A 484,435-nucleotide genomic window follows, 5' to 3' on the forward strand; every position below is an offset into this window, starting at 1 on the left:
TTTTCGTTAATTTTTAAAACGGCTATTCTAAAGAGAAAACCAATGACTAAATCGAAATCAGCGTTCAATTTCAATTATACCGTCTGATTTTTGGAGATTTTCAAGAGATATCGTTTTTAGCCGATTTTGACAAAAGTGGGAAGGCCACACCCTTCCCACTTTTTCCTTTTTCTACCAAATTTCAAATTTGGTTTAAAACTCATGATTTCGATTCAGAATTGAATGAAAATGACTGAAATCAGGTTTATTTTTCTATTGGTCTTATAGTTTTTCATTTAAATGTTAAAAACCATAAATTAAGTTGATGCGCTAACAGAACTGTTTTCGTTAATTTTTTAAACGGCTAGTCTAAGAGAAAATCAATGACTAAATCGAAATCAGCGTTCAATTTCGATTATACCGTCTGATTTTTGGAGATTTTCAAGAGATTTCGTTTTTAGCCGATTTTGACAAAAGTGGGAAGGCTATACCCTTCCCACTTTTTCATTTTCTACCAAATTTCAAATTTGGTTTGAAACTCATGATTTCGATTCAGAATTGAATGAAAATGACTGAAATCAGGTTTATTTTTCTATTGGTCTTATAGTTTTTCATTTAAATGTTAAAAACCATAAATTAAGTTGGTGCGCTAACAGAACTGTTTTCGTTAATTTTTAAAACGGCTATTCTAAAGAGAAAACCAATAACTAAATCGAAATCAGCGTTCAATTTCAATTATACCGTCTGATTTTTGGAGATTTTCAAGAGATGTCGTTTTTAGCCGATTTTGACAAAAGTGGGAAGGCTATACCCTTCCCACTTTTTCATTTTTTACCAAATTTCAAATTTGTTTTAAAACTCATGATTTCGATTCAGAATTGAATGAAAATGACTGAAATCAGGTTTATTTTTCTATTGGTCTTATAGTTTTTCATTTAAATGTTAAAAACCATAAATTAAGTTGGTGCGCTAACAGAACTGTTATCGTTAATTTTTAAAACGGCTATTCTAAAGAGAAAACCAATGACTAAATCGAAATCAGCGTTCAATTTCGATTATACCGTCTGATTTTTGGAGATTTTCAAGAGATATCGTTTTTAGCCGATTTTGACAAAAGTGGGAAGGCTATACCCTTCCCACTTTTTCATTTTTGCCAAATTTAAAATTTTGCATAAAATACATGATTTAGCTTCAAAATTGAATGAAAATCACTGAAATCGGGGTTATTATTCTATTGGTCTTATAGTATTTCATTTAAATGATAAAAACCATAAATTAAGTTGGTGCGCTAACAGAACTGTTTTTGTAAATTTTTAAAACGGCTAGTCTAAAGAGAAAACCAATGACTAAATCGAAATCAGCGTTCAATTTCGATTATACCGTCTGATTTTTGGAGATTTTCAAGAGATGTCGTTTTTAGCCGATTTTGACAAAAGTGGGAAGGCCACACCCTTCCCACTTTTTCTCTTTTCTACCAAATTTCAAATTTGGTTTAAAACTCATGATTTCGATTCAGAATTGAATGAAAATGACTGAAATCAGGTTTATTTTTCTATTGGTCTTATAGTTTTTCATTTAAATGTTAAAAACCATAAATAAAGTTGATGCGCTAACAGAACTGTTTTCGTTAATTTTTTTAACGGCTAGTCTAAAGAGAAAATCAATGACTAAATCGAAATCAGCGTTCAATTTCGATTATACCGTCTGATTTTTGGAGATTTTCAAGAGATTTCGTTTTTACCCGATTTTGACAAAAGTGGGAAGGCTATACCCTTCCCACTTTTTCATTTTCTACCAAATTTCAAATTTGGTTTAAAACTCATGATTTCGATTCAGAATTGAATGAAAATGACTGAAATCAGGTTTATTTTTCTATTGGTCTTATAGTTTTTCATTTAAATGTTAAAAACCATAAATTAAGTTGATGCGCTAACAGAACTGTTTTCGTTAATTTTTTAAACGGCTAGTCTAAAGAGAAAACCAATAACTAAATCGAAATCAGCGTTCAATTTCGATTATACCGTCCGATTTTTGGAGATTTTCAAGAGATGCCGTTTTTAGCCGATTTTGACAAAAGTGGGAAGGCTATACCCTTCTCACTTTTTCATTTTTGCCAAATTTAAAATTTTGCATAAAATACATGATTTAGCTTCAAAATTGAATGAAAATCACTGAAATCGGGGTTATTATTCTATTGGTCTTATAGTTTTTCATTTAAATGATAAAAACCATAAATTAAGTTGGTGCGCTAACAGAACTGTTTTCGTTAATTTTTAAAACGGCTATTCTAAAGAGAAAACCAATGACTAAATCGAAATCAGCGTTCAATTTCAATTATACCGTCTGATTTTTGGAGATTTTCAAGAGATGTCGTTTTTAGCCGATTTTGACAAAAGTGGGAAGGCTATACCCTTCCCACTTTTTCATTTTTTACCAAATTTCAAATTTGGTTTAAAACTCATGATTTCGATTCAGAATTGAATGAAAATGACTGAAATCAGGTTTATTTTTCTATTGGTCTTATAGTTTTTCATTTAAATGTTAAAAACCATAAATTAAGTTGGTGCGCTAACAGAACTGTTTTCGTTAATTTTTAAAACGGCTAGTCTAAAGAGAAAACCAATGACTAAATCGAAATCAGCGTTCAATTTCGATTATACCGTCTGATTTTTGGAGATTTTCAAGAGATGTCGTTTTTAGCCGATTTTGACAAAAGTGGGAAGGCCACACCCTTCCCACTTTTTCCTTTTTCTACCAAATTTCAAATTTGGTTTAAAACTCATGATTTCGATTCAGAATTGAATGAAAATGACTGAAATCAGGTTTATTTTTCTATTGGTCTTATAGTTTTTCATTTAAATGTTAAAAACCATAAATTAAGTTGATGCGCTAACAGAACTGTTTTCGTTAATTTTTTTAAACGGCTAGTCTAAAGAGAAAATCAATGACTAAATCGAAATCAGCGTTCAATTTCGATTATACCGTCTGATTTTTGGAGATTTTCAAGAGATTTCGTTTTTAGCCGATTTTGACAAAAGTGGGAAGGCTATACCCTTCCCACTTTTTCATTTTCTACCAAATTTCAAATTTGGTTTGAAACTCATGATTTCGATTCAGAATTGAATGAAAATGACTGAAATCAGGTTTATTTTTCTATTGGTCTTATAGTTTTTCATTTAAATGTTAAAAACCATAAATTAAGTTGGTGCGCTAACAGAACTGTTTTCGTTAATTTTTAAAACGGCTATTCTAAAGAGAAAACCAATAACTAAATCGAAATCAGCGTTCAATTTCAATTATACCGTCTGATTTTTGGAGATTTTCAAGAGATGTCGTTTTTAGCCGATTTTGACAAAAGTGGGAAGGCTATACCCTTCCCACTTTTTCATTTTTTACCAAATTTCAAATTTGTTTTAAAACTCATGATTTCGATTCAGAATTGAATGAAAATGACTGAAATCAGGTTTATTTTTCTATTGGTCTTATAGTTTTTCATTTAAATGTTAAAAACCATAAATTAAGTTGGTGCGCTAACAGAACTGTTATCGTTAATTTTTAAAACGGCTATTCTAAAGAGAAAACCAATGACTAAATCGAAATCAGCGTTCAATTTCGATTATGCCGTGTGATTTTTGGAGAATTTCAAGAGATGTCGTATTTGTTCAATTTTGACAAAAGTGGGAAGGCTATACCCTTCCCACTTTTTCATTTTTGCCAAATTTAAAATTTTGCATAAAATACATGATTTAGATTCAAAATTGAATGAAAATCACTGAAATCGGGGTTATTATTCTATTGGTCTTATAGTATTTCATTTAAATGATAAAAACCATAAATTAAGTTGGTGCGCTAACAGAACTGTTTTCGTTAATTTTTAAAACGGCTATTCTAAAGAGAAAACCAATGACTAAATCGAAATCAGCGTTCAATTTCAATTATACCGTCTGATTTTTGGAGATTTTCAAGAGATGTCGTTTTTAGTCGATTTTGACAAAAGTGGGAAGGCTATACCCTTCCCACTTTTTCATTTTTTACCAAATTTCAAATTTGGTTTAAAACTCATGATTTCGATTCAGAATTGAATGAAAATGACTGAAATCAGGTTTATTTTTCTATTGGTCTTATAGTTTTTCATTTAAATGTTAAAAACCATAAATTAAGTTGGTGCGCTAACAGAACTGTTTTCGTAAATTTTTAAAACGGCTAGTCTAAAGAGAAAACCAATGACTAAATCGAAATCAGCGTTCAATTTCGATTATACCGTCTGATTTTTGGAGATTTTCAAGAGATGTCGTTTTTAGCCGATTTTGACAAAAGTGGGAAGGCCACACCCTTCCCACTTTTTCCTTTTTCTACCAAATTTCAAATTTGGTTTAAAACTCATGATTTCGATTCAGAATTGAATGAAAATGACTGAAATCAGGTTTATTTTTCTATTGGTCTTATAGTTTTTCATTTAAATGTTAAAAACCATAAATTAAGTTGATGCGCTAACAGAACTGTTTTCGTTAATTTTTTTAAACGGCTAGTCTAAAGAGAAAATCAATGACTAAATCGAAATCAGCGTTCAATTTCGATTATACCGTCTGATTTTTGGAGATTTTCAAGAGATTTCGTTTTTAGCCGATTTTGACAAAAGTGGGAAGGCTATACCCTTCCCACTTTTTCATTTTCTACCAAATTTCAAATTTGGTTTGAAACTCATGATTTCGATTCAGAATTGAATGAAAATGACTGAAATCAGGTTTATTTTTCTATTGGTCTTATAGTTTTTCATTTAAATGTTAAAAACCATAAATTAAGTTGGTGCGCTAACAGAACTGTTTTCGTTAATTTTTAAAACGGCTATTCTAAAGAGAAAACCAATAACTAAATCGAAATCAGCGTTCAATTTCAATTATACCGTCTGATTTTTGGAGATTTTCAAGAGATGTCGTTTTTAGCCGATTTTGACAAAAGTGGGAAGGCTATACCCTTCCCACTTTTTCATTTTTTACCAAATTTCAAATTTGTTTTAAAACTCATGATTTCGATTCAGAATTGAATGAAAATGACTGAAATCAGGTTTATTTTTCTATTGGTCTTATAGTTTTTCATTTAAATGTTAAAAACCATAAATTAAGTTGGTGCGCTAACAGAACTGTTATCGTTAATTTTTAAAACGGCTATTCTAAAGAGAAAACCAATGACTAAATCGAAATCAGCGTTCAATTTCGATTATACCGTCTGATTTTTGGAGATTTTCAAGAGATATCGTTTTTAGCCGATTTTGACAAAAGTGGGAAGGCTATACCCTTCCCACTTTTTCATTTTTGCCAAATTTAAAATTTTGCATAAAATACATGATTTAGCTTCAAAATTGAATGAAAATCACTGAAATCGGGGTTATTATTCTATTGGTCTTATAGTATTTCATTTAAATGATAAAAACCATAAATTAAGTTGGTGCGCTAACAGAACTGTTTTCGTTAATTTTTAAAACGGCTAGTCTAAAGAGAAAACCAATGACTAAATCGAAATCAGCGTTCAATTTCGATTATACCGTCTGATTTTTGGAGATTTTCAAGAGATGTCGTTTTTAGCCGATTTTGACAAAAGTGGGAAGGCCACACCCTTCCCACTTTTTCCTTTTTCTACCAAATTTCAAATTTGGTTTAAAACTCATGATTTCGATTCAGAATTGAATGAAAATGACTGAAATCAGGTTTATTTTTCTATTGGTCTTATAGTTTTTCATTTAAATGTTAAAAACCATAAATAAAGTTGATGCGCTAACAGAACTGTTTTCGTTAATTTTTTAACGGCTAGTCTAAAGAGAAAATCAATGACTAAATCGAAATCAGCGTTCAATTTCGATTATACCGTCTGATTTTTGGAGATTTTCAAGAGATTTCGTTTTTACCCGATTTTGACAAAAGTGGGAAGGCTATACCCTTCCCACTTTTTCATTTTCTACCAAATTTCAAATTTGGTTTAAAACTCATGATTTCGATTCAGAATTGAATGAAAATGACTGAAATCAGGTTTATTTTTCTATTGGTCTTATAGTTTTTCATTTAAATGTTAAAAACCATAAATTAAGTTGATGCGCTAACAGAACTGTTTTCGTTAATTTTTAAACGGCTAGTCTAAAGAGAAAACCAATAACTAAATCGAAATCAGCGTTCAATTTCGATTATACCGTCCGATTTTTGGAGATTTTCAAGAGATGCCGTTTTTAGCCGATTTTGACAAAAGTGGGAAGGCTATACCCTTCTCACTTTTTCATTTTTGCCAAATTTAAAATTTTGCATAAAATACATGATTTAGATTCAAAATTGAATGAAAATCACTGAAATCGGGGTTATTTTTCTATTGGTCTTATAGTTTTTCATTTAAATGTTAAAAACCATAAATTAAGTTGGTGCGCTAACAGAACTGTTTTCGTTAATTTTTAAAACGGCTATTCTAAAGAGAAAACCAATGACTAAATCGAAATCAGCGTTCAATTTCAATTATACCGTCTGATTTTTGGAGATTTTCAAGAGATGTCGTTTTTAGCCGATTTTGACAAAAGTGGGAAGGCTATACCCTTCCCACTTTTTCATTTTTTACCAAATTTCAAATTTGGTTTAAAACTCATGATTTCGATTCAGAATTGAATGAAAATGACTGAAATCAGGTTTATTTTTCTATTGGTCTTATAGTTTTTCATTTAAATGTTAAAAACCATAAATTAAGTTGGTGCGCAAACAGAACTGTTTTCGTTAATTTTTAAAACGGCTAGTCTAAAGAGAAAACCAATGACTAAATCGAAATCAGCGTTCAATTTCGATTATACCGTCTGATTTCTGGAGATTTTCAAGAGATGTCGTTTTTGTTCAATTTTGACAAAAGTGGGAAGGCTATACCCTTCCCACTTTTTTATTTATTGCCAAATTTCAAATTTGGCTTAAAATACATGATTTCGATTCAGAATAGAGCAGTTAAACATCCTACGTTGCACGTTCACCACAAATGCGAAAATCTCATTTGTGTCGAAGTTGGTCTGCTGCGGCTGCAGCGTCTTATGGAGAAACCAACTTCTTTATGTTAAAAAATAAATTTTTATAAATATAATTAAGATTTTCCCCTTTTCTTCATAGCAGTGGGTACCCTATTCATTTTTTCATTTCAGAATTTTTTTTCTAGCCCTAGTTCTATCTGGTTTATTTTTATTTAGCTATTGTTTGTGAATAATTTGTTGTTCATCTCCTTGTAGCAGACGAATTTCTGGTAGCAAACGAAATTCTTCGGCTAAAAGAGACGAGCAACTTACAAACAAAAATAAAATAAAAATAAAAAACCTGAAACCCCGATCTTAATCGGGGTTGTATCGGGGTGCCTAATCGGGGATGCAACCCCAATTGCAATCAATCGATTAACGTAAAAACGTAATCGATCGAGTCGAAATCGATTATTATGATGAAAATCGGGGAGTTCACCCCGGTTGCCCCGATAAAAACCTGACCTAAATTCGTAGTTTGAATTCAGGCGCCATTTTTGCAAATGGCGTCGGGGCAAGCGGGTTAATCTCGATTTTTTCCCCACCCCGCCCTGGCTGACGAAATGGCACCCCGATTCAGCCCCGATTGTCTTTTCCCGGGGCGGGGCGGTTAACACGATTATGGCTAATCGGGGCCGATCCCTACTGCACGCAACTTAAATTAAAAAAAAAAAAAATTGTGGTTATTGGCAACATCGTGAACAACGCGAGTCGTTGATTTCCAAGCTTGAAATGTCTAGAATAAAATCCACCAGTTAGCCTACCCTTTAGGTTTCTTCTTTGAAACATTTTGTTTTTGCAATCCATCAATTTGGAAGACCTCTCCACGCTAATTAGCTTAAATCTAATCAGAAGCTCAAACAATATATTTCAAGTGTATTGCAAGAATGGTGAGAAAACCTATAGAAGTTTCCTTAATAGTTAAAGAGTTCTGCGGTACAACAAAACAAAACGGGTAATATTTTGGACAGAGATGGGAAATCAAGAGCACAGAATAAATTGGCAGGAAAGGGGGGACGAGTCAAAATGAACTTTATCTTTTTAATCATTAAATTAAGAAACCGAATCAAGGACAAAAAAAAATTAATAATAAAAAAAAAAAGAGCCGTCGCGGGAAAATAAATTTGATCCTATGCACTTCAAGATTCTCATTATAACATCGAGCAAGTTAAGTCTCTAGCGCCACTTTCGCAGTTGAAAAATACTGTCTAAAAAATATTCCCATAGAGACGAAGATCCGGTTGCCTACTATAATCTTCTTTTTCCCATTTGTTTCTTTTCTCCCTCCTTTTTTTTTATGACATCGTTCACAAAATAATTTTTGCTTCCTTCTGTGTATATTTGTTATGAACCAATCCTGTAATTAAGATAGATCAGCTGGTGTTTTGCAATTCACAACAAAGAAGAAAGGAATAAAGACATACGACTGTATCGAATCGAGAGAGATGTACAGGGGGAAAAAAAAGGGGGGAATTCTCCGAGTCCAGAGGTTCGCTAGTCGCCGAAGAAAGCTTTGAAAAAATAAGGAACAAAATAAAAACAAAACAAAAAAACAAAAAAAGAAAAAAAAAAGAATGCAATAGAGATCGGCCTTAGCGCCAGGATCCGACTGACTCCATGTCTTGATTGGCACGTTAAACAATCGTCCATCGTGTTAATTATTGATTTTTTTTTTTCGTTTCTTTCAATACATCTTCACAACTGGGAGGGGGTGGGATGTGTGGGGGAGGGAAAAAAATCCATGCTCTTATTGTTTTTGAAATATTTGCACTTTAAGCGAATCTTGGCGTCATATGTACAAAGGTCGCTCAATGGCGGAATGAGGTCATCGAAAGAAGATGGAAGTGAATATTTCGTTTTTTTTTCTTCGCTTTTTTCCCTTTTTTTTTTTCTTTTTCATGCCACTTAAAAACAACGTACTTGGGAAGATAAATTCTTATTATTCTCTTGGTAGCTGTTGAAAAAAATAATAATGTTTTTCAAGCTTCACTACTCTGGGAAACTTCCAATTCGGTTTTCTCTTCAAGATCGATCCTATCGACGATTTCCTCGCTCACGGTCTACATTTTTTATTTAAAAATATGTTCATCAGTCACATATTTAACAGCATATCATTTTAGTTTTATGAATACATACCTGGTTTGTATTTATTCCGCTATCAACTTCGTCTAATGGCGAAATGATTGGCGACGCCGATTCAGCTACAATAGGAGCTATCGATTTGTCGACTAGTGACTCGTTCCCATCAGGTGATTCTCCATCGCACCCTGTAATAGTGAATAGACGACCACAAGAAGCATTACGGAGAGTTCAACATTAAAAAAAAATCAAATAAAACTTGCCACTAGGTGCTTGGATGTCGGCTTCCGGGAACGCAGGGGCGCCCTCAGACTGTTCGGATTCTATCGTCGCCTCACAGTCCGATAGGGAAACATGGCTAACCGGACGTGAAGTAGACTTCGGATGGGATGCGACTTGTAGGACCAACTGTTCGGCTAGCTGATCGCGAGTTTTTTGCAACTCGCGACGCAGCTGGTCGCGTTCCTCGTCTCGATTTGTGACGATTCCCTGTTTCAGTTTTAAAATGTCGTTATTGAAATTGACTTTCTTTTTTCTAAGCGGCAGTCGACAACATACCAGAAGCTGTGTCAAGTCCTTATTGAGGGCGGACGTAATGGCGAGCAGTTTGGTGGTCGCAGCTCCAGGCATTCGATTAATCCGCCGGGCACAGCGGGGCGAAGACGGTGATGATGTTGCGGGATCCGCCGAAACGGCAGCAATTGCTTCCTCTTCAGTAACGTGCAAACTCTCGTTCAGCACAGCTGAGAGTTGGGTGGCTAAACATTGAGCGAAAAAAGGGGGGGTTAGTAAAAGCTGCAACTTTATATCATTACATAAAAACCAAACAATGCGTGCTTACCTTGAGCTATGGCCGTCATGACTAGCAATCGAGCTTCTTTCTCGCCTTCCGATTCGCTCAGCGACTCGGAGGAGGCCGGATCCAGCTCAGAGTGCGGAACGTGTAGAATGTCGGCCACGAGTCTTTGTTTGTCCGCCAGGGCAGCTCGGATCATCTGATCTTTCCTTCGCAGCTTTTCTATAAATACAAAATGTGTGACAATGCACAGCGTTAAAAACACATGAACTTGTGACGGCAAAAACAAAAATTAATAAATTAGACGTAAAGATTATACTGCTCCCCCCTCTACTCCCCCCTTTCAAAATCTATAAGATTATTAAAGGTGATACCTAATGGGGTGAGGACAGGTTCGGCTATGAGAACGGCTCCTTGAGAGACGACCACTTCAGTGGGATCAATTAAAGGCGTTCCTTCGGCTATTTTCAGAATTTCGACCCTTTGAAGGCGTCGCTGTGGCGCCGGAGAGGCCGCCGTTGAACCGCTTCCTGGAGTCGACGTTCCACTCTCACCTTTTTTTTTCGTAAAAGATTAACGAATACGAAAATAATTAAAACTTTAGCGTTACACGCATCACCATTTGCAGTAAATAATAATAATAATAAATTAGGAAATAAAGGCTGAGACATGTTCCAAACATAAATTAGTCCAAGTGGCGATGATAATACTGTGGTTGAAAATGCAACATTGTGTATAAAAAAAAAAAAAAAAAAAAATCAAAAAAGGAGAAAGGAAAAGACAGAAATAAAAAAAAAAACGAGGATGTACGCAGTCATCCATTTCATTCCAAATTTATACCTGGTTTCTTAGAGGCTTCGGCTTGGGCCGCCTCCAAGTTGTTTGGCTGAGATTGCTGCTGTTGTGGCTGTTCAAGCGTTGGCTCGCTTTGCGGCTGAGTTTCGTTGGTACTGGGCGTCAAACTAACGCCGGAATCGGCCGACACGTTGTCCTCGATCGGCTCCTCACTACGTCATGTAATATTCGAAAGAGGTCAACAATACAATCAAACTGCATTCTTTTCTCTTTTTTTTAAATATATATTTTCAATGAATATATGGTTGTATGCGCGTACGTTTTGTCTGACGAATCAGCGGCCTGTGGCAGTGGCGGTAAAAGTTGAGCGGAACTGGAAGAGGAACTGAGGCTAGGGGTGGCGCTTCCCATCGAAGGGGAAGAGCCACTCCCACTTCCATCCGGTCGCCTGTTGCGACCTTCCCGTGCTTTGTACGCTTCCGTGGCGTCAGTGATGTGGCGAAACCATCTAAAATATCAGCGAAAACAACGAAACAAGCAAAAGAAAAGAAAGAGAGATGATTAGCAATGATCTAATGATTTGCGCAGGTTCTTCGCGGACGTAAATAAGTTGGGCAAAGAACTCGCGCACGCGCGCGCGCTGGAACACACGACAGACATACAGACGACACACAGGGAAAAGACACCATCGTTTTGAGATTGTTACCGGTTGGTTTCACTGAAAAGAGAACGGATCGGGTTGAAATTGGCCATAAACAAACTGTGGGCCAACTCAAAACGACACCACCATCGCTCGGCGCTGCGACGAAAACGAGCCAAAAGATAAAAAAGAGATGGACAGAAATGCGAGAGGAGAAGGATACGGATTTCCGATCAAGCGATTCAGCAGCTCAGAAGAACGGGTCGGTGGGCAAACGAGTGTCGAGAGAGCCTTGGCTTTTCAATGGAGCACAACCGAATGACGTCCAACACTTTCTGGGTCGACTGGAAAGACTTTGGCAAAAGGATGTCGGCTGAGCTTGGCACTACGTCAATCGAGGCTGGGCACGGAAGAATAGCGCAAAGTCGAGAGGAATCAGAAACAACAGCGCGCTTCTTAACAAAACAACGACCGCCAACATCTAAAATAGAAAAATGCCAACTCTCTATCTCTTCTTGGTCCACGTTGGTTTGGCTCACGTTAGCGCAAGCGCGTCCAACGTCAAGGCGCAAAATAAAAAAAAAAAAAGGAAAAACGAAACTTTCACAGACAGTTGGGTTGGCTACGCGCTTCCCAATCGTAACCAGTGCACGCGAACTATACATTCATTCATCAAGGAGGTTGGGCGAATGGAACCGGAAGCTGCGCTCCATTCAAGAGGCAGCGAAGTTGGGAGGGTAGGGCAATCGAAACTGAAACCGCAGATGGCGCACATGTTACGGTTGGAAAGACAGATGTGTCTGCTGGCCATTAGCAACACAGATCACAAGTAAACTGAGAGCACCCGATCTCTCCTCTTCTTCTTCTTTTTTTCTTTCTTTCTTGCTCTTTTCTTAGCCAACAACGACGTCCATTGAGAGCTCGCAAGTCAACACAATGCCGACGACGAGCGTTCAAAGTCGTAGTTAAAAGACTGTGTCCACCACAAAGTAGTTTGGTCCTGTTAATGACATCACCTTAACTAGTCACGCATTCCTTGTTTTGACCAGCTCCAAATTAGAGAACGAGCAAAGTCATTTCACGTTAGGTCATCGGAGAAGAAAAAGAAGAGGGGAAAAAAAGGCGCAATAAAATTGGCCACATAGGAAGAATAAAAAAAAAATGAAAGGAGGAAAACTTTTACGTCCTCTTTAACAACAGGGCACGCACTGTTGTTATGAGTCATTTCAGTTAGCTAAAAGGCGGTTGTTTTTTTTTCTTCTTTTACGTATGTTCTCGTCCACCGCAATATACATAAATATCAGTTCTCACTTTTCTTATTGTTTACATCCCAGATCGGCACATGGTCATAAGGATCTTTAGGGATGTATACGAAAAAGAGTAGCCATGTTTATTGACGCTGGTTGGCCGAATCGGGCAGGTTTTGCGACCGATGCAAACAACGTTTTCTTCTGTTATTTTATATACATATATTTTTTAAATTCTCCTCACAGCTGAACGGTAGTGGTGGTGCGATGGTACTCCGAACGTACCACCTTGAGAGACAGAGTGTTTATATGCGTGACTGTTATTGTTTTCGTTGTTCGATTTCTTGATCTGCGCTTTTGTAGGTCAAACTAAAAGGACGTCAAAGCGAGTGGCTGCGGCCTCAGTTTCGGTTCAACTCCCTTGTTAGCAGTAGGGAGCGGTTATCGCACACAAAGAAGGTGACGTCACAAGTGATTCAATCACGTCTTCTCTCTCTTTTTTCGTGACTTTTTTTTTTTTTTTTTTTATCAGAGTCGCTCGGGAAATGGCCAATGTTTCGCCTTAAATGGACCAAGAAAACGGGACAAGATAAGCGAGTTTTGTTCAAAACCATATGAGGGGTGGGTGGGAGCATCGAGAAAACCTTTTTATTTTATTTGTTTGCTTAATTTTTCTCTGTACCCTTTGTGTTCAAAAAATGTATTTGAATTCGGTCTTTTTTTTTTTTTTCTTAAAATTTCTGTTGTTTTTCCCAAACCTGTGGAGTAATCCGCCGCTGGAGGAATGGTTTTTTTTGTCGGCGGATGACACACTATCAACGGCCATGCTTCCGCGACGCATGGTCGCCGAACGGAAACGTTCAACGTCACCGCTATCCAGTTGGAGCGATCGCCGCCGTAAATCACGTAAGATATCCATCACGCGATTTTCTTCTTCTTTTATACTTCTTTATTTTTATTTATTTTTTTTTTTCTTCAAGGAGAGAACAGAGGTGCTTTCAATCACGAGACTGTAAGCAAAGTTTCCATCGTCAACGTGAATTATTCGTCGGCACGATCACTTCTTGGAATGCCAGACGAGAAGACAAAGTTAACACGTTTTGAAGGGAAGTTGCAACACAGTCGAGTTGCGCGTAAAGCAGCCGCGCGCACACACACACACACACACTACAGGCACACATGCAGACACATACGACTTTGGTGGCGGAATGCCAAAGGTTTAAATGAATCTCCTTCACTTCCCCCCGCAATGTTTTGTGGCGAAATAGATAGTACAAAGAACGTCAGAGATTGTCTCTTTCTTTTGCTTATTGTTTCACTACGTCAACACGAGGAGTGGCATCTCAGGTGACAGCTAGTCGCTACCCAGCCGGACATCCATGCGCACAATAAACTGCCTTCTCATTGATGTATCAACAGCCGAGCTGCAATTTTCTGCCGACGTGATTCCCTCACTTGGATATCAAATGACATACAATCGCACAATAAGGAAAACGAGAAGACGAAACGCCGGTGAGAAAAGGGAAATTTTTGTTTCAAATAAAAACAAGTGAGAAAAAAGAAGAAAAAAAAGGGGGGGGATGAAATTACGATCTACGTCGGAGGCACACACACACACACACGGCGCACAATGGAATCGCACCGACTTGATTCAAATGGTAGAAATTCGAAAAGAAAAAAAAAAAAAAATCTCTTAAACACTTTTCTCCAGTTTCACAAACAATTAAAAGGCAATGGCACAAACGCTGGCGAAAAACGTTGCGTCTCCAGTGTCGTGCGGAACGGCTCTGAGAAGACGGCGGTTCACGCGGGACGGCTAAACTTCCCAAGTTCTTGACCCGATTTTTATTTTTCCCCCCTTTCGTTCTTCCTTTCTTTTCTTTCTCTGTTTCTTTCTTCCTTCACTTTTTATCTTTATTTTTTCCCCCTCCCTTCTTCGTATCCTTCTTTCAAATGAACGCTATCACTCCCGACCAATCCCGCAGACTTAAACCAATCCGAAAGTGGCTATTGGCATTGGCGAAAAAAAAAAATGATAATAATAAAAAAAAAACGAAAATCTGATGCAACCGGATCAGCACTTGACACACAAACACCAAACACAGTTTCAACTTGCAAAAAAAAAAAAAAAAAAAAAATGCAAATCAAAATCAACAATAAAAAACAAATGGCGGGGGGAGTCGACTAACTGGCCAGCATTAAGAAACACACAACTCGACGTTTGGATAACTGATTTCGCTTTTCGAATTGACAGTTGGAAACGTTTCCTCATTTGGAGCCGTCTGACTTTACAATGGCGCAAGACATCTCGCAGCAACACGATACAACAGCTAAAAAGCTCTCTTTCTTTCTTTCTTTTTCCTCTCTATTTCCAAGTTGTGAGTTTCCTGTTTCGTTCCGCCCTTTTGCTTCATCGATGGTTTTTATTTTTACATATACTCTATTCCTTTTTCCGTTTTCTTCCTCATTTTTTTTTTCTTTTTTCTTTTCTTTCCTTTCCCCCATTTCTTCTTCCACAGTTCCCTTCTTCTTTTTTATTTCCCTCCACTATTCCGGCTACTTAGCTCCTCCTACGCGAGCCTCTGTTATTTCGTACGCAGCAAGACATTGCGCGAGACACACAAGACAGAAAACTCCGCTTACGGCTTTGTGCGTGAGTTTGAGAATCGGGGACACACACAAACACACACACACACACACGGCACCAAAACGGCGTTTGATCCTGAGACGACCTTAATAGTTAATACGCCCTTCGTTTTGCCAACCAGCTACCTTCCATATCCATCCTCTCTCTTTTTTTTGTGTTTTATTTCAGTCCTCGATTTGAAAAGAACACGACAATATGATAAATCAAACGCATTCTTCAAATAAAGAAAGCAAAGAAAACAGAAACAAATTCAAGGAAACCAAGGAAAAATTCCTATTTCTTTTGTTGTTGTTGTTGTTTTGTTTTTTTTCTTTTTCTTTCGGTAATTGAGTTATACCATATCGATTTCACTGCGGTTCGATTCAAGCGAAAAATGCGGAGGTGCAAAAATTGCTCAAGTGGCTACGGGTGGTCAAAACGGAAGGTCGGCCTTGGCGGTGGTAGGATGGCGTCATTCCACGCGAACAGACACAGACAGGCTCTTCAAATTTCATCAGAATAAAGCGTGATTCGATGAAAACAGGCAAAGAGACGGAGCGACGCAACGGCTTGGAGATGAAAAGAGCGAGAAAGAGAGACGAGAAAGAGGGGGCGAAGGAAAAAACATTGCGTGTACCATCAGAGTTAGTTTGAAAATAAAATCAAAAAACAAAATAAAAAAAAAAAAAAAACAACTTTCAGACAGAATCGATCCATCATGACGGGACGGAAGACGAGAAGCATATCGTGTCTTTGCCTCACGAAGGAGAAGCCAAAATAACAAGTTTTTGGAATGTTGTTGAGCCGCTTTCATCCGACGATGTTCTAACCTACGCGATATTTTTTGGGGGTTTTTTTCTTTTTCTTCCGGAACTGCGTTCTTTCTAATCACGCAGCGTCTGTTGATGTATAAATACAGAAACTTGAAGCCGTTGTTTCCTTTGTCAACATCCCAAGTACTACACAGATCAACCCAATCAAACGTTTTGTTACTCTTATTTTGTTTGAATTTTTTTTTTCTTTGGAATGTGGGGCCTGTTTCTTTAGTTGACACTTTGAATTTTTTGTTTTTTTTGTTTTGTTTTTTTTTTTGGTGGGAGACCGGAAATCCGCCAGTAAATAAAATTTAAAACAAAACAAAAAGTCCAACACAAAAGTGTCGACGTCTGGGTTGGGGGGGGGGATATCACTTGCAGATTAGTAACGCCCTCTACGACAATGCCTCGTTTAATGGTAGCGGAAACGTTGTTTGCATTCAAAATTGAGAATCTTTCAAGGTGAATTGTTGCGAAACGTCTTGTTCGTGTTTTTAAAAGGACTCACATTGACCGACCCTCGCATCACCTGGAAAGAAAAAGGCCATACCATCAGAGAGCTGACGATGTTTCTTCGCAACTCTTTCCCACCCCAGAGTCAACCGTATCCAACGGTGTTTTTCCGTTTACACACACACACACACACGATGGAGAAAAGAGATAAAAATAAATATGGGGTGGCTATAAAAACAACAATTTCCACACGCACAAGCAATAAATATCCCGAGAGCTTCGGTTGCGGTCCAATGAACTTTATATTCCCCACTATTTTCTTCTTCGTGAATCATTCTCATTGGGGGAAAAGAAAGAAAGAAGAAGAAAAATGAACAGTTTTTGTGCGTGCGTATGTGCGTCGCGCTGAAACCCAACCGAAACTAATATGGAATTTCGATGCAGAGACATTCATAGCCAAAGCGCATCGGGAAGAAAAAAAAAAAAAAAGGGACCAACCACCACTCAATTTCAATGAAGTAAAGCAATAATTCAGACTTACGCTTTCCTCTCGGCGATAGAGACGGCCACAAGATCATAAATCTGAGCTCCTGTCGGCGACGTGTTGACCAAATACAGAGCCAGTTTGTCTGCAATGAAGATCGGAATTCCAGTTAGTTGGGAAAAGAGACAGATCCAAAGTACGAAAGCAAAACAAAACAATTGAGAGATCCGATTAAAGAAAAGGAGTTGACATAATCCTCTATTTATTTTATTTTATTTTTTTTATTTTTCTAACCCTCTCACACTCTTCCTCCCACCCAACAACACTCAGCTTTGCATTGTTCCAAGATTTTTAACGGACGGGCAATCTCACCTGTAGCGACGGGCCGGACGAGAACCGTGGCGATTTTGATGATAGGACTGTGAGTGCATTTGGATTCTTCCTTGGAGTTCAGGTAGTTGATGCTGTGGAATTTCAGCACGTACTTGTCGTCTTGCTTCTGGAGCAAGAGGATGTACTCCTCCAATAGGACGACGTGAAGGTCAACATTCTTCTGGCCTTTTGTTCTCCACGTCAGTGCACCCTCGTAGACGAGGCGATGCTTTGTCAGTTCGAAGTTCTGAAATACCAAACAAAAACGTGTAGATGAGATATCGATACGATAAAAAAGAAAACAAGAAAAACTCCATCGCAAATTCTTTCATTCCATCATAAAACCAACAATAATTAGAAGAATGAAACATTAATAATACCCTGAGTTCATTAGCGATGGCGTGATCGGATTTCTCAAATGCCGACTTGTCCAGTCGACGTTGGATATCCACCAGCCGGTTATAGTTCTCGGCTTCCTTAATGGCCTGGTTGACTTTGTTGAGGATTTCACGTGACCGTTCCAGACACCTGCGCACTAGCGTCATTTCTTCGCTGCGCGGCTGAGTGTACTTTGCGAGGCTCTCCAGCAACAATGGATATTTGGTTAACCGCTGCATGGCCGTCGGGATGATATCTTTGAGCTGAAGCCGCCGACAAACGGGATTGCCCTCGGCTTCGGCCAAAAATGCCTGTTAACACACGCGGCGATTAAGTGATTGTCCAAAGTGCGCTACTGTTTTTGTTTTTTTTTTTCAAATTGGACGCAATCATTTCGCAATGGAGAAAGGAAGGAGGTACCTGAAGTTTAGTGTCTTTCTTGCGTCTGTCCCTCAAACTCTCTAAAGCAACCGACTGGTATTTGCAGAAGGTGGCGGCAGCTTGCTGGAACGCTTCGCCATTAGATCCGTCAAACTGTTTCCAAATGAAAACAAATCGTTAGTCCAGCCTTTTGTTGTTTTAAAACGAACGGGGAGGCGGTTGATCGACCAGATGATCGACCGCGATTTGCCCGACCGGAAGTCAATGCAAAGAAATCCTTACCATGGCAACCAGGATATCGCCAACCGTTTCAACGGCCGGCTGGTCTTTTTTGCGCGCCTTCATCAGTGTGTTGAAGCGGCCGTGGATTTCCAACATGTCGGGCAAATTGGGGAAGAGCAAATTAACGAGGTCACTGAAACCGTTGTCCAGTAGGGGACGGTAAAACACCCGGTCAAGAACCTTCAGGTTGCGAACGTGACTTCTTTCCGTGTGGAAGAGTTCTGTCAAACAGACAAAGTGAAAAAAAAAAAAAAAAAAGATTAATAAATAAAAAATTAATGAAATAAATCAAATCAAATCAAATCAAATCATGATGATGATCTTTTCGACCGCAAATGCGCAAAGAGTTGGGTCAAAGCGCAGCGTGAAATCGCAAACATGTCGCGGACTTTCCTTATTTACGCTCAACAGACGGATCTAATTTTAGATACCGGATGACCATCAGATTTGCCAACATTTCGGCACATCAATTTTCTTGACATCCATTCCGCCAGGCTTTGCGTACGAAAATAATAATACAAATAATACACACACAAAAAAAAAGAACTAATTTTGGACTGGGTTGCCGTACTCGGAGGGAACCCTTAACCTCTCGATCGTGAAACAGGTGAAAACAAGCACTGAAGTGCCGTGATTATTTACCATTGACGACTTCCTGTCTTTGTTTCTCTTTGGGCGTCATCTTGTCTACAACGTCAGGATCCAAGTTGCGCGTCCAGTCCGGCGGATCGGGATCCGCTTCGAGGTCACTGTCCCATGGTGTGAGTAGTCCGCCGGCGTTGCAAGACGCCACGGACAAGGCGGCCGACACCCCTGATGATCCATCGGATAAGGCGGAACCCGAAACGCGGATGTCGGATGGACTCGGACTCTCCAAACTAAAGAGGTAATAAACAAAGTGCACACAGTTCAAATTGATGGAATACCAGAACGATTTAAGAAGCAGATTGTGTCATGGCGGTGCAAGCCACCTGTAAAAGAGTATTGGAGCGTCACGGAACCGCACAGCTCAGAATCTATTCTTGAATATGGGTTGGTGGTGAAGTTGAATGAGCTCTTCGCCAAGTTTCAGAAAACCCGGACCTCCCCCGTCTTTTTATTTGTCCTTTTTTTTTTTTTTTCTTTGCTTCTCTCGTACCCTCTTCGTTCTATCTATTCGACATATGCTAAACTCTGGACATATTGTTACGTTTAAACGACTTAAAACGTTTTCGTAAGTTTTGGTAATTGTTTTTTAAAATGTAGTATTATTTATTCATTTAAAAATTTCGTTTTTCTTTTCTTTTTTTTTTTTAAATTTGTTAATTTTTTTTTCTTTTCACGCCAACTTTGCAATGCAAACGAAAAATCGGCCAAGTTGTTGTCAACGGACTGGCGATTTATGGTCGAGGCCGTACGGGCCAGTGTGTGCGCACGATATATTTATACACATTAAAAGGCAAGGTTAGACTGTATTTACAATAAATGCTCATGGAATGTTCTTACCTGGTGGAAAGACTTGAATTGGACGAACTGCCAGAGTTGTTGTTTGATAAGCTCCGGTCTTCTCGGTCCATGTCACTGCGGGATAGGGAAAATGAGAAACGACAAAGAAAACGAATCAATCAATGGAATTCAAGTCAAGGTAATAGTTTTCCAGTTGTTTTGTGAGAAGATGACTAATTGACTGGAATATGTTGGGTTGGCATGACGAGAAAGAAAAATGGCGTTGTACAATGATTCCACGAAGGGAAAACCTTGTGAAGCCGCTCCCCTCCGCTACATATTGGGTCAAGGTACCGTAGTTCCCAACAGTCCTCCAGTATTACCCGTTTAGACAACGTTTACTAGCTCATGAATTAGGTCGAAATCGGGACATGTTATCTCAATTCATTTCATCACAAACAGAGTAGCCACTAAGTGTATGGGCTTTCATCTGCTGGCATGGATTTTCGGAGCCTGCATTAAGTAGTATCAATTCCTATTCCGCTTATTGCGTGTTCCAGAAGAAGTTGTTTTTGTTTGAACAGTTGAAACGTGACTTTAACTGGTAGCCAAACAGTTGCGCTCTTCTTCTCTTTTTCTATTTCCTTTTTTTTTTTTTTTCACTGTCTCCTTTTATTTTATTTTTTTTTTTCTTTCTCTCATTCTCGATAGCCGATGCGGCCACAGCCTCTTGTCCAGCCATCTCGACCAGTGAACGGAGGACCAGTGAACGGAGGGGGAAAAAAGGGAAGGGGCGCCGTTCGGGCGGAACTATTTTGGGACTCGATAATCAAGCAAAAAGAAAAAGGCTTTACCCTCTTCCTCTTTCTTCGTCTTTCAGCTTTTCATGGATGTGTGCCTACGTGATTGTTTCTTTTTCTTCTGCTTCATCTCGTTCGACCTCCACATCATCACTCTCTATCGTGTCGTAAACGGACTTGGCCATCTTGAAATCATTTGACAGCTTTTCCACTGAACCCTCTTTCTCTCGAACGATATCAACAATAAAAGATACGCTACAAGTCCAAAACATACAAACAAAAATAACAAATCAAAATGGTTTCCTTGATCTCAAAACAACGCCATCTAACGACTTGCTGTGGGTTTTTCCCTAATCGTAAAAACAGTTTGTTACAGATGTTACAGCATCAACGACGCGTTAGGGAGCCGACCATGGAGCAAAAGAAGGTAATGTGATGCGGAGGCGTCGAAGGCATCACAGTGATCACCAATGGCCCACCCAAGTATGGACTGCGATTGCGACTCACCCAACGTGATGTCATTTGGCCATCAATTCTTACGCATTTTTTCCCTCCCTTTCACGGGCTTAAAACTCTTCATTTGCCCTTGGCTTTTTCACCTTCGCTGCTCAAACACGGATCTTTATATTGGGACATGATGAATCTTCAGACAGTATTTTCCTCATGCGATTCTTAAATGGAACTGGATGTGTCACCGATTCGTAACGATGGACCCGATTAGGCATGGACGCGAGAAAGGGATTTTTATATCCGAAAAAAAGAAGAAGAGAAAAGGAATCCATCTTCTTCCACACATGATCATCTCGGTTCGTGATCAACGTGGCCAGTTCAACGAACGACGCGCACACAAACACACACACGTAAGGAAGAACCAAAACAGAATGGGGAATCATTGGGGCGATGCGCAGGGCAACTCGCGTCTTGTCGGTGTGACTTCAGATGGGACATTATACAATAGTATTTCCCGAGGAAATCAAAACAAAAATAGAGAGCAACAACAAAACAAAAAAAAAGACGCACAAAAAGAAAGAGTTTGACACGCGTGGCCGCACATCCACAAGACCGATCCATCAAAGAACGGCGATCAAAACATTCGTGCGATCCTGGCGCCGAGGGACAAAACGGAGGAAGAATCAAATAGAAGAATAGACGAAAAATGAAAAGAAAAACGTAACCAGAGAAGAAGAAAAGAAAAAAAATGGATATGTGAAAAGACGACTAACTGAAACAACCTTTCCGAGAGGCATCTTCTGGCCTCCTTCATGACCTCATCAGCATTATTACTGGATACTGGTGCAACAACCGATGACGGAACAGTTCGATCCACCGAACGAAACGACGCCATACGATCCACTAGGACGCTGCCCAGACTACGTGGGCTCATAGTCCGTCCGGAACTGCGTCTTTCGACTCCGAGAGAGACGGCCATGTTTTTTTCTGATGTCAACAAGAGAGAGGTGGCGACACGCACTCAATACAACGTAATAGCTTTCGCAAAGCAGTTCGATCGTGTTGCTAATTGAACGTAATCGAGACCGTTCGACTTTTTTGCTTTTAGGTCGACATAGTCAACTGCACCTGACCATAGAGTCTGTTCACATTTTGCATTCGAAGTTCGACGGGAAAATGAGCTCAACTGACACTAGCACGGGCTGGATGATATGCGGATTCCAAAATAAAGACAATGTCGCACTGACAAAACCAACTGGATATCAATTGTCTACTACAATGAGAAACTTGGCCGTTACGATAACAACAAGCCACGAAAGAGTGTGCAGTGGGAAATGGACGCGTGCGGATGCGTGGATAAACCGGCGACAACTGAGCCCGTGCCAAAGGACATGACGAAGACCTCCAGAAAAAACGGGACGCAGATGTAAAGAGAGGAGAACGAAAAGAAAGGAAAAACGAGATGAAAGAGAATACGAGAAAAGAGAGGAGAGAATCGAGCATCTCTTCCTAGCTCCTAGCAAGCAAGGGGAGCGGCCCACCCATAAAGTCTCCTCCCCATTCCGCAGACGCCCCCACTATCCTTCTCAAGAACGAAAAGGCAAGGAGGAAGCGTAAATATAGAAAAGCCAAAAACTCGAAAGGTTCCTTTGCCTTTCTGTCTTTTTTTCTCTCTTTTTCAGCCACTCTGTCGTGTGTGTGTGCGTGAGTGTGTGCGTGCATGTGTCTACTTTTTGTCTCTCTCTTCGTTTTCCTATTTTCTTTCTTCAACAGCGACTTACGTCCAGCATTCAGCTTTGGTCTGCTGAAGTGCGCGCTATGCGACTCTCTCGCCTTTCGACGACAGTTCTTGGCCACCTTATCGAATACTTGTCCAAACAAATCACAACAATTCGACTAGTAAAGCCCCAGCTTATTCGCACGCTAATCAATAACGCAAGCGAACGATGAAACTTTGCGTTCTAGCAACTAAAAGTCGATCAAACATTTCTTGTTTTCTGGATGTGGGTTGTCTGCATTTTTGCCTTTTCCGAAAGGGAAAACAAAACAAAACACGAACAGATCCTTGTTAACCCATTCTCTTGCGAACAGACAGGACAAATGGATTTTTTTTTTTTTTTTTTTTTTTTTACGGCGAAAGAGGAAAGCGAAAAAGAGAGAAAGAGAGAGAGAGCGAGAAAGAAAGGTGTGGAACTGGGTTCACGGCGTGAGTCACAAATCTTGGCTTTTTTTGTTGTTTCGTTCTGAAAGGCGGCGGAGGAGAACCACTTTGGAATCTGGTTAAGTGGCACGGCGGAGTCTGGACTCGGTGAACTCGCATAAAAATACGACCATCTATTTTCTCGTGAGGCTTCTCTTAAAAAAAACCAAATATCGTGAATAATCAGGAATGATTTGCATCCGTCTCGAAAGTCGCGGTTTAGAAATTGGATTCATTTCAGTTTTCTCTCCCCGTTTCTCTCTCACACTCTCGTTCACAACGATATTGTACCGCATGGCGACCTTTGGGTCATCGGGACGAATGACACCGGCGGTTAGTTTGCAGTTTCTTGTAAAACAACCGCAAGCTCTCATCGTCCAAGAAATTTTGAATATTCAATGGGAAAAAAATAAAAAAATAAAAATAAAAAAAAAGGTGAAGTGAGAAAGAAAAAAGAAGAAGAAAAGAAAAAGAAAAAGAAAAAAAGAGAGCGAGAGAGAGAGAGAGAGAGAGCCAGTGACGTTGGTACACGTCAATAACGTGCCGGTCGGCTACAGTCTAAATATACATGGCGCATACAACATCGTTAGGACATGACATCGGGCAATGGAAGGCAGCAGTCATATGCAGCAGCAGCAGCAGTCATATGAGCTTGCCGATAAGATAATCATTTGTTTTCCCTTTTTATGATTTCTTGTCAGTTGAAAAAAAAAAAAATCCGCCTTTTTTTTTTCTGGGATGGGGGACAGAAACGGGGATTACTATACGCTAGTTATAAATATCCACCAAGAGGATGTACGCACCATCTATCGGTTAATCAAACCGTTCAATGAGCTTTCATTTATATTAGAATTGCAAGTAGGAATAATAGTAGATTATTTCTTTTTTAAATGCAGCAACAAGAGAAAATAGTAAAAAAACAAAAAAAAAACAAAACAAAAGAAGGTGGGATTTGGATCATGATGGATCCTTGGTCATAATGCAAAATAGGTACCCAGTTGGGATTTCCTGATTGGAAAAGTACGACTATGAGTAAGGCTCATGAATAACAAATCAGACGCCGTCTGAATTCAGCCCTTCAGCAAAATGGGAGACTAGGCAGGAGAAAAGCAAAAGGAGAGAATCCATTTAAAAAAGCAAATGACTCACCTGGAATGGGATGGTGGAAGGTTCGGGTCGCTATGTTTCCGCTTTTCCCGGTGTTTCTATACAAGTGTAAAAGAAAAAAAAAGAAATTCAATCGATCGCCTCAAAATGAAAGGGAGAAAACAAATCAAATTCAACGTGTTGATTCTCTTACCCTCTGTGCTCGCTCGCGTAGACTCTCCGAACGGCTGACTTTCTTTTTACTAAAGTTGGATGCACCGGAACTGGATAAGTAACAAACAAACAAAACAAAAACAAAACAATCACAACAATTTTCATCCACTGAGTCACTGTATCCAAAGTTTTTGTTTGTGAAAAAGTATTCTTTAAAAATAGTTCCGATTCAAATGGCCGATCATGTCTTTACCATCACATAAACCCGATGTGGATTCGTGTTAAACAAAATATGACAAACAAACAAAAAAAAATTAAATAAAATAAAACTGCGAAAAAGAACGTTGAGAGATTCAGTCATAAGGACACGCTGATGCACACACAAGTGCAAGTCAGGCACGCACCAAAACCAGACTGTGACTGAGCGATGATAAAGGGAGATTAAATCGAGACGCGAGAGAATGGAGGCCAGCAAAAAATAAAATGAATAATAAAATATTTAAAAAAAAAAAGGACCGAAAAAATGTTTTCCATTCTCTTTTTGACTTGTTTTCACTCTATGTGACCGACTCTTATGCTGTACATTCAAGATATCAAAAAGACAAGGCTAGAGTGCGAGAAAGAGAGTGAGAAAGAGAAGCAGAAACAGAGAAAAGAAGAAAAGACAAGGATAAATGCCAGGCCGAAAGCGATAAAGAACGGTGCGGCCATAACGGACGCGGGCACACACACACACACACACGAGAGATCGAACGTGCCCGCGCTATCAGCACTCCCGTCCCGTTCCGTCACAACCGGTCAACAAAAGGCCGGCTGTCTGCCAGAATTTTTAGCGCTCTTACTCTTGAGCTGGTTTTTTAGATGGATTAAAATAAAAAAAAAAAAAAAAAAAAAAGAAAAAGAAAATTTGAAACAAGAAGAAGAAGAAGAAAAAAAAAATTTGCCTGGGATCGGCAAATGGTGAAGTCGGTTCGCTACTGATGGCCAGGCATTCAGAAGACTTGGCATTGATAACCAAATGAGGCAAAGGCTGCTGCTGCTGCTGCTGTAGAGGATGATGCTGTTGCGGGTGTTCTTGGTTTTGATGCGACGCACTATTCGCTTTCCTCGACTGGCGTTCGCTGGCTGACTGGCCAACGTCCAGCACTGCCGAATGGATTGAATTCATCACCATAGCAGCCAAAAGGTTGCCCGATGGCATAGGACTAAGACTGCGGCCTTTGGGTTCCACAGTTCCGCCACTACCACCACTACTGCCGTGAGCGTTCAATCTCTGCGGTTTCGGCGGAGCCGATGGCTTTTGAGCCGCACCGGAAGACGATGGCGATTTCGAATGAAAACTCTGCGACGAGAGGTCCATTGGGCTTCTTTTGCGCCGAAAGAGCCCCGTCAAACTGGACGGAGACGACGTGAGTGAGGTGTGCGTGTTGTTATTTTCAGGCGAGGCCGCAGAAAGGCTCCGCCCAGGTACGCACGTGCCATGCTGTTTACGAACTGGACTCGGACTGTGGTCCGGAAGACGGAAGCCTTCCACCATGCCGGCAGCCATTTCGACGGTTGTAGCGCAAACGGGACTGGTACATCTTCGACGGAAGGCCGACAATTCGGCCCCTAAGTCGGTGGGTTCAATGTGGCCGCTTTTCGACGAGTAGGACGACGACGGCGACTCTGTCGGCTCAATATCAACACCAACAGAGGCCGGTTCAGAGCGTCGTTTCAATTCAGCCGCGTTCGTGTCATTGCCTTCCGTTTGTCGGTTGGCAACGGCCGGACGAGAATGCTGGTGGTGGTGATGTCGTTTGCGGTGAAACATGGCGTCGTCGGTTCTCTTTTTCTTCCTTCTTATTTTCGTCCTGAAAAACTTGTTTTAGATTTCCTCCCGCCGAGCAAACGCCAGTCGGTCGGGTCGCTCGTCTTATCGCCAACGTCGGAAACCAATCTAGCGGACGACGAGGTCGACAGAGAGCGAACGCCTCTGTTCCACCCACTTTGGCCGAATTTGTAACTACTCTTTTTTTTTTATTATTATTATTTTCTCTGCTGTTCTTGATACTTTTCCTCCTTTTTTTTTTCAATTCTTACTCTTCTCCTTCCGAAAAGCAAACGATTCAATCGCCAACGTAGACACACACTGATCGACTCGGATTTTGCCTTTTCTTTTGTTTTGGTTCGGTCAATGCCAACTTTTTAGGCGGGTCCAGTTCTTCTCCGCTCTTACGTCAACTTCTTTTTTCTTTTTTTTTCCTGTTTTCTTCCGAACCGGATGGCAACAACCCCGAGATAAGACTATCCCCCCAACAGCCGGATGGATCACAGATACACAACGAACTCGAAAGAGTAGTCGTCTATGGCGGACGAATGCTCCAAGCCGGGCAAGTAAAAAATCAAAAAAACCAACTCGAATCGACCGGCGAATTTCAAAACAATTGCAAATATTTCTTCGTGTCGGGACGATCGGGCAATCGGGATGTCGTCACTCTCCGATTTTCTCGCCACGAGCGGCTGACGCACCCAAAGCTCGAAAAAGTCTTTTTTGACTCGTTCTTTTCGTCTGTATGTGTGCGTGTGTGTGTGTGTGTGTGTGTGTTTGTGCGGACTGTCAGGACAACAAAGACGACATAACGTGTGAATCACGATGCCTAATAATAGCACTATAGAAAAAACTGCGAAGCGGTTTTTCAAGTGTTTCCTTCCACCGGACAACGGGCGAAAATTTATTTCGAGTGAGTGGTGCCGCTAGTGGCGCGTTCAACTTGTTCGGTTGGGACGCAACACAATACGAAACCCGTGCAGCGAAAAAAAAAAAACGAGAACGAACGAGAGAGAGAGAGAGAGAGCGAGTGGGTCGCACAAGCGTCGGAGCACTACGAAGGCGAGAGGGAAATAGTAGCGCGGCCGGGGATGGAGACGTAAGGGACGGGAGACGAGGGCGGGTTGGTAGAAAAACGGAAGTGCGCGCCCGCTAGTGAGTGGCACACAACTGAGGCAGACGCTTGTTCGGTTCATCCTTTCCTTACAGACCGTAAAAAAAAAAAAAATTACACACACCACATACACACAGGCAAGCCTACACACACATAATCCCATCTGCATTTCTGGATCGTTGCCCATTGTTTCCCTATTGGCTATAACAGCGCCAACTCCATCCTCGCTGCAACCTTTTTAGCCATTTCATCCTTTTCTAGCCCCACTCCTCTTTCTTTTTTTTCGCTCTTACGCTTACGTAAATACAAATAATTGCGTTACTGGCCGCTGAAAAATGATTGAAGTACACGGTGAAATACTGTCAACTCATTGATCTTTTTCCAATTGGTCCTTTTTTTTCCCCACCTTCAAAATAACAAACATCACTCCCTCTAAGGAAAGGGGGGGAATGGGAGATCACCTTCTTGTCAACACGAGCAATCGAGGTCCAAAACGATTCTTTAAAAAAGTTGAAATGAAAGAAAACCGGCCGGCGCCAGCAAAACCCCAAGGAAATTCCTTTTCCTTTTCCCTTTCTTTTTTCTTTTCTTTTTCTCTTCCCCTTCGCAGTTCTGTTGATTCCATCAGCTGCTGGATGACGACGACGATGACGCGACACTGGAAGAAGAAGAGGAAAACCTGGTGGATAAGGTCATTGCTGCTGGTACCGGTCACGATGAAAATCACGTAAAAGAGGAAGAGGCGTTCTACCCGCGCTACCCGGAGGTAGGTGTGGACTTCAAGGGCGGATGATTACACGTAAATATTTTCGACTCAGTTAGGCAGCTTCAAACGACATTAATTTCTTGTAATTGTCTTTGACATGAGAAAGTCAATAGTACTCCATCCTGTCTCATTTTTCTTTTTCTTTTTGCATGATTTCTTCTTCTTCTTCTTCTTCTTCCTCCTCGCAGTGCCGTTTCGTGTATGACAATTGGCAAAAGCCCCAATAGGCATGCGGCCAGCTCTTTTCGTCGGTTCGTTCCTTGCTTGTACACGCGTCTGCTATATTATTCTTCTCTTTGGCTTTTGTTGTTTTTGTTTTTGTTTGTTTGCTTTTATTTTCGGTCAAAAAAGAAAATGAGTCCGCGCAGATCTTTCCCTCTTCGTTTTCAACTCTTTCACACGCGGCGTGCGCTGCTGTTTGTACAGACCCAAATATAGCATCCAGCTGACCCTCAAAATGCAAAATAAAAAAATTCAGGCGTGCCCGCGTCTCTGGAGCATCGTAACGAAAGGAATGAGATTGGATGGATCAACTCTATAAAAACGTGGCCGGACAAATCATCATTTGGCATTCAACTTACTCCTACCCGAATTGCTGTCATCATTGCGCAAGTGAACGCTAGATGGCAGCGCGAAACGTGATCTTGCCAAATCGAATCGAAACTGTTATTTATCGGGCCTACCTGTCAAGCTCTTCTTCGTAAGGCGGTGTGTAACCAGCACGTCGGTCTGCCTCTCCGAATGAATCAGATCCTGATCCAGTTCCCGAACGTCGATCACGAGCCCCATCTTTGGAGCCATCGTTGAATGAGCGACCGTTGGACCCCAAACCGCTCTGCTTGTCACCTGCTTTTTTTTTTTTTTACGGAACGATAGAAAAGAATGAAATTATTAGTAGAGCAAGGGAGAAAGATAAAGTTCAAACTTTCTCTTTTGAATGAGCGGGCAAACAATAAAATGAAAACGATACAACAACAACAAAATTAAAAAAATTTCCCGGATCTGTTCCGGCCAAATAAGCAGGAGGAAATGGCTAGGGAAACCCAAACCCAAAAACAAAAAAAACGAAAAGCAAATGAATTTACTATTCTATTTTATGTTAGAACATTTTTTTTTTTTTTTCAGCACAATGCCCCAGCAAATATAATAATGGCCCTCCCCGGAGTTTTGTTCTTCCATTTCCTGGCCGCAGAGAAAAGGGAAAAGAGAGACGTTGACAAAATGAGCCAGTTCTTTTCCTTTTCCCTTTTTTTTTTTTTTTTCATTCTTTTTTTTTTTCTTTAAATGAAAATAATGATGTACCTTTAAATTCATAAAAACTTATTCTACGGAAAAAAAAAAAAATCAACATGGAATGAGAAGGGAATGGAACGCAACGGAGCGGCCATTACTGACGCAACGAAGACCGGAGGTTGTTCACACCTCAAACAGAAAAAAACTTTGAAACAGCATTATCAACAAAGAACGAACTAAGAGATCAAAGAAGTAATAACGCAACAGACGGTACATCAAGCACACGTTTTTTTTCTTTTCTTTTCCACGCTCCACCAGCTTGTGATGCATCACCAACACCAACAAAGAGAACCCACCCCTTTCTCTTTCGGAGTTCTTTTTGTTCCAAGTTTTGACGGGCAACGGGACCCGTACAAGAAAGACGAATTCAGATTTAAAAAATAAATAAATAAATAAATAAATAAGAAAAAAAAAAAATGAAAAAAAGGAAACAATAATTGCAAGGAGCAAAGAAAGAAAAAGAGGGGGGAAGGGGACTGTGCTGGATATAACTCGTTGGATTTTCGCCACTTGACAACAAGATGGACGACGCACATTGAAACTCATTCTGGCCGGCGCCATATGGTTTCTTTTTGTCTAATTGGATATCCCATAAAAATATCACGATAAGTCTTCGCACCGAGACGAAGCAACGACTGACATTTTCTTCACTTGTCACGAAAATAAATAAGTAAATAAAAAAAAAACACGCGGAACGAGAGAAGAGGGGAAATACCGAAAAAGTCGGAACAGGTGTTTGGCAGGTCGTTGGCTATTTCAAGAAAAACCCCATCATTTCAACAACAAAAAAAGGGTACGATTGAAAAAATCACACGAACGAAATCGGTTAAAGCTTTTGCTATAGAACTAGGAGTGAAACCACTGGCCACTAACGATCGCTGCAACCACTGTTAACTACCTGGTCGATTACGCAAGACGACAGCGTAGACGGGCACGGGTGAAGTGGGCGCGATTCGGGTGCACAAAACACCTGGAGCGTGAGGGGGTACAGGGGGAGGAGGTGGACTGGATCGATGAGGTGGGGCCGGCGGAGGAGACGATGGTGACGGTCGATTCAAACGATCGATATCGTCGCTCAATAAAGTGTAGGAGCCGGACAGGTGCGATTCGGAAGAAGCCAAAGTTGACATGAGTCCGTTATGGCGCAAGCTGGCCGATTGCTTGCGCAGAGGCCGAAGCGGCCGCACTTCGTTAGTCGATCGACAGCGATAAGGAGCGCAATAAGTCGGTTCCAGTTTAGTGTAGGCTGATGTACGAGGACGTCGCAGCAGCAGCAGCTGTTGCGGGTCGCTACTCAATTCACTTTGCACGCGTTTAAGGCGATTAGCCGCTCGAGTTCCCCAACTGGAAGAGCCGTTATGCACTTCAACGGCCGGAGGGCGTAAATCGGACAAAGAGTCAGACAGTCGGGCAGCGTCCCTCGGCTCTTGATAGCAGGACGCAGATCTTTTCAGATCAGTATGAGATGCGGAAATCGGCCGATTTTTAGGCGGAGGCAGAGGTGGCGGGGGCGAATTTGCTCTTCCGTTCGTCTCAATGCGGCCAGCGCGAGCCGTGGCACGGCGCCGAATTTGCCACGCGTGCGGCGGAATGGGCGGAGGTGCTGTCGAAGTGGGAGACCAAGAAGACGGTCGCCGAGGGAAATAGGACAAAATGCCATAACGCGGCGGAGTGGCAGAAGAACCCGCGGCTGTCACCGGTGGAGGCGGCGGCGGTGGCGGCGGATGAGACGGCGGTGGCGGCAATGGATTAGCTTGAACGTGATGGACCAATCCTTGAACCATGGGCCGAGGACCCCAATATTTGACATCTTCGTCATCCTGCGGATATCCCGCTTCTTCATCATCGTCATCATCCGCCTCCTCGTCCTCCTCTTTGGTGTCGCAAGGTTTCGCCGTGAAAATCCAGGGGCTGAAATTTTCAAATTCCCATTCGGATCCGGCATTGGTGAAAGCCGTGGGACCATCGCGATCTCCTCCACCCCCTACGCCACGACTCAGACTCAGCTTATACTTGCGCTTACGCAGCTTTAGCCTGAGACTCTGCATGCCCAATGCAAGTTGGTGCGGGGCGATTCGAACGTGATCCGAGCCGATAAACGCAAGACGCAAAAGACGCACACAAACAGACAAAAAGAGTTTCCGGTGGGAAAAGGAATCGTGTCACACACGCCGTTCCGTGACAAAGTGCAAGCCTGTTCCCTTCTTGTCTTTTCAACCACTCGACGGCGCCATTGTTTTCTTCTGTTTTAGCTTTTCCCTCGCGCGCTCACGCGATTTCTTTTCACCTGAAGCAGCGCGACGACTTGTCTTTCTTTTCTTTCTACTTGCTCCTGAGTTTTGCTACTGTAGTGGGTGTCCACTCGAGGCTCGGACCATTCCCAGTCGAATGAGGAAGTAACAACAGCTGGTCACGAAAAATGTTTTGGAGAAAGAAAACAAAAAAAAACAAAAAACAAAAAATGGGGATTTCAACATTCAACCACAAAGGCTTTTCTTTTTTTTTTTTTCTACATCAACACATCCGAATCACAAGGCCCACGAAGATTCGGATTTCGTTTCGGCTAGCAATTAAGAGATCACTGGATTCAATGGAAATCGAGTCTCGCCCAACCAACCAATAACGAGCTTTAACAACAACAAAGGCACTGAGGGTAAACACAAAAAGCTGGCGAATTTTGCGAGCTGATCCAATCGAGCAGACGACGTGACTTTTACTGAGAACGAAAGCAGCGAAAATTGCCAAACGACTCGACGAAGAAAATGCAGTATCGATCAGTTCTAGTTTGACGCGTCTGCGCACTGCGGCTGCAAGAAACGCCAATAATAATGGGATGGGAATGCCACAACAAAAAGGCACAACTCGAATTGGAAGGCTGCTTCAAACGCTAAATGGATCACACGCGAAATCTCAAGAGTTTCCGTCTTAAAAGATTACGCCACAGGCTTCGCACGTTACGTCACCGTTAAATAACTTTAAAAATCCGATAAACAAATGAAAATTCATATCGAATTCCAACACGGACGTCATTTGCAACGGCAATGTTTTGATAGAGCAACCGGACCAGTCCGAATGCAACGAGCTGACTAAATGCATTCAACGAAGACTGCCGGCTGGTAAATGGCTGAAATAAAAAAAAAGGAAAAAAAAAGAGAGAAATAAAATAAAAATTTCTCTTCCTCGGCCGTTGGATGGACGGCGACGACGGAAGGCGGCCCGAACGGTATTTATTTTTTTTTAATCAGTAAGCGACACGGTTACCTTGACAACCCTAGCTAGAGGCTTACGTCACGATTTCTTCAAACTCCACCCCTTTTTCCTCGGTTGGGGCTACTATGGCTGTGGTAAAAGAGGGCGCTCTCTTTTAACACGGTCTAAATGTATTTGGTGTTTTTTCTTTTGTTTTCCTTTAGTTTACCTTTCCTAGTAATCCTAGCCCCTCGTTTTCAGGCACGCACAGATAAAACTGAGATTCGGTTTGATTTATTTTTATTATTAAATAATATACCTGGTCCGCAAAGTAAAATTCCACTACATTCGTTTTCCATTGCATTTCTAACTGACGGTTTCGTCGTCACACGGGAGACCGGATACGCGTACAAGGCTGTCTGATTCTTTACGCATAATTAAAGTGGAGGGGGGAGGGGCTTTTTTTTCGCTTTCCCTCTCTAGACGAACACGCACACAACGAAAAGTAAGACAACAAACAAGAAAACGACAAAAGAAAGACGACGGAGACAATGTCAATTGTGTCCGCTTGTCAAAAGTGGGTGGTAAAGAACCTGATGAATATGAAGAGACAAAACAAGTAACGAAAATTGAAATGTAAAGGGATTTAAAAAAAAACACGACAGGAAGCACCGTGCGCTCACGCTGGCGGCATTTTCACGAACTACGCATCAAAACGCTACTGGAATAAGGAACAAAATGTTTCTTCGCAATTGGTGGGACACTCTTATTTTTGTGTTACATTTTGGTTTGGTTTCACTAAAAAAAAAAACACAAAAAAAAACAAACATGAAACAACCTCATTACCAGCTCTAAATACATTATTGAATAAGAGGGTCATAGCTAAAAATCCTCTAACAATGGGTGATGGTACCGCCTTCGCGCTTTCTTTCCTCCGTGCAACTCCAATTGGAAAATTGAAAATCAACGATTTCGGGGTCAAATCAATCAACATTCACCGAACACAACGGAATTTCTACGGCATAGCCTAATTCCGGAAGAAACCCCCAAAAAAAAGAAAAACGTTGTTGGCAAACAGATACGGACGCGAGCCGATGGGCCCGAGTAAGAAAACAAGAACGCGAAGAATAACAAAATAAAAACCCGAGTAAACAAGCACAAAAAAACCGTATGATCCACGAATAGGTTTTCAAGGCCAGGTCGATCCACACACGTCTTCAGACTCTATGGCAAACCTCTCCACGATAAATTGCCCCCTTCCCCGCTTTCATTCTTACGTCCACAACAACTGACGATCGTTCGTGAATGTACACAAAAGATGTTTTTATAAAGAAAAAAAAAAAAAAAAAAGATTAAATAAAAATACCCTGGTAAGTCAGAAATCTTTAACTTGCACTTTCTTTTGGTACTCTGTCACGGGCATTATATAGGGGAGACTGGAATGGGATACCTGAAGCCCACGCTTTGATGAGACGGCGGAAACTCGAGTTGCGCCTGAGAGGAGAGGCGCCAAACCGGTCGTTGGGCGGTGGTTCCATTCTTGTTTAGCGCTATGTAAGCGAGCGTGTTTTGTTGTGCCAAACGAGGCGAAAGGGGAAGTCCACACGATCCTCGTACGCGACGTGACAACGATGATGAAGAGCGACAAAGATGACAACAACACACCGGTAATTATTACTCAGTTCGTCCACGGTTAAACGTGAACTAGTCCCTTTAACTTGAGATGACGTGTCTGGATTTTGCTAGTGCAACATCTCGACTCCATTCAGGTACGTGTAGGCGATTCTCGCTAAATAGACATCACATGTCTGACAGGAAAGGCGGGCAGAGAAGCACAAAATAAAAAAATAAAAAAACTCTTGACCACTGTCCTGTCAATTACTATCCCATTAACGTCGTCGCCGCCAACGCCACTATTCACTGATCTCATCAACAGACGATGTTGTTCGTCATCGTGAAAGGCGCAGAAAACATTCGCGGATGATGGACCCGATTAGTCTTTTCGATCCGTAGATGGTGCGCCGCCAGCGCATCATTCGCCGCATCTCTTCTCTCCTTTTTCTATCCTTCGCAACAACAACAACAACAACAAAAAATCCTAAGTAATTAGTTACTTCCGTTCCAACCAACCGACCGACAAGATTTTTCTTTTTTCTTCTTCTTCTTCTTCTTCCGTCAAACGTGTGGGGCGACTTGCGATGAGATGTTGATCGGATCCCATGTCGCTATCGACCAACGCCAACAACATCAGGTAGCTCTTAAAAAAAAACATGTATGATGGCGTAGGCACATGATAACAAATGCCACCTACGCACAAGGTGTACCATTGATCAGCTAGAGTCTCGGGAGAAAAGGAGGATCCTAATCGAACCCTTACACACACACACGCACACATCCAATATCGAGAAGAACACGGAGAAGACGGACTCTTCAACCGGCGTGGTGGACACACTCTTTGTTCAACCGTGTTGGATTTCCCTTTCACGGCACATGTACTACACACACACGGCAGAATAACAAACAAACACATAAAACGCACAACGAGCTCTAGATTAGCTAATTGCGTGAAGACAGCTGAATCGCGGCCAGCACTGGCACCAGTTTCGCTCCCAACTTTAATGATCGCCTCGGTTTAAAATTTGTAACAAGATTCTTGTCTAGTCAAAGTTCAACTATGTGCTTGCTCTTGTTTTGTTTTCACAGTTAACTGTGCCCTAACGGAACGAGTACCATGCGTGCAGCCCAACGGGCGTTCAATCCGCGACTGACTTGGAGGGACAACCCATCGTCGTCGTTTTCTGCCATAGAGAATGCATGTGTGTGTGTGTGTGCGGGTGTGTATGTGTGCGTGTGTCTAGAACGAGCGCTATTCATCTCCACAACTGGCTAAAAAAATTTCTCTCTTTTTCCAGTTGCTGTTTACCTACAACTTGTTTTCTTCCTTCCTTCACCCTCTCTCATTTTGGCATACGAAATTCTTTTCTTCTTGGCGGGCACGTTGCCCGTTCGTTACGCGTATGCAAATGTCACGCGTTGAAGAAGGCAGAAAGCAAACGGAGAAGAAAAACCTTTTGCTCTTTGCGCCTAAAAAAGAGGGCAAAAAAAAAACAGATAGGAAAAAAAAAAAAAAATTGCGGCGATGAATGCGGTTGTCTGATGGTTAGTGATGGCGACGACCACCACCGGTGACTGTGGCGGCAGCGCCCGAGATTGACTTCTTTCTTTAGTTTTCATTTTTTTCTTTCTCCGCCCTATTCATTTTATAGTTTTCTTTTCTTTCCTTTTTCGAAGTTTCTATTGAGGCCGTCCTTATTCCGAGTGCCCCAGCTGCATTAGCATTAGCGGATGGAGCGGGGGAAAAAAAAAGAAGAGACGCCCCGAATCGGCAGCAAGCGCAACTCCTTAACGGATAATATATTTAACAACGTCCGCCAAAACATTTCTGACTGATCTATTGGCTCGTCATTTCTCCAAGCTTCCACTTCCATATAACTAAGCGGCGACACCGGCAGAGAAAGAAAAAAAATTCACATCCTTCGTCCCGACGTGGAATTTAAAAAAAAAACGCAAAAGGAACATACTGGTAGCAGACGAACAGGTAAGCAACAATCTATTTACCCGTCTACCACATTAGTCCGCAACGCGCATCGCACGGGCGTTAACCGAAGATGAATTGGAGAAAACCCGAACATTTTTACCATCGGTGATAAAAAAAACAAAAACGTGAAGAATTTCGGAGGAAAATTTAAAGGAGGTCGTGAAATACAATTACTCGTCTAAAGAATGATGTGAACAACTTGGCACTGCCCATAATGGCGTGTTTTTCTCATCCGCTGATTTGTGTGACAGCCGGATGACGTCAAACAACAGCAGCTATAACGACGGCAGGAGAGAGGGAAAAAGAAGTGAAGAGATGATATGCACATCAGCGGTGAACTATTCGGATTGTATCCACGCACTCTGCCGCAGAGACATAGTTCTTTCGTCAATTTGAAACAGCGATTCAGACGTGACCACAATTATTCTTGAGCGCTTGTTAAAGCTTCTGTTTTGCTTTGTTTTTGGATCTGGCTGTCACGAGTGCAGTCTCTAATGATTGCTCTAAGCCAACCAGTAAAATAAATACGTCAAAAAGGAGAGGAAAAGAAAACAAAACATGAACGGCCAGAAATCAGATCTCCAGTTTTGATCTGGATTTCACGGTTGAGGTCTAAAGTTTTTTTGTTTTTTGTTCTCGTAACTTGCCAATCCAAAGAAAAACGCGACAAAAGAAAAATCGTGATACTTGTTTTTTTTTTTCTCCTCCCTTATTTTCAACAAATCCATTTCCTTCATCTTTTTGGGATGCGAGCCCAAGTCAAATGCGCCACAACGTTTCTTGTTGGCAGCCGTGTCGTGGAGATTTTCAACAGTTTTGCCACGGTAGAGAGCTTGGTAACGATCTCTCCATTATGAACAAATCTTTGGCCGGCAAGGAAAGGACAAAAAAAAAAGGGGGAAAAAAAAAAAAAACGACTGCTACGTAAATCGCCCGCTTGAATTGAAACTTGCCTTGCACACTCGAGATCCCTTCCCGGCGGGCCAGAAATCAATAACGCTGTGCTAGAAACAGATAGCAGCTGCGGGGATGTTTATCCATGGAAACACCATTGATTCGCAAAGAAGCGGTTAGAGGAAAGGGGCTTATGAAGTTTAAAAAAAAAGTTTTTCGCTTCCATTAAGATTTAAGAAGTAAAACTCGTGGGGGCAGGGGATCAATTAAGAAAATAATAATAAAAAAAAACCAAAAAAAAGGCTCTATAATCTTAAAACTATGGAAGACGGAGAGACCGTGTTTTTCTAGATCTGGTTGCAATACGAAAGATAAAAAAAAAAAAAAAAACGGGATAAACTCACCTGTTGACGATTCAGAATCCAACGATCCGGTGATTGACGCTTCCAGGGAATCGTCTGCACGTCGCAGATTTTTATCTCCTAGTCCTTGGCCATTGAATGGACACGTACGGAGAACAATACAGTTAAGCGTTACAACCTCGCTAGACAAATGTCGATTTCGTGTAATACCTTGGGTGGTCAACTTTCTCTTTAGTTCCCTTTCAGGACGAAAGCGATCGACAATCTTGCTGATGCGATCATTGCCGCGATCTTTGCGATGTAAAGCCCCGATGCAACTCTCTTCTATCACCTTGACGCATCCTTTATGAATGTTCATCTCACAATCTGAAAAAAAAAAGAGGGGGGAGGGAGAAAAGCAAATAGGGTATCATAGCTGTTGTATGCCGATATGGCGGTTGGCTCATCATTTATTACTTGTGCACTGGTATCCCTGAGGACTGGTGCCCCACAAGACGTTGCCGCAGTGATTGCATAGTGTCACGCTAAAATACTGGTGAGCCACAAAGTGATGGCCTTTGGCTGTCAGTTGCTGTCGGTCGGAAAACAAAAGGATGATGAGTCAGCAGCAGAAACAGAGGAGCTCAATAGAAATGCAATTTATTTTTATATATTTTTAAAGCCCTACCTTTTTATTTTTACTGAGGAATTTGGGTTTGATTGATTTTTCCTTAGCCACGAATGTGGGACACCGTTCGATCTGACTGGTGGCTTGTGGGCTCTTAACGTTAAAATTCTTTTGCAAAACCGTAGCCAACGAGGAGGCAATGGCCTGGTTTCGATCACTGGAATTCTCTAAATCCTCTCTGCAAGGTTGGCATAAGAATAACGGCCGTTAAGTAGCGTAATGGGTACCCACCCCCCAAAAAAAAACAGCCGGCTCCCACGAGATGAAATACTTACGCCAATAACTCTAGCCGAGGTAGGAGGAGGCTCTCTACGATCTTAACTTCCTTGGCCTTGTCGTGGATTGTTTCGTCTAGTATGGCGTCACTAGGACCAAACATGGTAGCCAAGCCGACGGTGCGCTTACTCAGAAACTCGGCTAAATGCCGTTTCAACTCCTCTTTGGCTTTCGATCTCGCTTTTAGAAACACCTGCAAATCAATAAAAGAAAGAAAATTCCGTGAATGCGACTAGAATTTGAGGGCAACCCTGAAACATTTCAATCGAGGCGGACCTTTCGGAGGATTTCTTCCTTGTCAATGTCTACTTGTAAGGCGTCATCAATTTCGTGCAAGACGTGCTCGTCGACGTTGTTCAATTTCAATGGCTGCGGTTGAAGGGAGAACATCAAAGTCAGCGATTACACATCAAAGAATGAAACCATAAAACGGGAATCGTACCGCATTAGGAACGAGGTAAGTTGAGTGAATCTCATAAGCCCACTTCTTCATGTCCTTGGCAGTGCCCTCTTTGTACACGTCCGTTATCAAATGGAAGAACTGCGTCCGCAATCAAAACACAAAATTCAATTTCACGTTAACGATGACGTCACCTATTTCAAAGTATCATACCAAGCTGGCGGGGTCGCAGTTAAGCATGACAAAATTCATGAAAACGGCCAAGTGTGCATTGTGCTGCCACAGTTTGGCCAAGGTTTTGAACACTCCGTGATCGTCGATCTGTCCCTGAAGACGGCAACAAAGGATATCAAACGATTAATTTTTGCACGTAACACACAAAACATTGATAGGGATATCGACTGCGAACCTTGACGGATTCGTGATCAGAAAATTCATCTTCTTCCATAGTAATAATATTCAACTGGGTTTCTTGTCCGGCATAAACGACTCCGGAAGGCGAGGTCGCTTGATGAACAGCTGGGAACGAGCTTGTCGCCGCCGTCTTGAGCGAAAGAAAGAAAATAGAAAGAAAATAAAAATAAAATAAAATAAAATAAAAAACAAAACACAATAAACAGTTGGCAGATGGCACAGCATTAAGAGAGACAGACTACAGCGGCCAACGTTGAGCTGGTGCTTCTGGGTAACAAATTACCTCGCTGCCATTCCCATCTTCGGCCAAAGGACTGACGGGTCGTCTGTAAGGCGGCGGAGGTGTGCCGGGAGGAGTGCCGTGCGTGGGAGAGTCCGTGTCTTTGCCACTGACACCACCGCCACCACGTCTGGTCGATAAATCCAACTCGCTAATGGAATCGGATGAACTAAAACGGCGAGCTGAATTCAGCAGTCACAAAATAAAAAAGGAAAAGAAAGAAAAGAAAAACGGAAAAAAGAGAAAGAAGTGGTTAAATTGGTATTCGCTTCAGAACCTCCTTGGTTTAATTTATGCTTTTACTGTCTGGTACGCTGGCGGCAACAGGCTGGACCGGGAAAGGAAACGGGCTTGACTTTGTGCGGTGATGTGAAGGCAGCGGGCTTGTACTCGGTCGGCCGGCCTGCAAACAGATCGACAAAGATAAATATCCAATAGCACGACTCGTGTGCTCCAAAAACAAAAACAAAACAAAACAAAAAACGATCAAGATAGAAAAAAAAAAAAGAAACAAGGCCATGGCGTTGAATTAGTCATGCACGTTGGTGAGCAAGCAGAGCAAGGCTCGTTCAAAAACCAATCAATAGAAACCACCCAGTTTTTTTGTTTTCTTTTCTTTTTAAATATTTAATTTCGAAATAATTGCCCAAAGTTGTAAACTGGAAGAAGATGGAAGCTTGAGGAAGGTTGAGTCAGGAGAAAGGATCGACTTACGCTGGACGAAGGAGGTTGGTTAGTAGGCGAATCACGCAGCAGAATTCGATGTTGTTCCTGATTACTGGCTCCGTTTACCGATGGGACTAGGTCCGGCATGGCTGTTGCGGAGGAGGACGACGAAGAGGAGGAAGAACAAGAGGAAGACGAGGCAGTGGAAGGGTTACGGGGCGGAAGCGGGGGTGGCGGTGACGAAGGTGTTTCGCAGGGCGTTGGGGCAGGGCTGGACAGAATCAACGGAGACGAATTGTGCGAAACCAGTGAGCGGTTACGGGCCGGCAATGGCGGTGGAACGTCGCATCCCAAATTGTCCCAACCACCACCTTCGACGGCACCAGGTGGTCGCTGGGATATCCTACTTCCACTGCCACTACTGCCAGAACGTCCCACTGAAACTCCTACTGGATAATGAGCTGATTGGGGTCGGTGGGCCGGCGACGGAGAGCGCTGGGCAGACGACAACTGGAGGGGTTTCGAGTATCGTAATAAAAGGGGTTTTTCGTCGTTGTGTTGTTAGGAAAAAGGGAAAAAAAACGAATAAAATAAACAAAGCAAGACACGCCATCAGTCATTATGTCATTAGTGTGCATCAACTAAAATAAGGTCATTAAATAATTTCATGGAATACGCCCAAACGGGCCAGTCTGTTGGGGAGGATTGGTTGCGTGGATTAGGGAAAAACACTGGAAAAGAACCGCAAGAAGAGCAAGTACTGTTTATGTACGGATCGTCTGCGACTGTGCGAGGAGAACGGGAGCGGATCAATCACCATTCGGAAGCAAAGTAAAAACCAAACAAATAACAACACAACTGCGTAAAAAAAAAGGGAGGGGGGTTCATATATATAATCAAATTGTTAAAACAAACTGCCTAGGAATTTCTCAAAACAATTAACTTTTCAGGAGGCAAAACAGTCACGATGCTGCTAGGCAAACCTTAAATTATTGTTTCCTCGAACACAAAAGTCGTAAACAAAAACAAGAACAAAAAAATGGAATACAGTACCAGTAATGGTTGACTTTCCGAGGTAGGCAAACCGAGTCGGTTTGCCATCTGGTTGTACTTTTGTTGCAGCTCACGGACGCGCTTTTCGGCGCTGGCCAACTCGATGGCCACCGCAGGGTTGTATCCGCGCGCCAAATCGCCTCGCTTCGTCTCCACAAACTGCGCTTCCTTCTCCAGCATCAACTTGAACGTGTTGAGACGCTCCAACTCGACGACTCGCTGTTGTTCGTGCTGTGCACAACAAACCAAAAATTCAGAAACAAAAAAAAAAACAAGCAAACAAACATAAAGATCGCATAGGCGGCGTATACGGTCTACAAGGCATCCGCTGCGGATACAATCGGTACAAGGTCTCCCTCGTTTTTCACACCAGCAACGTTATTCAACAAACAAACCAGTGTTCATCATCACAATGAAGGCTCTCTTCCGCAATAAGATAGCAAGAATTGTCATGCTCTTGTCATGTTTACCAAAACTTTTTCTGTCGCTTGCATGCTAGGGTTGGTTTTCACAGCGTTTGTACAACGCCATCCGTGTGTCTTGCAATTGCAAAACGTTAAGTCTAACAGACTCGTATTACGAGCTGAATAACAAAAGGACGACGACAAGCCGACACGCGTTCGGAGTTTGGCGTGGACCAAGGCCTTTCGTGTCACATTCTGGGCGTTACAGAAATATGGCATATCAAGGCAACATAATGTTTTCGTTCACGCCCAATCAAACGACTGCCCCTATCGGGTAGAAAACAAGTCGCAAAACAAAAAGAAATATTTCCACATTCCTGCGATCCGGTCGGGAAAAAAAAGCAACAAGTTTTGTGGCCCGTCACTGCGGGTCGCTCTAATCGCTATAGAAAAGTCAACCCACTACTACTCCAAGAACTAGAGGACTAGAGGAATGTACCAATCTTGACAACACGTAGGAAAACAAAAGGAAAGAAGGGAACAAAAGGGAGAAAGAGAAAAAACAAAACAAAAAGAAAGTCCATTTCAAAATGTGCGCATACCCCGACAGGCTGTGGACTAGTGATTCCTCCGCGCATCGAAGGCTGATGATGCAATCCTCTAGACGTTGGGGTTGTAGACGTCGTCATAATGGGAGGTGGCGGTGGAGGTGGCGGTGCCTGAGGGCCCAACGGACTCGATGACGGATGAAGTGAAGGCATGGCGTAGGGCGAGTTGTAGTGAGACGGGATGCCGGACCCGTTGCTTGATCCGTAGGCAGGCGATATCACAGTGAGAGCCACACTCGATCCGCCCGCTTCATCCATGAAATCATAACAACAGAACACACACACATACACAATCTGGTTAGATCGTTGAGACAACACACAAGATGGCAGCGTAGCCATGGGAATGCGCTGCAAATGTACAGTTAACCAGTGAGGCGGTGAAGAAAGAAAGAAAGAAAGGAAAAAAGGGAAAAACGAATAAAAGTTCTGAAAACAACGGAAGAGCGTTACACAACGTGTGCTTGCAACATGTTGCGTTCTTAACTGGTGTGCGTTGCGCGCTTTAAGGTTTTGGGATGTTGGCCAACGAGTAATTCTCTGCATTTCTTCGCAAGTGACAAACGGTGAGGGATATTTTCACAACGTACCATTTAATGACCTGAGGCACAGACACACGCACATTAAACCGGTCACAATGGTATCTCACAGCCGCTATCTAAAACGAGCGACACATTGACATTTATGGATCCAAATCCATTCGGGATATTTGCTCTTAACAGCCATGCAATACTTTTTTTTTTTCTAATAGGGAAATGGGCTTGTGTTCATTAAATAAAAAGCGCGACTCCCTTCTCTACGCACAAAAAAAAAAAGCCCTTAAACTTACCCGTTCGGATTGATTACGTATGCCAGAGTAGAAAGGCGGAGAGATACTATCTAGAATAAATACATAATTTTTGAAAAGAGAACCAGAAAATACAGGAATTGTCCAGCACTCCGACCGTAAGATTACATTCTAAGAAGACCTGATGAAGATGGATGAGATCCTCATTGGCCACATACGGACGTGACGGACAGCAGTATTGGAAAAAATAATAAATATATTCTTTCTTCTTCATTTAGTGCTTGAAATGTGGCGAGGAAGAAAATTCCCAAAACCTCAAGTGGGTCGATAGTTCTGCATCTCTATTTCTGGCCCTCGTCGCCGCCCGACTTCTACACCAGACGACGTCATTGACAGCATCAGAAGCACCAAAGGAGCGTCCCTCACTCCCATCTTCCTCCCACCAGAGAGATGAATGGCAATGCCTTCCATGGGCAGCTGCGGGAGGGCCGCAGGAGCAATACCCTCGACAATCGGCTATAGGGCGCACTCTCTTTCTTCCCTCCAAAAAAAAAAAAAGAAGAAGAAAAAGAAAAACAGCTGGCGGTGGCTGGGCGCCGTACACACAGTTTTCTTCTTCCATTTCTTTTCCCGATAACAAAATAAAGAGTCGGCCACCAAATAAATAGATAACATGTTCAAACGGGGACTTGACCGAACGTTCCCTACTTTCTTTTAACGGATCATTTTCAAATGTGACCAGCAGCTGTGAATAGATTCATTGGAATTTCAATTTCTTGAACCTATTGACCCTCCTTTTCTCGACGATGGTCGCCTCTGCCTGCCTAATTATTGGCAAGGTTGAAGAGGGGAAAAAAGGACCTGGCGACTATGGTCGGTTACTATCTTTTAGTGGCCTCCTCTCAAGAAGAAAAGATCCATCAACAAGCAGGTCTGCATTGTTATTTTTCCCTAGAAGTATCTTTTTTTTCTCTTTCTCAGCGATACTTCAAAAATACCTCGGAAAGTTATTTTATTAAAATTCAACTAAAAATAAGGGGGGGGATGGGAAAGAAAACATTCCATATTGAAGTACCGCCCTTTTTACCTCCCTTCCCGTCTGGAAAAGGTAAGGGCGTAGAAAAGGTGTGCCAATGAGAAGAAAAAAAAACGAAAGAGAAAAACAAAACAACAACGTACCTCTAATCAAATCGACGACCTCGTTGTGGTTCGACTGGGTCACCCACGATCCGTTAACCTATTCAACCACAAAATACATAGGTAATGGAGAAGAAAATGATTATTTACAGGACATAACTGAAAAATAAGCCGCTTGCATCTTTTCAAACATGAAAAAAAAAAATCAAACCGAGTCTAACTGAAAATACCTTGATAATAAAATCATCCTTAAAAATGCCAGCTCGCTCAGCGGCTCCGCCTAAGAACATAAAAAGGGGGTAAAGAAACCAAAGAAACCCAAAAAAAAATGACAACAACGAAAAACGACATCGATTTCTACCTATTATCATGCAAAAAAAAATACCAAATGAATAATGCAGAAACCATACGAGGGTAATAAATTTAAAAATAAAAAAACAAAAAAAACAACAACAAACAACGAGAAAGACAAAAAGATAAAATGTGTCACAGATAGCACCGTCAGCAAGAGACGACACCTGCAGAAAAAGGCGGAATGATAAACGGTATTTTGTCTCCTACCTTCGCGAACAGTTTGGACAAAGACGGGATTGTCTCCGGCCACGACGAAACCGAATCCCCGATCGTCTCGGTTGATGACCACCACCCGCGATTGCGGATTAGAATGGCTGGCGATATTACTACTGTTACTACTGCCGCTAATCAGACCGCCGTTGATTGACGACGTGCCGTATTGCGACGGAGAAGTGAACCACTGCAGCTGTGGCGCACCTCCTTGGAATCCGGACCAGTTCGGCTCGTTCAACCTGGGTAGAAAAAAGAAGACACACGTATAAATAAACTATTGATGTGGTAATCTCGTAATTGTTGCGTCACAGATTTATCTCAGATGAAAATTGAATGTCCGACATTTTCTTTCTCTAAAAAAAAAAAAAAAGAAGAGGGACAAAAAACAAAATATATCCACTTGGAAAAATAAAACAAATGCCGCTGTTCTAATAGCAATGACATCATCGCCAACCCCCTTCAAACCCGCTATCGGTTCCGCGGGAGTTTCCGGATGTACTCATTTATACATACACCGTGCCATTCCCACACACTGAATAAATAAATGAAAACGAAGAAGAAAAAAGAAAATCATACCAGCGTGCATGATTCGGCATTAAGATATTTCCTCGTTCTTTCTTTTCCCCTTCCCATCGTCGGATACAGCATTTGTTCATTATTTCTGATCCCGGACATCACAAAACGTTGATCGTGTTACTACCACCTCTGACTTTTATCACACCGAAACAATCTCGTATCGAAAACGATGGGGGGGGGGGCACAACAACAACAATTCTCAAATTCTTTTTCGATTCAAAGTTCAATTTTTCATTCGTTGATTGTTCGCACCTCCAAAGAAAAAGTCATAGACAAATATTTTTTTCTTTCAAATGATTCGACAAGCCACCGGTTCATTGTGTGGTCCTTCAGAGAAAAGGCAGTGGTGTGCATTGCAGGTGGCATTTTTAATTCTCCTCCCACCTTTATTCTTACACATTTTCTTTTTAACCAACGCGTTTACAAAAAGCAAAAGAGAAAATCCGCCATTTGTTTCTCGGGCCATGTCAGAAGACCTTGGAGCTCTTCGAAGGAGAAACCTGAGAGGGTGGCCACCCTCTTCGCTCTCTCCCTTTTCCTCTTCTTCTTGTTTAACCAGGGCCCCCCATTTTCCCAGTGTTCTGGACCGGACACGGAGGGCTTTTAAGATTTTTAAAACAAAATAAAGCATCCTCTTGCCTCCTCTCCCCATCGGGAAGGTATATACCCAGAAAAATAGAGGAGCAACCACAAAAAAGAGGAGCCAGAGAAGGGAAGCCTTGGCGTACACAAAACGGCCAACGCTACTGGCATACTTTTATAAACAAAAAAGAAAAGAAAAAACGCACAAATGTAAAAACAGGTCCATTCGTCGGGAATACTGACTGCTATCTCATAAGTATTCCACTCAAAACCGATGAGAATTGAGAAGATGTGTATGTGACGGGCGTGGTAGATTGGATAAGACTAGCGGTCGATTTTCACAGGAATTATCGGGCCATAAAGAGGTTTTTTTCCCGTCCATCTGCGTATGTATGTTGCGTCAGGGGAAAACAAGAGGAAAATCCATCATGGCACGCAACACATGAGGAACTTGCTCAACCCTTAAAACGACTAGCTCCGCCAGCTAACAACAGGAGGGAGAAAACGAAATTTCAAAGGGACATTAGTTCGGGTTCTCTGTGTTTTGAATCTCTCTCCACTCCCTTTTTGAAATTAAATGACGATGGACGTACTACTACAGTGCAGTCGATTTTAATGGAAATTCAACTCTGGGCTTTAACTTGCTTCACGAACGCTCCGTCACGTTCCGAGCCTTCCTTAAAACAAGGGCTGGACCTCGCTCTTTCCTTTTGATTTCAATCCCCCTCCTTCATCTTGTTGCTTCTCCAGCGAAATGTACGGTTAGTGTCGAGTGGGGTCGGTCGAGCACGCAAGTAGGAACACACAGAAGGGGGGGAGAGAGATAGAGAAACGGGAATTGAGATCACGTCATCGTACTAGAATCAGCCCTGCCCCCACCAACAGACAATTGGCACAACAGGAGACTGATCAGAATGCCTCAAATCCCTTGAAGCCCAACAAGCCTAACCATCGTGGCTCATAATCTCTTGCCACCATGATCAGAAGTATGTGGGCGTAAAAGCTGGGTGTGGATCTAATGCCTGATGCTATAAGCGCAGAGCTCAATTTCTCTTCATGGGTTCTTCAGCCTCTTGGTTACTTCCTGTTTACATATGATTCACCTCAAAACGATCTACAGTTCCTAAACAAAAGTAGAATACTAAGAAAATGAATGAAAGAATCTCACCTCTCTTCCAAACTGGTCAGCGTGTTATCCATACTTTCATCGAAATATCACTCATCCACAAGGCACTATGGTTGCACCCATAGCATGTAATAACACATTGACAAGTGTAGCGTAGTAGAAACAAATTCTTCACAAGAAGCAAAAAGTCTGGGACACTGCCAAAAGGCAATGACAAATGACACCGCGGGATCTATACAGCTCGCCAATATGCAAAGTGTCAAATGTGGAGTATGTCTAGAGAAGTGGAGAAAAGACAACACAAGCTGTTGAGGCACAACAAGATGATGAAGCAAAGTCAAGTCCAAACAAGGCGTTCTAATCCTGAGAGAATCGATGTTCTATACAACTTGTGGATCCAATCGATGAAGCAAAACTGTTCTTGATCTTTCTTGAGCTTCTTTTTTTCTTTTTTTTTGGTGTACGAGTGGTTGGCACACCGCCCCCGCTGCTGTGTTGTATATGCTTTGGGCGTCTACTGAAGAATAGAGTGGGAAGCCAGCAATATGGCCGCCAACACTTGTCAACAAGAAAACTCGACACAACACTTAGGCCACTAGAAAAGGCAAAGCAAGGCTAGAAAAAACTGTTTCTTAAAAAAACGTTCTTTAATTTTTCAAACGCAGTCACTACATATATTGCCATAGAATCACGTACAATCCGTTTTGACGATGCAGTCCCGAGCTTGCGACTGATGGTTGTATCGGTTGTATGCGAAAAAAATATTATAAAGCGACAACTGTGGAGGGGCACACAAATGCTGCTACCCTCTAACAAAGTTCCAAATTATTTCACACGATGGCGCTAGTTACCGACGCGCGTGCTGACGCGTCCTGCGGAAGACAGTTTAGCTTGACACATCCTATTACATGCATAATTGATATCAACCAAGAATTTGTAATTGTAATTTATGCACAAGCTAACTTTCCTTTCACAGGTACTACAATAGCTGCTATTAACTTCTACCCCATCTGTCAGTCTCTACTTAGTCGCCTCTATTTCATTTCTAGTTTTTATTTTTCCATACTTGTTGCGTCTCCCGCAATATAACCAAATCTCATATGGAGAATTCCTAAGCAAAAATGCAAAATTTACTTAACTTGGTATTTAAAGAATAAATAAATAATAGGATTTTAAAACCAACTTGTAATTTTCAAGTATCTGAACATTATCTTCATAAGAATACTGAGATTTGTCACAAATTTCACAAAAAATAGAGCGGATCCGAGGAAATAAGATGCGCTTCTTAAAAAAAGAAATCTGGGGCACTATTATCCTCAACTAAAAACGAAAAAAAGATTTAAAAAAAAACATAAAATCCTGGAAGTCGGTATGTTTGTCAGATGAATAAGCCAGACACAATGCAAATAACTCTAGCTATATAAATAAAGGATAACCAAACACATAACGGGAAATAAGCAAATATGAGGTTACCGAACAGCTGACGCGACACAAAGAAAAAAAAAAAATGGTCTTTACTATAAAACTGACCTAAAAAAATAATATGCATGCAGAAGCAGATGGTGTCTCTATTTTTCCAACCCCCCCAGAAAAGCTCAGCATGTCCTACAATCAGTATATGTGTCAAAAATTAATAATTAATTAATACGGCACCATCTGCTTTGTGAATTCGTACTCAAACTTACACGAACAGAATGATTTAAGCCTCCGTGTTCATTTTAAGTTTGTTAGATCCTTTATTCATATAGTGTTTTGTTAAGTCACACGATTAACATATAAATAACATGGATCAATCACATTAGAGCGTAATTTTGTGTGTTTTTTGTGTTTTTTTTGTGTGTGTGTGTAAGTGTAAGCTGCTGATACGATCATGTAGGAGATGTCAGGTCATCTAGGTAATTATGAACAGTGGTTAAACTAAATAAATAGGGCAAAAGGGGACAAAACGTCACATTTTCCGCAATAGTTTTCTTGATTATGTGGGGGGCGATTGGCTTGTTGGAAGGCGGCCTTGATCTTGGGCCATTTTCTGAAGATGAGCGTGATACTCGAAAGGTTCGCTGACAGCAATACTGGGAAGCCAGGACGCGTCGCTGGACGGATCTTCACCGTCATTAGAAGATGGGCCATTTGCAGTATTTGAACTGCTGGGTCTCTTTGCGAAGAAGACGGGCCTTATAGTCGATTTCTTTCCATTTGAAATCGGGATAGATTTCTTAGGAATGATTTTGAAAGCCGGATTAGTACCGCCACTAGACAATCTGACAGGTAAATAAGGGCTGAACTTCCAATCGGAATCGCGCTGCTGTTGCTCGTGCTTCTTAAGAAGGCTAGTGAAATATTTGCCTTCAATCGGTTTCAGTTCTCCATTGTGCAATGCATTGTACCCGAAGAACTTAACTTTGGAATGGCCCTGAGTAACAGTGTACATGGCTCCTTGAGGTGACATTTTCCCCACCTTGTAAAACGGTGTCGATGACTTGCCTTCGCCTTCTGATGCAGCCGATTGCGGTTTGATTGGCCGGACGCGGGGAATATTTTCTTCGTAAACGGACGTCTCGTGAATCTGAGATCCAGCTACGTGCTGGTCATCCGCAAGATTGGGTAAGCCAAGAGAAGCCGAAAAGATGCTGCTGCTATTCTCATCATTTTTGGCGACACGTATGGCCGGCGACTGCGACACTAGCGGTACATTGAATGCCAGTTCTGGTTGACGAGGATGATCTTGTGGCCTATTATTATAAGGAAACTTCCCAAAACTCGGCTGGAAATTGCCGTGAAGCTCGGGAATCGATGGTATTGCCGGTCTGGCGATCTCGTCATCTCGGCTCACTACCGTCGTTGTGGCGATTTGTTCTACGGGAATGGGGGGAATTGTTGTCCTCGGTATCGGCGGCGTTGTTGTTTGTATTTCTCTTTCATCTTGTATGGGTTTTATCGTTGACGAAATGGCTGGTCCGCTAAAAAAGCCCGTTATGATATCGGCTGAATCTGTGTTTTCTAACCAATGCCCATCATTTCCCGAATTGTTCTCGGACGTAGCCATTTTACTTCGGACAACTACTTCGGCGGTTTCTCCAGGAGATTGCTCTTGTTGGACCGGACTGATTCTTGTTTCATGTTGGGGATCTTGCCCTTTCTGAACTTGTTGCAAGTCATTTTCTTTTCTATCGTTATTAGGGAGAACATTAGGCGAGGTAAAGTCCCCTCCTTCATTTGATTGTGGAGCAGTTTCAGATGGTACTGGCTGGTATTGATTCCAAGAAAAATCTAGTTTCGGAGCAGGGACGATTTTTATGGGTTCTTTCTGCGTGATATGCACGTTCGCATCGGCAATCAAGTCCCCGTTAGGAGGAGGCAAAATGCCAACAACATAGTTCGAACGCGCATCCGGTTGATCTGTGGCCGTGACTCTTTCCGTGGCAGACGCTACTGACGGGAGTAGAAAGTTCAACGGGCTGATATCTTCGGAAGTGAAAGGGACGAATTGAATTGTTGTTCTCGTGGGACCCGTCGTCGGTGCGGTTAGCTGATACGTCCAATTGGACGGATAGAATGAGACAGCACCAGCGTTCGCTTTGCTCGGTAATCTCGACTGGGTCAGAAGGGCATTCTCTTTGATGAGGGAAGGTTTGATTGTGGGCTTTGGCAACAACTGGGGTAAATAACCTTGCGGAGGGGTGACCACTTTGACCTCGTGAATAACGCTAGTCGAACTACCGCTGCTCACTTCTGCGCCAATGTTAGGTGGTCTACCGTGAAGTTTCAGAAAGTTCTTGATGTTTTGCGTGCTGAAATAAGGAGTAGGTATCAGTTTGGGTAAATTAGGGTACAGGGTCATTACTAGGTCTAAAGCGCTCGAATGGGATTGGACAGGGGTTGTCGATTGATCATCTTTCGCTGTCTGATCGTCCTCATTGTCCTGGTCTTCTTCATCTGCGGTTCTATCTTCCTGTTCCTCTTCTACTTCCTCTTCTTCCTCGTCATCATCTTTTTTATTGTAAAATGCAGGTGGTGGGCTGAAAACCACTGGTGTAACTGGCTTGTTCTTGTTCACCAGAACAACACGAGTTCTAACAGGGAAAGATTGAATCTGTGGTTCTTTTCGCCGAAGCGGAATATAGATGGCTTTTTCTGAATCAGAGTAATATTTATGATCTTTCCTCGACACGGCTGGCAAGTAAAAGCTACCAGGTGGCAATGTGTAATCGTTCTTCTTAATAAAAATATCAGCTGAAGTGGAACGACTTTCCATTTCAAGCGCGTCCCTGATTTCGGTCCGCTCTTCCGCTTCTTTCTCCGCTTCTGTTTTCTTCTTTTCGTCTTCGACGACAGTTGTTGTCGAACTGACGAGACCAGGCGGATGAGAATAACCTATGCCCGATGTGGTTGTGGTTGATTCAATCCCACCCGTTGACGACATGACCCGGCCTATAATCACATCCGGTGACCCAGTTGAAACATAGTTACCACCGGCTCCCATCATTCCTGAAATCGGACTCTTTTTTCCCACCATAACTTCGTAGAAACCTTCGGGTGAAGCTGCCGTAAGAAAATGTAATCCTTCGTCTGCCTTAGGGACCGTGGAGGCCGTGGAAGTCGTGGAAGCCGTAGGGATAACTTCTGTAACTGTCGGCCGAGATATTGGGTAAGGCCCCGGATTGTACGGCCCATTGGAGGCCTGCCAACCGTCTGAGGCGTCATCACTGCGGGCCCATCTGTTCGTAGGACGATTCACGTTCAAACTGCTTCCGTGACTTATTAAGACGATAGAAACCCAGCACAACATTTGCATCGTAATAGCTGCTGCCATTACGAGACCTAAAATGGTTTAAAAATAGAAAAAAGAGAAAAAAGTACATCCGAAAAATATGTATACAGGGAGCCGTCTTCAGGCACGAACTTCGACGTAAAGATACAGGGTAATCGTGATAAGCAACTATAGTACACGCCATCACGAATGTCAAACCTTGAATTTTATTTTTATTTTTTTAACGATCATAACGGCCTGCAGTGTAAGCCGTACGGAAAATAACCGTTGACGACACTACGATTCTTTCGAGTCATTCGCTAATGGCTCCTGTTCGTTTTGGTTGTTCAACTCGGAAAAGCATTTTATGGCTACGGAAATGTACCTATAGAAAAAGTACAGTATAGAATACAAGTTGATATTTACCTGTGAGAATTTCAGTCCAAAAATTATAGTGTGGCAAAACTGCTAATCTTCTTGGAATCACCAATAGTGGTTATGTTTTTCAACTGTCGGTGATCGTTCAACTTTGAAAATCCATTATGGCCTTATCGAAAACAAAAAACACAATCACAGGGTTCTTGTCTAGTCGAGGGAGGCACTCAATTTGATCGCGTCCAAGTTGCGGTGGACTGGAACATTTCACGGTGGATTGCCTTTGTGTAACAAACCAATGGGACTTTTGTTTTTATTTTTACCTCAGTGCAATTTCAAGGCAAAATTGAAGTAAGCGATTATCGTCTCTGAACCAAAACTTTTTACGATTTCTCTGCGCACTCGTTGATAGTTCCGCAATGCAACACGTCAAGAAGAAGACTGAGGAACATTTTTGGAAGACCCCTCCTTTTTCGTTCGGGAAAAGAAAAGGTAAAAAGAAAGCACAACGACAATAACAACTGCATCAGGTAAAAAAAAAAAAAAAGAATGGGGGAGAAGTAGGTGTCTTCTCTTTTTTTTTCCGCCTGCTGTTGCTTCTTCTATTCATGGCGGGAACGACCGCAAGCCGAGCATGTAGTCTTATTCTAGGACTGCAGGTTAGTGGGCCTTTGTGAGACCTGGAGTTTAATGGGCTATGTTTAACGTACGTTCTACAGAGTCTAGTAGTAATAACACCACGAAGCCCAAGTAGCATATAGTGTCGCTCCTTCATTATATCCCACCATGATGAGCTCTTGTTTCGCACGGGTGTCGCGCTCTAGAGTGAATGTAATACCTGTGCACCACAGGTGAAATGCTTCTCACAAAGAACACATCAACAAAAAATAGCTTCGCAAAACCTTTGACTGACAACCAACAGGAAACGGGACAATATGGGCTCCACACTGTCTAAATTCTCGCAATTACCAGCATATTTTTTTCCAAAAAACTGGAATTTTTTACTTCCACGTGCCCTTTTCTTAAAGACGGTGGGAAAACAATTGCGTAAGGATACCCGTACGACGAGTCAACACGTCAATCGATCAACATTTGATTTGACGGGTCCATTTCTGTTCAACAGGCTGGGCAGAACAATACGGGTCCATTAAACTGGACCTTGGAAATTAGGCTAGCTTTGGTTTGGCAAAACGGTTGCTTGTGTAATATACTGCAGTGTCGTACACATCCACGTTTTCCACTCTGAACCGGATCCATTTAAAATTTTATTTTAATCAATAGCTATCACCAAGCTTTATCTTGACATAAGGCAGTGAAGAACTAAGCAACCAGTAAAAAAAAAAAACGCTTGAAACTGTGTCAGTAGACTACACAAAGAGTAGTTAAAGCAAATCCCTCCCGCGCATCTCTGCCGGCAAGGCTGGCTACGTACCGTTAGCTGGGACGCACGAATACTAAACCTAAACATAGCCCTAAATATCGTCGAGTTTTTTTTTTTTTCTGCACCAAACTGCATCATTTTTCTACAAGGCATGCCACTGACAAAACGACGATTTCCGCCGTTACTATTAATCGCTAAGAATATTTTGCAGAGAAATCCATTGAGCAAAACGTCCGTGATTCTTAAAGCTATGCGTAGTCTACCTCATCTTCGACCTATTTATCATTCTCTAAATCTCTTAGCATCGGTAATGTTGGTGTACGAAACACCACAAACACTTCACACGATTCAGCGCTCGATTTAATTTACTACTTTCCGAGTTTTTCTTGTAAGTTCTAACCTAGTTTTTGATTTTATAGCTGAAATCTCAACCGCTAAAGAGAAATAGACTTGAAAACGTTCTCAAGTGCCGCATGCGTTTCCTTTGTATTATTATACTATCGTCCGTTTCACAATTTCTCATTAAAAAAGGTAAAATACCACCGGGAAAATGTGCACGGCTGATGTGTTGCGCCACCGCTGGGGGTATGCTGGGGTTGGTAAAGTCCAACGGGAAAATGGACTTCATTGACACAGTAAAAAATATAACCCCCCCTGATGGAGTGTTTTGTTAGGCGTGCAAAGGACCCTCTTCTTTAATAGGTCTGCCAACACAATTTTATTACATTGCAATCGACATAAGAATGTAAATTCCAAAGTGGAAATTTATTGTGGATTGCATATCTTTTTTAGCATTTAGATCTTTTTGTTGTGCTTCGGTGGTTTCTTGGCTTGCCAGAAAAATAGAACATTAAATTCTTTCAATTTCAGCGATAATTATTACTATTGGCACCCGTACTTTTTTTCCCCAAAACGAAACGAATCAAACATTTTTCATTAAGTCTATGGCCATCGTTTAAACTTCATAATTGATCTCATTGACCTTGTTTGCCAAAAAGAGCCGCCAGGAAATGAAAATTTCAAATTTACCATTGCATGTGAGAATGAACAGTGAGAAGTAACAATTTACTATTGCATGTGAGAAGTAACAACCTTAAATGTTAAAACAGAAAAGGAGAAAAAAATGTAGAATAATTGCGATAAAACCAGGCCATATAATTGAGTCAGCCGGTTTCTTGTCTAGATATCAAGCATGGCAATTAATTATACGAGGCTCAGTCTCACTGTTTAGAATGGCATCAAACCTGAAACATAAGCGCACTTGATACTTTACTGGTTCAGTTCTCTAACTGCGTTGTGAATTATGGAAATTTGAACTAAGACCCTGTTTATACTTTAAAAGTCCATTTCCGTGCATGGCGCCCCAAGCAATCCAGTGAGACTCGTAGATATTGTATAGCAAGTGTCTGGTTTTTCTCAACTTCCTAGGGCGGATATATTCGTAATGACGCATGCCGATTTGTTTGCCTGACTAACGGATTTCCTTCGTGACAGCGAGTTTTTGATTTCACATGAGCTCCGTAAAAGTAAAGATTCGATGTTTTCTCTGTGCTTATTCAATCTGTGGAATCACATCCTCCAGCTGGCCCGGGATCCAGCAATCATTATTCATTACTGCGGACTGCGGATGAGGAAGCGGACAGGCCGGCCGGCCAGTCCTTTAACAAATTTAGTAGTTACTAGGTTCACTGCTCTTTCATGCCATTAGCAGTAGACAGATGTTAAGCACATTTGTAAACAACAGCCCTTCACCTAACTTAAAAGGGCTGCAAAATGCATGGTTTTAGGACGGCGACTGTTATTTTCCGTTCGAATATTGTTTGGCTGAGAATTCTGAATGGCGAGAAATCGATTTTCACGTCAACTACGTTTCTGAAAGAAGAGGATATTCCCGTCAAATTGTACAAAGTTGTGGATAAAAAAGCCCACAAGAGGAAACTGCAATTATTGAAATGGAATAAAACTAATTTGGCATTATTTGGACCAATCATTAAAGAAGATAAAAAAAAGTTAAAGGAAAACAACTCTCCAGTTGCCAAAGAAGAGAAAACAGCCTTTGAATCAGATGACTCGCTTCTACCTATTGGTCTGTGGAATGAATCGTCTGTTGAGTTGAAGCACAGCAAAACCAGTTTTTCAAACAACAATGTCAAGACAGCTCACAAAAATCATGTTCTAACAAAACAGAATGAGATCATCACAGTTCTGAAAGAACCTTCAAATAAAGTACAAGCTAAACAAGATCCAACTCACGAAAGGGTAAACCTTCAAAGTATTACACTTGCAGAAAATGTTCTACCTAGTGCACCATATTTTCAAAAAGATGATATTGTTCTTCCCTTCCCTATGGTTCTAAAAAAAGAATTTATACCTCCAGCTTCTAAAGACATTATAACAATAGCAAGTGCTAAAGTGGATGTACCAAGTGTAACACAAGTCTTGAATAAGACCATGTCAGACAAGAGTGAAATGATGCTGGCTTTGTGGCGAAAAAGAAAAATTGCTGAAATTGGAGAAGATGGCCTCAAAGAATTTATGAAAGGTCATTATTTTAACATAGCTTGTAGTGGTAGAAAAATATGGCAACTGCCTTACTTAGGAGTAATTTTAGTTGTCTATCTGTCTTACCAATCTTGTTTATCTATGCTGTCATTTCATATATTGTATCACATCTTAGAGGCTAAGCTGACTGGAAAGGAACTACACCTCAGTATTGAGACTTACCTTCGAGGAGTTGAATACAATTCAGTACGAGTTGAACCACGCATTTCTGGGCACTGGCTAAGTATGAAATCGATTTTGAATTCACTAGAAGATGTTCTCGTGCTAGAGAGTTACGTTGTGCACCAGCAATTAAAGTATAAGGGATTCGTGGATTGCGTCTGCAAGTACAAGTAAATACTTCTCGTTGGAGAAAAGAAACCCTTTCTGTTCTATTTGTTAAACATTTGACCATAAATTCTGTTATTTCAGGAATAATGTCGTAGTTATTGAGTGGAAAACGTCTCAGAGAACAAAATCCACGCTGGAAGATGCGTACGACGACCCCGTTCAAATTGCGGCCTATGTTAGTTTTCTGTTGGTTTACATTTTTATTGTGCATTTAGTTAAAATTCCTCTTTCTTCATTTAGATTGGTGCTTTGAATGCTGATGAAAAATATCCGTTTAAGGTATATAAAACTACAATCATCATACGTGCCTAGTGTTTGCTTGAATTTCACCACTAATTTGTTTCCTTCTAGCAGGTAGAAAACGCGTTGTTAGTCGTCGCATACCCGACGGGTAGACCTGCCGATGTTTTAACTTTGGACAGAGACAAGTGTGAATACTACTGGAATCAGTGGTTGAAGCGTTTGGAAGCATATAATGAGCTCAAAAGATCCGATGAAAAATCATGAACTTGACCGTAAAAGCCACTTCAAGTTATATTGGAAATTAGGAAGTATATTGTTTGAATTTACGCGTTATCTTTTGTAGCAAACTTGATCTCGAAAGGGGAAATAACTTATGGATGAGGCAGAAAGTTTCAGAAGTCAACACATTGTGTATTCAATTCATACAAGTACGAAATCGGCCAATCTGTATACATGAAAAAATCGTGTCCACCATTTGATAGTCTTTTCTTCCGATAATCGAGCCAAAAAAATCAGCAGAACATGTTACAAAAATTGCTCGCCGTGGCTATAAATTTCTTACGGTATATGAAGAATATTAAATCATTGCCCGTTTGTGATTGATCGATTATCGACTTAACACAGGAACTTTGGCATCTTGGGCTGATTAAATAGTCGGAAATGGTGACGAAATGAACGGGCAGCATTATCTTGAATTCAATGAAAAATATTTACAGCACAAACTTGTAAGAGGATTTTTGTACAACCTCGCGAGTCGAGAATCGAAAACACAAGATAAAGAGGTGACCGGAGTTCCTCTTTCATTTATTTACATTAGTGGCAAGGAAGTTGTGTGGTTGTGTTATGTGCCAAGCGCGTTGCGGAACATACCACGAAGAGCTTAATTCTTCCAAGTCACGAACCAATCTCAAAATTCGGAAGAAAAATAATTTCAAGTTTCTCTTTATAGCTCATAGACAACAATTGTTTTGACTGTCGTTACAAGATCAACGGCTCAAAACGTTTGCCATTGTCTTTTCTTTTCGGCATTCCGCGTTTAGACACCTTGACCCGCATTGTAAACTTTTCTCGACCGAGAAAAGTGAATAGACGTTCGCGCCCTGACACGCACGGCAAAGTACATGATATTAAAAAAAAAAAAATAATCTGGTTTGAGTAGCCTCTGCCATCTGCGTCATCATCAAGATCGTTGGAAGTCGTCGAAGAGGAAACAAGAGGCTGACTGGCGACGGCACACAACATGGTTCATCAGCAAAAATAAAGAACCAAAATCAAACAAAACTAACAAGGTTTTCAATGAAAAATGAACTGGTTAGCTTGCATATATATATATAAAGATTAAGGGCGAATGAAAAACGGTTTGAAACAAGGGAGAGGGAAAAAAAAAAAGGATTTGTTTACAATATGATGGGCAATTTCTGTGTTAAACGTGGGTTGCCAAAGTACCCGGTTTGAGCTGGGCTTTGTTTGACACGATATACTGAGAATGAGGAGACACGGCCGATGGAGGTGGTGTCCGTGCAGGAGCGACTTGAGGTGCTGGACCGCTCCTGACCGACCCGTATGTCGCCAAACCACCGTTCAAGTGGGGTGGCGGTAGCGACGTCGTCGAACTTCTTAAGTAGGGATTGCCGTAAGCGGCCGAGAAGCGCGGATCAATGCCCGTCATTGGTATAACCGTGTGAGGGTTGGTGGCATACAATGAGGCTTGACTGTTCGATACGCCGGCTGCACGAAAAAGAAAAACAAAGAATGGGCGTTTTACAAAACCATCAAAAAGTTTTGACCGTCATCCTAAGCTTTCTTCTATTGCCAGGGTATATATTTACCGAATGCGGGATTGTAGTCTCTTCCATAATCGACATAAGGCACGTATCCGTTGTTGTTGTGACCTTCGGCTTTGGGTGGTGGGAAACATTGGGCGTCGGTATAGTCTCCGGGAGCATAGCGATACATAGCATCTCCGTTGGTGATGACAGCCCGAGGTGTAATCCTTTCACTACTGTCATCCCATTGCTCCGATTCCGGTGGATTGCTTAACGACGATGCCGTTCTGATGTCAACTTTCAAGTCGGAATCATTGTTGGACGTTTGATCCGACTGTTTCGACGTCCTATCGCCTTTGTCTCCTTCTGTAAAGAAAGAAAACAAAAGGTTAAGTTATTTTTAATGTCTATTAGATGGTCTAAACTTTAGCATACCTTCTACTTTCTTATTGGATCTTCTTTGGCATACGACGATGACCATCACGCAAGCAATTAATAACACGATTCCACCCACGACTCCGGCAGAGATGAACAACAATTGCAAATTCCCAGCTACGCGTTAGAAAATCATAAATAAATAAACGATTAGAAAAAGAAACATGAAAATTGATCACGTTTGCCATCCATCTTACTTTCTTTTCGGAGAATAATTTCGGCTGCGTCCATGCCGTAATCATTGGCTACCGAACAGTTGTAAGAGCCAAAGTACTTGTCGTTTGCTTCGCGGATGATTAATGTACTGCGCACACCGTCCGGAAGCGGATCGTTATTAAACGTTACATAAGGATCACCTGTGTGTTCAACAAAATAGAAACATCAGTCAAAAACATAATTGCTCGGTGCTGCTTGGCGTTTTGAGTGTTGGGTACTGAAACTTACCGGCATCGATTTCGTATCCCCGGTGTGTCCATGTTATTTTAGACGGCCGAGGGATGGCAAACGCTACACACTCGATGCGCACCGTGTCTCCTTCGAGACCAAATTGGATCCGTTTACTCCTAACAGTTGGGGGACCTAAAGTATGGAGGGCAAAAAAAAATTATTAAAAAATGTTTCCATAGCAATACGATTGAAAACCATTGTAATGTCACCTTTCAAGAAAACGTGAGCGTCCGCTGACACTTCAGCAAAACCAGGCACACGTGCCGTGCACGTATATTTGCCGGCCATGTCATGATTCATCCAGAAAGTATAGGCTGGCCCGGTACTTAGAACACGCCTCGAACCCTCGAAAGTCCAGCTGATTTCAGGCTCTGGGTTTCCATTCACGTCACAACGCAGTGTCACGTTACCTCCGATATCGGCTTCTACGTTAGCGGGTCGGCTTCGGATTTCGGGACTGTCTGCAAATTGGCCAAACAAAAAACAAACATTAACATGATTATATAAATTGTTTCAAGTTTTTTGTTTTGTTTTTTTCCAGAAGGATTACAATCAATCAAATGCAGTACGGAAATAATGAAAGGGTCTTGTACCCCTCCGAGCTATTTGGCCCAGTTGTATTAGATCAATAAAGGCCATGAAACATGAATTGCTCACGACTGTGCGTGCTCCACATCCCCCTTCTATTTTGCAGTCTGTGTAAGAGGAGTGTGAGACATGCTCGAAAAAGATATGAAAGAGGCGCATCAGAGTTGAATAAGGAAAAAGAAGACTGTCAAGTATAGAGTGAGGCCTGCCAAGGGGGGTAGCAGAATCATGCATATGAGTCCAGATGACATGACAGTGCTATAGCGAGAAATCTCATGTATGTCACGCTTATGTTTTACATATATATTCTGTATACTCCTGGATGGATTTTTCAGCCAAAAAAGAGAGAAAAAAAAATTGCTTTTTTTATCACTGGGCTACTAACGCCGAATACGATTTTTTTCTTGTTGTACATTACATTTTCTTTTTCTTTTCTCCTTCATATTCATAATCTATCGTTGCTTGTCGTCCCTTTACGATTTAAAGTTGTTTTTTTTTTTTTTTTAAAGAAAATGAATACACACAGTAATGGCTAAAGTTTATGTCCATCTGTGCTAGTGTGTGTTTACTATCCAGGCGATCTCACGGTCGCTGGGTGTAATACTCGTATCATCCCATCATCTTAAAAAGCGATGGAATCGTTGAAGGATTGATCTGCAGACGAAGCCCCGCCCATCTTTCCCTAGTCAATAGCTCTAAAGGTCTTATAGCTCTCAAGATTCTAAGAAACAGGGAGGGGATCTTGATTCGTGGCCCATTACAATCACAGACTATACTCCCCGTAGTCCTATTCAAAATCTTATCCATCCATAAGCTCGTTGCTATTTGTTTGGCTGTACTAGCAAGAGTCGGAAAAAAGAAAAGAGCCTAGCCATGCTAAAACACTTACAGTGAACGCTAAGCGTTTGATTGTCTTCGCCTTTGCCGACGGCGTTGGTGACTTCGCATTTGACGATGGCGTCATTGAGCTGGCGGCTAGCGCTGGCGATGATCAATTCGGTTGAATAGTCACCGTGTGCGATCTCGTCGTTAATGTACCACTTATAAATCACGTTGGGTGGATTGGCATCAGCGTGGCATGACAAACGGACCGATTCCAGCTCGGCTATCCGTTCCTGCTCCAGTGTGACGGTCACTTTCGGTGCGTACTTGACCTCCATCAGCAGCGAAACGCTTCGAGGTGATCGTTCGGCCGCATTCTGAGCTTGACAGGTGATGTTTTTGTTGTGGTAGTGCATCTTCGGTGATAGTTTCAACACCGATTTGACATTGGTACGTTTGCCATCGGCCAGCACTTCTTTGAAGACTTCCACATTGTTGGTTATCAAATTACCATCCCCGTCTAACCAAATAATCTGCAACAAGAGTAATGAAATAATTAAGTTTTCTTTCATTCATAACAAAAAGGACGTGGTACCTCAGCTGCTGGTTTGCCAGCCCGAGATTGGCATTCCAATTCGACTTCTCGATCCTCCGTCGTGATCAAATGCGAACCCTGCACGATCTGAGGAGGCTCGGGAGGGATGGTGACGGCCAGAGTAGCATAACGCGAACGGATAGCCATTGAAGCCGCTTCAGGGCCTGGGCTAACCTGACACTGGAAACGGCCGTCATCCTCTAACGTCACCGGTCGAATCTGCAAGGAGAAAGTGCCTGTGTTTCCCAATAAAAAAAAAAAAAGAGCAACTTTAAATTAGTCTTTTGTGTGGGGGTAGACCAAGATGAAAGGCAATGTGTTATATCCAGCAAAACGAGTGCATCATTCGGCATCCGCCGCCCGAAGGTTCGAGCAATAACAAACGAAAAGAAAAAGAAGAAAGAGAATCGGAAGTTGTGAGAGTTGTTGTGTTTGCCGATTTTCTAACTTTATATGTTGTCGCATGGGAAGCTCAGGACATTATTATATATAAGTGGGGAGAAGGAACGCTTGTCTTCTACGAGAGTGTCATCCTTCCAAAGCTAATAACATCATATAGATAGGGAGTGGGAGTTCACGAAAGAAACAAAAAACAAACAGGCAAGCAAAGATAAAAAGGCTGTAGCATTGATGGCAGTCTATAGTTGCTCATGATAGAATGGAACAGAAAAAGAAAGAAAAGTTGCTACGCTCGTCGTTTGGGTGTCGAATTGTATCTTCACGACAAAAAAATAAAACTCCCCTCTTTTTTTTTATGAATCACAAAAACAAAAAAGAAACCCAACCAGGATGGATGGTTCGGACTGGAAGAAGAGTGAGAAAGAAAACATGTGGCCAACACACTCACAGCACTAAAAGAAATCCGAGTCGTATAGACACTAAACTGATTCTAGACACTGCGAAAAAGCCATCAGTCCCGCGGGAATATCGTATGAAAGAAAACAAAAAATAATGCAAATTCACGACCGATTGACGATATAGTGCTACAGTTACTCCCAGCCGATTAACCAATGAGAAGTGAAATTTCACTGCGCATTGCTTTCTACTTTTTCTTGTCATCCATTCATCTTGAAAGTTATCTGCCAATAGCGATGTCGAGCTTGGCATCTCTCTTTTCACAAGCTGTTGCCTCAAGAATATAAAAGAAGAGTCTAGAGGGGAGAGTAGAAAAAGGCAATCAATCTCTTTGTTGACAGATGACTAAGGGTGTTTCTTGTTTCCATCCGGATGACAGAGCTGCTTCAAATCAAGAGTTTTCATACTTTCATGTTTTGCTTTTTATTTGTTCTGTTTAGTTTCGCGGTCGGCTTGTTATCTATTACTCGTGTCTTATGTTTTAAGAAACAAAAAGAACAAGAATGCAACTTTTTAAATTATACGGCTTGGAAAACGATAAGTCATCTTCTTTTTGAGTTGCATTTCTACGGTTGATGATAGACGTACAACGTCTACTTTGCTTCTGACGTTTTATGAAGACATCAAAGCAAACGAAGAAAAATTTGACTGAAAAACATGCATTTTAATATTGTAAAACTTCAGGAGTTGGTGGTTGGAGTAGACGCCTGTTAATTAATTACGCACAATGTCCCTCGTGTCTTGGCTGCTCCTAATGAAGAGAAACCTAACACCGGAAGTTGAGGGGGGAAAAAGTTGAAACTGAAGGTTATGGTGAACACGAAAAAAGTTGACGACTGACATGCGTGATTCTCTTTTTATGTTAGCCCGTTTAATAATACTCATCAAAAATTACGCCATCGATTAAACGAATGCTGACGTCGAAGGTGTCAGTTTACGCGGCAATCGGAGAGCAGAGAAGGTTATACCCACCGCGTCTGCTGTCTATTTCCTATGTTTCGGTAGCGGGAAGATCAGGTTTTTAATTAATGACATTATTGATTCACAACTGCTGCTTGTCCTCTCGTGATGCATACCCTGCCGATGATTGAGAAGACAGCAAAGAGAAATAACAGAGAAAACTGCGGAGGAGTCGATGAAAGCCTCAATGTTCGTTCGAATGGAGGACGAGAACAAGGGACAAACAAGGTAATTATTCATAACGGAGACCTTCGTCGACGAAGGCTTCGCTCATCATTATTTAAAACCGACCTTTCTTCGTCAGATCTTCATAGAGCCACCATGTCCAAGTCCGCATTACGAGACTTTCTCTCTCGATTTCTTGTTCTTGAATTTTTCACCTTGTCGATAGTTTTCTACGACAGACGGCAATGCCACACCCTCCGGATCCAATGCTAATGAATCTTTCGACATGCGAGGAATGTACACCGCAAACCCTCTTGAGCTTGCTCTTCGGCATTCACTCGTCAAAAAAATCTGATCCTCTTTTTACTTCCATCAATTGTCATTGGGCGAGACACGCAGCCTCAAACGAGCGAAATGGCGGTGATTCGTTGGCATAAAGTTTAACATCTTATGAAGGTCCAGGCAAGTGGAACTAACTAAAATGGGAAGGCACGCTCTGGTCCAGCTTCAGAATTGAACCGTGATCTCTTTCACGTTTGAAATTCTTTCGCTTTTAACCAAAGTTGTGACCCACAGAGTGAAATCAAACAGCATATGGGGCGCGACTGTTAACATTCACTGCTGCTAACTTGAAAAAGTAGGCAACAAATAAAAGAGAGCGTCGTAATGTAAGCGACAAACTGTTTGGTAAAACCCTTTCAGCGATTGCCACTGTATGCGCCGAATTTCGAGGCATCCCCTCTACATTCAACGAGGGAGGACCGTTGGATTAGACAAGAGAAAATAGGAAATGAAAGGCGGGGGGTTTTAAACCAACTGTGATCCTCTTCGAGGGATTAGGAACGAGGAGGGACTTTCCTTCCGTCCATTTGCACGTCTCCCAAATTCTGGCACATCGTGAAACCTCGGGAAAGTATCCCTCTGGGATGGGCATATTCTAAACCATGCGGACGTCGATGTACAGTCAACTAGAGCCAAAGATGGACGTTGGGAAAAAGCGGAGGAGACGGCTGTGTGAGTGTTCCAGACGTTTCTTTTTCTCGTCCCGTAATGAAACTACCAATTAGAACGGGAGGGAAGAAACTTCCGACGAAAAAGGAAAGACGGACGAATACTTTCAAAAGGCCGAGGTAAAAGGTGAAGGAATATGACTTTGGAAAATAACGTTAGTCAACGAGCGAGGTAACGAGGAACAGGCGGAAGAAAAAAACACGCAGAAGAGGCCGTTGCTCTCAAGGATCAAACTACTCCTCCTTGAAAGCGAAAACGAGAGGAACAAGGCTAAATATGCACGGAGAAATGACGTCAATCTAAATACTGCGAGCCGAAAGAATGAAATAGGTTAAGAGTTCCATAGGGCTCACCTTCGTCTTCGGTGCCAATCATGCTATATCGTTCGAATCCGCTCAAATTGCGGTCGCTGCCTAGACCAAAATCGTCCTTGGTCCACTGGAGCACGCCGGCCTTGTTAAGGACCCGACAAGCCATGACGACCGTCTCACCCACGACGGCAGTTTGGTCTTCAGGTTCACGTTCGAATCTCTGTGCGTGCCGGACTTGTTGGCCGTTGGCGGAATTTTGTCCATTCGATACGCCCACACAGCAAAAGAAAGCTAAAACCACGAGTGACCACCTGTCAAGGTTTTCACGAGTCATTAAATTGTAATCTAATAAGATGAAGCTTCTTCTTCGTGTACTAGAAATTGGAAAGCAATTCTTACCGCAGCCAATGTGAATCTGGTCTTCTGGTCGGTGCTGGGGATGGTGACGATTGTCTAAACTGTTGATTGTGATGATCCATGATGTCGCTGGATGTCTCGATGATGTTGCGGTTGCTCATCTCTAATCGGTTACTATACGTAATGCTTACGGAATCGATCTGAAAAGAAAACAAATTCATGAGGATCATGACGTTTCGTAGCAAAGCGCATCTGTCGTCTTTCGGAGTCGAGCGATGAATTATTCAATATTTCATGCGCTCACGTAACTTTGAACGGAGCTCGTTTTGCATAAATTACAATTGCCATTTCTTTTCTTTCGTTTTCGCATGTACCCTAAGAATCTGACGGACACATAAGAGTCCAAGGGCAACAGACGAACATTCGTGAGTCCCGCGGAAAGTGTGCGACATTTTCTCTCATAGCAAATGGCCATTATAAAGAAGCGTATAATACGACGAAGATGATATCTTAATTCAAAAAGAGGGTCGTCTTCAAAGGACGTTTTTTTATGCAGCCGGATTGGGTACCACTAGCTTCAATTTTTGTAAAAGAAAGCGGTCAAGTCGTGAGCGTTGCGTGTTCTCTTCCGCAGCTGACGAGCAAAAGAATAAAAAAAAAAAAATCAAGTCGTAAAAAAAAAGAAGAGGCTACAAACTTTGTTGACACATTTCATACACAAGTTTATACATCCACTATTGGATGAGGTGAAAGTCGCACGCAAAAAAAAAGAAGAAAAAACCTAGACGCAAAAAAAAAGAAATAATGTCATCGCGTCAGTATATCAAAAGACGAGAGGAGAAGTGAATATAATGTCGGATTCACCGTGTTTGCGCTGAACACACAATGGCCAAAAAAGATTTGCCTTTGCTTAACCGGGACGTAGAAATGGATTTCTGCCTCCCTTCCAACAGTGCGTTTCCGACGAGAAGCCGCATTCGTTTTCTCGCCTTCCGCACGCAATGTAGACAAACACAAAACACTAAACCACAACGAATGGAAAAAGAGATGGATGGAATAGTGGCGCGGTATAAATAAAAAGGAGAGGTTACAGCGTGAGTGAATCGATGTCAAACAGTAGCACAACGGATTGACTCAACATGTACTGTGCTTTCTCTCAGTTTCGCTCTGTGAAAACACATAAGCGTGCTGTTTTCGGTTCTTTTGAAATACTGCACACACACACTCCACTTTTCGATCCCGTGGAAAATCCCTCGCAGCAAATGCGTCCTCTAAAGCTCCGCACGTCTGCAAACAATTCCATTTTCCTCGAAAATCGAATTGCATGCGACAGCAGTGCAATGCGTACGCAGTCCGCAAGTCTTTTCATCGCGACAGAACACAAAAGGAAAAGATAGATGAAACAACAAACGTAAAACAACAATGGATGTTGTATACAAGTTATAGGCGGTATTACAAAAACAGGAAGGCTAGTTGAAATGTTGTTCAATCCTTAACAGATTCTTTAGCGCGATTTACGCTAGAAAAACAGAAACATAGTTTGCTTTTAACGAGTGGGATGGTTCTTAAACAATAGGTATTGTTTGTGTCTTGATGTCTGGGCGTGTATCAGACCTCACATAGGCTGATGATGAAAATAAAAATTATTCTCTAGTAGTGGTAAGCACACATAGATTTTTTTCTTCTCAAATGGATGGATCATGGCTCAGTCGTTCAAGCCGGACAGAGCACGAGTGAGCAAAGCAGCACGCGCAAACCTATTGCCCTTTTATATTTTTGTTCAGTTTCTTTCTTTCTCTTTTTGTATTCTGTGCGTTTCCAGTTGGCTACATACCCAATTTCCGCTAGCATCGAGATCGAGATAGAAGCAACGCATAGAGAGATTCAACTCTCACTTGAAGACCCCCGGTCTTCTTGTACGTTGCGAAGACGTCCTTTCGGAAACGGTGGCAGAGACACAAGGATGAGAACGACATCGGAGGATGAAACCCAACGAGGAAGAGAAACAAAGGCCATGACAAACAGTTTTCCAGTACACTTCACGTAAAGGCGGCACAGAGAAGGAGAGACACTCTGCAATCAAGCTTTTCGTTACGTCAGCTATCAAAACATCGATTGGAAAAATGGCATTTCTTAGTTGATGATTTCCTCTCGGCCACGTTTTCTTTTGTTTTGTCTGTTCCCCTCGTGTCGCCGTCCGTAAAGCCCAAAGTTATTGAAAGAAATGATAAAGAGAACTGACAATTTTCATGTAGACGTGCGCATTGTTTCAACGCTGCACGAGCGTTCGACACTCGAAATCGTAAGAACAAGAGAGATTCGGTTATCAGACGGAGAAAATGCTAAGCAAAGAACCGACGAGTGCTGTTTGTTCAACTTTCTAGCCGGATTTTGTGTGTTAGATGTGATGTTTGCTTCACGGCGGCTGGCTGGAAAGAATTTGGATAAAACAGCGGAAGATCCGAGAGATTTTACCGTAGCTGAAAGCATAAAAACAAACACGATCGACAACAGTCGTCTTGCGTTAGTGTACAGCTTTTCCAAGTCAAGATGTTGGCAAAAAATAATTTTTTTTTTTTTTCCTCTTGAAGGAGGACTCCAACGTTTTAGCCAAAATAAACGAAAAGTGCCTCTGACCCCTCCAAAAATTTGGAACTTGAACTTTTCCTCTGAGAACAAGAGACTCTCTACTTAACGACCGGAAGATGTCGAGACTCTTTTGCTAGCTAGCAAAAGATGAGAACGAAAAAGATGTTGGGGTAATCGGAGACGACAGCTCAGAGGTTTTTATAGATTCCATGTGTCTCTATGTGTTTGATGAGGGTGAAAAAAAAGGGCTATAAAATGTCCCTCTTCATTTTTTTCTCGCGAGTCTGCAAGAGAAAATGTCAAACTGTACGTAAACAGTCCTATTTTCAAGGAGTCGTAAAGAAAAACAACATAGCAAAATATCTTTGAATGTATCACATCAACTCGACTTAATATGCCCGCCAAACGATTTTTTTTTTTCTTCTTAATTTTAGACAAACAAATTCGGCTTCTTTGCAAACGTGTCGGACAGTAACATCAAAAAGCCTTGCCTCTTTTACACGTCGTCGATTCTTCTCATCTCCTCTGCCCCCTTTTTCCAGTCTCCCAAATAATGGCGGACTTGTACAAAGCCCAAAAAGACATTAAGGAGAGTGGGAGTCCTCATTTCACATTAGCAAAACTGGGGGGAAAACTGAACGAAGAAGAAAATGAGAATATAGGACGAGATGAGTCAAGTCAAGAAGGAAAAAAACAAACAAAACACATAAGACTACATGTGTTGCCCATTTGTCACGTAATATCGAAGGGGTTCCAGCGACTTCGAATGAAGACGAGAAATATAAAATAAAGGCAACGCCAGATACTCTGCAAAGACGAGGGTGTCGTCTCCATACCACACACACACACACACTCACAGAAGAAAGGGTAAACGACGCTGTGGGTTTCTTTCATGTCTTTCTCTTTTTCTCCTTCTCTTACCACACTGCAAACGGAGGGGAGAACCCGATGGATCTGACGAGGATCGACTTACGAAATAGGAGAAACGCTGGCCCCTCTCTCCTTTCGTTTTTTTTTTCCTAGCTCTGCTGCTTTACACCAAAAGACGACGGGGGTCTGAAGAAAATCTAATTTCTCCCGTCCTAGCCTGTGCATGTTGTTTCGAAGGGTGACCCATAGCTGTTTGACTGCCGGGTGGGAAAGAACAAATCCAAATAAGCTTTAACGAAGAAATATAAAGAAGGATGATTATCTTTACTCGCCGTCCCTCCGTCTTTTTATAATAGAGCTCGAGGTGTTGGGTATCCAGAAGAGAGAGAGGAAAGAAGGAAACGTTTCAGCCGCTCCATCGGTAAGAAAATGAGCAGCCATCATTTTATGCATACGCGGCCCTCAGAAGGGACTCACACGTGGCTTTTTGTTCGGCAGGACTATATAGCAAAGAGTCCGATAGTAGCATCGTAGCCCTGATGCCATTTCTTTGAAGAAGAGAATTCGTTCTTGTTTACGAGAATAAAAACCACCCACCATGCGCGACGCTGTCATTAACAATGCACACAAAAAGGGATGATGATGGGCTTCCGCTTACAATGGCCTACATCGCTGCTGTCTTCTGAACCCGTGAGTGTCCGTCAACAAAACATACATACTGTATAGATATACATGAAAAGATGGACGAGGTCCGGCTGCAAGGCAATCACCCGCCGGTTTTCCCTCTTTTTGATTACATTTGTCGTTGTAGATGTAGTCGACAGCAACGACGCCTACGGCACACGATCGTTGGTGTGTGTCACTCCACAGAATCAGCAGATTTTTATTTTTTTTTTTAGATGTAGACGTCACTCTCTCATTTTCGCTCACTCTCTCTTCCCCTTTTCCTTCTATTTTCTAGTTTCTATTTCTCTATTTGATGTAGAGAAACACGCCGACATCAACGGCTGAACGGTAGAATGACAGACCGGAGACGTACGATGAAGACTACGTGGTTGCTGATGGCCTGTCAAGGATAGATATTGATTTTGCATTCGCAAACAGAAATCTTTTAGTTTTCTTTTTTTCCTTTGACGTATTAAAACTTTGTGTACTTTCTCTGAGATCTTACGAATCGAGATATCTACGCAAATAAAAAGGGGAACTTCATTTGCGCATCTTGTTTCAGATAAGTGGTAGACGGTTCTAAGATCAATATTAGTCAAGCGGTGCGGGGGGGGTTCTCTTTTGGAGTTTTGACGGGTGTCAAATCTGGCGACGTTGTACGACCGGCACGTTTTTTTATTATGGTTGTACGGACGTCATACTTTCTCTATTTGCCCAAGTCAAAACATTTCTCGTCAAACGCAGAAAATAACGAAACAAGCAAAATAAAATGGGCAACATGAAAAGGTAAATCTGCATCGTTTTACGTATAACGACAGTTGTCGGATGTCCCCCCTCCCTATTGTTTGATTCGATCCCGTTATTGCCTCTGTGCGCATCACCGGCTGCAAACACACTGTGCTCCTCGTCTTTCTCTTGTTAAGTTTTCTTTGCACACACACACACACACAAAATACAAAACAAAGTAGATGACAAAAAAAAAAAAAAAAACCCCAAAAAAAACAGCTTCTCTATTTCTACTCTATTTATAGGCAACAGACTCAGTCTCTGCCTCTCTGGGCTGGATGGTAAAGCAATTATGGGAAGCCCAGAAAAGGAAAGAAAAAAAAAAAGAGAGTCTGTTGGGGTGCGCTAGAGGGTGAAATGATTCAATACAATATCTACGAGCTCCGCACAGGTCCCAAGTCGACCGGGTTACGCAGCCTCGGCCGACTGGCGATGACAGGGAATATAAAGGCGGACCTTCAGTTTTGGATTGGCCGACAAAAGCCTGACGTTGTCCTACTCTGTCCCAAAGCAAAAGTAAACGAAGCGAACCACATACTCAGACGGGGAAGAAAAAAACACAGAATAAAAACTATGAATTACATAAATTTCAATAAGTGTTGTGTTTACGCTCCACAAGGAAGGTCCCGAGCGCGCACAGCGCTACGCTCCCGATTTGTGATGCAACGGCGGCTGTTTCTCCTTTTTATTTTTCAAAGATAAACCGAATCAGTATGTATAACCAACCTTTACCTCTTCACCCCATTAACTTTACGTAAAAAGACATTTGTTATTTTTCTTTAGCAATGCCGGAATAAAATTTTTCAAAAAGTACCGCCTGTCCTTTTCTTTCTTTTCCTCTTCAAAGAGACGAATGTCCTTTCCAGTAGCGTCAGCTTTTTATACTGTGAATTTAAAAAAAAAAACCCTCTTCAATGTAAGTTGGCGAGATTCTATAGAGTTTTCGTCATTCAGCCCATCTTTTTCGCTGTCCGTTTCCCCCTCCCGCGTCGATGAATTACGTCAGTGGCGACACACTAACGGGAAAAGAAAAACGGAACGAGCACGGAGCCGTATCGAAAGGGCAAACTGACCGTGATATGGGATAACCCTTTCTTATTTCTTCTGGGGGAAATAAATAAATAAAAAAAAACTCCCTTGAATTCATTTCAATGTCCAACTTTTTCACTCGATTTAGGCCAAAAAAAAAAGGCTGTGCATCAACGGATGCAGCCGCTTCTTTGTCATCCGCCTTTTGACCTGCTTCCACCCATTCAATGTTGTTGCTTTCGCGTTCCTTCACACGCAAAGAAAAAAGTTCGACGAGCCTTAAAAAAAACAGAAAAAGCATGGCCACGCCTTTTCATCGTCTCTTTCACACACAAAAAACTCGCAGCATCAAACGCGACTGCCAAACTCCCACTTTTTTCGTTCGTGTTTCTCTTCAGTTATTGAAGTTGTGTTTCCCTTCAAGGGTTGGACCCTTGCGCTATTTCAGTCTAGAAATCGATCAGTGACAGTATTTACCCATCCGAAAATAAATAATACAAAAAAGAAAAGAGGGGGTGGCGACAAGAAACAGCAACCCTCTTTGCTCCGGTACTCGATGTGTTTTTGTATTTTGTTTTTTAAACTCAAGTCCAACGACTACTGGAACGAAGATTCCCCATGATTTTCCTGCGCAGGGCAATCTTTGACAACACATGCGCGCAATTCATCGTGAAAGGTAGTCAAAAGAGGAAATGAAACAACATACATTTTTAGGGAGGAAAGCAAAAAAATATTTAAAAAAAAAAAAGCTCACAGAGGGCGGATGCACTTGAACAAAGATGCTGCAAAAACATTTGCAGGAAAATGTTGCTGTGCATTAATTAAGTCTCTTGAACGAGAAGAGGATTATTATCACCAACAAAAGGAGACCTTGTCAAGTTGCAGCCATTATCAATGGACATATACGGCCGGCCGTAACCATAGAGCGAATATAAGCCAGGAGTGATGAGGTTCGAAAGAGATGTATGGGAGAGAGAGAGCCAGTGGGCGTTAGACGTTCAGTGTGTCCGTCTTGACTGTCTATAAATTCACGTTAAGATCGGCAACTACTGGCCTGCATAAAGATGCACCTTTATACGAAGGCTGCGAGCGATTCAAGGGGACGAGGTTCTCGGTCACCAGACGACATATGATACGCCAGACGAGAAACAAAGAAGAAGAAAAAAAAATGAAAGAAACTAAAAACGTAGAGAAAAATGGAAGAGACACTGCGCATATCCCATTAACCCCATTTATTTTGAGTCCGGTATGTAAAAAATGAAACGACAAGCTGACGAGTGGACAGTTGCCAAACTAAAGAATTTCAAGCGTTGAAATACAATTAAGCAGAGTGGCGTGTGTCGATGAGAGACGCACAAAAGGCAGCAAGCAAACGCGATTCAAAGGAGAATCGAATAATCGAACGTGTGTCATACGCCTGGATGTTTCGGTACGAGACGACATTGAAGAATGATAACCGGCTTATATTCTTCATTTTCTTTTTAATGGCTAAGGACGTGTGTGTAGGTGGAGCACCGACGAAAGCCATCGTGTACATGGTATACCGAAGGAAGCCAGGGTTCCTGGGTTCCTTTCTTGTTATCTACGCCATGTAAGGTGTGTGTCACCTTTGCACAAGTACGACCATAAATTTGAGTGGTTTCCCAATTCGAATAAAGGAAAACGTCGACTTATAGTACAACATTGAATTAATATTCAATTCCAAGATTGATAGAAACAAGGGCTCGACATATGGTAACGTAGGTATATATGATGGCCCTTTTTTTTGGAGGGGAGCTCTTCAATCAATTCAAATGCCCCTCTTCACAGGTGTTGTCACGACGGAAAAGGACAATTCATCAATATTGGGCGTGTCCCATTATTTACAACACTCGTTCAACGCAAGCAAAAGCAAATTTTAGTTTGATTAATTCCATCAGCTAAGCGCACTCTGCCCAAAAAAAACATCCAAGAACGATCAAAACAATACTAGGAAAAAAGGGGTTTAAAGAGGTCAGTCCGATGTTGAAGGCGGTGTTCCTCTTCCTCAAGAGAACCGTGTCATCCTGGCTACTGTTGAGGTCAAATACTCATCTAATATCTTTCTCATCAAAATCTGACCTGCTTCACCCTATAAACTCCGTTTGCTTTCATCTTCGTTTCTCACACGGACGAGTCATCTGACCGGAAGCCCTCACCCCCCCCAACAGCCAAAAGAATGCTTTGGGAAAAAAAAAAAAAAAGTCTCAATATTTTCTGTCTTCTGCCCAGCATCTGCGATGCAGCCTCCATTTCCCAAGTAACCCGTAAAGATATTTCCCTTTTTCTTTGCTCCTCATCAGTGCTGATGGGAACCTCCTACTCGGCGGGGTCCCCCCCTCCGCCGCAGCCGTTCCAAGTGTGCACGCCGTCCGTGAACGCCCAGCCGCGTATATATGTATAGATATGTTTACTTCTTCTTTGACTTCCGAACGAGTAGAAGAATAAGAAGCTTCAGCCGCTCTACATTAAAGCGTAAATAACCTAAGGGCGAGAGAGATGCTGATGCGAGAGCTGGCCCAGTCAAACAAACATTAGCTCGTTCCCGTCTTTCTTTTTAACCCCGGCTGTTGTTGTTTTCTGTTTCCCCTATGCCCCCCTTTTCTTTTAAAAAACTTTCTCCAGCACAATTCTAGACACCCATCAGTCTCGATGTCTTTGTCGAGTGATCCCCAACTAACGGCGGCGGCATCGACAGCCCCGTCACAAGCGCCGAGGACATTTGTATATACAGAAAGGATTGAAAATCCTACAAGATTTTGTCTTGACTTGCCATTGTTTTCAAACAATCAATTACAGCCCATATTTGCCTTCTACTTTCATCAAATGGCGATCTGAAAAAAAACACGGAAACACGGAGAGCAGGCACATATAGTACATGACAGGAAAAGTACGGAAGGAAGGAACGAGGTTTGATGAAGGATTGAATCCAAAAAAAAAAAGGGGTGACGGCTAACACTATAGATCCAACTTAAATACGCAGTCTATTATACGCAGAAATCGACCATGGTATATTAAGCTCGACAATGAGTGATGGTTGCATCCCTCCGCATTCAATCGGTAGCCGAAACTGGCGTACTGTCGCTAACAAAACACCCGCAACAATCGACTCCATTAATAGTTATATACTGTCAGCCTGTCTTTGGTGTTCCTTGCACTTTGTTTGTTCTCCAATTCCCCCCACCTTCTTGTGTGTGTGTGTTTTCCATCGCGCAAATTCTCCATTTCCTTGAGGGACGCAGCCTAGGTGTGTTCTTTACGTAATAAAACAAGTCTCAAAGAAATAATAATGGCGTGCGCGCACAAGACGGGAGCCGAGCAAATGATTGCCGCCGCTTTGCGTTTCAGCCGCTAGCCAAATAGCAACGTAATTTTTTTGTTTTTTTTTTTTCCATGCGCGTGTGTTTTTCATTTGTTTTTTCCTTTTTTTTCTTTAGGGGTTGCTTTTGTTGTTGTTCACTTATTTTTTTTTTTCCTTTTTGATTGTTTAGAAGTAAAACGTAGTGACCTCACATTTTGCTCGACCGCAAGCCGCATCGGACGAGACCAAAGCGGATTGGAGGGAAATTCAAAAAAGAAAAAAAAAAAAACAACAACTTCTTGGACATTGGTTGCAGCATTTTTAGAGAAGGGAGAGGAAGGGAAGCTAGCTGTTGTTCCCTTTTTTTTTTTTGAGTTTATTGTTGTTTGCTGTGCCGTAAGGTAAAAAGTAATTGTCTATTGAACGGACTCTCGGCACACCAAGGTCGCAATAGTTTAGTATTTATCTTTCGAAATAACAGCGTGAACGATATAATAGTGTTAGTAGATTGCCACTAGGGTAAGAAAAAGGAAAAAGGCCTCAATTTTGTCTCCCTCCCCCCTTCGTCTTCATCACCCTCGTCTACCCCCCTCTTGCGTATGCTACTACACTGATGATTGGCCGTCTAATGGGTTTCCGGGATGTCCATTTCGTTATCATCAAATGAAGTAACCTTTTCTCCCTATTTACTACTCGTATTAACATCAGTACATTTTCGAGTTGCCTCTTTTCAAAAACATAATTTGTTTTGGCCTTTCTTTTTTTTCTCTAAGAGGCAGGAAAAGCAAATGAAGTTGGTGAAAATTTACGTATCATAAATTGACCTATCGCCTTCAGTTCGTTGCCGTAATTTGTGGGGCCACCATTTGCCCAGCATAACGCCTAGCAATCAGGTACACGCCATCAACAGCAGCGCAAAGAGAAAACGGTACGGTAAAAAAAATAAAAAATAAAAACCTATAGGCGTTTTTTGTTTATCTTATTATTTTGCCGGTCACGATCGATCGGACGATGTCGGAACGCAGCGAAAGTTTTCAAACCGAAAAAAAATAATAATCTTTTACCGCATTTTCCTTTTTTCCAAAAATAAAATGAGAATTGAGCTTAAGTATACAGACAGACAATCACGCACGAGAGAAAAAAACAACAACTGTCTACACTATATGCAAATTCGATTTGAAAAAAAGAAAAAAATAGGGCCAGCAGCCGCCAGAGCAAAGTCATTCGAGAGTGAAAAGAAATTCAAAACAACAAGTCAGATGAAAAAGAAGGAAAAAAAAAAAAAAGTTCCAGTCAGACCCTTCCTCTATTCTCGTTGATGATGCTATTGTTATCCCTCTTGTTTTTCTTTCTCCTTCTATTTGGTGATGGTATTGTTTTTCCTTGTGCAACAGAGTTGGCGTCTGCGGTTCTTTTTTGAGATTGTTGAAAAGGGGCAAGCAGCTCAGCTTTCAAAAGCTACACGAAGTCGAAACAGAGGATGGTATAACCCCACAGGTGAAGTTTACCAAAGCTTTTTTTGGTTCACCTTCGTGTTCAGTTCTCATTTTCTCCGTAGAAGAGCCAATCATGCTATTAACGCGGTAGAAGGACATGGGCACGTTTTGCACACACACACATCGATGCGAGCTTCACAACTTCACGCACCTATACTGTGTAAAAATAATGGAACGCATCAACTAGATAGCTCCTGCATGTACCTCTGAAGCAGGGCTTCGATTTGGCCATTTGTTGAGCAAAAAAACAATATAACACATTGACTTCGTCTGTCTTTTGTTTTTTTCGGGAAAGAAAAAAAAGGACCTATCCAGTAATAACCGACAGACAGGCTAATGAATCCAGTATCTCATTTCCAGGAAGAAGAAAAAAATCAGACGCAGGCATTAGCTTCTCCTATCGACCTAAACGCAAAAGTCTCCGTCCTGACATCAGTGATAAGTAAATTCACCGGATTTTTATGACGCAACACAGTGAAATCCAATTGGCTCCTTTTAGCCGCTAGCTCATTTCCCAAGTCAAAATGACAATACAAATAAATATTGAATATATACAACAACAACAATAACAACAACAACGAAAAAAGGAAGAAGCCTTTCGTTCTTAAAATGTATCCCATTTGCTCGTTCGAGTGTGAATTTTTGGACATCCTTTTTCATCATGCTCGTCTTTTACGTCGCCCTGGCACAGCTTCCCTTTAGTTCCTTCCGTTTTCTTGCTCCCAAGTTCCCCTCACGTCCGAGAGGAAGTCAACAACACGCGCGTGTAACACAATGGGAAGCAGAGAGCGAGAACAGGAGAGGTGCCATCGAGCCGTAGAGGCTTTTGAGAAGCGGACGAGAAGTGAATCTACTACTCAAGAATAACAGGAGCACCGCGCGCATAGACGGATGAATAAGACCGGAATAAAGGAAAGCATCAGACACACACACACACAGGCAAGCGTAGTGCGTGTGTATGTCAAACTGAAGAAGGGGTCGGGCAAAATGGGCGTGCGACGCAGAGGATATAATGCAAACAAATGGCAACAACAATAAGAATGATCTAAGGAAAGCAATGAATTCCCCGTATTTTCGCAATCGTGTTCCTTATTATATCCTACTAGGACGGCTGCTTGCAGTCGACACGCTTAAAGACATTTTATCCTTTTTTTTAGAGGCGAATATGCCGAACGTTGTAGACGAGTGTTTTTGCGTTAGAATAAAATCACAATGCCGGTGACAAGTAAACAGAAAACGGTAACAACCGTTAACGCTGAACATGCTCTACTGAACGCCGGAATCATGTTTCAAAAATTCGGTTGAAAGCAACAACAAAAAATAACAGAGTAAAAGAAAATAAAATAGAAAATAAAAAACCATAAACGAAGCAAAGGGTTAATACTTAAAAAAAAAAAAAATTGAAAAGAAAAGAAACGTTGTGTGTACTCTAACCTTCTTAACGAATGGCAAGGAGTCAATGATGAGGAAATGATGTCGCACGTAATAGGATCCACATAAATAACACACAAACACACGCGCAATCCGTCACGGGATGTTAGTCACATCGTCCCCGCGCATTTACAGAAGAGATTTGATTTTATTTAGAAATCGCGCGCCACGTTTGAAAAAACACACACACGCACACAAAATGTTTGTCCTTCAATCTTTTTCAAATAGTCCTCGTTGTATCTCGTGTCTGTTCAACAAACAAGAAGCAAAAGAAACTATTGCACAAGGTAAACAAAATTCAATAAGTGAAATCAACTTCCACCAAAAAAGATATGAGAAAATAGACTGCAAACAAACTCGTTGAATGAAAATTTTAAAAAAAGGACCTGCGCCGTTGAGACACTCGGCCGCCGATACTCAACGAAGAGCAGCGCAGAGAAAACAAGCACGTCCAACACCTTCAAAGTCTTGGAGACGACTGGGTGAGTAGAGTCGGCTTCGTTCTTCCTACTCCTCTGTCGTGGCTTTCGTTTTACCCTCTAGTGGCATAGTATGCTACCAAAAATGGGGGCCGGACCATTAGAAACAGCTAGGAGAGAGAGAAGGCAGAAGCCCTATGCGGGTCTCGACCGGTCGTGACGCGTCCGACGCAGCCGGGGTACACTACACCACTATGCTCCACCTTCTTCTTCTATTTTCTTTCAGTTTTTCTTTATTTCTCTCCTATCCCCCCGGACAAAATGAGAAAAATAGAGGCCAGAGGGGGGGGTTGGAAACTATCAAGACAAGGCTAAAAAACACACAGTGCGAAGCCATGGTGTAGGAGGGGGGAGGAATAAGATTTTTTTTTTTTTTTACTACCCCCTAACCCAAGAAGCAAATGTCTTTTTTTTTTTTTTTTTTTAAACTTTGCACTCGGAAATGAATGGACCCCCAGCCGGCGAGAAGGAAAGGGAGAAAAAAACGTTAATCTGTTTTGCATGTGACACTCCTAAATATTTAAAATACAAAACGCGGCTGCTGTGGGCCATCAGTGAAAATCTATTCTCACCTGACACTCCATCTAAACAAACTTGCAGACGAATCGTTTATCTTTTTTTTTTTTTTTTGATAGCTTGAAAACCAAACGAAAATTTGTGCCATCACGCGCATCCGTTTAATTTTCCCTCCCCCACTTATTATCAGGAAATTCCAAATTGAAATTTCTTTTCTTAAAAAAAGGGGTTGAGTTTTTTTGTTTTGTTTTGTTTTTTTATTATCAAAAACAGTCGGGTAGCAGTAAGAGAACGGGATTCAAGTCCTTTTGTTTTTTTTTTTGTTCCCCCCCCCCTCATTTCGATGAGGAGGATTCTAATTAAACAAAAAGACTACTAATGCCAGACAAAGAAAGAAAAATCAAATATCAGAAGGGAGGGTGGAAACGATCGTCCACACCATATATACATATTGTACCCATAACCCGAGACCCAGACCCTTGGCTAATACGTGCGTACGCTCGTCTAATTATAAAGATAGCTGGAGAGAATAGCAGCAGTTGGTTCGCCAAGAGGGTAATATCTGTTGATGTTTTCGTGTTGTATTCTTTTCTTTTCTTTTCCTCGTTGCTTTGTAAACAAACAAAATTAAGAATACGAAAAAAAAACACAAAGTCCTGCCATGTGAACAAAAGCCCAGTGAAACTCCCCACTGTTATGCGCTAACTCTTCCGACATGAAAATGAGTAACGTAAAAATTCAATTCTTGGTTCGAAAAAAATAAATAAATAAATAAAAAAAATAAAGAGGAAAATAGGCAAATGTAGAAGGAAAAGACGTGGGAGTGAGGTTAAAATAATGCGACGCCAGCCGTGTTTCACGCGCTCGGGGTCCGAGGTGCTACCGAGATAAGCGAATCAAAAACTTGGCCGAGTGTGATGAGGAGGACCCTCTTCAATTCTATCATTGTCCGTGACTCTCACTGCAGCCGTGGGTGTTGTATATCCAACTCTCCTACGCCTAAACGAACCGCAGATTTCGCCGTTTCTTTTATTTATTTCTTTTCCCCGTTTATTCCGCATCTTTGGCCTTTCGTTCCTCTCCATCATTTTTCACGAATGCAAAACGGTGCATCTGCGCAGACATCTTCTTCGAACACAGAACTAGAAGATTCTGCACTTTCCACTTTCTTTTTTCTTCTCCCCCCATGAGAAAGGAGAGCAAGGGCCATGCGAAAACAAAATCTTGAAGTGACAGCAAATGCACCACTCCTCCGCTTGCTTTACAATAAAATACGGACGAATAAAAAAATTAAAAAAAAACTAGTAGAAAATAAATAATAGAAACGATTTAACTTGTTTAGTGGGGAAAAAAAAAGGGGGACATCATTTAGTTGAAGATGGCGCACGCTTAACTACCAACAGAGCGATAACATTCGCGCACCCACTTCAACTGTACATCGCAAAACGTGGAACGGAATAGACGTCATAGTTTCGAATGGAACAAAGAAAGAACATTTGTCTCTCTTTTCATTTCCATGGCCAAAATAGAAAAGAACAAACAGACAGCAGCACAAAAAAAAAAGCCACAATGACGATGAAATTTGTGTCTTTTTCTTTCAGCGCTAACGCGCAAAAAACAAGAGGGGAACACCCAGCGAAAGATAAATATCGAAATGTGTGAACGACTAGCAGAGCGAGGGCACGCCGCAAGCCCAAATTTACACACATTCATCGACGGCACACACCGCAACATTGATCAACGTCGAATCGAAATGATTTCAACCCCGCCCACCTATACTCGATAGATTCACGAGTGGCTTGTGCTGCAATTCGTTTCCACCTCCCTATACAATTTCACGCCCAGCTGTCGTTTTCTTTTTATTCAATCTATTCATTGAATATCTTTTCGCTCTTCAATTACCATCGACAATGCCAAGGTAGCCCTCCAGCTACGACAAACTCTTGCATGTTTTCATCTCTTTCTCTCGATGCTGATTTCTTTTAATGGCATTCATTTAAAACTGTTGACGTATAGGAGAACAGGGTGGAGGCCGATGAAAGCAGGAAAGAAAAAGTTTTTCCTTTTATTTTTTGGCGGACGGGGGGACACGCAGCACGACATCTTCGGTGTAACACGGTAGGCGAAATTGAGGTCGAATGCCACCAACGTCGAAGACGGCCCAACAGCAAATAACAATGAGCCGAGTCCGAGTAGAGAATACCCTGGTCACGGTATAATAATAACAACAAGTCTAATACCCGCCCACCAACAGGCCGGCCCGGCTTTCCAGCACAAGTCCCGCCATTTCACGTGAAACGCCACAGGGTTTGATTTTGTTTTTTTTTTCTGTTGACTTCGTGACCGGAAAAAAAAAAAACTTTCGCCATCTCCTCTGTGTGATTCATTGGCTTTTATCAGTAGAAGAAAAAAGAAAAAAAAAAAAGAAATCTGTGCTTTACAAATTGTGGGGAGCCAGCCACACACACAGCTTGAATAAGGAGCGCTCTAATTGCAAGGCAATGGCGGCGAGGGGTCGCCAAGGAAAACTCTCGGTCGGCTTCAACCAACAGCTAATGGTTCCTTATTCATTTCCGTTCCAGTGTCGTACGCATCCTTGCGTTGCGCTGTGGGCTATATGGCTTTTGTGTCTAGGAGAAGCTCCCCCCCCCCGTCTCCCTCTTTTCCTCCCGTTTACGTTAATTTAACCACCTGAAGACAATTTAACACAGGGATGAAGGGGGGCAAACAAAAAAAATCGGAGAAAACGATCCACCAACGCACACAAATAAAAAGTAAAAAAAAGTAAAAAAAAAAGTGTTTTATTTGAAATTACCAGAGGGGGGGAGGCCTCCGTCTTGTGCCCTCATTCGTTTAATAATCATCATTATCAAGTTGATTTTTCCCCCCACCTGCAACTCTCCCTAATCCTGCCCTGTAGCCTTAACGACATTAGTTTATCTTCACCAAGAGGGTCCACAGTAAAAAAATAATAATAATAACAGCTTCTACAACCCCCCTCCCCCTAAAAATAAGAAAAAAGAGTTTTTAATTGCAATTGTTCGGTGAATTGCATAATTCCATTTCTGTTATTTAAAAAAAAACGACATCGAGTGCACGCACCAGGATAAGGATTTACGTCATTTAAACAAAATGGCTTTCTACCCCGATTACTATACACACACACACACACACCCAAAAAAAAAAACTTATTTAGAAATTTAAGAGAATCAAGTAACTGAAAATGCATAACTTTTAGTTGGGCCGTGAGTTGTGCAAGACATCACGCAAGGGACGACAATGGAGAACAAAAAAAATCAAAAATCAACAGTTAGAGACAGGTTGAAAAGAGGAAGTTGAAGAAGAAAGGGGTCGTGTAAGTCGGTGATTGCAATCACTAGAGTTGGCGGTGATGAACTGCTTCGCGGGTTAGATGTTAGGTTTCCAAGTGAACGAAACGCTATCCCCCCCCCCCCAAAAAAAAAGGGTAAGTAGCAAGGGGTGAATGTTGTAGCGGTGTGGTATAAGTACACGACATAACACAACATCAACAAGGCACGCACGAGCTGGAGGAAAACAAAAGAGAGGAAAAGAATAAAAATTGACGGGATGAACAATTTTCATAGGGGTCACTTCCTTCCTGTAATCACGCGCCCACTGAGCGCTATACCCTCCCTCCTTTCTTTCCAGTCTTTTCCCGTTCATTCCAGCCACGATTATCGAACACGAGCCATCTAAATGGAACGTGGCTGGATAGTTTCAAACAAAACGAAAAAAAAAACGCGCGTGAAATAAACAAGTAAGGATGCGAGTCCACGGATGCGAGTCCACCTCGGGGAAAATAGAATTTAAAAAAAAATCCAAACCAAGAACAGCTTCTTCTTTTGATTTATTTTCTTCTGTTTAACACAGTCAGAAAAGAATAAGGTAAACAACTCTTTTGTTTCTCGGTTATTGTTGTCGTCTTTACGCGTCACGTCGTGCACGTTGAAAGGCGAGAGACGACGAGAGACTTGGCTGTCAACAAACAACATCCATCTGGCGCATCCGATCCACAGGCACTACAACACATGGCAGTAGCTTATAAGGGATACAAGATCAAATCATCACTCTTCGCAGTGTTATTCCTGCACATATCACATTTTTTTTCCCCTCCCCACTCTCTTAATAGTAAGAGAGAGAAACAAAAAAAAAAGTGCATCTAAAGCTCTTTGGAAAGTGCACGGACATTTACTAGCAGACAGCCGAGAAGCAAAAGGCTGAAATAAGAACAAGAGCAATCTCCTCCATGTGAACTCAAGACATTCACTATAAATACGTTCTTTCCAGCCTCTATCGGATGAGCTCCGTCTCACGAAAAAATTCCCCAACGAAGAGTCGGGAATCCTACAGCGCCCCCTCTTCATCTCGGCTGGAAATGGACAAGCCGAAACAGACAAGAGAGATGAGCACTCTCACCCACATACCACTACATCATGAAACTTGACATTTTTTTTTTTTTCTACTTGCCCGTCTTTGTCGAACCATCAAGTTTGTGAGCGAGTAGTAACAGGGCAAAAGGAGATCAAGAGTCTTTGTGGGGGGCTCCGAAAGACAAGCCTAAGAAGAAATGCTTCTGTGTGAAAAGAAGAAGAAGAAACATCTCATCTTCCAGCAACTGATGTGCCTTTCGTTCGCTGTCGGCATAGCGCTATCGAGACGTAGCACATTTATGTGTATAAAAGAGCAGTGACAAACACATGGTCAACACAGTGGCAAGGCCGGAATGACCCCCCTTCATTTTTGATTTTACTTCCACCCCAACATTTTTTCCGACTCGACAGCCTCCAATCGCAGACATGTGGTGCCTTGTTTTTTTTATCAAAAGTTCTGTGCGGTTTTTCTTTCTTTGTCCTTTTAAAGGTCTTATTTAATTAACTGGGCAAGGTTACAATCAAAGCAAGGTTCCTCCCTTTTAAAAAAAAAATTTTTCTTTACTGGAAACTCCGGATGTGTGGAAGTTGATGGAAGGAGACGACATGCGAGTCATGACTGCCAGAGGCGGTAGGCCAGGCTGCGCCCGTCATATAAGTGTCGGAAATGCGACGCGGGCTTCCGAAATACAAGCTCAACAAGCAAACACACTCACACAAAGGCTATAGTGCGAAGACTAATAGAAAAACAAAAGAAAACGCATTTTCCGAATGGAAGATTATTTCAAGACCTTGAGACAAAAAGGAAAAAAATCAAACAAGAGAAGGATGGAATATATGTCACTGCCTATTAAGAAGATGGAAAATGTTGGCGGCCAGCACACGCCAAGGACGACCTCTTGCTTCATTAGTGAAAAGATAGAGAGACGATAGAGGCCGGAAATATCACGTGCCTTTCAACTTCCTTCTTTTGTGTGTGTGTGTGTGTGTAGGATATTTCAAAAAATAATAATAAAAAATCGTGAGCGGATTTCAAACATCAGGTTGAAAAAATCGTTATGGTATTCTTTACATCTAACTCATCGGTCAAAAGAAATCGGGACAACTACGGTCGGATGACGCATGAAAGTCGAGAACATCCATCAGTCGGCTGCTAATGAAGGGATCGGCACAAGGCAGAGAAACATAACAAGACAATTGGAAGACGGAGGAGGCGATAAAAGCAAAAGTGAAAAGAAGGCCCAAAAGAAAAGAGAAAAACTTCATAACGAACATGTGGCTAATTGCATCACGCACGAGGCTATTAAGGTACAAAGTTGACAACAACTTTGTGCCTTTCTGGCGTCTGATTAAAGAATGTGGAGAAAAAAAACAAAACAGAATTGCGTGTTTCACGAACTATCGGCCGAAACCCATACGATGATCGACTTTGCCTGCACTTGAAACGAATTAGAAAAGTCCAGTCGAGGTGAATCGATTCGTGATCAAGGCGAACGTTCCAATTAGACTCTCACCCTGAAATGAAGGGCGACGTGAACGGCGAGACAGACAGAACAAAATAGAAAACTATGAAGAAATGCTGCGCAGCATTTACACACGTAAGAGAAGACGCGTTTTCTTCCTGGATTCTCCGTGTGGCTCCTTCGGGGAAAGCTTCCTCGCCCCTCCCTTTTTGTATGTGACCTTATTCATAATCTAGGAAGAAGGTCTTCTAGACGTCATTACAAACCAACCTCCTCACAAATCATTCCTTTTTTTTCCCGGTTTTTGAACGGCAATGACTTCTGTTCATCATCATCAAACGTAATAGCAGCTCATTTAAATGTCAATGCAGATAAGACGACAAAAAAATAGGAAGGAACAAACGTAAACTTCGATGGGAAATCGTTAAGGCCAAGGTTTTGAAAAATCGAAATAATTTTTTCGTTCCAGACGAAAATTGAAAAGTTTCGAAATGCGACGGCTGTAACGTGAAATTGTATAGTACAACGAGTCGTGTTTCAATTAAAAACAAACCAAGCATATGAAAAACAAATCAATAAATAAACAAACGCTCACAAGTCAAGAGGTTGCACTCGACTGCGCTCGTTGCGTGGCAAGGCACAGCGTGAAAACCTCAAAGGAGTAGACAACAACTTTGATCGAAATGTTCCAGATAACGATGATGAGTGCTCGACAGAACACGGACCTCCACCATCGTTCCAACTGTGCGCCTCACACGAATTTTTTTTCTTTTCCAGTTGTAAAGATTCGCTTTACCTTTTCCTCGCCGCGTGCAGCGCACTCGTCGCAAAACGTAAACAACGATGATGTTTCCCCCCAACCCTCATCGTTCGTCTATGAGCTCCGGTCGATATGGAATTCACAGTGAAATCCAAACAGAGTTAGAAGAGCAAAATCGAAATGTGCGCATGGGGTTTTTCCATCATCTACGATCGATACGGTACACACAAGTGTGTGGGCCGTCCGTTTTAATGGCGACTTGAAAAAATAAAATTCAAATACGAAGAGGGTTTTTTGCAAATGAAACGAAACTTCATTGGCATCATCAATAGAGAAAAGAATACAAATTCACAGCGTTGCAGGTGAAGATAATTATCGTATGAGCCTTTTCTTTTGTGTGTGTGTGTGTGTGTGTCGGAGGGGCTTAGAATTGGGCTGGTCACACACCCACACCACCCGCTGTTGGACGGATGATAAATACTGCACGCAGCACGTCTAATATATTATCTCTGCCTGTGTACACGATAACTAAGTATAGAGCCATCGTTGATTGTGGTCTATTCAACCTTGGATGACGAAACTAGCTCATCTAGGCGTGGCTCTAGAAAGAGAGGTAGAAACGTCAATTTTAATGAAACCGGCTGCAACACATAAGTGAATCAGCCAACACCATAAGCCACAAAGAAACCCACCCACCGCCACACACAGCACAATCACGATGCAATGACGTCCGCTAACCTCGCAAAGAAAACACACACACAAAAAAAAAAAAAAAGGGGATGTGTGTAAGGCGGGCGCTTTGATAATCAACCACAAATAAGAAAAGAAAAACCTGAAGAGGCTTTGTGAAAAATCGTTACAGTTAAACATTAAAAGTACTTGTTGTGTATATAGATAGACTTGCAATCTCACTCACGAAAATGCCGGCTGCTATAGAGAAATGATGATGATCATAATGACTCACCATGACAGCCGACGAACAGCGAGAAAACGGGTTGTTGCACGTACAACAGTCTCGTCACTTATCCTGTTGAACGAAGAGGTCGATTGCGACGGTTAACGATACGACGGACGGCTGATCAATTGTTATTCTCTATTCTGAAAATGAACGAAAAAAAAAAAACAAAATAAAGAGAATCCATAATTAGATTTGGTGCGAGATGAAGGAGACAGGTGATGGCGTTCAATCCTCTTTTGCATGTGATTCACGTCAAAGTAAAGAGAGAGAGCCAACAGGCCCCAACTGAACCGAACGGCAACACACAATGGAAGCTGTTACCGGCTGTCGATATACATAAAAATGTGGAGGAATTTTCTCATTCGACTGCCACGAGTCTTCAAAATAGTTTGGAATACAACAACGGGCCAAAAGGTAGGGCGATACAAGTTTTTTTTTTCGTTTTCTTTCCTAACCTTGATCGTACCTAGAGAATACTGTTATTACGGTAAGGCGGTAGACTCTAAAAATAAACAAATCACAAAGAATCCATCTCTACCTTTTCTTCAACGTTCTAAAAAGTTTTTCTTCTATTTTCGTTGCATTTCTTTCTCTCTTTCATTTATTTCTGCATCGTATACTTCCAAAAACGCAACTGTTTCTTTCGCTAAATCGTTTCAAAATTCCACCCCTCCCTTTCTTCGATGAGAGAACGGGAAAAGGAATGGGGGGCTATGTAAAATAAAAATAAATAAGAACTTTGGGGTCGTTGAAAATGATTTCAAAAGACTCGTGTAATGCTGCACAGCTTTTGCCTACTGGCTATATAACTTACACGCTCGTGCGAGCGCTTACCCACTTCCCCTGTACACGTAAAGAAGCTTCTCCTTTTTTATTTTATTTTATTTTTATTTTATTTTATTTTTTCTCTGCTTTTTAGCCGAACATTCAAAGTCGTTTTCAAACGGGTCATTAAAATCCGCGCTCAACCGGGCAGGGTAGTAAACGCGCGCAACGCTGGCAAGAGGGATGGGGCGTGAACGGCTGTATGCATGACGTGCGGATATGGACTTGACTTGGCCTGGGTGCCGTACGCAGAGGATCTAACGCGTGTAAAATAAAAAAACAAAAAATGCTGGGCTTCAAATGCAGCCGATAATAACAAGGCCGAAAGGAAGGAAATAGGAAGAACAGCAGAGGACAGTTGTCGCCTCGTGATGAAGTGCGACATCGCGACATGAGAATAGAAGACTAAGAGGCAAATGTGAAGGCCGCGCTGCAGAGTCAAAATCAAACAACAGACAACAACATACTGTCAGCAAGTTATATGGCGCCTGGGCCACCCTCTTTGCCAAGTAGCGGGGAATAGCCGTCGTCACCGTTGCGGAATCAAAGCAAACAACAAGACACATACAAAAAAAGGGGGGGGGGCAAAGTAAAAACACAAGAACCGACAACACACAGCAGCAACACCGACGTAAAAGAAGATCCGAAAAAGAAAAGGGGTGTTTGCGCCCAACTGACGGCAAGGAAATGTTACACAAGGCAGAAAGAACGCGTCCGGGACACGTTCGTTTTCAACACCTGGCTGTTCTTTTTTGTGTGTGTGTCTGTGTGTGTGTGGGGAGGAGGTGCAGGGTCCGTTTACCCTCGTGCTCTCTATAGACTAGCAACACGATTCTTCGGTCGGTGTATTTGGGTTTTCTTCTTTGCCGCTTATATATTCTCCTGGGTTTGAATTTATTTGCTTTTATATTTCAAGATTTCTTTTTCTTTTTGTTGTTTTACTTGCCAACGGATGAGCCTTTAAAAAAATCTTTTTCGGCTTGTTCTTTTCATATCAAAAAGGGAAAAGAAAAACATCAACCGGTCGTTCAATTTCCTCCGGTTGTTCGGGACAAGACAGACAAGAGAGACGGTAATATTTAAAATCGAGAAGAAGAGGATACACGAATGAAAATACATCAAAAGGATGAGAGGACAAACTAGAAAGAAAGACGGCTCCGTTTGCACCGACAAAGGCATCAAAAGAGATGTCGTCCATGTCCTATATTACATCCGAATATAAAGAAACCACAAAAAGAAGAGCAAAGTGGCCGTTTGGTGATATCACAGACTAAATGAAGAGGAACAAACCGCCCTCAAAAAGTCCCCTAAAAAAAAAGGTGGACCATACAGAGAAGAAGAAAAACAAAACAAAAAACAAGCGTCAACAAAAAGGTAAAATTCTTTTTTAAAAAACGGAGGGTAGCGGTAAAAAAAAAATAATAATTTCTGAATTCAACTAAAAAAATGCATAACAACTAGAACCCGGAACGTGTTGTTTTGTTAACCCCTTTTTTTCTTCTTAAAAAAATAAACCGAGCTTTCAAAGAAGCGGCTATTTCTATCCCACTTAAACCGTGAATCCGCATCGTGTCGGCCTCTTTTTTTTGTTGTGTGTTCTGATTCCAAATAATTCAAGGGGAAAAACAACAAAAACACATACAAACGTATTTCATAATAAAAAAGAAAAGCTCTGCCCAAAGCGCCGTTTTTCTTTAATGACAAACGAGAGGAAATCATATTAAAAAAAAAGGCCTTTTTGAATCGATAAAAAATTCAGGATGAAATGCCAATGATGCGAGACGCAATATATAGACAGTCGAACCTTCATTTTGCGCCCACCCTCTTTTTCCAACGACGTACCCCTTCCACCTTTTCTTCGCGTTTTCTTGCTGACGTGGAAACAACTTCCTGTCATCGTTTCACGGTCCAGTTTGTCCGTTCAATCGCGGCGCGATTTCCACAAACTTTCCAAGGCTCCGCGATTGGATTCACTTTGCACCGTTGACGAGCAGCCCCCCCTAAAACCAATTCCGGTCTTCACCATGTCAATAATGGCCGTCCTCGACGATGGGGCCGCCATGACAACATTAAAAGTCGGATGACTTTTAAAACATTTCCGTTCTCGCGCTCATTTTTAAACAAAATGTGAAGGGACGGTCAGTTTTTTTTTTTTCTGGTTTTCTTTCCCCTGACGATCAAATCAACGTCAATTTTTGAAGTTTTATTCAAAGCTTGTAACCTCAGTTTCTCTTTTTTTTTTTATGGAGTGCGTCTAAAAGTCATGTCGAGATTTCGATTGGGCAAAAAAGGACGTGCAAGTGTTACGCTCTGACTCACACAGAAAACAGTGCTCAAAAGAAGCAGCTAGAAGCTAACGATGAAGAAGTCAAGCGTAAAGACTTCATTTGTAATGTTTGAAAAAAAAAAGGGAAAATTTTGAAGAGGGAATGCGATCAGGTATCACCACAGATATACAAAACTAAAGATGGATAGGATTACAAATTGATATCTTTCATCTCGTTCATTTCTGTTTGCTATTCACGTTAGGCTCTGAAACGGACCAATGAATTCCCATTTTGATTTAGTTTAAATTGAAAAAAAAAAATGTTGAAGATGAAGAAAAATGAACAAGAATAGCAACTGCTGAGAGTCGATCCAAAGTTTTCTATCTATATAAGAAGCAAAGAATCCAAGCTGACGCCGACTAGCAGATCCAACATGCACTCCAAAGCTCTCTCACGTGTAGACTGTACGTTTTTTTTCTTCAGTAGATTGAACGAAAAAAAAAAAAGAGAGAAAAGATATTCTTTTCTTTTTCCGAAGCGCCTGATGGCCTGTTGTTTATTTTCTTCTTTACTATATATATATTGAGCCAAAAACCACAATAAGCGGCATTCATTTCGAAGGCAGACGTCGTCTCTATATGTTACATTTAATAGTTACCATACTTTTATAGAAACGTATTTTTTTTTTTTCGATGACGACCAAGTGGCGTTGTGGGCAACATCACAGTCTGACCATCAACATTGATGGGCGATCACGTAACGTACGGTGCTCGTTTATTCTCTGAGAGTGCGATGCTGTAATGAGCAAACTGCTGGCTCTGTCATTTTCAATTACAGCCACTAGCGACCAAACTATTCGTCTTGGCTTTCTTTCTTTCTTTTTTACGACCACCACAAACAAAAAACAAACAACAAGGAAATGGCAAGAGGTTAAAAAAAAAAAAACAAAAACAAAAAAACAAAAGAAGCAGATGGAAAGCCGTGGTCTGAAAAGTGAGAACTTCTGGTTGCTGATGCAAAGTCAACAAAGCAAATTGGGCCCGACGTGGTACATTACGAGGGCCCCGGGTCATCAAAGATTGCCTCGGATTCTTAAACGTGTGAGCGTGTGCCACGGCATGGGAAAGACGGAGCGCATTTTCTCACCAATAAATACACAGCAACTACATCGATAGTCGTACAACAGCTACAACTAGTATAAATAGTAAGAAACGGAAAGGTCGCACGCGCAAGTCGTTGCGGTGGCGTCTTTTCACGGGCACGTGCTTTAACGGGATCTTTTCATTTCGTTTGCCTCTCTTTCTCGCGCTTAGTCTCACTACCCATTTTCCCACAGTTGTTGTAGCCAAATGGATGAGAGAGAGAGAAAAGGCAAGTTAACTGCCCCTATAGTCAACAATCGCCTTGTTGTTCAATGCAATTACATCAACGTGGCCGCCCTATAGCGGCTGCACAGCATCCGACCATGTCCGGCGCCGTTAAAACTTTCTTTTCTTTCGGTACCATGGCCGACACACGTAAAGGCTAACAGCCGGCAAAAGTTAAGCCCCACCAATAATCTTTCCATTCATCAATTAACCATATCGCTGTCGCTGGGCATCAATTTCGGACGAAAGACGTAAGACCTCCCCTGTTACGCGTGTTCTTCATAGGAATGAGAAATCGCGAGATTCAATGCCAGAAACAAAAGCTACGGCCATAAAAGATTATTCTCTCTTGCATCGTTTCATAAATCAAGCCGCATCAAAAGCACAAAACAATTGCGGGGCTTGTACGACGCGGATTCCCGTCGATTCTCTATTCGTTCGCTGCCGTGTACGGCCGTTCACGCCGACTGAACTTTGTCTTTCCACTAGGCTGTTAATCTTTTGTTTGATTTTTTCCAATTCAATACGATCCATTTCGTGATGCGTCTTCTCTTTTTTTCTTCATCTACTAAACATTTAGCTGTTTAATGTGTGTTACAAGAAGAGACGATTAACAATACGAGAGCTCTGCCCCGTCTTCATTGGCAACGCTCTTTCGGTTGCAAAACGTATAATACGGTCATCGTGATCGCTCGGGAGCGTTAGCAACAAGAGCCGGAGCGACATAATCAGCCAAGAGTTGGATCAATGTCGTAATACGGTATCGTTCCAAAGTGGCTGAGGCGCCTCTCCCTGACGGGCGGACGATATGATAATCATCTGGTTAGTTAGCAATCATTTATGACATCATTGAACCAATCAGTTCGAATCTTTTGGGGGCGAGGTTTCCCGTTTCACTTGGGCAACACACTTTTATCAGCGAAAGCCCTTCAAAAAGGATCTACGTCGAGGCGATAAACATGGCCTTTTGCAATGAACGATGGAAAGCGGTAAGCCAAACCGGGGGGCAATCGGAGAAGACGAGGACGAGACGGCCACTGGTGTTAAAAAAAGGTTTTTCACCGTCTCAGCTCATTATAATGGTGGCAACGAAACACGCCGTCTCAAATTGCGGGCCGTTGCTACTCTTTTGACAAGCAAAGCTCTTTGCAAAGAGCATCGAAAAGAAAATTGTTGGACGATTGGAACGGCAAGGACGTCACCTTTTGTTTTTCTGTGGCCATAATTACCAGAAAAACAAAGCCACCAACATCCGACCTTGGGATTAAGGAACTGCAAAACGTGCACGGTCCCTTTCAGGAAATACGATCGACGACCGCCTCTTTTGTTTTTTTGCTGTCGTCTGCCTTTTTTCCCCTCCCCCCCAACTTTTGCAAACAGACAATCTTCGGGCTGTTTACTGAGCACTTGCCAAATCCTTGCGACAGAGTTTCTTTTTAAGACTTTTTTGAGCTGCTCTTCGCTGGGCTACACACCCAATTTTAAGACGAACGAGAGTCGGCCAACAGTTGATCCTACTCAAAAGCGAGGCGCCACCAACTGGCGAAATAAAAACGAATGGTGAAAACTAACAGCCAACTCAAACTCTGGCACATAATGGCGCATTTCTCGTCATCTGGCCCGCGGTTCGCCATTCAAGCTCGGGCTTATTTCTATTTACTCTCGTTCTCTGTTAATACTCGCACTACGACTACTATACTACTACTATACTATATAGTAGCTGGGATGACGAGTCCGTCCGGCCGTTACCCTTTTACGACACGGCGGAAACGGGGAGCTCGGGTTCCGCACGCTGTCACAAGTCCGGCTAGGAGAGAAAAAAAGATGGTGGGCTTTCGTGATGACTATAACGACCGCGGGAAACGAGCGATTCGCCAGTCATTAAAAAGCCAACATGCCGTGACGACGCCCATCTCTGTCGCCACCAAAAAAAAGGAAAAAAAAGGGCTACGAATCGTTTCCTCTGGTCCGCTAGTTTCCCCCCACCCTTGCTGGCCGGAATTCATTTTGACGACCAACCAAGTTGTTGCGACATCATCGGCACACACACGGCGACGGACTGCCAATGAAGTGCAATAAAAAGCGACCACCACTGTGCATCGTCGACATCAACGCAGTTACACATGTAAAAAAAAATAAATAAATAAAAAAAAAAAAATAAGAGACTCCCGAAGAACTAAATAGTATAACTTCGGTCTGGGCTGTTTATAAAAAAGCAAATGGAGGCTTAACAAAATCAAAGTCAAAAACCAAATAGCGCGACACACAGTTTGGGTATTATCTATTATTAGTCCGTCTTAGTTGTTAGTTCGATAGTATAACACGCGCGCACACACACACACACAAGTAGCAAGCGCACACCGTCTTGTGACTTGCTCGTTTTAATGAAGCTTCCGCCCGGCTGTGCGTGAAAGCACAGGACGAACATTACCATGGCAATAATGTATCTGCTTCTGCTGTTCACCCTTCTCTCTCTTCTTATACGTAGTGAATACTGCCAATGTGGCACGTCGGGATCCCAAACATGTGACAGCTTCTCGACCACTGTCGCTGTACAGTCATAATGAGAATCTGTGACTTGTAATTCGTCGAGCGTTGAAATTGCCTAGTCGTTCGGTGGATATCTATAGCAGACGTAGATCTCAAGCGATGCCCTTCCCGAATGCCACCAACCCAAAGACTTGAGCTCACGCTTCAATTTCACAGCTGACCGAGCATTAGCCACCGGCACTGATACTCAACCAACCGTACCATCTATACATAAATGGTACATTCAAAGTAGAGGGGGGGGGATTGCTTAATGCTGTTGCCTGGACGGCCAAGAGCCGGGATATCTTATTTTTTTATTGACGAAAGTACTTCAATTCTGACAGTGGGTTCTCTTGTCATTCTGGGTACAAGGGAAAAAGGCCACATGTCACCGACCCGGATAGATCCGGACGTGATTTTTGAATCACGTGCTGCCACATCATATCAACGTGTAATCGGAAGCCGGTAGAATCTGACAATTCGACGAGTTGGCAAACTCGGAAAAAGAAAAAAGAAAAAAAAAAAATCAAACGAGAAATGTTGCACTAAAAACAACTGGATGAAAGAGAAGGGGGTGGCTAGAAAGACGGGTGTAGGAGAACTTCAAAAAGTTCTGTTACACGCGTATCACCTTGTACACGACAGCATCTTCTTCTTCAAACTTAGGGTTGCTTTATGTGGGAAGCAGTGATGCGCAAGTTAACGTCGTAACATAACACACAGCCAGAAAATGATGGGAAAGAGAGAGAGAGAGAGAGCTAGGTCGTGTAAGGTGGGGAGGGATGATGAACGAGATCGTACGAGACAGACGGCGGATAAAACTTGGCCGCACTCGGGGATCCTATTCATGTGGGAGTCGTTCTTCTTCTTTTCTTAACTGAGAAGTCTAAGGCTTTAGACATTGCTAATTGGTGCAGCGTAAGAAGAGAAAGACAAGGCCCAGTGATATGAGATTCTCTACTTCCGCCGACGCCCTCGACGTCATCTATTCCACAAAAGCAAATAGCAACGAATGCAAAAGGATATAGTTTCAACGTATAGAAGCCATCGTCCAACGGTGAGGTAGGTCTAGCAAAATGAACACTCGGCTCCCTGTTTTAGTACGTCCCTGTTCCTTCCGGAATTGGGTGGAAGGAAAATTTAAAATGAGGATGGAAACAAAATGCCACGCATTCTTTTGCGCCCTCCATTCCAAAAAAAGAAAACGGGTCTACAGCAATTCCCGAGTTCCGTGGAAGCTCGTTACAACACCCGGATCGCTTTCCTATGCATTTGCCCATCCATATGCATACCTATCGAGCTACTTACGTCTTCTCTCCCCCCCTACCCTCTTACCTTCTCAATATTTATCTAGAGCCATCGCTGGGTGTGCACCATCGTCTAGCTAAAAGAAAGATGAATAAGAAAACATGGAATAAGAATGCGCAACGCTTGGCGCTGCTGCATCGACATTTGAACTTTGCGAGGCAGCATCAAAAGTGGAAGTGGCAATCCCGCGTGACTTGACAACAGTGTGCGCTCCGAGCCACAAGACCCGTCACGCTGGCCCGTCAGCACGAGGACGATTCCCACCCTCTTCTGATGCACCGACACGTGCCCGGAGGGAGCCGACTTTTGAATGCTACACACTTGCCAGGTTTGCCTAATTTTTTTTTCAAAGACAAAGTCAAAAATCACGAAGCATTGAAATTGGCTTTTTTTTTTTTTTTATTATCATCGTTTTCCCGGTAGCCAATTTTGGCAGAATTGACAAGTAACGAGCAAGGAATTTGTAACCGCAATGCCGTTTGCCGTTGGCGGGCGCTTGTCGTCTCGTGAATCCCGAATCAACTTGGGGAAAACCAAAAAAATAAAACCCACACAATGTCGCTATTTATTCAGCCCCCGAGGAAAAAAAGTTCAGGAGCGACATCATCTCGTTCGAAGAAAATGATACATAACTAATAACCTTTAAACAAAACAACAAAAAAATCATATAGAAGAAGATAAAAAAGAGATTGGAACCCAAAGTTTCGTCATCTATATGCGATATCACATTTTTCACCGGAATTTTCTGTTAGACATGGTGAACCACAACTCTTTAGTGGTATACTCCATTTTTTTTTTTAAATCTACAATTTATAAAAGACTTGCCTTTAAAATCCTTTCAAAAGAAAACAGGACATTTTTTTTTTTAAGATTTGAGATTCACGACACGGGTCACGAAATCCTATCAAGAGTTGATCACGGAACTGAAAAGGGGCGGTTTTGGATGTCTTGCCAACCTCACCTGTCACTTTGACGAAAATGGCTCTTTTATTTCATTTGATTCACATTTTTATGCGTAAAATAATCAAATAAAATGAGAGCTTCACGGACATGACAGTTATTTTGCTGTTTGATCTTTTCACTTTCAAGAGGGGGAAAAAAATTGGGACATCTGACGCTAGAAAACATTAGAACACGTGAAAAAAAGAACGTGACAGCTGCCCAAATTTTGACCTCTAAAAGAAAAACCCAAACAAGTTAAGACAAAATGAAGTTTTCCATTTGCCAATTGCTTGCCGATAGTTAAAAATCTTAACACCACTCGACCCAAAAAGTTCAGCTCCACACATCCAGCCCATCAATAACAGGTTTTCTTTTTTTTTTCCTTGAAACTTCTTTCTCGAGGGGACACCCCCAATCGCACCCCTCACGCACTGCCTCCTTTAGCGTCTTTGCCAGGTATTTATCTCCATTTCCGGGCAGAGGAAACAGTCGGGAAAAATAGGAATACCATTAGGACGAAGATAAATATAAATAAGTATCTAACTGCTGCCGTACAGAAATGAAGGCGATGTAGGGGTCGGGAGAGCTTCGTTTGTTCCCTCGAGGCGATACAACGTCCCAGCTTACGGGCAGTTCTATACGCAACATCAACCGGGAGCTTGACTAGGTTTTAATGTAGACATACGAGCAAAAGAGAGGGAAGAAAAAGAAACGAGAAATGCAAACGTTTCCCCTCCAAAAAAAAAAAAAATGCGCTAGATTTTTCTTCTTCTTCTTCTTCTTTTGAATTTAAATCTCTTTTTCTTTTTATCTAACTGTGTCTGTCAGTCAAGTCTGTCAGCCTGACATTTGCGCAACAAGCCCCGTTAGACTGCCATTGGCCCTCAAATATCCACCGAGGCAATTTCTCTTCTTTCGAATCGAAGAGCAACAGAAAAAACAAAACAAAACAAAACAAACAACATAACCCAAGGGGCAACTATGTTCTCTTGATGGACAGACAAGACTTCCATTTTTCCTGGTTAATGATAGGTCCCGTCCTCACGCTTCTAGACGATATAGCTCGCGATCGCGTTTCCCATATAGTAGAAAGAAGAGATACAAACGACGTCATCAAAGCATTTGATAGTGGGGGGGAAAAGAACTCAACCTCAGAACACAACAAGCGTATATACGGTAACAGTATCTCTTTAATGCACTACATTATTGCTATGTAACTATCGGCTAAAATGACACAGACGACTGAAACATAATAAAAAAGAAAAAACGGGAAAAAACAATTTCAGTTTTTTCGTGTCAAATCGCTTGTGCATGCTGAATTATGAAGGAGACCCACGCGTGGTGTCCATACCAGCAGCAGGTAGCAACGTGCAACAGTTCTCCTTTATTTCTCCTGCTGGCCCAGCAATTAATGGGCAACAAGGGGGAGGTAGCTGTCGATTTTCATGATTCCCCAAATTGAAAACAAAACAATCCAGTCGGAGACAATTGATGAGCGTCTTTTTGCTTCAACTTCCAAGAAATCGTGGCGTTAAAGTCAACCCCAAAAGGATTCACTGCTGTAAAACAGACGCACAACTGACCCGCCTTGATAGTCGCACAACACACAGGAGACAAGACAGAGAGAGAGAGAGAAGACACCAAGCAGCGACCGGTGCTGATGAGATACTGTGACCGAGACGTAAGAGGATCGAACGCACGACGCCTAGTATATAGAAAGGAAGGAAGTAAAAAGAAGTTGAACCTCCTCTTTCTGATTTCCTTTTTTTTTTTCTATTTCTTTCATTCTTCCTTCTTGCCGTCTTTTGCGTTCATCTGTAATAGCAGCGTGATACCGACGCCTCTGAATTTGTATAGCCCGACGTTCGACTCGTTTGCTAGGCTTCCCTCTTTATAAGTCACACGCGGACGGCACGATTAAAAACGAAGAAGAGGGGGAATCGGACAACAACGAAGAAAAGATTCTCTTTTTCAACATGAAAAAGGAGAAAATGGGGGGTGGAAAAAGGGATGTCCGCCATCCGTCCAGAACGATACCCCCAGCATCAGGTGATTGATACTGGACTCGACTGGTGACTATCACATGACATTAGAAAGAGCCAAAAGGACTTTTCTTTTCGATCCACACACTCAACAGTCAACAACAACAACAACAACTAAAAAAAAGAAGTAAGAAGGGAGGGAAGAGAACCCAGACGCGAACGCAGTCTGAAATTCCATCCAATTCCGATCGGAGCCGCCTCTCCCGCCTCTCCGACTATGTAACGCATAGCACCATCACACACACAAAAGAGTAACAAAAGAACCGAGAGTTCTATGGTTATTGACGACAATAGTATCAATGGTGACACCATTCAAATGAAATAGTTGAGGAATATTAAAAAAAGAGAGAGAAACCGTTGGCTTTTTATCCGCGTGAATTCACTCGGAACGGATAAAGTCGAACAAGAAAAAAAGAGAGATGCGTTATTGCGCATCACAGCAAACTCATCTACATAAAGGAGGAGTGGGAACGAGATGGATTCTCAGTACAAAAGGATAACAGACAACATTGAACGCAAGCAAGCAAAAAATAGTTGTGATGTTCGCTCCTTTTATTTAAATTCTCGTGTCGCGTGAAAATTGTGCACAACAAAAAATGACTCACTGGCCTGTTAAGGTTCGATTATTAAAAGCCGAAAAGCCGTTCTCTTTAACTTGGTTTATCATCAAAAATCATTTCCGCACACGTTTCTTATTTCGGCCAACGAAAAGGGGGGGAGGGAGCGTTCGTTCTGTTGCGTATTTTCTTTTTTCCCTGTTCAGTCCACATTCTCATTTCCGAATTCTCGGTTTGAAGAGCTCCGAAACGAGCATCGCTACCGACTCGCAGAACTGCAATCTGAATTTCGAATGTGCCCGGAATGTTTGTGTCCGCTCTCTCCCTCGCGCAGAACAGAAGAGAGGGGGGCGAGTTCATTTCGCTGCATCATTAAGGACTGAACGAGGGTGGAAAACTAGAATTTCTCCATTTCTTTTTCCGTCCGTCTTGCGTCACGATATTTGTGTAAACTCACGTTGGGTTTAAATAGGGGAAAATAGGAGCATCAAGAAAAAGGACAAAAATGACGGACCGTCACCAGAGCGCAACACACGCACATGTTTAAAAGGCAGAATTGAAGAGAGAGAGGGGGGGGGTTCAGACGAATGCTAGTATATAGAGCAAACAAGATAGAGGATAGCCGTCATCACCTCTGCCCGGAAAGGCGGTAACCCTCGTTAAAACCGTATAGTAATCTCTTAGTGAGAGGCATTTTTATGTTGTTTGTGTGTGTGTGTGCCTCTTCCTTCTACGCCTTCTTCTCGGTACAATTCACAGAATCTTAAGAAGCACGACTCATCCGCAATCTTATACCCCACAAAACTTGCAGCCAGACTTAAAGCCTACCTCCCCACCCCCCCTGTGCTGATGATGTTCTCTTGCACCGGCTTCTGATTCTAAACATAGTCACACAAGTGCACTTGTGTATATTTGTCTACTACGTCATCTCTCTTTCTCCCTTGTTTTTATGTCCTCCTCCACCTCCGCCTCCCTCCCCCCATGCGACTATAAGCTACGACACGAAAATCCCGAAAGTTGGTCACGGGCATTTTTGATGCTTTTTGGGGAGCTTTTTTTTTTTTCTTCTTTCCTTTTCCTCCGTTGTTATTTTCGCATTAAAGAAGAAGAAGAAAAAAAAATAAATTCCTGTCCTGTTGGCCATGCCAAGCGTCTAGAGCGTACAGATGGTAGCTGTTTCCAGTGGCGGGGAATGCACTCATTACGAAAGCAAAGAAATGGATGCATAGAGAATGAGATGAAGTAGCTCGTCTAGACACTCTTGCGCGCTGCTTACCTATTTATGCACTACAATCATCGATCTTTGACTTCGAAGAGCTGTACGGCGAATAACCTCAAAAAAACGTGTCGCGTCGTAATGAATTAAGGAGCCCCTATCCCCTTTCCATGTGTACATAATTCAATTTGAACCAAATTAAACGAAAAAAAAAAAAAATTGCATAATCGGTTATTGATAAGATGAAATATTAGACGTGAACCAAGGATTTAGATGAGAAACTAGAGGAGAGAGACGGGCGTATCCGAACAGTCTATTCGCCACACGGCACCTTTTTTATCGATGGATGGGATTGCGGAGGAGGGCTTCCCTATTTCTCCCAACTATAGGGCGGTTTTTTTTCTTTGGTATTTGCATCTTCTTCTTTTCTTTTCTTCCCAGCGTTTGAAACAAGAGTCGGCCGGTCCCGCTTTGACAGCTATCGCGTTCCTTCCCCTCAGATTTTGTTTTTTGTTTTTTTTCTCTTTCTCTCTTCTTTTTTTGTGTGTTGTATTTTCATCTTTTTTTTTTCTATTGTGCGTCGGAATCCAACGATTTCGATCTGGCACCACGTTTTGTCTTTCGAGCGTTAGCGTCGCGTGTTGTCGGGAGATGGTGGTGTTTGTTGTTCCATGTCAGCTGTCACGCATCCGAGTAGTTTTGATTTTTTCTTTTCGTCCTGCCTTGTTTGTCTCTCCCCCTCCAGCCCCATCATCCCCGATATTCCACCCGGCGTATGTATATGCATACCAACCGACATCAAGTGAGAATCTTTTCACAAATGAAAAGACGCAACCGTTTCCGCCGGCGTCGGAATGTCAACGAGAGTCTGCGTTTTTCGAACGAGTTGAAGGGGCAACCCCCGAAAGCATCAACCTCAACATGGATATTTTGGGTCACACACGCACAGACGGGAAAAGACTTGTTTGTTTGTTTTGTTTAGCTTTTATTGTATCGGAAGTCTCCGTCGACAGCGTCCTAGGACGCGCGCGCGCGCACACACCAAAAACGAGAGGAATGAAAACGTCAAACAGATGAGGTAATGCGGCTTCCATGAAAAAGAATGTCCTCGACTTCCGACTCTACTTCTAACCGGCCGGGAGCGTCCGTCGCCCGTTAGTCAGCAGCGGACTGTCGTAGACTACTAAATTGTTCAAGAACAACCCAAATTGGAAGAATTCTGGGCAGACAGGGCAGGACCAAAACAACAAGTCCACAAGACGTCAACAAAGTTGCTCTTTTCTTTTATTCATTTACAGTTCAAGGAGCTTGCGGGCGGAAGAAAAACAAAACAAAGGAGATTTCGAGGAACTAGACACACAACAAAAAATAAATAAAATAAAAAAGAAATTGGTGAGTCGTTCAGTACCGAGAACTGTCAAATCGAATGAGAATTTTCATTTCAAGGGGAGGAATCTACGGCCAAGTTACTTGTCTTTCAGCTCCATTTCGTACCTCGAGCTGTGCATTAGGTTAATCTTGTTTTTGTTTTTTGTTTACTTGTTGCCCCGCTTTGCCGATCATCTAGCACCTTTTTTACCATCGTGACCGCACCCCAGAGTTGGAACGAAATTGGGAGCCCGGGGGGCTTGCGCTTTTGTCCGCTTCATTTTTTGTTTTTTTTTGCTTTTTAGTCTCTCTGTAGGTGTTGGGTCACCTGAACGGTACCTACCGTAAGCCACTATCCCTTACGGGTAATATTTAAAATGTCGTTCTTTCGTCCTTTCTACCCCCCCTCCTCCTCTCCGCAGTGCACAACAGAGCAACTTCCTGTGACTATTATAGACGACTGCACTCGTTTCATCACCGTTGTTAAACCAGTTTTCAGCGATCACGTCAAACAGTCATCGGCAAAAGTCATCGAAGCGACTTTGCTCAGCGGTCACTGTCACGCACGCTATACCCACACTCGTCTCGTCCAGTCGTCATACCTCTCGATTTGCATATTTTTAATTTAGGTACGGCATTAAACCGATTACGATAACAGTCTGGATGCACATCATTTATACGCCGTATTCAACTCAAGCCCGTCAAGTGCTCATCGCATATTTATTTTTATTAAATATTTGATTCGAATTTCCCTCCGTTTTTTTCTTCTTTTCTTTTCTTTCTTTTTTGTTGTTGCCCGCAACGCTGAGAGAAATTTAGTTGAGGCCGCCGCAGGTCGAGGTGCAAGCAGAAAGTATTGATTTCCTCCCCCGTAGAAAACTTGTACGGGTACACGTCAATCGATTGATTCAAATAAAGAGAAAACCGCAGTCCAGCATGAAGAATGTAAAAGAAACCTTTCCTGGATTTTTCGGATTTTGATTTGTTTTCAAACGCCCCTCTAACGATATTCAAGATTTTAGAAACGCTGGGGACAGCAAACAAATAAAAGAAAATCGGCGACAGCGTGACACCGTCGGGACTAGACGTGAAAATCCACTTCACCCTTCCCCCCTCCCCATTTCAAGTCGCGGTTATCGGGACACGCAGAGACAGACGGAAAAAGAGGAGATACAAGAATCCCTTTGAAATCCCCCCTATCAAGCCTCTAGGCTAAAGACTACATTTCCTTCACGAACATGAAGACTGCGCAGATCTCTTTGCTGTGCTGGCTCCATTGTTGAAATAGGTATAGCGCTTCTATATCCAATCTCCCTTTCTCTTTTTTGGTCTTTAAATGTTGAGCAAATAAACGCTTTGGGCTCAGCGAATAACAGCTACTGATGCAAGCGCAAACATGTGATTGGAAAATTGATTGCTTGACTTTGGGCTTATTAGTTTCCCTCCTCTAATAGTTGAATTTCCAGTCAAACTGCAAATTGAGCCCAAAGTTTCATTTCCGTTTAGGCCACAAGTCCCTTATGAAAATTCATTGCCAGTTTGTTTTTTTTCGGTTGTCTACAGAAGAAGGAGAAAAGGGATGCCGCAAGTCGGCAGCACGAGAATAACAAACAGCAACGGGACAAAAGTTAGTTAACCGAGAAACAAAATCGTGTCAGAAAGATGGAAGTAACTGATCGGCAGGCTCTTGACCCGACCAAGCATCGCGATTTAGTTTGCTCAAACTTTGTGCCTCGCCATCGTGTAATCAACGGCCAAACGAGCTGAGCGCGACAGCAAAAGGGATGGAATGGCAAATGAAATGAGGCTCACCCAAAGTCACGCCAAATTGTAAAAACAAAAGAAGAAGAAAGAAAGAAAGAAATGAGCCAAAAATGTTTGCCACCCGCCCACTCGGCACAAACACGCAAACTCTAGTGTCACCCACCCAATATCAAATAAAAGAAACGTACAGATAAAGATAGGAGGAGAAGAAAAGTGCGTGATCGATGTCGATGGTTCTTTTCTTTTGAGCGCGTCAAACTCCCTTCATTTCATTTCTGTCTCGTCATCCTTGTTCAGAATGTTGTTGTGTGGTCTTCCATTTCGATGGCTCATCGTCACCTCGCAGCGATGCAAAAAGAGGTCGTGAAAGAGGCAACACGACAAAACAACGACAACATCCACGGGTTGAAAAATCGGGTCGAACTTGAAACGAACAAAAACGCAGTCGTGTCTTTTGTGTGAAAAGAAAAAATAAAGGTGGCAGGACCATCAATATTCCACCGTCAGAAGAAGGGGGTAGAGTGGCAATGTTAACCCCCCTCCGGACCAGGTAACGGCGACGTAAGCAAAAACCACAGGTGCGCCACCCGGTGAGCGTGTGCGTGTTAAGAGTACCGGGGTAAAAAAAGAGGTAGAAAACAACAACAACAGCACAAGAAAAATGTGAAGAAGAAAAAAGGAAAGATCAAATAAATAAAAATACGAAGTAAAAGAGCGACGCCATGGAGTGGGCCCACCAACGCACCTACAAACACGGCCAAGACAAATGACAACGGGCGAGCGATTGCCAGCGCCACCAAGGCGACGAGGTCGAATGGAAACAAAAGAGGCGATTTTTGTGTATCACGGCAAAAGAATGTAGCGACCACCTCAGTGAGCGCAGTAAGTAAAAGAGTACAGGTACACCCCAGACATTAAAAACAACATTGAAGTGAACGAGGCCAAGAGTGACGGGAAGAAGATGGGCAAAAAAGACGGATGACCAAAGAATTCCCAGCGACGTGCAAAAGAACGGCCATTTATTATACGGCCTTTCACACGACCATGCGCTCACCAACAAAAAAAGGGCTAACGAAATGAAAATTCAACACTTCAAATCTGTTTAAAGAGCATCATTTTTCTCTTTTGCTGTTTGCTTGTTGCTTTTTTCCCACCAACAGCATTCCCAGAAAATGCGATTCTCACTAGATGGCTCTGGCAATGCCTCGAATCCCCGCCAGTTCGTGGCGTCTGCGGCGTCCAATTATCGGCAACCAGCGCCGAGGCGACGGTGTGCGCTGCGTCTAATACAATCTCACGGTATTTTCCTACATTTCGTGTTGTTGTTGTTGTCCCGTCTTCATCAGTTAACATGAATAAAAAGAACGAGACCACCCCGTGCTCCGAACAAATCGTTTCTCAGAGTTTCGGAATCACGGTTGTTTGGGACGCCACTGTGGCACCCACATTGCGATCGTAATCATCATCATCGTCGTAACGAAACGACGCTCTCTAGAGTACCATCTTCTTTCTAACTCTGCATCTTTTTGTTTACTACACCGCTGTTTTTAGTTATTATTTTATTTTTTTTTATAAACGAGCGTCCAGCCTCAGAGATGATCGTGATGACTCGTGACGTTTTAAAAGCACTATACACGAAATGGCGGATAAAAGTAAAAGAAAATGAAACAAGATGATGGTGCTGCTGGACCAACATCATTCCCGTGCGAATGACCCATCAAAAGATATATCAACATTCCCTTGCTTCATCTATTAAAAATAAAATATGAAAAACTTTATTTTTTTTTTTTTTCGTTTTTCTTTTGTTTGCGTGTGTCGATCGCCAAGAGAACGCTGTCGGACAGCACGTCGCCGTCAACAGGTGTGATGGATAAAAAAAAAACTGGGGGGAAGGGGAATCTCATTTAGATTGGGTGAACGAGATTTTTTTTTTTTCTTGTTGGTTCAGAGCGACAATGAAAAGAAGAAGCCCAGGTGGTGCTGATGGTCGTGTCGGGAATCTGTTTTGGCAGACAGAGGTGAACAATTCCCCACATCCATTTTTTTTTTTTTTCTTTACCAACCCGCATGAAATGTGGTCCATAAAAAGGCAGAACGATAAAAAAAAAATAAATAATAAATGAATAAGAGACGCAACTATTCATCCAGAGTTGCTCAAGGCTATTTTTCCTACTACATTTGTGGACGGTGGCAAGCTGAAAACGAAAGTAGATAGCATGTAAGAGTGGTGGCGAAAACGAACGATTTCACGGACATCAGTAATCATCTTTGCGCAAGAAAACAACTTTGAGAGCTCCCCCCATAGATTCATCCTAGACAGAGATGAATGGTACGCTGGAAAAAGAAAAGAAAGGAGAAGAAAAAAACAAATCTCGATACATCTCATCGAGCACGCACATACAAAGTCTCATCGTTTTGTTGAACACGTAGTTGAATCACAGACCTTCTGATGGGAAAGCTAATTGTTTAATTTAAAAAAAAAACAGCAAAATATGCCGCAGGTATATAATAACGGTACGTGCAAAGAAACATTTGGATTTGAAGAAAAGATTTTTTTGTAGGTGTTTTTTTTTTATCGGCCTAAAAGCGGTCGATAATTCGATAGAAACACGTTTTGCCACTAGGGCCGTCTATGAAGAGGGAAACTCTGCCATCTCTCGACTCTTAACTGTTGTAGATATTTTGAATGTTTGATGAATCGAGAGTGCAGCAGCCTTCGATGGATTTACCGAAGAGACGTGACACACGCTCTCCCATCTACCGGGGGGATAAAGTGGCCATCCATGTCGCTAGATAATCGCTCCCAAACGCAGACGATAACGAATGCGTTTCATTATTCAAGAGCCAGTGAAGGAGAGAAATGGATGCCAAACACAAGTCCTTTTGTTTTCGTACGACTAACACACACCAAAGCCATGTTTTATATTTCTATTAGTAAGGGAAAGAAGACGAATCGACCGGATGTGACGTGCTTGTTAGATCGAAACTGCGGCGAGATTTATCTTGATAAGCGATAATGCGAGCGTGTGACGGTAAACGATTACGAACTGGGTCATAATACGGACGCCCACCCTTCATCTTGTGCTTCTTTTGCTCGTAGTTGGAGGGGGACCTTTGCAAACCGCAACACAAGAGGTATATGATCTGTGTGGCCGCATCGCATACTCGACGTGTTCTTGGAACACCTGAGAACATAGAACCCACACACTCGCGTGCGACTCTTTCGCCAGGGATATATCGAACCAGTTCAGCAGCTTCAAAAGGCACGGTCGAGATGGTCCCCTACTTTCTTAAGCGTTCCAGAAATAGGAACTTTAATATCCGTTTAAGAGTGAGATACGAGTGAATATAGTCAGACAAGAGTTGCCTAATCCCTTCCCGCCGATGCACTATACGTATATAAGCTGTATGCAGCACTCAACATTCCGCAGCGATCACGTTCGAAATACCTTTGCCACTTTTTATTGGTACGCTTCCAGCAAACTGGAGAAAGAAAGGCAATACTCCAATTGCTCTTTCGGTAAGCCAAACTGAATTGCTCAGACTCTCTCTCTCGACTTTAACACGCAATACATTCCGTAAATATAGACACAAAAGCTAAAAACAACTAGACGAAGAGTGTGTTTTGTGTGTGTGTGTACTCACCCTTGATAGGAATCCCGCAACTTCCGGGCTCTTCCCTCTGTCGAATGACCTGCAGATGCTGCAGCGTTCGTTTTTGGCGCTTATGCTCAGCTATTTGGAACAGCGGGAGAGCCGCAGGAAATGTGTGCCAGTCGAACCTGAACCGAAAGGAAACAAGACGAAAATATATAGTTATTTGAAAGTAAATATAACAAGTTATGAGTATGGGCTTGCTGAGTTGCAGCGATTCCAGTATGGTAATAATAATAGCAATAACATAATCGTGGCCGATACAACGAGATGCAAAAGAAGAACACGCGGGATACTTTCATGTCGTCTTTCTTATTCGTCACATTTGCGACCAGTATATGAAAACTGTCAGCGGGTTCCTGTTTCTCTTGCGCTAAGCAATCCGCTTTCTTTCTTGTTTTTTTGTTGTTTGTTTTTTCCTATTTTTCATTCAGTTTAGAGGGTTGTGTGTTGGTTATTGTCTTTATCCGATTTCAAACGACACGCGTCGAATGGGGCAACTGGTTGCGTAAAAACGAGAACAAACAACGTAGAAAAGACGTAAAACGAGGCATCAAAAGACAAGACAATCTTCGCCCCCATGTTTTTTGAATCGCTTCCATCGACCCTGAAATGTATTTTTTTAGCGAATAACACTCGTCTTCCCAGAGAATTCTGAGATGGAAATAATAAAACAAAAAACAGTAAAAAAAAAGGTATCCATATACAAAAAGAAAAACCAATTGCATTGTAGGTAGAAAGGCCCGAAACCCGAGTGTTTTGCTCGTCTAGTTGGTATAATATGGTTGAGACGAGGGTGACGATAGCGGCGCCGCCAACTGTAGCCGCGGTCACGACGGGTGTCCAAAAGGATTGGCAACGGCGCCTAACGTGTAACATGCGAGTGGGAATTCTTCTCCCCAACTTGCCACCTAACCTTTTTTTTCTTTATTCTGTTCAATTCCATTCGCTCTCTTTGTTTTGTTTTCTTCTAAAACGCAATCGACACGGTCAATGAAAAATGTAAAAGAAAAAGAAAAAGGTAAACAAGAAATGTTTTACAATTACAACAGAACCAGCAAAACAAACCGTTTCGAAAGAAAATCCAGAGAAAAGAGGTCGTTCCGTGTGCACCGGCGACCTTAATTGATTGAACTCAAAGACTAGAAAAAGGAAGCGAGAAGTTCAACGGCGCTGGCAATTCGAATGAGAGGGAGGGGGGATTTTGTTGTACAGCACTATCTACACGTCGGTTACAAACACTGAAACTTGTTAAGGCATCACGATTTTCTTTTTTTAATTTTTCTAAACAAAAAAATTCAAACCCCCCCATCTCGTTGACGTCGCATCTTTACTGGGATGTCGTTCTGCCCTTTTTTGCTTCTTGTCTCTCGGTAGGAGCCGAGTTACGACCGCGTCTCCAGTACAACAAAGCGCTTCATAATTACACGAATGATGAACGCATCTTTCATGTTTCCTTTTGCTCTTTTGTATATCCAAACAAAAAATAAATAATAAAAGAAAACAGTGCACCAGAAATGAAATAGGACGGACACGAGAAACACAAAGGAGAAAACGCGTGTAGTAACGTCAGACCCCCCATAGTTGTGGACGCAATTTAAACGCAGCAAGAAATAGGGAAGTCAAAATGAGAAAAAAAAACAAGCGTATAGAGGGTGATATTTAAAAAAAAAAAAAAAGGTAACTCAAAATTCTCGGTCGGTTGCAACCGTCATCATTATCATTACCGTCATCACGAATTTACAGAGTTCCATCATCTACACGGCTACCGGATAAACTGCAATTCTTTCTCTGCTGGATTTAATTTTTTTTTTTTGCATTTTTGCATTCGCGTTACACAATGCGCATATTTTCGTTGCCGTTGTTGGCTATTTTGACGATTCATTCGAATGAAAAAAAGTGGCAACGATTCGTTTGCGTTATCGAAATAACTCCAAACAAACATCTTGTCTATTCTTTTGTTGTCTCGTCCGTGTTAGTTTCGGGAGCGTTCCAGCTGCAGTTGGGATCTCTTTTATTCTACAGCTATTGCATAAATGGAATGCGTGTCTCTGGCGATGCCGCCTCCGCTCCTGTACCGCCGCTGTTGCCGGAAGGCCTTCACGTACGTCCACGTAGACGGAAAGAACGAAAAAATCCTTTCCATGAAAGAATTCGACGTAAGCCCAATAAATAAAATAAACAGCTAAAAATAAAAGCGAGACAAGCGATTTAAAAATATTTTTAAAAAGGCGCTATCAAGACTACATGAAAAACTTTGAAAGCTGCGACACACAAGCACCCAAACGTGATTGACGCCTTTGGGTGGGAACGCAGCGCCAATGCGCAAACACGTCAAAGTACACGTCAAATGAAAATTTAAAAAATCCTACTGGACACAATTTGAATCAAAAGACACAACACAATTTAAAGCGGCCATTGATTTCCATTTCAAATAAAATTTCAAGGCGATTATCGCCAACGCAAAATATTCAATTCCTTATGTCTTAGCCTTGCACAATGTTAAAACAAAACTTGATTTCTTTCATAGAGGGTAAAGGATTGCATGGAGTGATAATATTTTCATGTCGCGTCGTGTACCTCTTGTGCACTTGGATAGTTTTTTTGATTTTTTTACGCGGCTATTTGCCCTAAAGCATATTTAAAACGAACTATGCAGGCATCACAAGGGGTAATCTGTTATCGTTACGTGCGCACGGTTACCTCCTGCCCGTCTACTGAAAAGCCCCCCCCCCCCCAAAAAAAAAGAAAGAATAGATAAAATATGTATTTGATATAGCCCCTATGTGTATAGCTATGACGGCTAGAAGGATTGGTTCTTCGATCCAATGTTGAGCTGCTAGTGATCAGCTGCGGCTGACGTTCGCTGAATTCGACAAGGGAAACCATCCGGGTGTGGGCGGGTGTTAACTTTCCCTTTTCTTTTTTTTTTTCTACTTGGATGAAATAGAAAGAAAAAAGTCTTGCCAATAGGAAAGGGTAAAGTCGATTACGTCAGACCGGATCCTATGCTTAGTTGTATGGTATTGACGGATATTTCATTCATCACTGCCTTTCGATGAACGGACATTTTAAAAAATAGTGCGACAACAAAACCAAAGTGCGTAGCAACGACCACAACATATAAATCAATTTTTTCTTTTATCCTCGTTGCAATGGAATTCTGACTAGGACTTTAAAAAAATTGGGAATGTTCTCCTCTTCTCAAAGAATAAAAAAAACAACACGACTGGCATTCCGGACTCCACCCTACAGACAACAATAACGACGACACAGACGCAGAGAACATTCGACTCTCGATTGGCCTTCATTACATTCATTATATCATATATATATTATATACTGTGTTCCTGTCTCCCCCTCTCGCGCATCCAAACAAGCCAACGACATAACAATACATTTCCTCTACTTATTGCTTTATTGAACCTATCGAGCTCCGATGCGTGATGTTATATAGCCGACTAACGACAGCAGCTACAATGTCAAAACAACAACACGGAGAACAAGAAATGCGGCAATAATGACGATATTTCTATCGTTTTTAGTTTTGGGAAGGAGGAAAGAAAGAAAAAAAAAAGCGGACGCTGCGAGACATTAAATAATTGCCGTAACCGCGTGATGGATAACTGCGTCAATCGAGCGTTCCAATAATTTAAAAAGAATTTTCTATTAAAAGATACGCCATCTGCACTTTGCGTGATAATAATCCCCAGCACCCATGGAAGTAAACATCAAACTTATTAAGAGGATTTTGATGAGGTTTTCCTTTTCGAAAGCGTTAGCGGTGATGCCCCCGCGATAGAATCAGTAATTATAATTTTTAAAAAGAAAACAGCTCAGCGTGTTTTTACTTCTTTCTATAGCGCAACACTTGCACAACTTCCTCGACTTTTTGGGACTTCACATTCCTTATTAACAAGACTTCCATCAAGCACGTCGTGGCCTTGTCGCCCTCGGATGTTGTTCTAGAAAGCAAGAAAAAAAGGGCAAGTCAACAAACAAGCAGCCAGTACACCTCCCCTCTTTTCTCTTTTGATCCGCTTGTGTATTCATTTCTCTATAGCGTCCCGTTGCTTTGCTCTACCCAATTGGTATTGAATGTCAAGAAGCTCAGAAATTTCGTCCGAGAAAAGAAGACATTGTTTCAGAGACCCTTTGCGCTACCTAGTTTGGCATGACCAACTGATTCGATAACGACAATCATTACCCAGCCAACCCACCTCCATCTCAGAGCCCCTTTCACTTCATTTTTTTGTTGTTGAAAGAGATAAGTATAGAGAGTGGCAGCAAATATTTTGGGCAAGTGACAGGTGCCACGGAGGGTGTTTTTCCATCGCTGACCAATGACACAAGTGCAAAACAATCGACCGTGACGGCAGTGAGAGGTGCGGCAGCTTCTTGTTTACTCACATACGACATCTCGTCGTATGCAAACATTTCTAGTCAGAGTGCAATCAAAACTAAAGGATCGCTACATTCCAAGACGATCGCTAACGCAACAGGAGGGGGGCAACTCTTTGTCTTCTGACAACGTCGTCGTATAACTGAATTTGATAAACCCACAAGCCCACGCACAAACGTGGCCTACTTAATATTCAATTTACCTGAAGGCCGTGCACCCCGTGCAGTTGAGAGGTTTTTCCTTGGCAACGGCACAAGAGGCAGAGAAACACGTACCTGAGCAGTTTATTCTTTCGTTGAATATGCAAAAATAAAGAGTAATAAATTTATAACGCGACGCTACCTGTAATCTATTGCACACAGAAAATACATTTCGACTCGTGTTTTATTGCCCATCTTTTCTTTTTCAATTCTCTTTTACCAACACGTTTGAATCGTTTTCGTCGTTGGACTTGCTTCGCACAAACCGAGCTGACGCTTCAACATCTCAAACTTGGTTCTCCCGAAGAGTCCACCATCTGTCAAAGTTTCGGACGTTGCAAGTTGACGCATTGCTCGATGGCCGAGAATCACGAGAAAACAGGTAATGAGCGACATTTTCATCGTATAGAAAACGAGTTAAGTTGCCTTTCCGACGGTGCAATGCAAGTGTAGGGCAATCGTGCGTGCCAGATTGTTGAAAACAAGCGGAGCATAGTGAATCAGAAATCAAGTCAAGAGCCACCAAAGTGGCCATTAAAATGAGAACAGCAAAAGGTGTAAAATGTATACACATACAAGCCTCTCTTCAAATCTGAAATTCCTTGAAAAATGTAAGCTGGGCATCATCCATCTTGAGGGCAAAAAAGAGAGAGCAAACCAGATGAAGAAAGAAACGCGTTTTAATGTCAGCACGCAACTCTACTTCGGTCGAAAAGGAAAAAAAGATACCCAATTTCTATAGAGACGCACAAGACAAAAAAAAAAGAATTCATATTAATGAAGAAAATTGATTTTTGTTTAAATTTTATTTTTTACATTGAGCTCCGACAGACTCGCGTTCGCCCGCCGGTATTAGAATGCATATACGTGTATTATCTCTGCTCGTTTTCTCATTCTCTCGCCACAGTGTGTTTGAGAGCGTGTAATCAACTAGATCGTAATAATAACACGCCACACACACAAAACTTGCATGATGCGTTCGTGTTTTTAAATGCCTCATCGATAGGGGGAAAAAAAAGGCGTCGCCATCACGCAGGCTCTCTACATTCTTCCCACATTTTGTCTGGAACTTTTGGGGGAGCTCTTTGATCGCTGTGATATTGTTTCAATCTTTTTTTCTTCGTTAGCCATCACACTCAGCAGAGTCTTTGGCCTCAAACATGTATTTTTGCAGGCAAAAGTAGATCAATCGATTGAAAAAAATAAAAACAAAAGAACAGGTAAACGCACTTGACGACACTGTCCGTCAGCGACATGCACGCGAAGCCATGTGAAAAAGAATATGGATCGACAAAGGGAAAGGAATCATCACAATCTGATTCACTTTGACGTTGTTCTTTTTTTTCAATCGCCATGGAAACGATTTTTGTAAAAAATGATTCTCTGCCCTCAAATCGAGTCACGCCCCATTCAGCCATTGCAATGACGCCAATTCCAGCTTCGTGCCCACGTATCAGGTCGATTTCACGTCCCCAATAAATTCCCATTCACGTTTCGATGCATTTTCAACTGCGCAAGAGTTTTCCTCGACATAAAGCATTTTCAAATAAGGACGATCGAGTATCACCTCTTCACTTTTAAGGTGGCCGGAATGAGTTTTGGCGCTTTTTCGACTTCCGAATCGTCCAACTGGTCCACCCATTTCACGTTTTTTCACGCATTTCTCAAACGTATTACAGTCAGTGGTCCATTTCAACGTGAAATTTGATCAAATCGCTACGTTACCGCCTACAAAGATCCACCATATTAGACATCCACGTGGCACAAAAGACCTTTTTTTTGGGGGGGGACATGCAGGTCGATATTTCTCTGATTGCGTGTGTCGTTGATTGACGAATCATCGATCCCAACGGCGCACATCAGAACGACCCAAAATTTCATTTTTTTTTTTTTTCAAAAATCGGCACCAAGAGCCGATGGAGCAATTGCACCGTTTCCATCTCATCCCATTCTTCTCCCTACAGTCTGTACTGTGTTTTAACGATGGCCAATAATTCAATAGTAATTAACCCGAACGCTTGTCAACTCCGCCAGCGCATGAAACTCATTAAACATTTAGCTAACAATCACTGGCGGTTGATGAGTCTACCCTTTTTACGTCAAAACCAACTAGCCGAATCGCCAAAATTGTTCGCCTTGTACGTTCGCGGCGCTAATTCTTGCAAACTACCGCCATCGTTGATCAAAATGAGTGCAACGCGATTTTGAAGCGCGCTCCTTTTGATTATTATTCATTGGCGCCGTAGTCAAAATGCCCAGATTTAAAACAAAATCAAGGAGTGAAAGAAAACGTTGCCGGGCCTGCACGGGTAAGATAATCCCTTGCTCAATGTGGTCGACAAGTCAGTTGCAGGATCAAGTTGGAAAGGGGGACGTAACTTGTCATCATAGATGATGGAGCGTAGCAGAACAACAGCTGGTCAGCGACTCACGCATTCATTATGAATCACGACAAGAGGGGTAGTCGACGACAACAAATTCGAACGCCATTCAGTTGATTTAACGCACAAAGTTTCTCTTTTTTATTTTAGATTTTTGCCTTGCGTGAGCAGATAAAAAGCCCCGGTAACGCTGGGCGTGCACCGCGTCTCCGGATCGACCGTTTTGCAACTGCTGAGCTCCTAACCTCTTGGCATTGGCTCTAGAGAGGACTGTAGACACGACATATCAGACCCAAGAGAGAACACGAAGAAGAAATATGCTTAAAAAGAGCAGCGAATATAGTCCTAACAGGGATCAAGAAAATAGCACGTAACCTCTATAGGATCCAGCAACTCTGGTCATGACCCTTCTCATTGATTGATTCGCTAAAGTTACTATTCCATCTCTGTCTCGACATTATAGAGTGATCGATTACTTTGATAAGAAACCTTCCTTTTCCCCAACAATTTTTTTTTTCTGTGTGTACGTTGCAGAGGTAGAAAATACACATGAGAAACTGACAAGACCCGACTGACCATTAACTGAACAGAGGGATCAACTAACCCGCCGGGAGCCATCAGTATCACCGAAACAGAAGCAGAACATAAACATCAAGAAGCAGCACCAAACAACCAGAAAAATGTTAAAGAAATAAAAAAGAGAAAAAAAAAAAAAAGATGAAAAAAAGAAAAGAAAATAATAATTCCACCCCCCTTTTTTGAACAGTCGAAACGGAATGGTTCGAAAAGCATCCGAAGTGGTCAATTAACCTACCCCGAAAGAAACAAAAAAAAAAAAACTTGGGGGTAGTAGGGCGGGTTTTGCCCTTCTTGATATTCACAGAGCAGACGGTTTGAAAAACATGTTGTACACGCATCAATACGTTTTCAAGTCCAAAGAGAGTGCGACTACGTCTCAAACGAAAATGAGGGAAGAATAGAGAAAACAGGAATAAAACATAGTGGATGGAGAGAAGAAAAAAGACTCAAAAGTCTACTGGACTTGACTTGCCAGAAAGAAAGAAAAAAAAGGAGAGAGGGAAAGGCCAAGAGCCACAAAAGTCGATTGACGCTCTGGGCACTTCACCTGATTATATTGCTGGCCATTACAGGCCTCACCTGACCCCCGAAAGCCACCACGCACAGGTATAGGGATATACAAGAACCGCCATCACTACCCCTCCCCCCTCTTCTTTTCTCGTATTGTGAACGTCATTCCATGTAGATTTTCTTTCTACTTCACCCTGAATTGCGTCCGTCTCCCTTTGAAAAAAAAGAAAAAAAATAAGGTGGGCATGAAATAAAATCAGGGAAAAGTCCCTTTCGATTGCAGTCAAGGCACCACCACCACCCTCTTATTGTAGTATTACATTTTCACTCGCCTTGTTGACTTGTCATGTTTCCTTTTTCGCCCGTGTTAGAGCGAAGCCTGTTCAGTGTTCTTGGATGCCGCCCCTAGAAGACTCCAGTCTTCCTTCTTTTCCACCCGATCGTCTGCACTTGAACTACTGCCCGCTTATATTTGTTTTTTCCTCCCCCCTCCCCCAAAAAAAAAAAAATGGCCACGAGTACATCTATACTCGATGTATTTCAGAGTGGCTTCACTAGATCAATGAATCATGAACAAAGTTATCATCGTTTCCATTTTCCAGCTCCGGCTGAATGTGTTTAACCTTAAAGAGTCAACGAGATTGTTGTCTTTGTGTTATCTGGCCCCCCTTAGATTAGGGCTTATCACAGCCCTGTAGGGCCGAGAAAAAAATGAAATGAAATGTAAAAAGAAAAAGCGCAACACTGGTTGCAATCACGCAATCACGTCGGTCATGACTGTCCCGATCCGTATAGAAATAAATCAGATTGCGTGCGCTGTTCGACACGGTTCATCTGGCCTCACGGATGGGAGAGGCTTTTAACACACAACTGTTTCTATTTCTTTTCGCGTATCTATCGGTACGTAAACAAAAAAAAGGACACACCTGTACTGCCGCCATGGCGTGACTGCCCAGTTATCCGTCGTGAAGTCAAAGGGTAACAATTAAAAAGAAGAAAGAGGCAAATAGAAGAAAAACAACAAAGGGAAAGAAGAGTTTTTTTTTGTTTCAAAACAAACAACCAATCGACCAAATGGCGGCGGTGAATCTATCAAAACTTTTTGGAGGCAATCATCATAAGACATTCTTTTGTGTCGGCTCGTTTTTTTTTCTTCTTCTTCTCTCTCTTTAGATGGATCTTTAAAATAGAAGGAAAAAAACAAAAACACAATAGACCCATCACTAATATGTAGATGCTGATAGTAGTAAACAGCATCAAACAAGGGTCTTGATGTAGACAAAAGCCAAATGATGGAGGAACCACAAAATAAAACATTTTCAGTATTCTCTTTTTTTTTTCGGCAGCAAAAGTCGTCTCTTTAATATCCATCACATAAGCAGTAGCCTCTATTTCATCTTTTTCCATATATACCTGTGTCCTAGCTACTCTTCAGCTACGTGCAAGACGTTAATATCTTTCCCCTCGTTTCCTAACTTTTCTGTTAGAACTGGACAAACTTGTTTCTCTTTTTTTTTCCTCCCCTACATTTGAAAAAAAATTCGAAAGAGGACTGCCATGATGATGAGGGACGTTAGTATTATTTTTTTTCCCCAACCAAAGGTTCCGCCTCCAGCGCGCTGCTGCCCCTTCATTTGAATGGTTACGGGTTTAAGATAAAGAGGGAGGGAAAAATAAAATACACTTGTACCTGTAGAAAATTTTGTACAATGTTCTCTCTCTCTTTTTTTGTGTCTTGTTCTATGTCGAATTGGTTCGTTGTGTTTTTTTTCTTGGGACGCAATTTTCAGTGTAGTTGGATGGTTTCAAAGAGAGCGCGTCTAATTTCTCAATCAACGGTCATTTTCGTTTCGTTTTTTTTTTTTAGAGTTTGCCTGTCGGAAAACAAGCCCCTCCAGTCTAACCCTCCTGGCTTCTTGGCCCCCTTCAATTTCTCTGTTTCAAAACACTTTTTTAAATCGGAGCAATCACACGGTTGTGTCATCATCTGGATATATGGAAGCCGGCGCAGTTGAGACATCAACTACGCCATCATTCAAATAAAGTCCTTGGCAAGTTTGTCTTTTGTTTTTTTACCCATAATTTCACCTTGATTAAAGATAGAGAGTGCTGCGTTCACCTTGTAGAGTTAACAATTCACAAAAGTAAATGTCAAGGTGATTCTCCAACCAGTTGAGGAGAATAAAATTAAAGTATAGAAAAAGGAAAAAAAAACAATTTTTGCAGAATTTTTTAAGTTTTCAATACAGCAAACAAACGAGAAAATGGATGATAAAAAAAGAAGAAAAATAGGACCACCCGTTAAGGCGTCCCGGGGCACGAGCAAGATTCCATCATCCATTTCTCGGTGAAAAATGAATACATAATAAGACTGTGAAAAAAAAAAACCTTTTTTTTTATCTATCATCGCAAAAAAAGAGCGGGAATATCTGGCTGCACGATTTTAAATTATTTCGGGTCCCGCTTTCTTATCGCCCCCCCCCCTTTTTCCTTTTCTAAATATGCAAACATTTATTCTATATGTGGCTTTCACAGATTCGAAATGCGTATACCATTCCTCGAAGCCATATTCTCTTCTTAGTCGAGAGAGAGAAAGAAAAAAAAAAAGCTTTTTGCTTCTCCGATTCATCACGAAAGATATATCATGGCGGTACTGTAATAATTTCCCCCATTTTTTTTTTTTTTGGCCGGTTATTTTCAACACTCTTTCTCATTCTTCATGGTCCCGTCGTCCTCATCGCCCACCGACACCACCAGTTTTTTTTTTTTGTTTTTTACCTTGTTGTTTTCCTTTTTCTTTTACGAGCTATGGATAGATAAATAGTTGGCCGGGAAGGAGCAAAGACGAAGACAACAACAAACACAAAAGAATCTTTTCGAAGCAGAGCTGTTGATTGGAAGCCCTGCTCAACCTTTTATCCCTTTTCGTAGAGCCAACTAATTGCCCAAGCTCCAAACAGAAAGATAATTACCCACCCTTCTTTCGCTTGATTTAAAACGGCTGGAAAGGGCTTATTTTCATCCAAAGAGAAACTGAACGGGAATAGCAGTTCAGGTTTGAAAAAAAAGGCTGTTAACATTCTTGGCTCATTGGGTCGGTTAGGTAGCACAGAGGAAACGCTACCATTTTTCAGTGATGGCGCCCCCTGCTGTTGGGATCGTTTTGCGGTGGTAGAGCGGGGCGAATCTCGATCACTTTTGTAACGCGTCATCAAGAAAAAGCGCAGCTTATCTTTGCCCCGAGAGGACAAAAATATTACGTGCACACACACACACACACACAAAGATGTAAGAAAAATGGACCGGGGGGGCGATGCAAATGATGGGCATTAGCGCGATTGGTCGCAGACTCGAAAGAAACGGGCTGTTAATAGTCATTTCATAATGTCTGTGTTTCATTTTTTGTTCCCCCCAGTCGTCACCATACAATATCGCCTCTTGTTCTCCAGCTTCTTTTGAAATAGAATTCCCACCCAAAATTGCGGTGCGACACTCGACGCAGTGACATCAGCAGAAGAAGACACTGGGAGCCTGCAAAACCACTTAATTTATACTCTCTGCCCATTCTATTTTTTTTTTTTTTTATATTCCTCTCCTTTACTACTATTCACCTCTCATTATATATATTTATTTTACCCTCCTGTCTCAACTAACAACTACCTTCTTTAAAAAAAAAAAAAAGTTGAGTTTGTTGATGCCGAGGTCAAAGGGAGAGAACTCCACTTCATCATGTCTTGTGGCCATCGGGAGAAACTGAAAAAACATAAAAACAAGGAGGAAGGTGGTTACCCGTCAAGAAAAGACAGAGAAAGACCTACGGCGTTGCCTTGAAGCAATCAAAAGGGAACACGCTTCAACCACGGGAAAAAAGAAAATGAAGAGAAAAGTGGTCCAGCACAGGGAGACATGGGTCTGTAGTTATATGGGGGAAAAAAAGAGTTTTTTTTTTTTTTTTTTTTTAAGACGGAACAGAAAAAGAAAGAAACAAGACGGAAGAGATAGCAGTCCAACAGCAGAGAAGACGTTTTTCTTTTTTTTTTTTCGGTTGCAACTCTGTCGACTGAGGGAGGAAAAGATCGTAACCAGTTGGGAGGTCCAACGTCTGTCCGTCAACAACAAAAATGAACGTAAAAAAAAAAACTCAAATCTATACGAACCGTCCACAAATGAGAGACTAACCGAAACCAGAACACACAGAGCGCAATACGTAATGTTTAAAAATAAAAAAAAATGGTCTGCTTTAAAAAAAAAAAAAAGAATTTGATCAAAAGCCCATCGCAACGTCCCCGGGAGTCATTGATGAAGGGGAAACCAAATTAAACAGAAAGGAAAGAGACACGTCAAAACGATAGATTTTCTAGGTGTACAGGACCAGACGTGAGCCAGTGAGTCTATATCCAAGAGACTTCTGAAGAATCTAGCGTGTTTTTATTCTCGAGTCCCAGTATGCAACCTGTGTCATGTGTCCGCCATGACACGAAAAAGGAAAAAAAAGAGAAAACGATACAACAGATAAAAGTGTGCAAGAAGAGAGAACTCTATAGTCAACGGATATTGTATTTCCAACCCTTTTTTGATCGAGTGGATGGCGCCACTGCGACGTGTCGCTCTAGAAAGAACGAGACGCTAATATCGAGCGTCACGGACGGCTGAAAAACTATGACAATGATTCGGCTGAAGTAGAAGAAAAATATAATTTTTTTTTTAATCTTGCCACTCCTCGGGAGAGAGAGAGAAGAGTCCAGGAGACGTAGGGAGACACGCTCGACTGAACATATTACCGACTCCAAGGAGGCCATCGAGACTTGGAGCAGAAAGGCCCTTTCGTGCTGTATATGACTTTATGCGTTTATAGAGAGACGTACAGCAAAACTTATTGCACAGCACCAAGAGCACAAGCACGCCCTGGTCTCATTTTTAATGAGAATCGCGCCTCACGCTAGTCCTCTCCCTCCCAATCTCAATCATTTCGTGCAATTGCGACTGCATCGAGTGATAAATAAATACGTCAATCCGTGCATGGCGCAATGGCGTCTGTGTGTATTGCACGATGTAAGAGAAAAAGCGAAAGCTTACAACAGCTCGCGTCACACGAATCGGTCGATCATCAACCATCAAACACCCACTGCCTCGCTTGCTCGTCTCTTGCCATCACAAAGTTCCGGCCGATCAAATATGTGCGGCCTTGCTTCAACGCAGATGGACGTGACCCGTTCGTGAATCACAAACCCATCAAACCCACGAAACGTTCTCTCACGGCGCTATTTTCGTAAATGCGAAAATGAGGTCATCACGCTATTGGCCGTCAGCAAATAACGCCAAATGAAAAGAAAAGGTTTTACGTTAAAATGATACGTACAAGTGTGCATAATTCAATAAAAAATGGCCGACCCACTCACTCAAACAACAAGAGTTTTTAACAGTTTAGAGATTGAACATTAGACGATTCAATCATCCCGAAAACTCTCCGGTGAATGTTTTCAAGAAAAAAAGAAATGCACGAGAGATTAGAAGAGCGGAACGATAATTGTTGAATTGCTGTTGGAACCTCCACGCTCTGCTACTTATTCAAGCGCAATTGTGAAGGGGAAGGAAGAAATCTTTTTTTGGAATCGTCTTTTCCATAAAAAGAAAGACGAGCTTTGCATACAAGAAGGGAAAAAAAAGCTCTCACTACAACAGTTTTGATTATGCTCATTATCTCCACGAATGGTAAAATAGAACAAGAACGCACAGTGGCGGCAACAGACTTGAAAATCCCCAAAACGCGTTCAACTACCAACACACACACACACAAAATAGGCACGAAAGACCAATGGGCCCCCGTGATGACTGTTATGATGATGATGATGACGCGGCTCTCGAAAAAGAAAGACCAAAAAGTAGCTACAGGAGCTCCCTTCATCTCGCAGGACAGCATATATATAGCCTACATTATAGTTAGTGAAAAAAATGTATATATATTTTTCTATACGAAAACAATGCAGCATTTGGTGCAGACTTTTAGGACGTGTGTGTCGTTGGACGAACTAATTTTACCGGTATGTGTGCATAGTGAACGAGTAGTATAGGCATGTGTGTGTGTGTTTGACGTTCTCGCTCACGGCCAGGTGATTAGAAGGTGGAAAAGAAGAACCCCCACTTGTGTTGCGACTACCGACTACATCCATCCTCGAGCAAATTTTTTTGTTTCCAACCAACAAGCAAAGGAGTTATCTCCTCTCTTTTTTCAAGATTTATTTTTTTCTGGAACAACTACAAGAAAATTCCTACATTTCATCTCAATTTTTGTGTTGATGTAAAACTAAAAATGTGTTTTTTTTTAAGGGAAAATTCTTTGGACATCGTCAAAAGTTTGATGCTTCTGTTGGTCAAGAAAGAAATGAAAATTTTTGCTTAAGATTCCATAGCTTTTTAAAAGCCCTGAACGTTTACGAGTGGAAAACAAGATGGCGAACGAAGCAGAAGAGATGCGGTGCGGGTCACGAAAGGTTACACAGAGTAATTAAAAAATATCAAGCGTTCCTGATGCTCGACGTTTCGTTATCAACAAACGAACGAACCAAAAACTACGGCGATGCTGTGCTCCACCGAGACGCTTTAGGTGGGTCAGCCCTTCATCAACAATTCAAATTGAAAAAAATAAAACAAAAAAATCAAACGGTTTATTCTTTTATAACATTTTATCGAATGTTCGACCTCATATTTTAATGTCGTACGAAATTTCTCGAGCGAGGACGATAAACTGAATTGTAAATTGAAATAAAAAGAAAGAAATGCCTCGCCATTGCCAAAAAGGTCGTTTACCTTCTCCTTTCCAGATCAACAAACTCGGAAAAGAACCAAACAAAAGAAAACGAAATAGTTTTTTTTTCTCGAATGCCTCGCGTCATTTAACCGTTTTATCTTTTTATTCTCCACATTATTTATTCATCAGTATTCGACGACGCAACGATATGGGAAAAACAATGTTGTACCTACATTCATCTCCCCGTTCCACTATATGGACCTCCCATCGTGACAAGACGTGCGGGAGAGAAAAAAAAACGACGCTGTTTGTCTTATAGTGTTGGCACACGTCACCAACCCACCCAATAATCCGCGCCAAAATGTAAACCAAAATCAAACGAACTCGTTGTGTTACGACGACAAGCGTGTTTTCTTGCGTAACACCCCGGAAAAAAAGACGGCCATGTTATTTAAATCCGATTTATGGCTATCGGTAATAATAAAAACAAATATTTTTATAATCCCATCAGCAATTGGCAATTGAAGCGAATTTGAATACATGTGGTTTTTAATTTAGAAAAATAAAAAAAGGACTGCAAAACAAATGCGGGTCGACCCGCCCGCGTACGGTAACTTTACGTGCGGGAAAACTCTTAAACACCGATGGGGTTCGCAATAATTCCTATGCAACTCGGATTCAGAAGGGGAGTTCTCGATGAGATGAAGGTAGAAAGAAGAAAAAAAAAATCCTGCTTGTTATACTACACTCACTAACATTTCCGTTGCTAGCCCGCGGATGTTTTTCATCATACGCCGCCACCCCGTATTGATTGATGGGCTAGCTCAATGATTTACATATCACGCTCGCGTAAATAATCGGAGTCCGGATGAGGGCACATTGCGTGTGTGCAATCTCAAGAATAACACGGTCATTGCCAAAAACAGAAAAAAAAAATAATAATCAAATAAAGAAAAGAAATTCAAGAATTAAGAAGAGGAGTACACACGCAAGATGAGTAGGAAAAAAGAAAAAAAAAGGACGTTTTTTTTTTAATTCTCTTCGTCTTGCCGAGCGAAAGAAACTTACAACGCGTCAGATATCGGTTTACGGATGGCTGAAGGATTCAATCACTCGTAGCGGATTGGGAACGGGAGGTCGATGAGTTTGGCAGTTGGAAGAGAGACAGAGACAGAAATCGATGTTGGTTAGAAACGAAACCAGCACGACTCAAAGTGTGTAAGCATCGACGAGTTTGTTAATAGCGAATCAAATACGCGGTGATTCGAAGAGAGAAATAAAAATGTCACCTTGCCAAGAATAAAAAAGAAGAGCTCGTCACAAGCGCTGGACCAATGGCGAATCTAGGCAACCAAGACGCGCGTTAGTCAACATGTCATCCATGACGACCACTTTGCCCTCCTTTTTTCCACCCTCCGTGCAGCTCCATCACCTATGCCGTATCTGTCTATCAACTAGCACCGGATAGGCAAAAAAGAATATCCTCCTCTCCCCCCATTTTGCGATCAATATATCGATTAATGCGATCACGCCCCTCTTCGTCTTCTAGACTCCCCCCCTTGTTGTTCCTGTCCCATTTTTCCTCTTTAGCTTTGCAAAACGAGATGCCCAATGCGTCATATCTCGCTTTTGTATAAAACACAACCCAGGCATTTCTTCCTTGCTCGCCTGGACACCTTTCATCCGAACTCACGGTTCGGTCCCGCGCAAAAGAAAACAAACGCGGGAAACATGAAAACAAAAAAGGCCTAGAAAGGCGACTAAAAGTCTACCAACATTAAGACGTTTTTGTTTTTCTTTCTTCTGCTTTGTCATTGTTTGCGACTTTCTTTTGTTTTTGTTTTCTCCTTTCTTTTTTCTTCAAGTCCAGTTCCAGTGAAAATAGGGGTGATGTTAGAGGCAACAAACATGGGAGAAGACGAATGTAACAGAGTACATTCGGTCACAGAATAGGCAGTGTCCTTTTAAATTGGCTTTAGAAACAAAATGGAGGGGCGACAATGTTTCAGGAGACAGGTACGACCTTCTGAAGGGAAAAAAAAAGGTGACGGTGGACTTCGTGAGGCTCTTGTAGGGTTGCAAAGCTCAAGTTCTCCTAGCATTTCCCATCCTCCCATTGGCGGCCCCCCTCTTTTAATGATGGCTATACATAATATGTACACCATATAGATAAGGACACAGAGATAGACTTCGGTAGTCGTCCGCAATTAGACCCCGAAGGAACAAATACAAGAAGAAGGGTGAAGCAAAACACAAAAAAAAAAATTTTTTTTTCAAGTTAAATATCTTTTTCTTTTACTGTAGCAAGATTAAGACACGTCAACCATACCCATAGGATCGCCACCAGTGGTACTGCACGAGCGCCCTCTCTTGCGTAATTTCATCTTTTTCAAACACGTTAATTGTTTTAAAAAATTTGTTTTCGATGCGATTTTTAATTTTAAACTTGACGCTATCCAATTAAAAAGTCGTGCCAGATCCAACCGAAAAAGGCACTTAACAAAAACGTGTGGGTTGTGGCATTTCGCCATAGGTCAAAGTGACTGGCCGACCGGTTCACCTGGTACTCACAAAAGGATTTGTACTCCTTTTTTTAATATACATAAGGGTTCAACAATAAAGTAGAAAGATTGTTATGAACGCTCTGGCGACCAGTTACCCACTTGTTAGCAATTACCTGGACGACCTTTGCCCGCGCCCTACCTCGTATCCCGACCGCCCTCTACAGCCCCCGCCAAACACAGGGTAACACATTTTTTGTTCATTTTAAGACAAAAACAGAACACGTTGGTTCAACATTTTGCATAATAACGCCCCCTCACACACGCATCTAGGCAACTGGCCATTTTGAAATAGCACAACAATAATGAAATCTTTAACAATTTAGATGGATGGGGAGTAAGGTCTGGAGAAAAGACTCACCTTGTTCGAAGATGTCCACAAGGCGAGCTCAAGAGCTTCGTGATTTAATCAAAAAGAATTGATGTTGGGCCGGAAATGTTGGCTTCCACTAGAGGGATGGTTAACGCGTGCAAAAAACAATCACTCTGAAAAAGTTGTTCCTGATGCTTGTCTCTCTTATTGTTGTGTTTCTTTCACGACACGTTGAAATTCTGCAAACAACGACACGTCACCTGGCTTATTCAAAGAGTTTCATTTATTAACCGTTGACACGGAAGTTTTATCCGATGGAGACAACACACACACACACACAGCAAAAAGTATTCCGTGAAACGTGGATGCAAAACAAACGAAAATCCAATGGAGGTGGTGTGTGAGTGTTGCGGGTAATGTGTTGACCCGATAACAGTCGATCCACACGCGCACACGATCCAAGTTTTATGATGGTCCAGTACTCTTTTTCAAAAAAAGAAAAATCAGCCACACACTAGTTTTTGATCATCACAAGAAAAGTGGTCACGATAGCACACTGGGCAATTTCGAAAAACAAACAAGTGAAAGAAATCTCGAATGAAGAAAAACCCCAGACGGAGCAGCAAGGAAACTGAGAACCGCAATGCCTGGCAGCCGGCTCGCTTCTGAGCATGCTGGTCCCTTTGGTCGTCCCTCAACCCCCCCTACTTCCACGCGGTGCTGAGTCTGTCCTGGGCCAAACCAACCCTCTCAAACCTCCTCCCACCTCATTTCGTACAGCAGTAGGTAATCATGGTGGTGGGTGCCTCGCTTCAGCACACGTATTTACACACACGTGTAGGTCCTCCTATAAATTTTTTTGTTGAACCGAACTATCTCCTCCCACCGTGCTAAGGTGATGGCGTACCAACGTTGGTTTTAGCTCGGGATAGTTTAGCTCGGGTCACATTCTCCGCCAGCTGTTGGCTTCGTACAGCGAGCCTAGACTTGTGCGTAAGTCAACTGTGTAGCCATGATTTTGTGTGTACCGACACCTAGAAACTGCAGGAGGCATGGTAAGGAATCAAAGAGAAAAAAAAATGACGACCTTGGACTGTGTGTCTATCCCGGACTGAAGAAAAAAAGAAATATTAAAATACCGTCGACCAAAATATTCAAATCAGCACCAACACTTTTTCTTTTCATTTTTTTTTCTCTTTTCTCTAAACGTTTTAAAACGTTTTTTATTTTTTTGCTATTTGCATATTCCACGCCGACAGCGAAGGAAGGAACGAGAGAGAGAAAAATAATGGAAGGGGAATTCATCGACGCACACATATCCACAAAGTATTTAAATCGCCATGTGGTAGCATAAAAATTCGATCGTTTTCGAAGAAAACAACTCGTTACAAACGGCGAGACTTTGAATTGAAGACGAGAAAAATACGAAAATCTTCTTCTTCCTTTCCGCCATTTTGATTTTAATGGCTGTCAAATTCTCGGTTTCCCGCCAGTCTGCCATTTTTTCTTTTTCGAATCGTAAACAGTTGAACGCCACGAAATGAACTTGCCGTTCTTATTTTTCTTTTGTGTTTCATTTAATCGCCAGAAAAATACTTCACTATAAATCATCAAGTAAAAAAAAATAATAATAATAAATAAATAAATCGACTGGACCATCGGCGTGGACGTTGAAAAGATGACCAGATAAGAAATGACCGTTTTGACAATTTCCTCCCCTCACTGCCGGCCTCGATAACTATCGATAAATCGGAAAACAAATGCACAAAAAAGAAACTGCTGGGGAGTTGTTGTTTTTCGATATCCGATCGGATACAATTTACGTCGTCTACGATATCGGGAATAAACGCCAACACATTCATTTTGTTTTTGTCTTTTTTCTTTTTTTCATAATTCTTTTGTTGTTGTTGCGATGTTTGTTGTTTGGTTCACACACAAAAATGTCTGACGTGTGTATAGTTGCGGTTTCTTTGTCTTCCCTTGGGGGATTTCTCTGCTTCTTCTTCAACCAAAAGGGTTTTGCATAATCAAGCGATCGGATTCGGCCAACAATCCTAACACAAAAATGCAAACAGAAAATACAACAACATTTAACCAGCAAAAACGAATAGCAGATTAAACTCCTCCTCAAAGTGAAACGTGAATAAATCTCTCCCTTTTTTTGTGTGTGCAGGTAACAGCAGTCTCCCGCTGTATCGTTCAAAACCTAACAAACAAACACTTTGCTGACACACGTTGCGATTGAATCACGGTCAAAACAGCAGACAACCGGGCAACGCCTGCCATGGGGCAAAACGCCACAACATCTACATCAGGGCATTTTCTCGGAAGAGGTAACAATAACCAAATGTTATATACACGAGCAATCCTTACTTAATGGGATATAGCAACAGCAGTCAAATGAATACATACTTTACCTATACAGCACCGTCAATCTAATATAACATGTATAACTTTTGATCCTTTGGGCTACTTGCGCATGGCAACTTCTTTTCTTGTGTTTCGGAGTGAAAATAGTGTACGCACATACGCTTCATCAAAATATTGGTGCGGATGGTATTGCAATACACAAAACCCAATAGTTGTGTGTGTGCGAGCGTAGTTTGCATACACCACAACTCTTGGGCTTGATGTTGGTGAGCTCGCGGGCAAAACTTTTTTTCAGTAACAACAAAAGAAAATGCATCTCGCTGGGGTTCTGTTCGCAGAGTTTGGGTACAGGAGGAAAAAAAATGGCCAACACAAACTAACAGCGCATTGAGAAATAGAAACGAACTTGCTGCGGTTGCTGAGCAGCCATCGTTTTCTTTGTTAAATGAGAGAAGGAACTACATTAGACACTCTACGTTTGTTCTTGTTTTCTGTCTGTGTGTGTGTGCAGAGTTTGCCGCTCTTTTTTTCCCCTCTTTGCTTAGCAAATACATTGCTAATGAGTGGTAGTTGGTCTTAACGAGCTGCCAACGCTAACTCTTCACTGAAAATGAAAATAAAAAGGAAATGAAAACTCTATCCAAGTTTTGCTGTATGCAAGCCCACGGCGGGCCAGATACACAGCCAAGTCTCTGAAAAGTCGGATGAGAGAATCGACTGGATGCATTTGATTATAATTCAAGTCCACGGAGAGAAGGGTTGGAAAGTAAGAAGAGAAAAGTTTGTTTCGTTTCGAATTATCCAATCCGTGAAGGAAAGAAACGTGGCCAGGGTATATTAGAATAATACAGCAACTTCTCTTTTTTTTGGCCCTTTCTGCGTGGTAGTTATCCGGTCAGTAACGAATTAAATGCTGCTGAATATATGCAGCATTTAATGGCGTGTAATGGGCCACAAGACAACAGGTTCTTATGGGAAAAGAGGATCTGAAATGTCTACGTGTAAAGGGGCGGAATGAAATATCCTAATGACTTGATCTTTCCCTTTTTGTGGCATTTTTTGGTTTCAGAACTTTGGAGAAAAAATGTGGCGAAACTGATCGAAATCGCTTCTGATTGGCCTCCTTTTTCGGGGCATCCCCCCATTGTTTTCTACCTCCTTCATAAGAACTGGAAAAAATTGTCTTAATCTTTTCTCCTTCATCTTTTACCCTTTTTCTTTAATGCCCGGGTTCAACAGTCGAAAATGAGTTGTGAGGTAATTGGCTCTTATTCAAACGTTTCCTTAATTTCCCTTCTGCATATGTTTTCCCTATTTCCTCCTTTTTTCCTCACCCTTTTCATTTTTTGAACGAAAAAATAAACCCACCCACTGACTTCTTTATGATAGACTGATCGTGATTGGAATTGGAACGGGCGTGAAGACCAAAGATGTAGCGAGTTTGATGGCGCCGGAATTGGGATCTACTACTGGAAAGGCTTATTTACTTCTCATATTTACCCCCCCCCCATTCTTATTGAAATAGACGATAATCCTTTTGGAAAAATTCTTTGTTAAGCATCTTCCCAAATATAAGAAACATTTAAAAATCCTCAGGAGAAAAAGAAAAGAAAAGAGCGGGACAAACTCAAACAACTAGATCGTCGAGAGATTTTGCGTTCCTCTACTTTTCAAGGATCTTAAGTCTCATCAGTTCAAATGCACGCACAATTTGACACACATCACAAGTCAAAGATCTCCAGAGCTCTGAGCAGACCTTATATTCAATACGGATACAAGTATACAGCAAAGACGTCGAGTTCAACTGTGCTGTGTACATCGAGAAGGATGTGATTAGATAGGCATCTCTCTTTTACCTACAAACCAGCACCTGAGATGGCAATCAATTTTGTGTGTGTGTGTGTGTGTGTACATTTTTTTCAGGTTTTTTTGCCACTTGAAAATTCTTGGTCGTTTCTTCCGCCTTTTTCCAAAAAGAATGCGTATAAAAACAGGGTTAATCCCAGACAATCTAAACTTTGGTTTCTATTTACATTCAATCTTTATTTATAAATATACTTTTATTTTCCAAAACTTGCCCAAAAGCGGTGAATTTATTGTGCAACTCGGATGCTCGTCCAACTCAACTGATGAACTGCTTTCGCGCTCCGCCCCGGAATATTTGCTGGTTTTCGTCCGCGTTTTAGAGCAAGTTCTCGTTTGGATATAAATAACAAGCGGATGCAAACAGCAATGAAGAACGAGCCTTTCGTCGACGAAAAGATCGACGCTGAAGATTCTTTACTCGTCCGCCACTATTCACCGAGAAATCGTTGCTGCGGATCTCCAACCATATGCCACCCATTTCTCTTGATTTCGCAAGCTGCTCCTCGAAAACTGAGGAAAGAAAAAGGCACTAAAGTTTGGCCAGCGAGAGCTCCAAAAGAAGAGGGAAACAAACTTTGAGAGAAAGAAAAGTCCACCATAAATCTCTAATAGCTTTTTAAAAGAGTACTAAGCGCCGAAGCGATATGTCAACTGCTTCCTCGTTTCTATCCTTTTCTTTGACTCTGAAAGAAAATAATAAAAGAACATCTTGTGTAACCTACCCTTTCAACATCGAAACACCACAAGAATAGGAAGGAAAAAACAAAACAAAACATGGGGTAAAAGAAGGCGAAGAAAGAACACAGGGGATGGCGCTTCTTCTTATCTATCGTCATCGTCTGATGTTTGCGTCCACATATTAAAGAGGCAAAGATCGACGATGTACCGTAGAAGAAGAATTACTATTAAAAAAAAAAAAAAAAAAGTCAGATCTAAACAGCTTCCCACAGGGTCGTTCGAAAGGCTCTTTTGTTTTATTTCGTGCTTACCTGGATAAGACACAAGAACTCTTGGGGGTTATGTTTGTGTCTGCTTGTCTGTGTGTAGATGTTGCATGTTCCAGCAAGGAATGAGAGTATGGCGGCCTGTTTTTTTTTTGTTGTTGTTGCTGGCAAAAGATCTGCATGAGACGGATTCAGGTTTCGTGTTGGCTGTCACGACAGCGGTGGTTTGTGGTTATGGGCCAACCCGGAGGGCCCAATAATCTCTCGTGGTCTATCCATCGGCATGTATAATGTGCACCCAGTGCGTCACACCGGTCACCACTCTCTGCGCGTAGCTACTACTACTACCCAAACTTACGGACAACATAAACACCAACCATCAGCCACCATCAACGTATAACTATCTAGACACGTATATACTTAGAGCTTTTTTTTTTTAAAGAGCCTACTGACCGATAAAAGCTGAGAAACTATAAGAGAAAAAGGACGTTGTATAGTTTTAAAGTTAGGGGGATAGTTTTCTTTTTTATTTGAAAAAATTGTTTTATTTGGCAATTTTTCTTTTCTCTTGTGCGGTCAACATATAGAAGGGACCAGGTATCATTGGCGACGCGCGAGGTTTGAAATTGTATCTTTCATCGGAGATGCCAGGCATCCAAAATTGAAAAAAGAATAAACTTTTTGTTGGGCTTCTTTTTTTTTTTTCCATCCACCCCTTTACCTTTTTCTTAGCGCATTCATATGTACGTTAGTACAAGTGCTATAAGGCTATACCAGGTAGCTTTGGCTACTTACATGACACATAAGGTAATTTGAACTCGTGACCAAAAGGAGAGACGACCCCATCCACGACGCAATGGTATAGATGCGGTTTAACATTCTTTCCGTATAGTTTCATAAACAATACTTTTTTTTTTACAAACGCGCCATGCTAATTCGGGTTTCCAGAAGGAGCCCCCCCCCCCCCAAAAAAAACGGAGGGTATAGTAGTATCTTTTTACGTCTGTCAACATATGGGAAAAGACATGTGTACGTCTGTGGCTAATATAACATCAAACCAAGAATGAAATAGCTATCCACTTAATCCTAGAAGCCCTCGGTTTGATGAAGAAGAAATGTAAAAAAAAAAAAAATGACCAGTGTACGTAATCAAGCTGTTTAATTAAGTAACGAATATCCAGCGGCGACTTAGAGAGAAAGGGGGAAAAAAAAATGACACAAAATATACGAAACGAGGATGTATGAGCTCCGTACAAGGACTCGGCAGTTAGATATGCATCTCGTTATAATGGGAACAATTCGCGGTTGAACGCTGTGCGTGATGAATGGCGAGAAATTTCGTTCAACCACATCATCCATTTTTCTCTTTATTTATTTTTTTTTTTTGTAATTACTGATTAGGTTTAATTTTTGTTATTAAACCATTTTCTCGTATGGCAAACAGAGAACATTGGCCAGAGGGTTCAATCCAAACGATAAATTCAAAACGTTCCTTACGGCAACGCAAATTATTACGAAAATGCCCTCGTTTCTTTCTAAAGTTCTGAAAATAAACGGAAAATCTCCTTCTTTCCGGTCGGACGAAATATGTACAAAACATATTGCGCAACACGTTTGAAACCAAAATCAACGCAAACTAAAATGAATTGCTGGCGCTTGCATTAGAATTTAGTGAAATATATAACGCCTCGCTATTTGAACGTTGCCGCTGTCTTTGTTACTTACGTTTTCCTGGCGTCAAAGCATGGCGCACTAAAATATATGTGAAAAAGAAAACGGCAGAGGACGAACGACGCCCGCCGCCGGACCCAACGAAAAAATATCTTCGGTGAAGAACATTTTCTCGTGTGTCGTCGTGTCCCGCTGTGCGGCTTTGCATGTGTACATGCACGCGGGTTTTTTTCTTCTTTCCCTTTTCAAATGTTATATTTCCATTTTTCTCTTTCTCTTTTTTTTAAAGAAAATAAATAAAGAATAAATTCCAATAGAAGACGGAAAAAAAAACACGAATATTTTTCAAGCCAAACAAGAAAAAAAAAATTGTTTTTATCTGTCTCCCTCAGCAAAACGAATGAACGCAGACGGAATTACCACACACACAAAAAAAAAAGAAACAACTTGCGGGGGTCACGCCCCGACTCGGCTCATCACCTATTAGGACGCCGCCGTCTTCTCTCCCCCTAACGTCTATCATATGTTAAAAAAAAGAAAAAGAAAAGTCGACAATCATCTTTGCAAACGGCGACATGGCGTGCAATCAGACGTATATACAGGAAGAAAGAAAATATACCGCCGAGAATAAGAAGAAAACGACGACAATTAAGGAGACAATACACTCAAATATATACCCACATGAAAAGAAGAAGGGAAAATATAGTCAAATATAGGCATTTGTCGTGTCACAACAAATTTCCGTTTTCTTTTACAAATTTCGGACATGGGCAGCACACACACAAAAAAGATGGCCGCAACTCTATTTCGTGACCGAGGCCTTTTGACTTTGATACGATCCGTTTGACAAACCACTGCGTCGATATAGACCCCTCTAAACTCAATTGTCTCCTTTGTTTTTTATAGAGTCACTATAACCATCATCAGATTGTTGCCTTTGTGTACGTGTGTGTGTCAACCGCAAAAGAAAACAAACTTGGTATGTATAACAGCAGAGCTTACACACATGCACTTCTAGGTGAGGTTCTTTTTTTTTTTTTTTGTCAGTCATGTGATCAACACACGCGAACCATTTCATTCCTCAACGTCGTCTTGTCGATGCGGGGCAAATGGCCAGTATGTACGTATATAGAAGCGGTCGCATGATGCGAGCGGAATTTCACGTGAAGCCATCAAGAGTCCAGGAACGGGAGAACAGCGGGAGGTCAAAGTTCATTTCGTAACCGATCTCACCGGCGCAACTCTCTCTCCCCCCCCCCTTTTTCTTAAAAAAAGAAAAAGAAATGTATTTATTTTTGTTATTGTCGTTCCGCGTGATAATGTCTAAGCATAACCGCGTTCACCAATCTTGGCCAGCATCCAAGCGACGTTCGCTTTCGGCATTTACAGTCAACCCAAATCAGCATAGTCAAGTCAAAGTCCTTAGAACATGAACGTATATTTAAAGCCATCTATAATTCTTACTATTTTCTTCTATTTTTTTTTTATTGGCGATGGGATACGTTCATTTTTGTGGGGTACATTAGACGGCCTTTGGCTGTCGGCAAATCGCGAAAACGCTTTGCATCGAGACCGACGTGACCCGTTTCTCTTTATTCACTATATAGAAAAGGTTATTAATACCGTTCCAATATTGCACGATTCGAGATTCCCTCATTCAAGTCTATTAGGGTATAGGAAACATTCTTGTTTTTTTTTTCTCGATTGAACAACATTTTAACGATTTGAGGGGGACCATTGGAGCGAAAAGAAAATCGGATCACTTTTTTTCTTCAAATTATTATTTTTATTTCAAGAGGTCGACTGAGGCGAAAGAATTCAGGACGCACACCTGGGTTTTCTTTTGTGGTCTTGTCGCTGTTACCACTTATCCATTTATTAACGTTTAAAAAAAAAGGGGGGGGGAATGAAATGGGGAAAAGAGGTAAGAGTTGTATTCAGCACAGCGACCGCCTAATCGTTTGCGTCATAAAGGTTCAACTGCCCTGTTTTCCCGGTCTGATTTTTTAATTTTTATTATTTGGCCCCCTTTTTTCTTTTTTTTTTTTTTTTTTAATCCTCGTTATTTTGTGGTGTCCTCTACGTGTGTAAGTAATGGCTTCCGACCCTGAAATGGACCCAACCCTTGACCCCCCCTTGGTCTATTTTTCATTCCTTTTTTTTTCAAGCTTTTCGGAGAAAAATAAATTCCTTCCCGTTTGAATCTGTAGTAGAAGTGTATTTTTGTGTATATAAATTAGGTAGTTATCTATATACACCTCTTTCCTTAGAAAAAAACGTAAGGAAACAGGTGATAAACGAGTATTTTTTTGTTCCCCTTTTTTTCTCCATAAAACTGTACTAACATAACTGATACACACAGGTAACACGCGATGGAGGATCCATAGATGTAACACCTATAGCTCCCCTATATACCAAGTGCAGCCGTGAATTAAAAATAGAAAGCAAAAGATAGGACTATATGAAGACGAAAAGAAATGAATATTCAGCTTAGAACGTAATCAGGCGCGAGCAAGCTGAACGATCGAGAACTCCCGCCGTGTTTAATGCACGGCCCATTTAACGCGCTCCGTGCAGGATGCCATTGAAAAATAAAGAATCAGGAGCTGATTATAATTAGAGCGTCGCCTACATACCTTTGTAATGAGTGTCTGCATGCGTTTTGCTTTTGTTTTAAGTCTTTCCTCTTCGCATCCTTTACTCGCATTTGTTCTTGTTCACCATATCTCCCATCGAATTTTTGTTTTTCACATTCTCCTCTCTCTACGCAGATGATTACAGCAGTTGTGCACCAGAGCAATCATCGTCGTTGATTAATGTCCTAAACAAAGGCAACTTTATATAGATGTTTATCAGTTTTATTTACTGGACTAGGTGTGGCGGATCTCGGTCCATTCCGTGACCACCAAAACTGATTTTTATATAGTAACACACGCGCGCGCTTTACAAATAACAAACTATTTTTTATTTTAATTTTAAAGTCTTTTTTTTTTTTAATATTTCGGTTGAACGAGATTGGAAAATAAGAATTTAAAATAGCGGGTGCCGCATCATCACTATAGAAAGATGATCCTAAAATCAAAGATATTACGTATATAGGCGAAGGAGGACATCAACGAAGAAAAAGATGATGATGCCAAGGAAGAGCGTTCCATCATCCCCTCATTTTTTGTTGTTTCTTTCTTTCTTGTTTGTTGTTTCTTTTCATCTCCCGGCCTGCCGTGGAGTGATGGAAAAGAAATCCAGTCACGCTGGGGGTTGCAGTCAACGAATTGACGAAAGAAATCCTCTCCCTTTTCCATTTCTATCCGTTCGTTATATACTTACAACACAATAGCACAAAAGTCGCTCACCTTTTTTTTTTTAATTTGTATTTTCTCTTCCAATATGAATCCAAATTTTTATCACTCCCTATCCACTAGCCCCCTGTCTCTGCATAATCCCGACAGCCCTTTTTTTTTTCTTCTTCCTTATATTTATTATCATTTTAAATAAATAACAATACACAAAGTTTTCTGTCAGTCTTCTCTGTCTAGAGAACGCGAGGGGGGCGTACTTTTTTTATTCAAATTTCATACGTCTGTTCAGGTAGAAAGAGATAGAACTGGGATAACGTCTTCATCCTGAAAGCTTTTGATTTGATTGTGTCTACATTTTGTTTTTTTTTCTCCCTCCCTTTTTCCGTTTACATGTCGAAAAGAAAAATGATAAAAACGAGAACGGGGGGTTGAGTCGTTATGTAATGTTCTAATAACGACGAGACTGGACGCAGAATGAAATGAATCGGGAAAAAGCGGATACGATGGGGTATGGATGACTTTTATACGTACAAATATGCAAATCACGATCCAGTTTTTTTTTTAAGGGGGAGGGGAGCTATATGAGCTGCTCTTTCTTTCGTAAAGGAACTTACGAACACAAGTCCAGGTCAATACAACAAACAAACTGGCTTGAGGAAGCGTTACATTAGAATGTCTTAATTTTTGTTAGTTTTTTTTTCCAAATTATTATCGTGTAGACTGTATACACACACACACACAGAGCAACAATTAAGATCTGTGTGTAAGTATAATGTGGGTCAGGCCGTCCCCGTGTAAAAAGAAAAGCAAGATGGTTAGCGGTGAGCTTTGGTGTACTGCTCTCTCTCTTGGCACCTCCTTAAAGGTTTGCTCTTACTCGATTATTCCGCCATGCACACACACACACACACACAATATTATTTCAATGGCAATTATCAAAATGGTTCTGAACTTCCCAAATGGTAGAGAATAACGCAGTAGAGATTATAGGGGAGATTATAGAACAGCGAGAAAGTGGTAGTAGTGTGTGGATAGTATCAAGTGAGAGAAGCAAAAGCCGGACACGCTGGTGAGATCTCCACAGCGTACCCACGGACTAAATGGACTATGGGCTTCTTTTTGCCTATTCAAATTTAGAAGATGGTGGCGCAAGACAATGGGCCACGCAACAGCGAGTGAGCGTCCCAACCACAACTCAAACACCCACTTTCATAATTGGTAGGTTAACCAAACGGGAAACTCGCCAAACTGAAGCGACTCTAAACAAAAAAAAGCTTCACATTTATTCCTCTATGCACTTCCATTCCTATTGAAATTGTTTCTTCTTCTTCGCGTTACTACCTTTAATTATATACACACGTACGCTTATAGGATGGACCTTTAATCAAGCCCGGAGAAAACGGACGATCGATACTAGACGGCGCTATATAGATGTGCCCTATGCAGCATAACGCAAGATGAACGAGGGATACAGACAAGGATCTTAGTTACCTTTAGATTATAACACAGCAGATAAAAAAAGAAAAATACAAAATCATCATTCTCCGGTTTGTTTCGCATAAGCTTCAACAGTACTACTGTTATCCGTGTAGAGAGGCTTACTAACATCCAGGATCTTCAACATTCTTTACATATCACGTCAAACTGTGTGATGTGCCATACCGACAGGTTTCACCATACAACAGTCTAAAGAAAAAAAGAAAAAAAAAAAACTGGTTATATTTATTTATTTATTTTCTTTAACTGTTGCTCGTGGGCGGAGTTGTTCTTTCAACAAGAGTTACACGCCGTCCTTTTTTTGTGTGTGTCTGTGTCAGCAGCCAGTTGAGCTGTTAAAAATTCTCCTCCCGACTAAACACGAAAAAAAAATGGGATTTCTTAAAAAATCAAGTCAGAAAAAAGTCCATCAAAGACGTAATGACGTCAAATGACATTTCCATATTAAAGTTAGCAATTCGAGAGCCATTCCGAAATCACTTGCCTTTCTTTGTCTTGAAATGTCATTCGTGAAATGTTTACTTCCTTCCCTCGGATTAACCTTCCGTAAGAATTCATCAACAATTTTTTGCTTAGCCTTGAAATCTTAAACTATATAAGAAGTTATCGAATAACATCAATATAATAAGAGACATTGGATCTTATTGAAGGCATAGACAAAACGCGATGCCAAACTTACTGTAAACTACTTTGTACTCAAAGATAAACAAACGATATAATAATAAAGAACTCTTAACTGAGTCATCCTATAATTAACGATATATCATTTCTCAACAAGTTTTGAGGTTAGCCCGAAATTAGACTCGCAAATATTGCAGAGAAACTCCGTGGAGAAAGTCTGTTTCACGGCATTCGGGTCCCGACTTTTTCCATCCCGCCTTCGTTAGTTGGTTTCTTGGAATTTTCACGTTGGACGGCGTTGGTCTTGCAGTGGAACAAGGACGAGTCTATCCACGTTACAGGTGAAATGCCATCAACAATTTCCAGCTGCTGTGTCTTGCCCCCCGAATTATTTGCCAAAGAGGTGGATATTCGAGTAAGATGGAGTTCACTGTAGTCACGTCTCGCTTTCAGCTTTCCATCCTTGGCATCCATTAGGCTGTTTGGCAGACCAAGCTGGTAATTGACTAACTTGAGAGCGAGTGAGTCCCAGAGTTGGACGCGTTCAGTACGAAGACTTCTGACTCTCTCTCTGGAACAGAAGAAAAAAGAACAGCTCTCTGACATCAGTTCTGTTTGCTCTTGGACGGCCTAAAATTCAGTTTGTGACGGGGCCTTTCGACGGACCACGTCAGGGACTCTCCCAGCCCGCCATAGTCAAAGTGAGTGGGGAATCTACGCTCCTCGGCTATAGAAGAAGACTATGTTTCTTTCGTTCGCCTGAAAACGAGATTTGCATAAGTCAACTGAGCGCTAGCAGTCAATTCCAAATTTCAGCCGATTTCTGTAGGAAAATTAAAAGAATAAATAAATAAAGGAAGAAGATTGCAAACTCTATCGTCCGTTTCGAGTCTCTTCGGCTTAGATTGCGACGTGGGGGATAACGTATAGGCAGAGATGCTGCTAGATATACACAAACGCATCGACTACGTGGACAAGTTTTCGATGTTTCCGTTTGGCTGAATTTGCTGATGCATTTCCTCGTATACTGGTGCATTTTGCATCCTGTCCGGTAAATCCACTGCTCTCATCGATCGTCCACTGCAATCAAACTCGCATTGGGGAAGCGGGAGATTCCGGATTCTCAGAGACCCTTGGTATATATATAATTCTATACGGGGGGCGATAGATGAGAATGATAATACATACGCCATGTCCCTACTATCTGTAATTCCCATATAGTCTTGACCCATAACCCCTCATTTTTAAGCTCTACGTTATACATTGGCTCACAGCGTAGTAAGGTTAAATCAAATCTTTCGATGTTGGAAACATCAATTTTAGTTGGATTTCTTTATACGTTAATAAGAGTCGTAGCCAATGGGATTAATTAACTCGTGATCGTCATTCAAGACGACATCAGACAATCCAAATAGACACTTTTTTGGGGGGGGGTTTTCGTATACGTGAAACGGAGATTCCGTTGGCAGCCAACCGGAATTTGGCGGGAGTACGTGCACGACAGAAACTGTGCGTTGCATCCTTAAGAAGCCAACGTAGAACGGAAGTGATGTAGCGATCTGCGATGCCACGGCAAGAACGGATGTAGTCCAATTGATGATATGAAATGCAACCAGGGCGAGGAATGGAAATAGCAAACCACCAAAGATCTATGCTGCAACAAAAGCGCTATGATAATCTAACTAAAAAAGAAGAACCAACAAAATAGCAGGGAGGATAAAGATAAATAAATAAGAGAGGGGGTCAACTAATATAAGAGACGTTCCGTCACTCAAGCGTAATACAGAACTACGTTATGGACAATATCAGACTAATAATCATAATACCTATACAGTATATAGCCCAATTGCGGGTAAATAGAATGGCGGGAGTCCCGGAATTCTCGATTAACTACAAATGTGGCATCCGAACCACGTACGTGACGCACACCCACACATTATCAACCCGACATTTTTCTTTTTTTTTCTTATTTGCCGGTGACATTTCATTTTTATGCTCGCCCACTATCCCTCGAATTCCGGGAATTGTTGATTGGAGCAATTCAAAGAAGAGGATGCTGTCCTACATGCTTTATTTTGTCGTTAAAATAAATCGGGACCAACACAAAAAAATGAATCTCCATCAACAACAACAAAAAGAAGCAAAATGCAATTGAATAAAATGAATGGCCAGTCATGTGCGTGTAGCCATCGACCCGACCGGTAATTGCAGACGGACGTGAATCCCATAGCTGGCTATAGATTTTTAAGTATACCATAGTATCTACTTCACTTAGTATACAAATCTCCCCTCCACATGTCTGACAAATAGTCTAACAATCATCGAATTGGCCATTCAAACCGCTCGTTCGATGTGAGCTCTCGAAATTGACTTCGTCCGTTGTTCCTCCTCCGCCCCTGCGGCCGTTAAATGTTGTCACTGATGATGATGATCGTGCACACAACACATAGAAATCGACTGAACCCGCAAGTTGGCATTATTACTGTCTGATTCAATTGGTGATTCAGAGTAAACAAGAAGAGCTATACAACCCTGCAGAAAGGGGGGGGGGATGAAGAAGCGGAACATTTTCAAATAGAAAAGAGAGAACCTGTAAACAAAAAAAAAGACGTGCGTGGATGGTTTATAGATGAGGAACGACACGCGCCTTTTCAGCCAGCATTTCGTTCCCCTCCGAATGTTAATTTCAAAGTCCGTTTTTGCTATCCGGCCATATACGTCGGTGAATTTGTTTTACAGGCTCCACTTATAATTTTTTTTTCAGAGGGGTTGAAAAGAACAAATGAGTAGAAGAATAAAGGAACATCCAGAGAGATTTTAAAGCTTAAAAATGTTAGACACAGACAGCAGAAAGCGAAAATAAGATGGAAATTGGCCCGTCACTTGTAACATTCACGCCAGCCTTCTCGTGTAACCGTGACTAGTAAAGACGCCGTGCGACGTCAAATGTCAGCGGCAATCAGTCAGCAGTTCACTGCTGCCAAGAAACCAAAGACAACAACGAAAAATAGTCGTCAGATTTGACACTATAAGTATAACAAACGGAAAGCACTAAAGTCATCGCATCAGAGTGTGTGACGGCACCACATCATCGAAACGGTAACCAATCACGACATTCACAAAAAGGGGTTTGATAGTTGCTGCTGCTGTTTGTTCCAGGGTACTGTTGATTTTCAAGTTGAGTTTCATCAAAGAAGGATGCAATCGATAAATCCCCCTTACAACTAATTGAGGCCGATGATGGGGCCAATGCTGAATAGCTCAGTTCTCTTTATCTCCCTCAGACTCCCTTTCTATCGTAGTATATATATACATATATACACACAATACACGCATTACGCATTGTACACATCGCGTTCCCAAAGAATAAACATCAACAGGAGGGAGCGGAGAAAGAACGAATAGAACCGCATCATCGGAAAAATCAATAGTATAGCACTAAAAATATAGACGCATTCGTCAAAATCAGCTAGGAGCCGGCCAGTCGGCCATGAATCAGGACCCTATTTAGGATCCTTTCTTTTATTCCTCTTTCCCATTTTCATTCTTTCCCAAACGGATAGAGAGGGTGGGCATGATAAAAAACAAAAAAGACAATGACAAAAGAGACAGAGAAGAGCGGATGTGTGGACGGCAGACACAGCGCACGTTGAGAATGAGGGGGGCGAACCAACTATAATATTTGTCCCCCCATCAAAGCCGAAAAGAAATCAACCGGCCATAATGATTGCGTGTGTATACGTGCAGCGGTTAATACTTGAATGCACAATACAACTTCGATTGCGTATAGTTATATATCCAGCTAAATAAAAGAGCTATTTTTTTAAATACATAATCATGCCACGTGACATTGTTCCCGGAAGGTCTATTACAACACGTTGATTATGGAAGATCAGGGTAAAGAGAAAGGCAGGTATAATAGACGGGTGAACCATACAGGTTGCATTGCTGTGGAAGCTCCAGGTAAAACGAAAAAAAAATAAAAAAAAACGGCGTCGCATTATACCGACAAAGCACAAACTTGACGAGACACTTGTTGACATCCGCTAGGATGAGACGGTCACCATGGAAGCCACCGAAGAGTTCTAGTTGTCGTCGAGTCCACCTTTTTTTCTATACTCCGTTTGTGTGTTACGACATCATTTATTAAACGTAGACCTTACGTACATGCACGAGGCGTTTCTTTATTATTTATCCTTTAAATACTATTTTTTCCCCTTGTAAAAGTGTGTGCATTCGTCTGGTAATAACAGAGAACAAGATGCATCCACCTTGGTTACGCGTGCACTGATCCTTCTCTTGTTTGTTTGTTGTTTGCTTGTATATGTACCTGCTTTTTCCCTCTCAATTTTTACGAACGTCTTGTCATCGCCATATCGATTCGCTTCTTGGCCAAATCATCGGAGCGGAGAGGAACGTGGGTGGGCTCAGTTATATCGTGCACACACAAAAGACCTCAATACACAGGTACTCGATCTCTCGCTGACGAAAATGAGATTCCTGGTCATCAGCATTTAATGCTCCCTGTGCGGACGGTTTCCAGGTGACCATACGTACTATACTTTTTCTTGATGTTTACTAGGATCCAACTTTATTTTTAATGGATGTTTGGAATGCAACCAGGAGGAATATTCAAATATTCGACATTGAGCCCTTTTAATTATTCTACCTTTGCAAATCGATGCCAATCAGAGCGATGAGTTTCCGTGAATCGATAAAATTCGTCGTGTGTATATAGACTTTATGATTCTACGTTGTGTTCGTTGTTATGTCAGAGAGGGTGTGGAAAATGGATCGAACGTGTAGCGATGACTATATAGGAGAGCGTAGATCTTGTTGGTGACAAACAACCATCGTGACACGTACACGCCCTCGTGAAAGGCGGAAAAAGTACGTGGCAGTGTTTGGGTTGTTACACACAGAGTAAATGACGCAACTGCGAGAGTACAGTTGCATTTTGAATAAAATTACGGAGGGTATATATAAGCGTCTGACAAAGCTGAAAATGGATCCGTCTATTTGCAAAAGCCGTATCCATGCAGCGCGATAGTACGTGTCGTGAGAGGCAGTCACCTCCGGCCGTTTTTTGGCCATCACGACGCCGGGAGAGAAAAAAAAACGGATCAGCTTGATTGAATTCGGCTCGCGCCAGCCACTGCCGGAATTGATCTAGACGCCGCGAGCTGAGATATGCAAATTCAATTGAATATTACCTTTTTGAAAAAAAAAAAGCCACTTGCAGCGCATCAATAGCCAGGCGATTTCTTTTTCCTTTTACCAACCTACCGTTCCGGAGGGGAGGTGATCGACTGATGGCGATACCCGAGCGTGAATGCCAACGCCCCCTTACCTCCGTTCTCGTCAACACACTCGTCTAACATACACCCCTTTTTTTTTTTTTTTAGGTCGACGCCATTGCGTGCGTGTTCTGCATGAAGTGTATTTCGCTTCGACAGCTCATCCGGAGAAAGAAAAAAAAAGGGAGTTCGGGTGATATTGTTGGTTCAAATTTCCCGCCGCCGCCCACTAAATCGAACTGCGACGAGTTGGTGTACATATAATTCTCCGTTCCGTTCCGTTCATAATAGTCGGAGGCTTCCAATAACGTGTATGCGTATTAGTATCGATTTCTCATCATATAGCGAAGCCATTTTCATTAAACACCAAGGGGTCAGGTGAATGAACATCGACAATGTTCAACTGTTCCATCGTTTGACTTTTTACGATATTTTTCAGTCTCCCCCCACCATTGAAAAAAAAAGGGACCTTCTTGTTTGACTTCCTCTTTTACCTTTTATAATCCAACGTGTTTGCTCGCCGAAACCGATCATCGTACTCTTGGCTGTCGTGTACACGTTTTTTTCTTTTTAAACCGTTCGACCCCCCTTTTTTTCGAATTGAGAGTACGGCGGAAAGTTGATGGAGGACACAAAGTTAATCAGAATGTCCGTTGAGTATATAACGTCCCTGGCAAGAGTTTGGACAAAACGAACCCAAAGAGCAAAACATGAACTATTGAAAATAAAAAGGCATTGCGTTGAGAGAAGCTGATTGATATGCACACGAACGATAAACACTCGGTTGCATTACAACAGGCCAAAGTATAGTTTAAATAAAGGAACATGTCAAACACGAGTTGTTTGTACTCGGCAAGGTTTCTCATCTGTTCGATTCCAACGTCTGAAGCTCAGAGAACTTTGTCGTTGGATTCCACGGTGATTCTGTGTAGTCAGTTTTTCAAATCTCCCGCTCCCCATCAGTTCTTGGAATCAAAAGCATCAAAAGTCGCGTTTTCTTCTCGAAAGGGCACGTCAAATACGTCGTAGACATGACCGAGACTGCGAATAAAAATCAGTGTACTATGAGTTCTAATATCCAGCCGTTGGATGAACAAGTACAATCTCGACTATAGAACCCGAATAACTCGCACGGCTCTCGGTTGACAACGCCAAACTACTTGACGTCCTTTACACGTAAATTGAAGTGCCATACTACATCGGTTTTACGTACTTCTCGTTCACAAAGAAGTCGGCCGAAAAACGCATGCAGATGAAATTCCTTGGGAAAAAAATTAAATACAGCCAAAGTTTTTGTTTTTATATTCCAGTTTAGTGAAACAGTACGGACAAATATTTGTAAAAGACGTCAACATTTGAAACGGAATGAGTAAAGAGAAAAAAAAAACGAGTCTTTCGAGTATCGGGGGTCCTTAAATTGAGCGACCGACCGAACAAAATGCCAGACATGGAAGAAATCCTTTATGTTTTAGTTGCTATCTACGTCTTCTTTTTTTTCTTCTTCTCTTATCGCTCTGGCCGCTGGCCGTTCTCTTGAATTTCCGTTGGCTGTCGTGTCCTTTTTTTTTTTTTCATGATTTTTTTGTGTGTGTTTTTCAAATTTTGGATTTGAAAATTCTATTCTCCGGGTGGTCCTCATTCCTCTGCATCTGTGTCCTTAATGAACAAATAAGAGATAACTGCTGGCGGGACTAGAAGCATCGGGTTGGTCAGTACGTCATCATCGCTGCTGGACCGCCCTTCCCGAAACAATCAAACTCTCTCTGCGTTCGTTTTTTTGTTTGTTCGCGACAAAAGCACCGTCCAATTGATTTTTTTAAAACCCGTACTTTCATAACCCGAGCCACTTTCAGAAAACTGTACCTTTCATTTATATGCATTCAAAAATAAACTCTTTCTCGCTCCTCTCATTTTTCTCGCTGGATTTCAATACAGCAATATTATTATGATTTTTTCCCTTTTTTTCTTTTTTATGCGGCCATAAACGAAATTGGTCAGCCCGGTCCGGCGTCATCTGATGATGAAGAGGAGGGATGGTGGTGCACCTTTTCTCGCGTTCAAACCAAACTTAGTTATTCAGCGTTACAAGTTTTACAACGCTTGCGGGTCGAGCCTTACAAGAAGGCGACGACTACTGGCATTGAATTTGCCGCTCTTTCTGCGCCCGTCTGACCTGCCCACAGCCATCCAACCCATCTGTGTTTGTCTTCCCTTTTCAGTTTGGACTCTTTCTTTTGTATTGTTTTGTTGTTGTCGAACACAACCAATCGCAGAGTGGCAATGAAAAAAAAAACTCTTTCACCACCACCAAAAGGAAACTAACTAAAAGAATCCTCTTCGTTCTCTTTCGTTTTGAATGACGATAGAAGAGCCACCCAGACGAGAATAGCAGGCGGAAAAGGTATAAGAAAAAAAAACTCGTTTAATGAGAGAGGGCCAAAACGAAAGGGTGAAGAGAACCCGAACTCATTTTTCCAACATAAATTCAAAAAGAAAAATAATTTTTTTTCTCTTTAAAAAAAAAAAAAGAGAGAATGGAAAACAATCAAGCCAAGGGCGCGAGTAAATGGTTAACATCCCGCCGTTTAATTGATTTCGATCCTTTTCTTTCTCAGTTTCTTATAGCGACTGTTTGCGAGAGGGAGTCTTTATTCTTTCCCTTTTTTTTCAAATTAAAAAAGAACTGCGGATGGGGGGCGGAGGAGACTTTAAAAAAAGGCAAGTCGTTTACTGAACACATAGACACAGCACACATGCAACGAGCGTATAAAAGAACGAAGTGGGGGGGATGTTGAACACATTATATATCGGAGAACCTCAATTACGACGCGTGATTTTCAATAGGCAGTTTTCAGTGTGACTCCATTTAAGGACCTCGCGCTTATATGTCCATGGCCCCCCCGTCTGTCTCATATATATTATTTTGTTGCTTTTCCTTTTTTGTGGGTTCGCTTCTATTCTGGTCTGATGCAGACGCCAACGAATCCTCCTTATTATACGATAATCAAACGATACCTTTTAAAAAAATTTTTTTCCCCTCTTCTCCGCTGCTCTTCTTATTGATAATTGAAAGAAACAAACAACATGGAGGGCAAGCATCGGAATGTTAATGGAAGGTCAAAGGTCAAGCAAAACGGTGGTCCCTATTCTTCCAGAAGCTCCAGAAGTTGTGAGGTCAGGATAATTCAGTTTTCGTTTCCACCATTTTCTTTTTCCGATCTCGGTCCATTAGACTTGTGTGCAAGCTGATGTCCACTCTTCCTAGTGGAAAAAGAAAGAAAAAAAAAATCTCATGTTGGATCGAATCCATCGGATGTTGCATCATCTCGGTCAGTGCAAAATCATTGCACCGTAAATGATCCTCCTTTCGCTGTCTTGAGCTCGTTAGCTGTTATGCTATCAACCGTTCTTTATATCATTCTGTTTTCCTTTCGTTCGATTGCTTTTGATGAACTACGCATGAAGAGGAAATCCTTGTCTATCGGGGGAAAAAAAAAATTGGGACATGTCAAACGATAAATGCGGTGGACGCGGGACTATTAAATGATGTATTTCCTTTAATGGCTGTATGCGTATCTATTTATACACACTAATGGGTACCGCTCTATTAATCGGTTGCCGAAACAGCTGCGTTTGTATTAAACATTCGTCGATTGGTGTTTCTATTTTTCACTTGATTGTCCCTCTCCAATATTTCATTAGATAAGTCGGAAATGTCAGACAAAAACAGAGAAAGGACGGTAATAAAGATTGAAAATAAAAAAAATCTCCTCACTGCTACGACGACATCACGATACGCTTAGGGTGGAACATTGGCAAGTATATCTAGTGACCCATAAATAGGAAATCCGGCGCTATACACGCCCATGGCATATATAGTTATCCTTTTATATATAAAGTCTGTTAGGAGATTAACAAGAGATTTATTCACTTGTCAGTGGACGATCGCATCGAGAGGGAACATCAGCCCCGTTTACCTTTATTTATCATTTAAATGTTCATTATGTATTCGATCGCATTGCGTAGCGAGTCCTTCACCGATGTTGCTGAGGTCGTTACTAAATGCAATTACCAGGTGAAATTTCGTATTACATCAATTAAGCTCATTTACATTAAAGGTGGCCGTTTCTTTCCTGTGAAATTCACATGAAAATGGAGGGTCGACGAAGCAGAGAGAAGAGGTCATTTCAAATTGAAGGTGTATGCATTTGGCATGAAGCTTGAAACATTACGCATGTTAGCCACTCTATATACAAGATGAAGCGTTTACATTATTGAAAGTGCTTCGGGCGACGACTGCATTCGATGTCATTTCATTTTAATTAGGAGAGGAGTATGTGATTTACGAGAAAAAACGAATTTCTCTACATTTTATTGGGTTAGTGTTATAATCTCTCCTTGTTTTTCGGGGATGCCAGAAATCATCAATCCGACTGGTAGTACATCCGCCGCGTTGTTCATCATTTATGAACGACGACAACTTCTAGAATTCCCAAATGAAACAATCGGCAACCAACCACGACGATACTATATTCATTTAAAGATGGGGAAATCGTTGAACGTCCTTTGAAGCGGCTGCCGCATTTATCCGCGAAGAGACGCAGAGATATAAAACAAGATCGCCCTTTTGAAAAAAAAAATTCCATTTCAATATTCAGGGTAATCTAAAAATAAAAAGGCGCGCGCGTGGGCTTAATCGACCTGTTGAAAGGTCGGTAAGTCCAACCGACACGGCTGATCGAAGACGATACCAATTTAGCCTCAAAATTGATACCATAATGTTGATATTATACGATACCATAACAAAGAGGAATTATATAGTTTTTCGAGTACCCGGATCTTGGTCGGAGAGCCTTGTGCCATCGAAACCCATCATGCAACGTATATAGGGTTTGTATTCAGTGACGTGTTCCCCTCTCTTTCCCGCTAACCTCGTTACAGCCGATCGTTGACTGATTCAAGAGCTGTTCTGCGGACGGAATAAACAAACGATCAGACTCGGGTCGACAAAAGTGCGCAGTTTTCCCGTTCACTATACTCTTTTTTTTATTTTTTTAGCTTTGTGACGCATAGCGTCGACATTCGCTGTAACAGCAAGTTAGAATTGATGAACCGCGCAGAGAAATGCGACATGTCGGGCCATCGTGGATATATGTACAGGTGTATATCCTGTTTCCATTCGACTCCACTTTGGACTGTTTCCTCTTTTTTTTTACGACTTTCGGCGAACTTTTACGCGCGCAATAAGAACTAAATTCTTTATTTTCTACGTTCCGTTCCACCTGTAATGCTTGCTTTTTTTAAGTGTTGATAGTATATACGCACCGCGGTGGCATTAATAACATTTTAAGAGATGGACCTGAACGATCGTTATTCTCGTACGGTAACGTTTCCGAGGCTTCCGCCGATTGGTTTGAATATTTTCTAGAGGAAAAACAAAAACAAAAAACAAACTAGGGAAAAAAAAATGGCCAACCCTTTGAACCGCCCCTCTAAAAGAAAAACGGAAGCCGTTAAAGTCATCGTGCTTGAAATAAATATTAGAATCAAATGAGGTTAACACAGCCGTGTAATGGGCAAGTGATGGGCGACAGCCGATCAATGTTCACCGCTGCAGCGTGTCTGTGTGACGTGGCGTGCGCTAGCAGCCCTCAGTCGTATATACAAAAGTCGACCGTCTTGTTTACGATCCAGTGCGGTTGATGGTTTCACGGCCTGTGTGGGGGAGAGAAAGAAAAAATAAAATCGACCGCCATCAAATGACGAGAAAAACACGCACACACACACCACCTCAATCGATTATTGGCTATTTTAAAAGTTGGTGACGTAGTCGGGACAATTATGAAAGCGGAGGGGAAAAAAAACGAGTTGAATAGGAGAATAGATGATGAAGATAATTTCTTTGGTCGTCTTGATATATTTTTATATGTAAGGAAAAATAGATAACCCGGCCGATGGTGGACAATATCTATTGAGTTACGTTTCTATGTTAGGCAAAAAAATGGAAAAGTTCAAGGAGAAGTTGGATCAGTGGTGGCCATGATTGGGTCCAGTTTCCGCTGTGCCGTTTCGTATGAACGGCCCACAGATGTAACGAATGCCATCGACGTGAATCGCTTTACTTGCAAGAAGAAAAGAAAAAAACTGTTCCAAATAAAAGCAATGGCCTCCATCTTGCCCCAATATTCTTTTCAATGCACACTGCCCCTGTCGGGCTGTCCGAATATTACATAGGCAAAAAAGAAGAGGTAAATATGGGGGAAAGAAAAAGAGTATAGGCAAATTGGATTCAGCTGTTCCAGCTCTCGAATACTTCATCTCCATGTTCACTGTCGCTGTCTACAAGGTACCGTCAAGTGCTGGATCAAGTGGCGTAATAGAGAATCTGGAGTGAGGTGAAAAATGGGAAAGAAATCTGGGATAAAAGCCAAAAGAGGGCTGTGTTGATGAAGCAGCACATTTTCACATGCAAATACAGGAAGCAATAAAATTGCCGTCGCCCCTCTTGAAGTCACCCTTTGCGCACGCGGGAGGAGGTAAGAATGACTTTTACCCTACACTCAAATCGCCTTTTCAACGGAACTCATTCAACGATAGACAGGCAGAGAGAAAGAGGGAAATCGTACGTAAAAGGGGATGACGAAAAAAGGAAGAGAGGGGTGACCGAAAAACAGCTGAAGGATCAACTGGGAATCCTTTCAAAAAATCCAATAAGGTTCACACAACCTTTCAAGACGGAAAATAAGAGTATGCACTCCGAATAGAGAGCAAGAAAGACAACAAAAAGTCGTAGTTCACGAATACAAACAGCACGCCACCATTATACCTGAAGTAAATAGCTTGGAATTTGTGTATCCCACCTCTCTCGATCTCATTTTACTTTTTCCCTTTACAAATCCCCACAAGTTTTTAAAATGCAGATCAGTTTGCCATCGATTCCGCTTTCTTTCCTTTCGTGTTTTTTTTACGTCGACCAGAAACCGAACAGGAGCAAGAATAATGAGCTTTGGGTTCGCCGGTGTCGTGAAGACGATTGACGTCGATTGGTTGACGACATGGAAATGGTAAAGCACGAAGAAGCGCAAAAACAGCGAAAGGATGTCTCATATTGGCCTCGAAAAGGAAGCCGGACGCTTTGCAGAAGACAAATGGATTTGAAACACAAAAAAAAAACAATGTCTTCAATTTTTCTTTAAATTTCAAATACCTTAAGAGGCTACACGCAACCGGCCGGTTGGAAATAGGCCGCTCAAATCTGGACATAAGTATGTCAACTTTCGAGCTACGGTTGACATTCGAATTCTTAACTTTTAAGGTTGTACACTCGTGTATGTGATGGCTCGCATTTTTCTGTGACAATGTTGAAAAATAATGAAAGTCGACGAAGAAGACAAAAACAATGGGGCCAAGTAAGAAAGAAACCAGGGCTTCATCATCGGCAATTTGAACGAAATCTCAACATTGTTCGCATGGCGATTGTCATTATCTCTTGCCTTCCATTCGTCGGAGCGCAGGAGGTAGCGATTCAATACGATAGCACGACGGATGACTCATTTGCATTCAGAGTGCTCAATAGAAAGGGATGGAACAAGAAAACAGAAACATAGGGACAAGGTAAAAGGAGAAAGATTATAGGAAAAAAGAAAAGAAACATTCAATAGTGGTGATGGCCGCTGGAAATGTGGCCGTATTTCATGCGTCACTTGAACGTTTCGTTGCCAAACATCTGAAAAAGGTCAGAACTACCGAATCATAAAACATCGAAAGTTATTTCCAAACAAAAATGGAATTGACTGCCGAAAAAGATTTCTTCTTCTTCTTATCCGAGCGACCAGAGTTCATCATGCACACACACACACAACTAAATGCACCACCATCCTATATGCAATGAAATTTCCCCAAATCATTCGCGATTCACGACCGGCTCCCGTCGATTCGTGACCTCCTCGGCGTTACGAATTGAAACCCGTTGCGCGCACCCGGTCAAGTCGGCAGTCCATTCTTGGGTACCGATAATAAACGTCATCCACAACTATCAGAACACTTATGCAAAACCTCCTCCTATCGTGTAGGAAACTATCGAAAAAAGAAAATGTTGTTGTTCAACAACAACAACACAAAAAAATGATTGCCGGACTGAACACTTAAACTGATTTGCGATTATCGGAGAAAGAAGTTTTAGCCTGTTAAAAAGCTTGCAGCCTTCACTTATCTTTCACTCTGTTTGGGTCCAGACGTGATTATAAGATTTGTGTCGGAAACTTCGTGTCATAAGTTGACCTCATTGGCGATTCAGTTCGCATCGCACCGTTTGTTTCTCCGACGCCCCTGTCAAAAGCAAAGCAGTTTTTCGATCAAGCTTCCTTTTGCTCTTTACACCTTTTAAAATAGTTTGGATTTTTTTTTTTTCTCGTTTAAAAGATTGACGATAATGGGCAAAAGAATGATAAACAACAACTAGAATCGTCAGTCCCAAAAGACAACCTGTTTTGTTTGTTTTTTTTTGTTCTGGGCCGCCATCTTTAGTCAAAAGCTTATCGAGTTTCTGTGGTATAAATCAACAGAGACAAATATGTTTTCTTAAAAGGTTTGGCTCTCTTCGGGGAAAAGAGGAACGACATCAACAAACAAATAAAAACAAAAAAAAAAAAAATAAATAAAATGAATGATCAGAAAGAGATTTGACAGCGGCGGGAGTCGGCAAAGGTCTTGTACAAATAGCTCATGTTTGTAACAGCGCTTTGTCTTTGGAACAACAAACAAACAAAAAACAAAAAAAAAAAACATCATTCGTGTACCAGACTCAAAAGATGGTTGTGGACAAAAATGCGAATCATTCCCGCAATTCCCGATTGGAATGACCGGGTAGAACTGGCGACCCCGGGAACAGATATACACATGGCGCTTTAACTGACGTATAGAGTAGTATATGTAGGATAGATTGTGATGGCAGGGCATGACGAGTCGCATCACGAAGGCAAGAAAAAATAACAGGCTCCCGTGAGAAAAAGTAGCGATCTCAAGGCTTCGACATATTCGGAGAAGTAAAAAAAAAAAAACGAAATTCAAAAAGAATATGATGGCGATTCACCTATATAGCGTTTCGTGTGACCATGCGCGTCTTTCTTTTACTCGCTGTGTGGGGCTGCCAAGTTTGATTGAACGAATTTGAACGCCGAGCTCCAAATGGGGAAAGAAGGCGCCGAGGAAGGAATTGTCCATAGGAAAAAAAAAATTGGGTAAGTGAGTGAGAAAAAAAAGCATTGGAAAACCAAAGGAAAACAACCAAATCCAAAAAGGAAGATGCAGTTCCGAAACAAACAAGAGTGATGGGCTACAAGACAAACAGGGCTCGTCTTATCACCTCATAGTGATCGCTGTTTGTAGCGGCATGCCAGGAGGCAGGGGCCCCCACAAAAACAGAATCCCAAGATAGAGAGAGAGAGAGAGAGAGACGGTGAAGGACGACGATGAGCAAAATAAGGAGTTGATATAAAACGACAAACAAGAACCGATTCAGTGTTGCGTATAAATCACGTGTCACGACTCAAACCAACTGATTGTATAATATCAATATAAATCAAAATGCCGGGGCGTGTGCCCCGCCAAGACGTATGGCCAAATGTAGCATCGATGTTGAACCTCGATGACTGATAGTCCCCTCACAAAGTAGAGGGCAAAAAACGAAAATTGAACATCAAAAATTGAACGAGAGAGGACCGATCGATTGAGAGCCGCCTTCGCTTCTTATTTTCTTTCTCATTTTTTTGTTTGTGGTTCTCTGCGGTGAAATCAAGACAAACAACCCGTTATGACGCTTGTAAAAGCTTATGGGAAGCACGTTGGTTGCCAGTTGTGGTTCATTTGCATTTAAGAAGATATCTTTCTTGCAACTTGCTTTGCGGTACCAGTTTCTCAGAAACGAGATGACACACACACACAAAGAGTTGGCATTAGAAAGGAAAACAAGAACGGAACGGCATATTTAAAGCAACAGGATCGCCATCACAGAGCAGATAGAGTTGTATATAGAAAATTTTTACAAAAGACATGAGAAGAAGAAAACACTCAGTTCGTGAATGTTATACACCAGCGAGCCTTGGGATGTCACGCCTCCGGGTTGCATCATCTTATAAAAACATCGACACATTTTTTTCTCTCTCTCTCTTTCTTTTGCCTTTTTATTATTTGAAGAAAGAGCCAAAGAAGAAACATCACGCCGAGTAAAAAAAAACGTGTTAAATCTTTGTTTTGCTTTTACCAAAAAGGTTTCTTCGTCTTCTTTTACAGCTTTTCACCCTCTTCTTTTCACATCTACAGGTGTTTAAAAAAAAAAGAAATTCAAAAACGAATATCAAGAATTCAAAAAGGTGTTGGAGTTTGTTTTTTTTGTTTTTTTTTCTTGTAAATAAAAATGAAATCGAATAAAATAAGAAAAAAAAAGCATCGCTAACCATCTGGCTTCGAGTCCCGCAGGGTGTTTTAACTATTTCCCCCTCCTTACTATCGTGTGGATGTTTCGTTTTGCGAGTGACCTCTACACAAATCCTCCATCAACCTTTTAAACCGTACATGTTTTTTGTTTTGTTTTTTCCAAATCTAGAATTCCTCATTCACGACCCCTCTTCCTACTTTGGACATTTGCGGCTGCTCATTTATAATTTCAACCGATGTATAGACTATTCGTTTAATTTACAACAATTGGCCAAACTGTTGCCGTGTGCGCTAAAAAGGAACACCGTGCGAGGGCGGCTAATGTAAGCGATCTACAGTGTCCCTGGTGGGAAGACAGGCGAATGCGCTGATCGATTCACTTTAATGATTCGTCGTAACGACTCTCAGCGAAAGGCGGAGCATGTAGATGAGAGTGGCTGGGCCATCTCGCAACACAGAGTTTTAATAGACCGCGTCTGAGTATCTCACGCTATTTCCCCGGAGAATTGGTTGAACGTAAAGAAAATGAGTGAGGGAGGGCTAGTCCTAAACGATTCAATAATAAATAGCACAACACGGCAACAAGTGTCTGACTCGGCAAAAAGTCGACTTCGTGACAGCTTAACGAGACTCCGGGTCTCTCACGAAATAAATTGAACGTTTGTATCATTGCCTCATCTTTGCCTCTCCTTGATGTTATTCTTCTTCTGGCGCCCTTTTCATTTATTTTTTTTTTCTCTTTCGGACTTTTTTTTTTGTTAATCACCAGGTGATGCAGCGTGATAATGATATCTGCGTGCGGAAGCACACGGCTCTAAGACTTTGTTACTTAAATGCAACATTCTAATACACACGAACAGACACGATGAAATGCAATGTGGCAGAAGCCGCCCGAGACGCAGCGGGACACCATCTGGTGGGCAACGCAAAATCCTGTGATTTAACGTGAACGGAGTCTAACAGCTTGCCGGCCCCGGCATCCGAAGAAGCTTTTTCTATAAAAAATAAAAGGAGAGAAAGAGAAATGAAAAATGGCGGTGATGAGAGTCGATTTCAACGCTCAGCTTGACTTGAATATGGTGTCTGTTGTTTTGTTTTTTTCCTTTTCCTCTTCATTCTATTTCATTCTCACAGGTAGGTATATACACAAGCAAGTACAGGTGACACGCAATGATCCCCCGTTGATCCTACGCGATACTGACAGTAGCTACGAGCCCAGTGTTCGGGTCTTCCATCAACTTACCTAATTTTGTTGGTTTTTGGATGCCCTTGCTTTTCATGAGGCCCTTGTGGCTTTGTGTGTAGGTTCGTGCGTGTATGTAAGCGAAGGGGGAAAAAGACGGATGGATCATCGTCACGCAATCCGATATCAGCAGCCGCTTGTGGACTATATAGGCGTGTAGAAGAGCAAACAGCTGCGGCCGCAACAACTGGCCATGACGTGTTTCTAACAGACATTGTTTATATTCTTGTTGTCCGTCCATCTTCCCGTTTGGATTTGGACGGACATATAATATTTTTTTCATCATTAGACTGTGAGGATAGAAGAGAAAAACGAGAGTTGAATCCAACGTTCTATAGCAGACAGGCTACAAAGGTGAACGTTGTGATGAGTATTTAACTGCAAGGCTTTTCTCTTTTTATTCATTATCTCAGTGTCATTTTCATTTGGTTTTGGTTTTCAGTTTTTCTCTATTTTAAATTGTTTGTTTCTTTAAGTGTAGGGCGGGGGGTCTCGTAGCTTCTGGAGGCTCGAAAACAGAAAATGGAAAAACAGAAATGAAGAAAAATGGTGTTTGAGAATCAAGGGAGATAACTCGATGTCGGATGCGATGTTAGCATGCACAGAAACAGCGTTCTCCTTTTGTCTTCCAATTGTTTGTCTTTTCTCCTAGCTGTCCCCTTCTCCTCTTATGTTTTTTGGAATCAATTCTAATTGGCTGGGAATTCTTTTCGCCCCGAAAAAAAAAAAAAACGACCGCAAGCTGTCCGCTATGTGATAGAAATCAATTTATCAGTGCCTGCTACCATGTCGCATTAATGATTGCCGAAGCGATGAACGAACACAAAAATGCCGAGTTTTAACCAGTTTACTTTTGAAAGGAAAACAAAACAGTTGCCAGGTTTAAACAAAACAACGTAAAAAAAAAAACAAGAAACACGTCAGAAATGTCGCAAAATTACATTCCACTTTCTCCGCGATTCAGACGTCAAAAGAATCTCATGTCTCTCTCTCTCGTTTATTTTTTTAGTTCTCCAGTTGTTTGTTATTTTTTTTTTTTTGCCCATTGTTTGCTGCTTTTTCGTTTACTCTTCGTCCCGGTGTACGAAACGTGTATTATCCGTTATCCTATCATTAGCCTAATCAGACGGGTGAATTAGCAGACTGGCGAAGCCACTGAGCCGCCGTCAAAGGACTAGACAATACATAATTGTCGCCATTTTCCATCTGTTTTTCGTCCGTCTTATTTATTAGTAATGCCCCCCATCGTGGCAGTTGGCGACTGCTCTTTATTCCGTAAGAAATGTTTGGCGGAAAGAAGAAGAACGATGTGGATAATGCTTCTTTTGATGTGTTACAACGACAGAAAGGAGGGTCCATCGCATGGCCAGGATCCAAATAATTTCATTAACGATGGAAGTAAGTAACTCGCTAAATGTTAACGACAGGCGACAAGTTGATCTCTTTTCGTTTATACTTATAGACTCTATAATCTCCTAGACTCTACTAACTCGTTTCCGTTCTAACGAGTTCAGCCTCAGTTTCCAGCACATTATATAGTTTAAACTTCTTTTGAGGTCGGGCACACAAGGAAAAGCGATACTCTCGTACAACTTTCATTCCCAATGCCGTTTAAAACGAAAATGGTCTTTGGATTGAATCCAACTCTGTTCGTGGGAAAGGCTCTTTTGCGTCTTCAAAGATTGTCTCACTCTACATCTATTTCTCTTCGTCCATTTTTCAGACATAGTCCGGTTGAAACGAACCCCGTGTTGCAGGCCTCAATGCTCCTTAATGATGGCCGCATAGCCGTGCTGAGTGGGACCGGGGGAAATAAAAAGGAGCTTCCAGATGGTCTTGATGAATCTTTTCCGACACGGCCGTCTGTCATTACCGACAGAATGAGGCTGCCCGGCATTGGTCAACACTTTGCTTCCGCTTTTCAAAGTTGGGCAGGATGAAAATGTGTAAATGTGCGTACGTGAGGAAAGAGTGAAAAGCGAAGCATGCAGAGAAAAAGAGAGTAAAATGAATACTGCAGTGACGGAGACGTTTTTCCTGGCCGCTATTCAAAATGCATTACGGAAACCTAGTGTAAGATGAATCGATTTTAATGACAGATCGATCACCGTGACACGATCGATAAGGTGTCGATGAGAGAGAGAGGGGATTCCAATGACTGAATACTACGTATATAGCAGTTACAAGTAAAATGGACGGGTTCACTTGTGCGGATACGAAGAGAGAAATCATGAAATAGGGAAATGCTGATGCGAATTATAATCACATTGAAATCTCTTCGCGCTTTTGGCAATCAACGTTCAATTTTTGGCTGACGATCCAATCGTTTGCCTGAATTTGATAGCAAAGGATTTGCCAACTGAAAGAAACTGGACCAATTAACCGGACATTGATCGGAGCAGACCCCCCCCCCCAAAAAAAAATGTCAACCGTCTCGTTTGCGTGTGGCTCGTATAGACACAAAAATTGCCTAGTGTACATAGCCAAAGCTCCGGGGGCTGGCCGGGCGGCAATAAATGGACCCACAACGATAGCAGTGGCCGGCCAAAGGAGAAGAGAATACGTACGTAAATAAGCGTATGTATGAATGTGTTTGTGTCATGTGTATGAACGAATGGTATACACAATATGGAGCTTGACGAACGACCTGAAAGGCTCACGAACCGTCAAAAAAGAAGCAAAAATCACATACAATAGGCTACTAATGGAACTGTTTGTTAAGCCCCCCGCCCATGAAATGGGGGAAGAGGGTCTCAATGCTCAACGTTGCTGCAGTAACCTTATTTTATTTTATTTTTTTACCCTGTCCTGCCTTTTACCAAACAGCTCGGGAATCCTTGGCTCGTTCACGTTTTCCTTACCCTGTTTTATGTCTTAACACGCAATGCCTTGTATACAGTATGCAATCTAATAATATTGAAAACAAACGCCAATCGGCTCAGCCTTCTTCTTTTTTTACATCCCAATGCCTGTTATGTGCTCGCAACCCGAGCAACAACGTCTTCTTCTATATTTTCTTTGCACAATAGATTCGCTTTTAGTCCACGTTTTTTTTTCTTTTTCCTTCTCTATACCGTGTGTAGACCCTCTTTTTCTTGTTGTGATTTACTGTTCTCATATCGTCGTTCCCCGCCTCGGACCATGGGATTCTTATATTCCCGTTTCCCTTTTTTTTCTTTTCCTTCTCTCCACCCTGTTCCTCAGTACTCAAACATGAGTTTCACCGCACGTGTGCCAGTGGCACAATAAGCCCAACAGTTGTAAACTTCAGCCGAGGGAGACGTATGAATTGGTCTGGTCTAGTCGTATATATCAATCAGAGCTACATTGATATTATTAATCGTCTTACAACTACCCGACGCAAAGAATCCTATACAAGAATCCTATAGCCCTAATAGACTAGCTTCTTGTCCAACACTGTACAAGAAAAGAAGAAAATCTTTTATTCTTTTCTTTCATTTTTTCTTTCTTTCGTAGGCTTTGCCTTGGCAAGTTGATTGATCCTTGTGCTGTATTCTTTTTTATACCGTCAACTCCGGCGAGTTTACTTGGGGTATAGCCGTGATTAGACACCCACCAGAGACTACCATCGCAATTGCCCTCCCACTGCATACGCACATATGGCGTAACATCACGAAATACGATAATAAAGATGGTGGTAAAGAGGGGGCAAGACGAGATAGGCGTGTCGGACAGCCAGTGGCCAATGTTTCATCGTCAGTTTGTTAGTTTTCTCAGACGTAATGTGTGATGAAAATTGTTATGACCTTATAGGCACATCGGGAAACATGAGAAACAGAAAAAAAAGTGATTGAAGAAGACTCATTTGCATAGTCGATGGACTCATCACGATTCTTTCAGACTTACCTAACAGATTCATCAACGTGGTTTATAGTGTCGTGCTACGCCTTTGTTTCCTTCATCCCGAATCTCGTGAGAGACCCGTCAAAACGGGAGGCAGACAACAAGGGATGAAAAAACAAATGAGAAACTGCGTGCGCATAATTTCTGGTGTCTCATTGTGTGTGTCGACAAGGCGAAAATGACGTGGATATAGCTATACAACAATACACAATAGCCTTGTCAAATAAATAAAAAAAATCTTTAAACCGGAATTGCTTCCGGAAAACGTGATTTAGCCGATAGCCAACTCTCCTTTAGAAATTCCTCTTCGTTTTCCCCAGCTAAACTAATGTCTACAGAAAAACATGTAGGTCTCCACTGATGGACAATCGCAGTTCGATCCAGCTGTCAGATAATGCCGGCTGTGTTTGCAAACTGTTGCTCACTATACAGTCGGCCTTTATCTTTCATTTTTTCAAGCCAGGAAACCGGATCGTACGTTTTTTTTTTTTTTTAACTGGAGACTGGTGGCTCTAAAGAAAGGGCCATCATGAACGTTTTTAGGTGTTTGTAATAACAAAACGTTAGTGTCGGGTGCAGATAGCCATCGACACACAACGAGACAGTTGATGATGGAAAGGTGGCTAGTGCATTCGTCTTCGATCTATTCGTTCATATGGTGAAAAGCACACACACACACACGCAAAAGATCCGCCTCCTTTTCTTTTCACGTGTTCCACGTCTGCATTTGACCCGTCTGCTACTTTAGCCCAACGTCGGAGAGTTAGATACGGAGAACATATTGGAATAGGATGTCTTCATTACACAACTCTTTGATTAGAATTGTCGAGAAGAGTTCTTCCAATCAGGGATATATATTATACGTTGCACGGATAATGAATATTCAAGAGGGCCTGATTGAAAAAGTTCTGGATAAAAAGAAAGAAGCCAGCGTGAAATATAGCAGAATGGAGAAGGGAGAGATGGTGAGAAGATGTTAAAACGAGTCGAGTATGGAACTCTGCAGCCGATAAATGCGACTTTGGTCGGAATGGGACTGCCGTTGGTACGTGCCCTCTAGGCATCAGGACTACACAGATCTCCACCAGAGCCCACCACTTTCCAGTTGCATCCAGCCTTCCATTGCGGCTGCCCCATATCGAATAAAAAATAGATAAGTCTTTAAAAATGAAAAGAGCAGCCAGTACTACGGTCGTATAAAATAAAAATAAAGAAAGTTTGGAAACAAGTCTAGGTTTTTGAAAAAAAATAAATAAATAAATAAAATCAAAATGAATAAAACAGTCTTGATATACACCACCCACTCGGTGTGTGTCATTCGGTATATATTAGCACTTGAATTGGAATTTCTGATGGAATTCAAAAGTAGAAGTGGGTCCCAGCCCGAATGAGAGCACTCTGTCTTCAACTGCAGTTGCTATCCTTGATTTCCACGGCAACCGGGGATTGACGTGCCCTGGCCGTCAAGCTGGAAACGACCTACACTGTCAATCCTATCACCGGTTAGAATGGAGAAAGAGAGAAACAGACGATCTGAAAAGTTCCCAAATAAGCATTCCTCCTTGCAACCGTCAAATCAAATCATCATAAATTCAATTTGACTTAGAAATCTGGTCTCCCTGTGCACGAGCATCCTACACTCACTACCCCCTCTCGTCCAGTTTTTACGTACTGTCTCTTTCTCTTGGGTCTCCTGCGTGACGGAACGATGCACGGTCCTTGATTCTTGAATTTCCGCCTTCTATTTTCTTTTCACTCGTTGTTTTTTTTTTTCAACAGACGTTCCATCTCCGCCCCCTTGCCTTCCTTCGTCTTTATACGAATAAATAAGAATCAAGATAATGTTTTGAAATCTGATGGTGTTAGAGGGGGTCAAAAGTCTGGACAACAGACTTACAGCATATCCCTATACCTGATGAAATGCAGATTATTATCGGATATATTATCTATTTTCCTTTGGCCATTATTTTGACTCGAGAAATGTTTTAACTCGGCCATGTATTTCTCTCTAAAATGGAGAAGAAAAGAAAAAGGTCGAAGACGGTCAGTCTGATTACATTCTTTTTTAACGGTTATCTTTCTGAAATAAAAAGCAATGAAATAAAAAAAAGCTCGTGAAGAAAAGTATTTTCCTCTCTTCCAGATTCTCCGTCCATCAGTTTTATGAACTCTTTCTCTTCTTTACTCTTTCGTTAATCGATTACAGGTAGATACCAAAGTCGCTTGTGTATGTTTATGTAAATTTCGGGAGGCCGCCCTGGAAATCCATCTAGAACCCCCCCTCCCTCCCTCCCCCTTTTTTTTAGCCTTTTTCCATCTCGAATGTTGAAAATAGCCTTAAGATGGGGTAAAGAAAATATAATACAAAATATTAAAAAAAAAAGAAAAAGAAAAGGGCTGCAGGAGAAGAATGAGATAAAGATTCCATCCACTGATTCTGTTGTTTCGTTCCTCCGGAACACGGATAAAACATGCGAAATAAAATCGATGTTTTCTTTTTTTCATCTCTCCTCCTCCATATAGAAGCTTCCCATGTTTTCATATAGTCGTACAAGGAACGAATAGGAAACCGACAGGCTGGGCACGAAGAAGAAGAAAAAAAAGAATTCGTTTCGGGGGCCCAGGCAAACATCCATTATCAGTTTTCCCAGCAAAGGGAGAAAGGAAAAAGGTCGATAGGTATCAAGGACACTTCTCTCTTCCATTCTAATATTTTCTTTGCCTTTAGTCTCGCTTGGATTTAGCAAAAATTGTGTAGTACAGATAAATAAATAGACGACGAGGGTTTCCCTTCTGGTCTTGGGACTTTCTCACGAGGTCCCATCGTCCTGCATTCGTCCCGCTACGGTACGAATTTATTCCGGCTTCACTACTGAGCTTGTTGTTTGTTATTGGATAAATTCTCCTAGAAATGTTTGATGTTTTTTAAAATATTTGAAAATTAACAAACTAAACATGCTGAAATCAGGGTTCTAACGAACGAGAATCAGAATTGAATGCGAGTTGATTATAGACAATCGCTACGTGAATTCGTTCAGGTGACTATCACTTTGTGCGGTCATCAGAATCCCGTCTCCCGAACAAGCGTCCATAGGTTTTGAATTATGTTTAATAAATTCAACGGACACCAGAGACATTCTGATAGTCTGCAAATCGAAGCTTTTGATTCTTAACGAGCCCTTGTGGTAAACAGCAAAAAAGAGTCATAAGTTAGTCCTATACAAAACGTCGAAAAAGCTTTTACTAGTTGACATTATCTCCTACAGCACATCGATTCCGGCTCGCTAATCCTCATCTGAATCCAGCCAAAAGGAAAAGGAAATGAAGAAGGAAATGTTTGATTCCCATCTATTTACATTTGTATGGTAAACGGAGAAGCCGATCGCGCGTTGAAGCAAAGTGTGACTGAACTCTTAGTGGACTTTGCGATGTAGATAAAGTCAACCACAAGTCAATCTAGCTTTAGCATGTCTTCCAAAGGTATATGTAAACCAATCATTCTGCATAGACGTTGATCTCAGTAGTCACGTCTTGAAATGAAAAAAAAAATAATAACCTTTTCTACTTGAAAAGATGCCCTTTAAAGTCGTTTTCTTAAGGTCTGTCTATACCCACGTTGATTTAGACGAGAGAGAAAAAAGAAGATGGAAAGAAATCATTTCTAGATCAAAGAGACATGCGTGTGGGCCTGCTTTGGCCATTACCATAATTCGGCAGGGCATTGAGGTGCATATCTACTTGCCTCCATCATAGGTGAGACGAACCAGTAGAAGAAAAACGGGGAGAAAAACGAAAGGAACCACCACCAGCTGAGCTGATAGAAGAGCTCATCACGCACCTTTTCGTATCACCTGAGCATCGGAGAGTCGCCGTCGGGCATTGGAAAGCCACTACTTTTTGATTAAGAGTAATTTGAATATATTTTTCCGGTCAGAGGCGCGATCTGTCTCGACTCGATGTGAATAATCAGAGAATTCAATTTTCTGATATTCATCAGCTATTTGTTGGTTTTTTTAAAAGTTTCTTTCTTTTCTCTTTACCATTGCTTTTAATTTGTATATTCATTGCCCGGACTAGACAACCGAGAACTCTGGTTTGGTTTAAATGGCTGGACATGGTAAAACTATTTCTTTTCTTTTTTCGCATCCTCCTGCCATCCGTCCCGATTACAGTCATAAAACAACACAGAGGGCAATCAACTTCTGGACCAAGAAGGGAACGAGGCAAACCAAACGGTCATTTTTTTTAAAGACAGGAAAGCAATGTATCAAGGAATAATATCAAACGTTTTCTTTTTTTTTCTGGACAAATAGGGTAAATAACGACGAAGCGGATGAGACATAATGATCCCCAAAAGGACACGAGACTTGAATCAAATTGCTATTCAACTCGCCTCTGTATATAACCGCCCTTCTCCTTCCTTTCCGTCCCGAAGGGCCAAATAGAAAACAAAGCTAGCATATAATGAGAAAGACGAATAATAATAATAACGAGCCTAAAAATAGTGATTTCCTCCCCAATCTTTTCTATTTAACAAAAGAAACAGGATAAATTTATAGTCGAGTCAGGACGGAGCCTCAGGATGAATCGAAACAAAAGAGAGAGGAAAAAGAGAAACCCCTTAAAAAAAATATTCATAAAAACAAAATAAAAAAGAGAAGAAAAGAAAAAGGTAAACGAGAACAAAAACAAAACAAAAAAAAAAAAAACGAGGCGGAAGCAATCAAACTTTTTGGATTCCTGTGGGTTGTAAGGTAATTGTTTGAGCTCGCTCCACGTGATTACGACCGTTTATCGTCATAAAAATGAAAATTGTTCGGGAGCTCGTAGTGTGTCAAACGCCGAAAAAAGTGCCATTACGTGGCAACGGGTGCAGACAGTAAAAAGAGAAACAAAACGAGGGGAGAAACCACGACAGAGAATTATAAGAAATGACATCAAAGTAGGTAACCTGCTCGTGTACCGAGCTCCAATAAGAAATAACGATTCCGAAACGAGGGAGACAGGAAGAAGAGAAATCTGAAAAAATAAAAATCAAATTAAAAGAATGAAAAATGATCGGGACGGGTGATGAAGGTTTCATTGAGGTCGCTATTAAATCACTGAAGCGCTTCATCCTATGCCCAAACGCTTTTGCTGTGTTTGACGCAATAACGCGCACAGAACCTGCGGGTCACGAAATTTTCATTTGAGTTTTCTTTTTTGCTTTCAACGAGGCAACGACCCGCAGGCCGAGGACTGCAAGCAATTCAGTTTTATTAGCAGCCACAACTCTTTTTATTTTTCCTTTTTTTTTTCTCCAGAATCGCGGACTAATCAGGTACATGTGCGATAGCGCCGCGCTGCAGGGTTCCACTGTGTTATTACGGCTGTCCATCAAACGGCGGGGTAAAATGCTCCAGGTTAGATGGTAGACAGAAGAAGATGAACGGCATTTTTTTTTTCTTAATATTTTGTTTTCTCTTTCTTTATGAAAATGAAATAAAACACTCACACATTTTGCTGAAGCTTTTCAAGAACTTTTGTGGGTTCCATCCAGTACCACATGCTGAGTGATGAGACAGATGTAATACTCAGCATGCTTTAGGCAGATGAATCAAAGTTTTTTAAGTACCTTTAAATAATAATAAAAAAAAAAAGAAAAAGAATTGAAACACATGCAAGGGTTCTTAGTGCATCTCAGCTTCTAAAAAGAAATGGCTTCCAGCTATATCTCAAGCGATTTAACATTCAGTGTAATGACGGATCACCATGGAAGCCTAGCATATCAGCCAGTAGTAAGTTAAACGAGATTTTAACAATTCTATACTCAATCTTTTCATTCAGTCATGGAGAAAAGAAATACACACACACACATGACCCGCTTTTTTATTGACCACCCGCAATCTAGTGACAATCCACTTTTTGTCAAAAACAAATCAAGCTTAAAATTTTGAATTGGAATTCAATGGAACCTAACCTGTTTTAACCTCATTTGACTGCTGATAGCCTACCGAATAAAATATTTTTAGTTTGATTATAATCATAACGAGTGTCTTCAGCAAATCTCCGAACTTGAGTCGATATTTTGATAATGATACATTAACCACCAAAAAGAAAACAATGCAACGTGTGAGGTGTTCTCTTTTTCTTATAATGAAACAACATCTAATTGCAACCATCGTCTATCGGATTGTTGTAGCCGAATCGATCGCCATAGACTCGTTGATTGTGGCAATGAACAATGACTCCATTCAGTCGACTGGCTTTCTCATTCAACTTTTTGTCCTTTGTCTCTCAGCATTTATTTATTACTGTCTGCGTTGCAGTATAATTGTTTAGCGCGTTTGTTATTACACATTGATGCGCACTACCAGACGTTCAAGTGCGTCATCATTGAACATAGGCATCGACCACTTAAAAATGAAACCTTTGTCTATCAAGCAGAAAAAGTCGAGCGAGCTTTGCGCCATCACGCGTCTACATTATACAATGACTCAAAGATCGAAGCAAAAAAAAAAAAGAACGACAGGATTAGAGAGTATCGACGAACGCATGTGCAACGAGCAGATATAGAATAAACGAAAATCGGTTGACATTACGAACGCTTTCCATTTTTACTGTGATCCGCTTTTGTCGTTGCCGACCGACATTTTGAGATCACGCAAATAGGACGAGGAGCGCTCTTCAATAGTTATACAATATTGAACGATATTTGGGAATACTAAAAATATATCCTGGTAAGGATAAGTTTAAAAGGATGAAGAGCTAGAGGCGGATCTGGGCCATCGTCAGGGTGGAGTATACATGTATACGCTGGGTAAAAATGGTGGTGGAATGACTGTATAGAAATGGACGCAAAATAAGCATCCGCCGTGCTGCTCCGCATTGCATCTTCTCCCGCAATCGAGAGCAAGAATATAGAACAGCGTGTGTGCCGGCCCATTTGAATGGATATACACGGATAAATGGGCCGAAGGGCGAGAGAAACATGAAAAATGGATGCGAGCAATGGAGATCGGAGAGATGACCCCATCGTGGTCTGCGTCTGACGTCCAACAATGGAAACGAAACTCATCCACTTTATACAGTATTATACGGAATACAGTTACAGTTAAATCCATCCCTCGCAACACGTAAAAAAAAAAAATATCCAGACGAAACTTTTTTGATTTCCTTTTTTTTTTTTCTTCTCGTCTTTGTTAACAGTGAAACACTAAGGCAAACCCACGGATCAAAGCCATAGATAATGGAGGCAAAAGGAGCGAGAACGAAATGGAATAATGCAATAACAAAGATGAGAAGAAGAAAAAAAAATGGAACTCTGCAACGAGAATCGTGGGCGCGGCGTCAAAGGGCGACAATGCCTAGCAAATTGTGTCTTTCTGAACACAATGCGTCCGCCCTCGGTCTTCAAATGTGACGCAACAGCAGGAGGACCGAATACCGGCCGAATGGGAACTAGAAATTGAAGAACACGACGGTGATTTCTATAGCTGTCCATGTGTGTTCAAATCCCGAATAGCACGCAACAATGGGTTGGAGACCAATTGAAACCAACAGCAATCGCATCGAATTTTGAAGAACGATCGAGAGCTCACGCAATGGGCGAGTACTAGGTATCACCTGTACCCATCGGCCAGCTTGCATATGCCCCCCTCTTTCGTTCTCACACCAACCGATGCACATTCCTTACCCATTGTCCAAATGTTAGGGACATTCCTAACATCATGAATTGGTTCCACGGACAGATTTTAAAAAAATCCGTATCAAAATAGAACACGGCCAAAAATGATGGACGATCAAAGGGAGGTCCTCTTGGAAAAGAATGGAGCAACTGAATTAATGGTCGGTTGAACAAGCGGACAAACACGCACATGCTAGTCGTGCATTTTGGCTGGAACAAAAGAAAACAAATGATACAAAAAATGAATGCGCACCAACGGAATAAAAGAGGGCGTTTCAAAATAATCTTTTAAAAAAAAATACCAACGTGTCTTATCGAGCTATTCAATGTGTCCGTCGAGATGTATACATACATTTCACTCGATTGGTTTCAAGCTATTTGGTTCATCGAAAATCATCGTATAAAAAAATAATGCTGCCATTTTAGGGTGGCCAAAGTGCGCACGATGAAACCGGAATTTGTTGCGCTAAATAACGGAGAGGCTCCTGATTGGATCGATCTGAACTATTGGGACTTAACCGACCAGAAAAGCTCGCATTCGGATAGACAACAGTTCCCTTTTCACTGAGAAAGAAGAAAGAAAGAGGGGAGCTCAGAAATCATATCTAAATAACCTGATGACCCATGACGGTCTATCGAAGCTCGGAGCGGATTATTCATTCGGAGGGATGATTTTAATATCATTTCTTAATTCTACTTTTAGTGGCCGAGCTTGCCTCGTTTCATTTCCCAATGGCCGTTTACTTTTGTTATACGGCAAGAAGCTTTTGCTGGAGCGGTAGCTATACACACAATGTGGAAGAAGGAATTACAGAAGAACTTATTATGCAATGATGATTGATCACAAATTTAGTCAGCATAACGGATGAAAATTCAGGGGCAAGTCTAACGAATCTTGACGAAATAATCGCTAGAGCCGACAGTCCAGTTGCAGCCGTGGGTGGCGGGAAGGCGGAAGACATTTGCGTTGTTAAATTAAGAAAAAGAAACAAAAAAATTAAGCGAGAGGAGGGAATGAAGAAAGGATGAAGAGACTCTCGACTTGGGGAGTCACACAATAGATTCTTATATTTCTTGGGAAAATGTTCGCTCGCTAAAGCCGCACAAGAGAGAGAAAAAAAGGCCCTCCTGCAGAGTACAGCTCTTCTTTTCATCTGCCTTCCGTGCATAGGCACGACGTTCATTAGACTAGCGATTTGAATGCAATGGAAATCAGGGACGGAGAGAAGGTAGGCGATTAAGACTCCTCACTCCTCCGTTTTCTTTGAAAAGGAGCGGTGTGCACTAGGAGGGGGTCAAACTGTTACCATTTCAATGTGTCAAAGCTTCACACCACAGGCATCCGTCCGGTTCGATTTTCCCATTATTTCCTGATCATTCATCCTTCTCTCTTTTTTCTCTTCTAGACTCAATACCTCCTTTCCATTTCAAAAGGACAGAAGATGAACCAGGGACGCAGAAAGACCCCAAACAGCGTCTTACCAAGGAATTTCCTGGAATTTCCCTTCAAAGACGTCCGTAGGTCTCAATTGTGTCGGGGCATTAGATTATATCTATTGTTGTGTTCCTGTCCAGCATTCACCAATCATTACTATACCCTCCCGCTCGGTTTCCGCACACCTCTTTTTTTTTTATTTTCTTATTATTTAAATAGAAATTGTTTACTCGTTTTCCCATTTTTTTTTCTTTATTGGTTTTGTGGAACTTGGGAAAAACCTGCGGGAGGCAAAATAAACGTTACCCTTTGGCCCCTCCTTACACTCAATTGGATTATCAAATAAATACAATTTTTCTTTGAAAGCAAAAGGTACAAATAATTCGTGTTATTTCTGGTACGTCCCCGAGTTTTTGGAAACGTTGAAGAAGAGTCCATACACCTGGTGTAGTCGATACGCAGCAGAAGGGAATCCGATTGTTTGGCAGTCTCATCGTCAGAGAAAAATTCCTGATGGACATCAGTCCATCAATTCATAAGGATAGAAAATGGAACATTGTTTAAGGTGCTGTACATCTTTAATGCTGAGTGAATGCTTCAGAACATAAATTCACTATTCTTAGAGTGCTTGGCACAACAGTTGTGAAAAATTGAAGGCCGCCGTACGAGACGGGAATGTATCGTGTTTACCTCGGTGAAAAATAAATGGCAGCTTCGCGCTGGAACAAAAGAAAAAAAAAAATAATGGAAAAATAATAATAAAATCTTACATCTCGGGGGACAAACGATTTCTCCATGTTTGGAATTCAATTCCTTCTTAGTGTAAAGGGTATTGTCTAACAGTTGCTGTCTCCGCTGCTCGTCTAACGTAAACCAATTTCACAAATCACATCACCGAGAAGCTTATTGCATTTCACTTCTAGTTATATGTACGTGTATATCGTCATTCCTGCTGGTAACTGAACCAAAACTTCTATAGTTCCGTTAAAAGAAAACGTAAACACACAGACATAATAACCTACTTCCATCAAGGGTTCCCTAAACAATCTCTTTTACCTTCGACTTATGTAGTTCTACATTCATCTCGTGTCAAAGCCTTTTGAATGCTATATCATAATGGTACGGCAACAAGACGATGTTTTACGCTCTCATGAGCACATGTTGCTGTGCATCACAACGGTGGCAGATTACGCGTTCAGGGCTCGTAACATATAGAGCCACGGTCATGCTGTCACCGGTCTTAGAAATGGCACATCAAAAGGAAAAAGTATAAAAGAAAATTCAAAGAGAGGAGAGGTGATCGTGTGTTGACGAATACACAGAGAGACAGGAGAAGGATGGGTAGGTGGGTCTATTGACATTTCCGGAAGAGAGCCCTGTTGCTGGATTGCAGCAGGAAAAACGGAACTAATTGCATAGTATCCCCACCCTCCGTCATCAGGTTTACGATGCATCCGTATGCCATGTTCCCAGCGTCTATTCCAACCACCCCCATCACAATATCTTCATCAGGATGTATGTACGTACTCAGTGACCGATGATAATATATGCACCAGAGTGCCTCTCCCTTCACCGTCGTGCATTCAGTTTGCCTCAATCGGGGTCCGCAATTGTTGATGGAATCGCAAAAACCCACGAATTGTCGTTCGGGTCCGGATCCGTCACGTTGGCCAGTCGTCTAACGATTTTGCATTCAGCACATGATCGATACGATCCTTTCGTCCGGGTTCCCCTTCATCCGGTTTGAAGGTTGCCCGTCTCTGTCATTTTGTTGTCAGCAGAAGGAAGCGGGTGGTCCACATCGAATTATCGATGTTGAGATATCAAACTATAATTATACAGAAATCAGTTGGCCAATAGGAGAAAAAGGAGTCCTCCTTAACCTGTAATCATCTCTGCAATCCAATCATCGAGAATTCGTATAAAAAAGGCAGAAAAATTGAATGTCGAGTCTGACGTGAGTCTATGATTATATATGACACAATGGTCAATCGTCATACAGCTCCATCTATTTTTCTTTTTGAAGTTCTGTGGAGACTCTGAACTTTATGATTGCGAAAAAGGACATCGATCAATAGTCTGATTAAGTTCACAAACCGGTCACAATTCAAGTTCTAGAATTGATTGACATGTATGTCCTATCATAAAAGAAATGTGAGCAATCTGTCCGAAGCACGAAGAAGATATAAAACTGCATTAGAACGAAAGTTTTTTCCATTTTTATTTTTATTTTGTCCGAAATAAAACTTTGCAAATTCATAACAGTCGACATAGTGACTCTTTTTGTCGCGCCTTAACGTGAATTTCTTGAGATTCCTGGACAAGAATGTTGTAATATAGGAGCAAGTACGTTTGGGTACTCTTGAAATGAAACGAAAATTACATGGAATCACATGCCGTGTCGTGCGTGATGAAATAACGTCATGTCTGCTATCGAATTTTCCGGCCGAATTTTTCTTCATATGTGGCACAGCAAGTTGTCGGACATATTGCACCCTCATCTCATATCTTGTTCCTTTCTATTATTAACTATAGCCTTCCTTTTTTTTTCTTCTTTCCCCCCACTCTACCATCTATTCTTTTTTTCATTTCTCCTATCGAGCTTTGAATCGGGATTAAAAACTAGCGTGGGACTGACGTCCTCGTTGGCCTGGCACATCGCAAGGCTTTTTCAAACTTCCTTAACCAAGTACGAAGCGTATATTTCAGCGAGTTCACTAAGTTATACTTTCATTCTAAACAGGTTTATGCTCTACCTTGTTATGTATGCATACGAGACTACCTTCGCGCTCCGATACGGTTTACTCAACGCGCCAACGCCGTGCGAATTTGAGACGGCAATAATGAAGAAAGGTTTCCTCTTAAACTTGAGCACGAAGAGAGAGAAAAAGTGAGCGAGAAAACTGGCAAAACCACCTTCCCAGAACAAGTCGACCGAATTTTTTTTAAGAACTTCAAAGGCGGCACGAGGCAAATAAACTTTCACTTTTTTTTTTCTTTCTTATTCAGAACCCCGTTGGAAAAAAAAGGGGGAATCAAAACGCGTGCCCTTTGATTGTGAGATTGCAAAGTTTCTGTTACTTTTTCAACTAGGAATTGGGGAATTACACTGGAGCCGTGGCGAATGGCCGTCGTCGTGTTACGTGTCGACAACGATATGCGTTTCTTTTGAATGAAAACGATGAGTTAGTGAGTTGCATTGAAAATGCAAACGACCGAAGAAGCGGCGTTGAAATTGAATTAACATAATAGGAAGCAACAGCAGGTAGCGGCCGTTCGGCCAAGGCGCTTTTGACTCTGTAAAGTGAGAAACAATATTTTTTCGGGAAATGGCCAGCGTTTTTCCCTCAGTTATTTAAAAAAAAACTGCGTTGGGTGTCGAGCATACCTTTTCATTTTCGAAAAGCACAAAAAAAAAAAGAAAAACGGCCGTTTCATCTACGACGGGCTATAAATAGTGGGCCAAGAGACAGTAAAAGTAAGTGGATCGGTTTAAGAGGCAATATCCCATCAAGCGAGAAAAAAAAAACGAGAGAGAAGCTGGAGAAATTGTTGGAATGGTGCGTGAACGGATGGCCAGACGCGTCACACAAACAACAACAACAACAACCATTTATTTCTTTTTTTTTTTCAAGTTTTGACAATCAACGCTTTCAGTATCCCGAAACGACCTGTTTTTTTTGTTTTGTTTTGTTTTATTTTTTTTTTTTTTCAAGAAGAAAATACTGGCTTTGCAATCTCAGTTCCATTGAGAGCCCAGAGGGGGCAATACGGATACGGTTCCATGTCTCTCGTTGTTGCTACGCGTGAGCTCCGGAACGGATTCACCACTTTTCTTTGGCTATCTCGTCCTTTCTCCAGACATCACATTCTCTTTCTTTCAACGATAACAAAATCAATTCCGAATAATGAATAACGAAAGAACTTCAACTCAAAATTAGGAAGAAGAAGAAGAAGAAAAAAAGGGGGGTTTCCAACCAAAAAGAATGGAGAAAAAAAAAGTTTGATGGAACTTTTATATTAAAACAAACGTGTTCAAAGGAAGATATGCAAATGAATCGTATGCCGTGGAAACGAGAGTTAAAAAGATGACGCCTACACCCTACAGCGCGAGTCACAACGATCTAGAGACGAAGAGAAAAAAGAAACTAATCATCTGCATAAAGAGTTGAAATGCAATTCGTCTAATGGAACCCATTTGCCTCCAGTCGTTCATGACCCGTCTCACTTTAAAAAAATGTTTGATCTGTAGGCTCTTCAACCTTTTAATTTCTTTAGCTCAACAGGATCGACACGACAAAACTTTAGTCGTTCCATACAAGGACAATGAACAAGTCGCGGATGATTAGGTCTTCTACTTGAACTCGTGAACGATTGCGACCGACGTTGAAATAACTAATTAACGGAAGGTCATGGTCATTAGCAGCCGTTTCGGCCATGGAAAGTTGGTTGAAAACATGTTAAAGCCATAATGCCACCCTTGTGTGTTGTATAACCTCCAACATCAACAACAACAACAAGGAGAGGTCGTTATAGTAAATCACGACGCGGGAATGCCAGCGGGGACATCCAGGTGTTTCGTTACCGCCGTCGACCAACGATGTGGCGTGACTTGAATATCGATCCTTCAACGTTCGTATTGATTACCATCAGCAATGTTCGTGCAAAAAAAAACGAACCGAATGGAATTCATCAACAACTGACAAGTGGCGAGTGGGTTGTAGGCAAATGAAATGCGAACCTTCACTACACGTAGCCGACATATTGCCATCGCTCTTTGATGGACAGTCAACACGTTCGAAACCGATTGATCGTAACAAAAAAGGGAAATCAAAGACGACATGGTCCAGCCTGTATCCTTTTCTAGAAATCATGGGATTTCTTCACAAATGGCTATATGTGTCTCTGTCCCTGAGGCTAGCCATTCCTTATAGTGAGGGATTGATTTGAAATGCAAAGAATATCTCATTTTTTTCTCTTTGATACGCTGGCCAAAGAGCTGGTTTTAAATGACACTCTTGTCGCGAGGAGTAACCATTTCAGAATGCTTTGCTTTTTTGTTTTCCTATAGCTATTTTGACAGAGTGTCTTTTGTGCAACTGCCATCCGCCCCTTCCTGAAATGGCATTTTCAGGCAGGAGGGCAGTTTTCCCCCCGCTGGACAAGTCTCTTGTTACGGGTGACCACACAGCTTCCACCTGTAACCCTCATTCTCTAATGAAAACCGGGCGCCGCACAGAGCGTTCCAGCCATTCCAACTTGAAAATGTCTGCCGACATTCCACCTGGAACTGAATACACCCAATGTCTTCGTTTCTCTTTTACTTTCATCGGGATTTATTTCTTGGTTTTATTATATTTCAGATTCTAAAAAACCTGAACGACGCGGCTCTTTCGAATTTTATACTCATAGCGTCCGCTATTTTTCATTTGTTAGAGTATACGACTCCCTCGTGATTTTGACGGAACTACATCAACCGAAAATCTGATTACAAAAGTGCTGGACTGCACATCCTTGCAACACTGGAAGCTGTTTAGATCCTCCTCTAAAGGGATATAAAATGGGGTGGCGGACTGAGGTGATCAACAGGCTATTGGGGTCTGCGCACGTTGGCTAACTGATAATCATCGGAGAGAAAACGACAGAGAGAGGCAAACAACAACCAAAACAAAAGTCGCTGTCATCAAGTGAGGATAAGAATCTGCGTAGAGAAAGAGCCGATATATATTTTTTTTTACAGCGGCCGTTGAGGTCCGAGCAGCACCTGTATCGCTTGGGAATGTTTTATATGGTGCCTTTAGTGCGTTCCCAATTCCTTCTTTTTTATAGATGGAAATGGGGAAGCCAGGTAAAAGATAAATAGTCAACGAGATTGTACGTTTCAGTCTGCGTCGCCATCTTAAAAGTCTTCGTATAGTCGTCTGGTAATGCGGCCGACTTTATCAAGCACCGTTGATCATGTCAACCCCATCGTCGGTCGATAAAACAGCAAACGACCTCCCACGATGGACTCCGTCTCACCCAGAGTAAATCTATTTCTCCGTTTCCAAGGAGGACAAGGTGCTGGAGCGCCCAAATAACGCGCAGTCCTTCTTACGAGACGAGAAATAAGAGGAAAAAAAAAAAGAAAAACAAACGAATGGTCAAAGCGTAATCCCACATAGCCGAGTCCAAGGTGGAAAACCGTGTTGAAACCATCAATAAAAGTAGCGATGGGGAGTCAGCCAAGAGATAGACAGCGGCTACTATCTCCTTTTCAAGATTCGTCTCTTTTCTTTTTTACTCTCCGACCGTCTTCTCATTCACTCCCCATAAAAGCTTTTTTTTTTTCTTTTGGGCACCCACAGGCACACACGCCCATCAGCAAAGAATATAAAAGAGAGCCATTGTCTTCTTTTTTTTGTTGCTGTTGTCTACAACTGTTTTTGTTTCCTTCTTTTCCTGTGTGTGTGTGTTCCTTTTTTTTTCCCCTTCTTATTCCTTTTAAATTGCGCTGGGGGTTCCTAAGTTTCCGACCAAGTTCCATAAGGACACAGGGAGAATTCTCATGGAACAAGGCAAATACATTTAACCTTTCGCGTGTGTACTAGAACCGCTTTGACTGCGTATATCACCCAAATATTTGAAAGCGAGTCGCACAGTCGTAAAAAAATAAAAAAAAAAAAACCCAAATATATTATGAGGGTCTCGTTTCGTTTAATGTCATGAAAGCTATATGGGCGAAGTGCTGGTGGAACCTCCTCTTCGTTACATTTTTTCTGTTTCTTTACGGAGAGGTTGAACAACGAGCAGGGAGAATGTTGTGACCGATAACAAAACACAGAAAAAGGGAGTTGCACCACAAGAGGGAAATGACGGGGTCTCTTTCGCAAGATCATTCTTAAGAGGTTTTTTTTTATTATTTTCTTCTTTTTTCATTGCTCAGTTGATGATGAATCATCCGGTATAGAAAAAAAAAAAAATAAAGGCGACCGTGTTGCGCTTGTCTTTGTCCGTGAGCCGTGTGTGTCATGTTGCCCGCGGTGTAGCAACGGTCTTGATCCTCATGTTGTACACAAACGAGGACGCTTACACATACGGTGACTCGGCTCGATCAGAATCTGTCCTCTTATCCTTCTAAAGTTATATAAAGACACATTAGACATACCATATTCGAGTCATATATGAAAAAGACCATCGAAGATGAGTTAGCACAAAAATATATATATCTACGGACTGATACGACGCCTAGCACTTGTTTTGTCTGCCTTCTCCTTGAATATGTTTCAGTCCGTTCTTCAAACTAACGTACGCAACAAAAAAAGATGGCCGGCTAACAAGGCAAAATGGGCAAACATGTTGTACAGCCAAGCGGTTGTCTTGCGTGCCGCGGCATGCCGTGTTACTTCAACAGAAATTGAAAAAAAAAAGGTAAAAGAGCAACAGAATGTTAAAAATGGAAACAAAAGACGAAACTAGAAGAAACGACCGGCTCTCTTGCAACATTCGGGCAGATAAACAAAGAAAAAACAAGCTGTGGTGCAAGAGGAATACACACGGAAAAGGGACAGGTGAACGTTAAACACGAACGTGTTGTCATTCCCGAAGAGGGGACGCAACCATTCGAACAATGGCGTCGTGACCTTCGTGTTGCAATTCGAAACATATGGCCAAGATCTCCGAAAGTTCTTTTGAATTATTTCTCTTTGTGTTAGACGTTTCCGACGGAAGGGGGACGGATGAGACTATGGCACTCGACACAAGGAGCCACGGTGAAATTCGTTCCAGTTGACACCCATAGCCGAGACCCGGTGTTACACGCATACAAAACTTTCCAAACGTCCACCAATTTCTTCACACCTATAGCGATGGGCGTTTATGAAATAAAAATACATATACGCGCCTGATGGACCAAGATTTCCGTATACCTCGTTTGATATAACTCGAGGCAATTTGGCACGCTCACTTCACCGGATCATCGACTGTGTAGAAATAAAAAAAAAAACCTCTAACGTTATAGAAAGATAAAAGAGGAGGGAAACACTTAAAAGAGGAGTAGAGGGTGCGTTTGTACATCAATTATCCGGCCGATAAAAATAAAACAAATTTCCACGGCACTCGGAAGAAAAATCCATCGAGTTAAAAGAGGAGGCTCCTAAAATGTTTTCTCATGTCATACACGTATATACCATTTAAAAAAAAAAAAAAAAAGGACAGAGTCGTAATTTATATACACGCCTTTTATTTTTATTTTCTTTTTGTCCGTAAAAATGGCTGTCGCGGGATGGATATATTTCTCACCTTGCGCGGTCTTTTCAAAAGTTATGCTCAATGGCGATGGAATATCTAAAAAAAAGACGGAGAAAAAAGAGTGTGCCCTAACGTATAACTCAGGTCAGAAGAAGATAAAAGAATAAAGAAAAAGACTATTCCATTCAGTTCCATTGCGTTCGAGACTCTAGTATCCCTCTTTTCTAACAGAAAGATGCATTTTTTCCGACTTCTTTTCTCAACTATAGCGCTACACAATACAACCAGTTATGTGTATATATACTGACCGCCTATCGTACACTCTTTGGGCACCATAGATTCTTTTAAAAAATAGGCTATACAGATATGGGCTTTTTTTTTTTTTGAAGAGAGAAGAGACGTCGCGTCGAGGTGAAATTTATAGTGATTTTCATGACCAGAGTGAGGGCCCCATAAATTCATGGAAATAGACGGGAGCAGGCATAAGGGTGTTGCATTTTACTCGTTTTCTTTTTTGAAAAGGGGGTTCTTTTTATTCTTAAAGGGGGGGTGTGTAGTTTCCCATTTTGTGGAAGCCGTCAAAAATACCCAAATTTAGTAGTGGCGTTCTAATCTAACGCTTCATCTTGCACCCAACCGAGAAATTCACGGTGCATATATTCCGTATGGATGCATCTTGATAAAAAAGAAGAAGAAAAGAAGAACGAAAAAGAAAAAAATAGGAAAGAGTTGAATTATATGAGGCATTTTTTTGTAAACGAAAAGAAATTTCATGGTGAAATTAAATGATGCAACATCACAACGATACGAGATGGGTATATATTACATTTTCAATGGCCACCACTTGCCTACGATGCTTTTATAGAAAGGCTTTTGACCTCGTCGAACTGTTTGGCACTCGAGAAAACGTTCTGGGAAATGGCGTGTTTAACAGTCAACAAGAAAAGTGACTCGTCTTAATATCTCGGAGTCGTCTAACAACTCATCAGTGAGAGAGAGAGAAAGCGTTGCGGTCGTTTTTCAACACTCGACAATGACCAAACAAAAACAACCAGACAAGAGAAACAACACAAGCGAAACTCACATCAAACCATCACCCACTTTGTCAACTTGCTCGGTCATGACGAAGAAGAAATTGCAAAAAAAAAAAAAAACAAACAAAAAAAAACTTTGCAATTGAAAACCTCCATTTTTTCCCGTTCATTACCGTCAATGGCATTTCACTCCGTGTGGCAGCCATCCGAATTATTTATTTACATTTGGCTGGCTCTGCATGGTAAATATTGATTTTTCAATTCTAGAGAGCGGGGAAAAGAAAAAAACACACACAAATTTAGAAATAAACTGTGAAATCGTTCTGGCAAAAAGTTATGGACAGTGTCAAGTGGTGAGCATAATACGATGGAGAATAATAATAATAAAAAATACGAATATTTTTCAGAGACACACACAAAACACACACACGATTTGGTTTGTACAGAACGGTTCGTGATGCCATAACTGCGTCATTCACGAACGATCACGTTTCGTTTTAATGCTTTTTCGTGAAAACATTCGTGAAATGCGCTGATGGCGAAACATAAACAAGCCTCGTCGAGCATAAACAGACGTCAGGTATACTTTTATTTGATTCTCATCATAGAGGAATGGTTTGAGAAATTAAATTCAAAGAAATGCTCCGGGTGATTCTCCAAATCATTCCGCAATGCTAACACCATTTGCCTTGGATGGATGAATTGTATTTATTTCGTGAACAAAACAAACTAGTCCGATAACCCTACATACATATAATTATACATTAGTTTCAATTGTAAACCAGGCCCTACATATTAAGTCTTGCATTTTTCTTTTCCGCCCAAAGTTCCAGTTTGTCTGCAACTCTTTTTACATGGGATGGTCAGTCGAGCAGTTGTTCACTCAACTGTTCATCCACGTGACCTTCCTAGTGCTGTGCCACTTCTGTTTGTTTCTTCAGTTTTTTTTCCTTTTAAACAGAACTCTCTTGTTAGAGGGCGGTAGTTTCCATGTTACCTTTCAGTAAAAGGAAAACTGTTATTAAATAGCATGACGGCAAAAAAAAAAATTATGGACAAGTACGCGCTAGTGTGTATTTAGGCGAACATACAAAAGATGCTGTTGCTGCTATTTAGCACCCGTATGTTTTGGTCAGTTCGCGACAAAAGGGTTCATCCGTATGGCCGCTCGGGTACATCCTTCTTTTAAAGGCCACGCAGACATGCATTCTCTTTCGGGTCAAAAGGCCACGTTTTAAAAGAGCGCAGAGATGAATGGCCAGTCCTTTCGAATCCGACACGACGACGGATGTGATGTGAACCATTCACCCAGAAAAGAACGAGCCAACGCGGATAGGATTTCAATATTCTTTTTGTCCAGTGAGAGCAAATGGGTCAACAGTCGATGACAATTGACAAAGAGCAGCATCGGCTAGCCTTAACAAACTGTGCAGTCATAGAAAAACGGAAACCGACAGTGGCTGTTATACTCAATGATCCAGCAGTGGCCGTCTGTTTCTCATTTTGACATGAATCGATGGATCTCGTAGCCGATTTTTCTTTTCTTTCATTCTTCTCGTGATCGATTCCGATGTTCGACAGGAATTCCTCCCAGTAATGGGCCAAACAGGCTCTACGCATTCATTGGCACAATAGAAAAAAACAGGAGTTGAATGATGTACTTCTTTGGCTCGAGTATTTGTGCGGAGAAGCGCCAAAAGAGCCCAGCAGGGGTAGGAGACTTCTTTCGGTTCACTATTAAGAGTCTTGTAAATACGCACCAGAGGGTGGTGCAAGGAAGAAATGTCCCTGAGCAGTAAAAAAGAAAGAAAACAACAAATGGTAGGCCAAGCAAAAGAGGCCTATCCTATTATGTGGGAGGACAGTTACCAGTCGTAGCGATACATTACGTAAGTGACGCCCGTGAAATCCGTCGAGTGTCGCTAGAGGCTGGTGGCCTCCAACACAAAGGGGAGGTTTCTTGCCTAATCAAACGGAACAACTTACATTTAAAAAAAAAAGAAAGAAGAAGAGGAAGTTGGACGAGGGCGTTTGCGAGCAGTATTGTAACACACAGCATAACATTAGCCCAACTGTTGTCGTCTATTAGCGAGCAAGCCTCCTCGATCGACAGTTGGATACACAAAAGACCTTCTTGTTGATCGACAAAGTCTTCCAGCCATCTGGAATTTAAAGGAAAATGTATAGCTAACAAATTCAATGAGCTATGCCCTGCCCATATTTCCAATTCGCTACATAACATTCTGGATTGAGCATCGACAGGCTGAGATGTCGTCATTTTTTTTTTTCTTCCAGTATAGGTAGACACATTCATGACTGTTTTCAACACTCGGATCGCCTGTGGCGCGTGCATCCGAGCGGACCAATTTTTCTAGCATCAATGAACTCGACGAGACGGAATAAACAAACCCCGGTGTGTTTTCTCTTTTTTTCTAAAACTTGAAAATCTACGTATATAATATAGAGTGTTCAGTATATATATAGGATTCGGTTCGTGACAAGGGCCGAAAGAAGACATCTTCAAACCTAAGATGACAAGATGGAGCGCCAGCTGTCACGAACTAGAAGCTCACGAAGATTCACACCCATTTTTTCGTTCTTTATAACATTTTGAATAAGGAGAACAGGTAGTACAAGCCAGTTTTTATTCTTTATTCCCTTCTTCATCTTCTTTTTTGTTAGTCTCCAACGTTGGGAGAAGAAAGGAAAAAGTGAGCGTCAAGAAATTTATTGCTGATGGGTGCAGCCGGATTATACGAAGATGTACGATACGTCGCAGGCCACTATGAGAAAAGAAGGCGCCAGGTCTTTGCCGTAGCCGACCGAATCTTTTCTTCCACATTTATATTGATTATGGCGAGCGTGGTACACCATGCGTAGCTACTACATGAGTTGCGTGCAACGTGCGGTGCTATAGCAAGAGGGCCGGAGGAAGAGGCAAGTAAGATAAGAAGGCAAATTATTATCAAAGAGAAGAGTGGCTAACAAATCTCGGCCGACTTTATCCGACTCTCCAAACTTTCAGCTTTAATAATGTCCACTATTTTCCAATAACGTCTGATCCTCGATTACAAGTACAATATCCTCAACTCGTATACACACAAACTCGAGAGGCAATAGAAGCCCACGCTTGACGCCGGCCCGTCCTTTCCTTTGATAGCCAGTAATAGGGGCGTTGAGCCAAACTTTGCTCGCCATCCATCCGACGAATGTATAGGCAAGACAAGTCAAAGGCTTCACTTTTATTATTTTCTCCTTCCTTTTGATTATAGCTGTGGCAATCGTTTCGCCTTCAACGGCGTTTGATTTGAACCAGCCACCGTCTTCCCAAGTAGAGTTAGCGCTATATATACACACGTCAGGCTTCTCTTTCTTCGTCGTGACGTACGAAGAGTTTTCCACTGTGCTCTATACGTCATAGATCAACCGTATATACGAAGTGTATAAGGATATAGCGCATTATGTTAGGCGGAGCACATTAAAGTGACCGGGTTCTATTTGGTGGGGGGTGGTTGCTAAAAACTGACTCTTTTTGATGTACAGTTCTTTTATTTTTCCGGGATTTTCCTCTGCGGCGTTATACTGCGCGTGATTTACATCGTCAACCAGAAAAAAAGGGAGACGACGAAATACTGACAAAAATCCTTCCACTAATTTACATAAGGCAATGGCAATGTCGTCGTCTCCATTAACGATAACCATCTGACAGTCACACAGGGCCAACCATAAAGATAAATCACAAGCGGCGACTATATTCTAGCAGCAACTCGTCGTCGTTCAACGAATAAATCATTTCTCTCTTCAAAAAAATAAGAAATGAAATAAGGAGAAGGAAAAGTGGCTGGTGCTTGATGATAGCTGCTTTTGACCCCGACTGATATGTCTCGTTCCCTTTCAAGAAACTTTTTTTCTGGAGATTTGTGACACAAAAATGCGGCAGTCGCCACAGGCTTTGGTCGAGAACACTTTCGGAGAAAGGCGGGCGGACGTAATAATTCGAGGTATGAAAGAACGGGAATCGATAACCGACCCTATCGAGCTGACAAATAAAAAACTATAAAAAAAAAGCTCAATTTTAAATGCTGTGGTTATCGGTCCCCCTTTTTTTTTTTATTGGATATTCGGTCCAATTGTTGTTTCTCTTTGAATATTTATCCTTGTGCCGACACGATCGGAACGCATATAGAATTACAACAGCCGCCCCCATCGAGAATGAAGGCCGGCTGGATTCATCGCGTGATCCTTCCTATATTTTTATTTTGAGGGGCTGTTAAAAATCGACGCCAAGCTGCGATATGTATACCACCTCTGGTGGGGGGAGAGAGATCAGTTTATTTTATTTTTTTGGAGCCGGTACCATTTGGGATCCTCCTCCTAAACGCCCACAATACGTAACACATCATTGCTCATTGTTAGTGGATGACGAAGTATCCGGTTTGTTTCGTTTTGTGCCACATTCCTGGAATTCTTCTGACACCGTTTTCTTTTGTTTTCTCGGGTTGCATCGTCGTGTTTGTTTCTCTTTGGATGTCACCCATCAGCGCAATATATTACAGACAAAACAACAAGCGTAGGTCTACGCGAACCCACTATGATTCGAGCATGACGCTGCATTTCAATGGAAACACTGGGAACCTCTTCGATGGCCTCTTCGTCCTGTATGTAAAGCAAAATAAAAAGGATGTTTTTAAAATTCATTGCACCTACGTGTAACGCTATTTGACCCATTTTTTAATAGACAACTCCTTTTCTCTAATTTGTACCATTAATTACGATGATTTTACTGATCCTGACATCGTCAGCTATTAACAATCCATAGTTCAGTAATTAAGGCAGCATCTCGAGATTCGTAGTTGGGGAGTTATTCAAATTCAAAGTAGTTGGGCAAATAGCACTTCAAGGGAAAACTAATATTTTATTTGAAATCAGCGTTTAATTTAGTTTATAACAGGCTTAGGTTTAATTGGATTCCTAAGTCAAAATGTTAAGCCCCAATTTTTGTTCAAAAAGTCGGGCTTATTTCATGTTTTTTTCAAATCTAAAAAAAAAAAAAAAAAGCAAACTACGCATGAATGTTATCCGAAATGAAACAAGGATCCCGAAAGTCAGTTTGATTTTTACTTTGGGCTTATAGTTTTTTGGTTTAAAAACAAAAAATTAATGTTGAAAACGGATATCCAAATGTGTTGCTCTAAACAGGCCCTTTTCTTCCGCTTATACAAAAACTACTGGTTTAACAAGAAAACAAATTCAATTTTCGAAACGAGCGTCAAATTCTGATTATAATGTGTAATTTTCATCGAATTCCAAGAGATGTCATTTTTGGCGGATTTTGACAAAAGTGGGAAGGCTATACCCTTCCCACTTTTTCAATTTTCGCTAAATTTTAGTTATATAAAAAAATACATCACTTCGATTCAAAATTGAACGAGGATCACGAAAATCGGTTTCATTTTTACGTGAGACTTGTAGTTTTTAAGTTATTCAGAATTTAAAAGTTGTTGCGCTCAAATCACTTGGATTGCGTTTTGTTTGAAAAACAAACATAAATCTAAAGCCTTTGCGTCCTGTATGCAAAATAAGGGGAATCTCCCTTTTTTTCTATTCATTGAGAAATATTGTCTTCTGATCAGAGACCCTCAATTTATTCCATTTCTGGAGGTAATGTCAGATTGAGCAACGAGCCTCACGGAGCGCAAACACAAAATACGAGCGCAGCAAACTTCTTGCATATGTATTCATGATTCCGAGTTACATCCAGCTGAATATCCACGCTCTCGACGCATACAAGAAAAGTTCAAAACAGTCAAAAACACGACGGAAAAAAAACAAAAACAAAAACAGGGAAATGTGTGCAGAACAATTTGTTATACATTTTAGATTGTGGCGCCATATCCAAGCTGTCATACGTATCTGCATATCTGACATTGCTCCGTGATTTTTCCCACTGTCCTTGCTGTGGAAAAATTCGGAACCTCCCCCTCTCTCTCTCTCTCTCCTCCATCCAACGCTAAAAAAAGAAAAAAAGAAAAAACTTTCGTTTTAGTTCAAAGCGAAGGCGACTTGTATAGAGACAAGACCTAGAGATAGGTTACAAACAATCTAAACATAGGCGGCCGTCCTCGTCGTGACTGGCCATAAAAGTGAATCAGTCGGGGGGGATCTCTCTGTTTCTCTTTAACAGCCGCTACGAATCGAAAGACAGAACCAACATAAAAAGAAGATAGTCAAAGAACAAAACAAAAAATGCCAATGCGGAATGCGTATATGTCTATAGCTAAAGATAAAAAGAAAAACGGTTGGTCAACGCCGGCCTTTCGACTATAAATCATATCGATTTTTATTTTGATATTCACCTGTTCTTTTTCTTTCTCAATATCTTGCGTATATCCTTGATTCCCTGTAAATAAACAGCAACCATCACGCGGTACCAAATGATTCCTCGATTGCGATGCACCTCCCTCATTCTCCGCGTGTGTGTATCGAAGCGTTCGTGTCGAGTCATCTTCTTTTTTTTTTACTCTTTTGCCGCCACAATCCCGGCGTGTCTTTTTTTCCTTTTTTTTCTGGCCTAAACGTGTCGGTGATGCGCTCCCCTGCTGCGGGATTCCAGCATGGTTTCGGGACCCCCCGATCCCCCACCCTCGACAAAAGAAAATGAAAATTGGATTTCCCGAAGGTAAAGGGAGAGAACGAATAAAAGAACAAGAAGAAGAAAATGCGTTCTGCGTAATACCTAATATTCAAATTACTGTTTGGGTTTGTGGGATCAAAGCATATCCCGAAAGACTGCAGGCTGGGAAAAGTTAAAAAATAAGAAAAGAAAAGGATAGTTACGGTATATATCCTATATCTATTATTCACCGTTGGCCTGCATCTTGGTCATTAGATATTCAAAAGAAATCCAATGAAGAAACTGCCAAAGAGAAAACTCCAAGGACGTCAAGAGAGAAATAAACAAGAGACATAAAACACGGTCCAGCCAAAAGGAAATCAATGTCTCGGCTAACGTAATATCGCGTGATTGACAAATTGGCCGTTTATAAGCAAATGGTTATTGCCGACACAGTTTGGCCATTCCGCGCTTATATTTTGGCCAGTTTCCTTTCACGGCGCGTATATGTACGTGCATATATAGATACACTATACGTGTATAATAGCCAACATTGTTAAAATCTACAGTAAAAAGAGAAGACAAAATTTGAACATCATTCTAACGCGCATTTCTATTGAAAGACACGAGACCCTCTTTGATTTTCTATTAAGATGTAAAAATGGCACCGGGTGAAATGAAATGCATTATGGATCGCCTTTATTCCTAAAGGCTCAGCAGAGTGCTATTCTTCCCCTATGGGAATATGTTAAACGTCTGTTGCATTAAATTTATATGGAGCTTTCATTTGATAGACCACACCTTGGGCCGCGATTCAATTATATACCGTCCAACTTTAACGCAGACAATATCATTAAAATTTCCGTAAACCTTCAAGTTTCCGGTTCATTTTTGCCGTTGTTTCCTCCATTTATTTATTATTTTTTTCGTTTCGAGATGAGAGAATCAGGCCGCTATGAAATTAATTGTACCGCCAAAGCGGGGCAGCGAAGGTTAAAGGCGCTCTAATAGCGCCCAGTTTGTGCAATCACGATGGTATTGTGTGCGTTCAACCGCTAAAGTAGATGCGCAAAATGAAAACAAATGGGAAATGAGAATAGTAAGTCAAGCAGAAGCCCATAGGCCTTTTACATCGTCTTTCTCGCTCCGCTTTCGATTCATCATCTATTTTCTATTATTCTGTATGTATATGCGCGATTCTCCCCCTTTTTTTTATGGCCTCCTCTATTAAAGAGATTTCTTGATACCGTAAGCTCCTTATCGTTAATTTAAGATCATTTCCCTGTGGGACGGTGTGCGCACGGGTTTAATAATTCCATTCAGGCAAATAAGCTAGAAGCAGCAATAATAAGAAATAGGACAAAAAAAATGAAAACAAGCAGGAAAAAAAAAACCAAAAAAACAAAATGGAAAGTCTTTTTATCTAAAAGATTTCCCTCTTTCAATGTAAAGTATACATTGATGTCGGAAATGAGATAGAAGAATTTATTTCGATATGATTTCTTTATGCTGTTTTCTTTCTATACCTTTTGTCTCGCCCTGTTTTTTCTTCCCGATAGCGGCGGGCGCCTCCCGTATCAAAAATCTTCAACCCGTTTCTACATATTTTGTTGTTCCTTTTTTCCTTCATCCGCTCTACTGTCGCATTTATTATTTTGCGCCTGTCTCATTGATGACTAATTTTGCACGGACGGCCACACTCGAGCCCCGATTTCAATGGAAAATGCCTCGGCGCCCTTCTCCTTCACCTGGGCAAACTGGCACAAAAGATGCAAGGGCAGTTTCACCAGGTGAATAAACTGTAGACAGAAGGGAAAATGATGTTCTGCGAAACAGCACACACAAAAGGATTGAGGGGAACTTTTATGAAAAGAAAAAGAAAAAAAAGGCCCGACATTGAAAAGAAATGAGGGCTGCAGGTGAGCATCTCTCTCAATTTGAAAGTGAGCGCTGAATTGGAAGAGGTGAGGAAGACCGGATTTTTTTTTCTTTTTTTCCGCTGGCCGCGGCGTATTAGCGACAGTTTTGTGTGACAAGCTCGAGGGTAATTACCATGACAAGCCCTTGATAGAGGAAAGGGGGGAAAGAAAAAAAGAGGCCATCCAAAAAAGAATTGGGTGGCTCCTTTCATCGTCCTTGCTGTGCTCCGGCTGGTTTCGTGTGTGTGCGTGTTTACATGTTGCTTGTTTGTTTGGCCTTCGCTATCGATCGGAATGCGTCCCTCCGCTTTGCCAGTACTTAGTTCTTTACTCTCTCAAATGTCGATTTGCCTTTTCATAGGATTCATCAGAGCGGTGCGGTGAATCGTGACCTTATACCGATGACCCCTCAGCGGAAGAACAAGAACAACATCAACAACCATTTTCTATTCAAATTCTTTTCTCTATGTGAATTTCTTATTATTTTTCATTTACAGTATTTGTTTATTTATTTATTTTTTTGCTGTCTTATTCCCTTTTAGACTGTAAATAACATTGCAACATCAAGACAAACTTGTACTATTTGGACGTTGCTGCGTCGTGATCGGAACAAGAGCCGGTTGTTATAAGTTTGCCAGCTCCCTGCATCGCAAATCAGTCGAGCATTTACATTTTCAATTTTTGATTTGAATGGGTGAATAGAAACGCGGGGAAAATGCGAAGATGAGTCGTTTATTTTGGTAAGATAATTGTTTTACTCGTTAGTCCACCATTGTGCGCCGTTACGGGGTTGTTTCTATGGGGCAAACGAGAGGAATTATGAAAATCGTTCGCATTATCGACATGACTACATTTTCGAATTGGTATAACCTCCACGCAATAGGGAAGAATAGGATCATCAAGTGGTTTTGCCCCTTCAATAAACTATCGAGTTCACAATGAAGCCTCCATAAACAGGTCTGCTTGTAACGTTTCGTTTTCTTTTTTTTATTTCCTTTTGTCCCGTTTCCTGAGAGCAAAATGGTTTAAAAGGCAAAAAGGCCTTAAAGGAAGTAAAAGAAAAAAAAAAAAGAAAGAAAGACGATCGCCTCGTCGGATGGATCCCCCCCTCCTCTTCGCTTTCTAGAGAAATCAAACATGCAATCGTATCCCGCCCCCGAGTAGTCAATAAATTAGTCTTTTGATCACGGTAAAAATACCGGCCATGAAGGTCCATCCATCATCTTATGATTGGCCCATACAATCTATACTCCTCCCCGGCTTCAGTATTTCTCTGTGTGTGTGTGTGTGTGTGTTTATTTCCGTGTGTAATAATAGTAGGAACGCTTAGTATTGGGGGGTAGGATTGGTGATCTATTGCCAGTTTTGACTATGGATGGGCTTGAGCGCTAGTGACTCCTGGTGGGCCGGCCGCGTACTACGACACAGCAGGAGGCGGATCACCTTGGCGTTTACAGTCTACACACACAAGTGTGTGTACATGTCTGTGCGGAGTCATGCACAATGTACAACTTAAGAGTACACACAGAAAACACGGCCCTACGCATATCTTCCTCCCACCTTTTCAAACAAAAACAAAAAATAAGAGGGAAATCCTAATAATGATGATTAACAAAACAGGTACTCTTATGCATTTCTTCCCAATTTCTTTTACGTTTGTTTTCTTTTCTCTTTCTCCCCCTTTTGCTAAACTAATAATAATCCCCAAGATTTCTGAATAATTAGAGAGAAAGACGACCCTCAATTTGATGGGACTCTCTTTATAATCACCTCTATATAAGAGCCAACGGAGAAAACTATATGGGAGAAAAGAAATGGTGTGTAACCAATCGGCTCCAGGACGTTGGAACCTATGCAAATGTTTTCACCCATAGCTCGTTCTTTTTCTTTTTTTTTTCTCCACTATCCCGGTAAATGTTGTACCTTCATCCCGCCTCTCGCTAAAGATTTTTTTCCTTTTTTTTTTTTTTTTTCTTACAAAAAATACTCCCATCCCCCCCTTATTCCACCTCTTCTTATTCATCCTCAGCCTCCTTTTTTCGATACATATGCATAGACACTAAAGAGGAGATGACCGAGACCGGCTCCTCTTTTGACTCGATGGCGAACAAAACGAAACACGAAGCGAAACAAAAGGGCAAAACGACGCCACGATGAACGCCGGAGAAATAAAGTTTTGTGCCGAACGCTCGGAGCGTATCGACCGATGAAGGTAAAGGCCATTTCGAGTCGCATCTTTCCCCTATTTAATATGCACACCATTTAAACTGAAATTGCTGGTCGTTAGATTCACGCCTTGTGTTAGTTGCGCTATACAAGCCGGTTACACACGGACGCAAACACGCAAACAAGAGCGCAGGCTCCGACCCTTTTCTTTCGTCTTTTTTCCATAGATGGAGGCGTCGATATTATATATATTGACTCTATATATAACCGTTCGACCATCAGGGTTATTTCCCTTTAAAAAAAAATAATAACAAGAAAACATCAGGCCTAAAAGGGGACTAGAAAATGAGTAAAAGAACGAAACACATCAAAAGACGTGAGCTTCGATCAACAATCGATCTCGCACGCCTCCAGCGTTTTATTATATAACAGCCTCACATAAATAAATTCACTCTCGCCTCTATTTTCTGGGCCTTTTCTTCTCGATAAGGCTGAATTGATAAAACAGTTGACGCGCCGCTTACTCAAAGTTGACTTTGGAAAGTTTGAAAAAAAAAAAAAAAAAATTTTACTCCTTTGAACCGCCAAGTTTTCAAATGGTAGGTCATTATAATTATACAATGCATCGTCGTTCAGTCAGCTACCCTTCTATTCCCTGAATCGGGAGTCGCCCTGTTTTTTCCCCTAACTTGTAGTTTAGAATTTTTCCCCTTTTACTTCATCTTCATTTAAATAACGCATACGGAAAACGAGATCAAAGTGCTATGTGCGTGGTTATACAGATAACACAACGGTGATGCTGTCGCTGCTCTGATTGCTGTTGCGCTTGCCCGCCATTAAATAAACGAAGACTCGTGTTTAAAACATCGAAGGGCTTAAATGGGAAAATATACAGAAACAAATATTCTTTCGAAAGGCGGCCAGTAGAGTCGATCTAATAACAAAAGAAGACACGATATGATAAAGAGACGCTGAGAAAATAAGAATCGTCTACACAGGAAATGTTCTTTTTTTTTCGTTATTCAACGTGATCCAGTGTAACCATCGACAAGATGAGACCGTAACGCAACACCAGCGTGACCGTCCAACTTCTGGCGCGATTGTCAAACCGAAACAAGATGGAGAATGGACGACGGCACTTTTCGTGCTGTAACACTCCCTGTCCGTGTAAAGGAGGAGGGGACTAAAAAAGGAATAGAAATAAAACAAAACAAAACAAAAATATGACAAAAAGAAAAAGAAAAATCATAAAAGGAAACGAAACGAATCTCGATGGATGCTGATGAGGTTTCCGTAATGCCGTGCGACCGCAGTGCTGTAACGTCATCGTCGTCATCATCGTTTCCATCAGATTACCACCAACTGTCCCAGCAACACTCCATCACTCATTTTCTTCTTCGTGTCTCTTTCTCTTTCTCTCTTTCTTTTTTTCTATTATAGGTGCCCACCCCCATTTACGGACAGTCGGAAACAAGGCGTCGCTGTGTGATGTATTAAGTTCTCGCCAATGGTGAGAGTCGTCGCGGGCGGTTCTTGGACGCGACCATCATACACATACGTACAAGCAAACCTCATTTTTTTTTTTTTAGAGACTACTTCATTGTACTGGATGTGCTACGTTTCCTGTCCATTTTTGTGTGTGTGTGTGCAGAAATTCACGCTAAGGAAGAGACCAAAGGCCAAAATAATTATTCAAACAAAAAAAAATGGAATGTTGCCAACAGGATCGACCAATAGCCCCGGTCCCCAAATGAAGCCAAATGAGGAGTATATACGTTCTGTATCGTGTCCTTTTGAAGAATGCAACTTTTTCTCGTACTAGGCGAAATGCAGACTCTTAGAGATCGGGAAAAACGAAAAGAAAAAAGCCTTTCTTTACTGATTTTTCGCTGTTTATCGCGTTCAACTGGAAGCCATCAGGTAGTGGGCACGAACGCGTGCCTCACACGTTTATACGTTAATGACACACGAAGGGAGAGAAAAAAAAATGAGAAATTATCCTCGGGCGTGAGATTGTCGTCACGGTGGAAGAATAAAAGGGTGGAAAATAAAAAAAAGCAGAACGACAATCTTAATTGACTTCGTTTAGCGCAAAGCACAATGTCCGTGACCCGGCAGCGTTCGATCCAAGATTACGCGTTTTAGCATGCTAAACAATCTTGCGCACGCATTCAACGATGAAATATATACACACACACAGGACTTTATTTCTTTCTTTTATCTATTGATTGTTTTTTTATTTTCTTCTTCTTCTTTATCTATACTAATGCACCGTCTAATGCATTCCGTCTTTGACTCACTTTCCCTTCTTCTTCGGGATTCTTGTGTCTCAAGCGCTTCGGAGATTCTCCTTCTTTTCGATTCACTATTAATACCATTTGCTTAGAAGCTCCTATCATTTAAAAAGAGAACCTTTGTGTATATTTTTGTGTAGCCCTGGACGCCCCTTTTATTTGCTTAATATAACGTATACAGCAAAAGTAGCGAGAGATACGGCGACTACCACGCACTTGCCACGAACCTCATTAGAATACAGCGATGGATGAAGGCAGCAAACAATGTCGGCGCTTGAATAGCTGTCTGTTCATTTCCCCGACTTGTTTTCAAAACTGACTATTCCATCTCCTTCTAGCCGACGGGTTTAATTGAAAACTTTTGAATCAAGTTCTCTTCGTTTTTGGCCAAGCTAAAAAAAAAAAAAACCTAAATCCGTATGGGGAAATGCATCCGCAGTCAGCAACCATGCTAATACAATAATCCTATATGATGATGAAAATTTAGCGAAAACATTTGGCTACACACTGAGGTTGATTCACGTCGCCAGCTCATTTGATTAGATCGTTACGACTTTAGCGTCTCCTCCGATTGGCTGTACATGTATACCTTGTGTAACTTGAACAATACAGGCAAAAGAGAAAGGAGGATCTAACCAGACGTGACATAAACGAATTTTTAAAAAAAAAGGAAGGAAAAAAAGGGGGGGGAACATGTTCGATTAATGTAAACATGACTAGAGCTGTCACTATAGGTGTGAGGTTATTAGCATCTGGCATCAAAAAGGTGCTGGCTGTTGTACGTGGACAGTGTACGTAAGCGAGAACAGAACGTGTTTTTCCTGTTCAAACGCAAACTTCTCTCTTCTTATACGTATATATCTTCGGTGCTTCAGCGTTGCGTTGACATTCAGAATTTTTATTTATTTTTTTATTTTTTCAAGGAGAGAGTTACGGGCTGTGACGTTGAATCAGGAGGAGTCAGTCACTCCCCTGTCGCGTCAACTCCGACTGACAGCCCCCCCAAAAAAAGTAAACCAGACGTTCCCAACTTGTATTTTTTTTTTTATATTTCTGTTGGATTGTCGTTTCCATAATTGTCTCCCATTTTCTTAGAGGTGTGTGTACCTTTGATTTTGGATTTTCCAATCTTGCACGAAGAAAAAATGAACAATGTAAAAAAAAAAAAGAAAGAAAAGGTAAGCAGGGGAATAAATGTGAATGAAAAAAATCTCAAAGTCGATGGAGCGGACATAAAAAAGATGGAAGTAAATAAAATTCTTGAACAAAAATCTTTTTCTTTTTTTCTTCAAATATGTATGTGTGTGTGTGTGTGTGTGTCTTATTGTCGAAAACTGGCGGCCATCATCAGCATCCGTCATCGTTGTGAAGCGGCTGTGAAAAATGTTCCAGACAAGGCAACACTTGGTATCCAAGATGGATGCTTATTTTGTTTCCTTTTTGATATTTCTGCGCTGTCTGTTCCTATCGTAGAAGTGGAGAAAAAGACGACGATGAGATCAGCCTGTGCCATTTTCTTTCCTAACAGATTTTCTTATTTCTTTTTTCTCCTTCTCAAATTCACAGCAACAAACGTCTACAAAAACAAAAAAATAAAAAAACCCTCGAGTCTTTACAGGCTCAAGTAAATGTTTTCTTTCTTTAAGACAAAATATTATAATTCCGGCTATAGACGGTCATTAAAAGAGGGTCAAAAGGAATTCACCTCATTAAAACTGTTTACGAAAGAGGAGAGCGATTGGAAGAGTGGGGAGAAAAGGGGAGTGGCGGATCCGAGGTAAAATTTTAAAAAATAAATAAAAAAGAAGACAAAACAAAGTAAAAAAAAAAAAAAAATAAGAAAAGAAATACACACACAAAAACATAACGACGAGAAATGTTACGTTATAGTAACGTTACGTTCCATGTGTTTGGCGAGGGAACGACCGTCGGCACGCCGGCAGTTGGCCCCAAAAACGAACGCGGGACCCCGTTCGACAGGGCACGCAGCATCCATTCTTAGCAGGGCAGACGAAAAGCGTTTAGTCGGTCCTATTTCACGCCACACTGCTTCGAACAAAATTAAAACAAAAACAAAAGTATGTATAAAAAAAGCGAAAGAGAGGGTGTTTAAAAAAATAAAAAAGAGAACCCTTGAAGCCAGCTTGGACATAGCATGTTCTTTGGCAATTAACTTGGCAAAAAAAAAAAAAAAAAGAATAAAAAAAAAAAAAAGGAAGGGAAAAATAAATAAAGTAAAAATATCCGTCCGCCGGTAGAAGACGAAAAAAAAAAATTTGATAGTGAGAGGGAAACGTTAATTTATACTCTGTTCCCTCTATATTTTCGCTGCAAAGTTAATGATGTCGAATTTACACACACACACACACACGGAGAGGGGGGAGATCAGCCAAAGGGTGTGTGTGTGTACACACCATCAACATCTATAGGAAAGGTGATAAGATTGAGGGGGAGAAAAAAAAAATCCCTCCTCCCCATCAGCCAAGAAAAAGAAAAACCAACACGAGAACCCACTTCATTTAAAAGGAAAAAATTCACCTGTGTGTCTACCTGCCTCTTTACAGTTTTCCCTTCTTTTCAGCAGCGCAAATGAGTGAGTGTGTGTGAATCTATACGTGTGTGTATATGCGTCTCTTTAAAAAAACAAAAACAAAGGTATACATGTACAACCATCACGCGATCGTCTTATTTAAATCACTTTGAGGGGCTTTGAGCATAGCCTTTCATCTCTATCCATTCCATTCCTACTCGAAATCAAGAAAAGAAAAGAACAAAACAAAAATGAATCGTTTCCTTATTGCTCATACCTTTAGGTTTCTTTGGACTGTACCAGTGTACAGGTTAATTAAAGCCCCGAAGATAGCGTTTAATCATAAAAAAAGAAAAAACAAAAACAAAATGGAAACATTCTTGTAATCACGAGTTATTAAAAATTGAATGTTTCTTCGTTTTGATTGTGTGCGAGTGTCTGTCGTGGATACACACAACTGCTTACATATAGTTATATGTTCTGTTTCGTTCAACGGGGTCAAAATTGGATGATGACCTCACGCACGCCCAGGCCCTGCATTTCCAATGCTAACCATTTATTATAATTTAGTTTTTGTTTATTGCCCAGAGAAAAGAAGAAAAAAACAAAACAAAAAAAAACAGATGAACACTTGGCGCTTTCAGTTTTGGACTTGTCTGATTCTCTATGCTGATTAAATATCGAGCAGATTGTGTTGCACGAGCTGATGGGCAAATTGATTTGCGGCCAGCACGGAGCAGCAGCCACGACGAAAGGAATCGTCGACGGACAGGCGATCCTGTTAAATGAATTGTTCTCCTCTTGTGGTTTTTCTTCCTTTCTCCCTTCCAAAGAGCAGGAGACTGCATCAAAAGAGAGTGGAACAGAGTGAGGAGAAGTCCTGACGGTGATTTTTGATTAATTTTGACCGTGTCCGTCGTCACAATGGCATCCAAAGTAGCCATTGTATTCGACTCTTCAAAACAGCTATCTCCAGCTCCTTTCTCCATTCTTTTCTTCGTCTTGATTTTCTATTTTGGCTGTGAGCTTGTTGTTCTTCTTTAGCATGTAACCTCGGGCTTTGGTGGCAGACCACTGCAAATCGCTCGTCCATGACTTGACTGAACAGATCGATCCGGCCCAGCCGCAATCCACAATGGCCGAGCGACAACCACCGAAAATCCTTTCTTCCTGTTTTTTTTTGTTTTGTTTTTTATTTTACATATTCTGGTGATTCTACATTCTAATATCAGCCAGCCGTGGCAATCAACTCGATATGCCAGATTCCCGCAATCTCTTCGGGCCCATATTTCCTTCCCTTAGCCCATCCGCGTAAAGGAGTGAAACTCGGAAAAATAGCCTATAGCACAACTTCCATCCGCTAGGTGTCACTAGTTTGAAATTTCTCGGATAGAAGCAACTTGTAATCGTATATTCCGCCGTTGCGGGCTTCTAAATAACACTTCCTCCAGATTCACGTTGTAGAAAAAAAGAAAAGAAAACGAAATGGACCAACACTTTTTTTTTTCTTTTTGCAACACGCACATAATAAAGTTACGTTTGCTGCTCTGGATCTTCTCCATCCGGAGCGTGAGTTTTAAACGAATCCTTGACTGGGTTTTTTGTTAGATAAAAAAAAACCCCACCAAAACTTTGTTCATTTAATTTCCAGCTGGAATTAGATCAAGAGATCCGACAGCTGCTCGAGTCACGTCCTCCTCATCATAATTCCGCAAGCGCAATCCGCTTTTGCCGGAATTTCAGCAAGCAGCTTAAGAACTATAGCCGTACCCGCATACCTTCTTGAACACCGAGATAGGCAAAGATATATAACTAGAAAAATCCAATCAAATAAAAACAGGTTGAAAAAAAGAGATTTCACGAGTGCATAAAGAGGACCTGTGCGACCCGGCAAAAAGCGGATGGCACGTAGAGCACACACGCACGAATCGACAGCAAACAGAGATCGTACACGTAAGCGGGTACATGCTCTTCGTCTTTAAGAAAGGGATCAAAGTTTAGCAAGTGTGAAGACGCATAGACTATGTAAAACTTGGCCATTTCTCTTCATCCGATTTCGTTCTAATCGTCGCCAGAGAAGCTGATGGCAAGCCGAGCGTTTCCAGCCGCAATAAAAACGTGCGTCGTGTAGTTTCCCTTTCTGTCTTAATAAGACCCGCAGAAGTGTTGGTACTTTTCGAGTAGGACAGCCATCTACTTTACATATATCCACCGCAGCGCAATATGACGACAACGGAAACATGCGACTGTAAACGGTGATATTTTATTTTTACACAGGAAATAAAGTTTGAGAGTTCGCTCGCCCTTCTTTCCATTTTTGCTCGGCGTATATACACACGTAGAAAATTGTTTTCATTTGGTTACATGGTTACTAGGCACTAGGCGAAATGTACAGGTTTTATCTTTTATCTAGATTAGCGTTGGGCTTCCATCACTTGTCATATTTTTCTCAATATCTTTCAGGGAGGGGGGAACGAAGAGAGGCCTGGAAAATGGAGGGCGTATAGTCTTGTCGAAGGGTATATAGATACACGTGTGTTTGTATATGTGCTGTATAGCACTCTCAGCCATGGAAAAAGAAAAATTGACGGACGCGTGTTTACAACTGCCACTAACTCAATCCATTCACGTCATCAGCAAACAAATCAGTTGAAGAAAAAAACAAAATTCTCCATTGCGATCCGAATAAATACATGGCCAAATAGTCTTTCTTTAAAAATAAAATGGAGGTCTCAAAAGTAGGAGGAGGACAGGCAAAGAGGGGCCTGTGACTAGATGAGGGGGATATTCTTAACAAGAATTTTTCTTTCTCATCAGACGATTGGCTTGGGAAAAATGTCGGAGAAGATGACCAGGGAAAATGAAGGCCCTAAAATTCAACGGTTGCGTAGTTTCCCAAGCTTTTCCAATAGTATATAGCCGTAATACTCATCAGCATTGCGCTCACACAGGTGTATGTGGTTGCGCAGGTCTTGGCCAATGTTGGGCTGACATTAAGCTGGGGGTCTTGTGCTGATGTGTGCTTCTTTTGGCCTTCCCTTTTTGGCCACTTTTGTAGGTTTTCCCTCCTCCGTGCCAGCAGATTTCGTTTTGGGTTCGTGTTACATTACCAACAGCAGGGGGAGTCATGGCCATCAGGTGGAATGATCATCGATTTCGACCCCTCGGGATATTATTTCGGTTTTCTTTTACTTTTTCTTTTTTGTATTTGTATTTTGTTTGAGAAAAAGAGAAAAATGGTCTAGTAGTTCTATACGGTCATAAGACGATCTGGTCTGCAGAAGAAAAGAAAATGATCCGCTTGAATAAAGTTCAATAACCGAGCGGACGATGCGACGACGTGACGGTTGGGCAGTTTGTTCGCGAGCGACATTCCACCGTTGGATGAACACTAAACAGGCAGGTCGTCGAGTGCTTTATAGCTCTCCTTATGATTATCGGACGATGAGAAGATGTCGAATGAACATGCGGAACATCGATTAAATTGATGGTTTGGCTTGAGCGACGTAGCGAACGACATGAAAAGAAGAAGAAAAAAAAACTAGAATAATAAGAGGACAATAATAGAGAAAGAAAAGGAGCGAGAAGGGTTAAGATCCCATTTGCACAAAAAGAAGAAAGTCAACGTCACGGAAGCAAATAAAAATCGAGAAGGACCCTGATAATTGAGCAGATAGCGTAGGAGGGACATGGGCATTGGCAGCACAAGGCCTGAAAGGAGAAAATACCGCAGCGTTAATGAATTCCGGATGAGTGGATCCGCAGGAATGCATCCGTCAATGGCTGTGGCAAGGCAAACGAGTAGGAGGACGAAGCATCAAAGCTGAAATGAATCAATGATCGAGACGAGAACGACAGCCACAGATGAATAGCCTCCCCCCCGAAGCTCTTCCAGCATAGACGCCGATGGATATTGAGTATGAAGAGATTCGTACGGAGAATGTAATCACCAGATTAAATATAAATACATATGAATATGGTGCTAGAGGCCATGGTATAGGGCTCACGTGCCCGTCATTCCGATCACCCCATTCGATGGAGTCTAGATTTACTAATAATGCGTCGCTGAGGCGAACCCCCTTTTTCTTTTTGCGGGAGAGAGAGAAAGGGGTCGTCTGTTTTGGCTGTTTGGTAAAGAAAAAAAAACAAAACAAAAAACGGAGGCGAAAACACGTAGCTCGTTTTTATTTTTTTATTCTAGAAACGCGGGTCCTGTCGTAGCTGGAAACCTTTATTGAATACATAAGATATCTACGGCATCGCTAAGATATGGAAGCAAAAATCCATTCCGTCATCCACCCCTTGCGGATATAGAACGAAGGACAACAACAAAATGGAACGGGATTACACGACGGTGGTTCAAAACGAAGAAACGAACGGCTACGAAAAGAAAAAAAAAAGAGGAAAAATACATAATGCAATCCTTAATCAATATCTTTATTTTGCCTCGACTCCAAAAGCCCTTAAAAAAAAGAAGGAAAAATAAGACACCGCATTCCAGGACGACATGTTGGTTCATAAATAATTACAGTTCTTCGGCTTGCAATCCTCTTTTTTGTCATTTGAGGCATGCCTTCATTTTCTCTGTTTCTCTGCAATCACTTCGATCCAATGTCGTCTCGGCTTCCATTTCTTGCCCTGCGGTTGGTTTAGTTACGAGAAAAGCCTTGAAAAGCCCTTTGAGGCGGAAGCATCGATAACTATAAGGATGCGCTATCTCAAAAAATTGAGAAGAGAAAGAGATCCAGTCCATCCGGATGAACACAACGCCAACATTACACAAACGAATAGCGTTCACTTTTGACGTCTAGCGCTTTTCAATGACCTGTCCCAATTACCAAAATGGTTCAATTCAACGGATTTACAAGTCCAATCAAATCCAACAGAAACGGACGTGATCGTCCAAAGTTGTGTCTCATTTCAATAATGAATGGATACACGCGCGCTCTTCATATTTGTGGGCAGTTATAGCCCAGGGTAAAGAGTTGCAGCCGCGAGAAACAAAATGCACCGATCTCTATGAATAGTCGTGAATTTTCGGGATCTGCAGTCCGACCGAATCATCCGAAATAGAAAAAAACAAACAAACAAAACAAAACAAACAAAAAATAAGAGGATGTACTATTTTTTCTTCTCTCCGACAGGATTTTGGATCGCCTCTCGACTTTCCCTTCTGGTTTCGTCGCAAAGTTTCGGAAGGTTCGTTTTCAGTTTCAAGTGGAACACGATTGCTGTATATCGATGTAGCCCCGGCTGCTGGCTTTCCTGCCGTGCGTGATGTGCCCGACGCAAAGCCAATTATAGATAAATCTCTTGTTGAAGAGGCATCGCCCTCTACAAGTTCTTTCTTGGCACGGGCAGAAATAACTCGCCTTTCGTCTATATGTGCCGCTAACGAGCCGGAAAGCGACGGATGCGTCGCGTTGTAAACATGAGCCAAAGAGTTTTCCGTGTGTGTGCGCTCCGTCGTCGCAGCAGCGCTCCGTTATAAAACGAACGCTCGTGAAGTGATTTGCGGGACTTTATGCATCATTAGTTTCTTTATTGTTGTATATGTATCCCTTTAAGAGGCGACGGCCTTTTTTTAAAAAAAAAAAAAAAAAGAAAAAACACACGGCCCGTAAAGATCTATGTGGTATAGGTTTGGCCCAGGCTGCATGACGTCAGTCTTCACGCGCAGCATATAACGATAGGTATTATTGCACACGGGAAAAGCTGCCAGGAAGATGAAAGACAACCTTCTTGATTTATGATTTATTTTACCTCTTTCTTTTTTCTTTTTTATTTTTTATGTATGCTTCAAAAAATTCTTGGGTAACGGACTCGTTTTTTTTTTAAATCTTCCACAGATGCGCCAGGATTTAGTGGTTTTGCATTTATTTGAAAGATCTAGCAGGAACGAGATTATTATTTGCCCTCGGATATGTGCTGTTCTTTACATCTTTGCATATAGGCACATTTGGCGGGTTCAGGTACACAAATATCGATCACAAACCATTTGGATTGGCGTGCACAATAAAAGAAAATGAATGGTTTTGAATCAGGCACTATCAAGTGCTGTGCCTTGTTGAATGTTTAGTGAACTTTGATCAGCTTTCCCACAGGTTTATTCCTGTGCCAATTGAAAAGTATAATCAAGAATCTATTCAAGCAATTCTTGACAAAGAGGCGAAGAGACAAGACATCAAGACCGTGAGAAACCATGACAAGCAAAATTATCGTCAGGGGATCAATTGTGCAAATGTTACCCCAATGCAAAAACATTGAAGGGCAGCGATTTTCAGGAAAGGGAAGCGTGGAAAGAAAACAATTGAAAGTAGAAAAAAGAAAACTTAAAACTGATCTGTACCGACTACAATTTAAAACGTTCAGTATCAAATCAAAGACTATACGCACAAGCGTATCCACACATTGCGCCCTTAACACCGACAAAATGGAACCAGTGATTCCACGAAAAGTTCCTCTCTCTCTTTTTTAAAGTCTGGACAAAAGCCAAATAAAAAAAGAAAAACACAAAAAAAAAGTAGGAAACATTTTGTGTATACAAAGTTTTAGACAACAAAATGCCTTGCAGTGAGCTAAAGAAAAGTTTCATTATGTGTAGAAGCCATTTACGTCAATCCTTTCGTCAAGACTAGCTGATGGCTTTGCTCAAGCGAAGAATCCCGCCAACGTAATCGTTCCATCTTTTTGATTGGAAAACATCACAGCAAAGCTGCGTACACCCGCACATAGCAATTTTGAAATTTGCCTGTTCCATTCCACTCTCTCTGTTTCCATGTTCATTCTATGCTGTCGGATCTTTAGAAAAGCAAAGTCTAATGAGCGGGACTATCTCCCAACATTCAAGTAGGCGTCAATCGCATTCATACAAACATAGTATACGATCTGATGTTCATACACACACACACACACACAGATGTGCCTGTTTGCGGTTCGGTTGCGTGGCAACGTGACGTTTGACTCTCCGTTTTCTCTGTCGATGGTTTTCACACGCGCGCCGACTCGCCTTCCAATTGCGTATGGTGAAGAAGAAGAAAAATAAACGCAAGCGAACCGTTGCTATAGGATCGTGTCGGCATCGTTACTACAATCCGTAGCTTACGAAGCTCCGTATAGCTCTTACAGTATTCCAATATTGTAACTAATAGTCCAGGGCCTTGTAATCATTGGTGCGTCCGTTGTCGGGCACAAATAATGGACAACCAACGCGCAGCACAAAACACGCATCTTTCTACATACAGATACATAGCGGGGGGGGGGGAGACGCATATTAATTTGAAAGATGATTACGTATATAAGGTCACGCTCTGCATTCCCGCAATGTTGGAATTATTTTTCTAATTTTTTCTTTCTTTTCTATACGCGTCCCCAATTTTTGTTGTTGTTGGAAGCTGCCGTGGAATCTGTTGCTGTGCCAACCTTATTTTTGTTTGATTTTTATTTATTTTTTGTATTTATTTTTTTTTTTCAAAGCAAAATTATTTTTATTTCTTGCCTTTCGTCCGCGACTCTCTACTTGATTAATTTTGATCGATTGACGAGGTTTGATGCGATCCGTCTTGCGGTCTCCGGCAATGTCACGTTACGGACGATGTTGATTTGGATGGCGGGCGCAATTGAAGTTGACACGTTGTAGGCGGGAGAAACGACAGACGCCGAATGAAAACAAAAAAAACCAAATACAAAATTAAAAGAAATAAAAGGGATAGCCAAAGAGAAAAGTCCAAAAACGAACTTCATAAAAGTATTTGTAACGAAACTATAGCGAGCCTCTGGATGCCGACAGCAAGGAATTCCGTATACATACAACTGCGCCCTTTCCTTCAGTTCTCCCGCACGGCCGTGATCGAGATTGGCTCCTGTCCCATCAAGCAAACCGGAAGTGTACGCCACTCCGCATTTTTGACAAAAGCAATGTTGACATTTATTTCTTTTCGTTTAAATTGTTTTTCCTATACCACGGCTGCATAATAGAAGCTTATAGGAAAATAGATAAATAACGAACTGGTCTAAAATGTCAGACCAGAGGCACCGATGATTTGTTTGTGCACTTGTGCAGACGTATTTAACTGAATACTCAACTTCTAATCAAGAACAGCAGCTCACCAGGCAACACAACTTGGTTCTGTTGTCCTGTATATACGCTCCCATGCTTGTGCGTGTGTCAATCCGCTTTGATGAAGTTTGGGTCTGCAGGCTTTTTATGTCCTTTGGCTCTTTGGCTTTCCGTAGAAATCGTCTACTCAACTTCCTTTCTTCATCCGTTGGTGGAGTCAATCTCTTTGCTTCAGTCGTCTGGCTCTTAAAAGCTCATCATCGGCGTAGGTGTAGATCACAAGACACCCTACACCTGAACGGGTAGATTCAGTTAGATGCACTTAACTACTGTCGAGCGAAAAGAAGATTAGAAATCAACTGCGTTAATCAACCTGAAAGCTATGAGCGTGTCATCATCGGCTTTTCGGATGCCATTGAAAGAAAAAAAATAAAAAGACACCAAAGTTTGAGGCGTTTAGACTATTCAGGCATTTCTAGGGCCTATAAGTTGGCGAGGGCCAAAACAAAAGAAGCCCGTCACGTGCTCCGACGACGTGGAATCCTCTGAAACGACAGCCAAGACATTTGATACCAAAGTCCACTCGTCTTTTTTCTTTTAGATTTCTTATTGAGCTTTACGTCATTCGGACTTCTTTTTTGTTTTGTGTTTCCAGTCGGTAAGTCAGAGCACACACCCCCACTAATGACCGTCAACTTTCATTTCCACATGCTTTGCTCATCATCTTCCAATACGTTGGCGTCCAAGTCAATCCTGTTAACGGAAGTCGTCGATGAAAGCCCAATCGTTTAGTGAAAATGGTGGCTTGTTTTTTCTTCCCACCCTCTGCATAGAGAAGGCTCTTCATTCACGTCACCTTAATGGCTGTTGAGCGGATACTAACCAGTAGGACGGTAAACAAATGTCGAATAAAAATATGATTAGTTAAAAAAAAAAAAACGAAAAAATCAAATGACCCATCGAGAGCAGCCGACGTCTATAAAGCAGATGGAAGGCATTGAATGTTTTGATGGACGAATCGAAGAGGCGGCTGAGACGTGTTGTAATGAAGCATTCGAGAGCAGATGACGCCCCGTTTTGGTTAAACCGCAATCGACTGGGGGATGAAAAGATGGGCCCACGTAAAAATGGGGGAAGACGCTCGAGGCGGGCAAATAAAAAATAAAAAGAGAGAGAGAGATGGAAAGTGTCGAAGACCCGAGTAATGAGAAAAGACGACCCATTGGCAAGCGGAACACGCACGCAAAAAGGATAGAGCGCCAACGTTCGGCATTCTCGGCTGCAGCTGTCAACATCCTTTACATCACCAATGAACCCCACCAAAAAAAGAGGGGGGAAGGAAGAGAGAGGAGAGGATTGGGAGACACGGTCGATCTTGTTGGCCAAAAATGACCGTCTCATTCCGTGTACACATTATCTTTGTGTATACAGCTTCGGCCATTAGCTCATTAACTCGTATGGATTACGTACACGTACGATCGTGAATTCTTTTCTTTTTCCGGCTAGTCAAACATTAAAAAAAAAATCACGACTGTTTCCAGCCGACCAGATGCGATTTGCGTGGGAAAAAAAAAGAAAATGATTAATATAAACAGACACGAGTCGCTGAAATGTGCATCTCCTCAAAGAAGAGGAGAGAGTCGGTTGTCTCTGACATGTCCAATGTTTCATTTCGATCTTTGTTTGACATTTGCGGACGTCCATTTCTTGTTTCGTTTCCAACGTTAGCCATCGAGCCACGATTTGCGGAAAAGGGTTACGTGTTGTGTACCACACCCGTTGTTGTGTCTTCCGATTCCACGAAAAACGTCGACTTTCTTTTGTTTCCTTTTCTCCACGCTGAACAACACAGACAGGCTGTCAATAAAGTTTTCGGAAAGCAAATGTTCCATCTAAAGTTTGGCTGACAAGACGCTTCTCGATTTGCCGCTGAACGGGGACTTCCGGTGATATAGATCCTCCCCCCTTTTTTTTTATTTTTTTTTATTTTTTTTTTATTTTGGCAAGTCCAAGTTTGTTTTGCTTTCTCTAACCAGCGATTTTCTTTTACATTTTTTCTTTCCTTATTTCGGTTCACTGCCCATCTCCGAAGGGGATGGGCATCCTGACGCGCGCAACTCTTAATTACTTCAACATCTTCTCGCGTCGTGATTAATATGCGCAATGGCGGGATCGTCTAACGGCCAGACTTCTTTTCTCGCTGGCTCTTGCTGGGATTTTCAGGATTTCATTTATTTTTTTCCCCCCTTAACGAGAGGATGAAGAGAGCATAAGCAACGAGTACTAGAAAAAGAGTCTCGATTGGATTTTCGACCGGTTTCTCCCCCCCCTTCATGTTTGTTGTGTTTCCTGGTTTATCTGGATTGTTGTGTCCTCTGCATCTTTGTCGCTAAGGGACGCGGCGTAGTTGTGTCTTTTGTCACACACACACACAAAAAAGAACGGCCCCAATGGGCTTTTCGTAGAAGCTCAGAAACAAGAATGAAGTCTGCGGATAAAAAGCGAAAGCAAAAGAAACAGGCAAACAGCCAAGAAACAAAAAATTAAATAAACGACAAAAGAATTTTTTTATTTTTTATTTTTTTTTTAGTCAATATTACATAACGAGCTGCTAGGGGAAGTTGGGCCTGCTGGAGTGTCTTTCGTCTACGAATGTGTACCAAGTATCGGCTATAAGTTGAAGGAAGGCTGATGAGCGTTTGTTATAAGGCCAAAGGTGGGTCGTTTTTTGTTTTGTTTTTTTCTTTTCTTAGGCAGTTGTGATTTATTTATTTTAGTTTATCATTTTTGATTTCTTAGCCAACTCTCCTCATCGTAATCCGGTGCTTCGGAAAGGACGGGCAAAAACTTTTCTTTCTCTCAAATGGCGATTAAGTGAGATGAGAAAAATAGTTGGTGGAAAACTTTCGGATTCGGGGACAAACTAAATACGGTCGTTATCCAAGAAATAACTTGATACCTTTAGAAAATGCCAAGTTTTGCGACAAAGGGGCACGCCCCTTTGGGGGGGGGGGAGGAAAAATTCAAAATTATTTGAAAGGTGGGTGGGAAAACATCGTCATTCAGTAAGTTGTACGACAAAGCAGAAAAGATTGCAGTCATTTCCAACTGGAAAATGCCAATTACATTCTCCAGTACGTCTACACAGCGCCCTTTTTATTCCTTTGAATTAATAACGATCAGTTCCCCAATTGATCCCATTAGTCACAAAGCGCTTGAACTTGCCCTCCTCTTGCCAATCAGCGATTTTTATTTTCTACCAACGTCGGTCTTTTTAACTTCGTCCCCAACTTTTTTTTTTAGAGCTTATTTTCTAGAAAAATGCAGCACTCTGCCGCAGCTTGATGACATTCCGTTCTCTCTCTCATCTTCTCCATGTCACCCCTTTCAGTTTTGCTGGTTTTCACGAGATTGCTCTTTTTCTTTCTAAAGATCGTCTGTGTGTGTGCTCTTTCAACGATATGAGATCAGCCCGCCAGTTTCATTTTGGACGTCACTCTTTTTTTATTTTCTTTTCTCCACCCCGCATTCTCGCGGTTTCATTTCATTTTCTCCAGCATTTTCACTTTAAGAAAAAAGAAAAGGACGCGTACGTCCCTTTCACCCAATTTCTTTTCTTCGGCAAAAGAGAAACAATCGACTGCCGCCTCCCTTTCAAAATTGGCTCTCATCTCGGCTATCCGTAAATTAATTCCGCCTACCTCCTTCTCTCTTGCTCATCATTATATTTGCTTATACATCCCTTCGCGGCTGTGTTTCTCCTCAATCAATCTGTCTATCCATCTATGTGCTTCAATCCTCAAGCAGCTTCCGACTCTCATTTGAGTAGGTCCAGAGATGACGAGTTTCCAGGAGTCCGCATTCAACCAAGCGAATCGCGTTGATGTTCCGGTATTCCCCCGCAGTTATTTTCATATCATTTTCAGATATGATGGCCAGTTCTCTGCGCACTCTGAACGCGTGAGTTCCCTTGTCACGATCTCAAAAGAAAAAGCGCTTCTTCCTTGAAAAAAAAAACGACTCAACTCGTTCTCCTGTGCGCTGCTGTGAGCCTTCCGTCATCGCAAATATGAGGTAGAGGCGGTATGTGCTCACGGGACGGACAAAACAGGGCCGTGTCTCCCGAACGTGAGTGGGGTACACAGACGAGTAGTATATAGTTGTAGTAGTAAATGGTAGGTATTATACGTGTGAGAGAAACGGACAAGAAAACGATTAAAAGTCGATAGGATGTGTGTCTATGTTTTGCTGATGCTTTTCTTTTCGTTTTCTCTTCAATTCGGGACTGAACGAACTCGAGGAAGCCAAAGCTCATTCAACAAGATACAAAAAAAAAAAAAGGAAGGATCAGTATACGAAGTCGACGGAAGGCTAAGGAGTAGATAATCAAGACGGATGGGCTGGTCCCGAAATAAACGAGCTTTATAGCTGTGTGTAAAAAGAATGAGAAGAAGAAAAAGAAGAAGAAGAAAAAAAAAAAGGAAATACGTGGCCAAGAATAAAAGGGCAGATGAAATGAGCAACGAAGAGATTCAGACATTCAGACTTGAAAGCCAGAGAGAAGAAAACATAGTCAGGGGTGTGCGTTGCGTCTAGGACGACCGCGTGAAACAGGAACGAGTAAAAAGGGGGGAGAAAGAGAATTTCAATTGAACCTATTGCCTTTGATTTGAAGCCAAGAATGAATTGTGCAATATCCAATCGAAATGAGAGACACGCGAAGAAAAGAAAAACGAGGGCAATAATTGAACGGCTCCTTCTTTTTTTTTTTTTATAAATCCTTTTGGCGGATGCCGAAATGTGCAACGCGCAAAATACGACGCCACTAAACAATCGGCTTCGTTTCGACCCAATGTCAAGTCAATTTCTATTTAGTGCCGGGCCAACGGTGGGAGCTGTTTTATTTTACAACTCGTGGCAAATATCGTCATCAACAGTTCAATATTAAGCTTATTACATTCCTCTTATTTTTCCAGCTCAATTTTCTTTCGTTTTTCATTTGCCATCTTCTGCTGGCCATGCCTCGAGCGGGGTAATCAATTCCATCTCTTAAGCAAACAGCCCCGTTTTTTTGTTGTTGTTGTTGTTGTTGGAGAGCGAGGCCAAAACTAATATCGTTGCAATGCCCATAAGGAGAGAAAAAAACAGAGCGACCCGTTTTCGACTGGCAGGGCCAATCCATTCGTTTTTACTCGTCGGGCTCTGCGTATACTGGACGAAGAAGCCGATGAAAACGTCAATCAATCAAGCACAGCTGTAAAGCTATAAAAGATGATCTTGGCAGATGATGGAGAATCTTGAATGCCGCTCTGTTTATGTACAGTCTGACTATGTAGTACATGTGTAACGTACTCGTTACGATTATTTATACGTATATATTGAACGTAGCGTTTTGTTTATCGCGTCTGCTTTTCCTGTTTGTCCTTAATACCCTAATGGATATTACAAGGACTATCACTGATTCCAAATCTAATCAAAAAACGAAAAGCTCCAAATAAGAAAATTGACGACCGCCAACCGAAATAAATCCCTCGGAATTGGAAATAATATTACGGGGGTCTTATAGTGAAGAAAATAAGAGCCACACCCACAAAAAATTTTCAACTTTTCATCGTCATCTCCGGTAAATGTTGTACGGTATACACAAAAATTCTTCAGGTCCTCTTTCATATTTTTAACTACGGATTTTCTGTTTCGCTTCGTTCTCTCTTCAATCCCGTTTGTCATGTCGGATCTTTTCTTTTCTCTTTTATCGTCCCTCTTTTCTATACGCCCTTCATTTTTTTCCTTTCGGGAAGGAAACCGATGTTTGGGCTTGAAAAGTATGGACGACGTACGAGATGGCACTCGACTACGTGACAAACAAATCATCTTTGCGTTCCATTGAATGGCCCGCAAAACATACGACTTTCAAAGTCATCTCTGCCCTCCCACTGTTTAAGGGTTAACGTAGTGCTGTTATAGGTGGCCGGAACGGCACACGAAGCCAACCGAATGTTGGCCGAAACACAGCCGAAATGATGGGCAAAGCTACCGTGTCCATCCGTTCTCTTAATTTCATTCCAGGCTCGTTTTCTTTTCAGAGTCAGAGGATCTTATCGCATAAGGAAAAGGTAAATTGCAAGTGTCTTGTTCCGCTTGACGATATAAGAACGACATACAATCAGCTTATACATGTCAACTTGATCACATTGTCATTGAAAGTGATACCAACAAAAGACATTTTTTTTTTTTTTTTTGGTTTTGTTTATTAACAAACGCCCACTGGCATTGTAATATAAACACTTTCTTCTATAAAAAATAAAAGAACGGTACACGGAGGGACAAATTCATGTTTCCAATACGCAACTCAACCACAGGCGGAATACGTAAGTGGGCAGACATATTATTTTAACCAGAAAAAAAAAAGGCCCGATCGAAAAATGAGTCCCTATACAAATTCTGGGCTGTCGTCTCTCAGGTTTTGTGATTGGATGGTTAACATTTTCAGCGATCCGTAACCCCTGAAGGATGTGTGACAGTTTATATCCGCCTACGTATCCTGCGAGACGAATTTCACGCTGGAAATTTGAAAAAAAAATCTTGAACCTGTCAACGCTGCCGCAATTTCACGTGAAAATATTCTACTTTGAAGAGCTAGTTGTTCAATCGATCGTATGTGCACAAAAATTATACACGCATCTACCACCGCGCTGGACTGAATTCGATTTGAAAGGATCATTTCACACACACGCTAGTGTGTGTGTGTGTGTGTGTAATACATCAGGAATAGGGAGGGGGGGACTGGGCCGCTTTATCCCGTTTGTAACTAGACGTATATGCACACACAATATATATATATATATATAGTATATACTGTAACGTATCCAGGCAGAAAAGAGAAAGCCTGGGAGCTGCTTCACCGATCAATAAGCTTTGAGCTGTTTTAGCTGAGCAAATATTCAACAAGATGAAAACGGCTGGAATATTAAGGTGGACCTCGTGTGTGGTATATAGCGCTGCGGTGGTGGAGCTATAGATCCATTGTATAAAAAGGCCAGAGAATGGCATGAAATTCTTTTTTTTTTTCCCCCTCTCTTCAACTTGTAATAAAAATCCGTTTGCATCCGATCCATCTTGTGAAGGCGCACATATACTCCCTTGTCATTCAGGGACCGCTAAAGTCCAGTGACCATCAACATGTAAGTTTCTATTTTTCAAACTTTTTTTTTTTTTTCTTTTCTTCCTATCCATCATAAACTAAATAAAAATGATCCTTTTCGTTTTAAAGATAAAGTAACGCATATGTCGCATACGATCGGCTGGCAATTGCCAATAACGTTCTGCGCACTTTCGTTTTTATGGCGTTTCTTTCTTGGACATCAGGCGCGTGGGTTGAACATTCCGAGTACAGGAGTAAAACGTCATATAAACAGTAAAAAAAAAAAAAAATAAAAGCTTAATGAATACAGTGTTGAAAAAAAAAGGATGTGAATATTATAGAGTTCTTAAAAAAAAAAAAAAGTTTATTCCCCTTTTTGGATACAAATATATGAGGTAGGAAAAATAAGTTTTCTCGTTTAGCTGATGGAAAGACCAAGTTTAGATGAAAAGTTAAAAGGCCAGTCGACCTATAAGAGTTTGAGAAATCCGTTATTGTTATAGTTTTGGACAGCCTTGTAGAGCCTTTTGCCCGTTCATCATCTGCCTTCATCATTCGTTCATTTCCCGAGAAGAGCTTGGCGACGTTCTGATTTATTTATTCATCTGTTTGATGTCGTCGTTCGTCAATGATTCGATCCAGAAGTCTCAATCCTGTAGCCGGAGATGCTCAAGTGTGTGTTTTGCTTCATTCTTGTATTCCAACAAAATAAAAAAATAGACATTTGTTTGTTTTTTTTGTGGGGGGAGGCTTGGGCTGTTGAACACTCGAAGAAAAGCAGCAACCGGAAATGGGTAATCAAATATTCAGAGAGACAGCAGTAGATCACAGAGGTCTTTTAAATAACTGATGAGCGTCTCTCTCCTTTCGTTCGAGTTGTAATATTTATATAAGCCTCTTCCTCTTCTTTTTTTTCTTTTCCAGATTACAGAAATTGACTTGCCTCTTTTCTTTTTCAATCTCCTCATCGAAAAATAGGATCTTTGCATTCATCCCGCTGATGTCGCTGGTTGCGGCCACTAGAAAACACGAAAAAGGGAGGAAAATGAACGTGAAATACAAGCCTATACGAAGCTTACCATAAAAAACATAGTGAGAGAATATAATGAAAAAGAAAAAAAAGGAGAAGAAATTCTAATTTCCTTGGCTGTCTGCTCGCCGACGTGAAATGTTTAAACAGTATGACGCCGCGATGCTGGTTTACAACTGACGGAGCTTCCAGAAACACGGGAGCAGATTTGTTCCACTAATTTAATTCCTGACAAAGACTTTAAGAGATTCGATGTGACTTTCGTGTGCACTTCTTTCTCTTTTTGAATAGTTCATTAAAACTAGTCAATCACATCTGTCTTGCCCTAAAAATATTGAATGTAAATCGTTGCTAGAACACACGTGAAAAACAACAACAACAACAGGCCGTTATATACATAGACGTTTATGTCTATGTCAGACATGGCATTCCTGTTTTTAAGCGTTAAAAAAAACAAACTATGTCATCAAGTAAAACTCGATTTTATTGTTTCTGCATTTCTCGGGCGCATTGCCGTTGCCAAGCAATGCTTGTTTTATCTTTTTTCTGTTTGTATTGACGTATTGTGTGCTGTGTCAGTATTGTTCTTATACACCTGTACTCTCACCACTGCACCGCTGATTAGCAAGGTGATGATTGGATTTTCTTTTCCCGTTTTCTTGTTTTCTTGTCTTGTATTATATTGTAGGTCTCACGCTCTTATTTCGTTAGAGGTTAAAGTTCGCCCCGATTGGATGACGACTACTGTTTACGTTTGTCTCCATCGAAACGTTGCGGTCCAGCGGCGAGAAAACAGAGGCACCAAGAGAGAAAATGTGTCATTTGGATTTCTTGTGTATGTTTTCGCTACAATGAGGATAACTGTGAACGAAAAGAAAAAAGATCACGCAAACCTGGTTTACAACTATAAACCTCAATCTTTATTTCCGCACGACGCCATCAACTTTAGAGAGCTCAACCGGGCCAAAGTTCTTATCTATTTCCATGTTTCTTTTCCCACCTATATAAGCACAACACGTTGGAAAATCCTTTCCAGTTTTCAGGCAAAAAAACAAGTAAAACTTAAAGCAAAAACATTAAGAAAAAATATTATAAATCTTCTAGTACATATCCAATCTGCCGAGCAGCACACACGACGTGCACCTATAGACATTCTTCATGACCCTTGCCCGCCTTCAGGCCGGCCTCACCCCACGCATATGTAATCCCTTCATTGTGTATAATGTCTGGTCTATAAGCACCAAAGAAAAAGCGACAGGAATTATTCGAATAGGTCGACCTCAAAGTCTAGTGGTACAAAATCACAGCCACCGTATAACATCCCGATTTCTACGTATGAAGAAACTGATGGGATTTAAAAAAAAAAAAAGAAAAAAAGAAAGGAGGGAAATAGAATTATTTTAGTACGACATATGTGAGGGTGGACTATCCGACAGAACAGATTGATGATGAGAATAGCTTCGGGCGTTACCTTTCCGACTGCGTGCGGATAGAAAGAAAATCGACGTGTCACATTCGTCCGAGTTGCGGTCATCGTTGACGCGCGTGAGGGTGTCCTTGTGTACGGACTTGATCAAACTGTCGGGATCATCGCAGCTCGTCCTTTTCACACTTGACAAACCTCACCCGATGGCACGTGTTTCCTTCGGACTTTGCGGCGTGCCAGCAACCAAGCGCGAAACCACACACACACATGAAATTCGTCTATACGGCAGCCGGATGAAAATCCCCTGCGGTACAAATGGTTAGTCCCGCATAAACTTTCTGGGGGGATTCTGCCAAACTTGTGCAAGTATCTACGCCTGGTCGACTCTCATTTTATTTATTTTTTTTTTTTTCCTCTCTGATATTTTAGAGTTAAGGAGGAGAAAGAAAAAGGAAGGTTTTAATACTTTTCATCTGTCCAGCTGCTGTCGTACTTTTTTTGTGTGAAAAGAACTGCGGTCGGGATTGCGCCAAAGCTCTGGACATCAATTGACAATATCCCGCAGCAAGCTTCACTTTATCCCGTACGTCATTGCGTAATCGCATCATCTTAAATGCGTGAATTTTAGACGTCCAAATCCTCATGTTGGGTTGATTCTATCGGGGTCATTGTAGCCTGAAAACTGGGATTTTTTTTTGGGGTGGGGGGAAGGGTAAACTTCTGTTGTTGGGACTTGGAAAGGGGATCGAATGGAATAGAATTTACTCCATCAAAAATTATTTGTGATCAAAAAACAAAACAAAATATGTCTCATTATAGATGCATCAATAAATTTGAGGTGCATAATAAAATGTCCTTCAATTAGGGAAGCCATAAACGAAAAGGCGAGAAAGCACAAGCAATGACGAATACAAGGACTGGGACGATTGTTATTTATAAAATATAAGAAACCGATTTGCGGCCAGGAAAAAGGAAACGCACCATTTTATTTGGAAAGAAAAAACTGTCCAACTATGACGACCCTGATGGTTTCTCAATGAGTCACACTTGTAAACACACGACAGGTGAGACCAGATGCCATCCCAAGTGGATTGGTTCAGAAAACAAAAATAGCTGGGCCCTGCATGGCGAGTAGATAGGGCTGCCATAGGGGTTTGATGCGTCATTCACAAGGAAGAATTGCCTTGTCATTACTAAATGTGTCGTTCTTTTCTTCATCCGACGATGTGTAATTTTCTCACCTGTAGCGACGTGAATATTACACAGTTTTTTCTTTCTTTCTCTCGACTGTGTAACAAACTACTGGAACAACTTCCGGCGATTGCTATCAAGGAAGTTCCATAGCGATTTTCAGAGCTCTTCCCTGTACACAAACAAAAGTCTTTCATTGAAACTATATACAACAAATACTCGGAAAAGGCACAAAGTTTTTGGATCGTTTAAAGTTGAGACTTTTTTTTCTAGAGGACAAAAAAAAAAATTGAGAATCTGCGACAAAGAGTTGCTTTAAAAATGCAGTCGTAAATCACACGTTATTATTGTGTTGTTCTTGTTGGAGTAGACGTGAATTATATACTGTGCAATGTTTTTCTCGTATTTCTTTTGTGAATATTGTTGTTTTGACATGCAAGTTAGACATGTAATCAGCCGCCTCACGTGATATCATTATTGTTTGCCTCATTTTCTTTTATCGGGTAGAAAACTTGGTGACACGTGAGAGACCACTTGAAAATTGAGGTAAAAATCGTTCAATTTTCTTTTGGTCACTGGAAAAAAAAAATATATGCAACTTTTATTGCCACTGACGATTCGAAACAAGTCAAAATAGCCATGAGCCTTTTTTTATGTATTATTTTTGAAAAAAAAAAATTGCTTTTGTGTTTTATGGTCATTGTTATTAGTCTCGGTCAGCCAGCTTTAGTTTCCCTTGAAAAAGGACCCTCCATGACGTGCGGCATTGACACAAACCAAATGCAGTATATATACTAAACATAACATGTACACAAGCGAGAAAGAGAGAAAACGTTTTAAATGGTAAAAAAAAAAAATGCACGGGAGACAAGAGAAACCATCCAGTGAAGAGCTATATATATTGGAAAGACAAACGGTGTAGACTACACGTATATATAAATGTATAGAAGGAAACCACCAAAAGATATATTACATTCCTTCTTGACATCATTGGAGGACATGCTATGTATACATTCCGCCGGATTGTACCAGAGTTTATTTTCCTTTCCAAAAAAAAAAAAGAAAAAAGAGGGAGGATACTTTAGAGAGCCTCTTGTACAAGTCCCCCCACTGGACGTAATATAGGACAAGAGGAGTTTGTATAGTATATGGCGAGTGGAACTCACGAGTTTTCAATGATACAACCGTCAAGTAGATGTAGGCCTTATGATGTGGTCTATACGTATGAAGTAGTACAGTACGTATGTATATACCAGCAATTGACCCAGGCGACCAGTTGGCGTTCCCATCGTCTGCTTTTTCCCTGGGCTTTATAAACTTCAAACGGCAGGTGAAGGTGGTGCTACCAGAGGTTATGGCACATAGTCTACGTATAAGACTTTAAAGTAGTGAGTCTATATACATCTTCCTTCCTTTTTGTTGTTGTCTGCCTTTTGATGAGAACTCACCTCTTGACCTTTTTGCCGACAACTCGCGAGTCAAAAGAAAAACCAACATTATACAACTACACACAGTTTTTTTACTGGCGTTTGTGACTACTTTCAATGAAAATGCTGTAGGAAGCAACGGATGGCGTTCGGCCACATCCTCAGAGACAAATGTTATACACCAGAAATAAGTCAATGCGTAGACCAAATATAGTCTGTCAACAAACAAGATTTTTGGATTTGAAATTCTTCTTGTGTATATGCAAGTTTGGCGAAAATAATGGCCATTGACGGAAAGGCGATCACGTAAATATTCATCCGTCGAGACAACGTCATAACAAACATCGACATTTTGATGGCTAACGAAAACATTTGTCTTTTCTTATCGATGAATTCCTTTTCGTGTTTGTTTGCTTAGCCTCCATATTTCCCGAGTTTTTGCTTGTTTGTCCAAGAAAAAGAAAACGATGGGATGTACACAACATTTTTGTACAAACAGACAAACTCGAACGCTGGAAAAGTGCGGCCATGTCCAAGAAATTCAAAAACCAAATAAAAAAAAAATCATTTTCTGACAGACTCTGCGTAGAAAAAACAAAAAAAAACAAGGAGTGGTCTTCCAACATCACGACAAACTGATAATCACAGTAGAGAAATATAACGTCTAAATAATAATAGCTGCCGTTCGGCCGCGTGAAAAAAAGAAAAACTTCTCGCAAAGGCGGACAGCTGTCGACTACTTCCCTTAAAAAAAAAAAGGTATAAAACGGAAGGCCAGTCGAGCCGCCTCCATTCACAATTTTAATGAGATCTCATTATCGATAGGAAGGTCCTCCACCTCAACGCCTCGTATTTTTTTTATATAGACAAGTGTCTTATGTTTATTCGCTAGCGCGAAAGCAATTAGTCAATCATAAAAAGCCATTTACGTCAGCGACAGCCGCTGATGCTGGAACCCCCCGATATTTTTTCAGTGAATCCCCCTCAGCCGATATCATTACGAGTCGTTGGGCGTTGCCCCGCTGGGGAGCGATCTCAATTGCTTCTTCTTGCTCTAGTACACACCTATATAATGTATGTACTTTTTTTTTTTATTTCTTCTTCTTCGTTGGTATATGAGCATATAAATAAGAGAAGAAGAAACCATCATAGGATGTTTCTTTTATGATACGACCAAAGCTATCAAAACCGTCCGATAATGGCAAAAACACCAACAGAAATTCTACCTCGTTTATATATTTCTGTATATACCTTTACATAGTACTTCATTTATTTATCAACCATCTTTGCAAACCATTCCGTTGAATAAGAGGTTAAAAAAAAAAGGGGGGATGCATTTAAAGGTGAGTAATACACAGTGTTTGCTCCGGCTGAAAAGAGTTGCAAGCAAAAGAACTATAGGTTTATATGCAGTGTGCATCTGCTATAGTCTCTATACTTGCACCCCCTGAGCTAAATAGACCAAATTGGCGGTAATTATGTTTTTTTTTTAAGTTTCTAACCGTGCTACCGCTTATTGCTCTGCTATTTGAAAACTAAACATATATATTTTTTTTCTATATAACGTAGTATAGGTACAGGACACGAAACCCAGCAGATGCGGGTCACACAAAAGTTCATCAGTCGTCATGCAAACAACCCCAACCGTTTCCTTTCTTGCCTGTTTTCCTTTTTTTTTTTTTAAACTTGTTCGAGAAAGTCGTTGGCGCACCTACCGACTTGCGTCATTTTCTTCTGTTTGCGAGGGCCTCTGTTTGAAGGAGGAAAAAAAACAAGAAATGCAAAATTTTTCAGCAATATTAGTGATAACGGTAAACACAGCAGGTCTTTTTTTGCCACTTGTTTGGCTGCACTCTGTTCTCCTGGCTCTTCTATTTCCATGACCAGCCGATGCTGGATGCGCATCATCAAACCTTTTCGTTTTCCCCTCGGGGCATCTATCCGCGTTTCGCACCTATAAATAACGAAACGATCCAAAGTGCATTCGTATAGCATTTTCTTTAACTTTCTTGAATAATTCTTGGCCACGCTTCACATTGCATTTGATGTCTCTACGTGTCACAGTGAAAGAAGTTTTTCACGCTCTGTAATTTAATATCCCGAAATTTATTTATACGTGTTTTTATTTGTGTTGAATTCCGAACTCATAAAATATATCTACAAAAGTTAAAATGTTTCATAGAAGAAATATACGTAATTTCACGGTTTCACCTGTGAATTATGTCTCGTTTACCCCTTTCATGGCTCTTCTCCTTCGTCATCAATGGCTGAAGTTCAGCTACGTCGTTAAACTGCTGGCCGCTTTTGCTTCTTCAACTGCAATCACTCACAGCACGACGTCCAGGAGAAGAGAAAAAAGAAGAAGCTATGCCGCAATGCTTGATGCCAAGATATACACCTTTCACGTCGTATAGCCTCTTCGTACTGGTTCATTAATAATAACTTCTTTCTTGTTGTTGTCCCTATTGCCGGGGGGGAACACGTCAAAAAACTATTTTTTGAGTAGAAATTTTGAAAATGTATAAAGGCCTATGACGTAAACGCCCTTCTTCTTTTCTCGTGCTCAGTTTGTTATTATTCAACAAGAAAAGAAAAAGGGTGAAAGGAAAAAAAGCGGAAGAAAAAACATTTTCATGGACGTCCGCCAGGTGTTATACGGTGGCGAGCCAGTGGATGCGCGCGGTCCTTCTTTGGAAGGGAAAAAAAAAAGAATTATGAGAGGTAAAACGTAGCAGGAGGTGAACACCTCTTCCAGCAAAATCCCTCAGGTTTCCCTTTTTTTTTCTTTTTTCAACAAGGTATTGTGCAAGGTATATCTTTCTGTTCAGATCATATCGAGCCAGACACAAAGAGATAGAAAAGGGTAAGTTGAGGGGACTGATGAGTGAACATGAAATGGATTTTCCGATATGTCTAAAAATCCTTTGCGTTACGTTATAACAGAAGATGAGGGCGTGGCACTAAAGAAATAAACGTAGTTATACATCCACTGACTAGTGTAGTAGTTTTAGTTGCATTTAGAATTGATACGTGTCTTTTTACTGATTCGTTTGTCCCACCCACTCTCGCCTTGTATAGGACGCAACCCCAAAAACCGAAACTTTGTTCCTTAGAGCCGAAGGACATTAAAAATGTTCATCCTTTCCCTCAGGTGGATCTTATTATGTCTGTTTATTTCATTCATTTCCGTCTTCCTAGTAAAGTTCAATTTTTCAATGAAAAATAGCTCGAAGAATCGCAGTAGCTGTGGTCTGATTTTGAATCGCGCGCCATTTCATTCACAATTTGCCCCATTTTCAAATGACATTTATTTTCATTCTTCCGGTACAATCGTTAACACGTCCTTTTCTGATATCACGTAGAACGACAGGTGAAGTAGGACAAACGAAGAAGCGTGACCCGCAGAGACATTTTTCGTTTTGATTCACCTCCTCTTTTGGAGTCCCTGTCCGCCTTGTGTGTCGCACCTTAAATTTATTCATACATCGTTACATTAAAAAACAAAAAAAAAAAAATAGGTTGAATAGCATCATATATATACGACTGTATACATTCACGTATGGTCCACCAATCCACAGTGTCTTGCAACGTGTAATAATCATTTCCAACAAACATTTATTTTTGTTTTGTTTGAACGATCGTTAAAAAGGCCCTTGGTAAACCCAAGTCGAAGGAAAGAAAAAAAAATGAATATTATATAAAATAAAATGGACCAAAATAGCCTAGACATCAAACATGGATACACGCTACACGCGCACACACGGAACTCTTCTTTTTATTTTTAAATAAAAATGAAAAGAATTACAACAAAAAAAATAAAATAAAATCTTACCACGTTTTTTTTTTTATTATTGGATACAACAAGGTGTACAAAAGCCTCCGGGGGCCTATATAACAACAACAAAAAAAGAAAAGAAACTTGTGCTGGAGATCCTTATATATACGTGCTATAGTTCTTTGTTTTCTTATACATAAATGTGCTGTATATATATATATATATATCTATATTTTTCCTAGATATATTAGATAGATTACAAACACACACGAGGACGTCAGTATAGAGAAGGAGGAAATGAGTGTTCAAATGGGTGAGAAAACAGAATTGGAGGGGGGGAGAGAACAAGGACGAAAGAAAAGGAAAGGTTTTCAAACATTTCGTGTTACATTACCATATCTACCTCTTTTTGGTATAGGCGTATAAAGCATAAAAAGAAAAAAAAAGTTAAGGGGAGAACCACACAAGACAAATAGTGGGGCTAGAAAAAATATATAAAACTGGGCCGGGAAGTGGTAAGAAGAAGAAGAAGAAAAAGTTTTCTCCCTTTTGTGAGAGAAAAGTCACCCTCCTGGCCCAAAGTTCCAGTTGCCTTTGGCGCTTAGACCTGATGGCAATATCGTTACGGAAGTCGAGACTCTTCGTCTTCACCCTCATATAAAGAAATACGTCAGAATATAAAACACGCCACCCCTCTATTCATCTATTTTCTGGCGAGGGAAAGAAAGGACAAAAAAGAATAATATGAAGTCTATTCACAAGTCCCCCAATCAAGTGGGATATATCATATATAATAAAGTATACAATCCAAAGATGCACGAGCCACACACACATCTTCATTTATTTGGTGTTTTACGGGGGTTTAAAAAACAAAAGTTGTCTTCTATCGGCCCTGTCCAGTATAAAACTAATATAGTTCAGTAAAAGGCGTTGTCTCAATGTCAAGCAGAAATAAGTCCAAACTTTTCTATATCGTTCCCATCCAATGTGTCGTAATCATGTCGTATTATATTTTATGTATTATTATAAATATAGATTTACGTCTCGTTTGTATGTATATTTCATTTCTTTATGTCATATTCTCTTCTAAATAAAAGAGAGAACTCTCTCGCGGCACTATGAATTGCCTAACAAGAATCTAATTATTTCGCGATCGGGAAGAGCCACGAAGGTCTTCCCTTATAGCCCCCGATGATTCACTTGAACGGGAGCAAATGATTTCGGCCTTCCAGAAAAAAAAAAAAACTGCGCTGTTTGGTTTCTATATTGTCCAATTTTCTTTAAAAATTCATGAAAGCGATCACAAACCACAAAGTACAAATACATGCATAATCATAAATTTAAGAATGTGTATACTGCATAGCATCGAAACGCCTGGTTATTACAAACCGCATTTTCTTGCGGTCAAATGTTATAGCCATAAAAGACCTTGCTATACAGTTAAATGGCTTTACTTCAAGGTTATAATACCGTCTCGCTTTTTCTTACTCCATTTGGCGAGAAATGCTATACCATCAAGGATATACGTAAGTATTGGCCAGTAACAATAATGGACACGGTATACATTCGGTTACAAAGAAGATCACCACCATACCCTTCTGGTTAATCTCACAAGAAATTAAAGGACTATAAAACTCCTTTAAGGAAACAAATTAAGGTCGATATATAATATAACAGAAGCGCTAAATGTGACAACTTAAAAAAGATAAGCCTTTTTTTTTTAAACAGGTGGGGGGCTGCTACTGTTGATAGGTAAAAAGGATCCGAGCAAAAGCTCTACACCCCTCCAAAAAAGAGGGTTAAAATCGTATCGAATTGGGTCATTTTCACTTATCAAACCGTGCCGAGAAAAGAAAATGTGTAACCTATTCCCATGTAATACGACCTTACAATATAAAACAAAAAAATCATCAAGGAAGAAATCAAGGCTTTTATGCTTTTTAGAAATCTCCAATCTCATTTTATTGTATATAAGAGCATCAGTTCTTTTCTTCCATTTTCAACCCATTAAATAAACTGATATATTAAACAAGAGAAATAAAAAAGGAATTGATCTTCAATTCGTCAATTAATTCAGTTATACCGACTAGGAGATTTCCTTATTCGAAAATGATGACACAAATTTCAATCGAATCTATTTCTGATGGTCCCTGATCTTCTTTTCTGGCCATCTCCTGCCGACGTGCTGAATACTTTCATTTTATTTTTTATTAAAGAAATACCTTGATGCTTTTCTATATATAAGATTGGAATATAAATAAAATAAAAAGGAAAAAAATATTTCTTTTTTGTCTCTGAGGGCTCTACTTCAATTTCGTGTCTTCCATCAAAGGACCTTTTTATTTTTATTCCACCTTGAAGAAATTTAGAAAATAAAAGAGTGGATTGGCTGTCGTTCGTCTGAGATCGATTCCTGATATATATATATATCATGAAGTGTGTCACGCGCGGGCGTCTGGAAAACGGGGACACATCAAAACTCTACCATTCGAGAACTGACAAAATCATCAACGAACTCTTGCGTGAGTGAGTCCCGGCAGAAGCAAACGAGAGAATTTTCAAGTATATTTCCTTTCAGCAACTGCCTCTTGAGTATAAAAAAAAAAAAACTCGTTCGTTTCCATACGTCTTGGCAGCTGCCACTCGAAATACAAAAGACGATCGAACCGAGAAAAAAAAAAACACGCCGTCTGCTAGGATTGCTTTAAAATGTATTTCTTGGTCTAATCTTTTTTTTTAAATGTCAATTCATCATTTGAATATATATACATACGCCCAAAAAGGTCAAGTATCTTATCTATATGAATATCATTCACTGTTAATTAGCTATATAAACAAGAAAGCAAGTATGGAACTTGTGTGTTTCAATCATTTAAACGGAGAATGATGCTCAACTTTTGATCAAGTTCTATTCATCTTTTCTTTGCTACGTTGTCGCTACGTATCGACACCCATCAATCCAACACATAAGAAACATGCTGTCTTCACTATATGTATAATACAGTGTCTGAATGTAACATACAAGCCGATCTTTTCTTATGAAATCTAGATGCATATACAATACCGAGAGTCGGGTATAGACGTGATCGTAAACAAAAAGTCTTCTTTCTTTCTTGTATCTACACATGCATATACTTGTATTCGAAATTCAGTCGATCTATAGCTTCTCTTTCTTGCTTGGTGCCTTCTTTTATTCGCGCTTTGATGTCGGATTGAGCCAGTTCCATAATGTTCACTTCACTTTTCATTGATCGTGATTCCATTTTCCACGTCGTCTTCTCCTTACTTTTGTATTCGGGAAAAGTTCAGTGACTCGTCTGTTTGCTCCTTGTATATTAGCTCTAACCAGCGTCTACTGGTTCACCGTTTTTCGATGGATAACGAGGCAGAAGAAGAACAAGGACGTCATTCAATTTTTTTAGATTTATCGATCCTTCTATTTAGACTTTCTGACCTTCATATTACAATCATCTTCTTGTATAGATGGAAATTATTTATTTGTTTCGTGAATATAGTCCCTCAACTTTGAAGAATGAAGATCTCATCAGAGAGATTGGTTGAAAAAGATGTATTGCCATATTTTTTCGCCCACACATCAACACGTTTCTCTTTTGTTAACTGACCTCCCATGACAACCGAAAGAAAGCAGGGCATTTACGCCAATCGTTCCATTCACACGATTGGGATTCGTCACTTTGACGTGAATGAAAACATTATTATTTTTTTTCTTTTCAAAAATGATTTGCGTTATAAAACACGCCCATCTTATTGTGTCTACGCTCACGCCTCTGTGCGGTATAAAATCGCGTGATTTTTGTTTTTGTTTCTCAATATTATTTAGCATCACGAAAATCCTGGAAAAACATTGCTGAAAAAAAAAGAAAAGAGAAACTCTTTGGTGAATGTCGTCTCTGCTGATACGCATTTTGCGCACTAGTTTTCTATACATGTGCGTGAAAAACCCCTTTCATTTGCCAGCAATTTCTCTGTATAGGCACTTCTTTTTTTTTCGCGCGACATTTGAACTCCAGGTGTCTCGTGCCATACAGTATATAAAAACAATCACGTCGAAGGGAAAGTATATATAGACGCGGGAGAGTATATATTAGATGCGGTTTGAATAAAAAGGTGATTGGACAAATGGAACTCAGAGAAAGTGGGGCCAAGTAAGTCGAGTTCAAACTATAAAAGGAAAAAAAAAAAAAGAAATACCCGACGGGCCTTTTAGGAGGCGAAGAAAAACAGGCATTCGATTGCGCGGGATTTTTAATAAAAAGAAACGCTCCGACAAAAAGTTTGAGTTACTTGCTTCACAGCATTTGTCGAGTTCATTAAGATCTTCAGCCTTTAATCAGATTTGTAAACCATATCAATGGTTGATGTGGTCAAATGGTCGCATGTTAACATTTAAAGTAATAGATTGAATTTGGTTTAACAGCCGATGTATGGCGTGACCGCACGTCATCGGATTACTTTCAATTGCTTTGCCTAAAAGACACATTTTGTTTTTTACCCATAAAATCGTTGCAGCCACTGGTCTATATCTAGGCTGACTTTACGTCACGACTCACGCTCTCTTCACCCCCCCCCCCCAAAAAAAAAGGTTTAAAAAAAATAATAATTTATGCAAATTGGCGATGAAATCATCAAACGGGAAACCACGATCAAATAAAACAGTCCAACAAATCAATAAGGCCTTTATATCAAAAGCTGAAGGGGAAAACAAATCGTGAGTCGGAGACATTTGCTTGTTGTACGAGGTAGCTCGTGTTGCACAACAGCAATATTTAATATGCAAATATATTTTCGATCTTTAAATTGCTGGGCAACGCTTGTGAACAGTTGTTCGATTCCCCTTATATTCTTTTTCTTATTCCTACATCTGCAATATTTCGGGCTAGAAATGTGTTTGACACGACACGCGTGAATACGTTGTTATACAACAACGTTTAGAAAGAGCCAAGGCTACACATGATTTACGTCTTTCACGATTTCATCCGCATTTTATGCAGATAGAAAATGTTCTTCTTGTATAACTATTTGGCAATGCTCACATTAAATTCAACGTATTTGGCGTGTACATGTCTTTATATTCAACTGCGAAAGATGATGTGCAGCGAAAAGCAGAACATTTATAACATGGACTAAAAATCAATGGCCAGTAATCGATATATCGAGTTAAATAACACGCCAAATACTTCTTTTGCCATTGGACTGTGATGCAATTCTTTTCTTCTCGTGTTGTGCTGCAAGTATAACATTATATAGTTCACGCACCATATATATATATGCATGGCTATATTGTTTTTGCAACATTGAATATATACATCATCGGGCATATGTTGTGTATAACCGATGGAGGCGAACAATGATCGACTAACGGTGCTATATATATAGTTCGAACACAGGCGATATTGCAACGGGGTTGACACCATCGATCAAATAAGCCGTTAACCGTATGTCTCCAGGTGAACAGTTTCTGTTTTCACATTGTTCGCTGCCAAAACGTTTTTCATCGGCCATTTGTTTCTTGGATCGTCTCCATTGCTCCATTTCGTTTGAACACGAATCATGTCTGTTTAGCGGCGTAATTTAACGTTGTCTAAAGGATTTAATGAACAGAAAAAGGTTCGCCCTTCTCATTTTTTTTTTTTTGTTTTTTGTTTTTGGGGTTTGAAAATAAAATCATGTTTTATAGCCGGGCCCCATCTTTTCTTTCAAAGAGAGAGAGGGAGACAAAAAGTGTGACTAATTGATGCCCCATCCCCCCCCCCTCACAGAATTTTGTTCATTTAAACCGAACAGACCTTTTTTTCTTAAAAAAGGTACAAACTTTTTCTTTTTCAACTTGACGTGTGTATACGTCTATGTAGGTTGAGCTAACAGCGGGACGTAGAGATAGGGTCAAGTGCCGGCAAAAAAAAAAAAAAAAAAAACGGCTGCACCAAGAAACGAAAATGAGCCGCTCAACATCAACAGATAAAAAAAAAAATGGTTGGTGTACTTTATTTTTACATCAGTCTCCCCCCCTCACTTTAAAAACAAAGCCGACAATTGAAAGCAAAAAAAAAAAAAAAAAAGGGGGGAAAGCTAATAGACTAGTAATATTGTTGCTATTAACACAAAATAGATATAATTTAGCCGGTAGCTATCCGAAAGATGTAAGCCAACAACATACAACATTTACTAATGAGCTACGTGTATAAGCAGCTGGTCTCCTGTTTTATTTGATTTTCCTTGTAGAGAAATCCACGTTCCGGATCTGGGAAGAACAACAACAAGTTATACACATATCCGTTTTTTTTTTTTTTTTTTTTTTTTTTGTTATCGAAAAGATTTCAGATAAAAAATTATTTAAAACTGCCCAGAGAGATTGTTAGACAATGAAATGAAATGTTACTATAATTAGCAATAACACGCTGCATCCGGTGTTTCGAGAAAGATAAAAGGGAAACGAGTTCAAACTGTCGATGACCTTTTACCATTTTCTTTCTCGTGCTGACCTTTTCAGAGCCTGTGATTAATGTTCTAAATAATGAACTATATATCGCCATTGGCCTTCGTTAATTCAATTTGTCTCGTGTTGCATTTTAAACGAAATGTTTTGATCCCTTTCTGAGCAAAAACAAAAAAAAAAGATATTAAGTAATTTTTGTGAGTTATTGCCTCGGGCATTGTTTAGAAATCAGCATATTAAAAAAAAAAAAAAGGGATTGGTGTTTGTTAAAGTTATGACGGAATCGACCTGAAGCCGAACCCATTTACCAGCTGTGAGTATCTTCTTCCGGGCAACACAGCAGACACACAGCAACAACATAATATGTAAATCTTTCTTTTTCTTGGCTATTTGATTATGTTGAAAATCCCGAAAAAGGGGAAAAAGAAAAGGCAAAAGTCGGTACATTTATCATCGATGATGAAGACGGAATAAAAAAATGAGAAAACATGTCACGGACGTTACACATCTTCGTTCACTTTTGAAATTGATCATCGCCAATGGAGACGAACATGTATATATACAGGAAATGATAAACAACAAGCAACTAGTATTATATATAGCTGACGTCATCATCTTTCGCATTTTTTGGATTCAGTTTATAAACCCATATGCTCCGGACCACCACACCCACTCTGAATATAACCTACATTTTATCCGCATTCATCTTCTTTTTACTTAATCCGTCTGTATGTTATCATTTTTTTTTATATCAATACTGTAATTTTTAAGACCTTAAGTAAATATATTTTCGTTTTAATTTCCCGTTTTGTTTGAAAAAAAAAAAGAAAAGAAAAGAAAGAAACTAGGGCGGCCTAGACAAGCGTCGGTGCGCATCGGATTCTAATCTCAGCCCTAGAAAATCATGTAACGCCGATATAGTTCGACTACAAAAAAAAAAAATATGGCGACATTGTTCACGCAGCCGAGAAACCCAACAGCCGTTTTCTTTTTCTTTTTTTTTTTCGGTTATTTGACATCAATGTACAGATAATTCCGTGCGATGTGCCGATTACAGACGTGAGAATTTCGGCGGCTATAGCATCACGAATTCACGCTGACACTTTCTCTTTTTTTTTCCAACGGAATTATAACGGGAGGCAAAAAAAAAATTGTTCTTATCAAATAAATAGAGCGAAAAGTGACTGCACGCGGGATTGTGGATGACGTCATTTTTATACATTTACGGTGTGTCACGACGTACATTCCCGCTGTACTGTATACATTTCAATAGATTTTTTTCTAAAAAAAAAGGCACCTCTCCACGCTGAGGCCATTGATCAAGTTTCTCTCTGCGTATATACATACATAAAATAATGATCACTCTGTTTTTTTCTTTTCTGTTTGGGCGATGGTTCTCCCCCCTCCCCCCACAAAAATAAATAGGAGGATTCATCTTTCACGTCGAAGAATGATGGGTGTCGCTGGGAGAGCTCTCACTGCGATATGCTCGCACTTTAATGACGTGTTGAACGAGCCGCGTGCCACTCGGAATCGGCGTGCACAGCCCAACACCTAATGGGCCTCCTCAATGGCTCTAACAATTTTTCTATATTCCTTTCAACGGGCCCACCTTCCTCCTGCCATTTTCGTTCAAAGTTCAATCTTTCAACCCCGAGGCTGCTGTGAGTGTTTTGCCCACTTGATTGATGTTTTCACAGCAGCTATACAATGCCCTATATATCAAAAAATATATTATTTATTTTTTTTAAGTTTATAAAAGCATCTAAAGAAATATACAAGAGCTTTGATTTCGATAGTGTAAGGCCGATGGATGATGCGGTCGGATGAAACTGACTGACGGTGTTGACACGTAATTTCTCAGTAGTTTGCACTCGTCATTCCATCGCCAAAGAGGCGCACAACGCCTATCTATCTATAAGGAGAGAGAAAAAGTGAGTCAAGTACGTCTAAGTTTAGAAAATGGTTGTTATGCATCCGCCAGGAGATTGTATATATAAGGTTGTAATCACGCCAGTTGCATATATTTACAGCGTGAGCAAGGAGTTTTTCAATAAGAGACACGCCTATATATACGTTTATCTTTCCTCCACTTTTTGGGGATGTTGGGTTGGTGTTTACTCGTGTGAGTTGTGTGTACAACGATCACTCAACTCCTTTTTTATAGAAAAAGGATGAAAATAAAAGAGTCATTTGGCCTAGGGGCGTATAATAACGTCAATCCTTTCTTTAACAAAAAAAGAAGAAAACAGTTGAAAACTATTACTTTTTTAAATGTTCAAAAAATCTTTTTTCGCGCCTTTCACTTTCGTCACAATTGTAAAACTCAATAGTCAAATCGATTTATAGATGTACATTTGCTTTGATGGGAAACTTGCATATTGGATCCACCGTCTGCTGTGTGGACAGCAAGTCCCTTATATCCCTATGATATAGTTTGTTAAACGATCAAAGCAGAGGCAAGAATGTGGACCAATATATATTTTCTTTTGTAGATGTACTGTATGGTTTCATTTGTTATTATTTAACGTGAGAAACTAACCTCGTATATAAATACACCACCACACATTATTGACTGGGCTTCTAATACACTGATGAAAAACTGCAGTTCAGAGTTGGGCAGCACGGAGTGGCTTCTGTTTTTTTTTTCAAATATGTTATTGTACAACATTTTAAAGAACTATTTGACGACGAGTTCAATGTCTATTGCAAAGTTTGATATTAGCTATAACAGGGAGAGCACGAGAAACTTTCACGAACGCCAACGACCAAACATTATAAAAGGTGCACATAAAATTATGCAGACACGATTACATGGCCAGCTGAAAGTTGGGAAAATGTCTAGACTGCGTCCAGTTGCATAATATATAGTGCTAAGCACGTATATCGCCAAACGTGAATTTTACCTTAAGTGGCGGGTTAAAATTTTTGAAAAAAGTTTAAGAGAAAAATAAGTTTTTTGTTTTTTTGTTTATAGTATAAAGAATTTAAATGTTATCCTTTTCGTGAGGGTGCCTTCAGGACAAAAACCAAATTTGCATACGAGTTTGGGGATGCTGAGAGACAGATGAAAATCGGTCGTGATGTCAGTATGGCTCACGGTCTTTATATTTGTTGTTCAACCCACGAAACATTCATCTTTTCATGGATACGACGACATTTAGAGGTTCAACCGCCATCATCCATATCTATGCAAAATCAAATGTTTTTTTTTTTTTTTTGCAAGTTTGTTATCCCGGTGCATAATCATTAAAAGAAAAAAAAAAGATTGATTGAAGGTTTGTCGAGGAGTGGCACATTGTATTTGATATACAACTGGAAATAAAATTATTAACCAAATTGGAATGTTACATACATTTTTTGTGATTTCATTGCGTTTCTGGTTTTTCCCATTTCCAGCATATATTCTATATATATGAAAAAATACTTGTCACCAGCGCGACGTGTGTGGCATAAACAAGTACGGGTGGTTTGCGTCTCTATAGCCAAAACAAGATTCAAGAGAGAAATCTTATTGCTTACACATCGCGTGTGCGATGTCAGATAGCTATTCATCCCCATTCATATATATAGTTTCTATTTGGAGCCTTCCCATATTATTTATTACGCTTCAAACGGTGAATAATTAGAACTGCAAAATTTTCCAAAACTGAAATCGGATCTGTCTATAGCCTTCCAAGTTCGTTTATAGTCAATTATGTTTAAACAGAAACCCTTAACATCTTTTCTTAATAGAGTGAACTATGCTCCGAAAATGAGAAGAAAAAAAAAAGTCGGGAAAAGCAAAAAATGCTTTGATATGCTAATGACTTTGACGAGCCCCAGAATAAAAAACTAACACGAAAAAAAATCCCGCTATTTTCACAGATACCGGCACGAAAAAAAAAATATATAATAATAATCTTGAAAAAGGCAACTCCGTTATGGCCGCACCTTTGCGCGCTCTCGCTTATTTTTTCGCACACGTGAAAAAGAATATCGTCGTAGCTAACGTTCGTCATCCCTATTGACTCGTAATCGTAAAAAAAAAAGAAGAGAATGAATGATCACTCGGATAGGATTCTGTTCCGTAACTTTGTTGTTGTTGTTGTTGTCTTTTTACGACACCGCTGATGCCAAGCCTCCACCTCCTTTTTTTAAAGGTATGAAGTCATTTACCATTTTAAAAGAGAATTAGAAATAAATACCGCTTTTAAATTCCGCGCTTTTTTGTGTGTGTGTCTGTTCTTCTCGAATGCCGAGAAAGGGGGAGGCGAAATTGACCCATTTTTTTGTCTTGTTGTCGTATAATTATTAATAAATCCATGCAGCGCCACCCACGCATCCTTCTTCCTCATCGGGACAACTCCTCCTTCGTTTTAAAAACGAACTTTTCGTGAAGGCAGAAATGTAGGTCCCGCACAGTCCCGCAGTCTTCATAAGAAGAGGATATGTACCCAAACAAACTTAACGGACCGTGACCTACTCACCATCCCCTCTGACGGCCTGGAATTTTGCTTCCCCCCTCTCTCATCCATTCGAGTCGACGAAACAAACACTTTACATAAGGTTAACCCAAAGCGATTACGTATGGATACGGTGTATACAGCTATAGCGTTCGTGATGTCAGCTAGAGCAACCATAATTGGTAGAGTTCCTCCACCCAACCAAAAAAAATAAATAAATAATTCGTGAACGTTCAAAAAAAAAAATCACGACATTTTGCCTGGATGCGGAAACCTCCCCCCCTCCCAAAAGAAATAAAATGTCCTACTTTTTTTTTTTTTTTCACCAACATTCCACTGTGTGTGTATATATGCATAAACGTTTAGGGCGAGTCAACCAAACGTGTGTGTGTTTGTATATATTGATAAAAAGATGCTTTTGTTTTCTTCGGTCCCGACTGTCAACAGTTGTGTTGTTTTGTTTCTTTCACGTTGTTGTTGATATGCAAAACAAGTCGGGATGCAACCCCAGCGACTTGAATGATTTACGAAACCCACACAAGTCCCGAACGCTCGTGTGAGCCTCCAACAACAAGAGATTTTTGAATATCCCATCTTACCTGGCCCTTTATTTTCCCTTTTTTTTCTTTCTATATAGCCCCGATTGTGAATGTATAATATTCCAATTTGATGGCGGGATGAAAGAAACACGAAAAAGAATATTAGAAAAGAGCAATCGTGAAACTTTTTCTTTAAAAATAAACTTGATCTGTGCAGCACAGATGCGTTTTTTTTTTCGGGAACTTCTTGCGCCTGTGGTGGAGGCGGACTCGTTCCACCAACATTTGCGTCTACCGGTACATTTTTCTCGGGAATACAAACACAAACAACACGCAAAGATTCCATCATCACTTGTGTATAGCCTGTATAAGAACTGCAAATTTCGCCTACAACCGAAATGATCAAGTAGATCATTTCATACTTTTCTTTCCAAACAAACAAACAAAAAAGAAAAGAAAAGAAAAAAAAAATAAATAAATAAATAAAAATTAAAAAATAAAAAAGATTTTTTCTTGAGCCCTGAGGGGCATAGTCTAATGAAACGTTGTCGTCTGTTTCTGGCCGTCGTTTCTCCGTGATTGGATTTTCCTCCAGGAGAATTGCATTACACGAGTTCAATTTTCTTAACATGTACAAATACACATATACTGTACAATCCCTCCGGTTACCCCCTCCCTCAAGGGCCATATCCGGCAGTCTGCGTCTATAACGATGAAGTTATTGACGTGCGTTGCACGGGGGGCAAAATGCGCAAACTTATGCAAATGTGTTTTACAAAATTTGAAGGGAAAACTTGATGAACTCGTGTCTGTATAATCTAGTTAAATATACTTAAAATATGCGTCCCAAATCATTTGCATTACAACTTTTTTTTTGTCCCGAGAAAGTCTCGTTTTTTTATTCGTTTAAAACTTAAGAAAACATGAGGAAGAAATGAAAAAAAAATGGCTGCAGTTCTTGTCTTGTCTGTGGTTTCAGGGTAAGAAAAGGTGTTGATTGGTGTATTGATTCGGATTAATCGGTGCCATCAAAAAGCTTTCCCCTTCATCTCTTGTACAGTGTAGTACGGATACACTCTTTTTCACGCAAAAGACGTTTACACGTTGTGCCCAAGGCGAGTTGACGATGATGATGGTCTTTCCATTCATTCAATAAGAAAAGTTTATTTTATTTTATTTTATTTTTTTATTTTTCAAATGAGGACGGCTGAGCGTGCGCTAGAAGGCGGAGTTATTCCTCCGGGCTTTTTTTTTTTTTAATATATTTCTTCCTGTTTGAAAGGGAAAAGATGAATTTGGCGGGCAAAGAAAAAGGGCCATGGCAGGAAGGCAAACAGCAGAGCCTCTGGCGGCCAAGTTGAGCATAGGGTGAGAACATTGAGAGGCCGGTGCGTGCTGCGTCAGTGCGAGCCAGTCTGCGAGAGAAGGAGGTCGTGTCCGACGTTACTGTGAAATTTTCGCTTTTTCACATCGCAACATCGTTTTTGTTTTTCCCAAAACATTTTTTTTCCGAAACTAATTTCAAACATCATACAAAGCTATTTTTGTTTTGCTAGCCCAATTAGCAATTGTTTTCCAATGAAAGTGTGACTTTGGTTTTCTGCTCCCGCCACCTGCATCGGACACCATTTTTTTTTTTTTGCTCGACCCGCGTGGATTTCAGTTGCACCTGTGCTTCTTTTCCCAACCGAATACATTCTATGGTTTATGTCTATGTGTGAGTGTCTGTGTTATAGAGAGTTTGGTGGTGTTCCTGGGTGTCAGCCCAGGGCCTGCGTCGATCATCAGTCGCAGCCAAAAAGAGAGAAAAAGCAGATATACTCTATACTGATTAGCATACGATTTGACTGTTAAAAACGTTTTCAGACCTCCCAGGAGAGAAATAACTATACAAAAAAAAAACCAAAAAAGGATTGATGTTTGTTTCTTTTCGACTTTGATGAGCCATCGGTGTGTGTACCCGTGTGTCTCTCGTGAATGACTCTGACCAACAGAGTCTGTGATTGGCTACCATCATCCCGTGAAACTGGATTAAAACTGTGAGCCGGATTATCCTTTATTTCTTCTTCATACCCCATACACTCACTTGTGCGTGCTACAATCGAGTGGAACTAAAACTTTTCTCTCCCCCCCCCCATCTGCACGTGATCAGTTCAATCATCATGGATTGGCAGTCGACGAAAATGCTCCACCTGTCGGTTTGCCTGCTGTTGATCACCTTGTTATCCACATCATGTAAGTCTACGCTTTATTTTTTATTGTCTTTGATTTTTATGCTGCGTTTTGTATCGAGATCTGCCACGTGGTTGAATTTCAAAACTCGACGTGGATTAGGTGTCCCATCAGCTCAATGGCATCCTGTTGGATATCTAATATTTATGCGCTACTGTGCCATTCTTGCTTACCCACCTAATGTCTTCCCTCCCCTCATCCTTTTGATTCACGCACCGGATGTGGACAAGTAGTTGAAGTTGTTAAAGACAAACAAAAAAAAAGAAAAGAAAAGAAAAAAAAGGCCAAAGGGGGTAAGACATTAGTGCGGGGGGTGTGGGTCGTAAAAATTTTGTCGAAGTGAACGCCATCTGTTGGCGTTTTCGGACGTATATGTTTTTTAAAAAATAAATTCCCATTGAAGGTGTGGGTGGCTTATAATTTGACTTTGATCGAAAGTTTGTATGACATCATGAAACCAAAGGGGAGGGGGGGTTCGCCGTCATATTGGGAACACGTTTTCTATAGATAGCTATCCGTGAGTTGAAAGGAAATTTCTGTATTGTACAGTGACGATATCGTTTAAGATTGTCATCTCTTTCGTGATTGTTTTTTTTTCACGAATATTTTTCTTTTGTTTTTTTTTGTTTTTTCTATGAAAAATAATTTCAAGTGCTTTGCATGCAACAACAAATCACGTCCGCGTTCTATTGTTTTGCTTGACTTCGAAATGGGTCAGCCTCCAGAAAACACGAATCGAAAGAACAAAACGGGAATTGCTTTTTTGGTTATTATCATCTTTTAACTCACGATTTTCTTTCCGAGATTGTGATGACGGCGTCGATGACGTCCACCTTCGTGGGAGTGTAAGGCCCCCATGTAAAAACTCTAGTCGTGAATCGAAGGCGTATATAACACACAGAGAACAAAAGCCGATGACTTTTCTGGTTGTAATTCAATCAGTGCCGTGTGCATGGCCCCCTTTTTCCTCTTATCATTTTTTCTTGTATTTTATTTTATTTTTTCCTATCAATCAGGGGGGATTGAGTGTTTAGAAATAACAGGCCGGTTTGAAAAATTCCAGGAAACAAAATCCCTGCCCTAAAAACAAAAAGTAAATTAAACGCCCATTTTTTTTTTGTTGGTGTTTTTGTTTGACTTTATTTCAATTTGTTGTTCCTACAAGTGTTCGGAATTGAAACAAACTCTTCACGAAAGAAAATCCATTTCTTGAGGGAACCGGGAAACAACTTCCTCTACGTTTTGAGGTAGGGCCATTAAAACAGCACCAGTTAGGGACGTTGGTCCCGCCATTTTGTTTTAACGTAAACAGAATTAGTAGAAAAGTGCATTGAACGGGCTTCCGCCACCCGCCGAGAAAATGGCCACAAGTAAATTTTAAAAAATCGGCCATTTGAAAAAGAAAAAAAAAAAATCAAATTCTTTGAATCATTGAAGAAGATGATTTAATCAGTTGAATCATTTTTCGTCATTATTATTTTGTGTGTGTGTGTGGAGCTGTTCTATTTTCCCGAAGAAAAGAAATTCGAGAAGAGGAGGATCGCATTCGTCCCCGTTACTTCTTTACATTGTCCGGAATTTTTTTTTTTTTCTATTTTTTTAAATGAAACGGTACCTGTAATGGTCGTCTTTTCTTATTGGAACTCAAATGACTAGAAAGCAAAGAAGCAAAAAAAAAAAGCGGCAACGTGTGAATATCTTCTCGTGAAGCGTGAAGGCGAAAGAAGAAGAGACGCAATCACGCGGACAAATTCTATTCCCCGCTCCGATTTTTTTTTTCAGCCTTTTCCTTTGGATTCCTTGACTGTTGCCGATTCCATTGAACACCGTTTCACTTGCAAAAAAAAAAAAAAATCTTGTGTACGTGACGCATTTTTTTTTTTTTTGTAATTTTGAATCTTTTGATTCCTATCCGGTCGGGCGTTTCGAATAAAAAATAAAAAAAACGGCGAGGTTTCTTATTACCATCTGCCGATTCACGCCCCTTCTGTCAATGAACGACGAGCATTGCATTTTTTTTCCCCCAAAAATTTCAAAATTTTTGGCTTTGTTTATTTTACTTTTAAATGGAAGCACTTCACAAAGTGGGGTGGGATTGAAAATGTTTTCTTTTTTCACCTGCACAGGGTGTATTGACTGCGGTCGTTCGTTTAAGATCCCGTTCTTTGTATTAGCCAATGGGTGAGTCAGTTCTTCTTGAACGCGCAGGGGCTTCTAAAGGGAAAATCGTTGCGGGAGTCGGACTTTCCGTTCTAAGACGCAAACGCCGCTCGCGAACGCCAACTAACTTTGATATCGTTTTCCTCTTTTCTTCATTAAAACACTTATGGAAAGCAGCCATTTTTTTTTTTTTCGTAAATTACCCCGTAGAAATGATTGATCGTTTTCAAGCGATGAAGAGGAATGATCCCGTTTCTTTTTTAAAAAATGTGATGTTAATGATGACGGCCGACGAGTGAAACCTTTCTTCACCTCGTCTATCCATTTTCTTTTTGCGGGAGGGTGGGGGGGGGGGACGATCAAATTGTTTTTATTATTTTTTTCCATACAACAGAAAATAAAATCAAAACGTTATTTTTGGACGAAGAAAGATGAAGCCGACCAAAGGGAAATCATAAACAAGAAACGATCGATCAAAAGATCGTCTTCTCTCCGCGTTCACAATTTCTCCTCCCTCCCCCACCCCCGAAAAAAAAAAAAGAAAAAATGGCGACATCATCGATCCAAAAAGGGCGGTCCATTCGAATCCCGACAAGTATATAGTCGAAGGGGTGGGGGTGGGGGATAGAAGAGTCCACAACTTGACTCAATCTTTTCTCCGCAATACTTTCTTCTCTCGCTTCTTTTGCTTACTGCCTTCCAATCTTGCTGGCATCGTGACAAACAATCCCGCAGACGTTTTTATTGGCTGCCAACAACCAACGGAATGAGGTTGTAGAATTCAAATTGGGTTGGGTGGGGTAGGCAAAGAAAAGCCTCTATATCAATTCTATCCCTTTTTTTTATTTTATTTTTTTATTTTTTGCTTCTTCGTCACAAAGATCAGTCTGTAAAAAGAGAAAGAAAAAAAAAAGTATTTCTCTCTTTCCCGCTATTCAAGAACTAAATGCTTTGGCCAGGAAACGAACGTCACACATATTCCCGTAGTACGACAATTTCAACGGGATAGCCTGCGTGAATTACAGACAGTTTTCGCGTTTCATGCCTTTTCCTTTTTTTTACTTAGTTATCTGCTGCGTCTCGAGATCGAGGCCAACCTCAATCGAGATGTAGAGACAGAGCAAATTACACGACGCTCAAATACCCGTTTTCTCATCCACCGATAGCGGGGGTCCTGATCCTCCCGTTCGTGCAATGCGTTCGTCCTCGTTTCTGCTACTCCCCCCGCCGTTCTTCCTATTTTTCTTTTTCTTTTTCTCTTTTTTATCTATCTGCCACGATAGTTTGCGTAGTGGTGGTAGGTTCGAAGACATAAAGGCCAAATAAAAGCAGCACGCGCCAACACCGCCTCACTTGCAATGAAGTAGCTACTGTGTTTTATATAGACAGAGTCTAGAAACACAGTGTGTATATCTGGATCGTTTCGATTCCCCTTTCCGCACTTGATGTGCTGTACATTCTCTGCTACTAGCGGTTGCGTGCGTGCGGTTTCACGCTCAACTTGGGCCGAGGACCAGGACGAAGAGAACAAAAAAAAATGGATGTCCGAGATCATCGAGTCGAATCCAAAAAAGAAAACCGCAAAGATGAAATGAAAAGAGAAGGACGAACTGGGTGGAAACAAGAAGTCGTTGCGGGAGTCGGCACGTTCGTGCAACGCGCGCGCGTGCCTTTCTCTTCGTCCTTCCCCCCACATACAATTCTTCTTGTTTTTACGGTCATCAAATCAAGTCAGGTGGAAAGTCTGGAGCTGACGGACTTTCTTAGTTGTAAATGTTGTTTTGCTTGTTGAAGCCGAAAGACTTGACGGTGGAAGAGGGCGACTGGCTTCACCTGCTTTTGTTGCAACTCTTTTTTGTATTAAATAATTATCATTTTGGAAGGAAACGAACCGGAATGTGCAGAATGAGTGCGGAAGTAGCTCGTCCTAATTGGTTCTTCAGGAATGCCAACATGTTTTGGGTTTCCCCGATTTTTGTGTGTGTGCTTTGCTCGTTGCCTAATGGGTTGAAAGAAAGATTAAAACTGTGAGCCGTTCGTAATGGATTGGATTAAATATTAATTTGGGATTAAATAATGGGATTCCACACACACACACACACACAAAAGTCGTTTGACCAACGGGAAGGGGAATAACTAAAAAAAAATCATCAAGTGGGGTCGGTACGTTTTTTGTAATGGTGTTGTTAACTGTTTTGTAACAGCGTGTGATAACGAACTGCTTTAAAACAACATCCCTTTTTAATTACGAATGCGCGCAATCGGGGCACGGTTAAGTTTGAACCGGCGGAAGCAGGAAATGGGGCTTCTATCATCACCTAGACGGGAAGAGGGGGGGACGTCCGGCGCCCCCCTGGAAAAATCCGCTTTTATTCGATTTCTTTATTCGTAAAAAAAAAAATTACAATCAAAACCCGATTTTTTTTTTGTTGCGATGACGTGTTGTGCGCTTTATATAAAAAAAATATATAAATGGGATATCAAACGCGATGGATATCAACTATTATGGCTAGTCATTTTTGTTTTGCTTGGTTCTTTCATCTTATTGTTGAATGGCTTGCCTTTGTAAGGGGAAGGGGGATGTTGCGTCAGTCGTAAAAGTGGCTTGCGTAGAGAGACCCGCAGAAAATCGTATTCGACCACCATCGCTATCAATCGGATTGCATTGGAAATGGGGCGTCTATGGAAGATGGGAAAAAACTTGATTTGTATCGCTGGCCCTTTTCCTTTTTCCCCAATCTGCGTACAGATGAGGTTGTTGACGCCTGGCCCGCTTGTATCAACCACCAAACAACACCATTCATAAATGGAAATCAAACATTTTTGTTTTGTTTTTGTTGTTTGGGTTGAACGTTTTCTTATGTATTTGCGACCGCTATCTTTATTTTTTTAAATTTTTATTTTTGATGCGAGTCCATGTCGGTACCGGATTACAATAATGGCCTCTTGTCAAAGCTTCACTTCTCGGAATGATATAAATTTCGTTCAATTTTCAACTTGTAACATTCGTCGATTTTTCGATCCTTTTTTTCTTTTTTTTTTACGTTTACACGCAGCACTCAATGCAGAAATATGGATGCCATCAATATAAGAAAATATTTTAAAAAAAAACGAGAGATAATTTCTCACCATTGTTTTCGATTTTCCAACGAATGGCTCTTGTTTTTTGTTTCCGTGTCTCTCTCTGTTTAAAAACACAAACATTCGATAAAAGAGAAAAGAATTAGGAAATCCACTTTACCCCCATGTTTTGTTGTCTTCTTCTTCTTGATGGTTTCCTCTAAAAAAGAAAAACAAAACCAACCTACAAGGCATTTTTATTTCTTAAAAATATAAATATTATAGAAGGGAGACCACACAACAGCCGGAAGTTTGTGTGTGTACAGTGTGTTTCCACTACAACTACCGATTTCTTTTTAACACCATTTTCCTTCTATTTATTCTATTGCACCGCGCGCCCTTCTTTTTTTTTATTCTTCTTCTTGTTTCGTTCGTCAAATTGTTATGTAATTATCGCAAGGATGTCGGCTTTACTGAACAACGTGAGATTCCCAGAGTCTTGGATTCTTTTCTGTTTTGGGTTGCCGCTCCCTTTTTTTTTTTCTAAATTCCCTTTTCCTGTTATGCGCTTTCTTTCATTACGCCAACGACTTCGTAGCGACAGGTCTTTTGATGTACACAACAAGGACCTCCCCCAAAAAAAAGGTTCCAAACAAATCCCCTCTCTTTCACGATCGAAATGAAATGACTAGATTAGTGTCATTTATCGATCATTACCTAAGCCCTTATCAAAGAATGTTACGCAAGCTTCAATTTGATGGCAACTCTTTTGGATGGATTTTAAAATCGCATTTTTTTGGGGGGGAAGGGAGGGTCGGATAGGGGGGGGGGGGACTTCAAAGCACATTTTCTCTTAGAGTGGTGCGTACAACAATCGATTCTTGATTTCTTTTCCATGCGGGATCGTCAGTAAAAAAATAAAATAAAAAAAGAATAGGAGGGAGGGGGGAAATCACGCCGTTCGTATAGAAAAATGATAATACCCTCGAATTTTATTTTATTTTTTATTTTTTCCCCATAGCGACAAAGATGTCGTCTGTTTGTGTGTGTGTGCAAGAAAAAAGGGCTGGGCCCATTCCTCTCTTTCTTTTTTTAGATGTGTCCCACTATACCTCCCGCATCTCTTCAAACCGCGTTTTTCTTTTTTTCTTCAAACTTAAAAACATTAAACAACTGTAATATCCCCCGCCGTGATTCTTTCTTTGCTATTTTTCGATTTCAAAATGGCCGTTACCCCACAAGAGAAAGAGTCGAAACCGTTGTGTGTGTGGGGGGGGTTGTCATTTTCTCTTGTCTTTTTGTTTAGCCCTTTTTCGTGGGGGGGTTTATTTCTTTTAATAGCACCGCCGCTTGACCATCTTCTTCTAATATTATCCAGTAGCGGACCCAACAACCTCCAAAGAGATCGATGGAACAAAAAATAAATAAATAAAATAAAAACTCACGAAACGAAGATAAAAGGAAAAACCCGGAACATTTACACAGAAAAAAATTTTATCTGTAAAATGTATCAGTCAGATTTTTGTTTGTTTTTTTTTTAAAGGAAAAAAAAAATACCCAGACATGGGGGGAATAACTTTGGGATACCACTACCCAAGCGACTGTAACCACCATTTGTGACATAATCATTTCCTACCGATCTCTTTCTCTGAAAATCCCACCAAGAAAGAAACAAAAAAAATGTGTTCTGCGTGTGTGTGTGTGTGTGTGTGGCTTTTGCTCCCTCCCCCCCTCTTCTCGCTCTAGTCGACCTTTAAATAAATATCACGTCTACGAAGAAGAAGAAGAAAAAAGATCGGGTTGTGTGTGTGTGTGTGACTCTCTCTCTCTCTTTTTATTCAAACGCGCGTAATACGTCTCCGCAGTGCGGATGCTTTCTGTTTGTATAGTCATGTCCTTTACGGTCGAAAAGAGCGAGAGAGACAGGAGACCTATATCCATTCCCTTTCGGCCATTTTCTATTTTCTTTTTCTTCTTTTTTGTTGCGTGTTTGTATCGTTCGATGGTGCCGTGTTATTTTTTTATTAGCCGGCCGTGAATTTCCACCCCCCTTTTTTTTATAGACGCGGACAGCCTTTCCCGATTTTTTGATGTTGTCGTTTCCTTCGACATTTCGCCGGCCTTCTTTAAAAAATAAAATGATGGAGTTAAATATTAGGAAAGGAAAAAAAAAAAAACTCGAATTGAATTATCTCTTGAAATGCGCGCCTTTTTACAAACTGAACTAAATGCGCTAATTTGATATTGCGACTCTTTGAGCGAAAGTCATTCGTCAGTCACACGCGCTCAATTGGAAAGCGGGATTTCGTTTCAATTTGGTCGACTTATTCGTAAGAATCGCCGAAACACGACAAGTGCATGCAGTGCACGCTAGAAACACTTTGTCCACCGATTTCTAGCGTACGTTAACGTAATACGTATAGCGTGTCGCACTGTCGCACGGCAAAATGAACGTCCTCAACACACGGACGGGATTTACCGAATCGGCCTTTCGTGATTTGTTTACCAAATGAAGAGACAACATTTCCCCCTTTTCATTTTGCTCTTTGTAAACGTACAAGACATTTCGAGTTTGTTCACGTCCATCACATCAGCCCTCCAATCTGTTTTTCAAAGTTGCGGATAAACTTAATCAATTTTCCCTTTTTTTTTGTTGTTGTTGCTCCGTTGCGTGTTTGATCAAATTTGATAGACAGCCTTGATGATTTGTTGATGTCAATTTAGAGACAGACAGTTTATTTCGACAAGGTTTTTTATTTTTTCTTTTCAAAATGTGGGTGAAGCCAAATAAAACAGAAAAAAAAAACAATCATAAAAACATGGCGATTTGTGTTTGTCTGTGGGATAAAGTGGGAATGTTTTAAATAGCGTTGACACGCCAAACAGCAACAAACTGCCGGCGTCTTAACACGCACTGACAGCCCACGTACACCTGAGCGATACACAAACAGTTTTTTTTTGTTGTTGTTTGTTTGTTTTTTTTCCGGCGGAAATGGAACGAAAGCAGACGACAATTGCACGACTCGCCGTCAATCGTTAAATCAATACCCAACCAAACTCGTATCGCCCGGCAACACACACTCACACAGCGCGGTCTGATAAAAATAGGGGAATTTTTGTATTATTATTTTTTTAAATTTCTAAATCCAATTAACAAACGAAACTCTTTCATTTTTCAACACACACCTGGATAGTTGGAGTGCTGTTTCTTTTTTTTTTCCCTTGTGTCTTTATAACTTGAACTTTCCCGTGTCCGTCTGTACACACGACACCACCAACGGTCCGGCTGAATTCGGCACCGACTGGTTTTTTTTTTTCTTTTCTTCCCCCTTAGTTTCTTACTCGAAACCTTTGAGTTTCCCACGCTAGCGTCCCTGCTTACGAGGGGAGATCGCAGCACTAAACGGCCTGTTGTTTAGCAGGGGTTTAGCGTGAGTGGCGAAGGGAAAATGTCTTTAGTCGTGTCGGATCCTCTACGTGTTGATCGTCGTCATGGACGACACATTTTTATATTTTTATTGTCGCATCTCTTACCTCGTTTTTTTTTTTTTTGCTTTTGTTTTATTGTTATTTTAATTTTTCTCGAGCGATTGCGCGGATCGTTGAAAAAACGGCAGGACAAACACACACCGACATACATTTAGACTATGTGGCTATTATATCGTAACTTTGGATTGGAATTTTCAAACTCCCACTATCGTTCTGGTTTGTTTAACTAAGGAGAAAGAAAGAAAGAAAAGAGATGATTTTTGTTTGAAATTGGAAATCCAGTTGGGTTTGGGTTGGGTCCGGATGAAGATTCTTGTTCAAACCGGAGGCACTCCACACGATGGAATGTTTTTATCTGTTTAGAAAAAAAAAGGGGGGGGATATTCCAGCAGAAAAAGAAAAATTGTTGTCGATTGACAACTACTGGAACACACACACACGAAAAATGTATGGGGATCAACACATATTTTTTTATTTTCTCTCTAATAATTTTAGAATTGCTAAAATACCACACTATTCCGAAGTACATTTTTAACATTTCGACAGCCATTTTTCGTTCATTTTTTGTTGGGTTTTTGTTTGTCTGCGTGTGCACTTTGCGGTCCTTTTTCCCAGCCGTCGATGGATTTTCGACTGGAATGTGGCGGCAACGTGTGTTCCACTACCGGAAAAAAGAACATTTTATTTTTATTTTTTATCGGTAGATTTGATAAGTAAAGAAAGAAAATAAAAATAAAAAGGGTTAAAAAAGCTACTCCGTTTGGGTTTTTTTTTTAAACTCCTGGACAATAAAGCAAGTCGACTGGAATCTCAGGGAAGAAAAGGAAAAAAGGGAGGGAAGAAAGAAGGAGATGAATATCGTTATATATTTTATTTCCCTTTTCTTGTCACAAGGCATGACGACCGTCTCGTAAGATTATAAATTAAAATGGTGAAATCATTTTTCTTTTTCCCTTAGTTTTGTTTGTGTGTGTGTGTTTGTTGGAATGTTTCCCTTTTTTTTTTCAAAGAAAAAATAAGGGAAATAAAATGAAAATAAATATATTTATAAACGGGCAGTTAAATAGCTTCTAATGAGCGGAGCAAGACTTCCGCTCCGGCTTACCTCTTGTCTCTTATCTGCTTGGGCTTCCTCTGGTCGGTAATAAAAAATAATAAAAAGAAATTTATAATGAATTGACCGGAGGGCTTTAAGCAATTTTATTTTATTATTTTTTTTTTCACATTTGATTGCCGTTTCCTCCTCTTTTTTTCCTAAATGTTCGATTTGATTCTTTTTTTTTTCCTGCTTTAGAAAAAAACAAAACAAAAAAACAATTTGATAATTCTAAAACAGAAATAACAAAAAAAAGGGTTAAACATCAATAATAGTGGTTGAATCTGGTTTCGTTTGCGACTTGACAAAACGCCCAGCATGAGCTGGTTATCAGCTCCAAGTTGAACCATTATTGCCTTTTACTTGTATGAGCATTCGTTTCTTTTTGTACGTGTCTCTCTTTTTTTTTAAGGATGAAGCAATAAAAAGAAAGACAGACAGATAGGACCCGTATTGCCGTGTCAAATGACCATCCCTTGCCGGATGGGCATTAACACTAGCGTCCTCTTGGTGTCGGATTTTTTTCTTTTCAAACGGACAGAAAAAGTCAAAGAATAAAAAACCCGCATCTTTTCCTCATTTGTTCTTCTTCTTCATTTTCTTTCTCCTTATCAAATAATCAAACACACAAAGTATTAGCCAATGACTTTCGCTTTCCCTTAGCGTCCATTTGTTAAGCACTCGATGCGGCAAAATAAATAGAAAATAGAACTGGGACCTTCTCCGCTTTCTTGATCCAAGACACTCCAGCCAACAACAACAACAAAAAAAGTCTTAGTTATATCAAATGTGTAATGCTAAAAACCCTTCTCGTATATTCCAGAAAAAAAAAAAACAAACAACAACACACACAAACATTTCTTTTTTGGGGTACGTAATAGAGATGCTAGAGAGTGAGCTCTCCACCACCCCCAAAGGTGGTTGGTCATCCACAGAGGATTGCACAACCTGGCCCCCTTCGCTTCGAATGTTTTGGTCTATGAACGATATCAATGTCACACAGTGGAGAGAGAATCCACGTAATATGTTGGCACCAGCAGATCTGTTTGTTGTTTCTCTTTTTTTTTTTATTATTATTATTTTTCAATGTCCGTTGGGTAATCATACGGGCAAGGAAAAGCGTGAACGTGTATAGACTTCCTGCAGCTGTAGGGCGGATCCGATTCGCCCTCTATATTCGCCCTCGCGATCGATATTGATTCTTTTTCTCTAACCAATTTTGTGGAGTTTTCATTTTTTTCTTCTTCTTCTTCTTCTTTTTCTTGTTTTTTTCAGAAGAAAAGGAATGACGGAAGTCACTTTCGTGTGGGAAAAAATCGTGTAGATTCCCATCTCTCTCTCTCGTCACCCCCACTTTTTCAGGGCTCACCTTTCAACTTGTCTTTCTTTCTACACGAAAAGGGAGATTCAAATCACCTTGGGGGTGATGGGTGTTGAAAAAAAAGGGGGGTGGGTGGGTATCTCTTAATTATCTTTTCAGATTGGATTTGTCTATACGCACGTACGTCCGTTGTTTGACAATATCGACCACGTTCTATTTCAGATTCTTGTGTTCCATAAAACAATCGATTCTCTTCTTTGGCCTCTTCAAAACAAAAAATCCCGCGGAAAATCGTAATCAAAGATGGAAGAGTTGGTTATATAGGGGGGTCATCGTGTGTAATGTCGTCTTTCCTGCCTTTCTTTCTCGTTTTTTTTTATAGGTGTGCAGTTCTAGTATAGTGTTACGTATAGATGTATAATGTAACCTTGGCCCGTCTTCCACGAAAGCAAGTCCCGCGTGACCCCCTAGCAACGGGGTCGTTGCGTGATGTTGCCCGTCTTAGAGTTAAAAAAATAAAAAAGCCTTGGACTTGGGGTGGTGGTTGAGAGATAGTGTGTGGAACGGGGCGTAACATGAAATAAGAAAGAAAAAAAAGGGCAACTTCTTTTGTTTCTTTTGTTTTCCAAATTTATACGCACAACAACCAAAAACTCTCTCCTTGTATATTTCTTTATCCGGTAGCTGCGGTTGAACTTTTGGTGCGAGACAGCGTGTGATCACCCGCTCTCTCTCTCTCTAATTTTTTATTTTTGTAAGTTTTACTTCAAAGAGGATGAGAAAGAAAGAGTGAGCGGAAATGAGTCGTTCACCTGTTTCGAAGGTTGCCATATGACCCGAGCGTAGTATTAACAGCAGGATGACTCTTGTCGTCGTTCTTCTTCTTCTTCTTTTCTTTTTTTTTTGGTGGGAAGGGGTGGGGGTGGGTTCGTGTAATTCTTTGACACTTTGGCTAGCGTACGATTCATTACCATCATTTCTGAATGTTTTTACCTCCTTTTTAGCGAATTCCCTTTTCACGAAAATTGAAAAACAAGTGATGGCTTAATGAGTTCCGGTTTGTTCTGCTCGGCCATATGAAACTTGAAGGCGAGAGTGCCGCATTAATGTTATCGTATTTTAATTTTTTCCCCTCAAACTTGTCCGGCAGCTTCCCCATTGATGAAACGGTCCCACTTGTTGCTATAGAAACTACTTGGGGTGCGCCATATTGGGTGCACATGTTCGCTCTTTTTATTTGCTACCATTAAAAGACAAACGGTTGGAAAAAGAAAGTTGAGACAGTCAAACGAGAAGAGGGTCATTCCTCCACGATTGTACAGTGTCTTTATATTTTTTTTTCTTTCTTCAAAAAACGAGAGAAAATGTCCCACCAAAGATCAACTTGTAATTTTTGTTCCCCCCTCTCTCTTCATCCTCATTTCTCTTGATTGCGGAAGGCAGAAAGTGGTTGACACTTGAACTTTTCCTCTTCCAATGTCTGGTCGCAACCTGTTGGCCCCCCTCCTCATCCTCTTAGTGGACCCGTTGGCCTTTTGCGGTCGTCCGTCATCCTCCGGTGATTCAAACCAGCTGTGTGTTGTTGCAAACCACCGGATATGCTCTCTTTTTTTTTTTTTTTTTGCTCGTCTTCTTCCAATTTCCCTCTTCCCTATCGACTTAATGTCGCATGCATTTTATTAAATATCCCTTTTTTTTTTGTGGCTTCTTTTGCTATTTCCAGCGTCGTTAAATCTAAAAGAAAAAGTTTTTTTTGTCAACTTTTGTGATCTTTTAGTTCAATGTTTTTATTTTTTATGACTGGCCTCGACATCAGTTTAGCTTAAAAAAAAAAAGAGGTAGAATGCTGCGATCATGAGTTTTGCTTACCCAAAGTCGTAAAGTTTCCCGAAAATTAACCAAAAAAAAAAAAAAAAAAAGGAATTTTCGAAATTTCCAAATGTGTGGACGGTAAGAAGAAGAAGAAGAAAATAAAAAATAACCCTTGACGCCCCTCGTGAAAAGGTTCCAATAAAACCGTCGAGCCGTGACTTTCCAAAACTCACGCCGCTCGCTTAAATGACGTGAGCAACAACTCACGAATATCACACTTTACACTTCTCACACTCTTTTTTTTTTTTTCTTTTTGACTTGAAAACGGACGGCAGATCAGAAACTGTCCACAAAGCAATTCCCTCCTTAAGGGCTAAAGACTTGAGAAAAAGCTGTGAGGAAAAGCGTTGGTGCCAAACGATTGGGAAAATAAGGCCTTACATTTTATTTCTAATATCCCCCCCATCCGTATTTCAAAAGACAACGACAACAAAAAAAAAAAGTACGGTCCGTCCTTTGGTGGGATGATTGCCCAGTCGTAAACAAAGATGAGAGAGGCGCGACTGGAACGCCAAAACGATGCCCAAAAATGTCTTCATCCAGTTATTGGTATAGGCAGAAACGTTTATTCTTTAGGCTCTGCAAATGGCCAGCATATGTCGAGTCTCTAATACGACGGCCAAAAATGAAAGAGGAGATGTGTGTGCGTGTTTTTTATTTCGAGGGGGGTTTGTTGAAGACCGGGACTTGTTTCTTGCGCTGACGGTTGGTAGCCAAAGCAGCAGGGACGCACAGCTGCATGCGGGATGCATGGATATGTGTGTGTGTGCGCCAGATAGTCGTACCGTGTTGTCTTTCTACGCGCACACCACGTACATGCAGTAGGACTATCGTGGCATTCAAAAAGAAAAAGGCAACTCATCAAATTTCAAGCTCACCCTCGGCTCGAACCGTGGGAAAGAAGACGGATGAAGACAGGAGAGAAGGCGAGATGAGGAGAACGAAAGAAAAAGTATATCCTCTACACACATACGAGATGATTTCCCATCATCTAAAATCCAACACTAACTCCGCCACCATGGTGGACTCATTAGCCACGAATAATAAGAAAAAGAAAAAAAAGTCCCTTCCCCCCTTTTTTTAAAAAAAGATTTTGTTCTGTTCATTTTTTTTGAAATGTTAATCGAAACCGAATAGACACTGCGTTTCCGTTGTCAGTTCAAAAAAACAAAAAAAAAACAGCCAGTATGTTTCATCGTCACCGACAGCTGCCAAATGAATTTAGGGTGTCTCTTCTTTGACCTCTTTGCTTTCACGTCTCGCATATGTGGGTGTATGCTGGCAGTTACGCACGTGCGTTCACCAGTCCCGACACACAGACCGCCCGTGTTTTTGTTTTTTTCTCTTGAGAAAAAGAAGAAGAAGAAGAAGAAGAAGAAGAAGAAAAGATGTCGGTTCAAATGAGACGAGTCAGTTGCTCTTTTCCACAGAGGATGTGCCAGACTTAACATGATGGCGAGAAGCGAGCGATCCATTTACACACTCGCTTTAAAGATAAAAAGGAACGTAGCCGCCCGTTCTCAGTGTCTGTGTAACAGGTGGCCCCACATCTTGGACTTCTTCTGTTCTTATTTTCATCCGCTTTAACTGTTAAATCAGTTAATCGTTTTCAATTCAATGCTGACTCTGACTGACGGAGCAAAATGAAACCGAGATAGAAACAAGAATTGCGGGGTTGTTTTTTTTTTTTTCCCGTAATCTCATCGAAAAGAATCTGAAAGCAAAGACGCAATCCCCCCTTCACGTGAATTGGATTGTTTGTTGGCTTCCTCGATAATATTTCTTTTCTCTCGGCTGGAAGAGGGCAGATAGAGAGCAGCAATGATTACGGTAATAATGAATCGTTTTCTCATGGAAGAGGAGGAGTTGCCCTGAAGCCACAGCTCGCGAGACACAACAGTCAGAGGCTTTTCGTAATTGCGTCTACTCTTTTTTTTTTTTTTTTTGAATCATCTCTTCGTACGAGAGGTCAGAAAGGAAAAACAAAAATGGCTTCTGGGTGTTGTTGTTACCTTATTTCGTATGTATCTAAAGCTAGAAAAGAGATGGCATCCAGAAAGAAACACGAGTTTGAAACATGCGTTTGGTGGCTAACACGCACACGCCACGGACTTCTTCTAGGGGCGACCAAAGGTAAATGAGCGTATATACCTGGGCCAAATTATCTGAGCAATGCTCCTCTTCCTTTTTCAAAGTCACGACCTTCTTTTATTCTCTGGAAATTTAAAAAAAAAAGGTTTTCCACAGGGCATATGAAAAAAAAAAACATTTTCCTGAGTCGAGAAGAAATAAATATATTCTTTTTTGATGTTGAATTCTTTTCATCTTACATAGAATTTTCTTTTTTTTTCTTCTTGTAACTGTGTTGCTCCGGCTCCTGGGCATGTTGTTGTGGGGGTTAATTACGCACGTATGTAGACGTGCGCGGACTCTCGTGGTCGACTACCGGTTAACAGTCGCAACAGCAAAAAAAGAAATGAACAACACACACACAAATGTTTGTTTTGTTTCATAGCTTCACAACTTTTCTTATCTTATTTCCTGCAACAACAAAAAGAAATGATTTTTTTTTTTCGAGGGGGGGGGCACTATAAAAATAAGATCGTGACTGTTATCATTTTTTTTTTCTTTCTTGTGTGTAACAATCACGGTAGCTGTTGATTGCCAATCATAACCCCCCCCCATCTCTGTTATGTGTAATATCGTCTGCTCTCCTATCTCAATTTTCGGGTTGTGCTAGCGGGACTGCCGGAAGAGCCCCGAACTTGTACGATAGTCTTAAGAAAATGGATCCCCCGATTATTATTTTTTTTTAATGTTTTGAGGGGTGGGGGTTCATGTGTCGTCAAATCGTTGTCGATTTGAAGGCACTTAAAAGACGTCGAATGAAGAATTAAAAGAAAAGATTTGGACGAAAACGAAGAGATCTTTGGTGTTCACGCACGTTCAACCCGAGTCGTAACGGTTGTGGCTCGAGCTTTTAATCAACCGCGGGAAAAAAAAAAAAGCGGCTGGTTAATTTTGAAAAATGAAAAAAAGAAAAACTCTTCATCCTCCTCGTTACGCGTTTTTTTTGGGGGCCTTTCTTCCTCTCTGATTGTTTAGTTTTTTTTTTTTCTCTCTTTCTTATTATTCTCTTCCCTTCTCTTGCCTCATTATCTTTGGCGTGCCATTAACCGCGGCTAAAACAACTGCTTGATGATGATCACGGCTGCCGCTGCATGGAATCTCCCCTTCCTATATTCTAATAGACATACATGTATACACACATCCTGCTGAGTTTATTACTTCATCGCCACTAGCACAGTGGCAACTCTTCATTGTAACTTGTGTACACGTTTTTTTTTGTTCTTTCTTGTTTCAATCCGTAAATTTATTTTTTCTTTCTTTCTTACTTCCCCCCCTGTGGTGTTCGTATTAAAAGGAAGAACTGGCGAGACGACGTCAGTCCATGTTGATGGATAGCGTCTCGGTGTTTTGTGCGGAGGCAGATTATACAAGAGAGCGAAAAAGTAGTGTGTGGTAGCCCATCGTAACGTAGTTGGTCCGTTAATTTGACAAGCATCGAAAGTAAGAACCTTGAACCAGAAAAGTTAGGCCACATTTTTTTGTTTGTTTCGATGATGGATGAGGTCAGCTGTCGATCAAGAAACTCATTTTTTTGTTTGTTATTCTATCCCTATTTTCTTCATCCAGAAGTGTCACACGCGTTCACGCTTAAAAGGATAGTCGGGGATGATTTCAATTGAAATTGACACGAGATTTGTTGTTCACTGTTTTGTTAGCAGAGGTCAATCAACTAAGCTTTAAAAAAAATGTTAAAACATGCGGAAGAACATCTTGGCTTCTCCAATGCGGATGTCTATGACACATACAAGAGGCATATGATGGTGTTTAACCGTTCACCTGTGCATGACGTGTTGAATGGCGTGTGACGAACGTCTCTGTGCTTTGCCTTTGGCAAGTTGGCTAACGTGAAACTTGTCGGAATTCTTTTCCCCATCTGTCCGACTGCCCGTTTATTTTATATTTTTTTAAAAGGAATTTCACTCTCTCCTAAATTTTCATACGATTTCCATTCGCCCGACTGTGATTACAGTAATTGTACGAGGATAGTCATTGAACTTGTTTCCTTTTGATAGACGGGGAGGGCAGTCATTAACGCATCTAGCGGTTTTTTTCTCGTATCATTTTGCATAGTTTGCGTGACTTGCAAGACGATGATGAAGGGTCTTCTCTCGCCAAACTGGGCATACGGCCGTGGGTGATTGCATGCGAGTGGCTTGATTCAATGTGAGTGCGGGACACACGGGCACGGATCATCCTACAATCAGCTTCCTCTGCCGTTTTCAGTGCTGTTGGCCCCAGCCAAGATAGAGTCATTCCAAAAAGAAAAGCACGTCCTTTTTATTTTATTATTTTTTTTTTTCTCTCGCTTCTCTTTTTAACGGGCATCGCCGAGAAATAGCCTAAATCAGACTTGGGGCGCAAGCCAAAAAAAAAAAAAAAAATTGGATATGTCTATACGAAACGTCTATGATGACGAGCTAAGAGATGAATGATGAGGCGAGCTGTTTATTCTACGATCCACTGCTAAAACCTTCCTCCCGCTTTTTATGTGTCGATATTATTTTTCCATACAACACGCACGGCCCCTCCCCCCCAAAAAAAGAGAGATGTGAATTACACATTTATTGATATTGCACCGGACTTTGGTGCTTTACAAATAAACCCCCTCTCCTTATTTTTTTTTAAACCATTTTTTTTTGCGCCAAAAACAAGATTTTTTATTTTCGCTTTGTTTTGTTGTTTCCGTGTTGCTGAATTTCTCATTTGATATGTGACGTTTTTGCGTTGATACGGTGCGCTTGGTTTCTACAATGTACTAATTGGTCGGCTTCCCCACATTCGCCCATAACTATTGCAGTCTACATGACGGTCGTCTCGCATTACTAATGAGATGCCTGTTTTCCCTGTGTGTCGAGCTTCGTGTCTTTAAGAAAAGACACGAACGACATCAGCAACTTGGGGGCTGCGCAAGTGGGTTCCTATTATTGTTTCACATTTGATTACGAAATAGTGCGTCTAACCTACGTACTGTACGCTGCCATAAAAAAATAAAAACAAGTTGTACTACATCATGCGGTTATTAATTCGAGTAAAAGTTTTGTATGACACGGCAAGAAAATGGTGTGTGCTGAAAAGGCGAAAAAGGTTCATCCCTCTCTCTGATGTAACAACTTTCCTCTTTCTGTTTTCTTGTTAAAGCTGCACCAGCAGTTCGTGTTTGGATAACACGGGATATCTATGTATATACAGTATGTGCCGCGTGTCGAGAGAAAAGAAAAAGAAAACATACTCGTCTTTGCACTACCTCACATCTTTTTTTCTTTTCTTTTCCCCAATAAACTTTGGGTTTGCCTCGTCCGCTCCATTTATTGAAGAATCCAACCGACCTCTTATCGCGCCGGATTGAAAATCACTGGCCGCAGCAGCTCTCGCACAGTTTGTGCTCCTCATATGTCCAGGACTTTTTCTTTCATTTTTTTTTTCTTTCATGAAAAAGTAATACGTGTGCGTAGGATAAGAGAAAAAGGTTAGCAGATGAAATCAATATCCATGCTACATCCTGCTCGAATTGAAAAGGGAAGAAAGAAAAAAAAGGAAACGTATCAGCTCAATGGATCGTTTTTGAATGGTCCATTGCGTATGGATTGCTCGTCTTGTTATTATTATTATTTTTTTTTTTCCCTTCCCATCCTAAAGAACGTCGTCATGACCTCACAGTTCAATTGCCTACCCATCATCTTTGGTCTCTCCAATTGCTTTTGATTTCTTAATCGACTGGCTTGGTTTTTTGGCGTGCGCGCGCGCGCGCACCATGCGCGTGATGACCTCCCTTATGTTTTCCTCTCGTTTGATGCAATACAAACATCGCCATAGTAGTGGACGGGGAAGAAAACAAAACTTGAGTCCACTATATGCTTGTGCTTGCGTGTGTGTGTATCGATTTCAATTCCTCGGAGCGACGACGAATGTCGTCGTCTACCTAACCAGAAGAGAAAAAAGAGCCAATGACCAAAGTCAGTGACAGCCGACGCAAGAGGATATTGATTCGCGCCAAAAGAAAAGAAGGAAATGCAATAGTTGAGAGAGAGGACGTCAGAGAAAAAAAGAGAGACGCTAGACGTCGTGTATATGGCCGCCAACGTGGCTGAACTAACAAGAGCCAGTGATACCATTTTGCCTCACCCCGCGCTCCATGTTTTTTTTTCCTTTCTTTTCCCCCCCATCGTTGTCCTACGGCTCGTTATGCATGCATTAAGTGAATGCGTGAGGAGAAAGGCATCACTCACGGATCGCCGAACCCTTTTCCAGCCATTTACTTAACTGGTGGGGAGATTCTTCTTTCTCTAATTCTCTCCATTTTTTTTTTTTTTCCCTTCAAAATGTTCAAAGTTAATTCATTGTAGATCCCTGCCATCAACACGAATTTCATTCATCAATTGAAAATGATGTGAATATCGATAGTGGAGACGAATAACTAAGGCAATCATTTTGATAAAGATGGGGGGGAATCCCCACTTTGGCCCAGCAACAACAATCCTCTGGAATCAACATCAAATAAAAACTGGGACTCGAAATGAGAAATGGTATCCAATTTGTCCAAGGGTTAGCGGCTAGAGAGACATGGAGTCGGATCTGTTTTGATTGAGTATCCTCCCGTACTATATATAATATCTTTTTACTGTTTTTTTATGCTAGTTATACAACTACTGTTGTACACTACTTGCTGCCGGCCATTTTGATGAAATTGGTTCCTTTCTATATATATGTATTTTTTTTTTTATTATTGTGGTAGAAGAAGAAAGAAAAAAAGGGGGGAATTTAAAGTCGTCGTCGTCGTTCGACTGCAATGTCACTCAACGTTCAGTGGCACATGTGAAATAAAAATAAAATAAAAACAAAAACAAAAAAACGTGGCCGGAAAAAGGGGAGAAAAGCAAAATTTTCTATCGTCTTATAAAATATATCTTTGTGGGAAATGACGACAGCGATTCACGGTTGGCCAACCGTTTCCCTAAAGTAGATGCATAAATAAGTAGGTGGAGCTCTATTCAAGAACAAATATATATATAAAAAAATGATGGAGTGGCTTATTGTTTTTTGTTTTTTTCCCCCTTTCTTTTGGTGGGTGGTTGGGCTTTTCTTCCGCCTTCTATACTCGTCATTCTCCTTATCAAGATTCATGTTGATGCTTCTATTCTCCGATCATGCAGTCACGACGGGGAAACGCAGAAAAACACAGAGCGAGACGGCAGAGTTATCCCGCCCGCCATTCATCACGGCAACGCGGGAATGCTAGAGAGAAAGCTTACATATATATATATATAAATACTTCTTACGAACAACGAAAAAAATAACTAAATAAAAAGGGAAGGAGAGGAGCGAAGATTGTACGCTAGTTCTAGCAGCCAGTCTCATAGACCTCCTTTTAGTTTATGGTCGTTTTTGCGCCTATTTTTTGTTGTTGTTGTTTCATCCTCGTTGAATAATCCGTCTTTTGTTTCTTTTACAGGCGACGGACAGCAACAGCAGCAATACTTTACCGAGCGGCCGCAGAACACTAGCGTCCGTGAGGGCCAGATGGCCGTCCTACGTTGCAAAGTCGGTAACCAGCAAGGCCGTGCTCAGTGGACCAAAGATGGATTCGCTCTCGGCAAGTCTTTTTTTTTCTTTCTTTCTTTCTTGGGTCTAAGTAATCACGCTGGTCCAGCAAGGAGGACTTTTCTCACACACACACACACACACACACACATATACTTTACTTGAAAAAATACTAAAGAAAGACGAGGGGATTTCACTCCTTTCGTATGGATCGGTGTTGGATCGAGTCCTATCTCGACTAATCCATCTTCGTGACGTTGCTACGGACGTACCCATCCCCTACGCCTCTGCATCGTTCGATACTCTTTTAATCTCTCCCCGTTTTCTAGTGGCAAGAACTTCTTTGCTGGCCTTTTCTTTTCTTTTTTGTCCCTTAAAAATAGACTTTGTAATAATCGCAGTCGCCATCAATCCGGCCACACTGCATAGTCTGATGGGCCCTGATCCATTCATTTGAATAAAAAGAAGATTGGGGCTTTAATTGGAATATAGCTTAATGGCAGTAGATTTCTTAGTACCAGCACTAAAATAAATTAAAACAAAACTACTAGTCAATCGTGATTTGCAAAAAAAAAAAATATTAGAGGCGGGCAAATTGAAAACGAAATAGGATCGAAAATGGTGGGGTAGAGTAGAGAGTTTTGATAGCGAAATTGTGTGTGTGTGATCTGTCGTCATGTGCAATATCTGTTTGATCTGCTAAATGGACTGGCTGTAAAAGTATTGAATTTTCGTTGAAGGCCAAGACTAACAAGCTCCGAGTGGGAGTTTGAGATTGGACGCAAAAGTGCGATGGGCACGATGGAATTGTCGAGCGTTTCTTTTTTGGCAGACGAAGAGCACGGAGGAAACAGAATTGAGGTTGGGCTCATGACAAATGGTTTCTCATTGCGAACTCTACGGAAAGTTGGGCAAGTGTTCGGCCAGAGTTTGTGAGTAGCAGTTGCCAAGCCAACGGCAAACTCTTGATACGTCGATGATGTGTCAAAATATCCATTCGACCATTGGCCATCATCATTCAAAGTTGTTCACTTCTCTCCCCTTCCTGTTTGTTTTTTTTTTTGTATTTCCCCGCTCCCACTCCCTTCGAAATGCATTATACCTCAAAGAGGTGATCGATAACATCGTCTACAACTGGCTGTACCTTTGCATTTTTTTTAAAAAGCCTTTCGTTTCCCCTTTTCGTTTGGTTTGAACAACAACAGCCAAAAGAACTCTGCTTTCTTCCACCGCCTCGCCCCGTGTTAACTCAGGTGTCGCTGTCGGGATGATGCAATTACCTTCTTTCAGTTCTATGAGAATAAGATCACGAAGAGAAAAAAAACGTATAACTTTTAACAGTTTGAAGGGAAAGAAGAAGAAAAAAAGAAGAAACGCCCTAACGCGTATGCAATGGCGTTGGGTTCGGCTATCTAAATGTCAATCATTCCTCATCCTGGTTCATTGAATTTTTACCTGGGTGGCGCCCAGCTTTTCTTTCTCTTTTACCATTAGCGGAATTGTTATCATTTCAAACGTCCGCCGTTCTTCCAAGTTCTTTTTCTCTTTCTGCTGGTGGTCGAGTGGCTTTTTTTCCAGCTAAAAAAAAAGAAAAGGTGGAGCTGGACACATGGGCAAATGAAGGACGTCGCGTACAGACACGATCTTCATCAGCTCTTAAGAAGAAGAAGAAAACGAATTTTCTATCTTTGAGATAAAAAAAAAAAAAGAAGAAGCTGAGTGAAAAAAAAGGTGGTGGTGGGAAAGGCTTTGTGACCATCCATGTTTTTTTTTCAGAGGTACGGCCGATAGCAAAAAGAAATACGAAAGAAAGTCTTGTCTGTCGTGGCTCTTGTGTTCATGTCTACTCACCGGTGCGAGCTTATCTCGTGTCGCGGCTCTGTCGTAAACATTGGAACACACAGAAAGAAGAAGAAGAAGAAGAAGGGAAATAAAATAAATGCAGGACTATAGAACGGCTCGCGCGCAATAGCCAACAAAAAGAATAAAATAAAAGTATAAACTACAATAGGGGGGAGAGAGACGTGGAAGAGTGTGTTGTTGACTGATTTTTACGACGGACTGCTAGGTTATATATTTGACGCTATAGGATCGTGCGTCCTGAGACGGGCTCGTCCGTTTCACAGCCAACGGATAGACGGACCACACATCACCCCCCGCACATTGGCCTGCAACAAAGACATTGCCAACTCTTTTTTCTATTTTTTTTTGTTTTGTTTCCCCTCTTCAAATTTCCCTCCTCGAAATCGTTTCAAAACACTTTGTCCTCCCTCGTCTATTTGTTTTTTTAAAAGAGAGATTTATACACATATATTTTGTATTTTTACTGTGAAGCGATCGGACCAAGATGTCTGTCTAACGTGGTCATCTTGTACGTTACAATCTCTTACTGAATGTGTTATGTTTTTTTTTTTTTTTTTTGGCTATTTTGATTTGAATACGAATTGGGCGTTAACCCAAGACAAACTGCGAGGAGGAGAAAAGAGATTTTCTTACGCCTTTTGTCGTCTATGAATTTTTTTTTTTTTTTTTTAAAATGCTATCTTCTTAATGTAATTCCGCCTCCTTACGTAATCGACAGCGTGGGAGGCTTTGCTCCCCACCAAGCCAAAAGAAAAGAAAAAGAAGGTTGGCGATGGAGATTCTCCTTGTAAACAAAAATAGGCGTAACGATAATAATAATAAAAAAGGGGAAATATATTTGAAGTGAAACTACAAAGTGGATAGGTCCAATAGCATCAACAACATGACGCGCAATCACACACACACACATACAGTACATAGTCGTAGACATTGTCTTCTTCTTAACTGAATGCGAAGGAACATGTGCACCGGTCTCTGGGCTCACCGAATAATAATAAGAAACTTGTCTTCATCTATTTTGGAAAGAAGAAAAAAAGGAAAGTTGTTTTTTTTTTTCCTTTTGTCTTGTCTTTCTTCTTTTGTTTTCTATCTACGTTTTTGGTATTATTATTATTGTTGTTCCTGTGGAGAAGAATCCCAGTGAATGGCGCGATCAAGAGTCTCATTTCTCGGCCCGCTTATCGCGCTCTCCAAGCCTTTCTTTTTGTTTTGTTTTGAAACTCGTATCTGAAAACAAAAAGTTATTCTGCCTTATTTTGTCCGTGTACTGGGATTCTTTTCTCCCCCTTTTTTTTTTCGGTCCCGATATTTATGATGGTATACAGTCTTCGTTTGTTCTCGGGGAAGCGTCTGAACAGGGCAACATCATATAGATATACATAACTTGATGCTAACGTGAGGCAGCGCATCGCCCGTCGTATCGGCCCTGGAACCGAATTTTCTTTTTTTTTTCTTTCCTTTGCTGGACTTTTCTTCCGAAACGAACCCATCCCCCCCCCATCATCACATCAAACTGGCGCTGGTGTAATCAAATTAGTCGCTGATTTCCTATTACCTCCGTTATTTCTTTTTTCGTTTTGTTCTGTTCTCCTTGGCTGGAAGTGCAACGGCGGCTTCTTTCTCTTACCGATATGTAACGTCACGAGTTGTTGGGGGCTATTGCCCTTTTTTCTTTTCTTTTTGTTCCTTCTTGTTTTCTCTCTTCCCCCTTTTCACTCGACGCTTCGAGACTCTAATTCAATTAGATGCGCCTTTTCAAGAACCTCTGCCGTGCGTGGATTAGATTGCTCCCGAATTGATCTCGCTGCCTTTTTTTTATTTTAAATTTCACCCTCCCGTTTTCTTTCATTTTTTATTTGATTCCCGTCATTTGGCCAACGTTGGACTGGTCGACTGGATATCATTTCAAAATTTAAAAAAAGGAAGAAAAAAGGAAAATAGTTGATGATGATGCGGAATCTTTTGATAGTTGAAAGTAGACAAAAAAAAAAAAGGGTTAGAATAGACACAGAGAGAGAGAGTAACATAGACACGCAATCAAACTTGAACTCGATAATGCAGTCTGGGGACTGTCAAAAAAACGCGGTTGCACGAAAAGATGAAAGCTGTCTGTCTCTTTTTCCAGCCACGGGGCACAAGGCGAACAACTGCTGGAATAAAATAGCGTACATGTACTGTTTGGAAAGAACAAAGAAAGAGATCTCATGGAATGTAATAGAAGATTGGGCCATAAAAACAAAATATAGAAAATAAGAAGTCGAAAAAGGCAGCAGCATCTTCCAGCGTGTGGGGGGGGGTTCTGTATGCGTCGGGTAATGTGAGACTCTTGTGTGTGCGGGGTAGTTGTATTATTTTTCTTGTTCCCGCTTCTCTTCTGGTGCCATCTCAAACATGTAGCTGGAAGATGCTTCAAAGGGGGAGGTCTTTTTTTGTTTGAAGCGCAGCTGTGCTTCCATCCACCTCTCTTTCCATTTTTAGCCATTAGCAGAAAACCAAAGCGATTCGGTCCGTGTGGTGTGTGTGCACGACTTGTCTTGTCATTAACGAGCGATTGACTTACCAACATGGAAGAGAGTCTTTGCAGAGGCTTCATTAAAGAGTAAGAGCCCGAAAATTCATTGTGTCTTGATGATCATCGATTTTGATATTCAATAGACTAGAATGATTCCTTTTTCCGTATTATTTTTGAATCTATTTGGCAATACAATAGGATATGCTTCTTCCTAAAAGGGAGGGAAAAAACAAAAAAACTAAAAGATGAAAACCGGTGGGATCTTGTTGACCTTTTTGCTCTTTTTCTCTTTTCTCACTCTGATGGTGATGACGGGGGAGGAGCGGCAACACGACTAGGGTCGGTTAGAAAGGAGGGATGTAGACGCGGTCAGTCGTAAAACACATTCGACAGACAAAAGAATAGGAGAAAGAAATGGAGGAGGTCCCTTTCTTAATGAGTCGATCGTGATCGGCTTGTCGATGAGATGATGAGAACGGCGTTCGACTTTTCTTTTGTACGAGTTTCAGTTTTGTTTGCATTGATATGTAGCGATTGTTTTGTGAAGACCCCAGAAGAACTGCGTATGTCGTGAAGTCATGAACACGGGCTGGGAATCTTGAAAGCCCCGTCTCGTGTTCTATTGGTTACATTTTTCCTTTTTTTTCCTGTTTAACAGAGCATCGACAATTTCCGACCGTTTGCCAATGAGTTCGGTAACCCGCGCCGACTTGTCTGTAAATGAGATGAGCCATGGGGCTCGTGTCTCTTTACTTATAGTTTTTTGTTTTTTTCTTTTGTTTTATGGCTGGGAAAAAGGAAGACGGTGTTAAAACAAAAGAAGCCTTCCATCATTCTTACTCTCCTTCTTTTCCTATACGTCAGTGTACATACTATATGCGTATGCGTGCTGTGTGTATGTATAGATAGAGAAAGGGAAAACGAGACGTTCTCAATGTCAACAAATGAAAGACTTTTTTTTGTTTTTGTGTCTTGTTTCTTAGCTTCTTCTTCCTCTTTTTTGGCGTGCTAGTCTATACTTTCTATTTGTTTTGCTGACGAATCGCTTCGTCGTACGGGCCGAGTTCATTCTCATCAGCCACGGCAAGAAACTGCGAACCTGTAAATATAGACTACATCGGCCTGCAACTATATATGCGTTTAGACTTTTATGTACTTGCGCGAGCAAACAAGAGAATGGCGCAATAGACGCTATATGATCGTATTGCACGAAGTGGGCGTTATTTACAAACCCCAGGTGGGTTTCGAACTGCTGCAATCCTCTTTGTCACGTTTACCATTTTTTGTTTCTCATTCCCCCCATCGTTAGCTTTGAATCCCTTGTTGTTTTTTTTCCTATTCCCATCTCTTTCTCTCTCCCACCTGAGTTTGAAACGGGATCGTCGAGTCTTACTCGCCATTATCCCTCACCGTTTCTCCAGAGGGTCGTTCATCGATTCAGCTATTTCTCCTGGTTGCTGTCTGTGTGCACCGCTCACCTAAGGCCAATGTCGTAATCCTCGACTCGCCGTAGACTTGCAGCTGCGTTTGGCTACAAGTTTTCACCGTAATTTATGTCTGCAAATGCACACGTAATATCGAGGCGATCCCATAAACCATACACCGGCCAAAGTTTCGGAACACACCCGTACAAAAGTCTCCCACTGTACTAGTTGGGTTCACTGTTTATCCAACTTGGCGGGTGTATTCCATCAGTTCGAATATCCCCCGTCAACAAACAACAACAAACGAATAAAAATGGGAGATGGAGAGGTGGAATAATAAGGCCGCCAAGATTTTCCAGTCGAGTTTAAGGCCAAAGGAGAGAATGGCAGAGATTTGCTGTGTGCGCTCTGTTGTTATTGTTGCTGCCGAATTTCGAGGCTGGCCGAATTCGAGATCAAAAGGGCTGCGTTGTTGCCCTGGCAGGAAAGAGTATGCGGGATGGGTATTATGTACATGTGCCCAACCTACTATAGGATCCTTTTGTCCGGCAAAAAAAAAAGAATGACGGCCCAGCAGGACGCATTGCACAGCACAGCATCTCATTTTCTCAAATGTTTATCAGAACGTCAGTCAAAAGCCAACGAGAAAAGAAAAAGGGTCACAGAAACAAATTTCACGCGCACGGACTGCGGATGAAAAGGGTGAAGAAGAAAAAAGAAGGGATTTATTTTTTTTTGCCGAATTAACACTCTCTTTTGCGTCAAAGAGTTGTCGCCTTTTCATGTGCTGGTTCTATTTGAATTTTCCCGGGGATTTTGGCAACGTTTTATTTATTTGATTTAATCAAGTCTATAGCGCGTCGCTCTGATCCCAAACGAGTCCGTCCCTCTTTTCCTGCCCTTCAAACAAAGTGCCTAGACTGTTTACATTAAAAACTGAGAGCTTGAATAGATTTGGCAATTTTCTTTTATTATTATTCCCCCTTTTTTTTCTTAAATAGAGGGCGAAAATGATGATTCAACGAGAAAAACAAGCAACACAACATTGAAAATGAAAGACAGTGTTGCGCGATAAGACATTGTCAAGTAGTTTAAGGAATTGAAGACTTTGCGATGTGTGTGTGTGTGTGTAACAAAGGAAGCGACAACCAAAAGAGATTGAAAAAAAAAAGAACGTGAAAATAAAATTGAAAAAGCGTAACGACGATAGTTGATGTCACGCATGAATGCCGATTTGCAGGAAGCCGACGTGCACGGCGCCCGCTACTGCCGATATTTCTTCCAATGGCATTCAATCCCTTTTTGAAGGGAAAAAAGAAAATTAAAGAAAATGTCCCTTCTTGTTGTTAAGGGAAGCCTGAAAATGTCGTCTTGAACGATGCCCCCCTTCCCCCCATAAAAAAAAACAGATAGAAAAATACCTTCCAAATAATATTGAAAAAAAAAAACGGGGATATTTCAACTATTTTCACCCCGTCGTTTTTATTCCCTTACCGCATGGCCGTGCAAACACGCGGGACTTGAAGGCAAAATAACACGAAATAAAAATACCGGCAGCCACAAGAACACGGCGTTTCTTATTTTTTTAAAGAATGTCTCCACAAAGTTGAATTGAATTTCATTCCATTTACCTCTGTCGCGCGCATTTTTTCTTGCTTGTACTCCCCAGCTGCCCGCGGTTGTCGTCGATCATTCGTGACTTTCTCTCGTTCTCCCAATTTCAATTCACTATTATTTGTTGTTGCGAGCCTACGATAATGTAGATATTCTCCTCGTTTTTTCTTCCCCCTCCCCTGTTTCTTTCTTTCATTTTCGAATGGAAGACAAGTCAGTGAAGAAAAGAGAAAGAGGAACGTGCTGGAGCGCCTTCATTCTAGCGTGAACCGGGGTCGAGCGTGACACAAGACAAGCTAATTTAACACACACACACAAAATGCAAGGGCTGCTGCTATGGCTTTCCTATATATTTCTTTTTCATTATTATTATTTATTTATTTTTTTGAGAGCTTTTTATGTCGCTTTCTTCCTTCTTTATTTTCTTTTTGGTTCAACAAAAAAGGGGAGAAGGGGGGGACACGGAAGACACGGTCCAGGTGGCTGCTGTTTGAGGCCTGCTTGTTAAAAACGGTTAAGAGCGAGAGAGAAAGAGAGAAATGAAAAGAAAGTAAAACGACGTTCATTTACACCCTTGACTGGGTTCTCGCTCGTCTTCTCTCAATTTTCTCAAAGACGTCGGCCTGTTTTTTGTTGTTTTTTTGTCAAAGTTGGACGCGTGGATTGAGTTTGGAAAGATAAAAAGCTTGCCGACGATTTCCTGTTACTGGAACAAGACCAATCAGTTAAATGAAAAGGTCATTTGCTCACTGGGGGATTGTTTTTATTTTTTAAAAGGGCACTCTTAAAGCATGTTTATTCCCGTGCATATCTGAGCACCCATCCCTCGGTCGCCATGGCAACTGATCTAATGGCTTCCTGGATTTTTCCTACCCTCCCCCCCTCTCGCTCTCAAAGTCTGACTCGTTCTCGGCAATTCGACGACGACAAACAACTCGACTCGGTGAATAATGGATTTCTCTGAACGCTTCCAGCTATTAACAAGTCCATGCTCTATCTCTCCAAGATCGATGTTGGCCGAGCAACCTGTGCGTCTGTTGGTTTTGGCCGTTTTCAAAATGGAGTAGGGCGGCACACCGTTGACTGTCCGCCTTCAGTGTAGCGGATTGTGTTGTAAAACATTCAAGAGAAGTCGATGCTTATTTGATTTTTTGTGTGTATTGCAGGTTTCGAACGAACGATCCCGTCCTTTCCGCGCTACACGATCATGGGCAGCGAGGAACAAGGCGAGCACAACATTCGGATCGAGAACGCGACGCTCGATGGACGACGCCGAGTACCAATGTCAAGTCGGACCGCGGGGATTGTCCAAGCCCATCCGGGCAGACGCTCAGCTTACCGTACTCAGTAAGTCGATGATTGCTGACTCCCCCCCACAGGCAACTTGCCGGCCGGAGTGCTGAACCAACGAAAATGACGTGATAAATCAAGGATGTATTGTTAAAGTCCGCTGCAAAGCCAAACCGATTGGTACACCCAAGTTTGCCATCACGAGCGGAGTGAGAAACCAACGGCTCCGTTTACAGACTAGTGAGCAACAACAACAACCAAACAAGAGGGTTCTTTAAAGAAGAGAAAAACAGCAAACAACTTTCTTTTGATTCTTAGTTATTTTAGAGGGCGACCCGAACAAGTTTGCGCGACTGATGGCACTTTAATAGCGTGACGTGAAAGTCGGGACTTTTGGGACGTCCCGGGATCGCTCGTTGGCAAACAAAACGGCTGAAGCAACTCTAATGGCTCACAAAGTTTGCCTTCGTGTGATTGCGCACGCTAGTACACTCGTTGGTTTTGCGTTTGAGCTCGCAAAGTCAATGCCATTTCGAGTAGCATTGCCATCTTCACATGTCTATGATTTTTGATTTTTGATTTTTTAAGGCATCCGTTCAGGCAGAGAAAAGATTTTTAAAAGCGTTCGATTTTAGTTTCGAGTTCTCTTCCACTGGCTGAGAGTTGCTCTTTTCATATGAAAAGAAGAGAAAGAAAAAGAAAAGAGGTGAAAGGAAGAAGGAGCCAAGAAGAACTAGTGTCCCGCTGGATCATTCAAATTTTCGTTCGTTGCTCAACTCCTTTCTCGCTCGTAATGCAAAACTAACCGAAAATCCCTCTACTTTCGAGGCATCAAAAGTCTTGTCATTGTCTCGATTCATTCGCAAGGAGATTTTTTTTTTTGTTAGAGACTCGGGCTGTGCTTGCATTCGCTTACGGTCCCATCCGGGCACTAGATTATCATTTGAATAGGCGTTTTTGAAGAGACTTCCGGCTCTTTCCGTCTGACTTTATAGGACTAGGACGATGTCAGGAGAAAAGTTCCATAAGACGTTCCTCTTCTCATATGCTGCGCTAGACATTTCCTTAACAAAAACAAAAAAAAAAAACTTTTAACGAGTTGAAGAGATTTAGAAGGGAAATAATAAAAAAAAATTTCATCGTAGACGAATTCAATGTCATTTGAATTGGGTCCTTTTACCTTTTGATTTTCGCAATATTTTGTATTCCGGAACCCAAGTACATTTTTCTCTCTAAAAGATAAAAAGAAATTATAAAAAAAAAAATTTATTCTAGTTTAATCAATTTTCAATTCTTATTCAAGTCATTTAGACTTTAGAAATATGTGTCGATAAATATTTTCAAACATCTTTTATTTTTTGTTTTGTTTTTGACTCTGCCGGAAGATGATCGTAGACGAACGTTTGATCCTTTATAGTTTTCTTCTTTCCGCTAGCTTTTATTGTAGACCACCAGGATCCCATTAGTGAAAATTAAATCCATGTCCGTCAACTGGGCAACATCTGGTTCAGGTCGGTTGTTTTTCCCCCCCCCTTCGTGGTTTTTAAAAAAAAAAAAGGAAGAAAAAAAAAAAAAAACCCCCAAAAAAAAAAAAAAAAAAAATTTTTTAAATTAAATTTTAAAATTTTTTTTTTGCCGAAACTTATGGAATCGTTGAATGTCGACCTGATGGCACGTGCAAAAACGAACGAGGCATTTAATGTAACGCTAATCGCAATTGATAGGAGGAATAGATGATGTCTTAAAATTAGATTTAACGCAATCATTTGTGTTTGGTTTGTTTTGATAGTTCCGCCTTCCAGCGTGGAAATTGTCGACTATGTGGCCGGATCGCGGATCATGTCCAGGGAAGGGGAGGAATTGTTGCTCCAGTGTTTGGTGCGTAACGCCAAACCGGCGGCTGAGATCGTCTGGTTCAAGCGCAACGTGGAAATTAAATCCGGTGAGTGTAAACAACTGGCCCTCTCTTTGATACGCTATCGATTACGTCAAATAATATCAATGACAAAACCTTGCCTCCCTTGGTTTTTGATGATGTTGTTCAGAACGGATAGAGAACACCACCTCCGATGCTGAATTGCCTCGTCGATTCGACACCCGATCCAAGTTGACTATTCGAGCCCAGCCGGACGACAATGAAGCCGACTACATTTGTGAAGCCCGTCATCCGGCCCTGATTGCGCCCAAACGCGCCAGCGTGGCTCTCAACATTCAGTGTAAGACATTCGCTTTTATTTCCTCTAGTGTCAGAACGAATAAAGAATTGCATAACGTTTCCCATTTGTTTTGTTGCGCGCCGCCAAATATAGATCCACCAGGACCGCCGGAGATTATCGGTTACACGGAAGGAGAAACAGTCCGCATGGGCCAGGAAGTGAAACTGGAGTGCATTTCGCGCGGCGGCAATCCACTAGCGCAAATTGTCTGGTACAAGAATGAAGTCAAGATTGATCACGCTTACGAAACGACAGGTCGTGAATCGCGAAACGTTCACATTTTCCGTGCCGAGGCGAGCGATAATAACGCGCGCTTCCGCTGCGAGGCCAGCAACGCGCTCACCACCACGCCCATGAAAGCCGAGATCACGCTCACCGTTCACTGTAAGTCTATCCGCTGTCCATTTAACATCGTTCGCCAGATCTAGCACAGAATTGACACGCTCTTCTTCTTCTTCTTCTTCTTCTTCTTCTTCTTCTTCATTTTGATGGAGGCTATTGTATTATATACTACTATATACATAGAGAAGTTGTACGTTCGCCTGACACACATTTAACACCTTGAAACGCTTTGCGGGTTGAACCATTCCAAAAGGAAAAGAACAATTGAAAACTATTTCTTTCCTGCGTAGAACTTCATTTTCGCTGTCTCTCTCTCTCTCTCTCTCTTTGCCTTTCTGTTTTTTTTTGTTTTTGTTTTCTTCTTCTCTCGTATGATACGATCGACAAGACATGGCCGTTGCAATGTTTTCGTTGTTGTTTGATTTCATTTTATTTTCTGTTTTATTTTATTTTTTTTTTGATCCCCGGTGTTCTATTGTGTCACTCGTACGTGCGCATTGAGAGACAAACAAAAACAATGTCGTAGACGACGACGACAACGTCGCCATTGCCTAAAGGAATTTCCTTGAAATGAGTGGGGAGAACCAGCAAGAGAACAAGATGGTCCGGAGATTGAATTGTTTTCCTAATTCCCTCGCCCCCTTTTCTTCTTCTTTCCTTCTTTATTTTGACATGAAAAACACACATACAAAAAAAGAAAAAGAAAAAACTACGCACGGATGATTGGGATTCGGACACCCAAACGTTTGAAAAGCAGTTCCTCTCTTATTTAGTTATAGTTTTCCCTGTGCTTCCGTCGCACGACGAAGGCCTTCTCCAACTGCGTCGGTAGTGGAAAAGACTCTCTGAAAGAGTTTGGTCGAAGCTACTGGGGGGGGGTTGACATAACACTACGAATGATGGATGACGTCCAATCAATTTATTATTGTTGTTACACATTGTAATGTTTGCTTGACAAAATGGGGTTCTATGGATTGATCCATTTTTGTCCACCTTCCGCTCCTTGCAACTACAGTCGGGCCAAAAACGGTGACAGTCACGGGGCCCAGTGAGGCCAAAGTGAACGATACGGTGTCGCTTGAATGTTCGACGACCAACAGTAATCCAGCGGCGCGAATCACGTGGGTACTGGACGGGCGGGAAGTGCGCGAAAATGGATCGCGCATTGCCACGTCGCCCGACGGCGGATGGGTTTCGTCCTCTAACTTGACGACCACCGTTCGCGCCACGGGCCGTAACGTAACTGTGTCGTGCCATGCCATTGTGGCCGATCTTGCCCAGCGTGTCGCAGAGACGAAAATCATCAGCGTCGTCTGTAAGTCTTGTCGAAATCACAATTCCCACCCAACGGCTTTTTAAAAGATTTGCGTTCGATTTCTCTCTTGTCTTCCGTCCACGATGAAATGATTCCGTACAGATCCACCGGAAGCGCCTAGCATCTCGGGAATGCGTGATCGGACTATTCGGGACAATTCGTTCTACCAAATGAACTGTATGTCGATGGGTGGCAATCCTCCCGCCACGCTCAAATGGTTTTTGTCGGGTAGCCGTAAAGAGGTAAATTGACACTCGTGTCCGTTTTTTTTTGTTGTCCGTCCGTCCGTCCGTCAATGCGTCCGTTCCGTTCGATTCCGATACTGATCAAAACTCTTCGCATTCGTCCGTCTTTTTTTTTTCAAATTCTTTGTGGGGGCTTTCGTCCGCCGGAAACTGAAATGGACGAAATTAGATCAAAGCCAACTACACAAATCACGGCAGTGTGGCACAGTCGCTGCTGGAAATGCAGGCCAAACGCGAAGACAACGGCAAGGAACTGCGTTGCGAGGCCAGCAATCCGGCCCTTGAGGGAAATTTGGTTGATTCCACAACTATCAGGATCGAGTGTAAGTTACACGTGTTTGTCGGTGTCTCTCGCTGTGAAAGACATTGAAAATCTCTCAAAAACAAAGCCTGCGACTGTTTTGTCCGTCCTGCCGCAAACGTTTGCATTTTCCTTTTTCATTTGATTTATTTACCTTTTAATTCACCGCCCGTCTCGTCTTGCACATTTTTTTTTTTTTTTTTTATGCGTTCACTTCTGTCTGGCAGATCCCTGGTTTTGCTGTGCGTGTGTTTTACTTTCTGATCTCGCCTTTCATTTTATGACAGGAATATGATACCCTCATTTGGCATTGTGCATTGTCTTTGTTGTCTTGGCTACTGCATCTCCCTTTTTTTTTCTTTTTTTTTTTGCATTGTTTCTTTCTATTTTTGTTTGTTTTGTTTGTTTGTTTTTTTTATCTCTTTTTTCCACCCTTTTCTATTTGTTTGTTGAACGATGTGCATTCTCTTTTTTATCGTGCCATAAAAATGGCGCGATACCATCAAAGCAAGGATGCAGTCATTAAGAAATAACAAAACATGAAATTTTATTTTATGTTTTATCTTTATTCATTCATTTTTATTTTTATTTTTTTCCCCATTTTAGTTGCTCCGAAACAATTGACGGTGAAAGTTCGGCCGGAGAAACTTCGGCCCGGTCAAATGGTGACGATTACGTGCGAATCAGATAGCAGCAATCCAGTTTCGCGATTGACGTGGCTTCGGGGCAACGGCCAAGTTATCCAACCAGCTGGAAATAGCACGGTACCTGGCGCCTATTCGGGCATCGTTAGTAAATCGACGCTGCAGATGGAAGTCACACCCGAATTGCACGGTGTAGTCATCACCTGTCAGGCCAATAACGGTATCGGCCCGCAAATTCACGACGCCATCACATTGGAAGTTTTATGTAAGTCTCCTCTTTCAACACATGTGCGATAGTAAATTGGGATGAATGTAAACATTTGTTATCTTCTTTTCAAATCGTTCTAGACAAGCCACAGTTTCAGCAACCAAGCGATTATAGCGTGGACGTGATCGAAGGCGAGCCGGCCATCGTCAACTTGACTGCGCGGGCCAATCCTTCTGAAATGACTTACAAATGGTTCCGCGATGGCACTGCCATCAAACAGTTGAAGGAAGCCAACGCTTATGATCGCATTACGTTTGATGGGCCGTTGCTCAACTTGACGGTGGTGCGCAGAGACGACAAAGGCGAATACAAATGCGATGCCACCAACGCCGAAGGTTCCCGCAGCCACACCGTGCGACTCAACGTCCAATGTAATGATCAACCGAATTTTTTCTTTTTCTTTTTGCAACTTGTCATTATCCTAACGCATTTTGTTCTTTTGTTTGATTGAATGATAGATCCCGCTTCCATCGTTCAAGCTCGATCGACTGTCATGATTAACGAGGGTAGCGACGCTGAATTTGAATGCCGAGCGGCTGGCAATCCGCTGACGACCACAACAGTATTTTGGCGCCGGGCTGGTTTCGATATGGAAGGACGTACTTCACAAACACCGGGTGTCGGTGTGGCTTACCTGCTTGTCCGAGAGATCACTCACAACGACACTGGAGCATTCGAATGTGTAGCCAACAACGGCATTGGTCAGGAATCGATCGAACAGACGTGGCTCGTAGTCAAATGTAATGTTGTTTTCTCGCAACGCCTCTATCGGTCGGCTGTCTTAACTGTTTTTTTTTTTTTTTTTTCCCCTACTGTTGCAGATAAGCCGCTGATGGACGACTCTCCTCAACTGACGAAAGCTGCCGGAGACGAGGGACAATTGGCCAAATTGGTATGCAGGGCTCAAGGAGCGCCCAACATCAGTTTCGGATGGTCGCGGGAGGGTACGCCTTTGACTCCTAGCGACAAGTACTCGTTTAGTACGCGCCAGGTGGACATCGTGACATGGGAATCGACAATGGGTGTCAGCAACGTTCGCTCGCGTGACTACGGTCTCTACGATTGCATTGCCCGCAATGAGATGGGCACCAATTCGGCCAAGGTGGTCTTGTCGGGCACTAGCCGCCCCGATCCGCCATTGGCCCTGCACGTTGTCAACGTCACTCACGACTCTGTTTATTTGGCGTGGCGTTCCGGCTTTGACGGAGGGCTATTTCAATCGTACCGCTTACGATACCGCCAGGTATCGTCATCCCTCGACTTTGCATAACTAAGATCGTTCGGACTTTAATCGATTTTTTTCTTTCTCTTTCTGGTTCATGGGAAATCTGTGAACACGATAGATCGGAAACGAATTTTACAAATACGCGGATGTCTACCCGACCAACGTGACCGCTTTCACGCTGGGTGGACTGGCGCTGGGCACTGAATATCTCTTCGGCATAATGGCGTTCAACAATCTTGGCGAGAGCAACTACACACAGGATATCGTCAAGGCCAGGACGTCGAGTAAGTCTCGTTTTTTTTTTGTTTATTTATTTTTTAAAAATTCTTCATCCTCTTTACCTTTGCCTTCCCCTTTTTACCCCATCATCTACTTTGTTTCTTTAGCCTTTAAGTATTATTGCCATTGTTATTCGGGGGATATTTCTGGTGGCCATCTTAAATGGTGGTAACCACAAAGCTCATCCTGTCGTGGTGGAGGTAGTGGTTGATGGTGGTGGTGCTTCTTTTGCCACCGCCGTCGGGTCGTTTTTATATTACTACAACTCGCCCCTCTTTTGTTATGCTCCCCTTCTTTAATTGGACGACGGCCTTACAAACTCTACACGCACCCCTCTGTTGCGTTTACCGCTTCCGGTTAAGGTTTTCGTGATTGGTAGATGGCGTATATAAAACGTAGACTATGCAGCTGGAATCAGAAGTTCCACGGCGTCTTTAGTTGCTCATTTTCATGCCGAATTCCGCCTCTAACCGTTGCCGTCGCCTCTATTTTAAACAAAAGGGGCCGTCTGACCGAGAATTAGAAAGAAAAACGAGGGAATGAAAAGCAACAACCAAATTGTGTGGGCTGTGTGAACTGTTTTCAGGGGCGATTTTCAGGGGCTTGAGAAAAGGGAACACTTTTCATTAGAGAACATTTCACGCTTTTAGTGCATTTCCGATTGGTAATTTTAAAACGAATGCAACAACAACAACAAAATGAATATTCCTTCAAAACCAAATGATAATCACCTTCAGGCGAAACTCCGCCATCGGGTCAGAAACCGCGTGACTTGGAGGTCCGTCCCGGTGACATGCCCAAAGTTTTGATTATTGTCATCACCATTGTCGGCACGGCGCTGCTGGTCCTCAACGTGGCCCTCATTGCCTGTTTTGTTCGGCGGAGGCATCGCAAACGTCTAGCCAAAGGTTTGTTTCCAATCCCTTTCGTCTGTTTCGCTGATTGGCGACGATGACTTCACTTTTTTCGATTCAATTATTATAAGAGGATTCGGGCCAATGCTCCCACCATTCGTGTTGTCAAAGAAAAGAAGAGGTAAGAGAAGTGCTGTGCATCTTTCTGCAAAGCGGCTTATTTCATTCCCGCTGGTCTTTCCTACCAGTTTCTCTTTGGTGTTTAATTAGTGCATAACTGGGCGAATGCATCTAGTTCTGCATCGTTTCAAACTAACTTTGAGCCCTTTGAATGGGCTATCTTTGCCATCCTGCTTGTTCGCCATTCGTCTACTCTTACGGCTCTAGTAGTACAACTTTGTGCACGTATTTGGCCAAGTCTTCTCGTTAGCGTTCTCGCAAACTATTCCGTTTCCACTCCCCCACCCTACCCCTCTCGTTTGTTGTTGTGTCCGTGTATTGTTACACACTTCGTTACCCGGTTTGCATGTTTGTGTGTGATCGTGTTTGCGCGTAGGTCCCGACGACGACATGAACGCCGATCTGCTATTGACGCGTGGCGATTCGCCCAAGATCATCATCATTGCCGTTTCGACAGCTGGTGCTTTACTTCTTGTCCTCAATGTGGCTCTCGTTCTCTGCTACCTGATTCGAAGACGTAAGAAGAAATGCATGGAAGAAGGTTAGTTTCGTTCGGCATGAGGCTTATTTTTGTTTTCTAATTCATACCCAACGTACCCGTCTCATTATTGTTGCTTGCTTTCATTGTTTTCTGTCTGCCTGAATTCGTTGTGGTAAACAAAGCAGACTTGGGTCAAATGAAAGGAAAATTGACGGTAAGAGTTTAATCGTAACTTTAGTGTATGATACATAATAGGAGTATTACGCGTGAGCGCTATTGCCTCAATAGCAGCCAAAGCGCAAGAATGGCCTTTGCACCACTTTTGAACTGACTAATTATACTCGTCTTTTGTCTTGCCTCTCTCTCTCTCTCTCTATTAGCCATGTCCAGCGAAGGCGGTAGCAGTAAATCGGCCACTATTGAAATGTACGCCCCGAGTAGCTACAACGAAACGGTCAACGGAGAAACGCTCAGCTCGATATCGGAAAAGAGCGAGTCGTACAGTCAAAACGGAAGCCACAGCGATTACGCCGTGAGTCTATTGTTCATTTTGAAAAAAATTTGCGTTTTATTTTCTTACGTCGTCGCTAATTTTTTGATTGGGAAACGTTTGAATAGCCTGAAGATGCATCCAAGGTAGCCGTTAGCACTTACCTGATCGATCAAGCTGACGGCCAAGTAGCTTACGGATCCTACCGAGTGGCTGCCAATAATCCAGCTCAAGCTGGCAGTGGACATGGAACCCTGTCACGTCCACCCAAGTCGGTCAATTTCGACATGGGTGAGGACAACTACATTGACACTCTTCGTCGCAACGCCTACACCCAAGGTATGAAAGCGAAAAGCAATCGGAGGCGTAGTTGGCAAACTATTGACGTTTCTTGATACATTGACGTGGCGTGATTCTATTCTTCAAATAGGCAATGAAGCTATGTATGGCAAATCTCGGATGGTGACGCCCATTTCGCCTCATTCGGATGCGTACTATGGTGTCAACGCCAATTCACCAGTCAACTACCCTCCGGCGCCGCATCCTTCATTCCACACGACTGGCACCAACCATCGCTACAATCCATTGAGTGAACCAACTGGAAATCATGGCGCACACAGCCCCTACACGCCGATGGGCACGCTGAATATTCCGGCTGCCAACGGTGTCTACGGTCCGTCTCCATCGTCGTCGGGACGAGCGTCTGCTCTACCCGTTAACCTGCCCCTACCGCTGCCCATGTCGATGCAAGGGCACGGCCAATTTTCCTCGTTTAATCCATCGGAAGGTCCTTCACCAATCATGGAGGCTACGGCGCAATTCTCCGGTCCGTCTCTCGCCACGGTGCGGTCCCTCGAAACGGAGGGCCATCTTGTTTAAAATGATTTCTTTCTTGAAGAGGCATAACGATCCATCTTTTCCCTTAAGCAAACACACACACACACACACCAATCCGTTCGTTCCCGAAATCCGAACCCGTCTCTTCTCGCACTCCCAAAGAAGCAAGATTTAAAACGCAGCGAAATGTATTTTTCGTTTTCGTTTCCCTCCCTAGCCCTGAGTTTGAAAAAAGCTCAAACAGACCACCTCTTTTTCTTTTGTTTTTTTGTTTTTTTAGATTGTGACAGTTTGTCATAGGCGAACAAAAGGCATCTACCATGTAAAGTGTTGATCATGTCCTATACGACTTGATTGTTCAACGATCTCAAAAGTTGTTGGCCCATTGTGCGGCAAAATCCATCTCTATTGAAGATTTCCGTTGAGACTGTAAGCGCGCAAGGCCGGCTCGTTTTCCCGGATGAAAAACAAGTCGGCGGCGAGTATGTATAATATACCTACATAAATATGAATATAGATAAGAGTTATGTCATGTGCCTTACATCGGTAGTGAGGGTTGCCCAGCGCGCGTGTAGTATCCCTACCTTTTCTCCATCCTTATTGTTCCATAATGTTTCCGCGGGCCCTCTTATTTTGATGATTTCTGTAAATTTGAATTCGCGGTGCGTATACAATTGTAGTAATTGTACAGTAGACAGGCACCGAAGAAAACTTGTTGTCCTTTTGAAGACAGTCCCAATTTCGTCGGTTGTCTGTCTTGCTTCTTTTCCCCCGGACGCCGTTTGCCAAGTAATTCCTCCTCGCGATTCTTCTTTTAACCAAGCAAACAAGAAATAATGTTCTATTCGCCCTCTGAAGATTGCTCTTGTCTTGTTTCTTCTCCCTTGAGTTGAAGTTATCAGTTTTATTTGTCTTTTTTTCTTTTTTTTTTTTTCAATTACATTATGTTTGAAACGATCGCAAGGCAAGGGAAGAGGGTCTAGTCAGGTGGCGGTTATCATCGTAAGTTTAACCAAAGAGGAAACAGTAACTTGACTCCCAACATGCAGACAATTCTTTCTTTTTTTTTTTTTTTTTTTATTTCCAAACAGTTCCGTAGTGTTTCTTTAGTTTCAATTAAAAAGAGCACTTCTGATACACTTTCCTGTCTTTATTTTTTCTTGTCTTCGGAGTTCATTTTGATGCGTAAAAAGAAGAAATTCAGATATGATAACTATACCGCCATCTGCGCCACCGATTTGCATTGATACAATCATCCCCATTTTGTTCGTGTTGTAAATAATCATCCCTATCCTGATTCTACTTTCACTGATAAACGCCATGTCTTCATCCCATAAGAAATATACTGTCTATGTTTCCTTTCCCCATTAAATATCATCCAGATAAACGTGACATCCTCCATTTAACGATTAAATCATGTCCACGTGTGACTGTGTTTGTGCGTGTGTTATTTGTGGATGTTGGTTATAATAACAACAAGAAAAAAGAAAAAAAACCTTGATCCGAATGTTTGTCGTTCACTATTCTCTGTGCCTTTTTTTTTTTTTTTTTTTTTTGGTTTTTGTTTTTGTTTCCCTGCTATTACGAGCATCTTGTCGGGCTTGCAGTGGTCAATCAATAAACTGCGTATTACCTTAGCATTGTATTCGTGTGTTTCACTGCCTTTGACTAATACGTGTAACAAGACACATCTATGTTCCAGCTTTTAATTCTACCTTAACACGTAAGAAATATATATGTCAGATAATACCAAAAGATGTAAGGCATGGTATAAACGTATAAATAACAAAACATGTATAGGTACAAGCATTTAGCATAAGCTAAAAAAGACATTTAGACGATAATTTGCGTTAGTCTCATTTCTTTCTTTCTTTTTTTAAGCTTTTTATAGCGCTGTTTTTGTCCTCGTAGAAAATGTTTTCGCTTTTACTCTGTGTGAAATGCATTAGCTGATAATTTACTAGTTACCCGTGGCCCACTCTTGTGTAAACGCACAACCGGTCATAGTTTATAAGGTGACGGATAAAAGATATGTGAAAGTCGAAAAAATTGGCCTTGCGTCCAGTCGGCTGCCGTGATAACGAAACCTAATACTAAAAGAACTACCGTATGTTAACTATATCTGATTGGTAGATGTCCTGTTAAGAACGAACTTAGAAATCCTAGACACCGAAAGAAACTAATACACAGATGAAATACGTTATGGAATAAGAAGAGTATGTAAAAAAAAACACACGTTTCGTAATAATTTTCTTATCAATCAGTCTAATCTTGAACACATAGTGGAATCCTGCGTTGGTTACACATTTAGACTAACTGGCTTCGTCACCATTTGGTATCCATAGCCAACCAAAGACTTGTAAAACCACCAATCTTGCTACATTCAACCTGGCTGTGATCCAAATTTCTTTTCGACTTTTACCAATGAAAACAGCACTTTTTACTTCTGTGATTTCTGCAATCGAACCTGTAGCCAAACAAAAAAAATGCACGATTAATTTTTCCACGGCTACGTTTCGGGGTTTTTCCAACCAGGTATTTCCCCTAGCCAAAAAAACATTCAGTTCCTACGTCACTATAAACGGTTCTATGCGAAGTGGGATTTTCCCAACTGGCGAGCGTTTGTATTGGAGACTAGGAGGCCGTCACGTTTGCTGCCCTTCCTCGCAAACCGCATGATCACCCAGACTAAGCCAGACGTTGGTCGTGAGTAGTCCCTCTTTTCTGTTACTCCCGCTTGCGCAATCGACGGGACAGTCGTTGCCCAAAAGAAGAAGCTGATTTTTGATAATTTAAAGAAAGAATTTGGCCTACAAATTTCGACTTTTTTTTTTGCTTTTTGTGGTTATTTCCAGTTCGTTATCCTGTTATCCAGCATCTTGAATAAGCAATGAAGTTTTAGGCAACCCTGCATCGTTATTTCCGATGGTAATGCCCAATATGGTGGTGTTGTTTTTATCTTAAGGTTTGTTTTCGTTGGAAAAAGAGCGTGATACATTTCTCTCATTTGCAACTCGGTTGGATGGTCGGTCAGAGAATGAATACCGTCAAGCCAAACACAGGTAATTGTATGGAGGGCTCGATAGCTAAAACGTGTTTTTTCGGGTTTAGCTGAAACCAGTGCATCATTTCTGTAAAGCAATTTGCTGTGGGAAGCGGTTGTGTCACGTGAATTTAAGTGACAAGAAGTGGCACCAACATGATACTGTGTACTGTGATGCTTTACTTCTGATGTTATTGTGCTCATATTTTTATTGGTTCTTACTCACTTTATCCTTGTCTGCTATTCTAGGAAGTGAGCTCAACATCAGTGATGTTCGTAAGTAAAAAATTGAATTACTCAAAGAAGGTTTTGCTGATTTTTTTCATTTTACAGTTGCTGTTATAGAAGGGGATCCAGATTACACTGGCCAAGCACAACTTAGTAAAGACCAACATTCAGCTAAAAGTGTAGACAAGGCTGAAACCAAAACAGAAATCCCCAGCTACACAATGAATATGGCAGATGCTAGTGTAGATGCAAAGCAGAAAGCTCAAGTTAAAATCCTTGAACAACCTGCTTCCAAGGCCTTAAGGTTCAGATACGAGTGTGAGGGAAGATCAGCTGGCAGTTTACCTGGAGCAAATAGCACAACAGAAAATAAAACATACCCAACGATTCAGGTATGCCCTTCATTTTCTATTATCTGTCCAGATTTTTACTGTTGCTTTTTCTCTCAATTTTGCAGGTGTTGGGTTACAAAGGTAAAGCTGTTGTAGTAGTTTCATGTGTGACAAAAGATTTTCCCTACAAACCTCACCCCCATAGTTTAGTGGGTAAAGAGGGATGCAAGAAAGGAGTATGCACTTTGGAAATCAACAATGAAAATATGATTTGCACATTTTCTAATTTGGGTGTTCAATGTGTAAAAAAGAAAGGAATCGAAGAAGCTTTGAAGTTACGGGAAGAGATCCGCGTGGACCCGTTTCACAGTTGAGTGAACTTAGTTTTCAAATACGAATGTTTTATTATATTGCTTTAATTTCCATTTTAGCTGGATTTGCACATAAAAATCAACCACAGAGCATTGATTTAAATGCAGTTCGGTTATGCTTCCAAGTATTTCTTGAAGGTCAAAAAGGAAAGTTTACTCTTGCCCTTAAACCGGTGGTCTCAGAAGCAATATATGATAAAAGTATTCTGCTTTAAAAATAATAGTGATAATCAAAATAAATTTTAAGGATAATATTGGTTATTTTAGAGGCAATGTGCGAGTTAACAATATGCAAACTGAGTGACTGTTCTAGTCCGGTGAGCGGAGGCAAAGAAATCATTCTTTTGTGCGACAAGGTGACAAAGGGTATTTAAATCTACACAGTTTTCTATTGGCCTGCCGTGCGTTTAAAAAAAGATTCTTCATGTGCACAGATGATATCCAAGTAGTCTTTTATCACGAAGAGGAAGGACGCCTTATATGGGAAGGCATTGGCGATTTTTCTGCATCCGATGTCCACAAACAAGTTGCCATCACTTTTCGAACTCCGCGCTACAGAGTCACTGATGTAGGTTATTGAAATGATATGTTATAACTTGTACACTCCTTATCTGTATCTTCGTATAAGGTGGAGGAACCTATCAGTCTGTATGTTCAACTGCGCAGACCAAGCGACGGGGCATGTAGCGAATCGCGACGCTTCGAGTACTTACCCTTGGATTCAGGTAGCGTTGATGCCGTTGTGCCCCCATTCGATAACAGCGCTCTCTTCGCAAGCAAGAGGTTCAAGCCTGATTTCCCATTGTATACTCATATATTGGCACTTGACGCTGCTGTTTTGGCCCGTCAAATGTTCCGTGCTCCCGGCGAGTCGCGCCAATATTCAAATGCTTCTGTCCAGTGCGAATTGCTTATAGAGCCAGAACCAAAGATTCAGGAAAAAGAAATGGAATCCCAATCAGAAGCGAATGTCGAGGCAGTGGGCCAGAAACAGTTGGAAAATTCAGTGGACTTAGCCCCGCTGAAGTCACAGGAGCAAGAGAAAGAACCACTATCAGGCGTGAATAATGCCCCACCCCCTTTGCCTGAAAAAGGAGCCGGGTTCGCCAAATTGAAAAGCAACCTTATAAAATCGGGTGAAAACCTTGATTTTTCGAAACCAAAATTACAAAAAGGTTGTGGGAAGGCTGTTAACTTTGATCGTTCGTCTCTATCCACAATCACGTCGGAATTCGACTCAGATGGACGACTTTCTGTTGCCTCATCAGAAGATTTGAATTCCCGACTTTCGGCTGCATTTTCAGATTATTCAGATTTGACGGACGTCCGAAGTATTACAGGAGAATCGGAAGTAGATCTTAATGATTCACTTTCTTTGATATCTTCTAGTCATACGCTAAATGATCGCCTATCACAAATATCTGATGCGTCTGATATTTCAATCGCCTCTGATCAAACTGTTATCCGTGAATCGAAATCCGAGTCGGACAGTATTAATACCATTGAGCAGCAGTTGGAGATGCTGGAATCGATGAGTGTTGATCCCGATTGCCAAACTTACTCTAGTTTTCAGATGGCTATGAAACATCCCTTTTTTGGCTGGCCACTTCGTCCCCAACAGGTTGATCCTCCCTCAGAAGCTATTTTTAATGACCTAGTATATGATGATCCTTCAGACGACCCTATTTTAAAACTTGAGACCCCGTTACCAGCAGTACCACCACGAGTTGAATCGAAGACAATGTCGACACCTCCTTTACCGCCGCGTCGCTTTAAAAAGCTTAATCAGCCTTTACCCGATCCTCCTACTAGAGACTTGGGTCTCAAGAGCGCATTGCAGGCGCTCAAGCACACATTCAAAAAAGCCAAACCGATATCAAAAAGTGAAGTATCGCTCAACAGTTCGGCCTCGATCCATTCTAGTCAAAGATCTATTTACAATAGTCAAGAGAACGTAAAGGATGCCCATAAAAATGTTCAACAGCTTGACGAATTAAGTTCTAATCCCGAATCCGCGCCAGTTGAAAATGAAGTCGAAGCCCACGATGAACAAGAGCCCGTTGAGCCGCAAGTGATTGAAGCAACGGCTCCGGCTGTTGTTATTGAAAATGTCGATACATCGGATAATCTGACTGAAGCGGAAAACTATGCATTATACATGACACTGGCTCCGCTGGCCACAGCTTCCGAATTCGACGATAATGAAACTCTTTCTATGCTGTACGCAGAACTGCCTACCCGAGACGCCATGCCAATGCAAGGCGGGAAGTAATCACTTTTTACGTCTTTCCGATGATCTTTTTTCGCAATCGAATACGATTGTTCGAAGCTATCTTAGACGTGCCTTAATTTGCCTTCTGGATGGATGGTAGACAAAGCTAAGGTGCAGTTACTGCGTTTTGAATAGCAAGCAACTTAATTGTTACCCCTTTTCTTATAATTTTAAGATGTTACCTTAACTCACTCAGTTAGTTTTATGTCTAGTTAACGGCTTCGTGTATTAGAAATCTTCTATTGCAGTGTTATTTAACTCCCTGTACTGTCAACATTGTATCTCACCTTATATTCTTATTGGCCTCGCATCAGATGCTGAGATGCTTAAGCGGAAGCGACAGCGCTTGTTCGAATCGAACTCCAGTCGTTTGAAGGACTTCCTCCTCGACAATGTTTTAGAAAGTGAGTTCATTCTAATTTATTTTAGCCTTTTTTTTTTGTTTTTTTTTATCACGCAAAACACCAGAACTCTAGAATTGTCTCCTTATCACTTCGGGTGCCAATACTCGTCTTCTTCTGCGGAAAAGTGTTGTCGCTTGGATAATTTATTTTCACTTAGGGTTCTGCCAATTTAAGATCCACTTGGTGGGGGTCCTATCTCTCTTTCTTTTGCTTTTCGGTGAACGCTGTAGGACTTTCGGGTTCTGTACACCATTTTGTGCACTTACCAAACTTTTACCCTCTGTCACATCCTCGTTTTCCCACTTGCGCTTGGCTGTTTGTGGGTGTGCAGTTTTTGTCCTCTGCGGCAAACCCAGTCACTTTCATTGCCTAGTGATATGAAAATATCGAGTGCCTTTTAATCATTTATCTAGTCTTCCAGATCACGAAGTCTTCATCTTGTATTAACTCTTTCGGTGTTGTTGGAACTAATACAACGGGTAACATTCACGGTTTGGCAAACAGTCGTATCCAAATATTGTAAATGAATTGCACTTCAGATGCCCACTAGATTATCTGTAGTCTTGTATGTGGTGTTTGTACCATAAAAACCTTTTCCTTCCTTACTGCTACGTCAGTTTCAGACTTCCCGTGCTTGGCTGGGGCTTTTACTTTTGTTACCGTTTATTGAATTCTTTTAATTTTAACAATTACTTTTGACACCAGCCCACGAAGCGGGCAATCTTCGAGGTTATAGCCCCAACATCACGGTGGAGTCGCTAAGAAAGGAGGCAGGAGGTGCCATTCCACGACCAATCAAACAAATTACCCGGACGTCAGTGAAAAGAGAACCCGCTGGTAATTTGTCTGTTCGAAACTGTTTTTTTTTATTTAATTTCTTATCTTTATCGGTTTCCCTCAGATCCTACTCCGACTGAAAGTCAGGCTGATGGTCAAGGTTATTCATTTGAACCAAACTATAACCAACAGTTTACACTTAACATCCCAAATCTGTCTTTTGGAACGGGAAATCCCAGTCCCACGGCGTCTCCAAATCCGCCCTACCATAACTATGAATACCGATTTCCAACATCTCCTCATTACAATATTCCCGTGCATTCTCCAAATCACGGAGCTGCTGAGGACTACATGAATCAGATGAGAACCGTTAATATCACAGATCTCGACAGCTTAAATATGCAATACCCGCATCAGCAGCCACAGCAGGCAAACGAGCAGAACGAATTTCGAGCGATCAATCTACCTCTTAGCGACTGTAACATTCAGCTGATTGATTCTCATTTGCTATCCAACTTATCATTGCATGACGGTGATTCGAATGACCAAAAGGACGGAGATCGCAACGAATCTATGAGCACCAGCAACATTGCTCCCGAGTTACCTGTCTTAACATTCTCTGGGATGTTGACGAGCGCAGATTTAGATGGCCCTGATGGTTTCGGCCGTGGCAATCCAGCATCGTAGCATGTACTGTTTGAAATACCCAGCAAGTGTTTGCAAGCAAAACCGTTCATCAAACTCCATTGTCTCTCAATATAAGTACCTTCCTAGAGTTTCTATGCTCCATTTCAGAAAACCATCGGCAATACCAATTGAATCCATTGAAAAGATACGGAGATTGTTGCAGGGTTATAAAAATCACTGTGGTAGAAACTCATCACAGTGTAATGCCGATTGAAGTGATTGATCGAGGGGTTTACCCCAAACAATCAAAGCAACTTCTTTCCCAGTTTTATTTTCCGCTCCGGTATGAAAAGCAAAGCGCTTTCTTCGTGCTTTCAATTTTATACGTGAAGGTGGTCTTCCGTGGTGGTAAATGTCGACCACTTACATGTTTCCAAAAGTTTTAGGTGCGATGAATTGATCGTTTAATCAACATTTGTATTTCGTAAGTCCAATTGAAACGTGCCTTTAAAAAGTCTACCATACCCAGCGAATGGCCCCGTGCTGAGCTCCACTGCGAAATTCAGTAGCACTTGTTTCTTTTCTATGTAAAATTCAATTCTAAATATGCGTTTCGTAACCTTATCGCAAAAAGATTAATAATCAGTTACAGCTAAGAGCTGTGATCTTGTAATTAAAAAAAAAAACAAAAACAAAAAAAAACACACAACAGGTTGCAAACATTGTCCTGTCAGTACCAGAGAATAAAACCGTGAAGTTGGGCACTACACTTTGAATTTTCAATTTTGTTATGTTACAGTGTCTGTAAGCATTTGTTTTCTTACCTGTCAGAATTACCAATGCGCAAAATTGTTTGTCGTATTCCTCGGAGAGGACTTGAAGGAAAATTGTATCAAATAAACATTCAAGACAATGATCGTATTTCTGTTACAGCAGACACAGTTAGAAATTACTATTTTTTTTCAGGTTACAGGTTGGGCTCTATATCGATATCAATCATTATAATTCATGTCAATTAACAGGTTGAAAAGAGGCTCATTGCAAATAGATGTTGGATTTTTTTCCAGCTATGCACCCTTCTCATACACGTTTGCCACTTAATCAAGTAAAACTGGACAATGTTATTCGGTCATATCATATTCGAAGAGACTCGCTGACTTTGTTTTTAATCTCCTTTTTATAGTTATATGATAAAGAAGAAGACAAAGAAATATAATTTTAATATGCTTTGCCATTTTCCTATCCCTTTATCTTTCAGAGTCTCAGACTCAGACTTCGAAGTTCGAAGTAGTAGTCTGTATCTCAGCATCAGTCTCTCAGATTACCTGACGGGCTGACGCTGACGGCCGTGAGCCCGTGATCATTGAGCACTGACACAAAGTGAGAGCTTAGAACAAGAGCCGTGAGCAGCCGTGAGTGAGCGTGTGACCAAGGTATAAATAATGACAATGAATAGTTATCGGCAACTCCGCATTATTATTTGAGAAACATTGCCGTCTTGTCTCGCTACATTTTCCGGATGAGTAAGTTGTCTTCGGAATCCGTTTTTGTATATTGATTTCCGTAAAATCTACTTTAAGTTTAGAAGTGAGCTGTTTGTCCTCCAATTCCCTGTTTCTTTAGGCAAAACTGTCTTTTGAACTGTTATATTTACATTTATTGCCATGAGTGATGCAAGTTCAAATGATCCGAAAACTGTTGACGAGAGATCTTTAGATTCAAAGGACGAATCTAAAGGGGAAGACGAAGAATTAGACGCATTACTTGACGGTAAGTCTACTTCCTTTCTCGTTATTTTTTTTTTATTTTATCCCTTACAAAGATATTTGTTACAGGAAAATTTAAGATTTTACTTGTTAAACAGATGCCCTGGAAGAATTCGACAAACCACTGCAAGTTCCAAAGTTAAAAGATGACACTAAATCTGAAACACCTGCACCAGCAGAACAAGTAGCTGAAGTTGTGTGGTCAGAAGAGTTTATACAGGAAGCAAGCTTGGAATTTGAGAAAAATATTCGTTTGATGATGGCAGAAACAGCTTCAGGAAATGGTGGTGATTCACAGTTTGCTGAAAGTTTACTGAAGGTATCACAAGAAGCAGCAGCCAAAGTGTTTGAAAGACAACCTGACCAAGGAGCATCCTTTGCTGATACTCTTCGCCACCTAGCCGAAGGAACCGAATCTCTCCAGGTAAACTCTACTGAACAATCAATTAAAGGATTTCCATCTTGTTGCAGCCTTTCATGATTTCTTTCATAGACTGAAGCTGATGAAGCAACTCTAGCAAAAATGCTTGAAAAAATGGCATTTGGACCAGATGGGGGATTTGGAGAAGGGTTGGGGGGAGATATGGGAGGTTTGGGTGACATTCTTCCTGCTATGCAAGGCATGCTTCAAAGTTTGCTGTCTAAAGAGCTGCTTTATCCCTCCATCAAAGAAATTGTCAATAAAGTGAGTTAACTTGGAGGTCAGAGACCCAACTCAGCTTTAATATGTATATATTATTTTTTCTATAATTTTTTTCAGTACCCAGATTGGCTCGCAGATAATCGGCCGAAACTAGAACCTACACAGTTTGAAAAATACAATCGCCAGTATGCCATTATGCAACAAGTGTGCACCGAGTTCGAAAACGAAAGTGACACCGACGATGCAGTGGTGAAAAATAGTCGTTTCGAAAAGATATTATCGTTGATGCAACAAATGCAAGAATGCGGTCATCCCCCTAAGGTGAGTTTGTACTTTGTAGACAAAAGTTAAGCGTTATTGGGAGGATACTCAGCAAGATTGTAATGAATAATTTGGATTTCAAGGAATTGGCAGGCGAGGCTGAACTGCTACCAAATCCCTTTGGTGGTTCGGATTTTGCTCAATCAATGGGCCCCAGTGCCGAGAGTTGTGTTGTTATGTAAAACCAGAGTATAAAGAATGTTATTAATATTGGGTCATAAAAGGTATAGGAGGTCGTAAAAACATCTTCTTTCGCACGGTATCGAATTCCTAAATACGTTAACTTAACAAAGATTAAATAACTGAGTTATTTCCTCATGATCGAGAAAAAAAAATGTTCTGTATTTACACGTATGGAGCATTTGACCGCCCAAGTTTGGATCGCTGTTCACATTCCGTTACGAGCTTATTAAGTTCGTCAGCTGAGTAACCCAACAGCTGCTTCAGGTCGCAAACAAATTTGTACACGAATCTTTTACCACTCACTTTGCAAATCATATCCCCATCATAGTAATACCTCAAGGCCCTACTAAGTTTTTCGTAGTTCATGTGCGGTTTATTTTTCCTCTCACCCCACAGTTGAGCCACCATCTCGGGGTTATTTAATTTGAATTCTCCTCCTGTGCCGAGCCAAGAAATAGCCTCCCGAAAGTTCACGTCAGTTAACAACTCAAGCAGAAATTGCCAGAGTTGTACTTGGCCATTACTTCCTAGAAGACGAAATGTATTTGTCAAAAATTAAAACAAGGGCCCCGTATTCTATTTGAAATACCAGTTCGATTTCCTGTGGTGGCTACAGAGAACGAACGAGACGAAAACGATTCTAATGGAATCCTTTTTGTAGGAGTGGCGACTTTGACGGCTGGTCTTGGTAGTCTGGAAGGATCCGACTTAACTGACAAAGGTGTAGTGATATATTGAAGGTAAGGCACTGGCTTTTGAATAACACCTACACAATATGTTTTAATGAATACCATAGCGATAAATCTATAGTTTGATTTCGTACCAACAAATTTGCATTTTCGCAGCAACTCAAGATGCGTCCAGAATAAATCATGATTTGGATCTTTGGATAAGGGATTCTTCGGTATTCTCTGGATAAACTCTGTATGAGACATGTTGCACAATGAAGGTCCATCAACAAAGGCCCACTGAGATGGATTGACACCCTTGAGATTAAACTGATTTATTGCCCACCGTATCCAATGTTGAATATGGGCTTTTGACCACAAAATAGGATCTATGAAAAAAAAATAGATTAAAATGAAATACTTAAACATTCCTAAAAATGTGTATTAAAAATACCAAGGGGAATTTTCAATCTTTCTTGTTCTTTCCTAAAGTTGCCGTCCATTACCCACCTAGTTATATTTTCACTGTTATTTGTGGGCATTTTACATGACATTCTATTTCCATATGGTTGTTTGATTGGCACAGCTAAAGGACTAGCAACCAAATGCTGAGCACCTATGGTTGTTGTTGCTTGCATTCCAGTATTAAGAGATGGAAAATGAGAAGCTTGGTAGTCTGTGTCCAAAGCAATGCTTGTGACATCTTCGGTAACAGCAGATACCTGGGTAGTGTCACTTTCCTCTTGATATTTTGTGTTTTCCATGGTAACCTGTTCATCAAGTGTTGTCTCCTCATCTTGCTGTGGTTTTAATACATCAATGATATTGATTCTATCGACATTCTCGACTGATTTCAATTCCACATTGACTTGTACGAGTCCTTCTCCTTGAATACACTGCTCAGAGAGTGTTGTCTCATCAGTGAGCTACAGTATAAGCGGGGATTTAAATCACCAATGGGAGCAACAGTAATATTTTTTATCAAACCTGCACAACATCTTGTAACCAAAGCTCATAATGTGAGAAATTAGCACCAAGTCTTTGTCCGAGAATAGCTTTCAGAGTTAACAAAGGCGAAGCAATGTCCACTTGTATAGCAAGAATATCTATTTCATTCTCTGAATTGTTGGGCATATACGTGACGCTACTACCAGCCACAGTATCCCATTCTTCATGACCATTTAGGTCCACTTCGCTGAGAAAAACATCATCCATTTAACACAATGGAATTATGAAATGATTTGGAAATATTAACACCTAAAAAAATTAGAAAACTTTATTGAACTGAAAAGAACAACATTAACTTTCCTGCTGGTCTCCGTGAACATGAATGGAAAATAATCCGTTCACACTAAACCAGTACACAAGTAAAAAAAAGACACGTGAAGTTCGTCTGCATTGCAAATACGCCTTCTTGTTCTTACTTTCCCACTTTTATCAAATCTGCAAAAAGGAAAAATCTATTGCACCGTGGAGTCCACGGCGCTCTAGTGTCACTTAGTGCTATTGCACCGTGGATCCACGGCACTCCATGTCAAAATATGCTATTGCGCCGTGGATACCAGGTAGCGCGGTCTGCCCTGCTATACCTTCTTCAGCTTTCTTGGTTTTCTTTCGTTACCTAGTTATAGAGGCAATTCACATCGCGGTTTCGCGTGTCAATTGTTTCGATGTCCGCCATTTTCTCTGGTTGTTTATGTCATGTGTTGCGTTGTCTGTATTGGCTGAAAGTGTTATTTTCCAATACAAAGTGGATTTTGTGATTCAGTGTTTAATTTTTAAAAAAATTTTTTTGTGTCAGTTAATTGCTACGTATCTTGGTTAGTATGTGTAGCAATTTCTGTTTCCAGATCACATTTCTTGTATTAAAAAAAAAATCTTTTCTGTAGGGCTGTCATGGATGACACAGTACTATTTGAAATAGAAATTCTGGAGCCATTATCTGATCAAGACTCTTCTATTACTAGTGACGGTCAAATTATATAATTATTATTCAGCTTCAGTACACAGTGGAGGGAAAAGTTCTTCATGACCTTCAGTTAATGAAATATAAACCACTTCCTCATTAAGGTGCACATTTTCAATTGGCACTTGTTCGGGCTCTTGTACCATTTCTTGAAATGCTGCATGTAGTTAATAACAATTGTCATAACATATGAATAAATTATACTTCATAATTTGTATTACCTCTTTGAACATTTAAAATTACTCTTCTTGACTCTCTATCCATGGCTGACTTAGCGTTAACATACACTTTGTCAAGATTCAGGGATGGGGCCCAGTCTGGGTGTGTTTCTCCAGTGTAGTAAAAAGGTTTTTCTGTGTGATTTTAAATAGGAGAATTAGATAGACACATTCACTATTAATAAATTTGTCGAGACTTACCTAGAACAAAATGTGCATTACAAACTCTAATGTTATTCGTAATTTTTTGGCCAACAAGATGAAGTCTTTTCAACCATACTTCTCTTCTGCGTTTCACAACATCCAATTCCAGTTTCCCTTGATTTTTACGAATGCAAGGTATAGAAAAGAAACGCACACTTTTATCCCTGCTTGATCTTTTGCAACCCGGGGCACAACAATATAATGAAAACCCATGACAGCCCTACAGAAAAGATTTTTTTTTAAATACAAGAAATGTGATCTGGAAACAGAAATTGCTACACATACTGACCAAGATACGTAGCAATTAACTGACACAAAAAAAAAATTAAAAAAATGTAACACTGAGTCAAAAAATCCACTTTGTATTGGGAAATAACACTTTCAGCCAATACAGACAACGTAAAACATGACATAAACAACCAGAGAAAATGGCGGACATCGAAACAATTGACACGCGAAACCGCGATGTGAATTGCCTCTATTGGCCTGATTATATATTTCGTGAGTGTTAATGGCGTCCTTGTTTCTTTGATGAGTTGAAATTTTCCTGCTGTCATTGCTGACAATCATGATTTTATGTAAAGATGGAATTGGACACCGATACTTTATCACAAAACCAATAAGTTAGTTTACGTTTACGATCAGATTTCTTACATGTTGGATTAATAAATTTGTCCTTTTTTACAGTATCACTATCACATAAACGTACATTGACAGCTTCAAATGGCATAGTTAATACAAACAAGTATTGTGATCACACTCCACGGCGTAATAGCATGTTTTGCCCCAAGAGCACCGTGGATCCACGGTGCAATAGCACCAAGTGACATTAGAGCGCCGTGGATCCACGGTGCAATAGCACTATATGACACTAGAGGGCCGTGGACTCCACGGTGCAATAGGCGCAACCCTGCAAAAAACGACGGGCATCCCTAAAATGCGAAAGCGAAACGCGAAACGAACAGCGACTAAAACGCGGAACGCTGTGCGAAACAACCCCCAGGCAATGGGCTGCGGAACACTCAAATATCGCCTAAGGGCAGCCTAAATAGCGAAACGATTTTGCGACACACTTATTTGAAATGCCATTGGATTTTGCATTTCATTTAGAGAAATAAGAACCGTGTACTATTCTTTTTTGAGAAAATTTAACACCGATAATACGGAACGCCGTTTGATCCATTTTTTTATAGACAACTCTTAATGCTAGCTGATCGTTTCTGTAGCGAATAAATAGCTAGCTAGCACTGCCATCTAGCGTTAAAAAACGACACTAATAGGAGGGATTTGAATAGACCACGCCTTCAACGAAGGAGGACTCCACTACATATTGAATTTATCGATCGATTGCTAGGCCCATTTCGATCGCTACTGTGCAGTCAATGGCGGCATGGCGGAGACACGCATTGGAACTTGGAAGTGGATGCATGTGCGACTTGATGTGGCGTTGCATGTGGCAGGCTCCGTTGGTAATGGTAAGCGTATTAATAAATTAGGGTATGTAAGGCAATGAGTTATGCCATAATATCTCACTTAGTTCGCAGACTGGTCATTTGATGATGCTTGTGAACAGTGGTAGTGCTTGGGTGCCTCAAGAGGGAATCGCAGAACATAGCCATAGAGCTAAAAGTCATAGAAGATTTTTAAATTGTTATTTGATTTTGTGTTGTTTCAGCAGCAGTAGCAATCTGTTATGTCCAAACATGGAATGAGTCGCATGTGACTAAGTCAACCAAATGTGGCAACAACATTAAGTCAGCGATGGAATTAGTCAGTGGAAAACAACACATTCATTCCTGAGGATGGTTTTGAGTTTATCTATGCTTATTGTATGTTTAATTTTTATTGTTATTATTTTTAAATTAATATCTGAGGTTTTTCTTTATCATGATTGAAATTTGCCAAGTTTTCAGGCCAACTGGAAGGATTCCTCCTTTTCACAGAACTTTACCATTTTCATGGTATACTTAACTGCTTGTCAGCGGATTGTCACTTGGCATCATTTGAATGGTACAGTATATTTGCCCATTATTTCTTTTAGTTTTTGTTTGTGATCATATGTCTCACAGTGTTTGCATTTCTTCAGGTATGATCCATATCAGCAGTGTTATGATGCACTTCTTAAATACACCAATCCCTCAGAAAATATTCTAATTGAAATTATGGAAATTTCTGCCCTTCATGCAGAACTGCACAATGATGGGTTTGTATAAACAAGCTTGAAATGACAAACCAACAGTATTTTTGGTTTGGCTTACACATGCAGCTCTATGACATGTTGATGTTAGCTAAATTGTTATTAATCATAGGGGCAGGTAGTATGAAATGAAATATCTTCTCTTGGATGTTTGTGTCTATGTATTTGTTTGAGATGACTCTTGATGCAGGAAGCTTTTCCTGCTTCTTACGAAAAGGGACATTGGATGCCTTAATGTCTAATACCAACCAAGTGTCATTGCAAAGATAGGTCAAAGAAATATTAATATAGATTACACTCTGAGTGATGGTGACATGGTAAAAGAGAGAGCAGTATGAATGTTTGCTGCATCATTTACTTCTATTATTTATATCTTCAAGGTATCTTACTGATTTCTATTGGTTTAATTTGTGGAAAGAATATCTTGAGCGGGACAATTGGATCACAATTGACTAGATGTTTTACTATTTTTAATGAGTTTATCACAAAGAATTTTTTACTGATTCATATTCTGTTTCTGTAATGTAGGTAGAATAATCGCAATGTCATGGTAGTAATTCGCGAGAGATATGCCAATAGGGTTTTCGCTGTTTTCAGTAAGTGTATCAGCAAGAATGTTATACTGAAGCCCACTTAATTTCTTTAATGTAGATTCGAAATCGTAATGGATTTGAAGAGGATATTGATGGAGTTTTGGTATAAAAAAGTACATGTTCGTTGGAAGGGCACCGAAGAGTTCCGGATCCTTTTACTATCGCACATGTTATGGTATTTTTACAAAAAACATTGAAGTGCTTATTTGGAACCCCTTGTTTTCTGTGGTCCCGTTTCCCCCTTGACTTATATTATTTTCTTTAACCCTTTAGTGCGTGTAAAACTAAAGGCTAAAAGAAGAAGAATGATTCAAAAACTGTGGGAGAGAATCATCAAAGAATTACACTCGTTTAGGTAATCCTTTCGGATTCGATTCCGCCGTTTGTGCTGCCCTTTTCTATAAAGCACTTCTACTAAAGAGTGACGACTCGTCGCGAGTGCATGACATCAATATCGATAACGGTTTCCTGCGTAAAGACGAATCCGAGCAAGTCGTCACTAGTTTACAGCAACTCGGGCTCAATCTTCGGGTAATTTGAGATACTTTTCTGGACCTTTCAGAATCTTATAATTGGCCAAAGTTTGATACGAGATTAATTGATACGTCGTCCTGTCGCATCTCAAATTCTATGGTTTATAATTCTTTTTCTTTAACAGAGTTCTTTTCCAGACAGTGGCTTCTCATTTCTATTGTCATACCAGCGATCAGATTTGATGTTTCGAATTGTTTTGGGTTGCTAAAGCAAGATTGACTTTCTACGATGCTTCCACCAACGTGCATGATCGCCAAACTTTGTCGTTGTGTCGGACTGTAAATCCGGAAGATAAACGTCGAATTATTGGCGATTGTTTGTCAAAGTGATAGATAGAACGGCTAACGATTTAAAGGTCACTTGGGATAATCTACTTCTCGGATAAGGTATCAAACTTCTCTTTTTTGTTGTTTCATGTATTATATTGCCTAATATTCAATGTCATCATATATGTAAATATTATAGTTTATTTGAGACCGGATTTAATTGGGGCCGCTTCGCATATGGCTTCTTCGCGCGCTGATGCCATAAAGACTCATCGTAACGATTCCGAAATGGTTCGTCAATTGAGCATTTACGGTCCTGTAGTAGAATCTCTTAAAGGTAATTGCGTTGTAGCATTCCAGTAAGATCTTTACTCTTTTCGCAATATTTCCCAACAGATTTCATTTCCATAAAGATGAAGTAAGATCTTAGGTCGTGAGCTGGGTCTGTCCACAGTATTACTGGAATGTCACCCGTTTCCTGGTCCTGGTTATATATTTATATTTAGTTATATTATTATTCTAAAAACCCAGAGGTGTTCTTCACTTTTCTGTAGGTTGATTGATGATACTTGTTGATTAATCCATGAAGAATACCAATACATGGATAAGTGGAGGGTAATAAAAGTTTAAAAATGTAATTCCTCGTGGCATTTTCATTCACGCATACGGGGCGGGCAGCTCGTGAGCAGACGAACCATTGAAAGGGCCTTTCGTAGTCTGGCTGCATCCAGCCAGATACTTGTAGAACTCAAAACATTGCTTATTATATTTCGGTTGCAGGTTTTCACTAAATACCAAGTAAGTAAGTGGTTTAATCGTGTTAAATGTATGATTTTTCGATTCAAGTCTATTTAGGTGTCAGAACTAAAATTGTACTTTTAGAACTTTTAAAACACTGCATAGCTTTTATTAACAATAGTTTACTTTTACAACTATCAAAATCTTGTTAACCATTTGAAGGAGAACAAGTTTATTTTTTAGATTTCCGGAATTTCAACTTCCGGTTTTAAAATACCAAATAACTCCTTATTTGTGGGTCTGTCATATAAAAGATTCACATTTTCGTGATCCTCGTCTAATTTGGGGTCGATTCCATGTATAAACTCAAAATACCCCAAAATTGCTAATTTTCCTGAACTACTGAACTGTTCATGAAAAATCACGATTTTTGTCAAATCCGACTTTTAGCAAAAAAACAAGTCATTCCCATCCCAAATTTAATAAGGATCACGAAAATCCTACTCATTTCGTTATGGGATCATTATTTCCTGAGATATTGGCTACTTCCGGTTACTTCCGGAAAATTTCCGTGACAATATGCAAAAAGTAAAAAATGAGCTTTAATGTTCTAACAATTTCAAATACTTTTCTCGTATTCGGTAGGGTGTGGTAGCTATTATTCCGTGTTTTTCTTGCTTTCAACACTACAGGCTGATCCTACGAGCTACGACAGTTTTACCTACAAATGTTTAGCCGTTACGTGCTGCAACTAGTAGTCTATTTTCTAGGATGTAATGCCTAAAATTGGAATTCAGCTATCAGAGATTATCAAAATTCAAGTACTCTAAAGCAAGTATTGTACCGTTTTCAACATTCAAAATAAAATATAATTTTTGGTTCTAGGCCGAAACTCTAGATGGCGTTTTTGTGCGTTTATGATGAAGATTATGAGTGACAAGTTAAGGGGGTGTTTGTTACGTTACGCTGTTATGTGTTTCAAAGGATTTTTCGTCAAAACATTTATGGTATGTTGTTATCTATTCAGTATTGCTATCGTTGGGTATATATTGAATAGGAAACCCTTGAAATAGATTGCTTTTTGTCTGTGTTGGTGTTTCGCCTTGTTAGCTATGCTAGCTGCTGAACCAGCAACCTGCATTCCTGCTATAAATGTACCACAAGAGATCCTGACACTTTGAGAAAGCCACTATTGCTTACATGAAGATAACTTCCAGTTCAAGTACTGTTAATGGACCTCAAGCCTTTTGTTTAAGCTTAGTGATGTGTTCTCCCGTCAGTCAATGACAGAGTCTTCATCTACTTTCTGTTGCTTAACATCCACCCTCATCATCCCAGGTATCCAGATTTCCAAGTTTCTCTGATTAGCCAACCATCATCAAAACCCTTCAGCTCTTCAATGTGGTATTTCAGAACATAACTTATCTTCCACTACACACATCTGTAACAATTTTCTCTACACAGGCTTCTCTTCCTCTCTTCTTAATCTGCTGAATGCCAACATTGAATAAGATTCATCATCATTACCTTTCCATGGTATTTTAATTTGGTGGATTATCTGGATTTCTTATTTTTAATAAATCTTTGTTGTATACCAGAAATCTTCATTGTTAATCCTGCTGTTCTTCTCACCGTTACTTAGCCAGCTCACATGGATAGGCTTTGACAGCATCTCCATTTTTTGGTATTTTAAGTTTCTATATTATGGAGCATTGTTGTGTTGTAACAAAAACTTCTGTGGTAGGACTGCAAATATTCATGTTACTTCGGTACGACACTGCCGTTTTGACAATTTCGGTAGTTTCGCCCCCAGTGGACCACACGCGTAAGTTCTTTGTCTTTTTCATCGTTTTATCAGACAAATGCCATTTTCCGCTCAAAATCACTTACTTCTTTTTTTGCCTCATTTAATCTATTTAGAACTACATTTTCTTCGTCTTCCTGTCGTTGTTGTCTACTACTTCACCTCATCGCTGTCTTCGTTGATGTCTTCGCCTTCATCTCCGTCTTGTCATCTTAGTCGTCTTCGCCTTCATCTCCGTCCCGTCGTCTTAGTCGTCTTCGCCTTCATCTCCGTCCCGTCGTCTTAGTCATCTTTGTCTACGCCATCACCTCGTCGCCGGTTTCTCTTTCGCCCTTCACGTTGGGAATTCACCGTGGATCTTCGCTCTGGTATTGTTTTGTTTTACATAATTATGTTTAAGTTAACCCGTTGGCTGCCACCCCGTTTGCGTCCCATTTTTTTTGTAGCTTGTAGGGACCGGCCGCAATGGCCTTCGCCGCAAGGCGCTTTAGGCAATGCACCAGTAGGGACTTCTCTTTGTCGATGCGGTGGCGGATTCCTGAGGGTGTGCATTCCCTGTAATGGATTCCGTCACCGTGTCAGCCCGGACTTGTCTTCGGACAAGTCCCACCTTGTTCGCGATCCTTAAGACGCGATGTTTAGTTACTGTAGTTTAAGCAACCTACGGGTTGCGTGGCCTGGCAGCCAACGGGTTAACTTAGTTAAGTGTATGCATGTTTGTGTAAATATTTGTGTGTATGTATATTGTTATATAAAATAGTGGTGGAATTGTTGGGAGGAGGTGGGACAATATAAACAATTTCAATTTTAATTTATTTTTCGTGTTTATTTCATTTACCTTATTCGAATTCATGCAAATCAAAGATAAACTTAGGTTATTTGTTTTCCCAAGCTATTTCACTCTAAGTCCAGCCTTTTCACAAGTGCTTATTTCAATAGATTTCACAGTCGGTGAAACATCAGTGAATAAACTGTTTTCTTTGTTCAATTAGACTTCAAGTGCAATCACTTGACAAAAAAAGAGAAAAAAATGACTGAAACAAACTAACTTCACATATTGGCATCACAAAAGGAGTTAACCATTACCTTCTTTAACTCCTTTGTTTCCATTGAATGAGGTAATAATTCTACCAACACAAGAATGATACTGGATATGTTTTATTTAAACTGACAACATAACATTACTGTCACCGAGTGACTCCAACGCCAATGAAACACATCAGGTGCCTCCAGGGTCTCTGCAAATTAAAACTGTTGACCACTATAGAAAAAACCAAGTCCTAGATTAAACCAAGTCATTGAATGATTATGCATCCACCACAGTACATCAGGTACATCTCAAAGACCTGAAAGCATGATTTAAAAAACAAACTATTACCACTAAATTCTAACATCACCTGATGACACCTCCAAGAATCTAAAAGATTTGGATAGAGAAAAAGATTATAAAGAACTACTCTTTTTACCTGTCACCTTTAAAGAAAAAAATGGGTATATCAGACTAACGGAGATGAAGAACGTGCTGGCAAAGCCAAGTTCCTCCTTTAAAAATTTAAAATATAAGTGGTACGATGTTACTTTGACATGAATTTTTGCCATAATACCTTGAACAACTCAGAGGTAAAATTTAAAGAAGAGACGTTCGTTTCAGCAGCCATCCTCTATCCAAAGCCACGCGAAATGGAAGAGCCGACGGGACAGCTGACATACCAATAAAAATTCTACGGAGTTAGTTATTTCTCCCCTAGATGTCTTGAAAATGTATGGAAAATGTCAGCTGTTGTGACAACCGGTTTTGCCACGATAAAAACAAAATATATAATTTTTCTATTTCCTCATTTTTTTCAAGATTTTGATAGTTGTAAAAGTAAACAACGGTTAATAAACGCTACGCAGTGATATTAGATGATATTAGGCAATATAATACATGAAACAACAACAAAGAGAAGTTTGATACCTTATCCGAGAAGTAGATTATCCCAAGTGACATTTAAATCGTTAGCCGTTCTATCTATCACGTTGACAAACAATCGCCAATAATTCGACGTTTATCTTCCGGATTTACAGTCCGACACAACGACAAAGTTTGGCGATCATGCACGTTGGTGGAAGCATCGTAGAAAGTCAATCTTGCTTTAGCAACCCAAAACAATTCGAAACATCAAATCTGATCGCTGGTATGGCAATAGAAATGAGAAGCCATTGTCTGGAAAAATAGCTTTGTTAAAGAAAAAGAATTATAAACCATAGAATTTGAGATGTGACAGGACGACGTATCAATTAATCTCGTATCAATTAATCTCGTATCAAACTTTGGCCAATTATAAGATTCTGAAAGGTCCAGAAAAGTATCTCAAATTACCCGAAGATTGAGCCCGAGTTGCTGTAAACTAGTGACGACTTGCTCGGATTCGTCTTTACGCAGGAAACCGTTATCGATATTGATGTCATGCACTCGCGACGAGTCGTCACTCTTTAGTAGAAGTGCTTTATAGAAAAGGGCAGCACAAACGGCGGAATCGAATCCGAAAGGATTACCTAAACGAGTGTAATTCTTTGATGATTCTCTCCCACAGTTTTTGAATCATTCTTCTTCTTTTAGCCTTTAGTTTTACACGCACTAAAGGGTTAAAGAAAATAATATAAGTCAAGGGGGAAACGGGACCACAGAAAACAAGGGGTTCCAAATAAGCACTTCAATGTTTTTTGTAAAAATACCATAACATGTGCGATAGTAAAAGGATCCGGAACTCTTCGGTGCCCTTCCAACGAACATGTACTTTTTTATACCAAAACTCCATCAATATCCTCTTCAAATCCATTACGATTTCGAATCTACATTAAAGAAATTAAGTGGGCTTCAGTATAACATTCTTGCTGATACACTTACTGAAAACAGCGAAAACCCTATTGGCATATCTCTCGCGAATTACTACCATGACATTGCGATTATTCTACCTACATTACAGAAACAGAATATGAATCAGTAAAAAATTCTTTGTGATAAACTCATTAAAAATAGTAAAACATCTAGTCAATTGTGATCCAATTGTCCCGCTCAAGATATTCTTTCCACAAATTAAACCAATAGAAATCAGTAAGATACCTTGAAGATATAAATAATAGAAGTAAATGATGCAGCAAACATTCATACTGCTCTCTCTTTTACCATGTCACCATCACTCAGAGTGTAATCTATATTAATATTTCTTTGACCTATCTTTGCAATGACACTTGGTTGGTATTAGACATTAAGGCATCCAATGTCCCTTTTCGTAAGAAGCAGGAAAAGCTTCCTGCATCAAGAGTCATCTCAAACAAATACATAGACACAAACATCCAAGAGAAGATATTTCATTTCATACTACCTGCCCCTATGATTAATAACAATTTAGCTAACATCAACATGTCATAGAGCTGCATGTGTAAGCCAAACCAAAAATACTGTTGGTTTGTCATTTCAAGCTTGTTTATACAAACCCATCATTGTGCAGTTCTGCATGAAGGGCAGAAATTTCCATAATTTCAATTAGAATATTTTCTGAGGGATTGGTGTATTTAAGAAGTGCATCATAACACTGCTGATATGGATCATACCTGAAGAAATGCAAACACTGTGAGACATATGATCACAAACAAAAACTAAAAGAAATAATGAGCAAATATACTGTACCATTCAAATGATGCCAAGTGACAATCCGCTGACAAGCAGTTAAGTATACCATGAAAATGGTAAAGTTCTGTGAAAAGGAGGAATCCTTCCAGTTGGCCTGAAAACTTGGCAAATTTCAATCATGATAAAGAAGAACCTCAGATATTAATTTAAAAATAATAACAATAAAAATTAAACATACAATAAGCATAGATAAACTCAAAACCATCCTCAGGAATGAATGTGTTGTTTTCCACTGACTAATTCCATCGCTGACTTAATGTTGTTGCCACATTTGGTTGACTTAGTCACATGCGACTCATTCCATGTTTGGACATAACAGATTGCTACTGCTGCTGAAACAACACAAAATCAAATAACAATTTAAAAATCTTCTATGACTTTTAGCTCTATGGCTATGTTCTGCGATTCCCTCTTGAGGCACCCAAGCACTACCACTGTTCACACGCATCATCAAATGACCAGTCTGCGAACTAAGTGAGATATTATGGCATAACTCATTGCCTTACATACCCTAATTTATTAATACGCTTACCATTACCAACGGAGCCTGCCACATGCAACGCCACATCAAGTCGCACATGCATCCACTTCCAAGTTCCAATGCCGCCATTGACTGCACAGTAGCGATCGAAATGGGCCTAGCAATCGATCGATAAATTCAATATGTAGTGGAGTCCTCCTTCGTTGAAGGCGTGGTCTATTCAAATCCCTCCTATTAGGGTCGTTTTTTAACGCTAGATGGCAGTGCTAGCTAGCTATTTATTCGCTACAGAAACGATCAGCTAGCATTAAGAGTTGTCTATAAAAAAATGGATCAAACGGCGTTCCGTTACGATAAGCATTGTACGCTCTACGATAATAAAAACTCATTTTTCCCTGAGGGATTTAGTTTACTAAATTACCGAAGGTTTAGGGGCCTTTAACGTAGCACAACTTACAATAGGCTCCTCCTCCAGATAGGGACCTGAAAAGGTTTATTGGAATTTTTTCCACCAATAGGAATGAAGGAAAGCGAAAAAACAGCATTAACGATATTTTTAAGCTGAAATTAGTAGATTTTTGTTTTAAGCACCGGAACTTCTCATTGCTACTGAGGAAATTTTTGTTTAACCTCTCCTTCAAGTGATGTTTTTGACCGCTAGATGACAGTACAAGTTATCTATTTATTTGCTAAATAAACGGACAATTATCGAAAAAGAGTTGTTTATTAAATGCTCAATTATCGAAAAAGAGTTGTCTATTAAAAAGTGGGTCAAACGGCGTTCCACAGCATGGCTAAAGCCATCTATCGAGACTATAACAACTAGAGCCATCTATGTAGAGAAATATCGTAAACAACGGGATCGGTGATCACCTCATCTAGACAGAATCCCTATCGGGAAATCTTTGATTACAGAAAGGGAGAAAGCTTTATTTACAATTTTCATCAACAAGTTAGTCGAACTTGATTCATTTTATAAAACAAAGTTGTAACAATTCAAGTACATTTGCGGTAGAGCTTTGGTCTCGTGAGTCTAAGGATGTGAGTTCAAATTCCCAATTAAGTCAATGTAGCTCAAGCTCCACCGTGCAAAGGGTAGCCCAGTGAGTGTACTTCATGACTTGAAGTAAAGAAAAATATATGTTGTTACTCGAAGTGCTAAAAAAAAAATAGGGGGTCATTTTGCGTTCCGTAGTACTGCAGTGTCGGAACAAACCGTTATCCTATTGGCTACAAGAGTTATACTCGGATAAGAGCGACATGCGAGTAAGAACGTAAAATTCCGAAAATATAATACAAGAATCCTAAAATTGCGAATTATATTGAGTGTTAGCACTGAACACGTGAACCAAAACAGCTTTCATCACATTTGTAATTTATAAGGATTTACAATTTGTTCTCCACAATTTTGCAACTAAAGAGTCTCAGAAAGTTGGTTTTACATACTCGTTCAAGCTCGAACTCTCATCTTCCTGAAGCGCTATCACAGCGAGTACGGAGCAATGGGGTTAGTGTACAAGAAGTAAGTACCAGAAGCTCTAAAAAAAAAAATTATTATTAAATTACGATCTGCACCAATTTCTAGTATAAACTTTGAGTTATTGGAATATAATTTGAATTACATCGGGGAGGCGTATTCGCCCATAGAAACGCAATTCCCGTCATCAGTCGGTTTCTCGCAATCATCGCAAATACCGAATTTGAATTTAAAATAACTTGAACATCTGGACGATAGGAACTTTCCGGGTCCAGCCAAGATTGACTCGATGAAATAGTGCGTCGACCGTCCGTGACTGCAATGAACTAAAGAAAAAATTAGACAAACTGTCCAGGAAATAACTATAAAAACTTTTACTTAATGAATCGTATTCAGTGTTCCAGAGACAGCCATATTGCCATCTGCCACCATTAGGATAAAAATCTGCGTGGCCGATTGAGCTCGTAGTACCCAGACCGAGAATTTTTGCATTGGTATGGATTACGTCAACAAACGTGGCGTCACTGGAGCTCAAACTTCTTAATTTTTCGATTCGTTCGTAACCACCAGAAGCTGGTTCAAGTCCAGTGATTCGCGGAAGACGGCCCAGACGAAGAGCGTTTCCCGCACTGCCAGCAACATGAGCTCCCAAACTGTAGCCGATCACCTAAACAGAATCTTACGTAAATTGTATCTTTCAAATGGGAAACATGTCTGAAAGTTTACATGAAATGCTGACGGCTGAGTGCCCTGGGATATCAGAAAGTCCAAGAAATTAGCAACGTAGACGCCAACTGGTGTAGTGCTTACAGCGGCGCGGGCATAGTTTGGATATTCGGCAAGAGAACTCCAATCAACCGTGATGACGTTAAAGTCAGCCAGTAGCAAGTAAGCTAATGATAAAATCAAATAGTTTAGAAGCCTTTTACTTAATGTATATGGAAAACGTTAAATGATTACCGGCGCGGGCTTTCGAAACAAAGCGGTCGTCAGTTCCATTTCCACCAAATCCATGGATAAGTACTTTTACTGGTTTGAAACGGTTGAAAGTTGACCGATTTAATACATCTGTTCGATTAGTCAGAAGCTGTATGCCATAAATGGGATTTAGCCTGGAACAGAGAAAGTAACACCTTTAAAAACATGCGTAAAAAACTAAGGGTAACTCTGATTCAAACCTGGTCCACAGGTAAAATCGGACATCATTTAACTGTAGCGTGACATCCGAGGAAAAAATTTGATTAGCGATAAAAGAGGCAATTCGATTCGAAATGGTATCCTTTTTTGGTACTAGTATATCTTCAATGGAGGCACCGGCGATGGCACCAAGAGTTTGGGAATTAACCCGATCTACATTGATATTATCAGGTATTTCAATGAATTTAGAAATAGAACTTGACTTAGACTTTGATTACTTACCAATGATAGCAAAAGCAACCGATAAGAAAACGAATAACTTCATATTGAACGATCTCAAATTCTATCCAGTTATCCTGAGTCTTTCCTTGTTGCTCGATGCCGTGCTACTGCGTTGATGCTGTGCCCCGTCGTTTAAATATTTGACTGTGACAAGGCCATAACCTCGAAAAATCCAGCCTTGAAGAAGGATTACAACCTTTCAGGCCTATGGTGTAACCCTTTGCATCCCAATCGAGCCAGCATAAGAAAGAAAGAGATTTCCCTAATGGCAGGTAGGGACAACCGTTGTTCTAACCACCACTAAAGAGAAAGAGGGAACTACCGATTGGGAATATTGTCGCGCAATCTGTTACACCCCTGTGTAAGAAATAGAGATGAATAGGCAAAAATGTGTTCTTTCTACCATCTACTATAAAATGCTTTTTTATCACGGGCTTATCATTATAGAAAAATTTATCGTACCTATTTTGGGTCTGATGGCCATTTACTCGCTCCTGGGATGATTCCCAAAGTAAAAAGCTTTGGTGTTTGTCATTTGTTTTGTCATGATGTATGGTAGTTATGATGTTTTTGTGTTGCTCTTACCTCATCCGTCTTTTGGTGATATCACTGTAAGATTTTTCTACGGTTGACTGGATGCAGTTAGAAGATACTGCAATTGCGTTGGTCAAACTCTAAGAGAACTCATTAACATTCACATGCCCATCAACATTCTGATTCTCAACGGAAATCTGACATATACTCCCCCTTTCTGAATTCTGTTCTTAAATTGCTTACCCACATTTACTTGTGCAAACCAATGATGACCATACGGCTTGGTTATCAAGAGAAAGGAATGGTGACAGCTATTTTAAAAAGAAAAAATATGCAACTAGCACATGCGATCAGGTCGTATTTAGCAATAATGGGTAAAAAATTCGAATCATTTTATCAGAAAACTTTCATACTAGATAAATATTTGGGTATCACTCGAAAAGATTTGTCAATGGGTATGCGGAGGATAATCCTTTTCTAGCCTTAGCTACTGAATCAAGCTGAATGGACGTCAACTGCAACACTGGCAACTGTTCCTAGAAAAATCATACAGCCAATAAACTGTTGATTCTAACGCTTCGCAAAATTAAAAAATATTTCAGACATACTGGATTTAGGGCAGTGAAATCTTCTGGAGGTGCACTGGTTGGTATCGGCTGGCAAACGATACAATCTTTAATTTCTTCTAGTAAGCAGCCGCTATGGAAAGCATGACGACATTGGAATGCAGTAATTGATGAATTTCGGCCGTTCTGCAATGGACGATTGCAGCTGCCGCAGCGAGAAGCACGCAGCACAACACCTTTCCGTGACTGGCGGTAGCGCTGAGATAGTAAACTATGAACATCACCTTGAAGAAGGCGAGTGCTAATCCGTAAAAGCGTAGTTTCGTATGTGTAGTTATCCAAAAGGCCTGATAAAGCAATAGAAATAATTATAATTATACATCACAGCCTACCGTTTGCACGATACCCATGATAAGTTGCCGAAGATCGCCTAGCGTACCACCAGTGGTTTCGGGATCCTCGATCAGACGAGGTAACACTTTACTTAAGCTTATTTGACCTTGGATGCTTGTCACAACTTTTTGGGTAACTTCCCTTAGACCTTAAACGAAAAATGGTATCAAATAGTTAAAAAGTAATAACCAGAAACTAGAAAAACCTGAGATGATAGTAGAAGAAGCATCTGGATTTTCTTTCAAACTTCGTTGAGGAAGAAGCAATTCATCCAGGAGTGTCAGCCAAATTTTTTCGCGTTCTTGCTCTGTTAAAGAGCTTGCCTGTCGCTGGCAGAAATCAATTATCGATTGAGAGGCAGTTTCAAAGTCCTGCCAACTTTCTGGTTTAACAAACAGCTGTTGGATGCAGCCTTGCAGTCGACCCAACAACAAATCGTAGGCGGCGGTAATTTCGCCTTGACGCTCTAATACTGCCGCCTCAGCTTCGAGATTGGAAAATTTGCGGCAAATATCCAATAAACGTGATAAATATATGACATCGACTAGTTGGACGTAGCTAGCAAGGCGCTGGGGCTCAAGTTCAGCCATGAGTTCAGCGTATTGTTCTATACAATAATCATCATCATCTATGAGAACAGCCGTACTAGTTGCCACATCATCTTGAGTCCTATTGTATACGAATCAAAGTCATTTCAATTGTCTTCCAGATTATTGAACACGAGTACTTACGCCAAATCTAAGATAGCTTCAAGAAAACGATATCTCTCTCGAGGAAAAGGTATTAGAGCAGTAACCGCCACGTCAATTAATGTGGGCTTGTTAACAGCCAAGAAGACTGCTAACGAAGTTGCATTTAATTTGACTAGTAGTTGGATATGTTTCAGAACGGCTTGCTCAATTTTGCAGACATCAGAAACGACAGAAGATTCAGAGAAAACGTTACGCAGAAAGTACAGAATGTCCCCATGGCGAGAGGTGTCGTTAATATAGCACTCGAAAACCTTTTCCCAATCTTGACGCTGCTCGTAGATGTGCTCACAAACGCGATAGCTAAAAAAGAAATTTAAACTGTTTAATACAAAGTATCGATTCATTTGACTGTTGAAATTATAATTACAATTTGGCGGACTCAGCTTGTTTAAGTAGCTGCTCTTCATCTTCTGTGCCCAAAGATGGCTGGCCTTTAATTTGAAGTAATTGAAGCAGAGCTTGTTGCCTCTCTTCAAATCTGCTCTGTACTTGATGAGTCTCTTTCGAGGACAGCGAACATACCAAATCTACAAGTTGCTGAAAAAGATTCGGATCTAAATAAATAGAATCAGGTCGAGGAGACCGACTTATTTGACGGGCTATAAATGTGAATAAAGAGCAAATCTGGTCTGGCTAGAAAGGTACAAAAACAGTTATTAACATTCTGAGTGACATGTAAGACAGAAAAAGCTTTACCGAAAACTGAGAGGAATTAATCATGATTTCGACCAGGATGTCAATGACTCGTTGCTGTCGTCTTGCTCCCATCTCACCCACAAATTCTGACTCTTCAAATGCTAGCGAAAGAGCATTGAGTAGTTCTTGTGTATTGAACTCCAGTAAGGCGCGCAAGTAAGGATATGGAGGCTCATCATCAGAAGCTCGTTTGCTGTGTAGACATGTTAGACTAGTCAAGACCTGGTGTTTAACCTTAACACGAGATTCCTGATCGATTTCTCCCACAGGATAAGTTCGACCGGCTAAGCAACACGAAATGTAAACCAGTATCACGTGGCCCAACTTGAGATCTTGTTCAGAATAAGGTGGACCTCAATACAAACAATGCTAAAGTTAGTTTTAAAAACAAAACAAAGTTCTGCTGTAATGCTTACCTAGTTTTACAGCTCCTTGCAATTGTTTCAATAGATCTTCTAGGGGACTAACGTAGTCATTAAGTGCCCTTGTGTGCACATAAAGATAGGCAAGAAATAGCCCCTGGTTGTGTGACAGTGTCAATATTTGATGAAGATCCAGGCAGGAAACATCAACGTGTATGATGCAACTCTCTAGAGTGTCAAGCCAGCCATTATCTTCATAATGAGCCACAAATTGCTGCATAATAGAAGGAGGAACAGATGGTAAACGGTCGTTGAGAAAATGGGGCTCTAGCAGCTGCAGAAAGTTTTCACGGGCTGCTTCAGAATTTGCAATTCTTGGATAAATTTGGTCAAACAGCAAAGCCCTACGTTAAATAAATGATCAAGATCTTGCTACAATTAACCAAAGGCATATTCACTAACTCTTGTTGCAGTTTAATGCAAACATCGATGCATAATTCAATGACGGACTTTAGGTTTCGACCACTGGTAACCATTGTAGGTTCTTGCATTACAAGTGGAACTAAAACCCGTTCGACGTAGTCATTGAGGATATCAACCTCCTGCATATAAATATGGTTTATCTAAATGTAATGTCTAGTCATTTAAGATTGTCTTACTTTATCTTTCAATTGCCTCTTGCGCTGGTTCGGCGTACCCTTCAATCCGTGCATAGCTTTGGCTTTGCCGTTCAACATACGTAAACCTAAATGAATGGCCTCTTCCGGTTGTGACTGTGAAAGAAGTAGATCCAGTCTTTCATCCCAATGCCTTAGGCCAATAGAACGCAAGCTGGTTGAGCACAGCAATAGTAACTGCCCAGCGCAACTAGCCATTGAATTATAACATGCATCTGTTCCCACGAGCGCCTACGTAACAAAAGTCGTTTTAAAAATTTGTGCGACCTCTTTATCTAAATATCACATTTTACCAGAGCTTCGCTAACATTGCCACCAGTAGCTAGGCCCCGAAAGAATGGAGTTGATTTGACTAAGTTAACACCAGATACGTCGACGACATCGATGGATTCTTGTGTTTTTATGTCCACAACATGTACCTTCAGCAAAATCATCTTTGATTACCTTTTCTTCCGGGTAAAAGAAAAATATCTTTACCTGCTGCTCCGAATCTAATAAAGCAAGCATACGAGGATCCAGCCACTGTAACCCTCGAAGATTAAAATCAAGTTGGAAACGAAGAAGCGGATGGTAGCGGACACGATTACGTTCTTCATCGATGCTTAATTGGACAAAATGAAGCTCAGAATGCCGAGCATAAGCCAAAACGGGTTCAATACTCCTTCCTCTTTGCTGGCTATGGACAGCCACAAAATGCCATCCAAGACAAGGAGGGCTTAGCCCATCACCGCCTAACAGTTGGCTGTAGATAACTTTCGTACTAGGCCGGATTTGCACAATTAAAATCTGAAAAGTTTTTCAAATTATTGAATCATAGAAAGTCTAGGCTGAGGAGGTAAATTTTACTCACTTTAGAAAGTGTGGCCATTGCAACAACAACTACCGATTCCCATTTGGGAAGAAAATCAAAAACGGCGCCCAAATCCTGACCGACACTTCTTAATGGCTCTATAGCGCATACCTCGCCTCGACTTCCCGAAAAGAGGCATCGAGTATCAACGCCCCTGACTCCTAATGTTCTCTTAAAACCGAGCTCAAAAACATTTCCTCCGCTGTCACACAGGAGAGCAAGAGTTGGCAAATCTGTAAACTTTCAATGAAAGAGTATTATAGTCATACTTGGTTACTAGAAATTAAAGGAGAAAAATCAATACCTGTAAGTGAAGAATAGCTGCTTCAGGTGGGTGAACATCATTTAAAGTTCTGACTAGCTTCCCATCTTTCATGTCATACTCTAAAATATGACCACAAGCATTTCCAACCAACAACCTGCTGTGTTCTGAGTTGAAGGCCATTGCTGAAATGGCATTACCCCATCCATCTGGAGACTCACTGCATATTGTTTTATTTTCTACAGTAGTATGTTTCCAAGTAAAAATAACTGTAAGTAAAAATATACCTTGAGTACTTGGTTCCAAGTACATCTAATGTGTCTAAAAACCATTTTAAATTCTGTGTAACATCAAACACTAGCACTAGGCCATTTCTTGTGCCGATACCAATCCAGGTTGATACTGTTAGACATGTTGCTTCTTTGGATTTTAATTTGGCCTGAAAACAGGTTTAAAATCTTTGTACTGTTATTTTCCAAATTTATGGTTATCACTTTGAGGTTACCTGAGCCGTCATTAGCTGTGATGAAATTCCTTTCAATACAAGCTGCTTAAGTATGATGCCATGTTCAATTTGCTTGCATGTTGTAGGGGGTAATGACGATTGTTTAGAATTTGAGATAGAAAGTTTTTCTTCACTATCACTTGAGTTTGAAACTGATGAATCTAAGCTATTTAACTGCCAGGTCTATTGAATGAAATGGAACCGTACACTAAATATACTATTTGGTTTTGCTTAAAATTCTATTTAATAATTCACCTCATTCTGAACTTCAAGGTCTATTGAAGATGCTGTTTCCTCCAATGAAAAATTTTCAAATACAATAGCGTGCTCTTCTGATACAGCCAATACCTGTGATAAGCTAACGTAAGTACTCATTTTCTATACAGAGAGGCTTTTCTTTTTTTTTTTTTGCCCATAAAAATATAACAATAATGTCATACTTCTGGCTGCAGTTCTCCATTATCTGACATCCCCTTACAAAAATTCGGGGTTCACAGGAGTTCAGAAATGAAACCAGTCCTAATCGGTAGAAACCACTTCCTGGACGTTACTTTTAAAACAAAAGCCAATTCAATAACAATTCAATAAGCAAAACAACTGAGAGTCGAATCCCATCCGTATTTTGACAGTTCTCCGCCTCCCAAAGTCTCTTTTTAATGTGTCGTCTGCTAGTTGTGTAATTTGTCAACAACATTGAGGACACGGCTACTTCGTGTTACCTCTCAAAGAACGAGAAGCTATCTGGCCAGATACATACCACTTGTTCGTAACTCAAGTGGTATAACCATGGCAAAAAGTTTAGAATCACCGACAAAATTGACGGAATTTGCACCTCTTGCCCCTCCGGAATCACAGCAATCCGTCGGTATCCGGTCAACATTTGCTCGTTGGTTTGGGATCAACAACAAAAATCCACCCACTGCCATAAAAGAAGTAGTTGTCAGTGAAGCTCCTTGTCTCCCATCTCGATCTTCTAGTCGCGACGATATCTCTCAGTCTGGAGAGTCCACAGTTTCCTCTAATCCCACTTATGTAGGGGAAGGAGGCCTTCCAATACAGTACTGTGAAGGAAGAACACTAGTCAGTGTGCTTACTAGGTAGTATATTTACCACCTTCATGTTCTAAAAGCTGTAATACTAATAACTGAAAATTTATAGAGTATCCAATCTTTTGGCTCAGAAAGGAATGTATAGTGAAGCTGAATTCAAACAATATTGGATGCCAGATTCTGTCAGCAAGGAATGCTATGAATGTAGCTACAAATTTACAGCTCTTAGAAGACGTCATCACTGCAGAATCTGTGGACAGATATTCTGTTCTAGATGTTGCCATCAACAGGTTCCAGGCAAGCTGATGGGCTATTCTGGAGATCTAAGAGCTTGCACCTATTGCTGTCATATTGTTCTGTCCTGTCTGAAATCGATCGACCCTTCCACTGATGGCTCGACCGACCTATCCAAAATCCAAGAAGATCTCCAGAAAAAGCTAGCCCTTTTGCAACCTAATAGCGCAACGAGAAATACTGAAGGACTTGATAGTGGTGGTGAACAGAAAAGTCGCAAAACGGTTTTAAAACGCAAAATTTCTCTCAGTTTTCAGGAAGAACGCTTCGCTGCTGGGACATCGTCAAATCAACCTCTGTTGTCTTTAGCTGAGAGAAAAGTTCTTCTTCACGATTCCACTCAACTCAAGGTAGTATCGCGTTTCTGTTAAAATGCAACAAATTGTTCTAGTTTTTTTAACTGCATCGATTGGCAGACGCTTCACGAGGAAATCGTCCATTCTCAACGTGGAATTTTATTGCAAAATCATCGCTATAAACTACGAAGCATCACAAACTGTTGTGCAGGCAGCGAAGTAGTCGACTGGTTGTTGGTTCAGGATAAGGCTAGCTCGAGAATTCAAGCGACAGCCATTGGACAGGCTCTCGTTGACGCAGGCTTCCTGGAATGCCTATCCTCGACGGATCAGATTTTTACTGATGGCTATTCTCTCTACCGACCGAAAAGCAGCGATATAACGTCTTCGATAAATGACTCCCTCGCATCGGCCAACCAAAGTGAGGTTACTGAGGTCTTTGAGCCAGAGGATACACAAGAACCGCTTTGGGTACGACAAATTGGTATGCAAGAAGATCGGAAATCTCACATTCAAGTTAATGAAGGAGAACAATCATCATTTCGTCAGCCTGCCCCAGCACGTCTGGTTACGCCAGATACAGACATGATAGATGGTTTGGGTCGGCAAAATGAGCCGCAACTTCTTCTTTTGCCGCCTAAAAAGAGTGAAGAACTGTCCCTTCCTACCGATCTTAACAGCCCGAACCCAACGATTGTGAGTTCACCAACTATGCCCCAAGCGGAGGCATTCGCTCTTCCATTACCACCCATTACCCAAGAATCACTTCTCTTCTTCGAACATATTCAACGACTCATGAAGCAATTGCTCAGTTGGCAGGGCCTTTCTTTCTCGTGGGCTGACGTTCTGATGCCTCTGGTTCAAAATCTTGCACACACCGTCCGACCAGACGTACGGGACGATGATGACGAGATGGACATCAGACAGTATATACATATCAAGAAGATTCCTGGTGGAACCAAAAGTGACTCAAAGATCGTTCACGGTGTGGTTTGCTCAAAGAATGTGGCAAATCGATCAATGCCCAGATGGTCACACGATCCCAATATTTTACTTCTCAGCTCAGCCATAGACTACCAACGGGTCGAGAGTAAATTGATTTCCTTGGAGCCACTCATGATGCAGGTAAAACCAGTGAACCCGAACATGATCTGTATCGATTTCTAATGATTTTGGATGTACAATTTTACAAACAGGAGAACGAATATTTGAAGAATGCAGTAGCAAAGATTGCTGCGTTTAAACCGGAGGTGTTGCTGGTCGAAAAAGTGGTGTCTGGTTTGGCACAGGAATTTCTCTACAACTTGGGCATCACTCTAGTGCTAAACGTCAAGTCTTCGGTGATGGACCGCGTCTCGAGATGCTGCCAGGCGGACATTGTACCATCCATCGATGCTCACCAGCTCAGTCGTCCGAAGTTGGGATCGTGTCGATTATTCCACGTTGAAACGCTTACGCTAGACCGAAATAATTCGACAAAGACACTCATGTTCTTCGACGGTTGCCAACCGAGGTTGGGTGCCACCGTATTGCTGCGTGGTGCCAGCCACTTCGAATTGCGCAAGGTAAAAAAAGTGTTGAAGTTTATGGCTTTCGCATGCTACAATGGACGACTGGAACGCGCTTTTTTGGCCGATGAATTTGCCATTCCGAAAATGCTTGGATGTAGAACAGAAATGTTTGATGGAGTCGAACTGGTACCTAATACGGAAGATGCACCGTTTTTGAATAGTACACGTCTCGACGACAACTTGACGTTCGAGAGTAGCAGTCTGGTCATTGTTGATAGTGATTCGATAACGAGCCCTGAGACTAATGCCAATACATCGTCGGCGTGTGTACCGATGGAAAGGGCGGTCCCAGACGATACGAACGCGACAGATTTGAAACCTGTCCGGGAATTGGATGACCCCCTCCATGAGTATTTACGCATTCGGCAGGGTGATCAGTCTCTTAGTTCAACACCTGTTCAACAGCCACAGCAATCACTGAGCGTACACAGTTCAACGCTAGCAACCAATTCGATGCTCTTCCGCAAAGCCATGGAAGATACCATTCTTTCGATTTCGCCACTCATCCGCCATCCGTTGCCTTATCTTGAAACCGAAGCCGGGCGTAACGCTCCTTTGAGGAAATTTTTACCTGAGGTCCTGTACTTTTCACAACAACTCAAGCAATCAGAGTCACCACCACGCAAGATCCGTTACGGTCAGGATGATGTCATGAATGGCGACAGCACTTGTGCTGACCCTGCACCCGAGCGGAATTCAATCCATCCTTTCTTGCGAGCTCGAATCACACCTGTAATGTCGCGAACTGAACTTCTTGGTTTGCTGAGTGACTTCCGTGCCCGAGGAGTTCGTCCCGGTTGCAAGTTACCCGAACAAGTGACCAAGTCGAAGCTTTCCATGTCCGGCAGCGATGACTGGGAGAATCTTGCCACCGAAGAGGACAATCAAGCGGATGGAGGGGGGCTTAAAGATTGCCTGGATCCTTTTAATCTTCAAAGACTTTGCGCATTATTCTCGAGCTTTTGCCAGCCCGTTTCAACCGTCGCACCCCAGTATTGCGTTGCTCCTTGGTAATTTAAAATTCTAATACTAAACTCGATTAAATTAACGCGATTTAATTCCTCCTTGTTTACCTGGGTTTGTTTTGAAAATCTTATCCAGGGTGGTAGAGATGGACTTCTATGGACGAAACGACATCACTTTAGGAGGATTTCTGGAGCGTTACTGTTTCCATAAGAACTATTCCTGCCCGTCGGCCTCGTGTCAATCTCCGGTACCTTGTTTTGAGTCCAAATTCAGGCATACCGTGTTTCTTATGAAATTCCCATTAAGATGGCATCTCACATCCGGCGGTTCGTCCACGACACTTCCTCCATTGTGGTCATTATTCGACAGCTGGCCAACTCAGTCAATTACAATGCTGCTGCCTCTGGCGCTGCTGTCGCTGACGATCGTTCTATCCTCATGTGGTCCTGGTGCAAAAAATGCAAACAGGCGAGTTTTCCAAATCTAGACATTTTATTTTATTTTACGTCACTCACAGCTTTTTAGATGACGTTTTTCAATATTTGCTTTTCCGGCGTGCCAGGTTTCTCCTATTTCCACAATGTCTACAGAGACATGGCACTTTAGCTTTGCCAAGTATTTGGAGTTACGGTTCTACGGCCACGCTTACTGCCGCCGCCAGCTGACCAGCTCTAATTCAGTTCCAGTTTGCGCGTGTCCGCATCCGTTGCATACGGAGCACTTCCATTACTTTGGTTGTCGAGATCTTGTCGCCTCGTTCAAGTACGCGCCAATCGTTCTCAAGGAAGTCGTTCTCGCCCAGCCTGCTATCGCCATTTCACTTGAGAGCGATCTCTTGCCTCAACTTATCGAAGAGATCCGATTAGTTGCCCAGTTTGGCCACGGCCTCTATTCCGCTATAGGCGAATGGCTGAAAGCACTTACGGCAGAATGTACGGGCACAAAGCTGGAAAGCCAGGTTGTCGCTATGGTGGAACAGCAGATTCAAGAAAGATCCCGCTTCCGCAAACGTGTGGAAGAAATCCAGTTGATGCTGACTTCACCTAACCTTCAGCAGGTTAGTTCGCCCGGCAGTGGTGAGGAATCTCTGTGGCTGATAGCCGATCACGAAGTCTTGCTCAAGCGTATTATTGCCGATACGGTATGTTCGTGGAACGCCCGTCTCCAGGAAGTTGTCGCTGCCAAGAAAAAAGAAGACAAATCGTCTGCTTCGAAGCCCCTACATAGAAATTTACAGTCTTCGGAGAGCGACCCCGTTGAGGCTAAACCCCTTCCACCAGCGCCGCCCATATTTACGATTTCACCCAATTCTTCACGCGATGACTCAGCCACCGATATGAGCCGTAAGATGAGTGAACACAGCATGTCTCCTTCGTCTCTGTCGAGCTCACCAACCAAGAGTCCCTTCCTACGTCCTAGAAGCAGCGTTGATTTCCAGTTTATTGTCGAACAACAATCGGAAACAGGAACACCTATGGACCACCGCAGCCGTTCCATATCGCAAGTCAGCAATGACCACTTGGAAAATAGTGAATCTAAATCAGCAACAGCTTTACCTGTGACTCCGCTGCAAACTCGAGTGTCATTAGGAGCGCTTCTTTCGATGACTGGACCCGGTCCATCGTTGTTGACGATGCCGTTCCCTTCAACCGAACATCATCTGCTACCTCCAGGCTCCTCACTTCCTCTTGTCGTCTACCAGAACGAGCCTTCATCGATCATTGCGTATGCGTTAGCCTCAGTTGATTATGAACAACAGCTGGCTGAGTTGCAAGCAGATCTAGCAGATCAGGCAGGCCCATCGTCGCCAAATCGCACTTCATCTCCAATCGGACCGGATCGATGGTTTGATAACATCGAACGGGAAGAACCAGGGTCAGTGTGTTAACCATTGATGTGGCGAGACTCAAGTATTGATTTCGATTGTCCTTTGTTTTTTGTTGTCCAATTTTTCTAGTGGTCGAAGTTATGGATCATCTTCGACTTCCGGAATTGCACAGGCTCCGCCTGCCGGAGCCCTTGCTTCTAATCATCATTTAGAGATCCAGTTCAGTGATTCTTGTACCAAATTTTACTGCCGCGTTTACTATGCAGAACAGTTCCGTGCTTTGCGTTCCAAAGTCTTTCCTGCCGGAGAGGACCGCTTTATCCGCTCTTTGGCTCGATGCGCACCTTGGGCAGCATCCGGTGGCAAGTCCGGCTCTACCTTTTGCAAAACGCTAGGTAAGAGACTGTGTGGGAATATGACCTCGATTGCTAAAACGTGTGACATGGTTGTTCATTAACAGATGACCGTTTCGTATTGAAACAAATGTCGAAAATGGAAATCCAATCCTTCGTCGATTTGGTACCTAATTATATTAGTTATACTCATCGCGCTCAAAGAGAGAATCGTCCCACAGCCTTTTGCAAGATCGTCGGTGCTTTCCGCATCGTTTTCAAGAACGCTCAAACAAACGTGGCTAGTAAACAAGATCTTCTAGTGATGGAAAACTTGTTTTACAAAAAGAACGTCACCCGCAAATTTGACCTTAAGGGCTCGGAAAGAAATCGCCTTGTATCAGCTTCGGAAGCAGAGATGAGTGATTGCGTTCTCCTTGACGAGAACTTTGTGCAAAGTTTGTATTTATTAACTCTTTAACAACTTATTTTCGTTAAATCTATTTTGAACGTCTCGCTTCAATCCGTAATTCTTTTTTGTCCCTGGATGTTGCAGTGACTTGGGACAACCCACTTTACGTTCGTGGTTACTCTCAAAGCGTGCTCAACAAAGCCCTCAGTGCAGACACGCAGTTTCTAGCCTCTCAGCTGGTGATGGACTACTCTCTTTTGGTTGGCATCGATGACGAAAACAATCAACTTATCGTCGGTCTTATAGGTATACATTTTTTCCCCGTTTAAGTTTAGCACCAAGGAAATTTACCTCCGGGATTTTAACAATCTTTTCTAAACATTTCTAGATTACATTCGTACATTCACGTGGGACAAACGGCTTGAAACTTTTGTCAAATCGTCTGGCATATTGGGAGGTCAAGGCAAGATGCCCACTGTCGTATCCCCGGAGCTGTACCGTACACGTTTTTGCGAAGCCATGAACCGTATTCTACCGTTTCTTTTTGTTAGAAGAACCTATTGAGTTTTCTCTAATTTCTTTGTTACTCATCTTTGCAGGATACTTCACTTCCGTGCCTAGTTTTTGGGACGGAGGAATGTGACATTTGGACCAACGCAAAAACCAATCAGGCAAATCCACTTTCCACTGACTTCATCAACGGATTTTGTAATAATCTGTACAGTAGTTTACAAACGCAACTCTGAATCTATTACAGTATATCAAGGTCTTATCGAAATTAGCCGTATATCGTTAAATTCGTTTTTTCCCCGATGTTAAATATGTTAATCCAACATGGTTTAATAACTAATTCGATAAGGCATCAAATACTACTTAATTGTTATGTTACAAAATATGTTAAAATGTCAAGTTTATATTGACGCTGTAGTCGACATCACGATAATAAATTGATGCAGCATTTGTGTTGTGATAATCGCAATTGGCTAAAAACAGCTCTAGCTAACCTTTCTGCTTCAAGTTTGTTTCGCATTTTTAAAATGTCAATATACAATACTCATTCCATCTCTTAACGATGAATAGTTACTTATCTAATGCAACAGAAATGAGTAATATATACAAGTGTAAGAGAAGATTCGAAGGGGTACCTACCAGAGTGATAAAAAAGATGTCCAACGCAGAATCGAAGCGTAGAATCTTGAAGCCGGGCACATCTTTAAACAACACAAAGGAAAACAGAGTCCTTGCACGACGTAACAATTAACTTCTCAGTACGCCATCTGTCTCATTTAGAAATTTTACTACGTCGGATTCCTGGCACTTTTCGCGTCGCAAGAGTAACAACAACCTAATTAATTGGATTCGACGAAAATCTAATCAGACACATTCCACGGAACGAGAAACCGAAACACAGAAACGTGTGCGAAAGCAGAGGATTTTTAGTCTTGCATACGCGAACGCACGCTTGTTTGCTGCACCGAGACACAATCGATCGCTATGGTTACATTACGTAAAAGACGACTACGACAGAATTGCTGCTGGCAAAAACACTATGCATTCGAAGGATCAATCTGAAAATCCAAACATGGTCCTTTCACTACGCTCACTAATGTGTAACTAAATTCAAGAAAGCGAAAACAGTTAGCATTTCGCTTAAAAAAATATTCAAACAAACTTTGCGTCTTAGAAGAACGCGGACTTTTAACGTCAAGAAGCACTCAACAGTTAAAGAAATAAAAAATTGTTTTCGTTTCACAAATACTGCGGTGAGTAGATGAAATAATAGATTTATTATAGACTCTGACTGGAGGCTTAACAACAATAGCAACTGTACTATTGAAGACTAGTAGAGCACGTGCGAATAAGTGACGACTTCACACCGCATGTTTCCGCAAGTACCGGGCGAAGCTGAGACGCAGTTGATTACTGGGCATTGTGGGGTGGTCCTGTCTGGGCTGCAAGTCATGTCGCAGCTACCAGTTCTCATTCCTGGCTTCGAAACGCAGTTATACCTTTAACGTTTGAAGAAAAAAAAAGACATTACATTATGTAATAGCCAATAATAACGAGTTAGTGTTGCATCTGTAATTTTGGCAAGTCTTACCTTCTACAGGACGAATCCAGAAACAGAGGAAATGGGCTGATGGCACCTTGATTGTAATAGAGACCGTTGTTGTTGCTGCCGCCGTAGTAGTTGTTTCCATACTGCAAACCGGGATATCCTGGACGGACCATTCTTTCAGAGCCTTCATTTTGTAGAGCCGAACAGGTGACGACCACCATCATCATCAAAATGGCTTTAGAAGGGCAAACTTTAAAAACAAAATTACACATTAACTCTTGGTACATGACGATGAAAAACACCAATGCAGTTTGATAACTTAATTATCAAATATAGAGTTCCAGTTGCACTCTTGAATGTTAAAAACAATGAAGCTACAATGCGCAGTCAAATTACCTGGAAGCATTGTGAATTAGAAGTTGTTATCTGCGACACTGCTTGACAGGGAATGAGCCACATTATCATCAGATTTATTGCTTTATATACCCAAGCAAAAAAGCCTTGGGTCAAAGAAGTTATCCCTTCCTTCGAACTCCTATAGAACACGTTGAATCAACGAGAAGCGTCGAAAAACAAGTTCCTGTTTTGAGTAGGGGTATTGGAAGCGATGGTGGCTAGATAGAATTTTTCTCAGTGGGAAGAGACAGGTAAAAATTCATATTCGAGGGGAAGGGGATAGATAGAAAGAGCCACGTGGATTTTTCACGTTTTTTTTTTGTTGTTTTTTTGCCAGTTTGCGCACAGCAAGGCACATTTGGAAATTTCCCTGTTGCGTCTTCCCTTCCCTAGATATTTCCGTCTTATTTAATCCACGGTTGCGCTTGCTTGTTCTGTGGGGATAATTTATTCTCCATGCCTTCAGGATGTAATATGTAGATCATATCGTTCCCAAAACTCTACGACCTTCTCTATTTGATCGTTGACAGCGGAATAGATTGAATATGTTGAAAAGCCCTTGAATAGTGCATTCAAGCAAATTTCAAATGAACTTTGCCTTATAACCTACGGGTTGACTCAACTTTTTTATCTTGCTGATTTCACATCAAGATCGATTTGGTTGTCTTTCTTCTAATTCGAATGAAAAAGGGGCCATATGTCGAACGAGGTTGATTTGTATTTAACGTTTCCAACTTGCAATAGTTGGAAAGCATTAAATAATGGTACAGCTATGCAGGCCAGACAACGTGAACAAAGAGATTAGGGTATTTCTTGAAAATGAATTACTATAATCGCATTCATGTCGTGCGCCAAGCAGACCTACGACAGTAATAATGACGTAAATGTTTGGTAGACATATCAATGTCGCGCAAGGGATCCTTCCACGACAGACGAGGACACAAAAGCAGTTTTCACAAGGGAAGGAAGCATAGGGGACGCGAGATGATTCCTATACGGAAATTAAAAAGAACAAAACGGAAATCACGTAGTGAGTAGGAAAACTGGCCTTATTTAGAATTTAATTAGAAGGATTACAAGGAATGTTTAATATTTAAGGACCAAGTAGAATTCCTGTATTCACTTTAGACCTCAGTCGATTCGAATTTGTAATGCAACATAATGTGTAACTGAAAATCCGCATTAGTCAATAGCTTTTATAATGAGTTCGGCTGAAACATTGCTGTGACCCGCCAGAGAGCCCCACTTTGACATGCATAATGAATGCACCTTCAGGGCAATGTACCAACATATAAAAAGGCAGGTGCGAAAACGAAATACGTTGCATTCGAATCCCGTGGCTCATCAGCTCCACACGGTGCATCCAGAAGAATCTTGATCGGTTCTGCTAGCCCTTCGTCTACCTAATCTACAACAAATCATCATGGTTATCGGTAAGAAGTCATTTTCAGCTGTTTGTTTTAAAAAATACGCCATAATAAACATGTTCTCTAATGAAGGTAATCAACGTCAGTCGATGGTGTCTTCAATTCTCCAGCTCATTTCGTTTCAAGTGCTGCTGTTGACGCTCTCGGCTAATTGTCAACGCTATCCAACCTACAACGTGCCTTTTATAACTAGTGGAATCGATCGTCTGTACAACCCGCTGTACTCCCCTCCACCGCCACCTCCGATGTCGTACGGCAATTCTTATGGCCCGGCTGTATACGGCGTTCAGTCGTCTCAACCGACATACCAACCAAACTATTCACCGGCGTTGTCCTCCTGCCAGTCATACTATTGTTACCGTTCTGCTTTGCCATTAACTGCAGGATCTACAACAACAGTAGCACCACCACCGCCACCAACAACACAAGGTCCTTGCGGTAATCGCAATTTTTTGGTGTGCGTAGCAGAAAACCTGGCCTCCACCGCATTGGCTGTTGCCTCTTCGCCGTACCAGTATCAGGCATACCAAAAACAGAACGTCTGTCCAGCTTATTTTTGCAGAGTGGTCACGACAACCGCTCCGACTCCTCCGGCTACTGCTGCGCCTGACGCGTGTGACGCCTTTGAGTGCGAAATAGCCGATTGAACAAGCACAATGTGAATGCAAATCATTGTAAGCCTACAAAGATGATGTTATGGTTTAAAAAATCACAAATGTTTATTGTTGTTGCATTTAGTTTTGCCTCTCTTACCGTTATGTTGTATCGAGAAATAGAAAGAGTCGTAAGAAAAGATCATTGCTTTGTGATGGGGTTTCTTTTCTAACTAGTATTCAGGCAACGCACAAAACATGCAATCATCTGTAGAATGCCGAAGTTTGGTGGCTTTGTCCATGATTTTTATATGTACGCCAACTAACCGTCAAACGACTGCCAGTCGCATAACTCGTCTCTGTTCCTTCATTTTTCGTTTACCCGAATTGGTCACGGTACCTTTCTGCGTAGCGGTGCCCAATTGTGGTTGTTATGGTGGCAAATTGACAAACGTTCTGACTCCTTTGCTTTTGTCTTTGCTATTGCGGCATGTGATTAAAGAGTAGTATCAAGACTACAACAATTAGGGGAAAAAAGAAAAACCACTAAAGAATGTATGCGTGATAAGAATAGATTGCTCGGATCGGTACGTGTCATGTATTTGTATTCGATCTTTTTAAAGGATTGCTGTCATCTTTTTTAATTTCCCATGTTGGCCGTGATTTTTGTCAAGATACTACCGGTCTATGATTGATTGTTTCCCCTTCGTTCCCATCTTGTTCGTCATATCGACCCGATCGACGACTGCTGATTCGCATATAGTCTAACTGTATTTTCCAATATTACTAGACGACATCGTTCCGGCTTATTCTGCGAATGCACATGGGGATTTTCGACGGGAACAATGGGAAGGCTCCAAAGGTATACGCATTGCCACTAACTTGGCTGTATGAAAAAGTGACAACAAATAAAGAATGCAAACTCGAGAAACGTCCCAGCCGTTGCACTTTTCTTTTCCAATTTTCTTCTTAGAAACATTGCTGTTCAAAACTATATATAATAAAAAAAAAAGCGACCCAAAAAGAAATAAAAAAGGGAAATTCGATAGTATTACAGATTCAATTTCTTTGATGTTCTTATTTTTATTACGCCTTCAGTGGCGTATAGAGTGTTTGGCTGGCTCACTTGGAAAGTGGAGAAATACCCATTATGTGGCACTCTTTCTTTTACTTTTTGTTATGTGATTCTGGCCAAATGGCCAAAAAATATAGCCTACTTGGAGACATTGAACAGCATTGAACTCTTCTGTACAGCTACTCTCACTTTCTCTCCGCGTCGGTATATCGTTCTTCACTTTCCCGATCGAAACAAACGATCCTGCGAACGAACTACGACTTTTAATTGAATAAGACCAACAGCGATTCCCGCACAAAAAGATCGAGGGAGCAATGAAACTAACAGAGTGCTGCCATTAAGAAATGTTTCAAGTTAGTAGAGAACGGTTGAACAAAATGTAAAAATCAGGTGAAGCTTTATAGTGGTTACGAAATTGCACTCTAGTTAAGCCTGGCATGGCACAGTAACCATAGTGATGGCCTTATTCAGCGGCTACCAGACGAATCACGTGATTAATAAACTCGCAGGTTTTAGCTGCGTTACCCGGTGATCATCTCGTGATTTTTCATATCAATTACTTCCAACCGATGCCCGAGAAGAAATCAAAGCAGCTTGCACTGTAATTACGGCTGAGTTGCGTGATACGAGGTCCCAACTATAATGTCAAGTGCCGGCAGCGGGTTCTAACAGTGGACGAAATGAGGATCACGTAAGACTTTTAAACGTATACGGCGTTACATACTTCGACTTTTGACTGTAGCGTGATAAAGGGAATATGAACTTGCGATTCTATCTACTGGATTGAAAGCTCCATCCGCATATCCAAGTCCATCAATCGTTTTGATACAGATATATATGAGAGTATCGTATATAAAGCCCCACACAGAGCTTTATCCCGATGGAAGGTTTGAGTACCTTCAAGGGGATCTTGAAATCACTGTATATATTGCCTGGATGCAATCTCGAAGGCCGGTTGTTTTCTCAGTCACTACAAGTTACGTGTGACGTACGTGACGAAAAACTCTGTTTATTTTTTTCTTAATCCCATTTCGTTTCTCTAGCAGAAGGGAGACCCACGTTTGGCGAGATGAACACAACAAACTAAAGGTTACAACTGCCAGTCATTCGTGATGTTTTTCTTCTTCAAAGGGATTTTATAGGGTATACAGAAATGGGAAAATAGGTAGGTACCGGATATGGCTTGCTTGCCGTACACCCACGCACTTGCACAAGCACAACAAAGCAATGAGATTAAATAAGCCTTGATTGCCATTCTACTCTTGCGGATAAAGTATAGCATAATTACTTGTGCACATTGTAAGTAAGGCACAAAGCATTAAAAAAAACTCTACAAGCGATCCATTTTTTTGTCTCACATTTTTATTGCACTGCTTTAGGGAATCGGGATATAAAGATTCTCTTGTTTATTGAGACACTCGGGAAATGTCAATCACACTTGTGATGTTACACTCAGAAGTGCACATTTGCTCAAAAACCTGGGAATATAGTAAAAAATTGGGTGAGTTTGGCGGATTGCCAATCCTTTTATTGTGTTTCAAACCGCTTCGATTGCTTCTTCTTCCAAAGTCTAGGTATCGATGCAATCATATAACATTAGTGATGTCTGCAACAATGACTGGAAACACTTTTGTAACTTGTACTAAAAGGCCACACAAAACACATGCTAATGTATAATGATACTAAAGGGAGGACATTTCAGTTTAAGGTAACAGCCGGATTGCATCGGTACGAACTATTTTTCAATCTAGCATGCTGATTAGTGAACTATACTATAAGCTGGAGAAAAAAAATTATATCTTTATATTCTTACTCTCTTAAAATAAAAAGGGCTTTTCAAAGTCATTAATCCGCATGTATGTAAGGCAACTAGTATGACTGGGGAACTGGCAACTAAAAATATTCTCTCCCTCCCCTATACATTTCCAAAGGAAAGGGTTTGGTGCGGATAATTATTTCCATTTTTATCTATCGCATCCCTTTTTTGTCCCCATTTTTTTAGAAGGTGTCGTTTCCTTTGCAAATCCGTAGCCATTCCTGCTCATTTTGAAGAGTACCTTGTTACTGCTGCGCGCGCACTCGCAAAAAAAAAAATGTCCATCGCCTCTTCCCAACTGCAACCGATGTGTGTATATGGAGACCTCTAGTAGAGACATTGAACTAACACAGCCCAATGTTCCTCAGTATTCGTGCTGGTCTCAGCGAGAAAACAGGCTTTCTTACCGTTCACGGCTTGCCGATCGTAGTGTGTCACAGTTTTCTATTTTCTGATTGCACAAGGAACTTGCGTCGGTGCACATTTAAACGTCATCAAATCACGTGAGTATTCACACAATTCCGTGATTTAATTCATTTCCCTTCTGCTGAAGTTATTCTTCACCTAGTTGACGGGTTTTAACTTCCCCCGCCGAGTGTCAAGTCTCACTTTTATAGCACATATGAATCCGGAAACAAATCGCTTTCCTGTTTATTGATGCGTGTTGTTAGATTGTCATTGTCTTCCTACTTATCTGTCCTTTTTGGCTAACACTTGCAGCGGGAATACTCGCCATGGCATTTGCAATCGTCTGTTTTCGCTTCGATCCATCTCGGCTTCGCTGACTGTGTCGATAGTTTATCCATACGTTTCTATCCTGTTTAGCTTCGATTCTGCCGATGCATCCACTTGATACTCGATCCTTCAATGTGCTTGTTGACAAGAGCTTAGCTTTTATTATTGGCTAATATCTTTGTTTACGTCCATTTTTTATTTGAAATTCATGGACTGCGTTTATTTTTCCAAGGTCGGCTTTGTTTAGGAAAGAAACCCTGCGCATTTTCAGCTCAGCTTCTTTTATGTTAAAAAAAACAGGGAAAGAAAACATCTATGTAATGAAGAAGCAAGTGTTGACGCAATTCAACCTTTTGTTTTCATTTGTTTAAATTTGTTTTCAATACAGAAAGCTATTTTTTTTTTATTTACTTTGCTGACGGGGACTTGCGTAGATTACCGTCGTGCTACGCATCCTTTAATCAAGCCCATTTGGATGATTGGATATCTCGAATACTCTCCTTCTTGATCGTATTCTTCGAGAAAGAAAAAAGAAAAACGCTCTCGATGAATAGAGTAATTACGATGGTCTAGAGATGCAACTAGCAATTGTACTAACGATATCCCTTTATGACGCATCTGTGCACTGCGCATCATTTACAAAGCCACAGACATATTCGTGCCTAGATATGGATGATTTCATTGCTTTCGATCTTTTCTTCTTTCCGTCACTATATGGCGTCATGTGAGGAGCTCATGGCTATCAAGAACAGCTGCCGTGTCAACGAAGCTCACCATCAAACCGCCATTCGTTTTTTTTTTTTTTTTATCATTGCGCTTTCCACCAGAAATAACCTGGGGCTTTGCAACTGTTTCCCATTTAGCAATTGTTTCCAGCGAGCGGTAGTCGTAGTTGCAGATCCATTTCCCGTGCCTGTCGTCCTCTTTCCGTCCCATTGTGCCAAAAGTTCGATTACTTGAAAACAAAATAAGAAAGAATAGGGAAGAAAAAAACAACGCAGAATAACTCTATAGGATATCGAGATGCGAACGAACAGCGTATCTCGTTTTCTGCTGATTGTCTTTTCTACGGTATCGTATTTACAGTTTTCTGATCTGAAAATGTTTCCTCAATCAGTTTAAAGGTCAGCAATCGACGAAGGTTGGCGGAGGCAGAACGATGACGTCACCGCCCAAACACTATCAGAACCAGTCGGAGAGTCCACATTGCAACAAGTTGGTTAACCGGCTTAACTTAGCCTCATTGTCTTTGAGGCCACGATGGCGAGTTATGGTGAATCTTGGTTGTCATTTGATTTTTGATAAAATACGATTCTCTAGTTGCGTTTTCTTACAGGTGCTCGGTCATCATTCCGTCGGTAAATCTGGTAAGGTCAATGTTCAATAGTTCAAGACATTTGTATTACGATGTTAAACTCAATGCGGATTGGATGAGTTTCTTCGACAAGACTCTCGCGTTCCAACACACACAATGTTTTCTTTTTAAGATTAAGTTGGAATCGAAAGTATACAGATGGGGTTTCTCTTTATAAAGTATTAAGGACTTTGTATTCCGTGCAGCGGTTGCTATATGCTAGAGAAAAAGACGAGTATAACTGTCTATCCGGAATTGCCTGGGTTACCAATAAGTTTTGGGCATTGCCGACCAGGTTTAGCTGTTTAGTCGTAGATAAGGGCAACTCAGGGATGGAGCACATTGGAAACAAAGATAAATGATACCAAGCAGGCTATATCATCGATTTTTAGCTTCACGTACAGTACGTGATTTCTTCCTCCAATCCTTTATGTGTAGGCCAGAAGGAATAAGTAGTGACTTTTGTTAGGAAAACCTTATTGAAAATACTTGCTTGAGCAAGCAATGACTACTCCTGTTATTCTTATGCCATATAAAAAAACGGAGAGATTAGGGACTTGTATAATACTCTTGGAAAACTGGAGGGGGAGATTAGAACTAGATGCATGTACCCTACTGGAGTTTTCGTTTTTTCGAGTTTTTACTGTTGAAGGACAGGGCTCGAGTTCGTTTTTATGCTAACAAGCTTGAAGCTTACAACATGCCGGAGCTAGTTGCCATCGTAAGGGAAAAAAACAACATTTCAAAAACGACGCGTGAATTACAGATGCGATGGCCTGCATTCTTTATTGTCACAAAGGTGACAGAAAGCAAACGATTTTTTCACGAGAATGAACTAAAGACGCAGAAACAAATGGTGATGCGGAAGGTTTGTATCTCCAGTACTTGTTTAAGCGTCTATTTGTCTAAACTAGTCACGTTCTTATTCACGATGACGAAGGAAAAACAATCCAATCGAAAAGTTTTTCTAATAAATAGGGTGAACGTCAAAAGGTCATCGTGAATTCATGTGAAAATCAATAAGACTCAATTACCGTTGAGGGGAAATAACATGCAAAAAATCATCTCTACAAAGAGGAAAACATGCATAGAAATCAAAATAAAAATTATAGATTGTAGTATCTGCAGCTGAATGTTTAGCAATTGTGCAATTTACCCAGGCAGATGCAAACGCCGTCGTTGCCTGTCCAATTGAATGACGGCAAAATCGTCCCGACGACGCGGACCGTTAACGGGACATCTCGCTCTAATTTCTATTTAGGTTTCCATGGTCACACTGCCTTCATTATTCTGTTTTTCAGTCTGTTATTGACAAAGCTCGAATTAGCATTTAGAGTTGTTTTGACGTTGCCTAACGCTCGGCCCCACTGTCTTGCCGTGTTTGTGACGTTTAATTGAAGTTCGTGCTCTGGAATTAGATGCAACAGGAAATTCTATAACCATAACAATGTCAAAGGAAGGCCCTTTTTGTTATTTTCTCCTGATGTTTACAATACAGTGGGGCTTCAGAACGTTTTGGATTTTTTAAAGCAAAAAAAATGGGTCTTAACTTCATTGATAGACCAGCACGGTATGGAATTTACAGTATAGCTGCATCGGTCCGATAAGAGCCAAATTCTATGGGATTATTCCTAGTTTCCTTTTACTACCACAAACTGTATGAAATAGAAGCTTTCGCCTAGCTATACCAAACAAATCCTTATTGCTTATGGAAGTTTTGAGGAACCGATATGTTTACGGTTTGAAGAGAAACCATATAGTACCGTATAAGAGAGTAAAATGCTGTGAGAGGTGCAATAAGGTTCAATCACTCTTTCTTTTTTCTTGTGTAACAAAAAACTATGCGGCCGGATGCGTAAACTCATTCAGCGTTCGTAGTTCGTTTTCTGACGCGTCGCTTCATTGGCGACTACGACCCCAAATTGGAAAGATGTTATCCAGTCAACACAACTCTAAACGGCGATCACGTCATGCTGGAGCTCCTGGACAGCGGAGGACATCACCTGGAGGTACGTGCTAACAAAAGAAGACACTGGCTTTGCCTGAACAACGAAGACGTACATAAATGGTTTCATGTTGTAAAAGTTTAATGATTCATGGTTGCGTTTTTCGTGGGTTGTTGACAGGATGGGAGTCAATCAGACCTAGAAGCCAAGATCCGTTGGGCTGATGCTTTTATCCTTTTATACTCTGTCACGGACAAATGCTCGTTTGACGAATGCTGCCGTCTCCGTTTCCTCATCGGATACAACAAGCGTCGACGGAGACATTTGGTATAACAATTTGCAACAACTGGAAGCTTAAAAGTTTTTGGGTTTGCATTCGTCAATCAATTCATACTCTCTTTTTCAAGCTAAGCGTAGAGCTGTTACAAAAACTATTCATATGTCGTTCTATTCTAAAGGAAAGAATAACGTCAATCTAGAGTACAAGAAATATCAAAGGACCCGGAGTTTTAATGGCTGAATATGTCAAATTGCTTTTTTGATTGATCTCGTATTTCAACATTGAGAAGCTATTTGTCACGCACATTGGAATAAGCAAATTTCTAGTTTTTAGCATGAGAATAATTCATGGAATTATATAGAAGGCCAAAACGATTGGTTTCCAAGTTGGATATTTGAAGACAGCAGTTGTGGCGTAGCAGGCTAAAAGATCAAAGCTTTCTAAGAAGAAAAAAAAAAGATGGATCTTTGCATAACTAATTGTTTCTTTTGATCCGCTAGACAACCGAATAATCGATCTTTATCCTTGTTATCCAACATTCTTTCTCTTCCACAATGGTGACATACTCCACCGTTAAGTTTGGTTCAGCTTTCGGCAACAGTCATGGTCTAAGCGCCGAAATAATGGGCTCCTCTTCGAGTGTGATCCTGGTAGCCAATAAGGTTGATCAGGTGGAAGACAGAATGGTCAGCACCGAAGAAGGTAAATCACGCGACGAGAATGGTCTTATTTTTTTCTTTAAAATAACGTTGTGACGTTCGCCGTATTTATTTTGTCAGGAGAAAAAAGAAGTAGAGATTTAGGTTGTGATCTCTTCTTTGAAATTTCCGTACGAGAAGAAGTTGATGTAGCGAAGAGAGTGATGGAAGATCTCTACTTTCGGTGGAAATACAACCAATCTCACCACCATCAGCACCATCTGCCACAACAGCAACCACACCAACCAATTGCAACGACTCCCAATGGCTCATCACACCACTTTGGCCGGAGATGTTTAGAAACGTTCGCAGGTCGATGTTCGGCCAACAAGAGTAACAGCATGGATGTCATCAGCGAAAGGGAGGACGGCGCATTGCCCATATCCCTCTCATTAGGTACGGAATGTGCGCTGCAATGTCTTAAGAATCCATTCTATAAAATTCCCTTTACTGTCGTAGAATCACCGCTACCTGATGTGGCTGCAGACAATATTTCATTAGAGGACAAATTCCGTTCGCGAGCTTCTACGGAAGGCAGCTTGAATTTCAGGAATAAACGCGGTATTCATCGTTGCGTACAACCTGCAACGCCTCATCTCGATCAACCAGGAGTGCCCGCTACATGTAACATAACCACCAAGAGGCCTGCACGCCGAATGAGTATCAGTTTAAGAGGCGCTAGCAGTGCATTCTAGATCCATCTTACGTTTGCTTCTTGCTGTGCTCGTGTTATTTTTATGACATTTTGAAATGTGTTTTCACTGCAACGAAGCCGGTTTTCGAAATGTTTTAAACAAAATTAAATCTGCTTTTTATAAAACTTTTATGAGCGAAATTGTTGTGACAAGACCAAATGTTCCAGTGTGAATCTTTAATGAACCAACTCTGATTTGAAAGAAAAATTCCGACATTTCCAACACAGAAATATCCATGGCACAATATTTAATGTGCAAGTCCTATGGATCTGACATGACGTACAATTCTGATCGTGTCCAATTATACAGATTCTGGTAACAATTAAAAACGGAATATAAATCAGTGCTATGTTTAATTGAAGTGTTCCATCTTATATCTTAGACACACTTTTGTATGTGTATTGCGTCTTAGTCTGGAGTTTGGCGTTCTCCAGTAATGTTGTCTGAATGTCAAGGTCTATCTACAGTATTCAGCTTTAATAGCAGTTTTCGTGGGTGGTTTTCTTTTGTTGTGTGTGACTTTCTTTGCGCCCTTATTCCTAAAAAATGGTCGCCTATCCTCCACAGTTACCTGTGACCTTGCATATTAATTGCAGGTTGAATTTTTAGAGTTGTGAAAAGTCTAAATGAAAGGCATTTCTCAGTCCTTTTTCCCGAAGGCAAAAACAAGATAGTTTCCTATCCTATCGTTACCTCATGGTCTGAAATGAGGTAATTTTCAGTTTTCCGTTTTGTTCCACTGTAGCCAGCATTTTAATCGCGCAAGACGGATAGTCAAATTATTTCCTCCATCGTATGCGCAAGTATTGAGCATGGGACCTGAGCGTGTGATGAGTGTCATCAACATTTTTCACTTGTCTTAGTGAGACGATTTAACGCTAAGTGCTCCAGTACAGCTATTCCATTCCGTCCCACAATTTCTTCTTTCGTTAACAAATTATTTCACTGTTGCAAGCACCTTTGACTGTTGGCCATAATGGCCAATACGATTACCATGGTATTGTATAACCGTGTTAAGGGTTGAATGTGTGTATGTTGGATGTGGTGGATGACGATTGATATTCTCTCTGTCGCTCACGGCTTGTCTCAAAAGCCGTCACGTACACAGTAAGTGTTCAAAAACAGTTCATTAGCTTAGACGGTTTCTTATGAAATTGCCAGATCGGTGTCAACTTAGGGTATATCTTAAGCCACGGTAAACCTAATGGACTCGACGTCGCTGATTTTAGAAGGTAAAGCACCAGCCTACATACTTAATCTATCCCCATCGCTTGCATTTGCAAATTATGAATGTTCAATTAAGGGCCACAGATATCATCAATGCTTCTTCCGGTAGGTTTGGCTTGCCATAGGTTCTGGGCTGTTCTGGGTTAATTTTTTTGTTTTTATTTTGGTAAACTTATAAGATTCTCGATCATCATACGTATGCACGATACCTCCGTCCATCTCCACCTAGCGGAAAAGAATCAAAACTATCAGGGAAAATCCACCGCGAAAACAATCCGTTGACGTTTATCACTCTTTGATCATTTCAAAAGATGGAAGATATCAAGGATGAAAACTTGTCTCTTAATAAACCTACGGATAAAGCTGACGATGCTGAAGTGAAAGAAGGATCAGTTGTTAAAGATGAGGCTTTATCAGGAACAGCCACTAAGAAAGGAAAAATTCGTAAAAGGAAAAAAGGACTTCATACAGCAATCAGGAATCAAATGGAATTTTATTTTAGTGATGCCAATATATCAAAAGATAGATTTATGCAAACTGTCATCAAAGATGGACCTGGTAATCCTTTTCATCATTTACATTTTCACAATGTATATAGTTTTTAACATTTCACAGAAATTCTACTTGATGTTTTCATGAACTTCAACAAGCTTCGTGCATTAACAGAGGATCCCAAGGAAATTGCTAAGGTTTGTTGGATTATTATCATCTCTCATCCTTTATCTAGCATTTGAAATACTGTTCTATGTATTATAAGGCTTTGAAATTCTCTACAATATTAAAACTGAGTGAGGATGAGACAAAGGTTTCAAGAATTACTCCCTTCCGCCCAAAGTCCCAAGAAGAAGTTGACCTCTGCACCTTATATGTGGTACGTTAAAAAATATAAATAATTTCAGTAGTTAATTGATCCATTTCCCCAAAATTAACTACATGTATCAAGGAGAACCTACCACCCCATGCCACAATAGAATGGATAACTAGTATATTTTCTGAATATGGAGATGTTGCATATGTTTCTTTGCCAAAATTTAAAGATGCATCACGAATCAAAGGGTTTGCATTTGTTGAGTTCAGTGATCCTGAGTCCGCTTCAAAAGCTGCCCAGGTAAGTTTTCTCTACTCCGTCCTAAATTAAGATAAGAAACAGTTAACTGAAATATTAATTGTAGGCATATGCAGCCTCAAGTGCCTATAGGCTACTCTCTGAAGACCCAGGACAGTTATGTAGCATACGGTCATTTAATGCAGAGTATGTCAGAATTTTTCATTTATATTTTACTGATGTCTTTCCTATTTCTTTGCACCTAGCTCATTTTTGTTTTAATTTTCACTTAAGGAATCGGGATGATAAAGCTACAGAGAACAAAGAGAACCCTAAAGCAGAGATAGAGGAAGAGCCCAATAATGAACCAAAAGCAAAAAGGCAGAAAGTGGAGAAAGATGAGCCACCAACAGAGGAACCTCTTCCCGTAAAACAGATAAGTGAAATGATTGTTGAAGCAGAAACAATTAGCAAAAATGAACCGAAAGATATTCAAAAGAAAAGACCTCAGTCACACATTTTTAAAGATGAAGTTAATCAAGAAAAACACAACTTGTCATTACAAGTCATGTCAAAGTAAGTTTCTTTTCGTCGTTTTAATGCCTGAATATGCCTGAAATAACTGCTAACTACCCCCCTTTCATTTTAAGGAAGGAGTGGAAGAAGTTGCGAAACAAGTACCTCGATATGCAGCGCAAGTGTGTTCGCCAAATTCGAATGAATTCTCGACGACAATACATGAACGAAAACCGATTCGGTTCGTCCACCGAAAAGTCTGAGCCGCAAACACTAGAGGTCAAACCTGAGCCCTGCCCCGAGTTTGAACCTGGTTTAATTGTCAAAATCATCCTCGATGAACCTATTTCGGATGCCAAACGTTTCAAAGTAAATTCTTTATTAAAACAACTGAGGGAAACCAGAAATGCAACTAATTGGAAATTTCCTATGACGCTTGTTAGAGTCAAGTCAAATGCCAGGATGGGGTAACCTATGTTGAAGCGCAAGATTGCGCCCAAGTTGCTTTTGTACGATGCACCGATGATACAGCAGCGCAATCTCTAGTAAAAAAAAATATATGGAGCCAATCGGAAATCCTTCAAGGTTTATCTCTTTTTCCAAAATGCTTTACTGAATAATTGGCATCACTATTGCGATTGTAGGTGAAGAAGAGCGCGATTATTGGAAAAAGATTGAAGAAAATCGATTGAAGAAACGTGATAAATCTTCGCGACCAAAAAAATCAGGAGCTGAACGAGCCCGTCAGAAAAAGGAATCTATAATTGATGCAGACCAACCCGGTTACCCGACTCGGGCTGTACAGCATAAAAATCTGCATATTCGTTTCGACGAAGAAAACGACGATTAGGTCACATACTCGCCATGACGGTCCAAATGATTGGTTTTATAAATTTCTCTTGTTCAAAGAGTACAACATTCTTGAGATCTGGTTCGCTTAATATTGTTTATTACCAACACAGACGTTCGTCTAAGCGCGATCCAGCACTTGGCAAATGTTGAAGAATTACAAGAGGTCTTCGTGTTCAGAGATTTCGGTGTACTGCCGACTGCTCCTGTGTACAGGGTTGGTGGTGTAATCGGCTGTTTCGTGAACTTGCATTACCTTATCATTGCAAACCGAAAGTAAGTAAGGCCACCGTGTTCCTTGGCTAAATAGCTTCAACGACTTAAAAAAAAACTTCCAGCTTTGAGACAGAAAATTCTGAGTTCAGCCAGGTGGCTGATTTGCTATTCATAGTGGTTGGCTTACCAGCTATTATGCTTAGTGCACACGGCATAATTGGCATTTGTTTAATGCATTTGGAACATTATGGCGAAAGAACGGAGTATTGCATTTGCAAATGTTTGCGTTTTAATCGTTCGAGTAGTGATATCGCACATATATCCAATTAAGAAGCGATGAACAAACAAATGTAACAAAAAGAAAAAACAAAGGCAGAGATTAATCCAAGTCAATGAACCTAAACCGCAGTGGCTTGTCGGGTGCATTTACTATTCGCGAGAGACATCCAATATCTTCGTAATGGTATTCGACTTTGAAGTTTTGCAAAATCTTGTTTGAAAAATGATGACATTAGCATTCGATATAATTGTTTGGCATTGAAATTTCTTTTACTTTGGTGGTTAATTGCCACATTTCAAGTTCGGCCAGTCGACGGCCTATGCACATGCGTGTTCCGAAACCGAAAGGAAGTACCACGTATTTGTGGTGATGACTTTCAAGTGGATCCCCCTTAATCCACCGTTCTGGTACAAATGCTTGGGCATTTGGGAAATACTCGTCCATGAGTGCCATCAGTTGATGAAGAAACACCACCAGCGACTTAAAAAAGAGAAGCTTAAATAGAAGCGTGAAAGAGATTGAATTGAATATGACATTTACTCCTTTAGGAACACGATAACCGGAGAGCACTAGGTCCTTGTCGATGATACGGGCATTTCCAACCGCCGCTGGCCTTAACCTAGAAAACTAGCAACATAGAATATTGAACGAAAATGTACAAACATAAGAGTTAACTAACCGCAGACTTTCTTTGATGCAGGCCTTTAAGTAATGAAGTTCGTTGAGAGCTCCGGGAGTGACCAGTTTACCTTTGGGTCCGACAACGGTGAGTATCTCATTTCGTAATTTTTCTTGTTTTTCTGGATTTCTTGCCAAGAAATAGAGAAGGAATGAAGTGGTGTGTGACGTCTACGGAAATGGAAGAATGTATTCTTTTGTAATGAATGGAGAAGGATGCGCGTCTTAATTACCGTGTCAATTCCTGCCATGAGCATATCAATCACCATGACAGTAGCGTCTTTCACAGACATTCCACGGATAAAGAACTCCTCTAAATACCAAAGGTTATTTTGTTTTTAGATATTAACTAAAGTTGAATCGTAATTCAACTCTAAACAAACACTATTTCAATTTACCTAGAATACTCGGATCTTCTTCAGAATCGGCTGGTTTGTGCTTCATCATCTCTATGGTCTGCTTAACGTACTTCAGGGCCGTACTGAATGGCAGAATGCATTAACTGGTATTTTACTCTAGGTTAACCAATAATTGCAAAAATAAACACTGATTTACTCAGTGAAAAAGTCCTGCGCTTCGTAAAGCCTTCGGAGTTTCGGTGTTGAAATGTACTTCCATACTGGAAGACCGTATTCGAGCTCATTGACGGCAGTGAATGACAGGTTAGCGGCACTGATCATCTTTTGGGCTTCTGAATCTGGTGCCAGATTAGGATCTAGACATCCTAGTCTAGTATTGAAACCGACTACCCCCACAGCTGTGGAAATTTTGAAAGATTTATGATATGCGATCTTTTGTAACTAATGTTTACACTTACATTCTAGAGCCCACCGATACATCTCGTTGACAAAGTCAGGATTCATCTCATTGTTTTCCTGCCGGATCAGCCGAATTCTGTGATAATGCGAAATGGAAATAATTTTTTGTTTACACTTCAAAATGGTTCGTTTCATCAAGAATAGAAGAATACGTCACCTGTCAATAAATTCTTGGGCGATTTGGCCTAATACTGGAACGTAATTGTTTACGTTTTTCGTTTTCAGGAAAGGCTGTTGAGCTTTGGAACGAATGTTCCACCAAGGTTCACCGTTACCCGCCAAAATTCCGGCGGAAGTAAATTGGTCTATGCGTTCTGCGCGATAAGCTTTCAATGTCTCGAATCCCGGACGATCGGGAAATTTGCCTTCGGCACGAAGAACCCTGTGCAACATACGGGTTGATTAGCAATAAAATTCTTTCTAAAGAAAAATAGAGAGATAAATTCTGAAGAAATTGTCACTTTTCAGCATCCTCGGGCCTTGCGGTCGAAACCAGCGGAGGTAATCCCGGAATGGTATCTCTCCATATGTAACCAAGCTCCTTGAACCGAAGTTGATGTAGCTCCAGCACGCGATCCACTGGTATCCCAGCTCCTGTATCATATTCCTTTTTTCAGTCTTGATATTTATTTCGTTTTTAAAATTTACTGTGCCTATTTTTTGTTATTGGATTCTCTTTAACTAAGTTGGCCATAGAGAAGATACGATACCTACAATGGGAAGTAGACCCCAACTAGTTCCTAGAAGAGGCAACACTCGAATACTAGGCATTTCGTCAAAAGGTTTGGCATTATTCCATTCAACATCTTCGACAGTAGAATTATCTCGGCCATTATTGGTTGTATTGTTTTTTAGGACGGCCTGTGAAGAAGCGACCGAGGCTTTGCAACGCCGGACGACGCATGTCTGAATCACGAACTGTTGTTGATAAAACACACCCAACCTTCGCCCAAGATTAATATTAGCCATCATACCGCTCCTATAAAACCAAGGTAAATATTTCAGTTTAGTTATCTTACTTGGATGCATCAGCACAATAGTTTAATTCTTATCTTACGATGACTGCACGTTTGTGAAAGGATTAGGGCCGTTTCGTATAACAAAGAATAAATAGGCTGACAAAATATGTCAGTCTGCGTAGCAAATCGAAAATTAAGAAATCGTGACGTTTACCTGGATCAGAGGGCCTTGTATCCTGTTGGTCCGCAGCAATTTTGACGTAGCGCTTACAGTACCAACAGCTGTTCACGACCTAAAAAAATAACACGAATCATCCGAGTGTTAGTCTAGGGACCTTTGAATCTATACAATCTTTTGCGTGAATCCTGCCAGCTTATTGCTTCACTGCCCCACACAGGCTGACACTTGCGTGTTTTAACATTGGAATTAGAAAGGTCACATACTGAAATAACACATATTTACCTTATGTGTGACTGATGGCAATCCAAATAGCCGTGAGACCTAGTTTGTACTGTCATGTACGGGCAAGTGTACGCGGGCAGTACCACTGATAAATAAATACTACGCGCCCAGCAAACAGCACTGCGCATGTGCAACATTTAAAAAATTTGAATTATTTTCCTAATCAGCGCCAGCGCCAGAATTACGTCATAAGAATACAGCTTTATTGATACCCATGCAAAACAATATATATGTACATGAAATGTCCCATTGCGTATAAATTACAATCACTTATAAATCACAGATGAGTTAACGTAAATGGCAGTTTACAAGTCAATAAACTTAAAGAGTAGCGGTTTGTCAGGCATGTTGGTCATTCGCATGAAGCAACTCATATCTTCGTGGTCGTATTCCACCTTGAAATTTTGTAGCATCTGCGGAATAAAATTAAAATTGAATAGCTTCCGCTAGAACAGGATGGAATAAGAAGGTAGCTTTCTTACCTTAATGGTTAGCTGCTGGATTTCGAGTTCGGCAATTTTTCGACCTATGCACATCCTTGTTCCACAACCAAATGGCAGCGTCACGTACTGTTCAAGCGCATATAATAGTTACTTTACTTTTCACAATGATTACAGGTGATTAATAGCATACCGGATGATGGTGGCTCTCTTGCAAATCGCCTTTGATCCAACGCTCTGGAATGAATTTTTCTGCTTCTGGGAAATTCTCGTCGAGACGACCCATCAATTGGTGAAGTGCAGCTACAAGAGTCTACAAACATTTTCGAAAAATTAATGAATTTTTGTTTTCAAATTAGGCAATTCTGTGGGTTACAAATAGGTTTGTTTAAAATTTAAAAAAATATAATTAAAAAAAAAGGCCATTTTAGTAAATTTTGCTTACCCCCTTTGGTATAATGTAGCCAGATAGAACGAGGTCCTTATCAGTGATACGGGCGTTTGCATTGGCGGCTGGCATCAACCTGTTCAAAAATGAAGTAAAGAATTTGAATTTGCCGAGACTTTAAAACTGTTGCTATCGTCTATGGAATTTCAACTGACCTGAAACTTTCTTTGATGCAAGCTTTAAGGTACGGTAAACTGTTTAGCGCGCTGGCAGTGGCGGTACTTCCTTTAGGTCCGACAACGGAAAAAATTTCTTGCCTCAACTTCTCCTGTTTTTCTGGATTTCTCGCCAAGTAATAGAGCAAGAATGCACTTGTGTTGGCACTCTGTGTAGAGCAATCAATTATTGGTCAAACAGCATAATCTTTGTTGATTCAATTGATTGCTTACAGTGTCTACTCCGGCCATCAACATGTCTATAACCATTGTGACGACATCGCTGGGTTCCATTCCGCGCACAAGCAGCTGTTCAAGAATGCTTAAATAGGAATCGAACGAGCTTCCTTTCAAGGCCTCCACCGTCTGGCTGATGTATTTTATCGTCGTACTAATAACGCATAATGTAAAAAGACCATCTGTTATTGGCCTCTGTCTCTAAAGGTTAAGCGCTCGCTAATCTAAATCAACTCACTCTGTCAAGAAATCTTGGGCATCGTAGAGTTTTTGCAGCATCGGAGTCACGAAGAACTTCCAGAACGGAAAGTTGTGCTCCAGATCGTTGATGGCATCAAACGAGAAGTTGGCGGCATTTATCAATTTTTGTGCCTCCGAATCTGGAGCTAAATCCGGTCGGAGGCAACCTAGCCGAGTATTCAATCCAACCACACCGACAGCTGAAAAACGTTCCAAAATTCCGTAAGTTATGTAGGATTATTATTTTAGCTTCATCTATTCAACTTACATTCAAGTGCCCATCTGTACATATCGTTGATGAAATCTGGTTTCATTTCATTGTTTTCAGGTCGAATCAAACGAATTCTGTTACAGCCAAAATGAGATTTTTAATCGTTCACGTCAGCTGTGAACTTCTTTTTTCATTACCTGTCGATAAAATCTTCAGCAATGTCGTTCAAAACGGGTATGTAATGCGTAGCATTTTTCGGTTTCAGAAACGTTTGCTGGGTTTTCGACCGTGTCTGCCACCAAGCGTCGCCACTTGAGAGCAAAATACCGGCGGAGGTGAAGTCTTTGATCCGTTGGGCACGATAGGCTTTAATCGTATCCATACCCGGACGCACCGGATGCTTTCCTTCTGTTTTAAATAATCTTTTTTTTTTTTTTTTCAGAAAGAAACAGATAGTTAGCTATTGTATCAAGTTCTTTATGAATTCAAAAAGTTAAAAACTAAAGTACTTTTCAACATCTTCTGGTCTGGCAGTATAGACGATGGGTGGTCTTCCAGGAACGATATCTCTCCAGATGTATCCGAATTGCTTAAAGCGAAGCTTTTGCAATTCAAGCATTCTACTGATGGGAATTCCATCTCCTGCAGGGCACAAGTTAGTTTTTGAAATTTTAGCGATTCATAAAAAGGAAGGGAAAAGAGGGGTTTCTTACCGATATGAGGAAACATGCCCCAAGTAGTACCGATGATTGGTAAAACCCGAAGTCCCGGCACCTGATCAAATGGTTTAGCGTTATCAAATTCGGTTGCGCTCATTCTTTTAGACATGCGTGGCTATTTCGTGATGAGGGGATGACCAGACACAGCCGTTGTAAGCGTCTGAAAGGTTATGTCTGTAAGATAAGATGATCCACGTGTCAATTAGAACGAACCAATAACTACACTGCTGCTAGTCGTTATCGCAGCTATTATACGAGTTATTTTGGTTGGACTATAATCATCCTAACAGAAATGGTAGTTATCTAACACTTGATATTTGCCTTCTGAATTAGGACGGATATGGGCCTATCTATAGCATAAGATCCATTTCCAAAGTTCTATATCTGTAACCATCACGACTTGAACCTAAAGTGCCCGTTATTGTCCCTAAATTAGTAACGACCACTCCTTGTAGCTACAGGTGTTGTGACGGCTGGGTACTGGTGGTAAGTGAACTTCTATCGTAACGAGATTAGTAATCACGCCTAGATTAACCGTTCGCTGTTTGTTTGGGTTTCACTTTGTATAAATAGTCGATGCTATCTTTTTACGTTTAACAACCATTAGTTTCATGATTTGGAAAAAAAACGGTTATTTGGAAATTGCAGTCTATCGGTATACGGGCGAAAAATTTAACTTGCTGATCTCCATTATGGTTTAGCATTTAAACAATTTCCAGCTTTACCACTACTCTGGTAAAAAAATCAATGAATGCCTACTTTTAATTATGGATCAAAGACAAAGAACATTTGGAACTAGCAAGACAAACAAGCTGGAAAATAGCATCAGACATTACCAATTTACGATGACGTTCCAGTCAAACTGTACGTGACAGGTCTTAAGGCAAATTAACAAGCACTTCAACAAATAAGATTGTATTACCCCGAAATTTTCGTGAAATGGGGAGTTTTTCCCTTAATTTTTCTTTTAGAGGAATACGATGTCGGTGACCTTGTCTCTACCCAGAAAAAACAAAAGTGTAGACTTTTCCTTTTGCAAGAAAAGGTTTTCCTTACTCTCCCTCTGGAAGAAATCGCTGGCTACGCCCCTGTCGCAAACTATTTTGAATTGAGAAGTCTGTCTAGTCTAGACAAACTACATATCTCAACCGCGTTCCATGCGCTGAAGAAAGAAAAGAAACGAATGATCCTGACAGTTCCAGCATTATATCTGAAATGCTGAATCTCGTGATGATCGTTAGTGGAAAACAATCGGACATTTCAAATTGTGCGTTACGGTGATGACACGATTTCGCTAGTGCAATACAAGAAGTGAAATTCCATTACGGTTTGCTCGCTATCCCTAACTAGTGTAACGTTATTGAAGAACTATGCAAGACAAACTAAAAGGAGTTTTTTTTTTTTTAAATACCATGTTAGAAAATTCGCAAGCAAGGCAAGAAATGAACAGAAAGTCAGCAACGCGACACCAGCAAAAACAGGTAACTAACTATACACTTTTCTATAAAAAAAACTACGCAAATGCTATTGCGTCAGTCTGATCTTTCCATAATAAAATACGAAACTACAACGTTTGTTATTCTTTAGATGGAATGAATTTTAGAGACATCTAGCCATAATAATTTCTTTAATAGAGAGGATATGGGATAACGTTAGGCCACAAAACTCTAATTCCCTGTCCACAAAAGCGAGGATCTTGTCCGTAAAGGATGAATGAAATATTAGCAATTTAATTTTTTTTTTTTTAGTGACTCAGACTTTCTGAGGGACTTTATAGTGATTTGAACGCAACTTTGCAAAATAGAGATTAAGTACGGTAAATGTTTTACGAATGTCATGGCCTACAATTCCGTCCAACTAAAAAAAGAAAGATTCTGGCGTAGCTGGTGAAATTCCTTTCGAGGTCAAGGTACATACAAATGTTTTCTACATTAACATTAGGTATTTTATTTTTAACTTCAACGTTGAGCTTATAAATTAACTTCGTACTTAAATATCAGACAGCCAGCTGAGATTTTTGCATTTGTTCAGGCCGTGATAACGTAAACCTTAGCTTCCGCATTGTTATTAATTACATTTAACATAAACCGCAATGCAGTTGTCCAACACATGTTCTGTTTCGTGAATCATGAATGTCAACGTTCAACACGTTTAATATCTTTGAGATATTTGTATTGCTTATTCATAAAAGTAAATGGCTAAAACTTCTTCATTTATCGCATATGTAGGTCTAATACACTTAAAAAATAATTATATATAGGCCTATTGTTTATCTAAATTTAAACATTTTCTAATACGATGCTTATAAGTCTATATCTAGGCATGTCGTGCAGCGTGCTTTTGTTTCAGCCCGTGCACGGTAACGGAGAGCTCTTACCGTATGGTTGCTTTTGTGGTAGCTAAACAAAGCGTGTGTTTCTATAGGTTCGTTGGGTAGCTTGACGAGCCTCGGAACTAATAATTTTGCTTTTCTCACTGGCAGTTTTATTAAAATTTTCGAAATTCACACGACACCACCCACTAAATAATCGATTTACAGTCGTGAAATCAGGAGTCATTGTGTACGCACTCAATGGCCTCCACGTATGCATATCGTATGCATATATGGTATCGAGGGTATTGCGGGAGAAACAATCGCTGTCGTGGCGTTAATAATCGACTCAATCCCGAATTTCTGTTTTTGGGCGGCCACCCAACGATAACAAGTTTGAACAGTGGAGGGTGGGTTGATGTCGATGGCTAAACGAAGATTCTTGCTATCTCATGTTCTAAAGCCGTCATATGTGTGTTGACATGCTTTGAAAATATAATACAAAAATGGACTCCACGACCCTGTTCCAAAGCAGCAATGATTTCAACAAGTCGAAAAGTCGCTTTGATTAGAACCATTGACGTTTCACATTGAAAAATTCGCTACGTGAATGTCCTACGTAGACACATCACGGAATAATTCAAAAACAAAAACGACCGTGAAACATAAATGGAAAAGGTTTTGTGCCAACATAGGACTATCCGTTTGAAAATCATTGTTGATTTTCTCAACGCACGCCATTAATTAAAGGTTATTTTTACCTAATCAAAAGTTTGTTTTTCACAATTATGATATTTTGAGCTATCATTGAAACGAAAATGTTTTTCCTGCGTCACAGACTATGACACCTTAATCTCAAGATTGATTTTTGCTGTCGTGGACGTCATGTAATTTTAAACACACCATATCATTGACACACGGCGAACCAACATTGATGACAAAATAAACCATTTCAAACACACTGGAGTGCTGTCTAAGGGCTCACCATAAGTACGAATCAACAGGGCGTCAGGGAAATTTTTACGTTTATCTCTATGAAAATTCGTCTGTTTTGCTTTGTGAAATCAGCGGATTTAATATTAGATTTCGGGTGTCTAGACAGACCTAACATTTGAAACTCGACACAGTTTTCGAGCATAAAGTGGGGCGCAATTCGATGCTAAAAAATTACGTTGCGTTCATTGCCACATTTACCTTTAATCATGCGGGAAACGTACAGAAAAAGGTAACAAGTAATAAGCAACAGACCGATTGCGAGCCACCTTTCTTGTACGTGTGCTGTTGTAGAGAACGGGCATTGCGACACCGTCTTTGTTGCTAGTCACCATTTTCCTGCCTCCCACTCCTCCCGCAAAGTACATAGTGATAAATTTACATTAATAGCTGACCTTTATTCTGTCGATCAGGTAAGATAAAAGTACAACAGTACAGTCAGTTTTAAATACTTTTACACTTTAAAAACTATTTGCTATACATTCTCAATAACTAAACAAACTAACACACTGAGATTAAAGAACAGTACAAAGGAAACATTTCATGTATGTGATTATCATAAGAAGCCACAGGTTGACTGTCACCATACAATTCATCTACCTTCATCTCCCTTGCGCTTATTCATTTTTAAGCGTCCTGTATGCTCGGAAAATGATCAGTCCTTTAAACTTTTTAAGAATTTGTGCAACAGGTATACTATTCTATTTCTCCCAAATACCTGACAATTGAATACATTTAACCAAACATCGAGCTAAATGTAGTAGATTACTGTATGCTAGAGGTATTAGACGATGCTAAACGACAATGGCTACGTGGGGGAGTGTAGAATATGCGCAACTCAAACAACATTGTTGATACGTTGAAGATGATAGAAAAACCAGCCCATCGTGTGATCTAAAGATAAAAATACTGCGCAGTTGATTCAAAAATGCCAGTGATTATTATTTTGTCTACATACTGATTGACCGCAATGAAACGATTAGACTCGACCTTACGACTTTGGGATAAAATTTCAAACCGTACGAAATGCGATGCCTAATCGTTATAATTGACAATTTCCCTCTTCCAGAATAATCGAAGCTGCCGTAATGATGGCGGTCATGTAATGGACATGCCGTTCGTGAAATAATGCGTTGGTCTTTGTATTTGTTTACACCGAGTTGCAGTTGAAATGTTTACATAAGTTCAGTCCACTTTGAATGTATAATGCGTAAACTACCGAAATGTACAAAGTACCTTGTAGTCCAATCCATTGACCTTCACCTTCATCTTTATATTTTGGTCTCCGCCCAGCTTGAACCTGACATTTATCTAGTTTTCATTTTGTGTCTTAACATAAGGACTAAAATACAGATCTATTATTGATTATGCTATTACGTCTTTTTTTCCTGTGTGTATTTCGTAACGCCCATCAGCTGCACTTGCTACACACAGTGATTACGCATCGAGCCGCGCCCTGACTGACGTGGGAAATGGTTGCCTTTTATTCTGCCGTCCCGTTAAAATACAAAGACGCTGAAATTGAAAGCAAATGGTTGCGTGAGTACTGGTCTCAAATCGGGCAATGTGTATGGTCAGTATTTCTCAGTAGATACACGAACAGACAATATAACAACTTAGTTGGTGAGCATTTCAACCCGGTTGAACGGGAACGTTCGAAAAGGTAGTCTAACAATTCAGTAGCTTTACAGTCTGCTGTTGTCAAGCGATATTCTTTTTTTATGCGCAATGAGAATAGATCCATCCATAAAAAAAAGGTATGTCGAGAGATTATACCAGGTAGATAGCTGCTTCGATAACTCGCGTTTTGAAGGTCGAAAGAAAGTCACTTAGTCAAATAGTTAGTGAGTATAAACCGTTGATTGTAAATGTAAAACAAATATCAGTAACGATTTAAATGTTTGACAGCCTATGACGCTCAAACATTTCAAAGCGGCTGTTTATCAATGTATTAACCTACAATGACAAATAACGAATAATGTATCGAAAAACCTTGAAACAAACGTCCATTCAGTTTTAAATGCTACGAAAATAAATACAGAGGTTAGGTTTAAGAACCATATGAAATTTCATTTCACCTGTTTGCCCTTTACATGAAAATCCAGTCCATGCCCGTGTCCTCTGAGCCTTTGATTACACGTAGGTAAGACGTAAATCTAAAATTTCTTTGACACAAATGGTGTTTCTGCCGGTGTCAATAGACACGTTTGGTATCGATATTTAATACAGACATCAAACACACACGTCCTAGTCCGCTAGAAGTCTAAAATATCTGTAGGGAAAATTATTTTATTTCATGAAAGAGTTCGCCATTCGCTTGCCATTGTCAATCCAGATGTAGCAGCATCCGAATGCAGTTCTAACACGTGCCTAGTACTCGGCAAAAACAAAAATAAAACTCTTGCTCAGCAAGTTTCGCCGGAAATCGTACGCGTTTCTTGGCAAAAATCGTAATGTTAGTCATTGAATTCTGAAGATATTCTTGGTTTTCTTTTTTTATCTGGAAATTTACGATTGCTGGTGAATTTCATCGACACATTGCTTTCACCTCCACCTACCCAGGACGACATGACATCGTGTTGGAAAAGTAAGCAAAAGCCTTCAGTAAAGGGTGTCATACATTTTTCTCGAAAGATCAATGTTCTTTCAAAGAAAGGTTACTTCTCCTCTAACAACAAAGCAAAAACAAAAATTTTATTTATGACCTTTCCATTCAATTTTTGTGTGGGTGGTTGAGCATTAGCAAGAGTTATGGTAACCTAGTTGTAGTTTTTGGTTGATGGGGAAAGGTAAGCTTTCGCATTTTTTTTAATTACAGCTGGTCCAAGGTTAGGACGTCTCCACTCAAAACGAGGCTTAGAAATTGAGCATTGAGAAAAAAAAAATAAAAAATGAAAAGTCTCGGCACGTGCGTTCATCGAAACAGACGTTCCTATCTCTTGGCTACTTTGCATATTTGCCCTTGTGCATGATCTAATGAGAGCAACTCCATATCAGTGATGATACCGTACTAAACGGACACACTTTCGTGTATTGCTTGCAAGGCCTATAGTTCGTCAAATTCTTATAGGAAATTAAATTTGTCTTAATTGTTTACTTTCAAGCTGTGATTGCCTGTACACCATCTGCCCTCTATTTCCCTCATCATAGTAACATACTTGTTTAAGCAAAAGAATTGAGTTGTAAGGCGACCTAGAAGTGACAGCAGGATTTTCAGGGAATGGGCATTTTGGCAATGATCCTTTGCAACATCATCGGCGGATATGTTCTTTCTACGTGTATCAGTTCAAACGCTTTGGCTCGTAGAGGCCGAGACACTCCACAGCTTATTTACGCTGTCCTTAATGACGGCCAACAGTGTCGTTGTCAAAATTTACAAACAGAACTTTCTAGTTTCGACCGCTTTTCATTCGAGTCTGTGGCAATCTCAAGGTACAAATTCCACACCATCTTTTTTTAAATTCTTCCTTTATACGATTTGTCCTGAACTGCGCAACATTTTTATTGTTATTATTTATTTTGGTTGTGCCTCGGATATAGTTCATGTGCAAGTAAACGCAAATAGAAAGACGAAGACTTGATTGATGGGTCTCATCTGAAACACGTATCGATCAGAAATTTATTATAAAACAGGTAAACAATATTCTATTTTTTGTGTGTATGTGTGTGTGTGTCTGATTAGAATTTCGTTTGTTGTAATATTTTGTAGGGTGTGGCCAGGAAAAGATTCCTGTCGATAGTGTCGTATTTCATGCTGCCAAATGCGAATTTCTATGGCGAAGGACGTCAAATTAGATGGTGATCAATGTAACCTAGTGGATTTTAAAATTCCATTCAGGTTAACCATTGAAATAGAATTAACTTGTTCTTCCAACAATTCTGATTTGCCAATCATTGCGAAATTCAGTCTGCGCAGTAAAGGCACACATTTATGAGGTAAAAAAAAAATGGCTGAGTTCATTATAAAATTCAATCCCTGGAGTTTATAAACGTTTAATTCAATAATTATTATTGAAGCTAAGCACAATTAGTTCAGCAATCAAGATGGTGGTACCGATCCAATCGGTATTTATTGAACTTTCGACTGGGCGTTGATTTCGGCTGATTGATGTTAACGTGTCCACGTTGATTGGTTACCTACCTGGTCTAGACTGGTACAATGAGTTTCCATCACAGCCAATTGTGTTCGAGTTTCTAAACGGCCGCCGCGTTGGGTGTATGTACACAAATTACTCAAGAAGTTGGCCAACATCCGTCTTATACCTCTCACCTGGATTTCAGCTGGCGACAGAAGATAATGCAATGTGCATGATGTGAGCATCGCACACCTAAACGTAGACATGCCGTCATTTCGTTTATCCAAACTTGCATCAATCTGATAAATTTAGAAGTGGCAGTTATACGTACAACAAAATTCCACTCTGTTCTAATTCTCCATTTTGTAATTCGTTAAAGATCGTCTATGTCCGTGTTCGTCAACACTTTAGGCATTTCTGGAACCAAATTTTTCTGAGGGTTGAACATGGATCGCTAGCGTTGCACACGAATAGTCTTTAAGGAACGCACATGATGGCAACTGACAATACCAAGAGAAATATCATCAGCTGGTCGTTTATGAAGGAAAGTAGCCAATATCCATTAGAGCTTTCGGCAAGCTGCTTTAGCTATTTCAATAGCAAAAGAAAGAAGCTGTATGTCTTATCACGCAGTTCAACCTTAAGCCAAAAAATCAGTATTTCTTTTCGTCAAATGTTTGCCAGTTGCGTTGTTTTGTTTTACCAGCTTTTTTCTTTTGTTTTTTCTTGTTCCGGCAAGTTTACAGTTCCTGTGAAAAAACGTACAGACACACAACATGATGCAGCCGGGGAACGCCAAGGCTTATTTTTGTCTCTCAGCAGCTGAGAGAATAGGAAAAGGAGCAACAGCCGCAGAATAAAAAAGCAACAGAGGGAACTCTCACGAGGAGGGGCGGTTATGAAACAAGAAGCCAAACGAACAAAACACACCGAAAAGATCCTTTTTCTCACTGACGCTCTTCACGTTTGCTCACTATTTTGTTGTAGTTTTCTTTTTGAATCCGCATCCTGTGGGAGAGATGATGGTATGCAGCTGGGCGGAGACATGAAGAAAGGGGTTTCTTTTCTTTTTTTGGCCCGGCTTTCCCGACTCCGCGGATTCACGCCGACCGCATCCCGACCAACCCGAAACAGCTGAGAGTCACAAAGAAAAAGAGACTAGTGGATGCATACCTTGGTGTATACTGGCAAGGCAGGAGGGAGGGTTTCTTTTTCCTTTAAGAAACTTGTGGATGTCTAGTGTATAGAAGCGACAACTTCAAATCAGTTCATCGGATGGATAGCGGCAGTTTCGACGCTCTGTGCAGCTCTGATTCTAGTGGGACTAAGAAGGACCTTTACATCACCGGTCCTTTTTTTTTTTTTTTTTTTTTTTTTTTTTTTTTTTCCAGTCTTAAACAAATTTTACCATCACGTGGATGTTGTGATCTTCTCGTCTGTCCAGTGTCTGTTGTTTTGTGGTGCTGTGTGCAGTTTGTCCGTGCCCGCCTGTGCTACTGACTCTTTCATTTCGGGCCAGCCTGAATGGGGTGTTCCGCCATCATTTGGAGGTATGAAGCAACAGCAACGATCAACGACGTACCAGTAAGTTTACGTTAGACGTTTTAGTACTAACACATGTCTGTCGCTTGTCTAACTTGTTTATTTCTTTCTTTGTCCTTTTTCAAACTCATCACCACAGTTAGACGAGATGGTGTGCGTCCTGTACTTGCCATAGGGTAAAATAAGTGGACAGCCATTTTTTCGTGAATGGTTGGAGTTGCTGAATAAAGAAATCATTAGAAAGAAAGAGAAATGAGAGGAGAAACTATGGGCTACCGAGACTCGATAGATGTTCCAGCCGGCGACGGCTATTTTAAGTTTTGTAAAAAAGGAGGGAGGGTTGCGGGATTCTACGTGTGTACGTGTCCCCCTTTGCGTTTTCTTGCCGGAATTTTGGAACACTCCCCCTCCGCCGAATATCCGTCGCTCCCTCCCACCGCCTTCGCCATTCGACCTCCTCATAAACCCACAGGACACAAGTCTCTTGAAAAATTCTGGTATCTAAATAAGAACCTACCTTCATCTCCATCTGCTTAGGATTGTAGGCCTGAATGTTTTCACGTTACATCTTTTTTTTTTTCTAATTAAAGGAAACTCTCTGTCGACGCCTGCGTATCGTAGTCTTCCAGTAACGATTGCGTGTAAAGGAAATAACGTTAAAAAGAGTTGAATGGTTGCGAGCGGCTATTGTGTGCGTGATGTCTGGTTTTTCATTTTTTTCCGTTAGGAAGTGCACATTTAGCGTATAACAGTAGGTTGTTATCCCTAAAAGTGTCAAAGCATTTCCTGAATAACCCAAGCCATTGGCAACAATCGATTATTGGATTTTAAAATATATAATATATAGTATGGTCGGGGATGGTGCTGGATTCACCTGTATCCAACCTGAAAAAACTCGATTCTTATTCTGAGGTTCATTCGTCATTCAGAGAGCATCTTGGTTTTTGCCCAATAGTGGTAAAATATTACCTATATATATGGCAAATCCAGAGGAATGACTTTTATTTCCCGTTTGATCCCCATTTGCAACCATAAATAATCAAGTTTAGCTCATTTTTAAAAATGAATTCGATCATTCTGTATGTAGTTTCAAAAGCAAGTGTATCTTTTTTATTTTACTATTTTTGTTTTTCAATTTTATTTTCGTGCCCTTTGAATCCGTCTCTAAAATGTTGGACTGACGCCCAAGTTCCGAAAAGCCTCAGCAAAACTGGATATATATTCATAGCCACCTCTCTCCGTTCTTGCACACAGCTGAACAGCGAAAGAAAGACACACAACACATGCAGATGAAATCATGTATAGCCCTAACCTCAAAAGAAAAATGGGACGAGAATACAAAAAGAGGACGAGAAAAGTTAAAAAAAAAAAACCAAACAATTTTATCACCTCCTTTTTTTTTATGTCAGAGACCCCGAAAAGCAGAAAAAAAAATAGGCAGTAGAAGACGGGCGAGTTCCGTTCCGTTCATTCTCCTCTATCATCGTCGTTTTGATGCATCGTGTTTATTTTGAAATACTGAATGAGAGAGGTACGGAAGAGAGACATACCCAGCTCGTGAGATCATGACTGTGTTTAAAACTTGAAGAATTCGATTCCGACGAGTCATGTAGACGACGGATATCGTGCAAAAGCCGGGCGATTTTTAAAACTCGTCACTGGAATAAGTTACTCGGGTCGGGAGCAGCAGGGACCCGCACGGAATTCCGCCGTCGCAACCACATTCCTCACTCGACTTGTTTCTTTTTTTGTTCGGAAAAAAACAAAAACAGGAGAAACAAGAAAAAAAAAATTGGACTAAAGCCAGATCTTTGATTTTCGCGTGTATCTTTGAACATATACTTGCTCCAGCCAAGAGCTTTGACCTTTCTGGATACGTTTATAAATCAAAAGGCCCAACAGTTTTGCTATTTTTTCTCTCGCAGTAGTCACCAGCTCTTAACACAGTGACCACAATAAGAATAAGAGTTAAAAAAAAAAATATACATTTCAATTAGGTGTGAACGAAATGCTTGTAGTATTCTCAATTCTTATTTGTATTTGATTGACAGAGATGGACTTGATAATTATTCTGCTGATGGCGCTATTCAGTTTGTCGGAAGCGAACGGTCACTTCCCCACAGGTACGAAAATGCTCCTATAGGAACCTCATTTGTAGTCCCCATCTTATTCGTCATGCTGATCGCCTCTAGGGTTAACTAAATTTAGAAACTGTTCTTGCCAAACGCTGGCGCGTTTTGCACCTAGTCGAAGTCTGTTCTTGTTCATTCATTAGTTCTTGTTATCCACATCAGCAAGAGAGCTGTGAAAACTCATCGTAAAGGATGTGTCATCATCGTCATTTGACTAAGCATTGCGTGTTCCAACTTAGTCGATGCTGTTTTGAAAAGTTCTACAAATACATTTGTAACGTTAACACAAAGGTTGGAAGAGTGACCTGGTAGCACTGTCTCAGATCAAAGACCCCGTTGATGCATCGCTAGAAGATGTCCGTTGTTATAATTTCTCGCTGGGTATGCCTCATCGTCAAGAGTTCTACTCACCTGGACATCCAGCTAATTACCCGCCTAAAATCGACTGTCTCCTCGTAATCAAAGGTTCTATGTCTACCCCGTACTTTCTTCTTTTGAAAACACAAAAAACAATAACTTTAAATGTCATTCAAACCAAATTTCAGCCGATCCTGGCTTCGTGATTCGCGTTGATTTCCGCGACATGTTTGATATCGAACCGCATCCGCAGTGTCTGTATGATTTTCTGGAGATCCGTGACGGTGCCCACGGCTATTCAACTCTGATAGGTCGCTATTGTGGCCGTACTTTCCCTCCCGTCATCACATCATCCGAACGTTTCCTGTGGCTACGCTTCACTACAGACGACAACATCGAGTATACTGGTTTCAGGGCCGTCTATCAATTCCTGCCCGATCCTGGTAAGATCTTAGACTAAGCCATATCGATAGGGTGCGGTAGTTACGCCATCGAATTGTTTGTTTCATGAATTCAAAATTAACGATCGTGCGCTACGTGTACTAGCGCCCAGGATACCGGACCAAGGTTCTTGCCGCTTCCAGGTGACTGGATTGGATGGCATTTTCAGCCGGTCGGACGTTCCTGAAGAGGTGGTCAACCATTCGAAAGATTTCATGGTGCCGCTGGACTGCACCTGGGTCATCACGGTGGCTGAAACACACAAAGTACGAAGGGAAACTCATTTGAATTGTTTACTTTATGTTTCCTCGCCTTTTAACACTTGCGTGATGTATTTGATTCGAAAGATTCAATTGAGCTTTCCAAGCTACGCACTGATGGCGCCCAACGAATGTGACCTCAACTTTATTGAAATTTTTGGAGAGATGACGGATTTGCGTCATCGACTGCGTCTCTTTTGCGGTTCGAAAATCGACATTGTCCTCTCCAAATCGAATATCCTCCACCTGAGGCTTTATGCCCACCATACAGCCTTGCGGTCAACTTTTGAAGCTCTCTTTACCGCCGTCACTCTCTATCGGGAAACCGAAGGTTTCTCCTTTTCCTTATCGTAAATAATCGACCATTTCAATCAACGAAACATTTTTTTTTTAAATTTAGGAACTGCGAAATGTATCGCTTCCGAGTTCGATTGCGAGGATGCCGTTTGCATTGATAGCTCGCTCCGCTGCAACGGCCGCATTAACTGCAAGTTTCGCTACGACGAAGATAATTGCAAGGTTCACTCTTAATTTGAAACTAACGTTTCATTGAAGCATTCAATTTTGTTGTTGTTTTATGTCTCCGGTTAGGTGGTCCGTAAAAAAGTGATGTCTTCTGACCACATCATTGTCATTTTGACCATTTTCTGCGTCACCCTTTTCGGCCTCTGTTTCAGCTGCTTCTTCAATTGCATTCGGAAATTAAGAGCAGATCACAGCATTTACCAGGTCTTTATCTACTCAATTCTTCTTATACCAAACTGTTTGAGAATCTTTAATCCGGTAGGCAAGGAGATCAAGATCAAGAGAGGACCGACTGGATGTCTTTGATGACACATCGTCAAAGGCTCTTCCTCATCAAACGCCAATAGGTTTTTCTTTGACTCACGACAAGAATAAGAGTCGACATCAGTCGGGAAGAGGCACTGCCACAACGACGGATGACGACATGTTCCAGCAACGACCACGACAACAAACATCGACGTCACGTTCGCTCTCCAGCCCAACGACCCCCAACGGTTTTCTCGACTCGTGCGTGAGTATCGAACCTTTTCCAGGTGGTGCGTCTGCTGGTAAAGCACCTGGAGAACGTCAATTTACGGGCACTCTGCACGGCTTGGCGGAATCATCTGGAAGAGATAGTGACGAAGATGAAGATGTCGACGACGATGAGGATGAAGACGAAGAAGAGGTTGAAATGGTGGATCACGCTTGTCAGACTCGTGAATCTCTCTTTGACAATAAAAATGGAGATTCGGTGGTTCTTGGACCGATGCCGGATCAACCGTCTCGGCAATCTTATTCTAAGATTCCGACGTCGGTGACTATCCAGCCATCAAGAGTTCAGTTTCCTCTTCCAAGCGACAGCCGTTACAAAGCAGAGAGAACTATTGAGATCGCTCAAAGAACACCAACAGCTCCTCCATTGTTGCCATCTTCCTCGGCTACTGATGCACGGATTATGTTCAGCAAAGCCAATACGAGCAGTAGTGCGGCTTCTTCGAAATCCGGTGCCGATGTCGTCGTGCTCCACTAGTCACGAGATTTATTTTTATTTGATTTTTAAAAACTTAATTTTGTCAATTTTGCATATAATTTTTGTGGTATTTTTGGTAAGGGATCTACTTTTTAGATGATCTCTCTATTTAAATTGTGCAGACAAACGAAATGAAAAAAAAAATTATGCGCCCGAAATCTAATTGGAACAGTCAGTCATCTAAGAAGAACACAAAACAAAAGAACAATGAGTGCATGTGAGTGTGCGTGTCCAAGGTCCCATCTCATCACTATCACCGAAGAGGGACCAACCGACCAAAATAAATACCGAAAAGCAAATCAAGAAATGATAGGCAACAACACATTGTTTTTATTTTGTTTTTTCTCACCTGGTTCATTTTCTGGTTCCCTTTTTATTATTCACGTTTTACGGTTTTTCAATTAATATGATAATCAATCATGGTAAAACTGGTTATTTGTAAATTTATAATTAAAACACTCCAGTCATCGGTGTTTGTCCCTCTGGGGTTACCTTTACGTTAAACTACACACACCTTTCAAAGAATTGATACCCTACCTACCTGTATGCGTGGCGTTTGTCACCTGGATTCTTTTTTCGTTTTATACACATATTGCCACTCGGAATGACGAACGAGTTTATTGTTCATGTGTATATATAGGACAGTGTATTTAGAAATGACAACACGTTTTGAAAACGGCGCGCTCTTACTAACACTAACCTAACCGCGTCTTGGATTCTTATACGTGTCCCCTCCCCCTTCCTCCTTTTTCTCTTTTACTATGGCGTGTAAAACAGTCATGGATTGACTCGTGTTGGAAAATACATCAGCAGTGACCCATTCGAGTGTTTTGTTACGTTAATTTGAGGAGATAGATGTTTCGGGTAACGTAAAAGGAGCCAGAATGAAACCGGATCGCACTTCAGAACGCAATACATGGCGCGTGTTGTTTGGTAATGTAAGGCTGGTCACTCGGTCAATCCGATCACGTCATCGCCTTTGTGGTCAACCACCGCATCTTTTTTATATTTTTTTGGTGTATCAACATTAAAAAAATATACCTATAATGCCTTCTCACCTGTAAATCCATGGGATTCACATGTCCTGGATCTGAACTTGTGATTTTAAGGAAGATAAGCTTGCAACATAGTTCTCTCCGAATGGTACAAAATTAAGGATGATACAATGATGAAGGATTAAGGCCGGCAATTGGGGTTTACACGGAGACATCTGATGGCAAACATGCAAAACCATTTACAATTCTCCGAATTCCTTTGAAAGTGAGTTTTCCCTTCCTCTACATGACACGTGACTTCCAGTCTCGACTTGTTAGCTCTAGGCATTTTCATGCTTTCTTTTTTTTTTTCCTTTTTTTTCTTTCCTTTTTTCACGTTGCTGTATTTTTTGATAGAATATGAGTTGGATAGCGGGAGAAACAGTCATGCCGTAACGACTAGTGTGCGAGTTCCGACCACAGTGGCAAGTGCTAAGACTAGTTTGAGATAATATTTTACAAGGAAATAAGGTACGATAAGCAGTTTCGGAACTAGTTTGTTTACATTAAATGTTATGAAACGTTGTAAATCGTTGTCAGGAAATAACTCCAGTAGACCGGGCTGTTCCCCTGCCCCCGGGAGTTAGTGAAACTTGCTGCTCCGTTTCTAGTTATACTCGGTTATTCCTTTAAGGTATTTTGGAATTTAATAGTGTATTTTGTAAGTTTTTCACTTGAGTATCTGAGTGCTAGAATTGTCTTTTGCAGCTGGTTCATAATGTCAGGCAATGTATCACCAAAGGAAGTTTCCATCGAAAACCTTAAAGAGGAGATCCACGCCCTTCTTTGTACTGTCAAAGGATCTGTACCATCTGATCAGCTGCTAAGTAACGTTAAAAAAAGTTTTCTTCATTTCTGCCCACACTTAATTTGATTTTTCTTAAACAAATGTTTCATATTCTGTTTGCTAGAGGATTATAAGTCAGTATGTGGAGCCATCTTACCTTATCGTCAACTTGGATTTTCCAATATTAATGATCTGCTGAAGAGTATGCCAGATGTTGTCTCGTGCCATAACTCCAATGGCAATGTTTTGGTTAAAGCTGTCCTTAAAAATGAATCTGCTCACATTAATAAGCTAGTCCAAGGGCAAAAAGGGACTAAAAAGAGGCCGCGAATGCTCCAGGCATATCCCATTCAGCGTGGCCCGGGGTCTTTGTTGAGAAACCCAATTAATGCCAACAATCGTCCTGCCGCACCCTGGAATTTTCCTAAATATTACGTACCACCAGCCATGCGTAGCATTGTTGTAGTTCCTCAAAACTCTACCATTCGACAAGCGATGATTCCGAGGCTCTCCCAACAACCTCCTCCTCAGCAGATCGCCGCACCTCCAGCGCAGCAACAAGGTTACCAAGCACCTCACCTCAAACAACCGGCTCAGCTGATGCAGCCGAAGACTTCTCAAACGACGTCACTCCCAATGGTGAAGTTTCCGCAAGTACATCAAAGACCTCCACCACCAATAAATCTGCAGTTGCCAGGCGCGCATGCGATTCCAGTTTCCACGGGGAAAACTGGAAAACCTACTGTATCCCCTCTTCCGATTGTGAGGTATGTGCAGTTATTTCATTATCTGCAATGCAAATGTCATATTGTGCTCATTACGGTATTTTTGTTCCAGGCCCAACAATTTTCATCGTGAAAAGTTACAACGATTCGTCCTCCTTCATAGATTGGGAGAGATTACTTACGAGGATGCGAAAATGAAAAACGGCAGGTACGTTGCCACTGTCGTCATCGATAAGAAGAAATCAAGCTGCTATCCTGACGAGTTCGCTACCAAAGAAGATGCTTATGAAAAGGCTGCTGAAGTGGCACTCAGCGAGTGGGAATCAAAATATCATGACAATATTAGAAAAACCTCGGTAACCACCGACGACAAAATAATGGCAAAGAGGGTCGTTGACATAGTTAGCAAACACTCGGGCGGCTGTTGGAGCGAAGAGTTCGTCAAACTTTACGAGTACTCGTTTTACGGCGAATCTTTACCAGAAGATTGGGTCCAGCGCGTTAAAGCCGTCACGGATGAGTTAGAATTCACGGCTGGAATCGAACATTTCCTTGTGTGTATGGCTACAACGAAGAAGACGCCTGAGCCTGTAACATCGTCTCCATTTCTTTCAAGGGAACCCTTATTTAATCAACCACCTCCATCAAACGAATCTTTCTACAACCAGTCGGTCAGTGAATTGTTCACACAACCCGTTTCTAAGGAGATGCAACCTCAAAAATCTCACGCCTCAATACCTGATGAGTCCGCATGCCGGCCAATTCCGGTCCAGCACATCGATAGCGACGTTTGGGTTGTCCACGTTCTTGTTGTTTGCGCTGGGGATCAGGTAATCCTTTAATTTTTGCGATTTAATTTCAACGGTGGACCATGGTACTGATTCAATATAATTTTTGTTTTTATACAGTTGGCAATTCGCCGAATCGATTCGGAGCAATACTCTGCGTGGGAGGAAATGATGAATGACATGGATCTGTTTTATAGCGAGCACGAGGCTAGCCTGACTCCAGTTGGGTTATTAGAACGCGGTTGCCTGTATGCGTCACAAATCGACGGTATTTGGGCTCGTGTTGAGCTAATGGCTTACACTGAAAATGGCGATGTAGGTGTTCTATTTTCTTCCGTTTCTTGAAAAGTATTACTTCACATCGAAAAATAAATTCTACAGGTAGAATTAAAGCTTGTGGATTATGCCGATGTAGAAACCGTCGTGCCTTCTTCCGTATTTCCGTTGGAGAAAAAATTTGGAGAAGTACCTACTCAAGGAATAAAGTGCCTTCTTCATGGCCTGTCTTCTTTTGCAAACTCAGAACACACCATCACTACAGAAATTGAGTATGCAAATAGTTATAGTTGATGTTCATCACAAAACTTGAATGATTTGATTTATGTAGTCGACTTCTCAACAACCAGTTTGTTGCTCGTGTTGTCTCCCGAGAGCCACATGTTTCAATCATCCTATATGAATCTCCCAGTGAAATCAACATGAATGAGTGGATCTTGGAGCAAGTTGCGGAAAAATTGCCGATAACGCCGCTGAAGGTTTTGACCCATCCAAGACATTCTTTGTATTATAATCCATAAACGAAGGTCGTGTTAAATTATCCAGGTCGGACCAGTCATTCAGAAGTCGATAATCTCCTATGTGTCGTCTGCCTGCGATGTTTACATGTCACGCGATACCCCGCAGAAGAACGTCGTCGATTGTCTCGTTTCACTTTTGCAATTGCGTGTCGAGCAGTCCCTGCTTCCGGCAACCCTCATCGCTGATGGTCTTTACCTAGGGCGCAGTGAAAAGCATGGGTGGTGCCGTATGCGGCTGTACAGTTCGATTCCAACCCATGATGGAAACGTTTCTGTCCAGTTGATGGATTTTGGGGACACAGAACTTGTCCCTGGGAATACTTTAAGGGAATTGCAGTCAATGTCGCCCGTTCTGGCCCGCATTCCCGATCAAGCAGTTCGTGTCGTTCTGGCTCGTCTTCCACCGCCATCCTGTACTTTCACAGAGAAAGCTGCGAAGACGTTGCGCGAACTTACGCCTCCCGGATTGAGTTTAATGGTACGCGTTCAGGAGTTTAGAAATGGAATTCCTGTTGTGGAGTTGTTTGAAAGGATCGAAGAGTCAGGCAAACTCGTCACTATAAATGCCATGATGGAGATGGACGAGAGCCTCTACCGATCAACAGACCAAGTTACCGTCCAGCCTGCCTTGCCGAAAACTCGATTGGATGCTGATATGTCGCAGCGTGTAGCTGCTATGACACTCCCGTCTAGGTATTATTACTCTGGGACTTGAAAACTTGTTACCATTTGCTAATTTTTGGGGGTATTTTTTTGATAATTTTATTACAGAAGGTCTTCTACTAGCTCGTCACCGTCGCCAACATTCCAAATGGAGCGTGTGGTGGTTCCAGAAGCTGATATTCCAGCTATAGATACTGGAAGGTTTTTGACCCCATTTGACGTACAAGTATTCAACGTATCAAATCCAGACCATTTTTACGTCCACTCCGTCCATTCATTGCAGTTACTGAACACATTGATGCTTCGCCTCAAGGTTCCCAGTTTATCTAAGCATAATTTAGTCAAATCCGAAATAAGTAATCCGTTTTATGGTTTCTAGGAGTATTGCAACCGCGACGATGTGAAGATGACCAAACTAGATCCACCGTCCATCGTAGTTGATGGTTTTTATGCTGCTTGGCATTCAAAGACCGAATCCTACCGTCGGGTCCACGTAATTGGCAAATCGGGATCGATGATTAGTGTCGCTTTTGTCGACCATGGCGAAATCGATATAGTACCTCTAAGTGGTATTCGGGCGTTGCTTCCAGAATTCGCGGAACTTCCAGCTCAAGCTATGAAAGCGCAACTGTTTGGTCAGTAAATTGATACACACGAAACATAGTATTATAGATCGTAATTCATGTTTTTAGGTGTCAAACCAACGGCTGGAGATTGGTCTCCTCAGAATGCTCTGTTCTTTAAGAAAGTTTGTTGATAACAGAGTTTTTTCGTCTTACGTCATGGAAGTGTTACAAGACAAGACGCTTCGCCTGCAGCTGAATGATGTTCTTTCGGGTGAAAAGGATATTGATGTGGCCAAGTACCTGGTCGAAAATTGCCATGCGACGGTTGCTTAAGCAGCTCGTCTTCTTTTCGCCGACTCTCCCTCTTTTGTTTTGATTGCATTTATTACTTTGTGAATTAATTTCTCTTCTGCACACAAGCCAGGGTTATGATGGCATCTAAGTCAAAGTTGACTCTTAAGAGATTGTTCTGTTAAAGAAAGAATACCAAGTTTTGTTTGTTTTGGCTCATATTTACCACTTTTTCCTTCTGTCATGTTAACCAAGCAATAACCATCTAATACACTCCAAAATTTAAACCTTGTCATGTGTTGTTTTACTGTATACAGGATAGGAAAAAAATATTAGATTTGCTCCTCACCCTCTACAACTGTGTGTGTAATGCTATAAACATAGAAATGACTCCTTCCTGAAGAAGTAACATTAACAGAGTTACTCAGACAACACTATTTTTTATTTATAACATTTTTTGCTCTACAGCCCTGAGCCCCCTCATGTTTAATGATGATGTTCATCTGCTTTAAGAAAGCGAAGCCCACAGTACCCACAGGTGTGATTGCCAGGTTGATCCAAATTGATGAAAACTTTTGGATGTCCTAGAGGGCCTCCTCCTCCATCACAAGATACAATCCGTGATTTAACCTCTTTTGGTGGAACCTCAGCAATTAAATCAATTGCAAAGCGGGTATTGACTTCTTTCGAGGCATTTTCAAACCGAACTAGGCGGAAATCAGCTTCATCCCATTTCTAGAAAAGACATAAAACGGTACATGGTTCAAAGAAAAATCCAAGCATTAAATCATAATTTTAGAGGTTTTAATTCTGAAAACTTGGGAAAGAAAACTTCCCAACAGTGGAGTCACGATAGGTTGTTGACGAATATTTATGTCAGTTAATTACCTGCCCAGTATGAGTGGGAATGTCGTTTTCCACCGGGTTTTTCAACAATTTTGGGACGGTTGAAAATGAAAATGTATGCCGAATTGAAGTTTGTTTGAATTGTTTTCCAAGGATTTGCACAGCACGAAATTTGCTAGTCGCCATTGCAATTGTTGATGGGGTAGACCTCTTGTGCTAAAAGGACACACTAGAACTAGCTTCGTCTTAAGTATAGCAGACACCTTACTTATTTTTTTGACAACCCACGTGTATTGGTGTGAAATCGACAGAGCTACAGAAACTTCCCCACAATGTTGATTCAAAGTTCCAACAATGTAAAAATCTATAATCTAAGTGCCGGGAAGTCTTTACCAGAGGTATGTAGCTTAGATTTTTTCAATACCAGTTATTTAATGTTCGCGTAAATTTCTCCTTTTCATGGTTTTGCCTTGAAAGACATCACTCATGGTGTTTGTAGCTGAAAAATGTAGCTTATTAAATGTTCTTTAGAAATGTTGAACATCTTCCCGATTTCTTAAGTACTCAGGTGTTTAAGATGGTATTTTTATTTTCTCTAGTGGTTGTCTGATCGGAAGAAGAGAGCATTACAAAGCAAAGATTTGGACATCAGGAGACGTGTGGAGCTAATTCAAGATTTTGACATGCCAGGAGTCAGTACCTCAATAAAGGTCTCTAAGGATGGAAAATACATTATGGCTACAGGCATCTACAAGCCAAGAGTTCGATGTTATGAAGTGGCCAATCTGTCCATGAAATTTGAACGTTGCATGGATGCAGAAGTCATAAAATTTGAGATGTTATCAGAAGATTACAGTAAAGTAGTCTTCTTGCAATGTGATCGCTTTGTCGAGTTTCACGCACAATACGGCCGCTATTACAGAACTAGGATACCCAAGTTTGGAAGGGATTTAAAGTATCATTTTCAGTCATGCAATCTCTATATTGTTGGGACAGGGTATGTAATACACGTAAGTAAATGTTTCTTCAGTTAATCAAAAATCATTCTTAGGCCAGACGTGTATCGCCTTAATTTGGAAGAAGGAAGATTCTTAAACTCATTTCAAACAGAAGGCACAACTCTTAATGTTTGTGATATGAATCCATTTCACCAATTGTTCGTCTGTGGTTCCAAAGAAGGAAAAATAGAGGCATGGGATCCCCGTGCTAGAAACCGGGTTGGTGTTCTCGATTGTGCTTTACACGCAGTAACACCTGACACACAGTATTTACCTAAAAAAACTTGTTCGTTATCTCTTTTCACTGATTTGCCAACATTTCCCCAGAGTCATAGGCATTCCTCAAGTCACGGCCGTCAAATTCCGTGACGCATTAACAATGGGAGTTGGTACTTCGACTGGCCAGATACTTCTTTATGACTTGCGATCCAATCGGCCAACTAGAGTAAAAGATCACCGATACGGACTCCCCATCAAAACCGTCGATTTTCATAATCTGAACCATGATTTAGTTGCGTCGATGGACTCGAGAATAGTTCGCCTATGGGACAGAAATACGGTAAAATGATTTCAGGCATATTTGTACCAGAGCTTTTAGTATCAAACGCCTTTTTCTCTGACTATAGGGTGAACCTTATGTTTCCGTCGAAGCCACATCAGATCTTAATGATCTGTGCTTAGTACCCAACAGTGGTATGATGTTCATGGCTAACGAAGACAAAAAGATGCTCACCTATTATATCCCTAACCTTGGTCCGGCCCCTCGCTGGTGTAGTTTCCTTGACTCGTTGACAGAAGAACTGGAGGAAGGAGAAACCGCTGCCGTTTACGATGATTATAAATTCTTGACAGTTGAGGAGTTGCACGATTTAGGGTTCTCTCACCTAATTGGTAGAGTAATATTTGATTATCAAACCCTCTTCTGTTATTAATTTCCACTATTTTTCAAAAATATTATATAGGAACCAACTTGTTGCGAGCTTACATGCATGGATATTTTATTGATATGCGACTTTACCGTAAAGCCAAATCCATCGTCGAACCTTTATCACTAACACGCTATAAACAAAATAAAGTCAAGGAAACAATTGATCAACAACGTTCCAGTAGAGTTCAGTTACAAGTAATGGAACAAAGATAATTCAGCTGTTGCATCCTATAAATGATTCGATTTTTGCCTTAGAAACTACCTGCGGTGAACCGCGAGCTGGCTCTCAAACTTATGGAAGACAGTAAGGCGGTTGACGATGCTGAAGCAGTTGGGAAAAAGAGTGCTGCGAAATTGCTCATGAAATCCAATATTCTCAACGATTCGCGTTTCAAAGACCTGTTCGTGAACCCTAACTTTCAGATTGACAAATCCTCCGAAGAATTCAGGTATTTTTTTTTTTTATCAAAAAAACGATTTGTCACTTCTGCGTTAACTTTTCTTCCACTCTCTAATTATTATACAGGTTGCTTAACCCTGCAGTCTCACGTTTGGACAAAATCCGAGAAAAACGTATCAAAAAGGCTCTCGTTGAAGACCAGTTTGAACCCGTCAAGGTAAAACCATACAATTACAGTTGTCTCGAGTTGTAAAGGAATTACTTGCGCTTTTCTAGGGAACAAGTTTAGAGAATCCCCTCATGGATGATGAGTTTTCCGACAGTGAAAGGAAGGGTCGCAAACGGACCATTTCGGTAAATTGCTGCAAGATATGCGGCTGTGGGAAATTGTGATTTGATTTTTTTTTTCCATCTAGCAGAGTGACGACAGCAGTAGCAGCTCAGATGACGAAAGCCTCAGAAATGAAATAAAATTACAGCATAAAATAATCAGAGAAGAAAAATTTCAAAAGAGGCGATTAGAGAGAGAACAGGAGAAGCTCGAAGGGCCTAAGTTCATGGCGCTTAAGCCAGGACAAAAATTTCAGGGTTTCCGCTCTACTAACGATCAACCTAAGAAAAAACTGGCCAGGTATCAATATTTGTCATTGTGTTGTAACACGATTTTCATTCATTTCCTTTTACTAATTAGGGCTGCCCTTGGTGAGAGAATTCACCTAGAGGAAGATGTTAACAAGATAAAGCTTGCGCCGTCTGCTGGGTCCAGAGAGATGACATTTACTCTTCCACAGGTAGTTGCAGAGTTATTAACCCTTTAATTGAATTACTGTTTTATGGATGTTTCGTTTTTTTTTAATAGAGCGAACGTGTTACGAAAGCCAGAGAACAGGCTCAACAACATCACGAAGAACGACGTAAAATAATACGATCAGCCAATCATTTGAGAACACGAGGTCGTGGGAGAGGTGGTCGGGGAAGATATTGATATGGAACTTTCGTCAAATAAACAAGACATAGAATGCTTACGGTTGTATAACCTTATCTTTATTATTCCTACAGATGAGTCGAAGTTGTAAGGACTCGAATGTACAGTCGCTATTTCAATAGGATCTTGGGTGTTCAAACCAACGATTATTGATGGTGATAGGAAGAAAATAGATCGCACCATCCTTCCTTCTCCATTTAATAAAAAGCATTTCATGTAGCTGAAACATTCTATTCGGATTTTGGCTTGTAAACGATTTTCCTGGTTTTGACAACACTCCACTTGTGGCGCTTCCAGTAGTAGGCTACTGAAATCAAGAAGGAGAACAGCATAAGAGCTTTAAGAGCCATCTTCTTGCGATCGTCGTGTTCAGGCTCAGCTGCCCATTTGAGGAAGATAGCCACGTCTTTAGCCATTTGACTGGCAGTGGCTGGCGTTCCATCCGAATACTCGATCAGCTAAAGATACAAATCTTGCGTAACGAATTATTTACTCAAGGAAATGCAGTTAACATGTACCTCGTTGTAGAGTGCTTGGGCCATGCCAATGGCACCACCCGGGAAATACGGATTGTAATAAAGGCCGTCGCGCAACGTAATACCACCTGGTGGATCGGTGTAACCAGTCAACAAGGAGAACAAATAGTCTTCTCCTCCGTGACGAGCAGCGGTGATGTAGGTTAGATCGGGTGGAAGTGCACCATTGTTGGCATTTCGTGCAGCTTCTTCGTTAGTATATGGACTTGGAAATCTATCAGAAAGCTTGCCTGGTCGCTGGAACATAAGACCTTCCTCATTTGGCCCATCTGTAACCTGCATATTGGATCCTAGTAAATTTTTTGGAAAACATGAGAATACCTCACACTATGCAGACCTGAATAGCAGCTGCTTCCTCTTTGGCTTCATCCTCAGTATGACTGACATCAATCAAGTTACGATAGGCCAAATATTTCATACTATGGCAAGCAGAGCAAACTTGCTTGTACACTTCATAGCCACGACGAATGCTACACATTAAACCATTATGTACATTTCATACATTTTAAAAGCCTCAATTTATGATACCTAGCATGATCTAAGGAAGAAAATATCCCATTATGGCTCCATGGAAAATGGGGAGCATGTAAGTCCAGTCCTGAAGCCTTGACCGATTGGTCCAAGGTGTATGCCAACCCAGCAGCACCTCCAATCAGTGACCCCACCACCACTAGTCCCTAAAATAATTGAAATAATATTTTAAGTTCAAACCTTTTGAGAATTCAGATTGCATGTGATTAGTACAAAATTATTCCTACCGCTTTTTTGCCGGCCGAGAGCTCACGTAGAGTAGACAGATGGGATTGCTGAAAATGCAGAGTTGAATGTTACTTAATCTTGTTGGGAAATTAGGTGTGAATTCATTCCAAGAAAAGTACGAACATACCTGGATAATACCATTGCTTTGGACTCGAAGTAGCCCAGACTTAACGAATTTACCCGCTACTCCGGCCATCTTTGATGAATATTTCGGGATCACAATCTTTTTTCGGTCGTTCCAAACATAGAGAAAGAGACAGAGTAGCACATCGGAAAGACAGGAAAAATTTTCCAATTGCCTGTGCTTAGGGTGCGAAGGCATTTGGCTGAATGTACCCCATTGGCTAACAGCTGACGCCTTTGGTCACATGATCGAAATACAGCCAATAGCGTGCAGTGCAGCTAACCTAGGTTAGAGTTAACAACGCCTCTTTCCTCTTGGCGCCATGCGCCGATATCGTGGACGGTGCAACTTGTTCACGCCCCTACACGAGCGTCATCGTAAATTTGCCCCTAGGAAGTGTTAGAGAATTCTTGCTCTTAACTCTCTTTCTCTATGACACGTACAGCGTTGACATGTTCAGCCAAATCATACGTTACGTAAAAATTGTTGTTTCATACTTTCATTTTCATTTGTATTTCCGGTATTTCGCATTTCGTTAATTTCATTCACTCGCTATTAGTCCGTTTAGCTATCACAAAGAATAACTTCATTGAAATAAAAAGGTAATTTACTGGCAAACATAGTGTTATATTATTGAAAACAATAAGCTTGGTTTTGTATTTCTAATAAAGTTCTTTTACTATTTTTATTGTTATTTTATTCGTTGCCACTATTACTATAACCCATTTGCACAATTATACCTCCTTTATTTTTCAATCGGTTCTTGTGATTGTTCATGTTTCTCGTTAGGGAAATAAAATGTTAGTTTTTTAAACTCTGGTTCTTGGAGCAATTGAACAAATTGGTGGCTTTGCCTTTGGAGAAAATAAGAACCCACAAAAGGGATAGCGCTTCAACTGATTTAAAAACAAGATAACTACGCTCAAATAAAATATTGCCGGTGAAATTTGGACACAAGTCCTCAAGGGAGGAAGTATTTTCAGACGCATTTTCATTCCCAAAGACATCTTCAGTCCGCAGTAGCGATCGGCCCCGATTAGCCAAAATCGGGTTAACCGCTTCACCCCGCCCACCCCAGAAAAGGGCAATCGGGGCTGAATCGGGGTGTCACTTCGCCAGTCAGGATGGGGCGGGGCAAAAATCGAGGTTAACCCGCTTGCCCCGACGCCATTTGTAAAAATAGGCGCTTGAATTCCAAACTACGAAATTGGGTCGGGTTTTTATCGGGGCAAACGGGGTTAACTCCCCGATTTTCATCATAATAATTGATTTTGACTCGATCGATTATGTTTTTACGTCGGGGCATTGCAATCGGGGTTGCATCCCCGATTAGGCACCCCGATACAAGCCCGATTGAGATCGGGGTTCAAAATTTTTCTCCCCGAGCCCCGAATTTTGAAACCCGATTGGAAAAATACGCCCCGATTAGGGTCGGGGGTCCGCACGCACGCAGGCGTTAACATACAGAAAACTAAATCTGGCAATGTCTACCCAAACAACATAAAGAAAAAGAAAAAGAAATCTTCTTAGAAATTGGCGTTCTGAAAATTTTCCATTCAGCTGTTCGAGCACCGGTGCGACGGATTCGATTAAGGCAAAAGAAAAGAAAGATTTATCCGAATTCATCGAGTTGGAACGGAAATTGTGTAGCCATTTAAGGCTGAATTTCGAAAATGAGTAAAGCTATGCAGTTGCTAGGCAGTAAAATTAGTTTAATCTCCAAGTCAGAGATCCGTTACGAAGGGATCTTATTTACGCTGAATCCCAACGAATCCACTTTGGCTTTGGCTAAGGGTAAGCATTCTTGTTTTTGATGTAGGAAAAATTTCTTTTACTTTTTTACAAATTTGCCATAAGTTGTGTTTCAACAAACAATGGGAAACATTACTTGTGGTAATTGTTCTTGTTATAAATGGTTCAAAGTGGTCTTCTGTCAGTAGTGGCCGAAAGGAAGCTGTTGTATTTTAGTACAGTTCTAAGTTCTGATTAATACTGATAGTGTTACACAATCATGTGGATATTAGGTTCTTAATTCTTTCCTCTTGCATATTTTCTAGTGCGTATGTTTGGAACAGAAAATCGACCTACAGATAACCCTGTTGCTGCAAGAGATGAGGTGTTTGAATTTATTATCTTCAGAGGTCAGGATATCAAAGACATTCGTCTTTGTGAACCACCTGCACCACAACCTCCTATTCCTGGAACACTTCCATATGATCCAGCCATTGTTCAGGTATGTTGGTAGAAAGAAAATTTATTACCATGTATGAAAATTTTTTCACAATTAATGTAGCATTCAGTCCCTGGTGTTGGATCTCTTGGAGCAACAGGACTTCAACAGGCAACTGGACTTGCTGGTAGCATCATGAGGCCAAATTTTGGACCATTGGGTGGTCTGAATCCCTATCCAGTTAGTGAATTTGGGTTATGGTTTAAATGAAAATGGTTTCTAATAGATAGTTGTAGAATCTAGATGGTGGGGCTACTGGTGGCCCCCTAGGACAGCTAGGAAATCTTATGGCACCAAGCTTAGGTGCAGGGCTAGGAGGTAATGTTTGTTTCTGGGTGTTGTGTGGCAGAGTTTGATGTGATTTGTTGGAAAGGTTTAACTGGTGGACTTGGACTGAGTGGAGCCGCCGCTGTTGCTGCAGCCAGTGAGTTACCCCTTTCCCCTCACGGGGAAATGCCCCCTCACCCGGATCATTTGTCCGAGGCAGACCAAGGTACAAGGCCAAGGACATTGCCTATAAAGTGTCTTGTCTAGTGCATGATAACTGTTCGCTTGATTCCTACTTACCTGCATGCCCAAACTGTAGCTGATTCTACTACGTTGCGTGAGCACGCGAGTGTTCTTTTTTTTTTCTTTTGCAGCTTTGGCTTTGTCCTTTGGTGGCGTTGGTCTGTAGTTGTTATCGGTTACGATCTGTGTCTAATCTTTTGAATCGTTTCATGTTCCATTATTTGCCTCAGATTTGTTGGGGGGAGTGGGAAGATCCAATAACTCAACGCCAGTGGGAGGTGCATCAGGAACAACAAGCCAGGCTAGAAAATCACCATTGCTTGGTGACAAGGAAGATCAACGGACAAGTAGCCGTGGATCGGGAGGTGGCGGTCGATCTCAACAGAACGATAGAAGCCAGCAACAGCGAGGGGGAAATGGTAGATCAAATTCTCGTGGACGAGCACGTGGAAACAATGCTGGAGGTAGTCAGAATGTTGATCGTAGAGATGGTAACCGATCTCAGGGGGGGCATCCGCAAGGTTCGTTCAATCGATTTGCAAGCAATTTCAATAATCGATCCAAGGGGCCTCTAAAATTTGATGAAGACTATGATTTTGAATCTGCTAACGTGAAGGTAAACCATAGCTGTGTTAATCGAGCATCCACTTTCTAAACCGTCATCTCTATTAGTTTGAAGAACTGAAAAACAAAATGGGTAAAATGAAGATTGGTGGTGACACCGTACTTGTTCTTAGCGGTCCTCCTGGATCTACCGTAGAAGGGGAGAAGAAGGAGAAAACAGAAAGCGAGCTCACCGAAGCAGTTACAAATTCAGGTGATGGCGAAGCTTCGACAGAAGCTTTGGTTTCGGTTTCACCTAACGACGATGGTAAAGCACCCGAATCTCCAGTAAAGCCCATCTGCTACGATAAGACGCGCTCTTTCTTTGACTCCATCAGTTGTGAGGCTGTAGAACGCAGCAAGGGGTAAGTAAATTTCGTTCAAATTATCTATTGGTTAGTTGTGATTAACAAATTATTATTCTTGTATATTTTTCCCCCTAAGTAGCAATACACAGCGGACAGATTGGCGTCAAGAGCGAAAATTGAACGCGGAAACCTTTGGATTGCCGTTTAACCAGCGCAGAGGTGGATTCAACCGTGGAGGCGGTGGTGGACGAGGTTACTACGGAGGGCGAGGAGGCGGAGGTGGGGGGTATTACCGCCAGCAAAGTAATGATGGCGGCGGTTATCAGCAACGTGACGGCGGTTATCAACAACGTGATGGTTACCAGCAGCGAGAAGGCGGTTATCAGAACCGAGATGTAGGTTACCAACAGCGCGATGGTGGATTCCAGCAGAGGGATGGAGGTTACCAACAAAGAGATGGAGGTTATCAACAGCGAAGTGGTTATCGAGGATCAGGTGGATACAGAGGTGGCCGTAGTGCCCGAGGTGGAAATGGTGGTGGGAGCAATAGAGATTCCGAATCCACCGGCCAACCCAGAGGAGGATACAACCAGAGAAGGACCTGGGTAAGCAAAGCATTAGTACCAAATCTAGTAATGTTTTTATTCATATTTATTCTTTTGTAGCAACAACAAGAGAATCGAACGTAGAGTTGTTCGTTGACTGGCTGCTGAAGCGTATTTGAAACGAAGAATGATTCTGTCGAACATTTGATGAGAGATGTGGGGGGCATTTGGTGTGAGAGGTTCTGTTTGGTAGAGTTGGGAAACGGCGTATGATAAGTGGTGTGAGCGGTGCGAGTTGGTGTACAGTTTCTTCGGTTTGTCGTCTTGCCGTTGGTGTGAAGTGATCGTAACTCTTGTTGGGCCCTCCTCTCGTCTTGTACGGATCGTTCCTTGCGTCTCTTCAGGTCTCAGTAGCCGGAAATTGAAGAACGGATATTTTTTTTTTTCTATTTTGCTGTGAGAGGATCGATGGATTTACCTTTGGATTTAACACCTGGAACAGAAGGAAGTTGATATTTTCGTTTTTCTTTTGTTTGTTTCTCACCCGTTAATTTCCTTAATTATTGTAGAGACTTTTGACTTGTTTTTCCTTTTTCTCGTCTATTCATATTTTGCATCTGTCCCCAGTTCACTCAGTTTGTCTCCCAACTGCCCCCTTTACATTGTTCCCGTCCCATTTCCAATATTTCTGAATGAATGTGTGTGGGGTGTAATGATTAAAAGTCATGTAATTGAGCAAGATGGTCAACTTTGTCGGAATTGCAAAGATGTGCTACGCTTCGGAACCGCGAGTGATTTTTACACGACGTGTCAAATCGTAAATTTTCGTATTCTACGTGACTCGCGCCTCGTCCATACTTTTTGGTAAATATAATTCCACGACTTGTGAAGAACACCGGCAAATGGCACTCGACCGGCTTCTGTATTGGTTATTTGCTCCTATATTGTGGGCATGTACTCAAAGCTCGTAAAAAACAGAAGCACAATAAAATATAAAACGTCGTGTAATCAATTTGTTTTCTTCTGTGTAATTCAATTCATTTAATTTTGGATATATTGACGGCAGTAGTGTTCCACGTAACATTTTGTTGCTTAATGGGATATAAGTGAGGGTTGCAACCTATTGTTAGTATTAATGAGTATTTTGGAGCAATCTATATCGCCCGGAATTCCATTCAAGTAGGACCAAAAAATTCCCAGATCGAAAATAAATCCGAACTTGTCGGAGGCTTGATCCGTATCTGATATTACCGATATAATTTGTTATTGCGGATCCATCAATTGTCTTTCGAAAATTATTGATTACGGTGTTTTGAAAAATAAATTTTAGTTATTTTCAGATTTTTGGTTCTTGGCTCTTTGACATTGGTTACAGCTTACAGGACTACTGCCACTGAGCTATCGTCTATTGCCTAGTTATGAGTGAGTAGTGAGTACTGAAATAGCAGGCTAGGTTTAATTTTAAATTAAGAAATGATATGAAAATTTTGAGAATCATTATTCGAACTATTCCTCACCATTGACGAATAGTTATCCAAACTGCATTTTGGAATTGAAATTCAAAGGACGATGTTAGTCTTCCTCTTTTCAGAGGTGTGAGAAGGCAACATGCAGTGGCTATCGTTACATATGTTATGTTATTATTATTATATTTTTTAAAGCAATGGATGGAGGATGACTTTTACTTTTTTATAAGAGGAAAACGAATCTCGTAAGGAGTTCACATTAGCGTACTTAACATTTTGGGGATAACAGAATACAGAACAACCAATTTCTGCTCAGCGATCAGGATCAGCTGACGGCCCACTGCGTGACGCCACAATAGCCCATATTCGCCAACGGCGGATCTCGAACTGTTCTGCCTCTGCCGGCGTGAAAAGCAAAATCGAAGTCGACAAGAAAGTAAAGCCGGGACGCGGTATATCGTGTACGCGTACCGTGTACCGTGTACCGGTATATCGTGGAAAACGATCGTGGAATGGCTTGCTCCGCCCCCAAAGGGGGGGCTATTTCGTGGAATAGGTCGATTTCACGGTATATCGTGGAAAGCGATCGTGTACCACTATACGTTACATACAGCAGACAACAGGCCCAGAATCAAATTCAACTTGCCGTGTGGTATTGTTTATTGCTTCATATACAAGGTAATTTGATAGATGTACATAATTTATTTTATATTATTTTTTTAACGTACTTATTTGTAGTTTTAATGTCTTCCAGGCCAAATAGAAAATGCAAGCCACTAATCCACCTCTGTCAACAGTGTGTAAAAGTTCAAGGGTTAGTTAATCCTAATCATAGTCTATAAAATTAATTAATTAATTGTATTTATAGTACTATATATTGACTACTATATAGAACTACTATATAGAACTACTATATAGAACTACTATATAGAACTATATACTAAAATAACTTTATATACTAAATAATACATGTAATATTTATTTATATAGATATAAATATACTGGACATCTAGATGCTACTTATAGAAAGCTGCCTGTCTTTTTTTTTTCTTTAACTAGATGATGCTTATTGCTTGCTTTGATCAAGTAGCCGACGGTACTAAAGAAAATGAATAATGGCCGAATGATGGGTGGCCGTTTGGATTTTTTTTCGAGGTTTTAGATGTATTGTTCCAATAAATTACGACCTATATTAAACCTGGCTCCTGGTTGTAACGTACCATAAAATTTATGATTTCTTACAAACCCAAGTAGCCGAAATAGCCTAAATGTATTAATTAAATTTAATAAATTTTTCATAACACCAAAAAAAAATAAAAAAATTTTTTTTTATAAAAAATTTAAAAAAAAAATAAATGTTTTAGTGTAAAGACTCACGTGGACTAGACTTTGGAAATATATATAAATAAATGTATAAAATAAAACAATTTTTTGACCGAATTTTTTTTAAAGAAAGTCGGTTATGCCGGTATAGACTTAGCGGACAATTTCTTTCTAGGAAAGCCAGTATAATTTATTTATTTTTCAGAAAATTATTTTTTTTTAAAATTTAAAAAAATTTAAAAAGCTCTAGTAACGCGATCGTTTTGCACTGAAATTTATTTGTTTTTGTTAGGTTTTTGTGTAAAAAAATTTTTTTTAAAAAATTTTTAAAAAAGTTTGTAGGTGTCCTTTTTGGCAATTTAGAATTTTTAAAAATTTTTTTGGTTAGGGATAAAGGGCATGTATTAATCAGTAATAAAGAAGCCCGTTGATTTTTATTATATATTTTCCATGATTAAAAACAAATTCACTTCAATAAGGTTTATGTATTAACAATAACACATTATACAATAAAAGCTATTAACGGTGTATTAACGTTGTGTTTTGTATATATAGTACTATATACAAATACTATATATAAGTACCGCTGCAGTAAGATATACCATCCACGACAGTGTCTGTAGGGTTTGTAGGTTGGTTCCCCCTCCCCGGGCGGGGGGATGGGTTTTCGTTGTCGAGTAAAGCCCGACCGACATATACAGTTAGCCGAGTACTGCAATCGATTCCACGTCATTTGACAAGTGCAAAATCCTGTGAATAAACCTTTAGGTTTTCAGCATTATTTTCTCCTTTCTTGTTGAAAAATGGCCTCAGCTGTTTGTGTATTGTTGGGAGAAAATGTGAAAGGCGTTCTGCACTTTGACCAACAGGTAGGACCATACATGAATTTTTCAAAGTTTTTCTCGTGATTAATTGCTAGTTTAAGTGATATCAGGGGTAATTATATAATTTTGCTACATCGTGTATGAATAATGTCGTTATGTACTCATTATCAGGGAGATGTTGTCAATGTTAAAGGAGAAGTAACTGGATTAACTCCTGGGGACCATGGATTCCATGTCCATGAGTTTGGTGACTACACCAATGGTATTCAATTGTAGTTATTTCAGTCTCATAGTATGTTCCACACATTGTCAGTTTGGCTCGACAGGCTGCATGTCTGCTGGACCCCACTTTAACCCAACTGCTGTTGAACATGGTGGTCCAACTGATCAGGTTCGTCATGTTGGTGATCTTGGAAACATTGTAGCCAACGAAGCAGGTGTTGCCACTGTGGATATCAAGGACTCCTTGTTATCTCTATCTGGTGCTAATGGAATAATAGGTCGCACCATTGTGGTAATAGAATTTTCATCTTTTTTCGGTACTCTTTTGCTAATGGAAGCTAACATCTTCCTAGGTACATGCTGATCCTGATGATTTTGGTAAGGGTGGGCATGAACTGAGCAAAGTCACAGGAAATGCCGGCGCTCGCGTTGCTTGTGGAATTATTGGCATTGGAAAATGACTAAGACCAGTTTCAAACCATATTAACAAATTATAGCTCATCATGTATGGCATTTATGTTGGCAGATATTATTTCAGTTTTTTAATTCATTTATGTTGTTAAAAAACTGGATTGATTACAAATGTATTTACTCTGGAATCCCAGCTAGTGTATCTGTCTTCTTGGTCACGTGCCACGTGAAATCTGGTATTACCCTTTAGAAATTTCCTGTTCGAGTCATTCGCTGGTGTCAAAGTATTGGCCAATACTAGTAAAACCGAAGAAGTGTATTTTCTTCTAGAAACGAGCTTGTCGGATTAAAATTTTCGTGTCTGGCACTTCAGTTGAAAGTATTAATTCTTCTTTTTTCAGAGATAAGTTAAAATTCTTGGATCAATTAAGCTGTAATGGGTGAATGGGTTGGATGGTGAAGCATGTACAACGATTTCAATATTTTTAATATTTTTGAATGATTTCAGTCCCATTTCGTTTTTTTTTGACAAATTCGTGAAACGTGAGTCAACTTCTAATATACAAATAAATAAGCCTGAAAGATATTCCTACAAGTTAGTACACAATGTTTGTGCAAATTATGTTATTGTTTTAGAATGCATCGTTCACAAATGAGCGTATAATGTGAAAAAGAAATGACCCAGTGCAGAAAGGTAGTTTTTTTTCTATAGCTTGCTTTCGTTTTGTTTTTCAAGAAAAGAATGAATCTTCCCGAGACTTTCTTTGAATCCATACGTTGAGAAATATGCAACGCTGACGTTGGGTAGAGAGCCACTGTACGTGATCACAACGTATGAAAAAAGGCGAATGCACATGAAACATCTTTCTATTTACAGGTGTTCATTCTTTGTACTGCAGGAGTTAGTCTGTCATCACCCTGTCTGGTGAACTGTTGACTTTTCAAAATATTCAGTTTCAATCAGATTTGATTATGACTTCTGCCGTTTGTGTATTGTTGGGCGAAAAAGTGAAAGGCACCCTACACTTTGAACAACAGGTATCAATCTTAGTTTTTTGTGTCAGCGTATTGAAGCAGTTTGCTGCATTAACGGCCTATTAATTCTTAGCCATAATGTCCTATTGTACTCAAATTTTCACCATCTCCACTCCTATTTTTAATCAGGGAGAAGTTCTCGTTATTATGGGAGAAGTAACTGGACTTACCCCAGGCGAACATGGGTTCCATATCCATGAATTTGGCGACTATACTAATGGTACTAATCTATTTGTGGTTTTAACTCTGATGTTCCATTATCTTTTTTTTTTCTTCCTGTTGGCAGGTTGCATGTCTGCTGGACCCCACTTTAACCCAACCGGGGTTGATCATGGTGGTCCATTTGACGAAGTTCGCCATGTTGGCGATTGCGGGAATTTGATCGCTAACGAATCGGGAGTTGCCAAAGTCGATATCAAAGATTGCTTGATGACACTTACTGGTGAATATGGAATTATTGGCCGCACCGCTGTGGTAAATATTCAGCTATGATACGCTTTTTCTCTGTCGTTGTCTCATGAATATGTATACCACTTTAGGTACATGCGGATCCCGATGATTTAGGTAAAGGTGGGCATGAGCTCAGCAAAGTCACAGGTAATGCTGGCGCTCGTGTCGCTTGTGGTATTGTTGGCATTGGCAAATAGATTGTCGCCGATTCGAAATCCTACTCGCAACAAGTTGTAGGACATCGTATACAGCCTTACAATTTTAAGGCAAAGTGGTGTTGAACATACTTACTGTTTTGATTTCTTCTTATATATGTTTACTAATTATCGAACTTATTAAAAGTTACATTTATCCTGGAAGCCTGTTCAGATTTTCATTTCCCGTTAACACCTACTGGAGCCTCTTTTTTGTCGCCATGTTGTTATTCGTGGGATGACGAACCTGATAGGTCAAAAGATTTATACTACCACATGTAAGAACAATGAGCAAAGTGTATTTAGTTTACAGGGGAGAGCAGGACAAGTTAATTTGAAAGCAACTTATTCATTTAAATTGAATTTCACAGTTACTGAATCGGTAGTTTCACTTGTTTGACAATTGGCCTGTAGCCTCTGGCATCATCAGCGTCGTATGTAATTATTCGACGGTATCCGTCCGGCCCATCCCAGAAATAGTCGCCCACTTTGCTGGTGTCACTGAAACCAGTTTCTTCGCGGCCGTGTTGTAGCGCTGTGTAGTTGAAGTGATAAACTTTCGTGCGTTCTGTCGTCGTTGTAGTGGTTGTGGTAGGAAAATCTGAATTGGCGCGACCCTGTCGTCCTTCTACATCTGGCCTGGGCTTCGCTGTTTGTAAACGTTAGCGATACAGTAACACTTAAATGAGAAAAAAATCAAATTTACGTGGCGTGACGCGGACCCGTTTGCGACCGGTGATGAGGAACCTGCCCTCCTTATCCGTGGCGTACATTACCGTCTGATAGTATCCGTCAGCTGTCAAGAACCCATACTCACCAATGATGATCCCATTTGCGTCTACAGGTTGGCAATTTTTCAGTCACATATTAGAGTTCACATAACATTGTCTTACCTTTTCTTTCTTCTCTGTGCTGAGTTCCTAGGTTGAATCCGAATTGATAGGGCTTCGATTCCTCTTCTCCGTCAGTCGCTTGAAGCAGGACACAAAACACGATCACCACCAACACCTGCCATATTGAGGTACATGTGCTTTGTTTTAGAAAACAATAGTAGAGAGGTAAAAAAATAATGAGGTTCACTAACTTGAAGAGGAATGAGCTTGATCATGATGTAAGACGCACACACTCTTGGGAGTGCGAATGCAATGGTTAGGAAAGTTTAGCAAGACTTTTTATAGCATCGGGGCTACTATTTAGTTTCCTTCTATACATCTCTACAAGATCCTCCTTCTCGACCTTCCCATCCTCCATCTTAGCGGCTCTTCTGATAAGTGGGTTTAGACCTTTCATGTCTTAAAACATGCGAAAGAAACGTATACGGCTGAGAAGAAAAACGGCATGGCATAGTGCGTCTAAAACCAGTTATGCAAATGTCTTACGTCGACACTTCCATAGACCCATGCGGCACTGTTTTCTTTTCCACCCTCCATGAATTATGCGTAAATTTCTTTTTGGCAGCCACCCTTCAGATCCATGCTACCATAGCGTTACGCCACCAACTTGACAAAAAAAAAAAATTTCGAGCCCACAAGCCCAAAGAAAAAAAAAAACACAGAAAAAATGTGTTGGAGGCTTCTAAGCATGGCTGTGTATGTGAGGGAACTCGCATTTAGTTTTTGAATCCGAAATAGTTATCCATCAGCCGTTGTGACTTTGAAGGAGAATAGGTTAGATGCGTTTCTGTTAGAAAGTTTTGGCTTTTCAAGCGTTTTCGCCTCTAGGTCTTAAACAATCTTTCAATTTTTCTTTATCGCTTATGCGAGTGTTTGTTCGAATTAATCAACACCCAAGAAATAGCCCACCTCTGTTATGAATTATACTTTCATAATGGTTGTGCATTGTTTTTCTTTTGGAAGAATAGTCAGTCGTTGACGGTGGACAGTGTTAGGCTTGCTATTTCTAGTAGGGCCAAGACGTGGCACACGCTGCAATTATTGATGAGATGGATGTTGAATAAAGAGAAGGAGAAGGGCTCATGTGCGTTTAGCAACGAATACTCATCATTTCGTTTATATTACGACCAGTCTCTGCAATCATCTGGCCACTCGATTTCTTTTGGCTACTTTTGCTATTTGACCTCGGAGTCCAGAGTTCTTTTTTTCTTCTGTCGTAATGAATGTATTTTGTAAAACCTTGTTCTCTCTGACATTCAACTGGTGGAGTTAAGAATGATCAGTGCCTTTAGAATCTCCTTTTCTTCAATTATTGCCATGGTCATTGTGGGCATCATCTTGCATAAGGTGAGTCGCCAATCACCTCCAGACAACAGCCTCCCGCCAATCAACCACTAAACAACAAAATAGATACATCCTTGACCGGCTTGTTGAAGAAATAGGAATCAAAAGGCATTTTGCATATGTTTTGATGTCCTCCCCTTTAAAGGAATTATACACAATATTTACTGAGCAGTGAATGGGGATGGGACACCGGGTTTAGAATTGGCTTAGGTGTAACTAGACATGTGTATTTTATTTTTTTATTTTTTTATTTTTTGCTTACGCATTGCAAAGCGTTTTCTCTATTCTGGGCGCTTCTTGAGGTCTGCTTTCATCGAGCCAACTATAGACATTTATCAGTTTTACAGTAAACCATGACTTGAGCAAATTCGTTACCGTACGTTCTTGCGAAAAAAAAACTAGAGATTACAGTGTTTCAAAAAGCGTAAAATTCGATAAGAACAAACGCGGTTTTCCTTGTTTGTTGATTTCTGCAATATTGTCTTTATATAGGCAATTCAAACGAAAATTGAAATAGGCGATTAAGAATCCAACATTGAGGTCTTAAAGGTGCGGTGATGAATGAGTTAGGCGCACCTGAAACTTTCGTTCCACATCTCCCTTCTTTTTGGCGTCGTATGTATTTCCTGTGCGTTAGTTTTGTTTATTCTTTTGCGGTTTCTGATTTGAGAAACACTGCTAGCTCTCGTTTGCTTCTATTCTTTGCTTCTATTTTTCTAATTCATTGTTTCATAACGAGTTGCCTTTAAATACTTCTTAGACAAGTATTGTTTTAGAAAATCGCTCTAGAATGCCTGCTCCCTTTGTTTAATCGCTTCTTTCAGTTAAACTTTATTCACGTTGCGAAATTGCAAACCTATTTGTATTCAACCGTAAAATGTTTTTTAAGGTGTGTTTACTAGTTTTGACCAAACGTTAAAATCATGGTAGTAAATGTGTCCTACTTACCATTTCATACCTGGCAAGCATAGATTAGCACTTGTTCAAATGTTAGGTCTCATATCTGCTCCATCAATTGTTTTAGAAGGTATCTGATATCCAAAAGCACTATCATATCATTCACCTTCGTTAGTACGAGAAAGAAAGCTTTATTTTTATGTCTATTGTATCAGTGAAGTGAGCCAACAAAACTTCCTTGACCTGCGTGAAAGTTTAAGGAGGTCATCTGGCGAAAGTTGATTTCACTTCCGCGTAGGAGGAAGAAGTTGTCGATGTTGACAGGACAGTGGCTTTAAGGCGATGGTGTAGGGAAGGAGAAAATTGCCTGCTACCTTACAAACATCGTTATGTGCAGTGTACATACTTGATTGACTTGTTTTGATATGGGGCGTCAATCTTCTTACCGAATGGAACGAGCTTCCCACAAAACACATGATGAATCAAGCGATTCATTGAACATGAAGCCTGTAATTTTCTTTTGCAATAATAACACTTTTTGAGTGGGAATGGAAGAGGCAAGCCTCCAAACCTTTTTATTTTCTAACAAAAATAAAACTTTCACTAAATCGCTCTGTTTGTTTTTCTCCTAGAATATAAATGGGTGCCTCTTCCGCGTACAAGTTCTAGCTTACTTTACCTGCAGAAACTTAGAAAATATTGATAAGATATATTGAGCCATACTGGAAAATGAATTGGCGGCCATTCACTTTGAAAAACATGATCGCCAAAGCCAAAGAAAGACCGTCATTTGGTGTTGTGACTTATTTGCCTTTAACTGGCGTCTCACCGAAACGGATGTGAAGTTTGGACATCGATCCTTCCGCTACCAGTGGCGGAAAAAGTGATAGTTCCCTTATTCGTTATGTGCATGCTCAGCATACGAAATGAGAGAGGTTGAGGAAGAATTGATTTTTAACGAAAACATTTTTTTATCTCATTGGATTTCTTTTTTAAACTCTCACTCTTTTACCTTGGTCTGGGGATTCGAGACGATCGTAAATTTGTATTGAAGAAAGCCTATCGGTGAATCCTGGCTTTACATCGCTGTCACCAGGCCGACCTTTGCTTGCGAAATACGTTAATATTTGCATACGGTGCAGACTACGTGCAGAAGGTCGTGTAGCAAAGAATCCTTTCACTTTTGTAGCAGCCCTGCAACGTTAAAAGCAGTTTTCACCTTCCCTGCAGATTTACATGTTGTTAAAGCTATTCATGTTGAGCTAGGGATGAGCAAGATCATTCAATCAACAGGGAAGCGGTTGCGAAAGTTGTACAACCAAATGTTGTTCCATACTGTTTGCAACTCTCTACTCTGAATAAGGAATGATCCAAAGTTGGATAAAATCCGAGAAGAAAACCATGCCTGTCAGCTTAGTGAGGGATGACTTTCTATTCATTGACTGTATAAACCTGATGCTTCATCAACTAGAACTGTATTTGTAATAAATTTAGCCGTGCATTTGCTCTAAAGGTTGAGAATTTGCGAATTAGTCTGCACTTGTAATCACGAGAAAAGTTCTAATAGTTCTCGTTTCCTTTTTTAAATTTATTTTTCAGCGTGAAACGGAAGTGATTATATTTCTGTTTGTTCAATGCATGGAAAGTTTTTTTTTAGTTCCCCCTTCTGTCTAGCGAAAGTTTCACTGCTAGTGACGAAATTAAAGAGGGAGGAAAATGTTGGAGCCAGCGCCGAGTGATGAAGGGTATGATAATATGAATCACTTCTGTAGTTTTTTTCCTGGTTTATGCTCCATATTTAAGGTGACAGCAAGCTTTAGTTCAACAGAAACATTGTTCCTACTGATCTGGTTTGTTCTCTTCCAAGGCTCCACTTCCATACAACAGTCGTAAGGACTATCTTGAGTTTTGGTTATTTACACTACTAGAACTACTGTAATACAATTTTCTTTTAATAGATGAATCATTCATACACGCTATTAGTTGTGATGCTAATAGTCCACTATGGTTCTTCCGCCCCTGCCCCTCAATCTGGCTCAACAAGTAACGTTGGCTCGGGACTCACAAACTTGAATTCCAATTTACTGGGTTCCAGCACCAATCCAGGCCTTTTGAACGGTGGATTAGGCACAGGACTCGGATTCAATGGACTAAATTCTTTCGGCGGTGGATTTGGAAACGGCCTAGGAGGATTTGGTTCCGGTCTTGGAACAGGAATTGGAGGATTCGGATCTGGACTTGGAGGATTTGGATCCGGACTTGGTGGCTTTGGCTCCGGACTTGGTGGCATTGGCTCCGGACTTGGAGGATTCGGATCAGGGATCGGAGGCTTTGGGACGGGACTTGGAGGAGGTCTAGGAGGATTCGGATCAGGGATCGGAGGCTTTGGGACGGGACTTGGAGGAGGTCTAGGAGGATTTGGATCAGGAATTGGCGGCTTTGGAACTGGACTTGGAGGTTTCGGATCGGGGTTGGGGGGAATCGGTGGCAGTCTAGGAGGATTTGGATCAGGAATTGGCGGCTTCGGAACAGGACTTGGAGGAATCGGAGGGGGTCTAGGAGGTTTCGGATCAGGCATTGGTGGCCTTGGAACAGGCCTTGGTGGACTGGGTGGAGGTTTTGGAGGAATCGGCTCCGGTTTGAGTGGTTTTGGATTGGGAAACGGATTGGGTGGCTTCAACAGTTTCGGTATTGGGGGCCTTAATGGGTTGGGATTCGGCAACGGCCTCCTCAACGGTGGGGGACTAGGAGGCATTGGATCCCTTAGCAGTTTTGGAGGAAATGGTTTACTGGGCACGGGCAGTCTCCTTAATAGTGGACTGCTTGGCACCACTGGCCTTAACAATGGGCTAGGAACTGTTGGTTCTAATTTCGGCCTCGGCAGTGGTCTCGGGTAAGCATTTTTCCTTTTTTCGTATATTTTGTTGATGTCTCTTGTTTAACCTACGGTAGTCTAATGTGACAAGTGTACTCGCTATGTTGTTTTCAACGAGTCGTTGTTGAAACCCATGTAGATTGGGATCCAGCTTCGGGACTGGCTTCGGCTTGGGAAACCTTGGTGGTGGCAGCTTTAGAAGCCTCCCCGACCTCAAGTAGATCGTTACAAGAGGTAAAATTATTATCTTTCATCAATAACTTCCTTGTATGCCATGCAACGTCGATTTATTTTCAAAATGCTGTTGCAATTATAATTCAGGCTCATTTTCCAGCTAGAGCACTGATAACGTTAAATGCCTTCCATAAGCTTCAAAAATTTGTCTCTAAGCTCATTTTTTCATTTTACTGTTTTCGTAGTCGAACGGCGCCCTTGGTAAACCTAATGAATGGAGGCTCTACTTTAACGTCTTCTGATCAACATGTCAATAATCTAGTTAATCGCATCCGTGCAATCCAACAAGAATTCGCGACAAATGCTTCGTCTTCTTCCAGATCTACATCTTCTTTTGGCGATATCCGATCTTTCGATCCCACGAATGACAAGGATGTGTAACCATCATATTTCTCAGATATATTTCTTCTACTACTCTCATATTCGGCGTATAAGTCGTGGCCAATTTTTTTTCTGTTGAGTTATGGTAAAGTTTCTTTTTGTTATGTTACTCATTCAAGTGTGTAACTGCGTATTTTGTTTAGAAATAAATCATGTTATTGGCTCCCCACAACATCTAATCCGATTGCAGTTTTCGGGTACAGTAATATAAGTCAAATGAGTTTACAAGTAGCCACCAGATCCCGCCGTGGATAACAGGTGGCGCTGGTATGGTAATTATGCTGTTCCTGATCTTTTCTTTTGAAAGGAAAAACCGTTGGTTTAAGGAGAAAACTAATAACTTAATCGAAATCAGAGTTCAGTTTTGCTTGTGCTGACTGATTTTTGTCGAATTTCAAGAAATGTCATTTTTTGCAGATTTTGACAAAAGTGGTACAAGGCTATTACGGAACGCCATTTGATCCATTTTTTTATGGACAACTCTTATCGCTAGCTGATCGTTTATGTAGAAAAAAAATAGCTCAGTAGCACTGCCATCTAACGTTAAAAACGACACTAATAGGAGGGATTTGAATAGACCACGCCTTCAACGAAGGAGGAGTCCACTACATATTGAATTTATCGATCGATTGTTAGGCCCATTTCGATCGCTATTGTATAGTCAATGGCGGCATGGCGGAGACGCGCACTGGAACTCGGAAGTGGATGCATGTGCGACTTGATGTGGCGTTGCATGTGGGAGGCCCCGTTGGTAATGTTAAGCGTATTAATAAATTAGGGTATGTAAGGCAATGAGTTATGCCATAATATCTTACTTAGTTCGAAGACTGGTCATTTGATGATACGTGTGAACAGTGGTAGTGCTTGGGTGCCTCAAGAGGGAATCGCAGAACATAGCCATAGAGCTAAAAGTCATAGAACATTTTTAAATTGTTATTTGATTTTGTGTTGTTTCAGCAGTAGTATGTCCTTCAACAATCTGTTATGTCCAAACATGGAATGAGTTGCATGTGACTAAGTCAACCAAATGTGGCAACAACAATTAGTCAGCAATGGAATTAGTCAGTGGAAAACAACACATTTGTTCCTGAGGATGGTTTTGAGTTTATCTATGCTTATTGTATGTTTAATTTTTATTGTTATTATTTTAAAATCAATATCTGAGGTTTTTCTTTATCACGTATGAAATTTGCCATGTTTTCAGGCCAACTGGAAGGATTCCTCTTTTTCACAGAACTTTACAATTTTCATGGTATACTTAACTGCTTGTCAGAAGTGGATTGTCACTTGGCATCATTTGAATGGTACAGTATATTTGCCCATTATTTCTTTTAGTTTTTGTTTGTGATCAAATGTCTCACAGTGTTTGCATTTCTTCAGGTATGGTCCATATCAGCAGTGTTATGATGCACTTCTTAAATACACCAATCCCTCAGAAAATATTCTAGTTGAAATTATGGAAATCTCTGCCCTTCATGCAGAACTGCACAATGATGGGTTTGTATAAACAAGCTTGAAATGACAAACCAACAGTATTTTTGGTTTGGCTTACACATGCAGCTCTATGACATGTTGATGTTAGCTAATTATTAATCATAGGGGTAAAGAATATCTTGAGCGGGAGAATTGGATCACAATTGACTAGATGTTTTACTATTTTAAATGAGCTTATCACAAAGAATTTTTACTCATTCATGTTCTGTTTCTGTAATGTAGGTAGAATAATCGCACTGTCGTGGTAGTAATTCGCGATAGATATGCCAATAGGGTTTCGCTGTTTTCAGTAAGTGTATCAGCAAGAATGTTATACTGAAGCATACTTAATTTCTTTAATGTAGATTCACAATCATAATGGATTTGAAGAGGAATATTGATGGAGTTTTGGTATAAAAAAGTACATGTTCGTTGGAAGGGCACCGAAGAGTTCCGGATCCTTTTACTATCGCACATGTTATGGTATTTTTACAAAAATCATTGAAGTGATTATTTGGAACCCCTTGTTTTCTTTGGCCCCGTTTCCCCATTGACTTATATTATTTTCTTTAACCCTTTAGTGCGTGTAAAACTAAAGGCTAAAAGAAGAAGAATGATTCAAAAACTGTGGGAGAGAATCATAAAAGAATTATACTCGTTTAGGTAATCCTTTCGGATTCGATTCCGCCGTTTGTGCTGCCCTTTTCCATAAAGCACTTCTACAGAGTGACGACTTGTCGCGAGTGCATGACATCCATATCAATAACGGTTTCCTGCGTAAAGACGAATCCGAGCAAGTCGTCACTAGTTTACAGCAACTCGGGCTCAATCTTCGGGTAATTTGAGATACTTTTCTGGACCTTTCAGAATCTTATAATTGGCCAGAGTTTGATACGAGATTAATTGATACGAGATTAATTGATACGTCGTCCTGTCACATCTCAAATTCTATGGTTTATAATTCTTTTTCTTTAACAAAGCTATTTTTCCAGACAATGGCTTCTCATTTCTATTGCTATACCAGCGATCAGATTTGATGTTTCGAATTGTTTTGGGTTGCTAAAGCAAGATTGACTTTCTACGATGCCCCCACCAACGTGCATGGTCGCCAAACTTTGTCGTTGTGTCGGACTGTAAACCCAGAAGAAAAACGTCGAATTATTGGCGATATGTTTGTCAAAGTGATAGATAGAACGGCTAACGATTTAAATGTCACTTGGGATAATCTACTTCTCGGAAAAGGTATCAAACTTCTCTTTTTTGTTGTTGCATGCATTATATCGCCTAATATCATCTAATATCGCTGCATAGCTTTTATTAACAATAGTTTACTTTTATAACTATCAAAATCTTGAAAAAAATGAGGAAATAGAAAAATTATAAATTTTTTATATCGTGACGAAACCGGCTGCCATAACAGCTGATATTTCCCGTATATTTTTCAAGACATCTAGGGGAAAAATAACTAACTCCGTAGAATTTTTATGGGTATGTCAGCTGTCCCGTCAGCTGTTCCATTTCGCGTGGCTTCCGTCACAGGGTGGCTGCTGAAACGAACGTCTCTTCTTGAAATTTTACCACTGATTCCGTGTATTTTGAGTTACATCTTGTGAACTCAATCAATGCAGAGTTGTTCAAGGTATTATGGCAAAAATTCATGTCAAAGTATTTTTAAAGGAGGAACATGGCTTGGCTTTGCTAGCACGTTTTTCATCTCCGTTAGTCTGATATACCCATTTTGTTTTAAAGGTAATAGGTAAAAAGAGTAATTCTTTATAATCTTTTTCTCTATCCAAATCTCTTAGATTCTTGGAGGTGTCATCAGGTGATGTTAGAATTGATTGGTAATAGTTTAAGTTTTTTAAATCATGCTTTCAGGTCTTTGAGATGTACCTGATGTACTGTGGTGGCCGCAAAATCATTCAATGACTTGGTTTTTCTATAGTGGTTAACAGTTTTAATTTGCAGAGATCCTGGAGGCACCTGGTGTGTTTCATTGGTGTTGGAGTCACTCGGTGACAGAAGGGAATGCCACCAATGTTATGTTGTCAGTGTAAATAAACCATATCCAGTATCATTCTTGTGTTTGTTGAATTATTACCTCATTCAATGGAAACAAAGGAGTTAAAGAAGGTAATGGTTAACTCCTTTTGTGATGCCACCATGTGAAGTTAGTTTGTTTCAGTCATTTTTTCCCTTTTTTTTGTCAACTGATTGCACTTGAAGTCAAATGGAACAAAGAAAACAATTTATTCACTGATGTTTCACCGACTGTGAAATCTATTGAAATAGGTTGGGAAAACAAATAATCTAAGTTTATCTTTGATTTGCATAAATTCGAATAAGGTAAAATGAAATAAACACAAAGAATGAATTAAAATCGAAATTTTTTTTTATTGTCCCACCTCCTCCCAACAATTCCACCACTATTTTACATAACAATAAATTACACAAACATACATACACTTAACTAAGTTAACCCGTTGGCTGCCAGGCCACGCAACCCGTAGGTTGCTTAAATTACAGTAACTAAGCATCGCGTCTTAAGGATCGCGAACAAGGTGGGACTTGTCCGAAGACAAGTCCGGGCTGACACGGTGACGGAATCCATTACAGGGAATGCACACCCTCAGGAATCCGCCACCGCACCGACAAAGAGAAGTCCCTACTGGTGCATTGCCTAAGGCGCCTTGCGGCGAAGGCCATTGCGGCCGGTCCCTACAAGCTACAAAAAAAATGGGACGCAAACGGGGTGGCAGCCAACGGGTTAACTTAAACACAACAATGCAAAATAAAACAATACCAGGACGACGATCCACGGTGAACTCCCTACTTGAAGTGCGAAGAAAAAGACGGCGATGAAACAAAGGCGAAGACGACGAGACGGAGATGAAGGCGAAGACGGCCAAGACGACGAGATGAAGATGAAGGCGAAGACGGCCAAGACGACGAGACGGAGATGAAGGCGAAGACGGCCAAGACGACGAGACGGAAATGAAGGCGAAGACGTCAACGAAGACAGCGATGAGGTGAAGTCGTAGACAACAACGATAGGAAGACGAAGAAAATGTAGTTCTAAATAGATTAAATGAGGCAAAAAAATAAGTAAGTGTTTTAGAGCGGAAAATAGCATTTGTCTGATAAAACGATGAAAAAGAGAAAGAACTTACGCGTGTGGTCCACTGGGGACGAAAATACCGAAATTGTCAAAACGGCAGTGTCGTACCGAAGGAAGATGAATTTTTGCAGTCCTACCACAGAAGTTTTTTGTTACAATACAACAATGCTCCATAATATAGAAACTGAAAATACCAAAAAATGGAGATGTTGTTAAAGCCTCTACATGTGAGCTGTGTTAACAATAAAGATTTCCGTCTATACAACAAAGATTTATTAAAAATGAGAAATCCAGATAATCCACCAAATTAAAATACCATGGACAGGCAATGATGATGAATCTGATTCAATGTTGGCATTCAGCAGATTAAGAAGAGAGGAAGAGAAGCCTGTGTAGAGAAAATTGTTACAGATGTGTGTAGTGGAAGATAAGTTATGTTCTGAAATACCACATTGAAGAGCTGAAGGGTTTGGATGATGGTTGGCTAATCAGAGAAACTTGGAAATCTGGATACCTGGGATGCTGAGGGTGGATGGTTAGCAACACAAATTAGATGAAGACTCTGTCGTTGACTGACGAGAGAACACATCACTAAGCTTAAACAAAAGGCTTGAGGTAGATTAGCAGTACTTGATCTGGATGGTGATCTTTATGTAAGCAATAGTGGCCTACTCAAAGTGTCAGGATCTCTTGTGGTACATTGATAGCAGGAATGCAGGCTGCTGGTTCAGCAGCTGGCATAGCTGACAAGGCGAAACACCAACACAGACAAAAAGCAATCTATTTCAAGGGTTTCCTGTTCAATATATACCCAACGATAGTAATACTGAATAGATAACAACATACCGTAAATTTTTTGACGAAAAACTTTTGAAACACATAACAGCGTAACGTAACAAACACCCAATTAACTTGTCACTCATTATCTTCGTCATAAACGCACAAAAACGCCATCTAGAGTTTCCGCCTAGAACCAAAAAATATATTTTATTTTGAATGTTGAAATAAGTACAATACTTGCTTTAGAGTACTTGAATTTTGCTAATCTCTGATAGCTGAATTCCAATTTTAGGCATTACATCCTAGAAAATAGACTAATAGTTGCAGCACGAAACGGCTAAACATTTGTAGGTAAAACTGTCGTAGCTCGTAGGATCAGCCTGTAGTGTTGAAAGCAAGAAAAACACAGAATAATAGCTACCACACCCTAACGAATGCGAGAAAAGTTTTTGAAATTGTTAGAACATTACAGCTCATTTTTTACTTTTTGTAGATTGTCACGGAAATTTTCCGGATGTAACCGGAAGTAGCCAATATCTCCGGAAATAATGATCCCATAACAAAACGAGTAGGATTTTCGTGATCCTTATTAAATTTGGAATGGGAATGACTTGTTTTTTTGCCAAAAGTCGGATTTGACAAAAATCGGGATTTTTCATGAACGTTCAGGAAATTTTGCGATTTTTGACGATTTTGGGGTATTTTGAGTTGATACCTGGAGTCAACCCCAAATTTGACGGGGATCACGAAAATGTGAATCTTTTATCTGACAGACCAACAAATAAGGAGTTATTTGGTATTTTAGAACCGGAAGTAAAACCGAAAGTTGAAATTCGGGAAATCTAAAAAATGAACTTTGTTCTCCTTCAAATGGTTAACAAGATTTTGATGGTTGTAAAAGTAAACTACTGTTAATATAAGTTATGCGGTGTTTTAAAAGTTCTAAAAGTACAATTTCAGTTCTGACACCTAAACAGACTTGAAGCGAAAAATCATACATTTAACACGATTAAACCACTTACTTACTTGGTATTTAGTGAAAACCTGCAACCAAAATATGACAGTACTTGTCAAAACAATGTTTTGGGTTCTACTAGTATCTGGCTGGATGCAGCTAGACTACGCAAGGCCCTTTCAATGGTTCGTCTGCTCCCGAGCTGCCCAGTATGCGTGAATGAAAATGCCACGAGGAATTACAGTTTTATACTTTTATTACCCTCCACTTATCCATATATTGGTATTCTTCATGGATTATTCAAAAAGTATCTGCAATCAATCCCCTGAAAAGTCAAGAACACCTCTGGGTTTTAAGAATAAAGATTTGGTGCCATTGCTAAACGCCAACTGCCAGTTCCAAGCACTGGCAAAGCAAAGGAAAGAGTCCAATCTTAAAACCGTCATCTGACGCTTCAATAAACAGTACCTTTTCCGCTTACCAAAAAGACGTCATAGCTGTTATTAACTTTTAGAAGCCTACGAACCCTTTCCTGCAGTCATACTTTATGGTACCACCCTTAATATATCTTAACAATTTGCGAACATATACCATATTTTCTGAATATTCCATTTCAAGAAATGGTATAACGCCTCAAATAGTCTTCGGAGAGCAACAACAACCCAACTAGCTGCATATTAAGAATGTTTAATTTGTTCGACGAAAACCAAATGCACCCATTATTTCCGACAAAGGTGCATGTATATTAAGGAATACTCAACAAGTCATCAGGTGAATTTTTCCTAAGAACCGAATTTAAGAGAGTTTCACGAGACGACAAAGCTGATTAATTTTTCAATTTTAGAAGTCTATACTGAATCCACTTTTATAATATAACCCATCTAAATCTGGTCAGTGATACAATTCCGCATCCGTGTTCTGTAAATAGTGGTGGAGATCATTTACCTGAGCAACGTTCGTAAATCAAATCATTCCCACTCCGTTGTCGAGGTTGGTTTCGCCGTCAGATCATACAAGACCCTGAAAATTCCTGGAACAGCTAAGACGGCATGATCGCCAAAATGTTAGTCGTTAAGTAGGTAGGTGTAGCGTCTGTCACCCATTCACGCACAGCATTTCCGAATAAGTAGCAAACACGATTGACATTATGGCACACACGCTGTATTAGCGGGCGTAGGTGGTTAGACCATTCCAGTTTGGTGTGTCTGATCAGAGCTCAGTTCTACGCACAATAGCTATAAGTTCGGCAATCTCCCTGCAAGGAAGAGAACCATCTTTATAAACTTCCGCCAACAAAACGTCTAAATTGCGAAGCTCTTGTACCTTAACACCAACAATGCGAATAGGCAGTAGCGTGGCAACATACTGGTTGCGTCTGGACCGTTCCTCTAGAACATGACGCTCTTCTTCCGACGTCGCGATTTCAATCCGATTGAGCAAAACGTAAATAAGTAGATTATCCCAAGTGACATTTAAATCGTTAGCCGTTCTATCTATCTCTTTGACAAACATATCGCCAATAATTCGACGTTTTTCTTCTGGGTTTACAGTCCGACACAACGACAAAGTTTGGCGACCATGCACGTTGGTGGGAGCATCGTAGAAAATCAATCTTGCTTTAGCAACCCAAAACAATTCGAAACATCAAATCTGATCGCTGGTATGGCAATAGAAATGAGAAGCCACTGTCTGGAAAAAAGCTCTGTTAAAGAAAAAGAATTATAAACCATAGAATTTGACATGTGACTGTACGACGTATCAATTAATCTCGTATCAAACTTTGGCCAATTATAAGATTCTGAAAGGTCCAGAAAAGTATCTCAAATTACCCGAAGATTGAGCCCGAGTTGCTGTAAACTAGTGACGACTTGCTCGGATTCGTCTTTACGCAGGAAACCGTTATCGATATGGATGTCATGCACTCGCGACGAGTCGTCACTCTGTAGAAGTGCTTTATGGAAAAGGGCAGCACAAACGGCGGAATCGACTCCGCCGTTTACCAGCATGACCACAATCTTATCACGTCTGACTATGCGCCGGGTGTAATCGTTACACTGCTGCTCGCGTTTCTCCAATGTGAAACCTCCTTGCAATCCACAAATGTATAACCTAAAGTAATAGGTCATGTGTGGTTTCATTTTACCAATTTACCATCAGGGTGGGCTGACTACTTGAAATTGTGTTGACAACGTACGATTAAGTATCCAGGATTCAACTGGGTTGGTCATTGGCTCGTCAGTTAAGCAAGCAATTCAGGTTTCATCGTCGTACAACTTTCTCGGACGCGGACAATAATCTTTGGAAGGGTGGAAATTTCGGACGCACAGGGAACAAATTGGTGAACCAGAATAGACTCTACGTTTCATGTTGATGATAGATTTCACGTACGTTATTTGTGACCTGAACAGACGAGAATGTTCCACTACAACTATGAGCACACCAGAATTCCAAAGATGAGTGTGGAATAAAATGTTGATCCTAAATAGGCCAATAGACACAATATACCAGTTGAAATATTAACAATTATTATACGATTCTTACCAATCCTTGCTCTTTTGCCATCTCAACCAACAATTGACAAATCACATCCCAAATTGAAGCTTCACCTCCACACAACAATTTATTCCAACACCTGTAAAAATAAACCATAATAATAAAAAAACAAAATTGTTCGTACTGTTGAAGGTATAACATAGCCAAACATTTTCAGTTGGGAAGTATGTAAGTTACACTACACAGTCAAAGCGGACCATGTGATTGCTGGACCCTATTGGCTGACGCAGGCCAGAAGCTTGTATGAAATACAATTATAAAAATTTAAACATTCAAAATGCAAAAGCATCATTTGTTTGTCACAGTCACATGTGACTCATTCCATGGTTGGACATTGTTGAATGACACTATACTGTATGAACAATACAAAATCAAATTACAATTGAACATGTTAAACAAAAACAAGAAAACTTCTGACTTTTACCTGTATGGCTATGTTCTGCAATTTCCTCTCGAGGAACCCAAGCACTAACACTGTGCACACGTATCTTCAACTGGCGAGTCTAAGAACAAAATGAGAAATAATTCCATAACTAATTGCCTTACATACCTTTATTATCAATACGATTACCAACGAGCCCTCCAAGGTGTGCAACGCTCATCGAAATTCACACACGCATATACTTCTAATGAGCGACGCCATTAACTGTACAATGGCGATCGAAATCGACCTAACAAAAGTAACAATCGATCAACAATGGTTAGGTAGACTCCTCCTCCCTTGAAAGCGTCATCTATTCAAATCCCTCCTTCAAGTCAGATTTTTACCACTAGATGGCTATGCAAGTTATCTATGTATTTGCAAAATAAACGGACAACCATCGAAAAAAATTTGACTAAACAAATGAGTTTTTGTTTGTTTTCTGAGTGAAGTGAAACAACACACTCGCAAGAGGCGCTCCCACCGGGCGGAAAATTACTCTTTCACCCCGACCGCCCCGACCCAAAACCCCCTTTTTTTTGTATAGTAATCCCCGCAAGAGGGTACCGGTACCCCTTTTCTGAGAGGGAAAATAGCCATAGTGGAGCAACCAGGGGTCTATGACTCTGATCTAAAAATCCCTAGATAAGATTTCTCCCTAGATCGATGTTGCCATATTTCCTCTTTTACCCCTTTTCCATGCATAAAAAAAGGCTCCGCCCCGATACAAATATTGGTTGGCCTTGACCAGCTTACTAATGGAAGGTACTGGCGCGACACACATTAAATGTGTAGATCTTTTCACCATCGTGTCAGTTTTTAAGCTGGTCACGGTCACCACTTTAAAAATTTGTTTTTTTGCGTAGATCAGAGTCATAGATCCCTGGTTGCTCCACTATGGCAATTTTGTATTTTGCATTTTCCCTCTCAGAAAAGGGGTACCCTCCTGCGAGGAACACTATAGGAAAACACGAGATTTCAGGGCGGAGATTTTTCGCCTATTGAGAGCGCCGTCTGGCTACAAATCAGTCTCTGCGTCGAATGAACACCAACACACCTGCAATAGGCGCTCTTGTCGGGTGGAAATGATGTTCCCAGCAAAAGGCTACCCCATTTCTGAGAGGGAAAACACAAAATAGCCATAGTGGCCTATGTTTCAGCATAGATAATCGCAAAAACCCTAGAAAATCCCTAGATTCCCAATAAAGACGATATTTCTAGAAAGTCTCTAGCACCCTAGATGGCAATTTCAAACTCTCAATTACCCTAGAAAAGGGTAATTGAAGTGGAACCCTAGAAGTGGAAGCGCTGCCTCCATTACGTGGACGAAAAAAAAATGCCCCCCCATCAGAGGCTCAATTGCGGCAACGTCATCTATTGGCAAAATACCTTTCTAGATTGAATGGAAAAGCACACGCAAAATAATGTCGATTGCTAATTGAACGAAATAATTCGTAGATTTTTTCAAAATAAAAAAAGAATACTCTTAATTTTTATAAAGACCAGAAGCTGGTTTCATTCATCATGGTTTCACAAAAACTTCTCATCCCATTATTCCCACGCATTAGACTCTCCTGCTCCACCAATCTCTCCACTAAATAGGTGGTTGGGGTGAGCTTGTATTGTTTGGTTGTTAAATGTTCGGACGTTTCGGACATACAGCCGACATATTACTACTCAACTGATTTTTAATAATATCCAGGCGAACTGGAGCCTTTTTTTTTTTTTTGGTTTTGAATCGAGACAGGGAAGTTGTTGAAATAGATGTAGTCTGTTTTTCCACTACTTTTTTAGTTTTGTTATTTTTAGTTTTCGTTGTACTTCATTGAGTTACAGATTTATCAACAGGTGGGTCCCTCCCTATCAATAGTGTTTTGTGGTATTGTTCATCCTTATTTCAGTTTTTCTGTTGTGCAGTTTAGAAATGGAGCCAAGGAGAACTAGGAGCTCCATTATTCATCTGCCTTTAAGGTCTCGTGTAACTACTAGGATGGTGAAATCTACATGTGTTCCTTCACACGAATTGGCTAAATTAAAGGCTTCAAAACCAATGTTGGTGATTCCGCAACCTGTATTAAGGATTCACAAGTGCCTTGATGAAAATGTCAGAATGGCTCAAATTGAGTCTAATGCCTATATTGCATTGGGAATTAAAGAAGAGCCAATCGATGAAGAATATGATGCTGAAGGAAGACATTATGAAGATGTGAATTTTTCCACATTAGAGAGCTTTAATACTGAAAAGTCTTTTGCTGAAGATAATCAGTTGGAAGAAACTGAGTTTGAAGGAATGAGAGCCACAAGAGCCTCAAAAAGAAGAAGATTGGAAGGTGTAATTGGAAACAATGAAGATGACAACAATAACAGAAACAAGAAAAATAATAGAAGAAAAACAGTGAAAGGAAAAAAAGGTGAAGAAAACCCAGAGTTCCGTCCAATTGTATTGAACGTTCGGTCGCTAGCACCTACTGAACCAAGTTCTGAGCCTTCCGGTTATACAAATCCATCAAGTTTTTTATTGGTGCAATCTAAAGAATCTGTTGCCGAAGCTATTGAAGGCAATAATAATATCGAGAAAGAAATCTTCACGTCTTCCAAAAATGATGAACAAAACAAACTGAAGGAAAACCATGAGGATGTTCCCGCGCTACCAGAAAACTGGTCATCGTCTGAAATTTTAGTTATCAATGATAGCGATGGCATGAAAACCCTATTAGATGTTATTGAAAAATCTGTTAAAGTGTCTTCTAACGATTCTACTCCTGAACGTGAAACTGTGTCCTCACCGGTCTTACCCGAAGATGCATTGAATGAAACAGAGAACGATTTGTCTTTGTCGACAATTGTTGAAGAGGAAGAATTGACTTCGTCATCTGAAGAGGAATCTGAGACAGAAAATACTCGTAAGATTTCATTTACTGAATTTTGGTCACGATCTTAATGACTGTTTTTATTTATAGCTAAGCTGTGGGTCCTTAAGGAAGAAGAAAGGCGTACCTTGACTTGCAGCGTCTGTAAAAAAAAGTGTTCCCGCACTTCGATATTGACAGCCCACAAGAAGAAGCATTTCGATACCAACACTTACTTTTGTACGCATTGCAACAAAACTTTCAGTAGCGAGAGTAGCTACAAGCACCATATCGCGTACTCCGGATGTGAGTATAATTACAGTTATTCCTTCATTCAGTTATAATCATGCATAATTTGTTTCCTGGCTTTAGTGGCACCATTCAAGTGCGATCAGTGTCACAAGAGCTATTATACAGAACAGAAGGCTGAGGCTCATCGCGCTCAGTGTCAAGGTAAAAACACAGAACGCAAATTTCATTGTGAGGAATGTGGAAGATCTTACGTGATGCTGTGCAGCCTAAGGACTCACATCCGCGAACGTCACTCGGACTTTAAACCGGTCAAAAACTTGTGTTGCGAAATATGTGGCAAGCGATTTCGTCACAAGAAATATCTCGAGTTGCATATGTACAGCCATAGCTCTGAGAAGAAGGTATAATCTATAAAACCGTTTAGAAAGATTGGCATTAACTATTTTCGTGCAGTTCGAATGCGATGTATGCCATCGAAAGTACAAATCGAGCGATATACTGCGTCATCATGTACGTATGGTGCATAAAAACCTACCCCGAGTAACATGTGACATTTGTCACAAGGAGGTGAGCCGCGTTTCACTCAAGGCCCACATTAATCGGCATCGAGAGAAGAAGGAAGAAGAAGAAAAAGTGCTCGCCATCTACTCAGCCTTAGCCTTACGGCCGATGGCAATGCACCCTCTTGTCGGGTGTGTGCCAAGTACTTTGAAAGTGAAAAACTTCTCGAGATGCACGCCTGCGAAGGGCAGAAGGCTGGTACTTCTTTTCCATGTCACCACTGTAGCGAATCATTTCCTTCGGCTACAGAACTGGTAGGACACAGCTGCAAAGGGCTTGATAATTCAAAGTCGAGAAATACCGCAAAAATCTACAAGTGTATTTTCTGCAATCGGGAGTACGGGTGTCATACGGTAATTTAGTCACGTAATTTACAAAGGCTATTGTATTCACTTTTTAACATTGACAATGATAGCCATGGCTGTATCACGTGCGTCATCACACGAACGACAAGCCTTATCCTTGCCCAGAATGCGATAAATCCTTTCGTCTAAAACAGGGATTGAAGGTAATGCACAGGAAGAAGCCTTTTGGGGCTTCTTTTTTTTTTCATATCAACCCTTTTTTTTAATATCTGTAGGTGCACATGAGGAACCATACGGGCGAAAAGCCTTTCAAGTGTGATCAATGCCCGGCTGCTTTCAAACAGAAACCGTTCTTGTTGGATCACATGAACACTCGTAAGATGTACATTTTGTTGTTGTTTCGAATTAGCATTTCACCGTTTTCTATCCACAGATACAGGGAACAAACCGTATCAATGCCAAAAGTGCCTTGCCCGCTTTTCTGTACGCTCTGCCTTGTCTACCCATAAACGAATTCATCGTCGAGAAATGAAGCGCAATTCCGAACTTGAAGCGGCTTCTTCATCCTAAATTCCAGGCATTCATTCCGATTACGCATTTACTTACGGGACCAATTCTCTTCCGTTGTTTGAGATTTACAAAATGACTTATTATTAATGCTTAACAAGTTTCTTGTTCTACATATTGAGTGCCTTTGTCGATCTACCTTTTTTGGTAGATCATCATTTTACCTTTTACTTCCACCACCCGCACAATTGTTAGTTTTAGCCTCTTCACAATCGGATATTTTCGTAGGTTTGTATAATAAACCATTAGGACGCCTCAGATTTTGTCGAATAATTCAATGCGTTTATTCGTATAGTATAATTTGTATAACTGGCAATCGTCGCGATCTGACTAATTAATGACGCGCCGAATAACTACATATTATTCACAATTTCACACCCACAATAAAGAACAAATAATGTACATGAAATATCATCACAACAATCACCGATCCAATGTCCAGGATATATCGTAAGAGAATTCTTTAAATTACTAACAACTGAGCTATAGATATGAGAAACAAAAAAATGTACCGTAGAAAATTCTGTGCTAACAAAAATACTAAATTGTTGTAAACAACTGGCTTTGATTGCTGCCAGGAATAATAGAAATAATTTATACTCTAGTCACCGTTATTTTCTCGATATCACTGTTAGACTTGACGCGTCGGTGCTTGTCCGCTTGCGAAGTTTTGAGCGTCCAATCTCTGGCGTCGGAGTAAATTGAAGATGAGCTAGCCGACGCTGGAGCTCCTATAGTGTCTGAACTATTGGCTATCAAGGCGTCACAATCATCCGCCGTTGTTATGTTCCCATTTGCTGAGGCCGTTGTCGCAGCCGCTGCTACAGCTCGATCTTGCTTAATCTTTCGACCGAATGCCCTGCTTAATGATGCCTACAGAAAGGAAAGATATTTGACTAAAGTCCAATGTTTGACAGATAAAGAAATCATCATTCTTACGTGAAAGCTCGCTTTAACGTTAGATTTGATGCCAAACATGCTGTTATTTTCCGTCGAGCGGCCGTAAATATCTTCCTGATTAGGGTCACTTGACACCAATCCCGTGGTGAAAGAGCGTGACAAATTTCGACCCAAACTAGCATTACCGTCCATTTTTTCCACTCGTTTCCGTTCACTTCGCGCTTGTCGACTACGTTGTTCGTATCTTGCTCTGATGGGTCATAAATCATGAAATTTTATCACCCAGAACCAAATTAGGAAAAAACAAAACAAAAATTTCAGTTTCCCACTATTTACCGGGTTATTTGGACGAGTGATTCCAGTTCAGTAGCTAAATGGCGACGTATTATGTTCTTTGACGCGGGAATACCCATAGCTGTCGCCATGACGTCAGCGTTGAAAGTTGGATCCAGAACGACCAGAGCGCCGTGAATACCACTCTCTGTTATAAGAGAAACGACGCACAAAACTTAGGAAAGGCGTAGCATGAAGCTGAACGAAAAATTGATACAAAATACCTCTGAGATTGTCGGCATACTCCGCCAGGTCAATTCCTCTTGCCCAGGTGATAAAGCGCTGATTGGTCCATACCAGGGGATCACAGTCAATGACATCGCATTGTTTCCGTCTCTCGTTAATTGCTTGTCGGTCGTATTTGATCATCCGGAGGAAAGTAATGCCCTGCACTATGGATGTTTGATGAGCTTTTCGTGTTACACCCAAATGCTTCTCCAATTCACGTTTGGTCAAATTGTCCAGTAGTCGAGCGTCCATCAGGCAGGTACGAAACGTGTCAGCGTACTGTGTGTTTCGGATCCAAACAACTCTCTATTAATGACCTATCATTAACCTTGATAATTTCACACGTTACCTGGGTCAGCCCTATGTCGGTTAGCCACTCATTGGCTACCCAAGAATTTCCCAGTGTTGACAACAGCGGGTAACGGACCGGTTGTCCAGGCCGTCGCTCTTCGATCGCTAGTCGAACTTTTTTCCGATGCATGGCGTGATTGAGTCCCAGACCGGCTTCGATTTCTGCGTCTGACAACTCAAGTAAAACCCTGCCACTTTTGATGTTTTCAGCACAAGCGGGCAGATAACGGCCCATGCCCATGCCAAATTCTAACCAGGCCAAGACATGTCCAGCTTTCCAACGTTCAACAGCCCAACACTGGGCTTCGTCCCAGAATCGAAACCGGTCAGCCACAGTCTCTTCAGTCAATGGGGTGGTGCATAATGAACTTCGTGGCGACCAACTTCGCCTTGAATCCCGTTGAGGAGGACCTTATTTCAAAATCAACCACAATGTCAGTCAAAGTTTGTTGGATAAATCAACAATCGAGTGATTCAGCTGTCCTAAATATCTAAAGAATTCGGAAGTGTCTAAGTAGGGCGTTGCGACAGTTCAAGGGTCAGCGCAGACAATCATGGAACATACATTTTAAAGGAGTATCACTTTGCTTTGCTTTTTTAAGGGCGTAATTGAAACTCGGAAGAAAAATTACACCGCAACGGTTGCGGATTCACCAATACTTTATGACATTATAAAAAGCTACTCGACCTAAATGAACTTCCTGGCAACACGAATTCGGACACTTGAGCACGGCTATCTCTTTTTGAAAGGCGAGAGTCTGAAATTCAAATGTCAAATATTCCTAATAGGGAGGGAGCGTAGTTGACGCAACTATCGTCTGCGCGTGTTTCAAGACCACACTCGCAGCCAGTGCTACAATTGGGCGGTAGCGGTTAGTGAGCAGATCACGCAACATCTCCCAAGCGAGAAAGAGCAGGTGATTTTGACACTTGGACATGCACGTTCACAGTCACGCTACGTAGGCAAAAAGTGCTGGGTTGAACACCGGATTTAATAATGGACATCTTTTATGTAATTGATTTTCTTAGAAATAGCGATGATTGAAAAGTGCACCATGTTACCTTCATAGATGGAGAGATCGAGCGTTTTTCGTTGCTTGCTGGCACGAGAAAAGACACGAGAAATGCTGCCCCACGTTCCGCTGTTGCGCGACATCGATTTGTTCAAAATTAATTTGTTTGTCGTTTTACTTCCAAAACTGGCCAAACTCAGCTGGTCGGTCGACCTTGTTTGTTTTTGTTATCGAATTGGTAGAATAAAATGCATTTTTAAAAAGACGAGCTTTGTCAGCATAACTAAACAGGATCCTACATACTTCCAACCAGAATCAGATGCCAAGGACTGGCCTGTCATCTCGTCAAGTTTCCTAACGTCACCGGAATCCATCGTGGCTGCCGACACTGTGACAATTTACATAAAAGAACAAGTTTAAAAACGAGTAAACAAAAAATATCATTTTAAAAGACAGGGGAATACTCTTCGGCCATTCAAAAGTAGTTGAAAAATTAAAACTTACGCAAACTACCGGGCACGATGGAATTCATTGAAAGCGAATCAACGTCAGCCATCAGTTGATCGACTAAAGCTGCCGCTATTGCTGCGCCTTTGCACAATAACAAAATAACCATCAAAATGGAGAGGGCTAGCAAATTGCTCATTCTACTCTACAATTTCTCTGTTAAATTCGGAACAGAGATCCTTTTAAAAGCTACAGTATATTTAGCTACTAACATGCATTAGCCTATATGCATAAATGGCATTGAGTCCTTGTCAGCAGTCGCCTTCCTATATTGGATTTTGCACCATTCTCTTCCATTGCAAGCAAAAACTTTGATCAAACGCCAATCTTGACGTTAGATTACTCGGCAATTATTTTGCAATGGCCAATTCGCTCAACGTCACGTTCAAAAGCAATTCCAGACAGTGGAACTTGCCCAATCATGGATCGCCATGAATAGACACTTTAAAAAAGGGGGGTATGAAGTGTCGCTAAAATTACATTTTGAATGGCACTACCATAAAAAGTGGGACAAAACATTGTTGATGGCCTCGATCTCTGAATCGCTTTTAAAGGACAAATCATACCGTCATGATTATTGGGTGCGGTTATCGAGGACATGGCCGCAGTCGTTGCCTGCTGGCTTTCGTTGCTGCTGCTGTGATCGATCCGTGAATAAAGAGGCTCATCGCAAGCGTCCGAAACGACAGCAGCGCTGTCCATGGAACTGACGCTGGACCTCTTTTGTCTCGCCGTAGTGGCTGTGGATTGGCGGGGTTGTTGCTGGTTGCTGCTGGGCGCCGTGATTGCTATCGTTGGTGAAATCCGCTGGTTGGCCATCTGCTGTTGCTGCCGGCTCAACTGCATGCGGACCTGGCGATTATTTCCAGCGATAAATTTAGGATTTCTCTTAACGTCTCGATGCGTCATTGATTTGCCTATAAATTGTATTGTTTTCTCTTTTTTTTTTTTTACCTGAGCAAGTTCTTCTTGAAGTTGTTCGATTTTGGCGTCGCGGGCCGTCAATTGAGTTGTCACGGTGAGACAACGTTCGGCTTCGTCTCGTGCGTGCCGCAGTATCGTCCATTTTTCTCGTTCTGCTTCGTTACGTTCTTGTATTAATTGACGCAGCGCAGCTTCACTTTCCCGCATCCGCTAAAAAACACATCATCGTTTTATTACTCTTTTCTCCGAACTCTTGAAAAGGAATTGTAAATCACAGGAAGATTTCATCATGTTGCGAATGAAAGAATAAGGCGACAAGGCTTTAATTGAATCAACCCTTTCAAGGAAAAGAATTTAACGAAAAGGGATAAGTCTAGGACAAACACAAAAACACGTTTGGTGAAAAGATGAAAATAACGAGGCTACACAACATAGAAACACGGTTGTAGCCAATTATGCATATTTTATGCGAACAAGCGCAGGGCCTGCTGCTGTGGGGCCTCTCAATTTTTCAGCCTCTCTTTTCAAAAGTATTGATCTGTTTGCTGGGTGTAGATGGCGAAACCAAATCCAAATTCAATGGCAGCAGATTATTATCCGAGTGGTAATCAAGAAAGTCTTTGTCTTATCTTCTTCCTCCCGTTTTTGGAAATGATTGAAGACGGGCTTCAGCACTCCTTTCAGGCTTTTTTCACGTCTTTACGATCGCTTCTTTTTCGCCGTCGTTGACGAGCTGCATCCTTTCTATCGCTCTCCAAATGTCAAGAGCTTTCTTTCGTCTTTTCTCGAGTCGAACTATTGGATTTGAGAGAGCTTGTTCTTATACACATCTGTCTCACCAATATAGAGCTTCGTTCACACACGCAAGAAGAACGAATCGTAAAAAATAAATAAAAATAGAGTACACAGACTGAACGATACTTCTTATTTGTCCTGTTCTTTCACAATCCCCCAAATGGAATTCTTCCTTTTATAGGAAACTTTCCGAAAGAATGGGTTTTTGAAATCTATTTGTTGGTTGTGTTCGATCCTTCAACATCTCCTTTCATTATGCACAGTTCGATTGCACAACTGGCGAGTGACACAGTCGCTTACGTATTTGAGAATGGGAAACAAAATTTGTATTCCCTCGTCATCGATCTCGTTAGCACCAACTTAGAAGGTCAAAATATTTTTTTTTTCTTTCTAGAGCTTCAGCAATCGGCTTGAATGATAAAATTAACTTTAAAAGAGAAAACAAGAGATAATAACTAGGTTCGGGATCGCGCGCACAGGTGCCTACAGGTACACAAGAACGTGTTACACGCTTCATTAATGGGGCTTCTGAGGGTATATGCGGTACGTGAGTTGAAAGGTAGAGAGACCTCTCGACCGCATTACCCTCCGGAAAATGTGAAAATGAGAGAGTAAGGATATGCGGTGTAGCAGTCGAGGAAAGAGGGTTACAATCATGTAACTCTCCTTCCGGCAAACACCGACAATTTAATGACGAGAGATAGAGAAAGAAAGAAAAAAAAAATGCAGTTCTTGAAGAAAGACTGACTTTTTGACCTGCAATACGTTCCTTATCTACCTATACTTACTACGTTAATATGATTATTTTCGATATAAAACGTCAACTCACCTTTTCATAGGCGCGGATGAACTCTCTCAACTCTTTCTCTTTATCTTCTAGCGTAGCATAGAGTTGTTTCATTTGATTCAGCACGTCAAATTTCTCTGCTTTCAATCGTTTCCTGTCCGCTTTCAGAGCTGAAAAGCGCAATAACAACAAAAACACACAAATTGAAAAAAAGGGGGAAAAACAATATCCACAGAATCTATTAAAAACAAAAAGGGAACGAAAACATGTCTATCCAGTGGAAGAGGGCAGTCAAGAGAGATTCCAACAGTCTTTATCGATCCGCAAGAGTTTGCGCAGCGCGTTTCGAGGCTTGAGCAAACAAAAGGCGGGGGAACAACATTAGAACTTTGTCACGTGGCTGATTGTTTGCATCTGGCATGTGTATACATGTAGCCGAATTACATACCTGTTATACTTGTCTGAACGCACTTTATTTAGATAGCATCGAGACGAAAGAGCTCCTCCAAAGAGGAATTCGTTGGCGGACGAAATCTTTTGTCAAAAGGATTTTTTCCCCTCCTTTTTTTTTTTTTTAAGTTGGAGCTCGTCGAGAAAAAGAAAAAAAGACTCATGAATAGATTTCCGATGACGAGTAAATTTGGGCAATGGAGATTTTTACAAATTCACGACATTCACCGAGCACGCGGGCACGGAGAAAAATCGGCCGCTTTTCAAATCATCAAACGAGTCACGTTCAATGGAGTCGCTCATGTGATTTATCGAGTTGGAAAACATTGAGTTTAAATTTAAAAAAAAAAGAGCATTATACACAAACCTGAAAGAGCTTCGCGTGCGTGTTTCAATTCCGTTTCCAAGTTTTTGATATGTTGCTGAGTTGCTTTCACGTCGTCCGTTGCTTCACCTGACGTCCCATTGAACTTTTCTCCATTCGTTTTCGGCAACGAAGTCGTCCGTCCACCATCTCCATTGATGGTCGACATGTCGTCAAACCTGAAACAAAAGAAGACAAGAGACCCCACAAATAAGCAAACATGGACAAAAAACTCAATTCTATACAGGAAGAGTTTCATACTTGATCGAATTTCTCTGGCCACTTGATTGACACAATCTCAAATTACGACATCTGTTAGTCACTTATATTCCGTAAGGGGGGGAATGCGGCTGAGAAAAGCTTACCACTAACTGATCAACTTACTACCATAGCATTCGACTTCTTAATGTGGATAGTATTTTTCCGGTGTGTTATTTAAAGAGGGTTGCCTCTCTTTTGTGGGTCGTCTTACAATAGGTTAGACATGTGTGTATATTCACCAAAAGTCCGGATTACTGACCGAAACTCGAGATTAGGGTGGGAGGTAGGGTGGTGGGACGCACAACTTTGGTCGCGGGAAAATCTCCAGATCAATACCAGAAAAAGCACACCGTGATATTCCCTGACCATCACCTGGCAGCTCTTTAGCACACACAAAAGGTGCGAGGTGCGTAAGAATAGACCACATCGGCCATTTTCGAACGATGGCCTACGGCTAATCAAAAAGAGAGGGGGAAAAATGGAGGGCATTTCCTTGAGGGGGTGGAATGGGGGAGAAAAAGAAAAAGCGAAGGTTGTCTGATAACGCACCTTTGGTTTGGTAAAAGATAGGTAGAGACACCTTTTAAGAGAGGGAAAGCAATCTATTTGACTCAAAACAAAGAAAAAACAAAAGGTTTCTCTAAAACATATTAGCGGTAGGCTTTTGTACTTTATCGTTCGACAGTGAAAGACAGAGAGCGAGATGCTGAAGCATTCCAAAGATTTCACGTTGATAACTTACCTGTAGATCTGTAGGACCGTGAAGAATCAACCGCCGAAGGCTCCCCCCCTTCAACTGATTATTTCTTTTTTTCTCTCACACAAGCACTTTTTCTTCTCTTCAATTGAATGACTGCATTGAAGCGGATCCCACCACAAAATCAGATGATTATTCACGTGACACAATGCGAACTCGAGCGGAAAAAAAAACTTTTTTCTTCACACAGAAAAAATATTTTTTAAAACCGCAACGGAAAGAACTTTTTTCACCCAGTAAAAAAAAAAAAAACGTAACAAAATAACAGGAAAAAAAAAAAAGGCTGAAAAATAGGAAGGTGAACACGGTGCAGACACACACCAAGAGCCAAAAACAAACCGGCACCGAGCCCTACCGACTTCTATCGTCTACTGGTTTACTCCCTCCAGAGGGTTGGCCCATAGTATCTCACGTTCAGTCTGGTTCACAATGGCGACATTAGGCTTGTCGGAAAGTATACACTTATGGCTGCGTAAGTGCCAGCACTGGCCTTTGGTTCCACCAAAAGTCAAGCCCAATTTAAAGCGGTTTTTTCAGCGATCTGTCCGAGTGTTCTCGTCTCACGATGTGGAGCTAGGAAGGGGGGAGAGTCTTCCTAACTCCGCCGGCGTTTCTACTCACTATCCAATATTCCTTTTCTTTTTTTTTTTACATTTTTTTTCCTTTTTTTCTCTCGTCACAGAGACACACACCCAACTGTATTGATCGTTTTCATCATCCAACGTTACCAGACACTTTAAAGCGCGCGCGCTGATTCGTCACACAACTCCCGGGTGCTTCCTCGTCGATGAATACGCACGTACGAACTAGCAACTCGTTTACTTATTACTAAGATGAGTCATACGTAAGTTTCCCCGAACAATGGCATGGCAATTGTAAATAGATTACCATTCTTTCGTCTAAATGAAACAGGCTCAAAAGTTTTTGGATTTTCAATGTGAATATTTGAACTTCGAGAAACGGTTTAGTGCTAGGTCGTACAGTGCGTGAACAGCATGGTTTCGTGATCCATTAGAACACACAAAACTTTTTATTCTTCCGGTCTGAAAGTCTGTTTTTTTGGTCATAGCCACGTGAAAGAGATGTACACTCGCACACCAGGGTGACTTATGGCCAAATCTTTAAGGGGGGGAAATGAGAAAAAAATAAGCTCCATCAGTTTTGGCTGTGGTGCCAAATCGGTGCAATGTGAGTAAAAAAAGTAAGAAATAAAGAACAAAAAAAAGCGCGCGGGATGATGAGGACAAGACGGACATCCATCTTTCAGCATAACAGAGCTCTTTTCATATCAGTCCCCTTTGATGTTTTGTCTTCACAGTCTTTTAACTTTTGCCTACCGTTTTTTTTCTTTTCTTTTTCTTTTGGCAGGAATCCCACGACATGGTTCTTTTGTTTAAGTATTCGCCCTTCTTTTATTGTGCTGGTAAGTGGCAATGTTTGAAGACACGAAGAACAAGAAATGGAAGGGGGAAAAGGTGGAGGGAAGGATTGTTTTTAGGGGAGGCAAAGTTTGGAAATAGACTTATGGGTGTATGGAATGGCACTTCAGAGCTCTTTAAAATGTCTTCTACTTATTATAGAGCAGTTCTGATCCCGTATTTGTATAGCTAAAACTAGTTACAAAAACATTAATTTTGTGCTATTGGTCTTTTTGGATGGACATGCAAGAGGCTGGCTTGGCCCGATGGGTGTTGACGGCCTCAATCGGCATATGGATCTCTTCCATTTTACAACCGTAGGCCACCGGCGTCAATTTGATTATGGTATGAAGAGGCACTTCGATATACGGCAGTTGATCTAAATTTCCTCATTCGAAAAAACAATTTTATCAGACAAAAATAATCTTTTAATCAATTTAAGGTACGAGGAAAGAACCACACCTGCCGTACGATCCAAGAAATAGGCCAAAAGGCAACGCAAGACAGCTTGGTGTCCAATCACCAAAACATTTTTCTGTCTCTCAAGTTCCATGATGACGGGCTCCAGCCGAGCCACCAGATCCTCGTAGGACTCGCCTCGTGGATAACGATAATGGAATTTGTCCAGATCTCGGTTACGGAATTCTTCCGGATGTTTGGCCTCTATTTCTTCGTACGTCATTTCCTCACAAATGCCCTTTGCACGGTCATCGTCGTGATTCAAAAATTAGTAAACTGAGACAATTGGCCGTTTAGTCAAATTACGACTTACAGCGTCTATTTCGTTGAGTGCCTTCCAGCGTTCTTGCGGGGCTTCAATGTAGCTGGCCGTCTGAATGGTCCGCTTCATCCATGACGTCCACACCTTGAGATCACGAATGCGTTGCGTTTTGATGAAATCGCCCAAGGTACGGGCATAATTCCAGCCTTTATCCGACAAATCAGAGTCGCCGCCAATCTTTCCTTGACGGTTGTGGCAGCTCTCACCGTGCTACATTTTTCAAAGAAAAAATAAAACGAAAATCCCGGATGTTTAACACGTTTTAGAACGAGTGACATAAAAAAAGAAGGATGGATGCAGTTTAATACTTACGCGGGTCAAATAGATTGTTCGTGGAAGAATATGTATGTTCATGAGATAGTAAATAACACGACTTTGGATATGACCCTCGTGGCGATGCACCAACACTTTTGCACCTGCGGGAACATGAAAAACAAGTGAAGATGATGACGCCAAATAGCTTTCTACTGATTATACCAGTGTTGAAAATCTTCATGAAACTCAAATGAGATTCCAGTATTTCATCCAGTGGTTCATATAAAGCTTCGTAATGTTGAATGCGCAACAGGAAGTCATTGAGAACTGTTTCATTCTCGACGTCTTTGTAATCGGGGCTGTTTACTTTAACCTCCTTAATGGTCGCTTGTATAATCTTGGGATCATTACAAATCGATTCAACAAAGAGCAACTTGTAGCCCATTTTTTCGACTACAATTGAATGAATCATACGGCGCCGGTCGCGTGTTGTATTGGTTGCGTCAAAAACCTGTGTCACAGAACGCTCCATTTTAATACATAAAGGTAAAAGGTTTAAACTGTCGTGTTTTACTTACTGCCACTTCGCCGCCGCCGCCTTCGATCCATTCACAAGCATCCTCCAACGCATCCACAGCGACTCTTTCTCGCAATGCCATTGCTTCCGTGTTATCCGGACGAAAAAAGTCATTACTCTTGTAGGCTTCAGTGGCTTGGCGGCGATACTCTCCCAAATTGAAAACTATTGAAGCACAAAATCCAATCAATAAAAATTATTTAAAAATCAATATTAAGCGGTCCATAAAAAAAAAAATTAAAAAAAAAATTAAAAAATAAAGAATAATAGAATAAAAGAAAAATAACAATAAATATTATAACAAAATACGGTTACATTGCCAGTCATAGGCTCATGGCAAGACTAACATTTTACATTTTGTAAGATTGTTAGGAAACAACTTGAATGCCATCTGGCGCTCACCTTTCGTGTTAATACCAATCCAGTTCAGGTAGCGACTCAACTACAATAAAACCAAATCAAACGAGGTTAAGTGAATATAAAAAAATTGTTCAAAGGGGTTGGTATAGAACGTATTTAACTGAAAATGCATACCTTCTTGCCCATATACGTTTTCCCACGGGCAGGTAAACCAACCAAGGCGATCACATGAGGTGTATTGACATAGTTGACGCGCTCACCTGCCGTCGTCAACAGAAAAACATGACGACGATAAACATCAACACTTTTGTGTACAAAACACGAAAAAACCCGGAAGGGATTGGCCCCGACAACATAATGGTAAACATGAGTCGCTCCCCCTCCAAGACTAAATCGACTACTAACAATGCTGAGTCCCAAGGTCGACGGTCATAACTTTCAAGTCAAAATTTCAAAGGCGAATGGCCGTCTGGAATTTCCCAAAGAATGAAAAAGAAGACATTGAAAAAAAATTTGCAGGGGGTGTTTTTCTTTACCAATTCTGATGGAGTGACAACGTTGTCGGAAATCGCTTGCCGGGGCTAGGGGTAGTGAAGCCATTTGTATCTAGCAATATCTAGGCCAAATGCGGGCGAATGGAACTCGGAACACTAAGACGTCTAGGCAGGGACTTTGCCAACACTGCTAACTGTTTCCTACCCGAGTTGTTGCTGTTGTCGTTCAGAAGGTTCGATGTCTGTAGAGTTGAGACCACCTGCAACTACCCTACAAATTGTAATTTACTTTACTGTATTCGTTTGGCTGAGCCAGCAATATCGGCAGACTTCTTTTCCCTTCAAACTATCGAGCAACTATAAATCCTACAGGGGTTCTGGCATCGACTCTCTCTAGGTCGTGTTTTGTATGCTCGTCTGCTAGATCACGTGATTACGCTTCGAATGTCGACACGTCCGATTGTCGTGCGGACAAAAATCAAAGCACACCAATCAGAAGAATTAAAGATGCTTTGATTTGAAACGAAAAATTCCTAATTATTTTTTCGATCTTTTAAGTTTCAGATCTGTCTCGCTTAGCTTGACTGCAAATTTACACTAAAAATACATTTAAAACGTTTTCTGTTTTACCATTTCTCCAAATAGTAGCGGATTGAACACGCCCATGGGGTCGCAAGGTCATCCATTTCCGTTGAAACGCTTCTAGCAATTCATCTATTATATCACTTTTTGTCACTCTGTCGGCCTGACGTTGTTGCAGCGATGTGGCGTCCGGATTCGGCAAACAAAGGTCGTTGTCTTCAGATGAGTCGATCGGGGAAACAGTTCTATTTGTGCGTTCGGATGGGGATTTGACGACCTTGGTACAGGAAACTGTTACTCCGTTTAAATCCCATCCGATAGATCCATTATCAGATCGTCTTCCCACCTCCATATCAAGTAACTAACAAGCACTAACTTGGTTGAAGATAGTTCCCGTGTCCGTGTTTCCGGCTCGGTTGTTGAAGACCGACTGAAGGTTCAATGAGCTTCTTTTTTCGCACCATCACTTCAAAAAAGTCGGTTGTAGCCGAGATGGAGGTGTAAGTTTCATGTCCTACAATTGGCGGGCAATTGCACTAGAGATTTGAGATTGCCTAAGCATATATATTTGAGAATTATTATCCTTAATTTCATTTTTCTCTACCGTCGCAATACAACACATTTTTGAAAGTCACGAGGGAAACCCCGGATGAAACCGTTCTCCTTCATAATACCCAATTCGGCGAAGGGATTCCGCATTTTGAGGGGGTTCGCTTGTATTTGCAACCAGCGTGAAAAAATATATATTATATTTGCAACGAGGAAAAAAACAAACAAGAACGAAACCTTAGAGTGCAATGAATCATCAAACTGGAAGTCCCCTTAAAGCGGTTGGTGTGTTGCCCCAAGAAATCCGGTTTCATGACATTAGCTGGAAGTCTCCCAATTAACCGCCAATAGATTTTCACTCGTACTCGTTAAGGTCAAATAGCAAACCGTGTCACGGTACGAAGTCTTTATCATTTTTTAAAACCTAAATTCTCCTCTGAAGCTTTCTTCTTAATTTGATTCACATTACCAGCTAATGGTTGTTTTAACCAGCATAAGAAACTAGTTCTTTTCTTTGAAAGGTGTCTTGTTTACTTCAAAATGATTGATAATTTTTCGGTAAGGGAGAAACAGGGTCAAATGATCATCCACAACAAGTAATCATTAATTTTGAAAAGTCGCGCATGGTTATTTAGATGAATATGTAAGACTCTTTTGCCCACTCTTTCTGTGAATTCTGTTATTGCTATGTCCGCGTCCGCGTCCACCTCCACGACCACCACGACCTCTTCCTCTGCCACGACCACGTCCTTCGGCGTCTTCACGAAGGGCGCTCCTTTTGAACGCGTGGTAATCAACCTGGGAATAATCGAAAGGTTCGAAATTGGCTGCTGGTGCATTTTCTTCTTTGTTGGGCTTTAGATTTTTCTTTGTCTTTTTCTTCATTTCCGGATTTGATTTCTTGGAAGTCGATGGCTCTCCTGCAACATCAGGCTCTCCATGTGATGATTTGGAAGTTGCCGAAGCCTTGGCAGCCGCCTGTGCGGCTCGCTTGACACTACGTTTATCCCCCATTTTTTTTTTCTTGTGAAGTCCTTGCACTTTTATTGGTAATTTCTTTTTCTTACGGGGAACAGCTTCTTCTTCTTCTTTCGTTGCTTCTAAGCCACGCTTGGCCTCGGGTGTAGCCTGTTCTACTTCTTCAATCACGTTTTGACGTAACTTTTCGACTTGGTTCGCTTCTGCAATTTCCTCTGCTACCTTCACACGCATGTATCTTGTATACGGGGAGACGAAACTGGCAGTAAATTTTTGCGAGATGCCTAACTCGGTTGTTTCGGCGAATAATCGAGCTTGTGGCATGTCTTTCACAGTAACTCGGACTCCATTACATTCTGGTACTGATTTTGACGCCAACGTCTGAATAACATCCGAATTCAACAGAGTTGGCAGATCGTCTCTGATGTCCTGGGATTGCGTCAAGTCGTGCATACAATGCAGAGGATCTTCAGTGTCGTGTTCCAATGGTGTCGGCATCAATTTCGGAATCGCTAATGGCTGCCCATGACGCTGTAATGTGGCGAGGGGCATTTCTCTAGCTTTCAGGATGATTCCGTGAAGATGCAGTAAATGCTGGCGAACGAGAGATGGTATAGGTGAGCAGCACGCAAGAATACCCTGCATTTCCTTTGGAAGGACATCGGCAATTTGCAGCATCATATGTTTAGGTAAAACAAAACCCGTGCTTTCGTCCTCTTCACGAGCTATCCGATCTCGCCAAACAAAGAGCTCTTTTAAAGCGTACAGTTGTCTTTCGTTGAAAATTTTCTTGCTTAGTCTGTACAATTCAAGGTGACTTTCGGCCGTAATTGGTGGAATTCTGTAACGTTTAAGACACACCAGTCGGCTATTCTGCCAAACGGCTGATAAGAGATTATCACCCGTCCCCTTCATCTTTAGATCCTTTTTCATTTTTTCGTAGATGTAGCCCAAGTAGTGGGTATCTTCTCGGGCATAGTTGACCATTTGTTCGGGCAAAGGACGAATTCGCCAATCAGCCAGCTGGTACTGTTTGTCGGCAACGACTTGGCAATAATGACGGAGGATAAAAGCCAACGACAGCTGTGCAAAACCCAGAAGTTTTGCGGCATGATAAGTGTCGAAAAGATTGACCACGTAAATGCCGAAATCTCGTTGAAGCCATTGAATATCCATATCAGCTCCGTGGAATATCTACAAGAGATTTATGGTATTTTCTTGCATGTTGATATAAAAACTCGGAGATATACCTTGACAATTTTCGGATTGCAGAAAACTTCGTTCAAGGGCTGTAAGTGATCCCACAGTTCTAGTGTGTCAACAATATAATCACGCTTGTTTGTTGAAATTTGCATTAGGCATGTTATGCCTTGAAACGATCTATATGAATGTGCCTGAAAAGGAAACGGTCAAAGAAATTACAAGGTTATGGGCATTTAAAAATGAATACCTCAAGATCAACAGCAATCACAGATTCCATAAGCAAGTCATTTATGAGACTTTTTAAAGCTTCTTCTGTTTCCACCATTACAAGGGGAGTGTCTTGAACTTTGGCGAAAGGTGCCACTTCATCAGCTACTGCCAAGAATTTTGAATCCGGCGTGAAACGTTCTAATTCAAATTCGTAAGGATGACTAAACTCCTCATCTCCTAAATCATTCAGTTCCAATAATATTGCTAAAGGTTTCAATGAATGAGGTTTCTCTTTGATTTTTGGGACAAATGGTCCAGGAGAATTTCGGATTTTCTCTTTGAATTTTAACTGTGGTCTCAGTATATTCTTGGCTGAAAGAAGTTTGTAAGATGTTGCTGATGAGCTCTGAAACCAAATAAAAAAATTTTATTCTCAAAAAAATGTTTCTATTATAATTTAAAAATTTAATAGTTTGATTTACAGAAACATTGCTAAATTCATTACCATTGAGTGCCGATTCCAACTACCATTAATGTTTGAAGTTTTTGCCATCATTTCAACAACTACTGTTTCAGCTTGTTTCTTTAGGCCAGCAGCTTCATCAAGTGAAAGATTCTGTAATAAGGAAAATGAAATATAACGATGATGTGGCAGTAAGTTTGATTTGATTCCATACTATTCTTTCCATGAGGACATCATTGCTATCCGATACAAGTTCCATTTGTTCTTCTAAGTCCAATTTTCCTACTTTGCCTGTCAGTCCATAGTGTCCATAAATTTTGGTCATCCTTGGAAAATGAAATAGACTTAAGGAATTTCTTAGATAATGGTATTGTTGCCTTACAGATTTGTCATTCGTCCACCAAATTCTTTCATGGCACTGGCATATGCAGGATAACTTTGATAATAATCCCAGTCTGATCCACTACTGGGTAATTCATTCGAATATTTTGTGACTTTCATGGCACTCTGGAATAAAGTCTATATTCAAAAGTAAATGAATTGTAATTTTTCCATCGTACTGGAGATATCTTATGACACAATATTTCATTCTTTACTATACCTGTTGAACTTCTGTGACACTTCCATTTTTCTCACTTTCTTTTTCGTTCATTTTCACGAATTTTCCTTTATCATCAATTACACCGAGTCAGAATGTCTTACTAGATTTTGCAGCGAAAACAATCACCCGAATATCTGCCTCTATTACTCTTGAGGTTAACAGAAACTAGAAGGCAAAGCATGCTTATTTGGTTAACTGATCGTCTGCTACACGAGTATACAGGGTTGTTAAATTTTTTTTCCATTTTTAATGTTTCAAATATATATATCAATGAATTAGATTTTAAAAATTAAAAATTTTTTTATTTAATTCTAAAATAAACTTGGTTTAAATTTTTATTTAAATGCTAGTGTGCGAAAACATGCTTCTCTTCGGGATGTAGCCGGAGGGCGTTACAAAAACACATTCCCTAAAAACAGAAAACAATCAACAAGTGTTTTTTGTTTTTATATTTCCGTCTTTCACATCCTTAGATTTTGCTCTTATTCCCTCCAATATGTATTCAGTAGTTATTTGAAAACCTGAAGGTTCCTTGTTGAATACATACAAACGTTTAAAACTTCATCAAATATTTCGTTTTCCGTCGCCATCAAATGCACGCAACTCAATCTGCTGTTGTGGCTGTAACGGGAGGGATTTTGGCTTCCGTATTCATTGCAGCCCTCCTCGCCCTATTGTTTATATGCAGGTACCGACTTTGTGCTAATGCTGGTTCATCATCAAAGAAAGAGCAGGGCTTGGATGTTCAACAAGATGGTTTCCATGTGAGGTAGCTATCTTGAATACAATTAGATGAGTTTTTAGCTTTATAAAGATATTTAAATTTAAATTTCTTTTATAGTAGGTCAGATATCCACCTTATAAGCAGCCTAGAAATGGAAGATGGAGACTACATCATGGACAGCATTGATCCTGAAGATTTAGTAATCCATCCTGACTTGGACAAGGTGTTGGAATCTCATCGGTGGAAGTGGGTGGATGATGCCCTTGGAATAGTCCCTCACTGTCTTCAGATGCTAAAGGGTTGTCACTTGATGAGTGAAAGGTTGGTGACCACCGCAATGGTTTCTACTGAACAACAGAAGTTTGTTGAGTTGGCAATGGTATAGCACCTTATCTTCAAAATATAAAGTGGAAATCACATGTCTTCTATTGTTGACATGCAATGTTTTCACATAGTATTTTATTCTACTTTTCTTATGATTGATTGATTTCCTATTTAGGTTGCCAAATCCGTCCTACCGTTAGTTGACGACGTCTTACGTTCCATGTGTCCACCCATTCAACCACGGGGTGTTGAAAACCGAGCCGCCGCTCTTCTGAGAGGTGTTAACCGCCTGGGCTCACTCACTGAACAAACGTGCAACGTTTCTTGGCCATCAGGCATTCTTGATGAGATGAATATGCACTACCAGGTATCGTGCGAGCATATCTCCTGGATTATTTCATTGTTGTTTTTCCTGACGACGCGTGTATATGAACAGGCATTTTCAAGTAGCGTAGACGTAGATTATTCCTACTTGCAACGGCTTTGATTCTTCTTCTATAACCTTTTTTATAATTCAATTGACATTAAAATCAAAATATCTTATTATACTGCTGTATGCCATTTGCTAGATCGCAAATGGCATACATTGCACGACACTCTTAATATTAAAAACCTCTTATTAAAAAAATTCATTGTCTTATTTCCAGAAACTCAAAGCAATCGCCCGGCGTTCTGAAATTCAATTCAGAAATGAGCAGAATCTTCAGGCAGACGGCGTAACGATCGTTGAATCATGCATGACCTAACAAAATTTTAAAAACACAACTCCATGCAATCAGTTTGGCCATGTTTGACAAAAGCCACTTCACTAACAATCATGTGCTCTACCCATTAACTAACTGCTACAAGTATAAGTGTATGTACTTTATTGATCTTACTGTAGCTTGTAATCCTGTGCCCTCCTTAAAACTTGGCCGATATAATTGAGTTCATGTAAAACAAAGCAGCTTTTATCGTTAAAAAAGGAGCAGCGGTTTGGTTGTTCATTGTTTTTACGTTTTGATTTTCGTTTGCGTGTACGATATAAAAAATAAGTTTTGTACCGCACTATATACACTTAAAAAAAAAGAAGAAAAAAGAAAAGTTTTAGTTTTTCGAGTTCGGCGGTTACTCAACATCATCAAAGTTCGTTTCCCAGAAATCGATCGATGACGACGCTCTAAAAAAAAAGCGACAAATGCCAAAAACCTTGAGCTGACATTACGAAGCGACACGTCCTAAATTGGGTAGAATAAGAGAAAACGAATCTAAAAAAAAAAAAAAAAAACTCAATCATCTGAAATTCGTGTAGGTGGCTTTACTAAAAATGGAGAAAAAAATTGTTTCAGCTTTGCGTACGCAGAGTATTACACCTGCAGGTGCGTCAGTCTGTTGTGACGTCATTAAAAAATGGCTTGACAGTAGATAATTAAGAGAAATGGAAGATGCGTAAATTCTATCATTCTACATAGAACACAGTCTGATCCCACGCGTTATTTGTTTTCCAATGCGTAAGGTAGACGAGAAAAACCAATTTCCACCTGCGTGGTACATCGATCGAGTTCTTTCCGCGCTCCCCCTCAAATGACGCATCCCCTTCAAATTCTATATGATACCACATGTTGAATGAAAAAAAAAAAAAAAAAAAAGTCCGCATCTGGTCAGGAAATAGAAACCGTTGCTGGTCTCTATGGAATCTACCGTGAATCGAAAAACAGCAGCAATAGTCTAAATGAGATGGGAGAAAATGTCATGGAAGACGACAGGCGGCTGCTATGGCGGCTGCATCCTGCCCGATAAATAAAGCCAACGGATTGCGTCTCTGCCGTTCGGTCAGGCCAAGAAAAGTTCACGCGTTGTTATCACCCTTAAAACTAGTCAATAAATTACATTCACGAATTGGCGAGGCTCTTCTCCAAAATGGGAAAAGGATAAACAGAAAACTAATATTTTGGCGCAAAACGTTCTAAAGCATTTATCAAGGATGTCCGGAATTGTTTTATGGTTTTAAGGAGGAAAAGCTAACAACTACTATATACATAGTTCCCAAGTAAAAGTTGATATAGCTACTTGCTTGTCTCTTTCTGGATCATTTCAAGTATTGCCATGAGGTGTTTTTTTTTTTTTTTTTAGCTCTAGTGAGGGTAAATCAATTTCAAGTTGCTTTCCTGGAAGTCTGTTGAACCTTTGAGGATATGTGATGGGTGCATCCTGCTCACCAGAATTCAATTCTCCCGTCATCAAAAGCCCACGCCAGTCCCTGCTCGTCAGTTTCAAGTAGAAAAAGTAGACCTTACATTCCACCCCCGAAAATGATTCCATTCAATAATTCGATTTTTTTTCTCCCCCTCTCACTCTCCTATACCACTAAGATGTTTTTCCCTGTTTTATTCATTTCACTTCCCGGAGGGAATGGATTTCTTCTTTTGCGACAATTCTGTTTGAACTTTTACCTCCGTTTCCCCCCCCCCCCTCGCAGCTCGTTGCGCAGCATATACAATACTGTGCGTACTTTATTATGACATTCGTATAGCACACGGAAGTGGTACTGCATCCAAACGTGCACGTTCGGTCGGATGGCGTGCGACCTAATCGAGTCTGCAAACAAAAAAATGGAATTCTTAACCCAATATGCCTTCCTCCTCTACTATATATAGTAGTAGTAGTAGTTTTTTTTTATATGACTACACGTGAGGTCTATTCATCTTATTCCAACTGATACGCCTATGTATATGTCCAACGAGTTATTTGACGACCCCGAGCCTGATGTTCGCGCTCGTTCAAAAACGAAACAGCTGGGATAGAGAAAGGAATGATATGAGGATTATTCATGGAGGGCACGCACGGTATTCCGGCCGTCGACGTCATCATATTGTGTGTGCACATTTCTACGAAAAGCTTAGCCGCTTATCTCCGTCTAACTCTTCGCCAACGCGCTATACTTCCCCCGTCTGTAAAAATGTATTCCGATTCAAGAGTAAGACTAGCTAGAAGGAGTCTTCGAATGCCATGATCCTCCTTCAGAGTATCAACTATGCTCATCTCTTTTTTTTTTTAAAATATATATCAAGGAAAAAGAAAGAATTGAGGAATCCATACTGTGTGTTTGCTGAAGGCGATGGAATTGCCAGACATCGCCAAGGAAAGTCGTTTTCTGTTTCCCTTTCACGCGATACACGAAAAAAAAAAAGAACTTGCGAGTCGTTTTGTAACACGATAACCGCCATTGATAACACACGTCCGACAGCAGCAAACATGTTCATACACCCACATAGGAACCGCTGATCAAGCAACCATTCAACGGCACTGCTGTTCCAGCAATAATCTTCTTCCACCACAAGATATCCGGCACTGTCTGCTCTATATTCTCTATGAGAAATCGTTGCTTATTCTAGAAGCAGCTCGGGTAAATCTATACATTCGGCGAAGGCGTAGCATTCAATCAAGCGAAGACTACGTTTTCAATACCGATGCTAATGAGGAAAAAAAAGAAAAGCGTCGGGAAACTTGGGAAAGATTAGAGGCTTACTGAGAATAGACCCATGTGATGCTGTTGAAGCGAAACGATGGTGTATGCAAACACACACAGGAAAGAAGGAAGAAGAACGTGAACAATTACGTCTCATTTCTTTTCTTGTTGCAAAATTGTCCTTTTCTTGTTGCAATCGACACGAATAGTTTACATAAAACATTATCATTGTAGACGTGTCCCATGCTTCTTTAACACGAAAATGAATTATTCATTTGGCACTACAGTACAGAAGCACTTGTTTGGAATAATTTCTTTCCGTATAAAGTATAAAGAACCGTGTTTGTTGAGCAGTAGAGCACAGAACCTAATAGGATTAAATGAAATTGAAACTGCACGAAAAAATATCAAATGTTAGATTTAATGCGCCATTTTTTTTTGGGCAGTTTGCAGTGTGCGAATCTGCGACAAAGTATTTCGTTCTATCGCGGACAAAATGTGATGACCTCGCGTCTTTTTTCAAGCGCATCGACATACCAGTCAGGATGCAATTTTACGACGGCCGGATGTTCGACACATATTGGCCCTTATTTCCTCTTTCTCCCTGCGACTGACTTAAAAAAAAAATAAATGCGTAGAGTCCATCAAGTCGTCTCGCACTGATTACGACATCGATGTCCCAGCGTCTGTAAATTTTGCAGCGATTCGTAACTGTTACGGCACGGGAGGGTGTCATTTTACTTTTTAAACCACACGACCTAAATCAAAGAAATAAAGAACGACAAGAAATTGAGGACATTTAGCCCTCCGGCAAGTTCTTTTGCTAGCCATTGCAATATTTTGAATGAAGCGGAAGGAGATGACCCCCGCAAGAGCATCAACCCCTTCCTTTTCTCATCATACAGTCAAATTTGGTTATTACGCGTTTTTTTTTTTTTGGTGTCATTTTTCATTTTGTATTCGAGATTATTTTTCCCACCCAAAAATTGAGAAAACAAAACAAATTTGATGTGCAAAAACAAGAGCCAACGTTCAGTGCTGGCCCGGATGGCAACATCGCCACAAGCTGATTAGTTCGATTCAGTTCTTTTCTATCATTTCACATTTCTGTATCCTGTGCGTCTGTGTGTGTGCGTGTGTGTGTGTATTACATTATCAACCGATAATACAAGCAACCGGTTCTTCATTTCAAAGAGGGGAGGGTAAAATGATAAACTCATTTGTCTATCGGTGTCGAATTACCCTGCAATAAGTGCGATAAGTCCCTTGCCACATCGACTCAAGTCCATCATCATCATCCCTCGTCTTTACACATACACGCCTCTCTTCATCACATTTCTGTTCTTCTCCGACTCCCTTTTGCCCTTTTTACAATTTTCTTCCAAATGCCCCAACTCTTAACCCGCCCTCCCTTTTTTTTCGGACTGATCAGTCACTATAAACTTTGCTATGGTCTAGAAAAGCGATAACCTACAGTCCCGAACAGACTTAACCTCAGATAGAGAAACAGTGTGTGTATGTGTGTGTGTCATGAGACAGAGAAGTGTGTGTGTGTGTGTGTGTTTTTGTGACGAACGACGATGAGACGAGACCTCAGTGAACGAGAGAATCGTTCACTTGTTCAGAACGTCTCGACAGAGTTGGTGATGATGAGCCTTGCTTCCACACATTCTTCCGCCACACATCCGATCAACTTCCCTCGACACGGTAAAACCGTTTCTACTGATTCGCTTTTATTTATTTATTTATTTTTTTAATTTCCCCTAATTTATTTAGTTTTTTTCTCATTTGATTTCTGAGTCTTCCTTTATTATTCACGTATAGTATGCACTCCAACATTTCAAATGTCCTGTATTTTGATATTATGTATTGGGAAACGCACGTAGTCTTCAGGACTATACGTAACAATTTTCGAGTCTATTTCAACGTTTAAATAGAAAGATAGAAAACGATGTAGAGATAAAAAGGGCGATACAGAGACACGAGATCGAAAGGTGGAGCGGCTGATGCTCAGCCACATGTTGGCACTATCCACCGAGTCCAGCTGCATCACACGATACTTTACCTACAGATCCCTGCTTTTATGTCGACCCCAAATATTTCAACAAAAAGAGAAACGAAAAGAAAAAGACTGGAACAAACAAAAACATTCTCCATAGGTTTTGTATTGCGGTATAACACAGATACCCCCCCCACTTTTTCTACCATGTAAAAAAAAAAAAATGTCCACTTGCAAACTCTAAACAATAAGTAACATACATTCATCCGTCTGTGGGGACACACCTGCTCCGTGGGTGACTCGTTTCGATCAAAACGGATCTTTTTTTGTGTGTGCGTGTGTCAGGAGCGGTACGGTTACCGCCACCCTTCGCTCTTAATAATGCCACACCTTGTGTTGGTACACACACTTGTCCGTCTGTGCCCCGTTTAAACAAGCCGGCAACCTGTTCGAACGTTTCGTTCATTTGGATCCGTACCGTCAGACCAGATAGGAGGCAGTTGGCTATTTCTTTCGTTATCAACTGCTTGTATTAGTAACACACGCACGGAAAACACGTCAGCCACACACAAACGCATAGCATCAGTAGAGCAGAGGAAAATGTTGGTAAGAGATAAATTTTCTTTCCCACATCTTTCTTAATCCCTCCCGACGAAAACATTCGACTTTGATCTTTTTTTCTTTTTTCTTTTTTTTTTCGATTTTGTGTGTGCCCGTTCTGTTTGCATACGTGCTCCCAAATAGTATCAACTGTTATGTTGTTTGCGTTTGTTTGGGGATCTAGAAAGAAATCCAATGTCCGGGTGTAAAGCCCTCTGTGACCTAGTCTTGTTATGACATGAAGACATTCGAATATTAGTATCTTATCACGATGACGAGACAGCAGACACGAAATGGCCTCCATCCATCAGTCAAAATCGAAAAGCCCAGCTTCCCTTATGTTGCGCTGTAGCAGCATGTTCTGAAATGTATTCAAGTTCATCGTGGGTAATTTCGTTGAAATCCATCAAAACTCGGGGTGCAGGTGAAGTTTTCTTGATCGCTCTGCATCTACTGTGTGCTCACAGTGAGATTTTTGGGAGTACATTTTCACGAATTAGATTGAACGTCGCTCGAGGATGGGACTCTCGTCGTCAGGCGGCGATTCGTCGAGCGCGCACGCGGCACAAATGACGTGTAATCACGATGACGTTCTAGCTCATCGTCTCAGCACGTAGACGCCACTTTATTCGAACGTATATAACGACTAATAATTTGACACGTAAATTTCAAGCAAAAAGTTTCCGTTTCGGCCGAATTCAGTTTACTTGGTAAGAAATGCACTTTTCCTTTATAGAATAATCCATGTGATTATTCCGGTGGATTGCTCGTTGTCAAGCAGTAATCGTCAAACTGTATTTGAGCTATACGAATACAAACTGGCTGCTTGTCTGTCAACGTGTACCAAAGAACATTGAAAAGCTAATATGACTAGAACGAAAAGTAAACATACAATAAAGAACTTTATCGCTGAAGATTTGATCGTATCAATAACCAGATTTTCCAGGAAACGAGTTGAAGTGTTTGTTTTCTCGTCCCATTGTTTATTTTGTCTCGTTCAACTATGATCATTCGACAAACTACCTTGTGATTTTCACATTATTCTTTTATCTCTTTGAAATTGACTACATCATTCGTATAGTTTATACAACCGAGACAGACGATAGTATGCACACAGAAGCCTTTTAGTGGACGTCGTATTGTTGAATTCCGTTAGTCATCTGGAAAGCAGATGCACGCGCACCTGTGCTCTCATTTTATTTTTTTTTCATCATCATTGCGCTGTTCTGCAGCAGATCCGGTGCACGGCACGTGCCGGGGACTTGCCATAGTCCCTCTACAAAACATTGAATCGCGTGCACTTGCCAAATAATCGCTTTTTTATTTTGGAGACGAAGAGCATGGCGACTTGACTTGTTTTCTGCATTCTTATACAACCGTCGACCGTTTTACAATCGATATCGTTCAAGACTCGGCCTCAAGACGGGGAGGGTCTGGTTGCGTGACTCGAATTCCAAATGCCTTTGTGTTTCTTTTATCGGCAACGCCCGTCTCCGTTGGAAACGGGACGTCACCGAGTCCACGCCATATGAGTAATAGAAATGAAATAAGGGTTATGATGATACCTTTTTATAGGCTTGCATTATTTGTTACTGATTCAGACTACATGGGTGTATCGTTATTATGTACACCTGTAAACCCCTATGTCTGAAATCCAATTATTTATGGTAACAATTTGAGTCGCATTCAACGTGAATATTTTCTTTTCCGCCAAAGAAAGCTCTACCATTTCAGATACAAACATCAACACACAAAGAAAAACAACCCAAGTTTTCTATTCTTTGCTTCTGGCAATCAGCCAAGTTACGAACGTTTTCATTGATTTCGGTGTAGGGCGCAATAATAAGCTCCAATTCCGCCAACTGAATCGCTGTACTAGGCAACACCATTAGTCTCACTGGCGTAACATCCACCACTGCAAGAAAACAAAAATGAAACCCAACGGCAGCACTTGTACATCGAACATGTTTCGATAAGGTCTATACGCCTTTTCGTTTACCTCTTCTTTTTTCTTCTATTTTCTTTAATTTGTCATGATTACAATTACTAAGTTCAAAAAGGAAAAGAGAGCTAAGCTGTACGCGTACAGATCCTGGCCTTAGATTATGGCGCATAGACTATTCCTTTTTCATTCACTCTACAGCGATGGTAATTTAGCTTGGGGTATAGGCTAGACATGCCGCAAGGAACGATCCCAAACAAAAATAATGGCCGCAGCAGTTGCACTCACGTATTTACTCTTCCCGTTTCTCTCCATTTGACCACACACAAAAATATAAATTAAATAAATTTAAAAAAAAAAGTATTTGGTCGAGCCTTCCCAACGGCACCATCAGAAAAGAGAAGAACAAAAAAAAAATAGTTTGGACAGCAAATGTCGACGTGGGCGGAATGAGAGAAGAAAAAAGAAAAAAATAGGGAAAGGCAACGAACGTGGTTTTTGTGGGGGCAGGGGCATTTCCATTTAAAATGATGGACTACATTAGTTTCGTTTTCCGACAGCCTTGATGTGGTTTCAATCCGATTTAGGTCGATGCACTACCTTTTGTTCGGTACAACTTTAGCTCCGGCGTGTTTTGAAATTCTTGGTGCAAAGCTCACATTAGTGCATTAGTGTTTTATATACTTGGGTGAAATTTAAAAATATAATAATGCCTTAAGAAAAACAAAAACTAGCCTACACGATGTTCGTCGTATTTGCGATTTGTTTCCCTCAGTTCTTCTAGATTTGATTTGATTTTTCTTTTCTATTCAGCGGGAACTTGTTTAATATTATTTAAGATAAAACAAACTGCCATGTAAAATATGGAATCTAAACGAACACGTTCAACATTTATCTTATACGTCGCACAGTCCAGTCCCCGAAAGGCTGTTGACCAACTGATTAGACTGACTACAGCAACTATCGGTAAACAATCATCAGCCATAAATTATATTGTGACATGTAACTAGCGACAGTGAACTTAACGAAACTGTTTATTTATGTGCGAGAATTTTGTTGTGATTGTCGTCTCAACAGCAATCCCGCAGACGGATCGAGTAAGTATAAACTGGCGTGCAAATCTCATTAGTTGATGACATCTTGTGGCTTTTTCTTTAATTTGTCTGCAGGCAAAGCGTTTTGCACGCAATCAAATTATATTTTCGCTTCTGCTTCTTCCTATTATTGCTATCCTATCCTATAAATGTTTATTGTATTATATTTTTATTTATTTGTTCTCTCGCTATGTTTTATGTAAGCCGATGCGGATTTCCCGTTGTGTTCGTTCGCTTCTTTCCTGTCAACCAACCCTTCTCACGTCTGACAGTTTTCTCAAGTCGGGGGGGTTCTCATCTCTTAGATGTGTGAGCCTTTCCTCGCTGCCTGTAAAAAAAAAAAAACGTATTCCATTTCCTATTTGTCTTTCTCTGTCTCTTTTTCCCCATTTTTATTTCTTACAGAATTCCAATTCTTTTCAGCTTTCTGGCAGTGGCTTTTGCAGTCTCCTATTTTCTTTCATTTTTTTCTTTTCTTTTCATTCTTAGACTTCCATCGTCTTTTGTTCTTCTTTAGTTGGCCGATTTTCTTTAGCTAGTCCCTTTTGTGCACGTCTGTACACACGTCTAGTGAATGCCTATCAAAGTCTCCGGTCGATGTCGTCCCGTGCCACGCCCATTTTCGCTCGACTTGGCCGCAATCGAAAGATAATCACACGATGTCAACGGAGGCAAAAAAAAACATTAAACAAACCGCCGATGGAATTGGAAAAAAGAAATGACACACGAGAAGAAGAAGAAGAAAATGAAAATCGAAAAAAAACTGTCTGTTGACTCGAGCTGATCGTATAAGCCTGGAGTTTTTTATCGTGTTTTGTGACACGAGAAAAGATTTCTCCAACTTCTCTGGCAGTCTTTTTCTTTTTTTTTCTCTCTTTTTTCTTCTCGCTTTACTCCAAACTATAAGATGATTGCCATCTTCCAATTGAGAGAAGGGTGAGAGGAAGAAAGGGAGGGACGTCAGCAGTTGTTGCGGTCACATTTTCGATTCGGTTTGTTCGTTCGGCTTGAGTTAGTTTGACAGTCAACAATCATCGTTCGCCATTCTCGTCTACATTCATAAATACGTACGACCAACTGAAACAAAATACTAAAACCTCTGCAAAAATTGATAACAACGTGCCATGTCCACATGAATGAACGATTTTTTGTTTGTTTTTAAATTGTGTATTCATTTGTTTGCGACAATCGAAAACAAATAAAGATTTATTTTTTTAAATCTAACCTGTCTTCGATCTGTGTATAGATAATACGCATTGTCCGAAAGCTTTCAGGAAAAATAACGATCCGTTTATTGGATTTCCTTTGCGATGTATACACATTGCGAATAGGTCGAATTGCTTTGTATTCTACGCAACTTTTATATTGGACCAGAAAGAGTGTGCTGATCATACGTCCTTATTTCTGTGCTCGATTTTTCTTCTTATTATTATTTATTTTGGTTGACAGGGAAACTTGGCTTTCTTCGACGTCAATTGGCTTCTTTTGTACATGGCCCGTATTGTGACTAAATGCAAGCAACATCTATTTCCCCTCTAGTTGTACACAACGACGAAGTGCTGACGATGGACGCACTCAGAATGGCCCTAATAAGCGCGTCTACTTGACTATACTGTCGAAGACGTCGAGAGGGTAGGTGGAGGACTATCACGTGGCCCAAGGAGTTTTCTGCGAGTGTCCTACTTCTTTCCATTGCCAACTGAATGATGTACATTTTTTTTCTTTCTTTATTTTTGTCCGTGTCATCCCTTTTTGTGTGTGTGTGTGTGTGTCGGAGATAACTTCGTTTTTTTTTTTTGGTACTCTCCGACAGAGTGGCCACTACTTTTCCATCGTGTTTCGTCGTAAGACCAAAGTAAACGAACTGGCGGATCTCTGAAAGCTTTGCGGGAAAAGAAAACCCCATCAAACATTTTCAACTGGGAAATAGTAGACTACTAAACAGCCAGATAAAAAAGGGAAAACAAAAGGGGAATCGAACAGCGAACGAAAAAGGGAAACGCGTCAGAGGGATAGCGTCGATGGGGTTCGATACAAAGACACTGTCCTGTCTATGAAAGTAGCTGTCTGTTATACAGAGTACGTTGCGCGTAAATGAAGAGAGCCAGAGTGAAAAAGAGTGAAAAAGAGAAAAAAAGAACAGGAGAAGAAGAAAAAACGGAACGAGGGTGTTATGGAGGATGGATTCAAGCTTGCGCAACACACGCAAAAAAAAGGGAATAAAATAAAGACATTTACCACTCGGCAGCGCCAGCCCACACTCTCTGCCGTTTTTATAGCGTCGACTCAGCTTTCCGTGTCCCGGTTTTCGCAGTTCACAGACGGCCCAGTGTCGGAAGGACGTCTCACTTTGCTCTACGCTTTTCTCACAGCCATTTTTGACAAGATTCCGTTGCAAATCTGATTCGTTCCCACTATAGACGTTTTTTCTTACACACTCAGCTCTACCCCCTACCCCCTGATTCGGGTATTATGTCAAGTGATTGAATGGGTTTGTTGGTTGTGTGTGTCTGGTGAAAAATATCAAAAAAACAAAACAAAAAACAGACGCAAAACGCTGAGGGAAAACGACGCGCGGTGATATCGACTGTTTCTTCCGCGCCGGAGTTCTTTTTGTGTGTGTGTGTCTACAACCAACACGCCCGTCGTACTTCCCCTACCCCAGCTGCTGTTTCCTCCGTTCAGTCACTTCCCTCTTTGGCGTTGGTTTTCTCCCTCGTGTATGTTGCCACCAGCCAGCCGAAGCGGACTCTCCGCAGTCGGTCCAATTCGCCCGTCCTTGTCGGTTGACATTGGTCGCTACTCTTCTGCCTTTGGCTCTAATTCAACCATTTCTCATACGTCAAGCTCTGTCCAGCAGTGCGCGTGTGTGTGTAGGGCAGGAGTAGTGGCCCAGCAGTTGCACTGACCAGTAATTATTAGCGACGAAGAACTTTTCGGTACAGTGCAGTTTCCGACTCCCCGCCGAAGTTTCCCTCGAAACGGCGTGATTCGTGTCAGCGTGAGAGAGTTCGTTCATTACACGCGGAGTCCCTCAATTTAAACAGAAAAAATTAAAAACTTTGTTTTTAAGACTTCCGGATCTTGTGACAACCTTTCAATAAAAAGAGTAAAAGAAAAAAAAAAGGAGAAAATTTGGGGTGGACGTTAGGCTTTCATGTAACAGGCAGTGTGCAATTGAAAAACAATAATGAAATCCACTTGCATTTGCTTTTGCATTGTTGCTGGCGAACTGTGCACCAGAGAAAGTTCAAAAGACTGGTAGCGGAAGTTGGACAAAACCTGAACTGAAAAGACCAAACTTAGTCGATTCAATTGCTAAAAAGAAAAGAGCAGCGTTCGTGCTGAGCTTTCAATTTTATTACTCCCACCCGTTTGTTTTTTTTTTCTTTCGATCTCCAGCCGCGTTGTAATCATAGCACACGTGAATAACGTGCAGAAAACGGACGGTCCGACGGAGGAAACGATTAGAGATCGAGGCCCGCGAAACGTTTGGACAGGAAATTGAAAACAGGAAATAATTTTGTGGTGTAAAAGAAGTCACGCTCTGCATACGCGTAATCAATCGTTGAAACATCAGTTCAATTCATCAGAGAACCTAACGGAAAATTGCCAGTGGACTGTGATGATCAGCATGGCTTGGGAAAACACGTTATTGGCTTCGCGAATTTTACCACCGGCCTACACGCCCGTCGAAGTGGCAACCAATCGTTCGCAGGATGCCTCACTGATGCTGGATCAAGGTAACCTATACTAACCTCTTTGCCCATCTGTTTGATTTGTTTATTCTAACAAGGCTGCTTGTCGAATCTATGTCGCAGATGGACGTTTAACTTTGTTGATCATCTTAACGACCTCTGCTGGCCTAGCCATCGTATTGCTCTTCTTTATTTTCCTCAGGTATTGTATCCAAGCTGGACGATTTTATTTGCAAACAGACACTTTTATCCTTGGGTTTAGATTACTTTAGGTTACTTTAGACAAAATTAACTCAGCCGCTTATGTTCTTTCTTATTCCTTTCCCCCGTTCAATTGCCGATTGGCTGCCGATGTTATTGACCGTTGGCCCTGACTCTCATTCCAATCCCTACGTGGACCCTGCAATCTATATCAACACACGACCTACACATACACAAGGATTGGCTGCTTACGGAGCCAAAGCTGCTTCGGTAGATACAAAGACCGTCACGATCGATCCGCTTGTCCGTTGACGACCGTCGTCTTAGACGATCACGCGGCCATTACCAAATCTCTGGCCACGTCTCCACAAACAATTCAGGTACATATACATTTTGCATCATCCTTGCACTAGCTCCTCGCTGCACCTCAGGCCTAAAAATCGATGTAATAAGTTGTAATTTTCCGGGTTTTTTTTTGCTCGTCACGTGAAGGCGACCTTTATTCAGACACGGAATGAACCGCCAAGTGACAGTTACACCATCAAGCTGGTCGATAACGACTTAATTGTAGAGACTCAGGTAAGCATACAACCGAGATAACGATAATTAGTTTGCTTAAAACCTTCTGAAAATGGCGAGCGAAAAGCCTTGCGGGCTGCCGTTTGAATAATCGAATCATTTCCCACATTTTTGTCCTCTCCTCTGTTCCTTTTACGTCTACATTTTTTTTTTCGCTTTCCACACACACTGCAGAGTTGACTCTACGGGGGGTGTGTGCGCGCCCACGTACACATGGCGTGTGATAGTTGTTGGCAGGTATGAATTATGTAGAATAAAGACACTGTGCGACTCATGTGAAATGATATATTGGCAACATCAAAGGAGTCAGTCGGCGTGAAGACTGGCTAGGGGCTGGCAACGAGCGTGGCGGTAAGAAGATGGCCGTCGTAATTAGCGAGAAAGGGGTCCCAGTCTTTTGCTGTGTGTCCTAGATAAACTTTGGCTCCCTGTTAAGACTGTCAAGCTGAAACTCACGGTCACCACAATGATGAAGTGCATCTCGAATAGATTTATGCGATCCTCTCAGGGATTGTGGATATTTACAAGCAACTTGAAACATCGGGTTCTTAAAAAAAAAAATCATAAGCTACAAACCCCACAGTTAGAACCAAATAAAAAACCAATGGCTCGATGAAAATGGATGCTCCTTTTTCTTTTTATTCGAATAAGCACTCTTACTGCTGTTCTGGGCTCCATTTTCGAGCGTCAGAACTATGCGTAATTGTCTATTTTCCAGGTTTCACTAGAAACATGTTACAGACTTCTTTCGCTATGTTTCTGCGACCTTTTTAAATTGGCGCTGCTGTTTGAAAGGGTCGATCCTTTCAAGTAGTTTTGCCTATTAAGATTGTCAGGCAGCTTTAGTCGACCCATTCTCTTTTGCTCTTTGGCTTTCAAGTGAACGTCTGTGAACTAGAAAGCAAGCACGAGATGTGAAAATTGATTGATATAGGTTGCTTTTCTACTTTCTCTTTTGCAATTCCTATTAGCATGTCTGTACCCTTCATTCTCTATTCATTGCTCTCTTTTCGCTCGTCACCAATTTCACCTCTTGTGATGAGTTAAAGCCTCAGCCAATTGAAAGCCAGTTGAGCCATCGATCGGCTCAACACAAAAGCCTCTCTAGATTGGGTTTGATTTGATTTTATTCCTTGTTCACATCGCCCTATTGGCAAAACAACGGCAATGTTGCTGCAGTATATCTCAGATAAATATTCAATTTTTTTTCAAAATCATATTTCTTCTTCCATGTGAATCATACGGAAATGCGCGCGCAGCTCTCGTCGGGAAGGCGACGAACAGGCAACGGCAACGTCTACTGCTATGGAAACGATGACTCCGACAGCTATGCTAAAGATGTCTAATCCCCCAGGAGAAGCATTCTCACAGCAACATCAACAGCGTGACAACAACGTCAGCCAACAGTTGAAATTATCATCATCGGGAGAAGCTGGGGAGGTTCAAAGTGGCTTTCTCCTCTTCAAAACTTGGCTCTCCGGCAGGAAAAGCAAAGATCTGCCAACTGAAAAGGGGACGACTTACATCAGCTCGCTGGCCAGAGAAGACGCTCAACTTCAGCAGCAGCAAATGGCAACGCCTTTGGAAACAAAAAGTCTGTGCGGATCGCCGAAGCGTCGCTACGGCAGGCCGTTGGCCAATGGAGAAACGATGGCCACGCAAAAGCAGCAGATAATGGCGAGATTTGGCCAGCATTTGCCTGGCTTTGGTTTCACCCAATCTAAGAGCAGTTGCCTCTTCGAGGACGAAGATGATGAAGAATACGAGCTGGATGAATTATCATCCGTTCCGGCCGTCACGTATAGCTACCGAAACGGAAATCAATTCGAATATATGGGTGGCCCTTACGGTTACGTCGATCCACTTTACAGCCATCAATTGCCCGGCAATAATAACCAGCATCCAACGAGAGAAATCAAGTCCTTCGTAAACGAACGCAATCGCACATCCGTCCGCTTGGAAGAATTGGATATCGTCGTCCAGCGCGCTGATCAACGACACTCGACAATGGAATCCAGACGAGAGCCGCAACCTCCAGTTTTGCTTCTCTTGCCTACGCTCGTCCGATCAGCTGATTCGCTTGTCCTACCTACCAAATAGAGGAGATTTTGCTAGGGAATAGCTTTGTACATTAAAACTGAGAGGCAGGTATTTTATTCAACAGAAATTCAACTCTTTTGCGTAGAAATAAAGATTCAGGACAAACGTTCCTCGCGCTGGTTGGTTGGATTTTCCCACCACTCTTATATCTCCATGTATCTGCAACAATATGTATAGCATAAACAAATGTAGGTTTTCCTTCTTTCGGTCTCATCCACTCGAATTGATGCAGCCGTCTCTGTTCCAGGCTGCTGGATTCTGGACGTGATACACCCGTAGTTGGAATTGAAGGGTCCCTTTCCATTGGATACCTTACAACGATTCCCGAATTCTAATATAAAACGTGACGTTCAAATAAATAAGAACTGTGCAATTTCTCATGTCCGTCAGCCGCATCCAATCTCGTTTAACTCCAAGCCCACATCATATTTATGTTCTTGTTGACAAGCGTTTGATTGTAACAACATTGTATACAAGACTGCTATTATATTTCTCTGTTCTAGCAACATGTAATCACGTGCGGCTTTAGAGAACGATTGATGTATACCGTTTCCCGGACAATCTGATTTGGATTGTTATGATCTCTCAGAAAATCCACGGCTATGAGTTGGTATCGAGTCAGTTGTAAATACGTATTTTGTTTCGTTGCTGCCGTGCTCGTTTTTTCTTTTTCTTTCTGCGAAGAAAGCCCCACTTTAAGTCCTATTGTATTCCTTTGCTTATAGCTTTATTGTCTTTTCTCTTTGCCATTGTACAGTATTTCGATTTTTCTGTTTCACTATCCGCTTTGTCTATTTCTCTTTTCTTTTGTTTTGCTCTTCAATTGGATTCTCGACCCGATCGATGAATTTCATTCCAAGCAACGTGAACAGTCGACTGCTACACCGAAACAATAAAAGGGGAAGTAAGTAGCTTTCATTCTTCTGCGTCTGATGTCTTATTTTCATACCCCCCCTTTTTTTCCCCCTAACTTGTTTTAAAATATTCTTTTGTAATTAGATTTTGCTCCACATCTTACATTTAACTGTACAAACTTGAATAAACAATGTTACTCACAGCATTATCGTATACGCAAAATCTGAAGAAGGCAGCCGGTGCAGTTGTTGTTGTAAACTGTAAAATCTCCTACTTCTGCATTTTTCTTTCTGTGCTGTGGTTCCGCAATTTCAACGCGAAATCAAACGGAAATTGCAAGATCCTTTCGGCAGCTGTGGCTGGATGGCTAACACGTACCGTCGTAACAACTTGGCAGCTATTGGCAAAATAAAGCCATGGAAATGAGTCTTTAGACGTGCCCCAGACTGGGATTCGAGGAAAAACGAGACCGTAATAAACCCATAGTTTAGGTTCAGGTGTACTTTTTCTTGCTAAAACCAATTGGAAGGACGTCTGCGATGAGAGAAAAAAATGGGCTTTATTTTACTGTTGTGATCTTGTCTGGGTCTTATGGTGTACTGCACGTCGGTGATAAAAAGAAAAAGACGATTGAGAGAAATGAAAGATTGTCTCACGGATGGCTCCACAAAGCAATTAGTTGATTCTCCTGGGTGATTATGATTTTGTAGCGTTTTTTTTCTTCTTTTCTTATATAGTCGGAAATGAGAGAAGAATCATAGCGTGACATGTCTCGTCTAAGCCTGAAATTAATATTTATACCCAGAAAATGAAGAAACACGCTGTGACATGTCTATACATGGAAACTATCCAAAATTCATGAAAAAACGTGGGCAGACTTGCGTGACGCCTAACCAAAGTAAGTGACTTAATTGAATATATAAAGACGTTCGAACCTCCGTCGTCAAAATGTATTCGAAAAGAACACGTAGCTAGATTTCGTGCTTCAAAAATTGACGCCACATAAAGACAAGATCATTCCGCTTTACTAATTACACCCACACGCTATATAGGGCTACCTTACATCCCGATTTCGATCCATATGATCAGCAATGAAACTGTATAAGGCTACTGAGGGATAAGCACGATCATTAGACGCCATTCCTGAGACCTAGAAAGAAGGAAAAAAAAAACAGTTGCGTAGCAGTCAGTAAAGAAGAATAACCAAGGAGATACACAGCAAAATAGCGTGCGCTGTGAATAATAAAGGGTCAGAAAGAAAGACGAGATGATCCTGGTATATCAGTTCGCTTTCAATTAGTAAGAATTTCGAGATGTTTGGTTGCCATGGGCCTGCTTGTGTATGACAAGTCATACAAACATTGACCGAGATCTGTTACATGACTTGTGTATCTTTCTTTGAGTTCCTCATGTCTTCTTGCGCAAATGAACAGCTTCCTTTCCATGTTTTCCAGACGGTATAAAAGCACGCCAATAAAATGGAAACGGCTTCACATCTCACTTCCGCATCGTCAACAGATCCTAGCCGCTCCTATTCCAGGCAGCATCCATCGCGAGTTGTTTGTAAAACGAAAGTGCAACGAACTACATCAGCTCTTCTTCCTGACCAAACGTCTAACGCCCGTCCCATTTCTATCAAGGTAAATGCCGTAGAATCGTACAATCTTGTGCGTAACACGTTACAATGATCATCATGACGAACAGTTTGTATATGGCGAGTTGATCGACATTGATCTAATGTTATGTTAGGATGGCAGAAGGGAAAAGTTTTGAATTTTACTGGTTTCAATCACGAAAGAGAATCGATGCGTTTCACTTAGTGAGATAACCTGCGTGTTGGCTGAACAAGAAAAAATATTGTGACATTGCTTCCCGTGTATGATGTAATAGCCTTTAAAAAAAAGAAGACTATGACATAGTAGCTTTGGACTATCAGACGATAGAGTGTCGTTCTCGCTTGCGATGGATGCTAGGCACTACTCGGTTAGACAGCGCATCGAAGAGTAGTGATGCAAACGCCACTTTTGGTATCTGCAGTTGTTTGTACATTTTGATCCTATTCACATTGGTAAATGATGCTAAAGCCAAAGAGCGAAAGTTAACCTCGACGTTCTTTGGCGTGTGTGATTAGTTTTTGTGCTGAAGATCCCAGAAGAAGAAAATGGATTCGGATTTCAGCTGTCCCGAAAATGGAACTGGCACGGATTACGCTAGCTCAGCTGATGATTCTACTCTGACGCAGGTTTCCACCGGCTGGTAATTGTCGTCAAATATTTGAACAACAAATTTAAAAGACAAAACATGTTTGTTTTTTTCATCGAATTTTCTGTTAGTTTTCACATCAGCCCAGCTACCCGAAAAGGCAAGCGACTTCAGCTCCTTCAAATGTTATTGCTTCCCTTCATACCTATTCTAGCTCTAGTTGTGCAAAACGTTTTGACGGTTAGTTTCTGTTTCATTCTTTGGCTATACACGTTAAAAAAAAATTAAATTCTATCCTGTTTGGACAGATGAAGGATGCCATCGGCGCACAGAGGGAAGCCACCGTCATAGAACACCAGGTAAGCAGTTAAACGTCCGATTCATTTCCAACCTTTTATTTCTCTATCCAAACGAAAGATCATTCAACTTTTAAGGCGATTGGCCAGCTGTCCCTTAGATATTTTTTTTTGCGTTTGTAATAAACACTGAGAGTCCTTAGTGACTGAACCGACTTTGATATTGGCATCGCTCCAGGAACTCCAATTCCGTTTGCAATATATAGTAAAGCGCATATACAGAGGCTTAACCTACAACGGGTCCCCAAAAATCAAAAATCCAAAAAGAACAGCCGTCCAATATGTAGCAGTGAATTTTACATGCCGCCAGTGCACAGAAATTCAATTCCGTATGGACTGAAGCTTTTCCACGTATACCTCGTCGGAATAAATTCACAGACAAGTTGAGTGCGGAATATAGTGAGACCCGGATTTTACTCCGACTCAAGAGGCAAACAAAAAAAGAATATTGAAAAAAAAAATTTATCATTTTCAATTGTAAAGTAATATGAAAACTGGATTCTCAGAGTCGCGCGCAAAAAATTTTAAAACGCATATGTTTGCAGCTCGAAAAGCAAGAATCAGTTGCGACTAGGCTGCGCTATCGCTTCGTCTATAGTGTAGGCTAATATTTACCAGCAATGAACATAGAGATTCACTATTTGTAGCTGGCAAAGCTCTCAAATAAATGGGTCAGTGAATCCTTCACTTCTATTCGGCAATCATCTGCTACCATAAACCTCTGATCTCTTTTAGTCACACATTGCAATCAGCTGTAGACACACACAAGACTCGTATGGCTCTCTACTTAAGGAGCATATTGAGACTCGCTGCCTCTGTGATGAAGGAAGATGAAGGGAAAGGCACTTGAGTGGATGTAATGTACGAGGTAAACACAATGCGTAGGACATCGCATAGACTTCAATTGACATTGTCTAAGAAATCTAAATCACCGTCGGCTACGTTCAGCTGTATAGCGAGATTCAGGAAATATACATCCCTTTGTCCCTTTTGCCTAATTCCAAATGATGGTGGATACACATTCGTTTTTATATCCTTCCACTGCTGCCATCCCTTTATCGTCTGGCTCTCCTCTTTTTATTGCTTACACTTTCTCTCTGTTCCCCAATCTACACATCCGTTTATGTCTGCAAGGCCTGGCATAAAGAGCCACGGATTCAATCAATGTTGTCAAGCGTTGGTTAAAAGTCTTTTTCGTCAATATGTTCCAAGACTTGCACCCTTTTCCTTTTTTTTATGCCCCAAACCTTCGTTCTCTTTTTCTTTGACCTTTGTGGAAACTGCTTTCCTAGGCCACCTTGACGATGTCATTTGACTACATCACATTTGTTACCTATTCTTTTTCGCCACGGCAGATCGATCTGACAGTGGAGGTTTGCAAGCTGCTCACGGCTCTGCAGCACGAACGCAGCGAGATTGCTCATTATATATTCACCAAGGGTAACAGGTTAGTTGAACGCGTTCCATACACACGCAACGGCTTCGTCCGCATTTGGTTCTAGCTTCATTATCATAGTTCAGTAGTGACATAAATTCTTCTACTTGAAAGAAAATCTTTTTATTTTGCTTTAAAAGCTTATAGATGATTTTATGTATATAGATGTAATAACGATGCCCGTTACTTTGAAACTATACTTTCGACTTGGCCGCATGAAAAAGTTCGCCCTTTTTTCTTTCCTCTGTGTTTAGTCTTAATCGATAGGGAAGTATATATACTGCCGTTAGGACACTATAGTACCAATTCCTCGCAGCGTAGTTGACAGCGATTCGTCGACGTTTAGTTCTAAAAATAAAACTGCCACCCTTTAATGTTTTATAGCAGCCACTATTGTCCTAACCATAAAGGAAAGAGAGAGAAAAAAAGGAATCGCTTAAGCATTTATGTTATACACGACGCGTGTGCTCCATCCACTGTCAAATGCGAGCTTTTTCATCTGCTTTTACGTAAATGACACTTTTTTTTCCCCTCCTGAAAATGACATAAGAATAAGTAAAAGAAACAAAAGGCGGCTTGCAGCCAAGTCTATTCGGGCCCTATATTTTTCGCCAGTTATTCCGGGTGATGGCACACACAGTGAGTACGAGAATAATTCAAAATTTTGGGGGAAACAAAGGACTAATGCAATCCGCACTCCACTTTCTCAGTACGTCTACTTTACCGATCGATGTGACGCTGGTTATCTAAGCAATGGGTGCATCCTACATTTCATACAAATGTCCTTTCCTATAACAAGCAGACGGGTAATAGCTGGGTGTGTCTATTCGCGTTTGATTTAATGGGTAGTTATGACGTCCGCGCGGCTTGGTGGTTGCAATCAGAGAAAAAGCCACAACTGTATACTGTGGCCATCAAGTATTGTCAATTTTGTTTTTGCTATTGTTGTGCTTGTTTTTCTTCTCCATGTCTAGCTTAGGCCTACCAAGCACAGAGACATCCAACAGCAGGTTCGTTTCGCAGTTGACTTTAACCTCTCGTTTGTCTATAATCTATCCGCATTTACGTATTTTGATATAAATACGCGCCACGCCTGGCTCATTCGTGTCATCACCATCGTAACTATGCATGCCATTTTTCTACGTATTTACCTTTTTTTTTTTTTCCTGCTTCACCGATGTGCCAAGCTCCGATCGGTGGTAATATGTATTCCGGCAACGTCGTCCAAATCTATTTGGGATCTGTATTCTTGTTTGCATGTCGTGGGCACTTAAAAAACGGGCACGCTGGCCGTGATTTGTCTACGGGCGTCTGCGGTTCACTGGTACAGGCTTTCCTCCCATTCGGCATTGTACAACAGATCTAGCCTGTCGCATCGGTTCGCCGTCACCGACGAGGCTCTGCGCAACGTCAGTGCCATCTTCGCCTTCAAAGCTGACTCGTGGAATAGCATCTTCGGCAGCAAAGCCAATTTCATGGAACATCTCAGTTTACTCGGGTAATGGGCCGCCTATCATCTGTGCACCTATCAATTCTCAATCAATACGAAAACAGCTGCACCCGTATACGTTACTGGGCTATTCAGTGTGAGGGTATATACCTTACGCTGCACATCACGTGCCTTGTAACATGATTCCGGCATGTCTTCGGAGGCGGACATGTCCTGTCTATTGCCATTTGATATCGTATCGTCATCACTGATGAGCATGATAGGAAAGTAAATGATGCTAGACGATATTTTCACTATGATGATAAAAGTTTTGGTTAGACATTCATGTCAAGTTGTCTCCATGGTACGCGGAGGAGAAACAAAAGCGGTGGATTTGACGCTACCACTTTCCAGGTTGGATATTTATCAGGGAAGGGTCTGTTTCTTTTGGCCTCGTCCAAAAGTTGCGCATGCACGCAATAATAATTGAAGAAGTTGAGTGCGTAGAATATCTTGCATGAGAGATCCAAAGTATTGTTGGCATTTTTCTAGACAGAGAGAAATGAGAACGGGGAAGAAAGAAATGCTGATTATTTCTCGGTAACGAAGCCCTGAAAGGCTCGGAGGTATTTTTTAATTTTTTTTTTTTTTTTTACTTTCTTCGCCACAATAACGTGTCCCGAAAACTGCACACTCCACACAGTGACAACATATCGGAAATTCTCTGTTTCTTTTCATTTTCCAAATTATTCCAGGGTGTCAAATGATTATTTTTTATTTTTTCTGGCAGCGTCAAACGTTTCGGGATTATTGACATTGCGTAAGTGATTTGATTGATAGTCTCAAACATGCCTGTCCTTCTCCTTCGTTATTTCCTGTTCCCATTTTTTTAGATACGAAATTTTTAAACGGGTATTTCATTAATTTGGTGTCTCGCAATTCTATTTCTTTTTCAATATGTAAAGAGAGCGCGGTGAAGGCCAAAAGGAGAACGCAGCCATTCGCGAGATCAATTGGTGAGTCAACGGTTCATCGTTAAGTTAGTATTAATCTTGGAGCAAGACGGTATTTAAGTTCGTTCACGGATATATTACATCATTTGCATACAGGTATAACGTTGCCAACGATCTGATTCTCGATCAGCTGTCGACGCGGATACGTCAGACGTCGACGAACCGGCGCTTGGAGGTCGTTTCTCATTTTCTTTTCTTTTGAAATTTTAATCGCGAACTGAAATGCTTCCTCGTATCTATTTGAAGTTTTACAGTCGTTTGCGTTGATAGTTTAGCTTCCTGGAAAGTTCATTTTCAATTTGCACCCAGTCAAAAACAGTCGAAAGCAAACGAGAAACTTAAAATGGCTTGAGATTTACTGTGCAACTATCACTGCAGATTTCAAAAACTGAAACATTTGCGTCTGAGATTTTAAACGTTAGACGGCCCTAGAAGTTCAATTAGGCTGATCATTTCCATAAATTTACCCAGGGCAAACATCGCGCAGTGAAGCCCAAGTGTACAACTTTGGCAGACCATCAAAGTTTCATATATAATTAATTAAGCTGCATAATGTCCTGCAGTTAACCAACCATCTAGTTTCTATCGCCACTTCCACTGTGACTCGCACTGATTATTTCACAATCCGGATACCGTACTCATCACTATTGGTCTCCAGTTTTGTAACTGAAAGAGCGTGAGTAGGTGGTGATCGTTGGCAGTATTCAATTGGCCCGACACATCACTTGCTCCAATGGGGGTGAAAAGAAAATCAATAACCGCTAACGTTTCCCGAATTTGTCAGTCAATTGCAAATATCCTCGATGATAGATTTGCGCTGTTATGAATTGAAATTGGCCTGCCGCTCAAATACGAACATTTTGAATCTTTAATCAGGTTGCTGATTGCCTTCAAATTCGTCATCCGGTCTATCGAAAATTTCAGCATCGCCATAGGTCTGTATATGCAATTTCCTTTTCATTCACACCGTCGTCTTTTCACATGTCAACGTTGGCTTTAGCCTCACTTAAATTAGATTTCGTTTCTTCAATGGAAATTTGGCAACAGCACACTAAATTGACACTTCAATGTTGACGTTGACTAATTTGGCTTTCTTATGTAAACGTCGCCTAATATCTTTTCATAACAGTTTACGGGCTTTACTACTTCGGCAAAGGTCATCTCTCGCTGGAAAACTACGCTCGTTTCATCCGCTACGATTCACTGGCACAGGTGTATTTATCATCGTGGCTAAATAAAGTTTGATATGAGAACAAGTGAAAAACGAAAATGGCTGATTGCTTGAACGAATGATTGTTCTCTTTGTCACTCGCGTGATGTTAGGATTATTTGAACGCCACACAGCAGTTCTCCACAACTTCCATAAACATCTACAAGAACTTTGTCGATGACTTTCCTTACTATGACAATCTGACAGCCAGGTAAGTCCACGCTGAACAAGTGTAACAACATTTCCTTACAATCTCCGACTAGTGTCTTCTGGTACACTAACAATTGTCTTCATAATGGATATTGTAGGAGGCTGGAGGTCTATAGCAACCTTCAAAGAGAACCTGATACCGAAATTGCCACGACGTACTACGATTACATGTCTCTGTACATCGACTCGCTGCGACTGCATCAAGACAAATTGCGTGACGAAATCCTGTAATGCCATACGTTGCACCTGTCGTTCGCAACGGCACTAATCTGATTCTAATTAGAAATCTGCCTTGGCTAAAACATAGAGAGGCCCATGTTGCGATGGCTCTTTCCTGAAATAATCTCCTTTCAATTTGATTGTATTTCCACAGGGGCTCGGTTGAGGAAGATCTTCAAGAGGCGGGTACGTTGCAGACCATCACCATCTGCATATTGACCCTAGTGTTGTTCATCTCACCATTCATCATCTTCCTAGTTCGCAACGCTACTCAGACGATCCAGGTCCGTCCTCTATTTCATAAGCTTAAGTCCCCTATACAGCTAGAATTACTTCCCGAAACAGTATGCCCGTCATGTTTTTCGCAGCTCTTGTTAAATGACGCTTTCTGGTTTATTGTTGCGTGTAGACGTTCGCCAGCGGCTTGGTCTCCAAAACGACGGAACTGAAGCGCGAGAGAAAGCGGTGCGATCGATTGCTATGCCAAATGCTGCCTAAGGCTGTCGTTCGTCAACTCAAACAGAGACGACAGGTTCTTATACAAATGCTGTGTAGAATTGCGTCTTTTGTGCCCGTCGTTGTGACAACCAATTTAGCGTACTAGATCCCGTGCCCTCGATGTACGTTTGTGCTGCAACTCCCCATGTGCGTGTCTCTCTCTCTATGTTTGTGTTGGTCTCTAGACGGACTTTGCCTGGCGGTCTTTTGTGTGGGGAAAAAAAACAGAACTTTTTAGGCCAACATCTTACACAAAGTACGTACCGTATACTGTACAGTAGAGAATGGCGGTAGAAACGCATGTGCCGTGTTTACAATGCTCAATTCAGTTGACAATTGAAAAGACAGTTTGGTGCTCAAGTCTGATGCGTTCTCTCTTATTTACCATGCGGCTTTGTGCCACTTGATTCAGGTGCCAGCAGAAAGTTTCGACTCGGTGACCATATACTTTAGCGATATCGTCGGATTTACCGCCATCTCCGCCTCCAGCACGCCACTCGAGGTGTGTCAAGTATCTCGTGAATAATAAGAAAGGGTAAAAAATGTTGAAACTTTATCCCATCTTCTTTTTTTTTTTCTTCTATTTATTTGTTTTCAATGTGGATCAAATGTGTCAGATCATCGCTTTCCTCAATGCCCTTTACAAGATGTTTGATTCGAAACTGGAGCGCTACGATGTTTACAAGGTGGAGACCATCGGGGACGCGTACATGGTAGGCATTACAATTTTATTTAAACCTTTTCCTTATTATATTATGTGATATAATTAATCATAAAAATGCAATTAGACCAACAATTGAAATTAACTTAAGCTTTCGTCTTTTTTTTCTCTCTGTTTAAACAGGTTGTTTCGGGACTACCTCATCGTAACGGTATTAAAGAGCATCTCATTATTAAAAGCGCTCGTCATTTAAAGCATGCTACTTATTTTTTCACAGTGCACGAAGCTCACACACAATGTTTGCACGCTACGAAAGCGGCAGCCGGAGCGCGTGGCTTAATGCGATTTCTTTCTAGCACTTGAGCTTGATATTAGTACTAATTTTATACCACGTAGCCTATAGTGTCAAGGCCCCCATCTTCTTCTTTTCTAGGGAAGAAGCTCTAACTAAAGACATTTGAAAATCCTTTTGCGATCCCATTCGCTTCATTTCATATTCATAGCTTTTTTCCCGAGGGTTCACTACATTTTCTATTACGGCTGAAAATCGTCTAGTCAAAATCTAAACAGTCTTTGACATTTTGTTTTGTTTTCCCGGCCTGGAGCGGTTTGGCACGCTAAAGCAAATGTGGATGATAACTTTTAAACAAAAAAGGCTTACGATTATTTTACAATTTTTTTTTTCTTCTTTACTTTTCCACCTAAAGGCTTAAAACACGTTGGTGAAATAGCCACCATGTCTCTGGATCTGATTGCCGGCGTTAAAAGGTACGATTTGAACAGCTGGATAATTGAATTGTTTAGTTCTCTACTTCTATGTTATTTTTCGTGAAAAGCTTTCGCATACCGCACCGTCCGAACCAGCCGGTCAGCATCAGAATCGGCTTCAACACAGGCCCGTGCGTGGCGGGAGTTGTCGGTACAAAAATGCCGCGCTACTGCCTTTTCGGGGACACCATCAACACTGCGTCTCGCATGGAATCGACAGGAGAAGGTATACAATAAAAGCTTTGTCATCTGCTGTCAAATCCATGTGGCATTCATGTAAAAAAGAAAGGAACCCACGAGATTGGCAAAGCAATCAAATCCAAACCCCCAAAAAAAAAAAATCGAAAATGTAATCATCCAATTAATTTTTTTCTCTTTTTTGTTCCTCATTTCATTCGGGAATGATGGCAGCCATGAAGATTCACATCAGTACCAGCGCCAAGGAAGCGCTTGACGCTATCGGTGGTTACCACACGGAGCTTCGAGGTACGTGAACTCTAAATATTATACAAGTTTTCCAACGATACAAAAGAGTTATTAGCTTTTTGAATGTTGTTCAGGTTGAAAGAGATCAACCAGTACGTGGCATATGCCTTTTTCAAGTTTATAATTATATCTGATTGTTAGTCTTGCAATAAAAATAAGTTTCCTCTTTTTTTTGCTATTCCCAGGCAGCTTTGAAGTGAAGGTAGTACACATAAGCCTACATTATCCTAGCAATATTTCTAGCACTTGATCATCGCATTCTGTATTGATTTTCTTTTCCTATACGACATGTACCGTACTTCTGTTGCTGAATGAAAATGGGTTCTTTATCTACCATTCAGGGTAAAGGAATGATGGTAAGCAAGTTTATTTTATTATTATCTATACATAGATTTGTACGACCTCGCGCTTCGTCGTGTGTAGTCGCGTCTATTATTAACGACAGCAATTTTTTGTTTCTCTTCTTCCTTCTTGTCGTCTATCGCTTCTCTTTTCTCTTGGAATACATCCACGCACTGTGGACCGTGTCTGCTTGGCGTTGACTTTCCGGATCCTCCTTGGCCCGCCTTCTTCCTCTTTGGGCTGTCGCGTTTTTGTCGCTGGAAATAGGATACGTTCTGGCTAACGGGCAAAGAAGGTGGACTGCCTCGCTTCCTGGAGGTGGAAGTTCCCGGTTATATGGACGAACCGGAATATCTCAGAGATTTGAGTGACTTACCTTGAACTTTCCCATCCATCCAGGACCATTACTGGATAGCGCACTTGGATGCGGCTATGTTTTGTCCAGCATTTCTGAAAGCGCAGAATCAGTTATAGTGTTTGTAAATGAACCGGATAAAGGTTGATAGGTAGTTAATATTTAAAAAAACAAAGAGGGTACGGCCTCGATGCTGATTGGGCCGTGGAAGTGGTTTCGATTGTTGGACCCGCATGAATAATCGCATATTTTCCCTGTCAATACTCCCGTAATCCAATTTCTCGGAAGGGGATATTGTTCAATTAAAGATAATTTTTCTTTTTTAAATCGTTCTACCAAACGGAAATATCCGTCGGAAAGGTCTTGTTCAACGGATGAAACTGTGTCCTGTGTTATCCTGATTTCCGTCCAACGAACTAACCCTCCGAGTAACGAACGATTACAGACTTATGTTTCTTCCTTTTAAATAATGTGTTCTTTCAATTTCACGATTTTCTTAAACTAACAATTCGTGATAAAGATGCGCAAATAAGTCGTGCACAACCCACACGCATGCATCGGATTTAATTACAAGGCAGCAGCACTTTTCGGCGTCATTTAAAGGCATGATCCATTACTGTTTCCGAGAGCGTGTCATTTGGTTCGAGAAAAAAACCCATCAGAAAGGAAGAAAGAAAGGCAGAAAAAAAAACATTAGGAACAAATCAAGAATAAGAACCGAAAGAAAGAAAGAAAAAAAAAATCAAATAATTTTTATCTGGACGAACAAAAGATGGAAGGTACATGCGGATGCATTAGTTTCTTTTAGCTGCTGGACTTGTTCTGCTTTTTTCTCTTTCCTCAAGAGTCAGCCCTTCGTAAGCTCCCTCCGTCCTATAATAATGCTGTGGCGATTAGGGAATAAGCTTAGGCAGCGCTCTTCCATCTTTCAAAACTCGCCCCCATTTTTTTTTGCCCTTTTCTCGCAGATCTTGGCTGCCCTTTTCCTAATAAAAGTATATTGCAAGCTACGGCTATCCTATTCTTGTAGCGTGTCCTGTCATAAAAGATCATCGCTTGCGATATAAATGTCGAGCTTGGCCTTCCGAACATTTTGTAACGAAAGCAATCAAAGCTTCGCTATCGTTCGTACTCGATACGGTTGTTAGTTGGTCACGAATAGATCCTGTCACTTTTGTCGAACAAATTCAGATGATCCTTTGGATGATAACGAACGACTGGTTGGCATTTAACAAATGATTAGGTGACGGGTTGCTCTCTGCATAGTTAGCACCTCATTTGGTGTAGAGTACTAGGTTAATTGTGGTTAGTGCTCGAATGCGTAGACCAACAAGCTAGCGACTTCGACATGTACATTATACTTCCCTGACGGTTTGTCCGATGAGTGTGTTTTCGATTCCCAAAGCAATTTGTCAGAGAAACAGCTGCAAGAGAGTAGGTACGATGAGTCGTCCGCGTATACACCATATACCCATGTTATTTGTGATGCTATAACGGGCTTGCGCGCGTGACAGTGTTTGTCAATGTGTAGCCTACATCCCGCCCATCAAAGCGTTTCCCCCTTTTTTTTGTTTTTCTATTCACGTTTATCTTTTTCCATCTCTGAACGAGCGAGTCATCGCGTCACTCAGAGTTTTTTTTTCTGCGCTGTGTCTCTTTAGTCGTGAACTGTGTCCTCATTGAAATACCAATGAGTTGACTGCTGAGACAATAACGGCATTTTCTCGAACGAGAAACGAACGTTGCTCGTTTGTTGGCACCGGTTGGATGATCATTCACGCGGCACCAACCCAAAACAGGGGTGGTTTCGAAATGTGTGTGTTTTTTTTCTTCTTCTTCTTCTTCTTCCTTTCTCTACCAAACGATAGTTGCCCCAGAAATTGTTGCCTCCCTCCTCATCTTTTCCCGTTGGCCTGCTGCTTTAGCCGTTCCTGGCGGAGGTCGGATTTCATTTTTAGATTTTGGTTTTTGGACTTGCTGGCTAGCCGGACGAGAGAGGGAGAAAAAGGAGCAAGGGGGCATACTCTGATGCAATTCCTTTAGCTTTGTCTACGTAAGACTGAAGTACTGGTTGCCGGAGCCGTTTGTGTGCTGGAAACGTTTGCGCCGGGGCTCGTGCAAGCCAGAGCTTCGGTTGTGATGGTGTGCGACGCTTATTCTTCACTTTACCATCGGCTCATTCTTCTTCCAGTCGCTGGAGACTGGCGGTAGAGGATAGTGTAGCCGCTCCTTCAGAGCGAGGTGCCCCTTCCTCCACCAGTTGTTATCCAGTTGCCGTCAACATGTGAACGTCCTGGACAGCTCAAAAAACAAGTTTCCGCGGTGCGCGCGGTAGTTTTCCTTACCGCGACCCTTAAGTGCCTTTCTTTTGTCACGTTTCTTCCCCTCCCTCCCTCCTCTTTTTTCTTTTGTCTTATCCTTTTCTTGTGTCGCCTTTGTTTAATGTGACTTGGGGAATTCCAATCCCCCCTCGTTTTTGTTTGTTTGTTTATTGAGTGAATCATCTAACGTCACCTGTGCCACGATCGTTTGACTGAGGACAACTCTGGTGCTGTTTCGCCTGTTCTGCTAGGCACCACGTTAGCGTCGCTGAAGATTGCGCTGCGTTGCTATCGGTAACTGCAGGTAGCCGGCAAAGGCCGGGCTGGGGAGGAAAGAGGAAGACTAACGATAAGTGGGAAAGGCCGGCTGTTTGGTTTTGTCATCGCAATCCATCCGACGAAAAGGGTATGATAATAAAAATCAAAATTAACTTAGAAGAACGAAGATGGCGCCAACATCCCATGTTACTTCATGGCCGAGCCGCCCACTGTTAGCCAGTCCGATGATCCCTAGCCCGGCCACAATGATCCAGAACACGAGACAAGCAAACGCGTCAGCACAGTATCGTGCCCTCGTTCCAATCTGTATTCAAATCAGACTCAAAAGCGACTCTAGTGCTCTTTTTTCGACACGTTTGCAAAGTGATTGGAATTCATTACTTTCTTCTATTTGTTTTGCGTCTTCATCTGAACGAAGGCGACCGTTTTAAGCCATTTCAGCTTGAAATAACGGTAAGGTCATCAGTGCCATCATTCCCCTTTATTTTATTTTGTTACCTTTGCATCTTGTGTTTGTGTGTGTAAGCGTCAGCTGTATAAGAATCCGGGTACGAGACGGCAAATAACACGAAAACAGACGGGATTGAAGCGGCTCCCGCTTTGGGATCTCGCCAGCTAAAAATACCTCGTGCTCCTTCAGGCACCGCTCATCCTCTCTCCCCCCCTATTCAATCCAGTTCTCTCTCTCTCTCTGTCCCTCTCTCTATTTCTTAAAGGGAAAAAACTAATTAAAAATAACCCTCGCTTGAAAACGGCTGCCAGTAAATGGAAGCTATTCGAAAAAATGCTGTAAAAGGGTCTGAATCCTTTCCCTTTCCTGCCACGGCGAGTCACGCGCACCACGGGACTACCATTTATAGCAAGGCGATGAGCGTTATATGTGTGTGTGCCTTACTCTTTTTTATCTTTCTTGGTTCGTTTCTCAACACGCCTGGTTGGAGCACCTCGTGCATCGCCTAATGGTTCGTGTTGGATCATATTCCGGTATGTTTCCCTGACTCCGGGACGTGATTTGGCTGTAGCGCCAGACACTATACCCACGCCATCTGACAGACTCGAGAAGGATCTCTTCTTCCTCACCGCACGGCATCCTGAAAGCTGAAAAAAGAAAAGAATGGGGAAAAAAAATTAAATCTAGTATTTAAAAATGGGACAGAAAAAAAAGAAATAAAAGGGTGAACGCGTGTTTCAAGTCAAGATGATCAGCGCTTAACTCCGTTTAGCTATTCGTTGGAAGAAAGATGCTGCAGCAATAAATATTCTGCTGTCTTAAAAAACCTCGTTCTTTTGGCTCGTTCGTGGAACTGCAATGGTTCGTTGCTGTGTCGGTTCAAACTGCTCTCTATTGGCCGTTGCTTACAGCATCGGCATTGTAAAGCAAAAGTTCGAAACTGCCAGAATATGGGGAAGCATCCGCCCTTTCATTTTTGGGAAACTTTGGCATCGTATGCGTCATTGCGTGTATTGTGACATCGAAACCGGACGCCATTTGCTCGTATGAAAACCCTGCGTCACTGCGGGCAATGAGGATCACAGACAGTTCACAACTTTTCATCATGCCTCTATGGTCCAAGTCGTCGACAGTCATTGGCGAGTGAACGGAATTAGCTGGCGGAGATGCGTCAATAGTCCTGGCGGAAATTTCTGACTCGTGTGCGATTCATCAGTCTAAGCCAAACGACTTGACCCATATCGCGTTGAATATTTAAAAAAAAACCGTTGAGACAAGACGAAAATACAAACAAAATCAAGGAATTAAAAAGGGGAAAAGGGGAGGAAGAGATGGAGGGCAAGATAGAGCCAGCCGAGATGGCGTCTATCGCTAAAAGTCTTGTGTATATGTAAACGCATATATACTGGCAACGTGGGGCAAGTAACATACTTTTGGAGGGCGACGCACCGGGTTCTAATTATAGCTTATGTGCGTTGGCGCCCACCGCCGCTGCCGACTGAGCTATGTCTCACTCAAGATGGTCGACATCGCCCAGCCGCCAAAAGTCCGGCGTCGACGTTTGGCCAGCTCATCCTCCCCCGCTTTCCCTCCCGCCCAGAGTTGAGCTGACTCAGGTCCTCGCCTTTAGCGATACAAATCCCGTACAAAAACCAGTCCCGTTTCAATATTCATCGATTCTCGACGTTCCAGCTCTCGTCACTCTTATTATTGTTGTTTTTCATTCCAGTTGGTATTGTCATTTCAATCGTTTTTGCTTCCATCTCGATTCCAAACAACTATGCCTTACCTTTTTTGAGTGTACCTGTACGTCTACAGACTCTACACCTTCTTAATATAATTTTTTTAAAATTAGAACGTTAAACGATATCGACTGAATCGAGCTTTCGTCTGTTACACTGTCGTGATCAGACTCCCTCGAAAAAGAGAGTTTGATTCGACAAAATGGAACAGTTTGATCAGTTGTTGACTTGCTGCGTTTGCCTCGACCGTTACCGCAACCCCAAATTGCTACCATGTCAGCACTCGTTCTGCATGGAGCCTTGTATGGAGGGCCTCATCAACTACGTCACTCGCCAGGTAAATAACAATATTGACAGTGAAAAGCCATTGGCGTTCTTTAGGCCATAAGTATAAGAAAGAAACGCGATTCACATTCTGTTTAGGTGAAATGCCCAGAATGCAGAGCAGAACATCGAATCCCTTATCAAGGAATTGCAGCCTACCCCACCAACGTAACGTTGCAGCGATTTCTCGAGCTCCACATCGAAATCACGGGAGAATTGCCCGACCCCACCAGCGGTCAGGTACGAATACTTCCATCCACAAACTGAAGAAATAATCAGTAAAAAAGAAGTTATGAATACAAATTCGCTTTCTCATTGGAAATGAAGGTGATGGAACGTTGCGGGGTTTGCTCGGAGAAAAACTACTGCACGCTGTGCTGTCACTGCGACAAGAAGGTTTGCGCTGACTGTAAAGAGGGCCACCTGGACATCCTGCGGCGGGAAATAGCTCGGATAAACAACCAGGTGCGGAGAACCTTGCCTCGTTTACAGGACGCCCTGGGCGTTATCGACAAGAACTCAAATCAGCTGGAAGTCAACTGTCGTGCCATCGTCGAAGAGGTTGACGGACTGTACAGGCGCCTCTCCAAGGCGCTGAAAGACCGTACGGACTTCATCAAGAGCGAGATCGAGGTCTTTATGGCCAAAGGAATTGAAGGCATTGAAAGGGCTGCGGGCCAACCTGGAACACGAGATCTCAAATTTTGACTCGAATTCCGAATTTGCCGAAAAGCACGTGACAGCTGGAACGTCCGGCACCGATGGCGGATCATCATCAACGTCCACCTCTTCATCCAACACCGTCTGCTGGGACGACAACGAGCTGATGGATACCAAAGATATTTTCCTGCGCACCATGGAGTTCATCCGCAATTTCGAAACGGAGACGGGCGATTATCATCGACGAGTGCGATTCTTCGTGCCACAAGATCCTAACCAGCTGTCCAACACCTTGGCCAACCTGGGCGAATTAACTATTCTCGCAGGCCCGTCTTCTTCTTCTTCAGGCCCATACCAGCCCGGCCCACCTCAGCCTCCGTCGCTCGGCCCCGGCCTGATGCGCAGCAAGAGCGATCACCGAGTGGCTGCTCAATTCCGTCAGCAAGAAGAACGCTACAACGCGGCTTACGGATCGGACAACAACGACGATCTCGGTGGAGGCAGTGGCCGGCCGCGTTACTTTGGCGAACGACACGGTAGCATCAGCACTCGGGCCGTCGATCGTTACGATACGTCGTCCCGCCGCAATGACTACGGTGATTACGAGGAACCGTCGGATATTGGCCGGCGCAAATTCCGGTCACGTTTCATGCGCCACCACGACTCGGGCGATTCGGATAACGAACCTGCTGGTCGATCTGTTCGATTTCAGGCAGGCGAGACTGGAACTTCTGATTCTGCGGCCAATAAAAAAGAACGCCAGAGGGTGCTGGACACGGAGGATGCGGCTAGAGGGCCACTCAGCGGTATCACGCGTCTGAGCGATTCGCCACGAGTCATCAAACGGCTTCAGGAAGTCGGCCGTAAAAAGAAAGCCACGCCACCGTCCACGCTGAATTTATCTACGCCCGCTGCTCCCGTCCATCAGTCATTGGCTAGCCCATCTCGCGTCCCGCCGCGTCCGACCGCGGCTGCACGCCAAGTGAGCGAAGAGGATGAGATAGCCAAGATTAAGAAACAGAATAAAGGCCAGGAAGCGTCAGCTGATGGTAGCACTCGAAAAGCGGATGGTGGTGCCAGCGTGCCTTCGACTTCGACGGGATCAGCTGATCGACCGCGATTCACCAGTCAGCAGAACAGCAGCTCGACGGAGCAACAAAAGGCACCGTCAGCGTCGAGGCAGACGTCGACGACGTCCGCTTCCGAAAAACCGACGACCGAATCTGCGACCAGCTCTGGAGCGACGCCTGCCCCGGAGACAGCGGAGGAAGCGCGGACTCGAAGGAGGTCTCTGTTGGCCAGCACGAAAAGTGGAACACCCAGCGAGACGGAATCGAGTTCCAGGCAGACGACAGACAGGACGCCGATAGCATCGAGTTATGCCGCAGCCGTGGCTTCACGGACGTCATCACCGGCCGATGATTCATCCGACCGGCTAAGTCGACGAGTGGGCCGCGTCTCAACTGAACGCTTCAACAAGTCCAGCTCGGAGAGCAGCACGTCGGCAGAGTCGTCGACTCACTCGTCTCCTGTGCGCAACACGGGCGCCGCTTTCTCCACCGTCGAATTGAAAAATCGCTTCGGCGGCGGAATTAGCGCCGGACGCAAGTCTAGCACAGGCAGCACGAACGGCGACGCTTCGGCGTCGATGGCCACGACGGCCACTCGAAGCCGGTTCGGTAACACGAGTGGCGGCGCTACCAGTCCATCATCTGGAGCTGGACGCTTTGGAAGTAGCAGTGGTACGGCCAGCAGCGCCGCCACGACAAGCGTTGCTAGTAGCAACGGAACAGCTGCAGGAGTAGCCCCGCACCGATTTCAGAGTCGTTTTTTAGGCCGGGCTGGCACTCCTACAGCAGAGGCCTCGAGGGGATCCGAGAATAGTCAGAGTAGCTCATCCGACGACAGTTCAGATTCGTCGGAATCCGATTCAGCCGATAAGCCGGCCACTGGTAAAAACGCAGCAGTCAGCAAAACTGCTGTTGCACCAAAACCTACCACCACCCCTGCCGCTACCAAGGATCGGGAATTAGCTCGGACCGACATCGGGCCTCTGTTGGCCAGGAGTGCACAGGCTCGCGACACATCCACCTACCCCAGTAGTATCAGCAACAGTAATCACACTAGCGCCAGTAGCGCCGGTAATAGTAGACCGACAACCACATCCGATTCGCCGTCCTCGTACACACCGAGGAGCCGGGCCACCGCGGCGAGTACAGCCTCGACGTCGTCGTCGAGTCGGCCCTATAGTTCAACTTCTCGTTATGGAACGGATTCGACAACGACCGGCTCAGCTTTGTCCCGAAGCAGGACAGGCTCCGCGCTTGCCGACGACATGGAAAACAAGTATCCTTTAACGAGTAAATATCTGAACCGATCGCGGGCGAACTTGTCCAGCGACACTGGAGGCTACGGAGCCGATTCGGGGGGCTACCACGGTAGCTCGTCTTCAGCTTCGTCGTCGACACCGCGCTACTCGCAAACGAGAGGTTATCAGAGTCGTTTTTTAAACAAAAGTAAGAGCTCTGCTGCGCTAGACTGCGCACCGGATGACAACAATGAGATGGTCGATGACGACGAGGATAACGTAGACGATAACGGCGACGACAACAGCAAGTCGTCGGCGCCATCGGCTGCGTCGGCCTCGTCGGCGTCGCAGCCGCTTCTCGTCGTCTCCGGTGACGAACGGTATCCAAGCGGCAGGTCGCGATATGCAGCCCTTAAGGACCGCCGATCCCGGCTTGCCCGCAGCAAGAGCTCTCACGATGTGGGACCACCCGCTTCCTTGGGGCTGGCAGCGCCGTCATCATCGTCAAATGAATTGACGGTCGGCGACGGCGGCGTTGGCGCCAAGGCGACGGACCCACACTATTACGGCCAGCTGGGCGGAGAAGTCGGGGATACCGGGACTTCTTCGCTGGAACCAACATCGCCCACAGCTGAGGCCGGCTCAGGATCTTCTTTGTCCACCTGGTATGTTAGGCTAGTCCTTGTCACACCCCCCCCCTCCCCCCCCCGCTATCGTGATCATTTGAAGTGTAAGTGTGGCTTTACATAGAATTTGTCCGTGATGTTAGTAGGCTCGTCCTTGGCTCAGTCATTGGCTTCATTGGAATCATAGCATGGAAATCAATCACTGAATTTGCCGCCATTTTTTGGATAGGGCGCGATATTTAAAGAATAAATATGGTCCGCGGAACAAGGAGGGAGAAGGGCAAAACCAGCAACCGTCATCGACGACCAACAGCGATCCATCGGCAGCTGGAGGAAGTAAACAACAGCAACAAGCGCATCCGGCGTCGCGCTTCAGCCGCGCCCGATCCACCGGCGTGTCCGGTAATAATGCGGCCAACGGTCGCAATGATTCCGACGAGATAACAGGCCCGTCATCAGGTTTGATAACGTCATCGTCCAGACATCAATACATGCAGAAGCGGAAGGTGTTGATGAAGATCGGCACTCGTGGCAGCGAAGCCGGATCTTTCACTTGGCCGCGGGGAGTCGCTGTTGGCTCCCGACAATTCCATCGTCGTTGCCGATAGCTCCAACCACCGAGTGCAAGTGTTCGATTCGACCGGTCACTTTTTGAAGGAATTCGGTTATTACGGCAACGGTGAAGGTGAATTCGATTGCCTGGCCGGCGTGGCCATTAACAGGATCGGCCAGTACATCATTGTAAGTTCCATCGCCGAATGACTTTCGCATCACAATTATTGAATAAAGGACGACTGTCGTAACTGCATATCATTTTGAAAAAGGCGGATAGATACAACCACCGAATCCAGGTGTTCGATCCTTCGGGACGTTTCCTGCGAGTCTTTGGCTCGCAGGGCACGTCCGATGGCAAGTTTAGCTACCCATGGGGTGTAACAACCGATGCGCTGGGCTTCATCTACGTCTGCGATAAGGTGATTGACAATTCGGCCATCAAGATTTTATTTGCCCCTGAAGTTGACGCTTTTTATAATTCCAACAGGAGAATCATCGAGTACAGGTGTTCCAGTCTGACGGTACCTTTGTTGGGAAATTCGGTACCATGGGCAATAGGCCCGGTCAGCTGGAACATCCGCACTACATTGCCGTTAGCAGTACAAATCGCGTCATTGTGTGAGTCAATAGTTGCATTCTTCAATGATTAAAGTTGAGTCAGAATGGTGGGTTTACCTTATTTTTGCACACAGATCCGATTCGAACAATCACCGAATCCAAGTCTTCGACGTCAACGGCAAAGTTATCGCTACGTTCGGCGTTGAGGGGGCTGACGAGGGACAATTTAAGTTCCCCAGGTATAAACAGAATTTTATTTCTAGGATTTTTCAAGATACTGTGATGAATCTATAACAATTGAATTGTCTCTCTTTTGCAGGGGAGTAGCCGTTGATGATCAGGGCTACATCGTTGTTGCCGATTCCGGTAACAATCGGATTCAAGTGTTCACAGCCGACGGTGTGTTCGTTAAAGCTTTCGGCTGCTGGGGTTGTGGTGATGGAGAATTCAAAGTAAAAAAACAATCGGATAACGTCTGTGGGCACAATGTTTACAAGCTAATGAGCTTTTCTTTTAAATCAATACACAGGGACTGGAAGGCATAGCCGTTATGTCAAACGGCAACATCGTCTGCGCCGACCGGGAAAACCATCGGATCCAAGTCTTCTAATTATTCGTTCATCTCTTTATTTTTAATTTTGTGTTGGTTATTTTTCATATTTCTTTATGTTTAAATGTTTGGGTCTGTAACACAAGGATCTTAACGTTCAATGCCTTCAGTATTTTACAATCGAAATTTCAACATAGAAGACTCACTTTGCTCGTGAAAAGTTCTAGCTGATAGATGATTATAGATGTCTGAGCTTTGAGCAGCTTGCTCTTCCTTTGTTTCTATTTCTTTTTCTCTTTTTTGTTTTTATGTTTGTTGGAAAAGAGAATAATCAGCTTCATTTTTTGTTTTTGTTTTTGACAAATGGTTTGTGTTGGGTTAGTCCAAGACGCGCACAGCACGCAACATGACCCATCGTTGACTGATGTAAGGATGCCAGCTCATATGGATGAGTGTTTGGGTGCCATAGTAATTTGTATCGTCGTGTTCTTCCACATACTACTACTGCGCTTACATTCGGCCTATACTACCCTATACAATTGCGATTGGGGACATTTTTCGTTTAATAGGCTGGTCGCCTGTCAGATTACTGTGCCTACGGTCTTGTCACTTGTGGCGGTAATAATAAATCATTTAGGCAAAATCCCTACCAGAAAATTACTGTAATAAACAGTAACCAAGTTGGAACCTATAAAGAAGTAGAAGATTAAATGGCCTTCCGGAAAAAAAAAACCATTATTCAAAATATGGCAATATCGGTTTGCAGAAGGAAACATCTGTCATGTGCACCTAGCAAAGTTGTTGATCAGCATGAAATAATTCATACTTTATGAAAGAAAAAAAAAATAAGGCAAATGACATTGGATAATGGATAATAAGTTTGAATGTTGCACGAGTAAATTATTCTTGGAAGTTGAAATAAATTTATTGCTTTGTTCAGTGAACATATTCGATCAACGACGTCGCCTCTTCGGTCCGACAAGTTCCATAGTTCTTCACGTTTCTCCCTTCGTGTTGCTCACTTTGTGTTTTGGGTCCCAACAGGCTCGTTATTATGACAAAGATGAAAGGAATACCAACACCGTAGATGAGCACCTGGGCATAGAAATAAGTACAACCTTCTTGGCAAACCCAACTGCGAATAAAACAACTGAAGATGAATCAATTACTTAATGGTGAATCATTTGACATGATACCTATGCAATCCCTGGATAACAGCAACGACAATACCACTAGACATCTTGTCACAGAAGCTCATGCAACCGTAGACAAATGCTGACGTTTCCTATGAAAAATATGTAAAAAATAACTGTGTTCCATTATGGATGTTGAAGTATTGAAAGCAATTGGAAGAATGCAGTTTACCGTATTGCTATCGATCAGGTCAGCAGCGGACGTGAGAGACAAGATAACTACCATAGCAGCCCCACCACCCATCATTGAAGCCAGCAAGTAAAATTGTGCATTGTCCGAAGAAGGTGGTCCCAACAAGGGATCCAATGTTGTTGCATTTTCCGACAAGTTTGTGTCGATGACGAGCCAAATGCAACTGATCAATCCCATAAGAGAAGCCATTGCGTAAGAAGCTTTCTTGCCATACAGTTTGATAGTGATTTTGAGGAGACCGGAACCGAGGAGGCCAGCGATGTTCATCACCAGAGGAATCAAAGCCAACATCTATCCAGGCGAATGTGTAAATTGTACGTACTAATGCATTCGGTTTAAAATTGAGAGTGCAGAAGAAATTACTTCTGCTGATTGTTGAGTTTCTTGTAGATAAAGTGGCACAAAAACAATAGATGTGTTGTGAGCTAGTCGGGCTGCAGTGTACAAGATTCCAACCTATAAGGAATACAGTACGATTAATAAGGCTTCCACTTGTTATGATGTAATACGAGTTTTTATCGATCGAGTTTCAAACCTTACCCTATAGAAATGCCAGTTGTAAAACCACCCCAGCCACTGAGTTTTCAACGAAACGGCTGCTGTGCCCATTATGGCTGCAGGTCTTTCAATTTTGATGGGTTTTTCGTCAACACCAACGTGAAAGATGACCGTAAAGATGATTCCGATGCCAGTAATTGATAACGCTAAAATCTGTTCAAAAGCAAGGTTTCATGTTATGGAGAGCACAATCGCAAAAGCCAGAAATGGTTTTTAGTTTACCATAAAGTCAATGCCGCTTTCAGTTGTGACTTGGGACAAATTATGGCTGCTCTGTGAAAAAATGATGAGCGCAATGGCGTATACTAATATATCCGTGATGATATCAAACGAAAACCTAAAACGGGTTTAACTCAGTAATATGGACTATATAGTCAAGATATCAGCAGTCTATGTGTTTGTTGTGCTAATAGTTATATATACCTGATGATATTGAGCTCATCCCGTTCCGCCTCAACGTGTGTCAGTTCGGGAATCATGGCAAGGTGAGAAATTTGGGCAGCTGCCCAGCCAAACTGAAAGAGGCAGACAAGAGCTATAAGGATGACTAAGTAGCCAATGCCATTTGAGTGCTCGCATAAGCCCATGCAACCAACGAACATGAGCGGGAACGAAACGATGACGCATATCGAACCTGATAAATGTTGATTGCGAAGAGTTAAGTTAATCAGGAACCAAAGACCAATTAAGAAAACGTGACTGAAATGTGACAGCTGTAAGAAACACCCACCAATAAGATGCCATATTTTCCGTTTTCCATAATTGCACAGCCTTTGTCCGCCGATGCAACAACACTGACCGTGATCGGATAGAATGCCCACCAGCGGAGTCGCTATGGCATCAGCAATTTGGCCAATGAGCAAGATAATGCCGGAAAGCCCACTAGGGATCTGAACAATGGAAGTATTTAATAAAATGAATCAAATAAGATCGCTAATCCTTTGGTGTTTTTACCAGCAGGACGTACTGAAGATAAACAAGAAGGTAGCTGAACCAGACGCTAGCGCACAAATCGTTGAGAACATGACCCGTACCGAAAGACAACTTCTGTCCCCAACTAATTGAACCACCACCGCCAGACCCCATTGATGTTTTCCTTTTTAAATTATGGTTGACGGAGACGTCGTAAAAATCTTTAAGGAAGGATGCGAGAATTTAACAATTCTCTCCAATGTTCACTTTCCGATCACAACTGAATAAAAAGTGATTACCTCAACCTATCGTACGTCAGGTCCAAAATAAAAGTTTTGGAAAATCCTGATAATGCGACAAGAACATCCAAACAGCACGATGGTTTCTCGTCGTTTCGCTATGTACTGGAAAGACCAAGAAAACGGGAAGCTATTGGCTTTGTTGCAATATGGCTTCATTACAAGAGTCCCTTTTAGGTTGTAAAGAAACAGTTGAATACTAAAGAGAACAAAGAAGGTCATTCCCTCTTGTATGGATTCCGTTTGTATTCTCCTAGCTCACGTCGTCTCGATGACAAGCGAGAGGAAACCCGGTAATGCTCGAAGTAAGGTGTAATAAATATTGGTAGGACAGGAGACTAAACACTACGAAGAGTTACAATCATGTGTTTGTGTATTTATACAAAATTGGACCAAAAATTTGAATTTGAATTGATGAAACCTATACTTTATTCCGTTTATTTATAAAATGACTGGCTTAATGAGAAAACCAATAACTTATTCAAAATCAGCACTCAATTTTGATTATACTGTGTGATTCTTGTCGAATTTCAAGTGATGTTGTTTTTTGCAGATTTTGACAAAAGTGGGAAGGCTATGCCCTTCCCACTTTTTCATTTTCGGTCAAATTTCAAATTTTGAAAATCGACTAAAAACACACGGCATAATTAAAATTGAACGCTAATTTCGATTAAGTTATTGATTTTTTCATTAAGCAACCGTTTTAAAAATAAACGAAAACAAAATGCTAGTGGCGCACCAACTTTATTTTTTGTTTTTTACGTTTAGTTCAAAATCTATAAAACCAGTGGAAAAATAAACTTGATTTCTGTGATTTTCACCCAATTTTGAATGGAAATCATGTATTTTAAGCAAAATAAAAAATTTTGCCATAAATGAAAAAGTGGGAAGGGTATAGCCTTACTACTTTTGTCAAAATCTGCAAAAAACAACATCTCTTGAAATTCGACAAAAATCGCATGGTGTAATCAAAATTGAACGCTGATTTCGATTAAGTTATTGGTTTTCTGGTAAAATCAGCGATTTTACCTTTCAAATGACCTGGTACAGCACAATCACCACATCAGCGCCACCTGGTATGCACTAGGCCAATAGCTCTTGACACTAGATCATTAGCGAGTTGGGACGAATAGCTTTAGCTTGTCCATGTTCGTGGTTGGATTTATTCCCTGGAAATTAAGAAGCTGGTCATTAGTAAAAAAGTTTCAGTTTTCATATTGGTAAAGTAGATCTTCGCTCCGTTGTTAAATTAGACAAATGTCGGTTGACAAAATACTAGAATGGATTGTACAAATTCATTGGTGAGGACTGTTATGACGGTGAGTCATCCGGTGAGAATTCTTCATGTAAAGATTTCGTGATGTCATAGCTTGTTTTTTAGTATGTATTCAGATTGGATTGTCACTATCTTGGACAGGATTGGATTGATGCTATCTGAGTAAAAGTACCAAAACATTTATAGTTACTTTTATTAGAACCGTTAAACTGGGGTGTGGGTGTGCTTGGTTCTTCCATTTAAATTTATTAATCTTCCGATATCGTATTTGATCTTTGTTGGGACTAATAATGGATTGTGCGTTGGGGTGCATACATGATATATGGAAAATTGGACAAATTGAAAACTTGTTTTTGAACCTTTTTTGATTGGTCCCTAGGTAGGTTTCTTATTATTTATAACATGAGTTGTCAGGAATTAAAATGTTTTAGAATCCTTTTTACAGTTCAAATACCATTGTGTTCCACACCATATTGCTTGTGGTGGGAACATCTTGGAATAAATTGCATTTAACATTTGAAAGGTAAACTTGTTTTGCACTGTCAATGTTTGTTAATTATGTAATAGTAAAGTTGAGGTTTTTTGCACTTACTGTAGGTATTTACACTTAGGACTTTGCTTAAAGAACATTGTAGCAAAATGTCCATCAAAAGCTGTCGTGTTGAGTTACCAATTGAAAGTTAACACTGGATGTCCAATTTTAGCATCCTGGAAGTCAGTATTTCCACTTTTGTTTTAACAAGGCATGAACTTTGATATAAGTTTACCTAGCTTAGGTGTATCATTAGTTATCTTTGACCAGGTTTGTGATGGGTTTACAACTCATCTTTTTGTGTACCCGTCGATAAGTGCTACAAACCGACGAAATTCATGAACTACAGCGCTGAAGTTAGTAAAACTTTACATAACGACAGTAAGAAACAAGAAAAGGTGTTAAGACGTGGTTAATCGTAGACGAAAAGCATTTTTTAAAATTGCTATTGCGCCGAGATAAAATTGACGATTCTTCAACCCAATGATGAACAGCAAAATGATTTACGGAGAAATTAAAGGAGATTGCCGTGAAAAGCAAGTATTACAGGTAGGTGTGCTACACAATTGATTAACGTCACTAAATAAACAACCATAAATGATACAATTTTCGATTATAGATTTTTTGTGGATTGTTGTCATCGGGCTTGTAGCTTCAATCAGAGTGACATGAAATCGTATAAATAGCAAAACAGAGGTGTCTGAATACAGTCGAATGAGTTCTTTCTGCGACACGGTAGAAATGGCATATAGCATTTGCCATCAGCTGCAATTTAAATTGTCCATCAGCTTACAATTATAGGTAATTATCAATGTTTTTTTTTAATTTGGTCTGTGTCTGTTGATTTCAATTAATTGCAAGTTTGTGCCAAACTAACTATTGTATAAAAAAAAACAAGTTGAAGTTGAAAGTATTGAATAATTAGTAGCGTGTTCTTGGTTTTATGCTGCTTTAAAAAGAAATGGATCAAGATTTTTTTGTCCTTTGCTTTGTAATAGATAACTACGCTACGATTTCAAGCTTATGCTGGTTGGTAGTTATCTCTTTGATGGTTGGAACGACCGTGAGTGTACCCATGGACTCGTCTTTCTCCCAGCAATATACGACGTCTGCGCCCTCAAAACATCACGACGTACTGCTCCCCTATATACTTCAACACCAAGGTGTCATAGAACTGCGCAACGAAAAACACGAGCATGACCAAATCGCCGTAGTACTACACAAATCACATGTGTATCTCGCAAACACTACACCAAGAAGCGCCTGAATACTAAACCCCACGTATATCACTCCCAGCTACTATGCTGAAGCTCCAAAATAGTGATTGCCTTCAAGTTACTATACGGAAGTTTAGGTTTACCACATTTCAATGGATCGCCTCACCATTCTTCCATTCCATGTTGCGGGCACACAGGCCGCAACAAAAACAGGTATAACAAAAATGGCATTTTTAAAATTTTTTATATAGAATTATGTTGCTTCTTTGCTTCATTGGACAGCAGATTAAGATCACGTGTCTATTGTGAAAGAGATCATGTGTCTCAACGAAAATGGCTCTCTCTGTTTGCGTCATCAGACCTCCCCAGTGTGTCATTCTGATGCAGAGCTCTTGAAATCAAGTTGAATGTTTTGAAACATCTCAGGCCAAAGCTGAAGTTCTAGGTCTGTCGGTTTTTTCTGCTTTTAAACCCACGATTACAACTAATTGGAGTGCAATTTATTGTCTTATTTGCAGAGGTATTAGAAAAGTCGTCACTCAGTAAAGTAATTGACCAAATGCCGACTCGACGATTTCCATGCAAGATGAATGTTATAAATCCAAGGAGATCTGGTGAGCAGGATTCAACGGACTATTTCATGTCAAACCATTAGCTGAATACAATGAATACCATCAGTTCCCCAGAACGAGAGGTAATACTATTGAATACTCTATTGAATACAAATTGATAGAAAAAGTTTATATATTGATCCATGTTTCGTTTCCTTTACATAGGTTAAAAATCATACTGAATCACAAGAGGCATCAAGTTAAACGAGATTTTAAAATGATAACAGTTGGAAACGCATGTGGAAATTTCGATGAACGCTACCTAAACGTTACCTTTAGTCACTGATTCATCTCGAAGATAAAATAAGTTATTTTTATAAATTGAAGTGCATATCTGGGCTCCCTTCTTTTCTGTGGCCCCGTTTCCCCTTGACTTATGATAAGCCCGTAGGGGGTCATGCCCCTACTGTGATCAGCAGCAAAGGTTGTGAGTGCGCTGTCCGGAAAGGGGACGTGGGGGTCCTCAAGTTCTATGATATCATTGGAGGGCGAAGAGGCTACCCACAAATCCGAATTAACGGTTAATCGCTCACGTAAAAACTTGTCCGAAACCTTCCATCCTCTTCCGGCTTCTCTTAGCCACGCCCCGGGTAATCTCCCCGGGGATTCAAATGCAATTGAGGCAGTGCCTCGGCTTGTCTTGGTTGACGGCAAGCGGAGACACTGCCTTAAACTACTAATTACTACTTAAACAATACAAGTATTTAAAAATACTATGTTTTTGTTATTTTGTTTTTCATTTGAATTCCATTGCAGATTTTAATTCTAGTTTTATTTACTCTAGACGTACAAACGTGCATTGCCCTTTATGAGACTTTCTAATTAAGTACTCTTTCATTCAACATGTGCTGCTTTGGGGATCGAACCAACTGCCTTTAGCTTATACAGTCAATGCTCTACCACTGAGCTACAACTGATAGTGTTAAAGAAATCTACTGCTCTTGCACATTGCTGTACCTAGGTGAAGTTGTACATAAAATGCATTTGATTTTTTACCGCTATTATATTCTCTGTCTTACTTCGCATTCATCTTGTGATATTTCAGGATTATACACTAATTGAAAATGCTTACCGTTTGAAGGTGCATCTGTCTTTAGTTCTGGAGCAATCCTAAGAGCTTTTGCTTACACAGCTAATACAATACTTTACTATTGTTTCATTTCATACATATTTACAAGTTTCACTTATTAATTTTGAACTATGTTTCAATTTAACTTTTTCTGGGACCGATCCCTAGATCTTCATCGGAATACCACTATCAGACCGATGCTCTACCATTGAGCCATAAGTTACATTTAACTATGGACTGTATCTTGATGTCTTAATACCTCAAAAAGAGGTGACGTCTTAATGGTTTCAGGGTGGATTGTCACTAGATGGGAGGTCCCCAAAAAATTTCCCCAAATAAATGGAGAACAGGAGTTGTCTGTTAATAGGTGGGTCATATGGCGTTCCGTAGCTGCACATCCTTGTGTTCAGATCTTCGGTCATGTATCATAAAATGATGATTACTCATAGTGTGGCCGTTGAGAAGTTGAAATGAAATACTGACCGTTGAGTCGAATGGTGTCATGTAAAAACAAGCAAAAATTGCACATATAACTGTTGGGCACATGATATACATCAACAAATTTTCATGAGAATTGGCTCATGCGAAACGAAAACAACAAAATCAATTAAGGGAAAGATTGGCGAGAAGGAAGTGGAGAAACTTATATTGAGAAATGACAGAATACTTGATTTCCAATGTTTGTATACGAGATATTCATGGTCGTGCAAAAAGTATGAGCGTTTTTTTTTTTGTTTTCTTTTTTAAATCATCTCCTATACATGGATTTTACACACAGGAACCTTGATTCAAATGGTTTGAAAGTTTCACTTTGGTTGTTTTCCCCCAACTAATGTCGATTTCTGCTGCCAAATATTTTCAAGGAATATTCACTGGGAAGACTTTTAGATCAGCAGGAGGGCATGATTGCATCAAAACTCAAGATAACAGATGAATAAACAATGATAGGAAAAAAAAAATCGAACGGGATTAGAGATTTTGATCGGTGCAACGAAGGGTCGAAAAAAGTTGTCAAAGACTAATTTAAAATCTCTATGTACAAGAGAAAATGACCGAACGAGAACGTTTTACTTGACAAAATGGTCGTCCCCATACCATCGTCATTCGACTTCTTATTGTAGCATTGGACGGTTGACCAGATTCTTTTTTGTTCTAAATTTCAACACTTAATTCAAAGTACTTAAAACATCTTTTGTTCTTCTTTTTCACACAGATCCGCCATTATTACCTACATTTTTTTGTTGTCTACCCACCAGCTGGACGAGGCGGCTAAGGTAGATGAGATCATGAAATTGATTCTTTCATTGAAAATACTTTGATCCTACGACGAGAAGAAACTTTTCAATGAAAAGTTCGGAATCGAGTACCGCAATGTGTGCGGCACGACCGATCAGGGCGTTGGCAGTTGATGGCAGAGCGTGATGGATATCGTAACGGACTACCGTCACTTTATCGTTATTCATCAATGGACCGAGGATATTATGAACCATTTCCTGATAGATTGTGCCTATGGAAGAAGAACATTGCCGCATGGAATAACATCCAGCATTTAGAAGAACCTTAACTTTTTATTACCCAAAACGGTGGGATCCTTCACGGCTGCTCGACACATTTCCACGCGAGCCGAATGGTAGAGGAACATATCGATCCTGAGCAGATGCTGAAAGAATCACATAGCGAAAATGATGCAATTCCGAGTTTCTAGCTAGTTTATATAGGAAAGAATTGCGCGGATCTTCAGCATCCTTTAAAGATAGCTGCTGTAACGAGCCAGATTTTTTCCAGCGTTGCATTAACCATAAGCCTGTGTAAAATCGGAAAAGAAAAAATGAATAAGTACGATGATCGATCAGAGGCAAAGACTCCCCAATCGCTGGGCAGAGACAAAGACAAGGGATATGAAGGCGCACCCATATTGACCAGTCCGGAAGAATTGTAAAGGGTGCCCAGATGAGGCCCAGACAGTGAGAGGAAAGTATGGAGTTTGGGCAAAAGGGGTCGCATCTGCGGTCGCGTTAGAGCCGATCGTATAATTATGGTGCCCAGTGAGTGACCGACGAAACTGATCCTTTTCGGATTGAGATTATTGCCCTCCAGATAGCAGAAGATTTCGGATACGAGGCGGTCGGTCATCGTATCGAATGTGCTGAACGTCCCACCCTGTCGATCGAACGGTGAAAATGAGACTTTTTACGGCAAAAATTGGCAACAAAAAAACAAAATAGAAACCTGATTGCGTTCGGACATGAGAAAGTCCAAATTGGAACCGGGCAAAACCAATTCCAGATAGGTTTTGACCAGCCTCAGATCAGCAGAGTTTCCATCGAGTCCGTGGACGCAAACGATCAAGTGAAGTCCCTCGGGCGAGAAGGGCCTCAACTCCTCAGCCACGTGGAAATAAGGCGACGTCGGATTGATTGGATGAATATCCGAATACAACGTCCCGTTAAAGTGAATCTGACGTTTAAAATCCTCCTTGGCTTTGAGGAAGGAAAGCGTACCGTCACCCAGCATCGAAACCAACTTTTGCTGCAGGAGCTCTTCGCCTTCGCCTTCGCCTTCAGGCTTTTCTTCCTGCAAAGTCAACATTCAATTCGTATCTGATCAACGAAAAACGGAATAGAAAACTGTCTGCTACTTTAGGTTGAAGCGTCGACAGAGACACAGATCGCTGCTGAATATTGGCCTGAATGGAGGCGCGTTGTTCTGGCGGCGTAGCATGCTGCTGCTGCTGTTGTTGCTGTTGTTGCTGCAGCAACTGCTGCTGTTGCAACTGGCGTTGGTTTTCTTGGTATTGCGCATGTAAAGGATGCAAGTCTAGTCGTTCGTCGTCATGATTTTTAATGAGGCAGGGCAGGGACGTAGAATGCGAAACATTCGGCTCTGGCATCTTGTAGTTCTGGCCGGACGGATTATTGGACGTCAAAGATCTAAAGAGATTATTTCTCTTTTTTTGCTTGTCGTTTTGAGAAAACCGGAATAAAAAAAAAAAAAAACTTACAGAGAAACAGCCAACGACTCGTAAAGTGAATGAGACAACGCTCTAATGAGAGGATTCGGTTGGCCTGGCCGGCACATTTCGTACAATAACAACTGCAACAACCGGAGTTCCTGTAAACGATAACCCCACAAGACAGGAATAAAAAAGATTACAAAAAAAAAAAAGTTTAGACAATTTATGTAACCAACTTCTTGACTAAGTGGGCGCGGTTTGCTACGGCTGGGCTGGTTGCCATTAGTGCTGCTGCTGCAGCTGCCCACGTCTTCTCCAAGGCTGCGGAATGTTCCACGGGTACCTTCAGGTGGAGCGTCTCGCTTGGGTGAGATGAGCATGGAGTTCAGGTTGTACCGCTTGGCGGCAAAGTTTCTCAACCGAGGCGGATCCTACGTGTACAAAAGAACAAAAGGATCGACAAGACATGAAACATCCACTCAAATGACGTCCATAGAAAAACAAATAATACAAAAAGAATAAACGTATGAAAGTATTACTTGGAACTCTTCCGGCGGAGCTAGCGGAGCGGGCTCTGAATCAGGATAACAATGCTCGGTTCGGCAGCGATGATGAGCTGGTGGCGGGCTATTCTGTCGGCTGGACATGGTCGAAGACACCCATCCGCTCTGGTCACTGCAGTCGCTGGCTGAGGAATTCAAACCGTCAGCTCGCAGACGCTCAATGAGAGGACTTGAGGGCGCCATAGCTTTGACAGTGATATCATTTGTTTTTAAGGTCCGTCCGCTGGAAGCGCGAACAAGAGCCGGATCGGATACGCTGTGGCAAAAAGCCAGATCCGATGTCGGCGGCCTCGTCCGCTGTGTAACGGCCTGTCGGCTGGGGGAATGGGGAGTTGTGAATTTGAGATCGGGTAACGATTCGCTATTGGATTGCGGATTAACTACGCTGCTCTCCATCAGAGGCTTGTAACCGAGTAATTTGACGGGCAGAGATGGATTTCTTCTGGCAGCCTGCGGGAGGAAAACACGTTCCCAATTTTCAACAAAACCAAAACCAAATATGACATTGCTTGAGTAAAAATTCGATTTACGGCTGCCATGGCGACCCGTCTTAGTTGCTGGAAGTTTTCCGAGCTCTTGCTAGTGACCAACGGCCGGAATTTGAAACGTGATCTGCCTGCCGAGTTGCCGTTGTCATTTAAACGGTCAGCGTCGTCGTCATCGTGACGAACGAGAGGTTCCTCGCTTTCATCGTCGGGACGTGATGACGCCATCATCGAGACGACAGGACGTGCTAATTCCGCTTGAATCTGACCCTTTTCTCCGCCATACGAGCGTCTTCGATGATCTCCTAGCAGCAATTCTTGCTGGCCCAGGTGGTGATGCAGGACGGATGGAGACGCTCCGCTAATGAGGGGCGTCTGAGGCAGTGATCGATAAACATGATTCACTACTAAAGTGGCACCCGCAGGACGATGCGATTGCCGTGACTGCTGTTGCAAGAGCGCTTTGTTGCCAGTCGGGGTCTGAATGGGCCGCATCAAAACGTAAGCAAACAATAATAAAAATACATCAAACAGTGAAAGGGATCAGTTGATTAGACAAGAATGGATGTGACATCAAAGTATTAGTTTGTTTTGTTCTTTTTACCTGTGGGTTGATCTCTTCGTAAATGGGCTGATGAAACTCTAGAGGGCCGTCACAATGCTGCGGTGTGATCGACTTAGTCGAAGGATTAGTGTTAGATCTCTTCTTCGATCCGACGCTGATTAGCGGCTCATAACGATCCTCGAAAATGACAGGCAAAGTGTTGATATCGCCGTTCATTTCTAGGCACTCTACCGGCAATGGTGGCAAGCTGGCCAGGTACCTAAGTGGATCGATTAAACGCGTTATTGACCACCACGCCAGGCCAAAAAAGTTCGCTTAATAATAACGCAAAAAAAACACAAAAACAACAAATTCACCTGGATTTGCGCAGCGCTTCCGTCACGTAGAGGTAGGTGTGTACATCGGCGTCGTTGCAGTTGGCCATGGCCGGCCTTGGGTGATTGACAACATAAAATGCCTCAGCGAAACGTCTGACCCGGTGGGCATGATGCTGTTGTGCCAGCATCAAGCGGACGGGTTCGCTTCCGGCAAAAACGTCCAACAACTTGCGCCAGAGAAGGACATTATGAGCGCAAAGCTGTCCGATCTCGTTATTAGCAGCTGCAACAAATTCCTCCTCGCAGTCGGACACGTGACCGTCGCGACTGCCACCCAGGGTGACTTGCGATGCGGATGCGGTAATCTTCTGCTCTTCAGCGTTGCGCAGTCTAGAGTGTTCATCGTCTTCCGGCAGCTCGTTGAGAAAGCGGCGCCGTGCGGATCGCAGTGATTCAGCAGACGCCGACAGCAAACTGCAGACGTCCCTGTGGACCTGTCGAGCTTGAGCCAACCGCCAACCGGCATGGCCTGTCGACTTGACTCCGGTCTACATCCATAAAACGGAAGACCAAAAAAGAAGAAGCGTTGAGATTCGACAAAGACAGGAAACGCCGTCGTTATCGATCCAGCCGACGGCAAAGATTTTTTTTTCTCCCCCCGGTAGCGAGCCAATAAGAAGGAAACATCAATTAGGGTGGACAAACAAAAATTGATGACATCCAGCAGGTCACGAGAAGAAGAAGGGTATACATAATACACGTACCCCTCCGGGGAAGAAGAAACTATCGAACGACGATTCATCGTAACGCGAATACGACGTCCGTGCATTGTTGCCCATCCGAGATCGGCCGCTTCGAGGAGCGCTTCAAAATGGGAAGGAAAAAAATAAAGGGGGAAAATCAGCGAAAAACAAGAAAGTCAAACGACAATATCTTACGCGACACTTGACAGGTACAAAAATGATGACGACACAACAATGGCCAGTAACAAGCGGTCGTGTTTCATGGGTTTAAACTTACCAACTCTGCACCAGGTGTTTCATACTCCTCCTTGAATAATATTCCACAGAAGTAAGAGCCGCGGGAGAAAATGAGAGAAAAGGATGTATAGAACGGGCAGAAAAGATAAACAAACAATTGCGGACGAAGGGGAAACGATTATCATCGACATTAACCCGAACCCATAATGGATCGAAAGAGGAAATAAAAATGCCATTAGCCTGACGAGTTTTTCATTTCCCTCCTACAAGGACGTTTCCAGGCCGTCCGTTCGACTAATGAAACTTAACGTGCCGGATCGATAGCAATCGTCGTCGATCCAGCCGGAGATAAAAACGCGAGCGTAGACGAAGGAGGAAAGAAACGATCCTCGTAACATGGAGGAGAGTCCCGTCATTTCAGAAAGCGATCAGTTTTACAAATGAAAATGGAAAAGTTTGCTGCAGCACAGACTGGAACGGCCGCCCATTAAAACAGAGTTTCGCTTGAAAAGAAGGGGAGAAAAAGCACGGTTGTTATTCTAAAGAAAATAACAACACTCTCCCCGTCCAGACAGGTTTACAATGAAAATGCGACCAAGTAATCAGTCTTTTTTTCTTCTTCTTCTTCTTCTTCCTTGCGTGGGACAAAAAGAATAAGAGAGACCCGTCAGTGGCAAGCAATTTCGGCTGCCATAACAAAACAAGAACATACACACACTCGCACATTCTGACGGCGCTTTGACTGGCTGTCCGAAAAGAAAATCATCATCGCAACCGCAAACCCAGGCTCAGCAAGAAAAAGTCCATTTTGATTTTCGACAGAGACGTCTCGCTTTTTCTCGTACACATATGCTGCTTCACCACAACTCTCGGTAAAGTTTATTCCAAATAAAACAGCTGGACCCGCTCTTGTTATTATTGTTGTTGAGATGACATTAAACAAACTTGACAGACACCCCCCCCCTCGCAACAGACGTGTTTACTAAAACTACTGCAGCCAGTCTAATAGCAAGCGGGAGCCACACGAGTTTCTGTCATCTTTTCATTAGGGCAGTTTTACTTTCTTGGCCACGTTCTCTTTCCCTCACAGGAACGCGGTAATTGAGGAATCATAGTGGAAGGCTAGTAGTCAGCTTACTTGATGTAAGGTTGGTGGACGGCGATGAGAGAGGCGTGGACGGTGACCGTGATTGCTGCCAGATGGAAATAGTCGAAAAGAACAGGCAGGTGGTAGTGTAAGCCGCGCGTGGGCGACAAATGAAGTTGCAGCGTCCGGCTTGAGACGCACAAAATGCCGCCGCCACCGCTACCGCTTCCGTTGCTGAAACGTTCCTGGGAATCCAATCCCGAATCTCCCAGACTGTAGCCCTGTTCGCTGAACCACAGCTCCATCACCAGATGTAAATCTAATCGTTCGAGCGTCTCCTCAATCTAAACGGACCAACAAAAAAGAAAAAGGAAAGAAAATAAATACTATAATCATTGTCAACATTAACCGAGCCAACAAAAAATGTTAGATTCAAAGAAGAGAAAAAAAAAAGAGCAAGGAACAACAACAGAAAAAAAAAGGGGAAGTTTTGACGCCGGCGACGAAAGCCAAGAGACAGAGAGAGAAGAAGAGTCACGGAAGAACGAGAGAAGTGAAGGGAGAAAAAAAAATCAATAGCAAAGACGGGCAGAAATGAGGTGAGTGGAGCGGGAGAGCAACGGTGGTGGGTAGAGTAGTAGCCTAACCTTATGGCTGTCCACTAGGACGTGCAATCTAAATTGGGCCATGTCCGACAGGCAGACGTCCTCGTTGCGGTACAGGATCTGGAATGTTTGACTGATAAAAGAGCCGTTGAGGACGCAAGCCGGGTGTAGGATGTTGGCCGTAGATGCAGAGGAGCTGGTTTGCTGCTGGCTACCACTGCCCGTTCCTTGACCGCTATTGTTGTTTCCGTTTGGTCGATGGTAGAGCGATCCTTCCAGTTTAACGGCGATCTTGGGTGACGTCCTCAAGTGCCCCCGCACTTGGTATATTCTACATGAACAGAGAAAAGAAAAAAACAAAAAAAAAACAATAAAACCGTTTGAGAGACATTAACAACGTCGGTCACCGCCACCAGACGACGTCTGTCATCTGGTTGATTGGTCATGGATATATTTTTCTTTTATTCTCGTTTTTTGTTCCATCAAGGAATGAGTTGTTCATGTAGCTGATTCTCCCCCCTCCATTCTTTCCCAGACGTTTGTGTAAGCTAGGGTGATCATGTTCTAAGCCGTTTAAGTATGAGGAAAGCGCCTCTGTTCAGGGCGCCGACCAATCAATAACGGAAGAGAAAACGTCAGGGGTGGTTGTTAGTTTAGTACAACGCTTTCTTCGGCTTACATTTCACAGAGTAGAAGGGGAGAGGATTTGCTTTCCCAGTTGGATATGAGTGGAAGGAGCTACGACGAGGGTTGGCAACACCCGTCAAATTACAACCCTTTTCAACCATCTCCATAGGACACCAAACAAGTAAAATTGAAAGCCCCTTGATGGTCGATGTGTGAAGTTTGTTAGTTGCTGATTGGACTCACCCTCGTTGGAAGAGATCCACATTGTAGAACTTATTCAATTCCACAAAGAGCTCTAGTGTTGCTTGAAGATCACCCATGATGATGTCGACAGGAGAGATATCATGATCTCAGTCCACTAAGCAGTTTCCTAAAGTTTGGCTGATGAAAGGTGATTGATTGATGAAGCGCAGGTAGGCAGTAAACCTCCTACACTATTGAGCAAATCCAAAAATGGCAGCCACAGACAGAGAAAACAGATTCAACTAGGTGAAGAGTAACTCAGCAGAGAGATTCTTTGTTGGCGCGTACGACGAAGTTGGCAACACATGTAGCGATTTTTCCTTTCACGAGCTAAGAGCTAGCAAGATTTTCCGTCGCTAGTCGTCTTTTACCTTGAAGTGCAGGTCGAATAACAGTAAAAACGTAGCTGAAGACAGGAATCACTTTAAATCCAGATACACCGGGTATGGCTAATCCGGACCTGGTAATTAGCAGAACGTGAGGGACGTCTAATCGTTTGTAATGTTCTTCTGGTTGTTATTATTGTCGTGTCACGCGTCCCCCAGTCACGACCGCTCTCAGCCCGTGTCGTCTGCCGACTGTTGCCAGTGCAGCAGGACAGTTCTTTTTCCTAGCTCCCCTTTTTATTTCTTGCCTATTTTTTTAGCAGCTAGTGACGGCTAGCCGGAACACTAACTTTGACAGTTGAATATGGGCTACCCTTGGCGAATTGAAGCCGTTTCTGACCCGCCATTGAACGCGCATCTTGCAAAATCGAACAGTGCGGACGGGAGCAGCAGAGAACAGAGGACACAGTTGTAATCGTTTAAAGCTTTCGTTCATAATGTATATAACGCCCATTCGATGTTTATTCGCACAAACCATCCGATGGAGAAAAAAAAAGACGAATTTTGCAGCTCGATCAGCCATCGGGAGAGATCCTGTTTTATTTCTCAAATTCAATTGACATTTAGCGAGCCTTCTCAAATGCATGATGAAGATCAAGTGCTTGGCTATTTTACAACAGAGAACAAAGATGAAAGCGTAAAAAAAAAAAAAAAATACATTACAAGACAAATTAGCTGTCCATTTTGATGGCGTGCCGGCCACGGTCATCGCCTTATATTCTGTCTTTGTCTCTTTTTCTTTTCGATGTAGAGACCAGATCTATGTCATTTCTTTTCCGGATCGAAACTAATCAAGCGGATATGGAAGAGGAAAGAAGTGCGGAAGCAATATAAATATAGTGATATTATTGGGAATCTCTGTAAAAGTCTTTCACCAGGGCGCAACCAATAGTATGTAGCGTAGCTTAGACATGTGCGATGTTCGGAGGACCCTTTCTTTATTGTTTTGTTGTTTTTGTTGTAACATCCACACACTCCCGCCACACGCTACCTTTTACATCTTGTCCTTATGTAAATATAGACCTATATATCTGTATAACATCAAATATACCGAACAAAAAAAAAGGAAAAAAAAATAACGGTCAGCTCGAATGAATCAAATGCAACACGAAGAGAATGATGCGTCATTGTCTGTGGGTAACAAAGAAAAAAAAAAAGAATACCCAACATAATTCGTTTTAGTTCAGTCTCGCTTTTTAAGTTTCATAGCCACAACGAAGCAGGCACCCATGAAACACGTCCAAAAATAGGAAAATATCAGTCAAGTTAACGCTATCTTGTGTATACGAGAAAACCTTGCGTGATTACAATATACAGCTCAGCCCGAACACAAATTGAGGAATTTGGAATCCGAGCCCACATGAAAGAATTCTCTCGTTCTTTTTTCTTGTTGATTATGTCACGGAAAGCTAATGGATGTTCCTTGTCCAAAAGAATTCATCTTTCCCATGTCTTTGAGTCTATCGGTACAATAGACATAGAAGCATAGAATAAATACATCTCACAGCATCAAATAGTCCACCATTTTATTTTTAAGAGATATAAAAGATACTTTTCAACTTTCGTAATTTTAGGTGGAGAGCCTTCAGAGCTCTTTGCCTAACAACATGAATATTCTGCTGCACAGACAAAGTTGTGTGTATCGAACAACGCACAACCCAACTATACAAATACATATACACACATTTAGATCTTATACATGCATCTCTCGGGAAGCATTGAATTTTTTTTTCCTCCCTCCATTTTGCTGCAGACTTCTGGTTTTGATGGCGACCACTGTTGAAAAAGCTGAAAATTTACGATGCGACATGCAGCACTAACGGGCATATAGAGGGATGTATATATATGCGGAATAGCAGCACGCCAGTTCAACTCCTGTGTCGTTCGTCATGTCCGCCCAATCGATATAAGCTCCTCCCTGCCGTTCTCTTTCTAGACTATCTAGCCATGTTCGGAACGAGAGAAAAAGCAGCACCAATAGGGAATAAGCTCCCTTACTGTGTATATGTATATATATACAGTATACGTATTAGTATACATAAAAGAGTGTTCCCTTCTCTCGATATTTTTTGTTTTCTTTTACATCAAATCGAGCCAAGGATGTGGGTAGAAAAAGAATCTCTTTTTTCTCTTTTTCGTCAAAGATTGTTTGTATCTTGTAATTTTTTTTCCCCCAAGTTTCTTCAGCGCAGCTGGCAGAGTAGAGAGTCACGTCGCTTGCAAAGTTGGTAAAAAAGACTGGAGCCAGCAAACAGGAGCTGTGTATATATTCAAGCAACAGCCCTGCTGCACATCATGTTTTTCTCATGCCTCCTGGCCAAGTCATAGTGCAACGCTGTCGGTTCAATTTAACGGTCAACTCTTCACACCAAGCTCCAGTATGGGGAATCGAGTGACCGACCGCCTGCGTGAATGATTCTATAATCAATACGGATATATACACGTATACGTCTGTTGTTTACGCTACGTGTAGTATGTGCGCATATCGACTAATAAGGCACCGATAACGATTGGGGGTTCCGTTATACATGGCGGCATTTCATAATGTGCTGACACATAAATTACTTTCTGTGTGCGGAATAAAGAGCATTAGCGCTCACACTTAATCTTCTAAGTAACGAATGGCACTCAGCACGGGTGGGATCGTACTCTCGTTGCACAGCGAACGCAAAGACGATGTATGATAATTATGTAGCCCACTTGAAACCGCTTTCCGTTCATTAGCATACGTAGATTTGAATTTTTCGGAATTGGACGCCAGAGTAATGGAAGCCTGATAGGTAGCTATATTTTATGGCCAATCTTTCTCTCTTCTAACACGTTTTATACCCCTTCCAATCCCCTCACACGACGTGATGTATTAAATAAGAAAGAGGAAGAGAATTACCTCCCGGAAACTAAATATTGGCGTGAATGAAAGAAATTGTTGGCAGCTTTACAGTATAGAAAAGTGGGGAGGATATTACCACTTATGCGTGAGGCACGATTTATTCTACTTTCTCTTTAAAAGTCAAGCGGATGCCAGACGTGTCAGACGCCTGGGGCTGACATGTCAACTATTATACTATAAATACAGGGTCTCTTTTATGTACAAGTTCCTATATACTGCACCACGAACAGCTCTCGAAACTGCCGAGCTTTTGTCTCAACCTATACGACGCACAAGTGCCTGGGCTGCTGTCCGCATACAAGCGTATCCATCTAAGTTGACAAAGTTCTCTAGACGCTAATGTGATCAACGTGCAGCTGAAAGCACTGCTTCGTCCGTGTTCAAAAAGAATAAGTATCTATATATAGTTCTCGCTTTGTTGTCTCTTCGGTGGCCATTAGACATGAAACTCTTTTCTTTCTTTCTTTTTTTTTTTTTTGAATATTCATTGATTCAGACTTGAGATCTAAAATCGACGGCTGCCTTTTTTATGCATCAACAAAGTACTTTGCACGCAATGCATTGCTTGTCGTATGAAAAAGCAAGTTCACGAGACTGTTGGATACATGTCTTTCAAAAACCGGTGGTACAGTATTTAACTACTAATAACGTTTTTCCTTATGTTCGATTCGAACGAAATGTGAAGATGAAAAGGCCAAAGAATCACCTCATTTGACGAATAAGAATCGGATAAACAAACCCAAAGAATACACCAAAGTTCACGAGAAGTTGCATAGACGACGTCTATATGATTTATGTGCGCTCAGAAGCAGAGAGCTGCAAGGCAAAATACTAATTCATCATGTTATGACAGATCACCACGCAAGGAAAACGACATGTTGATGGGGGACGTTATATAGAAAAAAAAAACTAAAAAAAACCAACAAGAACAACAAAAAACATGTATATATGCCCACCATTCTATACACATCTGTCTATTCACGAAAAGAAATAGAAAGATATTGGACCATTTGACAAATGGAGTTGTGTTATAAGTCCCCTTGCAGAACACGAGCGAATGTCTAGCGAAAACTGAGCAGGTTTACGTATATTGTAAAGCAGGTATTGATCTTTCTTCACCTTACGAGCGAACAAGGGGGATACTATACGCAGCACGAACCCCATCGCATAACAAATGGGAAAGTGGCTCTACAACTGCGTGCTGTTCTTTTTTTCCCGCACGGGAATCGTGTCGTAGATTGCCGCTATATGGAGTGCACTACGTCCTTTCTATAGATTATACATTTACGTGTAAACCACGAGAATGAAGAGATATGGCGAAGGAGGCTGTTTGATTCTTGTTTAAAAGGAAGCATGTTTACTTGGATAACGACACGGCATTCCTACCTACTGTAATGCCTGTAATGCCACTGTTTTCTGATGTCACAAAACGTTTACATGCTTTCTCCTTCCGCATTACTGTAGCTATTTCTCCTTTACGTTCAATCTTATGCTTACATTCCTGTTGGAAGTAGTCTAAAGGTGAACTACAAATAGAATTCTGAACTTTTTTTCGTTGTTGTTTCTGCTTCATTTTACTCGCTTTTTGTAGTTGCTGCGCTTCAAACGTCACCGTTTCAAAGCATTCTTAAATGGAAAGTGTACGATCTTGTTGTTGTTGTTTTTGTTTACTATTGCAACAACAAAGAGGATCCATATAATCGCAGCAGTATGTGTGAGTCTCTTTATGCGGTTATCAGGTGTAATCAATATTTCCCCTGCAGACACTACTGCTTCAGGTCTCTCTGACAAAAGTTATGCGGACGTGTACCTATACATCAGCAGGCGCACTACTCGTTGTTATAAATAATAAAAGTTGTCAAACTGCGAAATTACGGGGAAAAGCGCTAGATCCGCCAAGAGCATCTAGTGCGCGATTCTTAATACGGCTGTACTCTTTCAGAACGAAATAAAAAGGGGTTTTTGCCATACCCTTCTATCCGACTAAATATACTTGTTTGTAAATAGACCACACTATTATCAATGAAATATATAGATTGCGACATTTTCGCCGCTTTACGAGACTATGTAACAAAAAGATCCGATGGCATTTCCTTGTTATTCCTTTTAGCGTGTCTCTTGCTGCAATTTCTATTGTCAACAGAGGGAAGGCAAAAGAAAAGACGCAATAACTATTTGATGAATACGCGTTTGGACCGAAATTCATTTTTTCCCTGAAGAATTGGCCGAATGATTGGACGTCGAAAGACATTTCAAGCGGATCGATTTATTACATAAGTTGCCCAGCAAAACAGTCGAGCTACGTAATGGTTTTTGGATATGAAATTTCAAATATGCGTCTAGGCACAATTGGCATACCTCTATTGTGCAACGGTTGAATTTTACCTGATCCGCAGGTAACATTTCTGCACTCACAGAATTTTAAATGTTCCCGTGTTTCAACCGCTGAAACATTTCAGTGATTTCTCTTTCCTTAAATCTAATTCGTGATATATTATAAGGTATATTGATCGGTTACCAGATTCATAGGCTGCGACTATCCATCTTTTTTTATTCCTCCATGTGGATCTCCATCGCCAAATAATTGGATTGACCTTTTTTTTTTCCCCTTCTGGTATCTCTCCATAGAGTTTTTAGTCAGGCATAGTAACAGTCCACTTACGATTGGCTTCCCTTCGTTACTACCCGCGCGGAAAAATCGCTACACGCCCTATGGAAATCAATTAGAATTTTATCGTCCGATATGCACAGCAGGAGAACGACAGGATCGTTCATCATTAAACAAAAAAAAAAAAATACATCAAGAAAAAATTGAATGGAAAGAGAATGTCGATTCAACAATAACCTCCTATGGCGTGAGTTATTGGATTATTATACACAAATCGAGAGGTCAGTTATTTTTGACGAAAGTATCAACGCTACCCTTTTTGATAACATCAACAGCAGACTCGGACAGCTGCGCAAAGAGGAAAAGGTGGGATTTCATCGTCAGAAAACAGTAACGATTTGTTCATCAAGTACCTGGGCTTTTGTTTCGAGCTGCTTCGTTCGACTATAAATACATCTATAATGTTACAGGAACAAAAGGGAGAAGAAAAAGCTTCAAAGAGAGCTCAGTCGTAGGGATATCTTTATTCTTGATGGGATTATCTATCGATGACGAGACTGTAAAGGCAGAGGGAAGAACCAGGGCATTATATGGGGTGGTCGCGTGCGAAATGTCATAAAGCGATGGCCGCCTTTCCACCAAAGAGGGAAAGGCGGAACAAAAGAGGCCGGCCAAGTTCACAGAACTGCGCGCGCCCGTGCGTCCATTCAATTTTCAAAGAGATCGATTGACATCATATTTGCACTTTAAAGAGATAATACAACCTGAGTTTTGACAAATCTGATATCTTTCGACGTTCCATTCGACAATTTTTACTTCATTTGAAACGAGAGACAAACACGAATTTTCAAACAAACCGCAATAGAATTGGATTAAACCAAATTTTTCAAAAAATCAATGGAATTACCGCGTCCGACTTGTGGATAGCAGCACCATCTAGTGAACTGAACACAGGCCCTTATCCTTAATTTGTTTGGCTTCCAACGAGTTCCTTTCTATTCTCCTCGCAAAATAAATAATACCAAGAAAATCTTAAGTAACAAAATAAGGACCAATCCCTACAACGTTGTACGTTACACATCCGATCGTAATGCGCTTGACAGGTTAATACGATTGACTTGCCCTCGTCCGTCAGTGATTCTTATTGACCAAAGGAAACGGAAAAGATTTTGACGTTGCAAACATTTTTCCTCTCTCGATAGAATGATTATTGTAGGGACCACGTTTGGCACCAGCGTAACAAGGAATACACAAAGAATACATCGTCCACTACCAGCCAAAAAAAAAAAAAAAAACGGGACTAAAAAGTGTAAATACTGCAGGTGACAACAAGAAATCTTTTCCCGTGATATGTTTCTACCAACTTTCTGTACGGAACAAACATTTCCTTTTTATTTTATTTTTTGCTTTTATCCAACACCCACCCAAAGTCTTCCTATACTTTTGCCATCCTATTCATCGATCACGACTGAGCCGCTGGGGGACAGTACAAAAAGGAAAAAAAAAAAGGCCGAAAGAAAAATATAGTAAAAGTATAAGATAGGTATAAAGGGAAGAAAAAACAAGAAGAAGGCGTTCTTTTTTTGTCGTTTTCTTTCTTTCTATCGAAAAACAACGGGTGTATAGCCCCGCAAGAGATTAAAATACAAAGAGCAAACCGCACGAGATTGATCGCACAAAAGTGGTTCTGTTTACGATTGTTCAGTTCAACAAAAACCGGCATTTGATTTCAAAAGAAATCGTGGAATATGTAAAGAGTCTTTTCACTATTTTTGTTTGAAAGAAAATACAACGCCGTCGAAATATTGGTACGTTTCATCGCCATCTACAGACAGCCTTTTCGTATATGAATATTCATGCTCTGGGTCTGTTTGAAAGAAATGCAATAATGGTTATCGAATCAATCGGTGGGTCTCGCACGCGGATACGCCAAGGGCGAGAGATGTTTTAGACATATCGGCCTACTTTTCTTCTCATTGTTATTCGGTTTTGGTGTTGATCCTCCCACGCCATACAATGGAAACCTTTACCTAGAATAATAAATCATCTCGGATCGGTTTAATTTATTCGTATTTTGGTGTGCCATCCAGCTATTTTTGAATTTTCAATTCATCACCATTCTAAAAAACAATCGATGGGGAATTATGGATGAGACAGTAGGCTATGCCATCTAGCGATTAGAAGGTCAGGAGATTCGGAGAAAAATTACAGCGTCGGTGGATGGGTTGAGCTAGTCACGATATCCCGAACGAAGGAATGAAACAACGAAAGACAACCCACGCTTCACGTTCTGTGTTCCATTCTCCCGCCGCGTCGCTCCGCTTCAGCAATTGTCTCTACACACATTTACCAGGCCTTTGCATCCAGCTGAGCAGGAGAGGAGTGTTTTGTGCTTGTTATACGCTATAGACCCGTCCGGAGCAAGGCACGCGCTCAATTCGACCCAGACTGCGAGAACAACAACAACAACAAATTACCAACGCCGCGTGTTGCACGTCATTCCTTGTTTCAACGACCCACCATCTCTATCCATCTTCCGCACCGACTGGCAGTTGCAAATCGAATAGATTGTGATTCATTTCATCCACCCTCCACGCAACTAAAAATTCTTTGTTCTCTTGTTGTTAAATTGCCCGGAAACTAAATCAACAACAGCAAAAAGGGCGAGAACGTCGGCTGAAAACGTAAGTTATTTTTCAACATTGTTTCGACCATTCGTACATTTTGAGTGACAAATACCCACTTAATTTCTAAGAGGTATTAAAAAAAAAACAATAAATAAAGAGCAGCGGAAGCGATGGAAGGGGGGATAGCGAAGAATGGCGGGAAATGCGAACGGGTAACGCCTGTCTTTGAAGCGCATGCTCTCTCGTCGTATTGATTTTCGACCGGATAGTTCTCTGTTTGAAAAACTATGACACAATTTGTCATGGCTTTATTGCGAATCCGCTTGTCGTTTGGCAGAGGATGCATTGGCTACAGCCGATGATGTCATCAGAAAAACGCGACATTTTAAAAGAAATTAAAGAAAGATAACGGAACGGAAAAGATTGCAACATGTAACATGGCAAGTAATAAAGATGACGTGATCAGATAAAACAGAGGAAGTTATCAGGGTCCGTGGCGGAAAGACGCGCACATCACAAGGATGTTGCTCTGAAACATAAATAGATTTGCACAGCTGAGAATCTGAACATTGCACACACACAAAAAAAGAAAGGTAATTTACAAGCAACAGTTGGACGAGGCCAAATGAGACTTTTACCAGCCTTTCTTTTTTGTGTGTGTGCTCGAACTATGCATTTATAGCCGCTGGGATGAAGATGCGAAAAAAAAAAAAGGTGAGAACAGAAATGAGCTCACCGATGCAAATGAATGAAACGTTACCGCCGAGTGTATGTGATTGCTGTATGTAAGCGCATGCACATATGGCTTGGAGGTATAAACGATGTACAGAAAGGGAGGTCGAAATGAATGGGACTTTTTAAATGTATACATACAGTCAGTTGTTAGCCTACTCGATTTTCGGACGGACGAGCATGTCGACACGGATAATTTTCAGAGCACGGACTATTGCTTTCGGACGCTGTTTTTAAATATGTGGTTACAATAAAAAGAAACCCTATGTACAAAACCAAATGTAGAGGAAGAAGTGAGAAAACTTAAGAATGAAGAAAAGCCAGTAAAGGTAGACCTACGGGGAAAACGTGTATAGGGACGTGGTGAAAACAACAAGCTGTCGCTTAGTCACTGTTTGCTCAGCCGCCACTTGATTGCCCACAAGAATATTCGTTACGTGACGCCTGACCATATTCGAATGCTTGTTCGCTCGACCGTCAAGTGACCAATACCATATTCTACCCTCTTTTTTGTTCTACGCACACAACCATGGCTTTTTATTTTGCTCTTTTATCTGTTTGTTTCTTAACGATTTCCTCGTTTTTAATGGCGTGACCTGTCTACACCTTTCCCTAGAAAATATGGCTGATGTCCACACTACTTCGTCGCAAGAGGGTTTGAATGGGGAACAACCGCTTCAATCGCTCAAAGATGAATTGCCCGATGTTCCAGCATCTCCTAGTCCCAGTTCGGGAGCAAAGAATTCACTGGCGGAAATGTTCCGTGCCTTCGCAAAATTCGGTGACAGCAAAGCCGACGGCAAGGCAATCTCTTTGTCACAGAGTGACAAGTGGTAACGTCATTTTTATTTTACATATTTTGACTCTCGAATGGCGCATATTTTTTTTTAACCCCTTCCCTATGACGATGGCAAAAATAATTTGTATGTGTCATGCAGGATGAAACAAGCTAAGGTCATCGATGGGAAAAAAATTACAGCCACCGACACTGGAATCTACTTCAAAAAATACAAGTAAATTCAATTTTAAATTCACCATAAATGATTTGGTTCCTAAATGAGAATAAGCGTCTCAAAGAAATAAAAAAGGATGACTGGCAAAAGCCGTCTTTTTTTTAAGAGCACATACAATACCATGTCTGTAAAACAAACAATAAAGATAAGCATAAGAAATCTGATTCGATTAACTTATGCGTAAGACGGCACTTAAGGGTTCGGCTCGAGTTTGTTCTCTTCCTTTCCGGAAGCCTATATTTGTCAGTAGCATGTAAACTTGTCGTTAGTCAACGTCAACTCTATGTTTACGATGCTACGCTTTTCTTTTGTTGACATTTGCGCATTCACTAGGTCTCTCAAACTAGGACTCACCGACTACCAAAAGTTTTTGGAGGACTTGGCCAAGGCGAAAAAAGTCGAGTTGGCCGAAATCCGAGATAAAATGATTCAATGCGGCATACCCGGAACAAGCGGAACTACGGTGTGTTTTAACAAACGCCAGGCAAAGACGGTTGCCATTACTTAAAATAAGCGACTAATTTTGTCTCCCCTAAACATTTTAGGTCGCTGTCAAGACAGCCGCCGTGGATAGGCTGACCGATTCGGCTAAATATACTGGATCTAGCGTACGTAGATGAAATTTTTTAAAAATTGAATCTATTTCTAATCTTATTTTAAACGTTCAACAGAAGATGCGGTTTGATGACAGTGGGCGCGGTCGCGGAATAGACGGAAGGCACGATAAACCCGATGGCTCCGGTTACGTCCAAGGTTATAACAATAAGAGTTCGAACGATAAGAGTCATTAAAGAAAAATGGTGCGTCAGCAACCCGGCAGATTTTTCACTTTTCTTTGACTCCTATCAATTTCTATAAGCGCGTATTTTCGGTATTTGCCCCATTCTTTTTATTAATGAATTTATTAAGTTTCAAATTGCTATTTGCTACCAAGATCCAATCTTGACTTGAATGTCAATTTCTCTTCTCCTAAATTCGGTAGCTACGAAAAGCAGTTCAATATTAATCAGATACAAATACTAACGTACAATGTCAAGTAACGCGTTCTTCCGCAAATGAGAAAAAAATGTGGTTTTTGCCCTCCACTTGATTCAAAACAATTATATGAACGCAGTTATATTTTAATCCATTTCACACAAGTTTTGCTGGCCGTGTTTTTGCTTTTAAAGACTTTTAGGAAGACGGTACCAAACCTTTCTTCTTACGCTTTTTCAATTGCTTAAAAAAAAAGTAAATAAAATTTTGTTTCCTTGCATTGCCCGAAGAGGCCAAGCGAATAATAAACAATCGTTTACAGTGCATTAAGCATCACACATGTTAACTTGGAGTACGCAATACACGTCTTGAATGGAATCGGCAAATGAGAACCACTGCTTTTCAAACCAATCTCCATGACGTTCACTTTTGATCGTAACGACCGATTCTTCGTTTTCCCCAGTTTTGTCCAGTTTCGAACTTCCCAAATCGACAAATTCGGATTCGTCTTGTGTTTGAAATTCTAGATTGAATACGTCCCGACACAAAGCCTAAAATGAACAGACAAGATCCAAGTTAAATTGCTAGTGCTTTAAAATAAGTGAGGGGAAAAAAAGGAACGTTTGATTATACTTCGTGAGCTTTCGAAATGAAAATCGGTGGAAGGCTGGCAACCACAGGATGAACACGGTTCTGTAACTTTTGATTGCGTTTCTTTTTCAAAGCACCGCCAGATTCCCTGCCGACTAAACTCTTCAAAATGATTTCCACCCGTAATAAGCTTGCCGCAGCAAACCATGTTGCATCTTTGGTTTTTGACAACGTGAACGGAACAGCATAGGGGTCAATCCGGCTTATTTGGCTATAGCACTCAGCTATTTTAAGCCACATATCGGTATTCATTGAGTGGATCTTGATTGCCTGATTAAAAATTCATTTCTAATTAAGAGGTATGGCTTAAAGAATAACTGGAAAAAAAGGGTTGCCTGTTGCAGATGAATGAGCTCCTTACTATGGTCACAGTTTCTTTTATAGATTTCTGCACACAGGATGTGATACGAGGCAATATGGGCTTCACTCTTGCAACTGAGTTTCTGGGATCAATTATGAAGAATTAGTAAATGTTTCTCCTAATATTTGAAATATGCATACTAATTGGGTGGCTGCCTCAAGGCTCAATTTTGTATCTCCAAGTTTCAATAAACTCCGGGCAAGACCCTCAGCTACTTCCCTCTGATGGTTTCCGGTTCGCATCAGTTTGACCAATTCTGTAAAAGCACACACTGCTTCTGTATAGCTACCAGTAAAGTACAAGTGGTTTGCACGCAAATGCTTCATGCTGAATGAAACATCACTTTCACACGCTCTTTCACATACTTCGTGAAACCACTATTACGAATGAAAATACAAGGAGATAACTACTTTTCACGTACGCAAAAGATATGAAATCTCATGACTTACCCCTGGTTCCGATCGATGGGCTGTCCAACTCGACTCTGGAGCTGTTTGTTCCTTTTGTTCAGATTCTTCTGTTTCAAAAAAATCGTCAGAAAAAATGGCGAATTCCATTTAGATGTTGATAACTTTGGTTGATTAACAAAAATCTCTTAGAACTCAGTGTTCGAACCTCGCACATGTATATTATATTGAATAAAAACAAAAATTCAAGCAGACGATTTTGTCAAACACAATCTAATCACTCTATGTTGCCATGTATTGGACAAATTAAACGATAAATCGATAATAATATTTTTTACTTTTTATTAAAAAATAATGTTATACTTAATAAATTAAATCAAAATAGTTCTGAAAAAATTTACTTTTTGTTCTGCGACTGCGAGTCTGCGAAGAGCGAATTGCAACGCTGCGAGCTTACACTTGACAACGAATAGCTTACGCGGAATTCCGCGCAACAACAACACACTTCCCAAGCTCAAGACGTTTTGAAGCTGTTTCCTATTTTTCTGGGCATCCCTAAAACGCGAAAGCGAAACGCGAAACGAACAGCGACTAAAACGCGGAACGCTGTGCGAAACAGCCCCAGGCAATGGGCTGCGAAACACTCAAATATGGCCTAAAGGCAACCTAAATAGCGAAACGATTTTGCGAAACCCTTATTTAGAATGCCATTGGATTTTGCATTTCATTTAGAGAAATAAGAACCGTGTACTATTCTTTTTTGAGGACATGTAACCCCGATAAGCACTGTAAGCTCTACGCCAACAAAAACTCATTTTTTAAATCTATGGTTCTTTCCAGTCCTTTTTTAATTTGTTGACATTTATTTGAACAAATTCGCGACGAATTGTTAACTTGTATTGGCTAATAGGAAACTAAACACGATGGGGAATAAAAAACTAGCATTTTAAATGTAACAATGTGTTTAGAATCTGATTGAAGTAAATGAAATTAATTTATTGAATTAAATTGAGTTTAAACAAAAATGTAAAGCCGTGGGCTAACTGGGATGTTCTCCAGTGCTCTGACCTCTAAGTGCCTTGAATGGTTCCATAGCATGTAAAATTTGGCCTGAAAAAACTCATGAGACTGTTTGGCTCTGTCAGAAATGTAAAAGCCTTGCCCAAAATTAACTTTCAACACGTTGGTAAAAAAAAAATGTTTGACTTTAAATTACCTGCGATTCCTGTTAAAATTTTCTTTTTTTATTTATTGAAATATTAACATTTCGCGCTTTCGCCAGCCATCCAGCAGCCTTCTGTTTCGCAACGTTGTTTCGCACTTTAGCAAGGGAATGAAACACCATTCAGCGGCTAAACCGCGAAACAAACCATCTTGATTCGCACCGCGTTTCGCGTTTTAGTCACTGTTCGTTTCGCGTTTCGCTTTCGCGTTTTAGGGACACCCTTTCGATTGAAGCCTTCCGCTATTACCCATCAGTGATTGTGTTCCTTCGATCTAGTGATACTGGTTGATGCTTACGTAAAATGAATCAGGAAGTTGTGATTCACAAGATCTTGCTCCACTGATTACCCACAGTAAAACTGAAAGTAGCATCTGGAAGCTGATTTGACTGTTTCACATCTTTTTTATAGCAAACCATAAGATGGCAAAGAAAGCACAAAGATATGAAATCCAGATGCAGCTCTTTGAGCCAAAGTCAAACTTGCCTGTTTTAACTGAAGTTCCAATTCGCCCTAAAACTGGATTTCAGTACATTTTCAAATGGGAGGATAAACTCAAACGCCAAGAGTGGCGTTCAGATGGATTCCGTTGGAGGCAGTACTCAACTGTTACATTCAAGTTTGGTGATGTTGATTGCAAACGTTATTACTTCAAGGTGCAAGTGGGGCCAGGAAATGAGTATACAACAGATTTCACCAGACATGCAATTGAAAGTCCATTGTATGAGAACAAGATCTTAATCTGGTACCAAGGTGATGATTCCCTTGCTGTTAATGCTGCTCTCAAGGATGCCACAGAACTGGATAAGCATGGCAAAACACCACAGCGATTCGAAAATCAAATGAAGCTTTTTCTACCCGAAGCCGGTTTACCAATACTTAGTGAAGTTCCTCTTCGCCCGAAAGGGGGTTTCAAATACATTTTTAAGTGGGAAATTCCTTTAAAGCGTCAAGATTGGCGGGTTGATGGTTACCGCTGGAGACAAAATTCAGTGACAAGATTCACCTATAATGATTTGGAATCCAAGCGCTATTATTTCAAATTGCAAGTGGGTCCTGGAGAGGAGTTTAGCACGGAATTTACCAAAAACGCTATTGAATGCCCATTACACGAAAATCAAGTATTAGTGTGGTATCAGGGAGACGAGTCTGTGGTAAGAGATTTTGCCCATGGAAACTCCAAGGATCCAGAAAAGGAATACCATCGTACCGCACCGTCTGTATTGAAAAAAATTCAGATGGAGACGGTGACAGAGAAGTTACCCCTGCAAGTCTATTCGGATCTGTTAACTGACTGCTCTAACAGGTCTCGGCATATGATAGATGCACCCAGAGACGTCAAACAAATTCAGAATGCTCGGAAGTTCATCCGCAGAGCGGAACGTTCACTCAATGAGACACCAAATGATAAGAAGCAGATTCGGAATACACCAAAGATGCAGCGTAAAGCCCTTAACAAGACCGAACGTTCAAGCTATGAGACGATAGATGCTATATACAACTTGTACGCTAGTGGCACTGGTTTTGTGAGTGACCTTCATGTGGCTCCAAATATTCTTATCATTTGCTTCGATGAAAGTAAGTTTCTCGTGTTCTGCATATACTAGAAAAGCTTTATTAAGAGTGCTTAAATGTTATTTTCTTGAATAAAGGTACCGTGGCGGAATTCAGGCAATTCATCAAAAGAGATGACCTAACTGTACAGTGTCTTACGTACGGCAGCACATTTATTTTCGGCGAGTTTTGCCTTTCAGTCTTAACATTTCGACAAACAGAGTTTGAAGACACTCCCGTAATCCCGCTGATGTACGTGATATACGAAAAGGAAACGCCCTTAGTTCATGATACCTTCTTCATGCGCTTCGCAACGGCAGTCCCAGAGTTTGAGACACCTGAGCGAATCATCATCATCAGTGATGAAGACGTCGCAATCACCAGTGCCATCGAGAAAAATTGTCCAGGCATTATGAGACTTCGCTGCTGGCAACACGCGCTTCAAAGCATCAAAAGCAAACTGCAATCGTTAAACATAACCGAGAAACAAGAAGTTCAGCAATATGAAAGTGACTTTATTCGTTTACTGAATCAAGACTCGGCTGGTAAATACAAGTCGCTCCTTGCTCAGTTGTACCTAAAGAAATGGAAGAAGGTAAGCAAACTAAATGCTTCGTTACGTTGGATTGGTAATATCTTAAAACTTACTATTTCGCAGGAGTTTTCTGACTATTTTGACATGGCAATCGATCCTGACATGAACAGAATGGCTGCATGGGCTCTTCGCCCATTTGGATTATCTCTTCAGACTGCCCACCAGCCTGAATCATTTAGTGGGGTCATGAAACGACTAGGTGAATCGGGTCTTACATGGAGCAAGTCGTCCGTCGATGGATTAGTTGCATCTTTAATGAAAATCACCGACTTCTTTAACGTCAGAGTAGCAAGAAGTCGATACCGACTCGCTAATCACGCTTATACACTTAAAGCAAACCTGAATGATTTCTACGATGAGAATGATACGGACTTTCCGGATTCGATTACAGTCGAAGAGTTAATGAGCGACATCAGATTATCACGAGCGGAATCGATAGCTAAGGTAAAACTAATTAATTACAGTTTTTACCACTCAGTTGTTTGCAAGTCGAATTGAATCCAGCTAGGGAAAAAGAATAACGCTCCAACCACGCCAAACAATGCCAGAAGGTATGCATCCAAACAAAACGATACTAGCATGGAGGGAATATGTATCCTGGAGGCAGAAGCGGTGCAGGAGGTAATGATGCATCTGGTTTGGTAGCTCAAATCTCTAGACTTGGTGTACTTACTTTGTTAATATTTAGGGCGATACTAATTCGCTAACCATCGAACACGTGATTCTGGTTGACGAGGCGGAATTGGATCAAGACACAGTGATGTACATTTGTCATTAGGGGATAGCAAGCAAAACTGAGTATGCTACAACTGATTCACTACCGTTATTTGCACGACGGGATAGACATTTGGCCTACTTTCTACAGAGTGACTATATCTTGCACCCCTACATGTCTGTGTCCACTGCCTTACAAGATGTTTTCTTGTGTGTGACCTTTGGGCGGAACTTCTTGACAGTTACATGTCATTGTTATGAACGCTATTTAGTTCATTGTCTCGTTACGTGGTCTGTTTGACATGTCGGTCAAAATTTCCCCACCACAGAATAAACAAGCTACCTTGAATTTACTAGTGTACTAAATTAGCTAAGATTCTTCGATGAAATTGATTTTTGAAACTACAAAGCAGATGCACATACTTACAATGTCTGTCAACATTACCTACTGTATAATCTTATATGCTCTTCTTATAAGTTAGTAAATATTTCCATTAACAATTCCTGGCCTTATGAAAATCCTGCATATTTGGATATCATAAAATTACTTGTAAAAAAAAAACGAGGAAATGGGTCAAGACGGAACATTAAGCTGATTCCAATTACCATAGCGGTGATCTCAACATTATATGTCGGTACGTGATAGTTCAATCATATGGTAGATTGCGATATTGACACGGGTCATAAATTGTCGTCATGGATTGTGGTTTCAAATCACGGGATTCTGGGTAGTGCGTTACCGTTACAGCTTACAATATGAAGTGCTCTAATCCAGGCGTGTTGCCAGTTTACTTACTACTTTTGATTACCTTGCAGTGTTCTGGTGTAAGTGTCAACCATGCCCTAAAGAATGACAACCGTAGGTGTGGTTCTGGACCTTACAAAACGCCGAGTTTTGGAGAAACTAATGCGGTCAAAAACTCTTGGCCTAGTATGGTAAAAAAATCTATTGAGCTATAAACCACATGCTGTAATTTATCCAAATTTTACTTGCGTCTTCTTGGGTTCCATCAACAACTTTAAGGTGGCACTATTGATGTACAATCGGCAATTTTGTGGTGGATCTCTGATTGACTCGATACACGTAGTCACCGCGGCTCACTGTGTGGTCAGGTATAAAACCATTTACACCTGCGTCTTTACCTGCATTTTTTCAAATCAGATAACATAAAACTTTCCCCGCAGCTTTTCGGCAAGGAACATTTCGAAACTGAGAGTGGCGCTAGGTATGCATAGCTTAAGGCCCGTGAAGGATCCACAAGTTACGAAGACGGTGTTACGGGTGGCATACCATAATGATTTCAATGCGGAAACCTTTGTATACAAACTTTGATTTACATTTTTAATATTTTGTTAAAAGTATATAAGAACCTGTTTCTCGCGAACCTTGCAATGGTTTAGTACAACGATATCGCTCTTCTGACTCTGGATTCACCTGTTGTGTTTACTCCTACGATTTCTCCTATTTGCCTGCCGCCAAATGACTCCTCCGATCAACATGCTTATAGAAAAACAGTGGCCATTGGATGGGGAGCACCGACAGAAAGTTAGTGATAATTTAATTTATTTCAACAATGTAATATCGAGCACGAGACAGATTTCAAACCAGAAATCGTTTTTCAGATGGAACTCAGGCAAATGTTTTGCAACAGATAACTATTCTAACAATGACTAATGCCGAGTGCAGAAACAGATTCGATGGCGTGGTAACGAGTGGAATTGCCGACCATATGATCTGTGCCTCTTATCCAGGAAAAGACACTTGCACGGTAGGAAAACGCTTTTATAAGACCGTTAACAGTAATTTGACTTACCAAGTTATGCTTTCGTTTTCCATGGACATGTAATAACGCAGGGTGACAGTGGAGGTCCATTGCTAGTTCAAGACATGCCCGGTGCCAAATGGATTCAAATTGGTATAATTAGCTGGGGAATAGGTAAATCATGAGATAAAACCGTTTGCGCTTGAGCTTATTTATAACCTTACCGTCTACTACAGGATGCGCAGATCCCGATTTCCCCGGAGTTTACACTAGAATCTCGTCTTTTGTTGACTGGATTGAAAAACAAAATCAGTTAGATCTTCATATCTTGATGAGTAAATGAACCTATAAAGGGTTAAGGTCCTCTTCAAACCGATATCTTCTGCTGTATTCTTGAATAATACTTGACATCAATACACTTCTTATTTGTGGTTGATGACTGTGGGACAGCATTGCGGATTTTGTAATACTACTTTCCCAGCTCTGTACGGGAGTTCCATGGTACTGAATTCTGGAAGGCACGTAAACGATAGCCTATATATGTTGCATAAGTGGTCTGCTCCCACAAGTATTAAAATTTGTTTTCCAATTACCCCAAGGTTAAAGAAATAACGTAAAATAACAAATAAAAATTTACTGTCGTGGAATTTTCTAGATATAAGCGTCAATAGTAATAGATAGAAAGCGGTGGTTTAAAGAAGGCGCGCTTGACGCTGCCATAGTAACCGCGTTTGTTTCATATCTCGCAGTCCGTTAGTAAGTATGAAAAACCACAACCGCTTTAATCCTCCCTTTTCTTTTTGATTTGCAATCTAGCAAAAATGCAATCTCAAGTCAAGCTGAAGCTCCAACGAATCGATTACGTGCAGGTATCCTCGTTGAAGAGCAGTTCTGTTCAGCTCCTACCGGCCAAAGGAGCCAAACATCAGCAAAAAGTATAAAAGCTGTCTACTTCGCACAAGAAACTCTTCATTTTTTAAAAAAAACATCTTCAACAAAACTAACCATTGACTACTTCTCACTTATCTTTTTCGCGTAAATGCTTTGCTTGTTGCACAGGTAGCTATTGGAGACCAAAGAGGAAAATTGCAATTGGTTTCCATAAAAAAGGGAGAACCTTTCGTGGACTTCAAAATAGACCTCAAATCTCCTATAAACTGTGTCACAATACTTGTCAATAACAATGGTAAACATAAATGACTTATACTTTGTTCTTACATTTCAGTGAGCACCTAAAGATGTTTTTTAACTTTTGAACTGTGCTCTGCTGAACTTTCTCTGCTCTTAATCTGATGAACACAGAACCTACATTGGAGATGATTGTAACAGCAACTGCACAAACAGTGCAGTGCTTTTCAGTTAAGGGCAAGCTGATTTTTAAAATGGATACAAACCTGGTAGAACCCATTCAGCATTTGTGAGTCATGTTTTACTTCCGTCTCTTGTACTACATAAGAGCTGCTGTTTCTTCAATTTGTATGCAGATGGTGGGAGTGAACAGTAAAGGAGCTCGTACTATTTTCGTGCAGGTGGATGGCCAGTAAGGAGGAGATGGCTGTTTTCAACTCCTACGTTTATAACCACTACCAAAATGGGAAGGAAACTAATTATTTTCTTTCTACTGATCGTATCAACGCGGTAGCAGTCTTACCTCTCAACAAGGTACGCGCCTTCATTTTTAAGTTCTCTTGCCATGTTGTTTTACGCCCAACACTGCGAGACGCCTCCGTTTACAGGTACCAAGCTTAACTCCGCTGCTGGGGTGCCAAGATGGAACCATTTACTCCCTCAGGGATTCGGCTGTTCGACATCGACTGCCACTCGACGGTATACCCACAGCGATGCAACTGTTTCAAAACGATGGTGGGACCAGTGGGGAGTGGGTAGTTTACGGAACATCACTAGGTCAAATTGGACTGGTCCGCTGGAGCCGAGCTGGCCCTGCGGTTGAATGGGTTATGCAACTACCTTCTCAAACGACAGTGACTTCGTTAGATTTTTACGATCTCAGCGATTCGGGTGCTAACCAGTTGATCATCGGCAGAGAAGATGGCTTTGTCGACGTCTATCAAGTATCACCCGAAGATGGCGCAATGCGTAGTCCGACTTTGATCTTCTCACAGGTATGCGGACGTAATTGATTTCTTGTAGGGCAATTCCGATACCGCACCTAGTTAATCATAGTGTTAGAATTGTAATGATAGTATTGCAGTGGTACGTGGTGGAATTGTCGGGGCTGCTGGATTTCCCGAAATATTAGTCGCTACCCAACGTGGTACGTATTGTGCAGGCATTAACGTAAATTACTTGATCAATACTTAAACTGGACGTCTTGAGGAAGGTTGGATATTTGGCCTTACCAGCTGCGAATCTATGATGCGTAGGAAGCAAACAGACGAAGTGTCTGCGGCCCGAACAAACACTCACACCTCAGAACGTCAGAAGCACCTACAATATCTTAAGTTAGATGACCACACTTTCACGCGATTTGCTTTAGCGCTAACCTACAGTCCTCCACATTTTGTTTTTAATACTTGCAGATCTGAAGTGGAATTCCTAGAAAAGCAAGTGAAGGAAGCGCAGAATAACAAGTCTTCTATACTGGTGTCAGATATTGAAGCAATGGGAACGTCTGCGCAAGTAAACGTCACAGCGAAAGTATTAATGCAAAATTATTTATCTTTAATCAAGACTTATCTAACTTACCTTGTTATGCCAGATGAATTTCGTAGCCCAACAAAATGCCTATTTCGTTGTCGTGGAGAGCCAAGTGTCCATCAACTTTATTCTCGTCCAGAGCAACACAAACGTTCAACTAATGGATATCGAGCGTAATTTAGCCATTTTGAGCTTAATGGATTCTAAGCGGGTCTGTCTGACCAATTACTTACTGATCTGTAACGAAAATAAAATTTGGTAATCAACTATTCCACGACAGAATGGCGCCTTTCAGCTGACAGCAACTTTCAGATGCCAATCCAATACCACGCGACTTGAAATGAAACTTATCTGTAACGAGCGGAGCACTAGTGACCTGGTGCAGTTATACGTTTCGCTAAACATTCAGCAGCCACGTTTGGCTATACTGAAGTCATTCCCACTGGTTTGTCTTTGTCGCCACGTACGATGCCACCCTTTTGAATGGAGTGCGTCTACACCCTATGGCAGTTTGACGTTGCAAGGAGGGTTCTCTAAGGCGGATGCCCACAACTGGATTGCATCCTGCTTACCTGATATTCCGGATAAAGTCCCAAGCGACGAAGAGATTCACTTTTATTTCCGCAATGACCAATGGCAAACCAAGTTGGCCGTCCATTACAGGTAACTGGGTAGAGCGGTCACCACTCCACATTGATTGTAACGACCCTTTGTATTGGATCACACAGGCGAGGTGAAATCGTGTTCCTTTCAGATAATGCAGTTGCCTTATCATATGTCCGAGACTTCATTTCAAGAGAAGCCACAGCAAAAAGTGTTCCATTGGTAATGAACGCTGACATGACCTGGGAAGCAACGAAAATTCTTTTGCAGCAAGTCTATTCTCAGTTATTGAATTTGACTCACCTACATCGAGCGAATGTGTTGGCCTTGGCGTTGGAGGAAGCGGCAACAGATCAGCTTGCGCAAGACGCGACTGACGACTGGATGACCGCCGAGTTTCAAGACATTGTTCATGCGGCTAAAGAGAAGCAGCCATTCAATAACATTTATCCTGTCGAAGAGTATCAAAGTATAATTAGCCAAACTTCTTTTCTGCCTTCTCGTACTTCTAGCTCATTCATAAAATTGTTATGTATACTTAGATTTTCTGCTGGACTTGTTCGTCTGCCACAGAGAATTCCACGGTGAGCTTGAAGTGAGAAGTTCTCAAAAGTTTTCTTCATTAGAAAAAATGCTGACCGGCACTGCACGCACTGAAGATCTAGTTGAACTGTTTAGGTTTGAGAATCTATTATCTACTGTCGCTTAATACAATTTTCTATAGAAAGACTAAAAAAAGTAGCTTTCCGTTATAGTTAGAGTTACTGGTTGGTTTCTTATTCCACGATAAGAATTAGCGAGAATTAACTAGCGAAGGTAAATAAATAATGGACGAAATCTTTTGTTCGCCTGAAAACGCAGGAATAAACAAATGTCATGTAATTCGTCCGATAAAATTACGAAATAGCAAAACGCTGGACGTAGTGACTCTCAAAGACACTAAACGTTAAAGACAAATTGAAATGCGACTATGAACAGAAATGGTTAAAACTACCCCGATTCTTGTAAATAAACATTTTCAAATTCAACACAAGGCACTGTAAAGCTGATCAGCATTCAGAAAGATTTTATTCTTCCTTTTCTCTCTAATTTTTGTACATGAATTCAAGATACTCTAGAAACTCACCAAACAAAGAGCTATTTTCTTGTATGGATCGACTTTAAATCAACCATTCAAAATAAATGACAATTTAATTTCAAATTCATGAGTTGCACTATACAGGCACTTTGTGTGATATAACTTACGTTGGTTGGTACAAGTACTTTCATATGGTTACAAGTTCACCACATGTACTCAATTTCATTAAACTAACTTCAAGACAAGCAAAATGAAACAGACAGCATATTAAATCACAAGTAACAAAGATACACAATGCAACAAAAAGTTGGTTTGTCGCACATATTCCCTTGAATGAAACAGGTATATTAACCTGTGCATCCATAATACGGGATAGTGCATTTTCGTCGAGGAAATTTGCTACTGATCAGCCTGGATATAAGCGAGCAGTATCAGCCACGAAAGCTAGCCACCGCGTCAGCTTCTCTCCTGACTTTTCAGTCCCATGAATACGTAACAAATATTATTATCATTACGAAAACATGAGCAATTCCTTTGAATGAAGAAGAAAACAACAGTCCATTAGTTTACCGACGTGATTGGACCAAAACGCCGCCTTTCAATACTTAGTTTAACGTTAGGTTAGTGTGACCATGGCCATGTTTTTTCTTCAATGTCGGTAGTTTAAAACCGATCAGCTGATTTCACCTCGGCTGGCTGTTGCCAGAAATTCTACTTAGAATTCTAAACTAAAATGCTAAAATTAATACAAATGAAAAATGATACAAATAAAAATAATACTTTAATTGTATTACTACACTAAAAATAGTGACGTTGAATTTTAAAGAAAATTTTAATTACCAAAAATCTTTACAAATGTTGGAAAACATGATACACTTAGGGCTCGGCCCCGGTTCTCGAAAACCCGGTTTACCCGCGGTTCGTCGCCAAAAAAAGTCGCCCATGAGCGATCCGGGTAGTCTATTTGCCAAAGTGGGTAGGCTGGGCGGATTTGATAAGCAAACCGGGTATACCCACCGCCATCTTGGAAAATGGCGGGTTGCAAAGCCCCAAGTTAAATGCATGCATGAAAGCTTATCGGTGCCACACCAGACGAGTGGTATATTCTATTTGCGTATCACTATTTCTTTTGGTTTCGAGATGCACGACAACGCCCACTTCCCCTCGCTCGCCATAATCAAACAGCCAGCGGTATAAAGCAAGTTTTAGGTCCATACGGCACACTTTAAATCTATGCATTTATTTTTTAATATACGCATTAGAATTAGCTCATTTCTAGTCCATACTTCAATGACTTCCAAATGCCCCTTAACAACAAATCTATAATTAGTTGTCAAGTGCCATATGAATAATGTGACATAAAAAATAATGTTCATGGCTTTTGGGTCTATGATCAAGTTAATGAGTGTAAAAAAAAAACAGATGTTCTACATCATATTTAAGGAAACATTCAATTTTCCATGCAGTAATGCCAAAATGAATGAGTCCGCGCATCGTTTATTATCCGTCACACGGATGTAGGAGGAGTGGGATGCGCAGTGAAAACTTAAATTCAAAATAAAATATTTCCCTCAACTTATAGAGTTGGCTAACGTCCGAAGTTGCCAGTTCGATGAAATTGTGAAAAAAAAATTGGACACGAACTAGTAACAGTTCTTGCATGGCGGCTTACGAAGTTTCGCCCGTTGTAGTTTTAGTTTTAATTTTTTCCATTGAATTTATCTTCCATTCCATTCATAATTGGATTACGAAATTCCTTCGTTATCAGGTAATCTTGTAATTTTTATTTGACCTCGATATAGACTGTACTTTATTTATTATTAATTTTTTTGTAGTCCTACATTTTGTTTGAGTGATCTCTTTCATCTGTCGTCCGCATCTGACAGTGTTTTTGTTCTTCTTCGACATGTCTTGGAGGTGTTGTGTTTCTGGTTGTGGTTCCGAAGGAGTACCTTTATTTCGTATTCCAAAATTTAATGAAAATTTAAAAACTGCTTTGCAAGAAAAAAAAGGGAACGTAGAATTGTTTGGCTTCAAAAGCTTAACGTGAAGGAATGTGACTTAAACAACAACACTCGTGTTTGCTCTCGTCATTTTGCATCTGGTTTGTAAATCAATGTAGTTTATAATCATTTGCATCAATCACAGTGTTTTAAATATCATTTTCATAACAGGTAGGCCATGTAAGAATTCTTTCGATAACTCTCACCCAGACTGGGCACCTTAACTACACATCAGAAATTCCATTTTTGACAGGGTTGTACAGAGAAACATTAGTCGACATTCCAGAAGGCTTGAAAGGGAATCAAGAACATTGGAACAGATCATAAATAGGGTAAAGGTATTCAGCCCTGTGTAAAACAGGCACTTTTTTTCATCAACACTAATTTCAGTAAACAACTGGCATTTTCCTCTTTCATTCAAATTATTCACTTGTTGTTGAAGGGTTTTTTCAGATGCAGTTAACTGCTCATTCATTCTACGTAATTTCTCATTTTCAACAAGTAGACAGTCCCTTTCCCTTGTCATCAGTTCCAACATTTTGTAGACTCCAGTAGCCTAAAATGAAATACATTATTTAAAAATGAAAAGACTAAATTTCTTATGTTTTAAACGTACTTCATGTTGGTTTTCAACACCGTTGTTACATTCATCGCTGATTTCTACACCGAAAAAATTAGGAACTTGTTCAGATGCAAAATCATTGCTTCAACTTTCCAACATATCAGACACTAGAGGTATTTCATTATGTTAGAAATAAAGATAAAGTTTTAGTTATGATTTTCGACAAAGCAATTATATACTGTACATCATGTTCGTTGTTTACCACTGCATTGGGCACATCATTATCTTGTCTATTGGCGGCACTCTTTCCATTGTTTACGACAGCCTAATAATACATGAACAAAAGCATTAATGACTGTTATCACAAACTTTAAATAATAGGATGAATGTCACATTGATCTGTTCCAATGTTCTTGATTCCCTTTCAAGCCTTCTGGAATGTCGACTAATGTTTCTCTGTACAACCCTGTCAAAAACAGAATTTCTGACGTGTAGTGAAGGTGCCCAGTCCGGGTGAGAGTTATCGAAAGAATTCTTACATGGCCTGCCTGTTATGAAAATGATATTTAAAACACTGTGATTGATGCAAATGATTATAAACTACATTGATTTACAAACCAGATGCAAAATGACGACAGCAAACACGAGTGTTGTTGTTTAAATCACATTCCTTCACGTTAAGCTTTTGAAGCCAAACAATTCTTCGTTCCTTTTTTTTTCTTGCAAAGCAGTTTTTAAACTTTCATTAAATTTTGGAATACGAAATAAAGGTACTCCTTCGGAACCACAACCAGAAACACAACACCTCCAAGACATGTCGAAGAAGAACAAAAACACTTTGTCAGATGCGGACGACAGATGAAAGAGGTCACTCAAACAAAATGTAGGACTACAAAAACATTAATAATAAATAAAGTACAGTCTATTTCGAGGTCAAATAAAAATTTGAAGATTACCTGATAACGAAGGAATTTCGTAATCCAATTATGAATGGAACGGAAGAAAATTTCAATGGAAAAAATTAAAACTAAAACTACAACGGGCGAAACTCCGTAAGCCGCCATGCAAGAACTGTTACTAGTTCGTGTCCAATTTTTATTTCACAATTTCATCGAACTGGCAACTTCGGACGTTAGCCAACTCTATAGTAATTTCAAATCATTTGAAAAATGTTTGTTAAAACATCAACTTTAATTAAAACCAATTACAAAAGGATTTAACTCGAAAATATTTTTCAAACTTGAAGTTAACGAGGAATTTGAAGGGCCGCTACTAGCCGTCAATGTGCTTCAAGAAATAAAGCCCAAACCGATATTCCCAATTAATCCAACAGAGTTTCAGAATCTTCCATATTCATTATCAATCCCCAATTGATAATGAATGAACGACTGATCGAAGACACGCAAACCATCAAGTGCGAAATGGAAACAGTCAATTTAGAACTGGAGGACGCGAAGCAACGACTGATCAAAGAAACGCAAACTTTCAAGTGCGAAATGGAGTCTGTCAAGGTAGAACTCGAGGAAGCGAAGGAGCGACTGATCAAAGAAACGCAAACCTTCAAGTGCGAAATGGAGTCTGTCAAGGTAGAACTCGAGGACGCGAAGGAGCGACTGATCAAAGACACTCAAACCATCAAGTGCGAAATGGAGTCTGTCAAGGTAGAACTCGTGAATGCGAAGGAAACCATTGCCGAGTTGGAACAATGTCAGAACCGTTTGATCGCTGCTGAGTCGCAAATGAAGACGATCGCTGAAGGCAAAGACGCCCTTTTGGCTTTGAAAGACGCGGAATTGAAACAATTGCGAAAATCTGCCAAACAGGTTCAGCGTAAATCTGAAGTGAAGACCCGAGATGTTGGATGCGACACGGAGGACCTTCCTCAGCCCGTGAAGGCCAAAGGAATAGATGTTGGATGCTGCACGGACGATTTCCCTCAACTTGTGAATCCTAAAAGTCGAGACGTTTCGTGCGACACTGATGATCTTCCATCACTTCCTGAGGCTGGAAAAAAAGACGTTGGATGTGGCATCGATGACCTTGCACCCCTTGCCGCTGCCAAAGAAATCCAAGGAGCGTCTGCCGATGAAAGGAAACAATCAGTCGATGAAAGTGAGAGACTTACAGAATTTCGGGAGGTTTCGTCTAGACTTCAGGCTGAAGCAGCAGCTAAAAAGGAGGAACGTGCACCCGAAAAGGACAAGACTCCAGCGGAGTTGGTATCGATTTACGAAACTGTGATGGACGCTATTTCTCCAACACAATTTCCTCCGCTGTCCGGCAAAAAGCCCCCACGTCAACCTGACGCTGATGTCAGACCTGCCCGACAACCTGCCGCTGATGTCAGACCTGCACGACAACCTGCTGCTGATGTACAACCACCAGTTGTTTTCCAGTCAGCTGATTACAGATATAAACAAAAGCCGATCGAAGGTTACACAGTCAACCTGTCCGAAGGCCAAACATCGGTTCATCCGCCAGCTCGACCCCAAGCGAAGGCTGCGCCAACTGCTGCGCCAACTGTCGCTCCTGAGAAGGAGAAGGCTGCCACAGCTAAACCAGCTGCCAGTTTCGCCATTGTTTATGGAGAAATTCCACAATTGCAATGTGCGGATAAATTGGTACTCTTGGACATTCATGTCAGAAACTACGGTCGTATTGTGGGACGAGGAGGTGAAAATGTCAGGCGCCTGGAGGAGACTCACGGAGTCATGATGACCTTAGTCCAAAACCAAAATGCTCTCCAATTTTACAACTTGAAAATATCAGGAGGGAGTCCCGCAAAACGTCGAGCTGCCGCACAAGAAGTTATCGAAGGTCTGCCGGTGACGATCGAGTGTTCTAACGTCG

General features: G+C 41.1%; 41 protein-coding genes and 15 long non-coding RNA genes across 136 annotated transcripts; 31 read left to right on the plus strand and 25 right to left on the minus strand.

Annotated features, from left to right (window-relative positions):
* Positions 1–7,859: 7,859 nt before the first annotated feature.
* LOC116915602 lies at positions 7,860–47,810 on the minus strand. Of its 4 annotated transcripts, none has more exons than XM_045170063.1 (36): positions 47,095–47,810; positions 44,763–45,007; positions 44,432–44,481; positions 44,244–44,301; positions 42,275–42,528; positions 41,269–41,499; positions 40,264–40,725; positions 39,853–39,952; positions 39,553–39,731; positions 39,265–39,399; positions 39,069–39,182; positions 38,898–38,996; positions 38,732–38,824; positions 38,455–38,648; positions 38,180–38,357; positions 37,969–38,083; positions 37,723–37,878; positions 37,555–37,638; positions 28,860–29,022; positions 24,527–24,596; positions 24,376–24,431; positions 19,837–19,911; positions 18,994–19,229; positions 18,352–18,572; positions 18,109–18,222; positions 17,691–17,999; positions 17,311–17,557; positions 16,996–17,083; positions 10,993–11,181; positions 10,719–10,885; positions 10,253–10,432; positions 9,924–10,100; positions 9,641–9,840; positions 9,346–9,571; positions 9,140–9,270; positions 7,860–9,063 (listed from the first exon to the last, which is right to left on the minus strand). In XM_045170063.1, exons 1-36 carry the CDS (start codon positions 47,124–47,126, stop codon positions 8,983–8,985), a joined length of 5,709 nt encoding a protein of 1,902 aa, XP_045025998.1. In that variant the 5' UTR covers positions 47,127–47,810; the 3' UTR covers positions 7,860–8,982. The 4 variants fall into 4 exon arrangements, with proteins under 4 accessions (XP_045025998.1, XP_045025997.1, XP_045025999.1 ...); XM_045170062.1 differs by having other exon boundaries at positions 28,860–29,025; XM_045170064.1 differs by lacking the exon at positions 40,264–40,725 and having other exon boundaries at positions 28,860–29,025.
* A 958-nt stretch (positions 47,811–48,768) lies between these two features.
* LOC116917467 lies at positions 48,769–52,007 on the minus strand. The gene is made up of 2 exons (XM_032922934.2): positions 51,932–52,007; positions 48,769–51,873 (listed from the first exon to the last, which is right to left on the minus strand). Exons 1-2 carry the CDS (start codon positions 52,005–52,007, stop codon positions 49,028–49,030), a joined length of 2,922 nt encoding a protein of 973 aa, XP_032778825.2. The 3' UTR covers positions 48,769–49,027.
* A 3,233-nt stretch (positions 52,008–55,240) lies between these two features.
* On the plus strand, positions 55,241–57,167 carry LOC116915646 (mitochondrial genome maintenance exonuclease 1). Of its 3 annotated transcripts, XM_032920786.2 has the most exons (6): positions 55,241–56,100; positions 56,236–56,452; positions 56,532–56,625; positions 56,691–56,729; positions 56,802–56,965; positions 57,037–57,167. In XM_032920786.2, exons 1-5 carry the CDS (start codon positions 55,332–55,334, stop codon positions 56,955–56,957), a joined length of 1,275 nt encoding a protein of 424 aa, XP_032776677.2. In that variant the 5' UTR covers positions 55,241–55,331; the 3' UTR covers positions 56,958–56,965; positions 57,037–57,167. The 3 variants fall into 3 exon arrangements, with proteins under 3 accessions (XP_032776677.2, XP_032776676.2, XP_032776678.2); XM_032920785.2 differs by having other exon boundaries at positions 56,802–57,167; XM_032920787.2 differs by having other exon boundaries at positions 55,243–56,100; positions 56,805–57,167.
* Positions 57,084–123,966, minus strand: LOC116915612 (irregular chiasm C-roughest protein). 7 transcript variants are annotated; one of them, XM_032920722.2, is made up of 13 exons: positions 123,340–123,966; positions 105,589–105,725; positions 85,717–85,898; positions 65,048–65,205; positions 64,691–64,959; positions 61,347–61,582; positions 60,819–61,284; positions 59,551–59,802; positions 59,339–59,473; positions 59,092–59,250; positions 58,895–59,011; positions 58,523–58,825; positions 57,084–58,421 (listed from the first exon to the last, which is right to left on the minus strand). In XM_032920722.2, exons 3-13 carry the CDS (start codon positions 85,765–85,767, stop codon positions 58,117–58,119), a joined length of 2,451 nt encoding a protein of 816 aa, XP_032776613.1. In that variant the 5' UTR covers positions 85,768–85,898; positions 105,589–105,725; positions 123,340–123,966; the 3' UTR covers positions 57,084–58,116. The 7 variants fall into 7 exon arrangements, with proteins under 7 accessions (XP_032776613.1, XP_032776615.1, XP_032776616.1 ...); XM_032920724.2 differs by having other exon boundaries at positions 85,765–85,898; positions 123,340–123,965; XM_032920725.2 differs by lacking the exon at positions 85,717–85,898 and having other exon boundaries at positions 123,340–123,965.
* Positions 123,967–175,687: 51,721 nt separating this feature from the next.
* LOC116915714 lies at positions 175,688–179,493 on the plus strand. The gene is made up of 5 exons (XR_006643268.1): positions 175,688–176,942; positions 177,057–177,174; positions 177,235–177,388; positions 177,444–179,195; positions 179,303–179,493. It is a non-coding gene; the product is annotated as an uncharacterized LOC116915714 (long non-coding RNA).
* A 47,692-nt stretch (positions 179,494–227,185) lies between these two features.
* On the plus strand, positions 227,186–268,133 carry LOC116915605 (nephrin). The gene is given in 19 exon segments (XM_045168968.1): positions 227,186–228,008; positions 248,583–248,723; positions 257,251–257,348; positions 257,350–257,431; positions 259,164–259,316; positions 259,420–259,590; positions 259,684–259,974; positions 260,948–261,247; positions 261,350–261,489; positions 261,662–261,815; positions 262,400–262,702; positions 262,786–263,076; positions 263,164–263,445; positions 263,527–263,948; positions 264,049–264,214; positions 265,620–265,784; positions 266,105–266,256; positions 266,343–266,553; positions 266,645–268,133. Coding segments are annotated over 19 exon segments (4,044 nt in total). The 5' UTR covers positions 227,186–227,935; the 3' UTR covers positions 267,094–268,133.
* A 1,837-nt stretch (positions 268,134–269,970) lies between these two features.
* On the plus strand, positions 269,971–276,018 carry LOC116915608 (embryonic polarity protein dorsal). 2 transcript variants are annotated; one of them, XM_045168970.1, is made up of 11 exons: positions 269,971–270,113; positions 270,344–270,370; positions 270,428–270,714; positions 270,780–271,023; positions 271,086–271,226; positions 271,293–271,391; positions 271,460–271,593; positions 271,654–271,750; positions 273,612–273,701; positions 274,407–274,538; positions 274,603–276,018. In XM_045168970.1, the coding sequence occupies exons 1-11, from the start codon at positions 270,074–270,076 to the stop codon at positions 275,163–275,165; spliced, it is 1,854 nt and encodes a 617-aa protein (XP_045024905.1). In that variant the 5' UTR covers positions 269,971–270,073; the 3' UTR covers positions 275,166–276,018. The 2 variants fall into 2 exon arrangements, with proteins under 2 accessions (XP_045024905.1, XP_032776606.2); XM_032920715.2 differs by lacking the exons at positions 274,407–274,538; positions 274,603–276,018 and having other exon boundaries at positions 271,654–273,756.
* Positions 276,019–276,465: 447 nt separating this feature from the next.
* On the plus strand, positions 276,466–278,097 carry LOC116915657 (peroxisomal biogenesis factor 19). 3 transcript variants are annotated; one of them, XM_032920802.2, is made up of 6 exons: positions 276,466–276,668; positions 276,729–276,875; positions 276,970–277,295; positions 277,365–277,556; positions 277,632–277,835; positions 277,919–278,097. In XM_032920802.2, the coding sequence occupies exons 2-6, from the start codon at positions 276,770–276,772 to the stop codon at positions 278,015–278,017; spliced, it is 927 nt and encodes a 308-aa protein (XP_032776693.1). In that variant the 5' UTR covers positions 276,466–276,668; positions 276,729–276,769; the 3' UTR covers positions 278,018–278,097. The 3 variants fall into 3 exon arrangements, with proteins under 3 accessions (XP_032776693.1, XP_032776691.1, XP_032776692.1); XM_032920800.2 differs by having other exon boundaries at positions 276,466–276,628; XM_032920801.2 differs by having other exon boundaries at positions 276,467–276,628; positions 276,691–276,875.
* A 59-nt stretch (positions 278,098–278,156) lies between these two features.
* On the minus strand, positions 278,157–280,287 carry LOC116915638 (DNA-binding protein Ets97D). Of its 2 annotated transcripts, XM_045168980.1 has the most exons (6): positions 279,674–280,287; positions 279,141–279,612; positions 278,842–279,075; positions 278,608–278,784; positions 278,353–278,545; positions 278,157–278,273 (listed from the first exon to the last, which is right to left on the minus strand). In XM_045168980.1, the coding sequence occupies exons 1-6, from the start codon at positions 279,899–279,901 to the stop codon at positions 278,234–278,236; spliced, it is 1,344 nt and encodes a 447-aa protein (XP_045024915.1). In that variant the 5' UTR covers positions 279,902–280,287; the 3' UTR covers positions 278,157–278,233. The 2 variants fall into 2 exon arrangements, with proteins under 2 accessions (XP_045024915.1, XP_032776658.2); XM_032920767.2 differs by having other exon boundaries at positions 278,157–278,545.
* Positions 280,288–280,627: 340 nt separating this feature from the next.
* On the minus strand, positions 280,628–281,403 carry LOC123469736. The gene is made up of 5 exons (XM_045168983.1): positions 281,364–281,403; positions 281,249–281,294; positions 281,072–281,111; positions 280,874–281,005; positions 280,628–280,809 (listed from the first exon to the last, which is right to left on the minus strand). The coding sequence occupies exons 2-5, from the start codon at positions 281,285–281,287 to the stop codon at positions 280,676–280,678; spliced, it is 345 nt and encodes a 114-aa protein (XP_045024918.1). The 5' UTR covers positions 281,288–281,294; positions 281,364–281,403; the 3' UTR covers positions 280,628–280,675.
* A 51-nt stretch (positions 281,404–281,454) lies between these two features.
* On the plus strand, positions 281,455–285,302 carry LOC116932620. Of its 12 annotated transcripts, none has more exons than XR_006643061.1 (12): positions 281,455–281,697; positions 281,762–282,549; positions 282,750–282,903; positions 282,981–283,084; positions 283,161–283,321; positions 283,384–283,588; positions 283,652–283,867; positions 283,923–284,039; positions 284,138–284,395; positions 284,523–284,784; positions 284,864–285,001; positions 285,061–285,302. It is a non-coding gene; the product is annotated as an uncharacterized LOC116932620 (long non-coding RNA). The 12 variants fall into 12 exon arrangements; XR_006643053.1 differs by having other exon boundaries at positions 281,457–281,697; positions 283,161–283,588; positions 285,061–285,151; positions 285,219–285,302; XR_006643054.1 differs by having other exon boundaries at positions 281,457–281,697; positions 283,161–283,588; positions 285,061–285,145; positions 285,219–285,302.
* A 374-nt stretch (positions 285,303–285,676) lies between these two features.
* On the plus strand, positions 285,677–287,698 carry LOC116932633. 4 transcript variants are annotated; one of them, XR_006643064.1, is made up of 7 exons: positions 285,677–286,223; positions 286,288–286,409; positions 286,476–286,806; positions 286,867–286,938; positions 287,001–287,086; positions 287,147–287,227; positions 287,323–287,698. It is a non-coding gene; the product is annotated as an uncharacterized LOC116932633 (long non-coding RNA). The 4 variants fall into 4 exon arrangements; XR_006643065.1 differs by having other exon boundaries at positions 285,677–286,409; positions 286,513–286,806; XR_006643063.1 differs by having other exon boundaries at positions 285,679–286,409; positions 287,045–287,086.
* Positions 287,699–292,212: 4,514 nt separating this feature from the next.
* LOC116916318 lies at positions 292,213–294,462 on the plus strand. The gene is made up of 6 exons (XR_004390591.2): positions 292,213–292,629; positions 292,697–292,885; positions 292,949–293,334; positions 293,411–293,966; positions 294,030–294,208; positions 294,329–294,462. It is a non-coding gene; the product is annotated as an uncharacterized LOC116916318 (long non-coding RNA).
* Positions 294,463–295,131: 669 nt separating this feature from the next.
* On the minus strand, positions 295,132–300,474 carry LOC116916317 (vacuolar protein sorting-associated protein 8 homolog). The gene is made up of 18 exons (XM_045168969.1): positions 300,297–300,474; positions 300,112–300,204; positions 299,857–300,039; positions 299,639–299,790; positions 299,394–299,571; positions 299,090–299,329; positions 298,717–299,025; positions 298,533–298,658; positions 298,222–298,470; positions 298,025–298,164; positions 297,617–297,966; positions 297,201–297,553; positions 296,872–297,137; positions 296,484–296,804; positions 295,958–296,421; positions 295,766–295,900; positions 295,402–295,706; positions 295,132–295,329 (listed from the first exon to the last, which is right to left on the minus strand). The coding sequence occupies exons 1-18, from the start codon at positions 300,324–300,326 to the stop codon at positions 295,225–295,227; spliced, it is 3,999 nt and encodes a 1,332-aa protein (XP_045024904.1). The 5' UTR covers positions 300,327–300,474; the 3' UTR covers positions 295,132–295,224.
* A 33-nt stretch (positions 300,475–300,507) lies between these two features.
* Positions 300,508–307,674, plus strand: LOC116916316 (1-phosphatidylinositol 3-phosphate 5-kinase). Its single transcript, XM_032921548.2, has 12 exons — positions 300,508–300,953; positions 301,015–301,549; positions 301,616–302,620; positions 302,692–304,076; positions 304,168–304,279; positions 304,339–304,500; positions 304,595–305,907; positions 305,990–306,255; positions 306,321–306,650; positions 306,749–306,910; positions 306,993–307,130; positions 307,204–307,674. Exons 1-12 carry the CDS (start codon positions 300,643–300,645, stop codon positions 307,245–307,247), a joined length of 5,763 nt encoding a protein of 1,920 aa, XP_032777439.2. The 5' UTR covers positions 300,508–300,642; the 3' UTR covers positions 307,248–307,674.
* Positions 307,675–308,372: 698 nt separating this feature from the next.
* On the minus strand, positions 308,373–309,193 carry LOC116916319. Its single transcript, XM_032921550.2, has 3 exons — positions 309,060–309,193; positions 308,706–308,913; positions 308,373–308,613 (listed from the first exon to the last, which is right to left on the minus strand). The coding sequence occupies exons 1-3, from the start codon at positions 309,067–309,069 to the stop codon at positions 308,445–308,447; spliced, it is 387 nt and encodes a 128-aa protein (XP_032777441.1). The 5' UTR covers positions 309,070–309,193; the 3' UTR covers positions 308,373–308,444.
* Positions 309,194–310,539: 1,346 nt separating this feature from the next.
* LOC116936761 lies at positions 310,540–315,641 on the minus strand. The gene is made up of 3 exons (XM_045169220.1): positions 315,540–315,641; positions 310,866–311,166; positions 310,540–310,808 (listed from the first exon to the last, which is right to left on the minus strand). The coding sequence occupies exons 1-3, from the start codon at positions 315,639–315,641 to the stop codon at positions 310,585–310,587; spliced, it is 627 nt and encodes a 208-aa protein (XP_045025155.1). The 3' UTR covers positions 310,540–310,584.
* Positions 314,316–320,099, plus strand: LOC116916320. The gene is made up of 8 exons (XM_045168981.1): positions 314,316–314,473; positions 315,823–315,978; positions 316,042–316,072; positions 317,929–318,116; positions 318,186–318,332; positions 318,864–318,987; positions 319,065–319,379; positions 319,443–320,099. Exons 2-8 carry the CDS (start codon positions 315,865–315,867, stop codon positions 319,676–319,678), a joined length of 1,155 nt encoding a protein of 384 aa, XP_045024916.1. The 5' UTR covers positions 314,316–314,473; positions 315,823–315,864; the 3' UTR covers positions 319,679–320,099.
* Positions 320,100–320,860: 761 nt separating this feature from the next.
* Positions 320,861–323,397, plus strand: LOC116917923 (la-related protein 7). Of its 2 annotated transcripts, XM_032923543.2 has the most exons (10): positions 320,872–321,010; positions 321,085–321,463; positions 321,521–321,594; positions 321,663–321,776; positions 321,849–322,013; positions 322,078–322,157; positions 322,245–322,526; positions 322,601–322,835; positions 322,910–323,051; positions 323,111–323,397. In XM_032923543.2, exons 2-10 carry the CDS (start codon positions 321,217–321,219, stop codon positions 323,314–323,316), a joined length of 1,545 nt encoding a protein of 514 aa, XP_032779434.2. In that variant the 5' UTR covers positions 320,872–321,010; positions 321,085–321,216; the 3' UTR covers positions 323,317–323,397. The 2 variants fall into 2 exon arrangements, with proteins under 2 accessions (XP_045024910.1, XP_032779434.2); XM_045168975.1 differs by having other exon boundaries at positions 320,861–321,010; positions 322,078–322,526.
* Positions 323,398–323,797: 400 nt separating this feature from the next.
* Positions 323,798–326,842, minus strand: LOC116917911 (probable cytochrome P450 12a4, mitochondrial). Of its 5 annotated transcripts, none has more exons than XM_045168979.1 (14): positions 326,730–326,793; positions 326,616–326,671; positions 326,492–326,559; positions 326,018–326,288; positions 325,769–325,901; positions 325,465–325,689; positions 325,307–325,383; positions 325,045–325,246; positions 324,888–324,970; positions 324,723–324,802; positions 324,491–324,660; positions 324,352–324,430; positions 324,085–324,291; positions 323,798–324,021 (listed from the first exon to the last, which is right to left on the minus strand). In XM_045168979.1, exons 4-14 carry the CDS (start codon positions 326,277–326,279, stop codon positions 323,911–323,913), a joined length of 1,629 nt encoding a protein of 542 aa, XP_045024914.1. In that variant the 5' UTR covers positions 326,280–326,288; positions 326,492–326,559; positions 326,616–326,671; positions 326,730–326,793; the 3' UTR covers positions 323,798–323,910. The 5 variants fall into 5 exon arrangements, with proteins under 5 accessions (XP_045024914.1, XP_045024913.1, XP_045024912.1 ...); XM_045168978.1 differs by having other exon boundaries at positions 326,018–326,286; positions 326,481–326,559; XM_045168977.1 differs by lacking the exon at positions 326,616–326,671 and having other exon boundaries at positions 326,730–326,842.
* Positions 326,843–326,910: 68 nt separating this feature from the next.
* On the minus strand, positions 326,911–329,315 carry LOC116916326 (probable cytochrome P450 49a1). The gene is made up of 11 exons (XM_032921558.2): positions 329,174–329,315; positions 328,970–329,102; positions 328,658–328,882; positions 328,518–328,594; positions 328,248–328,449; positions 328,007–328,163; positions 327,773–327,942; positions 327,615–327,693; positions 327,363–327,482; positions 327,212–327,298; positions 326,911–327,142 (listed from the first exon to the last, which is right to left on the minus strand). Exons 1-11 carry the CDS (start codon positions 329,286–329,288, stop codon positions 327,035–327,037), a joined length of 1,473 nt encoding a protein of 490 aa, XP_032777449.2. The 5' UTR covers positions 329,289–329,315; the 3' UTR covers positions 326,911–327,034.
* On the plus strand, positions 327,598–331,029 carry LOC116916336. The gene is made up of 6 exons (XR_004390596.2): positions 327,598–327,708; positions 327,795–327,909; positions 328,009–328,147; positions 328,217–328,471; positions 328,726–330,660; positions 330,767–331,029. It is a non-coding gene; the product is annotated as an uncharacterized LOC116916336 (long non-coding RNA).
* A 5,431-nt stretch (positions 331,030–336,460) lies between these two features.
* LOC116916337 lies at positions 336,461–337,802 on the minus strand. Its single transcript, XR_004390597.2, has 2 exons — positions 336,891–337,802; positions 336,461–336,811 (listed from the first exon to the last, which is right to left on the minus strand). It is a non-coding gene; the product is annotated as an uncharacterized LOC116916337 (long non-coding RNA).
* A 201-nt stretch (positions 337,803–338,003) lies between these two features.
* LOC116916324 (neuropilin and tolloid-like protein 1) lies at positions 338,004–343,648 on the plus strand. The gene is made up of 9 exons (XM_032921555.2): positions 338,004–338,143; positions 340,153–340,224; positions 340,525–340,698; positions 340,779–341,033; positions 341,137–341,297; positions 341,379–341,622; positions 341,692–341,810; positions 341,883–342,020; positions 342,079–343,648. Exons 2-9 carry the CDS (start codon positions 340,155–340,157, stop codon positions 342,826–342,828), a joined length of 1,911 nt encoding a protein of 636 aa, XP_032777446.1. The 5' UTR covers positions 338,004–338,143; positions 340,153–340,154; the 3' UTR covers positions 342,829–343,648.
* Positions 343,449–344,143, minus strand: LOC116916338. The gene is made up of 2 exons (XR_004390598.2): positions 343,887–344,143; positions 343,449–343,826 (listed from the first exon to the last, which is right to left on the minus strand). It is a non-coding gene; the product is annotated as an uncharacterized LOC116916338 (long non-coding RNA).
* Positions 344,144–344,190: 47 nt separating this feature from the next.
* Positions 344,191–348,770, plus strand: LOC116916321 (tudor domain-containing protein 7B). The gene is given in 13 exon segments (XM_032921551.2): positions 344,191–344,333; positions 344,403–344,496; positions 344,556–344,689; positions 344,774–345,416; positions 345,487–346,204; positions 346,283–346,477; positions 346,544–346,710; positions 346,770–346,917; positions 346,985–347,652; positions 347,731–347,935; positions 348,002–348,257; positions 348,315–348,367; positions 348,369–348,770. Coding segments are annotated over 11 exon segments (3,315 nt in total). The 5' UTR covers positions 344,191–344,333; positions 344,403–344,496; positions 344,556–344,580; the 3' UTR covers positions 348,522–348,770.
* Positions 348,771–348,824: 54 nt separating this feature from the next.
* On the minus strand, positions 348,825–349,544 carry LOC116916333 (NADH dehydrogenase [ubiquinone] iron-sulfur protein 6, mitochondrial). Its single transcript, XM_032921567.2, has 2 exons — positions 349,368–349,544; positions 348,825–349,214 (listed from the first exon to the last, which is right to left on the minus strand). The coding sequence occupies exons 1-2, from the start codon at positions 349,509–349,511 to the stop codon at positions 348,966–348,968; spliced, it is 393 nt and encodes a 130-aa protein (XP_032777458.2). The 5' UTR covers positions 349,512–349,544; the 3' UTR covers positions 348,825–348,965.
* An 18-nt stretch (positions 349,545–349,562) lies between these two features.
* On the plus strand, positions 349,563–352,676 carry LOC116916322 (nucleolar protein 10). Of its 2 annotated transcripts, none has more exons than XM_032921552.2 (12): positions 349,563–349,723; positions 349,925–350,322; positions 350,377–350,589; positions 350,651–350,882; positions 350,950–351,214; positions 351,286–351,446; positions 351,507–351,700; positions 351,778–351,868; positions 351,928–352,005; positions 352,068–352,282; positions 352,343–352,442; positions 352,511–352,676. In XM_032921552.2, exons 1-12 carry the CDS (start codon positions 349,658–349,660, stop codon positions 352,634–352,636), a joined length of 2,139 nt encoding a protein of 712 aa, XP_032777443.2. In that variant the 5' UTR covers positions 349,563–349,657; the 3' UTR covers positions 352,637–352,676. The 2 variants fall into 2 exon arrangements, with proteins under 2 accessions (XP_032777443.2, XP_032777444.2); XM_032921553.2 differs by having other exon boundaries at positions 352,071–352,282.
* LOC116916328 (cytochrome c1, heme protein, mitochondrial) lies at positions 352,674–354,220 on the minus strand. Its single transcript, XM_032921563.2, has 6 exons — positions 354,059–354,220; positions 353,931–353,978; positions 353,701–353,849; positions 353,510–353,642; positions 353,155–353,448; positions 352,674–353,094 (listed from the first exon to the last, which is right to left on the minus strand). The coding sequence occupies exons 1-6, from the start codon at positions 354,125–354,127 to the stop codon at positions 352,867–352,869; spliced, it is 921 nt and encodes a 306-aa protein (XP_032777454.1). The 5' UTR covers positions 354,128–354,220; the 3' UTR covers positions 352,674–352,866.
* A 1,343-nt stretch (positions 354,221–355,563) lies between these two features.
* On the plus strand, positions 355,564–359,263 carry LOC116916325 (protein LSM14 homolog A-A). 4 transcript variants are annotated; one of them, XM_045168971.1, is made up of 9 exons: positions 355,564–355,849; positions 356,113–356,288; positions 356,349–356,465; positions 356,522–356,603; positions 356,659–356,778; positions 357,026–357,411; positions 357,468–357,763; positions 357,843–358,311; positions 358,372–359,263. In XM_045168971.1, the coding sequence occupies exons 1-9, from the start codon at positions 355,729–355,731 to the stop codon at positions 358,393–358,395; spliced, it is 1,791 nt and encodes a 596-aa protein (XP_045024906.1). In that variant the 5' UTR covers positions 355,564–355,728; the 3' UTR covers positions 358,396–359,263. The 4 variants fall into 4 exon arrangements, with proteins under 4 accessions (XP_045024906.1, XP_045024908.1, XP_045024907.1 ...); XM_045168973.1 differs by having other exon boundaries at positions 356,659–356,709; XM_045168972.1 differs by having other exon boundaries at positions 355,567–355,849; positions 357,846–358,311.
* On the minus strand, positions 358,562–360,149 carry LOC116916341. The gene is made up of 2 exons (XR_004390599.2): positions 359,937–360,149; positions 358,562–359,868 (listed from the first exon to the last, which is right to left on the minus strand). It is a non-coding gene; the product is annotated as an uncharacterized LOC116916341 (long non-coding RNA).
* Positions 360,150–361,719: 1,570 nt separating this feature from the next.
* Positions 361,720–362,685, plus strand: LOC116916331 (superoxide dismutase [Cu-Zn]). Its single transcript, XM_032921565.2, has 4 exons — positions 361,720–361,909; positions 362,036–362,126; positions 362,191–362,378; positions 362,440–362,685. Exons 1-4 carry the CDS (start codon positions 361,844–361,846, stop codon positions 362,545–362,547), a joined length of 453 nt encoding a protein of 150 aa, XP_032777456.1. The 5' UTR covers positions 361,720–361,843; the 3' UTR covers positions 362,548–362,685.
* Positions 362,686–362,835: 150 nt separating this feature from the next.
* Positions 362,836–364,341, plus strand: LOC116916332 (superoxide dismutase [Cu-Zn]). Its single transcript, XM_032921566.2, has 5 exons — positions 362,836–363,314; positions 363,375–363,535; positions 363,662–363,752; positions 363,819–364,006; positions 364,072–364,341. Exons 2-5 carry the CDS (start codon positions 363,470–363,472, stop codon positions 364,177–364,179), a joined length of 453 nt encoding a protein of 150 aa, XP_032777457.1. The 5' UTR covers positions 362,836–363,314; positions 363,375–363,469; the 3' UTR covers positions 364,180–364,341.
* A 114-nt stretch (positions 364,342–364,455) lies between these two features.
* LOC116916329 lies at positions 364,456–365,359 on the minus strand. The gene is made up of 4 exons (XM_032921564.2): positions 365,261–365,359; positions 365,070–365,184; positions 364,883–365,014; positions 364,456–364,825 (listed from the first exon to the last, which is right to left on the minus strand). Exons 1-4 carry the CDS (start codon positions 365,282–365,284, stop codon positions 364,548–364,550), a joined length of 549 nt encoding a protein of 182 aa, XP_032777455.1. The 5' UTR covers positions 365,285–365,359; the 3' UTR covers positions 364,456–364,547.
* On the plus strand, positions 365,184–370,972 carry LOC116916327 (glycine-rich cell wall structural protein). 4 transcript variants are annotated; one of them, XM_032921561.2, is made up of 4 exons: positions 365,184–369,199; positions 369,269–370,203; positions 370,325–370,419; positions 370,605–370,972. In XM_032921561.2, exons 2-3 carry the CDS (start codon positions 369,269–369,271, stop codon positions 370,404–370,406), a joined length of 1,017 nt encoding a protein of 338 aa, XP_032777452.1. In that variant the 5' UTR covers positions 365,184–369,199; the 3' UTR covers positions 370,407–370,419; positions 370,605–370,972. The 4 variants fall into 4 exon arrangements, with proteins under 4 accessions (XP_032777452.1, XP_032777453.1, XP_032777450.1 ...); XM_032921562.2 differs by having other exon boundaries at positions 370,325–370,402; XM_032921559.2 differs by lacking the exon at positions 370,325–370,419 and having other exon boundaries at positions 365,184–369,055; positions 369,114–369,199.
* Positions 370,973–375,113: 4,141 nt separating this feature from the next.
* Positions 375,114–380,580, minus strand: LOC116915696. 16 transcript variants are annotated; one of them, XR_006643702.1, is made up of 15 exons: positions 380,251–380,580; positions 380,104–380,182; positions 379,668–380,031; positions 379,515–379,604; positions 379,278–379,422; positions 378,956–379,209; positions 378,450–378,828; positions 377,198–378,381; positions 376,423–376,598; positions 376,238–376,358; positions 375,840–376,171; positions 375,708–375,779; positions 375,586–375,648; positions 375,444–375,524; positions 375,114–375,348 (listed from the first exon to the last, which is right to left on the minus strand). It is a non-coding gene; the product is annotated as an uncharacterized LOC116915696 (long non-coding RNA). The 16 variants fall into 16 exon arrangements; XR_006643700.1 differs by having other exon boundaries at positions 378,956–379,235; positions 379,321–379,422; positions 380,251–380,578; XR_006643701.1 differs by having other exon boundaries at positions 375,840–375,913; positions 376,022–376,171; positions 378,956–379,235; positions 379,321–379,604; positions 380,251–380,576.
* A 1,124-nt stretch (positions 380,581–381,704) lies between these two features.
* On the plus strand, positions 381,705–384,892 carry LOC116915615 (zinc finger protein 431). The gene is given in 9 exon segments (XM_032920728.2): positions 381,705–381,948; positions 382,002–383,003; positions 383,061–383,255; positions 383,322–383,602; positions 383,655–383,829; positions 383,832–384,115; positions 384,178–384,270; positions 384,343–384,442; positions 384,501–384,892. Coding segments are annotated over 8 exon segments (2,244 nt in total). The 5' UTR covers positions 381,705–381,948; positions 382,002–382,024; the 3' UTR covers positions 384,638–384,892.
* A 2-nt stretch (positions 384,893–384,894) lies between these two features.
* Positions 384,895–393,548, minus strand: LOC116915614 (kazrin). Of its 4 annotated transcripts, none has more exons than XM_045169980.1 (13): positions 392,290–393,548; positions 391,290–391,465; positions 390,515–390,642; positions 388,921–389,100; positions 388,533–388,818; positions 387,964–388,044; positions 387,763–387,847; positions 387,509–387,672; positions 386,445–386,857; positions 386,092–386,374; positions 385,871–386,015; positions 385,574–385,784; positions 384,895–385,507 (listed from the first exon to the last, which is right to left on the minus strand). In XM_045169980.1, exons 2-13 carry the CDS (start codon positions 391,453–391,455, stop codon positions 385,229–385,231), a joined length of 2,421 nt encoding a protein of 806 aa, XP_045025915.1. In that variant the 5' UTR covers positions 391,456–391,465; positions 392,290–393,548; the 3' UTR covers positions 384,895–385,228. The 4 variants fall into 4 exon arrangements, with proteins under 4 accessions (XP_045025915.1, XP_045025913.1, XP_045025914.1 ...); XM_045169978.1 differs by having other exon boundaries at positions 387,964–388,050; XM_045169979.1 differs by lacking the exon at positions 392,290–393,548 and adding an exon at positions 391,548–391,659 and having other exon boundaries at positions 387,964–388,050.
* Positions 393,549–393,691: 143 nt separating this feature from the next.
* Positions 393,692–397,182, minus strand: LOC116915632 (6-phosphofructo-2-kinase/fructose-2,6-bisphosphatase). Of its 4 annotated transcripts, XM_045169983.1 has the most exons (10): positions 396,395–396,654; positions 396,232–396,311; positions 395,870–395,955; positions 395,738–395,777; positions 395,337–395,500; positions 394,981–395,269; positions 394,816–394,919; positions 394,495–394,713; positions 394,185–394,419; positions 393,692–394,101 (listed from the first exon to the last, which is right to left on the minus strand). In XM_045169983.1, exons 2-10 carry the CDS (start codon positions 396,293–396,295, stop codon positions 393,944–393,946), a joined length of 1,359 nt encoding a protein of 452 aa, XP_045025918.1. In that variant the 5' UTR covers positions 396,296–396,311; positions 396,395–396,654; the 3' UTR covers positions 393,692–393,943. The 4 variants fall into 4 exon arrangements, with proteins under 4 accessions (XP_045025918.1, XP_032776651.1, XP_032776652.1 ...); XM_032920760.2 differs by lacking the exons at positions 396,232–396,311; positions 396,395–396,654 and adding an exon at positions 396,820–397,182; XM_032920761.2 differs by having other exon boundaries at positions 396,232–396,649.
* Positions 397,183–397,828: 646 nt separating this feature from the next.
* Positions 397,829–400,979, minus strand: LOC116915611 (exosome component 10). The gene is made up of 7 exons (XM_032920721.2): positions 400,776–400,979; positions 400,557–400,693; positions 400,389–400,500; positions 400,217–400,327; positions 399,749–400,117; positions 399,549–399,692; positions 397,829–399,492 (listed from the first exon to the last, which is right to left on the minus strand). The coding sequence occupies exons 1-7, from the start codon at positions 400,824–400,826 to the stop codon at positions 397,948–397,950; spliced, it is 2,469 nt and encodes an 822-aa protein (XP_032776612.1). The 5' UTR covers positions 400,827–400,979; the 3' UTR covers positions 397,829–397,947.
* A 179-nt stretch (positions 400,980–401,158) lies between these two features.
* LOC116915668 (transmembrane protein 98) lies at positions 401,159–402,809 on the plus strand. The gene is made up of 4 exons (XM_032920814.2): positions 401,159–401,544; positions 401,617–401,878; positions 401,999–402,190; positions 402,471–402,809. Exons 1-4 carry the CDS (start codon positions 401,369–401,371, stop codon positions 402,567–402,569), a joined length of 729 nt encoding a protein of 242 aa, XP_032776705.2. The 5' UTR covers positions 401,159–401,368; the 3' UTR covers positions 402,570–402,809.
* Positions 402,810–406,313: 3,504 nt separating this feature from the next.
* LOC116915647 lies at positions 406,314–418,541 on the plus strand. Of its 2 annotated transcripts, XM_045169985.1 has the most exons (6): positions 406,314–406,978; positions 412,356–414,649; positions 414,728–414,806; positions 415,044–415,185; positions 415,298–415,384; positions 416,644–418,541. In XM_045169985.1, exon 6 carries the CDS (start codon positions 416,690–416,692, stop codon positions 417,482–417,484), a length of 795 nt encoding a protein of 264 aa, XP_045025920.1. In that variant the 5' UTR covers positions 406,314–406,978; positions 412,356–414,649; positions 414,728–414,806; positions 415,044–415,185; positions 415,298–415,384; positions 416,644–416,689; the 3' UTR covers positions 417,485–418,541. The 2 variants fall into 2 exon arrangements, with proteins under 2 accessions (XP_045025920.1, XP_045025921.1); XM_045169986.1 differs by lacking the exon at positions 415,298–415,384 and having other exon boundaries at positions 406,314–407,876.
* Positions 418,542–419,831: 1,290 nt separating this feature from the next.
* Positions 419,832–429,850, plus strand: LOC116915620. The gene is given in 26 exon segments (XM_045170199.1): positions 419,832–419,979; positions 420,471–420,595; positions 420,673–420,781; positions 420,850–420,900; positions 422,253–422,344; positions 423,307–423,342; positions 423,663–423,830; positions 424,552–424,581; positions 424,727–424,777; positions 424,871–424,934; positions 424,936–424,949; positions 425,651–425,709; positions 425,904–425,986; positions 426,098–426,195; positions 426,293–426,421; positions 426,568–426,697; positions 426,823–426,945; positions 427,324–427,413; positions 427,529–427,624; positions 427,756–427,783; positions 428,280–428,340; positions 428,409–428,566; positions 428,752–428,826; positions 429,012–429,028; positions 429,168–429,182; positions 429,436–429,850. Coding segments are annotated over 25 exon segments (1,986 nt in total). The 5' UTR covers positions 419,832–419,979; positions 420,471–420,500; the 3' UTR covers positions 429,550–429,850.
* On the minus strand, positions 429,178–429,662 carry LOC116915719. The gene is made up of 2 exons (XR_004390246.2): positions 429,545–429,662; positions 429,178–429,480 (listed from the first exon to the last, which is right to left on the minus strand). It is a non-coding gene; the product is annotated as an uncharacterized LOC116915719 (long non-coding RNA).
* Positions 429,851–431,738: 1,888 nt separating the features above from the next.
* Positions 431,739–440,237, plus strand: LOC116915603 (RING finger protein nhl-1). The gene is given in 12 exon segments (XM_045170198.1): positions 431,739–432,576; positions 434,430–434,653; positions 434,740–434,880; positions 434,968–435,285; positions 435,287–438,273; positions 438,464–438,809; positions 438,811–438,975; positions 439,059–439,208; positions 439,277–439,407; positions 439,482–439,586; positions 439,667–439,799; positions 439,877–440,237. Coding segments are annotated over 11 exon segments (4,692 nt in total). The 5' UTR covers positions 431,739–432,576; positions 434,430–434,518; the 3' UTR covers positions 439,958–440,237.
* LOC116915636 (major facilitator superfamily domain-containing protein 12) lies at positions 439,989–443,145 on the minus strand. Of its 2 annotated transcripts, XM_032920766.2 has the most exons (10): positions 443,053–443,145; positions 442,796–442,974; positions 442,572–442,731; positions 442,265–442,475; positions 442,064–442,178; positions 441,824–441,994; positions 441,647–441,739; positions 441,263–441,574; positions 441,094–441,182; positions 439,989–441,032 (listed from the first exon to the last, which is right to left on the minus strand). In XM_032920766.2, exons 2-10 carry the CDS (start codon positions 442,925–442,927, stop codon positions 440,834–440,836), a joined length of 1,482 nt encoding a protein of 493 aa, XP_032776657.2. In that variant the 5' UTR covers positions 442,928–442,974; positions 443,053–443,145; the 3' UTR covers positions 439,989–440,833. The 2 variants fall into 2 exon arrangements, with proteins under 2 accessions (XP_032776657.2, XP_032776656.2); XM_032920765.2 differs by having other exon boundaries at positions 442,796–443,139.
* A 2,130-nt stretch (positions 443,146–445,275) lies between these two features.
* Positions 445,276–447,121, plus strand: LOC116915700. The gene is made up of 6 exons (XR_006643357.1): positions 445,276–445,409; positions 445,480–445,661; positions 445,859–446,290; positions 446,363–446,522; positions 446,596–446,771; positions 446,854–447,121. It is a non-coding gene; the product is annotated as an uncharacterized LOC116915700 (long non-coding RNA).
* A 1,121-nt stretch (positions 447,122–448,242) lies between these two features.
* LOC116915604 (protein FAM135A) lies at positions 448,243–459,547 on the minus strand. Its single transcript, XM_032920708.2, is given in 17 exon segments — positions 448,243–449,264; positions 449,333–449,387; positions 449,389–449,561; positions 449,668–449,917; positions 449,987–450,331; positions 450,396–450,687; positions 450,759–450,868; positions 450,947–451,141; positions 451,250–451,723; positions 451,804–452,238; positions 452,363–452,582; positions 452,680–453,188; positions 453,405–453,504; positions 453,661–453,690; positions 454,759–455,051; positions 455,355–455,643; positions 456,183–459,547. Coding segments are annotated over 17 exon segments (4,053 nt in total). The 5' UTR covers positions 456,260–459,547; the 3' UTR covers positions 448,243–449,058.
* Positions 459,548–459,711: 164 nt separating this feature from the next.
* Positions 459,712–461,008, plus strand: LOC116915716. Its single transcript, XR_004390242.2, has 3 exons — positions 459,712–459,851; positions 459,955–460,083; positions 460,144–461,008. It is a non-coding gene; the product is annotated as an uncharacterized LOC116915716 (long non-coding RNA).
* Positions 461,009–464,342: 3,334 nt separating this feature from the next.
* Positions 464,343–467,791, plus strand: LOC116915677 (tubulin polymerization-promoting protein homolog). Its single transcript, XM_032920828.2, has 6 exons — positions 464,343–464,750; positions 466,042–466,258; positions 466,364–466,438; positions 466,772–466,901; positions 466,984–467,046; positions 467,110–467,791. The coding sequence occupies exons 2-6, from the start codon at positions 466,047–466,049 to the stop codon at positions 467,227–467,229; spliced, it is 600 nt and encodes a 199-aa protein (XP_032776719.1). The 5' UTR covers positions 464,343–464,750; positions 466,042–466,046; the 3' UTR covers positions 467,230–467,791.
* A 2,500-nt stretch (positions 467,792–470,291) lies between these two features.
* LOC116915617 lies at positions 470,292–473,267 on the plus strand. The gene is made up of 5 exons (XM_032920730.2): positions 470,292–471,633; positions 471,708–472,204; positions 472,268–472,648; positions 472,709–472,825; positions 472,893–473,267. Exons 1-5 carry the CDS (start codon positions 470,478–470,480, stop codon positions 472,980–472,982), a joined length of 2,241 nt encoding a protein of 746 aa, XP_032776621.1. The 5' UTR covers positions 470,292–470,477; the 3' UTR covers positions 472,983–473,267.
* Positions 473,263–479,949, minus strand: LOC116915699. Of its 16 annotated transcripts, XR_006642768.1 has the most exons (17): positions 479,188–479,767; positions 478,481–478,612; positions 477,912–478,393; positions 477,388–477,840; positions 477,190–477,313; positions 477,042–477,129; positions 476,685–476,851; positions 476,333–476,622; positions 475,900–476,264; positions 475,687–475,838; positions 474,906–475,583; positions 474,733–474,844; positions 474,290–474,419; positions 473,909–474,232; positions 473,728–473,846; positions 473,525–473,642; positions 473,263–473,439 (listed from the first exon to the last, which is right to left on the minus strand). It is a non-coding gene; the product is annotated as an uncharacterized LOC116915699 (long non-coding RNA). The 16 variants fall into 16 exon arrangements; XR_006642758.1 differs by lacking the exon at positions 473,263–473,439 and having other exon boundaries at positions 473,529–473,846; positions 477,912–478,184; positions 478,250–478,393; positions 479,188–479,760; XR_006642755.1 differs by lacking the exon at positions 473,263–473,439 and having other exon boundaries at positions 473,529–473,846; positions 477,912–478,184; positions 478,246–478,393; positions 479,188–479,760.
* LOC116915695 (trypsin-1) lies at positions 473,414–475,115 on the plus strand. Of its 2 annotated transcripts, XM_045168597.1 has the most exons (8): positions 473,414–473,553; positions 473,735–473,854; positions 473,943–474,031; positions 474,104–474,236; positions 474,320–474,464; positions 474,542–474,687; positions 474,774–474,855; positions 474,918–475,115. In XM_045168597.1, the coding sequence occupies exons 1-8, from the start codon at positions 473,548–473,550 to the stop codon at positions 475,022–475,024; spliced, it is 828 nt and encodes a 275-aa protein (XP_045024532.1). In that variant the 5' UTR covers positions 473,414–473,547; the 3' UTR covers positions 475,025–475,115. The 2 variants fall into 2 exon arrangements, with proteins under 2 accessions (XP_045024532.1, XP_032776739.1); XM_032920848.2 differs by lacking the exon at positions 473,414–473,553 and having other exon boundaries at positions 473,675–473,854.
* LOC123469580 (Bardet-Biedl syndrome 7 protein homolog) lies at positions 475,483–478,776 on the plus strand. Its single transcript, XM_045168596.1, has 12 exons — positions 475,483–475,616; positions 475,741–475,867; positions 475,984–476,098; positions 476,211–476,343; positions 476,418–476,804; positions 476,872–476,956; positions 477,023–477,143; positions 477,222–477,339; positions 477,401–477,550; positions 477,620–478,002; positions 478,068–478,411; positions 478,485–478,776. Exons 1-12 carry the CDS (start codon positions 475,503–475,505, stop codon positions 478,649–478,651), a joined length of 2,244 nt encoding a protein of 747 aa, XP_045024531.1. The 5' UTR covers positions 475,483–475,502; the 3' UTR covers positions 478,652–478,776.
* A 788-nt stretch (positions 479,950–480,737) lies between the features above and the next one.
* On the plus strand, positions 480,738–481,611 carry LOC123469661. Its single transcript, XR_006642951.1, has 3 exons — positions 480,738–480,788; positions 480,856–481,124; positions 481,195–481,611. It is a non-coding gene; the product is annotated as an uncharacterized LOC123469661 (long non-coding RNA).
* LOC116934646 lies at positions 481,440–482,603 on the minus strand. The gene is made up of 6 exons (XR_006642950.1): positions 482,542–482,603; positions 482,204–482,474; positions 481,979–482,133; positions 481,830–481,910; positions 481,640–481,752; positions 481,440–481,579 (listed from the first exon to the last, which is right to left on the minus strand). It is a non-coding gene; the product is annotated as an uncharacterized LOC116934646 (long non-coding RNA).
* Between the last annotated feature and the right edge of the window lie 1,832 nt (positions 482,604–484,435).

The sequence above is a fragment of the Daphnia magna genome, linkage group LG2 (genome assembly GCF_020631705.1).
Source record: "Daphnia magna isolate NIES linkage group LG2, ASM2063170v1.1, whole genome shotgun sequence".
NCBI lineage: Eukaryota > Metazoa > Arthropoda > Branchiopoda > Diplostraca > Daphniidae > Daphnia > Daphnia magna.

Bases quoted from the DNA above. Each gene is read 5' to 3' on its own strand.
- LOC116915602 (XM_045170062.1), bottom strand. From the start codon at position 47,126: ATGGATAACACGCTGACCAGTTTGGAAGAGAG. The intron at 40,726-41,268 runs GTACTGTATTCC...AAACCCCTCCAG, and splicing joins CGGAAAGTCAACCATTACTG to TTGTCGTCTGCCCAGCGCTC. The intron at 19,230-19,836 runs GTAAGAACATTC...TTACCTCTTTAG, and splicing joins AATTCAAGTCTTTCCACCAG to TTTGGAGAGTCCGAGTCCAT.
- LOC116917467 (XM_032922934.2), bottom strand. From the start codon at position 52,007: ATGGCGTGTACTATAGTTGCTTATCACGATTACCCTGTATCTTTACGT. The intron at 51,874-51,931 runs GTATACATATTT...AAACCATTTTAG, and splicing joins GTGCCTGAAGACGGCTCCCT to GTCTCGTAATGGCAGCAGCT.
- LOC116915646 (XM_032920785.2), top strand. From the start codon at position 55,332: ATGCATGGTTTTAGGACGGCGACTGTTATTTTCCGTTCGAATATTGTT. The intron at 56,101-56,235 runs GTCATTATTTTA...ATCACATCTTAG, and splicing joins CCTCAAAGAATTTATGAAAG to AGGCTAAGCTGACTGGAAAG. The intron at 56,453-56,531 runs GTAAATACTTCT...CTGTTATTTCAG, and splicing joins GATTGCGTCTGCAAGTACAA to GAATAATGTCGTAGTTATTG.
- LOC116915612 (XM_032920722.2), bottom strand. From the start codon at position 85,767: ATGGTGAGTCATTATGATCATCATCATTTCTCTATAGCAGCCGGCATT. The intron at 65,206-85,716 runs GTGAGTGAGATT...TTTTCTTTTCAG, and splicing joins CTATAGCAGCCGGCATTTTC to ATCGATTCCGTAAGCATTAC. The intron at 61,583-64,690 runs GTGAGCCCTATG...TGGGAAACACAG, and splicing joins GATTGGCACCGAAGACGAAG to GCACTTTCTCCTTGCAGATT.
- LOC116915608 (XM_032920715.2), top strand. From the start codon at position 270,074: ATGGTCGGTCAGAGAATGAATACCGTCAAGCCAAACACAG. The intron at 270,114-270,343 runs GTAATTGTATGG...CTGCTATTCTAG, and splicing joins TACCGTCAAGCCAAACACAG to GAAGTGAGCTCAACATCAGT. The intron at 271,392-271,459 runs GTATTTAAATCT...TCATGTGCACAG, and splicing joins GTGCGACAAGGTGACAAAGG to ATGATATCCAAGTAGTCTTT.
- LOC116915657 (XM_032920802.2), top strand. From the start codon at position 276,770: ATGAGTGATGCAAGTTCAAATGATCCGAAAACTGTTGACGAGAGATCT. The intron at 276,876-276,969 runs GTAAGTCTACTT...CTTGTTAAACAG, and splicing joins ATTAGACGCATTACTTGACG to ATGCCCTGGAAGAATTCGAC. The intron at 277,557-277,631 runs GTGAGTTAACTT...AATTTTTTTCAG, and splicing joins TCAAAGAAATTGTCAATAAA to TACCCAGATTGGCTCGCAGA.
- LOC116915638 (XM_032920767.2), bottom strand. From the start codon at position 279,901: ATGGATGATGTTTTTCTCAGCGAAGTGGACCTAAATGGTCATGAAGAA. The intron at 279,613-279,673 runs GTTTGATAAAAA...CTTATACTGTAG, and splicing joins GGTTACAAGATGTTGTGCAG to CTCACTGATGAGACAACACT. The intron at 278,785-278,841 runs GTACGAAATCAA...CATATTGTGTAG, and splicing joins GCGAAAATGCAAATTTGTTG to GTGTTATTCAAAAGCCAGTG.
- LOC123469736 (XM_045168983.1), bottom strand. From the start codon at position 281,287: ATGGGTTTTCATTATATTGTTGTGCCCCGGGTTGCAAAA. The intron at 281,112-281,248 runs GATCAAGCAGGG...GGCCAAAAAATT, and splicing joins TTGTGCCCCGGGTTGCAAAA to ACGAATAACATTAGAGTTTG. The intron at 280,810-280,873 runs GTAATACAAATT...AACTACATGCAG, and splicing joins AATTTTAAATGTTCAAAGAG to CATTTCAAGAAATGGTACAA.
- LOC116916317 (XM_045168969.1), bottom strand. From the start codon at position 300,326: ATGTCAGATAATGGAGAACTGCAGCCAGAA. The intron at 300,040-300,111 runs GTGAATTATTAA...TTCATTCAATAG, and splicing joins ACCTTGAAGTTCAGAATGAG to ACCTGGCAGTTAAATAGCTT. The intron at 295,707-295,765 runs GTATCGTGCAAA...TTGCTTTATCAG, and splicing joins TCTTCGGCAACTTATCATGG to GCCTTTTGGATAACTACACA.
- LOC116916316 (XM_032921548.2), top strand. From the start codon at position 300,643: ATGGCAAAAAGTTTAGAATCACCGACAAAATTGACGGAATTTGCACCT. The intron at 302,621-302,691 runs GTAAAACCAGTG...TTTTACAAACAG, and splicing joins TGGAGCCACTCATGATGCAG to GAGAACGAATATTTGAAGAA. The intron at 305,908-305,989 runs GTCAGTGTGTTA...CAATTTTTCTAG, and splicing joins ATCGAACGGGAAGAACCAGG to TGGTCGAAGTTATGGATCAT.
- LOC116916319 (XM_032921550.2), bottom strand. The intron at 308,614-308,705 runs GTAAGACTTGCC...CAAACGTTAAAG, and splicing joins CTGGATTCGTCCTGTAGAAG to GTATAACTGCGTTTCGAAGC.
- LOC116936761 (XM_045169220.1), bottom strand. From the start codon at position 315,641: ATGGGACGGAAAGAGGACGACAGGCACGGGAAATGGATCTGCAACTAC. The intron at 311,167-315,539 runs GTTATTTCTGGT...TCATCTTTGTAG, and splicing joins AAACAGTTGCAAAGCCCCAG to GCTTACAATGATTTGCATTC. The intron at 310,809-310,865 runs GTTAATGGCAAA...GACAACGCCGGT, and splicing joins CTGTTGTTGTAGATCCTGCA to GAATAGTTTGGTTGGTATGT.
- LOC116916320 (XM_045168981.1), top strand. From the start codon at position 315,865: ATGACGTCACCGCCCAAACACTATCAGAACCAGTCGGAGAGTCCACAT. The intron at 315,979-316,041 runs GTGAATCTTGGT...GTTTTCTTACAG, and splicing joins GGCCACGATGGCGAGTTATG to GTGCTCGGTCATCATTCCGT. The intron at 318,117-318,185 runs GTACATAAATGG...GGTTGTTGACAG, and splicing joins TTTGCCTGAACAACGAAGAC to GATGGGAGTCAATCAGACCT.
- LOC116917923 (XM_045168975.1), top strand. From the start codon at position 321,217: ATGGAAGATATCAAGGATGAAAACTTGTCTCTTAATAAACCTACGGAT. The intron at 321,595-321,662 runs GTTTGTTGGATT...ATGTATTATAAG, and splicing joins ATCCCAAGGAAATTGCTAAG to GCTTTGAAATTCTCTACAAT. The intron at 322,836-322,909 runs GTAAATTCTTTA...GACGCTTGTTAG, and splicing joins CGGATGCCAAACGTTTCAAA to AGTCAAGTCAAATGCCAGGA.
- LOC116917911 (XM_045168977.1), bottom strand. From the start codon at position 326,279: ATGATGGCTAATATTAATCTTGGGCGAAGGTTGGGTGTGTTTTATCAA. The intron at 325,384-325,464 runs GTGACGTATTCT...GCATTATCACAG, and splicing joins GCCCAAGAATTTATTGACAG to AATTCGGCTGATCCGGCAGG. The intron at 324,803-324,887 runs GTAAATTGAAAT...TTTGGTATTTAG, and splicing joins AGAAGATCCGAGTATTCTAG to AGGAGTTCTTTATCCGTGGA.
- LOC116916326 (XM_032921558.2), bottom strand. From the start codon at position 329,288: ATGTCTAAAAGAATGAGCGCAACCGAATTTGATAACGCTAAACCATTT. The intron at 328,164-328,247 runs GTGAGTTGATTT...ATGCGTTATTAG, and splicing joins GCCCAAGATTTCTTGACAGA to TACGACGATAAAATACATCA. The intron at 327,299-327,362 runs GTATGCTATTAA...GCGCTTGAACAG, and splicing joins AAGAGAGCCACCATCATCCG to TACGTGACGCTGCCATTTGG.
- LOC116916324 (XM_032921555.2), top strand. From the start codon at position 340,155: ATGGACTTGATAATTATTCTGCTGATGGCGCTATTCAGTTTGTCGGAA. The intron at 340,225-340,524 runs GTACGAAAATGC...GTTAACACAAAG, and splicing joins GAACGGTCACTTCCCCACAG to GTTGGAAGAGTGACCTGGTA. The intron at 341,298-341,378 runs GTACGAAGGGAA...TTGATTCGAAAG, and splicing joins CGGTGGCTGAAACACACAAA to ATTCAATTGAGCTTTCCAAG.
- LOC116916333 (XM_032921567.2), bottom strand. From the start codon at position 349,511: ATGGCGACTAGCAAATTTCGTGCTGTGCAAATCCTTGGAAAACAATTC. The intron at 349,215-349,367 runs GTAATTAACTGA...TGTCTTTTCTAG, and splicing joins TTCCCACTCATACTGGGCAG to AAATGGGATGAAGCTGATTT.
- LOC116916322 (XM_032921552.2), top strand. From the start codon at position 349,658: ATGTTGATTCAAAGTTCCAACAATGTAAAAATCTATAATCTAAGTGCC. The intron at 350,323-350,376 runs GTATGTAATACA...AATCATTCTTAG, and splicing joins CTCTATATTGTTGGGACAGG to GCCAGACGTGTATCGCCTTA. The intron at 352,006-352,067 runs GTAAATTGCTGC...TTTTCCATCTAG, and splicing joins GTCGCAAACGGACCATTTCG to CAGAGTGACGACAGCAGTAG.
- LOC116916328 (XM_032921563.2), bottom strand. From the start codon at position 354,127: ATGGCCGGAGTAGCGGGTAAATTCGTTAAGTCTGGGCTACTTCGAGTC. The intron at 353,850-353,930 runs GTAGGAATAATT...CAATTATTTTAG, and splicing joins TCTCGGCCGGCAAAAAAGCG to GGACTAGTGGTGGTGGGGTC. The intron at 353,449-353,509 runs GTCTGCATAGTG...TCCAATATGCAG, and splicing joins AGGAAGCAGCTGCTATTCAG to GTTACAGATGGGCCAAATGA.
- LOC116916325 (XM_045168971.1), top strand. From the start codon at position 355,729: ATGAGTAAAGCTATGCAGTTGCTAGGCAGTAAAATTAGTTTAATCTCC. The intron at 357,764-357,842 runs GTAAGTAAATTT...TTTCCCCCTAAG, and splicing joins GCTGTAGAACGCAGCAAGGG to TAGCAATACACAGCGGACAG. The intron at 358,312-358,371 runs GTAAGCAAAGCA...ATTCTTTTGTAG, and splicing joins ACAACCAGAGAAGGACCTGG to CAACAACAAGAGAATCGAAC.
- LOC116916331 (XM_032921565.2), top strand. From the start codon at position 361,844: ATGGCCTCAGCTGTTTGTGTATTGTTGGGAGAAAATGTGAAAGGCGTT. The intron at 362,127-362,190 runs GTATTCAATTGT...TTGGCTCGACAG, and splicing joins GTTTGGTGACTACACCAATG to GCTGCATGTCTGCTGGACCC. The intron at 362,379-362,439 runs GTAATAGAATTT...ACATCTTCCTAG, and splicing joins TAATAGGTCGCACCATTGTG to GTACATGCTGATCCTGATGA.
- LOC116916332 (XM_032921566.2), top strand. From the start codon at position 363,470: ATGACTTCTGCCGTTTGTGTATTGTTGGGCGAAAAAGTGAAAGGCACC. The intron at 363,536-363,661 runs GTATCAATCTTA...ATTTTTAATCAG, and splicing joins CCCTACACTTTGAACAACAG to GGAGAAGTTCTCGTTATTAT. The intron at 363,753-363,818 runs GTACTAATCTAT...TCCTGTTGGCAG, and splicing joins ATTTGGCGACTATACTAATG to GTTGCATGTCTGCTGGACCC.
- LOC116916329 (XM_032921564.2), bottom strand. From the start codon at position 365,284: ATGATCAAGCTCATTCCTCTTCAA. The intron at 365,015-365,069 runs GTAAGACAATGT...GCCAACCTGTAG, and splicing joins GCACAGAGAAGAAAGAAAAG to ACGCAAATGGGATCATCATT. The intron at 364,826-364,882 runs GTAAATTTGATT...GTTTACAAACAG, and splicing joins ACGGGTCCGCGTCACGCCAC to CGAAGCCCAGGCCAGATGTA.
- LOC116916327 (XM_032921562.2), top strand. From the start codon at position 369,269: ATGAATCATTCATACACGCTATTAGTTGTGATGCTAATAGTCCACTAT. The intron at 370,204-370,324 runs GTAAGCATTTTT...AAACCCATGTAG, and splicing joins GGCCTCGGCAGTGGTCTCGG to ATTGGGATCCAGCTTCGGGA. The intron at 370,403-370,604 runs GTAGATCGTTAC...CTGTTTTCGTAG, and splicing joins AGAAGCCTCCCCGACCTCAA to TCGAACGGCGCCCTTGGTAA.
- LOC116915614 (XM_045169978.1), bottom strand. From the start codon at position 391,455: ATGTCGACCATCAATGGAGATGGTGGACGGACGACTTCGTTGCCGAAA. The intron at 390,643-391,289 runs GTTTGTGTATAA...TGCGCTTTTCAG, and splicing joins CGCACGCGAAGCTCTTTCAG to CTCTGAAAGCGGACAGGAAA. The intron at 386,375-386,444 runs GTAACGTGTGAA...CGAAACACACAG, and splicing joins CCGACATAGGGCTGACCCAG to TACGCTGACACGTTTCGTAC.
- LOC116915632 (XM_032920760.2), bottom strand. From the start codon at position 397,123: ATGGAGGTGGGAAGACGATCTGATAATGGATCTATCGGATGGGATTTA. The intron at 395,270-395,336 runs GTAAGTAAAACA...TCTGTGACACAG, and splicing joins GCGGCGGCGGCGAAGTGGCA to GTTTTTGACGCAACCAATAC. The intron at 394,102-394,184 runs GTGTGGTTCTTT...GAGGAAATTTAG, and splicing joins TTTCTTGGATCGTACGGCAG to ATCAACTGCCGTATATCGAA.
- LOC116915611 (XM_032920721.2), bottom strand. From the start codon at position 400,826: ATGAACGAAAAAGAAAGTGAGAAAAATGGAAGTGTCACAGAAGTTCAA. The intron at 400,328-400,388 runs GTATGGAATCAA...TCCTTATTACAG, and splicing joins ATGTCCTCATGGAAAGAATA to AATCTTTCACTTGATGAAGC. The intron at 399,693-399,748 runs GTATTCATTTTT...TTTCCTTTTCAG, and splicing joins TGATTGCTGTTGATCTTGAG to GCACATTCATATAGATCGTT.
- LOC116915668 (XM_032920814.2), top strand. From the start codon at position 401,369: ATGCACGCAACTCAATCTGCTGTTGTGGCTGTAACGGGAGGGATTTTG. The intron at 401,545-401,616 runs GTAGCTATCTTG...TTTCTTTTATAG, and splicing joins CAAGATGGTTTCCATGTGAG to TAGGTCAGATATCCACCTTA. The intron at 401,879-401,998 runs GTATAGCACCTT...TTTCCTATTTAG, and splicing joins AGTTTGTTGAGTTGGCAATG to GTTGCCAAATCCGTCCTACC.
- LOC116915647 (XM_045169986.1), top strand. From the start codon at position 416,690: ATGGAAACGATGACTCCGACAGCTATGCTAAAGATGTCTAATCCCCCA.
- LOC116915636 (XM_032920766.2), bottom strand. From the start codon at position 442,927: ATGGGGTCTGGCGGTGGTGGTTCAATTAGTTGGGGACAGAAGTTGTCT. The intron at 441,995-442,063 runs GTAAACTAAAAA...GCTTTTGAACAG, and splicing joins AAAGCGGCATTGACTTTATG to ATTTTAGCGTTATCAATTAC. The intron at 441,740-441,823 runs GTAAGGTTTGAA...TATTCCTTATAG, and splicing joins ACAACTGGCATTTCTATAGG to GTTGGAATCTTGTACACTGC.
- LOC116915677 (XM_032920828.2), top strand. From the start codon at position 466,047: ATGGCTGATGTCCACACTACTTCGTCGCAAGAGGGTTTGAATGGGGAA. The intron at 466,259-466,363 runs GTAACGTCATTT...TGTGTCATGCAG, and splicing joins TTGTCACAGAGTGACAAGTG to GATGAAACAAGCTAAGGTCA. The intron at 467,047-467,109 runs GTACGTAGATGA...AACGTTCAACAG, and splicing joins CTAAATATACTGGATCTAGC to AAGATGCGGTTTGATGACAG.
- LOC116915617 (XM_032920730.2), top strand. From the start codon at position 470,478: ATGGCAAAGAAAGCACAAAGATATGAAATCCAGATGCAGCTCTTTGAG. The intron at 472,205-472,267 runs GTAAGCAAACTA...ACTATTTCGCAG, and splicing joins ACCTAAAGAAATGGAAGAAG to GAGTTTTCTGACTATTTTGA. The intron at 472,649-472,708 runs GTAAAACTAATT...AATTGAATCCAG, and splicing joins GAGCGGAATCGATAGCTAAG to CTAGGGAAAAAGAATAACGC.
- LOC116915695 (XM_032920848.2), top strand. From the start codon at position 473,675: ATGAAGTGCTCTAATCCAGGCGTGTTGCCAGTTTACTTACTACTTTTG. The intron at 474,237-474,319 runs GTATACAAACTT...GCAATGGTTTAG, and splicing joins ATTTCAATGCGGAAACCTTT to TACAACGATATCGCTCTTCT. The intron at 474,688-474,773 runs GTAGGAAAACGC...GTAATAACGCAG, and splicing joins CAGGAAAAGACACTTGCACG to GGTGACAGTGGAGGTCCATT.
- LOC123469580 (XM_045168596.1), top strand. From the start codon at position 475,503: ATGCAATCTCAAGTCAAGCTGAAGCTCCAACGAATCGATTACGTGCAG. The intron at 475,617-475,740 runs GTATAAAAGCTG...CTTGTTGCACAG, and splicing joins GAGCCAAACATCAGCAAAAA to GTAGCTATTGGAGACCAAAG. The intron at 478,003-478,067 runs GTAACTGGGTAG...TGGATCACACAG, and splicing joins AAGTTGGCCGTCCATTACAG to GCGAGGTGAAATCGTGTTCC.